The 576,716-nt window shown below is 37.4% G+C and overlaps 1 protein-coding gene across 2 annotated transcripts; it reads right to left on the bottom strand.

Annotated features, from left to right (window-relative positions):
* Positions 1-294,294: 294,294 nt before the first annotated feature.
* Positions 294,295-554,965, bottom strand: LOC145987128 (uncharacterized). Of its 2 annotated transcripts, none has more exons than XM_083121622.1 (4): positions 554,696-554,965; positions 378,301-378,443; positions 299,707-299,954; positions 294,295-294,969 (listed from the first exon to the last, which is right to left on the bottom strand). In XM_083121622.1, exons 3-4 carry the CDS (start codon positions 299,944-299,946, stop codon positions 294,730-294,732), a joined length of 480 nt encoding a protein of 159 aa, XP_082977748.1. In that variant the 5' UTR covers positions 299,947-299,954; positions 378,301-378,443; positions 554,696-554,965; the 3' UTR covers positions 294,295-294,729. The 2 variants fall into 2 exon arrangements, with proteins under 2 accessions (XP_082977748.1, XP_082977747.1); XM_083121621.1 differs by having other exon boundaries at positions 378,301-378,393.
* Positions 554,966-576,716: the final 21,751 nt, after the last annotated feature.

The raw sequence follows: 576,716 nt of genomic DNA, 5'->3' as shown, positions 1-576,716 counted from the left end.
AAAGTAACTACTCTACTTATAGTTAAGCAACTCAACACTGTTGATCAGACATGACTACCCTTAAATTACTTTCCCAGATTTATAGCTATAAGTAAACAATTTTGTGTCACGAATGGGACAAGCACTGTCTCTTCACTTAATAAGAAATTTATTTTAATTTCTGCGAATTGTCAAATGATGAAAAATAAAATATTTAAGACAAAGAGAGAAGGCAATTGATCTTTGAATATTGTAGTGGAGTTGAGGGGGAAATGTAACACTTAAAGAAGAAATTAATTGTATTTTGGTGTCATGGGTGGGACACAATAGAAACCAAAGTTAAATGAGAAAGTTAAAATAAACGAACAATATGTAAAATACCTTCTAACTTAATTGTTTACTACTTGAATTTCTGTGTAAATGTCAATTTTAGATTGTTCATTCACAAGATAGAATAAAGTTACAGCCTTGCATTTAATATTAAAAATTGAGGTTCAGGGACACTTCACGTGCAAAGCCCCTTCTAAATTAAATGTTATGTGGCTTAATTGTAACCCTATTTAGATAGTAATAAATAATAATAATAACAATAATACAATTTCTTTTACATAAGGACATCAAGCCTTTATTTCAATTAATATTGTTGTAAGGTCTAACTAAAATCCTGTTAATATAATAAATTATTATAATAATAATAATGTTCATTTAACGTTGACTATATTGAGAAAGAACTTTGGAAATTCCGGTTACATGCAATTGAAAACTGTAGATGTAAATGCTTATCTACAGCCATGTACAATCGAACACAAATATAATAGCAGATATATTCATTCGATCGACACTTTGTTATCCGCAATGTGAGGACGAGTCTTGTAACACAATCATCACACGGAGGACAACCTCTTTATGAGCATCAGTACGACACTATTCCAATAAGTGCATATAGGATGTAAACGAAAAGTGAATGAAACTACTGTTACTCTTTGCAGCAAACGGTACATCCTGTGGGAATGCACAGTTTTCGTGCGTCTCGAATGGAGCTCTTAACCTCATAGCTTCGTGGGTGGTTGCGCGTCGCCATGCTCTTGTTTTTCCGGGCTATCTATCTCCCGAGAGTGGCGGCTGCTGTTTTATCTTCCATTTTCCGTTACGTCCGCTTGGTCGGAGTTGTCCGGAAGAGCAGACGCCTCCTCTCGGGGTTTCTTCATGAAGGGGGGAGAAAGAGCATTCTTGAGAAATTCTCACGAGAGACTCAGCAGCGACGTAATCCTAAACTGACCAACAAGAACTCGGTGAGCTATTTTGTTCGTCGCTGCCAATGTAACAAATCTTGTCTCAGATACCAAGGTCTATCCAAGGTGGAATGACGAATATGTGTACACACTACAACTCATGAAACATGTTCTAAAATTGAAGAAAAAGGTACAGGATGTTGAGGAATAAATATTATACTAAAATGTCTGAAATTTCCACTAAAATATAAAGAAATCGGGAAAATATGAACTAAAGTTGAGAGAAACAGCATTAAAATGCAGTGGAAATTAAAAGTAGGGAATATATGTATCTGCTAAATGGCACATATTCATTAAAATTCAAGGGAACAGACGGTTCTAAAGGTGGGGAAAATATGAATTAAAGAGAAAGTTATCTGCAAATTAAATAATTTGATACACAAAAATACATTCAGAAACTTACTGAAGGAGGTAAGTAATAGATTATATAGATTAGAAGATCTCGTATATAGTAAATACATAGGCTATGTAGGTTAAATAGATTGCATACACACAGACAGATTGATATTTACTTTGATTGATTGGGTTTATTTTACTTAGCTTTTCTGCTACTTTTGGTTAGTGCCGGATCTACAAACCGCAAAACCCTTCAGTGCGGGGGATGGGGCAGAGACAAGGAAGCCTTTGGTGCACTCGGCCAATGACATAATAGAGGGCTCGCGTATGTAAAAAAAAAAAATTGTTACTCAGGGGTACAGAAACGAATACAATATATACAGGTAAAGGTAAAGGTGCACATAGCACCTTGCCATGAAGGCACATTTAGAGGATGAGGTGGGGGATAGGGCCCCACATATTTTCGATGTCTAACATCTTGGAAGTGATGTGTTCAGCACGATGCTCCGGCCGCCTTTACCCTCCACCTAGTTCAATTTGATTTGAGGTTGGGTGGGCCTTGAGCCGCTTTATGTGGGGACAAAGCCGGAAAAATTCCGACCTCAGATGCTTAACCAACGTGCCAATCAGACTAAAATTAGGCTAGAATTTCACGAAATATGCAGTGGTGTTTCTTCAACCTATCTTTAATCATAATCAGAAAAATGTTATGACTGCATGATTGTAACAAATGTATCATTTTCCAGGTGTGAGGAAACAGTGTCATATATATATTACATCGACACGGGCGCCGAAACCAAGGAGGATCAGGGGGGCCTGGGCCCCTCCAGTTCTCGTTTGCCCCCCCCCCCCCATAGGGAGCCCAATCTATAACTTTCAACATATTACATAACTTTTGCGCACAGAAACGTCGCATACAACAGGTGGGAAATTACGCAGAATTCTGCTCTGAAATGGTCGGAATCAATAATATGGAAATATTACTCAGTTTGAGTGTCTTTCTTGTGCTTGTGCGTTTACTATTTCAGTATTTCCTTTTTCAAACCGACAGTGAATTAAGGAAAACGCATGGTATATTATGAATGAATATGTGCGAGAATAGAGGAAGAAGCATGATGCTCTTGAATGAGCCAGTCCATTGCAAAATATACACTTTTGTTTCCCTTCGGAAAAGTCAAGTATAAATTGAAAACATTCTGTTTTCAATATGCCACTGTTTTATATAATCAGGATTAGTATTTTTTTACATGTACCTGTAAACATGTGTGTGCTACTTCATACTGCATTGATGTGGCTGAAAGTTGCAGTGTTACATAATTATACCAATGCTTATCCAACGTTTGAAACAATGCGTGTATGTGTATATGGAGGAGCGGATTAAGGGCCGAGCGACCCAAGCGAATGTCCGGTGCACCGCCCTCGACGGTGCCAGACCGGTGCGTCCCCATTTAGTAGAGCCAAATCCTTATTTCTGGTTACATAAATGTGGATATTTGTTTTATAAAGATTTGGATTTGTGTAGAAAAAATTGATTGAAGTTACTTCTCAATGACAAATGTATATTGCAAAATCATGTAGCAAATTAAACTAAGAGGCTACTGTCATTTTGTTGTCAACCTAAAATATACGCGTTCTTTGAAGTTAAGGCATTGAAAACACAAGGCTATTATTTATCGACGTTTAAACCGTAAATATATATATACAGCACGGTCATGTCTTGTATTAGCCGAAGGTGGAAAGTAGTGAGACCAGGATTGAAAGTTGTTGCGGGGGGTGACAGGGTGGACAGTTGGGGTGTCAAAAATCGACCTCGCCTGGATGAAAATTTTATCTTGGGCCTTCCTTTTTTATGTAAATATGTGTGAAGATATGAAACTCCTATAAAGGATGGTAGGAATAAATATTATAAACGGAATATGATAATCAAATTCTCAGACAAAAGTTACATGTAAAGAATTATGTTGTATAATTATATATTACAGTTTTTCAAAGTTTAACTCAAGTCCATTAGGTCCTAACTTTAAAAAAATAAACTTTGTTCCCCCCACCCGCAAACACAAAGAAATCAGTACGTATGCTTTACTTAACTTCGTCCCCCTCCACATCACCCCCTTCCCATTTAGAAGTCTTGAATTGAATTCAATATGGCGGCCACCAATATGACGGACGTCCGCTTGGAATATACCAATGTGGTTCCCCCTAAGCCTAACCTGTTTCTATCATGTACCCAGCCTAATAATTCCTTTAATCTTTATAGGGAGTGTTAAGGGACTTTTGAATAACCCTTTATGCCCTTGTATGTGACTTTGTCAAAATGAGATCAAGAATTACACACACACACATACTATATATGTGTAATTATGGGTGTGTATAATGTGTGTGTGTGTGTGGTGTGTGAAAGTAGGTAGGTAAGGGGGGCTTTTGGTAATATTTTGCAGGGGGGGCAAGATTTGTAGATCCAGCACTGCTTTTGGCTAATCGCAAAGCAGAGGATGAGTGATGTTGATGAAGGACATTCACAAACACCCGCTTCCAGGTAGGGATTCGAACCCTGAACCCTCCGCGTCGTAGCACCGTGTTGTCACGCTCCGCGGGTACTTCACATTGATAACAAAACAATTATGATTATTCACATCTTCGCCAAGGTAAGTGCCTAGCGGTCGGAGCCCAAGAGATTGATATAGGAGGGTAGACTAATGCTGGAAATCACCATAACGACAGGATCAATTTTATTAATACTATATAATTGATAGTTAAAGACAACATGAAAAACAATTACATCAATGCCCCTTGCATTCATTCATTCGCACTCTCACTTATGCTTCGGCATTTCAAACATAATAAGAAATACAAATTTGACTTCGTGATTTAAGTAATTAATGCAGTACCGGTTATATCTAATGCATTCGCGTTTGTTTTGTAACTTGTACTCAGGTTGTAGGTTATGTATGGACGAAACTTGACACTACTCCTCTATGAAACCATAAATGCACATTACTTATTATACCATTACATTATACTCTTATATTTCAGAATTTATCACAATTATTCTGTTTACATTAGCGATTGATAGTGCCGGACAAATCTGGAAAGTTCGAATATACAAATATGATTTTTTACTGAAATTGGTGATATGAGTAAAGTAATAATCGTCATTACAAGTAAGATACTAATTATCGCAATAGGCAATGTCAATTAACGGATGATAACGAACGTATCTCAGCGAGTTCAGCAGGCGATATTAATTAACGACGGGTGAACGAAGTTTCTTCATTTCAACCACATCACTCTCGGGACACACACTGTCGCTTACCTTTGCCGGATATAGTCGGCATATCCATCCTGGGCGATTACAAGTTACTTGTGGGCGTCTTTCGGGCTGCTGACGGCGTGATGAATAAGCTTTTTGCTGTTACGGAGATGCCGACATTTGCGGCCTGAAATGCCCGCTTATTTTTATGGACATATGCAGACATTTATATAAATATTGCAACACGAGCACTAACCTGTGTTATAAGAGTATGGTTTTAATTTTAGTAGCTTAGTGACTGTATGTGCCGATGATTTTGACACGCCCACCTCTTGTGAAACACGGCGTAGAGGTTTGTTTGGAGAACGTTCTAACGCTGCACCAATATCATCGAGTTTTGCTTCGGTTAGAATCCGTCGTTTTTGCTTAGGTGTTTTAAAATTTAACGATACAGTTTATCGTAATTTAAGGACAAGATGTCTAACCGTATCTCTGTGTGGAGTTGAAACGCATGGGAATTTCTGTACAAATTACCTACACACGTCTCGACACGAGTTTGTTTTCACGTACGTGTCATACATAAAAAATCTTTGTTCTAACGTGAGTCTTGCGGCTGGCATTCCAATCGTCTCACTGACACGTCACACATACACACTACAATAACACAAACAAGTAACTGCAAGTAACCAAGAATAACACTCTTGCGCACAGTACGAAATTAACACGCTCTTGGTTTACATTGCTCGCCACTATATTTACAATTCTGTCTTCATCTAGTCGCGAAGGAACAAAAAACTCGAGCTCGGATATTTCGGATTGCAAGGAAGCTCACGAAAACCACTCACTTTTATCGGTTTCGTCTGCAGTGTAATCCTGATACAGTGTTGCACATTCGAAACCTCCAAACCATTCCCATGGCCACAAAACTCTTTCAAGGATATAAACTTAAACAGGACGTTACTGGTCAAAACTATGATTAAAATGCTTTATTATCTGTGGCTCTTAACATCGTTTCTATAGCGTATTTATTTGTGTATATAAGAGCAGAACTTGGATGAATTACAGAAGAACTTTTGTGTGTTATAACACAGGTTAGTGCTCGTTTTGCAATATTTATATAAATGTCTGCATATGTGTATAAAAATAAGCGGGCATTACAGGCCGCAAATGTCGGCATCTCCGTCAGCGCCGCCCGCCACGCTTCTCCCGATCTCTCGGCTGCAGATCGAAATGGACGCACGGTACATACGAACTATATGATGAATAAATTGAATAAATTTGAATCACTAGTGCGTACCTCGTCTTACTAGGAATTTTTAAAATGGCAAGAAAAAACATTTTTGAAAAAATGTTTTGAAAATATCTGATATTTGTTATGTTTTCTAAATGTAACAAGGTTATAGGGGAATCCTTGAATGAATTTATAGATGATATGATAAATTCACCCTAAAGCTTTACAACGAGAGTTATCCAGATGTCTCCTTTATTCTTAGCAACAAAAGAGATTACTAATGGTCTATCCACACTTTGATTGAAATTGACGTTGAAAATGGCCTAACATTTACCAGCGTATTATAATTTAAATATACGATTAATCCCTTTGTCTGGACCTTCAAAGAAATATTATTCTTTTTAAATGCCGTACAGATATCAAGGAGACAATAACTGTTAGAGCAATGCTTATAAAATACATCTTCAGGTGTTGATCAGTGTGATTTTACATTCCTCCCTTTAATTACTTGCATCATCATTACTTTTTGCCTGGGTGTTTTAACCTTCCAGGAAAAACAACGTTGTAATTCAATGTAATGCTGCATTGACACACCCTCCAGGTTTTCTCTTATTTTCCCCGGATGGAATGTCGGAAATTCTTGGCATTTAATTAAATACCCAGACATTAATTTCATGTCTTTAATTAGATTTCTAACGTCACGTTGGTAATATGGGTGCTATTTCGTTGTTATATTTAAACTACAAGGTGAGCCTAAAATAAATAGTCAGTTTCAAAGTTTTACAGAAAGAAGAGTTTTAAATGGCTCAAATACTTACATCGTTGGAAGAGTATGTCCTGAAGTTTACATGGCTAAGTTACAAATGTTCCATGTATGACCCTTTTGTAACATGATAATATATCAATACGATAGTCCAGTTCTCCCCAAACACGTTTCAGCTCAACAGTCGCAGCACCTGTTGTGATGCTTTGCTTAAGATCGTTCACACTTGTAGGAAGGGTAGGGGGGAAAAACTGTCCTTGATGTATCCCTAAAATAAGTACAGAGTCACAAAGTGTTAAAACTGTGAGTCACTGTTTCCTCCGATACGGTAGTCTCCCAGGACATTTCCCCTTCAACAGACAACCAGTTTCCTCAAATTTATTTCTCAAATCCTATATGGACTGCCTTATAAGTGGTAGTTTGCCATACCATGTTCTAAAACGACGCTGTACGATTGTAGCAGAATTTGTTTTTTGCAAATTCAAGCAGGCAGAAAGCCTTCCCTACATGGCTAGCGGCCATATTGCTCGACTGACGTCAAGGGCGTTCACGTGATGCTGACGTCACGAAAACAAAAGAAATGTGGAGGTCATAAACTTCCAGACTTCCTCTATAAAACAGCACTACATGCTTCCTGATAAAACAGATTTCGATTCATAAAGCATTTAATCTCTTTTTTTTAGAGTCAACCTGCAATATTACTGAAATATTACAAAGACATATTGAAATAATATAGTTCAAGTATATTGTCGAAGATTCCTCTTTTGTCTATTTTATAAGTTTTTTTAATCCTTCAATACATGTTTGAGCTACTCCAGTACACTTGTGGAGGAGTGTACCGTGCTGCGTGAGCGCCCCGCCTATACACTGTACTTCAAGGCCAGTAAGCATCAGAGCGGTGTGGGAGCCCTCGATATGACAGGAAAAAAGTACGGTGGGGACGGGCGCCCTTCTTTTCTGAGAACCATCTTCTGTTTCTTCTTCCATGATTGCTATGTTGCAGTGCACCGTTATTTTTTTTTTTTAAGTTCATGAACCCAACAGGCTGTCGCCAAGTTAGAGAGTTAATACTATATAGATACAGATTTTCAAACATGCTTCAGTGAGAGTGTTTTCATTACAAAGTTTTTAAATTGCATGTAAGACATACAGTATAAATCAATATTTGTAAGGTATTGTAGAGGACACTCTTTCTACGGATGGGAGATTTTTTACACGGTGTATGTTCGCGCCCTATTGACATAAGACGTTTGAGGATTAGGTCGCGTCTTGTTGTTAGGAACGGATAATTGAAGTTGTGAAATGCATAGAGGAGAACGAAGTTTCAGTTGCGGACTGTCCTTCGATCGTCAAGCCTGCGTACTCGGAACTCGTCAGTTATACGTATTACCGTCCGAATCAAATTTGGAGCACCTTCAAGTTTGTACTTCGCGTAACGTAATATTTTCGACTCTACTCGATATATATTTGCAGTCCGTGTTGTACTGTCAGTGTTGCATATAATAGATCTAAATTCAAGTTTTGCATATACTAAAGAGTAATATAATACCTTAAGCGTTTGGATGTTTCTAAAGCATATGCCCATTCTACAGTATTTTTCATTGTCAAGTCATTCGTGGAGCGGCGGCTAGAACGCCAGGCTGTACGCTGACCTTGGCACTGGATGCGTCAGTGCTTCAGTATTCGGTTAACTGGTGTCCAGTTTTCACGGGTTTGTTTAGATTGTATTGTTTTAGTTTATTTATTACTGGTGCTTTTCTACAGTGTAATTTAAAACAACTAATTTTTATGTAGGACTCTTTACGTCATTAAGAATTCTTGTAGGGAAGTTAGAAGGCGTTTTGCAGCAGTATTCCAAGATGTTCCTGCTCCACACACAGACAGTATTCGAAAATTTGTGAACAAATTTAGGAAAACAGGGTCTGTTCTTGATAAGAAGCGAAGGGTGAAACGGCGTGTGCTTACAGGGAAGAAACTAGACGACGTTGGAGCACGATTGGAATATACTCCTCAAACATCCCTCCGGCGCCTTAAACAAGAAACATTCATTTTCATGGCGTCTGCGTGGCGAGTTACCTCAAGCTATACATTAGAAGAATTGAAAAAAAAACGCCAGGAGAGAAATTGAAGCAATTTCGGAAGAGGAACTGATACGTGTCAGTAAAAATTTCCTTCAAAAAATACCGTAAATGTGTGGAAGCAGGAGCACAACATTTCCAACAGCGCTTGTATCAAGGTGTGTGTTCATTTTAATGTAACTGTCAATGTAATTGTAGCAGCTTATTTCATTACATACGCTACCTTGCGGTTCCAGTTACGCGGATGTTGCATCCAGTTTGCCGGATGAGCTCTCACTGCTCGTCGCGCTAGCCGCCACTCCAATGGCGACTTGACCGTGAAAAGCACTGTAATAATGAACCCGATAAGTTTGTAGGCATCGCTTATTACTTTGTTAATATTGTGAGTTAAAGTTAGCTTCGAGTCAAAATAGATTCGTTAGTTCTTGTCTGCACGAATCATGTGACGAGAAGTTTCCTACTGCAAGAACTCGACCGACTGAAGCCGCGTTTACACCGGGGTTGCTGACACATGTTACCAACAAATGTTGGTAACATTTCGAAAAAGTTTTATGAATTTGTTATCAACATCTCATGTTAGCAACATGTTTCCCGTGTTGGCAACATAAATTTTGTTATCCACAACAAGTCTGTAAAGATCAAACAATGTTAGCAACATTTCATACCAACCCATGTTAACAGAGCCTTTTCGATGTTAGCAACATTTCCCCCGCTTCCCCTCCCGTCACCATCACGCCAGTGGCAGCCAGCCAGCGAGTGTGAAAGCATCGTTTCGTGCGAGGTGTGTTTTGTTTTTAATTTATTTATCATGGAAAATCTTTTGAGTGAGATGGAGCGGTCAAAGGATCAAGTGCTGAATTTAGTTGAATTGCTCAGCGAGAAGCCTGTCCTTTGGGACCAAGTTTACCCACAATTTAAAGACAAAAGAAACAGTCCACTTCCACTATAATTAGCTCTTTCCCGCAGTGAAAGTCTCACCCAGAATCTTCTTGCGCCAAAATGACACATGCTGCTTCAGAAAGAATGCAACTTCCTCCACAGTCGCCATCTTGCAGCAACTAAGGTCATGCAACCAAAATTTTAACAAATGTCATTAACAAAAATAAAGTCTAACTAGTGTTCTGGTTACCAACATTTGTTGACAACATCTGTTGTTAACCGTGTTGGTAACAAAAAAACAGTTCGAAATAAATTTTACATGATTTCACGAACGTAACAAAGTATCATAATACGCTTATTACAGACTTACTATCCGTGACAAAAATATTGAGCCCTCGGTTTACGCGCTTGTAAAATTGTACTCCGTGGGAGGAAAAAATTCAAATATACCTCATTGGAAAGCTTCAAGTATCTAATTTCTAATACGCGTTATCTGAAAATTAATCTTAACTTTGTTATCTTACTATAATAAAACAAATCACTGAAAACTGTAGTTTTACCTTCCAATTTTCACGAACGGGAAACTTAACACCATACAGTTCATAATCGACTTACATATAAATTTAAGATTTTGTGTACTTGAAGTTTGATATTTCTGCACCTCTGTAGAAAAAATCAAATGCATATTTTTACTAGATGCTTCAAAAATTGGCGTTTTAGGGAAACGTGCAAACTTGAAATGCATAATTACAAATTCAATGAAATTGCAAGAAAATGTTGATATAACGCATATGATCAAATTCCAGAAGTTTGGCGATTGTACCTCAAATATGGTAAAAGACATCAATTTTTCTTTTGCACTCCTAATATGGTAAACGGGTGCATGACGTAGACCGGGTGCGGCCAATCTCAGACTCCGCGGGCTGCAGGCAGCTTCCACAACTTCCACTTCGCTGCGTTCCGTGTAGCCGATCCAAAGTATTGTTACAACATAAAATAATGAATTAAATATTTCTCATATGGGGAATGGAGTACTGCTGTACTGCAGTTCTTTTTTTTGGGTGGGGGGGATTTCTTCTAGCTGTTAACTTCATTTGAACGTCGTCTCCTTCGATACCCGGTGGAGGCACATAGTGGTTCCGATCCCACTCTAAACTGTAAGTCCAGTCCAGATTAGCCTACCTGTGCATAAAGTGAACTTAAAGAAAGAGAAAACAACTCCACTCAGCTTTATATGAACGTCACTTTCCTAGTATTATTTTATGTCGCACATTTAAACAGATATATTGAGTGCAACAATGTTCGATGAGGACGATTTGATCATTGATCATTGATTTGGTGTTTTAAGTCTACTTTATGATCAGTAAGGCTAATCGGGACTGGACCTACAGTTTAAAGTGGGATCCGAACCACTATGTGCCTCCACCGGCTATCGAACCCGGGATTCCTTGATTACAAGGCGACTTGAGAACGATTTGAATTAAGTCGATGAGAGATCCAGTCTTCTCTGTATACAATAATAACGCCCCTGCTGTGTACAGCGATTTCATAAGCAAGGGAAACAGCGATAGCAACGCATAAAAGTTATATTAAAAAAAATTGCATTTGAAGCCTTCACGCCAACTAACATGTTAAAATATATTTCGAGCAAAAACGCATGTAAATTGTGTTTATCTCGCAAAATTCACTTAAGCATTGTATCGAGTAGTGGTGGTGGTTTCAGCATTTAACGTGTTGCTATACATTCCACATTAAATATTGATTTTATATTTTGGTCTCTTACATAGCTGCAACTGTTGTAATAAGCAAGGAGTTGTGGGTTCATTTAGAGAGAAGAAGGACAAAAAACTAATAAATTTTCAATAAATATAATGAGTGAAAGGTAAAAGTATAAAATGCTGTCATAATGGATTCTGATGAACCGGATAATTATAATAAAAGTCTTCAATCTTTCTTCTCACCACATCTTGCAAAAACGCGCCCAATAAAATATTGGGTCGATGCAAATGTGTGTTCCCTTTTTCTTTACATACCTTTTTCACTGTGCTGACGTAACCCCTAAACGCTCCGCCGTGCACTTGACACCTTGGTTTATGTCGTGAGATGCGTGAAATTTGTTCCTCCTCGTCGAAATATCTCTTGGCACTGACTATTAATTTCTTTTGCACCACTATGATATTACCGTCTTGCCATTATCATGCAACAAAAAAATCACATCACAGAACCGCTTTCACTCAATACTGTACGTACGAACAAACACGCGACTGACTGCCTGGACACAATGCACGTAAAAATTATTATGGCTATGTGGGTGTTCAGGCAATATTCATGGCAGGAATGTAAACACAGAAGTGACAAAAGAAACTTTCGGCATCTCTACAATGCTTTCCTTTGCGCAACACATTGTTTCGGCTCATTTCCCGCATCAAAGCTGCTTGGACTCAAAGTTTAAAGGACAAGTGGAAACGCTTGGCAAAAATGCTCACTTGATCTTAGCAACGATGTGAATCGCACCGGAACCGGTTGCCAAAAAAAAATTCGCTCTGTTGTTTTCAATTCGCACAGTGTGAAAGAATGAGATATAAAATTTGATTTTTATTCCACGGCCATCATTTTGATATGCATTTCATGACCACTGCACTGACCATTTTCTATTATGCAACATCATAAATAATCATTAATTGTGGCTCTTCCACAGCAGCTGATAGTATATTTGGCTGAGATATTTCCACATAAGCAAGCTTCAATCACAAAAAAAATCATATTTTTACGGCGGTTTTTACACGAAGCTACACACAATTGAATTCGACTAATGTAAAAATTACACGAAAATACTACACTTTTACAAACATTTTTGTCGGAATAGAAAACAGACAGAGCTAAAATCACTTTGTCTTGCTTTTGTCTAAAAGCAGACACTTGTAGCTTTCCAATGAGCTATATTTGACTTTTGTCCTCCCAAGGAGTACAGTTTTACAAGCACGCAAACCGAGGGCTCAAAATTTTTGTCACGGATAGTAGTCTTCTTTCTTTTGGAATGCGCACGACTGTATGAACACACAATGGTAAAAGTAATAGGCACGTATTCTGAAACTTAGACCTGGTTTACAGCAACAATTCTTATTTATTGTACATATTCAGTGGCGACGTTTGGGTTCCAAAACTAGGGAACTATAAATAGTTGGTATAAGCAAATCATATGTAAATTGGAAATAAGAAAAACATTGATACAGTATTTAACAAAGATAGTATATATTCACCTTAGGTTTCGTCACCTTACAATTCTGTATTTAACTAACAATATTTATCACCTTTGATTTCGTCACTTTACATGCATTGCAACTTTAGGTTATGTGATACTCCTCGTAAGAAATCCTCAAATGTTCTTTTGTTAGCACTGTAATCAATGCACAAATTTTGCAGTCTATGTTGCATCTTCTCCAGGTTTTCTTCTTTGGCAGTTGTCCTCTCTCAGCCCGCAGAATAACCGCTTTCACTGCTGCATTTTCTTGCTGGATGCACCTGATTAACTTCCACACTGTAGGATGCTTGTAGCCCACCAAATGAAAAAAACTTGTTGTTCCATCCCTCGCAGATGTTATTTGTACGAGGGTTGTTTGTTAGCGTTGCCTCGTGAGTGTTCCAAGTATCCGGATACATAAGTCGCGTCAAAGTAGTCTACCAGTTTTTCGGCCTCAAGAGGAGCAATTTCTTTAAGGCACTTCAAGCCGGAGATCACATCTGGATATGGCAAAAAAGCCAGAGAATCAATTTGACAGCAAAATAAAGAAAACTGCTCGTTCTCTTTATACATGGTCGAGAGCCCAAGTTCTTGTAAGCACCAAATACTCTGTCGCAAATGAAAGAAACGCCCATTTATGGCAACACTATGTCCAAATTTGTTGTGCACTGCATTGTGAACTGTAATTTCGAAATCACAGATAACGCTCACTGGGAAGAAGTGGCAACCGAAACTGTGACAGTTGCTCAGTAAAGCCTGCAAAGAGAAAGTAGTAGTCTTGTAAATTCCCTTTAAATATTGTATTTGCTATTAAATTAATAAAATCAAGAATAAACATTTACAAAACAATATTAAAAATAAAAGCTAAACTGTGAAAAATATGAATAAATTCAATGGAATTGGGATTTTGAAAAGTTGCAATTTTTCACGTTTACGGAGAAAACTTCAAGCAGAATTCACGCAAATAATGCAACGCCAGATATATAATTTCTCAATTTTCAGATAAAATCAGAAAATTTTGCATTTGCAATTTCTATTCTCGCCATTTCTACCGTTTCCATTTTTACCGTTCCCATGTTTTCCTTTTGCCATTTTTTTCCTTTGCAATTTTTTCCGCTTGCCATTTTCACTTCGCAATTTTTGCCGTTGCCATTTTTACCTAAATTCAGAATACGTATCCGAAATCACTCCCGTTAATGGTCGTGTGGATCACTATTGCGCTACACTGAAATATAAGCTCTAGTAACAAGTCAACAATGGATAAATTTCAAATAATGGCTGATTGAACATAGTTCCTGGGCTGTACCAGGGATCCAAGGTCAAGAGTGTTGCCAAGCGGCAGTAGCTTGTGAAAATATACAAGTGGATTACTGTTGTGATCCACCCTATCACTGCAGTTTATGTAAAATAAATTTTAAAAAAATAAATGAAATTAAAGTCTAGGCAAAAGGTCATGTGATCTGACTTGCACTTGCAGGTATAAAAGTCTTCTCTGACCAACTACCAGAGATTGTCCTCAACCTGCCAATCCAATTGTGAAGCCTTTAGCCAAAACTTTCTTAGTCCAAGGTACACGGAAAGCTTTTCAAGTGTCCGCTTCCACGCCAATCCTCATTAACTTTTCCTTCTCTTCTTTTCTAGTCTCCAGATCCTCAGCATCAATCGAGAAGAGTTCCTCTGCATTTTTTCTGAAAAAAATAAGCCAATATCTCACATAAACAAGAAGTGAAGAATGCACTCCTTAATTCAAAGCGAATGTCAGTATTTTTCTAATTGAGTCTCTAATACGCACAAAATGCTAGCACAATGAAATCGTGACATGAGGATGATGCTTTGCTAACGATACAAATCGCGAATTGCATATGTGAAATGGTTAATGCATTTACAGAACAAGACAAATTAAAAATAACCTAGGTTTCGATTTCACTTAGGAAAACTAGTTTGAATTCTAGTGATTTATCAATTACTCAACTTTGGATTTCAAATTCGTCTTTGCCTCGCCAAATGCGTTCCAGGAAATAGTTGATACTTGACTTTAGAATGATGGGTTTTCTTAACGGTTGCTTTCAATGATAGATGTCACAATAGATTGTTTGTTATAACAAGATTATTTTGGTATCTATTACCTTAATTTCTGAAATTATAATAAATCTGCCTCCATGGTTAATGGTTAGCTTTAAGCGTTGCGAAAGGAGAATCATGAGTTCTATACTACAGGCAGGCCACGCTGCATGTGTATCGATGATCAATATCTTTATTCCTCATCAATGTTGTCAACCTGATTGTAGTAATACACGACGCAAGTTCTAAAAACAAACACTAATACAAAGTTGGGCTTTCGTGAGGTTTTCATGTCCAGAATCGCTATTCATATTTGAACACCTCTTTGTTATATTGATAAAGTCCTCTACCTCAACAAGGAAAGCAAATGCAGGGTGAGTCATAAGTCTCCATGCAAATGGTGAAAACAGTGACTAATGTTTATTTTTCCTTTTCAAGCTGGTGAACCAATGAAAAAGAGATTTCACTACCGAAGGAAGAACGGATTGACATCATTCTGTTGGCTGGGAGTGGTACCACCCGTCATGTAGCACGTACATTTAATGCAACCCACAGAACGCAGATAACCCATGACACCGTGGCCAAACTTATCAAGAAATTCAGAAGGACAGGTTCCGTCGCCAACGAAAACAGGCCTGGAAGACCAAAGACAGCAACAGATGAAAGGAGGGTAACGCAGGTGCCACAGTGTCACGGGATATCTGCGTTCTGTGGGTTGCATTGAATGTACGTGCTACCACTCCCAGCCAAAGGAATTATGTCAATCAGTTATTCCTTCGTTAGTGGCATCTCTTTTTCATTCGTTCACGTGCTTCAAAAGGAAAAATAAACATTAGTCACCGTTTACACCATTTGTATTGAGACTTATGAGTCACCCTGTACGTTTCATCACCATATATGTCTTCAAAGCGTCAAGCTGCTCAATTTAGAATATAACTAGCTCGCTCGTGGCGTTTTCTGTGGAAAACCAATCCCTTTTTCTTTCTAAGAAGCAGAAGAACATCGGAAACTTGAGGTATCCCGTAGAGAGGTAGCGCTCTCTATAAAGGACGACAGAAACTGAAGGCGTCTTCTTTCTCCTCGCTTCAAAGACTTCGCGGAATTCAAAACAAATACCCATATTTGACCTTCCTTTGATGTCTTGCAGGCCCCCCTGATACGTGAGAGAAATTCCCGTGCCTTCGTTTTCCGCGACGTGTTTCCTTCCCCTCCTATGCAAATTGAACGTGGATGAAATATTTAAGGGCCCTCGAGATCAACGGGAACGAAGCTCCAGCCCCCACGTGTTTCGGAAGTTCGACAAAAGCCACGAAACAACGAGAGAAAAAAATCTGGAGGGAACAAATATATTCCTCTCTCGCGCACTGTAATCACGAGTGTTTGTCTGGCCTAAAAAGGGAAAAGAGGAAAGTTTGTGGCTTCGAAAATTTTCCAAACGCCGTTGTCAATTTGAGGACCACTAATGTTTATACGGTTGCGGTTAAATAAACGAATGGAATCAACGAAATGAAACACCATCCGTGCATTCGAAGCAAGACATAATAATTTATATTTTAGAAATACAGTTCACATTTATTTTTGTAACAAAGGTTTACTAGTTTTGTGTGCGTGGCTAACATTTACAACTAGAACTCGGATTTTTAGGTTTTAAAAAGTGTGCATTCAAGTTCCAAAAATAGGTTCTAAAATCCCTAAAAAAATTTAAAATAGGTTATTAGATTTATTATAATTTCAAAAATTAAGGTAATAGATACCAAAATAATTCTTGTTATAACAAACAATCTATTGTGACATGTATCATTATGCTCTAAAAATCCAGAACCATGTTCCAAAAAACTTAAAATGGTTCAAAATTAATGAAAAATAATGATTATTTACAATTGTTAAGAACACAATTTCGAAAGAACGTAAGGAATTTTAATTGGTATAAACTATATAATAACCAAATATTAATTTGCTAACAGATTTTTATTTTTTTTGTGCACATTACCAAAAGTTACTTGTTGATATGAAAAATGAATTACGTATGTATAATTTGCAGTACAACATCAGGGTGGCTACGCATTGGGAATTCCTTGAATGACAGGAATTACGCATGAGTCATTGGCTCCGGGATTTATCTTGAAGTTTCTTGATTTGAGTTTGAAATTCTAGCACAAGTAACAATTTTTCGTACATTAGTATGCCTCGCAACATTTGTGACTTGTATTTGTAGATGCATTTCGAGTCTGAGTATGTAAAATGGCAAATGTAAACTCCGCGCCTTAAACTGAATTGAGTCAGAATTTTTGGATAGATTGGAATCACAACAAAGACCCTTTATTATATTTGTGTTTATATGTCTTGATTTGTGACAAGCTGTAATACGTAAGTTTGAGCTAGAGAAAACATCTATTTGTGCTCTTTAATTTTTGCAAAGTTCGCCTCGAGAACCAAGAATTATAGTTGATTTTTATAACGGTCCTTGAGTGCCCTCTTTCAGAATACATAACAATCTTCTTCATATTATCCACATTCCACAGTAAAATTCCGAGTTTTGTCTGTGAGGATCATCTTATATGCTGAAAGTATTTTTCAAAGATAATGTATTTTATGAATTTAACGAATTCTCTAACCAACTAATAAGAGTAGGAAGAAATAATCTGCAATTATTTAATATCAATTGTCTGAAACATTCTCATTCTTTCGTAGAAATATTAAACAAACTAAAATCGACAATAGATGAACAAGAATTTAATTCCTTTTAAGACCACCTTTCCCTCAGCTGGAGTGAACGCAAGAGTTCTTGCGCGGACGTCATCACGATGACGTAATATAGGATGTGACGTACTGGAGTTTCATCTCCTATACATCATGGATCGTCAGAAAGCTAACTGCGTCATAGTCATGCATACGTCATCTCAAGGTCTCACACATATGTTGTATTGATGGTTGCATAACAAAGAGGGGTCAGAAATAAGAAATGTTATTATCTTCGTCCCTATTAGATATTTTGACAATCTGACTTCAGATTTGGGTAGCCCACTCATGTATTGCGGGTTGCATAACTTCCAGGGGCTAAACCTATTGTTATTTTTTCTCGCTTACTAATTGAGATATTTGAAAAATCTCAAATATGTAACCTTTAAAATCCAAAAAAATATCCTTATTTATTGACTGATTTTAAACATTTCATCTTTAATTTTCTCAACAAGATTTTTAATATATTCAACATTCATATCCGCATTAAGAGTTAATAGAATTTCTAACTCATTTTTAACATTCTTGATCAGCTGAATTAAATTCATGCAATCTGTCTTCTTCTTATTTAAATTAAATTTAGTGCTTAATCCGGTGTTAACTGTTGAAATGGTTGTAGAACTAGTACTGATAATTGTATATGTAGTTAGTGGTATTAAAACATTTACAAATCCTGTTGCAGCTGATAAAGCTATGGATAGAGTGATTAAACAATAATAGAAATATTTTAGAGTCTTATATCTCCTTTTTCTTCTTTAACATTCTAATAATTGAATCAACGTTTCTCTTGGGATGTTATCTGGTATTTACATTTATAATGTATGAATTTCTGTTTCATTTTTTTTTGCTAGGTTTTTGTTCGAAACTGTATAGAATGTCGTAAAAACTTTCACCGCTGGTAACACGTTTAATGAAATTAATACAATACAGTCCACATGACATGCTATTGTTTTGTTGTTACTGAGAGGAATTATAGAGAATTGGTTTGTTATTTGTACTCAAATACTTTTTGATCATTTCAGGAAGTGGTAAACCGAACGAATCATAATAGTAAACATACATATTGCGTTCGAAATTAAAATACGCCACCCAACGGGTTCCAGGTGAATCAGATTTATCAAAATTTAGTTTTCCATATCTTTTTTTCGTAGGCAGTCAATTGGAAACACACCCCTGAATATTTTTTCATGTTTCATTTTTTCCAAAATATCTATATTTGAAAGCCCTATTTTCTTTTCCCGGCTAACAAACCCTGCTCCTTTCTTTCTCTTTTTCCCGAGACCTTTTCCTCCGATCGCTTTCAATGCTTTCTTAGCACCATAAGATCCCACTGCTGTTGCTGTACCAATCCCCAAAGCTTTGGCTCCTGCGATTAGCAATGGAATTAAAGCTGGTAGAAATCATCCAATTTGTTCAGAAGTGAAAACGATTGTGCATGTTTTCTTTTTATCTTTTTTTGCAGCTTCATATTTTTTAATTTGTGCTTGAGTTAATTTTATTCGGTTATATGCTCGCTTGGTTAAATCAAATCTTATTTTATAACTGTTACCTTTTCTTAACTTTGAGAGTTGCGATTCTGATAGATATACTTTATACTCCATTTATTTTATATAAAAATATGATCATTTATATATATGTACTGCTTCAAAAAGTATTTTACAAGCAATCACCAAAGTTCCTAATTCTTCCACCTCTCTTTCAATATTGCATGTAATATATAAATTATCTTCAACATTAGATAAGGCAATGGTATGACTATCTACACCCTTTATTGTTTTAGTCCCTGCATTGTGTGAATCTTTAAGTCGTTCATTTTCAGATCCACTTCTTGGAATTTATCGTTAATGCTTCTCTCAAGTAAAATTTCCAAATCCCGAAGTTTAGTATTTAAAGTTCTCAAATGTACAACTTCAGTTTCTTCTTTCGCATCAGCAACATTTATTAGTTTCTTTTCGGAGATGTCATAATTTCCATCATCAGTAAGTTTAAATCTTGTCATCTTTATTTATGTCTGAAAAAATATATAAACCAACAAATAACTAACGCACTAAATTCAGGGTAAAGTATTAGTATAAATAAAATTTTACTCTACTTGATTGATTGATTTGTTGTTTTAAGTCCACTTTATGCACAGTAAGGCTAATCGGGACTGGACCTTCAGTTTAAAGTGGGATCCGAACCACTTGTGCCTCCACCGGGTATCGAACCCGGGACCCCTTGATTACAAGGCGACGACGAATTTTACCCTACTAAATGGTGCTCCTCTCAAGAAGGTGCTCTGTCTGTAAGACTGTTAAGACTCTTAATGAGTTTGTTAAATATAAGGGTATGAAAAATGGTGTCGGATATACATGTCATGTTTGCCAAATATTCCGTCATAACAAAATGCTTGAAAAAGTATATTGTAATACATGTGATAAATATATATCAAACCTTCATTTTAAGAGACACCAAAAGTCTAGACTGCATGGATTATTAGTACAATTATATAAGCAAGAAACAGAAAATACACGTGAAGTTACTATATTAAAAAATGTATTGCTAAATTTTTTTCGTAATAAATGGAGGTACGAAATAATGGTATAATGCATACAAATGTTTTAGTTATGAATTACACAATGAATAATCAAAACATAGATAATATAAGAACCAATGACATTGGTGAAATCAAGAAGCTATTTTTGGAACTCTAAACATCGTATGACACATTGGTGAATAAAGTAAACAGTTTGGAAAAAGAAGTGAGTGATCTCAAAAGCGAAAACCTGTTATTGAGATATAAAATAGATGACCAAGAAAATAGAAGTATACGTAACACAATGGATTTAGATAATATAACAACCAAACGTAATCTAATAAACTTTTCTAAACAGCATGGCATCAAACGATGTTCCAGACATAAAAATATAAATGATTTACGAGAACATATAAGATCTAATATACTACCCTTTACATTTGTATCTAATAGTGATGATATATTTAGCTAAGTTCTCAAACAACTCATTTTAATCCACCTTTTAGCAGAATAGACAATAGTGATGATACATTTGACCCAGAACCATTAACCACAGAAAATATAGAGAGATACAAAAAGAGAAAAGAAAAAAGACAAATTAAAAACAATGGTTAGCTACTCCTAGAAGAGCATTCAATGGAATGGTAAAAGATATGATGTTTACATCAGAAAATGATGAAGATTTTGTCACACATTTTGATGAGATAAGAAACGATGTCATTAATTACATCAAAAGTGGATTGAGGAGATACACAAATTTATTAGTCTACTTAACAACACATTGGAAGTATGAAGTACTCAACGATATGGGTGAACTAATAGATACAGAAAACTCTGCTCGTAGATCTGAGACATTCAACATTGACAGATCCGCTATATATAATATATATGTTGTATATTACGCAGCATCGAATCAGATAATGAGAAGATTCGAGGAATGGACAGCTCAAAACACAAAATATAGGTTTAAAAAATACACTACACTATTATAAGTAGAGATGCGAATCGCCCGATAAGAGGTGGCACTTGGATCGAACTACCTCAATGGATAATAAATAAGAAATGTCGTATTAATGTAAAAAATGTAAAAAATAATAAGTTTAAGTGTGCAAATCAAGAAAATCAGCGATGCTTCAAATATGCGTTAGAGAGTGTGTTAAATCCACCTACAAACGTAAAAAACCCAGATAGACCATCATACTACGACATTAACAAATACAATAAATTGAATATTATTTATCCGATTAAAATCAATTGCGACAACATTAAGAAATACGAGAAACTTCGCAATATATCCATTAATGTGTATGGCATCGATAATTATAATGGTGAAGAACAAATCTATGTAATGCATAAAAGTGATAATATTGATTTTAAAAAGGAACATGTTAACATATTAGCATTCAGTAATGAAAATGTTGGTGAGGAACTCCCTATATATAGGGATAATAAAACATAGTGCTCTAGTCAATGGAACTTACATCATAGAGATAAGCGCATTCACACATGCCCAAATTGTCATAAAAGATTTGAAAGAGAAGTTGATTATAACAATCATAAACCCAAATGGGAAAGAAGCAACACCTCTGACTTTTTTGATGGAATTGAAATAAACATGCCAAGAGACAACATAAAATTAAATAATATCAATCAATTGGTGCACAGTTATTTCATCCTTTCGTCCATACACTAGATATGGAAACAACTCAAATAAAATCAAATTTAACTCACATTGGTAAGAAATAAATTGTATCGGAGCATATTCCCAACAGTTCCTCATTTATGAGAGGCACACCATTCTTTATCAAAGAACCATTCTTCGCCTATGGTTATAACATATTAAAAAGAAGTGATGATAAAAATTAGCTTATGAAACAATTTAATGAAGATTTTGTAAGTATAGCTGATTTTTATCATAAAAATGTTATGCTATATATAATGAGGAGTCTATAAACAAATTTAAATCACAAACATTGTGCCATATATGCGGTGAAGAATTTACAGATGATAGTCGTAACGTATATGATTATTGTCATCTTACAGGTGAGTTTAGAGGGGTAGCTCATGATAACTGTAATTTATATTTAAAACTTCCTAGATTCATACCAATATTTAGACACCATCTTAGATATGATAGTAAGATATTTATTGAGTGGATTATAAATATGTGTAAAAAATAAAAGGATACAAGTGAAAATCATAAATACATTAGTCTAAATGTTGAAGTTGATGAATACGAACAAAAATATGATAAAACAAGGTGTAAACATTGCAAAATAACATTTAAAGGACTACTTCAAGAGTGTAAAGTGTGTAAAGGTGGTGGTAACGATTTAACTAAAAAGAAAAAGGGAGCAAACAAAAGGTATATATTGAAATTAGATTCGTTGACACACTTAGTTTCTTAAATACAAGCTTAGATAAAGCAATAAAAATAAGAAGGCTATTTTGTTCTACTTGCAAGAAACAAAGAGCTTTAAATGATCCCGAGCTTAGAGTTGTTCGAGAACCTATTATCGCATATGACAACTGTAAATTTTGTGAAAAAGAGATACATACAATATGTGATTATAAAAACTTAACATTATTCAACGAAGTATTTAAAAAATTAAGTTGAGAAGATAAGTGCTACCTATTAACAAAAGGTGAATATCCATATGAGTGGGTAGATGATTATAATAAATTTGAACATACAAAGCTACAACCAAAAGAATGTTTTTTTTTCAAAATTAAGTGGTAAAAAATTAGTGACGTAAATTTAAGAACTTTGGTGAATTTAACAATCTGTACCTCACATTGGACACACTCTGTGTTTACAAACTTTAGAAATATGTTGTATAAAAATTACAAGCTAGATCCAGCTTATTACGTAAGTGCACAACACTTGGCTAATGCTGCTGCCTTAAAAACAAATGGGGAAGAGCTGGAGTTATATACAGATGAATATATGTACTATCTAATGACAAAAGGTATTAGAGGTGGTATTAGTATGGTAAGCAACTCACACGCCATTGCAAACAATTGTTACTTTTATGATCAGAACCTTGATAAAGTTGTTAAGCTGTCAAAAGACAAAGCAGAAGAAATAGGTATATACAATTCCAAAACACATCTTGTAATGTATCTTGATTCATAGCCCATCCATATAGATTATCCGCATCAAGATACATTGCATATACATATATTGAAAAAAAAATACTAAACTTAGACAAGAAGCGCAAAATGACTCAGAAATAGATTTTTTCAAACTAATGAATAATAGTGTTTCTGATGCATTCAACAAACCGGTATTTTTTGTCACTAATTTTTTTACCAATTAATTTTGAAACAAAACATTCTTTTGGTGGTAGCTTTGTATGTTCAAATGTTTTAAATAGCACAAATATTAGAATAACCAAAACCAACAACACATTTAAAAAAATAGTAAATTGAGACAAATATCAACATAGAACACTCATTAATGAAAATCTTATGCTTGTGTATGGCAGAAATAAGGAAGTGTATTCGGATGATTTTGTATATTGGAATTATCAAAACTACTCATGTATAGATTTTACTACGATTACCTAAAAAAGAAGTATGGAAATGAAGTACAACTACTTCAAACAGACACTGACTCATTTATAATATTTGTAGAAACTGAAGATATTTACGAAGACATGAAACAAAACATTGAGTTGTTTGACACTAGTGATTATCCAGATGGCTTTCCTATCAATATCCCAAAAGTTAATAAAATATACCGGGTATATTCAAAGATGAGTATAATGGAAAACCCATTAGATAATCTGTTGGTTTAGGATCTGAAATGTATTAATTTAGAACTGATTTTAAAGATAAGAAAATGTGTAAAGGAATTAAAAAAACTAACGTCGAACACCTTAAATTTAATAACTACAAAGAATGTATATTTAATCAAAAGCAAACTACAGAAGAAATATACTGCATCCATTCAACAAAATTACAAATGTACACAGTTAAAGAAACACAGGTTGGGCTTAGTCCGTTCGATGATAAAAGGTATTTTGTGGACAATGTGACTAGACTTAGTTTTGGTCATTGTAGTATATGTAAATAATTTTAACTCTTATAAATGAATCAACAATCACATAACTACCCCGACGCTCAAGCACTGAAACATGTGCTTAATATGCCACTGGAGTATCCCAAGATGCAAGATTTAGAAATAGGTAAACCTTATGAAATCAACAATGGCGAAATTGTAAATACAAAACATGGTCTAAAAGCACGCGTTACATTAGATAACAAGTACAGATTAGATTTACCAGATCGTTATAGCAAAATCTTAACTAATGAATTGATGCAAACACTTGTTAACGATACATCTAAAATTATGTATAAAGGGAGAAAAGAACTCTCTGGTAAGCAAAGAAAACATGAGATTAAATTTGTCTAAATTTTTGTATAAAGAGTTCCAAGGTAAATTAGGTAAAATACATTCAAGTGATTTATATTTCAGTTTTGGGGTGTCTATAGAGAGGGGATTGATTATGCCGATTTCGCGCTAAAATGTGCCACTTATATAAATCAAGTATTATCCCTGTTTATCTAATTTTGAGTGGATTTTGCGCTAAAATGGGCGACTTATATAAATCTGTTTATCTAATTTTGGGTGGGTTTTGTGTTAGTAGTATAAATCTGGGGTAGTGTAGCATATTGCTGGAAAAAATCTGGGCAGAACCGACGGTATGCTATACTACTTGTTTTACAGAGCTGTTTACTAGAAAAAGCCTTGCTATTATATGTGTGGTGCCAAAAAATCATTCCAGCAATTTTAAACGTGATTTTCTTAAAACATTAAAAAATCAATTTTAATAAAATAACTGATTTAAATAAAAAAAATCATCAAAAATATTTTTTTAAAAATAAAAATCATGTTTTCTATCCACCTTGGAACAGAAGCTATTTAAATTAATATATGGAGACATAGTTGAAAGTAATATGGATTAGTATCAAAATAAAATCACCGTTATCGAGGATGAGTGTTTTGACCTTAAAAAACCACTTTCAACACAAACCTTCATCGAGGTAAATAATGTATGTCATAATTAATATTTTACATGACGCTTCTTAAACTTAAATGCCACATGTGAAGTTTCTCTCCTTATACTAGAAAGTTATTCGAGTAAGGAACATGTAAATAATAGTTATTGTTATTTCATACTCGTATGTAGTTTGTATATGAATCACTGAAATATCCGCTCAATTACTCACATACTTTTTTAATAAATCACATAATTATTGTTTGCGACTTTGGTCCAGTGTGTCCTACCACACCCTCTAAACTATTGTTCTTTTGTAGTAATATTGTAAAATTGTTGTTATATACCTGTAAAATTGACTTCAAATATTTCAAATTATTTTACCACCCAAACTATTGATTCGTGTAACTCCAAAATAAGTAGCTCAGTGAACAATACATGGACACAAAGTTCCGCCCTTGGTTCAACATCATACCTTGGACCTGTTACAGTTTTAAAATTGAAAATGTGAAATCTATAAAATTATAAAATAAATTACTATTACTCTATTAATCACTTTGTAATCTTGTTCCTATTCAGCACAAATTGTCAACAAACATGCATACAGGTATTGGAAATGTAGCGTTTATTTTTAAAAAAGTTGGGCAGAATATGAGCTGAACTTTTCTAAAATTTCTACTCATTAACTTCAGTTGCATAAATTGAAAGAAAAAGACATTTGAAAGTCATCAAAAATACAAGTAGGAGGATAATATTGTTTAAGAATTTCTCCTACGAGAAAGCAACTTACGCCTGTTTCTTTTGCGTTGTAGATTAATTCCAGGTTCGTTTTCTTGAGCAAGCCGGATTCAGTTTAATGAAAAGCAGTTCCCTCCGGCACTAATTTGTTCGGGTCTAAAGGCAACGATTGGTGGTAACATTAACAAGATTTTCAAGCAAACACCCTGAGAAGGAGCAACAGAAGTAAGAGACAGGAACGAGTGAGTTTGTTTCACTTCTCCTTTCCTCCCTGGGAGCTTCGGAAATTTATCATCTGGCGGCGACAGTTTTGGCGAGAAAATGCAAGATTCGGGCAGAGAAATCAATTTGTGAATTCATAACAACGTCTTTTCCATTCAATATACTTATTTAATATTTTATATTGTTCTGTCTCTTACGACTGCTCCATCTGTGTATTCAGTGACCGATGTTTCTCCAGCTGTGACTTTTATAACGACCAACGAAAGCACTAAAACAGCAAGGCTTTGCTTTTGCTTACATGTTGGATATTGGTTTCGCGGTTTTGAGTACAAATTGTGATTATTAATTTCAGTCACAATGATCGTATTGTGGTTCGTGTATCCTTTACATTATGACAATAAATTGCAATCGTCATTAAAACATTAATCTCTCTCTCTCTCTCTCTCATATATACAGGGTGTTTCAGAGTGACCCAGACTCTACCTTTTTCTCGAGAACCGGAGATCGTATCAACTTGAAACAAAAAAATGCACCACACCACTAAGTTGGGCCCGAAGAATCCGTAGAAAGTATTTGCAACAGCCCGAAAGCCACCAATTGTGGTTTCAGTGGAGGGCACATGCCCCGTTCGAGCGATTTTCAAATGGGAAGGGTATGTTTGGAATGCAGATTTGTAAAGGCGGGGAAAAAATACGATTGTCATATGAAACATTTGTCTGTACCACCTACCGTTTTCCGTGTAGAAAATGGTTTTGCAAAAAAAAGGAAGGTGAGCCAAATCGACTATACCGAGCTTAACAATTAAGATAAGTGCAGCACCATAACAGTTTCGGAAAGTGCAGGACACAAGCTTTCCAACGATATGCCACATGATGACTACGGGACTAAAAAAGGATGAAACCGCATGACCCAAAAAGGGGGTCTAAAGTTAGGGAAGGACTCGAAAATTTCAAATGGCAAGGGGGGTCGAGTAATACCTCGTTTTAAAGGTCACAGAAAACGTGAAAAGGATGCGAACATGATTTTGTAATCCACTGACCGGTTTCAAAATGGCAACCAAAACAATTCCGACCCCCTGAAGTTGGTGTTCCAAAGTGAAGAATTACGTACGTAAATAGCAAAACACAAACACTCGACAGAGTACATAAGATCATGTACAAACAATTATGGTAATGGGTCTGCTCTTGAAACACCATACTACTGTAAGCTTTGTTTCAGCTGCAACTTTGACCGCCCTTCACACTTTTTCCAGGCTTAGGACTGGCAACGAATTGTTTACTGTCACGCACAATAAGGAATTCGTTGGCGTATTTAACGGCTGCTTCGGCAACGAGAAAGGTCATTTTCTCTCAATTGATTACCAAACCATTGTTTGACAAGAGAAATAGGCCTAACTGAAATGATGATAAGAAAACGAAAGAGTAATCAGAAACCAATGAAATACGAAAACGAGAAGAATAGGTAAATCACCCAGTGTGATGCACATTTACCAACTTACAGTAGATGTTCGAAATGTCTTTCCTCGGTCTCAATACATTTCTGCACACGGACACTGAAATCATTCTGTGCTAAATAACTTCTGCCTCACTAATCTGTCTGCATGCAGCAACTATGCGCTCGATCATGTCGTCCCTCGTTGTAGGGCGATTTTGGTAAACGATTTCTTTCAGTCGTCCCCAGAGGTAATAATCTAAACATGTTAAGTCTGGTGACCTAGGAGCCCAGGGCACAGGCCCACCTCAACCTACCCAGCGACCACGTAACATTGCATTCACTTGATACCTCGCTGTCAGCTCAAAATGTGCTGGGCAGCGATCTTGTTGTAGCCACACGTGTGTTCTGATGTGTAGGGGACGTCTTCGAGAACACTGGGCAATTGTTCTTGAAGAAGTGTGCGGTACAAAAAACCCGTAAGCCTCGCTTGAAAAAATGAGGTCCAATTATTCGTCCGCCGATGATTCCACACCACACATTCACGTTGATGATCAACCTCTTGCATCTACCGTGGGTTTTCGGCGGCTCAGTAATGCATGTTGTGCCGATTTAATTGACCATCGCTTTTAAATGTAGCCTCGTCAGACCACAACATTTCGTCAAAGAAGCGAACATTTGCATTCACTTGAGCTTGAGACCACATGCAAAAGTCTAGCCTGCTTTGAAAAGGCTGCAAGTACACCAGCAGACCTCTCATCTCGAACAGGCCGAGCAATGCGTTCATGTTTGTGACTGCTAGAAGGCTGAACACGATCGGCAAGGGTGTGAAAAACATGTCTTGAACGATGTTCCCGATCGGGATACCTTGCAGCATACACACCGGCAGCAGCAGAACTATTTCGTTGGCACACATCCAACACCATGAGCATATCAAACGCTTCTTTGTTCGTCAAAGTCATTATTAGTTCACATTCAACAATTTGCCACTGCGAATTAAGTACAGGAATGCACACTACCCGAGAGGAATGCACTGTAGAACGTCCTAAGGTACCACAAAATGCCTCCGACGATGCAACCACTTGTAACAGACATCGGTGAATGAGACCAAGATTGGAAGGGCGTAATCTCGTTATCAGTGGAAGCACACTGGAACTGACTGTTATGCAGGAGAGCTCGTCACACCTCGACCCGTGGTACTTTCCGATTGCCTTTGTTGAACCGGGCAGTGGGAACATCGTACGTACAGTCAAATGGAACTGGATGCACCAGCAATTGGCGTACTTTGTAATTTGTCTACTGGGCCAGCATGCTGTGTTGCATACTGCAGCCTACCCAACACTTGGGCTTATGCTTATTCCTACTCGTACACAATGGACCTGAAGTTCTACTCACTGCATGTTGTACACTCACAGAGGCATGTACTAATACGAAACCGCAAACCTCTCACCCGGACGTTCAGTACACTGACGTTACATGTGACGGGTGGCATGGTTTGACAATGGTAGCGAACCGGCAACCATTTAAAAACCTTGCCACGAATAAGCAGCTGTTCCGCTGGCATTCTTTGTACAGGATCTCATGTACTCTGTCCAGTGTTTGTGTTTTGCTATTTACGTACGTAATTCTTCACTTTGGAACACCAACTTCAGGGGTCGGAATTGTTTTGGTCGCCATTTTGAAACCGGTCAGTGGATTACAAAATTATGTTCGCATCCTTTTCACGTTTTCTGTGACCTTTAAAACGAGGCATTACTCGACCCCCCTTGCCATTTGAAATTTTCGAGTCCTTCCCTAACTTTAGACCCCCTTTTTTGGGTCACGCGGTTTCATCCTTTTTTAGTCCCGTAGTCATCATGTGGCATATCGTTGGAAAGCTTGTGTTGCAACGTTCCCCCGGTTGTACACCAGTCGTCACAAAGTTAGTTCGCTGCTACTTTTGTCGGGAACATGAGACGCTTTTATCACTCATCAGGGCTTACTGGGTAGAAAAGAAAACACAACATTCTTTTCAAAGTTAAACACAGTTTTATAATCGCTTATATTTCCAAATCACTTACCAATAAAACACTAGAATATTCAATACTAACATTGGCCAATTCGCTCGCATATAACGAAAGTCAAATTACATAATTAATTGTTTACTTTCAACTTATCGGCAAGAAGAAAACTCGAAAACCCAAAATCTATACTTCACTTCTCTCCGTTTCCAAGTTCTTATTATTCTTCACCTTCAATTGTTTTTCAAACTCAGTCTGTCGTCAGGTGAGAAACATTCAGGTTAGTTCACTTCCTCGGCTGAGATTAGAAAGTGACGTCAACACGAACAGATTTTGACGTATTTATAAACATATATAAAAGTTCCAACTACAACTCTATCAGTCTAACTATAATTGTCTGTGACAACTTGCACATTATTTGAAGTAACAAACATTTTAAAAATCTTAACTTCTTACAAATATAAAATCTTAAACTCTCAGGTTCGTTACAGTGTCCTGCACTTTCCGAAACTGTTATGGTGCTGCACTTATCTTAATTGTTAAGCTCGGTATAGTCGATTTGGCTCACCTTCCTTTTTTTGCAAAACCATTTTCTACACGGAAAACGGTAGGTGGTACAGACAAATGTTTCGTATGACAATCGTATTTTTTCCTCGCCTTTACGAATCTGCATTTCATTTGAAAATAGCTCGAACGGGGCATGTGCCCCCCACTGAAACCACAATTGGTGGCTTTCGGGCTGTTGCAAATACTTTCTACGGATATTTTGGTCCCAACTTAGTTGTGTGGTGCATTTTTTTGTTTCAAGTTGATACGATCTCCGGTTCTCGAGGAAAAGGTAGAGTCTTGGTCGCTCTGAAACACCCTGTATATATATATATATATATATATATATATATATATATATATATATATATATATATATATATATATGTATGTATGTATGTGTGTGTGTGTGTGTGTGTGTGTGTGTGTGTGTGTGTGTGTGCAACACTTTCCTGAAGAAAACACTTAAATATGAATCTCTCTTTTTATTCTATTTCGATTATTTAATTAGGTTATCTACCTTTTGGATTAATGGCGACGATGAAGATGAACAATGATTAGATGAAGTTTATGGCAGCACACTCACAAGTCTGAACTCTAACCTGAGACCAGCAGGAGGGTGATCATGATTCCACACTCAAAGTTCCCGGTCACCGAGGTGATCACACAAGGGTCAACTGTTGCGCAGACTTTTATTTTCGGAGGGCCTCCCCCATGGCGCAGTGGTAGCGTCATAGCCTTGTTATCAAGGGGTCCCGGGTTCGATACCCGGTGGAGGCACAAGTGGTTCGGATCCCACTTTACACTGTAGGTCCAGTCCCGATTAGCCATATTGTGCATAAAGTGAACTTAAAACACCAAATCAATAATAATAATAATAACAACAACAATCCTATTTTCGGGAGTACGGAGGCTCATAACGCTATTTCTCTAAAGAAATAAGCAATGGATAAGTATAGTATTTGTCAACTAAGTTTTCTAATTTTTTCATTCTTTCGGAGAAAATTCTGATATTGCATTTTTACCATTTAATTCATGGATTCTCTCAAACGGGATCCTTCGTTTTGTTACTGGTTTACATGTTACCTATATTTAGGTTAACGTAGTTATGCAACCTCGAATATTTTAAAAGTATGGTTTGTTACCTGACATCAAAAGAAACTCCCGCACGATAATTTTCACCTTGCGTATATGTATGTAATCTTGCGACCTACAATAGAACCTGAATCACTATATTTGGAGTCAACCTTACTTGACAGTGACGTTGTAACAGCTTTGCAAACTTACAGCGTTCATACTTTCACTGTCTACACTCGGGAGAAAGACAAACAGGGAATGAAATTCAATAGATTAAGATACAAGGGATCAAAACTCAACATGCCGCAATGCTAGGAATCTCGCAGAACATAATAATGTATAATAAATAATTAAAATGAACGCGATATATAAATATAAATAAACTATACGATATTGATTTGCAATCGGATAATGAATACGGGATGGCAACGCACCTTCTAACGGCAAGTTCGCAAGGCTTGAGCCAAAAATATAGTTCCTTACTTAAAGCACGTTACAGAGCATACAGAGCGTAGAAATGTATCATAAATATATGATACTGAAAAAACCTGTTGAAATGAATAGTATTCGGTACGATTGTTTCGCTGCAAGTCAAAGTTAACAAAAATATGCGTGAGTTCGTTGACCCGAATCTCGAAGCTGTTACAGGTCGAAGTGAGGTTAAAGGCGAGTCTATATTTGACTGCTGGTTGTCATGCGTCCTCACCAAGCGAGATGCGAACAGGGGTTTCGCTTGCGTGATATTTTAAATTGCATTGTAAAGGTAAAACTTTGCGAAAAAAAACTTGTTGGTATTTACCACGTACTTGTGATGAAACTACGAGTTCAATTGTCACAAAAACGTTTGGGAAGAACGAAATTCCAACAGTAGACAAAGTGGGGGACGCAATTAATCGTGATCCTGAGTTGCCTACCATAAGCACATCAACAATGAGGCGTGTTTTGCACGATGTGGGTTTTGTATTTAAGATAAGGAAGCATTTGTAGATGACACCGTTTCTTGGCTCCACCAATATCTGCGCGCAATAACGCGGTATCGCTGTAAAAATAAAACTGTTTATTGCATGGACCAGTTAATGCCGGCCATTCTGTACACAAAACTTGGGAGGCACAACAGTTGTTTAACATTGGCATGCTTTCCTTCATAGGCTGAGTTCAGCCTTGGGAGTGAAAGGAAGGCGCGAAGGCTTATTGTTGTGCATATGGGAAGCGAAAATGGTTTTGTGGAAGGTGATTGTTGTTTCGTTTGAGAAAAGGCGTTGGGAAATATACGAACAGGGTTTTGAGACGTGGTTCGCCGATATTCTACACAAACCGCAACCAAATAACTTAATTGTCATGAATAATGGTCCGTATCATTCTGTTTGCATTGAGAATGTACCAAATAATGCTTCGAGGAAACATTACATTAAAGAGGGTCTTTCGTAGAATGCTGGTAAAAGCAAAGTATACTATATATCAGTCCTTTGTTTATTACACGTATTCAAAACATTAAAATTCGTAGTTTCTCAGTCCATATATTTTAATGTTGTAATTTGTTTATACTTTCGTGTTCGTATTTTGTTATCGCAAAACGTTGTCTTTTCTCCGCATGAAGATGACCTGTATACATGTGTGCTGTGTGCTTTCTCTGCGGACTCTGAGACGCAAATATGATGGAGAGAATTTTCATGCCTGATGCGGAGTGATATACTAGTTTTATATCAAACTGTAGTGCGGTCGCAACTGACGTCACTGTCAAGATAGCTTGCACCCGAGTGTAGGAAGGGATATGTTATGAAATTGACAGTTTGCACTTTATAGTTAGCATCACCGATGGATTTTTAAGAATGAAATTGATATTATGTGAATAAGAAGTGTTTTGATAGATTGATTTTACCTCGCTTTTCTGCCACTTTCGGCAAATTGCGAAGTTGAGGATGAATGGTGATAAAATTGATGATAAGACAATCACAAACACATGTGAACAGCACACAAGTCCCACAGACGATTATACCGGATGTGAGATTATACGCCAGAGCCTCAATAGCCTGCAAAATGAAATCAAAGGTGTACTACGTGAAAGTGAAGTTAACACATGAGTGCCTTCCGAAAGGGTCATCCCTTACACCCAAAGGCACGCGTCACCCCTGGGATATCTGGAAAAAGTTGTAATGACCCCGAGTTGGCCATTACTTCATTGTGTTATATTATTCTTATTTAACGAATATTAGTATATAATGGCTAGTATATTATCTCATGTTTATTATAGTTTAGCTTATTTTACAGTTAATAATTTATATATAAGTTCATAAATATTATATTAATGTCTTCAACCAAATTACCAAATATGGCCGCCTTTACAATTGTTAACTTTATACACCGATATATCTAGAAGTATAAATAGCGGCAAGTTTAAGCAATTTTATATACAGAGCCCCAATAGTTTCATTCGCTTTTAAACGTCCTAAAGATTGGCGTAAATTTATTTTCAACCAGTTCAGTGAAGGCTACGTTATAAATTTTTGAGTTAAATTGATAAATATATTTATTCTTAGTTACATGTTTTTGGCAGACGCCATTCTTTCCTCTCGTCATCTCGAAAGCCATTGTTTATTTGTTTAAATTTTTGTGGAGTAGAAGATCACGTGTTGCCGTTTGCATTGTTGCCATCAATTATTAAAAGTCACTGTGCCTGATGAATGTACCTTTCATTATGTTACTGTTCAAACATATACATTATTTTTATCCACTTTCTGGTACTGAATCGCGGGTGAACAACCACGTGGATCTCAACGGACTTCACTTGCCATATACCAGCAATTATGGAGAAATTGGTTTTGTGTGCTATATTTAAATTTCAGTAATTTTATTAATCACGTAACAATATTAGGAAGCTCATCTATGATGAAAGTTTGTTCTTGTCAGACTTTTAACGTATAAATATGACAAAGTGATCAATCTGTGAAGCTAGTTGTTGTTATGATTAGTGGATTGGTATGAAAGTATAAATAATTTATCTACTTCATTGGATTAATCATGAACACGATTTACACCTCTCTGATATTACTTTTTTGTATCGTGTACGAAAATGCATTGTTAATATTTTCTGTCATTTTCTATTCCATTTCGGATAATTTACTTTCATTTCCTACATCTTAAGTTATTCGGAAGTACTAGGCTAAAGTTGTGAACAAACATATTGACAGATCCATACCTTGTCAAGGAATCCTGGTCCCCATAATTCGTATATTGAAACAACCTTACTGATATGCTTATGTTGCGACGCAATTTTATCAAATCTTAGTTAGCTACAATATTAATTTTTCTATTTTCAAAACGATCGTTATATTTTCTGAAGTTTACATTCTGTTACAGGAAACATTTTTAATGTTATTTCATTAACTTGATGTTACATAGCCATATTTTGGTGCTATTATATTTTGCAAAACGGATATGTTATAATTATTTTATTTGTGAGAAGGAAATTATGAAAATTGTGCTGAAAGACTCTCACCGCCATGTAATCGTCTTAGTAAAGAGAGTTTTGATCCATCCGGCCTACATGACTTTAGACCAACTATCTCAGTCTTCCGGTTGTAAGTATGATTTCTTCAAAGACTTGTGTCTTGCTGTAATCCAGTCCACAGTCGAGACAACTCTGGACAACCTACCAAGAAGAGTTTCATGTGTCAAATATTGTAGCTAACTATTCATCTGAAACTATAGCTCTTGTCTAGTTTTACGTCGGGCGGCCTACATGCTGGCAATGGAAGAGGGGGAGCGTGGAATATCCAGCAGACCAACCAGACAACAGCGGTGGCGCCGAGAGTTACGACATCGTGGGAGGATGTGCTGCGCGCATCTCGTTTTACAGGCTGCTGTGTATCTTACACTGTATTGGTCGCTTCCCGGCTCCCCACATTCCTTGCCAGCACTTAGGTCGCTCGCCGTAAGACTGGACAGGAGCATTAGTTGTCTGTGAAACCATCGGAGCAAATTAAGAACCCTCGAATTTTGAATACAAAATTTTAGTTGTAATTTCCTGCATGAACATTAGATGTGCTACTAGCCTAAATATGTGAGAGGTCAGATCAAAATAAGCTAATAGGAAGTATCAGCATTACACAGACCGGCAGGTGCGTGTTAGCGTTAACCAGCTTGTCTTCTTCTTGATGGAATATGAGATTAAGGTAAAGGTAAACATACTCATAAGCATTGCAACGTAACAACATGACAACTATATATGCCATGAAGGCATTGAAAGCTATTGCAGTATGTGGCGTGATCAACAGTACAATCCGGCCGCCTTTATCTCCACCAGGTATACATTTATCAGAGTCTGGCTGAACCCCAGAGCCACGTTTGTCAGGGACAATGCTGAAAAAACTCCCAACCTGATATCACTCGCCCCTGGAGTGCTGTCAGGAGCTCTCATGTAGAGATGTAGCATCAATAAGTAATTAGTAAAGGACAATTACATAAGGGAAGAAAAGGGTCTCCCCCATGGCGCAGTGGTAGCGTTGTTGCCTTGTAATCAAGGGGTCCCGTGTTCGATACCCGGTGGAGGCACACGTGGTTCGGATCCCACTTTAAACTGTAGGTCCAGTCCCGATTAGCCATACTGTGCATAAGGTGGACTTAAAACACCAAATCATCATCATCATCATAAGCGAAGAAAGTTGCACGGAACTATACATGTCATGACAAACATTTTCTGTTTTCCATAACAACGCAACTACGTCACAAACGGTGGTTCGCCTCTTGTAAACATTAGTTTCTGGAGTTACTGGTTGTTCTCGGTCGCATGCAATAATGCAGGGAAAATAAATCGCATTTATTTTTCATGTGGCTGACGTAGTCTTTCCATGTCCTTTTCTTGAACCAAACCCGTGTTCTGTTATCTCGGTCAGTGCTCAGGGGAAAAGAGTTGCAAAGGCGCTGTAGTGATCAATAAACCCTTTTTTATTTGAGAGAGGCAAGAAATAAAGCAATTTTCTTCCGCTTGTGGTTTTGACGTTTACCTTCCGGTTTCAATCTACTTCCGCACCGGGAAAAAGGAGAAAATGTAGTGGCCGGGAAGAACTTTCCATCAATAATCCAGGAATTTTGAATCTCAAAGGAAGGTTTTGGATTCGTTCGAATTAACAATGCCTTGATGACAAGGGGACAGTCAGGTTAAGACCATATTATTTCTATTCTTAGACAAGCCTCTTGACTATTTGACAAGTCCCGTGACGCACTCATTCTGTTATATTTTGAGGATGATTGATCTAGTCCTCTTATGCTTGATTCCACCAAGCTGCCATAAATCGGTGTTCCAGCCCAAATGGTCTGTTATCGTACACGAGAAGGAAACGACGAAACAAGATTTCCAGTTATCAGTGTAGCCATTCATTTGAAAATAAACAAAGAAGTGGGTATGGAAATATGTCTTAATAGGGCAGTCATATTGGCAAATTTTCTAGAAACAAAAAGAGGAACTATGTTCTAATAATCTGAAATTTGGTACATAATTTTGTAACATTACTAACAACGTATCAAAAGTCCCCACTGATCGCCTTGCCACTAAGTCGCCCATAAAAAAAAAATGACATATAAATAAAAGTTGTCACAAAATATATTGACAATAGCTTGGATTTGGATATGTATCTCTCACAAAACACTAGCAACAATAATAATAACATATTAAATGTTTTAATGACTTCAAAATATCAATTTCAATTGGTATTAACAGGTTGACTGTCACAGTGAAATCAGGTGTTGACTCACCCTTGCCACGATGGTTTTTTTTGTATTATTTTGTTGAAAATAATCTTAGAAACAAATTAAATATAATGTTACTTTATTACTAATTATAATTACGTCATAATTGGCAAGCATCAATTTTGATATTCATGGCAATCGGGATAAAATTTTTACTGTATTGTCATGAGTAGTTACAGAGGGGCACGAGCGGCCACCCCCCAAAATCTAACAGTTTCATAGTGAGCTCTCTTAGTGTAATTTAACTGAAAATCATGATTTATAGCTGATTTTCCAAGTGTAAAAAACTGAAAATTTGTTTTACGCAAGAGCTTAAATTTCAATTTTATTGTATAAAAATTCTAAGATTTAGATAATTTTCCTTATGACATGTCAGTTTTGTTCTGTTTTGCTTGGTAGCCGTCAGTTGTTTGAAATGGCTACTCCACAGCACAAATTATTTTGTGTTCTCGAGTTTGCGAAGTGCAATTCCGTGATTACAGTGCAAAGACGTTTCAGGTTGAGGTACCAAATTGATCCTCCGAAAGGGTGGAACATTCGCAGATGGTATCGACAGTTTGTAGATACAGGATGTGTATGTAAAGGAAAGAGTCCTGGCCGCCCTCGTGTTCCTGAAGAACACTGCCAGTCGGGAGTTACAACTTCCTACAACAACAATTTGGCGTGTTTTGAGACGTCGGCTGGTTATGAAGCCGTACAAGGTACAGCTGTTACAAGCTCTGCGTCCTGATGACAAACTCAAACGTGTGGCATCTTGTAACGAGATTCTTGATGCTATTGACAATGACAACACTTTCGCACAACGCATCGTGTTTAGTGATGAAGCTGCGTTTCATGTCAGTGATCAGGTAAACAAACATAATGTTCGCATTTGGGGCCTACAGAACCCACATGCATTCATTGAACATGTGCGAGATTCGCCCAAAGTGAATGTGTTTTGCGCGATATCCCGATCATCTGTTTACGGCCCATTCTTCTTTGATGGAAACACGGTTAACGGTCAGCAGTATCTCTCTATGTTACAAAACTGGTTGTTTCCGAGGCTCCACGAAGACAACTTCATTTTTCAACAAGACGGGGCACCCCCTCACTGGAGTCGCCAAGTGCGTGATTATCTGAATGAAACTCTACCGAACCGTTGGATTGGTCGTCAAGGAGCTGGCGACTTAGCATGTATCAGCTGGGCTCCACGGTCACCGGATTTGACACCCTGTGACTTCTTCCTGTGGGGTTTCATTAAAGACAATGTTTATGTACCACCACTCCCACAGAACCTGGAAGAGTTGAAGAACCGGATCCCTACAGCCGTAACATCAGTGACGAAGGACATGCTTGCCCGAGTATGGGAGGAATTTGAGTATCGATGTGATATTGTTCGTGTCACTGCTGGAGGACATATTGAACATCTGTAATCTGAACTTGAGAGGTTCGTAAGTATGTGTGTCAAGTTTCATCTTCGTATGTCTTAAAGTTTAATAAATATATGCATGCGAAATACGTATATTATTTTTGAAACTCGCTGTATTACTTTTTAACTGTAAAAAATAATTGACTCTCATGAGTCAATTTAAAAAAAAATTGCAAAATACCCCAGTATACATTCGGTCCATTTATATCTGAACCAAAGATACCGTACTTGCATATTCTCATATCACAGATTTTTGATCAAAGTAAACAGAGAAGAGGTTTGTTAATTACCAAACAATATATAGTTTTGTATACTAACATATAAAAAAAACAAATATTTATTACAGTATATACACTGGTCAAAACAATTAGGGGAGGAAGCAAGAAATCCCAAAACCAAAGTTGGAAAGTCAAAAGTAGCAATGTATGTTGATGAAGTGAGTGTGTCCTCAACCAGTACAATTCATCTGTGATGAATCATCAGCATGAAGAGCTCTCTAGTGACACCATAAGGCACGTGGCAGAATTTGTGATATGAGGAGCAATCACGAGGTCACTTGGGAACACCGGTTGTGTGGTGCTGGCAGACCGTAAGTGCAGGTGGGATTCAGTTGAGTAGTGTTGAATAGGAACGATGGCAGAACAACACGATTTAGGGGAATGTAGCGCATGGAGAGACATTGGGAGGATGGAAGCAGGGCAAACACAACGTGATGTGGCTGCAGCCCTTGGTGTGTCACGCAGTGTCATTTCCAGGTTGTGGACACGATTTCAACATACAGGTACAGTATGAAGGAGGCCTGAGCAAGGTCGCCCACGGTCAACAACAGTTAGGGAAGACCGGTACTTAGCATTATCCGCTCGCAGGAATAGGCAGCAAACTGCAACTGACTTGCAACGCGGCCTTGTTTTGGCAACAGGACGAAGAGTCTCGGGCCAAACTGTATGAAATTGCCTGCGGGAAAGGGGTCTTTATGCAAGAAGACCTATGGTGTGTGTCCCTCTGAATGCCCAACACCGTAGGGCCCGCAGACAGTGGGCTGTGGAACATCGTGAGTGGGGACATGGAGAGTGGAGTTCAGTTCTCTTCTCGGATGAGTCGCGTTTCAGTCTCCAGTCAGATAATCGACGCATTCTCATCTGGAGGGAACGTGGGCTTATGGTGGCGGTGGCTTAATGGTATGGGTAGGGATCAGTGTTGGTCGACGTACCCCCGTGCACATTATCCAGAACGGTACTTTAACAGCCTTACGGTACCGGGATGAGATCCTCAGGCCTCATGTTGTCCCAATGGCTGCAGATATCGGTGATCGTTTCATTTTTGTGGACGAAAATGCCCGACCTCACCGAGCACGTCTGGTTGACGCCATGCTACGGGATGAGGGTATCGAACGAATGGTATGGCCAGAGTCCTCCCCAGACTTGAATCCCATTGAACATGTGTGGGACACACTCGGAAGACGCATTGCTGCTCGGCCAGCGCCGCCTACAACTCTGCAACAGTTGGAAATGGCCCTTCTGGAGGAATGGGTGAATATCCCGCAGGCTGTCGTTGATAACCTTATTGGTTCCATGCAAAACAGATGCGCAGCTGTCATAGCAGTTCATGGCGACCACACGCCTTATTAGAGGTATGGATTTGTTGCGTATCTGTCCATTTCTGTTGTCTTATCACCGTGCTGTTCTCCTGATTTTGTGCAGTACCTTGCAGAAATCACCCCTAGAACTCTGTTGTGCTAATGACTCAATAGACTGGTTGAGGACACACTCACCTAATGAAAATACATTGCTACTTTTGACTTACCAACTTTGGTTTTGGCATTTCTTGCTTGCTCCCCTAATTTTTTTGACCAGTGTAGTATATTTTTATATTTTTTTGTTTTTTAAATAACATATATTTTTTAATTATTTTAATTAAAAATATGTCATCTTAAAAAAATGTTTTTTGTATATATAAAACCAATCTCAAATTTTATAATTTTTTAAAATTAATTTAAGAAACAAAAAAAATTGTATATTTAAAACTAATTCCAAAACTTAATTATAAAGAAATGAATAATCAATATTTTTTAGATCATATTATATATCATGCAACTGATATAAATAATGAAGCATTAGATATTCCCCATTTTGTAACTAAACTTAAACCCCAAATTATAAATAAAATAAATAGTCAACTTACAATATGTTCTCTCAAAATAAATTTTATTTTATCATCAAACTATAGAAATTCTTCTAATAATCAAGAAGACATTTTTTATCATTATACTCTTACAAAAATTCTACACTATAGTAACAAACATCAATTAGATGATATTTATGATAGCATTTGTTAAGAACTCAAGTTAAAACATGAAAATTTTGAAAAAAGAAATTCAGGATGGTCACTTTGTGATACAGACCATAAACTTTTATTGTAAATAACAAAATATCACCCTCTTGGAGGGGGGGAGTGGATCTAGTTATTTTAGATTACCAGAACAGATCAGAAACACAAAAGGTGTATTGAATATTCAAAATGACGACAATAAATGTTTTCTTTGATGCATGATAGCACATTTTCATCCAGCTAAAGATCATAAATATCGTGTTTCCCAATATAAAAAATATGAAATAGAATTTGAAAAAGCTATGAAAGGAATAAAATATCCAGTAGACATCTTAGCTATCGACCAATTTGAAAAACAATACAATGAACACAATAATCGACCGATAGCTGTTCATGTTTATGGTTATAATGAAAAAAATGATGATATTTATGTACTCAAACAGAATTATTCATCACCACATGATATACACACTATAAATTTATTATATGTTAGAAAAATAACAAAAACACAACTGTCTCATACAGGATCTCCAAAAATTGACAAAAAGTCAAGTAACACCACATCATGGTAAAATTACTATATGTGATAGATGTCTGAAAACATTTTATGGAAGGGGTAAAATATCAAGCGAACAACAATTAGAGCAACATATTAGAAATTGTAATACTCATCCTCATGTAACTTACAAATTTCCAAAGAAAAGTATAAAATTTTCTATGTTTAGGGCACTGCTAAAACATCCATTTATAATCTCTGCTGATTTGGAAACAATACAAAAGCTAATAAGCAAACAACTTTAACCAAGATTCAAGTACATCATATACAAGACATATAGCTAAGCATGAAGCTTGTAGATTTGGACTAAAATTAATAAATACTTATGGGATCCAGATACCAGATAACTTAAGAGAACCGTTTTTATATTGAGGTGAAGATGCAGCCAAAAAAATTATTGAAACACTTCGAGAGTGGGTAAAAATTCTTGCTCCATTCTTACATACAGAAAAACCAATGAAGAAACTTATACCAGAACAACAACAGGAATATAATAATGCTATACGTTGTAAATACTGTAAAAGTAATTTTGATTTAGATAATCGAAAAATTCTACACCATAACCATTTTAATGGAGAATATATCCATACGATTTGTAATTCATGTAACTTGAAAATACAAAAAAAAACATTTTTTATTCCATTAATTATTCACAATTAAAAAAAATTTGATACACATTTATTTATTAAAGAATTAGATTATGATGCAGAGAATATTAATATTATATCACAGACTAAAGAAAAATATATTATTGTAGAGAAAACTATCAGATTAGAAAATAAAAGAACAGCTGTTCTTAAATTTTTGGATTCATATCAGTTTCTTTCCAGCAGTTTAGCTACTCTGGTTAAACAATTAACCGAAGACAAATTTATTTACACAAAAAAAGAATTTGGGCAATTAGATATAAATTTGCTAATGAGAAAAGGAGTCTACCCTTATCAATACATGGATGATTTTGAAAAATTTGAACAGAGACAGTTACCACCAAGAGAAGCATTTTATAACCATCTTCAAGATAAAGAATGTAGCGAGGAAGATTATCAACTTGCACACACAATTTGGGACATGCTAGGTTGGGAAACAATGGGAGATTTTCAGGATTATTATTTGAAATTGGATGTTCTCTTGTTGGCTGATGTGTTCGACACTTTTCGAAAAATTTTTTTGAAAAATATAATTTGGATCCTGTTTTTATGTGTACAACACCCGGTTTATCTTGGCAAGCTATGCTTTTAAATACTGGAGTTGAAATTGGTCTTCTCGAAGATACTGAACAGTTTACATTTGTTGAATCTGCTATACGTGGTGGTATAGTACAGTGTCCTTTGAGATATATAAAAGCAAACAATAAATATTTATCTGATTAGGATGCTAATAAAAAATCTAAATATATTCACTATATTGATATGAACAATTTATATGTTATGACTCAATCACTCCCAATTGGTAATTACGAATGGATGACCCAGGAAGAACTTGATAAGAAGGATTTCTTAAATTGGCCTGAAGATTATTCTAAAGGTTGTCTATTGGAAGTTGATATGCTATACCCACCATGGTGTCATGAGAAACACCATGGATTAGCTATGACACCACTATCTCAAAAGGTTCCAGGTACAGAAGAAACAAAATTAATGTTAACATTCGAAAACAAAAATAATTATGTACTTCATTATCGAATGTTACAATATTACGAAAAGCAAGGTATGTTAATAACAAAAATCCATAGGGGTTTAAAATTTGATCGAACAAAATGGTTAGCTTAATATAGTAGTGTGGTTTGTGGTACAACCAGTGCGAGAAATGATGAACCCCCCTCAGGCAGATTTGGCTACACTTAAAACTTGCTCAACATGCCCATATGAGCTTTTTGCTCAAGTGTGGTACTCCGTCTAATCCAAGATTTTTGTAAAAATGCCCTCGGGAAGTTCCTGTGAAATGATGAGCCACCTCAGATTGATTTGTCCACACTTACAAAAGGCACTTCTGTCAGATTGTTGTCCATAATCCTGTCAAAAATATGCCCCTCTTGATATTTTTTTTGCCCACACCTAAAACTAAGCCCCCCTCACCCACACCCACCCACATACACACCCACACACACCCCTCACACACACACACACACACACACACACACACCCACACACACACACACACACACATATTTACTTCTTGTTTAAGTTCAATTGGACACCAGCCTCAACTCATATATCTAGTACTATGTAATGTACTGTGCAATGTAATATGCAAAAATCTTCTAGAATTGTTCTGTGACTCTCTCATTTCTTACATAATAAACATATGATTTTTCACCTATGAGAATAACACTACATATAGTGTCATCAGGGAGTGTATCGTGGAATTCACAGATAATTTTAATTTTTGTCCTGTCATTACCCACAACTTGTTTCCTTTTTGAAGTGTTGATGACAAACATGGGTCTCTGTGCTTTGAATTCATCTGGTGTGTAATACATGTCAGTATTGCCAGTAGTGACCCTTTTGTATGCTGTAAATGCTTCATATAATTTAAGGAAATCATCCTTGGACATGTCTAAATTATAATTTTCTCTAGGGAATACCTCATTTCTGCCATTTTTAAGATATATGTTCTTGATGTTGCAGTTATCAAATCTACTTAAATTTTTTTCCTGATTATTGTGTCTTCCAGTCTGAAACAGTACCACCACAAAATCCGGCATGTCATATTGTATACTGGAGAATGAATTTGTAGCATCAAACTCAAAATAAGTACCAGCGGCAGGCTTCTGTACACATTGATATGTATAAAATTGTAAAGGTACTTGTGGATTTTTTATTATATCTGCTTTGTATTTAAGAGCATAACTGGCTTCATATTCAACAACTGGGATTCTTAGCTCCATAGTCTGAATAATGCATTTGCCTTCATCAGGTAGGGTATTAGGCAAAGCTTCCCCTGTAGAGTTTAATGTGCTGTACCTCATCAAAGCATTATTATCATTGGAAGCTCTTCTAAATGTGATTCTTAAACCACCCTTCCACATAATATCTTTGTAATCTGAAAAGAATCCTGGCAACAGGCGCATAGGGAACAGCACTGTGTGGCTCTTAGATATAATTTTATCACCAGCCTCAAATCCACCTATTTTGTAGTAAGAAGCCTCGGTTTTGGATAATGTTAGTGTGGCCAAAGCTGTGGAGGTAATGCCGGGATAATCCACTCTGTTTATAACAACACCATGCTTTCTGATCTCAATTTCAGAGAACAGATGCGGCACAAAATTATCTACCAATCTTATATTTGAATTTGCCGGATAATCTGTTCCATCGAGCTTTACAACATCAAATTTGATGTATAGATCTGCTCTGTGGGGGTGTATAAAGCCATCCCCTACATCAAGATCAACCTCAATCTCTGTGTTGGGTTGATTTAAATTTGCAAATGTCCTCCTGTTTGGGGGGAATGATTGTAGCTCATAACTCTCAATATTTTCCATTTTTTTTGTATGTATTTTTATTTAAATATTAATCTCTATGATTGCAGTTGTTGTGGCTCCAGCAAAATCAACTAATTCTTCTTTTTCATTAGTGACCATCAACTCAATGTTATCTATTCTATTAAGGCACACAGGAAAATATAATGATGGGGATGGAGTGTAGATGATTGGCTCCATAAATTCAGAATTAGGTTTAAATGTTGCAATTATGCCAGTTTGTTTGTGAGTGCCTATGCCATTTGATTTGGTGATCATACCCTCAGCCACATTACAGTGAATATTCAGAGTCTCTATGGCTAAGAATTTAGGTATATTAATAGCAGTGTGTTTGATGGCCGGTTCAAGTTTTGTGTTGTTCTCAAAGCCTAACAGCTCTCCTATAGTACCCAGATCCACTGTTTCTGTAGCAGATACAATCTCTACTCTGTGAGTTACAGAATTTTGAGTTAATACTATAACTCTGGGTAATTGAGCATTTAGAGTGGACAGATTATACTGCCCTGGAGTGATGACAATTTTTTGATCCCCTACTGCAATTTTGTTGTTGTGGTGTGTAATATTAGGGATCAAGTACATGCCATAAAATGCTCTGAGAGCTATTGTTTTGGGATACACTATATCATCATGTAATCTAAGTTTCAATATTGAATTTTGGCTGGTGAGATGGAATACCCCCATGATGTTTTAAATACCAAAAGGCCTTTTGAAAATTTTCAATTGATGGTTTATTTATTTGAGACATATATCTAAGAACAGATAAACACAAATGTCCACAATTAACATCTTTGAAGTTTTGAACACGGGCATTATTGTAATAAAGATTAGTTGATTTTAGATATTTTACTAAATTTTCAGGTGGAACACCTCCAAATTAATCAAACACAAATGCCTCATCTTTTAAATATTTAAGATAACAGATCCAGTGAGTGCCCTGATTTTTGTACTTATCCAAATTAACAATGCCACACTCTTTGTTGAGTGGTTGCTCTGGCAAAGAATCAGACATGTACACACCTCTAAAATTTTTGATGCCCAGTGGCTTGATTAAAGCTTCAATATCTTGGTTTGTAAGTGGCTCTTGTTTTTTTAAACTTATTCATGGCTCTCTTAACACCTTTGCCTTGTTTCTCCATGGCCAGGTTATGGCGCTTCAATTCATCTAATTCTGCCCTATTTTTCTTGGCATCTATTACTGTTTTTGCTATGGCAGCTGATCCCCCAGCCAAGCTCCCAACAGCCCCAAGTGCTGCTAAGATGGCCGGGATAGTAAATATAAAACCCCCCACATGTGATTTTTTTCTAGATTGTTGTAATTTTTTCAATTTGGGGTACTAAGCAACAATTTCATACCATGGCCCTTGGCAATACAAGAGCTTTTTTTCTTGCGCTGCTTTTTGGTTAAAAGACTATCAATAGTTTTAAGAGATTTAAGACCTGCATAAGGTATTTGATACATAACACCCTTGGCCTTCATTCTAGGTTTATTATATATATATATTCACAGCCCCCACCCCAGTTTTTGTTTGGTGTTCATAGCTATGGTGGTTCCCAATGCTGCTATTCTTTCACTTAAAGAAGCATCTTTGCTTACAAATCTACCAAATGCAGCCTCTTCTAATTTCTTGTCTGCAACATGTCTCTTGTCAAGATCAGTATGTGTGTTGTATGCTATGTCATGGTCTCTGCAAGCAGCATCTAGGGGATTAACACCAGGATCACCTCTGTTTAATCTATGGTCCAATTTTGTACCGGGACCACAATACTGATAGCCTGGAATGTGTAGTTCAAACGGCAGCTTGTTTATAATGTCATTAACCAGTCCCCGGCCCTCAGAAATATTCCAAAATTTAGGTGGTAGAGTATTAATAATTTTTATAAGATATCCAATCCCCTTAGTGTCATTCACTATAAAATTAGACAATTTTGTGCTTATCATGTCCATAATTCCAACCTTTTCATTGTAAAAATTGTGGTTGCCAGCATTTTCCTCCCCAGCTATCACCAATAACCTATCTACAAGTTTCCTGACATCATCAACCCCGACAAATTCTTTAGTCAGGGTGTTGTTTTGTTTGATTCCACTGCCTGTCTTAATTTGTGACCATATATTTTTACCTAATTCACTAATAGCATCAATAATAGGCTGTTCTGTTTGTTTGTGTTGTTCATAAATTCCTCGGTTCTGTGATTTCCATCCTTTAAATCTTTTTACAAGATAATCTCTTAATTTAAGATCATCAATGATTGGCCTTTTCATGGTTATTTATATATGTTTCAATGTCTAGAAAATTGTTAATTTTATTTCTATATTTACCACTATTGGGTTTTCTTGTCATATCAATTGTGACAAATCCATAACTGTTTTGATTCCAGCACCTACTGCAAAACTTGGAAAAATCATTGTAGCTCAAGTCCCCACCTACATATTCATCATGTATGTGCTTGAGGTTGGTATGATCTTGATGAAACACACATATAAAATTGCTGTTGTCTCGGATCAGCTGCTTCGGTATTTTAGAAAAAGTCTGTGCCAGGTAGAAGCAATCAATGTTTTTGTGTCGGCCCTGTGTAAAGAAATTTCTAACCTTGTTTTGATTATCCAGTATAATGTCATCAAACACAACAACAGAATTATCGAGACATTCATGAAGTGGCTTAACATCTGATTCAAAAGTGGCAATATACAATCCATCATATAGCTTCATCAGCTGCTGATATTTTAATTGTTCCAAGCTCTTAGAGAAAACATACAAGTGCCTGTTTTTCCAATCTAACCAGTTGGGTGCCAATAAAAAATTATCAATCATTAGTGTAGTTTTACCACAAGCTGATGGCCCAACAATAAGACATCTAATATTATCAGGCAGCAACTTGCCATTTCTCTTAATCTGCTGTTCAGGTTCTGGCAGCCTTTTTATAACATCCCAGGTGCTCATATTATCACTTTGTCTGCATCGATCCAGCTGTGTTCTGGAAGTCCTAGCCATTTGACAAATAACTTGTTGCCTTTTCTGCGGATGATTTTTTCTATGAGATATGTGTCACGCTGCTTAGTTTTGCTGAGTTCTTCTTCATAGAACCGGCCTTTGAGAATTTCTCCTCGGTGGTCTTTTATTATATATGTGTTAAGGGTCCCAGGTTTATCTTGAACCACTGTAAATAATTCAGTGCTCCAGTTACTTGTAAAGCCTCTTTTGAATAAGTGCTTATATTTGCTGATTCTTACTTGATCACCCACCTTGTATTTGGACTTTCTTGTTGTTGGCTGGTATCTAGGATAATAAACAGTCCTGATCAATTTTTGCTCATCAGATGAAGTTACTTCTGAGGGTTTCATGTTGATTGTGGAATGAACCAAGTTGTTATATTTATGTAGAAGTTCTGGAAGAATATTAAGCCATTTATAATTACCTTGAAGTGTAAATTGTTTATACATAAGATTTTTTAGGGTTTTGTTGAATCTCTCTACAATTGAGGCCTTGAGATCACTGTAACTCGAATAATGTTGTATTGACTGGCTTTTAATAAATTGTTGGAACACAGAATTATAAAATTCTTTGCCATTATCTGTTTGCAAATAGCACGGTGATCTTCCACTCTGATTGATGATTGTCCTGAAGGCTTCTGTAACACATTTTCCAGTCTTGGATTTGAGTGCCACAGCCCAGGCAAATTTTGAATATGTGTCTATTACAGTAAGTAGATACTTGTATCCCTTGTTGATTTTGTCTAAGTTTTTCAGCTGTCCACTTGCCATCTCAATCAAGTCGCTTTGCCATAAATCATCTATGCCTTTTGTAACTACTGGCAGTCTCTTATAATTATGTCTGGCTTGTCTGTGTAATTCATCAACAATAATATGTCTAGACGTAATATGTAAACAGGAATATTGCAACTATGGGGTGTTCAGCAGCTGATACTACAGGATTTTCTAAATATAATTTGTCTCCTATTTGTATATAAAATTCCAGAGAGCCTTCATCTTCAGCATAAGATGTTTCTAATGTATTGGGATCTGTAAAATCCTCTAACTCTACACTGGTGATTCTTGGTTTGTTGTCAGCATTTGTTATTGATAAGGTGGGGTAGTGGTGTGCCTGTGGTTGAAGCCAATATTTGATCTTGATTGGTCTCAGTGTGCCCCCAACAAAAAACTGGTAATAAAATTGTGCAGGGGACAGCATATATATTTTGCCACCTGGTGTAAATGGTGAATCATATTCTTTGTTGGGGATGCTGTACAATTCAAGAATTACTGTATGTTTTGGATTCTCGATTATGCCTGTTATTTCTTTTTCTCCTGTAAGCAATCTGCTTGTTACAGATTCAAGTTGCTCATTGATGGTCCTAACAACATCATCATGGCCTGGCTTGATTTTTATGTCCACAACAAGTTTCTTGTATTGTTGCACAATCTCTTGAAGCTGGGTGGCAAAAACAGACAGAGCATTTGCTTGATTGGATTCCATGGTCCCTAGCTGTTGCTTGATATTAGCTACAATTTGTTGCAAATTTTCAATAACTGCCAATTTTGAATTTTGAGCTGTAAGATCATGGACCTGTCTTCTGATATCCTCAAACAGGGCATGCAGTTCATTAATATGTTGATAACTTGGTAGAGTGGCCACTGTCTGAGTAAGTTGTTTGATCTCTGTCTGGATATTCTTGATATCTTCTGATTTCAATATGCGATTCACTGCTCTCTTAATATTTTTAAGTTCCTGTGATGTAAGCAGATTTGTTACAGTATTTTGCAAAGATTCAAGTGCCAATTTCACATTATTTAATTCAGAAGCATCAGCCACATTTTGCATAGCATTTTGGAGCAGGGCTATATCTGCCTGAGTGGGTGTTGATTCTTGTAAAATTTCAAGTTTTGTTTGGATATCATCGATCAAGTGATGAAAATGAGATAGTTCAGATTCAGTGTTGAGGTTTTCAAGCTTTGTGATCTGTTGCTGGACATTGACAAGTGTGTCTACAATACCAGGCAGGCTGGATTCTTGTGCATTTGTCAAATCACTTTGCACTGCTGCTATTGTACCCTCAAGATGGGTTATGGTACTTTGAATTTTTCCAAAATCTTCATATGTTTCAAGTTGCAGCTTAATGTTGGCAACACTCCGAGTTATTGTACTCAAAGCATCAGAAGATGGCAAGTTGTTCATAAAATTTTCAAGTGTCTCAATTTTTCTTTAACCTCGGCTATGGCATTGTTCAAGGGGTCCAGATTAGGTATCTGGAGTGATTGAATCTGTTCATTTAGAGTGGAAATCACTAGATCAAAATCTTCTTGTGATTTTATGCTTTTGACAATTGTTTGGAGCTATGTCTGGACATTATTTATCTGCTTTTCCAATTGCTGTTTCAATTGCTCAGAGTTGGTGGCCTGGGTCTTAAATTTGGCTTGAAGAGCTGCTACAGCCTCTTCTAAACTTTGAAAATTATCTAATGTGGCCAAATCAGTATATTTCTGAAGCAGCACTTTGAGTTCTGAGTCAATTTTAAGAAGAGGGTCCATGCATTGCTATTGTAAATTTGTAATTTCTAGTTGAAGACTGGCATTGAGTGTGGTTTGTAAAGCTTGTAAATCACTTCTTAATTTCTTGACTCTGACATCAAGCATCAGAATCTCATCACTGTGATCTTCATGCCTTGTATGGCCAAATATATCATTAGGCATTTTTGTTTTAGTGGTTATTTATTACTGAATATCTAATTCTTAATTCTATAAAAAAAGGTATAAGCTTGTCATAGGATCCAGGGACCTCAATATATAAGCAGTCACCAGCAGAAACAGTATATACAGTGCCAGAAATCATGTTTGAGTGCTTAATTCTATAAATATTTCTCCCTACTGAAATCTTGACATTACCCTCAGGGGTTGTAATAAATTGCAATTGCCCACCTACAGGTAATTGGTAATGATTTAAATTATTGTTAAATATGTACAATGTTTTACCTGTTTCATCATCAACATCTGTAAGTATGCTGTTCAGATGAATAATTAACAAAGCACTTAGTTTATATATTATATCAGAAGAGGGTTGTGGTGTTGGCAGGTCCATAATAGCCTGTTTTTTGAACCCAAATAAGTTCATAGGCATGTTTATTTATTTCAAATCATGCTCTGTAATTGGGCATTGATTACCACTTTTCAAATCACAATGACCCCATGGTAAAGTATGTATGCCACATGATAAAATGCATCTCTTATCATCATGTGGGTCCAGAGCCACTTTTCTTACAATATTTGTAGTCAACAAGTGATCCACACTCTGAATTCTGGATTCTGATGTTCTGATTGTGCTACATGATTTGAGGCAATTTTTGTAATCTTCAAATTCAAGCTCTTTGTCTACAGTCACTCTGCCAATGCCCTTGGCCTTTTTGGCAACAGCGCCACTACATGTTTCAAAACTGTACATCTTGGCCCTTAACCCAGCAAATGCCACAATAACATCACCAAGTGTCTCATCTTTTAACTTGCCACGCACCTTTTTGTTGTGGGGTTTAATTTTTGAATGTTCAGTGGTATCAAAATATTTAAACAATTCAGGCTGTGCTATATCTTGATAAACATCTTCTGTTTGAATATCAAGAACAAAACTATCTGTGTCCATGTACATCAGTTTTACACGATCCTTATAAAAAGGCTTCAACACATTATAAAACAATTTTAACATGTGTAATTTGGCCAATTCCAATATCACAGTCCCTACATAAATAGGCTTATCAAACTTAATCTTTGTTTTTTTCATGTTGAAAAGTGCCATATTTTCATCATAAATTCTTCTGTAATTGAAGTTGGGCTTTGCAATCAATTTTTTGCTCCGGCTGGGGTCAGTAATTATTTTAACATCAATATGTTTTCTGACATTTTCTATTGTTTTGCCATACACAGAATTGACCATCAATTTAAACAAAGTCTTATCAAATTGGCTCATTGCAGATGTTCGAAGCTCTGTGTTTGTATCAATATATGGCTTCAACCATCTTGAGTGCCTGAACCTCAAAACTTTTCCAACTTTGGTCACTTGAACACCATGATTCATCAGGAACTGGAGGTTTTTGTAATAAATGACATAATCCTGTTTCGGCTCTAGAGTCATCATCAATTTCTTCTGTTTAGAGCCAGGTGAGCACTCAACCTCAGGAATTGAGGGCAGATCACAAAATGTATTGTGTAAATCATCAGGAATTGTCAGATCAACCTCTAAGAACAGGCCATAGTTACTGTCATCAAAATCCTTAAGATCTTCAATATTGAAATCTTCGACCCACTCAAGCCCTGCATATGGCAATTTATCCATCATAGCATAACCATAGAGGCTGTTGGCATCTACATACAGTATGTATTGATGGCAGTGCTGGATCATAATCAGGAATATATTTGTTATTTGCTCTGGCATATCTCTAAGAGCATTGCACCATGCCCCCTCTTATACATTGTTCCATAAACAGATACATATCTTGATCCTGGATCAGATCCAATTGCATTTTAGTGTTCAAAAACATTGCAGACCATGCTAGGCCCGGAGCACTGTAAAAATACATTGGATCCAGCTTATAATTTTGCATGGAAGATTTTCTGAATGCCTGCAGTATATCAGCTAAGAGAGTCACATCAAGTTTTAAATAAGCCTTGTGATAATCACCAAATGTCTGGCATTTTAAATTGTTCCACATCAACTGGGCATGGTGATAATCATCATCAGTGATTCCAGATCCTCTGATTTTGCTGTAAAACTCTTGTTGTGGTGGCAGAGAACACTCATCAAATTTAGAAAAATCTGTAACATAATCATATGGATATACACCCTTCCGCCTAATTAATTTCAGGTCCTGATTTGGAAACAAAGCACATGTGATTTTGAATTGATCATCAGATAATTGAGTGGCCAGTGTAGCCAGGCTAGCAGACAGAATTCTGTATGAATCAAGAAATCTTAAGTGAATAGGAACACCATTAACTTTAATTATTTTGCTAATGGCAATATATTTTTCATTATTTTCAGCTAAAATATTTAAATTCTGCTTGTCAAACCCCTCGTACCTGATCAAATGATGGAAATCATAATTGAATGCTCCATGGCAAAATATAGAGACAAATTTTGGTCTCTGGATCTTAATATTACACAGGGCCATTAAGAATTTACCATCTGTATGGGAATGGTGATGAACCTTGATATTTGCATCTGAAAATTCAGAATCACATACCGGGCATTTTTCTGCATTGTTGAAATCTTCAATCTGTTCCTCTGTTCAAGGCAACATAGGTTTTGATTTTAATAAGACATTAGATGCTATGTCATGGCACTCATTTTCTATTCTTTGTGCAAATTTATTGATGGCATCTGCTCCCATGTATAAATCTTCTTTACTAACAACCCCATCCTGTACAACCACATAATAAAAACTAGAAGGTTCATGTAACTGGTATGATGTAATTGAAGGTTCATCAGGATCTGGGCTACAGAATGCAAGGGGTTTGAGATTTGATTCAAAATCACAGACTATATATGCTGGGTGTTCCAACAAGGCTTCAAATTTTTTGAATTTGGCATTTTCACTTGGATTAGGCATCACCATATGAACAGGTTTATGGTTGCCACAGTATTTCAGATGCTCAATTAACTTGTTTTTAGCAATTTCTGCATTCTCTTCCCGAACCCCATTCACCATTTTTCTACTATCAAATACAGTCAAACATCTTCTGCACAACTTGAATATTTTATGAGTTTTGTCTAGTTGTGTTCTGACTAAAGCTTCAAGATTATGTATCAAAGTGTAATGATAAGTGCCATCCTCTTCAATTAAGAGCAGATCAATCGGAATAGCAGAATCATCATCAAATGTACTGATTCTGAGAGGTGCTATCAAGCAATTGCCACGGCCAGTAGAACAAATAAATACATTAATAGATAATTGTTTACCATTAATATCCCTGGCTTTTTTTTTCAAATTTATCAATATTCTGAACAGACATTGGATATTCTAAACCCTCCATTGCCTCATCAAAATCATTTTCATGTTGTTTATAATAAGTTATTCTCTCAGGATTCCTTGAAACTGGATACAAAGCAGCTAAAATACACCACAAAAAGCATTTCTCATCATTATTTTTTATATTAACCACGGCTGTTTTGTTTTTGATATTGGCAGGTAATGGCAGATATGTAGATCCTTGTAATGGGCTGAATTCAGAAATATTAACATAGAACTTGTGTGAAGTTCCGCATAGGCTCCATCCTGACTCTTTTGCTGCAAATTCAGAGTGTTTAATATTCAATTGATCTATCAAACTGCTTATTATTTTGTCTAAATTTGCATTTGAATATACCGGTACAGTTTCTGTTATGTGGAGCTGTGTAAATTTTGTGCCATTTGGCTTCTTATATTGTGTAAACAATTTGAGGGACAGCTTATAAGAGCCATTTTGTGCATTTAGAATTGCCTGCACATCAGAATTTATACTGTTCAAAAAATTCTTAATGTCACATTTTGGCTCTGATACAAACCGGTAATCCCTAAGTTGGCCGTTAAAACTGCTATGGATGGGTTCATAGCGTGGCTGCTTTCCTGGTCCAGCATTAACAGGTGTTTCATGCTTCCTTTTCAGACCAGATGTAGATGGTTGTGGGGGCAATGTTGATGACTGTGCAGAACAAGTACCTTTATGTTTATATGTGAAATATTCCAGATTATATTTTCTATTGCATTTAGAGCATATTTTTGTGGGAGTTCTGCGTTTGTCTGGATTACAATTCCTTTGATGCCTGGCCCAATTGGGGCTGGTTATATTCTTATTGCATTTATTACAATATTTTTGATTTGGCATTTTTGTTGTTGTTTATTATATAAGATTTCCTGGGGTCCAAATCAAAATTCTATGCTTAATAAAAAATATCACTTGGGTTCAGCAGTGTGTTTTGTATACCTAGTGTGTGTTTATGTGTGTGTATGTGTGTTAATATTTTTGGCTTTGGTATTTATATAAAATTTCTTGGGGTTCAAATCAAAACTCTATACTTAATAAACCTATGACAGGTTGTACAGGATAGCCTACATGCACAAAGATAGAATAAGTATTGATCCACTGAAGCACTGACCTTTCTCAATTGCATGTCTGCACAGGCATGTCGTGATGTGCATGGAAAGGCATTGACCTAATGCCATGTGTCATGTATTGATCTTGTATAACAAACTACGGCAAATATAAACCCTTTGTTCAATATATTAGAAAATTCTATATATTGAATCAAACAAACCTATAATTCAATTTATACAAATCTGCAATATTTTTAAAAAAATAAGAGGAGCAATGCAACAACACATCTGTACTCCTCAGCCACTCTCACAATACTAACTGATGTGTAATGCAAAAGCTCTTGCATCATAATTTGTTGCACAATGCAAAACCTCTTGCATCATAATTTGTTGCATAATACAAAAGCTCTTGCATCATAATTTGTTGCATAAAACAAAAGCTCTTGCATCATAATTTGATGCATAACATGATGCTAGAGCTTAGTTTTATGCGTGGGCAAAAAAAATATCAAGAGGGGCATATTTTTGACAGGATTATGGACAACAATCTGACAGAAGTGCCTTTTGCAAGTGTGGACAAATCAATCTGAGGGGGCTCATCATTTCACAGGAACTTCCCGAGGGCATTTTTACAAAAATCTTGGATTAGACGGAGTACCACACTTGAGCAAAAAGCTCATATGGGCATGTTGAGCTTGTTTTAAGTGTAGCCAAATCTGCCTGAGGGGGGTTCATCATTTCTCGCACTGGTTGTACCACAAAACACACTACTTAATATATTGTGAAAAATACAAACAATCGAATACAAACAAGTTCTAACATTTTGAATGATCTTTATAAATTAAGAATTAATGCTATATATGGAAAATTTTAGAGAACAAAAAAAATCGATTGGGTTTAGTTTGGCGACTAATTGGAAAAAAAAACTTTTGAAACTTATTGCTGATCCTACATACAAAAGTTTTAGAGAAATTACTGAAAATATGACTCTTATTGAAAAAAGTAACACCGATGTAGTGTGTGATGTGCCAATAGCTGTGGGTGTTACAATTCTTGAATTATCTAAATTAGAAATGTATAAATTTCATTATGATGTGATGCAAGCTAGATACGAAAACATAAAAGTAGCATACATGGATACTGATAGTTTTATATATGAAATAGAAACAGAGGATTTGTACAAAGATTTACTAGATATGATTTTAGTAACTATCCAAAAAGATTGTTCATTATATAATTTATTATACAGTGTTGATAACAAGATGATCCCTGGGAAAATGAAAGATGAAGCAGCAGGATCTCTAATATCAGAATTTGCTGGACTCAGAGCAAAAATGTATTGTATCAAAATAGATGAAAAAAAGAAGAAATTAAAAAAGCTAAGGGTATAAAACAACCAAATATAGTAAGACTGACGATGGATGATTTTAAAAATGGTTTATTTGTAAAAAAAAAATAAAAAAAATAATGTCTGCATATTATCTTACCAACAAAAATCATACTATTTATACTACAATAAAAAATAAAATAGCTCTCGAAGGCCATGACAATAAATTATAAATATTAGATTGTAACATCCATACTAGAGAATATGGACACTATGAAAATGTTAAGACAAAACATTGTAATAAATGTAAATTAAAAAGTTGATAAAAAATATTTATATTTAATTTTTTAATGTTATATATAATTATTCATATATTTTTATCGAGCCTAAGGCACTGAAGTAAATAAGAAAATAATAAAATTCTATATTCTATTCTATTCTATTTGAAATTGTTCTACCACTCTCTCATTTTTTACATCATATACATATGACTTCTCTACTATTAATATAGCACTACATGTAGTATTTTCTGGTAGAGTTTCATGAAATTCACATATCAATTTTATATTAGTTCGATCATTTATAACTACCAATTTTCTTTTTGACGCATTTATTAAAAACATTGGTCTGTGAATTATGAACTCATGTGGATTATATATAATACATGTCTATGTTTCCTTCAGTTACTCATTTAAAAGCACTATAAGCTTCATATATCTTCAAATAATCTTGTTCTGCAATGTTTAAATTATAATTTTCACGAGGGAACACCTAATTTCTGTCATTCTTCAGATACACATTTTTAATTTTGCAATTATCAAACAGGCTGCTATCTCTTTCCTGATTGTCATCTTTCCCTGTCTGAAACAACACAGCTACGAATTCTGGCATATCGTATTGTAGAGATTGGAACTGATTAGTAATGTCAAATTCAAAAAATTTACCCTCCACAGGCTTCTGAATGCATTGATAAGTATAAAATTGAATCGGAATTTGAGGATTTTTCAAAATGTTGGCTTTGTATTTGAGAGCATAATTGGACTCAATTCAACTATAGGCATTCGTAACTACATAGACTGGATCACACATTTCGCAGCTTCGGGTAAACTAGCCTCATTAGTTGTTCCATCTGCATTTAAAGTTTTGTATCTCATGATGGCATTATGATCATTGGGTGCTCTGCGAAATATGATACTCAAACCACCTTTCCACATAATTTCTTTATAATCAGAGAAAAATCCTACAGCAATCTCATGGGGAACAGTACTGTGTGACTTTTTGCTTGAATTTTTGTTCCAGCTTCGAACCCACCTATTTTATAATATGCACTGTCTGATTTGGACAGTTTCAATGTCCCCACTGTAGTAGATGTAATTCCAGGGCAATCAATCCTGTCAATCACTGTACCATGCTTTCTGACTGTTTGGAGGGAAGGACTGTAATTCATAACTTTCAATATTTTCCATCTTGGTATTTATTAATATTTTTAAAATATTAATTTCTATTATCGCAGTGCTATTAGCACCGGCAAAATCGATGATTTCATTTTTCTCATTCGTAATTGTTATTTCTATGTAATTAACTTTATCAATAGAAACAGGGAAATAGACTGGTGGGATTGGGGAATAGAAGATAGGTTCCATAAATTCCGAATTCGGTTTAAATGTAGTAATAATACCTGTCTCCAGGTGACTGCCAATCGAATTTTCTTCTGTTTTGATAACACAGGGCAACAAATTTGAACTTTGTGTCTTGCCGAGAGATGCAAGAAGGTGTTCTTTACTAAATCAAATACGCTGATTACGAAAATGAAATCAGAAATGTTCCATCACGTACCACTTTTTCTGGAAAAGATATGCTACATGTACCACTTAGCCTATATTTCATATAGTAAGCAATATACAGGGTGGCTCAAAAAGTCTCTTAACACCCTCGGTACAAGGCCACTGCAGCGCGCAACGTGGAAATGGTGATGACCAATCGTTGCCAGGCTAAGGGGGAACCACATTGACGCCACCCACACGGTTGGTGGCCATTTCGATGTCCGCCATCTTGAATTCAACTTCAGAATTTTAAATGGGAAGGGGGTGATATGATATATCAAATCAGGCTAGACTTTTACGAGAAATGCAATGGTGAAGGTTTTTTTTATGTATCTTTAACCAGTAAAAAGTTATGACTGAATTCTTGTACCAATTTGCTCCTTTTTGAGGTGTTAGAAAAATGCCTTAAAATTTGTTTAGCGCATCGGTAACGCATCGAGATCAAAGTGATGTCTACGGAGAGACGTTTGCATGCCATTGCACACGATTTTAATCGGATACATCCACGAAGAGCTGCGCATTATGAATGGTTGTCGCAAACAATTACAGTGTGACGCTTCCATTAAATGAAAAGTCCTTCACAGTGACAATGTTAATGTTTATGTTCATAAGGAAGTTCATCAACAGAATATTGGATGCTTTTAATCTGGTAACCCATTTTCGACAGATCAAAGCTGAATGGTTAGTGTTGGTAAGTTAATGGTGTGGCGTGCTGTGTGGAACACGATTGGTTAGTCAATTTTCCATCAACGGAACCTTAAATGCTTAGGGTTACTTGGATTTGTTAAATAAACAGGTTCTTTCATCCTTGCTTATGGAAGAAGGTACTCTTTACAGATTTTCTTTTCCAATAGGGAGGAACACCGGAACGCTATGGGAACGTTGTGAAGCAGTTTCTCTTCAAAGTTAGTTATCAGATGACAAGGGTCGCATATTCTGTTTATGAACTTCCTTATGAACATAAATATTAGCCTTGTCACTGTGAAGGACTTTTAATTCAATGGAAGCGTCACACTGTAAATTGTTCGCGACAACCATTCATAATGCGCAGCTCTTCGTGGATGTATCCGATTAAAATCGTGTGCAATGGCATGCGAACTTCTCTCCCTAGACATCACTTTGATCTCGATGCGTTACCGATGCGCTAAACAAATTTTAAGGCATTTTTCTAACACCTCAAAAAGGAGCAAATTGGTACAAGAATTCAGTCATTTATTTATTTATTTATTTGTTATATTGAACTCAACAGATTTACACCAATTTACAGAGTTCACACTGTAATAGAATAGTACAATTTCTTATACAATACATAGAATAACAATATTGTAGAGTTTCATAACATATTTCCATCTATTTTTCTAGCCAATGTATTCATAACTGATTTCTTGAATTTGGAATACGATATTGTGAACAAATCGACGCTTTTATTCTCTTTCTCCATAGCATTGTAGACCGCACTCATTCTCCAAATAGGTGACCTTTTCATGATATTTGTTCGCGCTTTGCTCACATAGAAGGTTCCATGCTTGGGTCGCGTTTTTATGTTCGGAATGCGTATTTTGAATTGCGAAAGCCACAAAGGAGATCGAAGTTTGCCGTTAAAAATTTTCCAAAGTAGCATAAGGTCTCGGGCTGTCCTTCTGTGGTCAAGTCTGTCCATATGGAATTGCTCTATTAAGTTGGTATACGATTCGAACCTGGGGTATTCGCCTTCCAGTTTGAATTTCATGTATCGCAATAATTATGACTGTACACGTTCTAAATTTGCTGTATGTTTTTGAACTTCTGTGTTCCATATGACAGAGCCAAATTCGAGTTTTGTACGCACTAGAAAATAATATAATATTTTTAGTGTTTGTGTACTTCTGAAGCCCCTGCCCGTGCGAATAATAAATCCAACAAGCTTGTACGCTTCGCTTATTACTTTGTCCAGATGATAGGTGAACGTTAATTTAGAATCAAAAAGTATTCCTAGATCTCTTGCCTTTTCCGCTTTCTTAAGGTTAACATTATTTATTTTATACTGATAATCTATAGGCGTCTTTTGCTTGCTGTACGTAACAGAGAAGCATTTTTTAACATTTAGGGAAAGTTTGTTATACGAACACCACGCACTCAACCTATTTATGTCGCGTTGTAAGGAGGCACAATCGTCTGCACTTGTTATTCTTTTGTAGAACTTTAAATCGTCAGCAAACAAGAGTTTGCGAGAATCAATCAGATGTTCGGGTAAATCATTAATTAACAACAAAAATAGAAGAGGCCCTATATTGGATCCCTGAGGGACGCCCGAGCTCACCAAAAATTCATCGGATGAGGAGCCTTTGTAGGTGACATACTGTCGCCTGTTCATTAGGTACGACGCCATGAGTTTTCGTAGGGAGTGTGACAAATTAAAGCTACCTGGTTTACTCAGTAGTACGTCATGGTCTACTGTGTCGAAAGCTTTTGAGAAATCAGTATATATCACATCTACTTGCCCCCCTTCGTCTAATACTGTACTTGTATAATGCAATTTCTCTCCAAGAATTGTTTCAATCGAGCTGTTAGGTAGGAATTCATGTTGAAATTCGAATATGGAATTTTTCACATGGTTAAAAATATGCATGTATAGTATTTGTTCTAGTATTTTCGCAGGAGTGGATAAAATAGAAATAGGACGGTAGTTTTGTATTGTATTGTTTTCACCCGACTTTTGGATTGGACATATAGCAGTCACTTTCCATGTATCAGGAAACTGCATAGATGATAGGACAGAGTTGAAGATGATAGACAGAGGAACCTTTAAAACATCAGCGCAACCTTTGAAAATGTATGGTGGGATTTTATCAGGTCCAGCGGACTTCTTTGGTTTTAACTTTTTGATAGCATTTTCGATTTCATTTATACTGATTTCTTGAATATTCAGTATGTCTAGCACTCTACTTTGTGGATGCTCTGTCATAATTTCAATATTATACGTGGACCCATTGCCTGTGTACACAGACTTAAAGTGTTTCGCAAATTCTTCTGCAACCGCGTTTACGTTTGGTAGGGGCGCACCATCCTCAGAAACAGGGTGTTTTGGTTTGTCGCGTTTTTTTACTATTTATATACGTCCATAAGAGAGAAGGGGCATCCTGCATATTCTTTTCAACATTTAATACATAGTTATCATATGCAGCTGATATTTCTTTTTTTACTAGTGACCTAATTGCTCTAAATTTATTAGCATGGTAAGTTGGGTCCCCTACACTTTGTTTCCACTTTTTGTGGTGGTACGCCTTTGATTTAATTTTCTTAATTATACTAGTCGTAAACCAGCTAGGATATTTCGGTGCTTTAACGTGTCTTAAACTTTTTACTGGTTAAAGATACAAAAAAAAACCTTCCACATCAAGATGGCCGCCGACCGCGCGGGTGGCGACAATGTGGTTCCCCCTTGGCCTGATAACGATTGGTCATCACCATTTCCATGTTGCGCGCTGCAGTGGCCTTGTACTGAGGGTGTTAAGTAACTTTTTGAGCCACCCTGTATTGTAATTTCATGAAAAACAAAGTAGCAACTTTCGCGACACTTGGAAACGACTCCATTACAGTACAGGAGGAACCTGTAGCTGGATAAAATGCAGATCATGGAACAATATTAATTGTTTGTATTACAAAACATAGAAAAGGTACGAGAAAACTGGAAAAAGCTTGAAATGTATTTATAAGTTAGAAACTTTCCGTTTGTGGGTGGATGTTGAAACTTCTTCTAGGAGTGTCCAGCAGTAATCTGCCAAAAGGTTTGGTGAATATCTTCTCTTATATAGTCTTTCCATGGCAGCGATATCTTGGTGAAATCGCTCACAATGTTCGTCACTCACATCTCGGAGATTAGGCGGGATAAAATCCAAACGAGAATGCAGGAAATGTATTTTGAAAGAAATGTTGCACCCCATAGCCTTGTAACAGTCCAGCATGTATTCCGTCAGTTCTCTGTAATTGTCAGACCTGACGTTACCCAAGAAATTGTTGCATACATCTTTAAAGGCAAGCCAAGCTGCCTTCTCATATCAGTCAGCAACTCTTCAAAGGTTATGTCATTCATCAAGTCACGAAACTTTTCCAATGAAAATACCTTCTTTAAATTTTTGGAGTACTAATCGCAGGAAATTTGGACAGTAAAAATTTAATACCCTGCCACCTTTGTCCATTGCTTTCACAAAATTCTTAATGAAGTCCAATTTCAGATGGAGCGGTGGTAATAGCACACTGTCTTTGTCAACAATGGGTTCATGCCAATTCTGCCGGTGACAATGGCTGTGGTTGGGGCTGTGATGTCGATGGCATGTAATCAAGATCTTCATGATCTATTGGCTGGTCACTACCATCGTCTGTTCATCTTCCAGTGTCCATTCCGTTGGTGCTTTTGGAACTGGGAGAGAATCGAAATGCGGAACTGGGCGCACTGCAGATTCCAAATTTGGATATGAAACTCTGTGTTTTGATTTACTTGAGATTCCAGTTAGTTTCATTAAACAAAAGTAATCTGTTATGTGGTCTCTAGGTTCCCTCCACAACTGTTGTATGGCAAAGGAATAGATGGGTGGGTTCCATGCAACCAGCCTCTTAAATAGCGGGAGCAACGTGAACAACAGTTCTGTGGTGCCCAACACTTACCCTCATCTACCTTTGATTCAAAATACAACTCGTGCGCCTTTTTGACAAGCGGGGATATGGGATGTCTTTGGGACATCGTCGTAAGCTCACCACACGCATAACAGAAAAGATTTGGTAAATTAACACACTTCCTAGCCATCGCTGAACACAAGAAACACGCCAACACGCACAAACAGTATTCTTCACGTTAGGGGTTTTGCATGACACACACTGCAGGAACATACACTGTGTGATCCCACTAGCATCTGACTGATGCAAATAACTGCAACTCCATTATACCTTACTATACCTCAACCAAGTGGCTATCTATGCCTTCTCTCTCCACCCCCTCCCCTAGGCACTGTCGAGCCCTAGTAACAGGCTGTGCTGATAAGTGCCGCGACAACAATAACATGCAGTCTTGCGCTGATAAAATTGAGTTTTCAGAGAAAAGTTTAGGTGATAGCGAAAAACGGTTTTCACTACCGTCATCAGGGCACTGAACCCCATAGGAATCACATGTTTTAGTTCTTCGCCAATTTTCATTGTCGCACAGTGTAATCATACCTTTGGCAATGTTACAGTGAATATTCAATGTCTCAATAGCTAAGAATTTTGGTATAAATTTACCTACATGCCTAACACCTGGTTCTAATTTGCTATTGTTCTCGAATCCTAGAAGTTCCCCTATGGTAGATAGGTCCACTGTAGACACAATCTCTACTCTGTGTGTTACAGAATTTTGAGATAGTAATACAGTGTTTGGAAGTTCAGATTGTAAAGTAGATAAGTTATACTGTCCAGGAGGAATAATTATTTTTTCATTACCTACTAATATAGTATTGTTGTAGGTAGTTACATTTGGTATCAGATACATACTGTAGAATGCTCTTAGAGCTATGGATTTTGGATAGATAATATCATCGTGAAGATGTAGTTTCAAAACCGAAGTCTCGCTGGAGAGATGAAAAATTCCCATATTTAATATATAATACAGCTTTTTGAAAATCTTTTAATTTGATGTTTGGTATTTTTTTAAAATTCTGAGCATCGTAATGCAAACATGGCCACATATAGTTTGATCGAAATCTTGAATACGATCGTCGTTGTAATAAATTTTAACATGTTTTAAGTAACGAATTAATTCTGTAGGGGGTTCCCCTCCGAAAGAATCGAAAATAAAAGCATTGTCATTTTGTTTATAATAGCATATCCAGTGGGTACAGACTTATCTAAATTGACTACACCACTTTCTCGAGAGTAGGGACTACCTTTAGGGAGAGAATCAGACATGAAAACCCCCTGAAGTGTTTAATTTTAAATATTTTAACTAAAGATTAAATGTCTTGGTTCGTAAGTGCTTCTTTTTTTTTTTAATTTTCTGAGTGCTCTGGACTTCACACCGCTGCCTAATTTTTTCTCCATGGCAAGATAATGACGCTTCTGCTCTTCTGCCTTATTCTTTTTTGAATCAATTACAGTTTTGGCTATAGCACAACTGCCCCCAGCTAGGCTCCCAACTGTCCCCAAAGCTGCCAAGATGGCTGGAATGCTGAATATGAATCCACCACTATGTGTTTTCTTTCTTGTATTTTGCAATCTTTTCAATTGTGGCGTACTGAGTAATAATTTCATTCCATTTCCTTTAGCTATACATTGTCTCTTCTTTTCTTGTTGTTTTTTAGATAAAATTGAATATATTTTTGAATTTTTAAGATTGTGATATGGTATTTGATACACAACTCCTTTTGGTTTCATGTTGTTGCTATTATTTATTATTATTATTTTTCAGGGTATTTATATTATATGTTTATTTATATTACAACCCCACCCTAATTTTTGTTTTGTATTCATAGCAATAGTTGTAACCAACGCTGTTATTCGTTCACCTAATGATGCATCTTTGCTGGTTAATCTTCCAAATGCAGTGTCTTCTAATGTTTGATCAGCCACATGACGATCATCCAGATCTTTGTGTGTGTTGTATGCAATGTCATGTTCTTTACAAGCTACATCGAGAGGATTAATACCCCTGTCTCCTCTTTCTAACATTTTTTCAAGTTTTGTCCCCGGACCACAGTATTGGTAACCAGGTACGTGTAATTCGAATGGAAGTTTATTGATAATATCATTCACGAAATGTTGACCCTCTGATATATTCCAGAATTTAGGATTTAAAGTATTGATAATTTTAATTAAGTATCCTATACCTTTGGGATCGTTTACAATAAAATAAGCTAGTTTGTCACTAATCATGTTTACAATACCCATTTTCTCATTATGGAAGTTATTGTTCCCAGCATTGTCCTCCCCTGCTATAACCAGCAATCTATCTATGAGTTTTCTAACATCGTTTACCCACACAAATTCTTTAGGTAGAGTATTGTATTGCTTGATACCACTACCGTTTTTGAGTTGGTTCCAGATGAGTTTCATCAGATTTTTGTATTTATCACCACTGCTCGATTTCACTCGCTTTTGACTGGTATCATTCTTTTGGTACAGAGCATCAGAGAGTGTCAAAATTTCAGAGTAACTTTGATAATCATCTTCTGTAAAATTTTTTGGTTGTTTCTTAGTGATTAGCTCCCATAGCACAACAGTACCAGGATATCTGGACCAGCTGTTTCTCCCACCCAAATTAATTTTTATGTTATCCCCTTCGAATGTAACTTTAGATTTGCCAATTTTCCATACTACGCCTTCATTTCCCTCCATAGTTGGATACAATCCAAATACTTCACCTTTTTCGAATTTTCCAGTACTCAAATAATCCCTTGCCAGGGGACCAAACTCGATTTTCTCTGATTCTTCTATAGCTGCTTTAGCAGGTGGTTCCTTAAGTACCAGAGGAGTGTGGATGCTGGATAATGGCGTATAAGGGAAATCTGCATATTTTTTAGCAGTAAGAGGTACCAATTCATTGATGAGGTTTTTATTTTGTTCTGTCACACCCTTAATCTCTTTACCAAGACCAATGATCGCATCGATAATTGGTTGGTCTTGACGTTTGTGTTGTTCGTAAAAACGTCGATTCTCTGATTTCCAACCTTTGAAACGTTTGGACAAGTACTCTCGTAATTTCGAATTATCTTCTATTTTGTGTTTTGTCATATTTATTTTTTTATTAATGGTTATTTTATATCGTTTCAACGTTTAAAAAATCGTTGATTTTATTTCTGAATTTACCATTGTTAGGTTTACGAGTCATGTCGATAGTAAAAAATCCAAAATCGTCGCTGTTCCAATAAGATGAACAAAATTTTGAAAATGGGTTGTAATTTAAGTCTCCTCCAACATAATCATCGTATACATGTTTCAAATTAGTATGATCTTGACGAAACAAACAGATTAAGTTTGTATTATCTCGTAGTAATTGTTTGGGAATTTTGGAATAAGTTTGAGCTAAATAAAAGCAGTCTATTTCTTTGTGACGACCCTGTGTAAAAAAAATTCTAATTTCATTCTGATTTTGCAGAATAACATCATCAAACACCACAACAGAATTTTTCAAACATTGGTCGAGAGGTTTTATTGTTGATGCAAATGTAGCTATGCCCAGTGCCTCGTACAGCTTCATGAGTTGTTGGTATTTCGGTTGTTCTAAACTCTTTGAGAATACATACAAGTGTCTATTTTTCCAATCTAGCCAATTGGGGGCAAGCAAGAAATTATCAACCAGCAAAGTGGTTTTTCCACAACCTGATGGGCCTGATGGGCCTGATCTCAATCAGATCAGCCTGAAACAAATCATTCACACCTTTCGTTACCCCACTCAGTCGTTTGTAGTTACGACGAGCTGGTCTGTGTAATTCATTAACTATATCTTGTCTTGACATCGGATTCTATAAGAAAATATGACATAAAATGGATTATCCTCGGGGTATAATTGTTTCACTTCAAATAATAATTTGTCATTAGCTTGCACAGTGAAAACAGATAATTCTTGATCCTCATGTATTTTATATTTCTTTCCAGATTCGTCCCAATATGCAACAGGTATCTGTAGTGCTCTGTAGATGCCATCTTTTCTCTGTATGGTGAAATTCGGTACTTCCACATGCTTTCCCTTCTTCACATAGCCAAATTTTAAAAATTTAATTTCGCCATCAAGGAAACATTCATGAGACTGACTGTAAGGGTATATTTTGTAAACATTTCCTGCATTAACATAAGTCCAGTGCCCTCGTACATTTGGTACACTCTCAAGCCTAACTATCTCAACAGTAAAAAAATTGACGTAATTCGAGATCGTCTAAGCTGCTTAATACCGTTTCTTGATATTCGTTTATGGTGCGTACCACTTCATCGTAGCTGGGTTTGATTTTCACATCGACATGCAATTGTTTGAATTGTTCTTTGAGATCTTGAAGTTCTGATGTGAAACCTGATAAAGCAGATTCCTGGCTTGTTTCGAGGGTAGCAATTTGTTCTCTAATGTTGGAAGTAATCTCCAGTAAACTTTCTAAAAGTTTCAATTTAGTGCTCTGGTTTGTAAGATCTAATACCTGAATTCTGAATTCTGCAAACAATGCATGTAATTCATTCACAATCTGATTGGTAGGCAAAGTTGCAATAGTATCTTGAATTATGGCAATTTCCGCTTGAATATTCTTAATGTCCTCCGACTTTAATATTCTATTTACTGCTCGTTTTACAGATCTCATCTCCTGGGAAGTGTGTAAATTGGATACTGTGTTTTGAAGTGAGGTTAAAGCTTGCTTAACTACATCTAATTCTTTAGCATCTGCTACACTGGTTAAGGCATTTTTAAGTTGCTGTATGTCATCTTGCGTAGGGGTACACTGTTGCAGTATTTGCAATTTGTTCTGTATGTCGTCTATGAGATGGTGAAAATGAGATAGTTCAGATTCAGTGTTGAGATTCACTAATTTTGTGATCTGTCGTTGAATTTCATTTAAAGATTCGGTTATGCTTGGCAAATTAAATTCCAGAGTTTCCTGTACATTCGTCAATTCATTTCTCATGGTTGCCAAAGTATCTTCAATATGAGCTATGGTACCCTGAATCTTTCCAAAATCTTCGTAAGTTTCTAATTGCAATTTGATATTTGCAACACTGTGAGCAATGGCATTTAATTCGGAAGATAAAGGTAAATTATTGATACAATCTTCTAATATTTGTAGTTTGGATTGAACTTCTGTTATGGCTGCATGTAATTGGTCTGTTTGTAGTTCGGATTTAATATATTCCAGTGAGGGAATTTCGAAAGATAAAAATTGCTCCCTTAATTCAAGAATACTTGCATTAAGCAGTTCATATTGCTCTTGAGTCTTGATAGTTTCAATTATGGAAAGTAGTTCGGTACGAATAGTATTCGCTTGGTTATTTAGTTCTTGCTTTAGATGTTCCGAGTTAGTTGTTTGAATTTGACGAAATTTCTCAAGATCATTTTTTAATTTAGCGAAATTCTCTTTTAAATTTTCAACATTATCGAGAGACGGTAAATTAGTAAATTTTTGAAGGAAAGACTTGAGTTCCCCATCAATTTTTACTATGGGATTAATTAATTCAGACTGTAAATTGGTGGTAAAATGAACTGCAATAATTACCGTGGAATTTCTCTACTCTCAACAACATATAAAATATTATCTAACATTCTTTTAACAAGACTAACTCCATATGCTAATGAAATTATAGGTGATTATCAATGTGGATTTAAACGTAATAGATCAACTACAGATCAAATTTTTCACATCAGACAGACACTTGAAAAAAAGTGGGAATATAATCAAAATATCCATCAGCTATTCATTGATTTGAAAAAAGCATATGATTCGGTCAAAAGAGATAAATTATATAATATATTAGTATAGTTTGGAATACCTAAGAAGCTTGTTAGTATGATAAAAATATGCACCAGTGAAACAGAAAGTAAAATTCGTGTGGGTATTAATATGTCTGACAAATTTACAATTCATGATGGGTTAAAACAAGGAGATGCATTATCTCCATTGCTCTTTAATTTTGCCTTAGAATATACTGTTAGGAAGGTAAAAGAAACTAAAGAAGGACTAAAATTAAATGGTGTGACTCAGTTGTTAGCATATGCAGATGATGTAGACTTACTGGGGGATGATGTGAATACAATTAAGAATAATGTTAAAATATTTTTCAAAACTGCTAAAGAGATAGGTCTGGAAGTTAACAAAGAGAAAACTAAATATATGCTTACAGGCCGAAACCAAGTGTTAGGTAATAATCAAAATCTAATTATTGATAACAACTCGTTTGAACAAGTTTCCAAATTCAAATACTTAGGAGTAATATTAACAAATGAAAATTATATTAAAGAGGAAATAAAAAGTAGGCTTAATTCAGGAAATGCATGTTACTTCTCTCTTCATAAACTTTTGCCTTCTCGTTTAATATCTAAGAAACTAAAAGTTAAAATATACAAGACAGTAATTTTGCCTGTAGTATTATATGGATGTGAAACTTGGTCCCTTACATTGAAAGAGGAACATAAATTGAGAGTATTTGAAAATAAGATCCTTAGGAAAATCTTTGGACCTAAAAGGGATGAGGAGACAGGTGAGTGGAGAAGGTTACATAATTTAGAAGTACATAATTTGTATTCATGTCCAGATATTATTAGAATAATTAAATAAAGAAGACTTAGGTGGGCAGGCCATGTGGCACGAATGGGAGAGGAAAGAGGAGTTTACAGGATTCTTGTTGGGAAACCTGATGGTAAGAGACCTGTAGGAAGGCCAAGACGAAGATGGAGGGACAACGTTGAGATGGACCTAAGGGAAATCGGTAGGAATGGAAAAGAGTATATAGAACTTGCTCAAGATAGGGAAAGATGGAAGGCCTGTGTTGCTGCAGCCATGAACTTTCGGGTTTAAGAAGGCTAGGGAGTTAGTTAGTTAGTTTGTAAATTGGTAATTTCAGCATGTAAGCTTACATTGAAAGAATTTTGTAATATTAATAAATCTGATTTAAGTTTCTTTCGACGTGCATCTAAACTAGCAATCTCGCTGGAATTATCTGGAATCTCCTGTCGTCTTCTGTTTCCAAATATGTCCATTTTGTTTTGTTTTATTTATTTACGTTTTATTTTTTATTTATTATTTTATTTTTGTTTCGGTATATGAATATTATATATTCATAAGAAGATAGATTATTCTTATTTCGATAAAAAGAGGAATTAGTTTATCATAATTGCCAATTATTTCAGCATAGAGGAAATCACCTGCTTCCCTATCATATATTGTATTGGGAATCATATTATTGTGTTTAATCCTGTACAAATTTCGACCTATGTGAACAACTGCTGAATTGGGTGGAGAGATACTTATTTGAATCTTTCCTGTCACAGGGGTTTCATATGATGGATGGTTGTTGTTAAAAACATATAGTTGCTTTCCGGTATTCTCATCAACTTCGTACCATATGCTATTAAGTTGAATAATGACCAACCCTCTCAATTTACGATGAAGATCGGAAATCACTTGCATGCTGCTGTCTGAACTTCTCTTTATTTGGGGAATATGTTGCTTCTTATAGCCAAATACATTCATTGGCATTTTTTTTCTTTTGGGATATTTTTACTATTTTAATATATTATATTTTTACTAATTCTTAAAATATAAAATATTTTTTATGATAAGCTATGTCGACTTTGGTCTCATTTTAAAGAGTACGTTGAGACGAAGCGAATAAAAAAACCGCACCAATCTACGTTGTATAGTTTTCGAGATATGAGTGTTTTAATAATTTGCAAGTGAAGACTGGGTTAAGAAAACTGTAAGACAAAATCTATTACTTATTATCTTTCTTTATTACACGCAAAGAAACAGATAACAATCTTTATTCCAAGTTGAATCTGTTTAGCGTGTCATGTCACGAACTGTCATCGATCCCCTCTTCGCACACCACATATGGCAGTATTACACGCTAATATTCATTTCTCTTCGCGCAATGTGAACTCGCCATTCATGCATTTCATTCGGCTTTTATGTCTCTGATTTTTAGGAGAAAAAAAGAGAGGGAGAAGGAGGGGTTAACACTCCCCCAAAACAATATTTATTAACATAATTTTCCCTAACTAGCCAATATCTTTGCCTTGCAATAAATCGTATAACCTTAAGTAACCTGTCCAAACAAAAAATATGCTTCACTCGGGAACCTTTGGCTTTTCCGAACAACACTGTTTTTTGCAAATCAATAATATTTCTAACAGAGCATTGCTTGTTGATACCTGCATATTACAGGGCCTCCGAAGAGAAAAATGTTATTTTTTACACAGTATTGCCATCTAGTAGCAAATAATTGTACTTGCAGAAACATAAAAACAGAATAGAAGCATGCGTATGCGTATATATGTAAGCGCTGGCCATCTAGTTGCAATAGAGAGTACTAATATAGCTTTCATAACTGGGCATGCGTAACTTTCTCCGAGCTATTAACATTTAGCAATGCCTCAATATTTGTACATACACTTGCATATTACACTTTTCGAGAAGAGGGAGAGAAGAAAGAAAAGGGGGGGGGTTACTAACAAATAGAAGTATGTATGTGTAAGTGGTCGCCATCTAGTTGCAAAAAAAGGTACTTTTCAGACACAAGTTTCATTTCCTAATGTTTTATAACATGATCAAGCAGTAACGGGATTTAGCTGAAGACCATAATAGAGCGCTCTTAAGTTGACGTAGCTAAGTTTGTGGGCCCCCCAATACTAGAATACATTAAACTTGTATATTTCTTGTACCGCCATGATGTTACTGATTAGTTATAAGCACAAACAGTGTGAATAACAATGTCATAACACTTGGAGGATATGAGAATATGCAAGTACGGTTCAGATATAAATAGACCGAATGTATACTGGGGTATTTTGCAAAAAGTTTTGAAATTAACTCATGAGAGTCAATTATTTTTTACAGTTAAAAAGTAATAGATTTCGCTTTAGTTATTTAAAAAAAAGTGAAATTTTAAAAAAATTGGATGTCATAGGGGAAATTATCTAAATCTTTATACAATAAAATTGAAATTTAAGCTCTTGCGTAAAACAGATTTTCATTTTTTTACACTTGGAAAATCAGCTAAAATCATGATTTTCAGTTAAATTACACTAAGAGAGCTTACTATGAAATTGTTAGATTTTGGGGGGTTGGCCGCTCGTGCCCCCTCTATAACTACTGTCATGAGTATCAAAACTGATACTCACAAAAATTGGATCTGATGAAAACTGTTTACACATTTAGATTTAGTACAATTTAGATATTTCAGGAGAATGATTTTTACATAAAAATTACGATTTCACAAATAAACAATTACTTTTCTCTAGAATCTGTAACAAAAAATTTTTTTTGTTATATAATTATAATGATACTCAGTTCCAAGTGCTGGTTGAAATTACAAAGAATTCCCAACAGATAATTGTTATGTAAACAAAAAAAATGTTGTCTTCAGTTAGCATAAAAATATTACTTTGTGTCATTTTATGTAACTCAAAGAAGCACTCTGCAAAAAAAATGTTGCAAATGTTACAATTTTTGCTAACTTGCTTGCACTTTTTCTGATGTTCTTTCCTTCTTGTAGCAATTATTGCATTTACTGCGTTTTGGTGCTAAGGAAATAAGATTGTGCTGCTTCTGTTGCGTCTGGGATGGAGAAGGCAAAATTGTGTGTTTCTTGATAAGTTCCATCACAATACATTGTTTGAAGAAAGTTATTTACATCTTCCTTCCAGTCACCCTCTTGAACAAAGAAAGTGAGTTGGTTACACTTGTTCCCATTATTATATCAAAGGCTACTTTTCTATACCATTTAAGGCTTCTTCGTAATGCACTTGAAAATGAATTCATTTCATCAGCCTGGTCAATCAAAGCTTTGCCTTTATTGTAATCAGCTACAGCAGCTGGCTTCAAAACTGGTCCTCTTCTTTGCTGCCCTTCCTTTTGCCTTTAGTGCTTTCCTTCGCCGAACATTAAAAGTTTGATTTTTTCTGTATAAAAAGCAATGGCTATTGCGAAGAAAGACCGTACACTGCTAGTGAAGTTGTTTTACCAGAATGGGAGCAATAGCAACTCTGCACTGCGGAAATATCGCTGACAGAAAGGGCTGAGAAGAGGGCCCATGTCAATTAATGGACTGAAGAAGATGATGAAGAAATTCGAGGAAACAGGTGAATTGGGTGTTGCACCAGGGAGAGGAAGGCGGCCCATCTCCATGGAAGTTGTGGACGAAGTTGCTGTAGCTGTAGCTGACCGTGCAGCACATGCCTCAACTTCTGCAACCAGTGCTAGAGCTGTGGTGCGGGAATTGTTACTCCCGTGGTCAACAGTTCGCAAGGCTTTGCGGTGCATTTTACACTGGTATCCCTACAAGATTCAAACTGTGCACCAATTGAAACCCCAAGATTTTCCACAACGCCGTGAGTTTGCCCATCGGTTTTTGGCAGGCATGGAAGTGGATATATTGAAATGGACGATCCATTTTCAGTGTGTGTGAAACATTTAACAACTACTTCACCGAATTAGGAGATAACTTAATAACAAATACAAGTAATGTAAAAAACCCATTGCAACTTTTTCATAATTCTAAACCGTGCACTCTAGAAAGCATGTTTCAAACGCCAATCACAACAAACGAATAATCTAAAGAGATAGGGAATTTAAAAGACTCAAAGGCTGTAGGAGACGAATTTCCAGTCAGAGTAATAAAAGAAATCAAGGAGTTGTTAGCACCTATTTTAGAATATCTCTTTAATGACTGTATAGCGAATGGTATCTTTCCTACTAAGTTAAAAATAGCAAAAGTCAACCCAATATTTAAAAATGGAAGTAATAACCTGGTTCAAAATTACAGACCAATTTCATTATTAGCTGTGCTAAGCAAGATTCTAGAGAAGTTAATAAAACGTTGCCTTCTACAGTTCCTTAATAAACACAACATATTATCAAATGAACAACATGGATTTATTGAAAACAAAAGCACAGCAAGTGCAACACATATATTAATCGAATCAATCTTGAAAGGTATAAACGATAAAAAATTAGTACTGGGAATATTTTACGACTTGACTAAAGCCTTTGATTTGGTAAACCACAAACTATTAATTTCTAAAATGGAACACTATGGGATAACGGGTAACGAGCTTGAAATTTTTAAATCATACTTATCAAACAGAATTCAATGTGTTGAAATTAGCCACGAAAGAGAAGGAAACTTAAGAAAATACAAATCCATTCTATAGACATTAAAATATGGAGTTCCCCAACGATCAATATTAGTCCCGCTACTTTTTCTTTTGTACATAAATGTTTTACCATTAAATATACAGAATTCAAAGATTTCGTTGTATGCAGACGATACTAGCGCAATAAGTAGTGTTATTTGTGCTACAACCAGTGCGAGAAATGATGAACCCCCCTCAGGCAGATTTGGCTACACTTAAAACTTGCTCAACATGCCCATATGAGCTTTTTGCTCAAGTGTGGTACTCCGTCCAATGCAAGATTTTTGTACAAATGCCCTCGGGAAGTTCCTGTGAAATGATGAGCCCCCTCAGATTGATTTGTAAACACTTACAAAAGGCACTTCTGTCAGATTGTTGTCCATAAGCTTGTTAAAAATATGCCCCTCTTGATATTATTTTTGCCCACACCTAAAACTAAGCCCCCCTCACACACACCCACCCACATACACACCCACATACACACCCACACACACACACACACACACATTTACTTCTGGTTTAAGTTCAATTGGACACCAGCCTCAACTCATATATCTAGTACTAAGACAATGTAATATGCAAAAATCTTCTAGAATTGTTCTGTGACTCTCTCATTTCTTACATCATAAACATATGATTTTTCACCTATGAGAATAACACTACATATGGTGTCATCAGGGAGTGTATCGTGGAATTCACAGATATTGTAATGTTTGTCCTGTCATTAACCACAACTTGTTTCCTTTTTGAAGTGTTGATGACAAACATGGGTCTCTGTGCTTTGAATTCATCTGGTGTGTAATACATGTCAGTATTGCCAGTAGTGACCCTTTTGTATGCTGTAAATGCTTCATATAATTTAAGGAAATCATCCTTGGACATGTCTAAATTATAATTTTCTCTAGGAAATACCTCATTTCTGCCATTTTTAAGATATATGTTCTTGATGTTGCAGTTATCAAATCTACTTGAATTTTTTTCCTGATTATTGTTTCTTCCAGTCTGAAACAGTACCACCACAAAATCCGGCATGTCATATTGTATACTGGAGAATGAATTTGTAGATCAAACTCATAATAAGTACCAGCGGCAGGCTTCTGTACACATTGATATGTATAAAATTGTAAAGGTACTTGTGGATTTTTTATTATATCTGCTTTGTATTTAAGAGCATAACTGGCTTCATATTCAACAACTGGGATTCTTAGCTCCATAGTCTGAGTAATGCATTTGCCTTCATCAGGTAGGGTATTAGGCAAAGCTTCCCCTGTAGAGTTTAATGTGCTGTACCTCATCAAAGCATTATTATCATTGGCAGCTCTACTAAATGTGATTCTTAAACCACCCTTCCACATAATATCTTTGTAATCTGAAAAGAATCCTGGCAACAGGCGCATAGGGAACAGCACTGTGTGGCTCTTAGATATAATTTTATCACCAGCCTCAAATCCACCTATTTTGTAGCAAGAAGCCTCGGTTTTGGATAATTTTAGTGTGGCCAAAGCTGTGGAGGTAATGCCGGGATAATCCACTCTGTTTATAACAACACCATGCTTTCTGATCTCAATTTCAGAGAACAGATGTGGCACAAAATTATCTACCAATTTTATATTTGAATTTGCCGGATAATCTGTTCCATCGAGCTTTACAACATCAAATTTGATGTATAGATCTGCTCTGTGGGGGTGTATAAAGCCATCCCCTACATCAAGATCAACCTCAATCTCTGTGTTGGGTTGATTTAAATTTGCAAATGTTCTCCTGTTTGGGGGGAATGATTGTAGCTCATAACTCTCAATATTTTCCATTTTTTTTGTATGTATTTTTATTTAAATATTAATCTCTATGATTGCAGTTGTTGTGGCTCCAGCAAAATCAACTATTTCTTATTTTTCATTAGTGACCATCAATTCAATATAATCTATTCTATTATGGCACACAGGAAAATATAATGTTGGGGATGGAGTGTAGATGATTGGCTCCATAAATTCAGAATTAGGTTTAAATGTTGCAATGATGCCAGTTTGTTTGTGAGTGCCTATGCCATTTGATTTGGTGATCATACCCTCAGCCACATTACAGTGAATATTCAGAGTCTCTACGGCTAAGAATTTGGGTATATTAATAGCAGTGTGTTTGATGGCTGGTTCAAGTTTTGTGTTGTTCTCAAAGCCTAACAGCTCTCCTATAGTACCCAGATCCACTGTTTCTGTAGCAGATACAATCTCTACTCTGTGAGTGACAGAATTTTGAGTTAATACTATACCTTTGGGTAATTGAGCATTTAGAGTGGACAGATGATATTGCCCTGGAGTGATGACATTTTTTTGATCCCCTACTGCAATTTTGTTGTTGTGGTGTGTAATATTATGGATCAAGTACATGCCATAAAATGCTCTGAGAGCTATTGTTTTGGGATACACTATATCATCATGTAATTTGAGTTTCAATATTGAATTTTGGCTGGTGAGATGGAATATCCCCATGATGTTTTAAATACCACAAGGCTTTTTGAAAATTTTCAATTGATGGTTTATTTATTTGAGACAGATATCTGAGAACAGATAAACACAAATGTCCACAATTAACATCTTTGAAGTTTTGAACACGGGCATTATTGTAATAAAGATTAGCTGATTTTAGATATTTTACTAAATTTTCAGGTGGAACACCTCCAAATGAATCAAACACAAATGCCTCATCTTTTAAATATTTAAGATAACAGATCCAGTGAGTGCCCTGATTTTTGTACTTATCCAAATTAACAATGCCACACTCTTTGTTGAGTGGTTGCTATGGCAAAGAATCAGACATGTACACACCTCTAAAATTTTTGATGCCCAGTGGCTTGATTAAAGCTTCAATATCTTGGTTTGTAAGCGGCTCTTGTTTTTTTAAAACTTATTCATGGCTCTCTTAACACCTTTGCCTTGTTTCTCCATGGCCAGGTTATGGCGCTTCAATTCATCTAATTCTGCCCTATTTTTCTTGGCATCTATTACTGTTTTTGCTATGGTAGCTGATCCCCCAGCCAAGCTCCCAACAGCCCCAAGTGCTGCTAAGATGGCCGGGATAGTAAATATGAAACCCCCCACATGTGATTTTCTTCTAGATTGTTGTAATTTTTTTAATTGGGGGGTACTAAGTAATAATTTCATACCATGGCCCTTGGCAATACAAGAGCTTTTTTTCTTGCGCTGCTTTTTGGTTAAAAGACTATCAATAGTTTTAAGAGATTTAAGACCTGCATAAGGTATTTGATACATAACACCCTTGGCCTTCATTCTAGGTTTATTATATACATATTCACAGCCCCCACCCCAGTTTTTGTTTGGTGTTCATAGCTATGGTGGTTCCCAATGCTGCTATTCTTTCACTCAAAGAAGCATCTTTGCTTACAAATCTACCAAATGCAGCCTCTTCTAATTTCTTGTCTGCAACATGTCTCTTGTCAAGATCAGTATGTGTGTTGTATGCTATGTCATGGTCTCTACAAGCAGCATCTAGGGGATTAACACCAGGATCACCTCTGTTTAATCTATGGTCCAATTTTGTACCGGGACCACAATACTGATAGCCTGGAATGTGTAATTCAAATGGCAGCTTGTTTATAATGTCATTAACCAACCCCCGGCCATCAGAAATATTCCAAAATTTAGGTGGTAGAGTATTAATAATTTTTATAAGATATCCAATCCCCTTAGTGTCATTCACTATAAAATTAGACAATTTTGTGCTTATCATGTCCATAATTCCAACCTGTTCATTGTAAAAATTGTGGTTGCCAGCATTTTCCTCCCCAGCTATCACCTATCTACAAGTTTCCTGACATCATCAACCCAGACAAATTCTTTAGGCAGGGTGTTGTATTGTTTGATTCCACTGCCAGTCTTGATCTGTGACCATATGGGTTTGATTAAATTGTTGTATTTTGCTCCACTGCTAGACTTGACTCTCTTTTGTGTGGGATCATTGTTCTGGTATAGAGCATCTGATTTTATTAATATTTCTTTGTAGTGCTCATAATCTTGATCTATATAGCTGCCAGGTCTCTTCCTAGTCATCAGTTCCCACAATCCAGGTGTGCCGGGATATTTAAAAAAACCACCTATTTCTCCAAGATGAGATTCTGAATATACAATTAGATCATCTCCCATAAATGTTACTCTGAAATTGCCAATTCTATGTATGATGCTACCATCACGCTCTGTGTCAGCATATAAGCCAAAGACCTCATCTTTGTTGTCTTTAGGTGTGCTTAAATATTTTTGAGCAAGAAGACCCAATTCAATAGGATCCAGAGTAGCTTCAATTCTTCGAGGAGCAACAGGAGTAGGTGTATGAATACTGGAAAGTGGGGTGATTGGATAATCTAATATGTTCCTTGCAGCTACAGGTACAAGCTCTGTGATCAAATTTTGATTTTGCTCTGTAACAGTTTAGATATTTTTACCTAATTCACTAATAGCATCAATAATAGGCTGTTCTGTTTGTTTGTGTTGTTCATAAATTCCTCGGTTCTGTGATTTCCATCCTTTATATCTTTTTACAAGATAATCTCTTAATTTAAGATCATCAATGATTGGCCTTTTCATGGTTATTTATATATGTTTCAATGTCTAGAAAATTGTTAATTTTATTTCTATATTTACCACTATTGGGTTTTCTTGTCATATCAATTGTGACAAACCCATAACTGTCCTGGTTCCAGCACCTACTGCAAAACTTGGAAAAATCATTGTAGCTCAAGTCCCCACCTACATATTCATCATGTATGCGTTTGGGGTTGGTATGATCTTGATGAAACACACATATAAAATTGTGTTGTCTCGGATCAGCTGCTTCGGAATTTTAGAAAAAGTCTGTGCCAGGTAGAAACAATCAATGTTTTTGTGTCGGCCCTGTGTAAAGAAATTTCTAACCTTGTTTTGATTATCCAGTATAATGTCATCAAACACAACAACAGAATTATCGAGACATTCATGAAGTGGCTTAACATCTGATTCAAAAGTGGCAATATCCAATCCATCATATAGCTTCATCAGCTGCTGATATTTTAATTGTTCCAAGCTCTTAGAGAAGACATACAAGTGCCTATTTTTCCAGTCTAACCAGTTGGGTGCCAAAAAAAAATATCAATCATTAGTGTAGTTTTACCACAAGCTGATGGCCCAACAATAAGACATCTAATATTATCAGGCAGCGACTTGCCATTTCTCTTAATCTGCTGTTCAGGTTCTGGCAGCCTTTTTATAACATCCCAGGTGCTCATATTGTCACTTTGTCTGCATCGATCCAGCTGTGTTCTGGAAGTCCTAGCCATTTGACAAATAACTTGTTGCCTTTTCTGCGGATGATTTTTTCTATGAGATATGTGTCACGCTGTTTAGTTTTGCTGAGTTCTTCTTCATAGAATCTGCCTTTGAGAATTTCTCCTCGGTGATCTTTTATTATATATGTGTTAAGGGTCCCAGGTTTAACTTGAACCACTGTAAATAATTCAGTGCTCCAGTTTCTTGTAAAGCCTCTTTTGAATAAGTGCTTATATTTGTTGATTCTTACTTGATCACCCACCTTGTATTTGGACTTTCTTGTTGTTGGCTGGTATCTAGGATAATAAACAGTCCTGATCAATTTTTGCTCATCAGATGAAGTTACTTCAGAGGGTTTCATGTTGATTGTGGAATGAACCGAGTTGTTATATTTATGTAGAAGTTCTGGAAGAATATTAATCCATTTATAATTACCTTGAAGTGTAAATTGTTTATACATAAGATTTTTTAGGGTTTTGTTGAATCTCTCTACAATTGAGGCTTTGAGATCACTGTAACTCGAGTAATGTTTTATTGACTGGCTTTTAATAAATTGTTGGAACACAGAATTATAAAATTCTTTGCCATTATCTGTTTGCAAATATCGCGGTGATCTTCCACTCTGATTGATGATTGTCCTGAAGGCTTCTGTAACACATTTTCCAGTCTTGGATTTGAGTGGCACAGCCCAGGCAAATTTTGAAAATGTGTCTATTACAGTGAGTAGATACTTGTAGCCCTTCTTGATTTTGTCTAAGTTTTTCAGCTGTCCACTTGCCATCTCAATCAAGTCGCTCTGCCATAAATCATCTATGCCTTTTGTGACTACTGGCAGTCTCTTATAATTATGTCTGGCTTGTCTGTGTAATTCATCAACAATAATTTGTCTAGACATAATATGAAAACAAGAATATTGCAACTATGGGGTGTTCTAAATACAGTTTGTCTCCTATTTGTATATGAAATTCCAGAGAGCCATCATCTTCAGCAAAAGATGTTTCTAATGTATTGGGATCTGTAAAATCCTCTAAATCTACACTGATGATTTTTGGTTTGTTGTCAGCATTTGTTATTGATAAGGTGGGGTAGTGGTGTGCCTGTGGTTGAAGCCAATATTTGATCTTGATTGGTCTCAGTGTGCCCCCAACAAAAAACTGGTAATAAAATTGAGCAGGGGACAGCATATATATTTTGCCACCTGGTGTAAATGGTGAATCATATTCTTTGTTGGGGATGCTGTACAATTCAAGAATTACTGTATGTTTTGGATTCTCGATTATGCCTGTTATTTCTTTTTCTGCTGTAAGCAATCTGCTTGTTACAGATTCAAGGTGCTCATTGATAGTCCTAACAACATCATGATGGCCTGGCTTGATTTTTATGTCCACAACAAGTTTTTTGTATTGTTGCACAATTTCTTGTAGCTGGGTGGCAAAAACAGACAGGGCATTTGCTTGATTGGATTCCATGGTCCCTAGCTGTTGCTTGATATTAGCTACAATTTGTTGCAAATTTTCAATAACTGCCAATTTTGAATTTTGAGCAGTAAGATCATGGACCTGTCTTCTGATATCCTCAAACAGGGCATGCAGTTCATTAATATGTTGATTAGTTGGTAGAGTGGCCACTGTCTGAGTAAGTTGTTTGATCTCTGTCTGGATATTCTTGATATCTTCTGATTTCAATATGCGATTCACAGCTCTCTTAATATTTTTAAGTTCCTGTGATGTAGGCAGATTTGTTACAGTATTTTGCAAAGATTCAAGTGCCAATTTCACATTATTTAATTCAGAAGCATCAGCCACATTTTGCATAGCATTTTGGAGCAGGGCTATATCTGCCTGAGTGGGTGTTGATTGTTGTAAAATTTCAAGTTTTGTTTGGATATCATCGATCAAGTGATGAAAATGAGATAGCTCAGATTCAGTGTTGAGGTTTTCAAGCTTTGTGATCTGTTGCTGGACACTGACAAGTGTGTCTACAATACCAGGCAGGCGGGATTCTTGTACATTTGTCAAATCACTTTGCACTGCTGCTATTGTACCCTCAAGATGGGTTATGGTACTTTGAATTTTTCCAAAATCTTCATATGTTTCAAGTTGCAGCTTAATATTGGCAACACTCCGAGTTATTGCACTCAAAGCATCAGAAGATGGCAAGTTGTTCATAAAATTTTCAAGTGTCTCAATTTTTTCTTTAACCTCGGCTATGGCATTGTTCAAGGGGTCCAGATTAGGTATCTGGAGTGATTGAATCTGTTCTTTTAGAGTGGAAATCACTAGATCAAAATCTTCTTGTGATTTTATGCTTTTGACAATTGTTTGGAGCTGTGTCTGGACATTATTTATCTGCTCTTCCAATTGTTGTTTCAATTGCTCAGAGTTGGTGGCCTGGGTCTTAAATTTGGCTTGAAGAGCTGCTACAGCCTCTTCTAAACTTTGAAAATTATCTAATGTGGCCAAGTCAGTATATTTTTGAAGCAGCACTTTGAGTGCTGAGTCAATTTTAAGAAGAGGGTCCATGCATTGCTATTGTAAATTTGTAATTTCTAGTTGAAGACTGGCATTGAGTGTGGTTTGTAAAGCTTGTAAATCACTTCTTAATTTCTTGACTCTGACATCAAGCATCAGAATCTCATCATTGTGATCTTCATGCCTTGTATGGCCAAATATATCATTAGGCATTTTGTTTTAGTGGTTATTTATTATTGAATATCTAATTCTTAATTCTATAAAAAAAGGTATAAGCTTGTCATAGGATCCAGGGACCTCAATATATAAGCAGTCACCAGCAGAAACAGTATATACAGTGCCAGAAATCATGTTTGAGTGCTTAATTCTATAAATATTTCTCCCTACTGAAATCTTGACATTACCCTCAGGGGTTGTAATAAATTGCAATTGACCACCTACAGGTAATTGGTAATGATTTAAATTATTGTTAAATATGTACAATATTTTACCTGTTTCATCATCAACATCTGTAAGTATGCTGTTCAGATGAATAATTAACAAAGCACTTAGTTTAGATATTATATCAGAAGAGGGTTGTGCTGTTGGCAGGTCCATAATAGCCTATTTTTTGAACCCAAATAAGTTCATAGTCATGTTTATTTATTTCAAATCATGCTCTGTAATTGGGCTTTGTTTGCCACTTTTCAAATCACAATGACCCCATGGTAGAGTATGTATGCCACATGATAAAATGCATCTCTTATCATCATGTGGATCCAGAGCCACTTTTCTTACAATATTGCTAGTCAACAAGTGATCCACACTCTGAATTCTGGATTCTGATGTTCTGATTGTGCTACATGATTTGAGGCAATTTTTGTAATCTTCAAATTCAAGCTCTTTGTCCACAGTCACTTTGCCAATGCCCTTGGCCTTCTTGGCAACAGCGCCACTACATGTTTCAAAACTGTACATCTTGGCCCTTAACCCAGCAAATGCCACAATAACATCACCAAGTGTCTCATCTTTTAACTTGCCACGCACCTTTTTGTTGTGGGGTTTAATTTTTGAATGTTCAGTGGTATCAAAATATTTAAACAATTCAGGCTGTGCTATATCTTGATAAACATCTTCTGTTTGAATATCAAGAACAAAACTATCTGTGTCCATGTACATCAGTTTTACAGGATCCTTATAAAAAGGCTTCAACACATTATAAAACAATTTTAACATGTGTAATTTGGCCAATTCCAATATCACAGTCCCTACATAAATAGGCTTATCAAACTTAATCTTTGTTTTTTTCATGTTGAAAAGTGCCATATTCTCATCATAAATTCTTCTGTAATTGAAGTTGGGCTTTGCAATCAATTTTTTGCTCCGGCTGGGGTCAGTAATTATTTTAACATCAATATGTTTTCTGACATTTTCAATTGTTTTGCCATACACTGAATTGACCATCAATTTAAACAAAGTTTTATCAAATTGGCTCAATGCAGATGTTCGAAGCTCTGTGTTTGTATCAATATATGGCTTCAACCATCTTGAGTGCCTGAGCCTCAAAACTTTTCCAATTTTGGTCACTTGAACACCATGTTTCATCAGGAACTGGACGTTTTTGTAATATATGACATAATCCTGTTTCGGCTCTAGAGTCATCATCAATTTCTTCTGTTTAGAGCCAGGTGAACACTTAACCTCAGGAATTGGGGGCAGATCAGAAAATGTGTTGTGTAAATCATCAGGAATTGTCAGATCAACCTCTAAGAACAGGCCATAGTTACTGTCATCAAAATCCTTAAGATCTTCAATATTGAAATCTTCGACCCACTCAAGCCCTGCATATGGCAGTTTTTTCATCATAGCATAACCATAGAGGCTGTTGGCATCTACATACAGTATATAATTTGATGGCAGTGCTGGATCATAATCAGGAATATATTTGTTATTTGCTCTGGCATATCTCTGAGAACATTGCACCATGCCTCCTCTTATACATTGTTCCATAAACAGATACATATCTTGATCCTGGATCAGATCCAATTGCATTTTAGTGTTCAAAAACATTGCAGACCATGCTAGGCCCGGAGCACTGTAAAAATACATTGGATCCAGCTTATAATTTTGCATGGAAGATTTTCTGAATGCCTGCAGTATATCAGCTAAGAGGGTCACATCAAGTTTTAAATAAGCCTTGTGATAATCACCAAGTGTCTGGCATTTTAAATTGTTCCACATCAATTGGGCATGGTGATAATCTTCATCAGTAATTCCAGATCCTCTGATTTTGCTGTAAAACTCTTGTTGTGGTGGCAGAGAACACTCATCAAATTTAGAAAAATCTGTAACATAATCATATGGATATACACCCTTCCGCCTAATTAATTTCAGCTCCTGATTTGGAAACGAAGCACATGTGATTTTGAATTGATCATCAGATAAATGATCGGCTAGCCGATAAAATTCTGTATGAATCAAGCAATCGTAAGTGAATAGGAACACTATTAACTTTAATTATTTTGCTAATGGCAATATATTTTTCATTATTTTCAGCTAAAATATTTAAATTCTGCTTCTCAAGCCCCACGTACCTGATCAAATGATGAAAATCATAATTGGATGCACCATGGCAAAATATAGGGACAAATTTTGGTCTCTGGATCTTAATATTACAGCTATTACACAGGGCCATTAAGAATTTACCATCTGTATGAGAATGGTGTTTCACCTTGATATTTGTATCTGAAAATTCAGAATCACATACAGGGCATTTTTCTGCATTGTTGAAATCTTCAATCTGTTTCGCTGTTAAAGGCAACATGGGTTTTGATTTTAATAAGACATTAGATGCTATGTCATGGCACTCATTTTCTATTCTATCTGCAAATTCTTTGATGGCATCTGCTCCCATGTATAAATCTTCTTTACTAACAACCCCATCCTGTACAACCACATAATAAAAACTAGAAGGTTCATGTAGCTGGTATGATGTAATTGAAGGTTCTTCAGGGTATGGGCTACAGAATGCAAGAGATTTGAGGTTTGATTCAAAATCACAGACTATATATGCTGGGTGTTCCAACAAGGCTTCAAATTTTTTGAATTTGGCATTTTCATTTGAGTTAGGCATAAGCATATGAACAGGTTTATGGTTGCCACAGTATTTCAGATGCTCAATTAACTTGTTTTTAGCAATTTCTGCATTCTTTTCACAAACACCATTCACCATTTTTCTACCATCAAATACAGACAAACATCTTCTGCACAACTTGAATATTCTATGAGTTTTGTCTAGTTGTGTTCTGACTAAAGCTTCAAGATTATGTATCAGAGTATAATGGCGTGTATCATCCCCTTCAATTAAGAGCAGATCAATCGGAACAGCAGAATCATCATCAAATGTACTGATTCTGAGAGGTGCTATCAAGCAATTGCCACGGCCAGTAGAACAAATAAATACATTAATAGATAATTGTTTACCATTAATATCCCGGGCCTTTTTTTCAAATTTATCAATATTCTGAAGAGACATTGGATATTGTAAACCCTCCATTGCCTCATCAAAATCATTTTCATGTTGTTTATAATAAGTTATTCTCTCAGGATTCCTTGAAACTGGATACAAAGCAGCTAAAATACACCACAAAAAGCATTTCCCATCATTATTTTTTATATTAACCACGGCTTGTTTGTTTTTAATATTGGCAGGTAATGGCAAATATGTAGATCCTTGTAATGGGCTGAATTCAGAAATATTAACATATAACTTGTGTGGAGATCCGCATAGGCTCCATCCAGACTCTTTTGCTGCAAATTCAGAGTGTTTAATATTCAATTGATCTATCAAACTGCTTATTATTTTGTCTGAATTTGCATTTGAATATACCGGTACAGTTTCTGTTATGTGGGGCTGTGTAAATTTTGTGCCATTTGGCTTCTTATATTGTGTAAACAATTTGAGGAACAGCTTATAAGAGCCATTTTGTGCATGGTGATAATTCTGCACATCAGAATTTATACTGTTCGAAAAATTCTTAATATCACATTTTGGCTCTGATACAAACCGGTGATCTCTAAGTTGGCCATTAAAACTGCTATGGATGGGTTCATAGCGTGGCTGCTTTGCCGGTCCAGCATTAACAGGTGTTTCATGCTTCCTTTTCAGACCAGATGTAGATGGTTGTGGGGGCAATGTTGATGACTGTGCAGAACAAGTACCTTTATGTTTATATGTGAAATATTCCAGATTATATTTTCTATGGCATTTAGGGCATATTTTTGTGGGAGTTCTGCATTTGTCTGGATTACAATTCCTTTGATGCCTGGCCCAATTGGGGCTGGTTATATTCTTATTGCATTGATTACAATATTTTTGATTTGGCATTTTTGTTGTTGTTTATTATATAAGATTTCCTGGGGTCCAAATCAAAATTCTATGCTTAATAAAAAATATCACTTGGGTTCAGCAGTGTGTTTTGTATACCTAGTGTGTGTATATGTGTGTGTATGTGTGTTAATATTTTTGGCTTTGGTATTTATATAAAATTTCTTGGGGTTCAAATCAAAACTCTATACTTAATAAACCTATGACAGGTTGTACAGGATAGCCTACATGCACAAAGATAGAATAAGTATTGATCCACTGAAGCACTGACCTTTCTCAATTGCATGTCTGCACAGGCATGTCGTGATGTGCATGGAAAGGCATTGACCTAATACCATGTGTCATGTATTGATCTTGTATAACAAACTAGGGCAAATATAAACCCTTTGTTCAATATATTAGAAAATTCTATATATTGAATCAAACAAACCTATAATTCAATTTATACAAATCTGCGATATTTAAAAAAAAATAAGAGAAGCAATGCAACAACACATCTGTACTCCTCAGCCACTCTCACAATACTAACTGATGTGTAATGCAAAAGCTCTTGCATCATAATTTGTTGCACAATGCAAAACCTCTTGCATCATAATTTGTTGCACAATGCAAAAGCTCTTGCATCATAATTTGTTGCATAAAACAAAAGCTCTTGCATCATAATTTGATGCATAACATGATGCTAGGGCTTAGTTTTAGGTGTGGGCAAAAAAAATATCAAGAGGGGCATATTTTTAACAAGCTTATGGACAACAATCTGACAGAAGTGCCTTTTGTAAGTGTGGACAAATCAATCTGAGGGGGCTCATCATTTCACAGGAACTTCCCGAGGGCATTTTTACAAAAATCTTGGATTAGACGGAGTACCACACTTGAGCAAAAAGCTCATATGGGCATGTTGAGCAAGTTTTAAGTGTAGCCAAATCTGCCTGGGGGGGGTTCATCATTTCTCGCACTGGTTGTAGCACAAATAACACTACTGCAATAGTAAAGGGAAATGATGTGAACGAGTTAGAAGCCAACATTGAAAAAACAATGGAAGAAATGAAATCTTGGTTTGACAGTAACAAATTACTATTGAATGAACATAAAACAATTAACATGCTATTTCACACTAAACAAAACAATAAAATTAAAGATGTAGTAGGGAATTTAAAAGACTCAAAGGCTGTAGGAGACGAATTTCCAGTCAGAGTAATAAAAGAAATTAGTTAGCGAAGCGAAATTTTTAGAAGTAACTATAAATGAAAATTTAAATTGGTCACACCATGTAAAAATACTCGTTAAAAAACTAAATTCCAAAATATTTGCACTGAAGATATTAAATTAAACACTTAATACAAATTCAGTAATTCAGGTATATTATGCAATGTTTCATTTACTAATAAATTATGGTATAGAATTCTGGGGGAACTCACCGGCAAGTTTAGAAGCATTTAGAAGAAGAAAAAAAAGCAAGCCAGTAGGATTATATCAGGAATAAAGACTAGGGAATCGTGCAAAACGTTGTTTAAGAAATACAAAATATTAACCCTCCCTTCACTGTATATATATGAAATGGCATTATATGCGAGAAAAAATGTTACGCTACTAAGTTCAATAGAACATACATATAACACCCGAAACAAACAGGTTCTAAAGCCATACTTCACGAGGCTAACATTAGTTCAAGAAGGACCAGATCAAATGGCAATTAAAATATTCAACCATTTACCAAATTACATAAAAACAGAAAGCATGAAAAGTTTCAAAAACAAATTAAAAAACTATTAGTTAATAAGGAATACTATAGCGTTAGTGAATATGTAGATTGTAAATTATAGAAATTTTGTAATTATAATTTTTATATTAACTGTACTGAACTCTCCAAATACCAATGTATATGGTTTAAATGGTGTAATAATAATAATAATAATAATAATAATAATAATAATAATACTGCTCTCCCATATGGTCTATGACATGCCCCTCAAATTTAGATAGACTTAGTTCCGTTCTAAATTTCTTCCTGGCCATTGTTCGTCACCGAATTTCATCCACAAAACACTTGCAAAATCCCGATCTTCTAAAGATGTTAAATATCCAAACTCCTTACGAGAGACATAGACTGGCCGACCAAATATTCTTGGATAAAATAGTGAATGGTAACATCAGAAGTGACCGCCTTCTTCAGGAAACTCCCATTCGAGTGCCGCCCCGCTCAACAAGAAGCATTCAACTTTCCGCTTCTCAGAAGCCCGAGATTGTGTCTCATCCAACGTTTCCTGTTCCATAGACTGCCCGCCAATGTAATAATCTAACAAGCCAAATAGACATATTTGATAATCTGGCACATTTTAGAAGACGGTTGACTAGAAGTATGTGAGTCTTTTCAACAAATGTATATAAGTTTAGTTCATGTTATTTTTTCTTATTTTATACTATTATTTTTGTTGTTATTTTCTGTTGTTAGTACGTTCCAATGTAAAATGGCGAACGCTGTATTTGGAATGTTATATTAAATAAATAAAAGAAATAAAGAATTATCCAGACTCAAGACATAAAGTACCTCCACACAAGGATTCGAGCCACGAAACACACATAAGAAGTCGAAGAACCGAATTACGTAAGCTCAGGTTCCTCTCTCTCAACATAGTTTTGAATAATAAGCAAGTTCCTCCCTTTGTGTGCTCCCTGGCAAAGAACACACTGAAGTGTAACCAAATATTAACCCCGAGCTCCACACAAAGATTCTAAGCTTTAAACGGCAAGCGGTCGGCCTCTGAATTTACTTTCACAGTCTGGCTGTAATTCAGTTGTGAACGACTTCAAAGCATACATAGTTAACTGTAATTGAATGGTACCCTCGAATTCTGCACGGAGAAGTATGCAAAATTACCATGCTATTTTTTAGGTGCAGCTCCTTGGAATTCCTTCTTGCTGTTTCGATGTTCTGCACTCTCGGTCAAAATTCGTATATTTAGACATTTTCAAGGTTAAAATGGAAGTATTTATTTAAAAATTATTATGTCCAAAACAAGAATAATATCTACATAAAGTTCAGAGTAAATTGAACTCTTCCATTAATCATTATTAATTAAAAGTTATTAGTGTGATATTCGTCATCGTCGCAACGCTTTCAAAAGTACGTAAACAACACGAACGGCTAGCCACAACTTTAGCAACTTGGGAGATACATACTAACAGAAAACAGCACCAAACCTAACCTGCCTAACTTATCCATGTAGGCACATAATAGCAGAAATAAGCCTGTAAATAGGTTACACAGTTTAAGTTTTGTTTATTTAAGCTATTTATGCATACGTGGATAGGTTAGGGAGGTTAGGTTTATTGCTGTTAGAATGCATTTCCCAAGTTGCTAAGGCTGTCGCTAGCCGCTCGTGTAACCAACTGGTAAGTGTCTACAATTTTCCACCAGATGGTAGGGATAAACCATACTTCGTCTACTCCCCTCCCCCTTTAAAAAAGAGATTGAAACAATAGTTTATGTATTCAGGGAAAGTAAAATTGTAGGAAATCCATTCTTTAGTTCTTAACACTCCATTCCCCCATGGAACTATACTCAATACCGGGAATCTCGGAGCAAGGCCATAGAAAACCGTAGTGGTCGGAGCAAAGCAGTGCGTACTGCTGCCAAAGGCTGGCAGAAGCAGTTGCTCCCCCTCCATGCAATCCGGTTTCATCGCACGTGTTCATTGGTGGGGCCCTATCTAGTGACTACTTGCGCATAGACTTGTGTTCGTTCGCTCGCTCCAGAGATTCCAGATACAGAGTATACTTCCACGGCTTCGACTTCTCTATCAACTTCACATCCAGTTCCTGATGAGCTACAATCTTGAAAGATGAAAAAGTAAGCATTTGACGTGAAACGTGGGTGTAAGTGGAAATAATATAGCTACTGTCATAGCTATCGTCACTAACTAACTCTCTAGCCTTCTTAAACCCGATTGTTCATGGTTGCAGCAACACAGGCCTTCCATCTGTCCCTAGCTTGAGCAAGTTCTATATACTCTTTTCCATCCCTACCGATTTCCTTTAGGCCTATCTCAACGTTGTCCCTCCATCTTCGTCTTGGCCTTCCTACAGGTCTCTTACCGTCAGGTTTCCCAACAAGAATCCTGTAAACTCCTCTCTCCTCTACCATTCGTGCCACATGGCCTGTCCACCTAAGTCTTCTTGATTTAATCATTCTAATAATATGTGGACATGAATACAAATTATGTAGTTCTAAATTATGTAACCTTCTCCACTCACCTGTCTCCTTATCCCTTTTAGGTCCAAATATTTTCCTAAGGATCTTCTTTTCAAATACTCTCAATTTATGTTCCTCTTTCAATGTAAGGGACCAAGTTTCACATCCATATAAAAATACATGCAAAATTACTGTTTTGTACATTTTTGTATATTTTAACTTTTAGCTTCTTAGATATTAAACGAGAAGACAAAAGTTTATGAATAGAAAAGTAACATGCATTTCCTGATTTAAGCCTGCTTCTTATTTCCTCCTTAATATCATTTTCATTTGTTAATATTATTCCTAAATACTTGAATTTGGAAACTGGTTCAAACGAGTTGTTATCAATAATTAGATTTTGATTATTACCTCACACTTGGTTTCGGGCTGTAAGCACATATTTAGTTTTCTCTTTGTTAACTTCCAAACCTATCCCTTTAGCTGCTTTGAAAAATATTTTATCATTATTCTTAATTGTATTTATATCATCCCCTACATCATCTGCATATGCTAACAACTGAGTCACACTGTTTAATTTTAGTCTTTCGTTAGTTTCTTTTACCTTCCTAACAGCATATTCTAAGACAAAATTAAAGATCAATGGAGATAATGCATCTCCTTGTTTTAACCCATCATGAATTGTAAATTTGTCAGACACATTAATACCCACACGAATTTTACTTTCTGTTTCACTGGTGCATACTTTTATCATATTATTAATTAACATATTAGGTAATCCAAACTCTACTAATATATTATATAATTTATCTTTTTTGACCGAATCATATGCTTTTTGAAATGAATGAATAGCTGATGGACACTTTGATTATATTCCCACTTTTTCTCAAGTGTCTGTCTGATGTGAAAAAATTGATCTGTTGTTGATCTGTTACATTTAAATCCACATTGATAAAGCTGTCGTCACTAAGGAAGACCATGTCGCTTTAATGTTAACACGGACAACTAGGAAGGGATCATAATTGTGGTTTCATGTGCTTTCTTAATAAATGATTGTTTTGTTCCAACACTTATAGAAACACATTGTCAACGTGGAATTCAGTTGCTTCGGAACAATGCACCTGATTGCAAATGTTCATCTTTTTAGGTTTTATCTTACTGGCATACGGAGTTCCATTCAAATTAAAAATGTATGAATAAACTGATTTTAATTAATTATTTTGAACAAAATTTGACAGATATAATGTTATATTTAACTCAAATCGAACTCAGATTGACCACATGTGACTAACATGGCCATCAGAGCGATAATGTTCGGCTTTGTGTGTGTGTTTTCATTAGATTCATGGTGTTTCGTGAGTTGGTTTGAACAGTGAAGGTAAATAAAGCTGAAAAGTGGTAGGGAGTGGAGAATAGTAGCTACGGGACCTCATGAGATTGTGGTGTTTGCTTATAACGGGTATAATTTTAAAAGCTCCACCACATTCTCCTCGTTAAATTAACAAGGAGTTTTGCGTCACTGTGTTCCTGACGCTCGGCTCTAGACGTCGAACAAAGTAAATCCGGCAACGCTGTTTTCCTTAGCGGGAGAACCTTGTAACTCAAGGGAGAAAGCCACTGCTAAAGTCCGCGCGTTTATTATGTCCCCATCGGCAACCCTTTTATAAAACTTAACACTGACAACAATAGCAAACAATAGCCAAGCCGCTCCCGATAAGCGAGTGCACTCAGACGTTGTTGCCACATTTTCTTTACTTACATTTCTTGTAGTTGCAAGGCGCCTCTCATTATTTTTGCTCCATAACCACGTGCGGGGTTGATTCTTTTTAACTAGTTGTGTTGTGTTATGGTGCTGTTTTGTTGCTTTGTTATAGTGTTGTGCTTTTAGTTTTTTCCTTAGACTTTGCATAATGCAAGTTATCACTCACGGCTGCTAGTGAAAATCCTAAGTATGAAGACAAAACTGCAGAATATTATTTCCTTCATGGAGAGCACAGGTGCCCACCCCCCTCAAAGCCAATGGCCCATTCCCCCCAACGATCATGTCATGCGTTCCCCCAGATTATATCATGTGCCCCCCCCAAAAAAACATCATTCGCGCCCTCAAACCATATCGTAATTCCCACAAAGTATTTAATTACGACAGTGTGTCTACCGAAAGTAACTTTTTCTTAGCTTTACAGAACACTATACTTCATCTGCCCTTATTCCCTAAACAGGGGTGCCCATCATTCAAGACCACCCCTAAAATCGTTCATAAACCCCCGAAAATAGTTTGGATGAATGTGTAATAGATGATGTCTATTTGAATGAAATACCATGTTACAGTGTCCATATTTTTTGATTGTTCGATTTTCGAAAAAACTTAAAGCTAGCACATTGATTGGTTAAATGTAGTAAATTAAAATATGTAAATATGCATATAAATAGTATTTTTGAGTGGGTTTATAAAACTCAATTTGAGTATTTAACACGTTTAATTCAGAATCCCCCCAGAACACCCGTGTCAATTAAGGCCTAATATGTAAGAGTTGGATATTTCTCCTCCCCCCCCCCCTTCGATAATACCCTTAAACACTTCCTTTTTAATCTCTATCTGTATTTCTTTTCTCTTTCCATATTCTTTAATCTTGTTCCTTTTTCTTTTTTCCTTACAATTTCCTTCTGCTTTTCCTCTTTATCTCTTCAATTTGGCAACATTGCTTTCCTACTCCAGTTTGTTGCTTCTACTTCAAAAGAAAACCGCCAGCTTGGGTGTTTATTTTAACAAAGAGTACCGCTCCCTTTGTTAACCGCTGGGGATATAATGAACGCGCGGACGCAGCTGAGGCATTCGTACGATAAGAAGCTTCCTTCTCCTTCCTCGAACACTGGCGAGGGTGATCGGATCCACGTCGACACATGAATTTGACTGTGCCGTTTGACTGATGGCTGGACATGGAATGACTAGGTGTACTCATTTAACTCATTTCGGTTTGTGTTAGTAGTTAATGACCGGTCATATTTAGTTCATTATGATTTTCAGGAATAGTTTTGAAATATCCACTTAGTGCATTGAATCTTAGTTCGTTTATTCCATGCCAAGCACAGTACAGTTCAAAATTCGTCAGCTTGATTTTTGAGAATATCGTCGATAATATAATAACGTAAAGTTTCCGATCACCTAAACCGTGTAAATGCCATTGTATTTATTTAATGTGTGTGTTCATCGTCATAACTTTTAATGGTATGTATTTTAAAGGGAATTATTTATTACTTTTGTGGGTTTTATTTTGTCGTACGGAGAACTATATTCATGAAGAGATATTTGTCAGTTGTTGGAAAAAGTTGCTAGTTGTACCGGGAATAGTTTGTTAAAAATAAATGGCCACAAAATTGAATTTCGACGTTTCCATTTGTTCTTATTTTTTGTTGATTAAGCGTTCCATCTTGTTTTGGTACATGTTGAGAGTGATTCCGTTTTCGTGGCTAGACGAACACGAACACGGAAACCAATATCAAATCGCGACTACTAAATAAAATGGGAAGTATACTGTATGGTGGGGATCGGGTGCTCGAGATCCACGTTAATTTGTGAGTCGGCATAAGGGGGCCTAAACTTGTTATATCTGTGGTCATACATCGGTATGATGAATGATGATTTTACTACAGAGGTAATAAATGGTGGAATTGAGTAAAAAGAGAAAAGGGTTGCGGGTTTGAGTATTCTTACAAGTCTAGCTTTTGACAATTAACCTTTTTTTCTTTTGCTCTAATTTTGGCCAATGCTGATGTGAAGTGGTCGTGGACTTAGTGGTATAAGAAAACCTATTAAGTATTTTCTTTTTTTTTTTGCTTCTAAAATTTTACCACTATATTTGAATGCCGCGACCACGTCACAAGATGGATTGATTAATTTTGAGTTTTAAGTCCACTTTATGCACAGTAAGGCTAATCGGGACTGAACCTACAATTTAAAGTGGGATCCGACCTGCTATGTGCCTCCACCGGGTATGGAACCCGGGACCCCTTCATTACAAGGCAACATTACCACTACGCCATCGCGGTGGCCCTGGGACCTCATGAGAATATGTCCTTCTATTTGCTAGAGAATCTGTATGTCCTCTTGTGATAGAGGACCAACTAGAAGAATGTATGGACAGATTAACAGTTTGATGTGTGTCCTTTTTGTGAAGATGCCTGTAAATCAATATCACATATTTCTTCACTGACGGAAAGGAAGATAAATTTTTGATCTTTTTTGGGATCGGACTTACAAACAAATGTTTGTACAATTTTGGATTCAGCCTTTCTATTTTAACTAGAACAATTCCAGATTTTTAGATATCACTGTGACGGTTACCACTGATATTGCCAGTTATCAGCTCTATTACAGATCAGATACATCAATTGCTTTTCTCAATTACCATATACTGACCTTCATAGACCTCACAGTACTTTTTAGTGCGATTTTCTATGAGATTTCTAAGATAATGTGTTTTTACAAATACCAGGTTTGTTTTCTGGTTGCAAGTTGTACCTGTAATTTCTTTTCTTCCTTGCTTGGAAACCCTTTACAAAAGCCATGTATAGCTTACCTTTCAACCGAGAAACTTTATTTGGAGGTAAATTAAGATGATTCACAATACATGAGTTAAGATCTCTATTTTGTTGTAACTCTGAGCGATCAAATCCTAGCTGGGTGTGTATACTATCATTCAATAAGCTTACAACTACATCAATATACTTCGGCCAATCTTTGTGGCGGTCTTTACAAAACGCACGCATGATCCGGTTGAGTTCAGAATGATTTCTCTCAACTAACTTAGAAGAAGGTGATATATTGGGGTACACGCCAATTTTATACCTAAGCTTTTTAAAGTGTCTACATATTTGTTAGAATGTAACACCGTGGCGTTATCACTGACCAACCTGTGTGGAATGCCAAAATGCCTGACATATCTTTCTAGCAAGGCTTTAAAATGCTGTTGGCCGTACTTGACCTCATTGGATAATCGAACAGATATTTTGTGTTCGCATCTTGCAAAGTTAGAAGAAACCTTTCTCCTTGTAAGACTTTAATTAATGGTCCTTGTATATCCAAAAACAAAATAGTTTCACCCTTGTTACAATGTTGTTGGACGGATGTCTACTCAGCTTCGTCCTCATATATAGTTCACAATCTTTGATTTAACTCAGACCATCTTTTCTCATACCAGGCCAAAAGTACAGTTTAATAACCCTTCTGAGTATTTTTGAGAACCAAATTGGCCCATGTTGTCTTGATAATTCCTCAGTATTATAGAAACTAAAGATTGAGATATACATATTTTCCAGAGGTTCTCAAAGTGAAAATCTCTTTATCATCAAAATTCCATTGCAGACCTTATAAAACGTTTTCCAATTTCCACACCTTTGATGTAAACTTACTTTCACAGTGTATGTATGTTGTATTGTTTCTCATAACGTTTCAGTGTACGACTCACATAACTTATTTTTCTTTTCTCACAATCAATTGATACAAAGATCCTCCAATGCCAAGTAAAGAGACATCTCCTTGGACATAGAACCTTTGATTAAGATCAGGATGGAATAGTTTAGAATCATTAGAAATTGTTTGCTTGAGCAAGTCAAAACTCTCTTGCTCCTTCTTAGTCCATATCCATTTCTTACCTTTCCTTCATAATTCATATAAAGGTGCACATATGGTAGCAAAGTTTGGAATAAATCTTCTTATCCAAGTGAAACAACCTATTATTTTTTGAAGTGTCTTCACATCCTTCCGTCCGGCCCCTATGGCGGAGTAGTTAGCACAACGCGCTACGACGCCAGGGGTCCCGGGTTCGAATCCTGGCCTGGGCATGGATATTTGTGGGTGTCCATTTATCAAATTCATCTTGTCATCACCCATTCTCATTTTCGCAAAATAGCCAAACGTGGCACAAAAAAAGAAGTAAAATAAAACAAATCAATCAATCAATCAATTTACATCCTTCGGAGTAGGAAGATCAAAAATAGCCTGTTCTCCCTCTGGATGTACTCTTATACCGGTTTTGTCAATAATGTGACCAAAGTACAATAACTTTTCTTTAGAGAAGAATAACTTCTTGAGACGTACAGTCATGCCAAACTATTTTATTTTAGAAAATATACTTCCTATATGTTCTATGTGACTTTCTAAAGATTCACTTGTAATGCATATATCATCAACATAAATGATAACATTATCTGACACAATGTCGCCTAATACCTTGGTCATTGCCATCGTAAATGCTTGCACTCCATTACATTTACCAAATACTAAACGTTTGTATTGGTATTGTCTACCTTCAAACAAAAATGCAGTATACTTTTTAGATGACTCAGACAATATAATCTGGTGAAATCCAGAGGACATATCGACCAGTGATACATATGGTCTACCAAAAAATCCTTGTAATGACTCTTCAATATTAATTGGTCTAATTTGACTAACTTTTTGGTGTTCATTAATATTCCTGAAGTCAGTACATACCCTTGTACTTCTATCAGACTTAGGGACTATTACTAGTGGGTTTAAATAAGGGGAATCACAAAGTTCTATAATGACCCACTCAAGCAATTTTTGAATGTGATCTCTTACATTTTTACTGTAATGATACGGTATTCCATATGGCTTAGAAACTAAAGGTTCTGTTGTATCTAATTCAATATGATGTGCATATTTAGTACATATTCCAGGTCTTTCGTGAAACAACATCCTAAATTCTAGTAATAAACCAAACAGTTGATTCTTTTCATCTTCATCTAGTATTTCAGCTTGCATAGATTTCAATTTAAGATCATCTACACTTACAACGGTTATCTCCTCTTTTGACTTTTTTGTTACATTAAGACAACTACTCTCTGTCTCTTCACTCGCATCAAAAGTTGGACAAGATATAGGTTATTAAACTAACCCTTCACCTTGTTTGGTGTGTAACAATGAATAATTTACTTTTAAGTTTACAAGAGCCTCTACATTATACAATAAAATCTAAACCTAATAGAATTTTTACGGTCAAATCTTTGACAACAAACTGAACAAAAAACATAGTATCTTCAATTTCCATATCCACACAAAATTTGCCAAGTACTTTCTGTTTTCTTTTTCTAGAATAGTTAACCAAAATAATATCTTCTATTTGGTCTAATTTAGGTCTGGTGACTTCACTAGTAATACTTTTTCATTTGTTCTCGGACATCAAAGAAATTTCGCTCCCAGTACCGATAAGCATTTATTCTCTATTCCATTAATATTTACAAAGATAGAAGTTATATTCTTGACTTTGTTTCTGAGGTTTACAGGTAACATTAAGTTATTGGAACTATATATAGAGCTTAATCTTCTAACAAGTCTTCATAAAAATTAATATCTACCCTACTTACATTTTTAACGCATGATTCACAGTTTGCTTCACTAAGATTTTAATTACAAATTTGTTTTTTTAAAACGTCAGTATTTGGATTGATTACTGACACAATATTCTCATCTTCGTCTATGCTATTCTGTATAGCAATAAACTCATCACTTAATTTGTGACCAAAATCGCGATGTAATCTATATCAAAGTACATCTATCTTTATTTTCGCACAATCCATTTGCTCTGCCACTGTTCTTGGCTTACGCCACTTGATGCTCCCTTTTTTAGTGATAAATGTTGCGGCGACAGTATGTTAGGGGGCAACATGGTTCCGCCCAATTTTTTCGCCTGCAAAGTGCCCAGGGCAGAACGGAACACACAGTTAGTCGCGCCACTACTCCAGTGTGAGGAGAGACTTGAACTTCGGTGGATAGAATGAGAGCACATGGCTCGCCAACGTGTTTAGACGCCTGGGGAGGACAGTCGATGAAGCGCCTGGACTTTCAACTCATCGTACTACCACGATGAGAAACTCAGCAACGTACAAATGCAAGTACGTGTGATTGTGGAACAAGATCGAAGGTTCTCTTTAGGAATGCGGAGATGTACGTGCCTACTGGATATTAGAAAATACCCAGGTACTTTATTTTTACAAAGTGGGAATATTTGGAGAACACTTGCTGTTGTACGAAGTGTCGCGTTTGTAAAGAAAACAATGGAGTGAGCAAATTTAACGGCCTGCACTTGAATATATACATACAAAATATGTATCTGTGAATTACGTGCGTGCACGCAGAGTTTCTAGCTGCAACCGAAGGTGGTAAAATGGAAACATTTCAAATTATACGTACGTGACAAAAAGGGGAAAATAGCACGTTGTCACATTTTGAGAAATACGAGAATCAAGAACGTGGTACGCCTATGGATAAGGTCAAGCACTCCATGAAAGTTTTGACAATGCCCTTTTTCGATGTGGGAAGACGGTTAGAGGATACCCTAAACGTTGTTGCCAGATGTCATTCTGAAGTCTGCCCGTAGTTGAAGGAGATAGAAGTTTCTGAGGGGTTAATTCTTACGCCTTTTACCCTATTCATCATTGCCATGGTTCCAGTAAAAACGGGAAGGATTGCTGAAATCATTGCGTGTTTCTTAAAGGTGGAATATTACGTCAAAGAGTAGATGCGGAAACGTGGTTGCTAGCAACTAAAGATACAGGTACGTGATAAGTGCACGAATTCTTTCAAAAATGTATCAAAAAGTGCGTCGTTTTTCACTAGTTTTCGTACTGAATTGAAAGAGTGGCAATTACATGAAACTTGATCGGCAAATTGTCGTTGAACGAAAATTAAAAATATTGCGTCCGAGAATGACCTAGTTAAATTGTAGACGGGCTTTCGTTGCAAAGCAAAATTTGAGTCCAATTCATGTTTGAAATTAACGACGTTAAAAAAGAGCAACATTTTTGTTAAATCTCCTCCCACTTCCTTAACACCCAACATTCAATTTATAAATGATGTACCCGAACATTTTGAATGAGTAGTATGATTAAATATATGATTGCGTGTAAAATTAATGATCATGGCGATTTATTGCAATTTCATCAATTTTTACATGGTTCGATTTCGATGTATGTTTGTTAACACAGACTGCAGAGTTTTAGCGATTACTTAAGATCTGTTTCAATATATGCTTTCGTAGTTAGGTTAGGCAGGTTAGGTTTGGTTGTCTTAGCATTAAAATAAAGTCCCGAAATGCATTCTACTAAGGTTCTTGTATCGGTTCACCACTTACTCTTAACATGAAAAAAAATCGTTAAACCTCTAACTTGATACCTAATATTTTCCAAATTATTATCTAGAACCTCATATTTGTTAGTAATCTCTGAAAGCTGTTGTAAGCAACCCTTAACAGTAATGCCATTACTAGATATTTTCTGTTGAACAGTTTGAACGCTCAAGTTTAGATCTTGAATAGTTTGACCAGACTGAACACTAATTACGTTAAATTTACTATTCAGCTCATCAATAGCAACTTCATGTCCAATGTTATTAAACAACTCCTTCATACTACTTTCATTTCCATGTACAGTCATGGAAAGTAGTTCTTGGGCCACGAGACCTACGATATCGTAACATCTTAAAGCCTGTTGTCTATGCAACCCAAATAACAAAATTGTCGCTTGGGTTTGCCTGGCGGCCCTGGATTCTCGAGAATGATTGAGTATTGACAGCAGCGTGAGTCATACCCCCAGGCCCAGCCATAACAAACGACAGCTGGGTGCCGTGAGACTACCAGAAAAAGTTTCAGGAATTGGTTTCTTAACAACAGCTATTCGTAAGAAAATGTTCTCTTTACTGATATTAGAGTCAATGTCAAGCAAGTTCACTGAAATGGTGGTTTTCGTCGAATCATCATCGCGCAACACACATGCTGTCAACCCAGAAGTGCTTGAAAAAGATTGGAGTTAAAAGTAACTACTTGATAAATGATAAGACGAATCGATATTCATTAGTCCCAACTTAGAATTTTGTGTAAGACATGGATAATCATGTCCTATCATCCATTTCATAACTTCATTAATCATCCTCTTCGCCTTTGTTGACGCCAAGTGCTAGAAAAGCAATATAAAATAAGCAAAATTAAGAAATTAAAAAATTACATTTTCAGCGATTTCACGCAGCGACTCAGTTGCATTAATTGGGAACCAAGGGCCCCCTCGTTGTGTTTCATTGTCATTTTCCCTCCACTTTGCCTGCCGCGATTAACCTGATGTTGATTAATGCACAATCCACAAAGTGCATCAAAGCGGCGCATATTATGAATATGTAAACTATGTGATATTATGCTAATTTAGAATTTAATAATAAAAAGTGAATTTTGGGGGTCCAGTTAAGTGGCTGCACATCCATTACGTAATCGCGATATCATCAAATTGTACGAAGCGTGTCTACACCTACGTAAAGTGTCAGTCCCCGTCATAGGCGTGCTCAGACCCTCTGATTAGGGGGGGGATAGCCTTGATGATAGTTCAGCCCGGAAAAGAATAACGTAATTTCATCTCACTTGTTTAAATTTTATTGCATTGATGGGTGTGTTTATATATACACCCCTCCCCCGCCCCACACACACATATAAATACATATATATATATATATATACACACAACACACACACACACACACACACACACACACACACACACACACACACACACACACACAACATATACTTATATACCAACAGTAAAAATCATATAAATTGTCTCTCAAATCTGCGCGTTCCTTTTCCTCCAAACAATTGTTCATGCACTTAAGAGAAAACCTTTTAGCAGCAGTACTTCTCTCCTCGGTAATTTAAAATGCATTACAGAAACAAATTGCGAGCGAAGCGACCAATAAATTTTCAGATCCAAATTTTTGCAAAATGAAAACAATGTCGATTTAATACGGGGAAAAAATTCATGGAGTGCCATATTATTGTCTTTTACATTTTTTTTTCATTTAGATCGTTTGGCGTCCAGGGTTAACTCCCGCCGACCCCTAGCTACGGCTCTGAACTTGACTAGACTGCAAGAAAAGCAGACATTGCGAGCGAAGCGAGCAAGAACATTATACAAAAGGTATTTATATTTGTATAAAATTTGAAATCAAGGGGGCAATTGCAGCTCTGTCCCCCCCCCCCCCCCCGCAGGTGCTCTTGGCAGTCTGGAATAAATAATGCAAGAAAGACGTGAAAACAAAATCCATCTTGAGTATCCTTTTGTTCTGCTACTCTTAGATTCTGCTACTCTTGCTTTCCTTTACTTCCATGTTTGCCCCTAAAATTGATTTCCGTTCAAGGTTGTGGGGGGCTGTGGTTTCGCCACTGCACCCCCTTCCCCCGTAGTTGCTTTGAACTTTCATCGGCTTGAAAATACTTAATTTTCTTTAAGAGTATAATATAGTTTAATAACGGCAATAGGATTCATCTATCCTAAATTTCTAGGTGAAAATATAATAATATAGGGGCATAGATGTCTGGAAGGGGGGCAAGTATTGCCACATCTTTCCCTTAGAAAACGAATGTCAACCAAAAAGTACGTTTTCACATGTATAATTTGATTTCAGTCATAATAATAATGAGGATGCAGGAATGCGATAATGCAACACTATTATCGGGGTAATATGCCACATGGAAAAATACCTTGCTTGACTCTTCGTGGAAAAAATCTGCAGACGTCCATGATTAGGGGGCATTTGCCCTCCCCCTGGCCCCCTGGGCGCACGCCTATGATCCCCGTGATGGAAGATGTAGCCATGGACGTCCGCAGGATTTTTTTCCAGGGAGGGCAAAGGACACATATTTTCCTCCAAAATAGTGATGCCCCCTCAAAAAACACTATTTCAGTCTGAAATTATCATGTTTCTTCAACGAATTTATAATAATTAACATAAATTACTGTGATTGAAATGAAATGATGTGTGAATTATATAATTTGTAGGTACACATTCATTTTCCAGGGGGGAGGGGGCGTGCCCCCCCCCTTGCCCCCCCTTCCGGAGGCCCATGGATGTAGCGCAAAGCCAGGGATTTAAGATCAAATTTGTTTTGTTATTGTTCTGCTACTCTTAGATTCTGCTACTCTTGCTTTCCTTTACTTCCATGTTTGCCCCTAAAATTGATTTCCGTTCAAGGTTGTGGGGGGCTGTGGTTTCGCCACTGCACCCCCTTCCCCCGTAGTTGCTTTGAACTTTCATCGGCTTGAAAATACTTAATTTTCTTTAAGAGTATAATATAGTTTAATAACGGCAATAGGATTCATCTATCCTAAATTTCTAGGTGAAAATATAATAATATAGGGGCATAGATGTCTGGAAGGGGGGCAAGTATTGCCACATCTTTCCCTTAGAAAACGAATGTCAACCAAAAAGTACGTTTTCACATGTATAATTTGATTTCAGTCATAATAATAATGAGGATGCAGGAATGCGATAATGCAACACTATTATCGGGGTAATATGCCACATGGAAAATACCTTGCTTGACTCTTCGTGGAAAAAATCTGTAGACGTCCATGATTAGGGGGCATTTGCCCTCCCCCTGGCCCCCTGGGCGCACGCCTATGATCCCCGTGATGGAAGATGTAGCCATGGACGTCCGCAGGATTTTTTTCCAGGGAGGGCAAAGGACACATATTTTCCTCCAAAATAGTGATGCCCCCTCAAAAAACACTATTTCAGTCTGAAATTATCATGTTTCTTCAACGAATTTATAATAATTAACATAAATTACTGTGATTGAAATGAAATGATGTGTGAATTATATAATTTTTAGGTACACATTCATTTTCCAGGGGGGGGCGTGCCCCCCCCCTTGCCCCCCCTTCCGGAGGCCCATGGATGTAGCGCAAAGCCAGGGATTTAAGATCAAATTTGTTTTGTTATTGTTTTTATTAGTAATTACCTCAGTTTTCTTCCTCTGAAGTTAAATTATTCATGACGACGATTTATGATTACATTAAAGACAAGAATGAACATACACAATGGTTTTGGTCGGAACTCGAACTCGGAACCTTGTTCGGCAAGAAATGCATAAGGCATGAGTGTTTCATTGGACATGTTCCTCTACTTCCGTCATTTTATCACTAATATATTTCTTTAATATACAATAATAAATCACAAATTTCTTTAATATACAATAATAAATCACAACTACCTAAAATAAATATTATTTTGCATTTTCACATGCATATGTTTTTTTACGGTTAGAGTGTGAACTGGCACCTGTTTATTTAGATTGTTCTTTATGTTTCGTGAGTAGTTAAAGATAGGAAAAATGCTTGAGGAACGATTAGGGCTATAAGAATTCCGTCCGTGACAGAGTGGTTAGCACAGTGCGCTACGATGTCTGATGTCCTGGGTTCGAATCCCGTCGTGCGTATGGGTGTTCTTTGTGAGTGCCCCTTCATCAATTTCATCATATCACTCATCCTCGTCGTCGCGATTAGGAACAGGTGAAAGAAAAACGACGCTAAATAAGAAAATAAAAAGACTTATAAGAATGATTCTTATATCCGAACGTGTCCTACATTTTATAGTTGTGTCTGGCCTCCGGAAGGAATTTGAAAGAAATCTCAAATGTCTTATACGTATTTTGGGCATCACGTAACTTCAAATTAGATGGAGAAACAGAAAAACTGAGGGGAGTCTAAGATAACGTGGTTCCTTGGAGAAGTATGCTTAATCAAAGAGTGTGTATGGTTGCTACTGGATGTTCGGAAAAGCTCAGAAATTACTTCACGATTTTCTAGATCCGGAAAAGTCCGGATATATGTATAAAAATGCTTACTTTGTGAAGTTCTTTCGATATAAGTGTCGGTAATTTGTTCGAAGTAACAAGTAATTATTCTACTTATTGGAGAAATAAGGCACACAATTCTGTTTTTTCCCCAGTGTATAGTAGTTTTTTACATATTAATAAACAAGAACTTACAGACTTTGTTTACGAAATTGTGAACTTTTTCCTTCCCGAATTCATGGATTGTTTTCTCTTCCTGGCCCCACATCGACGAAACACGTTCTGTCTTACATACACAAGTTGAAATCACATACAGCCGTGCTATTAATTAGCAGTTGAGGAATTTTGAACTCAACCGTTCACTTCAACATTAATTTTTCAGCTGAAGATGTGTCATATTCTCGTTATATGCTAAGATGTCCTAGTAACCTATTATATTTACTGAAAATACGATCGTGTTCAACATTTTGAGACATTTTGTCCTACTTTCCGCTGAAGAGTGATCCGATAGCCCTATGTGTGATGAGAATTGTTTTTACTCTTTCTGATATAATTTATTCCAGCATTTCCTTCAACTTCTATTACCTTGTTATTACCTCCAATGATTACACAACTTTTTCTTCGTGCTCGACCTTTGGGTTCAGAAATGTTTACAACACCCCCATCTCCCGCTTGTAAATAGGAGGCAAAAACACTCTGGAAGACCATAATGTATACAACTTGTTTACTACATATTTTACGAAAATATTAGAATGTTAGCTTGATATACCTGTGGATTAGAACGAACGAAATAAAATACCTATTTTATACGCACACTGGAACGAGCGCAGGCCAGCTGTGAGTCACTCTGGCAGTGAAGGTCAATGATCGAAGCAGTTAGTGCTTGCTTCCTACAAGCAGACGCCTTATCTTTCCTCAAGGAAACACGGAAATCTTCGTTACTTTTTTTTTTCGCCAGACTAATGGTGAACATTTACAGGAACGTAAGGAGTAGTATCGTATTCTATTGGAATTAGATTTCGTGACGTTTAAAAGATATCATAACAATATGTAAATCTCTTTTGTGACCTACACTGAACGTATTTTAAAGTTTCATTGACATGTGAAAGCGGAAATTTAGAGATCCTTCTTCCTTACGATTTCTAAACAACCGAAGAGTGTGGTGAACGTGAAACTACTTATTGTTTGCAACAACGATATGTATTATACAAATGGTCTCTAATCAAAAACCCTATTACATCACAGGAAGTGATATTTAAAACAATTCTACCACGTATCCAACGTAACCAATATTCAGATTGATTCCAAGCTTCTGTTTGGTTATTTTGTGTCGCATTTTTACCTCTTGCGATAATCGCGACGATGAAGATGATGGGTAATGGCTACATCTAAGCCTCAACAGGTTTCAAAAATGGATCCTCTGGCTTTGTAGAGAGTTGCGGTGATTTTTATTGTTATTTACATTTGGTATTTTAAGTCCACTTCATGCACACAAAGGCTAATCGAGACTGCATCTACAGTTTAAAGTGGGATCCTAACCACTGTGTCTCCACCGGGTATCGAACCGGGGACTCCTTGATTACAAGGCGACTCCTCTACTACAGCGCCATCGGGAAGGATGTGTGTGTGAGAGAGAGAGAGAGAGAGAGAGTTACGGTGACTACGATAATGAAGAATTGAAAGTAGCAGAACGACTAAGCTATTCTTTTGTCAATATTGGGATTGTTAATGAATGTTATGAATGTCAGTTCAAATTGAAAAAAAATAAACTAAAAAATTTCCAGAGTGCCGTTACAAATCGTTAATTTTTCTCTTTCCACACATTACTTTGCTACTATGTAGATATTTGCATGCTAAGATGTAGAATGTGCTGCATTTTCAGTGTGTGGAATTGAGATTTATTTCTGAGAATGGAGTGAGTAGTGGGAAAAGGATCACCTCTCACATGTTTGGATTATAACCCCCCCCCCCTTTAAACACACGCACACAAAATATATCGGCTGTTGTTCTTATAAGGAAATATAACATGTATGAATTGTGTCAAGAAATATTGGAGCCTATTCACATCCCTACGGAACTTGGAAGAAAGCCCACGTAGGGATTAGGAAGTTCTGTTCCGACAAAAACGGGATGTATAGTAAATTAAAACGCAAAGTGCTACCTTGTGCTTTGCACCAATCCATGAAGGCGTATAGGGGGTGTGGAGTTAGTGGAGTTGGGGCCCCACGCTTTCTTCATCAGGCCGAAGGTGGGAATGATGTGATCAGCACCACGCCCCTGGCCACCTTACTCCCCCCTTTTCCCCAGAGTTTCCTCCAGGTACCCACTTTATACGACGCTTAGTTGCCACCGAAGCAGCTTGAAAAGGTGGACAAAATCCCGATTACCCCCGTCGGGGATCGAACCCAGATCTCTCGTATGGTAATAAAACGCCCTAACGACTGTGCTATTGCGGCACATGCAGTAATTAAGGCAAAAATTGTTTTAGCGTTTCGTTCAACTTTTTAGGGGAATCATTTTTGAACATATAACGTGTAGCTCTTGACGGTTCTGCGACCTGGGTTGAGAAAAGGCGATTTTCTGACGAACAACATTCCACCTGACAAGTCACGTGACTTTCCTACATTTCCTGTGCCTGTTGGCTTTTGCATGAAAGACGAGTTGCTCTTGAGACAGACAAAATCACCCGATCACCTAATGGTGCAATGTGTGTTGCCTACCCTTCCGGCATTATTTACTGCCATTAAAGTCTTATGGGGAAGAACTTTTTTCCACTACTGTACAGTGTCTCTCAAAAGTTTTAGGACAACGACATTTTAAACTAGGCAACCCAATTTACACAAGCCGTTGGTGGGTTGCGTGCAGAGTTAGGCTCAATTTCAGGGTTGCCACATGCACAATAGATATTTATAAAATACGCGAAAGAAATATAAACAAGTATTATTCTATAAAATTATTAAAAATATCACTATTATATCGCAAATGACAAAATTCTTTCTGAAAGAAAAAAATAGGTTTTCTAGTATTTCATCGCTGATGAGTCTACAGTAAGGAAAAGAGGTGAGAGGAAACGAAAGGTTACAAAGGAGAGGAGAAAGAGAAAGCGAAAGGAGAAGAGGAAAAGTAGAGGAGAGAAGGAAGATAGGATAGACGAGGAGAGGAGATGACGTGAGGAGAATGGAAAAAGATTCGAGGAGAGATGAGGAAAAAAGAACAGAGAAGAGAAAAGAGGAGGAAAACGAGAGGAGAGGAGAGGAGGAGACGAGAAGAGGGAAGTGGAGAGTAGGGTAAAGGAGAGAAAAAGAGAAGAACGAAAAAAGAGAGAATAGTGCAGTGGAGTCGGAAATCTAAGACAGGAAAGGAGATAGGAGGAGTGGAGAAGAGTGGGATGGAGATAAGATGCGAGAAAAGTAGGGAAGGCGATATGAGATAAAAGCAGAACGGAAAGAGGGAAGAGAAGAAGGAGATGGAACTGGAGAGAAGAGGTAGTTGCAGAAAATATCGTCTGAGCGTCAAGAATGGATGCATTGGTCAAATTATCGACATGAAACATTCAATAAGATTTTGAAATGTATTGGAGAATATATTAGATCGGTGCGAAATGCCTTTTGGCTGAGTTCAGAGCAAATTAAAATCTTCCATGTAAGATCTTTGATTTTACCTGCGATTACACCACTAAAAAAATGAACGTAATTTTTAATATTTATAAGAATTATTAAATTTTTCTCCACTTCTCGGTTCGTTGAAATGGAGATTTTGTAATTCAATATTTCCCCTCCCCCCATCGTTAATTCTAAACTGAATCATTCCGTTTCACACGGCGTGGACAATGAACACAATGGGATATGTCTAAAACCTAAGAAAATTTTCTGCCACCGGAAGGGTTTGAACCTACGACCATCAGATTGACAATCCTGAACGGTAGCCACTACCCTACAAGCTTTAGCTCCTTAAACCAGGTAGAAGAACCACTACACCACGCCTTTACCTTCGAATGAAACAACAATTTTTTTTTAAGTATTCTGTCCCTCCAATATTGTAAATGTCGTTTGGTATACGTGTAGTTGAACTTTTACTTTAATTTTGATTTGCTTTCTTGTAGTATAACCGATATCTTCGAGAAATAATTTTCGAAGTGATTAAAAACGAGAATATTGGTAGTTGTGAAAATGCGAGTTATTTCTTCTAACTTATTATTGTGATTAGACATTACTAATCGAAAATATCTAGAGGCTTGAACATTACAGGACGATGTTATTTTCCTGTGATACTGTAACAGACAAAATGCTTGTTTACTGATGCAAGTCTTGTGTCCAGAACAGTCTTATGAAATGTATTTGCTGTTGCGTAAGATAACACGAAATAATTACACCGTGGACAAACTACCAAATCTGTGCAACGTTATACGTAAACAGGCGGAAAATTTTATTCATAAAATCACTTCACATTTATTTATTTATAGGTTCACATTTAAATATTTTAGAGTTCGAGGGGGAAGCATGGCCCACATGGCCCCTCCCCTGGGTACTGACCTTACGTAGAGAGTGGACGAGAAATTTTGGAGAAACTTTCTATTAAATTTAGTATTTACATTCACCTTATGCTCAGATAGGTTAAACCGTTTATTGACAATCGTGAACTTTTCGTTTAATAGATATTTGGTTTTACTCGACGTAAGAACATTGGTCGAATTTCATTTCTGCTCTTTTGAGAGAATATATACTTCTACAATAGCAATCGCGTTCGGAAACCGTGAAAAAAGTGACTTGGTTTTCAAAGGCAGACAAGCTTGGTAGTCTAGCTTGCTCGCGATCAAAGTGACTCACTCACGCTATTCAAGGCCCCTTCTTATCGCAAAACACCGTGCTTCGATGCACAGTGTCTGCACCGAACACGTTACAAGTTACCAGAGTCGAATTTTAAAGATAATCTGAAGAATGGTAGATGTCATCAGAGGCGGCTAGGTAGGCACCAGCTCAACATGAAATAGTTTAAGTGATAATTTCTGACAAACAAAAAACCGTATTGAATAATTATTGGGATAGTATACGTGTATCCGCTCCTTTTTAACAATGTAAGCTCGAAGACAATCTGTATTCCATTTATTTATATTGGCAACTTGGTCAACCGGAGGTTATTTTATTGCCTTCGATAATCGAATTGTCTGATCGATTATTTTTTGTTTACCCAGGAACATGCGCCATAGAAGATTTCCGAGACCGGGTTACGCTACTCACTCGTAGCTCCCCGATTTCTTCACGATGGTGGGTTGCCACCGGTCCCATACACAGGCCGAGAACCTAGAGAGTGAGCATAGGCGGACTCGAATCCATGCCGTCCTGCAGTCGGAGGTCACGGAGGAGAACTTTTCTTATTTTACCTTTGGTTAATCGCGACGATGAGGATGAATAATGAATAGAAAAATAAAGAAGGTCACGCACAAAGTATTGTACGATCTTCAACCTCTTAGGTGACGAGTTCAAGCCCTAAATATGAGGATTTCAACCTTAGACGACCTCAATTTCAAAATTATAAACAAAATGCCTACTTACACTAAACTTCTCATCAAGGCCAAAATAGTTTGTAACTGTGAAACTACCCCTGAATACAAATTGACATTTCTTTCCATGTGAGTAAGAATTAAATGTGTGGCCTACAGAGATAGATGATACCTTTTGAGAAACTATTAGCTGTACCCTGTCCCATCATCTCTGGAGCAAGCCGCGCGTAGTGGAAGACAAGTGAAGAGAGGGGAGAGGGGATCGATTGGACAGAGTGAATCAGTGCACGCTGCTGGGAAGGCTGGTAACTGCAGTGGCTTTTCTCCCTCTACGCAATCCCATTCCTCTCACGTGTTCATCGTTGCTCAAATACTTGTTTTCGTTCACCTGCTCCAGAGATAAGTGGGACAGAGTGTAGTTCGCATACATGTAGCAAGTACAGAACTTATCCCAGAATGAAAATTCCACATACTTTTAAAACGTTTGTTTAAGCAATGAATAACTGGAAACGGATCACATATGCCAAAATCTGGTGGTCGAAAATTAATTTCAAGACATTTCATGTATATTCACCATATTCCAAGTTATAAGGAACTATTTCGTAGATGTTCATGAAACCGTTATAAAATTAAAAATAAAATATATTCACAAGCTTGGATATACCAATAGGAAGAAAGAAATTCAGAATTAAATTTCAAATGCATGTGTATAAAGTAATTCTAGAAGTACAGAGCTATATCTGAGTATTTAACTTCTTTTTTGCAGATAACGTTTACAATATTGAGGCGACAGAATAATTAGGAACAGTAGCTCCAAGAAAACAAAGAGCGTAGTGTATTGGTTAGAGTTCTTGAAAGCATTGCGGTCCCACGTTCGATCCTCCATACTAGATGTTAATTAAAAAAGAATCCATTCCATTAACAAGAGCATGGTAACATTATTTGTAATAGCAGTATATAATGGCTACATTGTTCTGCATATGGAATTTATTAAAAAAAATAAACAAATAAATGAATTGACACACGTTCAACGGGATATTTTTATATATAAGATCATGAATTATGATACTCTAACGATAATTGTGTACTGCTTCAAAGACATTGACAAATATTAGAAATAACTATTTATATATGTGGCAATTCAGGACATGCTAATTTTACCCCCTTTCCCACTTGAGTTCAATGCAAGGATGCAAGGATGTGTAAAAATTTCAATTTTGCTTTTGTATAAATGAATCTGTTTCTTGCGCAAAAGTCTTCAAGTTGCAATATTAGGTGGTTTTAGTTTTATAATCATTGGTGCAAGGCTACCAGACGTCCGATTCACCGATTTAGTCAGGACAGTGCGTTACTTTCAATCCCTGTCCCGACTTTTTCGAACTGCAATCGTGATGCGAAAATGTCTCTTTATTATTGTTTTTTTTTTGTTAACTCACAATTAGACATGTTCTTTATTGTATGAATAATTCTAAGTACGCAACATAGAATTATCGTGACCTTTTAATGGCGCTCGCACTATTTTAACTATTTTGTAATATCTGTCTGTCTGTCTGTCTCTCTCTCTGGTCTACGACAATGACAGAAATGCAAGCAATATTCTTATTTATTTTTAACCCAATTAAAGGAAAGTGTAAGCATTTAAAAGAAATAAGAAAGATCATCACTGTTGCTCTTCCTTAGAAATTGTTGTTCTTCGATGAAGAAAAATTAGAAGGATTTAGTCCAGCACCTTAACACAGTGTCCCACGAGTCTCTCTACACTAACACTGTCAAATGTGAAGTGATTTTATGAATAAAATGTTCCGCCTGTTTACGTATAACGTTGCACAGATTTGGTAGTTCGTCCACGGTGTAATTATTTCGTGTTATCTTACGCAACAGCAAATACATTTCATAAGACTGTTCTGGACACAAGACTTGCATCAGTAAACAAGCATTTTGTCTGTTACAGTATCACAGGAAAATAACATCGTCCTGTAATGTTCAAGCCTCTAGATATTTTCGATTAGTAATGTCTAATCACAATTATAAGTTAGAAGAAATAACTCGCATTTTCACAACTACCAATATTCTCGTTTTTAATCACTTCGAAAATTATTTCTCGAAGATATCGGTTATACTACAAGAAAGCAAATCAAAATTAAAGTAAAAGTTCAACTACACGTATACCAAACGACATTTACAATATTGGAGGGACAGAATACTTAAAAAAAAAATTGTTGTTTCATTCGAAGGTAAAGGCGTGGTGTAGTGGTTCTTCTACCTGGTTTAAGGAGCTAAAGCTTGTAGGGTAGTGGCTACCGTTCAGGATTGTCAATTTGATGGTCGTAGGTTCAAACCCTTCCGGTGGCAGAAAATTTTCTTAGGTTTTAGACATATCCCATTGTGTTCATTGTCCACGCCGTGTGAAACGGAATGATTCAGTTTAGAATTAACGATGGGGGGAGGGGAAATATTGAATTACAAAATCTCCATTTCAACGAACCGAGAAGTGGAGAAAAATTTAATAATTCTTATAAATATTAAAAATTACGTTCATTTTTTTAGTGGTGTAATCGCAGGTAAAATCAAAGATCTTACATGGAAGATTTTAATTTGCTCTGAACTCAGCCAAAAGGCATTTCGCACCGATCTAATATATTCTCCAATACATTTCAAAATCTTATTGAATGTTTCATGTCGATAATTTGACCAATGCATCCATTCTTGACGCTCAGACGATATTTTCTGCAACTACCTCTTCTCTCCAGTTCCATCTCCTTCTTCTCTTCCCTCTTTCCGTTCTGCTTTTATCTCATATCGCCTTCCCTACTTTTCTCGCATCTTATCTCCATCCCACTCTTCTCCACTCCTCCTATCTCCTTTCCTGTCTTAGATTTCCGACTCCACTGCACTATTCTCTCTTTTTTCGTTCTTCTCTTTTTCTCTCCTTTACCCTACTCTCCACTTCCCTCTTCTCGTCTCCTCCTCTCCTCTCCTCTCGTTTTCCTCCTCTTTTCTCTTCTCTGTTCTTTTTTCCTCATCTCTCCTCGAATCTTTTTCCATTCTCCTCACGTCATGCCCGACCCTGTGGCCGAGCGGTTAGCACATCGCGCTGCGACGCTAAGGGTCCCGGGTTCGAATCCTGGTCGGGCTTGGTTGTTTGTGAATGTCCATTCATCAATTTCATCCTTTCATCACTCATCCTCATCTTCGCAAATTAGCCACGAGGCACAAAACGCGAAGTAAAATAAACTAAATCAATCAATCAAATCCTCACGTCATCTCCTCTCCTCGTCTATCCTATCTTCCTTCTCTCCTCTACTTTTCCTCTTCTCCTTTCGATTTCTCTTTCTCCTCTCCTTTGTAACCTTTCGTTTCCTCTCACCTCTTTTCCTTACTGTAGACTCATCAGCGATGAAATACTAGAAAACCTATTTTTTTCTTTCAGAAAGAATTTTGTCATTTGCGATATAATAGTGATATTTTTAATAATTTTATAGAATAATACTTGTTTATATTTCTTTCGCGTATTTTATAAATATCTATTGTGCATGTGGCAACCCTGAAATTGAGCCTAACTCTGCACGCAACCCACCAACGGCTTGTGTAAATTGGGTTGCCTAGTTTAAAATGTCGTTGTCCTAAAACTTTTGAGAGACACTGTACAAGGTTGACTAAACTTTCAATCTTCTTTTGATTAATTTCGAGTGTTTTCTTAATTTCTTAGCATTCATTTTTTACCTGTTTTACATGAGAATCAAAAACCTGTCAGTTTTTTATGTTGATTTACGCACGTTACAGAAACCTCGTTTATCTTCTCTTCTAATTTCGTGCACAAGTTGATATCGTTGTTCCTTCAGTTCATGGGTGCATTCCTTCGTTTCGATACTTTCTTTTCGACTCGTGCTTCCAATAATTCGAAGTCTTGCCTGAAGAGATCTATACTGGTGCCTACATTACTTACACTAGCCTCAACACTATTAATATCGGCTTTGACGCTACTTTCAACACTGTAGGTATCGGCCTTGACATTAGCTTCAACGCTACTGACTTGCTCCGAGAGTCTAGCTTCAAACTGTTTGAAGAGAAACTTCAATTCCATTTCCATTTTCAACTTCCGTTACAGCTAGCTATGAATTTCAGTCGCCGTGTTTAGTACACATATTTCATAACTTTGCTGTTATAGGACGCTACAATCACAGCACGATAAAGTTATTCGTCACTCTTGAGTTTCAACTTAGGAAAAGTTTAGTATTTACCTTCGAACATCACACACGAAAAAGTTGAATTCTTCGATCTAACAGCTTCTACCAGCTTTTAACGACGTAGCCGATCGAGTTCTCCTGTTCGTGCGCCATTCTTATGACGACGGAAGTAATGAAATTCAGTATTCCTGATGTACTATTTATTACACGCAAAACGAATAATTCCAAATGTTATACAGCTCTCTACGCGTATATACGTCCAGGCTCGGCTAAAAACCTCGAGCACTACCAGATACACAGTCTGATGCCCAGCGATCAGCTGTTCCAGCTGTCAGTACTTCCTCTTTCCTATCTCGCTCGAGCCGCGAGGCATGAGGAGCTCTCAGATCAGCTACCTGTTTACTACGTCACAATGACGCTCCTACCTCAAGACCTTTTCTTTACGCACAACTCAGTACACTCAATTACAAAAATATTCAAATGATACAACTCGTCATAAGTTCTGAGACTTGGTTATTTCGTTCGTAAGGTCGTAGAATGAAATTCAGCACACACACACAATCATGCGTTTTAGTTTGGTATTTCATGTTATTTCTTTCTCGTTGTTATTGCGATTGTAAAATACAATAAAATATTCAAAATTAATTAAATTAGCTTTGTCATTAAAGGTAATGTTATTGAAATGCTTTTAAAAATATATTATTCGGACCTACGAAGTAATTTTGATTCCGGTTGATACTTACCATATGGTAAGTACGTATATGGCAGATAGAGCATACAGTCTTTTTCCTGATATTTATCAATTGCGTAACAAATTAAAAATGTTCAAATTGAAAAAAAAAATAGTTTAATCTAGTTATTTACATGCTTCAAAACAATTATAATTCGGATTTCCGAAGCAATTTTGTTTATGGGTAATATTTACTCAGAGAGCGCCATTGTGTTCTAGCGCCAGGACGCCTGCCGGGTTGAATAATGTCCTACTTTTCCACCAAACAAAAACAACACGCAATTGTTAGAATTAAATTGCACACATTTCTCCGGGCAAATTTTCAGCAATCCACTATTCTCGTCCACCAGGTAAGAGCCTCATTGAATGTGCTTGGACAGAAATTTGTCTAGCTTAATTGAAAAGTACTCTTCTGTTGTAACGAAACTGCATTTTAATGTTTCATATTCTTGAATTGTTAAGATGCGTTAATGTTTGTTACTTCGAATATTAATTATGTCACAGTGAACTTCATTTAAAGTCTTTAATTGAACATGTTGAACTTCAATGTCCAAAATGCGTCATAACCTACTACTGATGACGTCACACTTCTAGCTCTCCAGATCAAAGAACCCAGCTGTATGTTACTAACGACGGGCTGGGTCGGGAAAGAAAGAAAAAAAACGGGGTTAAATCAACAAGATGGATAGAAACTGACGCAGAGACCAAGAATACTTCGTTTTGCGTTTATTGTGGTATGCAAGTGTACGGGAGTGATAAAGTGAGGCAACCTTACTGTCTGGTGAGGTTTGCACAACGTTTAATTCTTCATATAGCCTACTAGTGTTTTAGTCAGTAGTGATAATTGAAATGTTTCAAAAGATATTGATCTTTTCATCCTCTCTAAAATTAAATACATTGATGTACGGTATTTGAAGTATTTTAATAGTATGTAGTTGAAAATATTTGACTGCCATTGTTATTTTTTTTAAGTACTTCACAATAAATGTTGTTTAAATATTCATGATAATAATTGAAAACAAATAAAGAACTATTTTTATTTACAGCTCAGAAATCAAAGCTGTTTGCTAGACAGTAAATTTATTCAAGACGTATTGAACGTACTCGTTTATGTACTTATGCTATGTAGTGCTAATTTTGAGAACAGTTGACCCTATTTGGCTTATTGCATGGTAGTTGAAAGTTTTCACATCTTGAATGTGGCTACCATATGCAGGGTGAGACTTCTCGCACGGTGCCGTATCTCATTGTCACCAGTCATCACCATTTTTGAGTGGAAGAAGATTTCATAGAGACGAGGAACGTCAGAAAGCTTTAATATATATGGTTCAATGGACACAAAGAATCAAATTGAAATGAGAGGAAAATCAGATAAGCAGCCGTCATAGCAGTGGTTCAAAGCCCTCTAAATCATTCCAGTGTACAGTTCAAGCAAATATGGTCCTCACTCCTAAAAAATTAGAAATAGTAGCATAAGGGGAGCTAATTAGTACAGAATTTTGGGGATCGTCGTTGAGTAGTTGAATAGCTCTCCGGATTTATAGTAGAACCACAGGTCTGTCACAGACTCGATTCTCATCACCGGAAAAATAAATTTGTGCTCTCTCGAAACGTAATGTAAGAATGAGTATAGTTGAAAACATTAGACAATGCATATTATAAGTGCAATTTACATGCATGCAGAGATCATTAAATGAGAATATGTTCTGCTACTAAGTATGGGAAGCTAATAAAATATTAGGAAATTTTTGGCTTATTTGTCTGTCTTTCGGCAGGCATTTTCTGTGTGTGTTAGATACACTAATCCTCCACTCTCTTGCCAAATATTTATTTATTTCGTCTTGTTTTACATGGTGAACTTGTAACGAGTGCACCCCGGTCCCCAAAATGACGTGTCAATCATACCCCGGCACGGGGCCAAACGTCGTTATGTGTACGGGAGACCGGTCGTGACTCACGGTCCAGTTATCAAGTTCGGTACTGAGACGGTCGTTTATTGTCATACTATTGCGAGGCGGAGATTAATACCTTGAAAAGTTACACTGTTTTGTTTACCTTTGATATGTAGATTCGAACAGTCATAAAAACACTAATAGCATAATATCTGGTACCTGAAAAACGTCAAATAACAACACTGACGAACGGTAAAAAAGTGAATATATATTGTAACAACAAAAAAGTATTGCAATCAACAACTGTTTACAAAGCCTCCTCACTCTCACAACATTCACTCTATCTCTCTTTCACACACATGAGGTATTTTTACATGTGCAGTATGGATACAAATCATGGATCTCATTAACATATCATTCCTTTTAATTTTTAAACCTTTATGTGAATTTAGGGCATTTGTCTGCCAGCTCCTGTGCTCTTTTAAATAAACTTAAGTGCCAGCCCTCGGAAAGAGGTTAACTAAGACAATTGGGTCGGCGTGGTTAAATCTTTCGTTCGAATGAACGTATGCGTTGACTCGTAAGAACGACATTATACAAGTTTCTCGGACGGGGGTATTACCTATAAGCCTCTCTCGTCCAATGAGAACAACTACTCAATTACATAGTGATGCAAAAACTTAATTGGCTCCAGCTGCCGGAAATACACAAATCAATCGTCGGCGCGAGCGAAAATTACATCAAAAACCACTAAGCAACAAATAATACTATTTCACGCACACGACCTTGCAATAAAAACAACTACGCTTTCCACAATTAAAAAGGACTCATCAGTCAACTATTGACAAATTAAATGGCGCGACGGGGCGGTCGGTTACACAAGAAATGGAGCACACTTTGACAATTTACACTAAATATTAAAGAAATGAAATGGAGCTTCTAACGCTGAATGCAGACAATTAAATTAGAACATCTGAACATGAAATTACCCTTTTTTATAACAATACCAAAACAATTTTTAGACGCGGAAGTTAGGTTTGGGTTTTCCTGAGTAACTTTGCAAATAAGTGAGACTTCGGCGTTAACTGTACGGTGTTGATACTGGCGACGCACGTTTACATGTACATGAGACCCTCTGAAGTATACTGTACCAGACTCTGCTACATGGCGTGGTCATTCATCTCTCCTGGACGCGGGACTTGCACACGGTTCCTTTGTGGCGAAATTGTCCTCCGAGGTCGATCGCGACGAAGAATAATTGCGACGATATGGTGTACTTGCACCTCCTCAGAACCTCGGGTGTTCCTCTTGTCACTAGCGTCGGGTGTACGTGGTCACGCGCCGGTTCGGAATATCTCTAGTGTCGGGCATCAATTGGACGTCGATCTGCAATCATCTCTCTCTGGTGCCGGGCTTCGTTTGGGCGTCGTTCTGGTATCATCCTTCCCTCTCTTTCTCTGGTAACTAGCTTCGGTTGGAACGTCGATCTGAAAGCGTCCTTCGGGCTTTGGGCAGTGTTTGGTTTCGGCGTCGTCTGACTGGCTTCGGCGTCGTTGCAGGCGTCAGGGAAGCGACGCCCCCCCTTCTCTATCTTCTTTAGCCCTCCATCCTTATGTAGTCCACGCTTGGCAAAAACAAATCACCGCGTAATCTTCACCAAAATAAGGCGCACACTGGTAACTCTCTATCTGCAAGTTGCTCACAGTACGTAAGGAAACAAAGTTCACGGACACAAAGCAATGATCACGCGAGAGTGTAGCGCGGAGATGCTCTCTCTGTGAAATCCGGGTCAAAAACTGTGTCTGGAATCATAGTACTGCCTATATATAAGAGATTCGAATTCTTCCGTTGAACAGGACGCTCTAGTGGCTTGGCTTCGCTTTCTCAGGGGATGGAAATGACCTCTGTCCATTGTCTTGAAAGGCGCGGTCAGCGACGCGTCCTGGATCCTTGCAGAGTTGGGCTCCAGCTGGTTCTCCTGGTCATCCGTGAACATGGGTTCGAGCGCCTGCTGCGACTCAAGCCCGGTAGCGGCGAAAATAATCTTTCCTTATCTCCGCGTTGGTGCAAATATGTCATGTTCTAGGCGGCGGCTGTCACTCAAGAAAAACTCGTCCCCAACTCCCGAAGTCTGGCTCGGATACCAGTTTATTCACAAAATAAATCAAACCTCACACTTTCATGTTTGTGCATAAAATGAATCAATAAACCAAAAAATAATTTATATCGAACTGCGTTTCACATGTCACTAGATACCGTGACAAACTTAAGGCAGTGAAGCCTTTTCTTCCACGTGACCATGTTTACACAAATATATAATCGTCGTGCCGTTTTTATAGGTTTGCTTTAGTTGGCTCTATTTCTAAAGGAGGATGGAACCCTACATTGTCGTTTGACCATAGGGTTTGTACACCCGAGAGGGCAACTCCCTGGGACCTCAGTTCACCGTGGATATTCCGGGGGATCCTCAGTGATATACGAAGGGATTTTCTGAATTGCTGCGTAAATAGCTCTTGGTCTGTAACAGTGTAAATACATAAATAAGTATTTCAACGTTTGACTTGGGTGGAGAGGGAAAAAAGGGGAGGATTTCAACCTCCGCTGGCGAGAACGAATCTCCACACGGTGGAAGTTCTTTTTCTTCTTCTTTCATCCTTCGCCGCACGCAATTTATCACGAATCTTTTTTCCAAGGTTTTTGTTCTTCCTTCCCCACGATTCTCTTGTAGGGGGTGGGGTGGGGATTGGGGGAGGATGCTGGATCGCTCCCTTTCTGGGTCGTCACTCGAGAGCCCGTGGGGAGCTAAGCCCTTATTGACCCCGCACGTGGTGGGCGTATTGCGTAGTTGACGCACATAACAAATTCTCATTCGAGATAAAGAGGGGCACATTCCCCCCGTTTTCAAAGTTCGTTGCCTCCTCTGCTAAGGCACGTATCTTCCTTTCCGTTTTTCCTTTTTGGTTAGTCAACCCGTGTAGCTCGTATCTCCAATCTCTCATTTTGCATCCTAAAAGGATCAAGCCTTCAGGCTCGTATCATACCTTTCCCTAGAAATCCACTATCGGAATCTGCGTATGAACCCTGAGGGTGAACCACAGGTTCCTACAAATGTTGTTCAAAATTCCAGGCTTTTCGAAAAAAAAAAAAAAAAAACTTTAGTCAAAAAATTCAATTTTACGGTTTTATGTTTCTTCTTTTAATGGTAAACATTACACACATGATATATAAAATTATACTTATAATATTTATTCATTTTATTTATTTATTTAACCGAAGATTCCAAATACTGCGTTAGCCATTTTACAATGGAACGTATTAACAACAGAAAACAACGACAAAAATAACAACATACACGTAAAACATCAAAAATAATAACAAACAAAAAATGTATGGTTAAGAGACTTACATACCTTTAGTCAACAGTCTTCTAAAACCTGCCAGATTTTCAAAAATGACTATTTGGCTTGTAAGATTATCATATTGGCTGGGCAGTCTATGGAACAGAGAACGCTGATTTTCCTGAATCCTTAATTGATTCACTGTGACTTATTTGAAAGCAAGAGACAATCGCAGTATTTTACTTAAATGTTTTTTGACGAACATCCAAGAATTCGCCCACCAGTTTCATTTCCATTTACTATTATACATAAAAAACAAATTCTAACTACATTTATGCATTCGAGTGAAATTTATGGGGCTTAAAGCTTGTATCTGCTAGAACATGAACTTCAGTACGTTGTAACATTTCAGAGTCATTATTTTCTGAGTGGCGAGAGGTCACTTTGTGTCATCGAACTGTTTTTTTTTTTATTCCACTTAGGCACAGGTAGGCCAATCGCTATTGAAACTGCTGCTTTAAATGAGATCCGAACAACTGTTTAAAATGGCTACACCTGGCAAAACATACGCGTTTGCGACACTAGTACGGCGTTTACAGTAAGTCACCAAGGTCGTCGTCTTGAAATCAAAGGGTCCTGGGTTCAATACCCGACGGAAGCACAAGTTACAGTGGTTCGGATCCCACTTTAAACTGTAAGTCCAGTCTCGATCAGCTTATATGTAAATAAGGTTGACTGAAAACAAAAAATCAGAGCTAGTTTTCTTCATTATGGTTAATAATGTACAGTCAGGGACACTTCTGGCATGTAACGACCCTATTGGTAGTCGATGGAATTATTACAAACCAGCAGTGTCCTTGACTGTACACAGGCATCATCGCTTTGCAGTTAGAAGAAAAATATCGCTGTTACGGAACGATTAAAACACACTCTAAAAGTCATATAATTTACCGCTTGTTCATTTTTGGCCGCCAAGCTAAGTAATGGCAAAAATCAATAGGTATGTAATAGAATGAGGATTCAAGTTTTAGGAATTTGAGAGGCTTTCTTTTTCAATAAGATCCTCAAATACAATTTTCTACTGATATATCACCATGAATAGCAGAGCCGTTTACAATTATAAGATATAACGTGATTTTTGCAAAAGAGAGTCTGTCGGGGAGCGAGCCCCGTTCCGATTTGTATCCAAAAACTTTCGGTGGTTGGGTAGGTGAATTTGCAAAGGACACTCACCTTATGTAAACTACATGTTTAATGACACACACACATATTTACATACGTTACACATTCCCTGTCACACAGATGACAAGAGATAAAACTGTAGACACAAAACGACGTCATGCAGCCCTACTTGCTGCGCACTCGAAGACAAGTGTTGCCAACACCTACTTGGCAAATATAAAGAAAAATGTCTTGGCCGCCATGTTGGATCCAAGTACATTGTGGGGGCCAACAGAGTCGCGAGATGTCAAGCCGTAGAAGTCAAAATAATTGTCTTTTGCAACTCCGCGGCTGTGACACACAATTGTGATTGTTATACATGAAATTTATTTTCCTTCTTAGTCTCTCACCACTTCGTCCTTTGTACATACCTGTTTCTCCTTTTCTTTCTCATAAAACCAAGAACAATCTAAGTAATACTGCTTCTCTTTATTCAAAATCTTGAATTTGTGGTTAATGCAAAAACATTCAAGCATCGAAATACATTTCTTCATTTGCCAAGGTTGCACTAAAAGCGCTTACTTCTCTATTATATTTTGTAAATCTAATTTTAATATTTTTGTTATTTCCCGTAGCTTTTCTGCCACTTTTGGCTAATAGTGACGATGCTGAAATTGATGAGCACTCACTGCTAAGGCAGGGATTTAAGACCGGGACCCGTGCCGTCGTAGTGCACTGTGCTAACCACTCCGCGACGATGGTCGGCTGTATGTATGTTATAATTTGCTTATTTTAAGTCTACTTTATGCGCAGATAGGTTAATCGGGTCTCCGTAAGGACAACGACGTTGATTTATAAGTGCAGATTTTCATGGGACATCTTAATATTTAAATTGCATGCAGGATGATAATATGTGAACAATACAGTTACCTTAGCACTTATGGAACTGCACAATTTGTATTCCTGTCCAGATATTATTAGAATAATTATATGATGTCACACGAATGGGACAGAAAAGAAGAGTTTACCAGATGCTTGTTGAGAGATCTGATGGTAAGAGACCTGTAGGAAGGCTAAGACAAAGATGGAGAGATAACGTTGATATGGACCTAAAGGAAATCGGTAAGGATGGAAAAGATTTGATTGATCTTGCCCAGGATAGGGACAGATGGAGAGCTTGTGTTGCTGCAGCCATAAACCTTCTGGTTTAAGAAGGTTAGAAAGTTAGTTAGTTAGTTTATAAATCTTTTTCTGTACTGACGGTCGTATTTTATGAAAGACCACTTAAGGATGAGCAATAGGACTCGCGCAAGATTTTTTAAAAAATCAACAAATGCCTCTCTTTTAAGTTACCAAAATACTTGAAGGCTTTATGATATGAATCTCCGGTATTTTATTTATGGATAATATTTTCATACAACTGTAGCGCTGGTAAAAATATTAAACATGAAGAATTGCTTTAGATATTGGTTTTGTCGCGTCTGACTGTCAACCGGGAGACCCGTGTTCCATACCCTGGGTGTGTGATCTAAGGTCGGAGTCTTTCCGGCCTTCTCCCTACATAAAACGGCTCTGGGGCCCACCCAGCCCCAAACAATGGGTACCTGGGAGATAAAGGTGCCCGGAGCGTGGTGCTGAACACGCCACCTCCAAATTACCTATATCGAGAATGTGCGGGGTCCTACCACGCACATCCCGTAAATGTGACATCATGGCATTGTGATATATGCACGGAGAACTTCAGGCCTGTATTAAAGACACCACTACTATGTAGTTTTAAACTGCTTAATCAACCTGCTTAGTATTCTAAACTAAGACCACGTGTTAGGTTCCTATATTTCTTTTGATAGCACCAGCAGAGCTTCTTTCATTAATATTTCGGAGAACGAAACCGAGCGTTGACATTAGGTTGTGATTTCACAACCCGGCGTTGATCTAATTTTCTTCCGGTTGAGTGCGGCACGATTCCCGCCTCGTCGGAAGATTTCCCCACGCAGCTCGGTTACCCAAGTGGAAGCGACCCAGGGGAAATATAAAAAGGCGAGGCAATTGCACCGGAGTCGCAGTCCGGCTGACCCGCTAACGACGTCGCAAGAGCTTCATTGTCAACTTTGAACGAATTTCCAGAAAAGTCCTTCTCCTCTGAGCAATAAAACCCAGTCGCCGGAAATGAGAAACTTGTTTTTTTTAGATCGCAATCATGAAGATGCAAAGAAACTGATGGCGATGCAAAAGGGAGAGTGTTTTTTTTCTCCAGAATGTTTGTCTATGTTTACAATGTTTTTTGTTTTTTTTCAGGTTTAATCAATGGCACTGCTTATTACATTTCCTCGAACCTTATTCAGGTCACTTTATCGCCATAAGCTCGTGCTGGACGTCCGTGGCAGATCTTATGGAGCCTCGCCCGGAGCAACCAACTAGTGGGATATCAACTACACTGCATTTATCAAGCTGTATTTAAAAGTCATGATTACATAACAGGGTTTCTAAACCATTCACGCAGAAACGACGCTCTCTTTATTAGCTTCATCATCAGATCACTGGTTCAAGAAAACCACTCCGAGTGATGAGCGAGTAGTGCTCTACAAGGTCTCCAGATCTCATCTCGTACGATCTTTATCTCCAACTGTATTCAGATCCAAGAAAAGCATTAATTTCAAGTACTCGGAAGCAGTGGCGGTTTGTGGTCTGGGTCTATGGGTTTGCACCTTGGCCTCGCGTCAAGAAGAAGTGATATTCCCACCCAATTATTCCTGCCCGTTTCTGCTAATCGCATTTGTATTCCAAGTTATGACGCACCTTTCCCTGATGATGAGACGATAACAGAGTTATATTTCATGAAAATTTTAAAAATATAAGGTTTATTACAAAATCGAAATACCCTAGTGATTTTAGTCGGCCACGAGAGAAGATGTGTTGTTTCGTCTCTTTCGTGACATGTAGAAAATTCAGCATTCGACGACCTGACAAAATCACTCGCAACGCTATACCGATAAACTGCTATGGTTTGTAAAGGATAATAATATCGCCAGAATTTTGTGTAATTGCAGTGTTTTAGTAATTTATATTATCTTTCTTCAATGTAAATATGTCCCATCAGAAACCCAAGTTTAATGCCACATAAACATTTCATCGTACACTTGTTAATTACCATTTTTAATGTACTTATTCACTTTAGTCATTGTAATGAGAATCCTCGAGACCCTAATCAAATGCAACTAGTTCTTGCCGGCACCTCTACAAAAGTTATCTCAAATCAGTGACATAATAGTACAATTTACAGATTCTCGTATGTACTGAATAAAGAATTGGATTGACTGTTCTGTGATAAAAATACAAGATTAAACTCAGATTATTTGAAATTTTCTTTGAACTTCCAAATACAAGTCAGAGCGTCTAAATGCACCAATTCCTACGACAATGTGAATGTTTCTAATTCAAACCGCTGACATTTTATAAAACGAACGTATTCCACTGATCGCATCTGGCCTTGCATGGTTGAATAATACGCTCGTCACTACACGCCACGTCCTTTTCCCTTCCTTTCCCGCCCCCTCATTCGGATTTCAATGCGTTGCTCAGAACCGCATGAGGTGAGAGAGATCAAAATTTCCCTTGCTGAGAAAAATTCCATCACTTTTCAATGATGCATGGATTGTTCTCGACTCCGTCATACGGCAAGGAGTGGAAAGATTGCAACATTACATGACGAAGAGGGAACAGCGCATGTCCGATGCTACTATGTCACAATTCTTTGTGCGAAGCGAGTCCGAAAGCCCTTGATCCAAGCCATAAGAGCCATTCTGCTTCCTCTACCCGCCGTCAAACACAACGCCATTTCGATGTGCAGCCAGGTGCAGCTGTGCATTTTCCAATTGTGTTCATGCCCATGTGACACGAGTTACTCAGATAGAAAAGGTGACGTAAGGAAGTAAATGGAAGGTAATGTGGCCCGGGAACATTTGCTGTTTTGAAGAATGGCTTTCAATGAATAAATATAATAAAAATCAATTGCATTGCACATTTATTTCGGTGAGCACTTGCGAGTACGCGAATAGGCAGCAGCCGCTACTACTCAGAAAGATGCTATTTCGTGCATAAAATAGCCGGCCTCCGTGCCGGAGTGGTAAGCACAGCACTCTACCATGCTAAGGGTCCCGGTTTTCAATCTCGTCCTGGGCATGGGTGTTCGTAATGAGTGTACCTTCATAAATTTCATCATATCATCACTAATCCTTATCTTCGCGAATAAGCAAAAGTGGAGGAAAAGCGAAGTAAAATACATCAAACAAACAATCTATATAAAAACTAGGCAGACATACTTAATACGCTCCTTACAGACACAATGACAATAAGGTAGCTTGCAGTAACGTACCGCATTGAGGAGAATAATTTAGTAGAAAAAGTAGTAATATTTTTATTTCTCAAATTAAATATTTCTTATATGTCGCTTCTCGGCTTTTGTGTGCTAATCACTTTGAGGATGATTGTTGATTAGAGCAGCAATATTCAAACTGTTCGTTGGGCCTCCCTGGGGATACACCGAAGTGTCAGGGGAGGGATGTTCCAATTTTTTTTTCTGAAAATTTAAAATGTGTTAATTAAAAAATATCAATATATTAGTCTGTATAACGTTGGTTGTCCTAAGGCAATTTCATCTCTCGTGTTTTTGAACTGATACAGAAACTGCCATCTTACCTTGCAGAAGAATACCATTCTAATGCTGAAAACGTGATTGAAAGTGTCTTTGTACAGAAGTTGGCATAACTTTGAGATATTTTCCACAAACTTAATGTTCTGAATGTATCTCTACAAGGTGCAAGGGAGTGCTGCACCTATCAGACAAGGTGTTAGCCTTCAAAAGGAAGTTGCTGCTTTGTAAGATAAAGATTAAGGATAAACACACTGGTGGTTCCTTTCGTATATTGAGCATGTTGTTAGAAGAAAAAGGACTACAATTAAATGATACTTTGCTTTGTGTCTGTTTTTAAATCTATTTTTCAGCTGTTCTTACTGTCTGCATTCATCCTTCTTATCTCATTAATATCGTATCGCTGCATCAATTGAAACTACCTTATAAACATTAAAATATTGTACATCATCTGTATTAATCAACACATTATAAATATTCATTACGTGTATTCTAACCAACAGTAACTAAAATACATGTAGAGATTTTATGTTGGTCTATCATCAAGCATTATTGAGAACAGGCGCATGCAAATTTTGGAAGCTGAGTGGAGCCTGAACAGGAAAAAAATTGAAAACCTCTGGATTCAAGTTTTGACAAAGGATACTCACAATAACCACACACGTCTAGTCGAGACTCGAATTAGCAGCCAGCTGTAGCGAGATCGTGAGTCGACTGCTTAATGTCCTCGCTCACAGACAATAAGGAAAGAATAAGAACATTGTTACATGTTATACTGTTAATATTACACTGTATTTTCTATTTGCAAAACATAAAACTGAGAACTAAATAGTTGAAATGAAAATAAAGATAAAGGCTGAACAGAAAACGCGATATGGCAAAATGAAAAAAGAAAGTACCAAAATAAATACGAGGCTTGTCCGAAAAGTAAAGATACAAGCAAAAAATAAGATATAAAATAAATGTATTGCTCGCAACTAAAGTTACACTTGACACTGGTACAGAGGCTATTTCTCCACATGTGCCACCAAGTTTTTGTATCCCTGAATCGTAGAAATCCACCGACTGCATCTGGAACCAAGTTGTGACTTCTTCCCGGACTTCATCGTCGTCGGCAAAGTGTTTCCACCAAGATTTCTCTTGAGGTACAGGAACAGGTGGTAGTCGCTGGGTGCAACCCATACAGCACACGAAGTCAGAATCATGTTTCTGAAAGGTTACGAAGTCTCATTTACATAACATACTTCAGTGTTTCCCTGTCGTGGTTGCTTTAACGTTGCGTGTTGCTTTCATATTTTGCGCTCGTTACATCTTACACAGGGATCTTTCAATGTAGTTACGTGCGATAGCAGACTCGTTGCTTCCCATCATCCACTGCGCGAAAAAAGTTGAACGACGCTGCACACCGACGAAACCAAACACAGATGAGTAGCGTGGTTTGAGCTTTGTTTCATGGGACAATCGTCTTTGTAAAGGCAGAGGTAAGTGTATTAATATTTACTTTTTTAACAGTAGTCTTTTTTACGACGAAAATACAGAATTCACAACATGAAATAAATTAAATATAGGCTACTATAATTAATTCTGCTTCCTCCATGATTGGAAACAAAGTGAGTTTCAGATTAGAGCGAAAAGTATGTTACTTTTATTGTGAAATTAAAGTAGTGTGTGTGAACATACATATATTAAATATATATATATATATATATATATATATATATATATATATATACACACACACAACAGAATTACTTACGTACCGTGTAATTTATTCCTATTTCTGCGTGCAACGTAATCAAGGATGTAGAGTTTGTTATCATTCTGCCGAGCGTGGCTGACTATCGCGGGACCGTTTACCCACTGTACCCCTCGAGAATTACGTAGAATTTTTTTTAATCGACAGATTTCAATGTTTTATGTAATGCAAAAGTGGTTCCAGCTTTAGGAAAGCTCAAATAACGAATATATTTCATACCATAGAATGGCACACGTAAGATGAAATCTTCAATTTCTAAGTATTTTCGCCACTTTTTGTTGGTAAAAATTGTTTGTATGTACAGTAAAATAGCGAAAGAACGCGCCGAAAATGACTATCAGTACCAAACCTAACAATCCTAACCTAACTACGTAAAATTATAGCTGCTTTTGTGGAAATTCGTTTTGGGTGCTATATTCACTTGTGTGAAGCCTTCGGGCTGTTCTGCTTCACAGTAAAGTAACATGCTAAGGAAACAAACGTACTTTGCTTCACAATAACACATTTCCGAAAGCTAAAATCAACTGAAAACGTTCATAAACAAGAAAATCTTCATAAACAATGCAAGATATTTCACTTTCTTTTGGGGTACAGAGGGACAAGTGAACATTTCCAGCACGCACAAATAAAATAACGTGGAAGAATACTGGAAAGTGTTCCGTTGTGGACTGCTGCTGCTGCTAATGTCACTTGACGTTGGTATGAATAATTATTACAGACCAAAATGCTTTCATTGTTAGGTTAGACAGCTCAAATTTGAAGCATTAAAATTCTTCCGTAAATACTTTACAATGCCCGCGATGTAGGTGTGAAGGGGTATTACATTCCTAAATGCATTTGTTAGGTTAGGCAGGCCAGGTTTAGGGCTGTTGTGATAGCAATTCCATATGCTATTCTCATCACCTGTTGAAGAAGCTGTGGCCTAAATATACACCTTTTGCATTGACAGTATACCCCCCCCCCCTAATTTTGCACAAAACTTACCCTATTCTTTGGAAAAGAAAATTTTCTATCTTTCGTGTGTATAGTGAAGAGGTATAGAATACCTTGTACCATATAAGTCGTTACGTTCCCAGCCTCTATCTAAAAATATTCACGTTTCAACTAATTCATTCTGCGATATAGTTACAATGTGTAAATTGAGGGCAGCACCATTGTCATGCAGTTTTTTGAATTTTACACACTGGCTAGATGAGTAGATAGCAACAGCTATGCCTGACATGTGCTGACATGTAACAAAAACCTTTTTTGCCTATTTGTAGGCATAAACCTGAGCTGCCTAACCTACTCATATGTGCATCCTATTTATAGCAGAAATAAATATGTGAATAGTATAGGTAAGTCAAGTTTAGGTTATTTCACCTATTGGATGCATACGTCAGTAGGTTAGGCAGGTCAGGTTTATACATACTGTATAAATGGCCCAAAAATATTTTTTGTTACATGTTCGCACATGTCTCCAAGCTGTTTTTCCCAACTCTATTTTTGATTACATTGCTTGCAAAAATATAATTGTCACATTCTTGCAAACTTATGCAATCAGACTTTGTTTTAAAATATGGATGGGATCTACAACATGCACGAAGTAAAATTGTAAATTATTTTTGAATCTCGATTCTTGTTACTTCAGCTCCTTTGGTGGCAATAATAAAATTAGCCGTTGATAACACAAAATGTACATGACACTCTTAATCAAAATTCTTTTCACATTTAAGTATACAATTATAGACAAAACAGACATGGTACTGGCTACCATAGCCCTCTGAAAGATACAGCATGCCATGACTTGCAGTAGTGTCACAGTGCTGTGACTGGTTACATGTATATTATTGCAGGGTATGACTGAAGATGACCGGACCCCTCTCAGATTTTCTTCATATTTGGCATACTTACTAATTGAGGCCTGCTAATGATGAATCTGAAGTTAAAATTTGTCGGAAACATCTAGAAATTGCAAAATATTTGCGAACCATTGACGCTAGCCCAACGAACCATTGACGTGTGGTTAGGTTAGGCAAACATAGTTAAAATTTCATGTCGTAGTAGTATCAGGAATATATATATATATATATATATATTTGCTTGTGCAACAAAACATTTTGCGAAAATAGACTGTTTCCATTCCAAAAACTAACTCCTTATTTTCACTTATTTTGCAATTTCTAGACATTTCCGATAACTTTTAACTTCAGATTCGTGATTACGAGGCCTCAATTAGTGAGTATGCCAAATATGAAGAAAATTGGGTCCGGTCATCTTCAGTCGTTCCTATTACAGTGACCAAGTGTGCCAGGTGATGAAGCTAATGCTTTTATTATTATTATTATTGAATCTGGTCTCATTATTCATTGTAATATGAGGAATGTTTGTTACGAGATACACACTAATTCATAAGAGATTGTGTTGTATTATTAGTTTCCATGCTGCTTATTAGGTTAGGCAGTTATGTGCATGGGTTAAGTAAGCACCACTCTAAAAATTTGGAATGACCATATCACCAGATATTTAGTCAGCTTTTCCAATATTTTCACCATTAATCAAAACTTAATTTCTAATTTTATTTATTCTTTACTTGCACCAGTCGTTAAGTTACTCAGTTAGGCTTATCACTTGTAAGCAGAGAATGCAATGTTTTCCTTTCATTGTATCTGGCAGTACTGTCTTTAAATTTTGTGATATACATTTTGAGAGCCAAGCCATAACTGTTTTAAAAAAGTATGTTCTCTACTCATTTTTTTTCTCCAGTCTTTTGAGGATGGAGGTATGACTTATTTTCTGGTGAGGCTTGAGATGCCCTGCATACATAGGCATGTTGTTAAAATCAAACCAAATTGTTCCAAGGAAGGTCAGCAATCGAGGAGAGGAGAATATCAAAAAATTCAATCAGTTTTATTTGTTTTAAACATATGTGCACCCAGGAATTTTTGTATGAGAGGGGTTGAGGGTTGTCAACCAAATGAAAATGTGAGTCTGCTAGTTAGGTGGACCTTCGTGGTACTGAATGGTTAATATATAGTTATATAAACATCATAGCCAGGAACATGCCTCTTATAAAAAAAATAATTAAAAAAATGCACCTAATATTTCTTATTCTCAAGCAACAATTTTAGTGCTGGATGAATTGAAAGTCCATCAAAAGTGTGCTACGATTGATAAATGCTGCTGTGCCATTCCAGACAATTGAATCCTATTATTTTAAAATGCTACAAGGATGAATAATTTTCCATTATTAAATTGTGGGGGAAAAGTAATTTGCTGTAATGGTAATAATGGTCCCACGGTTGGGGGGGAATGAATGTTCAATTGCAATGTTATGGGGGAAATGAAACATTAACTCCAACCTTGCATGTGGGGTAGGTTCCACCACTACCCTTTTTATACTCTACATTAATTCCACTGTCAGTCACCCATGAAAATAATCCTGTCAGTTCATTACTGACTGTTGACTGTTGCATGTAATGGTTGTGTTCTGGCTGGGGTAGAATATACCCAATGTCCAAGGTTGCATTATTGTTTCTGCAATTTGTCTTCTATGCACTACCGAGCATTTCACATGTTAATTCATAAGTAATTTTTTTGAGTACTCATCCACATTAGGAATCCAATTTAAATAGAAATAAATTACTACTGATTTAATTCAAAAAATTTCTTCTTTTAGGATCTGTTCACCAACACTGGCCAAATGCTAGAGCAAGAAGTGTCTAATATGGCAGAAGTGGCGTGTGCGGGTCAAACTCGGAAACAACAAACAAAACAAGTAAGTTACATGTAATGGAAACTGGAATAATTGGCATTTTTTTACTCTCAAAAGTCATGAAAAGCAATACACTGATTCAGATTAACATATTTACACTGCAGTTACAGAAACCTAACTACGAATTAGATATTTGCCGGGCTTGTGGTTGTGCTAGTTTTAATGTGTAATCTACCATCACATTCTCCTTGATTTACAGTGAGAACATTGGCATCAGCAAGATATAGATATCTGCCATTGCTCCCATCAGCCATTGTTCCTCCCACCAGACAGCTTGCTAAAGGCATATATGGCTAGAAAACTTGGTGAAACTTTTTCCCTCCATATGGCAAGCATAAAAATTCATAAAAAAAAATAATAAAAAAAATTCACAAGCACCCCTCCACCCTAGTTGTCTCACTGTCACCATGTTAAACTACATGAGCATCCCCAAACTAACCCCAAGGCTCTATCAAACATCCCCATCTAACATTTTCCACTTCAAAGTCAGAATCCAGAGACAATGAAATGCAAATTTATTTTCCAAATCAGCCTTGCAAATGTTGGTTAAATTACATAGCAGACATATATTCCTGTTTGTCCTTTTGTGTGACTTTCGCACAGCATAAGAAAGTGTTCATTGCGGTTTGAAGTGTTTTTTTGTTTAGGTTTACTTTATGCACAGATAAGCTAATCGGGTCTAGACCTACAGTTTAAAGTGGAAACCGAACTGCTAGGTGCCTCCACCGGAAATTGAACCTGGGACCCCTTAATTACAAGGCAACGACGTTACCACTATGCCAGTAGGGAGGCAATAAAGTGTTTGTGTTATCATTTTTTATGTGAGATGCAGAATTTTTTCCAAGAATGGTTTTGGTTCTTTGAGAAATTGTACAAACATACAGAGCTCATAATTAATTTATTTTCTCCCTTTCCAAAATTGATCCTATTGTATTCTTAAAGCACAGACATTAGAAAAACAAGTCTCATTTTGGCACATCTATCCCTTCCCTTAGATGTGGCATAGTGAGTTTGAGATGCTTGACTGAAGGAATTGCTGTAAAAGTTTTGATATAAATGCATAGAATAACTGTCATTCCATGTTTGTTTTATAATCTCATAGAGTTGGAAGTGGTCGGAAAAACTGGCTTTTTGGGGGAAAAAATACAAGTTTTTTTCCTCCGTAGTTATTTTTGGTTGAGCTTTTTCACAAAAGTGGCTCAAATCAATGAAAATGCAGGAGTTGGCAGTACGATTCCTGTTGCATGGTTTTCGTATATCTTCCTACTGTAAAATAGGCACTCATTTCTAAATATAAAATACAATTTACACTATGAAATTTGTAGCTAGATATAAACAATGTTTTAAAAAAAGTGGGCTTTTTTTGAATGGGCTGCTCTTTCAGAGTGTAATCTTCATATTTCGGTAGGCTTATTAAATATATCTATGTAGTATAAAAATATTCACATAACTAGAGTAGTTTTGTGTGTGTTTTTAATGTAACCTAATAGTATGATATGATTTTCAATGCTTGAATTTGTTATAGGATAATTTACATGAAGCAAAAAATAATATACTCCTCTATCTTTTGAGAATCTTGTATGAAATCTCTTTACATTAAAGTTTGTGTTCGGTAAAATACATTTGTATTCTGGCTTTCCAGTACATAATGTATAATTTGGTTAAATGGCGGCTAAACCTGGACACGGAGCAACTAGTGATATAATTTTGTTACTTGTTGCAGTGGTTCTCACCTTTGAGATCACAGCCTACTAAATTTATTTCTTAAAAGTCGATGCCCTGATCCCAAGAATTTCATTCATAAATACATTTCTGATCTTTAAAGTTTGTGTAAATTAACATGCACTCTCAATGAATATTCAATATTAATATATAAACTATGGCATAATCATAAAGAGTAATACATAGTTCAATTATGTATAGGCTTGCTGTCAAATATGAAATTAGATTTAAATTAGTTGTCAACCCCTGGGTGCAACGGACCTTTTGTTGAAATGCACTGGCATTAAAACTGAAGCAGAAGCAAATAAGACTGACCGCAAATGGCAAAAAAATATTTAAGAGATCGGGACTGGACCTACAGTTTGAAATTAGATCCAAAGCACTCTGCCTCCATTGAGGATTGAACCTCAGACCCCTTCTTATTACAAGGCAAGAGCATTTAATTTATTCCACTCCAGAGGTCCATTTATTTTTATGAAAGGTACCTTATATAAAAATCTGGCCTTTTTCCAACAACAGTACTTGCAAATTGTTCTCTCTGATTTGCAGGCTAAACTAAATCTTAATCTTGGATGAAGTAGCTAATAATCTTGTTAAGTATAGAGAAAGAACATTCAGACCGAAGCAACGCTTGGTAGTGGGGGTGTCACATTGAAACCATTCTATTATTGAATCACTGCTTCCTTTGCTGATTATATATGGCTAGTTATTTATTAATTATAATAATTACAGAAATTACTATCACAAATAAAAAATAATAACCAATTATTACATGAGTGTGTCACATATATTTTATCATTCCCTAAAACTCGCAAAACCCATGATTTTTATTAATGATTTTTTGTAGAAGTGCAGTTGTTTATTAAATATAATTATTACAATAATTACCATCATTACCAACTAATTGTACACTGTCACTGGCATGAATATCTCGAATGAGACGCATTCAAAGATGACGCATGATATGTCCCCCAAGTGCATTTTGCCTCCTAATTACATTACATTTATATTTTTATGAGCAGAAGTAATACAGAAATATTAGGAACATTCCAGGGAACCATGTAATTTATTTTCAAACAGTTGAAAAATCTAAAAAATAAGAGGTGGTTGGACTGCAAACCCCCCTCCCCTCTTCCTCGGTAAGCTAGGATTAAAATTGTAGCTGAACCACTATGCAATATGTGCCCACTGAGATTGGCCAATATATGTCTCTTGGCTGCTGCATCATGTAAAATTTTTGTAGCTAGTTGTAAAATATGTGATAGTTGTAAAATATGTGAGTACAAACCTGTAAACTCCTAATAATAACTTCAAGTGAAATAGGTTAGCTGCAATTGGTAAAAAGCCAAAATTTCTGTTGTTTTTTTCTTTTAAAAAAGCCTGCTTTTTATCGAAGAAAGAAACAGTTCATTCAAAAAGCTAGATTTTTTGCAACTCTTATCATCTCACAAGAAAACTTGGCATGTTATGCAGTAGGTTGTTGCACAGCCCAGAATGCCAAAATGTCATCTTCAAACATTGGTCAAATCACAATTTTCCGATTACTTATTGATCACTTTTCACATTGTTGCAACGTTTTTATTTTCAAATTAAATGTCTTCCAAATTTGTGCAATATTCCTGATTGTTGATTGATTGAATTGGCTTATTTTACTTTGTATTTCTGCCACTTTTGACTAATCGCAAAGATGGGGATGATGTAATTGATGAATGGACACTCACAAATACCTATGCCAAGCTTCGGTCCGGGACCCTTGGCATCATAGCATGTTGTGATAACTACTCCACTCCATCATGGAGGCAGCTGGAGTATTCTTTCTGTGATGAAGTTGGTCTTTTTTGTTGATGAAAGTCATCTTTGTTTAGAAGCCCTAGTGTGGCATAGGTATTCTTTTGCAGATATTATCACACAATATATTTTAGAAATAAAATTGAAGTTAAGAAGATTTGGTATATGGGAACTAGAAGTTAAAAAAATCTGGATTGTTGTTATTTTACTGATGCAAAATATTTTTCTTTAAATGAAAGTTCTGACTAGAATGTTAATTCCGAATTGATGTTACACATGACCGTATTTCCTTTACAGGAAGCAACTGAATGTTATTCCACTCCAACATGAGGGTATATTGCAGAACCTGCAATGGAATTCTTCTGAACTACAGAAAAAAGTGTATTTAAACAACAAAAATAAAAATAAAGGATATATTTTATGAAAAATGTTATTTTTTTCATAATAACCATAACCACATGATGTATGTGTAATTTTTGAACTTCAATGCTGACATGAATTGCTTGGTTGGTTGGTTGATTTGGTGTTTTAAGTTCACTTTATGCACAGTAAGTCTAATTGGGACTTGACCTACAGTTTAAAGTAGGATGTGAACCACTATGTGCCTCCACCAGATATCAAACTTGGGATCCTTGATTACAAGGTAATGACGTTACCACTGTGCCATCGGGGAAGCCCTTGGACATGAATTGTGCCTGAGCACTCGCTGGCATCATAACTGTATCAAAGTATGTTTATTTATATTTGTTTGGTTGTTATTGTTGCTTTAAACACGCTATACACAGATATGTACCTCCACTGTGTATCGAACTAGACACCCCTTGATTACAAGGCTCTCATTTATATTTCTTACAGTGTAGGCTCAAACCGGCCAAACATCATAACAATTGTCTGGCGTTTTCTCATTTTTGTAATGTTACTGCACAAAAATTCCTGAAGTTTAGCTTTTATCCATTTTGCATTTGTCTCTTGTGAACAGGTAGTTTTTCCCAGTTTTTTAAATTTTTTTACTGGTTCATTAACTGAATCTCTTTTCATGGTCAATGTGTGTCTACATTCTCCAGTTATGTAAGTATAAGAGACATTGTCTTCCAATTCAGGTTACTTTAGGACCCTTTGCATTATCTCCAGAGGTAGAATGCAGACTTGTCAAGAATTTCAAGTAGGTAAATACAAGGTTTTGATAAACTACAAACATGCAAGTGTTCTATTTATTCCTGTGTAATACTGATAGTTTGACCACTGTGTAGGTTGAAAAACCATGAAAGTTGAAAATTATCCCTGTTATCCCTGAGAAATGCAGAGAGAATCGAATTATCAGATGACCATGATTCTGCAAAATGTTTTACATCCTCCCAGCCTCTCATCAATTGGTAAAGGGGATGGATAGCAACTGGAGCATGATGCTGATAACATCACTCAAATCCAATCTTCTTCATGACATGGTGTTACAAACCAGGGAGAGCTTTATTATAGCATGTAAAACACTATTTTATACAAATTTGATGTTATTTTAGAATTTAGTGATTTAGTTGTCAATATTTCATTTTCATTTGAGTTTCTTTTTTTTTAGCTTCATCTGTTAATTGATATTAATGAATTAATATCCAGTACTTTTATGCAGTTTTTCTCCCCTTGTATTAATTGCGACAATTAAGATAAGTGGTCAATTCATGAGAGGTAAAATAAATACATTTAGATATCTTGCCTAAACCTAGTTTTCTAAGTAAAATCCTGTGAATTCTATTTTCAGGAAATGATTTACAAGCTAATATTGTAATAATTTTTGAAGGGGCTTAACCCCAATAACCCCCCCTCAAATATGCCATCCATGAATACATGCAATATAACCACAATGTAAAATACCATTGCAGTAATCTAACTGACATATTATGCAACCTAATGGAAATGTCTCTGTAATGTCGGTAATGTTACATTTACATGTTTCTGTAACATTATCAATGTTGTGTTATGTTCGCGGACATTTCCACATTACTGAAACTTACCCGAAACATTTTTGTAATGTTCTGCAACATTGCCGCAATGTTACAATGTTTCACGACTTATGTGTTGCTAACGTATCTGAAACCATGTTGTGCTGTATGGGAAGGTCGGGGCTGTATGGCGGAAACTGTGCAAGCAGATCCTTGGTGACATTCGCTGCATGGGGGCGGGCGTTGTCATAAATAAAGCGGATTCCACTTGACAACATGCATCTCCGTTTGTTTTGACGGCCTCCCACTTCTCTCTTCATCATGAACATCAGGTCGACCTTCTGCGAAGGCACGGCACCATTTCGCCACATTTTGACGATTCATTACGTTCCCGTACACAGTCAAAATTTCTTGGTGGATCTCCGATGGACGCTTTCCTCTCTCTCTCTCTCTCTCTCCTCTCTCTCTCTCTCTCTCTCTCTCTTCCTAACTTGTAATCTAACTTTTATTCTAAACATATAAAAGCGTTTGAAAATTCACGTGATGAAACTTCACTTCTGTTGAAATATGCCTACAGTAGCTACGTCTCAAAAATCACTTAAATACAAGTCAACAAATTTACCAATTAGGTTATCTTATCCGACACTAGTATATTTTATAGTTTCTTCGAAAAGGAGGTGTGTATTATTTTCATCTCTGGATGAATTCATGAAATTGATGATAGCATGATTTTTAACAAACTATAAAGGGTGACGTTGACCCGAATATTGCGTCAGCGCGATAGCTTGTCGTGGTTGGTGGGAAGAGTAACGGTAAAGGAGAGGACGCCATTTCATGTAGCCAGTTGCAATGGAGCGTTGGAAATTGCAACAACGTGTTACCTGTGTTATTACGAAACGAAGTCTGTTACACTAGTGCAGCGTGTCTTTAGACGACAAATGGTCTCGGAATACCATATGGGCGTGGTGAAGAAATTTGAAGAAACGTATCATGACTATTATAAACCAAACAAGACACTGTTGACGAAGTTACGGCAATTGATGATAATCTACGGAGGTGCGTGTACGGCAACTTTCAGACACGCTTGCAGCAACAATGTAAACGGAAGTCATCTGCTTCTTGTACTTTCTATTAAAAATATGCTTGTAATCTGTAAGTAATAAATGGCATACTTGGACGTATTTATGGACGGTTTTGCTTATGTTTTCCCTGTTTCCATATAGAGTAAGGACGGGGTAAATGGACACTGGGGGGCAAACGGACATTCCCTAAGAAAAGTACGTACGAATGTTTAGGTTTGAGCAATAGTGCAGCAGTTGGAGTTGTGTACGAACCTGAACGTTTGCGGAAGAAATCGTAAAGAAGAAACGTCAATCCAGCCTAAACACCTGACCAGGTAAGCATAAAATGTACGTGCAAAACCTTGAATACTAAGAAAATGTGTTGCGAACACAAGGATTGCATAGATTACTATGGTCCCTCCGAAGTTGTGATTTGAAGTGTGGTGAAGATAGTGAATCCTTTAAAGATACACACGTGTTGCCAACGTTGTGCTGCCATCTGGTGGATTTTTCGGAACGTAAGGTCAAAGGCTACAAGTGGGGCAGATGTGTTACGTTTAGGCCGTTCGCAGGCTTAAACTGCTTGGCTGCAAGAGGATGTGTGTATGAAGAATGGAATAAATTACGCTCATTGCTCTTTACCAATATTTAATAGAATCGCACAAGTGAGGGGAGGGGAGATCACGCACGAGCCAGCAAGACATCTAAACACTGACAATGATAAAAGCCAAAGTGTCACCACTGTACCTGATTTCCTTCGCGGTTCCTCGGCTGAGTCACGACGTGGCGCTCTATCGGTTCATCGAAGGTGTCCTCAGTGGGTTCGCCCAAACATTTTAAATGGACCGACTTAACACTGTCACTCTCAACGTCCTTTTTTAACAGATGCTTGGAAGTTCAAAAATTTCCCACGCCCTGGAAGGAGGCTAACGTTATTATAATACAAAAGGATGCTGATCGTGACGAAACGCAGTCGAGATCGTACCGCCCAATCTGTCTCATAAATGTTCTGGGAAAGGTTTTTGAAAAAATGATAACAAAAAGATTATTAGAATTCCTTGCTTTGAAACCAAATACAGGACTCCAATACGGCTTCACAAAAGGGAGATGCACGGAGGATGCAGTAAATACTTTATTAAACACAGTCGCTTCGAACGAAAACAAATACGTGGTGGCAACACTGGCGGATATAACTGGGGCGTTTGATAATCTGTGGTGGCCTCACTTACTCTGTACTCTCAGAGAAATGAAATGCCCGGGCACCCTGTATAGAATTCTGGAGGACTATTTCAGGGATAGAAAAGTCACCCTACATATTCCGGACCAAGATATCGCTAAAACAATGACAAAGGGTTGCCCACAGGGTTCCGTTTTGGGACCCCATCTATGGAACGTGAACTTCGAACCTTGCATCAAGACCTTGCAAGAAACACTGGAAGTAGTTAAGTGCATAGCCTACGCCGATGATCTGATAATTATCACCACAGGAAACTCAAGAGCAGAAATCGAGAAAAATACTACCACCGCGTTACAAAAATTGACACAATGGTGTGATAAAGCTAAATTAAGATTTTCGGATACAAAGACCAAATACATAGTTTTGAAAGGAAAATTTAGGCAACATCGGAATCCATTAATAAGAATGAAAGGCAAATCAATAAAAAGGGTAACTGAGATTAAATACTTGGGAGTGACGCTGGAAGAGGGCTTGCTTTTCAAAAGCCACATTGAGAACATAACCTCCAAAGGGGAAGCTCTCATGAACAAAATAGCTACCATTGCATCCAACAGCTACAGACTTCCTCCGTCAGTTATTAAAACTTATCTAGTGTCCATCTACTTTTCAATCATCACTTACGGGGCATCGGCGTGGGCCTCATCGTCATTGCATAAAATAACGTTCGTTCGTAAGCTAAGATCTTCTTACAGGAAAGTAATTCTCAGAGTTACCGGGGCTTTTAAAACTACTTCTTCGGAAGCGCTGTTTGTCATGATGGGAACTTTGCCAATTGATTATCAAATTAAGCTGAGGGCAATGACTTATCACTTCAAACGTGGGAACGAGAGGGAGATAACCGAACAAATGGGAGAATTCCTCCCCACCGTCCAGGAGATCAAGGCGAAGATTCATCGAGACTGGCAGCGAGAATGGGACGAGTGCGAGAAGGGTAGAAGACTGTATAACTTCCTCCCCTGCACGCAGGAGAACGTCTTTAACAGGGACGTCACGCCATCCAGAGGGCTGATACATCTTCTAACAGGGCACGGACCATACGGGAGTTACCTCACAAAAATAGGTAAAAGGGAAACCGACGTATGCCGAGACTGCCGGATGGAAAGAGACACGCCAGAACATAGAGTTTTTTCCTGCCCCGCCTCTGATGAACAGATAATATTGGCCAGAAGAGACCTGCCGAATAACAACATCTTCGAACTGATAAGGAGCGAACATTTAAATAAGTTATGCGACCTCGCAGATTTAGTGTCCAATATCGAGTTGCGGAGGTACCTGACGGAACCGGAAACCCGGCGCCCACCAGCCACCCCTCCTCAACAGGAGCCCCGCAGAAGCAGCAGGATACGAAACCAAGTCCCCACACCCCCTCCCCGGAGACCGTCACGATCGCGTCGGGAGCAGATACCAGAGGAAGAAGAGGAGTCAGCACCGGAAGATTCAACCCGAAGGAGAAACTTCAGAGTGTCCACTGGGAGACGAGGAGCCGCCGCCAGGAGAGGGTTACCCCCGTCCAATCAGCCTGGAGAGAGCCATGAAGGTTGCCCGGAGAGAAGTCGTCGAAGATGAAGAATTACCTAAAAACCATCTCTAGGGATAAAATAATACAATAGCATAATAACGAAAAACAACAACTTTAAAAGTAATATCAGAACCCCACATTAAATCGTGACTAAAGTTTCTTTAATAATACATCCAAGATGAGGGGCCATAAACTCTTAAAAATTTAACTTGAAAATTGCTAGACTTGGAATCTGCTGGAATCCAGTAGGCACCAAAGAGACTTAATATAAAAGGAAATTTCGAACAAACAAATTAAATTAAAATTAATTGTTTAACAATGTAAGTGTAGTAAAAACCATGAACATATATTTATATACTTATTATTATTTAATATAATCTAATATAAAAGTTTGTTTATCTTTTTCCTTTTTAAATTTTTTATTATTATTATTATTATTATCAAGTCTACATATAATTATTTGCGTTTTTTATGTCATATTTATTTATCTATTACATATCTAACAATTACAGTTTCCGCATAATTAGCATTCTATCAAAACTTAGTACCCGTTAATTCACGTTAAATTGTGCGGCTGTGATTTCATTCTGAGATCTCATAGCAGCCTCAGTCTGCACGGACATTGAACCTCGCACGGCCACTGTCGCTCCCGTGGAATGCAGAGTCAGCTTCATGTCACATAACCAAGTTGACACGGAGTGCTGACGCCGGTATCTTATCGGGCGTGTGTCCTCAACACATAAATGAAACAACGGCGAGATAAATAAGGAACTACAAAACCTCTTACAGTAAGTGTATATTAGGAATCGACATCCACTAAATTAATGAACTAGCCCAGTATTTCAGTGCATTTAACTTCCAAATAGCAAATTCTCCCCACACACTACAATAAAGCCTGATCTGGAAACCAGACAGGGAACTTGCGTCCGTGCAGACTAATCCAAGCAATCATTCACCCCAATCTAAACTCTCACCCCATCATACTCTCCCCTCAAGCTTAAAACAGTTCTGGATACCAGAATGGTTGTCCCTCCTGTACATAGCATTTCCTATAGTACTATCTATACGATAACTAAAACTAACCAATAAACTAACATAAACTAATCCATAACTACTATTAACAAATTTAATTAACTACCAATCATACAAATGCACAGTAAATTTACAAGAAATCTTTAAGACTTGTTCCGGTCACCAGAACGGTCTATTAAAATAATACAAACTAAAAATTATTAAATGTAGCTATGTATAGAATCTCCATGTATTTTATTTTATTTTTTTGTAATTGTATTTTATGTATGAAAATAAAGATGAGAAGAAGTAGGATAAAAAGGCGGGGGAACCGTTTAAATTCAGGAAACTGACGTCCTGGTTTATTTAAAGGTACCAGGACATTGAGAGCATACCCTCGAAAGTACGCGGGTGGAGGCGGGCTACTTCGGGAGGTTTCCCCCTTTAGATATGTCACTCTCAACACACTTCGCGCTTCGCTCCCTCGATCAAGACTCCCCTTGGCGACCTCTCGTCACCCGGGGACTGCTGGCGTTTTTTATTACACAGCATTTTATTTCCGGCTCGTGACAGATGGACAAGTTGCGTTGGGGAAAACGGACATAGATATTATATTGCTTTTAACTATTGTTAGGTACTTCTTGATTGAGATACTAATATATACTTGACTCAGTAATAGAAATGGCAAGTGTAAATTACATGCAATGCATTTTATACCCTTCAAATGTTTATGTTTCTAATACAGTGTGCCCTTGTTACAGAATGGTGAGACATCGAGAACGAACAACAGACAGACAGTCGGTATATGCAATGGGAACAATTTGCCCACTTCATGGACCATTTCATTGACACGAAACCCTCTGGTCGTATAGTTCTAATTATAGATGGGCATGGATCATGCTGTTCAGACCCTCCAACCTTGGAGAAGACAGTACCCAACTATGTTCATCTTCTGTGCTTACCAACACAGCACACATAACCTTCAGCCTCTGGTTGTGTTTTTCTTTGGCTCACTGAAAGCATTTTACAATGATGCATGTATAGGTTACGTGCGAAGAAATGTGGGAAAAGGCATCAATAAAGTGGTCTTTGGTGGCATTCTCGCTGAAGCCTGGAATCGAGCAGCCACTGGGGAGAATGTTTTAAATGCTTGTGGAATATATCTCTTTAACAACGCGTGCTTGAGCATGTCTTTGTTCCTGCACCTGTCCATTTTCAAGATTAACGATCATCAGAGCCTACAGCAAGAGTTGAGTATGTGACATCTCGTGGAAGTTTTGAAGAGCTAAACCCTTTGCCATGAACTTCTGGGACCTGCAGCAGGAAACGCAAAATTGGCAATCACATGTATTGACTGATCCTTCCTTCATCGCTTGCCACACGGACAATAAAACTGAAAGCTACAGCAAAAAAAACAAGGAAGTTTAAACGCACCACAAGTGACGAGTGTCGTGTATGCAAAGATGTGAACAAGCAGGGTCAAAATTGGGTGCAATGCTTACGGTGTTCTCTCTGGCTGCATGTAAATTGTGTTGCAAACGGAAATGACCCATATTTTGTGTGTTGTTATTGTGAGAGTGATGATAGTTCATAAATCATGACGTGTTTATCCGCCCTGATCAAATGTCCGTTTGTCCCGAATGTGCGGGGTAAACGGACACTGCCGCATCCGGGGATTGGTCAGACTATTTTGAGACAAATGTTCATTTTTTGCGTACTATTTGTTATCATGCGTTAACTGAACGTTCAAACCTTCTATGCCGAAGGTTATTTTCATTTTTAATAAAATGTTTTAGAGTTATTTTGAAAAGTGTGTTTAGGGTGTCCGTTTGCGCCGTCCTTAACCTATTATCTATGACCATTTCAAATGTCTTAGTCGGCTGGGCGCCACCATGTATAGTGTTTTTATTTTTTTTAAAAAAATGGATGTAAGCTTGATATTTTCTGAAGTACTTTGGCTTCAATGTTTTTAAAACAGGTTATAGAATTTATTATCTTTTGAATATTTCATTACCTGTATTTCATACTTAGTACACTATTTAAAAAATATAAATGTTTTACATCGAGTACCTATAGACTACTCTATTCTCATGGTGTAATTAAAAATTATTATCGACCCAAGAGACACTTACTTATTATATTCAAAATCGGCTATTTTATTTAACTCTTGTACTAAAGTATGTGTAACTTTAGTATTCAAAGTGATCCTTATACTTAATTCAAGAGTAGATAAGTCGTCTTAGTCAAACAACAAGACACCAAAAATGGGGTTAAGTTAGAAGAATGATTCTTGTAATTCTTATTCAATGTGCATTATACTTTATTCCTATGAAATTTGCCGGACACTGTGGTCCGGGGGTTCGAATCCCGTTCGGGCTTCGATGTTTGTGTTTTGTCTGAATAATGAGAACCAATGTCAATACAGTGAAACTTGACATGTGTGAAAGATTGTGAAAATGTGTGAATGACGGGGGACACTGCCGAAAAAAAATATTGGTTAGCACATCGCGCTGCGCAAAGGGTCCCAGATTCGAATCCCGCTTGCGCTTGGTTGTTTGTGAATGTCCATTCATCAATATCATCATTTCGTCACTCATCCCCATCTTCCCAAATTAGCCAAGTGGCACAAAACGCGAAGTAAAATAAACTAAATCAATCAATCAATCCTATGAAATTTATGACTAACTAACGAACTAACTAACTCTCTAGCCTTCTTAAACCAGAATTTTCATGGCTGCAGCAACACAGGCCTTCCATCTGTCCCCATCCTGAACAAGATCTATTTACTCTTTTCCATCCCTACCAATTTCCTTTAGGTACGCGTATATCTCAACGTTGTCCCTCCATCTTCGTCTTGGCCTTCCGACAGGTCTCTTACCATCAGGTTTCTCAACAAGAATCCTGTAAACTCCTCTTTCCTCTCCCATTCGTGCCACATGGCCTGCCCACCTAAGTCCTCCTGATTTAATTGAAGACTAAAATTGGTAAACGGTGTAAGTGTAACAAGAATTCAAACACCGTTTTCCACATTAAACTGTGAAATGTGCCATGGTCTATAAAGTTTGTAAACGTGTAAAGTGGCTGGTAGCCCTCAAAGTAGTTCCGAAGGGCGTGTAAAAAGGCACTAGTGTGAACGTTCGTACGGGCTGATGTGCTGAACGATTAGATTTCCCAACACTATCACTTTTGACATTTACAAACGTTTACCAATTTTTAGTCTTTAATTCTTCTACGAATATCTTGACATGAATACAAATTATGTACTTCTAAATTATGTAACCTTCATCACTCACCTGTCTCCTCATCCCTTTTAGGTCCAAATTTATTCCTAAGGATCGTATTTTCAAATACTCTCAATTTATGTCTCTCAATTTATGTTCTTCTTTCATTGTAAGGGACCAAGTTTCACACCCACATAATACTACAGGCAAAAATTACTATTTTGTATATTTTAACTTTTAGTTTCTTAAATCTTAAACGAGAAGACAAAATTTATGAATAGAAAAGTAACATGCATTTCCTGAATTAAGCCTACTTTATATTTCCTCTTTAATATAATTTTCATTTGTTAATATTACTCCTAAGTATTTGAATTTGGAAACTGATTCAAATGAGTTGTTATCAATAATTAGATTTTGATTATTACCTAACACTTGGTTTCGGCCTGTAAGCATATATTTAGTTTTCTCTTTGCTAACTTCCAAATCTATCTCTTTAGTAGTTTTGAAAAATATTTTATCATTATTCTTAATTGTATTTATATCATCCCCTAATAAGTCTATCTTTTATAAAGTTTAATTTCTTTCTTTACTTCTAAACGTGCGGTTAACTTCTCGCTTTATTCTATTATAATTGCTTAGATTTGTATCATCATTGTTATTTAACCACCTAAGTCTAGCCTGATTTCTTATTTCCACAACTGCATATGATATCCTATCATTAATAAATTCTACTGTTTTAAGGGCTAAGATAATTCTATAATTTATGAAGAAGCCTGTTCCAAAATTATGATTTTCAGTACCACCATAGAAAAAAGTATAATTTTTAGTTTTACAATACCCTTCTCCTGGCCACCTAACTTCCTGGACAGCTACTATATATAGATTATACTTAACTATCTCATTGACTGTACACTGAAATGCCCCAGGCCGGTAAAGGCTCAGAACATTCCAGGTGCATAATTTAATATCCTTATTCCTAATGTAGATCTTATCCTTAGTCCACTATTCTTTTAAGTATACAAAATTGCAATTTCATTCATTGTGAACACTGGTAAGTATCTTCTTTTTAGAAGATATTTGTTTAAATACCTCTTTCCAGTGCATATGGTTTAATGTGCTGTTACTTTGGAATTACGTCTCTGGATCCTTTGTTTCTTGAAATTTTGTTCTTACATTGTGCAGTCTCGGACTGTTCGGTGTCCAAATAACTCATATTGGAAGAGCACGGAATAATCCCTCGATATTGAGCACCGACGCCTTATGTATAGACAACCCCATTTCAATTCTGCGGTTTATATAATCTCAAAGACACAACCACGTCTGTGGTTATATTTAAGTAAAACATTTTCGGACAGTCTGGTTCGAGCACTGGTCCGGGACGGTTATGACGAAGACGGGGATTGTCCAGTGCTTGTTACGTGGGCGGATGCAAATTTCGTGATAGTTAGAGTGCACGTTGTACCGAGTGAACTGTCCGATGACGCTATTTGATCGGTGTTGAGTACGTACGGTCAGATAATATCCCTGGACGATGAACGGTATACCAGTGATCATATTTATCCGGTAAGAACTTGGCGAAAAATCGCCAAAATGAACCTGACTCGTTCGATTCCGTCGTACGTCACAATCAGTGGCCGGCGATACTGTGTGACATATAGCGGTCAAGGCCGTACTTGCTCTTACTGTGACCTTAGTGACCATTTTTATGTGACCTGTCCGTCCCTACGTCGTAAAATTGAGAAACCCGACGATATGTCTGTCCTGTGCCGGTGCGGCGCGTTCTGTCCCAAGGAATGTGCCGGCTGCTGAGAAAATGCTGACCCCGACACCCACTGTACTACTTGTGCACCTGAAACGATCCGGAGATCAGGATAAAGAGGGCAACGTACAAGCTTCACTACAGGGTGTACCTAAAACTACCGTACCAGATTCCACTTTACCACCCAGTATGAAAACAGCAGACATTCCTATCGCCGTCAGTGTGGACCAAGTGAATGTCAACCAAGCAGCCCACGTAGCAGAGAAGAATGGGGAAGAAACAATGGATGTCACTCTAGACCTGCACCTTATTCCGATGCAGCAGGCAGATGATGATCATGCAATTGAAGGTGGGAACTTCGAGACTGCGACCCCAGCATCAGCAGCTCTGCCGAAAATAACGAAGGAACCAAAAAAGAAGAAGAAACGCAGTCTCCCTGAGAACGATACGGCGTCGACGCGGCGGCAAGATGACCCTCATCGTTCGGCGTCTCCAGTGTCTCGGCGACTGCGTAGAACGATGAGTGCGACAAGAGAATAAAGTGAGAAATCTGGCAGTGGCTCTGATTGGTCGCTTGAAGTAAATGAGTGATATATGTCTAACATATCATAGTTATGAAGGGTGTTGTCCTCTTCACAATGTTATTATGGTTATGTTTGTCGTATGTCTTAGTGAATTTGAAAAAGGTAACTAGTTTAACGTCAGTAACTGCACATAACATGCCCACCGGGTACAATATAACACAATCCCATATGGCGACACCCATATATCATTTTGCAACAATAAACATTAACAAGATGAAATCCAGTGTCAAGCATCATGCATTCTTAGATTATATTAAGCAAAGTCACCTGGATGTCATTTTCCTGCAAGAAGTCGGGACTGATAATTTCTGTCTGGGAAGTGAATATACCGTGTATAACAATTTAACTCAAAATTTTCTAGGAACCGCCATAGTTGTGAAAGTTTACCATCACCCGTCTGGTCGTATCACATGTATCCAAATAGGAAACATATGGTTTTGTAATGTTTATGCACCATCAGGTACCAACGCTAGAAATACTCGGAACATATTTTACGCTACAGACGTGCCGAAGGCATTAGGTGGCTCCAGTCAAAACATTGTGCTGGTGGGTGATTTGAATTGTACTCTAAGAGGACAGGACCAATATCCAGGATTCCATACATCACCTAGCTTGCAGGCGCTGGTTGAAGGGTTTCAATTGCACGATGTTTGGGTGGCTAAGGGACCGAAGATAGACGGCTACACATACATACGTGCCAACACAGCAAGTCGGCTTGATCGTTTCTACGTAAGTCCACACATGCTTAGTAAAATATCTGCGATTACAATTTTATCAACGTGCTTTAGTGATCATTTAAGTGTCCAACTCGACATGAGTTTGGATGTACCTTCAGTTGGACGAGGGCGGGGATTTTGGAAGTTCAATGTAAGGTTATTGGAAGATGAACAATTTCGTACCGAATTTAAACAAAAATGGAAGAGTGGGAAGAAATGAGCCTGCCTCAAACTGACATTATTATGTGGTAGGACACATTTCTAAAACCTTCCATTAAATATTTCTGTTTAGCATATAGTCGTGAAAATTACTCAGATTTCAATAAGGAATATAACTTTTACTACAGAGTTCTTCACGAACTAACGACACAGCTAATACAAGGGAAGACAGTGCTTGAAGAAGTGAAACGAGTGCAAGCAGTGCTGCTGAGCATGCACAGAAAGCGTATGCAGGGTTACAATGTTAGGAGTCGTCTTCCTATGTTTGACGTACAAGAAGCAACCTGGCTGGTGCAGGTGTTAGCAGAGAGACGCAGTGCACATCGAAAGAGTATAACGTGTCTCGATACAGCCACGGGGAGACTAACCGAACCCAAGTTAATACGAAATTACTTAATGGACTTTTATGCAGATCAGTTTAAAGAGAAGCAAGATCAACACTCCCATCGCCCTCCACTGCAAGGGATGGACCTCCCCATGTTAACGGAAGATGACCGTCGCTATTTAGAACAACCATTCTCAAAGAAAGAAGTGTACGAGTCTGTTCACAGTGGAAAAAGAGGAAAAGCTCCGGGAATCGATGGTGTCCCGATAGAATTGTTCCAAACCTTTTGGACAACGGTGGCTCCACTGTTCACACGCTGGCTGAATGCTGTGTTTACGAAGAAACGCCTTTGAAGAACGAGTCTCACGGGTGTTATGGTTTTGATTCCCAAAATATCTCAGCTCAGAAAGCCAGAAGACTTCAGACCAATGACATTACTATGTGCTGATTATAAAATCCTTGCACGTTTGATCACCAGAAGGTTGCAACATTTTGCGGATACTTTATTAGGGCCTTATCAATATGTGTATGGTACAAGTGGTAAATAATTCACATTTTAACTAGTGTACGTGACATCATCACTTCCATGCAAGTTGTTGAAGGTTATCAAGCGGCTTTAGTGGCGTTAGATTTCAAAAGTGCCTTTGACTCCCTCAGACATGACTATCTATTCCAATACTTTAGAAAAGTGGGATGTGGAGATTTCTTTGTACAATCTATACAGAGCTTATGCAGAGAAGTTACAGTTCAGTTATCTATCGATGGTTTTCTGTTGCAAGCCTTTTCTATTCAGCGTTCTGTCCGTCAAGGATGTCCATTTTCCTTATTTGCATTCTGCGCAGCTCTGGCTCCATTTTTACGAATGATGCATGAAAAACTTCAGGGGCTCAGGCTTCTTGGGAGAGACCACAAAATATGTGGGTGCGCAGAGATGTTCCCATAATAGTGAAAGATCGACTAGACTTGACTTGTATGGAGGCAGTACTTGAAACGTTACGAAAGCAGACGGAACTTAGTTTGAACCAGAAGAAATCTAAAATTTTACCCCTAGGGCGTAACCCCACTCTGTGGACTGAACCTCTGACTATACCCATTGTAGATAAAGTGACAATCTTGGGAATAAACTTCAACCCGACCATCACAGATACTGTCTCCAGAACTTTTACTACTATTCTCCCAAAAATCCAGACAGTGTTGAACATGAACCGTTATAGACAACTATCGTTACGCTCTAGAATACAGTATGTGAACATGTTTGCATTATCGAAGTTGTCGTATGCTGCTCAAGTTTTGCCTGTCCCTAGAAAGTCGCGGCGCAAGTACGAAAGATGATAACGCGCTTCATATGGCACGCACATTTGTTTCACGTCGCACATGAAACGTTGTGCCTCCAAGCAAGTAAAGGAGGACTGAACTTGTGCTAAGTGGAGATACAAGCCTCAGCCTTGTTTCTACAACGGAATATTGAGTTGCTACTTCATTACCCTGATAGTTTAACAGCAAGATTAGTACATACTCTGATAGATGAAGTGGAACTGCGAACACCCATTTATCCAGGGAAGATCCCTCCCAACTACAACTATTTGAGGACAACTATTGTCGAGTTTTGCTATCTCCTAATCGGTTCACCTCACATGGATGTCGATGGCATGACAGTGAAATTTTTCTATAACAAATTGATTTGCAGGTTACATCACCAGCCACGAATTATGCTTCTCCGAACCAATGTAGTGTAGTCAATCATATGGAGAAATATACGTATCTGCATCTCATCTTTCTAACCGCGTTCGATCTCTATGGTACCTAGTAGTTCACGATGCAATTGCGACCGGTGCTAGAAAGCGGCGATACCAAATGACTGACAGTGCTTTGTGTTCCAATTGTCATCAAGCTGAAGACACTTTACCACATCGCCTAGTAACATGCACCTCAACGGTAGATCAATAGGAGTATTTGTGTAAATGCCTTGGCAATATATGTAGCCTTGTGGCCGCGGTGGCTCAGTCGGTAACGCGTCTGACTACCATGCTCAAGGTCCCGGGTTCGATCCCCGGCCGGTTCAAATCCGGGAACTTTTCTAACGGTGGAAGCGGCCCCGGCGCCTACCCAGCGTCGAATAACATGGGTACCTGGGGGAAACCCTGGGGGGGTAAAGGCGGTCAGGGGCGTGATGCTGATCACATCACCCCCACTCACGACCGGATCAAGAAAGTGTGGGGCGTCACCCCCACACCCCCTATACGCCTTCATGGCGTGGTGCTATGCACAGGGGAACACTTTACCTTTTTATATATGTAGATCATCGTCCGATATGTTTGCTGTAGATCATTTACTGTTCCCAGATTTTGTGTTCTTCCCTCTTAGAAAACTAAGAGAGGCACAGTTTTTAGTAGCTCACTATATTCATTATATTTTAGGACATCATTCAGTGTCAATGCAAATTTCGTTGCAATATCACTACAGTGAGAATTATTACCAGATGGAACAAGCTAACCGCAAAACACTCTATGCAAATTTCTAGCAGGCCCTTTTCTAATTCTGTAAGTACACGTAATTATGTAATCTATATCTGATATATGTATAATGTTATCATAGGATCATGTAAGTAGTCACTACTGCATAAAATAAAGAATAAGTTGTTTGCACATCGCGCTGCGACGCCAAGGGTCCCGGGTTCGAATCCCGCTCGGGCTTGGTTGTTTGTGAATACCCATTCATCAATTTCATCATTTGTGCAAAGAGGCACAAAACGCGAAGTAAAATAAACTAAATCAATCATCAATTTATGACTATTCATTTAAGTATACTTTGATTTAGTTATTCCGATCCGCTTCTACTGATCTGTGTCGAGGTTTCTTTTAAGTATACAAATCGCAATTTCATTCATTGTCAACACTAATAAGTAACTTGTTTTTACAAGATATTTGTTTAAATACCTCTTTCCAGTGCACATGGTTTAATGTGCTGTTACTTTGGAATTACGTTTCTGGATCCTTTGTTTCTTGAAATTTTGTGCAGTCTCGGACTGTTCGGCGTCCAAATAACTCATTGATCTACGATCAATAGACAAGAGAATGGCAGTAGCGTTAGTATTACTGGATCTCACTAAAGCCTTTGACAGTCTTCATCATGACCTGCTCTTAAGCAAATTAAAATACTACAAATGTTCACCTCCCGCTCTCCAATGGTTTAGATCTGAACAACAGACAACAGAGAGTATTCATAAACGCTGCCACGCCCCATCTCTCTCGCACCCTGCCATTGGAAACTGGTGTCCCACAGGGATCCATTCTAGCCCCTCTCCTTTATACCATTTTTACAGCCGACATACCTATCGTAATCAATCACAGTAAAGTTCATTTTTACGCAGATGACACTCAACTACAAATTCCTTTTCCACCGAAATCGCCGGATGCAGCCTTAGCTTTGCTCAATGATGATTTATCCAACATAAATACCTGGTGTAAAATTAACGGGCTAAAAATAAACCCAGAAAAATCCAATTTCTCTGTTATTGGTTCCCGAAATAGTCTCTCTCTGATAAATCCTAATTTGATATGCATCAAACTAGACACATCTATAATCCCTTATAGGCGTCATTTCCGATGAACACTTTAAGTGGGATATTCATGTACAAGATCAAATTAAAAAAAGCTTTGGCCGTGCTAAGATCGCTGTACAGCTTTAAAGAATGCATAAAAACCTAGATTAAAATGAGACTAATACAATCACTTATCTGTCCTTTACTGGACTACTGCGACGTAATTATCGGAGCAAATCTATCCGTCCGAAACAAAACCAAAATCCAGAAAGTCCAAAATTCATGTTTCCGTTTCTTGTACCATATAAGAAAATACGACCATATCCTCCCAACCCTAAACGCAAACAAAATGTTGAACATGACCCGACGCCGAAAATTACATCTGTGTTGTCTTATTCATAATCTTTTACAAACCAAAACACCTAGAAACCTATTCCAGAAATTAAAATTCAGAAGGGAAATACATGATTACAAGACAAGGGGAAAATCGAAACTTGAACTTCCAAAGCACACACTAGTGCTTTTCGAATCATCATTTACGTATTCAGATCCAAGAGCGTGGAATGAACTTCCTCCTTCCATGACATCCCTCACTAATCGCAACAACTTCAAAGACAAACTAAAAACTCTATTGTTAAATGAACAATATTTGTGTTCCAGCACTCACGAATAATAGCTCTCATTTCTGAATAGTGTCTCGTCTCGTGGAAATGCTGTGAAATGCTGTCTCGTCTCGAAAATATTCGTTTGTCAAAGGGACACATGATCAATCTCGTCTCGTCTCGAATTTTTAAAAGCCTGTCCCGTCTCGTCCCGTGGGCAACACTATTTCTGAACCAACTTCCTAAAAACAAGTATTTTCATTTTCATTTTGCTTGTTTACTTTCCCCTTACATGTTGCCAGCCCTTAACGATATTTTGTCCTTTCTCACATATTAAGAACATTTATATGTTTTTACACTTAACATTAACATTAATTTGTATTATTCTTAACCATATCACACCAAGCACAATTGTGTCAATTAATTTGTGTATCCTTGTGTATTTGTTTTCAATCTTTATTTTTATTATTATTATTATTATTATTATTATTATTATCTTAGTGTGTAGACGAGCCTTTGTTCTCAATGTTGTATTTGTTCTTTTTGTGTCTTCTTTATGTTTCTCTCTTTCTTTGTTTGTTATTGTATAAACATTTAGTAGGTAGAATGTATTTAACATGTATATGTATCCATCGGGGTTAGGTGGTAGTACAGCCGCAGGCTGAACCTCGCCCTTTAATAAAGGAAAATTGAAATATTGGAAGAGCACGGAATAATCCCTCGATATCAGACCACCGACGCCTTATGTATAGACTACACCATTTCAATTCTCTGGTTTATATAATCTCAAAGACAGAACCACTTCTGTGATTATATTTAAGTAAAACATTTTCGGGTATTTGAAAATTTACGTCAGGTGTCCGGAGAATAGTCTTAAAAGCTTAACGTTTTCACAGTTCGTTGGTGCTTAACCGTGGCAGTAAAGGGCGAATGCATGTTTATCTTGTTTTACGTCACATTCTGCTATCACCTACGTTCGAAAATCGAAGAGAGAACCTTTTGGGGCAAGCCTGTGTGCTTAACGTGCTTGCAGTCGAGGTGGTTATCCTCGAATAGATAATAGCAGGGAAGTAGAATAGCGATCGGACCGTTTTTCTCCCTCCTGTGATCCTTTACCCTCTACTCCACCCTATAATTCGTTGCATTTAAAATTATCCTATATTTATAGTGTTCCGAAATAAGTTCAGCAGCATCTTCTACATTTTAGAATGCAAATATCTAGTAGTTAGTAAGTAAGGTGTGAAATGAGAAAAAAATAACTCTTTGTAACGCATTCTAGTTCTTCTGTAGCTTTTATCAATTGAAACTGATTCAGAATATCATCAATTCCAATGTTGGCAAGTGAATAATGTAATTTTTCTGCTACTGTCAGTTCTTCTATATATTAGCAAGACATGCTACTTAGTTGCACAAACTTCCTTTTAGCAGACTCGGTGTTCGTGCAGATTAAGTGGTGGACTTTCGATCTCTCCACCCACGTTGCCGGTTCCTAATATCAGCCTAAGCATGGGTGTTCTTTGTGTTTTCCTTCATCAATTTTTATTTAATTATCACTCATCCTTATCGCCGCGATTTTAAAAAAGGGCTAAATAGCAATAATACAAAATGTATAATCTTTCTTGGTGTTACCCTTCTGTACAGATCTAACATTAAAATGAAGTGGACGTTTTGAGTCAATATCAGTGTCGTAGCGGCCGTCCCCGCAACCCCACAAATCGGGGGGGGGGGGTGAGGTTTAGGGGCCCCGCTATGTTATCTCTGTGTACTTCTGAAATGTTATATAATCTCAGAAATTCAACAGATAGTGTCGCTTATTAAAAAATAAATGATTTACAAAATAAAAACCTGATTCCCAGTAATATATCATATGACGACGTCTGCGATAATAAGCAGTGGCATATTGTCTCAGCCAGAGGGGTCGAGCAGCTTGACATTACGGGTATCCTCCGAAGAACAGAATTAACTTACTCACAGATGGCAATCGATAAGAAAATTCTCTCATCGCGTACCTTTATAGCTACGCAGTTTTTCGTAAACGTAGCCTCAATATGAAATTGTGGGATATAAATATCCCACATTGTCCACTAGAGTGGAACGATTTTTTTTGTTGTAATTTCTAATAGTGTGGAAAAGTTGCCTTTTGATGTAAAAAAGACAAAAATAAAATTTAATGGTAATCGGAGCATGTCTTGAGGTGCCGCAAATACAATAAAGTTTCATAAATTTGAAATCTTTTGCTCTATTTCAAGCTTTTTCTCTAGTTTCTTATTTGCGCTATAAGAGCCAAAATCAAAAGGTTCGTACTTTTTATGCCTTTTTATTAATAGAACAAACGTGTTTTTTGGTGGGTTTAAATTTATGGTGAGGATAAAAAATAATAATTATAAGTCAAAAATGTGCGAGAAATTAACTTCGAAGAAATATATACTGTTTTCTAATCTGAAATTATTGCTCTGTTATCGTTTCAGGACAGGTGTGAGTCATGAGCGAACACGATAACGTCATGTGGAATGTGGAGCGAAGGGAGACGTAGTGGGAGTTGAGTGGTGGGGGAAGCAGATTTCTTCATATCGTGTCAAGCGTCAGTCCCTGAGTGCAGTTCACTGAGTTCAGAGTCAATTTAAGTGGTAAGTATATTTTGAGAGTATACGTATCGTTGTTATAACTATTGTGTAACAAAATAGCCCTGTCGAAACAAGCTAAGACTAGATAATTGGTGGAATGTCCTATTTTTGGAAGTTTTAATGATGTAAGTGAAGTAGTGTAGCCAACATATGAAGATGTAATGAAGTGCTATCTTCTTATAAGACATAACCTCAAATCAGATACATCAGCGAGCCAACTGTAAGTGAAATATCTGATATTTTAGCTCAGAAAAAATGAAAATATATGGTTAAGAGCTTCTACTCCTGTAGTATCTAATACTCAAATTTTACAAATGATAAAAGCCTATCATGACAAGTATAGCAATTTGTTAAGATCTAGAAGCAGAAAAGGATCAGAAAAACATATCTCACACTTTGTTACATTTAAACAAGATGCTAAACGCTTATTTGATATTGCTGCCTGCAAATGTTTAGACTTTCAACAATGGAGTTTCAAAAAAGAAAGGAAGGTCCCTTTTTAGAGCAGGAGTTTTTAAGAAATCAACTATCGTCCAGAAAAATGCTTATTAGTAATGTTGATAGAGTTGCACAAACACTTTGTTATTGAAAGATGTCAGAAAAAGTAAAGAAATACAGAGGAAATTTAAATGTATTCAGAAAATTCACAAAAACCCACAATGATATCAACGTTTACTGATAGTGATGACAGCACTGAAGAAACATGAAATAGAAAGTGACAGAAAAGCTCACTGTTAGTGATGAAGAAGAAGAGAGCTTTTTACAAGAAGAGACAAACTTAGCAGGCCCTTCAGCATTACAAGAAGATAGTAATAAAATAGTTCAAATGCGCATTAAACTGCCGTCTGTTGCCTCCATATGTGATCGCACAGGAATATCCGATAGAGCTGCTGCAGCAATAGCAGGCGCTGCTTTGCAGGACTTGGGTTTAATAAATAATGATGACAAAGTAAGGTAGTCGACCGGATGAAAATTAGACGAGAAAGATCAAAGAACCGGAAAACTGCATTCAAGACAGTCAAGGTCTGATAACCGAAAATAGAGGATTGTTTTTCGATGGAAGAAAAGACAAAACAATTATTCAAGTTTTACAAAATGGTTACTACAGAAAATCACGTTTAGCTAATAGATGAACCAAACTCAAAGTTTTTATGTCATGTAACACCAACATCTGGTACTGGAAAGTACATTGCAGAGAGCATAATTGAGTTTTTACGAGATAACAAGCATAACAAACATCTTGAACATTTTACCGCAATTGGATGTGGTTTAACCGTTGTAAATACTGGAGTCAATAATGGTGTTATTTCGTTGTTGGAAAACAAAATAGGAAGATCACTGCAATGGTTAATTTGCTTATTCCATGGTAACGAATGAGTTTAAAGGGGAACTAGATAAGAACTGCAAAACTGTTATGAGCTTCCTGTGGTACCCTTTTTACCAATTGAAAATAACCTTCCCTCATTAGAAAATATAAGTGGCTTAAAGTAAAGATCAGAAGTACTTAATGGAAATGTGTATTGCTGTATTTAGTGGAAACTGCTCGTTGGATTTATCTTTGAAAAACCCTGGAAAACTTGCTAACTCCAGATGGCTTACATTAGCAAATTGAAAACTTGAATTGTATGTGGCAACTGAAAATCCTACTAACAACCTTCAAATTCTGGCTGAGTTTATTGTAAACATTTATGCACCTGTGTGGTTTAACATTAAGTTGAAGCCTTCATGCTCGAATGGTTCTAAACATCTCTGGAAGCTTATTTCGTACTCACGCTATCTACTAATTACTGATCTTAAAGAAATAATAGATCCAGTTATTCAAAGAAACGAATACTTTGCTGCTGCGGAAAATATTATTTTGTTCATGCTATGTGATGAGCGCAACATACGTATAAGAGAGCTTGGTTTGCTCAGACTTCTAAAAGGAAGAGCAGTGAGTAGAGGTGGTATTAGAAAGTTTACAATTCCAAAGATCAACTTTGACGCTAAGGATTACATTGATATGATCCAATGGAACGACATTAAAATTACAGAGCCCCCAATGACAAAGCATATTTCCAATGATGCCCTTAAACAATTCATTAGGGAAACATCAGAATCAACTGTTGTGGAAAACCCATTAACTGCCTTTCCCAGGTCTCCATGTCACACACAAGCCGCGGAAAGAGCAGTTAAACTAGTTACTGAGTTATCTTTGTTTTTTCTGTGGATCATCTTCAAGAGAAGGTTTTATTAATGCAAAAATTGTATCTCAAAAGAATACGCCAACATTCGATACAAAAAATAACAGTTGAATGTGCGAACACAGTGAAAAGCAAACATTTTCAAATGGGAAATTTTTAATCTCGTCAAGGATTTAAGTGGTTTAATTATTTTGATCTTATTAGCCTATAAAGACTTTCTGTATACATGTACGAGATAATAAAACATTCACCTTGTTTCATGTTATTTAAATTACTGTAACACGTGTTAACAAAGCATAATAAATTGGTAAAAAATGAGAAAAATACATATATTTGCTCTAAAAACTATTTGTATTGTGTATAATATTTTGTGCAGAACGTTAATTGTTTTAATCTAATAAGACTTTATTGTTACTAATTGCATTATTTCAAAGTAGATGTGTGCAAAACTTCAAAAATATATACACAACCAAATTTTGAATTTCTATTAATTTATTTTAAAAAATCAAATTTTTAGGATCTTTGCAGCACCTCAAAACGTTGTAGTAGAGCAATGACATTTTCTAATCTTTTTTTTCTGAATCTAAAAGGCAACTTTTGCCCGCTATTAGAAATACTAAATCGAAAAAAACAAAATTTTGCCGGTTTTTGTTACACCCTATTGTCCACACCTCTTATGTTTTACATCAAAGGGACCCAAAAACTCAGGAGGTGTCAGGAGTCCAGTCCCTTTTGCCCTTAGGCCCAGTTGCTCTTATTCCGCCATGGGCATATACAGTGCTTGAAGTGAAAATTCCTAGCTGCGAATTTCCTTTTGAGTTATGGATAGAAGGAAGGATCCTAACATGGAGAAGACAATGCAGTAGGTGGAGGAGGATGCTTATGCAAATTATCCTAGCTGGGGAGGATGATTTATGATTTCTTTCTAAGCTTGCGGATAGCGCCCCCCTTCATCCGTTACACTTCACTCTTACACACGCTCTTCGAGCACTGATCATCTATTAAAAAAATGGTTCTTGTTTCATGAAAAAGTCTCAATTAAATATAAATGGTCTACCGAAAAGAAATGACATCGTAAAAACTATGAATAATAATAATGATGTCCATTAACGTCAAAATTAAACACCTAGCCCATGAGGCAAATAAACTTTTTTTGGGAGGGGAGTCCAGTCCAGTTCAGTCCTTCATTCATTGACAAATTTTCAGTGATTGAAGTCCTATCACCGCTTTATTATCTATCTCTCAAACTATTGTCCGCTGCTATTTCTTCGTAGCGGATTGCAATTCACCTTGTGACGCTAGGTTACCATCGACAATCTAGGGGTCCGGTTCAACCCCCAAAACTGAAACGATAAGTTTGCTTGAGTATATAACTCACTATTAGTTTAAGAAGCGTAATGTAAGCGGCTCTTACGTAGAATCTTATCCTAAGAGGAATCCACCTCTATCAATTTCCTCAAACAGTATTTATACATGTGTATTACATGTACTGGTGTAGGGCCAATAACCCACCCAGAGTGAAACAACAAATATTCAGAAAAACCAAAGGAAAGAATATAGACGGATTCATTGGAGGCAACAAGGCAAGGAAAGAACAACAACGTTTGGAACATGGAATATTACTTCTTTAACAGGCAAAGAAACTAAAATAGTTGTAGAAATGGGGAAATGTAAAATTAAGGTACTATGAGTTAGTGAAACTAAGAAAAAAGGTAATGGAGAGAAGAGTTTGGATAATAAATATGCACTTTTCTACTCATGAATAAGTAAGATGAACAGGACTAAGAAAGGAGTAGGAATTATTTTAGAAGCAAATTACAGAGCAAGAGTGATAGACTGGAAACCAGTGAGATCCAGAATATTAAGAGTAAATATAGATCAAGAAGAAAAAGTAGCACACATACAAGTATTTGCCCTAACCCAAGATGTAGAAGAATTTGAAAATTGAAGCCTCTTGCCTCCTCCAAAAAATAATCCTGTGTGTACCACTGCGATGAAGCAAGATAAAATATTTCTATCTTTTTTCAGTTATTGGTCAGAAATTCAGACTATTTTGATTTAGTTTCGAGAAACTACTACACTGATGTAGCCTACGTCGATGACAAAAAAGGGAAGGTAGGTAGGGTATTTGAGGGAAAAGGTAATTTGATTTAATCTCGGGGGGAGGGGGATAACTAATGTGCGTCTCGATATTCATTTTTCACTAAGGGGCCTCTATATTATACTTACAGGGACCCCCCAGAGAACTCCGCTACGCCACTGGTCATTATTCAAACCTATGTAACACCTCGCAGCTCAGCAACTGGTTTACCAAGGTAACTGCTTTCGTAATATATAAACTGCCATAAAATAAAATTTACTATGGTAATCTCTCTGCAATAAAAAGGCTATTATGGTCTCCATATGTCTCCGTAACCTTACATTAATGTAAATAATGTAACCTTGAATTTTGTTACAACATGTTGCATGTAAAATCACCTGAAATTTATCCTCTAATTTCAAACACAATCAAACACAGGACATCCTTTATCACTATTTACAATTTCCATAGCAAGAGTAAAAAAATGGCAATCGAACCAAGAATATTCATTGTGATTAACCTCGTAAGGTAGAAAATCAATTGAAAATAAAAATAGAACTCGAAGGCTACGATTACTATAGACATAAATTATGAGTGTAACACTAAACGCACATTGTCACTGAGATTGAAATCTTAAAAAAGAAGGTGCACGGAAATTCAAATGATGAGATCTAACCTGCAAGTTAGTATCAAAGCCGGAGGCTTCAAGTTCGAAACCTCGTCAGGCATGGATTCTGTTTGACCCATCATCCATTTGATAACTTCATAATTCATCCTCACCGTCGCGATTACATCAAGAGCAAGAAAAAAAAATAAAAAGAAAGATTGAATGTTGGTTACGTTTGACGTGTGATAGAATTATCTTAAAAAGCCTTCTACTGTGATGTAATCGTTTTGAACACAGGCAGAGACCATTTATATCTGAAAGATGCAGCTTCTGCAATTTATGATACAGTATTTCTGATAACTGTTTCTGTATATCGTAGCTGCAAGCAATAAGTACGAGTAGTTACACAACACTATTCGATTGTTCACGAATCGTAAAGAATCCAGCGGAGCATTCAAAACTGGGTTGAAACCTGGCGATAAAGGATAAAGGGAGCGTGGTGCTAATGACATCACCTCCCATACGGCAAAGGTCCCTGACATCCCCATGTGTCCTCATGGCACAGGAGATAGCTTTGCCTCTTTTTTATTTAAAAACAATAGAAATCTTTGACATCATTAAAATACATTAAATATCAAAATTTGACAATAATGAACACAGATTCATTAAAGCCTTGCAACGGGTTAACATAATTTGAAAACCGAATGCATTCAAAATGAACGTAGAGTGCATATAATTATTGCAATAGCACATAGTAGTAGCTCTGAGTTTACATGCGGGGGGTTGGGTTTTCGATAGCCAATTGAGGTACATTGGACATTGGTTCGGATTCCACTTTGAACTGTAAGTCCAGTCCCGATTAGCCTATTTGTACATAAGTGGACTTAAAACAAGAATCCAAACAAACAAACCAACGTTCAGGGGATGTCCAAGTTGTTCGATAAAATGTTTTTTTTTCTTTGATAGGGGAGAAGTTAAGAAATTTTCTTTGTGAAATTCTCCAAACAGGGTCTACCAAGAGGCTCATTCGTTGGTCGACGCGTGGTCAGCGATGTAGTCACATCGTCGCTCTTTCCTGGCATTCCAGACCAGATCCCGTTGATTCTTCTTTTCAAGTACCTCAAGGCGTTGGGTTAACGCCGACATTTCTGAACTTCCACTGGAACCGGAACAGCTCACACCAAAAGCAGATCGCTAACCGTTTGGCTAGGCGGAGCCCGTCTTTGTAAACAAACATTTCAGGACATTATTTAATGCAAAACATTAAAATACTTTATGTATACATACTCCTCCTTTGAAGTATTAGGTAAATAATACTACTATTGACAAAAGTTCTTGAAAAATTTGTTTTCTTGGCAGCTTCATTTTATGTCGGAACACATACACATATTGAGCAACTAGTTACTGGTATTGTAATTCACAAGATAAGTTTTAATGGTCCATTGTTTTTCTATTTTGAAGACTGGGCAAATGCAACATCAATTATTTCCCTTAGTACGTCAAGGCAGTAGAATAATCGAACATCAGCAATCCATTAATTTTAAATGTGAGACCATTCAAGCATCAAATATGACTTTTAAATTTTCCGAGCTGAAAAGAACTGTGAATTATCAACTTGATACGGTATACTGCATTCTGAACTGGTACATTCTTTCTCTGTTAGCTACAGCCAGAGAAAAAGTCAGAAACACAATAAAATCAATCTCCGCCAAATTAAACAATGTAGATAATTGTTTCGAGATATTGGTAACAATCTAACAATCATACACTGTCCTTAGATTATCTATGGTTTCCATATTTTCTAAAGCAGAGTTGAAGAAGAAGGTAATTGGGCTCCACTCCATGAGGATGCTGTGTCTACTGTTTCAATATTTAGTCGTGGTCTCCGGTCTCCTGGTACAAGGTATTTAACAGCAACGAGTTGTAATGGGCTGATCAAATAATTTGTGTAAAGAGAGTGTAGACAACAAACATTAGTCAAAGTAGAATCTAATATAGTTAATGTCAGGGTGCGAATTAAGTGGTGGGATTTTCCCACTTTATAGAAATAAATTATATCCCCACCAGGGATGGGTTTAAGTCTTCATATATGACAGTCATCCCAGTTGTAACAATATTTTCCTAAAATAAAGTTGATAAATATCACCATGTATTCCGATGTGCAACATCAGCCAGCATTATTGCTAATATCTTTCCTGATATCGCATACACGAAAATTTTCTTTGTAGATAAATTATTACCTACAAAATTATATTTCTTATGAGATCATAATGATTATTGTATTACACCATACAGTTCTTTCACGTACGTTGCGAAAAATTGGCACCTGTTTGTCTTCCTGGTCACCAGAATAGCTGCTTGCTAATCTGTACAGATAACGAGAAACAATTATTTCTAACAATGTGAATGAGAATACATAGTAAACATATAACTGTAAACAGTAACCAACGTAAAGACCAGCGGGGGTGTGGTGGGGCTTTAGCCCACATTTATATTGCAAATAGTCCTAATTTGGCAAAAAAAATGAAAACGGACATCGAGAAGAAAACCCAAGGGGAAAATGTTACTGGCATAGTTTGAGATCTCAAGGAGAAGATGCACAGAAAGACTAATCGGTACTAAACCTACAGTTTAAAGTGAGATCGGAACCACAATGTGCCTCCATCGAGTATGAAACTCGGGACCCCGTTCTTCGCTAACAGCCAAAACTGGCAGAGACGCAAAGCAAAATAAAAGAAATCAACCAATCAAACCCGGGACCACTTTATTAATTACAAAAATGTTACAAAAACACCATTGGGAATACCCACTTTGCAAGAAATGATGACAGTACCTTGCTTGCCCTTCCCTGGATAAATCCTGCGGACTTCCATGGTCGCCATGTCATTGTTAACCTACAAGTTTTCTTAACTATACCACTTTCAGTATTGTATATTTTACATCACTTGACATCATCATATTGCACAAAATCCTTTCAATTCCAAGTCTATTATTACAATAAGTCATTTGATGATTAACACTTTGAAGTAATAATTACATTCATACGTATAAATATTCTGTTAAGCTACAATTACAATAAACATCAAAATAACTTAGGACCCCTCGAAGACAATGCGACGAATTTACCACTACGCCATCATAATCTTCTTGTCAATTGAGCGACGCGTTCTGGCCACCGGGTGCTCCAAATAATCATGCTCACAAACGTTGTTTATGAATCTTCTTCCTTTTCTAAAACATTGGGTTGTCTTTCAGTTAAACTACATGAAATTTATGAAATTAGAATAAAAAATGTAAAGTGTTCCCCTGTGCATAGCACCACGCCATGAAGGCGTATAGGGGGTGTGGGGGTAACGCCCCACACTTTCTTGATCCGGTCACGAGTGGGGGTGATGTGATCAGCATCACGCCCCTGACCGCCTTTACCCCCCCCCCAGGGTTTCCCCTAGGTACCCATGTTATTCGACGCTGGGTGGGCGCCGGGGCCGCTTCCACCGTTAGAAAAGTTCCCGGATTTGAACCGGCCGTGGATCGAACCCGGGACCTTGAGCATGGTAGTCAGACGCGTTACCGATTTTTTTTTTTTTTCATAAAGGAAATACCCCCTACACGGAGGTATCCCCCACCATTCACTCTTTTACTCACTTTTACACTTTTCAATTCTTACATTTTTTTCATTTTTTCTTATTAACTCGACGAACACAAATACCCATGCCTTACCCGGGACTCGAACCCAGAACCCCTGGCGTTGTAGCGCGCTCTGCTAACCACTTCGCCACGGAGGTCGACACCGATTGAGCCACCGCGGCCACTTTAGAATGAGGACTCTAAATTTTTAGAACCCTATAAAACTATGATTAAGTAATGTGAGAGAATCTTTTCTTCATTCGTCGCCTTCAAATATATTTTTCATTTCAAAACAGTCATCTACTACTCAATTGATATTTTTGTATGGACTAAACTTAAGCTAACTGCGACGAAAATACACAAATTCAAATGAGTTATAACATTTTGTATTGTGCAAACATATTTTGTACTGTCTCAGTTATGACAGTGAAATTAGAGGCCATATTTTCTTTATTATAGTGTTAAAATATAGAATTCTGCCGTCGAGTATAGTATTTTGGCAATCCATTTCTCTCTTTATTAGTCCAAAGACAAATGTGGTTTTAGAGTCGTCGTATGATGTTTCAAGATCTATTATGAAAGCATGTTTTCCCTGAACTGAAAAATGTGTTAGCTGGGAACTGGCAGTAGCCAATCAGTAGATTACAAATCAATTATCTTTCCGTTGTCTATGAAATTTTGAGTATCTTTCAATTGAACAACATGCAGTAAGATATGGTTGCTGACCATTCGATGGTCATCGTATTGACCATAAACACAGCTGTCTTATCTTGAAATCTTAGCTAAGGTAATTTATCATTCCTGATTAAGTAGGTAATTCATAGTTCTAAGCAAATATGTCCTTCAATTAGATGTACAGTTTTTCCAAAGGAGCAAACATGGCATATTTCCCCCCACAATAATGTTGACCTCTTAAAAAGACACTCCTTCAATTTGAAGTTGTCATGTTTATGCAATGTCCTTAAAATAATGAAAATTAATTACTCTGACTGAAATAAAATTACATGTGTGAAATATATGCTTTTAAATGGACAATCATTTTTCAGGTGGGGATCCGCACCCCTCTCCTTTTGGACACCCATGATGGCAACATAAATATACATTATTTATGACATGTCATCATCACTACACTTGAATTACATTCAGTGATAATTACCTTAATATGAGTACAGTTCGACCAATAAGAGAAAACATTCTAGCGATGCTGTCGAATTTTCAACCGTAAGCGATCGGAGAGAGAGTGGTGATGCAATCAAAATATGCGGCGACTTTGAACACTTATTTGTCACCTTTATTCAGCTACAAGTGTGTGTGTAATCATTTACTGGGAAAAGAAACACAGCTAAAGATCGGACATAATATTTAACGATGTTGAATTTTCAGGCGAAGAAACAAGAAAGAGAGGTTATAAATACAGCTTGTGCCAGCCATTCTGGCACAAGCGAAGGGGAAAAGATAAGATAAAACAAATGACTGTTCGCTTTAGTTTGCGAATTTGCATGGGTTCGTTTCATTTGGTACAGCTGTAAAGTATATTAACAAGCTATAATTTTACTGTGGACACGTTAATGTATTTATGGATAATTAAGTTATCAGCCACAAAATGAAGAATTGTTCTGAAATTCCAATATGCATGCCCACATGTTTTTCCTTCATGACTGATATTCTTGTTCCATGATATTAGGTTGTCCAGTAATAAAGCGTCACTGAACTGTCAACATAATATAAAGTCAACTTCAAAATATTTCCAAATTCCATTGAAGAAAAAAAAAACAAATTTAAAATTAAATAATGTGAATCACTTAAAATCAAAAATGTTCTCATTAGAAAAACGGAATGAAAAAATATTAGAGAAATTATATCTATTTTTATGTTCTCTATTCCACCAGAGAAAAATTTACATACCGGTTGAAGGCAGTCCACGGCAGTTTAGAAAGACAACAATGATTAGTGTTCTTCAAGTAGGAGAGTAGAGAATGCTTGAGGAAAGGAGTATATGCCTAATCTTCGTGTGCGCCACTCGACCGTGAAGATAAACAAACAGTGGCGCAGGAACGTTTTTCATTTGGGGGGGTACAAAATTCAGTCTCCCATATATATATATATATATATATATATATATATATATATATATATATATATATAAACATATATATATATATATATAAATAAACATATATATATATATATATATATATATATATATATATATATATATATATATATATATATATATACACACACGCACGCGCGCATGTATATACTACGCATATACTACTTCAAAGGTAGTACCAATAGGTATAATGTGAAGGCATCGGAAATATTCCATTTTAGAACAGCACACGAATTTCCGGTTTTTTTAATTAAAAATTGGCATAAATAATTTTTATTTCTTTTTTTTTCTTACTATTTTTGGTCATTTTAAAAACAGATTTTAACCAGATATCAATTCCGAAAAATATAAAGCTCTGGGCCTTTTTCATGGGCTCATTTTGAATTTAACGAAACGGAATATCAGGAGTTCGAAATGTGAAAATTGCGAACAAAGATACAGCTATTGATTTTTAATGCAGGGTGAGATTAAAGGGGGTGAGGAGTATTCCCCCTTCTCCTCTATCTTCAGCTATCCCAACCAGGAATAATCGTCTCTCACCAACTGGATATAGAAACCATATTATTGAAGATATCATACTTATAGAGTCCACATCAGTTCAGTTCATTTTAATTTTAAAGTCCCATAGCTAAGCATAAAAATATCCTTAAACAATTTATGGCAGATGTGTACCACATCCAATGCCTTTTAGAAGCCATGTATTCGGTATTTCTTCAGACATCTATAGGGTGTTGTATTTTTTTAAAAAAAAATATTGAGTTAAGATGGTTCCCGATCAACTCGTAAGAGGTCTAAGTTTTTAATGTTTGTAAAACATTTCACAAAGCATTTATTTGTAACATAATTATTTGTACCTAACGACGTTCTCCAAGCACTGAAAGTACTATCATTACATATACAAAACCGAAATCCTTCAGATCTCAGAGCAAGCAAGGAAAGTCAAACGTTCGAAAGTTGTTTTATTTCTCTTTTCAATCTTCGGTGGATAATATGAAGAGCTGGCCAAGGTTTCTTTTCGTACTTAGTAGTAATAAATGCATATACAAGCATGTTTTAAGGTGACTTGTCAATTCCTCTTTTCCGTGAAAAGGTAAACTTTAATGTAAGCAAAAGCATGTCCGCGTCACAGTTAAAGATTTTCGCATCTACAAAGAAAATCCAAAACACATTCCCACCTCGCCGGCCTCTGTGGCGGAGTGATTAGCATATCCTTCTACGACTTCCCGGTTCGAATCCCGGCCTGGGCATGCGTGTTATTTGTGAGTGTCCCTTCATCAATTTCATCATACCATCACTCATCGTCATCTTCACGATTAGCCAGAAGTGGCTGAAATTTGAAGTAAAATAAACCAAATCACTCAATCAAACATTCCCATCTTGCTCAAAGACCTTGTGAATTCAATCAAGAATCTACCAATATCTACCAACCTAATGTGAAATGTCATAAACCTAACCTTAACTGATTAGAAAAATAATTTAGAAGTTTTAAACATACTTAAACAGGGTATCGAACCCGGGACCCCTTGATTACAAGGCGACGACTCTACCACTGCGCCATCGGGGAGGCCCTCTGGTGTGCTGAGGTCCTTCTCGTTCTTGTTTGTGCTTTTTTTGTTTCGGTGCCTAATCAGAAGTTGTTAAAACTTATTCTATGTACTTTATATCCACTTCATGGGCTAATCGGGACTGAATCTGCAGTTTAAAGTGGAATCCAAAGCTCAGTGCATGTTGGACCCTTCAATTAGCCTACAAGGCGAGATATCTCGTCCTGGCCCGCGAAATGTTTCGTATAAGCAACACGTACATTGTGTCACCACTCAAAGTTTCACAACGTATATGTCATTAAAGCAAAACTTTTCTTAATAACGTTTTTTAACTTTATATCTTGTTTTGATGCTGTGAACCGTCGAAATACGGAATTATATTATAAATAGATTAAACCGGGCAGCACAGGCTCGCAATTATTACTAATGCATTAACTTTGCAATTACAGTAAACAAAACACACGACATTTTGAAAAAAAGAAGTTAATAAATTTAAACGCTTGGTATGTCTGATAAGACACACAGTAATTTATATTTATTTTTACCAATTTCTTCAAATAGGATACCAGAGTTTCGAACGAGATCATCTCGGACATCAAGTATCGCCTCGCTTTGATTTTGCAGAGATTTATTTCAGTCTCGTTTCGAAATTTGAGAGGAAACACATACTTTTCTTGTCTCAGTATCATCTCTATGTTCAAAAATCTCTTAATATATAGGTTTAAGTATAGTTTTCCCTCTTACAAAGTTATGAAGTACAGGAGTACATTGTACCCCCCAATGTCTCGTCTCATTTGTGTAAGTATTTCGTTTCGGAAAGTTCCATTTGAAAAAATTAAAAGAAGAGGTCAGTCATATACTCTTCTAATGAAGATTTATATATTATCTTTGAATCGACGCGACCACTTCTTTAGAAAAGTGTACCCCCCCCCCCTACGCAGAGGAGCATTCATCTGGAGCGTGATTTTCTGAGAGCAAACTTTAGCTGATTCCATCGTTTCACAGAAAGTTTACACAATTTTCATCTCCTTAAAGAGGTTTCCAAGAACACAGGTCAATGACCTAACTACATAGTTGACTTTCTGTGGTAGCTAAGTAAGATAAATTAGATAATGCTTGTGAGTTATAAACGTTAAACCTTTTTTATTGAGCGAATTGAAAATATGTTCCTTTAACAGTAGCACCTTGCGTCTGTCAAATTATCTAAGGGGGTACAGGGGGTACAACGGGATTTTCGGATTTAGGGGGGTACAGTACCCCCTTCAAAAATTTGAGGGGGTACAATGTACCCCTGTACCCCCCCCCCCCGTTCCTGCGCCACTGTAAACAAATGTATGCAAAACGTTCGTTTACGCCACCCGAACATGTGGGATCAACAAATGTATGCAAAATCTTCGTGTACGCCACTCGACCATGCAGGATCAATAAATGGATGCGTATTCTTCGTTTACGCTATTCTACCATGCAGGACCACAAATGTTTGTAATATTAGTGTACGCCACTCGACCATGCAGGATGAACTAATGTTAGCGTAATCTTTGTGTACACCACTCGACCTTGCAGGATCAACAAATGTATGGGTAATTTTTGTGTACGCTACTCGACCATGGCCCGTTTACGCCATTCGACCATGTAGGATCAAAACATTTATGCATAATCTTCGTGTACGCCACCGGACAAAGCATGATCAACATATTTATGGGTATTTGTCTTGTGCGCCACACTACCATTCAGGATCAACAAATGAAGCGTAATCTTCGTTTACGTTATTCAACCAGGAGGGAATACAAATATTTACGTAATATTAGTGTACGTACGCCACTCGACCATGCAGAATCGACAAATGTATGCGTAATTTTCGTGTGCGCCACACGACCATGCAAAATGAATAAATGCTACTGTAATCGTCGTGTACACCACTCGACCATGCAGGATCAACAAATGTATGGGTATTTTTTGTGTACGCTACTCGACCATGCTCCGTGTACGCCACTCGACCATGCAGGATCAACAAATTTATGCATAATCTTCCTGTACGCTGCTGGACAAAGCAGAATCAACAAATTTATGCGTAATTGTGGTGTGCGCCACATGACCATTCAGGATCAACAAATGTATGCATATTCTTTGTGTACGCCAATCGACGATGCATGATCAACGAATGAATGGGTAATCTTTGTGTACGCCACTCGACTATGAACCATCAACAATTGTATGCGTAATTTTCATGTACTCCTCTCGACCATGCAGAATCAACAATTGAATGCGTAATTATCGTGTACGCCACTCTACTATGCATGATCAAAAATATGTGTGCGTAATTTTTGTGTACGCCACTCTATCATGCAAGATCAACAAATGTATGCATAATCTTCGTGTTCACCACTCGACCATGCGGGATCAATAAATGTATGCAAAATCTTAATGTACGCCAATCAACCATGCAGGATCAATAAATGGATTCGAAATCATCGTCTACAAACGTATTCGTAATTATTGTGTGTGCCACACGACTATGCAGGAGGAACAATGTTAGCGTAATCTTCGTGGACACCACTCGACCATGCTGGATCAACAAATTTATGCATAAGCTTCGTGCACGCCACTGGACAAAGCAGAGTCATCAAATTTATGCGTAATTGTCGTGTGCGCCACACAACCATTCAGGATCAACAAATGTATGCATATTCCTCGTGTACGCCAATCCACGATGCATGATCAGAGAATGTATGCGTAACCTTCGTGTAAGCCACTCGACCATGCAGAATTAAAAATTGTATGTGTAATTTTCGTGTACTCCACTCGACCATGCAGAATGATAAATTGTATGCGTAATTTTCGTGTACGCCACTCACCATGCAGGATCAACAAATGTATTCTTAATATTTTTGTACGCCACTCGACAATGCAGGATTAACAAATGTATGATTAATAATCGTGTACGCAACTCGAAAATGCAGGGTCAACAATTGTATGCGTAATTTTCGTGTACGTCACTCGGCCATGCAGGATCAGCAAATGTATGCAAAATCTTCGTATAAGCCACTCGACCATGCAGGATAAATAAATGGATGCGTAATCTTCATGTATGCAATTCGATCATGCAGGACCACATACGTTTGCGTAATATTAATGTACGCCACTCGACCATGCAGAATCAACAAATGTATGCGTAATTTTCGTATGCGCCACACGACCATGCAGGATGAACAAATGTTTGCGTAATCTTCGTGTACACCACTCGACCATGCAAGATCAACAAATGTATGCGTAATTTTCATGTACGCTACTGGATCATGAATCGTGTACGCAAATCGACCGTTCAGGTTCAACAAATTTACGCATAATCTTCGTGTAAGCCACTGTAATAGGAACAACAAATGTATGCGTAATTTTTGTATACGCCACTCTAACATGCCGGATCAACAAGTTTGTGCATAATCTTCGTGTACCCCACTCGACCATTCGGGGTCAATAAATGTATACAAAATCTTCGTTTACGCCACTCGACCATGAAGGATCAACGAATGGTTGCGTAATATTCGTTTACGCCATTCGACCATGCAGGACCACAAATATTTGCGTAATTTTAGTGTACTACACTCGTCCATGCCGAATCGACAAATATATGCGTAAGTTTCGTGTGCGCCACACGACCATGCAAGATGAACAAATGTTAGTGTAATCTTTATGTACACCACTCGACCATGCAGGATGAACAAATGTATGAGTAATTTCCGTGTACTCTACTCGACCATGGTCAGTGTACGCCACTCGACCATGGAGGATCAACAAATGTATGCATAATCTTCGTATACACCGCTGGACAAAGCAGGATCAACAAATTTATGCATAATTGTCGTGTGCACCACACGACCATTCAGGTTCAACAATTGTATGCATAATCATCGTGTACGCCATTCAAGGATTCATGATCAACGAATATATGCGTAACCTTCGTGTACGCCACTCGATCATGCAGGATCAACAATTGTATGCGTAATTTTCGTGGACTCCACTTGACCATGCAGAATCAACAATTGTGTGCGTAATTTTCGTGTACGCCACTCACCATGCAGAATCAACAAATGTATGCATAATCTTTGTGTACGGCACCCGACTATGCATGATCAACAATATGTGTGCGAAATTTTTGTATACGCCACTCTAACATGCAGGATCAACAAATGTATGTATAATTTTCGTGTATGCCACTCGAAAATGCAGGATCAACAAATGTATGCAAAATCTTCGTGTACGCCACTTGACCATGCAAGATCAATAAATGGATTCGTAATCTTGGTCTACGCCATTCGACAATGCAGGACAACAAATGTTTGCGTAATATTATTGTAGGCTACTAGACCATGGAAGATTGGCAAATGTATGCGCAATTTTCGTGTACACCCACGACCATGCAGGATAAACAAATATTAGCGTAATCTTCATGTACACCACTCGACCATGCAGGATCAACAAATATATGCTTAATTTTCGTGAACGAAACTCGACCATAATTCGTGTACGCCACTTGACCATAGAGGATGGAAAAAATATATGATTAATAATCGGGTACGCAACTCGAATATGCAGAACCAAGAATTGTAAGCTTGTGTACGTCACTCGACCATGCAATATCAACAAATGTATGCATAATCTTCGTGTATGCCACTCGACCATCCAGGATCAAAATCTTCGTGGACATCAATCGACTTTGCAGGATCAACAAATGTATTCCTAATCTTAGTGTACTTTAATCAATGAAGCAGGATCAAGAAATGTATGTGCAATCTTCATGTGCGCCAATCGACCATGCAGGATTAACAAATGGATGCGTAATCTTAGTGTACGCCACTTGCCATGCAGGATCAACGATTGTATGCGAAATCTTCGCGTACGACACTCGACCATGCAAGATCAAGTATTGTATGCCTAATCTTCGTTTACGCTATTCGAGCATACAGGATAAACAACAGTATGCATAATCTTCGTGTATGCCACTCGTCCATGTGAACAAATGAATTCGTAATCTTCGTGTACGCCACTCGAACATGCAGGATCAATAGAAGTGTGCATAGTCTTCGGGTACGCAACTCGACCATGCAGGAACGACAAATGGTTGCGTAATCTTCGTGTACGCCACTCGACCTTGCAGGATCAACAAATGTATGCGTAATCTTCGTGTACGCCACTCGACCATGCAGAATTAACAAATGTATACCTAATCTTCGTGTACACCTCTCGACCATGCAGGATCAGCAAATATATGTATAATCTTCTTGTACGCCACTCGACCATGCAGGATCAACAAAAATATATGTGTAATATTCGTGTAAGCCTCTCGACCATGCAGGATCAACAAATGTATGCATAATCTTCGTGTACGCCACTCGACCGTACAGGATTAACAAATGTATGCGTAATCTTCGTGTATACCACTCGACCATGCAGGATCAACAAATGGATGCGTAACCTTCGTGTACGCCACTCGACCATGCAGGATTAACAAATGCATTTGTAATCTTCGCGTACGCCACTCGACCATGCAGAATTATGAGATATGCGAAATGTTTGGACGGTCCATTAAGTAAATGGAAATGAAAACGGCATTGTGCTTTGAACTGAGTTTTATTAATCATATTATTGTATGCTCTAAATCATGAATAATTGAAATTCATTTGTTAAGCGAAAGTTCTTTGAATTTGATTTTAAGGTTTTTGCCAAAACATACGCAGGTCGTTTTACTTCAAGTACAAATACTAAATTATTTTTTTTCAGTTTTTGAACTGTTTGGTGGGTAAAATGGTTGAATTTGATGATGTTATGTATTTTATTTGTTCTTGTTATTTTGCATTTTTTGCTGCTTTGTTGTGTCTTTAAGCCATTTTATTCATTTCAATCAATGTGTACCTGTTCATAAGTTGAGGTTGGAGTAAGCTGGCTGGAGTGTGTTTCTAGACTCATCTCCACTATGACATAACCTGCAGAATAAGATGCAAAGTTAAGGTAAAGATAAATTATATATAATATTGATGTTACAACATATTATAAATTAAGTCCAAATAGTTTGCAGTTTATTTCAATGAAAGAGTAAATTGTAAAAAAATTTTGCGCCTGAGACCTGATCTAAGAAGAGAAACTATTCAATAATATATTCATAATAAGTTATATTGTAAATAATTTTCCCCAATTTTCGTATTATCAAATACAATATAAATAATGAAACAATTTAATATTGGATGCATTTCAAAAATCTCCTTCTTTATTAAGAAATCTAATTGAGTTATTTGTAAATTGTATTTCTTTTCATGTAATGTTTATAAAGATAGTTTTGTAAATATAAATAAAATAGTATTTTGTGGATTAAGTTCGTCTAAAGACTTCCAACAAACATTTCAAAACCTTTCAAAATATAAAATACTATTGTTTTTCTCTAGTAGTGGCCGCGGTGGCTCAATCGGACGGGAGTTCCGTGGAAGCCTTCAGAGACAGCGGACGCGGCAACTAGTTGCTCCGTGAAGGTCAGTGAAAAGTTCCCTTCAGGAAACAACGAGCGGGTGTGCCGTGTGTGTGTTGCTTGTGGCGTTTGGTGCAGTTGGCTGGCGTGTAAGTAGAATTGGAAAAGTACTTTAGAATAGTAAAAAGATGAGTATCATTAGACAAAATACCATCCAGATACGTTTTCCGTTTGGGGCACCGAGGCCGTCGGCGCGAGAAATTCATGACTTTATACATGGACAATTTCAACTCCACGTAGATGAGATCTTGGGAATACAAATACCTGCGATGTGTTTTCGTAAAATGTATCAGAGAAACAATAATGACGCGAATATTCGAGAAATGTGGTCCGGAAATTAACTTTTGCTATGATAATGGTAAATCTGTAAAAGTGTTTTGAGTGATGCGGGGAGGGAAAGAAAAGCGGTAAGAGTGTTTAACTTACCACTAGAATTAGATGATGACTGTGTGAAAGAAAAAATGACGGAATTTGGGAAGGTGTAATGTATAGACAAAGAGACGTGGTCTGAAAACTTTAAATATCAAGTTTACAACGGGTGAGAATAGTGAAAATTGAACTAAAGAAACCGATTCCGTCGTTCATTACAATAAAATTTCATCAGTGCCATGTGATATACGACGGACAGCCGAGAACGTGCAGGGCGTGTGGAAAAGAAGGACACGATAGCTGGCAATGTGATAGTCGTCAGATAACAACGCTTCGTGTGAATAAAAACCGAGAGATAAATTATAGTGATATAATAGTGGAAAAGGGGAGTTAAGGAAGTGAAGAAATGCAGGATAACCAGATGCAGGACGAAGAGAACTCAGTTGATCTTCCTCCCATCCCAGCGGCAAAGGACAACGTCCGAAAAGAGGAGGACGAGGAACCTTCGAAAGACTGTGAGCTGGAAAGTGAATTGAATACAGATGAAGAAAGTGACGAAAGTGCCACTTCAGTGTCAAAGTGGAAAAAATCTCAGCTGATGGTTGCAAAAAAAAACGGACGACGAATACTTCGAAAGGTAGCGAGAATACAGTGGCGAAGAGATCAGTGAGAGAGGTAGGAGGTATGAATAGAGTAATGAACAGAAGAAGTAAACCCTAAAAAGGGAAATTAAATTTGATATTTCATATGTTATTTGTATAATTTTTTTCACCGTTATGAGGGGAGATCAGAAAGTACTATTAACTTTGTGCTACATTATTAATTTATTAATGGTGTATAGCACTCGAATATGTACTATTAATATTAATGGAATCTTTTCGCCTGTAAAATGTAAAATGTTAGAAGAATTTGTAAGGGTACACTCCATAGACGTATTGTTTTTGCAGGAAGTTTGTATGTGTGACTTCCCAGCAATATATGGTTACAAAGCCATAGTTAATACTGGTACACATGGCCGTGGGACAGCAACACTTGTTAGAAACGGCCTAACTATTAATAATGTAAAAAAGTTAGTAGATGGGAGAGGCATTAGCTTTCAAAGTATCAACCATACGTTTGTAAATATTTATGCGCCTTCAGGCAATCAAAATAGACAGTCACGTGAACAATTTTATAATCAGGACAGTTCAAATCCGGGAACTTTTCTAACGATGGAAGCGGCCTCGGCGCCCACCCAGCGTCGAATAACATGGGTACCTGGGGGAAACCCTGGGGGGTAAAGGCGGTCAGGGGCGTGATGCTGATCACATCAACCCCACTCACGACCGGATCAAGAAAGTGTGGGGCGTTACCCCCACACCCCCTATACGCCTTCATGGCGTGGTGCTATGCACAGGGGAGCCCTTTACCTTTACCGTTAAATGAATCTAAAATAATACTTGGGGGTGATTTTAATCAGGTATTAAATCCCAGCGATTGTTTAGGAGCTTATCAAAAGAGTCCAGCCCTTGCAACATCAATTAAAGAATTGCATTTGAAAGATATTTGGTTACAGAAGAGACAGGATATAATGTTTACATATTTTAATAATAAATCTGGATCGAGAATCGATAGGTTATACACAAATACAGATCAAATAAAAAATATAACATCCATAGAATCATTCCCAGCGCCCTTTACTGATCATATGGCAGTAAAAATAGCAATTAACCTGGAAGAAACAAAACTAGTCAGGGGTCCTTCATATTGGAAGCTAAATATACAGTTATTAGAGCTTCCACATATCAATGAAGGTGGCCGCGGTGGCTCAGTCGGTAACGCGTCTGAGTACCATGCTAAAGGTCCCGGGTTCGATCCCCGGCCGGTTCAAATCCGGGAACTTTTCTAACGATGGAAGCGGCCCCGGCGCCCACCCAGCGTCGAATAACATGAGTACCTGGGGGAAACCCTGGGGGGTAAAGGCGGTCAGGGGCGTGATGCTGATCACATCACCCCCACTCAAGACCGGATCAAGAAAGTGTGGGGCGTTACCCCCACACCCCCTATACGCCTTCATGGCGTGGTGCTATGCACAGGGGAGCACTTTACCTTTTTTACCTTTACATATCAATGAAATATTTGCACAAAAATGGGCCGAATGGTTAAACAACAAAAGCATTACAGTAATCATAATGACTGGTGGGTTCGATATGTAAAACCAAAATTAAAAACATTTTTCTGCTGGTATGGAAAAGAAAATGCAAAAGACAGAAAAGGATTGATCAACTTTTATTACCAGTGTTTACACGAGGCATGTCAAGGGAGAGATGTGACCAAAAATTACCAAGCCATACAGCAGTATAAAGCCAAAATCTTAACACTCCAGGGGCAACAAATGGAAGGCATAACAATAAGAACCAATTCCAAGAATTTAATTCAAGATGAAAGAACTTCGATGTATCACTATGTACAGATGCAAGAACAACAAAAAACACTCATGATAAACAATATTGTGGATTCAGGTTAAGAATCGCATGTGTGTCAGCCAGGTATCTTGCAAACATTTTATGCCTATTATGGGGAGCTGTATCAGACCGGGGAGGGGGAATCAGAAGCAAGAGAGACACTACTGAAATCTCTAACTAACGGTTTGCAAAAAGAGGATAGACAACGTTTAGATACTGAAGTAACAATAGAAGAAGTATATGAAACGTTACGAACATGCAACTTTAAAGAAGCACCAGGAAAAGTGGTATTGGTTACAAGTTTTATTTGCAGTTTTTTGAGATTATAAAATATGAACTAATCAAAATCATACAAGATGCCTTTAAAAATGGAAAGTTTTACAAAATGAAGGCATCATCATCATATTGATACCAAAAAAAACACTCGCAAAACAAGTAGACGACAAGACCATTAACATTACGAAATTGTGACTATAAATTAATGGCAAAGATCTTAGCAAATAGGTTAAATATAATTTTACCACGGATACTAAGTGAGAAACAAACATGCATTGGCAAAAATTATAACATATTCAGTGCAGTTGGAGGGATTCGCGATCTGATATCCTATTATAGGGTGCAGAAACTTGATGCATGTGTGCTTTTTTTTATTTAAAAAAAGCCTTTGATTTAGTGTCGCATCTGTTTGAGGTGCTAAAGGCATATAGAGTCACTGATAAATTTATTAAGGTTTTGAAAGGTTTCTATCAACAGGCAACATCTCGGATTCCTGTCGTCCCCAATAAAGATAACAAGATCAATTCGGCGAGGATGTCCACTAAGTATGCTTTTGTTTGCGTTAACCCTGGATCCTTTGCTACAATATACCAGGAAAACTACTCCCGACGCGATACACGCCTTTAAGGAAAACCAAGTGTTTGCTTTCGCAGATGATCTATCTGCATGTGTCACCACAAACGAGCAAATGCAAAAATGATGGCAGCGATACATAGCCTACTATATACTGCCGTGCTAGTGGGGCCAAAATAAATATGGAAAAATCAAAGGCGCTACCCTTTGGCACATGGGATCAAAAATATCCAGGTATAGGGATCCCATATACGTGTATACAGGAAATTGAAATATTAGGAATAATTTTTCACAGGGACGAGGAACAAATGTTAGAATCCAATTGGCAAAAGATAGCGAGAGACATTCGCATACAATATTATAAAATGCGAAGCAGACAGCTGAATATGATAGAACGAGTGCGGTTTTTGCAAACGTATATGTTTAGTAACTTAAACTATACGGTCCAAGTGATCCCAATTAATCAAAAATACCTCAGAATAATGAATTCAGCAATGGGTTGGTTTAAGTGGTATGGACATTTTTTTCGAATACCACTATCCAATATATGGCAAATGAAACAAAAAGGAGGATTGGAGCTCACAAATATTGAGATCAAATGCAAATACCTTTTATATGGCATTGAAGATTCCATTACATCATTATGGATACAGTTATGGACGGAGGAATTTCCACCCCAAAATCCACCGGATCTACGCAGATTGAACAAAGGACCGAGCTTGATGCAAGAATTCAGTTATGTGGTGCTTCCGCCAAAAGGTGAAGACGTAAAACTCTCTCATACACTGTTTCACAAACAGTTGCAGATACCGACTCACCGCATTGAAAAACATTTTCCCAATAACAGATGGCAAAATATTTGGAAAAATTTAAATAAGAAATTTCTGGATACATCAGTGTAGTGTTTGGTACAATGTAATACATGATATTATACCAACTAATGAACGCTTACATAATATCAAGAGACTAACAACAAATAAATGCCACATATGTGGAGAGATAGACACCATTGAGCATAGAATAGTAACATGTAGTGGAGTACAGAGAATTTGGAAATGCCTAACGACATATCTAGGACAAATATGTCGAACAGCACCCCAGTACTTTCAACTGTCTATGTGTACAAAACCAAATTTCAAATATTTTCCAGAAAAGAAAAACAATGCAGAAAATTGGTTAATAGCTAATACAATATATTATGTATTTTGTAAAACGTATGAGAGGAATAGCATTTTGTTCACACAGTATTTAAAAATAACCAGATGGAAAATGTTTCAATATCCAAAAATGTATGAGTATTTTGGAAACTACCTCAGTGTTGTTTAGAAAACAATAATTGTATACTTGTGGTGTGAAAGTGAAAGTGTAAACAGGTATTTAATATATGAAGAAATGTTTATTTATATTACAGGTACAAATGTATGTTTACGCCAAAATCTTGTATCAGATAGCGAAAATGGGACTCTTACTATATTACTTAATATGTTAAGAATTCTATACAATACTTTTAACAGAAATTATGTAAGAAAACATACCTATTTTGTATATATGCTGAATTAAAAAAGTCGGTAACCCGTTTGATTACCATACTAAAGGTCCCGGGCTCGATCCCCATCCGGTTCAAATCCTGGAACTTTTCTAACGTTGGAAGCGGCCCGGCGCCCACCCACCCGCGTACAAGTAGATGTGTCAATGTTAGTAAACTTCCCAGTCAGTTTAACGGGTGCGATACTTAAGCAGATTTTGGACACTATACTACTGCCGTCTGCAATTGCTATAGCCATGCTACCGCCGCATTATAAATATTTACAAGAATTAGTGCTAGAAATTTTTTATATACTGCTTTCAGCGAAAACTATTGAAATATCCAATGTATCTCAATTATAGAAGTCACGTTGTTTGGCAACATTGCCTAACTGCAAGATAATGATTAAACAACCTACCGATCCCTGGCACAAGATATGGAACAATGTTTAAGCACCACATTTATCGCCCTTGGTAAAATCTGCGTGGTACTGTGTGGTACAGGATATAGTGGTGGCGGAAGAGAAATTACATAAATTAAAAGTTTTAGAAGACCCACTGTTGTAGGTGTAAACAAAATGGTTCGATTGCACACTGACTAAGTGAATGCATAGGGACACGTAAACCATGGAAATATCTATTTGTGTTATTAGGAAAAATTTGTCGTTCCCATCCCAATGCGTTTAATATGCCTAACAATGTTAGCTACATTTTCGTATTTTCCATGTATGAAATTGCGTAGTGTGCAATGGCTTGTTGGACATTATATATTGTTTGTCTGCATATACAAAGATATAGATTTTCATGATCAATTTTTAATACATGTTGAACAGGAATATCATGAAGTGTCTCAAGATAAAATACAAATATTATTAGCACATTTTTTAAAGGCGTAGATTGAATGTTAAAGTAAAGAGAACTATTGTTATCCAACAAGTGTAAAATTACTGTATTAAAAAATGTAAATAAAAAAGGAAAAAAATAGAAAAACAGTGGTAACGCCGTCACCTTGTAATCAAGAGGTCCAGAGTTCGATACCCGGTGGAAGCATATAGTAGTTTGGATCCCACTTTAAACTGTAGTTCAGTACCGATTTGCCTTACTGTGCATAAAGTGGACCTAAAAAACCTATTCAATAAACTAATCAACATATTGGGTGGTTCTTAAAAACAACTTTTTTTCTTTCTTTATGCTATCATCTTCTTAAATTGTTCCTTTTTAGTAAAAAACAGAGTATGTAAAGTTTCAGGAAAAATATAAATATTTACTGTTAGTTCAATAGGTTTAAAATTTACCTATAATAAAAAAATCAAGAATATAATATTAACGTATATGTCAGTAGTTAGTATGCAGTGTAAATCGTAATTATTTTACGTTATTTATAAAGTTAAAACGTAAACACTGAGTTACAAAGTGTAGCTCGGCCGCGAAATATTAACATTTCTGTGTGTGGTGTTTACTGTCTCCTACATTACACGTCCCTTCCCACGCACATACATAGAAATCAGTGGACTCTTCTTAATTCGATCTCCAAAGTAACCCGATAAAAGTTGGAATTATCTAGAATTGATTGATTGATTGAGTTGGTGTTATAAGTCCACGTTATGCACAGTAAGGCTAATCGGGACTGGGCCTACAGTTTAAAGTGAGATCCGAACCACTATGTGCCTCCACCGGGTATCGAACTCGGGACGCCTTGATTGCTACCCCTCAAAAACACTGCTTCTGTCTGAAATTATCATGTTCCTTCAATGCCCTTATAATAATTAACAAAAATTAGTGTGTCTGAATGAAATTGTGTGAAGTACATATAATTTAAGGTGGACATTCATTTTACAGTGGGGCGTTGGCCTCCCTTGCTCCCCCTTCCGGACGTCCATGGTGCCGGTGATTGGATGCCAAAACTGGGCGGGCAAGAAAAGTTTACTTTCTCTTAGTAAACAAGGCTTAGCTCCAAGAGGCAATGTTCCGAGTGCAAAAGTAGAGGGGCAACTGCCCCCTTGTCCACTAATCGTTGCCACTGATCTGTAGAATTTTAGAAAAAATGTACATGTCGCATTTGACGTAGTATCAGAATCATTCAACCACCAAAGTATAAGGGGGTGCTGAAAACAAGAAATTTTCCGGAATGTTAATGACAATAAATTTGTTAGAGGATAAAGTGGGGAAGTCCAATTACATAGTAAATTATGTATCCCCTACGTAATTGCTTGGAACTCTCATTGACATGAAGATATTTCATTTTTCTTTAGTAGTATAATATTGTCGATAAGATTCCTCTACACTAAATTTCTAATCGACAGTATTAAGGGGCAACTGCCCCCCCCCCCTGCCCACGCCTATGGTGGGCTGTACTCTTGAGATTTGTTTTACAAATTTATACAACACGTAACTAGGGCCCGGGACTTTATTGTTATAACATATTTTTCATTTGGCATCGAATCGAATACGTATCTACACTTATCTGATGAAAATCAGCCGAAATAGACAAACCTGACAAGGCATATTTTAACATATTTTACCAATTTCGCGTCTTTACAACGTATTTCTTCAATTTTCTCAAAATAAGACATATTTCTGTATAATTTCGTAATTGTCTTGCACATAATCGGTTATTTTATAATTTATTCTTCGTACCTTTAACGCAACGGATAGTTTATATTATCGATGGCAATATAATTAAATTAAGGACAAAGAAATTAAAAGAAGATGCGGTCTTTTCTTACCAACTAATACAGAACAATAATACCCCCACCCCCGATTTTTTTATCCCGTGGCAGTTGATAGCCGTGCGAACATTATTGAGGAAAGAATGTACTCTGTCATTGTTGTGCATGCACAAGACTCACAGTAAACAAGTGTCAATTGTTCTCGTTTCTTTACCTCTTTTTCGCTTCTCACAACAATCAGTCAAAAGCAAAAATAGCATTCTGTACATTACAGCCCCTACTATATCGGCAATCGAGTACAGGAGTTTCAAGATATCTTGTCGTTGGAGCCAGTGTGTATGTATGCTCTGTCCCTGTTTAGAATAATTGCAGTGAACCTCACGATATTTCCTATATTTTCCCACTACATTCTTCGGTTAAAGGAATTCTGTCTTTATTTAATACCCCACCTTAATCCATCTTCCCCGAATAATGAGAAATTTGAAAGTACTGTTGTGCATATATTTAGTTTTATAGGGAATATTTCTGCATTTTCTGACATTTTACATATTTTATGCCATATTTCTAATTTCAATTTTTATGACATAATAACACACATATTTTACAGTTTTATAGGACATAAAGTCCTGGGCCATACACATAATACATGCCCTAAGCTCTTGTTCTCCCTTATTTGCATGATGACGATATGACCACGAACAGTGTTAATAATATAGAACACTGACAAGTATCAAATTGAAAATCTAATAGATGATTATGAGCAGTAATTAAGTTGTGAGAATTCTTTAAGTATATGCTGTAATTATGAAAATTTTTGTTTTCTTAAATGCTGGGACTTTATTTCTAAAATATAATAACAATACGAGACAAATTGCTGAGTGGTCTTGAGCTCCACAGTTGGCGCCATTGAGATAAATCGTACCTGGGCAATTCCTTTGATGTTCTTATGTACAGTCTTGGACAGTTCTGCGTTGTAACGACCCTATTGAAGAAACACTCAAGCAAGCCATTCATGTCTGACCACCAAGCGCCTTGTGACTAGACAACCCAAACAACATTGTAATTCTGCGGCTTGTATACCAGTCACGGGTATACATTTCTGTAAATTGAGTAGTGATGCTAAAGAGAAATACGAGATGAAGATTGTCGGAACTCGTGTTCTCGACATGGAATAATACTCGGTCCACGTTATGTTCCATTAATTAATGTTGTTTGGGAACGAACCTGACGGACTGGGTTTATATTTTCACTCCTTGCATTACAGTAAATTCTATATTTTACAATTATATTCATGCTTTGAACGAAAATAATACCTAGAGTAACATCAAACACACGTGCACACCACTCTTCTCACACACATGCACGTGAAAACAAACACACAAAGCTAAGTTTTAACTTCCAAGTGAATGTCCAAATAACAGTAAACGGAGAAGCACGATGTGCGAAACATGGGATATTTCACAGAAAGAATGTGTTTATTTATGTGTTTATTTGAGACATACGTTGTTTCTATTAATAGACAATGAAACAATTATCAGAGAAATTAGATGCATTTGCTTTTTCAGGTGTTGAGGAAGGAAACAGACTGACTGGAAAAAAGAAAACGTAGTGTTATTGATAGTGTGTTGGTTAGCGTGCAGAGCTTTCATCAACGAGGCCTGGGTTCGATTCCCACCATGGGCAAAACATTTTATTATTTTCTATCAGAGAACAAGTATATTATATTGTTTTCTAGGCATTTTGACTAAAGGATACAAATCAAATTTACTATTTTAATCTGTCTTTTACATTCTTCTGATAGGTTCTCTATCTATCACAAGGGATATAGAGATTCTCCTATCTTGGCGAAGGATATCTTCTCAATGGTTCCGTAGCTACGATTCTCCAGTCCCTTGCATCCACTTGTCTTATTTATCTACATTCTTCATATCTACTCACGAAACACCATGAATGTAACGAAAACACACAGATATAGTTAGAACAAGAAACACACCTCGCATCGAAGGTTCCAAGCTCGAGTTCTGGATTTTTTGCGAGGGTGATTACTCCTGTGTGTCTATTTATCATCTTCGTCTAAAAAAAACATTCCTCACTATTCCCGTGATTAACCTAGGGAGAGACCAAAACTACTCAAATAAAAAAAAATACACCGACTGGAAACTAGGCAGTGCAGTGTTATTGTTAGTGTTGGTTAGCATACCGGGCTCTCACCAGAGGGATCTATGTTCGATCCCAACGAAGGACAATTTTTCTCCATCAACGAAGAAATGTGTAATATTGATTTCCAGGCATTTTGACGAAAAGACACACATGAAATTTGATCTATTAATGTATCAATTTGTTCTAATAAATCCTCTGTCACAAGAGGTCATAGAGATTCTCTAGCGAAGACAAATATATGTAATATTTTCTCGAAAAATTCCACAGCTACGATTTTTTACTGCCCTTCACCTGTTGGCTTTATTTACATCGTTTGTTCAAACTAACTCACGATATATCTTACAAAAATACACACAACAATGGGAACATTATCCCTCTGATAGTGAGAACCACAGAACCCCGAAAATTACCAATATAAACAAAATACTCCAGAATAGAAAATATTTCAAAGTAGCACGTTTTACAGTATTATCCGAATTATTATCAAAATAGTTTTATTCAGTCCACTACTTGACCACACACGTCACCGTGTCTCTTTTCGAGTGTTGGTTATCATGTCAGGCTACCATCCGGACAACCTGTGTTCGATTCCAAGAATAAGCATGAATTTGTTTCCTAATTATCTCGCTTGTAATACTTTTAAAAGTGTGTATTTTAGTTGATTTTTTAACTTTTAATTTATGTTGCACTTCGCATGTTGGCTATCTAAAACCTGTAAAGATGAAAATTTGCAAACATGTGCATCGTTCCGATGAAGTGAATGAAAAGTTGCAGTGTATTCATGTAAGTGCTGGAACAAGATAATGATTTATTAGGGCAAAGGATGCAAACACAATTGAGATTCTCTCCTGGATGTGGGTGGTAACATCAAAGCGAAAACGTCATCTCTAGTGACGATACTTCACTTAGCGCTGACAGTAGCTTTCTTCTTTCAACTTATCAATTTCCACTTCACAACGAAACCGTTAGGGTTTGTGAGGAATGGTCGTGCCTGCTACGGCATCGAACTTCCATGCTCACGATCGCAGGTTCGAGTCCAACTCAGCGCGAGTGCTCTTTTTCTTTCTTAGAAAATCACGTGGGAACTATTAACGATTTCTGCTTTTTTAATATTTTTTTTATTTAACCAAATGATGCGCACCTCTACCCGCATACATTCCGTGGTAAGCGCGTATTGCCCTAGCTGGTAATGTGGTACGCTAGGATGTCAGTTTTACATCGTGTTTTGTTATATTTTCCCCTTTTGTGTTTTATTTCTTTTGCATACAAGATTCAAGATATATTTACATACTGGTTTGTATAGTTTGTTTAATGTCGCATTTTTACAACTTTTAGCTAATCACGACGAGGAACCATTAACTTCTTGCAATGTGTTATACATATAAGATACCTAGCACAAATGTTAATTTATTAATGTCCACATTTCTTCTTTACTCTGTCTAATACACACGAATGATAGAGAACGCATCAGGAATTTCGTTTTCCATTACTACGCTGTCTGTAATGCAGTGTTGCTTTCATTCGATTTTGTGGATACTTCTGGGTAGTGGTAAAAGTAGCCGTGAGGGTTAGCGCACCTGCATAGGGTGTCAATGGTCGTACGTTCGAATCTGGTTCACAATGTGCGTACTTTTTTACTTATTGAATTCTAATTTATGAACCACAGAAAATACTTCTTTGGTGAATTCGGAAGCCACGTGATGAGAAGGGCAATGACACGAATGCAGCAAAGGAAAGTGAATCGCAATCAGTTCGTGATACACAGCAATGGCTAACATATCGTTGGTGACTCGGGGAAGAATAATTGGGCAATGGGAAGTAGGCCGAAGCAAAAAGAGTATCTCGGAAGAAATGGGGATATCTTTAAACACTGTGTGTAAGTGGGTACGGAGATATGAAGAAGAAGGAGAAGGTGGATTGAAAACCAAACAGAGGTGTTTCAGACAAAAGTCAACCACTCAACAGGAAATAGATGCAATTGTTGAGGAAAGTAGGCGAGATCCTGTTAAGCCCGCAACAGCTATTTTGCGGTCTTTGCAACTGGATTGCTCGGAACGGACTGTGGGAGAACAGGCTTCGGAAACGCATTGCTGCAAGGAAGGTAAGTAATCTTGCACGTAGCGAAGGGGAGGGCTTGTGGAGCTCAAGCCCCCTCTTAATATCTTATAAAATATCTACTTTAAATAGTGTATAGTGGTAATTAATTTTACTTCATTTGCAGGATTAAACATCTTGTTTGAATAGAAATTATGTTTCAAGTCCATTATATGCACAGATAAGCTAATCGGGACTCGATCTGCAGTTTAAAGTGGGATCCGAACCACTGTGCAATGTTCCTCCACCAGGTAACGAACTCGCAACCCCTTGATTAAACATATTGTAGTATAATAAGTTGTAATGCACGGAGAAAATCAGCTACAGTGGTTCTACCCCACTTTCTCGCCTTCAGTTGGCGGCTGGTGATAAGGGATGATCCCTCTCCCGAAATAAAATTCTGGCATAAGCAATGCATATGTATTATATGCAAGTACGCTTTAACTAAATCGTAAATAAAAATGGACTGAATATTTCGGCATGTTTCACGAATGAGATTTTCAAAGTAATATTATTTCGCAACATCAGGTCAATAATCCAGTATCAGGGAAAAAAATAGAAATCATAACAATATATTTTTTTAAAAAAAAGTTAATAAAAATCAGATGTTAGTAACAGTTTAGATTTTCCGTAGCAATGAACAATTATATTTTTGTTCCAATCTCATGAAGAAAAAAACATAAAACCAAAGCGAAAATACTCCCAAACACTCTGGAAGATCAACCTAGCTGCTATATATTTTTAGGACATACATCAAGGTTTATTGAATTTTAATATTCTAATTTGGTGGGGGGCGTGCAAACAGATTACTTAGTGCAGCATTATGTCTCCTTCTCTACTCACGTCTTGTTTAATCTCTCCCATGTCTACATTTGTTAAGATTTTATTCTAAAAACTTTGAATGTAAGCTAAGCTATGGCCAGGCCGTCTTATAGTATAACGGATTACGTTTTACACTCAAACAAAGTTACTAATTTGTATGTTTTACCTTTAAATGATCAGATCGTAAAGGATAAAATGTTGTGCATAGAATTTGAATTTCCTCTTTGTTACAAATATTTAAGTTTACGAAAGTTTTTTGCAACTGTTTACATTTTGCGGATAAATGTGCACCATTCGTGAGCAAAATTCTTGCAAATTCACGTTTTGTTCCCTTATAATTCTCTGTGCCAATATTTGCCGTATCATTCTGCAAATACAAGGTATTACCATTCAGTAGACCTGCCAATAATAAGCTCTAGAAGTCTTGAAGTGTGACATACTAAAGTGGAAAAATAAATGAAAAGAAAAAACAACATAAAAATCGTCACACTAGTTGTTTACTTTCAAGGTTTAGGTAACTATTGAAGCACTCTGATTGGTCTTTAATCGGTACGATAGATGGAAGATAGAGTTATTTTAGTCTAATAAATTCCGAGGGGAGATACATTTTCATGAAACATGTTTCACCACAGGATATTACAATAAATGTAATTTAGTTTTGATTCGCTTGATATACCAACGTCAGCAAATGAGAAAGAGACGTCATGTGTAGGATATCTGGTGTTTCGTAGAGAAATAAGAATTTCTAACGACCATTGTGGTTCATTTCATCATTAGATGTGAAATTGAATTCTCAAAATATACTGAACTCAAAGTACAGTATAAGAAGTATTTGTGAAATTTAGTTTTAGTGCTGTAGTTAGTCTCCAGTGTTTCATGACATCTCTCTCTAACCTCCTGGTATTTTGCCGTTCCTTCTTTTCAGATAATCATACAGTTATTAGACAAAAGAAAATCGTAGGTAACTATTACATAACCAGGTGTAAACATATTAATTCCCAGTATATTTCACTAATAGAATATATTTTTTTTATTTGTTATCTTTTACTCGTTGCCAATTCAAAAGACCTCCATTTTGAAATGGTCTACTGTATCTGCTAGAAACTCTGTAATCAACATATGAAAATAATATTAATCTTCTCTACGTGTAGTAAATCTCTCACTAACTTCCGCAAATTAGAAATTATTCTTGGAGTATATTATTTTTTGAATGCAATGCTTGATATTACGTATCTCCCTTGAGTTTCGTTCTAAATCTTTGTCTGCTTCTGTAGAGATTGCTATGTTATTTACACAAAAGAGCAATACGTAAATAGTACTGAACAACAATTGAACTATAAACCACCCTCTACATATATTACACTCCAATTAATATTAATGTGCAAGAGCTGGATATTACCCCTTAAATTGAATGCTCTGTCATATCTAATTAGAATACACTCAAGAATATATAATCCTGAATTCCCCAATTAATACTAATAATGCTTATATTCTCATTTTCCAGTCATCAAAATCCGATACAGAATATTTCATTGAATCGAATTTCAGACCCAAAATATCCTAACATCACTTTTCTTAGTAATACATGTTATTATTACTGTTATTTTTGAGTTCATCATTATTGGAGTTGTGTTGAATATTTATTACATGGAGTGGAAAGAGAAGGAAATTTTGTCTTTAAAATGGGGCAAGTTCCATTCGAATTATATCGTTGTCTCGTGACATGTAGCTATTTACAATTTGTCGAGTTAATTTCAATATGCATGTCTTCCTGGCTCACCAGCCAAACACCGGATCCCGTACCTGCATTCCACCTAGTTGCCCGCTTCCGTGGAGACTGCTGGGAGCACAGCAGCTTCACGTGACCACAGCGGCGGCGTCGCCAATTGCTTGCGGTTCCGAGATCTGATGCCGAATGGGACAACGGTTTTATTATTCTCAGAGATTACACAGTTTGCATTTAATATAAATTTCATATATATATTATTTAATACTTTAGACAATGCTTGACAATGCTTGACAATAATACACTTTTCTTTTTACCACATTAGAGAAATACTCCAAGACTTAGTGTTCAGAAGAGACATGGAAGACTATTACATGGGGATTGTTGTAAAGTTATATGTTGTAATAATAATATGGTTCGACAAAGCTTGGTTTGAAGACAAATATTCAAAATTCTGAGAAGACACGGTGCACCCGTATTTTAGTCTCATAACATAACACTGCCGCGTAATGAGATTGGTGGGTATGATATTAAAAGTACTGTTCCTCTTTGCTTACAGGTCAATCTCACACAAAGACACAGAGAGGCTCGTCTTCAGTTTGCTAGAGAATATATTAATAAACCTCTAGGATTCTGGGAAAAGGTAATATGGACAGATGAGAAAGTTTTCCGTTCCGATTCATCTGGACAGCTAACACTCTGGCGGCCAGATAATACAAGATACGAGGCCGAACACGTAGTGCCCACCTACAGACAGGGAAGGATATCACTGTGTTGCTGGGGATGGATTTCTGCCTCTGGTGTTGGAGAACTTGTCGATGTATGTTCTACCATGAACACAGACGAATACACCAGTTTACTAGAGGACTCTATGATTCCTAGTGTTCGAGCACTCTTTCCAGCAGAGGAAATGCCAACTATAACCTTCATGCAAGATAACAGTAGCGTGCATACATCACGAGGCACGATAAATTGGTTCCAGGAACATCCTGAAATTGAACTTTTGAAATGGCCAGCCAAGTCACCGGATCTTAATCCCATCGAGAACATATGGGGAATAATCAGCAGGGATTGGGATCCAAGGCAATACCATTCTTAGGAAAATTTGAAACAACACGTGCACGAAGTTTGGGACAGTATGCGTCGGCGTCCTCTACTATGTTCGAGGATGGTGTCTAACATGCCACAACGTCTGCAGGAAGTAATCGAAAATGAAGGATGGTGGACCCATTATTAAACACTTCCTCAGGTTATTTTCTTTCCATTTAGGTGTTTATATTTTAATTATTTTGCTCTGAATTTCCTTTTTGGGCGCGTGCAATTGGAATTACAATTGTGTGATAAGTTGCCAACTTTAAAAATAGCAACAGTACTGGCTTGTAAATTTTGCTCTCAAGAATTGGATTAGTGTAGTATATTCTGAGTTTTTCACATGGATTCTGTCGCAAGGGGATATGCATTTATGTTGACATACATTTGTTTTGTGTTATAATATCTATGACAATTGAATTATGTCAAAGGGATTGCCAGAAAATAGTTTTACGGACACAATATATATCATGTTTTCATCCAGGATTGGCTGATTTATTTAAGTTATTAATATCGCGGATAATACCGTACATATGAGAGTTGCTTCACAAAAGAAAGTGATGTCATCAAGATATGTATTTTCAGTTAAAACGCCGACCTCTCTTAACAATTAGGATCCTTTATTTCAAGTTACCCAAATATCGGTAAGATTGTTCTTTTTCTCCTTAATTACAAAATAACCAAAATAAACAATGATCCAAGAATTGGATGGCAATAGATAGTTTACAATTCAAGAAGAAGGTTATGTTAAAATTTTAAAAAAATAGAGGAAACGCCCATGGATCACATGTAACAGAATCAAATGAAAATCAAATTCTTTTTAATGGTCACTAATTTAAAACTTTTTTTCTTCTCGAACAAGAAGGAAAAAGCAACAATATTATCGTTTATTTACATAGTGACAGTGTTTTTCATAACTACAACCAGAATAATCGATTGTGCCATATCTTCTTTCTTAGTCCTTAAATATCACATTTTCATTCTAGTTTTATGGATAAGATGGATAAGATAGGGGACATGGTTTTGAGAAATCATAAAGTTGAGTGCAGTGTTTCAATTTCTTAGATGGTGTGTGACATATTTTGGATTTTATTGATTGAGTAGTAGTATTGCTCAACTTAAGTTCCATATTTGGCATTAAAACCACAGTTTAATTTTTATTGCACCTAAGAGCAGATATTTAGTTGAGTGGAGCGAACCCATCTCTGGATCCTATTATAATCTTAAAGTCCAGTCCTGATTAGGCTATCTGTGCTTGAGGTGGCCTTATAAACAAACAAATTCAACAGCTAACCCATCTCCTATGGGTAAGGAAGCTAAGAGAAAGTTATACTTTGTTATTCAATTAATTTTATCCTGTTGTTTTTATATTTTTTGTTTGTCTTTTTTTAAGAAAATATATCAAACTGGAGAACCTGGGCCATGTCAAGCTTTGAGATTTGAATTTTAAATTTTCAAAATGGAACATTTTTTTCCGCGGCGGTAGAACGTATCAATCCATAAGATTATATTTTATTTAAAGCCTCTCTGATGTTTAATGTTGACCAGGGCATTCACTTGTTTATCTCAGTTGTCTCAACCTCTGTGGTATGTAAATAATGCACAGTGTTGTGCTTTGCAAACTTCCTGATGTATTCAGGATATAGGAAGTTCCATCAGCCTATGGAGTCAGCTGTTTGCAATAGAGGCAGTAAAAGTCACGATTCGGCATGGAGGGAGGTCCCCATGGCCTGGGTGATATAGAGGTGAGAGAGGCTGAGAGGGGACTGACTTTTGATTTGGATTGAGGAGAGAGAAGAGTTGAGAAAGAAGTTGAGGGAAAGTGAGGCGAGGCCTGGTCAACCTGCAACGAAGCCTAGAGAGGACTTAGTTTATTTTATTCTTCGAAATTATCTTCATTCTTCAGATAGACAGGTAATTATCCTAACCCAACCATGAATCAGGTTCAAAGGTTCATAAAACCCAATGAGTGACCATTGTCTTTTCTAGTTGTTAGTTTGAGTTGCTAGGGGTTTAGTTTTAGTTGTGCCTTTCGCACTGCCAAGCGTTTAACTCGTCATACTCTCATCATCGAGGATGGAGGATGAATAAGTTACATCATCCATTGATTAATTGGTTAATGTTCTTGGTAAGATCCCACGAACTTCACGGTTCGTTACGATATGTGTGTAGGACATGTCTGCTATGCCTCTACGAATGCCTCACAAATGGCAGAGATGACGATGTAAGTGGACTACTACTGTGTGTTACTGTGGTAGCTACTGTGGTAGCTACGCCTAAATTAGAAATCGCAACTGTTCAGGAAGTTAGATGGACAGGAGGAGGTATTTTTACTTGCACGTGGTCTGAATTTTATGACGATTTTGAACTGCGAACTATATCTTCCAATTATTACTTAATTATTTAGTAATGAAGGCTTTTATTACAGCTGTTAATAAAACCAATGTCATAACTGTATTATGTGAGTGTGTGTGTTTGTGCGCGCGCGCTCGTATGTATTTGAAATGAAGTGGGGGAAGGAAGCAGATTAAAGCGGTAGTATAAATATGATGAATTGCTTTTCCTGTCTCAAAATTATTGTCAGTATACTGAAGAAATTCAATAATAATGCAACAGCTACTATGACGAATAACTCCCGAAAAGGCAATAAAGTTGCCCGTATAGGAAAATGGACAAATAATTGCCTCACATTATATTTGCTATGTCCCGTATCGTCGTTCTGCCTTTATAAAGTACGCTGAAGACAAACCTCGATCGGTTATATCCCGTGCAGTGTTCTGTTTCTCCACACGAATCGAAACAACTTCCTTAGATTTCTCTCTTTTGGTGGGAGTGTGTTTTTGCATGCCCAAGGTCGTGTTCCAATGATAAGAACCGACCACGTGACTCACTGTCTAACGTAGAGAACCTGTCTACTAGCAGGCAGGAAGAAGCTACTAAGTTTGCCGGTTTCCTTCGCAGTACGAATGAAGCGCATGCGTCTAGTGGTACTGACGTTTTGCTTGGGTAAATTAGTAGCTTGCAAGAGTTGAATTCAAACCCTGGTAGGATGAGTTGCTTCTAATAAAATGAAAAGTACTTATGTTAAGCAAAGTTATGTTTTCCGAGTATCAAATATCGACTGTCATATTGTGAGTGCAAAAGTGCAGCAGATACATGATTTTTTTTCTTCTATAACTATTGACATTCAAGTTTGAAAATTATAAGGTCGAACCTGTAAGCATACGATTGTGCAACACAACAACAATTATATTATAATCTTATACTGTTTTTCTACTCATTCTAGATGAGACACGACATTCTCTCATGAGTTCTCACAGAATGAAACTCCAAGAAACCTTATTCGAAGTTCTCCTTTTAATCTTTCAAACTATATCAAAAACACATTGCAAGAAGTTAATGGTTCCTCGTCGTGATTAGCTAAAAGTTGTAAAAATGCGACATTAAACAAACTATACAAACCAGTATGTAAATATGTCTTGAATCTTGTATGCAAAAGAAATAAAACACAAAAGGGGAAAATATAACAAAACACGATGTAAAACTGACATCCTAGCGTACCACATTACCAGCTAGGGCAATACGCGCTCACCACGGAATGTATGCGGGTAGAGGTGCGCATCATTTGGTTAAATAAAAAAAAATATTAAAAAAGCAGAAATCGTTAATAGTTCCCACGTGATTTTCTAAGAAAGAAAAAGAGCACTCGCGCAGAGTTGGACTCGAACCTGCGATCGTGAGCATGGAAGTTCGATGCCGTAGCAGGCACGACCACTCCTCACAAACCCTAACGGTTTCGTTGTGAAGTGGAAATTGATAAGTTGAAAGAAGAAAGCTACTGTCAGCGCTAAGTGAAGTATCGTCACTAGAGATGACGTTTTCGCTTTGATGTTACCACCCACATCCAGGAGAGAATCTCAATTGTGTTTGCATCCTTTGCGCTAATAAATCATTATCTTGTTCCAGCACTTACATGAATACACTGCAACTTTTCATTCACTTCATCGGAACGATGCACATGTTTGCAAATTTTCATCTTTACAGGTTTTAGATAGCCAACATGCGAAGTGCAACACAAATTAAAAGTTAAAAAAACAACTAAAATACACACTTTTAAAAGTATTAACATAACCCTACAGCTCTACAGCACCATGGCGGGCCTTGTCTTACCTACCACACTGTTCCGCCGTCACCTGTTATAGCGTGGAGGTCTCAGACCAGTGTTGGGGTGACGGGTGATCAGCCCGACGAACCCCCAGCCGTTATTGTAGGTGTTCTTGACCAGGTTACGCTCACTCACGCTTCCCAATTTCCTCACGATGGTGGGTTGCCACCGGCCCTATAAGTAGGCCGAATAAATTCCGACCACAGCCGGATTCGAACCTACGCCGTCCCGCAGCGAACGATCTCAAGACGAGTGAACGCCTTAACCCGCTCGACTACGGAGGAGGACTTTTAAAAGTATTACAAGCGAGATAATTAGGAAACAAATTCATGCTTATTCTTGGAATCGAACACAGGTTGTCCGGATGGTAGCCTGACATGATAACCAACACTCGAAAAGAGACACGGTGACGTGTGTAGTCAAGTAGTGGACTGAATAAAACTATTTTGATAATAATTCGGATAATACTGTAAAACGTGCTACTTTGAAATATTTTCTATTCTGGAGTATTTTGTTTATATTGGTAATTTTCGGGGTTCTGTGGTTCTCACTATCAGAGGGATAATGTTCCCATTGTTGTGTGTATTTTTGTAAGATATATCGTGAGTTAGTTTGAACAAACGATGTAAATAAAGCCAACAGGTGAAGGGCAGTAAAAAATCGTAGCTGTGGAATTTTTCGAGAAAATATTACATATATTTGTCTTCGCTAGAGAATCTCTATGACCTCTTGTGACAGAGGATTTATTAGAACAAATTGATACATTAATAGATCAAATTTCATGTGTGTCTTTTCGTCAAAATGCCTGGAAATCAATATTACACATTTCTTCGTTGATGGAGAAAAATTGTCCTTCGTTGGGATCGAACATAGATCCCTCTGGTGAGAGCCCGGTATGCTAACCAACACTAACAATAACACTGCACTGCCTAGTTTCCAGTCGGTGTATTTTTTTTTATTTGAGTAGTTTTGGTCTCTCCCTAGGTTAATCACGGGAATAGTGAGGAATGTTTTTTTTAGACGAAGATGATAAATAGACACACAGGAGTAATCACCCTCGCAAAAAATCCAGAACTCGAGCTTGGAACCTTCGATGCGAGGTGTGTTTCTTGTTCTAACTATATCTGTGTGTTTTCGTTACATTCATGGTGTTTCGTGAGTAGATATGATCTTCAGGCTGATCTCGATAGAATGACATATTGGTGGAAGATTAATGAAATGGAAATTAACTTGAAAAAGTTTTAAGATGTACTAAGAAAGTTCATTATATAGTCTCCAACTATTTTATTTATGAAAATAAAATCCAAGTGTGCGACAGTCATAAAGACTTAGGAATAGTAATAGACTCCTCTCTCATATTTGATGAGCACATTTCAGAAATTTGCAAAAGAGCAAAGAGAATGCTTGGTTATATAGTTTTCTCATGGAAAGTTTTTAAAAAGGAAGATACCTTAATATTCCTGTATAAAACAATAGTTCGTCCTATTCTTGAATATGCAAATGAATTATGGTTTCTGACTGCAACCAGTCACCTTCAAAAAGTTGAATCAGTTCAAAAACTTTTTATCAGGTTATTATGCACAAAGTTTAAAAAAAATTACTATGACCAACATTACTCTGAATGGTTATCACTAGGGAACGGAACTTTATGTGCTAAAAAACACAGAAATATTTATTTTTTATGTGTCATAAATGTTGAAAATATGTGATAAAAACAGGAAAATATGTGACAAAAATAAAAACATTTGGTAACAAAAACAAACTATAACATGCATTTTAAACACCTGAAATTAGTTTCTAAATGATTACCTCTTAGCGAGCAATTTTTTGGAAGAGTTGCAGTGGATCACCATAGTTTTTTCCAAATTCTCCATTGTAAATCTGTGACGATTATCTCTAAAAAGCATCTTATATTGTGAGAAAGATCGCTCCACGTCACAAGAAACAATTCTTGCATATTTGAATCACGAAATGTCACTAACGCTTAAGTTTTCCAAAGCTTCCTCTTCCTCTACTTCACTTTCCAAAACACATGCAATTTGGCACAAAGTTTGAAAACCTTGTTTTTTCCCAAAAAATTCTGTACATTTAGACACTTAGATCCAGTGAGTTCTTGCAGTTTCGATTCTACTATACGGACTTTAACAATGGAAGCTGCCAAAGTGTTCGCGGACGATTCAAGCTTTCATATGGAATTAGAGAGAATGGACAGGTTTGTTGAGATGTATGCCAATTCGACTTTTACGGAGGGCTCCATCAACAGTTCTTGCAGAATTCTTCTTTGTCGAGATCATTTACAACAGATACAATTTTTTCAAACTTCTGGGCATAACATCTGCATCCAACCAAGTGCCCCATCGCGTAACTACAGGTGTAGGGGGAAGGGGAACCTCAGGACATTTTTGTTTAAAATTGTCTATTCTTCTAGCCAACTTGATAAAAACTTTCTTGCCATTTGAAACCAGTTTATCGACATTGGGATAAAGAGCTCTTATGTTTTCACATATTCTATGCAACGCATGGGCCACACATTTAACGTGCACCATTTTGGGGTAGCTAACGGCAAGGCCTACTGCAGCTATTTTCATGTAAGCTGCAGCATCTGTCACGAGGAGAAGAACATTGTCAAATGTTATGCCTTCCGGCCACAATAGCTGCATTGCTTCATTAAAAAGCCTTGCTATCATTACTTGTAGCCAGCCCCAGCTACTACTTACAGCTATTTTCTCCCAATAGGATCGTAGGCGAGGTGCCAGAAGTCTGCCAGCGAGGGTGTTCAAAGACAAAACAAACCTAGCACTCTCGATATGAAAGAGGTACAGAGTAGCCTATAAACATTTTTCCTTCGAGGATTTCGAGGTGGATGAAGTCAATGAGCGATTTTATGTATTTAAAATGAAAATTCGCAAAATATGTATTTACATACGGAAAACTGGAAAATATGTGTTTTTATGTAAAATAAAATTTGCTGTGTTGACATATAAGGCTATAATCAGAATTTTGGCAAAAATGAGGGTCTGTATCTTATCGCAGAAAAAAACATTTAATTACCTAAAGTTCCTTTCCCTAGTTATCACAGTTGAATATGTTTTCCTTAGAAGAAAGAAGAAAAATGAAAAGGTTAAATTTTGTAGAGAAGATATTAAATTTCCAAGTTGACAGTGAATACTTATTGAATAATATAGCTTATAAAATTCCCAGATATTCACATAGGTATATCTCAATTCTCACATGCCTAAACAAGGCAAGAGGTTTAGTAGCAGATCTTGTTGAAACCTACAATTTGAATTTATGTTGATGTATAAAATTGTAGGATCTACTGTTTTATTTTATAATTATGTATTCAAATTTTTTAATTTTGTATAACATAGTGGTTGTTTAATCGTTATCATCACTTCAATAAATATGATCATTATTATTATTAGAACAATACACAGTTAATTGCACAATATTATATGACAATAAACAATTATTAGTATCAGAGATATAATAGATCTCATTGAAAACTGTAACTTGAAGTGTAAATATGCTAACTTGTTATGTTATGTTATTCTGCAGCTTATGTATTTTATTCGTGTAACTTTGTACTTTTGTATTTGACTTAGTGCTGTATTAGGTTTCATACTGTGCTCAACACTTAAAATAAACTATTATTATTATATTAAAAGGATGCCTCAATACCATCTTGGAGGATGACAATTAATAATTTTCCCCTCCTAAAAGTAATAATATACTTTCGCTCTCTGAATCTCCCATATAAATGCTAGGGGCCGTCTGCTTGAGCCGAGCTCACTCCCTCTCTGGTGACGTCACGCGTTCGTGCAAGATCGGCAATCTTCGGATGGCTTTACCTAATCTCTATCTACCTTGCCCTAGCCGTCTGGGAGATTCAGAGAGCGAAAGTATATAATTACTTTTAGGAGGGGGAAAATAATAATTGTCATCCTCCAAGATGGTATTGAGGCATCCTTTTAATGATTAGTAACATAATTGAAAACGCGCTACTTTTAAAAGGGGCAAAGTACATGTGAAAAAATGTATTTTGAAAATCCACATTCCTGAAACTTTCTGACCGATGCGCTACAAAGAAAGTTGCGTGTTCTCCTTTAGAATTTCTACAAATCGAACTATAATTTTAACAAGAACATGGCATGCTAAAGAAGAATTAAGGAGTTTAAAAAAATAATTGATTAATAGACTTAGTTTATTTTACTTCGCTTATCTGTCACATATGGCTAATCGCAAAGATAAGGATGCGTGAAGATATGATGAAATTGAAGAAAGGAAAGTAGACCCATGCCCGGGCGGGGATTCGAACCTGGGGGGACCTTGGCATCGTAAAGCGTTGTGCTAACCACTTCGCCACGGAGGTCAACATTACAAGAAAATGAACAGAAAATGACAATCATATGGCATCTATGTTTTAATGTGCGAGAAACATTTGCGAGGAGGTTATTGAAGTAACAAATAATTATTACAAGACGTTGTGATGAAAATTATTAATATATCTGAAATATCGAGAGTTGACCTTGCAGTCTCTAAATGTACTTTTAGGGTTACGCAAAACCTTTACTCAAAATTGCTAGTGTAAATTTAGAAGCTATTTAAATTTAAAAATTATTCCTGTTCGAAAAAAGAAACTGCCTAATCAAATTAATATTTCGTATAAATACATATATTTTTCTTTCATGAGGCCAGGACAGTATTTGGAGGGGACGGTGGCTTGGGAAGGCTATAGCCCTGGATCTCGATTTGCAAAGGGGCTTCCAGTGGGAAAACATTGCTATGAAATAGTCCAGAAGAAGGGGCGAAATGATTTTTTTTTTAAATGGCTCAAGAATACAAACATATAAGTGGGCATATGACAAGCTTAGTCTAAAACATACAACTGAAATCGTACGTGTGTGGGAGGGGCTACGTGAGGTAACACAGTGGAATATGATTCACAATACTAAAATTAAAATAAATATGTGGGAACAATAGAAATCAAAATATGTTGTAGCTAGTGACGGCGCAATAGAAAAGATGGAGGGGTAAATCATATTTTCCCGGGGCAATCATGTTTATTATTCCGTTACATACGACACAAAAATGCATATTTTGGCTAAAAGAGCATTCATTCATTCATTTATTTTTGTCGTTTTGCTGGGGGCAGATAAGAGAGAGAGAGAGAGAGAGAGAGAGAGAGAGAGAGCGGGAGAGAAATTGTCGAACGAGAATAGGGGGGGGCCGGAAGTACTGCCTATAGCTATGCTGGAGAAGAATGCACCAATTAATACGTTATTAAATAAAACATATACTTATACAACTTTTAATCAAATTATTTGTGAACTATGATTTGAATTTAGAGAGAGCACATACGTGTTTAATTTAATTTGGATGAATTAACTTCTGAAGCCTGCCATTTCCGAGCCTTCTTCCGGTGTAACTGCACTGCCCTTCGAGCCCTAGCTGCTGTGTTCAGGTGGCGAATGCGAATGAATGTCCGAGTTTTTGAATAGGTTTTAATGACTTGAGGATGAAGCTGCGGATATTTTTCTGATAGTATCTTGAACAAACTGTTCATGACAAATGGTTTATTAGAGAAACTATTGCTGTGCAAGGTTAAGAAGACTATTTCAAATTGTTTAACTGTTTCCAGCCAGCTATCCGATGGTACATTTAATGCTCCTCGCGACAGTTTTCAATCCACCCATTGCTATGATCTTGTGAGATGAGTTTCATATTTTCACCACTAGAATTGCTCAGAGATGGATCAACAAGGCGACATCTCATTGCAATGTATCCTGCTAAATAGCGAAGGCCTTGAGCTGAGCATTCGGAAGGTTCATCATCTGAAATTGATGTTGGTAGATCTTCAAGTGTCATTTCCCTAACATCTGCATCTCCCTCTATCATATTAATAACGTCTTCCATGCCAGGAGTCAGTCCACTGAAGAGATACGACGTTAGATAATCATCACGATCTTCTTGAGAAACAGGCGCAGAACTGATTAGGGAAATATCTGCTATGTTGCGGCCAGTGGCGAAGCTCCTATGAGGCTTTTGAGGCTTAGCCTACCCAAAAAAATGTTGAAATTAAAATGTTCTTGTACCCTGTAACAATCAAAGTTCGTTAAAACGAATTAAACTATGTAATCCGAACGTTTGGTTCCGCCGATCCTTCCATATATCTCGTCAGGCAGGCCAGAAAGAGAGAGGGCGTTCGGGCCGAACTGTGAGGCTTTTCGTCAAAAGCCTCACGTTTAAAAGGCAGCTACAGCGTGAGCTCTGTGTAGGTGGGAAGGGAAGGTAAGGGGAGGGGACTGCCGATTCGCTGGGTAAAAGCGGCTAGCCTCAGAACCAACCTGTTGTGCTTCTAGTCTTCTTGTGCAAAGTGCGTCGTTCACGCGCTGCTCTGTTGAATGTTAATTTACTTCAAGTACATGCACGCGTGTGTGTCACATAGTGTATTTATGTTATAAAAATATAATACTGTGAAATTGTGTTGGAAACTCTAAGATGATTGCAGTAAAATAAATGTAAGTGAACAAAACTCGTGGCTCTCAGATGCTTAACCTACGAAATCTTAACACACTGACTGTACAACTGGAAATACGTTTTGGAGATCTTGAAAAGATAAAATTTGTTGAATTGGTAGACCAAAATAGCTTTGGGGAATATAAACTACATTTTCCTGTGATGAAATTAAGTAACCTTCTGTCCACATATTCATTTTTCAACAAAGAACGATTAGAAAATGATTTAAAGAATATCTTTGCTGATGAAGAAAAGCATTTACCTCCTGCAGACCTTCTAAAATTTATAGTTAGCAATGATATTCAAATAATCTACAAAGAAGTAACACAACTTATCAAGTTGGTCTTGACATTCCCAGCTTCCTCCGAAAGAAGTATGAGCACCTTCAAGAGAGTAAAAAAAATTATCTGCCTAATTCAATGCAAAATAAAAGATTAAGTTCTCTCAGTACAATAGCCATTCAAAAAAAAACTGGTTAAAGAACTTTCTATTGATCAAGGCTTCAAGGAAAGAGTAATTGATACTGTTGCGACCAACAAGAATCGACGCATGAACCTGTTGTATATAAAAAAATATAAGCAGATTTTTCAGCCTACCCAGTATTTACACCTTAGCTTCGCCACTGGTTGCGGCTCATTATGACAAGTCGCAATCGACCTTTAAATTCTACTGGCAAGGGGTGATCGTATGTTCGTCCAATACCTCTTATTTGGGAAAACAAGTTTTCAACACAGTCTTGATTTAAACGCGAAGTTAAAATTTATTCAACACCATAGATTTTCTTAACATCAGATAAACATCCAAGCAACGAACGAATCGACATAAGAAAGCCGTTTTGGAAAGGGAGCATAGTTTTGCTTTTACCAGTTTTATTTTTTCCACGACTGTATAGAATGCTTCTTGAACTTGTAAATTTAACCCGAAACCACTGGCTAGCGGCTGGTCGTGATTCCTTGGAATTCTAGAGTTGAGCACATCAAACACGTCATTGACAAGTTTTGATAAAGTCTGCAGCATGTTGCTGATCAGGCAGAAGATAACTTATTGCCTGTGCAACGTGATTGGAAAACAACTGGCAAGCAAGCCGGATCCTTTGGCGTTCTCTGCCGAAAACAGATAAATGTTCAAGTGTTAACTTCGGGCATAGTTTTATTTCAGCGCTGTCTAAAGACAGAAGTTGCTCAACAATGGATTTCCCGATATGCTTGCCATCAGGAAGCGTAATTCCGTCATCAAGGAAATGGTTTCGTAACAATTTTAGAATGTGCGGAACATCTGCGAAAACCCATATTCGTTTAGATGCATCTGCAGGATTTTCAAAACAGCTATTCTTGTAATCTATGTGAAGATCTTTCCAGGTCTTTGCATTTTTGCCGCCCATGTCACAAACAACCGCAACAACTGTGAATCCTATGTTACCGATATTTTGTATGATTTCTTTCAACAAGTCGCCGTTCATTGTTACGTCGAAATCGAAATAAACAGGCTGCTTCCAATTTTTACAAAGCCCACGGACCATAGCAACGAGAACCTGACTATGAGGACCATAAATTCGATCTTCTTCCTGGTCATAGCAAACCCGCGCATCCACATTCATCTCATCAAAACTTAGAACACACAACCTTTCCCCCTAACTAAGTTTTGTTGCTTGCGATTTCATTATTAAGTGCAACACATCACCTAAAATACCTGGCCGGCAACGAAAGGAACTCGACACCCATCTTCTTAGTGTAGAAAGTCCAGGTAAAGGTATACCAACTGTATTTCGCAGATAAATGTAACACTTTTTTTAAATGGAAAGAAGAGTCAAAGCTTTACTTATATCATTTTTAGTCCATTTGGATTTCTTTTGACCATGTACTAAGCATTTTATTTGAGAATCAGTGAACACTTTTTTTAAGATATTGGTGACTTTTCTTGTAGTTTTGGCGTTCAGGTTACTTTCTAGATTTTGAGCATGTTTTGTTTTTTTGTTTAAAGCAAGTTGCAAGTTCTTGTTTCTAGTTTTCAATTTATTTACTTCATTATGTAGACGCGTGTTGGTCTTTCTTAAATCTTCGATTCTTTTTTCCAACATTGAAACATTGATTGCAGTTTCTGTACCTACATCTAATTTTCTCTTTTTTGGCGACACAATCTTTAGCCTGTTTAGGGTACGTTTCCTTATTTCACGTCTTTCGTAGCGTGTATCTGTACATACCTGATCAGCAAGTCCAACACGAGAAACACATTGTGAAGAGGAAGGTCCAGGAGAATCCACCAAACAACTTTCTCGATTAATTTGCACTGAAGAAATTGGATCTAATTTTAGCGATGGCACTGCAGTTGGTTTCAGCACTTTCTTTGGCGATAAACCAAGAAGTTCTGCTTTTAGATCTCGCACATAGTCTTTTTCACAAAAATGTGCACTGCACACACTTGCATATTTTATATTAATGTTGTATTTTTGTCTACACGCATGAAGCCACTGTTTCCTTACGCTATTGTCGGCTGGCAATTTATGATATATTATATCACTTCCTTTAGTTTTCCGATTGTAGTTTTCACACCTTGCTACAGCACAATTAGGCATGATTACACTTCACAAGAACACTAACACTTCATTTCAAAACAAAAAATATGCCAGAAATCAAACGCGCTAATATAAAACACATGCTTCCTCCATGCCGAGCTTCTCTACGATGACATAATGTATCCATGGTCAACCGCGCATACGATCTGCGCAGCGGAACGAGCAGAATACTAATTAAAACAAATATGTGACAAATATATATAAAAAACAACGTGTTGAAGCTATTGACGGCGCCAAAGAAAAGACAGAAGAGAAACGTGGAGAGTGCAGTGATATTTTACGGGAAGTAGTAACGTTTATTACACCCTTACATTTACATACAATATTAAAAAGTTCTGCTTTTAGATCTCGCATAATGCCTTTTTCACAAAAATGGTCAATCCCGCATTTTTTATATCAATCAAGCTGTGATATTTTAGATTTCTTCCGTTAGTTTTCTGATAATAGTTTTCACAGCTTTCCATAGCATTTAGGCATGGTTTCAGTTAACAAGAACAAAATAATCTTATTTCAAAACATAGAGCAAAAAGAAATCCAACGAGCTTAAGTTAAAACTCCCTTACATTCGAAGCCTGGAGAGAACAAAACAGGGGTCCCTTCGTAACACGATTTCTTGAAAACCATTTTACACATTTGAATCAACTTTGTGATAAAATGATTAGAAAGGATGAATCTTAACAGTAAAAGTTGTAACTTTTCCCTTGCTACTATATTTTAGAAGATATTCGTTGTCAAATTTCTCAATATTTGCATAAGGAACCAGCCTTTTCCGTGCCGAGTGTTTCGATTATGACGTCATGCATCCACGGACAACTGCGCATACGATCTGCGCCGCCGAACGAGCACTCCCTGGGCGCAGCCAACCCTGAGGCCGGACCTATCACAAGGAAAGGAACTAGCGTTTGGGATGGCTAGTTCTGGAACTCGGGTAATACTGGATCCTGATATCCGGTTCTGATTTTCGGTTCCGGACACCCGATTTTTATTTTCATACCAGATCCGAATCTACAGTTCTAGATTCAGATGTAGATAATTAACATCTCACAATTTTTGTTGCATTTTCTTTATACTACATTACTACTTACGATACTCGTACGTTATGCTTCTAAATTGAGCATAGAAATGAAAGACTGTATCGTACTTTCTTCGATATCTGGTTACTCCAGCGTCCCGGAGACACAAGCAATCAGAAAAAGAGTTGTCATGGTTTTCTCTTTCGTCCTATTGTTCGCAAAGTTAGCATATAATTACCGGGAAAAGTAACTTTAGAAGTAACTAAAAAACCTGTTACATTTACCTAAAAAGTAACAGAGTTGCAGTTATTCCCTTTGGAAGGTAACTTCGTTACAGTTAGGTACTCGATGAATGTAAGTATTAGTTGCAAACGGCGGCATTATAAGTAACGAATTACTTCGAAGCACTGACCCATCTCCACTATTTTCTTACGTGCATAGTCTAATCTTCACCTTCCCGTTGCAAATTTCAAACACTTCTGCCTTACAGTGTAAAAAATATAACAAAATGAACAGTTAAATTGTAAGCAAGAAATGCAATCTCTCCCCACGTGAGATCACACATTCCAGTTTGGAACCTTTCTTGAGGTTACTTTTTGGAAATTGTAAATAAGCGAACATTACACAAGAATCAACCCACCACGACAACTAGCGCACCCCTTTTCCATCTTATGACCCTTTGCCTCACAGAGGGTGGTATTGATTATTTTGGGCATCACTCCTCGAGCAATATGGTTTACCATTGAATCTGATCCCAACAGATACATGATGCTAGTATTGAAGGGAGTTGAAAAACACAATGGCTATGCAGTTGAACCTGAGTTATACGTATGTCAAGGTGAAGAGAAAATAATACGTATTACTGAGAATTACTTAGAAGTCAGATTTACATTTACATTATTAAAATAAGTGCATCTATTTTGAGTTACAACATACAGTATAATACAGGTCATTTCTGTCATAAAGTGCTAAATTAACGAATTTAAAATTTAAAAGTTTGATTCATATGTATATTACATTTGCCACTTGAATAGTTTTATGTCGATTAGCGTCCACTTCCCGTATACAATTTACTTTCTGGTCAAGCACGTAACTTTTCCTATCTCATGAATTTAAACTCATATTCATTGTTGCAATTAGCCAAAGTGACAATAAGACGGTGTTAAATAACAAAAATCAAATAAAATCAAGAGGAAAATAGATTAAAGAGAATTATGTAATATTTCAGGAAACACATATGGGTCATTCCATGCCAAATCAACACAGATATGTGCAATTTCCAACCTGACCATCTCCGATTTTCATGAAATTTGGGGAGTTGAAACTATGCATGGAACGTCACGTGACTTTGACCTTTGACCTTGAATATCTCAAAACATGTCATCACCAAAAATCGTGAAAAACATATATTTGGTTCCTCATGCCATACTATATAACATATCAAAAAATCATTCTGAGACTGCAATGGGATCAGAAGATACAAAATAATATGTATAACTATGTGACTGATAAAAGCCTCATTACATGAACTATGACAAGTCAAAAGTCCTTTAACACCCCCTACAAAATGTAAAGGAGTTATCCTGGTCATGAAAGAAATAGGTTAGGCACAGGGAGATCCCTAGCTGTGTGTGTCAAGCGCAGGTCCGGGATATTGTTCACCGCCATATTGAATGCAACGCAAAAATTTGAAAGGAAAGGGGATGATGTGATATATCAAATCAGGCTACAATTTCACGAGAAATGAAGCAGCGAAGGTTTTTCCAACTTATTTTTAGGCAGCAAAACGTTATACGCTTATCTTTCACTTACGATATATGCACATTATAGTGTTGTCAATATTCCTGTGAGCACACTCGTTGACGTTTCTCACACTCACATAGAACATTTGGCAATGTAGCAGGTGCAACATCATCGCAAGCAGCAACTATGCCTTCTCTCAGATGGTCAATATCAGGGACTTTTAGTTCATGCACCATTCTCTTCAAATGTTTCTAAAGGTGAAAGTCCTCCTAAGATGTTAGATCTGGGGAATGTGTAGGCCTTTTAATAGATCCCCATCTGCCCATCAATCTACCTAGAAATTTACCATGAAGAATGTTCACATAGTGTGGTCACACACTGTCCTGTTTCAAAACTCTGGAAAAGTGCCATACCTCGTAAGCAAGGATGAAAAACCTGTTCACTTAACATAACACATCCAAGAAGCCTTCATCATTTAAGGTTCCGTTGTTGAATATGGACCAACCATTCCCGTTCTCCATGCACTATACCACATCATTAGCTTACCAGCAACAACCATTCGGCTGGGATCTGTCTACTGTAGATTATCAAATCACAATAATTTTTATTAACTTTACCATGAACATAAAAATTAGCCTCGTCACTGAAGTTTTCTTAATTCCAAAGGAAGTGTCACGTAATTGTTTGAGATACTTTTCCCAAAATTCTGCACTATTCAAGTATTTGGTGAATGTTGCTGATTAAAATCATATGCAATGGTGTGTATACTTCTTTCTCTCCCAAGATGTCAGCGTGATCTCGACGAGTTCCTAACATGTTAGGAGCATTCTTAATACTTTGTTTTTAACACCCCGAAAAGGAGAAAATGGTTACAAGCATGCAGTAATAACTTTTTGCTGGTTAAAGATACTTTGGAAAAACCTTCGTCGTTTCATTTCTCGTGAAGTTCTAACCTGATTTGTACATCACTTCACACTCTTTCCTTTGACATTTTTGCGTTGAATTCAATATGGTGGTCAACAATATGCCGGACTTGCGCTTGACACACACAGCTAGGGATCTCCCTGTGCCTAACCTATTTCTTTCATGACCAGGATAACTCCTTTACATTTTGTACGGGGTGTTAAAGGACTTTTGACTCGTCATAGTTCATGTAATGAGGCTTTTATCAGTCACATAATTACACATATTATTTTGTATCTTCTGATCCCATTGCAGTTCCAGAATGATTTTTTGATATGTTATATAGTATGGCATGAGGAACCAAATATATTTTTTTCACGATTTTTGGTGATGACATGTTTTGAGATATTCAATGTCAAAGGTCAAAGTCACGTGACAAAATTCAATTTTTATCGAAAGGTGAGCTTGTTATATATCACTGGAAAGCTTGTTTAATTCCCTGTACAATAAGCTTTATTTGAGCTTTCTAGGCGAAATAGTGGCGGAGTTACAGCACATTTAATATAGCTAAGCGGGCTCAAAAAGGGTAATTTATGCGAACTTTGACCTTGAATAATTTAACAATTACAAGACGCACGAGACTAAAACTTTTCACAGTTACTAAGTTTCATGCATAGTTTCAACTCCCCAAATTTGATGAAAATCGGAGATGGTCAGGTTGGGGGCTGTGTTGATTTCGCATGGAATGACTCATATGCAGCATGACTTTTTCTTTGCCGAAGAGGGGGGCGGGGTGTACTGGACCCTGTGCTCTTTTAGTCATAGCTACAACCCCCCCCCCCCCGTACGCATCCATGAATGTCCTAATTTTCTGTTAAGAAAACCTGGCCATCCTAGTGTACGTACAAAATAAAATTGGTATCTTGCTCTGAACAACTGCGTCAAATCTCCTCTGATTTCATGCCGCGTGCCGCCTCTGTTGTTTTCTCTTTGACACCGCCGCGCCGCAATCCCCTTTCTCGCAATTCGAGACCGACCGTCGCCATGTCCACCTATCCTGTTTCGTATTTGTGATTTTGTGTGACATTGTTGTAGCTTGGTTACGTACAAATCAACTGTATTTTATGTTATAGGTATAACACAGAATTACCTATAAATGCATTACGTACAAGTAAAGTTTAATTAACACGTCTTATTTTTTATATTTTTCCGAGACCTACAGTAATTTACGTATAAAAGCAAATAACGCAGAACTGAGTTACGTATGATCGTGACAGATACGTTCAGATTGGGTTCGATTGTTGGGCCGGGTAAAACAGGCAAACAGAGAGGATAATCTAGAATAGGCATATTGTATCAACTTGATAATTCACAGTTAATTAAAATCACCAAATTTCGAACTTGTAGCTAATAGTTTCGAAAATATCGCAACATCAAATATACCATGTGATATCGGTTTGGTGTTCTTTGATTTCTTTTTTACTTAAACCTATCCAATCATTAATTTTATCTTTACACCATGCACCATTAAAGTGTTTATCGATCCTATTGGTAAACAGCTAATGAACACAAGAAACCAACCAACACAATAAACAGCTTCTAAAATAGAGGAGTTGCGTAACCAAAATCTCTCTCTTTTCTGTCCGGTTTAACTGATTGATTTGGTGTTTTAAGTCCACTTTATGCACAATAAGGCTAATCGGGACTGGACCTACAGTTTAAAGTGGGATTCGAAACACTATGTGCCGTTTCGATACGGCACAAAATACATTCACTTTAGGGGAGTCTCTTTCAACTTTCAAAATTGCATGTGGATTCTCACTCCCCCAAATCCTTACATTATGTCTGTTCACTTTTCCACCAACGTGGAATGTTGCTTCATCACTGAAAATTATTTTTCCTGACAGATTTACGTTATCCTCCGTTAGTAACATAAAATGTTCAGAGAAATCTAACCGTTTTACAGGGTCATCAGGTTTCAACTTGTGTTGTGCACTAATTGCAGTTTGTAGGGGTGAAACTTCAGTCGCGGACGCAATATCTTAGATACGGTGGATTTAGGGATGTTCAACTGCTGACTAGCTCTACGTACAGACTTCTTAGGACTACGAACAAATGCCTCCCGCACTTGTTCCACAATTCCCGCATTGGCAGATGGTCTCCCTGAATGGCATTTCCTTGGATGACATATGTAACCACGATCCACAAAATCCCGGTACCACTTCAAAATTGACGTGTGTGAAGGAGCCTGATTTTGAAACCTTCACCTATAAGCACGCTGAACCTTCACCAAACTCAGAGTGGAATGATATTCTAAAACACACCAACTACGTTCTTGTGGGGTCGCCATAACCACTTCAATCCGCACGCTGAACCTTCACCAAACTCTGCGTGTAATGATATTCTAAAACACACCAACTACATTCTTAAATCTTCTGTAATAACAACACAATTTTAAAGGAAAACATTCACATGTAACCTGCCTGCCTGCTAAATATCCAACAATGAACCCGCATCGTCCATTGTTGTCAGGAGTGAATTTATTTCAGTTTCTATGTTTGATCTCGTTCATTGTTGTTCATTGCTGATATTGGTGTCCATTGTTGACATGCACAAAAATATTTGAGTTTTTCTTTCAAATGTCCCCAATTTCATTTAAATACGATTATCCAAAGCGACGTAATACCACTTTAAAGTATGACAGTATATTTATGGACACGGTGTATATTTCAATGCATGATAATTGGGATTATTAAATTATAATGAAAGCATTCATTATAATTGAATTGAATTGTTTTTTAAGTCGACTTTATGCACAGAAAGACTAATCGAGACTGGAACTATATTTTAAAGTGGAATCCGAACAACTATGTGTTTCCACAGGGTATCGAACCCTGGACCCATTGATTACAAGGTGACGACGCTGCCACTGCACCATCAGGGAGGCCCACACAGACATATTATAAGTCTTGAAGTAAAAATCATATGTTGCAACAAAAGGAAAGAAGTTAATGGTGAACTACGCATGCAAAAACAATAGTAATTTCTCATACACATATTCTTGGTTTGGTAACTTCGCTCATTGCCATACCATTTCTTCCCTCTAATCTCTTCACCGCTGTCACTTACATTGCACTTAATTCCTAGCTATACAAGCGATTTCAGGATTAGTGTGTTTCTGCACAGCAACAACAAGAGACGATGGCCTTGGGGAATACTGCACACACTCAAAAGGCCAAAACATAGATATCAACTGAGCAGACGGTCCCACTAATCACAACTGTTGCCACTTTCAGGTGAATGTGGAGGAGGGGATACAAATTATATACGTATACGTACGTATATAAACACAACTGTTTATTATTATTATTTTATTTATTTGCTTACTTAAACGTCCTCGTTGTCCAAAACGGAGAGAAATCCACTTGGTGGCAAGCGGCCCGGCAGCAACGCTTGTCTTTCCCGGTGAACGGGGTCCGCGACAGTTGCTAGAGTCGGCTATTAAAATTACAGTTTTCATATTTTGTACATATTATTAGAATAATTAAATCAAGAAGACTTAGGTGGGCAGGCCATGTGGCACGAATGGGAGAGGAAAGAGGAGTTTACAGGATTCTTGTTGGAAACCTGATGGTAAGAGACCTGTAGGAAGGCCAAAACGAAGATGGAGGGACAACGTTGAGATGGACCTAAAGGAAATCGGTAGGGATGGAAAAGAGTATATTGATCTTGCTCAGGCTAGGGACAGGTGGAAGGCCTGTGTTGCTACAGCCATGAACCTTCGGGTTAGAAGGTTAGAGAGTTAGAGTTTGTTAGTACTAACCTTGACTACAGAAGGTGTTGAAAATGATGTCCCTCTGCTGCAACACATTTCTGGCATCTCCGAAGGAAATTGACATTTATACGTGCAAGTTCTTCTACTGTAATTCTCCCGATTTCTCGTACAATACTCTCTTTTAACTCGCTGATGGTGTGCGGATCGTCTTTGTATATTTTATTTCCCCATTTTTCTTTCCACTTTTTTTCAGAACTGACCCTGTTACTCTAAACTGTTTTACGAGGTTTAATATAGTGGTCCTATATGGAACGGGAACACCAGGAAATTTCGTTGCAAAACGTCGTCGCACTTCTCGAAAATTCCTCTTTCCGAAGTAACACTCGACAACATAAATTCTTTGTTGTAATGTAAACTTTTGTGGTGCCATATTAAGCCACAATCTTCAACCCACGGATACGACACAACACAACTTCCAAGAGAGAAATATACTGGCGTCAGTGTGCAACGTCAACAGAAAAGGAAAGAGAGCGAAGGTAGGGAGAGCGAAAAAAAGAGACTGTAGCGTGCAACTGTTCACCGTTCACCGGGAAAGACAAGCGCTGATGCCGGGTCGCTTGCCTCCGAGTCTCGTAGCGAATGTCAGGGAATGAATGCTCTGTAGAAGTGCTGAGAGGGTGTGGAATGAAATTTAAGGGGCGCGGTGTTGAAAATAAAGAAAACATGAAACATGCATGCATGTTTTAGCCACTAAATGAAATTCCAATAATATGCCAATGAAAGTGGATAAAACTAGCGAAGAGTGTCCCGGGTTCGATACCCGATGGAGGCACACAGTGGTTTGGATCCCACTTTGAACTATAGGTTCAGACTTACTGTGCATAAAGTGGACTTAAAACTCCAACTGCTTCACTTTTGCTCGGATTTAGTACAAGACATGTTTAGAAATTTGATTGATTGATTGATTGAGTTGGTGTTTAAGTACACTTTGTGCACAGTAAGGCTAATCGAGACTGGACCTACAGTTTAAAGTGGGATCCGAACCACTATATGCCTCCACCGGGAATCGAACCCGGTACCCCTTGATAACAAGGCGACGATGCTACCACTGCGCCATCGGAGAGGCCAAAAATTTTAAAAGAACAGGTTTGAAGGGAGGCCAATGACGTACATGGAAAATTGGAGGATTTTTTCCAAGGAGAGACAAGCAAGATATTTTCCCACGGGATGGGAGGGAATATGTTTCAGAAAATTGATAAGACACATTTGACTTTTTAGCCAATAAAAAAAATTGAAAATTAAGAATTCTATTTACAACCTTTCTACCTGCATATTTAAATTTCATCACGATCAGACGATTTTTTAAATTTTTTGGTTTTCTTGTTTTTAAAACGCAAAAAACGGCACTTTTTTATTATCAAGACGAATAAAAATCGAAAGCATACTCGGAAAAGAATTGGTTACTATAGCTTAACACAGAATTGAAACAGTCAAATTTTGATGTAACTCGTTTTTATGAAGGTCTGCTGATTAATTTTTAATTGGAGTCCAAAACTCGAGTATACATAGCTTTTGATCCGATAGTAGGCAGACAACAAAAACGGTGTATCAACAACGCAAAGGATAACATAAAACACCTGACACTGAGCTATAGGCATTTATCGACAAACACAGACTACGTGAAACATAAGAAGAAACAATTCTTAACAACAAGGCTGACGAAAGAAAGACAATGGCGGCTTGCCTTTATAAACTGCCGACAGTACAGGAAAGAAATCGGCGATCAGTGTTTGCCTGATGTAAACAATAACAGCGGTCTCACTTTAGAACGTAACATTCGGCGCTGAATATGACATGAGATAAATTTAGCATGGCACTCTAAGAGTTGTTGTTGTCGCGTTGGTGTTTTAAGTCCACTTTATGCACAGTAAGGCTAATCGGGACGGGACCTACAGTATAAAGTGGGATCCGAACCACTATGTGCCTCCACCGGGTATGACACTCCAAAAGTTGATGTTATTGGTTGAAAAATGGGTGCGGAAGAAAATTAAAAGGTGCGCAAACATTTCTTCGCACCCCCGCCCCCCTGGCACTGACAAAGAAAGGGTAGTTCAGAGTTGCCAAGCGTCTGGTCTGAACGTCTGACCACTCTCCCCCCACTTAAACAGGACAGGGAGGGGAGAGGCGGGAGGCGTTTTCCTTTGGTTTTTTTTTTCAAGGGTAGCAAAATACTCATTGCAGTTCATTCCATCAATACTTGCGTCAGTAACATCTCTATAAGCAAAGGACAATTTGATCAAATCTCAATATTTTCGTACTTCATTACGTACTCTATAAACTAAAGTAATTATTGTTAATATTATTATTAATATACATATTCAAACTTGCAAGCAAAAATGTGATTTCAATCAAGTTCAACGTAAGATTCTTTTTAAGTACACTTTATGCCTAGAAAGGGTAATCGGGATTGAACCTACAGTTTAAAGTGGGATCTGAACCACAATATGCCTCAACCGGGTAAGGAACTCTGGACCCCTTGATTACACTACGTCCTGGAGAGAGAGATTCTAAAATGGCAAATTAGGTTTCTCAATGGGTTAACACTCATATTGTAACTGTGAATAGTACAGAGTATACAGAATATAAGAATCGCCTTGTAAACTGGCGATATGCAGTGGAGGTGCACTATACACTGGTTCGAATATTATATTATATAATATGTAATATATTATATATTACATCTTATATATTATATTAATAACTTACTTTCTGTCCTCCAAAATCTGGGGAGAGGTTAGTTCAGTGTAATACGACGCCAGGGTTTCCGGGTTTGAATCCCGGCCTAGGCATGAGTGTCCCTTCCTAATTTTTTTTAATCAGCACACATCCGCACCGTCGCGGTTAAATAAAGTGTCAGAAAAACGCTTCCTAATAAAATTATAAAACACTGTGAAAAAGTAATTCACGGACTGTAACTTCTTTCTTAAAATGTGTCAGCCATACTTCTGTTTAATTACGTTGATTTTAAGAATAATTTTAAAAACATATAATTCTTAAATTTATTTAGTGCTTATTTTTATTACAAAGCGAAATGAAATAGAATGTTTATGGATGAACGAGGAAAGAATCTGATTCCAATATTTCAACTGATTTCACAGTCGAATAACCATTACTGACTGAGGGAGCGTAGGGCGGCAGTTGCCCCCCACTTTTAGCCACTTTTGCTCTGACACTATGCTAAAGCTTATCTATAAAGGAAAAGTAAAGTTCCTTTGCCGAACCCAGTTTTGGAACAGAATCGCCGCCACTGTCGACAGCACGCCTTGCAACACACACCACCATCCTGAGCCCAAAGTAAATTTCCCTACCTGGCCACCTTTAGTAGTCTTTGTTAGGCTGTGAAGTGAAAATGGAGACTTTACTCCTTGCCACAGGCCTGTCTTTCATCCCTCCCTCATGTATATGCCACTGGGAGATGCACTGGCTATACCTAGGTGACGATTCGTTGCTGCCACTCGAGAAGAGGGAAAACATATACTAAGTTAAAAATAATGGAGTCGCCGTAGTTTTCTGGTTTTCGATATCATAGTCTGCTCCAATTGTTCTCACGGTGCCACTGGCGTAAGCAGGATTTTTGTTCTGGAGGGGCTGAAATTATAAAGGTGTATAGTATGGCATTGTTCTAGAATTGTGGGATACCGAATAAAATATATAGGCTATCGTACATTTTGAACTTTTCACTCTATTAAAACTGTACTCGAAGACAGAAATGATTATCGGGTGTCATTTTAATTTTAAGGGAGGTTTGCGTTCACTTTCCTTTCTTTGAGATCTTAACAAATTTTCATTTAAAAATTTGCATTTTCTTAAAATTTCTGGAGGGCAGTAGCCCTATCAGCTCCCCCCTGCGTACGCCAGTGCAAGGTGCTATGCCCCACAGGAAATCGAAACCTTTATTGCTCGCACAAAATCATGTGTGTCGTGTCGTTTCAGTGTGAAATCCCCCTGTAACGTGCTTCTTGAAAGCAGACATTTTGAACTGAAGCGACACAAGCTATACATTTGTAGCTTGGACTGGACTATGTTCTCCATACGGTGCATCGTGTCACCTGTTTCTGTTGTTCCCGCATACGCAATGAATGTTTTGCATTAGATTGAAGGGTCTTGTGTCGCTTGTCGCTTGTGTGTGAAATAACCATGTCGCTCGGGCCGTGCATCAAATTGACTCGGTCTTTTCACGTATGCGTGGTGTATGTGTTGCTTTATTGAATATACACATAAGCCTACATGTCGCTATAACTGGGCTATCTCATTGGGAGATTTCACATCGAAGATACACGTGGTGCTTGAGAATCTTACCAGTCGAACTCAGTCTTCTGGGACTACCGCTAAAGTGTGAAATGTTGATATTGGTTGACAAGTTCCAAAGCGACGTGTGTTGTGTGTCGCTTTGATATGAAAGCTGCTTGACATATCCGTGTTGCTTGTCGCCTGTAACTTTCAGACCGAAACGTCAAGCAATACGTAGATTTCATTCCGAACCAGCAAGTGGAAATGACATATGTCGATTGGAAACGCGTCAATCCGCAGCAACGTTTCATAACGTAGCGGCAGGCATGATAGGGCGCAGAAACTTGCGTTGGATTGGTGAAATCCTCAAGCAACACGTGTCGCCTGTAAGTTCGGTGTGAATTGTACCTTACTTTAGAGACATGCATTACGAAAAATATTGAAATGTTAGTTAATACCCTATTCTTATTAATGTTTAACTAGGTATTTTGCCATTTTTGAACATATGCATCTGCATTCTAGCGACGAAAGAAACATTTTAAGGGTGGAAGGTATTTCGGGAAGGAGATTGAAGTCGTACGACACTGTCACCACAGAGGAGGAGATGCAAATTTTTAACGAGTGGAGTAGATGGAGAAAACGAATAGTTAGACCACAATTAAGAACGTAAATATGTATTTGTTTTTGTAGACTGTCCTGTATCTGGTTTTTCTGCTTTAGATAGATTAAGCGCAATCATTTCCAGTATTCTACCATAGGAACTCTGGTTGCATATTTTGTTAATTAATACATGAAGGAATCCTACTAGTTTGCTTTCTTGATGAGGAAATATACAAACATGTCATACAATATTCTTTGCTCGCTCACGCGTGGCCTTGGGCAGATTGCTACAATTCTTCCTTGATGTATATCTTTTCCGAGAAATACGAGACATAATTCCCCAAGCTCAAACCGATATATTAAATACGGCCACTATCACTCAACGAACCCTCTCAGAACGCAATCGTGAAGCACCGTTAACATTTACCATGTAGGCAATGATGTAGCAACGCTGCATTCTCCAGCGTTGCAACTTATGCAGCACTGCGAACAATGCAACGTTCATAGTCGTCAGTGAAAAATGCTGAGTCATGTAAGTTGAGGGGGAGATCCGACAACGCTGTTCTCTGCAACCGCAGGCCCCACCCCCTACGATCTTCCTCGCTCCGCCTTGACGTCACCGCTGATGTAGTTCCGCAATTTTTCACACACTGCAGATGTCTCTGGCGTCGCACAAACGACACACACGTTGTGTGTAGGTGATAAGCACAGAGCCCCGTTGAGAGGAACCGATAGACACCTGATACACACGTACAGGCACAATGCCCCGAAAAGAGGAACCAGAAAAATGAACTGTTTTGTAGCATAACTCCGAGTACAATTGTCGGACATTGTTCTATCTTCTATCAAAATATAGATCTTGGTCCCCTTCGTCGATTAATACCACGACATTAAATTTTTCTTTGCCCGTTCGGCCAAAATATTAAATAATGTGCTCTATCGTTCCGAGGAACCACCAAAAATACCTCTCAATGAAAAAGACCCTCTTAATGCTGGTAATTTTTCTGATCTTCTTCCTACTAATGACGGGTATACCAACGCACACACACACACACACACACACATTGATAAATATTAATGTCGATGATTTTTTTCATCAATTTCTTCTCTGTCAAAATCTGTTTGAAGAGATACTTTGAAGTGCACCCCTTTCATTACTAACTTTGTTTCCGTGTGCAGAAAACATTAAAGTTAGATTATGCAAAAAAAAATTAAAGTACTAGATAGAAAGAGATAGAGAGAGAGAGAGAGTTAGACGGGTCTGTTTTAAATAATGCATGGAAACTTCTGTTACGGTTTTTGTAATCCGTATTGCGTCATTATCCAGAGTAAAGGAAGGAAGGTACTGGGAGAAGAAGAAGCCTCCCTTGATCTCAAAAGACGTTAATTATGGCTTCTGGGCTGAACTCTTTAAGAGGCTTACAAAGTTTAGCTCTCAGCTCAATCGAGAAGATGTTACGTGTCCTCCCCCCTCTCTCTCTCTCCATCCCTCCCCTCCCTTCCTCCTTACCTCTTTTTCTCCCTTTACATGAACTCGAAGAGATATGCAGTTGCTACCTGCAGTACCTAGATTATGAAGCATCTATGATGTTACAATATCTTTGAATATAGATGTTCAATTTTTTCGTTGATGGTTGATTGTCAAGCATGGAGTTAGTTAGCCATGTTGTATTATTCTTAGTTATGGATTAAATTATTATTTTGTATAAAACGAACACATGATTTATTATATCATATTACCGTGGTTGGTAATGCAGCAATTTGGCGACTATGTATGGGATTTAAGGACAGATTCTAAAACCTTTCGATGTGGATAAAGGTAATATTGATTCGTATTTGGAACGGTTTGAACAAATTTGTGTTGCTAATGATATTCCAAAGGAAAGCAAATTAGTAATTTCATTGCCTTTTGTGGAGGAAATTTATATGACGTTTTAAGAGATTTAGTTACCCCAGATTCTGTTGCTAGTAAAACATATGAAGAAATAAGAAATATATTGTTGAATCATTTTCAACCGAAGCATAATGTGGTCCAAGAAAGATATCGTTTTCATCTTCTGAAGTAAGAGTTAGGTCAACCTGTGTCAGAATATACAGTTCATCTTAAACATGCAGTTACTAATTGTAATTTTGGAGCATTCCTTCATGATATGCTAAGAGACCAGATGTTGTTTGGAATTAACAGTGAATTTACAAGGAAGAAATTGTTATCAGAGGGTCACGTTTCGTTTCCTAAAGCTTGCGATATAGCCGTGAATATGGAAATGGTTGAGAAAGATGTACGGTTATTCAATCAAAAAGAACGTTTTGCTACTAATTACAGATATAATGTATAAGCTTCATGAAAGCAAGTCCAAATATTTCCGAGATTTTTCCAATAGGAAAACTAACTTCAATAATCAGTCTGAAAAGAGCACAGTTAATGAAAAACCGGAAACTTCAAGACAATGGATTTGTTACAAATGTGGAAAGACGCATGAAAAAGGTAAATGTTATTTAAAGGAAGTTAGATGTAATTATTGCGGATTCCTTGGACATATTCCGAAATTTTGTAGGTTTAGTAATAAAACGACAGATAAAAACTTATCAAGTTTACAATTAAAATCCGCTGAATCTAACAGTTGCTTATGTAATGTGTCTCTTGATGTACGTAATTTCGAAAGAATGTAAAGATTGTATTAAGTTTAATGCAGAAAAGGAACATCAAGAATTGTTATTTTCACGCAAGTCCATGCGCACTTTCCAGTTAACGTTGCACAAGTATGGTTATACTAGAGAACAGCAAATTGAATTTAACTCTGTAGTTGGAACTTTGCACAATACTGACAAATGTACGATTGATCTGAATTATGATGGTAAATTAGTTAATTTTGAGATCGATACCGGAGCTTCTGTAAGTGTGTTTGATAAAAGATTTCTCGATCAATCTTTTCCGTATTTAAAGATTCAACCTGGAAATATCAATTTGAAAAATGCTGACGGAAGTCCATTAGCATTAGAAGATCAGATTATGTTGGATGTATTGTGGAAAGATAAGAAATATAATATGAATGTTTTTGTTTGTAAGCGAAATCTGCCACAACCAATTGTAGGAAGAACGTGGCTGGACATTTTATGGCCTAACTGGAGGCAAAAGTTTATATTACAGCAGATAGAAGTTCAGAGTTGTTCGAATAAGGAAGTACTGATGAATAATTTGTTGTCTGAGTACAAGGCAGTATTTTCAGATGGTCTTAGGGAGCCTATTAAATGTTTTAAAGCTGTGATTCCGATTAAACATAACAGTACACCTATTTTTAGGAAAGCTTATGAAGTACCTTATAGTTTAAATGAACAGGTTAAAAAGGATATAAGTAAAAGGGTTTCCGATGGCATACTGTCAGAAGTAACTTATTCTAACTGAGCATCACCACTGGTAGTAGTTGTCAAGAAGTCAAATGATCTTAGCTTATGTGCTGATTTTAAGACAGGACTGAATACTTTACTTGAGAAAGTAACTTATCCATTACCAAAAATAGATGATATTTTGAACACATTAGGTGATTCTGATACGTATGTGGTTCTTGACATGAAGAATGCGTTTCTACAGTTGGAAGTAGATGAAGATTCAAAAAAATATTTGGTAATAAATACTAATTTTCGTTTATTTGGTTACAACAGATTACCTTTTAGTTTGCAGTGTAGTCCTTTGATATTTCAACATGTAATGGATCAGACATAAACAGGAATTCCATTCGCTAAATGTTACTTAGATGACATAGTTATCTGTGGTAAAGGTCTAGAACAGTGTTATAAAAACGTGAGGAATGTGCTAGATTGTCTACAGAAGTATAATGTAAAGGTAAATGCTAAGAAGTGTCAATGTTTTGCTACGGAAGTTGAGTACATGGGATTTGGCATTTCTGGTGAAGGAATTAGACCATCTGTGCAGAACTTAGAAGCAATATCAAAATGTGCTGTACCTTGTAATGTCAGTCAACTAAAGTCATTCTTGGGAGGTATTTCATTTTACCATAGGCATATACCCAACTTGCCAATGTCTATACCTCATTTGCATAAATTGCTAAAGAAAGGACATAAGTGGGAATGGACTGATATTCATCAACAGGAATATGAGTTAGTAAAGGAAATGGTGCAGAAAGCAGATGTCATTTTTCCTTTTGATCAGAACTTGGAAGTTGTACTAATTACAGATGCAAGTCCTGTAGGAATAGTTTGTCAATTGTGTAACGTGTATAAAGGTAATTTACGCACAGTAGCTTGTTCTTTAGCAACGTTAACTGAAGGTCAGAAGAACTATTGTCAGTTTGAACGGGAAGCTTTAGCTCTTATACATGGCGTGAAGAAATTTCATAAATATTTGTATGGAAGAACTTTTACTGTACATAGCGATTCTCTTCCTGTGAAGTATATTTTCGGGGAGAAAGTCAAAATTCCTTCTAAGGGTAACAGTAGACTTCAAAGATGGGCTTTGCTTTTATCAACCTGTGATTTTAAAATTGAATACACTAAGCATGTGGAAGTAGCAGATTTGTTATCAAGATTACCCTTAAAGGAAGCACCTGAAGATGATGTACATAGCGATGAGTACGTATTTCACTTAGAATGTGAACCAGTCTTGTTACTAAGTATTAAGAAAGAAATTGCAAAAGACTTATTATTGCAGCAGATAAAGTTATATGTTACTGAAGGATGGCCAGCAAAGCTAAATAAAGATCAACAAGCTTCACCATTTGCACATTTTTTTCCGGAGAAGACATGAAATAGCTATTGTAAAAGAATATTTGATATGGGGCAACAAGTAAATTATTCCACGATCTTTGCATGATACAGTCTTGAACAAACTGCACGCTAATCATCTAGGCTTGTCGAAGTAACAACAATTAGCAAGATCTATGTATTGGTGGCCGCAAATGAACATTGACTTGGAAAAAGAAGTTATTAACTGTCAAAAGTGTCAAGCACTTCAGAACAATGTTCCGCAAAATAAATATGTACCTTGGAAGCAAACTGATAAGCCATTTCAAAGAGTTAATTTGGATTTCTTTCATTTCGCTGGTCGCACATGTTTATTGTTAGTTGATTCATGTACAAGATGGATAGAAGTTTGGGAAAGTAAAATAAACAATAAAATAGCGAATAAACAATAGAATGTCTTAAGGAATGTTTTGAGAGGTATGGATATCCTAGTGTAATCGCATGTGACAATGGACCTCCATTTTCGGGAAGGAAGCTTAAAGAATTTTGCATTAATTTAGGGATACAAATTATAAATTCACCGCCATATCATCCACCTAGCAATGGTTTAGCCGAGAAGTGGGTACAAAACGTGAAAAGTACTCTGAAGAAGAGATGGTTGGAAGATTGCCATCTGGGCAGAAGTTTCAATTTCACAGAAGCGGTGGAAGGTGCGTTAAAAGTAGCCAGATTTACACCTTGCCATGCTACGGGGAAAACTCCGGCAGAGTTGTTGTCATATCAACCTCGTAATATCTATAATTGGTCTTCGTCGCAAATCAGGGAGAAGGAAGTGGTGAGAAATGAGACAAATAAGAAGGAAGAATTACCATCAATCGGAAGTACAGTGTGGACAAGAAATTATACATCCAGATTTCCGAAATACGAGCCACAGTTACGGGTCATTTAGGAAGACGCTTGTTATTGGTCAATGCCGGTGGAACAACGAGAAGGGTACACCTGCATCAAGTGAAGTTTAAATCTAACAGGTCGGATACAGACAGTGGAGAAGATAACTTTTGGATCTTTGATGGTTCCGTATCAGCACAGGACAGGGCGTGTGAGGAGAGACCGCAGACTTCGCGAGAGGAAGCTGTTACTGCCTCAGCTGTGAACAGTCCACGACGATCTTCTAGAAGGAGAAAACCACCTGACAGGCTGCAGCTGTCATTTGGAAGAAGGGGAAAGATGCAGTAGCTAGATTGTGAAGCATCTATGATTTTATAATATATTTGAATATAGATGTTCAATTGTTTTGTTGATGGTTGATTGTCAAGCATGGAGTTAGCCATGTTGTATTATTCTTAGTTATGGATTAAATTATTATTTTGTATAAAACGAACCCACATGATTCATTATATCATATTACCGTGGTTGGTAATGCAGCACTGCCTACGAAATACATCACCCGTTCTCCTATTACGTGCATTCAGCCAGGGAAAGAAATGCAAATACCTAGAATTAGGTCGCGTGTTATATAATATCACGGAAGGAAGAGACACTCTACCCTCTTGAGATCTGAGACTTTGTTTACAGTAACAAAAACATATCTATGGTTTCCCCTCATTGTTTGTAGCTAATTAAACACAAAAAAATCAATTTTCATTTTTTTATTTTAGATTGACCAAAAATGGTGGTACACATAATGTGCACCGGAGTGCCGCAGGAACGTTTTTCATTTCAGGGGGAACAAAATTCAAAATCCATAAATATCCTATATATGTGTGTGTGGGGGGTGTATGTATACATAGGAGGGTTGCTGGGAAATTCCACTTTAGAAGAGTACACACGAAGTTTCTGTTGTTTTTTTTAAATGGAATGTTTGCATACACTTTTTCTTTCTTTTCATGATTTATGATTATTTTGAAAGGATTATAATCGAATGTTACGAAAATGTGCAAGGACTTAACAACACCTTCTGATCTAGTTTCGAAATTGGAGGAAACGGTGCCATCGTCTCAGTGCCATCTCCATTTTCAAATAAATCGCTCTATACATAGGCGTAAGTATAGTTTTCCGAACACCATTTGACATAATCATGAAAATAATAATCAGTGAGCTCTCTCAGAAAAGTTGCAGTAATAACCTGATGTGATATATATCATTGGGACTATTTCAATCCGTCCTTTGGTTGTCTTGCGTTTTCAGAAAATTTAACTATTTTTTCAATGAATTTTGAGACACATTAGTGATATATTTTCGACACTAAAAACCGTCCCTCACAATTCACAGTTTCATTTTTTCTACATAAAAATTGAGATGACTGTGTTGCACAAAATGGAGAAAATACAAATTCTATTTGTAGTCACGGAATGTCAAAAGTTATAATTTATATAATTTCATAGGTGGTAAAATTTCCACAATATTTTTTGTGACAATTGTTAAATTATTTAGCTTCGAAAAATTTCATTTGAAAAATTCGAAAGAGAAACAAGTTATTCATATATTTCTTCTGAAGCAGATTTATATCCAATGGACTACTCCTTTAGAAAAGTGTACCTCCTACAAAAAGGGGCATTAGCCTGCAGCGTGATTTCGTGAAACTGAACTTTATATTGTTCCTTCATTTCACACTCGTTTAAAACAATATTCATGTCCTTATAATATAGTAAACCAGCCAAATATAAAAATTGTGACTTTTACCCGCTTGAGATGTTAAGAATTGGCATCCGTCATAAATCAATTAGTCATATATCAGACAGAAATATTAGGAAGAATGCCACTAGAAGTTTTGACCTTGAAGGTCATTTTAAGGTTATATTATGACCCAAAGTATAAATCACAAAGTTTTCCAAATATAGTCATATAATATATCAAAAGAAAGATATGGACGAGACAAACAGTTTTGGTACTATTTCTTGATCAGAATATCGATCTCGGAAGTAGGTCATAGTCATAATTTGAGAATGTTATATAGGGTTATTCAAAATCATTGTGAGGATTTTTTTCTGAGCGGGCCATGAAATATTTGGCATTTATAACCGCATCAATTAATGGAGACACTCAAAGTTTTATTTCATAAGAGGCAGTGTCCAGTTATGCATTTGGCAGCTAGGATGTAGATTTTACAAGATAGAGGATCACGGCTATGCACGTTAAACTGGCTGGTTTAATGCATACGAACCTTGAAGTAAGCGCGCAGTGGAAGATTTCCGCTTTAAAGGTCTATTTATTAGCTATGGGGCAGCTATGCTATTCGAATGTACAGATAGAACACAGTTCCAAATTATGCGAGTTTATTGACATAATGTGCAAGCACAATGAGACTACATAAAGAAAGATTGTTCGATGATAAACTCGCTGAAATAAACATTGTCTTATCACTTGGGCCAGTTTGGTGGATATTAGTTTAACTAATTAATAATAATGAACTAAATCAGTCTTTAGACTGTCAAGTCACTTCTTCACGTAGTATAGACGAGAAAGATGATGAACAAAATATAATTGAGTCATAGTGAGTGCAAGATCGAAACTTAAAACATTACGGAAAGTACTTATCCTTCTCCTCCATATCGTGGTCCCTCGGACACCTTCACAAAGTGTCTGCCTTGAGGAAAACAACTTCCTCTCTCTGGGTCAGAATCCAAAATGCGCTTGCCTGAAGGGCTGCGAGGTCGCACTTAGGCTTCCTTATTACGTCATTACGTAACCGATTATATTGACCTCTGGTGGCAAAATTAACAATGATTCCATCAATCTGGCACAAATTAAACAGAAATATAACAAAATGACGGCTCCGCGCGCACTACGGTCCAATGTCGGAAGAGACATTTTTATGTTCTTGAGTTTCATCATAGTCAGTCAGTTGTCGTCCAATGATACATTCCATTCGTCGGTGATGTGCACAGTTTCAGGAGACAGGGTGCCTGCATAGTGGGAAAAAAATCACAAGTAGACCACGTTAGCGAGGCTTTCCAACAAAGCCTAGGAAATCAGAGGGAACCGAGAATAGTAGCCATATTCTGCTTCGAGCTTTAACACCTGAGGATCACTACCCAAAGAATACTTTCAGAGGAGTGTTGTATAAAGTAAAGTGTTCCCCTGTTCTTTGCTCCACGCCATGAAGGCGTATAAGGGATGTAAAGTTATTTCTCCACACTTTCTTGATCACGGTGATTTGATAAGCACCACGCCCCTGGCCGCCTTTACCACCTTCCCTCCTCCAGTTTCCTCGAGGTACTCACTTTATGCGACGCTTGGTGGGCGCCGGAGCTGATTGATTAGGTGGGGAAAAATCCCGTTTTCCCCCTCCAGGAATCGAGCCCGGGTCTCTCGCACGGTAGTCAGACGCCCTAACGACTGTGCTCCCGCGACTAATAAAGGAGTGTGTTGCTAAAGGGTAATTGACGGACTTCGATGAAATTCGAGGGAAAAGAGGAAAGCAAACTTTGAGACCATCAATTGGTGAGGTTATAAATGGCAATGTTTCATTACTTGCTTCAGAAAGTAATATTGAAACTACAACAATCATTTTAAATAACGCTGTATTTCTGATAAGTGGCCTTCATGTATGAACTTCATGGAAGCAAGTGTTAGGTTGAATGAATTATGGACAGAATTTGCCATGTATGCAACCAACACAACTGAACCCACACTGAATGGAAAAAGCATACTACCGGGTAGTGGGAAAAGATCGGTCCATAGATTTCGACATTTTCATTTAATGTGGCCGATGTTTCAAGGAAAAAGGGTGCAACTGAAAGAAATGCACTACACAATGAAGTTTTCCAGCTTTCTGATATTCTCATTCACAAAAATGTGAAAGGATTCGTGATAGAACTGGCGAGAAGCAGCGGTGGCTGCTAACTAGGTGGCAAGTTAGATACCAAACATACCAACACCAAATACCAGATATATCTTAATTTACATCGTAAGTGCAGGCGTGTGGTTAATAGTAGTTGTATAATATATAATCACAAATGAAATTCCTTGGTGGGCAATTTCAGTTCTTTTGTGCTCATACACGAGATGAAAACCTTTCCATGCTGTGCACCGCAGTGATGTACTCAGCTCCTGCCACTTCAAGTGGCATTTTGCAAGCATTTCGGGTGCTATATATGACTTTACCCCTATCACAATGCATGGGCGTGGTTGTTGTAGGCCGATTGCCATCACTTCCAGAATGGCCAACCTCACAGCATGTTAAAACCTTTCACGCATGTTTAACGGAGAGTATTATTTTTCTTGTAAACCGTTCACTTTCATTTAACGATAACATAACTAAATAAAAGGAGGCTCTGTGGCGGAGTGGACAGCTTCACGTTACGGGTTCCAGCTTCGAACCTTCGTCAAAACATGCATGAGTCATTGTGTTTGTCCTGTTCGTCCTCTCACCGTCTCTATTAGACCATGAAGTAGATAAACGATGTAAAATACACAAAATAGAATTGGATGACAACAGCTAGATAAAGAATAGAATATTTTCGATGCACCCTTGAAATCAAGGGAACCCAATTTTGATAACCGGTTGAGGCAGATGGAGGTTCGGACCTCACTTCAAACAAAAGGTACAGTATATTCCTGATATACTCATAAAATTGACTAAAAACAAAGAACTCAAATTTTCGATGTCAAGAAACAAGTTTCAAATTGTGAAGTAAGATTCGGTATTTCTGTACGCTTTGATTTCTTTCTTGAATTTTGTAGTTTGTGGTTGTGTGCACACCAACAGTTGTTGCTTATTCGTAGATATGTTTCTATCATTTTGAAAACTTCTTGCAGTTTATGTGTGTTCAATTTTTCTTCTTAAGTTTCCGAAATGTTGCTGTTCACTTTCAATAACATAAATTTATTTAAAAAATTTAATATATCAGTTGAGTTTTAGTAACACAGTAGTGTAATTTTGCCGATTCAAAGCCATACTTGGTACGAGGCCTATTGTTTTATTAATTTAATCACAATGGTAAACCTATTTTGACGATGTTTTTGTTGATTTTATAGTATTGCAACTCTGTGATTTTTCACCTCGTACTTGGTACGAGTGTCATAATTTCTTACGAGTTAAATTACATAACATTACATAATATTGTGATGCCCCCATATTAAGCTCCTTTTATTGTATTTTTATAAGGGTAAACTATTGCATCATGCTTATGCAACAGTTTATTACATAACATTAAGCAACATTACAATGGCACAGTGTAATGCCATGTTTATGCAACAGGATATTACGTAATATTATGATGACTTGTATCTGACGTGGTGTCTTCTGATTAGCGTTTTGTCTCAGATTTTTTAGGCTACTTAAAGAGTTTTTTTTTTTTGCATTATATTATTTGAATTTATGCAACCTATCTAAATACCACACCAAAATACTCTGCGATACTTGCAGAGTCTGATATTTTCATGACATTTTACAATATATACCAACAGGAAAAACAACACTAAAGATCAAACATACTGAGACATAGTCTTACAAAAACTGAAACTGAATAAAATACTACCCTGTTATAATAAGATGTGGCGTGACAAATATGTCAGTTTTGCGAGATCAGTTGAAGAGTACGGACGTGTTGTTGCAGTGCTCCTCTACATTTTTTCATGTGCTAAGCACAGGGGGATATTTTTTTTACTATATGTATTTATTAATTTTTTTATACTTAGTACAAATATATATTTATATATAATAAAAAATAGCTAATATAAAATAAAACACAATGAATATTTTTGGGTTTAAGGAGCAACAACATAATCAGCCTGTAGAGAGAATTCCAGTAAACATGGATGTATTTAGAGAAATTTATCATCAATTGAAAGGGTTACTTCTTGTTCACTTGAATAGTATTTGGTCTCATGTTGACGAGGATACTGGAAAGCACTTATTTGTATTTAATAATAACTTATCATCATATAAGTTACCTATTAGTATAAACATTTCACCACCGAATGTGGCAGTTTTGCACATAGGTCGAAATTTGTATAGAATTAAACATAGTACATTACTTCCTGATACGTCTTATGATGTGGAAGCTGGTGAATTTTTGTATGCTGAGATAATTGGAGAGTATGATAAATTGATTTCTCTGTTTCTCAAAATAATAATAATCTATTTTCTTATTAATATATAAAATACCTAAAAAAAACGGATATATTTGGTAATAGAAGGCGACAGGAGATTTCAGATAATTCCAGCGAGATTTCTAGTTTAGATGCATGTCTAAAGAAACTGAAATCAGATTTACTTATATTACAGAATTAGCTAAATCTATATATTCAAGCAGAGATTACAAATCTTGAAACTCAACTGATTGATCCTATAGTAAATATTGATGGAGAACTCAAATCTTTGCTTGAGAAATATACTAATTTAGCTTCAATAGATAATCTTCGGAACTTAGAAGAGAATATTGCCAACTTGAAAAAAGAACTTGATAAATTTAGACAAATCCAGAGAACGAATACCGAACAGCTGAAACAGCAATTAAATGACCAGGCAAATAGTATTCGTACCGAACTGCAAACCATCATCCAGAATATCAAAACTCAAGAAGAATATGAGCAGGTAAATGCTAGTATTGCTAAATTGGAAGTACAGTTTCAATCTTTCGAAGTTCCTACATTGCAAAGTATCAAATCTGAATTACAGACAGATGAACTGAATACAGCTATAACAGAAGTTCAATCGAAACTACAAGCATTGGAAGATTTTATCAATAATTTACCTTCATCTTCTGAATTAAATGCTATTGCTCGGAGCGTTGCCGGCATTAAATTACAGTTGGAGACTTATGAAGATTTTGGGAAGATACAAGGTACCATAGCTCACATAGAAGATACTATGGCAACTATGAGAAATGAGCTAACAAGTGTACAGGAAACTCTGGAATCGAAACTGCCTGGCATTACTGATATTCTAGCTATAGTTCAACAGCAAGTTACTAAGCTTGAAAGCTTGAATACTGAATCAGAATTATCGCATTTCCATCATCTTATTGGCTACATTCAGAGTAAATTAGAGACACTACAACAGTCTACACCTACGCAGGATGACATAACGCAACTGCAAGAAATTTTGAAAAATGCAGCTCATGCAACAGAACTCGATGCCATAAAATTAAAATTACTACACTTCAGAATACTGTAGCTGCTTTGCCTACTTCTCAGGAAATCAGAGCTATGAGGAGAGCAGTACATCGAATTTTAAAATCTGAGGATATCAAAAACATTCAAGCAGAAATTGTGCAAATCACAGAACCTGTTGCTAGTCTCCCCAACAATCAAATGAATAACGAACTACATGCAATATTTACAGAAATCAGAAGTCAAGTCCACGATCTTGCAACCTAGAGTTCTAAATTGAAACTTGTAGAAAATGTACAAGAGATTATTTCTAATATTACGTTACAAATTACTACTCTTGAAGCAAGTCAAGAATCTGCTATATCAGGTTTTGCTACTCAACATCACGATCTCAAGGAGGAATATAAACAACTGTATGTTGATGTAAAAATCATACCTAGCTACGATGAGTTGGTTCGTACTATCAACGAACACTTGGGACCGGTATTAAGCAGATTAGATGACGTAGATACTCGTCAATTTTATTCTATGGAAATTGCTAGGTTACAAAGTGTTCCAAATGCTCGAGGACACTGGACGTACGTCAATTCTGGCAATGTTTACAAATTATATCCGTACACTCAGGTACATGAATTTTTTGTTGATATTAGTTTACGATTTCTGAAGTTTAGTTTTCTAAAACATGGAAAACATATTGAAGTTCCTCAGTTTACTATAGTGCGAAAAGATGGTATACACAAGGCAGTTAAAATACCTATTGCATACTGGGATGAGTCTACCAATAAATATGAAATACATGACGACGAACAATTATCAGTTTTTGATATTGAAATTGGTGACAAGCTAGTATTTGACATAAAGCGGTTATACCCTGAGGACAATCCATTTTATGCGATATTCTCACTACGAACACGATGTCAAGACAAGATATAGTTTATGAATTACACAAACCAGCCCGTCGCAATTACAAGTGATTAATGTAGTAACGAAAGGTATAAATTAATTCTTCCAGGCTGATCTGATTGAGATGGACCCCCGCCCATGTTCAGTGAGGGAAGGATACCAAAATATTTACAGAGAGAGAGGGGGAAAGAATTTTACAATTCTACACTTGCTAAGTTAATGCAACAACATAATATTAAACATTATTCTACATACAGTGATCTGAAAGCTAGTATAGTGGAACGATTCAACAGAAAATTAAAAAATCGCATTTGGAGGCAATTCACTCTACAGGGCAACTATAAGTGGGTGCAAAATTTACCCGAGCTAGTTGATCAATACAATAATACAGTACACAGTACTATTCACATGAAACCTGCTGAGGTAACCAAATCTGATGAGCAACGATTGATTTCTACTGTTTATTGTCAAAAATATAAATATACTACCAAGAAGCCAAAGTTTAAAATAGGGGATCAGGTAAGGGTCAGTAAATATAAACAGTTATGCGAAAAAGGTTTTACTAAAAAGTGGAGTACGGAGTTATTCTCAGTGGTTCAAGTTCTACCAGGGAATAGAAATACATATATCATAAAAGATAAGCATAACAAAATATTGAAAGGGAGATTTTATGAAGAGGAACTTAGTAAAACAAAATATCGAGATACATGTCTAATCGAGAAAATATTGAAGAAGAAAAATAATAAATTGTATGTGAAATGGTTAGGTCTGCCAGACAAAAGTTGTATAGAAGCAAACCAGGTGATTCTTTGACACCAAAATGGAATGTTGTACAGCGTTTACCAGATGTAGTGGAAACTAATAAAAAAAATGGAGAGATGTTACCTGATAACATAAGATGCCTTATTGCAGGCCCATCCGGTTGTAGAAAAACCACTTTGCTGGTTGATAATTTCTTGCTTGCCCCCAATTGGCTAGATTGGAAAAATAGACACTTGTATGTATTCTCAAAGAGTTTAGAACAACCGAAATAACAACAACTCGTGAAGCTGTACGAGGGACTGGGCATAGCTACATTTGCATCAACAATAAAACCTCTCGACCAATGTTTGAAAATTTCTGTTGTGGTGTTTGGTGATGTTATTCTGGAAAATCAGAATGAAATTAGAAATTGTTAAACAGGGTCGTCACAAAGAAATAGATTGCTTTTATTTAGCTCAAAATTATTCCAAAATTCCCAAACAATTACTACGAGATAATACAAACTTAATCTGTTTGTTTCGTCAAGATCATACTAATTTGAAACATGTATACGATGATTATGTGGGAGGAGATTTAAATTACAACCAATTTTCAAAATTCTGTTCATCTTGTTGGAGCAGCGACGATTTTGGATTTGTTACTATCGACATGACTCGGAAACCTAACAATGGTAAATTCAGAAATAAAATCAAAGACTTTTTAAACGTTGAAACGATATAAAATAACCATTAATAAAAAAAAATATCACGAACATTACTTACTTGTCAAATTGGTACCTCTTACTGCCAATAATTATGCATATTTTCCTCCTACGCCATTATCTAGTATCCACACTCCTCTGGCACTTAAGGAACCACCTGCTAAAGCAGCCAAAGAAGAATCAGAGAAAATCCAGTTGGGTCCCCTGGCAAGGGATTATCTGAGTACAGGAAAATTCGAAAAAGATGAAGTATTTTGTTTGTGTCCAACTATGAAGGCTAATGAAGGCGTAGTATGGAAAATTGTCAAATCTAAAGTAACATTCGAAGGGGACAACATAAAAATTAATTTGGGTGGGAGAAACAGCTGGTCCAGATATCCTGGTACCATAGGGCTATGGGAGCTCATTACCAAAAAACAACCAAAAAATTTTACAGATGATGATTATCAAAGTTACTCTGAAATTTTGACACTCTCTGATGCTCTGTACATAAATAACAATGCCAGTCAAAAGCGTGTGAAATCGAGCAGCGGGGATATAATTACAAAAATCTGATTAAACCCATCTGGAATCAACTCTACCTAAAGAATTTGTATGGGTAAACGATGTGAGAAAACTTATAGATAGATTGCTAATTATAGCAGGGCAGGAAAATGCTTGGAACAATAATTTCCATAATGAGAAAATGGGTATTGTAAACATGATTAGTGACAAATTAGCTAATTTTATTGTAAACGATCCTAACGGTATAGGATACTTCACTAAATTATCAATAATTTACCTCCTAAATTCTGGAATATATCAGAGGGTCGAGGTTTAGTAAATGATATTATTAATAAACTTCCGTTCGAGTTACACATGGTCCTGGTACAATACTTGAGAAACGAATAGAAAGAGGGGACAGGGGTATTAATCCTCTGGATGCAGCTTGTAAAGAACATGATATTGCATACAACACACACAAAGATCTGAATGATCGTCATGTGGCTGATCAAAAACTGGAAGAGGCAGCTTTTGGATGATTAACTAGTAGAGATGCATCATTGGGTGAAAAAATAACAGCGTTGGGTACAACTTTTGCTATGAATACAAAACATTTATTAGGGTGGGGTTTGTAATATAAATACCCTGAAAAATAATAATAATAATAAAACAACATGAAACCAAAAGGAGTTTAATACCAAATACCATATCATGATCTTAAAAATTTTAAACTTAATTCGATTTTAACTAAAAAACAACAAGAAAAGAAGAGGCAATGTATAGCCAAAGGAAATGGAATGAAATTATTACTCAGTACGCCACAATTAAAACGATTGCAAAATACAAGAAAACACACAGTGGAGGATTTATATTCAGCATTCCAGCTATCCTGGCTCCATTGGGGGCAGTTGGGAGCTTAGCCGGGGGTAGTGCTGCTATTGCCAAAACTGTAATTGATTCGAAAATAATAAAGCAGAACTAGAAGAGCAGAAGCGTCATAATCTTGCATTGGAGAAAAAAATAGGCACTCAGAAAAGTAAAAAAAAAGAAGATGCTCTTACCAACCAAGACATTGAATCTTTAATTAAAATATTTAAAATTAAACACTTCAGGGGGGTTTTCATGTCTGATTCTCTCCCTAAAGCTAGTCCTCACTCTCGAGAATGTGGCATGGTGAATTTGGTACTCACTGGATATGCTATTATAAACAAAATGACAATGCTTTTATTTTCGATTCTTTCGGAGGGGTACCCCCTACAGAATTAATTCGTTACTTGATACATGTTAAAATTTATTACAACGACGATCGTATTCAAGATTTCGATCAAATTATATGTGGCCATATTTGCATTACGATGCTCAGAATTTTAAATAAAATACCAAACATCAAATTAAAAGATTTTCAAAAAGCTGTATTATATATTAAATATTGGAAATTTTCATCTCTCCAGCGAGACTTCGGTTTTGAAACTACATCTTCACGATGATATTATCTATCCAAAATCCATAGCTCTAAGACCATTCTACAGCATGTATCTGATTCCGAATGTAACTACCTACAACAATACTATATTAGTAGGTAATGAAAAAATAATTATTCCTCTCGGACAGTAAAACTTATCTACTTTACAATTCGTACTTCCAACCACTGTCTTGCTTTCTCAAAATTCTGTTACACACAGAGTAGAGATTGTAACTACCAATGAAACAGTGGACTTATCTACCATGGGGGAACTTTTAGGATTGGAGAACAATAGCAAATTAGAACCAGGTGTTAGGCACATAGGTAAATTTATACCAAAATTCTTAGCTATTGAGACATTGAAAATTCACTGTAACATTGCCAAAGGTATGATTATCAAAGCAGAAGAAAATTCGAATTTCAGTCACAAGGAAACAGGTATCATTGCTACATTTAAACCGAATTCGGAATTTATGGAACCTATCTTCTATTCCCCAATCCCACCAGTCTATTTCCCTGTTTCTATTGATAAAGTTAATTAGTGGCCACGGTGTCTCAGTCGGTAACGCGTCTGACTACCATGCTAAAGGTCCCGGGTTCGATCCCCGGCCGGTTCAGATCCGGGAACTTTTCTAACGATGGAAGCGTTTCCGGCGCCCACCTAGCGTCGAATAACATGGGTACCTGGGGGAAACCGTGGGGGTTTAAAGGCGGTCAGGGGCGTGATGCTGATCACATCACCCCCAGTCACGACCGGATCAAGAAAGTGTGGGGCGTTACCCCCACACACCCTATACGACTTCATGGCGTTGTGCTATGCACAGGGGAGCACTTTACCTTTTTTTTCTATTTCCCTGTTTCTATTGATAAAGTTAATTACATAGAGATAACAATTACGAATGAGAAAAATGAGATCATCGATTTTGCCCGTGCTAATAGCACTGCAATAATAGACATTAATATTTAAAAAATATTAATAAATACCAAGATGGAAAATATTGAGAGTTATGAATTACAGTCCTTCCCTCCAAACAGGAGGACATTTGCAAATTTGAATCAGCCCAATAAAGAGATACAGTATGACATCACGGTGGGGGACGGATTCATTCATCCAAATAGATCTGATCTGTATATAAAATTTGATATTGTAAAACAAAGTAATGGTGAAGAATATCCACTCCCTGGGGCTAATATAAAACTTATAGATAATTTTGTTCCATTCTTATTCTCTCAAATTGAAATTAGGAAGCATGATACAGTGATTGACAGGATTGATTGTCCTCGAATTACATCCACTACAGTGGGGACATTGAAACTGTCCAAATCAGAGAGTGCATATTATAAAGTTGGTGTGTTCAAAGCTGGAACAAAAATTCAAGCAAAAAGTCTCACAGTACTGTTCCCCATGAGATTGCTATTTGGATATTTCTCTGATTATAAAGAAATTATGTGGAAAGGTGGTTTGAGTATCATATTTCGCAGAGCACCCAATGATCATAATGCTATCATGAGATACAAAACTTTAAATGCAGATGGAACAGCTAATGAGGCTAGTTTACCCGAAGCTGCTAAATGTGTGATCCAATCTATGGAGTTGCGAATGCCTATAGTTGAATATGAATCGAATTATGCTCTCAAATACAAAGCCAACATTTTGAAAAATCCTCAAATACCGATTCAATTTTATACTTATCAATGCATTCAGAAGCTGTGGAAGGTAAATTGTTTGAATTTGATCTTACTAATCAGTTCCAATCTTTGCAGTATGACATGCCAGAGTTTGTAGCTGTACTGTTTCAAACAGGGAGAGATGACAATCAGGAAAAGGATAGCAGCCAGTTTGATAATTGTAAAGTTAAAAATGTGTATCTGAAGAATGGCAGAAATTAGGTGTTCCCTCCTGAAAATTACAATTTAAACATTCCAGAACAAGATTATTTAAAATTATATGAAGCTTATAGTGCATTTAGACGAGTAACTGAAGGTAATATAGATACGTATTATAATCCAGATGAGTTAATAATTCACAGACCAATGTTTTTAATCAATGCATCAAAAAGAAAATTGGTAGTTATAATTGATCGAACTAATATTAAGTTAATCTGTGAATTTCATGAAACTCTACCAGAAAATACAATATGCAGTGCTATTTTAATAGTAGGAAAGTCTTATGTATATGATGTAAAGAATGAGAGAGTGATAGAACAATTTTAATAAAATTTTATTATTTTATTATTTACTTCAGAGCATTTTTTTAGGGGACTCAATAAAATGTATAACAAAATTAATTATATCTCATAAATAAATTAAATAAAAATATAAACAAAAAATATAATATTTGTATCAATTCTTAATTTTACATTTATGGTATTGAGCTCGACGTTGCATGTTACAAATGTTCCAATAAATATTTAAATGTTTCGATAAATAGTCTACAAGTGGTCTACATGCTTGGTGTATCCGAATATGTCGTTATAGTTATTTAAGTTTTAATTTTTTAAATGCATTACCTACAATGTTCATTAATTTCTGAACGATGGTGTGAGATTTCTTTTCCTAAGTGCATTGTGGGCATATGTTACTCATTTCTAAACAATAGTGTCCCCAAGGTAGTGTGTGAATGCCACAAGAGAAAATACACCTTTTGTCATCACGAGTATCCAGGGTTACTTTTTGAATTTTATTAGTCTTAATACATGGTCCTTACTTTGAAATCTTCTTTCAATTTTTAATATTGATTTATGCGATTCCAGACATTCAACATAGTTTTCAAAAGCATTTTTTTTACTGTATCTTTACTTGTTCCCTTAGCTTTTTTAGTAACATCATTTTCCGTTTTCACAGCATACATTTTTGCTCTCAATCCAACAAATTCTAAAATAATATCACCATTTTTTTCATCTTTTAACATGCCTTGAACTTTTTTATTGTAAGATGGAATTTTAAATTTGTTTGACTGAGGATAGTTAGAAGTATCTAAATATTTGGACAGTTTCGGATTTTTCAAATCTTCGTAAAAATTAGATGTCTGAATATTATAAATAAAACTATCCGTATCTATATAGAGAAGAGAAATACAATTGTTGTAGAATGGTTTCAGTACATTATAGTGTAATTCAAACATATGTAGTTTAGATAAATATAGGATTGCTGAACCAACATAAATAGGTTTATTGAGTTTAATTATTTTCTTTTCCATAATAAAAAATGAATAAAAAAAGTTTTCATCGTAAATTTTTCTTGACTTAAATACGGGTTTAGCCACTAGTTTCCTACACTTATTACTATCTGACACTAATTTTACGTCTATGTGTTTTCTTACATTTTCCGTTGTTTTCCCGTATACAGAGTTATTCATTAATTAAAAAAGTATTTATCAAAATCGCAAGTAGCATTACTTCTATGCTGAGTATTGGTGTCAAAATATAATTTTAACCACTCTGAATGTTTGAATTTGAGAATTTTGTGAACATGTTTTACACAAATCATCTTACCTATTAGGAATCTGAAATTTTTATAATTAAGTACGTATCTATTTTTGGGCTCTAAAGTCAACATACGTTTACCAGGTGCATGCTGAAATTCGGCTGCAGGTGGCAAATCTGAAAAATAATTATGTAAACTATTCGGGAATTCTAAGTCTACTTCTGCACAAAATCCACATTCTTCATCATCAAAATTAACTATGTCTATTTTGGTAGGATCAACCCACTCAAATCTACCATAAGGTAATTTTCCCATCATGGAATAACCATACAGATTACACAGGGCCGCATGCGTTCTGTTGTTTTTTATAATTTTGGGTGTTTTACATGCATTTGAACTTGCTGATGCTGAAAGTGGCATTAGTTTTCTCACATCACGTAAGAAGTTTTTACAATTCACAATTGTTATATGTGGGTTGTGGTATGCACGTTTCAGTGCAATTGAAGTGATTGTTGCTAGATGTCACTGGTACGTTTCAAAATTATTCAACAAGTAATAAAGACGATCAAGCTTTAATAACAGAGACGTTTTGTTTTATTTAAATTAATTAATATGTTTCTTGCCTAAATGCTGAAAAAAATAGTATGTAAAACATTGATATATCATTTGAAATTAATTTTATATGTATCTCTCAAAAGTCCTAATTTGCATGGTGTGGCCATGGCATTCTGTGGTTGTCTGAATAGCCCAGATATGTTTTGCTACATCTGCGGTGAATTTGTTCCCCGGGTACAGAGACAGGAAATGACATATTACGCATACTTTAAAATGAGACTAGGAGATCAAGATAAATCGTGGGCCCCACAAAAGGTATGTAGATCATGTGTGGAATCATTACAAAACTTGAGCACGGAAAAGCGTCCATCTATGCCATTTGCAATACCTATGGTGTGGAGGGAGCCTCAGGATCACAGCAATGAATGTTACTTCTGTTCCTGTTAAATTGTAGGTCGAAATATTAGAAACAAGAAGAGGATGGTGTATCCCAATATTCCCTCTGCAATGAGACCTGTGTTGCACAATTCAGACTTTCCTGTACCGACACCTCCATCATGTCTTGAGTGTGTAAGTGATCCTGGTTCACTAAGTGATTCAGTGGAAGGAAGTGAAATGGAAGATGACATTTATGACTCCCCTTACGGATCTCGTGACCCTATACCGTTCACTCAAAGCGAACTCAATGATTTAGTTAGACCTAAATTTATCTAAAGAATCAGCTGAGCTTCTTGGTTCAACACTTAACGAAAATAACTTTCTGGCTTGTGGAACAACATTTTCCTGGTACAGACACCGAGAAAAAGAGTTTGTGCTTTATTTCTCGAAACAAGATTCTCTCGTGTTTTGTTGTGATGTGTCCGATTTGCTGACTAAGTTAAATTTTCCTTGTCTTTGAACTGATCGGAGGCTATTCATTGACTCGAATAAAACAAGTTTAAAATTTGTTCTGTTACATAATGGAATATGTACTATTGCTCATTCTGTCACTAAAAGAAACCTACAGCAATATGCAACTTGTTCTTAATAAAATTAAATATGAGGACAATGGTTTGTTGGTGTGTGGTGATCTTAAAGTTTTGAGCATTTTACTTGGACTACAATGTGGATATACGAAAATGCGATGTTACGTCTGTGAGTGGGATTGTAGGGCACTATATTACCACTGGGAAGGAAAAGAATGGCTAATACGGAAAACGTTGAATCCGGGTTCAAAGAACATCGTACAACAACATTTATTCAGTCCTGAGAAAGTTGAACTTCCTTCTCTTCATATCAAATTAGGGCTAATTAAACAATTTGTGAAGGTACTTAACAAGGAAGGACAATGTTTCCAGTCCATATGCAACAAATTTCCATCCCTGTCACGGCAAAGTGAAAGATGGTGTTTTTGTTGGACCAGACATTAGGAAATTAATGAATGATGAAGACTTCGACGAAACAATGACTGTAGCTGAAAGAGATGCTTGGATAGCATTTAAAAGTGCAGTGTTGAACTTCTTGGGGAACCACAAAAGTCCTGATTACAGAGAAGTTGTTGCGAATATGTTACTTAAATTTCAAGAGCTGGGTTGCAACATGAATCTCAAATTACATGTTTGCATTCACACCTTGATAACTTTCCACAAAATCTCGGTGAATTAAGTGAGGAACAATGCGAACGGTTCCATCAGGACATGAGAGAAATGGAGAAAAGGTATGAAGGACATTGGAGTGTTAGCATGATGGCTGACTACTGTTGGGCATTGTACAGAGAAACGCCAGAAGAAAATCACAAGAAAGTTAGGAAAGCTTACAGAAGAAAGCCTAAACAGAACTGAAAAATATGTATTGTGTAATGATTTTCTTGTGTGTATATTATATACTGCTATATATCGTTTTCTATATTATATGGGTCCTTTGTGTCTGTCTATATTCATTTTAAAATAAACATGTTGATGCGTTTAGTGTGATAAGCTCCTTATTCTGTTTGAAGAAAAGAAAAATTATATATAATAAAACAGTATGCAATATTGGACAAAGCCCAAATTTTGAAATTTGATTTGTAAGAAAACCTTTCGTGATAGAGAAAAACGAATTTCATATTCGTGATCAGCATGGCACAAATAATAATGTTCACCTATTAAACAAAAAACAACATTAAATTGAATTTAATTTGCGGCCCTGTGTTATTAACGTCAGCATAGAAAATATAATTAGAATTAGAACCATCAGTCGTGTAAATATTATTTGGTTTAGCATGCCTTTGTGTACACTGAACCATCCCTCTTCGTATACTCCTCTCGATAAACAGTAACATATCTACATCTGAAATAAGTTCTAATTTTACATTTGTTTTCAACAGCATAGCTGCCCAGCCTAAACCAGGCAGACCGTAGAAATGAACTGAATCGAGACGATAAATAGACATAGATGTTTTTCTAAAAAATTGAAACACATCCGCAAGAATAGTTACGTCTAGTCTTAAATAATAATCGTGATAGTCACCAAATGTTTTACACTCTAGCTTATCCCACATTAATTTCGCATATTCGTATTTCTTATCTGTAATATGCTCTTCTATAAGTTGAATGTAAAACATCTCTTTAGGAGGAAGGCTTCTATCCGAAAATTTGGAAGAGTCCGTAACATAGTCATATGGATACACTCCTTTCCGTCTAATTAATTTTATATCTATATTCGGAAACATGTTACGAGTGAACCTAAACTCTTCATCTGATAGTTTGCAAGCTAGATTGTCTAAGCTAGCTGAGAGAAATTTATACGAATCTAAAAATCGCACCTCAATTTGTTTACCTGTTTCGGGAATAGTTACGTACTTACTAATAGAAATATATTTCTCCTCGTTCTCTGCTAGAATATTTATATTTTGCTTATCGTAACCCAAACATCTAATCAGATGATGAAAATCATAATTCGAACCATAATCAAAGAAAATAGGAACATAGTTAGGTTTCTGAATCTGGAGGTTGCACGATTGACATATTGTCGAGATGATTTTTCCCGAGAAGTGGCAGTGATGGAAAACTTTTTTATTACTTTCTGTATATTGCAAATTGCAAATTTGACAAGTGACAGCATTATCAAATTCTCGAATTTCTTCAATAGATGGCAAAAACATCAGTTTAGATTTTTGTAACACAGGACCAATTTTCTTAGTTTCTTCCACCATTTTTTCAAGAAAATGTTTAACTACGTTAGGTCCTCTGTATACATACGGTTTGCTATTTTCGTTGTCTTTCCACACCACTATGTATCCGAAACTTGATGCCTCATGAAGTTGGTACGGTGTAGTTGAAGATGCATCTGGTTTCGGATCACAATAGGCAATCGGTTTCAGAAATGACTCGAAATCTGCAAATATGCTAACCGGTTGTTCTAATATTCCTTTGAATGACTTAAATTGTTCTACTTCATTCAGTTTGGGCATAATCGTGCGTGGAGGCTTGTTGTCACCGCAATATTTTTTATGTTCTTCAAGTTTTTGAACAGCATCAAATATGGTTAAGCATCTTCGACAGACTTCGATCTGGTGTTTATTCTTTGTTGTTTGACTGCTTACCAAACGAGAAAGTTTACGAATGAGGCAATAGTGAAAGTTTTTATAATCCTTAATAAGTAACAAATTGATGACGATAGTATTATCATTATCAACAGTACTTATTCTAAGAGGATATACCAAATTATTTGCTGTATAGGCATACACATTGATTGCCAAGGATTCAGTCGCTTGTCTTTCAAATTTTGGTATGTCGGATATAGCAACAGGATACTGGATACCTAACATAGCATATTCAATCTCGTCTACATATATTTCATAATGAATAACCCGATATGGATGATCTATCCAATGAACCGGGTGAAGTGCCGCTAAAATACACCACATAAAACACTTATTGTCAGTGTTATGAATATTCAGCACAGTTCTCTTATGCTGAATTTCTACCGGAAGTGGAACGTAGCTGGAAGCAGAAAAAGGCATGAATTTGCTTACGTGAATAATTAGCATGTGAGGACTTCCGCATAGAGACCATCCCGAACCCTCACCCTCGAACTCGTCGTGTTTCTTAACCAGTTCTTTGGAAATTTTTGAATAAAAGTCATTCAAATTATCAATGTCTGCCAAATAAAAAACTTGGTTTTTCGTTCTATGATAAAAAGTAGCTGTGGCTCTATTGGCTTTCTCATATTCAGAAAATAGAACAACATATACTTTTATAGAGTTGTTTTCCAGTTTATTTTTCAGAATATTTATGATAGATTTTTTTATTTCACTCAAGAAACTAGAAATATCACAGCGTGGGTTCGAAGTAAAACAGAAATCCTGGAGTTGGTTATTGAATGCAGATCTAATCGGCTTTTGATTAGGCAACTTAATTTGTTTGGAAGTAGAAGCTTCAGCTTCAGGATAATCAATTTTTCTTTTCAATGTTCCATGTCCGGTTGATACCTTGGATTTTCAGGCGTTTACTTAAATTAGCAATACTAATTATTTTTTCGCATTGAGGACAAGGCTTAATAGGTAACAAACGATTTATTCTTGAACCTGTTTCGCTACATCTTGCCCTATGTTTGCTAATATTAGTTTTGGAGATTAATTTCCCACAAATAGCACATTTGATGAACTTGGTAGATAGCATTTTTTTTAATATGAGAAAACGCAAATCGAAAATAAGACGCAAAATCGACTTAAAATTCAATGAGATAATTACAATAATTGATAGAATGTAACTTAAAAAAAACAAGAGTTAATTTATAATAGAATTTTTCAGCTCAGGTATTTATATATAAATTTTCTCGGAAAAATACAAAAAAATAACGCACAATTAAGTCAAAATTCAATCTATGTAAAAAAAACACTTAAATCGCCTTCAAAATAAAATAAATAAAATAAAATATAAAATAAATATTTGTATAAAAAATAATTAATAATTACGATAAACAGTTTTAGCTATGTTATTTATATAGAATTTTTCCGGAGACAATAATAAATAGTATATAGCTTTAAATTAAGTTAAAAAACTTAGCTTTTATCAAAAAATGAGGAGAACTGCAACAACACCTCCGTACTCTTCAACTACTCTCACGGTACTGACTAATCTGTAATGCAAAAACTCTTTAAGTAGCCTAAGCGCAAAATCATGTTGGAAAATTACGTAATAACCTGTTGCATAAACATGATGAAACAAGTTACCTTCTGTGCCATTGTAATGTTGCGTAATGTTATGTAATAAACTTTTGCATAAGCATGATGCAATAGTTTACCCTTATAAAAATACAATAAAAGGAGCTTAATATGGGGGCATCACAATATTATGTAATGTTATGTAATTTAACTCGTAAGAAATTATGACACTCGTACCAAGTACGAGGTGAAAAATCACAGAGTTCAATACTATAAAATCAACAAAAACATCGTCAAAATAGGTTTACCATTGTGATTAAATTAATAAAAACAATAGGCCTCGTACCAAGTATGGCTTTGAATCGGCAAAATTACACTACTTAAGACATTACTTAATATTTTTGAATTATCTTAAAGTATCTCTAGGACCGTACCTATGGTATAGAGAGCATGGAACATGAGCTACTTTTCCTTGCGTAGCCTTAAAAGGACTTTTAATACGTGTAATGTTAATAGCAAGCGCCAATGCTAAACCAATTGACCGCAAGTCTGATAGAAATATTGGAATGTACTTTGACCATCATGATCTACTTCTGAGATCGATATTCTGACCTAAAAATCGTACCAAACTGTTTGTCTCGTCCATACCTATCTTTTGATATATTACATGACTATATTTGAATGACTTTGTGATTTGACCCATTTAGGTTACAATATGACCTTAATATGACCTTGAAGGTCAATTTTGTTTAGTGGCATCCACCCTAGTATTTCATTCTGGCGTATAACTGATTGATTTAAAATGGATGCCAATCATTAACATTCCATGCAGTAAACTATATTTTTTTAGCCTTTTTGCTTTTTGGCTGGTGTACTATAAAGGTTTCCAAGAGCACAGATCAAGCGAACTAAATGGAACCACAATGTGGTAGAATATGTTTACAGCGGTTTGAATTATGTTGGAAAGGAAAATAATGTTTGTAAACTACATACACTTTTTGTATTGAGCTATTAGAGCATAGGTTCTTTTTACAGTGGTACCTTGTGGCTGTTAAATTGATGGGGGTGGTACATGAGGTACAACTTGGATCTAAGGATTTATAGGGGTACAGTACCCCCTCAAAAATTAGAGACTGTTACAATGTAGCCCTGTACTCCTCCTCCCGTTCGTGCGCTACTAGTACACCTTAGTCTTCTATTAGTTGAAATAAATATGAGAACCTTTAACATTATGAGATTTGTTTATTAACTTATAATCATTTTCATTCTCACAATATTGAGCTGCTGAATCATTTTTTAAATTATATTTCTTCACTTACATGTACGTGGCGGAATGGTCAGTGATATCATCTCTAACATCAAGTTCCCGAGCACCCAGCTAGACGTTCTAGGTTCGACCTAAGATGCCAGTTCTTTTATTTTGTTGATCCCGATTTCACCCCCATCACCCAACTTTTGGGTGAAAATGGGGGGAGAGGTGGTACTTGAAAAATTATATCGGACACTGTTCCTCGATAGCTAGAAATTCAATGTTGACTTCATGTGCTGACCTGTTGAGAATGTCCAAAATGGCCATACCTAACTGCAGGTATAGGTTGATTGTAAACTTTCCTCTGTTTCCTTTCCCGACTTATCTGAATCATAAAATAAAAAATGAATTAATCCAGGATCCAGGGTGATTGTAAAGTGATTTGGACAAATTATGTGCTTTGTTCGTTTAGATTTAACTGGTGATGTTACAACTTCAGCCAATTAACATTACACGTGCGTGTACCTCAAAATTAAATCAAATGTTTTATATCTATTTATTTTTGTTTTGATATGATGCCAATGGGCAACCATCATTGGAGTATTAACCTTGTATTCTCACAAAAAAAACCAACACACAAATACCTCTGTACAAAACGAAATAATACCACTTACATGCACACAAAGCGTCAGATGACGTCATTTTCCTGTAACAATAAAATTGAAGCAAACAAACGACGATCAAAATGTAGCTTGAAACGGAAATCCCGTTAGCAGCATGGGGAGTGTAGTTGGACGAAAGTAATACTTGGGTCTCAGCTAAAAACAGCCGTTACACACAAAACAAGTGGTTCAGAAGGAAGGTGCACATATGTGACCCCGTGGCTGAAGAGGCTATAGAGTAAGTTGCGTCAAATGTTTCTTCGTTCACTTTATTTCAATGTTGTGTTCGTTAAGATGCTGCTGGACATTTGGGCCTATCTAGCAAATACCTTTTCTCATAAAAATCTATCCTTTCGAAAAATCACCTTGATTACAATTTTAAAAAGTTGCATGTCTTTGAGATGCTTTCCACAACATTTAAGTTTCCACTGTTACCTAGATACCTGTGAGAGAAAATAGGCTTTCAGTACATAAAAACTAATGCAGATATTCAGACAGCATTGCTGACAAACTATAGCAATATTTAAGTAAATGCTCTAGAAGACATTCTCAACAGGAGTATATGTCAAACTTTGAATATCATAGCTGTTTTTGCAAACCTTTTTACCTAATAACATATGATAGAATTATAAATATAATACAAATATGGCGACCACGCTTGGTCGTTATAACCCGCCTCTCCAAAGAGTTCTAAATTATCGTAAGTTCCAATAGAAATGTTTTAAATATAATTAGGTAGTGCTGAATATTAGCGGCATTCCATTTATACCATCGTGAAATCCTATTAATGAGTTAATTACTCCCGACAACTGTCTACGAGCTTCTCATGCTACGTTTTGAGAAAATAGCTCCTTTATGACGTTACATTAAAGTCTGTGATCAATTGCAGAAGTTTAACCCTTAACCTGAACCATCGGTCTGACAGATACCCTGAAAATTTCATCGGGTTCGTGTGGCAACACTGTTGCGCTCTCCACCCTTAAACTCCCATGTGCCTTTCCCCTACAATGTTTACCTCTGAACGAGCCAAACCGTATCAATGGTTTATCGAGTACCGATCGGCAAGGTAGCTTTTTTGTGAGGATACGTGAATAAAAAAAAATCGTAATACGATACCTGAATCTACGTATTCTTGAATCAGTAACTTAATATTTTGTTTGAAAATCGAGATCAGGATTGTAAATTGAAAAGTTAAAAATTTAATTTGTGCTATTTTATGTAATTTCTCTAACGTTCTTGTGTTAACAACGAAATTAAGAACGATGATATTTAGGAGAGACTAATTACGTACTACAAAAGTTGGTTATTTTTGTAAGAGGAATGAAACAATTAAACAAAAAATTAAGTGTCCATTTTAAAAATTTGAATGACGTTCGAACGACCTTAAAAATGCCCGCCTACTAAAACATACATAATGGCATTCTCGTTTCCTCGTGAAGTCAATTAACTTTTATTTGAATAATTTCTTTCGAAAACGCTTCGTTTTTAAGATATTTGGTGTTATCAACTGAAATAGTCCTCCCTGTATATTACCAAAAATTAAAACCCAGAACCATTGAACCATGCTACTCGAACGACCGCTGAACCTGCCTAGTTGATATCACAGTTAACGAAGAGAAAAATGAATGGACAAGCTATATAATTTATAAAATAATAATAATACATGGAAAATAACAAGGTCCAAGATACTGGTGGAAAATCACATTTTTTGGTGAAGCCTTGAGTGCGACGCTAACATGTCAGCTTATTTGAGTGGAGTTTTAAATGTAACCTTGGACTCAATATCAAGAAATACTGTTTTATGATAATATCAAACAGAGAACATACCACATATTATGTGTATTACATTAATCAGGAAAAACTTTAACAAGAAAGAAGTATTAAAGATCTAGGAGTAATAATTGATTGCAAACTAGCGTTTCGTGTAATAATTACTGCGTATAGATCTTTGGGTTTACTAATAAGAAACTGTATCATTTTTTGCAGTACTACTTCTATTAAGCTTCTTTATAGTGCCTTAGTTAGAAGCAAACTAGGATATTCCTCTATTGTTTGGTCGCCAATTTACAAAACCCACATATAACAAATAGAACAAGTGCAAAAAAAAGTTTTTGAGATATCTATATTACAAGAGGTACAACATATCTGCATACGCAAACAGAGTTTCCTATGTCTTTTTACTCAAGGAATTCTCATTTATGACACTCAGCAAAAGAAGAGAATTAGGACAACCGATATTTCTTTATAAAATTATAACTGGGTTGTTGGATAATAGAGAGTTTCTTCACCAAATATGTTTCAATGCTAGCTCATGTAATTTAAGAATAATAACTTTATTGCTATATAATATCCCTAAAACTGAAAAGTACAAATAATCACCATCAATTGTAATGAGTAGTATGTATAATAGAATAACATCCACAAATCCAAATATTGATTTTAATCTTAACATTTTGGAATATAAAAATGCTATAAAAGCCGCACTTAACAGAGATACTTTAACAAATGGTTGATTGTTTATTATATTTATTATTTATGTAGAATATGTTCTGTATATATGCCTTTATCCACATGAATATCTGTGTGTGTGCATATATAATGTAAATATATTTATGTGGATAAGCTTATGGATATGTGTCCATTAATATGTGTATGTATTTATTTGATTATTGTTTCTATCCTATTATGGTCATATTTATTCTGAACAAATCTAATCTACATATGTATTCGTGAGAAATGTGATAATTTTGGCTGTGGATTTATGGATAATTTATAAGTGTTATATATATATATATATATATATTTGTGAGAGCAAGTCATTACTCTACGTTATATACCTGTTCATCAGAGCGGGGAAGGGAGATAATGGAAACTTGTTTCGATCTTCGTTGCATGCGCCTGACAAAATGTAAAACTAACTGTAACATGTTTCAAGAGTCAAATAGAAACCTTAAAAGTCCAATAAGGTTGTAGGGCAGATTGTATAACTAACTAACTAACTCTCTAGCCTTCTTAAACCCGAAGGTTTATGGCTGCAGCAACACAGGCCTTCCATCTGTTTCTATCCTGAGCAAGATCTATATACTCTTTTCCATCCGTACCGATTTCCTTTAGGTCCATCTCAACGTTATCCCTCCATCTCCGTCTTGGCCTTCCTACAGGTCTCTTACCATCAGGTTTCCCAACAAGAATCCTGTAAACTCTCAGACTGTATACAGTTCAAATTTACATGAGGTATCAAGTGTTATTTACAAAACTACTTCAAGGCTGCAACATTAATCAAGTGAGCTTCAAAACGCCATTTTTGTTATTTGAAAGATGGTGCCTCCTATACACATTTCCACCAGTGAAGAGGAGTGGTTCCTTGCCCTCGGTCAGCCTAACAACTTACAGAAATCTCTCCACAAATGAAAAATCACCATATCTATGCACACTTACCATACCAGGAAGTTTACTAATGGAGAAGAAAGTTCGACAATGGCCTCAGTTCGCAGGAAGATGGGTGGAAATGTCGTCACAGTGGCTCATAAGTGACTGAACGTGGATCCCAAAGACTTATTCTTCTTAAGATATACAGGCAGTAACTCAAATTTGAAAATATATGTTGATCAGCAATAGGTCTGTGCTAAAATTCAGCAAATTTATGCAACCCTACATACATAAATCTACTAGGTAGAAGCAAAAACAAATTAAGGTTTTAATTTGACTCTCCCCTGTACATGTATTTTGAGACACAAATGAAAACCTCCCAGGGTGAAGAACTGACAACAACCCTTGATCTATATTTGTCGAATTTTCGCCACTTTGCCTAGAACATTTCTGCTAACCGCCTTCGTATTTGGTGTCGCCTCTATACAGAGAACCCTAGCCACGTACGTTTTCTCTTCTCCCAAAATTCTACAACGGAAAATCCATTCTTTCAACGTCAATCTTTTTTCAGCAGTTGTGCCTGTAGCGTGGTGATTTATCTTCTCAAGAGGATATGGATATTTTAAAGTCATAATAGCTTTCGTCTGCGTCAAACCATAAGGCATGCTTCGTTAAGTTGTTCGTTGTTCAGATAATATGCCTCTTCAGTTGAATGAATATGTGACTAAGGCGTCTGGCCCTGTTTACATCTTGGCCCAATTCCATAAAACTTCAGCCCATTATTGTATCTTTGCTTTCCCGTACCATAACATTTATCACAACTGGTGGTATATAGAGAACGTATTCTGTGTATAGATGAACGTATGTGCATAATTTTTAATTGTAATTCAAAACACATACTTAATTTTTAAGTCAACATTGAAACCATGAAAATGTCAAGGTGTAACAGCGTGAAGGCTTATCTCTCTTTATTATATATGTTAATATTAAGAACAGTCACTGGCGAATGAAGGTTTTCACTTGGGGGGGGGTGTCCATTCAGTGGTATATTTGTGAAATCATTTTGGGATGTAGGTTTTTTGGGTATGCATTTTATTAAAGTCCACTTTATGCTCAGAGAGGCTAATCAGGACTTTTCTGTACATGCAAATTTGTATGTGTTACCAGTCAGTAAACTAAAATATTGCCATGCTTCTAAGTGCCTTAGAATATAAGTTCTAACCTAGGTCATTAAATCTTATGATAACATTTACATGTAATTTATAAACACTTAGTAATATTTACGTTCTAAGGAAACAATATACAAAAATAGCTTTCGTACCAAATTTATATTATCAAGCTCAAACTTAATGTCCATCTAACCTACAACAAGTGTATGCGAACACTTTAATACGTGTAAAATATCAGCAGTATACCATGATAGCATAAGTGGAAAACAGCTCCTTATTTTCTCAGCCTGTTGAGATTGGTCAGTTGCAGAATGGTCTCCTTCTTTCATCCACAAGGCAAGGACATATTTTATGACTGACACGAAATATTTTTCAATTGTGTTTCTTACATAATTCAGAAATGTTATGTAATATTTTATAATTCAATTTTCTTTGAAAGGGATGAAAACATCCCTGCCAGGGATAAAAATAGTTTTCTTTCGCCGGAGATAAGATTTTTGTGTGTACTTGGGGATGGGGGAAATCTCCTGCATCCCCCTGTTATTTCGCACAATGAGCACAGTACTTGTTTCATACATTCCGTGAATAAAATGGTAGCTGTGAAATAGTATGAACGATTGGGTGCTCAGTAAATTTAATGGAAGGTCATCTTCTTTTGTGAAAAATGCTATACAGGCTCATTTAGAACAGGGAGATGTTGGTGATTCTCATCGCAAGGAAGCCCCCTGATGGATGCTCCTGTCCTTCTCTTTTACCTCTCTAGATGTGATTCAACCAAGACTAACCAACACAATGGAGAGAGCTTAGATAAAAGTAATCGACGGAAAATTGAAGGAAGATTGTCTGCCTCGACAGATTTTAGTTGCATCTCCTCGATATCTCACAGGCACAATGAGAAGGATAGATAGTGCTGGGGCAGAGTGACTGGGCAGTGATAGCAACACTGGTGTCCTTCCTCTAGATATGACACTGCATTGGGTCTGATGTCTCCCACTAAACCTGCCGAGAAACTGTTCGGAGATGTCTCACTCTCCTGCTACTTGCAGCACTAATTATAATTAGTTAATTATTTAAAGAAAAACTAAAGAACTTACTATTGTCCCCACAACTACATTAACACACTTGATAATTGAACCTCACTTACACATCATATAACGCATATATCACCCCACCTCACGATGATTTATTATACAGGGTGTTCATAAAGTCCCGGTACAATTACAAAAAAAACGTAGCTCGGAAACTACATGCAATAGATCAAAACTGTTGATTGCAAAATATGTATTATAACACTGATAATGACGTTTTTTTGTTTACTTTTGTTGCAGGTGTGATTGACCAAAATGACAACACTACAAGAGAAAGCACAATGCGTGTTGTGGTATGCTGAGTACAAATCACCAGTAACTGTTCAGCGATAATTTCAATAGACGAAGACAACGACTACCTTCAGAAAGTGATGTTTTCTGACGAAGCCACGTTCCACGTGTCCGGAAATGTTAATCGCCATAATGTTCGGATATGGGGTTCGCAAAATCCCCATGCCACTCGTGAACACATGCGTGATATTCCAAAGTTGAATGTGTGGTGTGGACTGATGCGTGATAGAGTGATAGGTCCATTTATCATTGCTGAGAAGTCCATTACGAGTAACATTTACTACGACATGCTAGAACAGTACCTTCTTCCTCAGTTGGAGGAATTCCAGCCAACCATAATTTTTCAACCCCCTCATTGGTCCAAGGATATTCGAGGTCTTCTGGATAGGCATTTCCCTGGCAGGTGGATAGGCCGTGATGGACCTATTCCCTGGCCACTGCGCTCTCCTGATATCACACCCTTGGATTTCTTCTTCTGGAGGTATGTCAAAGATTGTGTTTACCGCACTCCTGTTCCAGATGTTGCTACTCTTTGAAGAAGAATAACGGAGAGTATCACAACTGATACTGGTGATATGCTGGGGCGTCTATGGGCAGAAGTGGATTACCGCCTTGATGTTCTGAGAGCAACTAGAGGGCCGCACATTGAGGTGTGTGGCATATAAATGTGGAGAGTTGTAGCTCATTTTACAATTAACAACATTGTCCTATTGCATGTAGTTTCCGAGCTATTGTAATGGTACCGGGACTTTATGAACACCCTGTATATCTTTACTTCACACTGTTCATACTAATCAATCCAATATATTATTATATTATTGTATAATCTTTATATTACTTTTACTGTATTATCATCATTATTATGTTTTTCTCTTTCTTTGTTTTTATTAATTCATTGTATCTGTGACAAGGGTTGGTTGTATGAACGGCCCTGAGACGGAAACACGCCTGCTTAAATTAAAAAAATAAAACACATTATTTTCTATTCTATTCTATTCTACTCACATTCCGTCCTGGTGAACCCCTCCTGTGCAGGTTGTTCACCGGTTCAGTAAACTCTCGGGTTTTGTTCCGACTTGCTTTTAAGGAAGGTAACATCATTTCCGTTTCCATTATTAGATGGTTATTTTCTACATATGTAGGCTAGTGATCGCTATGTGTGAGACCTCCGGGATTATAATACGCTCTTCTAACCACTGCGCCACAGAGGCCGGTAACAATAAGTAGTGTTGCCCACGGGACGAGACGGGACAGGCTTTTAAAAATTCGAGACGAGACGAGATTGATCATGTGTCAAGAGGCAAACGTATATTTTCGAGACGAAGCAGCATTTCACAGCATTTTCACGAGACGAGACAGGCCAAAGTCTCGTCTCGTGGGCAACACTAACAATAAGACATAACATGTTTTGTTTTGTATAGAAACAATATAACGATGTACACCACCAAGTTACCGACAAATTAAGTATCTACCACACCTTCAGATGCCTTAAATGTAGTTACAGACAAACTCTCAGACTACAAGGAGGAGAGAAATCTGACCAAATTAACAACACAAGCTGAGGTTTGAAGTTTTCCTTTCAAGTCCACTTTATAGGGTACTCAGGACTAGGTATGTAGTTTAATTAAAGTTGGATCCGAACCAATCATGTGTCTCCATCATATACAGAACTTGGGATCCTTTGATAAGCCCTACAACACAAGCCCGAATGTTAATATATGTACGTAATAGAAGTGCTATGTTAAAAAAGTGAGATCATTTCATTCAAGAATGGAGTCTAAAATAGAATTGTTATTTCCTCTGCTTACGTATTTACCCCATTAGTCTTGCGTAATTAATATTAATGAACGATGCGACAAGAAATATTGCTGCTTTAGGAAATGCCACGAAGAGGAATTGTGGAATGGTTTTAACAAATATGTATAAAATATACTGCGTCTGAAAAAAATAATAAGCTCGTGAATTGAAAGGGTGGGAGAAGCCACAGTAACGTGATATGGACTGAAACATCCCGAGCTCTAGCATCTCTCACCCTAGTTACTTACCTATTTCCTGTTTCAATTTTTGCACGCTATCAGTGAATCACCCTGTCATAACCTGTACCCAAATATTCTCTTGGCACGTCCTTGAGACACATTCCTTATCTTTACATTTTGTTTTTCCTTGCGTAAAATGTATATATTAAATCCTTCCATGTTATTGGGTAGAGATCTGATAGGCACTTCAGCTACTCATTTAACCAAGAGGAAACGTGCAGACGAACAGAAGGCCATTCTGTCCGGCTTCAAGGAGGCTGAAAGACAAAGTGGACATTTATAGCTTCTACGCAGACTCTTCATTTTTTGTTGGAACAGTGTTTCACGAATCTTCATTGCTTTGTTTATCTCCTCTTTCGCCAAAATTACGCTCCTTTGTTCTTGTTTCATACTGCGTTAGTGGACATTTACATTGGTCCATTGTTTGTTCTTTTCTATTTGTTCTTGCCCCGAGCACCACTCGTTCTTTAGCTCCAAGTTGTTCATCCATCTCTTATGTCCTTAGCAAGAATGTCGTTGCAAAAATTGCATCCCTTGTTTTATCACATCATTCAAAATGTCTGTTTACCAAATATTTACAAGTACTTTGCTAATCGAAATAATGATCTGCAGAATGGAATGCTCTTCGGCATAACTCCTTCATACTATCATATTTCTTTCATCCATAAACGAGAGCATGAGTTGCCACTCGAAAATACAGGGTGTGGCAATCAATAGGGCGATCTTGCAACATTGGATATAGCTAGTTGTTGCGTCAGAGGTAACACGTGACTACCGCCAACTTGCAGCCCCCCCTGCTTTATCATTCAGTCATGATGTAGTCGTGGAACAGGGCACGGAGTGCTTTTCTGAAAAAGCGTGTTACAAAAGAACAATAGTTACGTGCACGTGCAATTCGGAAACAGCTATATCTGAAAGCAAAAGTCTTCGAACCGCGCACCGTCATTGAACGAAGAACGGATCCGGAAGTAGGTGGCTCAAATTCCCGTGGCCAAGCTGAGTAATGCGATATGTAACCTACCCAAAGGACTGAGAGAGTGTGTAGAAAGAAATGGAGGTTATCGTAGAAATGCTATTTTCAAATAAATGAATATAAAAATCTAAGGATTGTATTTTCTTTTGGTATTTCTTCTTCAATGAAAAAGTATTCATTTTGTATTAATTATGTATGTCTTCTTATGTATTATTTTGTCTTAAGTGTGGAGTATTTAACATCGTTCGATTCATTGCAGCACACTATATTAAGTTTATTGTCATCACGTGTATCATTTCTTTGTTCACAGATGGGTCATTCCACATCAAATCATCCAGGCCATGTCACCCACCATCTCCGATTTTGATGGAATTCAGTATACTTATAGAACTTTTCATGCTAATTACAAAAATGACAACTTTTTTCAGATTGGTCAAGGGGTTCAGAAATTACGCGTTTTTAAAAATCTCCGTGTACGCCACGTGCGGCTCCACTTTGAATGACACGCATTAGGTTATAAATTATAGTATCTTCTCTCAGGTTTGCCGTAGAAACTTCAAGTTTGAATTCTTTTGCTCAGGATAGTGTAAGCTTTCATTTAAATAAGGTTTCTGATCAGTGTATCAATAATCATGTATTTTATGTATAGTTTCATGTATTTTTTTAGAAAAATAAATGACTAACTTCAAGAGCGAATTTTTTGCAATGCCCCCCCTTCAATTTCACCCAAATTTTATATATAGGTAGCTGAGAGCGGGTACTAATGCTTAATGGAAAGATTGGGATGGGCTGTTCAGAGACAGGGTGATAAAAAAATCATTTGCATTAAAAGTTAATCTTATTTAAAATACTTATGTATTTAGCACAAAGTCTGAAGTCCAATATGTTTTGAGGTATAATATTCAAAATTTCTGTTCATTATGTGTGAAGGTAAGCATATGCGTAACCTGGTGGGGGCAAAGGGAATCATTTTTCCCTATCCAAAATTTATAGATTAATTAAAACCTACAAATAATAATTGCAGTGGAACCCCGATTTCAAGTTCCTCGATTTTACATTTCCCTGCATTTTGCATTCAATATTGGTGGTCCGAACATATCAAATTTTCCTCGGTTTTACATTTTCTCGCATTCTAAGTTTTTTCAGCTTCGTCCCTTGAACAACGTAAAATCGAAGTTCCACTGTATCTAAGTTAGTTTCAACTGTCTTCAATTTTTTAAAAAAAATATAATCATAGTCATTAGCATTCCCAAGCTTAGCAAATTTTCTTCGAGAACATTCTTCTTTTTGTGCATTTTATCTCAATATGGAATTATTTTTTGATACTCTTCACGGAGATACGTAATATGAAGTAAGAATTAATAATACACATTTGTGCTGATTGAAGTTTTTCCAAATGGAGCTTTTCTTGCCACATACCACAGAAAATCTCCTTGTGATGGGGTGATTGGAACACTTAGAAGACTTGTATAGACATCTACAGTATCAAGTAACAAGTGCAGCAATGAAGTACCAATTCCATAGAAATAGTATTAGAGGCAGTGACGAAGCGTCCTATGAGGCCAGGAGGCCGGGTCTACCCACGCCATTACTCTTTGAAAAGTGTATTTACTTATTTTGTCAAAACACATGTAATGCAATGGAAAAGTTTGGAATTTTCATTTATGATAATTACAAAAAAATTCTAACCCTGTCCAGTATACGAACTTTCCATACGGAGTGAGGCACATTTGCTGGGGCCTCTTCTCTTCACATTCCGTCGTATGGTCGTATATGCGGGAAGCCTAATCTTACGAGTACTGTACGTATGCTTATAACGTGTTCCTGAGGTCGGCCTCGCGGTGTTACTCACTAGCACGAACAGAATATCAGCAACACTGCATTTCCGCCAGGGTTGGAAATTTGTGGTGTACCGGCATTTTTTGTAAACATTAGCCTGTGTTCGTGCAGAGATATTTCTATTTCATTGTACATTCTCCATATTTTGTACGAAACTTAGGTTTTCCTTCCTTTCATCGACAAGTGTAAGTGAAATTGAAAATTACGGAGTACTGTAGTTCTGACTTCGTTTTCTGGTCAGAGTGCTGATGGTCTTGTCGATTCACCCAACACCGTAGCGTAAACAGAAAGTCTAAAGAACTTATATGTGTAAAGTAAGTCTTCATACCAAATAATGTAAATTAAAATGCTAGCTACGCCTTATATTTACAAAGTAGTTTTACTTTCACTGGAAATAGAATAATTCATTTTTATCTTGAACGGGGATTCCCTCGTTCGTTCCCTCTCTGTGAAAACTTGACTCCTGCTCAGGGCGCTACAAGGGAGAGTGGCTCGGAGCGCGAGGTTCGTGGCGGTAGAGCTTTGTTTGTGATTCGTGTGTTGTGCAGCGATCAGATTTATGCAAGAAGTGCCGGACTGAAATACAAGAACAATCGAGTTCTTAATTCAGTGAAGATGTAATCATCGGTAAGGTAGGACCCACTTTTGGTCTTTCATGTTTCCTTCTTATAACAATCATTTCTAAAATGTTTTCAACTATATTTTCCTTTGCAAGTAGCAGTGGCAAGTGACAGCAAAATATTTAAAAAAATTCAAAGTTGTTGAAACGTTATTTAATGCGTTAACACTGTCGTTGAATAAATATTACAAGAAGACATTTTTTTTATGCAGCCGACACAAGCGAAGGGGTAGGCGGTTTCGTTTACCCTGAAGGGATAACAAGAGAAGAGGGCGGTCAATGAGAGACTTTTTTTGGGTTTAGGACAAAGAGTTTTGTGTTATGGGGTTATTGCGCGGGCCATGTCTGTTTCAGGTCTGGCAGAACAGGCCAGTGTTGTCACATTGGATTGGCAGAAAAGAGCTGAATTGCGCCTAAAAATTGGAATTAAATTCTCTCAAGCAACTACATTTATTATAACCTGTTTATATGTTACATAGTAACTTGTCGTGTTGCCGGGTCGCAAACAAAGATCCTATGTTCTATTATCACGTAAAGGTGTTTACTAACACAAGGGGTAGAACGAACTACGATGCGAAGTATACACACTGAATGAGAGAGGTCACCTTCACTTATGTTATTTCTTGAAAGCCGCGTGGTGGTCATCCTAACACGTTACGAAGCCAGGCGACCTAATTGTCGTCATGTCAATGTTTCCTGATCATCTTTAATTCATTCTCCATACATTCTCATCGTCACGATTTGCATAGAGCAGAACAAATGAGACAAAAATATTCAAAATTTAAATTATGTTTACTTGCACATGCAGGTGTTAGAAATTCATGGCAGCAATAGAACGTACCAAACTGACAGCGCTGTATAACGGTCAAATATTGAGTAACAGGTAATTAATCTAATTGCCAGTTATTAAGAATTAATTACAATTGGTAATATTAAAATCCGTCGCGAATAAAGTTGTCTAGCGACTGCCTTAGCCAACATTAACTTGCTCAACCACCGTTTTTCGCCCGAATTCGGATTTACATGCATTCTTATGGGTAATAGCAGGAAAAGAGCAATTTCTAAACCAATGGACCGAATTGGATGAGATTTTAACCAGCGGAAGACCACATCTTGAAAGTACAGATTCCAGAATTGGAGCCTAATCAGAACAGAACTACGGGAGTTATGAATAATTAAAGATCCATCGCTTGATTCAATGGGAGACGATACCCTGTGGAGATGACGCCAATCTACCGCGAATCTGCGTAAATCAAATCATTGCATAACTTAAATCAGTGCTAGGGCACAACTAGACATCGGTATTCCGGCGGACTAATCACGTTATAGATCAGAGTTTATGTTAATAACAAACAATAGTTCATTGAAATATATTTATACCTTCAGAAAAGATAAAAGGGGTTCACACAAGGAACAATTATTCACTTTATACTTAAAATCCTAAACGGTAAATTGTAAACGGCAATGTGACCAAGAAATAGCGTGAGTATAGTCAAAGTATTAATAAACCTAACCTTTGTAATTGTCATATTGTCGCAATATGCCATGGAATGAGTGTATGAATGAGAGATCGAGTGAAAGAGGGCAAGATGTACTGTGTATTTATCTGTGCTTTAATATATGTGTACATTCAGAACCACCGTAGTATTATGTAACGTCATTTCAGGTACTTAAAATCAAATCCTCCTAGGTTTATTCTCGGTAACTCCGACTGTAGGCACTTATCCTGACTGTATTATAATTCATGTAATGTTTAATCTGCGTGACAGGTGTCACGTGAAGCGATTCTGCGTTGTTGCGTTGCTTAGTTCAGTTGAGTTAATTTTTTTTAGCGCGTAACAGCTGAAAGTGCGGAATTCTGTCGTCTGCTCACGGCTCAAACGTCAGACTGACCGGAAAATTATGGGGTTCTTCTAGCCCTTTTCACCTCAATTGCAAAATAAATTTAGAATAAAAGTGATGAAGAATTGACAACAGGGCTCGAGAACGTCACGCCACTGGCAAGTAAAGAAGCGGCCTGGAGAGACATTGAACCACTCTCCATGACATAGCCCCCTCCCTTTCTTTTTACATATTTAAGCAACTAATGGAAATTATCGCACTTTTGTGCCTTCCCTGCTAGGAAATCTACGCTTCGCCACTGGTGGAAATGCTGTCTAGTCTCGAAAATATTCGTTTGTCTCATGACACATGATCAATCTCGTCCCGTCTCGAATTTTTAAAAACCTGTCCCGTCTCGTCCCGTGGACAACACTATAGGTGAGGTTATATATTCAGTGAAAACAACACGACTGAGCTGTAAAAGTGACGACAATTGTGTTTCTAGTACATAATCCGTATGTCTTCATATACCTACATTACTACTGCAAATAAATGATGAAACACAGAATCAACTTTGCTTGAACGATTTTAATTAAGAAATCATTTGTATGCTGACCACGGTATTTTGAATATGGTGTCATAGATTCCACTTGCACCTATTTCTTTCTCCTCCATTCCAAGTTCAACAAAATCCAAAGATCCACTCCTTCAACGATGACTGTTTCCTAGCTCGATAGTCCACCTAAAACACTGAAGTTTTCACATACAAGTAGATATGAATTCAAGTAAAACGTGGATGAAGTTAGCATGCAACAAAGCATAGCTTCCTTGACAGGCCGGCAATTCCAAGAAAATCCTTTTACGTAGCATCCAGAGAAGGTACAAATATATTTTTTTTTACAGTTGGGAACAGAAAATGTGAACGGTACAATTTATAGTGCATGAAATTTTGGCAATGCATAGAATACAATCGAGTAAGTATTTTTCGGTACTATCTCCATGGGCGTAACTTGGGAACTCGGGAACTATCTTTGGTTGAGAGAATCAAAGTTTTCAGTCCCATAAAAATAGTGTCAAAGATTATTTGCTAAATACATTTGAAAAATCACAATAATTACTCTTTTTTTGTTTGTTCCTCAAGTGCCAGGAGGTTCACAAAATATATTTAACTTGTAGGTTTTAATTAATCTATAAATTTTGGATAGGGAAAATGATTCCCTTTGCCCCCACCAGGTTACGCATATGCTTACCTTCACACATAGTGAAAAGAAATTTTGAATATTATACCTCAAAACATATTGTACTTCAGACTTTGTGCTAAATACATAAGTATTTTAAATAAGATTAACATTTAATGCAAATTATTTTTTATCAATTTAACCTTATTTAAATGAAAGCTTACACTATCCTGAGCAAAAGAAATCAAACTTGAAGTTTCTACGGCAAACCTGAGAGAAGATACTATAATTTATAACCTAATGCGTGTCATTCAAAGTGGACCTGGCGTACACGGAGATTTTTAAAAACGCGTAATTTCTGAACCCCTTGACCAATCTCAAAAAAAGTTGTCATTTTTGTAATCAGCATGAAAAGTTCTATAAGTATACTGAATTTAAACAAAATCGGAGATGGTGGGTGACATTTTCACAAACTTCTGGATGATTTGACATGGAATGACCCAGATGTGCTTCTTCATGGTCTCAAATAGATAGAATTTAGGATAGAATCTTCAACATAGCAGATGATATAGTGACTGTATGGTGGTACACACAAAATAGCGATTATTACCAACCCCCCCCCCCCCATCGTGGAGGAATGGGTACCATACTGTGTTAGAAAGGTACGGGTCTTAAGCCATCACTCCCTGGCATCATCCAGGGGGTGATATCTAAGCTCGAATCCTGGGAATGGTACCTAGGTTCAGGTATTTTCCTCTGATTTACTGCATAAATTCATTGTTTATCGTGTAGTAGGCATGGAATATGGGCAATGTATAACTGCGATTCTCCTCCTAATAGTTCGGAACTTGGTACCGAATAGAAACTTTTTGTTTAGGAGAATGTTAACGTTTGTTCAACTTTGTTTTAAGCACACTTTATCCTGATATAAGCTAATCGGGATTTCAACAATAGTTTCAAGTGGAGGTCCTAACCCGAGAGCACTTAATTACAAGGAAGGGGATGCGGTACAGTTTCCACGGGACTCCTCCCAAGCTCTTCCGTCCGTGGCAGTGTGCCAACTTAGCTCTCTTGGAGCCAGATCTGACTGTTTCGTACAATCGTTCGGCTGTGAACTGGACGCCCACCCCCGTGCCCCACTATGATGCCATCACTGGTTCCGGCCTACATAGACCAACGTTTGTCATAATTATACATCTTGCACGTGACGTGATATTATTATATTGGCTGCGTCGTCCCACTCCCTCTTATCTCCCCAGCTACTTCTTTATAGCGCCGTGTTTGACGTAAAATTGACATAATATTGTTATCAGGGAATTCTTTATTTTCGATATCATATGACCATCCGTGGATTATTGAGATGGGCGATGCCGCCGGATCTAGATGTTGAAAAATAAGAATAAATTGTCATCAATTTAGAGTTAACGAACGATAATAGCAGTGCCCCCACCCCTTTGGTAACTAACATTACCCTAGGAGGCACTTTATCCAGTCTTCGTAAATCTAGCTCCTTGAAATCAGTCTTAACTCCATTTAAGGTAAAATTTAGTTATTTTATGCGCATCAGGTTTGGCAACACTGAAAGGAGGCAAGGGGAAAAGCATTGATCTTATGAGAGTATCATTTGATTCGTTCTCCTGGGAATATGAAACTTCCGATGGAATAGAAAAATATATCAACGGGAAAGGGCAGTTTGAAGATGGATTTCACCAGCGGACAAGTCTAAACTACCATTTGATTAGCCGTAACTTGATGTTGAAGTTGAATCCCCATAAGAAATAGAATAGAATAGAATGGAGTAGTATTTTTATTTTCTACTGAGCGAGGTTCAGCCTAGGCCTAACTCAGGACTTGATATTACATAGAAGGATTACATGTGAAAAGTATTTAACAAAATGGTTTAGAACAAATTAGAAACATGAAAAAGAAACTAAAAAATAGAAGCACACATACACACACATATACAAAATTCAAAATCGTGTCGAACAATAAAAGGAAAGATAGTGTACACAATATGCATTTATCGTGATGTCAGGCGGGTGTATGTATATTTTGAGGGTTTAGCCATATGAGGAGTGACTTACTCGTTTTTTCAGTAGGTATGGTATTATGATCTTTTCTTTGAAGTGTTTGATTGAGGTAACAGACGAAATATCACCCGGTAAGGCATTCCAAACAGTAGCGGGCCAGAGAGAGAAAGAGCCATCGAAGCTAGCGACAGAGTGGCGGGGGATGTCGAGCTTACGTCGACCTCTGGTGTAATGTCAATGCACTGAATCTCTAAATACTATTTTTTTTAAAAGATAACCTAGTGTTTTTGACTTAAGGATAGTGAACATTAGGCAGTATTGATGCAGTAGGCGTCGTCGAGACATATTGAGGATATCATGAGCATTAAGTAAAGGCAAGATATGGTCACTTCTTCTGATCGAAAAAGCAAATCGAATGCAAGAATTTTGAATTTTTTAAATTCTATTTGATAGTTTCCTTTGCAAATTTGTACCGTACACAACTTCACAATAGTTAATGCGCCGGTAAAGTATAATTTGGTTTATCTGGTAAAGTAATCTCTCTTTCTATACAATGATCTGAGGATTGTAGGTGCTTTTATACACTGTGTTGAAACATGAGCAGACCAGGATAAATTTTGATGAAAATTTAGACTCAAATTTTTTTTGAGCATATACACGTATTACGTTTTGATTTCTAATATTAACATTAATTGCGTATTTTTTTTTCTTGCAGAGAGTTGCGAGATCCCAGCATCGTATAAACAGATTTTTGGGGGTTAATTGTGAGCCCATTTGCAATTAACCATTTGTTAATGGCATGTAAATATTTACTTAGATTTTCAACTTTGTTTAATATATTTGTGTGCGAGGATGATATCATGAGTTGCGTATCGTCTGCGTAGCAATGAACATTACAATGCTTGATTGCCGTCGTTAGGTCGGCAACATATAGAGTATATAACAGAGGGGCAAAGATAAAGGTGATGAAGCTGCATTGCCAGTACAGGTATGATGTAAACCAATTTATTACTTGTTTGGAAATATTGTAATATTTCATTTTAGCAAGGAGGAGGTTATGGTGAACAAGGTCGAATGCTTTTGAGAGGTTCAATAATAGGAGTACGGTTACTTTCTTGTCGTTTATCTTCCTTAATATGTTGTCCGTGACGGACAGTACAGCCGTAGTAGTGCTGTGAGATGCACGGAAACCCGATTGTGTATCAGGTAAAATTTTGTATTTCGCAATATAATCCTTCAATTGTATTGATACTACTTTTTCTGTAACCTTCGAAAGTATTGACAATACACTAATAGGCCTTAAATCATTCAAAGATGTTATCATTGTTTTTTTGGGTAACGGGATGACTCGTGCTTCATTCCAGGCACTAGGGAATTGGCCTGAGTTTAGGGAATAATTTATGATGTGTGTGAGCGCAGGGAGCACGAAAGGGAGGGCTAATTTAAGCATTTTTCCAGAGATGTTATCTATTCCTGCTACATTTGAACGGATGCAGTGTACGGCCTTTTTTACCTCAGGCTCAGACACAGGATGAAACTGAAATTCTTCCGCGTCGTTGTTCAGAATGTTATCAGAGAAATATTTGCACTCCTTTGCAATGAGGGCAGTGTCACGGGAAGCATTATCTTAAACATTTGCAAAATGGTGATTTATTTTAGAAGAGTTACTGAGGTGAGGTGTAAGTTCGACGGTATTTCGTCTGCTACCTATGCCGACTGTTTTTAGGTTGTTCCACACACTTTTTGTGTTTTTCGTCCAGTTTAAATTAATAGTAAGCTTTTTTCTCCTGCCTCATAACGGAGGTGGTAAAATTTCGTAATCGTTTGTATTCATCCCAATGTAGAGGCAGTTTGGTTCGTTTATATTTGCACAGCGGCCGATCCCTCAATTTCATAAGAAGTTTAATGTTGGTTGTTAGCCATGGCGTCGGCTTCTTTGTGATTCTAGCTGTCCTTATCGGGGCGTGATTGCTAAACAATTTTTTGAGATTCTTCAGCAGTGACTCTATTTTAGCGTCAATGTTTTCGCAGAGTATAGATTGCTTCCAGTTTATTTCCGCCGCGTCGCGATTAAAATTTTCTTGGTTAAATTCTTTGAAGTCACGATATGTTACGTACTTAGCTGTGACTCTTGGCTTTGCGTACTGCAGATACGTATACACTCGTCAGGCAATGATCTGAGGCTCCGATAGGATTACATACTTCAAAGGAAGATACGATGTCCGGATCGTCTACAGTAGTGTAAAATACAATACAACCAGTGCCGGAAAGTATGAGCCCCCCTCTGGCAGATTTGTCTACACTTAAAACAGGCTCAACATGCCCATATGAGCTTTTTGCTCAAGTGTGGAACCCCGTCTAATCCAAGATTTTTGTAAAAAAGCCCTCATGGATTCCATGAGAAAGTATGACCCCCCTCAGATTGATTTGCCTATACTTATAAAAGGCACTTCTGTGAGATTGTTGTCCATAAATTTGTTAAAAATATGCCCCTCTTGATATTTTTTTTGGCCACACTTAAAACTAGGCCACCCACACCCATACATACCCACCTACACCCACCCACACCCACCCACGCATATTCACTTCCGGTCCACTTCCGGTCCACTTCCGGTCCACTTCCGGTCTACTTCCGGTCCACTTCCGGTTTGCCTACTTCCGGTCCACTTGTGGCCTATTTCTCAATTTTATCACCAAGTTTGAAAGGCTTGTATACAACAAGTACAAGAGAATTGTTGGATTGTTTGTTAATTTTTATACAGACAGGTGCCATTATAATTTAAGGTTGAAATTGTTTGACAATTATTGGTTCAACAATTGCTATGAGCATTGTTTTGAGTATAGGATGGCCATGATTGCATCTCAGAGTTCAAATTGGAGACATTATAAATATTCAAATACAATTATTAACAAGATATCTAAGATTGAATTTGTTACAACTGATAATGGGAATTTGTACAGTGGTGAAGATTTCAATCCAGAGTTTGTATCTTATTCCGACTATATATATTTGAATGAGCTTCTCATGTATTTCATAAGGCAAAAATTTAGAGATTGCACTTATGATTGTATTGTTGAGGCACTGGGGCAGAATAATTTGCATGGCATATGCAACTGTGGGAGAGTTTTGTCCAGACTCTCAGTGTGATTTCAGGCACAGGAATCTGGCAGTTGGGAATCAATCCGCAGCAGGCAGCCCTGATTATTTCAGCAGAGACAACAATCAAGGTAAATAAATATTTGCTGCAAGTGTAAATCCCTGCCCATCACAGCCAGGCTCGGGTCTGTATGCAGGAAGAGGCAAGATATTTGTTTGAAATCTGCTCTGAATCCTGTACCTAATAATAGCATCACAGCATAACTCTGATAGAGATAGGGACAATGAGTATCAATATTCAGAACAAACCTCTATAAGATATGACAACCTGCAACAATCTGGATGTATGAGATGTTTTATTGATTCTCTATGTTTCAGGCTCTCTTGTTACAATCTTGTTTCTCTCTATTGCCATCACTATAATAATATCTGCCACATGTTCTATGATTATATGCTGTATAGGATCTTCTCATCAGTGTAATAAATTTCCTGTCTTGTTTCACATGCAGTTCCAAATCCCTGCCCATCACAGCCAGGCTCGGGTCTGTATGCAGGAAGAGGCAAGATATTTGTTTGAAATCTGCTTGGGTATAATTTTCTGAAGCCTGTACCTAATAATAGCATCACAGCATAACTCTGATAGAGATAGGGACATTGAGTGTCAATATTCAGAACAAACCTCTATAAGATATCACAACCTGCAACAATCTGGATGTATGAGATGTTTTATTAATTCTGTGTATTTTTCAGGCTCTCTTGTTACAATCTTGTTTCTCTCTGCAATATTGCCATCACTATAACAATATCTGCCACATGTTCTATGATTATATGCTCTAACAACATAAACCTGAAAACATATCTGTAATCAATAACTTATCAGTAATCAATTCTAACAAGTTTAATTTTTAATAGGCTCTTCCTGTCTTGTTTCATATTTCCAAATCACTGCCCATCAGTGCTGTAGAAATATCAGCCAGGCTCGGGTTATGTGTAGAAGAGGCAAGATATTTGTTTGAAATCTGCTTGGGTATAATTTTCTGAAGCCTGTACCTAATCACAGCATAGCTCTGTCAGAGATAGGGACATATTTTTCAGGCTCTCTTGTTACAATCTTGTTTCTCTCTGCATCACTATAATAATATCTGCCACATGTTCTATGATTATATGCTCTAACAACTTCAATGAAAACATATTTGTAATCAATTCTAACAAGTTTAATTCATAATAGGCTCTTCTCCTCATCAGTGTAACAAATTTCATGTCTTGTTTCACATGCAGTTCCATCCCTGCCCATTAGTGCTGTAGAAATATCAGCCAGGCTCGGGTCTGTGTGTAGGAACAGGCAAGATATTTGTAGTTGAAATTTTCATGCAATAATCTGGATGTATGAGATGTTTTATTGATTTTATGTTTCTGTATTTTTCAGGCTCTCTTGTTACAATCTTGTTTCTCTCTGCAACATTGCCACCACTATGATAATATCTGCCACATGTTTGATTGTTTGCATTGCGGGATTGATTCCTACTGTACCAACCTATGTATGTATTATTGGGAGTTTAGATAATTGTTTCCTGCACCTGCATGTTTTATTCCAAGAGGTTTTGTCTAGGCACAGTGCAAGGCACTTACTGCTGCAATTTCCGAATTTTTACCTCAGGAAATACAGAACAAGCTTATTCAGGCATTTGTGCTTTAAATACCCAACAAGATCCGGGTGGAAATCATCTGCTCTGAACAAGTGCCCATCATCTGTGGTCACAAATTCAATATTCATATTAAACAGATTGGGATTGGAAATTATTCTGTTCAAAAATTTAAAATGTACCTAATTTAAGCTCTGATCAGCCATGAGCTCTAAATCATAATCTTCATACCCATCACAACAATTGCTGTACCAACATTCATCAAACAATTTTAACCTGCAGAAATAATAATAGCTCCCAGTGTGGTGATGCACAAACAATCCACAAATTCTCTTAAACTTGTTGTACATAAATTTTTCAAACTTGCTTACATCCTTCAGTGACAAGTATTGAAAATTCTTGTCACTGTTAAGAACCCAGTGCATTTCAGTCTCATTCTGAACTGCAAACAAATTATACTCGGACAGGTTCAGGAACCTAAGCCTAAAATCTTGAACAAGTGATTCGGATTTTATGTATTTTGAAATTCCCCTTCTGTCAAAAAATTCTGCATTATGACAATCTTAGTGGCAATGTGAACAATTCCCTGTCACATTGGCATGTATTTTGTATGTTGTGTGCTTCAAGTGACAGGCATATGTATTCATGCTCACAATTTTTAAATTTTTGCCTAAACATTTACATTAGAATCTCACTGAAATTTGTATATTTTGAAAATTTGTTCATGCCTGGCTTAAAATCTTCAAGTCGATACAAATTGCCTTCATCTGTGGTGACATATTCAATATGATTCAGGGGTAGAGGTACAGAAATTCTGTTGGTGATATTATAGTGGATCCAGTTTAGACTCTGTAGCATAATTATGTCCATTCTGTACACAAAACAATTCTCATTGCAATTGTTGTACCAGTAATCATTATACATTGCAAATCCACAATGCCAATAATAATACTCTACAGAATAATGCACAAAAAATCCAACAATTCTTTTGCATGTATTGAACATGGATATTTCAAATCTTATTGGGGATTTCAGGGACAGGTAGTGAAAGGCAAAATCACTTGAAAGCACCTATTGCATTTTAGTTTCATTCCCAACAGAGAACAGGTCATGCTCGGACAGATTCAAGAACCTAAGCCTGAAATCCCCAATAAGTGATTGTGATTTGATGTATTTTGAAATTGCTCTTCTGTCAAAAAAATTCTGCATATTTAATAATTACACACTGGCATGAATATGCAAGGAACAGAATCATGAAAACCTATTACTCAATGCATTCCGATACAGCCTCATTGTTTATGATTGTTGCAAATTTTGATATGAAACTGTTTTTATGTGATTCAAGGCCCATCAAAGATATTACACAGTGAACAATTACAGTGTCACTTGTTTCATCCAAAACAATATTGTATATGAGATGGGGTAATTTTTTCAATTTAATATATTCCAATCTGTCAAGTTGCATGAAGCACTCAACTGCAAGAACCCTCTCGGTGTTATTTTTTGCTGTTCTGAAAAGGAGGTAGCATGAAACAATGGCATTTACAGATTCTGAATTGTATATAATTTTTGTAGAGAAACAATCAACATAGTTGATAGAGCTCATATAATTAGATTTTTCTGCTGAGGTCTTGGAATTTTTGATGAATGCATATCCTATATTCTCTATGTATTCATATGTGATGATATTATCAGGTGCTTTGTCCTGAAATTCTACAAAATATATTTTTGTTGTTCCTACAAGGGTCATAACATAAAAATCATCATAGTACCCAACCTCAGAGTATACATACCCGAGCAACTGATTGTATTTGTGGGTATTGAGCTTGAACAGATTGATCTTATTTTCAGGGGGGCTCACAATGTTGTCACAGAACCTGAGGATCCCATCACTGCTCAGGGATGTGCTTAGCTCAGGTCTGAAAATCTTGTTGACATAACATTTTGTGCCTTTATTTGAAATTTTAACAACAATTTTGAAATCTACAAGGCTTATCTCTGTGACATAATTCCCCAGGATGCTGACAAGTTGTTGATTTGTATTCAATGCATCTATGATGCTCACTTGCATAATTTGTGTGGGGACATATGGGTTCTCTTCAAAACAAACAGTTCTGTGATTAAAATTATCTGAAAAATCTCTTGCATTTGTTTCATATATACTGTATACAAGATACTGATTGTTTATATATTTTACAATATAATCTTCAGACATCTTGCAAGTGGGGGCAACAGAATATCTATGGGTTATATTTATATCTAGGCTTTCACTATTCTGTACAGTCAATATGTTGGGAACAAAATTCCATACCTTCAATCCTGTTTCTGCTCTATTTCTGCACTCCCTGCTGTCCCTGCTGTGTCTGTTGTTTCTGCTGTGTCTGAAAATATTTTTAATTTAAATAATTGTTTCTCACAATTGTTTCCCACAATTGCATCTTCTGCTAAGATTATTCCCACCTAGAATTTTTGCAATATAATCAGAATCACAATCTTTGAATTTTTGTCTTATAAAATACATTATAATCTCATTCAGGTATATATGTTTAGAGTACCACACACAATCAGGATCAAAATCATCCCCACTATACAAATGGCCAGCATATGTTGTGACAAATTCAATATCATTATAAATTGTAGATATTCTAAATTTGTAATGTATCCAATTCAAGCTTGGATATGAATCAATCCTCATCCTATGCTCTGAAAACAAATTGTAGCAATTTCCCCACCAGTGATTCCTAAACACTTTGAGCATGAAATAATACCCGTAATCATCTGTGTAAAAATTCACAAAATATCCAGCAATTCTGCCTTAATTATTGTACACAATTTTTTCAAACTTGCTTATATATTTAAGGCATAGGTAGTGAAAAGGCAATTCACTGTTAAGCATCCACTGCATCTCTGTTTCATTGCAAACTGCAAACAGGTCATACTCAGAGAATCCAGATAATCTGATTGATATTTTCCACTATTGTTCATATATAAACGTTTCAACGTATGTTCAACATGTATGTTGAACATACGTTGAAACGTTTATATATGAACAATAGTGGAAAATATCAATCAGATTATCTGGATTCTCTGAGTATGACCTGTTTGCAGTTTGCAATGAAACAGAGATGCAGTGGATGCTTAACAGTGAATTGCCTTTTCACTACCTATGCCTTAAATATATAAGCAAGTTTGAAAAAATTGTGTACAATAATTAAGGCAGAATTGCTGGATATTTTGTGAATTTTTACACAGATGATTACGGGTATTATTTCATGCTCAAAGTGTTTAGGAATCACTGGTGGGGAAATTGCTACAATTTGTTTTCAGAGCATAGGATGAGGATTGATTCATATCCAAGCTTGAATTGGATACATTACAAATTTAGAATATCTACAATTTATAATGATATTGAATTTGTCACAACATATGCTGGCCATTTGTATAGTGGGGATGATTTTGATCCTGATTGTGTGTGGTACTCTAAACATATATACCTGAATGAGATTATAATGTATTTTATAAGACAAAAATTCAAAGATTGTGATTCTGATTATATTGCAAAAATTCTAGGTGGGAATAATCTTAGCAGAAGATGCAATTGTGGGAAACAATTGTGAGAAACAATTATTTAAATTAAAAATATTTTCAGACACAGCAGAAACAACAGACACAGCAGGGACAGCAGGGAGTGCAGAAATAGAGCAGAAACAGGATTGAAGGTATGGAATTTTGTTCCCAACATATTGACTGTACAGAATAGTGAAAGCCTAGATATAAATATAACCCATAGATATTCTGTTGCCCCCACTTGCAAGATGTCTGAAGATTATATTGTAAAATATATAAACAATCAGTATCTTGTATACAGTATATATGAAACAAATGCAAGAGATTTTTCAGATAATTTTAATCACAGAACTGTTTGTTTTGAAGAGAACCCATATGTCCCCACACAAATTATGCAAGTGAGCATCATAGATGCATTGAATACAAATCAACAACTTGTCAGCATCCTGGGGAATTATGTCACAGAGATAAGCCTTGTAGATTTCAAAATTGTTGTTAAAATTTCAAATAAAGGCACAAAATGTTATGTCAACAAGATTTTCAGACCTGAGCTAAGCACATCCCTGAGCAGTGATGGGATCCTCAGGTTCTGTGACAACATTGTGAGCCCCCCTGAAAATAAGATCAATCTGTTCAAGCTCAATACCCACAAATACAATCAGTTGCTCGGGTATGTATACTCTGAGGTTGGGTACTATGATGATTTTTATGTTATGACCCTTGTAGGAACAACAAAAATATATTTTGTAGAATTTCAGGACAAAGCACCTGATAATATCATCACATATGAATACATAGAGAATATAGGATATGCATTCATCAAAAATTCCAAGACCTCAGCAGAAAAATCTAATTATATGAGCTCTATCAACTATGTTGATTGTTTCTCTACAAAAATTATATACAATTCAGAATCTGTAAATGCCATTGTTTCATGCTACCTCCTTTTCAGAACAGCAAAAAATAACACCGAGAGGGTTCTTGCAGTTGAGTGCTTCATGCAACTTGACAGATTGGAATATATTAAATTGAAAAAATTACCCCATCTCATATACAATATTGTTTTGGATGAAACAAGTGACACTGTAATTGTTCACTGTGTAATATCTTTGATGGGCCTTGAATCACATAAAAACAGTTTCATATCAAAATTTGCAACAATCATAAACAATGAGGCTGTATCGGAATGCATTGAGTAATAGGTTTTCATGATTCTGTTCCTTGCATATTCATGCCAGTGTGTAATTATTAAATATGCAGAATTTTTTTGACAGAAGAGCAATTTCAAAATACATCAAATCACAATCACTTATTGGGGATTTCAGGCTTAGGTTCTTGAATCTGTCCGAGCATGACCTGTTCTCTGTTGGGAATGAAACTAAAATGCAATAGGTGCTTTCAAGTGATTTTGCCTTTCACTACCTGTCCCTGAAATCCCCAATAAGATTTGAAATATCCATGTTCAATACATGCAAAAGAATTGTTGGATTTTTTGTGCATTATTCTGTAGAGTATTATTATTGGCATTGTGGATTTGCAATGTATAATGATTACTGGTACAACAATTGCAATGAGAATTGTTTTGTGTACAGAATGGACATAATTATGCTACAGAGTCTAAACTGGATCCACTATAATATCACCAACAGAATTTCTGTACCTCTACCCCTGAATCATATTGAATATGTCACCACAGATGAAGGCAATTTGTATCGACTTGAAGATTTTAAGCCAGGCATGAACAAATTTTCAAAATATACAAATTTCAGTGAGATTCTAATGTAAATGTTTAGGCAAAAATTTAAAAATTGTGAGCATGAATACATATGCCTGTCACTTGAAGCACACAACATACAAAATACATGCCAATGTGACAGGGAATTGTTCACATTGCCACTAAGATTGTCATAATGCAGAATTTTTTGACAGAAGGGGAATTTCAAAATACATAAAATCCGAATCACTTGTTCAAGATTTTAGGCTTAGGTTCCTGAACCTGTCCGAGTATAATTTGTTTGCAGTTCAGAATGAGACTGAAATGCACTGGGTTCTTAACAGTGACAAGAATTTTCAATACTTGTCACTGAAGGATGTAAGCAAGTTTGAAAAATTTATGTACAACAAGTTTAAGAGAATTTGTGGATTGTTTGTGCATCACCACACTGGGAGCTATTATTATTTCTGCAGGTTAAAATTGTTTGATGAATGTTGGTACAGCAATTGTTGTGATGGGTATGAAGATTATGATTTAGAGCTCATGGCTGATCAGAGCTTAAATTAGGTACATTTTAAATTTTTGAACAGAATAATTTCCAATCCCAATCTGTTTAATATGAATATTGAATTTGTGACCACAGATGATGGGCACTTGTTCAGAGCAGATGATTTCCACCCGGATCTTGTTGGGTATTTAAAGCACAAATGCCTGAATAAGCTTGTTCTGTATTTCCTGAGGTAAAAATTCGGAAATTGCAGCAGTAAGTGCCTTGCACTGTGCCTAGACAAAACCTCTTGGAATAAAACATGCAGGTGCAGGAAACAATTATCTAAACTCCCAATAATACATACATAGGTTGGTACAGTAGGAATCAATCCCGCAATGCAAACAATCAAACATGTGGCAGATATTATCATAGTGGTGGCAATGTTGCAGAGAGAAACAAGATTGTAACAAGAGAGCCTGAAAAATACAGAAACATAAAATCAATAAAACATCTCATACATCCAGATTATTGCATGAAAATTTCAACTACAAATATCTTGCCTGTTCCTACACACAGACCCGAGCCTGGCTGATATTTCTACAGCACTAATGGGCAGGGATGGAACTGCATGTGAAACAAGACATGAAATTTGTTACACTGATGAGGAGAAGAGCCTATTATGAATTAAACTTGTTAGAATTGATTACAAATATGTTTTCATTGAAGTTGTTAGAGCATATAATCATAGAACATGTGGCAGATATTATTATAGTGATGCAGAGAGAAACAAGATTGTAACAAGAGAGCCTGAAAAATATGTCCCTATCTCTGACAGAGCTATGCTGTGATTAGGTACAGGCTTCAGAAAATTATACCCAAGCAGATTTCAAACAAATATCTTGCCTCTTCCTACACATAAACCCGAGCCTGGCTGATATTTCTACAGCACTGATGGGCAGTGATTTGGAAATATGAAACAAGACAGGAAGAGCCTATTAAAAATTAAACTTGTTAGAATTGATTACTGATAAGTTATTGATTACAGATATGTTTTCAGGTTTATGTTGTTAGAGCATATAATCATAGAACATGTGGCAGATATTGTTATAGTGATGGCAATATTGCAGAGAGAAACAAGATTGTAACAAGAGAGCCTGAAAAATACAGAATTAATAAAACATCTCATACATCCAGATTGTTGCAGGTTGTGATATCTTATAGAGGTTTGTTCTGAATATTGACACTCAATGTCCCTATCTCTATCAGAGTTATGCTGTGATGCTATTATTAGGTACAGGCTTCAGAAAATTATACCCAAGCAGATTTCAAACAAATATCTTGCCTCTTCCTGCATACAGACCCGAGCCTGGCTGTGATGGGCAGGGATTTGGAACTGCATGTGAAACAAGACAGGAAATTTATTACACTGATGAGAAGATCCTATACAGCATATAATCATAGAACATGTGGCAGATATTATTATAGTGATGGCAATAGAGAGAAACAAGATTGTAACAAGAGAGCCTGAAACATAGAGAATCAATAAAACATCTCATACATCCAGATTGTTGCAGGTTGTCATATCTTATAGAGGTTTGTTCTGAATATTGATACTCATTGTCCCTATCTCTATCAGAGTTATGCTGTGATGCTATTATTAGGTACAGGATTCAGAGCAGATTTCAAACAAATATCTTGCCTCTTCCTGCATACAGACCCGAGCCTGGCTGTGATGGGCAGGGATTTACACTTGCAGCAAATATTTATTTACCTTGATTGTTGTCTCTGCTGAAATAATCAGGGCTGCCTGCTGCGGATTGATTCCCAACTGCCAGATTCCTGTGCCTGAAATCACACTGAGAGTCTGGACAAAACTCTCCCACAGTTGCATATGCCATGCAAATTATTCTGCCCCAGTGCCTCAACAATACAATCATAAGTGCAATCTCTAAATTTTTGCCTTATGAAATACATGAGAAGCTCATTCAAATATATATAGTCGGAATAAGATACAAACTCTGGATTGAAATCTTCACCACTGTACAAATTCCCATTATCAGTTGTAACAAATTCAATCTTAGATATCTTGTTAATAATTGTATTTGAATATTTATAATGTCTCCAATTTGAACTCTGAGATGCAATCATGGCCATCCTATACTCAAAACAATGCTCATAGCAATTGTTGAACCAATAATTGTCAAACAATTTCAACCTTAAATTATAATGGCACCTGTCTGTATAAAAATTAACAAACAATCCAACAATTCTCTTGTACTTGTTGTATACAAGCCTTTCAAACTTGGTGATAAAATTGAGAAATAGGCCACAAGTGGACCGGAAGTAGGCAAACCGGAAGTGGACCGGAAGTAGACCGGAAGTGGACCGGAAGTGGACCGGAAGTGGACCGGAAGTGAATATGCGTGGGTGGGTGTGGGTGGGTGTAGGTGGGTATGTATGGGTGTGGGTGGCCTAGTTTTAAGTGTGGCCAAAAAAAATATCAAGAGGGGCATATTTTTAACAAATTTATGGACAACAATCTCACAGAAGTGCCTTTTATAAGTATAGGCAAATCAATCTGAGGGGGGACATACTTTCTCATGGAATCCATGAGGGCTTTTTTACAAAAATCTTGGATTAGACGGGGTTCCACACTTGAGCAAAAAGCTCATATGGGCATGTTGAGCCTGTTTTAAGTGTAGACAAATCTGCCAGAGGGGGGCTCATACTTTCCGGCACTGGTTGTATTGTATTTTACACTACTGTCTACAATTATTAAATCCAATAAAGATTCGGTCGTTTCGGTGATTCTTGTTGGTTTATCAATTATTTGCGTTAGGTTGTAGGATTTTAAAATATCATTCAGATATAAAGTATCTGATTTCTGTGTGCTCAGCATGTCACATTTTAGATCGCCTAGTATGAGACATTTATTTACGCAGGCATAAGTGTCCATCACAATTTCGTCAATGACAGACAAGTTGGTATACGGAACGTTCGGTGGGCGATAAATCGTGCAGATACCAAGTTTTAAAGTGTTAATGTTAAGAATGGTATTCATGTATTCAACAGCTGTTTCTACTGGAGACTGAATATCGAGGACATTTACTCGGAGGGTCGAGCGGAAGAAGATGTTTGTTCTGTCGTTTCGGATAACCGTGTAACCTGGAATGTTAATCTCATTTGTATCGTCTGTATTGCAAAGCCAAGTTTCGGTGATGATTATTACGTCATATGCCTTTTCGCGTACCACGTCACTCGATTCGTCGATTTTGGGGACCAAGGACCAGACATTCGCATGAGCTATGCTAAAATGTGGCAACCCTCCCTTCCCAGCTGACTTGTCCGGTGCGGGTGTCATTGACCCAGTAAGGAGGGGGGTTGTAGCTATTTGTGCCTTAGGCATGTGGGACGAGAAGGGCCAGCTTTTACAGACGCTACTGTTACCCGTCCATGAAAGAGAGAGAGAGGAGACATTTTAACGGTTCTTTTCCACACGCCTTTTTGAGAGGAACTCTTGGCCAGAAATGCCATCGAATGGTTTTAAGAAAAATAATATAATGCTTACCTGACTTCAACGAAAACTCGTGGTGCATATACTCACTTCTCATTTCATTCATAGATATAAACAAGCACACAAAAACTGACACAAAACCACGCACACTAATACACATCCATACTTCAAAAGGAGTAGCAAACACAAAGTATAATGTTTTTTTAAGAATAAAATTCTTCATTGTTGGCAATAGAGATTTTCGCAGTCTCAGTTCATATATTAGTTCATACATAATTTATAATTCGATTTTTTAATTGTCCGATGTTGCACACGAAACCAGTTTTTGCACTATCAGTTTTTCACTGATTTGCGTTAAAGTACTAACGTACGCTGATGGAATGCAGCTGTCTTTCGTTTGTTATGAATGCTTTTTCGCCATTTTTTACAACGACAATTTTCCATCTTGTGTGTAGACGTTTTTGCCTCCAAATTTCTCCATGGGATTTCAAAAATTCTTATTCATCATATTTTTCAAACATCGTGTCTAGCGTAATAATCAACATAAAAAAACCTTCCACTTGCAACAGGGAGAGAAATTCATTCTCTTGGATACACCCAGTTTTTTTTAGTAGCAGTGCCCATTGGGCGATATTGAAATAATGCACAATTGGTACGTAACTGTATATCCTCCCCTTAATTGGGAAGCAGTGACGATGGCAGTGACGGACGCCCACTTCCAGTCAGACACTTCGACCGCCCCCAACTGAAGTTAATTAAATACCGAATAATAGGAGAGTTTATTTTTAAGAGGATGATCATTTTCACCTTTTCTAAGTGGTGTATTGTGCATGATATCACATTTCCTCCCTGTAATACCACCTTGACTAACAAATATTAATTTGTTTTAGTATATAAATGTGTGTGACTTTCGTTCAAGATTCGAGCGCCGACTTGGGAATAGGCGATTTCTAATTCATTTATTTCCTGTAATCGTCGCGATTTAACCTAAATTTTAACCAGTTTTAAGAACTGGAGAAAAAGCGTTTAATGTGGATGGTTTTAAAACATTGCGAACATTCTGAGGACCACAAAAAACATCATCTGTAGTACGGGCAAATTATTCTAATCGTGGGTCGTTAGTGACAACACTAATTAGTAAAAGACATTCAAAGGTGATTCAAGATTTGGTTGGTTGGTTGATTTGGTGTTTGAAATCCACTTTATGTACACTAAGGCTAATCGGGACTAGACCTACAGTTCAAAGTGCCTCCTCCGGGTATCAAACCCGGGACCAAAGGTGATCCAAGAAAACCGACACTACATGTCAGTTGTTGTGGATGTATTCCTATTCAGGGACTTGGCTTTTAGATATGATGAGTCCGAGGCAAACCTTAACAAAGGGCATTTCTTCGATACTCTTGAAGTTACTTCCAATATTATGGGTTGTCATTCGGAAATGTATTGAACTTGAACCTTTAAATGTAAATTATACTCAAAATTCGATTCAAAACAAATTAATCTGCGTAATGTCTACACTTATCCTCTGCAAAATGAGCCAGGAAGTGGAAGAGGAGAAAGTATTCGCACTGATGTCAAATGAAACAAGAGACATTGGGAGAAAAGAACAGGACAGATACTTGTATTGCGGGCAGGTAAATGAACGTATTTTAGGATTTGCCACTCTGCAATCATTAAATACAGGTTCGCTCTTTCTCGTACATATCAAAATCGAATAACTTCTTCCCAAACACTCCATAGGTATCTGTAATGTACGTAGCAATGGTAGAGTAAGAGGTTATTATTATGATTATTATTATGAATTTAAAATTTTGGTTAAGTAAGCACTAAGGATATTTTGCACCCGTCACATTATACGGGGTCCAGCCCCTTATCATTACACATAACAACTCTAACGTTGCATAACTAAAATCATAAAATCTTCTGACTTTCGTTAAAAGCTGATGCTGTAAAGAAGCACTCGGCACAAATAAGGAAAAAACACAGGACAAAACAAACAAAATTATACTAGCCATGAGGCCAGTCGCCAGAGCCTCGTTAGTCTGCAGTCCAGGGTGTACCACGTGGAAGTGAGGTTGACTATTGAGTGCACTACATGGAAGGAGCACCCCTTACACCCCGTAGAGTAAGAGGTGCATCAGGGTCAGAATATTTCTTGAATTATGAGATAACTGTAACATTTTCAGGTTCTTATTCCTATGATATTATTTCCCTGAAAGATGAAACGCAGATTTTGCCCATAACTCTTCAGCGTTACCAAGATGGAACGAAAGTACTCCAATTAACGAAATCCTAGGAAAGTATAAATAGGCATTTCACAAGGTTCATACTCTAGTTGTATTCTCTGTAACGATTCCAGTATCCAATGCAGCGTGTGAAAGAACATTTTCGTCTTTGAAACCTTTGAAAAGCAGTACCCACGAATAAAATAAAAGAATTAATGCCTTTATTAAAGCGAATCATATGTGTATATATACTCGTAATCAAGAAGCAAATGTAGGCAGTAAACTTCCACTCTGAATAAAGGACAAACACAAAACACCATACATGAATATAGTAATAATTATTATTATCATTAGTATTATTTGATTTATTTGGTGTTTAAGTCCACTTTATGCACAGTAAGGCTAATCTGGACTGGACCTATAGTTTAAAGTGAGATCCGAAACACTATGAGCCTCCAAGGAAATCGAACCCGGGACCTATTGATTACAAGGCAACAACACTACCACTGCGCCATCGGGGAGGCTATATTATTATTATTATTATTATTATTATAAGTATTGTTATTATAGATTTATATACATTATATATATGTAGTGTTTTCGGGTGTTTTAATGTGACTGCTTCCAACAATATTTTGTCGCCCTCGCCGGACCCTGTGGCCGAGTGGTTAGCACGCCAAGGGTCCCGGGTTCGAATCCCGCTCGGGCTTGGTTGTTTGTGAATGTCCATTCATCAATTTCATCATTTCATCACTCATCCCCATCTTCGCAAATTAGCCAAGAGGCACAAAACGCGAAGTAAAATAAACTAAATCAATCAATCAATAAATTTTGTCGCCCTCCTTCCGCCCTTCCCCCGGTACATCTCCCTGGCGCCGTAACTACACTCTGTCTCAGGAATCTCTGGAACAAAACGAACAAAAACAAGTCCCTTGCGCAAGGGAGCTCGGCCAATGAACACGTGAGAGGAAAGTGGGGGCATGAAGGGGAAAACGCAGCCACAGCTACCAGCTGTTTATAGCGACGCGCACTGCTTTGCTCCGTCCACTCGCTTTCTTCCCTTCTCTGCTCTTATGGGTACCTTGGGAAACTTTGGGGGTTAAAGGCGGTCGGGGGCGTGATGCTGATCACATTACCCCCACTCGCGACCGGATCAAGAAAGTGTGGGGCGTTACCCCCACACCCCCTATACTCCTTCATGGCGTGGTGCTAAGCACAGGGAAGCACTTTACCTTTTTTTTTCTTCTCGGACCAAAGCATCGGCTCTGTCGATGTGGGCTTGTGTGCATAATGTTGGTGGCTGCTAGATCGATCTTCGTCCTTCACACTTCTTCCATTTTAAACCTTTATACTTACTCACAAACTTTTCATCTATTAATGGTGCTTGCACGTTCGTACAGAACCAACATCGGAAGGTGTCACTTCTCTGCCCAAAGAGACCACACCGCAGAAAGTTGTTGCTGGGCATGAACAGCCCCCGAAGAGTCTATGAGAGCCTGGGTCTACCTACCGACGACCGGCCTCACTCCAACCTGTCAAGGTGGGGAGATGATCTAACCAGTTACGGGATGACGTTTGGTCAGCACGACGAACTCCCAGTCGTTGTTGTAGGTTTCAGCGATTGGGTTACGCAACTCATTCGTAGCTCCCCAATTTCCTCAGATCAGGATGGTGGGTGGCCAGCGGTCTCATACACAGGCCCAAGAGAAAAGTTGTTACGCCTCCCCCAGGAGACTCGAACCTGCGCGCGTCCCGTAGCAGGAGCCCAAAGCATGAAGCCTTAGACCGCACGGCCACGGTGCGGGGCCCACTTTTAAACCACCGCGCATATATTTGTATGACTGAATAGAATATTTTTTTGTTTTCAATTTCTTCATTTAAGATAAACCACCTTAACCTTTCTAAGTGTTCCATGCGTTTTAAAACGAAATAGTTTCCAGTTTTTAAACGAATTCAGAAAATGAAACTGAAGGATAAATTCAGCCAAAATTTAAGTTAATCCCAATATAAGCGATAGCTGCTATTATAACTATTTATTTCAAGAAACTCCACTTTTCAAGAGACAGATTATGAGTTGTTTGTATGTGGCCCTGAAGTACGAAAATGATTTCGGCACTGATAGACCAAATGTATATGTCTGTTGGACTGAGCTGAGTCTGTCTAATTTTGCACGATGCACGCAAATGAAAATGATATTATTACTTACTGCGCGTCGCGTTTAGTATAAACCCTTGCTTCTGGAGTGGAGGACCATATGTTGTGTTCTAATGGGTTGATTCAACTCAGATGTTTGCGGAATGACACTCACTGATAATAACGAAGATATATTGACTAAAACAAAAGATTACATGCTTATACAAATTTGCTACAGGGCCTCCCCTATGGCGCAGTGGTAGCGCCGTCGCCTTGTAATCAAGGGGTCCCGGGTTCGATACCCGGTGCAGGCACAAGTGGTTCGGATCCCACTTTAAACTGTAGGTCCAGTCCCGATTAGCCTTACTGTGCATAAAGTGGACTTAAAACACCAAATCAATCAATCAATCAAATTTGCTACAATGCAAAACGATGGACGGAATGAATCACTGCACTTTCCGCCATATTGAGCGTCACTCTCTTTCTACAAGAGTAAGCATAGGAATGCAAAACTGAATTCCCCTGACATCTATTGTTAGCAATACCGAACATATTAATTATGATCTTAAACATATTAGAAGATAAAAGAGATCTCATAACTAATAGATCGCATAATCTACAGCCTGCATCTTCTGCCTAGAGCCGGCGAATCTGAGAGAACTTGGTAACTCTCTGGAACTAGGAAGTTGCACTGATTTGATTGATTGATTTAGTTTATTTTACTTCTCGTTTTGTGGCTTTTGGCTAATTTGCGAAGATGGGGATGAGTGATGAAATTGATGAATGGACATTCACAAACAACCAAGCCCGAGCGGGATTCTAACACGGAACTCTTGGCGTCGCAGCGCAGTTGCACTGATTTAACATCTCGTATCAAAGTTAGTTCGCAATTTTTGTTCTAATATCCTAGTTTATAAACTTTCAAAAGCTTCCAACTGTGACCAAGATAAGCTACGAAAACGTGAATGAATTCGTATTATTATTTGTAACTCACAACATTTCAATATTACTTATTTGTTTGGTATTGAGGTAGTGTGGTTAGGATTGTCTTGTGTAGTAGTTGTGCTGTCTAGTGTGTTTATATTTATCTTATGTAGTAGTTATGTATTTCTGTTTGTCTTGTGTAGTATCGGTGATCCGTATGTATGTGTCTTGTGTTGTAGTTGTGCTGTCTAGTATGTTTGTGTAGTAGTTGTGCTGTCTAGTATGTTTGTTTTGTCTTGCGTAGTAGTTGTTCTGTCTAATTTGTTTGTGTTTGTCTTGTGTAGTAGTTGTGGTGTGTAGTTTGTTTATGTTTATATTGTGTAGTAGTTGTGGTGTGTTTGTGTTTATATTGTGTTATAGTTGTGATGTGTTTGTGTGTGTCTTATGTAGTAGTTGTGCTGTCTAATGTGTTTGTGTTCGTCTTGTGTAGTAATTGTGCTGTCTAATGTGTTTGTGTTTGTCTTGTGTAGTAGTTCCTCCATTCATATTGGGGGTTAGGCGTAGAGCTGACAACTCTGCACTGTAAAAAAATGTCAAGAAACAGCAATATAAGGCCATGGATGTTCCCAAGGTAAAATATTCCGGAGGTAAAATAGTCCCCCGTTCGGATCTCTGGGTGGGGACTACTTTGGGAGGTCCCTGGACTAAGGATAAGATCTACATTAGGAATAAGGATATTAAATTAGGCACCTGGAATGTTCTGAGCCTTTAACGGCCTGGGGCATTTCAGTGTACAGTTAATGAGATAGTTAAGTATAAATTAGATGTAGTAGCTGTCCAGGAAGTTAGGTGGCCAGGAGAAGGGAATTGTAAAACTAAAAATTATACTTTTTTCTATGGTGGTACTGAAAATCATAATTTTGGAACAGGCTTTTTCATAAATAATAGCATTATCTCGGCTCTTGAAACAGTAGAATTTATTAATGATAGGATATCATATGCAGTTTTACAGAGTAGGTGGTGTAAAATTATTTTAATAAACGTACATGCACCAACGGAAGATAAAGATGATAATACTAAAGATGATTTTTATACAGAGTTAGAACAGGTCTTTGATAAATTTTCTCAGTATGATATGAAAATTCTGTTAGGTGACTGTAATGCACAGATTGGCAAAGAAGATACATTTAAACCCACGATTGGTAAAGAAAGTCTTCATGAATTAAGTAATGATAATGGTATAAGATTGATTACTTTTGCAACCTCAAAGAATTTAATTGTGAAAAGTACCACTTTTAAACATAAAGATATCCATAAATATACCTGGTCTTCTCCAGATGGTAAAACTCATAATCAGATAGATCATAATCTCATTGATAAGAGAAGGCATACTAGTATAATTGACGTTCGTACACATAGAGGTGCTGACTGTGCCAGTGACCATTATTTAGTAATTGCTAAATTAAGAGAAAGACTCTCAGTGATAAATCATAAGCAACAAAATCTAAAAGTTCTAAAATTTGATACAGGAAAGTTTACTGATGAAAGAATTAAGAAAGATTACCAAATTAAACTGTCAAATAGATTTTATGTTTTGCAGGATTTAAATGATGATGAAAATATAAATGAAACAGACATAAATAAAAATTGGGAGCACATACGTAATGCAATAGAATCAGCAGCTAAAGAAAGTATAGGATACCATAAACCGAGAAAAAGTAAGCCATGGTTTGATAATAAATGTCATAATCTAATAGAAATAAGAAATCAGGCTAGACTTAGGTGGTTAAATAACTTCGATGATACAAATCTAAACAATTATAATAGAATAAAGCGAGAAGTTAACCGCACGATCAGAAGTAAAAAAAGAGATTACTTGAAAAGCAAAATTAATGAAATTGAAACAAACAGCAAAAATAAAAATATCAGAGATTTATGTAAAGGTGTAAATGAGTTTAGAAAGGGGTGGCAACCTAAAGTAAACTTGATAAAAGATAAAGACGGTGATTTTCTAGCTGACCCAAGCGATATTCTAAATAGATGGAAGAACTACTTTAATGACCTTTCAAATGTCCATGTAGAAGATAAATCAGAAGTAAATGAAGTGCACACAGCAGAACCTTTAGTTCCAGAACCTAACTTGACTGAAGTTAAAGATGCTATTAAAAGGCTAAAGAATAAAAATGTTATCTAACATTCTTTTAACAAGACTAACCCCATATGCTAATGAAATTATAGGTGATTATCAATGTGGATTTAAACGTAACAGATCAACTACAGATCAAATTTTTCACATCAGACAGACACTTGAAAAAAAGTGGGAATACGTATAGGCCCTAATCAAAATGTCCATCAGCTATTCATTGATTTCAAAAAAGCATATGATTCGGTCAAAAGAGATAAATTATATAATATGTTAGTAGAGTTTGGAATACCTAAGAAGCTTGTTAGTATGATAAAAATATGCACCAGGGAAAGAGAAAGTAAAATTCGTGTGGGTATTAATATGTCTGACAAATTTACAATTCATGATGGGTTAAAACAAAGAGATGCATTATCTCCATTGCTCTTTAATTTTGCCTTAGAATATGCTGTTAGGAAGGTAAAAGAAACTAAAGAAGGACTAAAATTAAATGGTGTGACTCAGTTGTTAGCATATGCAGATGATGTAGACTTACTGGGGGATGATGTGAATACAATTAAGAATAATGCTAAAATATTTTTCAAAACTGCTAAAGAGATAGGTTTGGAAGTTAACAAGGAGAAAACTAAATATATGCTTACAGGCCGAAACCAAGTGTTAGGTAATAATCAAAATCTAATTATTGATAACAACTCGTTTGAACAAGTTTCCAAATTCAAATATTTAGGAGTAATATTAACAAATGAAAATTATATTAAAGAGGAAATAAAAAGTAGGCTTAATTCACGAAATGCATGTTACTTCTCTCTTCATAAACTTTTGTCTTCTCGTTTAATATCTAAGAAACTAAAAGTTAAAATATACAAAACAGTAATTTTGCCTGTAGTATTATATGGATGTGAAACTTGGTCCCTTACATTGAAAGAGGAACATAAATTGAGAGTATTTGAAAATAAGATCCTTAGGAAAATCTTTGGACCTAAAAGGGATGAGGAGACAGGTGAGTGGAGAAGGTTACATAATTTAGAACTACATAATTTGTATTCATGTCCAGATATTATTAGAATAATTAAATCAAGAAGACTTAGGTGGGCAGGCCATGTGGCACGAATGGGAGAGGAAAGAGGAGTTTACAGGATTCTTGTTGGGAAACCTGATGGTAAGAGACCTGTAGGAAGGCCAAGACGAAGATGGAGGGACAATGTTGAGATGGGCCTAAGGGAAATCGGTAGGGATGGAAAAGAGTACTGTATATAGAACTTGCTCAAGATAGGGACAGATGGAAGGCCTGTGTTGCTGCAGCCATGAACCTTCGGGTTTAAGAAGGCTAGGGAGTTAGTTAGTTTAGTTAATTTTTATCTCATTTTCCTATAGACTCAAGCATGTTTCCGACTCCCGCCCCATTATTCAAGAATGTGTCATATTTTTTGTGTGTCATTCAACAAAAATTATGGAAGAAATTTGGATTTTTCGTAAACTAGGTGCTTAACGTGACAATAACTGGGCGGTTTACCCCATCAAGTGCACAATTCTTGCCATGATATAAAAGAAAGCGAAGTATAATTTGCAACTCTAGGATACATAGTTTCCGAGATATCATTTTTTTATAACCTTCAGAGAATTTTAAATTTCCGCCGAAAACAAACATGGTTTTACATTAGAAACTGGCAAGTCTGTACTCGTTAGCGTATACATTCAGTTACAATGTGCATACCTTCCTACTTTCGTTTCATTTATACAAGGTGGCGCAAAAGTCATCACCTGATTTTCTTAGAGTATAGATTGGGTTTTTAATTAGACAAAGTAGTTTTTTTGTGTTAAACTTTCATTGATACTTGTACGTTTTATGTTCTCAATTTTTAAAGATAACACCCAATAATGACCACCATTCCAATTGATGCAAATCTGGACTATTTTTATTGCGTTGGTAGTGTTCGAAAGAATCGTGAAATAGAAAACCATCTGTCAGCCGAAAGTGGAGAGAGTAACCGAAGTAATGGAAGGAATGCAAAATCTTTACCTACAAGTGCAGGCTCATTTGAACTATTAACACCAAGAGATCGAGAAGGCGCGGGGAAATGTTTTGAATTTCATGCTGAACATTGTCCTTTAGTTGCTGTAATGTCTCTGGCTTATTCACATACACCAATGACTTCAAATATCCACAAAGGAAAAAATCTGGAGCTGACAAATCGGGGGACCTGGCCGGCCATGATAAATCACCAAAACGAGATAATGCTCTGCCCGGAAAAGTGTCACGCAAAAGATCTAATGTCTCGCGGGCTGTATGTGGGGTATACTTATTTATTTTCGCACACAATAAATTTCGTTAGTATCTTCTATTCAACTGACAAAAAACTACTGATATAAACAAGAAGATGTCAAACTAAAGGTTAGTTCAAATAGCATGATGACTTTTGCGCCACCTGTTATTTATTTGTGTAATTTGGTGATTACTCCAATGAGCGTATTAAGGTCAAATACTTTCGGTTTCATGTGATCGGAAAAATAACATTCAGACGGCCAAAGAAAAATACTTCATTGGTCAATGCAACTAGTGCTGTCTTTAAAGCAGTTTTATCCAAGTTTTTCTTTTTTAGTGTTATTAATAGTATTGTTGAAGTTATTAACAGTACAAAAACTGAAAATTTACAAGAGCATTATCTAATATATAAAAATGGATGTATGTGTGTATGTGTGTAGAGTAAGGTGGGGTAAGACTGCGCGGCGGGTAAGACTGCACACCGGTTTTTCGAGGTGAAAATCACACACAGTTGGCACCACTGCGCCACCGTTACTTCGTCCAAGATGGTAGCTAGTTGTGGACAGTGGTGAAGATACGTTTGAAATTCGTTGTGCTGAGAGAGGTAAGTGAAAAGATTTTGAGGGTGTTTGCTATTTATTTTGGTACTTCGTGTTTTGAGTACTACGTCACTGTGAATGTATACAATATTACGATTTTCATGGATAGAAGAAGCTGTGTTAATGCCGAGCCCACCTGTGTATTACTTTCCATTGCTTTGTGCAATGGCTGGGCAGCATCGCGTGATTTGTTCAGTAAAGCAGCACGGGGCAAGACTGCGCACGTGCACAATTTTACCCCACAAGTGTGTGGCTTGCAGGTGCAAGTGTGTGGCTTGCAAGACCCAGCCATTAGATCATTTTTTGGTCCACTGAAGTCGTTTCATTCATCTGAGTGTGATAAGTGGATGAGTAACCATCCGGGTCGCCCAATCACAGTTTTCCAAGTGGCATCCATTTTTACAAAGGAACAGTGACGTGCACTGAGGAGTAGCTAGTCTAGCAGAGATAGATCAATCAATCTCACATCTCGAATTATATCACAATATTTATTGTCTTGTTAAAGCCACCACAGCTCATACGCAACACTTTCTTTTCCACGCGCTTCTCGTCCATCGGTGTTCTCCGCGGGCAAAGCTGGCTGGATACCCTAGCTCGCTCTTCTTCCGCCAGACCTGTTTTCAGGTAGAAACGGCCGGCCCAAGGAAAACGAAGATTTCTACCTCTACCTCTCTTGTCCCCTCGCCCCCCGCTGCAATGGTTGAAAGCCCAGGCTTTCAGGTCCCCCAGTATATCTCCTATAGGACAGATAGGGGATTGGTTTCTCATAGATTTTTTGTAAATCCTGTAAAGAACTCAGGGTAAAATTTTCTGCAGTACTTATGTTCTCTGTATTTACACAACTTTTTACATGTTGTACAATATGTGCGTATGTATAATATGGGATGTAGTTTTATTATTTATGAAATGGGAACGTGTTATGTGCAGACAATGATGTTATGCTTTCTTTCTTTTTTCTTTTACAAGTATGGAATATATAATGATTAAATTACAAATATATGCTCAGGCTCTCTCTGACTCTCGTTTCAGTAGTGTTTTATTTAAATATACTACTCTTGGTCTCTAACAGTCATAAATACGGATGTATTTATTTGGGCAAGAGAACGCGTGTTCATATTGTTGTTGGTTTGGTTTATTTTACTTCGCTTTTCTGCCACATTTGGTTATCGCGAAAATGAGGATTGAGTGATAATATGATAATATGATGAAATTGGTTAAGGGACCTAATATGAACAATCCAGGCCAGGATACGAACCCGTGATGAGTGCGCATTCTTGTCCTATGTGTTGCAGTGAATAATGAAATAATTTGGAATAAAAAATGTATCTCAGAACTCAAATGAATATCATTGAAGAAACTACAAAAAAGTGTGTTGTGTTTTGTTACCTGTCACCAAATCAACCAAGCGTGGGGGAGTGGTTATCATAGCGCGCTACGACACCAGGATTTCCGGGTTCGAACCCCGACCCAGGCATGGGCGTTCCCTGTGCTCGTCCCTTCATCAATTTCATCGTATCTTCGCAATTAACCAAATGTGACAAAAAAGCGACGCTAAGTAACAAAAATGAAATCAAATCATTGATTGATTGCTCAATTTGGTTCATTTTACTTCGCTTTCCGCCACCTTTGGTACAACAAAATAGATGAAGGAACACACACAAAGAACACAAATGGCCAATCCGAGATTCGAACCCAGGATCTCTGGCTTAGAGTCAAATCAAATAGTTTTTTACTTCCGAATGTGGGTGGGGGTTACGTGTACTTTTTTCTGGTACTCATTCATAATTTTGCAATCTTTTCCTGTTCTTGACATTCTTCTTTTTTGTAGGAATACCGGCCCTAAAGGGAGGAGGGGTGTGACCCACACCACCCCCCCCCCTTGAGCACGCCACTGACTGCTACCCCAAGTGTCGACGTCACCGCACGTCACTGCAAAGGAATATGGGAAGGCAGCTACAGTTGGGAATGCCATGAAGGGCTTTGAAGTGACTGAATTATGCCCATTCAATCAAGACATCTTCACTGAGGACGAGTTTCTTCCCTCTACTGTGACAAATGTATCAGCTCCAACTCCATTTGAGCAGCCTTCAACAAGTGGGGTTAACAATACTGGATCATACGGGCACATTTCCGTTAACCAGATATCACCACTTCCACGTGCAGAGCATATTCAGCACCGCCGACGAAAGGGAAGGCAGTCTCAGGTGTTAACTGGATCTCCATTCAAAGTCAACTTGGAAGCCTCCTTGGCTGAGAAGAGTAAGAAGAAAGTTCAGGGGAAACAGAAACGGAACATCATTATTGAAGCAATGTAGCAAGCAGAAAACGCCAGAAGATAGAGTACAATTGCCCAGGTTGTAATGAGAAGTACAGCGATCCTCCAGTAGAGGATTGGATCCAGTGTTCCACATGTGACGAGTGGTGGCATGAAAATTGCACCTCGTATGAAACAGGAACCTTTATTTGTGATTTGTGTTAGCGATTCCTAACCCAAGTGACGGACGGAATTCACTGTGCCTACTGTGAGAATGCCACGAGAAATGTATCCCATATGATAGAAGAACTTTTTTAGGTGATTTATGTTTCTTTTTATACAAATGTGACTGTCTAGAAAGTGCGCATTCGTACCCCAACTTGATCGCAGTCTTACCCCGCGGTGCGGGTAAGACTGCGCATTTGCATGGTCACGGTTTTGTAATTGTTTCATGCAGAAATATTGGTCATTCAGCTTTCGGAAATTTACTGTGAGTCAGCAAAGGATAGTGCAATGTGTATTGCATTTTTCATGTGTGTCTGTAGTTTCATAGCTTGAATATAAAATTATGAACTCAAACTGCGCAGTCTTGCCCCACCTTACTCTATGTTTGTTCCGGCATAACTCTCGAACGCCTGGAGCGATTTCAACCAAATTTGGAACACGTATCACTTGCAATCTCGAAAGAAATACTGTCGGAGTAAGACATCCTTGGTACCCCTGGGGGTGGAGGTGGGGAGGGGGTGACATGTAAAAATACGAAAACGACCGATATTAGCGTGGAATCCATAGTTTTCGGAGTCACTAAGATGAATAGTGAAACTCCTAGTACCGATCCACTTCAAGTTCATCACCTATCGGGATGGAGGTGAGAGGTGGTGAAAATTAAAATGTCAAATAATACCAAGGTTAGTGTCGAATCCATATTTTTTGGAGTCGCTAAGCTAATTGGTGACATACATGATGACCAAACGTGGTACACATATAAATTACAATGTGGAAAGAAATACTGTGTGGGTAAAACACCACTGGCACTCCTAGGGGTTGGGGTGGGAAGGGGTGACATGTAAAAATAATCGAAAACCACCAATATTGGTGTGAAATCCATAGTTTTCGGGGTCGAATAGATGAATAGGGACACTCCCAATGCCGTTCAACTCCAAGACAACCCCTAGGGTTGGGGGTGGGAAGGGGGTGACATATAAAACGACTGATATTAGTGTGGAATCCATAGTTTTCGGTGTCGCTATGATGATTAGTGACACTCCCATTGCCGTCCAACCCCAAGACACTTATATCCTTGAATATGGTTCCTGTATTTGGTCAATGGCATGTGAAAGCAATATAAAGAAAACAGAGAAAGTTGCAAGTTTTTTAGCCAGAATAGCCAAACACAGATGTCCAGCCCTTGTAAACTTCTCCAAACAAGAAATTCTATCCACTCTACAAATTCATGACCTTTCTCTTCACCGTCAACTCTCAGATTTAACACTTCTCTTCAGAATCATTAATGGACAACTTTTCACCAGCGAACTCTTGCCACTTCTTAATATCAGAATCCCACGTCCCAACAGCAAATTAAAGAACTTTTTTTACATTAAATCTTCAAGGCTATCTTTAGAACAAAGGTCATTTTTCTACAGGCTACAACATTTACAACTCATTAAAAGACGCTCCGGGCTTCCATTTATCAAAACAGACTTACAGAACGGCGTGCATAAAGCAGCTGAAGAGTAAATAATGTTCTTCTTGCCCTAGTTGTTATTATTCTTGTTATATACAAGTGTGTATACATATATACATGTGTGTGTATGTGTCCATTTTATTATTTTGTTTAGTTATTTTCCAGTTGATATCCTGATGTAAAATGGATTTTTCTGTATTCAGGATTTTTCAAGTAAATAAATAAATAAAAATAAAGTACCGTTAAGCAACAATCTTTTTTCATGTTATCCACAGTCAATCTCCACAATGTTGTCTGTGAGGATCGTCTTATATGCTGAAAATAATATTTCAAGAAAAACATAATCAGTGGTGCAAACATCAATGCTGAAATGTTAGTTTGCAAGGCGTGAATGCCACGTAGCACCTAAGTGACCCGAAAGTGAGCAAGACCACACAGATCAGAGCACTTTGGATTGTACAGGTAACAGGGCACCAGACATTTTGCTTTGTTTAGAGCTTTGAAAAAACACCATGGCTTGGAGGATGGGAAATCCACAGACAGTACGATTGAAACACTTTCGTGATTGAAAGTGACCAAACAAATCAAATGCCTCTGTGTGACATAAAATATCTTTAAAACCTTTAAAAATAAATACGAACCTAATAAATTGCTTGATTTAGGCTAATAAACCTAAAATAGGTTCTAACAAGCAAAATAGGTTTTTTGTGCACTATCGAACTTCATCAGTTGTTAAGCTTTTTAACGAAACGCTGACATAACTTGATATTTCTTACATACCTGTAAAGGAAAAAAGTTGGTAAAAAACCTAAACTCCGAGGTCTATTCATGACACAGAAACTGTAAGAAAAATGTTGCTTAACATCAGTATAATAGTTACTTTAATATTAAAAATCTAGTCCGCGTGTCCCACCCGTGACAATGGAATGCTCCATAGAAATGTGTAACTTAAGACTTGTGTATTCAATTGACGAATTCTACAAAATTTGGAAAACATACGAAAGTATCCGCTTATTCCATTTCCGTTTTACAGACCGAGTACAATTTATCGGCAGAGAGAGAGAGAGAGAGAGTGGGGGGAGCAGAATTATGTTCCTTTGTAACACAACACAGATTGGCTAATTCTTTCCCAGAAAACAAAGTTACCGTGACTCACAAACTTCGTCTTCTAGTTTCCTGGAGGAAGATGGATCTTGGACGATGTTTAGAAACTCAGTAAAGCAACGGAAGAAACAACAGAAAGCGACAAGGGAGTTTTGTGACTTATCATTGATTGAATCGGCTAATCCGGAACTTTGGCTGGCTTTCAATTGTCTGTGTGCCAAGTTGATCCGCTCTCTCTGGCCAAGTCCATTGATTCTACCTTGCCAGTGAATAAAAAATTGCTGTTTTTTATAACACTGGCAAGTCGAACACAGCCGCTTTAAATTGCTGCTGGTAAGGAAGAAGAGATAGTTGAAAAATCTACCGTGATGCTAATATCTCAGCGAAGATATTGATGATCCTGGTTTCATTTCGAGCACTGACATCGTCATGTCTGTAGCAATTACCAAACTTTCAAAGAAGAAATCAATTTACATCAGCAAACTGCAAAGGCAACTAAAGTATTTAAAGTATGCACTTTACCATAGACGATACTAAAAACTACAATATTGTTCCATACAATTTTATTTATTTTGCATTGCCCTTTAACTATACAGTTTAATTGCGACGATGAGAATGAGTGATAAACCGAGACGAGAGGACAAAACAAGAATTTCATCGTACCTCAGATCCCTGATTTCGTAGCACGTTAAGATAACCAACCACTCATGCACAGAGGCCGTATAAGCCAATATGGAAATCAAATGTTTAGTGTTGATAAATGTTATTGATTTTTTTTTGTTTTAAGTCCACTTTATGCACATATAGGCTAATCGGGACTTGGCCTACAGTTTAAACTGGAATCCGATACCTGCACTGGGTAACTAACCCGGGACCCCTTGGTTACAAGGCGACGACTTTACCACTACGCCGTCGGAGAAGTTCTAAATTTTCTCATGTACACACTTATATGTAAGACCTTAAATTTTAGATTCTCAAGATTCGTTTTAATTTTGATTGTGATAATAGACAATAGAGAATTAATAAATTGACAAAGTTCAATCTTCTAATGTATAAAAATGTATGTATGTGTGTGTGTGTGTGAGTGTCTTTGTTCCGGCATAACTCTCGAACGCCTGGAGCGATTTCAACCAAACTTGGTACACGTATCACTTGCAATCTGGAAAGAAATACCGTAGGGGTTTCGGGGTCGCTAAGTTGAGTAGTGACACTCCCAATGACGTTCAACTCCAAGACACCCCTGGCACACTTAGGGGTGAGGGTGGGAAGAGGGGACATGTAAAAATAAACGAAAACGACCAATATCAGTGTGGAATCCATAGTTTTCGGGGTCGCTAAGATGAGTAGTGACACTCCCAATGCTGTTCAACTCCAAGACCCACCTGGCACCACTAGGGGTGGGGGTGGGAAGGGGGTGACATGTAAAAATAAACGAAAACGACCTATATCAGTGTGGAATCTAAAGTTTTCGGGTTCGCTAAAATAAATAGTGACACTCCCAATTCCGTTCAACTCCATGTTCATCATCTATCGGGATGGAGGGTGAGAGGGAAAATAAAATGTTAAAAATGACCTAGATTAGTGTCGAATCCATAGTGTTCGGAGTCTCTAAGCTAATTGGTGACATTCACGATGACCAAACTTGGTACACATATGACTTACAATCTGGAAAGAAATACTGTGAGGGTAAGACACCCTTGGCACCTTAAGGGTTGAGGTGGGAAGGTGTGGCATGTATAAATAATCGAAAACAAATATATTAGTGTGGAATCCATTGTTGTCGGGGTCGTTAAGATCAATAGGGCCACTCCCAATGCCGTTCAACTCCAAGACATCCATGGCACCCCTAGGGGGTAATGGGTGACATGTAAAACGACCAATATTAGTGTGGAATCCATAGTTTTCGGGGTCGCTAAGATGAATAGTGACTCTCCCAATGCCGTTCAACTCCAAGACACACCTGGCACCCCTAGGGGTCGGGGGTGGGAAGGAGTGACATGTAAAAATAATCGAAAACGACCGATATTATTGTGGAATTCATAGTTGTCGGGGTCGCTAAGATGAATAGTGATACTCCCAATGCCGTTCAACTCCAATACAACCCTGGCACCCCTAGGTGTGGGGGTGGGAAAGGGGTGATATGTAAAAATAATCGAAAACGACCGATATTATTGTGGAATCATTAGTTTTTGGGGTCGCTAAGATGAATATTGACACTCGCAATGCCATTCAACTCCAAGTTTATTTTACACTATAGTTAGAATTCGATATATTCCTGTCTAATAGAAGACTGGGATAAATAAATACCCTGGCAACGCCGGGCAATCAGCTAGTAAATAATAAAACCGATTGTTATATGAAGACAAAAATTAAGTACGTTTCTCTCTGTTCTTTAGTGATTAATTTTATCGTTTAAAGAACTGAAGATAGGACAGTTTCAGTAAATATCAAGGATGGTTGTGACGACAAAAGCATGCTGCTATTGTACTTAGGGTGACCAGACGTCCTCTTTTATCCGGACATGTCCTCCTTTTTAGGTGTCTCTCCGGCGTCCGGGCGGATTTTTTAGAGATCGGTAAATGTCCTCCTTTTTTGGAAAGAGTATAGCATTGACCATAGGAAATGTGCTGCATACAGAATGCTTCATTTGGTGCGCGTTAAATATTCGAGCAATGCTCACCTATCATCTGGGAGCTCAATGCGATCACTTTCCCGACTGAGTCATTAGTAGGGCGCGTATTTAAGGCACGAAAAACCTCTGAAATAGGCAGTCAAATAGGCACCAAAATGATGAAAATAGCCACTTAAAAAGCACCATAAACTAAGAAAAGGCACGAAAATAGGCACTTAAAAGGCACCCTAAAATTAAAAAAGGCTTTAAAATAGGCAATGGATGTGAACTTATTTAAATTTTCTTCTTACAATGCACAGTTATACTGTATTAGCACTTCAGTTTATACATAAAAGTGCGCTAGCGATTAACATATTATAATACTCTTTTGATCGAAATTCACATTTGCGGGGAATCGTCTGTTAAAGTAATTCTCACAAAAAGAGCTTGTGCTAACGACTGCGAATTTGAACAAATGATGAATAAACAATTTGCACCATTGTAACAAAAAAATATTTAAAACAATGTTTCAATTCTGATCATCAAATCTGGCGAATTCCAGATTTCAGTCAGTACAACGTCAATATAGGGAAAGCCAAATGCACGTAAGAAAAAGCTGAAGTATGCAAAAATTGCAGAATATCCATTTTTTGTCACGATTAAGCAAAATTGGCACTAACCATCAGAATAGAAATTTATAGGCACTATAAAAATGTGTTTTCGGAATAGAAACTCCAAGAAACGAACTTTAAAGTTTAAACATGAAAGCCTATGGTTTACTACAAAGGAATAAAAAAAGGCAAATAGGCAAATTTCCGCACCCCAGTCATTAGTATTAAGCAGTGAGACTGCTGGAACGCATGTAGCCTGTGCAGTTCCTTTTTGGTTGATTGATTTGGTTTATTTTACTTCTCTTTTCTGCCACTTTTCCATAATCGCGATGATATCATGATTTTAATGAAGGACCCATATGCCCAGGCCGGGATTCGAAACCGAGCCCTCTGGCCTTGTGGCGCGGTGTGCTAACCACTCCAACACAGAGGTCGGCCAGTTCCTTTTCGAGTTATATACATACGCGATACAGAAGTGCGTAGTGAGAATTTTGCTTATGAAGTAATATTTACTTTCATGAAATAACGAAAGAAAATATCCAGTTTTAAAGGATGGAAGAAACGAATATGGGGTAAAGTGTTAGGTTGTTGGCACTTTCCCCTGCTGTTGAAAGAGTGCTACGAATGTTCGTGGCATTGAAATCATATTTCTCTACTCAATCCAAACTACCTAAAATTTTAATTTGGCTTTTCGAAATAAGTTAAGCGAATCTTACTTGTTACATTTGCATTCACTTGTGGAGATATTTCAGTCTAATATCCAAAAATTGGAAAATTCTTTGTAATTTGTTAAAAAAAACAACAGATTAGAAGATTGCTTTCTTTGCTTAAAGGTAAGATGAAGTTCTTGAAAGAGATCTTCCGAAAAGCATCTGTGAGAAAAATGTTGGTAAGATTTTTGTATATTGATTCAATTATGAGTAATGGCAAATGTATAGCCATTTTTTGCGGTGTCCTATTTTTTATGACTTTGTCCTCCTTTTCCACCATGCTCTGTCCTCTTTTTTGATGTATGTGTCTGGTCACCCTAATTGTAGTGGCAATGTTACTTCCGCCCTCCAATATTATAAGAGCGCGGGCAATTTCCACCTACTGTGAGGCGCAGTAAAACAGCCCCGCAAGGGAAAATTACATCCGCACGGCTCCATAAAAAGTGGGCAATAGGCTAGCCAGATGCTACCAAAACTTAAAGGGTCAGAAACTATGCACTTCGAGAGAAGAAGTGCACGCTTGGAGGGGGGCTCGTGATCAGCCAATTGCCCTTATAGAAGAAAAATCTGCAATATCAACAAAAAAGAAGATGGTTCGTTACCAACAGAAATTGCGTTCTTTTGCGTCCTGTATGAATGAGATACTTGAAAGGCTCTCTCTAGAAGACCATGGAATGGCTGTCCATTTCGAAAGATTTGTAAATGATTTGTTTAATATCCAAATATTAAAAATGTATTATACATCTCAGCTTTTTTGAGAAGTTGTTTGTGAATGAAATTCAACTTGACGTCATCACGGGTAATCTGGGAAGAAATAGGGAAAGCGATCTAGAAGCCATCTTACAGCGAGAAAGTTTGCAATTTACACACATTTCACGGTTTCTGTATGGCTTCGGACAAGGTACAAAGTACAAATTTCTCATGTGATCACGATAATCACGTCTGCGAAGACCACACGCACAATGCTTACGCGGCATATATTAAACAGAGGATCTGATCTGTTTGTCAGAAATATGGCGAGGGCAGTTGTTCGTTGAAATATCATTCATTGATTTGCTTACATTGTTTAAATTTTTTTTTAAAAAAAACGCATGAACTGTTGATCTGTCATTCAGGAATCTCTTACATAATCCTTTCATAACTATCGTGAATATGTGTAACTTAAAATTATTTTGAAACCTTTTATTTATTAGAAGCTTTTAGTTTTGTCTGAGACACATTATTTAAGAGTACGTTCACGATGGAAGGAAGGGAGTGCTCTTCTTGTTCAGGACTTCACCGATGCTGTTGTTCTAACGCTATTTCTTGTTAATGAAAGTGTCTCGGCTTCGATCCCCGGTAGAGGCATATTTCACAGTGATAACACCATTAAGCTTTCTTTCCATGATAACCAAAAACAGACTACAGAGTCTAAAGAAGACCTTGCTAGAAGGTTGAAACGTAACGTTTAGTTTATGCTTTAAAATAAAATAAATTCTGCCTTGGTCAGCATATTTAGTTTTTGATTTCACAGTGGTTTTAATCTTACTTTAAATTGTAGGTTACTCCCGATTAGCCTATCTAAGCATAAATTGAAGTTAAATCAATGTTGACTTTGACTTAGCTTTTCTTGTTAGTCTTAATTCAAAACAGTAACAGTTCACACAGGAAAGGTTACGAAATACTGATGTATGTACAGAGTGGTCTTTGCATGATTTCTTTATTACTGCAAATAGAATTTAACTGCAATGACCTTAAACACACATCCAACTGTAACATGATTATTTATCTGCAACAGAGCAATGTCATATTCCCATTTATTTATACTTTACTTGCATAGTATGCAAACATATAATACAATAATTGTGTACAGAATAAATGCCATCGGTACTGTTCAACCATTATTTATATTATAAGATATAAGTATAGGAAACAACCTTACACATTTAATAAACGTCCACCCACGACTCATTAAGTTTATTATTAAGTTAGCTGCCAGACTATAACTTTTATACACTGGGAACGAGACACTTCCTGGAGCAAGGGAAGCTTGGAAATCTGAACAATTTGTACACAGACACAAAAATAATTTTTACTCACTTTTGTCACGACACATAGACACGACACTTGTTTCTTTGTACATGGAATGCGACTACTGTCTTTTATTGAGTATTTCTGGAGTTTCTTGTGGAGATTCATATTTTCTTAGTTCCGTGAGTCTTTCGGGGGGTCAGACGTTCGTGACCCGGAGCGAGTGCATCATCTTCTCCGCGGAGGTGGACTCGTTGAGGACCAGCGTCTGGATGTCCATCGCGGACTTGGTCTTCCTCGGAGGGTTCATGGGGAGAGTGACCAGCGTGGAGCTTCCAACGAACACGGAGTTCTGTCGAGGACGGAGGTGAGACGGGACAGAGGCGTACAGGGCCCCCTGCTCCATGCAGCTCAAGTTGAACTTCGAGTACGTCCGGTGCTGGAAAAGAGAGATTGGTTTACTATAATCACAAGCCACGCATACACTTAATAAACACTCAAATTAACAAAAGTGCATATACGAGGGCATGCCAGTAAATAGAGTAGATCACAAAGTGTTACGGCTGATGGTGGTAGAAGTTTCGAAAAGTGTCAGAAGATGGCAGAAAAATCCAACTTTCTAATAGCTTAAATACCAGACCAGATAGAGGTGTCCTAGAGTGATCGAACCGCTTTCCTATATGCAACAAAAATTAAGGTCATCCTTTGGCCGCGCCTTTAATGCCCCCTCGTGTAATTCCGGTACCTTTGAAAAGACACATGGAATTCCGGGTGACTCGTTTCCGGCGTCTCAGTGGACGATAATCTTAAGGAGCCACAGAGCGCGTGGAGAAAAACCTTGGTAATAACAAACAAAATAGCAATTCATGATATTCAACTTCGCGTCATCACGAAGTGTAATTTGGGAAGAAACGAATATGCAGAAAGTGCAGCAAAGAGATTCGCCGGTGTTAAGTAAAGCTTATAAGAAGCCTTCTTACAGCGAGTAAATTTGCGACATATTTTACACACACATTCCTCATATACTCATACTTTAAATCAAATATCGTACGCACGATGCTTGCCCGTCGTTTTTTTAACGCAGGATCTGATCTCTTTGCCAGAAATATGACGTGCTTTGGTGATGAACGCCCATGCGTCAAAAATATATTTCCAATGTTTTAAAATATCAAATTGACTTTCAAACATTACACTGGCTTAAATTCTTTGTTTTGACACTTATTTGGCAACAACGAGACGCTAGTTGGGGTGTTGGAAATATTTAGGTATAGGGTATCTTGCGGTTGCATGAGTCTGTGGTCTTGCAATTATTCGCAGAAATTGTTTGGAGGGATTTCACATTCAATTTGCCTCGACAAAAGACGATGTAGTATCAGTTTCTATACAAACTCAATAATCGTTGTGGCAGACGTTCTCTGCGCATGTGCAGTTCAGTACAAGAATGGCGACCTTGCTTGAGGAACGTCAAATAGAAGAGCAACGCTTTGATGTACTTCCTTTGTTAAAAAAAAAAAAATACTTTCTGCTCGACTCAGGAACAAACCACATATCTGCAACATCTGCACGCAGATGAAGGAGAAAATAGAAACATCGGAGGAGATTATCTTGATGTGTTATTGAATTACTATCACGTTTATATCCGTTTTAGATTATTTTATACACGTTTTTGATCTATTTACTGACATCCCTTCACATACACATGAACGAGGGCCTCCCCGATGCCGCAGTGGTAGCGTCGTCGCCTTTTAAGCAAGGGGTCCCGATTAGCCTTACTGTGCATAAAGTGGACTTAAAACACTTAATCAACTAACCAACCAACATACACATGAACATAATCTAAGTTGGTCTGATGTCAAGATATACTAAATATATACTTCAAGTGTTCTAAAATATCTAAAAAATGCACAAATTGAAAAATGTGCACAGTCTGCTTTTTACATTAAAGCTTGCTGAAGCGGGAATCAACGTAAGCGAAACTGAAATGCAAATTTCTTATTTTTTGTAAGTTATTGCGTTAGAACGTGCAAGTTAATGTTAGCATAAGCACTCATATGCATTGTTTGCTGGTGTGATAAATTTGTACAGGCAAGCCACAAACGTGGTAGGCAATGTGATTGAATGCAATACATCTTGCTGTTTCGCTAGCACTAAGAGTGTGCCTGGTAAGAATACATTTCCAAGATTCTTTCGAACGATATCGATGGTGCAAATATACTAATGATGTTCTATTAGCAGAAAAAATCCGTGTGATAGAATAATCTACTTGCAGCGATGATCCAGTTCATGGGAAATATTCACATCGTAACGATACAAATCAATTAAAATGTATAGCTTTGTGTACTCCAGTGTATGTTATGTACATAAACTGTCCCCACTCCATTTCCCACTTCTCTATGAATGCTTTACGAAATGGATACAAGTTCTAAAACACAACGTGTTCTTTACGTAAAGGCAATAAAAATTATGAAGATCAAGAGAACTGTCATTTCAGTAATTGTATTTCTGAAAATATGTAACAAATATTTCAAATCTGCAATTTCAAAAACTAATGTATACTTGTAATTGCACAGTGTTAATATTGTTTCATGATATATTTTATTCTAATTATGAGTGTGCAATCGATTACAGAGTTAATAGGAACCTAGTAAATGATATGATTTTGAAATTCAACGAGAATGAAAACTACTACAGACAAGCGTTCCTTAGTTCCAAATTAGACATTTCTGAAAACCTACCAATATACGTACTTAAATAAGTGTTAAAAGTTGTAAGCCAGCCCTTATGTAAAGTAGTGAATAGCAAAACTCCACACGTGATAGTGAAAGTAAACGTGCAGTGCCTGTGTAACCAAATTACATTTTTAAAGAGTGTACTAGAAGTCCAAAAACCACAGATGAGAAATTATCTTTATGAACTTCGGGAATATGTACTGAATACGCAAGAAGAAGTCGAATTTCATCGTCTGTTGATCACCTTATTCCTGCAATTAAATAAAAATTAATTGCATTTTTTTCGGAATTCCATTTTCAATTAATTTCCTACTAGGAAATATAAGGATATTTTACAAAAAGAAAATATAAATATATTCCGTTGGTTTTCTTTGCAAAACGCACCAGAAGTGGATCGATAATTTGCATTATTTTCAGACGTCTTAAATTAAGCAATTGCCTCACTGGGAGTAAAACGAGGGCTAGTAACCACATCATTACAATTCTGAAAGTGTCAAAGTTTATAGAAAGTATATTTGATGTTTTAATAAGCTATTATAGATACCCTGTTTCAAACACAAACTTATAACTAATATTGCAATATTATTTTTATATGTACTGACAACTTGATTAGTAGTAATAGCGCTTTCGAATACAGCTTTAAAGACTATAAGAATCTCACAATACTGAGTCATACTTGTATGCATACCAAGAGTCGTATTCGGAGAGACTAATGGGTAATTCGTCAGATTTTGTTAACATTCGTCTCATACAAAACTAAAATATGAACACTCCCTTCGAATCTTCAAAATAATTTAGAATAGCTTTGATGAAAAGGAGAACCATTTGTCTAGAAATGAAATTATTTTTGTTTATTGGTACGTTCAAATATCGATCAGTTATTAAATATCAGTGTCCTACTTAAAGATAAATTCTTTTAAAATTATGCTGGTACTCGTCAAATATCTTGATTGAATAGGAATTATCTTGTTTGCTTACATGCTATTAGCCAAAGTAATTATAATTTATTTTAATGTCAATAGTTTGCAGATACTTTGTATAACTTTATTGCGAGTAGATTGTACAGAGCGTTCGAAAAGTTCCGGCACACATACTTATGTAAGGCACTCATCTGGATGAGTTGTTAAGTCTGTCAGTAGGGATTAGTATGACCTTGAAGAATGAGTTTATGTTATGTTTAGATCAGTACCACTGTTACAGTCATCGGGGTAAGACGAACAATCACAGTTTTTCACCAATGTCTTTTAAGCGCGCACAGCGAATAGCTTTGTTCGAAGCATATTTTGAGTTTGTCACATAAAAGATGTGTGTAGAAATGAAGAAGTATATTTGCCAACCTTGTACGCCGATTTCGTGATACAGGCTCCCTGCATGATAGACAACAAAGAGGAAGCTCCCAGGTAGTCATCACGTTCAGCAGCGAATGGGTAGATCTCCGCGAAAACACTGAGAAAATGGCGCGGAACATGTGTAAACCTTTGAACTTGTGTTTACAAGCCAATGGCGGCCATTTTCAATACCTACTGTGAACTGGAATTCCTTCCTGGAAAACAAAGCGCGGAAAGTGGTTTGCCGTCTTGTCAGAGATTGGAGTATTACTCACATTTAGTTTACAAATTACTTTTTGTGTATTTCAAGATATAGTTAACAAATGTATGTGTTAATTACGTTGACAAGTTCAATAAATTATAATAAAAAAAAATCTCAAAATTTGAGTACGATGACTTCGAACGCTCTGTATAATCGCTCCCAAAATAACTTCCTTTCTTTCTTTGAACATTTAACTGAGTTTATTAGTTTGATCAGTTTTCTCTGATTGTGTGGTGGCGAGCTCAAACACCGCGAATGGTCATCCTGACTGAATCCTTCTTGCTGTATATTCAATAAATTACACGGTTTCCACCCTCTATTTCGTAACAAACAAGGTAATTATTATATCCTTTGTGGATAATATTTTAGTATTCCAAGCACATAACCTATATAAGTGAATTTATACTAATTACAAGTGTACTGTATTTTTGATACCGAAACTAAATAAAAAAAACACTTTTAAAATTTGTTACAATGATTTATAATTCTTCTTGTGTCAATCAGAATGTAGTATAATTGTTAGGCTACTTCAAGTTATCATAATGTCTTAATTTAGTTTACATGTCTTTATTTTTAACGATTTTTATATCATGTCTGTGTATTTTGTTATCATATACAAACTAATAGAACTAGCCTTCACGTATTCGTAAGTTTTATCTCTTACACAATAAATAAACTTAATAAATAATAAATGAGCCTCTCATCATTTCCATCGTTGTTTATCTAATGATACAAATAAACGATTTTCAATAGTAACAGGAAAATCAACTAAAGTCATTCTCACCCAATTGAAGATGTATGTAAAGAAAACGAATTGGAGAATGTACACGATGTTTCTATCTTGAGAGTATACTTACTACTTGTATCGCGTGGTTTCCAGGTATGTCCGCCATTGGGCAGCTCGGCCGATGCTGAGCTATGAACTTGGGCTGGTAGGGCTCCAGCATTCTGATCTTCCCCCACCGGTTGAAGAAGAGAGCGATCGCAGCCACCCACAGAATGAGCACCAGGAGGACGATGCCCACCTCCTCCGCTCGCACGATGAAGGACCCCGGGGCCGTCGCCAGGACCTCATTGCTGTCTGTCACGTTGACCATCCGAAGACCTGCAGAGGAAAGGGAGGAAGGTTTTCTTCGTTGCGTTTACAAATTGATACGTTGCAGCCTTATTGGCAGGATAAGTGTGTGTGTATGTGTGTGTTTTTCAACTCTTCAATATACCTAATTTCGTGATGCTCTCAAAAGCCACACCTTTTGAAGCCTTCCTAATCAGTACTGAAGCTTTACCAGCATCCGACTACCTCGTGTCGGCTTCCTGCATCATAATCTTACATCTACACTCACTATTGCTCTTGTCCAGTCTTAAGATGGACGCTCTACATGCTTGCAAGGGAGGTGTGGAGCGAGGAAGCGACCAATCTAGAGCGATAAGATAAGCAGCAGCTTGTAGAACGGGGTGTGCGTAGTACTTCCTCCCGCCACGTCGTATCTCTCGGCGCTACCGCTGTTGTCTGGTTGGCCTGCGGCGTATTCCTGGCTCTGCACTTTCCTTGCCAGCATGTAGAGCGCCCGCCGTAAGAGTAGACGGGGGCTATAACATAGAGGCATAATCTCCATTTACTCCAAGTAAGTTGAAGGTATATCTATTTAATTTAATTTATTTTGTTATTTATTAATGTGTTACGAAGTAATATAAAATATCGTTATGGTATTCACGATTACTAACCTATAAACACCTATAACCATGATTATATACTTTTTTGTTCATATTACTTCATATTAAATACTAATAAACATTAACAAAACAAATTCTCAACCGTTTCCACACTCATAATAACTAAATAACATATTTGAAGTAAATTAATTCTACGCTATATTTCATCCTAAATTAAAAATTCCTGATGTCTAATTACATCAATTGTATGTACATACCCAACATCGTTCTTCTGGAATTTCCAATGTTATTTTAAACGTTGAAGGTCAATGGTACCTGCAGGGGGCACAGAGGAGCAATTGCCCCCTTAATTTCAAATGTTATGCAAATAAAAATACATTTCGTAAAATGTTCTTGCTCGCTTCGCTCGCAATCTGTACTGCATTTCTCAAGTCTCGACAAGTTCAGAGCCAGAGCTAGGGGCAACGGGAGTCGGCCATAGGCGCCGAATGATTTAAACATTGACTGTCAAGAGCACCTGCAGGGGGGTAAAAAATTGACTGTCAAGAGCACCTGCAGGGGGGCAAACATTGACTGTCAAGAGCACCTGCAGGGGGGCAAACATTGACTGTCAGGAGCACCTGCACGGGGGCACAGAGGAGCTATTGCTCCCCTCGATTTCAAATTGTATGCAAATAAAAATACATTTCGTAAAATTTTCTTCCTCGCTTTCTATCGCAATAACTGCTTCTCTCAGTCTCGTGAAGTTCAGAGCCATAGCTAGGAAGCGGCGGCAGTCGCTCATGGACTCCGAGCGATCTCAATGGAAAAAAATCTAAAAGAGAGAATGCCATGGCGCCCCGTGAAATCAATACTGTTTTAAGTTGCAAAAATTGGATCCAAAAATTTTCTTGCTCGGTTCGCTCGCATTTTCATTATTTTTTGTAATGTTCTTAAATAATATACGTATGTTGTATATACGTATTGAATAAACTTTGAATACGTTCACAATAATTTAGTGTTAGCATGTTGCATATCTATTTTCTAATTTTATGTCGGTCTATGTTGCATATGTGTAAAATACAGTTTGTGTCTTTGTCTTCCATATTAGCTAATGTGAATTTGAACATGTTGAAAAAATATTTCAAATCATTTGTTCCAAACAAATGCTTTAGCACCGACTTCTACCCCCTTTTTGCGTAATTTATGAGAATAATCACGTCTTTGATAGTACTACTACTACCACTAGTGTTAGTAGTTATAATAATAATAATAATGTGATTATTATTGTTATTATTATTATTATCAATATTATTATAGGTACGTTTATCCTGGTACTGCTTGCCCCCCCCAGACAAAAAATCGTGCTTTCGCCTCTGGCCTTCGGATGTATAGATGCGTGTGTGTGTGTAAGTGCGTGTGTGTTTGTGAGTGAGTGAGTGAGAAAAAGAGATGGAGTGGAGTGCTTGTTATAAGCATATGCGTACACTGGAAATCTATAGAAATGTCCTGCCTTACGGTTACGCAATCCGGAATTTTATATCACCTAGTTTCACCAGAAAGAGCAGCTCGCGAGAAGCGTAGTGTTTCCAACTCTTGAATCTAGACACAGATTCACGCGACCGGGTGGAGATCTTGCTTTCCTCTTGATTTGATTTCAAAGGACAACAAGTTTATTTTGAGAATGTCGCTGGTAATAATAACAAGTGTTATTAACATTTATGCTTGAGTTTTTTATTATTCTTTTACCACTTCCGAACGAATATATGAAGAAAGGAGGTATCACGGAGTTCGTTATCGCTCGGATACTTGACACCTCCCATGAGAGAGTCCTGCAGACGAAAAGATAGTATCATGACTAATTCTGATATCTATTTCAGAAAAAAAGCCCCTTCCGATAACCTAAAGTCGCCTTATAATCAAACGGTCCTAGATACAATTCCCACTGGTGGCCCACCACTCTAGATCATAACTTCCGTTTCCATAAATGTATCTGTGCATAAATTGAAATAAAAAAAATTCTTAAAAATTTACGTGTGCTCGGAACAACCCTTGAAAGGCAAAAGTAAAATGACGTGGAAGTTATGATTGGTTTTAACATCACTCGCGCTAATGCGGACCCCCGAACTCCATTTCTGCAGTTATTCTTTTCGAGATTTTTTTCTCGTTGGTCCTGCCAGCACAGGGAAGTCCAAAGAGAGGATTCTGACCCGCTTGTCTTTTCCCACTGTATCCTATTTGCACCCATTACACATTTTTTTTCCATTTTGCAATAACGCTTTCGGTATTTTTTCTTCAGAGTTATTCTTTTTGTTTTTAAATTTTTGGCGATATCTGTTTTGAAAAGAGTTCCAAGAAGTTTGTTTTAAGTGTAAACGCATCTGGACATACAGTGTAGAATGGTATTCGAACAACAAATATGAGCTTCCGTCGCGAATCGAACCAGCGCTCCTTTGATTATGTTTTCTTTCCACGTTTATTAAAATTTGCTTCCTTCAGCCTACTTCCGATTGTCGTATATTTCAATTCGTATTAGTTCTTTTCCCAATTTTTTTCATTTGCATTGTTCGAGCCGTGATCACTTTCTCTCTTAATCTGGTTATTCGAATACTTTTATACTTTTTTTTCCATTTCTCGATTTTCCCTTCGCACTCATTACAGATTTCGGTATCGCGCTTTTCCATATTTTCAGTAATTTAATTCTCTTGTGTATATTTCCTTTGACTATTTTAAATTTGCCCTTAGTCCGAATCAAGAAAATATGTTAGGAAATGTTCCCGTGTAAATCTTTATGGTATGGTGGTGTAAAATTGATGCCAGCCTTTTCTTGCGATAAGGATCTTCAAAGTGCAAGGTCTCATTTATTAACCAAGGTGGGAAGGGAGGGCAGAGGAGTGCCAGAAACCTTCCAGACGGAATTTGCTTGAAACGAAAAGTAGATGCAGCATTTGACCGTACTCTTCCATCAGTAGGTGGGGTGCTGAGAAGGTTACCTGCGAGCGAAGGGGAGGTGGCGAGCAACACTGCCACAGCGAGTCGCTGTAAATGATTTCATCATCTGTGCTGGGTGAAACTGGTTCTTGGTGCTCCTATACTTTTCCGATACATTTCTGCCAGCCTATTTTAGCGAAGCGAGGTCATATGTTCCAGATTCGAACTCTGGTCAGGCATGAATGTATCACTTGAGTTCGTTCCGTCACAATTTTATAAATTGATAATTCATCTGTATTATCGCGATTAACTCAAGAGGCAGAAGAGTGATGTAAAATAACCGAAATAGAAATTGATGCATTTGTGCCTGGTGCTAGTGTAACGGCGAAGTTAACTCTTTATAAGTGATGAAAAAGGTAGACCTTGCGTTCAAATCCACTTATACCTTCGAAAAAACAATCCAACTTATCGCTGATCTCTTACTACATTTGGAATACAGCCAAGAGAGATGTAAAGCAATGCACTTACGTTGTGAATGTTTCACATCCTATAGTCTTTCCTTTTCTCGTAGCGGGGGCGGGGGTTCATTCATTACAAATATCTAGGAAAGGATTTAGCAGCAATCCGTGATATACTTAAATAGCATAGCATGCTGCGTAGCCAGGGTTCTTGGGTCCTAGCCTCTGATAATTATGCGTTTTTCTATTTCGTTGTTTCTTCAATCTTCATCAATTTCGTTGAGCATCATTCATCCTCTGTCGCCATTGGCTATATGTAAAAGTTGACATAAAATGAGTAAAATTCGAAAATAAAACACAAGGATATACTTTTTCAAATATGCACTTACAGTATTTTATGCTTTCAGCGCTATCATTATTCTTGGTAGGTAATGGAATTGAAGCAACTCTCACAACTAACGTAAACTACATGTCACTCAGGCATGACAATTCTCGCGGGCAAAGTGGATTTTTTTGTATTGGCAAATGGTATCGCAAACTATCTTCTGGCCTCCTAGATTTAAATCTGTACTTTTTATTCCTGTTGAGTGATTGACTCACAATTTTGCCATTGAAGGTTTGGGTTGTAATTGGGTTATACATATTGTGTTTTTGGTGCGCTAGGAAAAAGCAATCCCAAAGATTCGCACTGAAGAGAAAATTGTGTGCTTTCCCTGTCTCTCTTCCAACTCCGTCCCTATCTCTCACCCAACGTCCCCATTATTTAGGTAAACTGTTGTTAGAGACATATTTTCCGAAGAATATCCACATTGAAAATAATATTCACCAATTGTTTTGATAGGGCATTTCTATTGCTCCGAACGAATTATCTCCGTAAGAGGACTAGGGGCTCCCCGATGGCGCAGTGGTAGAGTCGTCACCTTTTAATCAAGGGGTCCCGGTTTCGATACCGGGTGGAGTCACATAGTGGATCGGAACCCACTATAAACTGTAGGTCCAGTCCCAATTAGCCTTTCTGTGCACAAAGTGGACTTAAAATACAACAATTCAATTCAATTTAATTGAATCATCTCATCAATATTTTTAAATTTGCATGCTCCTGCTTAATTTAATAGATTATACATTTATATTCATTGCGGGCAGAAATGTGCGAGAAAACAATGCATTTTTTTCAGGGAATGCATGAGTCAATGATAATGTATATTTTACGGTATATACTATATTATATTGCATTGATTCAATAGTATCCTTATTTCCTAAAGCAAGCGTGAATTTCTTTGCACACACCACGCAAGCCCTGCTTGACGTAAATCTCAGATGAAGTAACTTCACGCTTGCCTTTTGCCACCACGCTTTGGCTTTATTCGAGCCCCGGTGGGTGCTTCGTTTGAGATCCTGCTGCAGTTGTACTCGTATCTATGCCTTGAGCATGTCACTTGTAAAGGAACCAATAAAATGAAACTTTCTGCACCGGAATGGGCGTGAAACTCTACATGCACCAATGATAAGGTGTTTTCAAGAGGCATGTGCCACGAGCAGCATGTCCCTTCGGTCAGAATATTCCTTTACTATATCATTTCATCATGCCTTACACTTCGGAATTTACAAGAGAGAAGATAGTCCGCATGTTCTTGTGCTATGTCTGTAGTGTGATTTGAACTATGACAGTCCGTGATTTTGCTCCAAATCCGGTCCGCAAAGCAACCAGTCTTAGATGCCCATTCGAAATCGACAGCTATACAGCAAAATATGTTTGAAGAGAAGAGTCTTATTGAATGAAACACTCGACTCATCCTCACATTTGAATTTTTTTAAATAACTTGCGTGCACTTCGTATACAAGGCACCACGAGACTGAAAATTCACACTATTTGGCATGGCAAATAGACCTTATTCCAGCTTCGCTGAAAGTTCGATGTATATAATAATTGTCAGTCATTAAGTTCAACGCCCTCTGCGCGTGTGTTGTGATGGGTTACCGTGTTCCAATTTTTTAAATTCCATTTCATGCTCAGAAATGCTACCAGAAGTGGAATCCGAACCACTAGGTAGTTGTGTCTCCACCAGGAATCGAACCCTGGACTCCGTGATTATAGGGGGTTAACGCGTTCATGGCTTTACAGTTTCGTAAATTCAAGGAAGCCAAGGTGAGAAAAATGTGAAGAAATGTCTTGTCCGCGGAACTAATTATGTGTGTGTATGTATGTAAAACTTTCTAGCACATCCATTCCCTATCTTCATTTTATCATCATTACGTTGAATTTTGCACCAGTGATTTTACACTACGTTCTAGGTCACGTTACTTTGAGTCGTAAAGTATTGTCTGTACTTCAGTTTTAGTAGAGTTTGTAGCCTCTCACCCAAGAATTTTTAAGGTGGGAGAAGGGAGGTGGGGCTCAACTTCTGAAAAAAAAATAGTGCGAGTTGAGAATACGAAAATGGAGCGGAATAATTATATTGCTAAAATATCTTCAGGAAAGTAAAGCGTAAAATTGAATTCTGCCTCTGAGTGAGTACATGATATTGTTTATGTTTGAAGGTAATATATTAAACATGACTATCAGCATAACCGAACGCATATAATGAGATGATTTATTAGTGTTACCAGGCTAAAGGTGTGTAGTGCGACCTGTTGCCTCTTTCATTAAGGAATTCCACATGTAAAAAATGATCAGCTCTTATTGCGAGTAACCATTATAGGCTTAGACCAAATTCTGGCGTTTATATTTCAATTCACTTCCTCAACAAATCCTTTCTCGATTGACTAGATTTTAAGCGGAGCGTCATTCAATTGTCTGTGAGTGTTCTTTTTGCAGAAGCAACAGCAGCTCGCTCGCACCCACAGTGCCCCGCCCACTCGACGAGACGCGTTGTCTGTTCAGTGCAGAACAGTGACAGTGTTGCCTCTCTATTCGATCTTTGTATTCTCTTTTGCTTGCCACTACACACACATTTCAGACAATTCTTCCCATACAACAAATGGAAAAGCAATCAGGCAACTGTTAAATGGCTTTTTTCTAGATTTTGTATTAACACTTTCCACGGTCAAGATATGTTAACTTTGTTCTGTTTCGTATCCCCACAATTTGGCTTCGTGCAGTAGGGGTTTATATTGCAAGCTAAAAATAAACGTAGGCAGGTATTTTAACATTTTAATTTTCATCCGTTTCATGATTGTATGGAAGAATATGGTGGAAAAATACACTACTTGAGACAATATCACTAATAATAATTGGCCGCCGCTGTGCCCGAGCGTGGTAAGCCGTCGGCTTTTGATCTTGCTGCCAAACTTCCCTGGTTCGAGTCCCTGCCTGGATATGATTGTTTATGAGTGTTCCTTCATAAATTTTATCATACACTAATCCTCATCATTGCGATTAGCCAAAAGTAAAGTAAAAAAAGAAAAATAATAATAATAGTAACAATAATATGAATCTAGCCCCCCCCTTATGGTTCCTTTATGACTGTCCTTTTTTCAATTTCATCGAGTCATCATTCATCCTCATTGTTGCGATTAGCCAATAAATGGTAGAGAAGCTACGAAAAATAAGATGTAAATTAATAACAGAATTTTCTCCGCAGAAGGAAAAATAAATGCTACAGAAAACAAGCAATACAGGAAAAGAGTGTCCTGTAATGTGAGTCTGAAAACCAAATGAACTCACGAATGAAGAAGGTTTCGTCTTCTACGAGGCAATACAGGCTTGGATGGCGCCTTGTAATCAAGGGGTCCCGGTGGAGGCACAAAGTGGTTCGGATCCCACTTTAAACTGTAGGTCCAGTCCAGATTAGTCATACTGTGCGTTATGGACTTAAAACACCAAATCAACAACCAACCAACCAATACAGGGTTGGAAACACTGCGGTTATAGGTTTGGAAACAGTGCTCCTCTCGGAAACTACTCTACCAGGCGAAACTAGATGATATAACCGTAAAGGAGGGAATCACTTTCGATTTCCTGTGTACTCGAGGTCTCGGATATGTGTAAATCTTGTCCAGGAATGATCTTTTTGTAACCAAAGTATGTGCGAAACATATCATCATTATGTCCAGATTAGGTACAATTTTAGTCCAGAATGTTTCCTTATCCACAATAAATTAAAAACGTCCCTATCACGTGAACCCATGCCCGAAAAAATGTCCAAAAGTCATCCATAGAATGTCCAAAATGATCCATACAATGTCCAAAGCACATCCAAAAATGATCCAGAGGATGTCCAAAACATGTTCAAAAATGATCCACAGAATGTCTATAAGACATCCTTCCTGGATATCCTATGGACGTTCCCTGAATGGACATGCGAATATACAGAGGACGTCCTATGCATGTCTACTGGACATTGCTGAACATCCTATGGATATTTAGTATTTCGGCACGAATATACAGAAGACATCCATTAGACGTCTCCTGGATATGTGTCTGCGGTATGTTCAGGTGTTCCTCCCTCTTTAATTTAACGTGAGCACGGGGTCACGTGTGCCTCTTCCGAAATTATTATTATGAAAAGCAATCAACTCGTTTAGCGCATATGCACATTTGTAGGGTAAGTCAACAAATTATACTATCACAGGTCCATGAAAAATAGGCACTTATCAATATAGTATTGTAAGGCATACTTTGTGAAAACATCAGGCAAAAGCTTAGAGTTACGACGAAATATAGTGGATAGTACTGATTACCTACAAATAAACGAAATGATAAGGAGACGGTGTAATCTCCGAAGTACGCCAATCCACTTGATATCTTCATGATTATATTGAATTGATTAATACATTGCATTTCCTACACTCTATTTTCGCCAATACGAATGGACGACTATAATTGGACTTAAAGGGCGAACTTGAGACTTGTTTCCATTCAACGTACCGTATTTTTCGAAGAACAAGAAGCGCTTTTTTCTTTGACTCTAAAATTTAATTACATTTTCTTCTCCGACGTATAGTCAATGCATATTGAAGTGAGGGTTAGCTAAATCCAATTTCTACTCCAATCTAAGATTAAAGTGTTATAAAAATGACTTTTAAAGAATGTTGTTGGCAGGGAAAGCTCGCACTCAAAATTTTTCTTGGTTCAGTTAACAACAGCGGGTATACTGTAAATGTTTGTTTGTTTGAATTGTTGTTTTAAGTCTACTTTATGCACAGAAAGGCTAATCTGAACTGCACCTGCAGTTTAAAGTGGGATCGGAACCACTGTGCCAGGTGGAGGCACATGATATCGAACCGGGGATCCCTTGACTACAAGGCGACGACGTAACCACTACACCATCGGGGAGGCGTACCGTAAATGTATACGTTAGTCAACAGTAAAAATGAAACTGACGTGTAATGGGTATCCCTTGTACCGGTAAGTTAGTTGTCAATAAAGTGTCATATAATGTATATTCTTAATCTAAATTTTCATCATATAATTAAGAATGCGTCTTATGGTCCGAAAATTAAGATAAATAAGGAGTGGAGTATACATATGTATAATCAGATGATACCACAATCAGCCGGCATTCGTTGAGACTGTTCAACCAATTAAATAGCAACTTCAGAAAAGCTGAATTGAAACTACAGATAAAAGTCTCCCGACAACCGACTCGGTGGCCGAGGACGTTGAGTTGTCAAAGTCCCGCCATTGACGATCCTCACTTTAACGTATGTTCTGGTGTGAGTCTCTCTACATAAATGTCATCTAAACATAGGTCATTGTTATTGACGCGATTAGCCAAAAGAGGCACAAAGGCGAAGTAAAATCAGAGAAATAAAAATTCAAAGATATTTAACATATTGAAACCTAATTTTTTGCGGCAAAATTCATTTTATTGGACAACATTCGAAAAAAAATACCTTCCTCTCAGTTGACGCTGTGTTGGAAGCTGCAGCTATTAATGATTTTGGATTGTTGATATATGTCGGTACTCATTTGTAGAAAAATATAAAGTGTTATAGGATCCATTGAAGGTTACAAGAAAGCTGATGCGATTTAGCTTACAGAGCTTCCGTTTTTATTAGTCTTGGTATCGTTGCTCAATTTTCAATATTAGAGGAGAAGGTCTAAATATGGGCGAAGGTTTAAATATGGATTTTGAAGTTATTAGCGCTGCCGGGTGCTGCAACCTTGCAGGGGCTATGGGAACTCGTTATCTGTCAAGGACAAAGGTTGCGGCACCAATTCGCAAGAGAAAGTGGTGGTTAGTTTCAGCTTGGACTCTGTTATAGCATTGCGAACTCCCAAAACTTTTTGCAGGTATGTTTTAATTCAGAGTTTTCTGAATTCTCATCTGCTTTGTATAGGTTATGATATTAGCGGTACATAAAACAAATGTGGGCTTTTATAATGCCATGATTTGTTTGTGAAATATGTACCACAGAGAGCAAAAATAAATTGAAGAAGAAAAATAGCTTGATGGTCTAAATATGGGCTATGACATGTGGTCTAATGTTGAGATCACATTTTCAACAAATATTTGGATGTTTTTCTTAATTTCGATTTTTCTCATTCCGCGTGATTTTCAAAACAACAGATTATTCATAAATATGAATTTCATAATGTTTTAGCGATAAATGACTGTTTTCTTAAATTTTAATTGCTTTTCCTGATATTGCCACTAGTAGCCCATATTTAGACTACAATTTTTAAATACATAATTTTACAATTTTTCGGAAATTGCATTTTATTTAAAAAATGGAGACCTTCTATACTCTAGCATGCTATTACATTTAAGTATATATTTCATATATATGCATTTTAAAGGTAGGTGCTTGATATATTAATTTTTTTCCCTCCGAAAATGAAAACATAAAAAGGGGGGCCGATATTTAGACCATTTCCTCTACTTATTTTTAGAGCTCTTAATATATTATGTTTGTTATTTAGCCTCGCTTTTCGGTTAAAAGAGATAAATTATATAATATAATATATTAGTCGAGTTTGGAATATCTAAGAAGCTTATTAATATGAGGAAAGTATGCAATAATGAAGAACAGTAAAATTCATGTGGGTCTTAATATGTCTGACAAATTTACAATTCATGATCGGTTAAGACAGGGATATGCATTATCTCCATTGCTCTTTAATTTTGCATTAGAATATGCTGTTAGGAAGGTGACAGAAACTAATGAAGGACTAACACTTAACGATCCGACTCAGTTTTTAGCCCATGCAGATGATGCAGACTTACTAGTGGATAATATAAATACAATTAAGAATAATGCTAAAATATTTTCAAACGCAGCTAAAGAAATAGTTTTGGAAGTTACCAAAAAGAGAAAACTAAAATACATATGCTTACAGGCCGAAACCAAGTGTGAACTAAAAATCAAAATATAATTGTTGATAACAACTCGTTTCAAACAGTTTCCAAATTCAATTGCTTAGAAGTAATACTATCCTCGCTTTTCTGTCACGTTTGGCTAACTGCGACTAAAAGGCCGAGAGATGATATTATGAACATGATGAAAGGACAGTCAGAAAGAACACCCTTTGTCCAGATCAGGATTCAAACCCGCGTGCTAACCACTCCCCTACAGACGCGGGCTTTTAAAACTCTCGTTAGGGAATTCTTAGATGGAAGAGAGAAGCGACACTCGTCACTTGAGGAATCTATTGCAACGTTTCATACTATAAGAGTATGATTAGCTGCAGAAACCTGTATTTGATTGGCATGTCTTCAAATGACAAAGGCACGTGTCTTTTATCGTTTCTGGGGGAAAGAGCACTTGTCCCAGAATCTGTAATGTAATTGTCATACAGTGTAAACATGTTGTTGTTCTGTTGTTTGCTCCTGTACTCTGAGACAGATGAGAATAAAAAATATGGTGGTTTTGGAAAAAAAAAATCAGAACCATATCACTATAATCATGATGTATTTATTAGCTTGGTTAAGAAAAGATATGTTATTCTAATTCCAGACAAGGCAATGCTGCTCCACTGTCATAAATCACGCATCCATGCAGCCAAGATTAACCTCAAACACGACGACAAATATAATAATCTTAAGAGAAACCCAACTCTAATTCCACATGCCTTAATATTATTCTCCGCACAAAGCCCACTTACGTGTGCAATATTGATCGTTCGTCTCTCGGGATATCTAATGTAATGAACAATTGAAGTTCATGCTCTTCCCTTTTGCTTGTCCTGTGCAGTTCTTTACTTTCTCCGGTAGTCATCAAAGTTAATCGATAGTCATTAGGAAATTGAAACCTTCCCTTCTCTCCCCAACCAACGTCCTCAATAACCTACACTCATTACTCGCCAAATGCACTAATTGATTACAGGACACTTTCTGCCGACAGGAGCACTCCGAACAGTCCCGGGCAATAAAAAGCTACGCGGACCAAGACTGTATCGTTTCACGGGAACAAGTACGAATGTTTTGAGTCTTCCCATCACTTTGAAAGGAATTCTGCATTTCGCTTCGAGGGAGAAGGCAGCTCAAGTTATCTGTTGCCTTGTTTTCTTTTCTCAAGATGGACTAATCCTTCTGAAATGAGGACGTAAATCCGAGAACCACTTTAAATTTTCGACCTACAGGCTGTATTAGGATAATGAAACGGAGAATAGAATCCGAAACCGGGAACGGTTTGACATGGTTCAGTGTTAAGTTAGGATTTCTTACAAAGTTTCCGTTTTGGTAGTCTTTCATGAATATGCACATGTAATAAACTTAACGAAAGTCCCTCAGTAGTCCATTAATAGTCTTGTTAATTCATACTTTATGTTTTCAATATCTATCATCATAGACCTACCCAGGAATTTCAAGGGGGAGACAGTGACATATTATACCATCTTTTCCTGTTGCATTTCACGTTGTTTTTTTCTAAATATGGATGAAAGATGGACAGGGGGCTGTCTGTAACACGGGATTCAAACAAAAATGTACTTCAGGCTGAAAAAAAAATGAAAAACCAATACATTTGAAATATTATCGGAACTAATTCAACTTATTATACACTGTTGGTTATTTTATTTAGGTTCTTCCGTAAATAATTTCTAGCTCAAAATGTCAAGAGGAAGTGACAAAAGATGCGCAATGTTCATTTAACTTCCTCGTTATCTCACAATTATACACGATTTATTCTTAACTGACTTTAGGCTTCATGTCGACACCTTAGTCACGTACCCCAAAGGATAATATTTCGAATTTCGAATTTATGTGTGGTTGTGTTTTTGTGATGTTCTGTTTATCTGATACTTGCACTTCTGATGATCAGTCTTTGATACCCTAAGACTAATCAAAACTTCTAAGTATAGCTGAAAATATCGAAAATAGGTATGAAGGAACCTATTTTATAATGGGTCTAATTTAATTACTTGAATTTCGATTCTGTTTGTATTCCTAGCAGTGCATTTAGCATATGAGGTACCTATTAAAATCACATTACTTGTCAAATTTTAAGTTAGTCAGAACCAATTATTGTCGAGAATGCACATCAGTAACAAATTGGGAGTGTCATAATTTATATGAGCATTTTTTCATTTAAGATAAGAAATAATATTAGGCGATTTTTTTCATTTTTTATTTGTAAACACTCATGAATCCAAGTTTCATTCTTGGGAAACTATTCAATTAAACTGTGAAAACAAACAATTAGGAGTCACGTTTATGCACGTTTCCTAATTGATTTATTCCAGAAAGTAATGACATTATAGGCTACACTAGGTAAGAAGAGAAGCTGACAGAAATAGGTAAATCCGTCGTAGCTAATGGGATGTCTCCTTGCCCAATCCAGAAGCTCTTCCGAGGGGATGGATAGGCTGCTCTTCTTCAACTACTCGTCTAATGAAGTTTGACGTTTGGAACTATTTTTCTTTTTCTCCATTACGACGCTTGGACAGATTTCCGCTTTCATCCTCTGATCGTTAAACGCTCATTATTCAGTCTTTTCGCTGTTCGTAGAAAAGGAACTGTCGGGGAAAATTCTTCACAATCTTTGTGGACGAAAATTGATATTGTTCTGCAACGAATTGTAATACTTCTTTGACACACATCTACACTCTTTTGCTGGAATCTCTGCGCCAAACAAACGAAGAGAAGTCTCTGCGCAAGTAGTGGGTGGATGAAGGGGTAAACGTGGCAGAAGCACTGCTTTGCTCCACCCACTAGATTACTTCCCTTCTCAATCGTTATGCGTGGTGTTCCTCCACAGATTGCTGAGACTGGGTGCAGTGACACCATGGGCCGCCGAGTAGAGCGTTTCGTCTATTGACTCGAGTGGATCTTCCTGTCCGCCGAGCGACGCGTTCTGCAGCTTCCCCATCTACGGATAAACGCATTGCGGTCGCCATTATGTATTTCAGATGCAGCTGATCCTTAATCGTGACAAGCTTGTGAAAATTGACATCTGAACGTGTGTAAGTGCATCAAGGAATACAATTTTCTTTTATTTTTTTCAGTTTGTGTTACAATAGTATATTTACGAAATGATTGCTGTGCTAATACCGTTCTTCACCATGACCACATGTTCCCTGGATCTGTCGGACCAAATTTATTTTTTTATAGAAAATAATCCTTGCCTCCATTAGTGCTTGTGGCTGAGCTAGCGGAAGAAGATTTCCGTCGTGTAGAGTGGCCAGCATCCTCCTCCGATCTAGCCTCTGCGTGCTTGGATAGAAGTGCAGCTACTGGGAGCTAGCTGCGTTTCCTGAGCACGGAAAATAACTTCTGGAAGAACTCAAGCTCTGCTGCAGGACCTACTCAACGGTGTTTTTTTTACTATGCTAAACGAGCGAACTGGGAGTGTCGTATGTAGTAGGGCAGCGCGGCAAGAGATAAACAATTTCGCCTTCTCCGATTTTCCCCTCAAGGAGAAAGAAAACAATACCTGAGTGGTTCCACGTCGTCTCAGACAAGTATTGACCTTCACCTTGCAGATTTTGACCACTCTCAATACATGTATTGAGAACGAATCAAGCAAGCATGGTGATAGGGTCTTCTTTTTAATACCCCTCCCTCATTTTGGAAAGAGATCTTTCTAATTCTTCTAACTATACATCCGTATATTGATTAATGTATGTGATATGACGTATTCTTGTCATAGTCCTCTCCCGGTTTTACTTCATTTTATCATTTTTTCTGCTTCTCTCACTTTAACTCGTTTTTTCATGCACACAATGCATAAGGAACGGATCACTTTTCTTTCCACTCTACACCAATCGTTTACAGTGTCTCTTGTCCATCCAGTTCACTCCATCAAATGCTTTCTCCAGGTCCACAAATACTATTTCCTTTCTCTAGATATTCTTCTCGAATTGCACTTCTTGTACCCTACTCAATCCTGAAACCAAACTCTCCGTCATCATTGTCTCATAAGTTTCTCTTTAGTATCCGCAGGAGAATTTTCTCTAAGTGCAATATCAAGTTGACGCCCTGTGTTCAATACATTTCCTGACAGTACTTTATTTTATCGCGGAACTAGAAGAGTGTTCGTAAAGTATTCTGTCCAATCACCTTCTTCATAGATTTCATTACATAAAAGTAAGATCTACAAGGTGTCTGATAAGTCAACATCCATTTTTAAGTTTGGTAATACATAATGTAGAAACCATTGTATAATGGTAACTATTACAGGGAATGAAAACTAATTATATACCATTTATGTTTGCCGGTAACTGAACATGCCACAAACACTTAGCACAGAAGAGGGAGCAAGAATTGCTGCAAAGTACGAGGTACGGAAATCGGTGGTTCAAGTCCAGTCTTGGTGGAGAGCTGAGAATGGTCGAAATGCAACGCTCAATCCCCAAATCATAAAAAATGTCAAATAAATTGATGAGAACAGGTCCTGTGTTCAGGGGCGCCGAAACCGGGACCCTCAGTTCTGCGTTGGGGCCCCTATAATCGGCCCAATGTATAACTTTCAACACGATTTCATGTTGTAACAAAATATTATTTGCATGATGGAAATTTAATAAATTATTTGAGGACTCTGTGGGAAATTACGCAGGATTCTGCTCTGAAATAGGCGTTTTACTCTATCTCAGTATTTATTTTTCCAAATACACAGTTAATTAAGGAAAACGCATGGTTTATTGTAATAATAATAAGTATTCCTCGTGTTCCTGATTGAGTCAGTTCATCGAAAAATAGGTAGGTTTTCCACACGAATGTATGCTACTTTTAACTTCGATTGTCGGCGTTCTTATCAACTTCTAAACAACCAGAATTTGAAATGCTTTGGCTATCACTTGCATTCCAAAAGATACAAAAGATAGAAATGAGAAAACGAATTGATCTTCTTTGATCAGTAGCAGTAAATTCTGGTGGGTTGATGTTGTTGAGTTCATAGTTGAGAAAGGAGAACGGAGAAAAGAAAAACTATTTAAAAAATAGATCCAAAATTGTAAGTAGTAACTTGGTTTACAAACTTTTACATAAAACTTAATTGGCTTATTAGATCTCATCAATCTATTAATTATGAACTTTATTATTGTTATTATTATTACTTGTAAAACACTTGGTTTGGATCCATCCCGAAATATAGTTCTATATACAGTACGTGCCTGTGGTGGGAATATAGAACTACAATAAAAAGAGGCTGTATTTGTCCCTGTGACAAGTAGCATAATTTCGCGTCTGCAAACGGCACTAAAGTGGCCTAATTCTGTCCCTATCTCAGAGAACTAAAATTATTTTGTGGGAATACCAATACGATAACAATTTGGTGGAACAATAATTTTCTAAATTGAACTATTAGCGAACTAGGACGGTAAAATGAATAACGAAAGATTTTTTTTTAAATTTATTAAGATATTATCCTCATTTAGTTCGGAAAAAATCTATAAACGATATGCTATAGATATTCCATGTTTCGATCAGTACCCATGGTGCACAGTTAGGACAACTATTCAGGAGGGAATTTATAAAATTTAGGACCCTAGGTTATTCTTTGTTTTGGGCCCTTCCGATATCATTATCATAATCATTACTTCCATTAATTGTATACTCTGTATTAATAAAGTAGTGTAATTGGACCTACAACCAGGACGAGAAAGTATGAGCCCCTCTCAGGCAGATTTGCCTACACTTAAAACTAGCTCAACATGCCCATATGAGCTTTTTGCTCAAGTGTGGAACCCTGTCTAATCCAAGATTTTTGTAAAAATGCCCTCGGGAATTTCCTGAGAAAGTATGACCCCCCCAGATTGATTTGTCTACACTTACAAAAGGCACTTCTGTGAGATTGTTGTCCATAAACCTGTCAAAAATAAGCCTCTCTTGATATTTTTTTTGCCCACACCTAAAACTAAGCCACACCCACCCACATACACACCTACACCCACCCACATACACACCCACACCCACCCACACACACACACATATTTACTTCCGGTTTAAGTTCAATTGGATACCAGGTTCAATTTGTTTATCTAATATTAAGATAATGTAATTCTTCTAGAATTGTTCTGTGACTCTCTCATTTCTTACATCATAAACATATGATTTTTCACCTATAAGAATAACACTACATGTGGTGTCATCAGGGAGTGTATCGTGGAATTCACAGATAATTTTAATGTTTGTCCTGTCATTAACCACAACTTGTTTTCTTTTTGAAGTGTTGATGACAAACATGGGTCTCTGTGCTTTGAATTCATCTGGTGTGTAATACATGTCAGTATTGCCAGTAGTGACCCTTTTGTATGATGAAAATGCCTCATATAATTTAAGGAAATCATCCTTGGACATGTCTAATTTATAATTTTCTCTAGGAAATACCTCATTTCTGCCATTTTTAAGATATATGTTCTTGATGTTGCAGTTATCAAATTTACTTGAATTTTTTTCCTGATTATTGTGTCTTCCAGTCTGAAACAATAACACCACAAAATCCGGCATGTCATATTGTATACTGGAGAATGAATTTGTAGCATCAAACTCATAATAGGTACCAGATGCGGGCTTCTGTACACATTGATATGTATAAAATTGTAAAAGAATCTGTGGATTTTTTATTATATCTGCTTTGTATTTAAGAGCATAACTGGCTTCATATTCAACAACTGGGATTCTTAGCTCCATAGTCTGAATAATGCATTTGCCTTCATCAGGTAGGGTATTAGGCAAAGCTTCCCCTGTAGAGTTTAATGTACTGTACCTCATCAAAGCATTATTATCATTGGCAGCTCTTCTAAATGTGATTCTTAAACCACCCTTCCACATAATATCTTTGTAATCTGAAAATAATCCTGGCAACAGGCGCATAGGGAACAGCACTGTGTGGCTCTTAGATATAATTTTATCACCAGCCTCAAATCCACCTATTTTGTAGTAAGAAGCCTCGGTTTTGGATAATTTTAGTGTGGCCAAAGCTGTGGAGGTAATGCCGGGATAATCCACTCTGTTTATAACAACACCATGCTTTCTGATCTCAATTTCAGAGAACAGATGCGGCACAAAATTGTCCACCAATCTTATATTTGAATTTCCGGATAATCTGTTCCATCGAGCTTTACAACATCAAATTTGATGTATAGATCTGCTCTGTGGGGGTGTATAAAGCCATCCCCTACATCAAGATCAACCTCAATCTCTGTGTTGGGTTGATTTAAATTTGCAAATGTCCTCCTGTTTGGGGGGAATGATTGTAGCTCATAACTCTCAATATTTTCCATTTTTTTTGTATGTATTTTTATTTAAATATTAATCTCTATGATAGCAGTTGTTGTGGCTCCAGCAAAATCAACTAATTCTTCTTTTTCATTAGTGACCATCAATTCAATATTATCTATTCTATTATGACACACAGGAAAATATAATGTTGGGGATGGAGTGTAGATGATTGGCTCCATAAATTCAGAATTAGGTTTGAATGTTGCAATGATGCCAGTTTGTTTGTGAGTGCCTATGCCATTTGATTTGGTGATCATACCCTCGGCCACATTACAGTGAATATTCAGAGTCTCTATGGCTAAGAATTTAGGTATATTAATAGCAGTGTGTTTGATGGCTGGTTCAAGTTTTGTGTTGTTCTCGAAGCCTAACAGCTCTCCTATAGTACCCAGATCCACTGTTTCTGTAGCAGATACAATCTCTACTCTGTGAGTGACAGAATTTTGACTTAACACTATACCTCTGGGTAATTGAGCATTTAAAGTGGACAGATTATACTGCCCTGGAGTGATGACAATTTTTTGATCCCCTACTGCAATTGTGTTGTTGTGGTGTGTAATATTAGCGATCAAGTACATGCCATAAAATGCTCTGAGAGCTATTGTTTTGGGATACACTATGTCATCATGTAATTTGAGTTTCAATATTGAATTTTGGCTGGTGAGATGGAATACCCCCATGATGTTTTAAATACCACAAGGCTTTTTGAAAATTTTCAATTGATGGTTTATTTATTTGAGACATATATCTAAGAACAGATAAACACAAATGTCCACAATTAACATCTTTGAAGTTTTGAACACGGGCATTATTGTAATAAAGATTAGCTGATTTTAGATATTTTACTAAATTTTCAGGTGGAACACCTCCAAATGAATCAAACACAAATGCCTCATCTTTTAAATATTTAAGATAACAAATCCAGTGAGTGCCCTGATTTTTGTACTTATCCAAATTAACAATGCCACACTCTTTGTTGAGTGGTTGCTCTGGTAAAGAATCAGACATGTACACACCTCTAAAATTTTTGATGCCCAGTGGCTTGATTAAAGCTTCAATATCTTGGTTTGTAAGCGGCTCTTGTTTTTTTTTAACTTATTTATGGCTCTCTTAACACCTTTGCCTTGTTTATCCATGGCCAGGTTATGGCGCTTCAATTCATCTAATTCTGCCCTATTTTTCTTGGCATCTATTACTGTTTTTGCTATGGCAGCTGATCCCCCAGCCAAGCTCCCAACAGCCCCAAGTGCTGCTAAGATGGCCGGGATAGTAAATATGAAACCCCCCACATGTGATTTTTTCCTGGATTGTTGTAATTTTTTTTAATTGGGGGGTACTAAGCAACAATTTCATACCATGACCCTTGGCAATACAAGAGCTTTTTTTCTTGAGCTGCTTTTTGGTTAAAAGACTATCAATAGTTTTAAGAGATTTAAGACCTGCATAAGGTATTTGATACATAACACCCTTGGCCTTCATTCTACGTTTATTATATACATATTCACAGCCCCCACCCCAGTTTTTGTTTGGTGTTCATAGCTATGGTGGTCCCCAATGCTGCTATTTTTTCACTTAAAGAAGCATCTTTGATTACAAATCTACCAAATGCAGCCTCTTCTAATTTCTTGTCTGCAACATGTCTCTTGTCAAGATCAGAATGTGTGTTGTATGCTATGTCATGGTCTCTACAAGCAGCATCTAGGGGATTAACACCAGGATCACCACTGTTTAATCTATGGTCCAATTTTGTGCCTGGACCACAATACTGATAGCCTGGAATGTGTAGTTCAAATGGCAGTTTGTTTATAATGTCATTATCCAACCCCCGACCCTCAGAAATATTCCAAAATTTAGGTGGTAGAGTATTAATAATTTTTATAAGATATCCAATCCCCTTAGTGTCATTCACTATAAAATTAGACAATTTTGTGCTTATCGTGTCCATAATTCCAACCTTTTCAATGTAAAAATTGTGGTTGCCAGCATTTTCCTCCCCAGCTATCACCAATAACCTATCTACAAGTTTCCTGACATCATCAACCCACACAAATTCTTTAGGCAGGGTGTTGTATTGTTTGATTCCACTGCCAGTCTTAATTTGTGACCATATGGGCTTGATTAAATTGTTGTATTTTGCTCCACTGCTAGACTTGACTCTTTTATGTGTGGGATCATTGTTCTGGTATAGAGCATATGACGGTATCAGAATGAGTACCATCATAATGTGAATATTAAAATAATTTTATTACTCGTAATTTTTGATTTGATGTCGTATTTGGTGCTTTATATCAGCAGAAAATTAATTTGCACCACTTTGGCTTAGTTATAACTGAAGTACGTATGTAAACTTCAAACATTTAAAATATTTTTGTAATTTAGCGATGTAATTTGGTTTGTGTTCAATAATATGCTTACCGAAAATTGTCAATTTATGCATAATCGCACATATGTTTGGTTTCAGCAGCTTTTATTTGCTCTTTCATTACTAAATGGGTACGAACATGTATTTAAAATGTATTACTAACATGTACAAACCATTTAATATAAGTTTTGGTTGATTTTCTAAGATAAACTTACGATTTGCTAAAATGAGCGCCTTGAAGAGTAATCCTAAACTTGGAAGTAATCCTAAACTTGTGAGACATAGCCAACTCACATAAAGGGAAAAATCTAAGTTGCGCGTAAATAACCTTTTTCCCACCAAAATTGTAAAACTTAAAATAACTGAAAAAGGTGAAAATAAAATACGTAAACATGTAATTGAATATTGTAATATCTATTTTATTGTATCTAATTTATTTTACAAGCATTTTAATGTATAATAACTGTACAATTCGAAATTTGTCACTTGAAATATATTCGCAAGTTTGTATTCTGTGAAAAAGGTGGTAACAGTGTGAGTTGGGAGACACTAGTTGATCTTTATGATCACGGACGACTGGAATGGAGTCACTAAATATTTCGGATACATAAATTGGAAATATTTTATGTAAAACAAGAAGATTGTTCCAGGAAAGGTGACTAAAATGTCACAAGTAAAGCAGTAACGGTTTTTCGATCTTCAGAAAGGCCGTGAAGAACCTATAAAGTGAATAGGACATTAAAAAGTGACCGGTCCATAGGACGTTAAAATGGCAGCCATCTTCTCGTGAAACTGAAATTTTAAGATAAGTATGAAACATGCATGTAGCTACATTAATGAAAGGCCTAGTTTGAAAATATACGTAGAGTGTCTAAACTGAATGTGGAAAGTGTATTGAACATATAAAAGTACTTAATTTCTCTTGGATTCTACTGTTTATAATCGAGCGATTTGTGCCGATATTCCCGTTAAAAATCTATGTAAAATCGAAAGTGATTATACATGGTATTAAACTGACTTGAAATACAAAATGTGATAACGAAATGTCAAACCTCAGTTGTTGAGGTGATTGTACGCTGAATATGATGTATGAACGTATTCTTCGTATTTCTGAAATCTGATTATAATATACAGTTCTTTATTTCTTCACATGTTGTAATTTCTTTATTTATGCAAAAGGTAACACAGTTATTTGTAAGCTTAAGTTGACACATGAAAATTTGAGTTGAACTTTTGGGCAGCTTATGATTTGAAATTTTAAAACAATTTTCTTTAATTTAATTTGAGAAATATATGACCTGCTGATCAATAAGCCGAGGAAAAAGCGTCATATATAGTAGATTATAGAGACTCATTTTGTCTCTTAATTGATAAGAGGTAAATTGTCAAAAATATATTTAATTTGTGTAATTTTTTGTTTAACTTGCTAGTCTATTGCAATATTTTAACAATGACCGAAACTGTTGAAAGTAATATCACACTGGCGGACATTGTGAGGTTAATAAATGCTCAAAATAGTCTGCAAGCAGAACGAAATGGTGAAATTAAGGCTGCTCTGCTTGCACAAAGTAGTAAACTAGACACTGCTTTGCAGGTGCATAACACCAAAATAGACACTGCTTTGCAGGTGCAAGCAGAACACAATAGTGATATTATGACTGCTTTGCGAGTGCAAGCAGAACACAATAAAAAGGTAGACACAACTTTGAATGCATTAACCGAAGCATATAAGGCTCACATAAAGGAGCTCAAAGATTTCAAAATTGAAATAAATCAGTATAGGTATGAATCTATAGTTAGTAATGACAAGTCGGTAAAAGATTTGCATGCTGTTGAACATGAAGTAAATGTAGGTCTCAGAAACAAGGAAAGTGAAAGTCAATCTAGTATTAATTATATACCACGTAACTACAGTGATAGCACACATGTTTTAGGTGCAAATAATAATTCAGAAACTGATTGCAATATCAATTATGAACATGTAGATGCACGCATTGGTGATGTTAGCGAAGGTTACGAGAGTGAACATTTGAATAATATACCTAACCTACTTACAGATTGTGCATGTATTGGATGTGTAGAAAGTAAGTTAGAATCTAAGATTCCACATGTTAACGTAACAAGTTCACATGTGAACTTGAGAACTGAAAGTGTTCAGCTGAATGCATGTGACTTCAATTATAGTAATAGTGCAAGGTGCTTAGGTTTTACATGCATGTTGGTGTACAATGTTACTCGTAACAGTTCTGTTAGTCATCGCTTAAGTACTTATAGTGCAAAACACGATTATGTTCATGATGATATGGGAAGATTGCTCAGATCACATGATGCACACATGAAAGATGGTAGTGACTTTGTCATACAGCTTATGACTAATACATTATTAGCTTTAAATGTGAGTAGTGTGACTGCAGTAAATAGAACTTGTATACCTGATTTGATCTGCACAAGTCTTAGTTTAGTGAATTCTCCAGTTAACTCACAGAGAAGTGTCATGCACACATTGAGCTTTCACTCTAATGGTGATAATCTTACGAACAACATTCTTGTAGATATTAATGAACATACTGTAGATTATGGTAATCTCAAACAAAATGTGCTCGGTCACAGCACTAATTTGAATACTGACTTTGTACCAAACGACACTAAAACAATGTGCTGTAACAAAAGTACTCATCCTGAAGTGAATGTTACTTATGAGTATCTTAAGAATTGTTTGCATGGTAGATTTTGTAAGAGGATGAACAGGGTATTATCTTTTCGTAAATTACCGAAAGTCCTGTTGAGACATAGATTTAAAAGGTGTATTAAGGTAAAACTGAAATTTACAACTAAGTATGTTTTGTCTAACCGCACAGGTGCAAAACGAAAAATAGTAACTCATCCTAAACATGTAAGAAAAAGAAGGTTCAGACCTAAATGTTTGAAATTAGGGAGGAGACAAATTTCTCTTGATGCATTCTTTGCGATCTCCTCTCATTCTTGTGTGTTGACTGTCAAGTCATGCTTGATCATGCATCGTACACATGTACGCAAAAGACGTCGCGATGGTGTTATGAAGTTAAAGTTAACTTCACACTTGTAATGTCGTAGACTTACATTTAAGCATCGGATAACTTACCCTTAAAGTATCTTAACGAAGGCATTGTTGCAAGGTGCAGTCATGCCTTTTTACATTTTATCTGATTGTGACATATATTTTGGAGGGGTAAACAGAGTAACATGTATAGTGTTTATCTTCTAGGAGTAAGTTCAGAATTAAAGAATAATGAACTGAAAATGGTGTACACTCTTAGGGATTGTACATGTTGGTAAAAGGTATGTCATGTAACATACATAATTTTGTTAGTATGTGAATATGAAACTTGCAGTTTAGCATAATAGCTTTATTGCGTACATGTAATGTCAGATACTGGTGGTTAACCAGAATACTTTCAATATGACAGTATCGGTACATATCTTAATTTGAGAAATTGTGGATTGGTAGCTATAAGTTATGTAGCTTGACATGCTGTGTCAAGAATACAGTACAGTTTCAATGCTGTTATAAATTAACCACAAAAGCAAACTGTAAAACTGAAAAATATTATCAGTTTCTTCGTTCCATGCTAATGAGGTTGGCCTATAATTGGTAGTATACCTCATGCACTTCAAAAAATGAATGCATTTCGATAATTTTGTTTATCATACAATGCATTTGAGGTTAGCCCATTGTTGGTAGTATACCTCATACTTCTAAGATGATAATATGATATATTTGTAATGTTGTTAGTATGACATTGAAGCTTGAAAAATGTGAGTTTTGTAAACCGGAAATTAAATTTTTGGGTCACATAATTACTTCGCAGGGGTATAAGAAAGATCCTAAGTATGTGAATTCCATAATGAATTTGCCTGTGCCCAATTCAGTTAATCAACTGCAAAAAATCTTAGGTTGTTTTAATTGGTTGAGCAAGTACATAAAAAATTATGCCATCATAGCACAACCTATGTATGACTTGTTGAAGGCTGGTAAGAAATGGCAATGGAATGACCAAGCTTCTACAGCTTTTAAAACACTAAAAGAAAAAGTTAGTGAACAAGTACTTTTATCTTTTCCTAACTTTTCACACACTTTTTATGTTCAAACTGACGCATCAATAATAGGTGTGGCAGGATACAGCTATCAGCTTATGGATGGTATAATTAGACCTCTAGGTTTCGTGAGTAGATTGCTCAGGAGTTATGAAAAATCATACACTTCTACAGAATTAGAGGTTTTAGCCATATTGTTTACTATTGATAAGTTCTGTTCACTATTGAAAGGCAGACATTTCGTTATCATAACTGACCATAAGGCACTTACCTGGTTAGAAACGGCGCACACATGGAATGCACGTTTAACTCGTTGGTTTGTACAATTGCAACAGTATTCCTTCCAAGTACAATACTGTAAAGGGTCGGAAAATATAATTGCTGATGTTCTAAGTAGGACATTTCTGATGCAAGAAGGCCTCTTGTATCATGTAAATTCTTTGCAGTTTAAGGAAATATTAGAATCTTTCATTAATGTTGATGATTTGATTGTAGCACAAGAAAAGGATGAAGAATTGAAGGAAATTAAGCAGTATATCTTGCACTCTTCAATTCTCAATGATAATCCAAGAAGTAGGACTTGGAATGAGCGTTATCTTCTAAGAGACAATATTTTGTGTGTTAGAGACTTTCATAATGTGCAAAAAATTAGAATTTGTGTTCCAATTACATTAGTAGGTTTAATATTGAATAAATTTCATGACTTATCGGGACACTTTGGTGCTAATCGTACACTTTCTCAAATATACAGATACTTCCAATGGAAAGGTATGAAGAAAGATGTACAACAATAGGTAGCAGACTGTGATGTATGCATTCGCACTAAACCGAATAAGCATCCGTCTAAACATTTAGCCAAAGTACACATTACCGACAAGCCTGGGAAAATATTGTTCATTGATTTATAAGGTCCATTCACCATGGGTCCTAAACGTGAGCGTTTCTTATTTACTATATTGGATGCAGCATCCAGATATTTAGTGGCATATCCAGTGACAAACAGCAACGCTGTTACGGTACTGAATAAATTGTGCCAAGTATATTTTGTACATCTGGGCATTCCAAAAAAAAAATAATTTCGGATAATGGACCACAGTTCCGTTAATGTCTTTTTAATACTAAAATGAAAGAATATAGTGTCAAACTTATGTTTACTCCACCTTACCACCCTTCATCCAACATGGTTGAACGGTATCATTCGGAACTTAACCGTTTAATGAGAGTATTGTGCATCGATAACCATGCTAAATGGCCCCAGCAAGTATCCATGGCTTTGCATTGGTTAAACAATACTATTTCCTCACAAACTGGTTTCGCTCCGATAGAGTTAAGGTTAAATAAGGAACCTAACCTACAAATAGGAAATGTCATATTTGATGATGGTACACATCAGTCATGGAATGACAATCTGCTTATGGCTCAAATTAAAAGTCATGCAGCTAGATCTAATAAGTTAAACAAGTTGAATTGTAAGCAACTAGATAAAATATCAATTTCTTCTGGAAATCTTGTTTTTATTCGAAATAGACAAAGAGATATGGATGATAACCCAATTAAAAAATATTGTTTTCTGTATGAAGGTCCATACTTATGTATAAAAAACTTTGGTGACTCTCGTATATCTGCCTTACGTTGCAGTGATGGGATTCTTCAGGAAAACATTGCTATTGAACATGTAAAATTGTGGAAATGTTCCAAGGACAAGAACATTTCTTGGTTGAACACTTTGCTAGATGCAGGTAGCACACATAAAGATGTGGTGCAACATATACTTGATCAAACAATGCAAGAAAAAAAGTGATTTTTCTTCATCTGTCATTACAGATGTGTGCACAGTTTGTTCTTGAAACAAACTTACCATTAATGAGGTTGGCCTAAAATTGGTAGTACACCTCGTATAAAATATTAATGTGTTAAGTAACTCTTATAGTTATTCCATATTTTTTTTTAATGGTTGGCCTATAAATGGTCGTGCTTTAAATATATTTTATTATAGTAATAATTACATTTCGTTGTTAGGATTTACCTCATGGACTGTGGGATACTTAATTATAAATGCACAACAATTAAGTGCATCAAAGTCACACTCTAGAAACAGTTGTTAAGTGAACTGTATTAACCCATAACATCTCGCTATGTGTCTAAGGTACAAGTTAATCAAGTTTTAGTCAATAACACCTAGGGATTTGTACCAAAAATCCAAATGCTAATTTTAATGTGAATTATTTTGAGTTATTTGATTTCATAAGCTGAATCAAATACTCACATTATGTTGCTAAAGGTAAGCAAAGAGATCCATGAGTTGATCCGAGCTTGTTGCACATGCTGACATGCCATAGAGCATAAAGACTTGGGGTAGGTTCACGTAAAAGGCAATAAGTAAGTCCTATAGTGCCACTCAAGAAACTGAATATGAAAAATGTTATTAATATTTTTTGTCAATATTATTGAGCAGTAACCATTTTATTTTAAATGGCGAAGATTGACAAAAAACTTAATATGAAAAGTGTATAATTTTATTAGCATAGGATATTGGATGGTACATTTTCTTCACAAGTTGAAATCTTACTCAAGCGGTTTCTTTTTGTATGGATAGATTAGGTGAATAATAAGACATTATTTGTACTAGGCAGATGGGTAGTACTGGAACGTTAAGATTGACTCCATGAAATGTATCGCACACTGAATAGTACCTGGCTTTTTGGTGTGTTGATTGCTCAAATAAGTAACATTCACATCTGGTTAATGGTCATGCTACTTGAGATAGCAGTGCATGCAGTTTTGACATTAAGTATACTCCAAAAAACTGATTTAAGTTGCAATCGAAAGTTTTCTCACGTCCACAGCAGTGTGAAGTTCCTCTCAACAAACTTTTAATTCAGAACAGTATAGAACTGTTAGATATTTCTTGTTTGTCAATATGTAAAGAACAGTAACCATCTATCTTGAATGGTGAAGATTGGTAATAATTTTGTGCATTAGCCATATTATGAGTAGTGAAGTTTGTGGATATTCTGTCATATAAACGATGGATTGTAATAATTTTATGTTTTGTATTCTTTTAACTAAAGTGTTGATGTATAAATTTTTGTAGCTTACTCTACTAGAAAGGATGTAGCTACAAATGTGTCAACGTACTAATCTTTGCTTTTGTTTGTCATTTGACACTTAATACTTAATATGCTATTGAACTTCACCATAACTTCGAAGTTTGAACTTCATTTTTCGTGTATTTTAGTATAACATTATATCACATTAATAATGGTTCAACTCAGAAACATGTTAAAGTTTCTTAATATACAAGTTATTTAATTTTGTTCTTTATATTTATTCAACTTGAATATGGTTATATAATATTTGTAGTTCACTCTCACATGAATGATGAGCTGGAAAATTCTTAATATATAGGTTATAGGCACGTAGCCATTCATTGTTGTTTTGTTTAAACTCTTCTGCTTTTGTTGTCTAATCATTTCGTCTTGTGAGTTTGACTATATTTGGTCAGAGTCTTCTGTTCTTGTGGCTTGATGATTTCGTCCAGCGACATAGGCGATATTGTGTCAGACGCTCATGTTAGTGTATATTCTGTTCCTGAAAACAGTATTTTGTCGTTCTCGTCTTGAGTAACGGGTGTCCTAGAGATATATAGTGCACGTTCACTTATGTACACATTATCACATTCCAATCTGTATACACTCAAACACTTCACTCTAATAATGTTATGATTATCTCTACACTTAATAACACACTAACACAGATTATACGAAGTACACACTTACATATGTACACACTCAAACGTTTTGTTCTAGTGATGTCATGATTCATCACAGTAACTCATGTTACCATGAGAATTTCACTCAAGTACACGTTCGCATACGTACACTCTCAGACAGAATGATCTGATCGTATTGTGATTTTAACAACACAAAATAACACACTAACATCATGATAGCACACGATGCTAACTTATGCATACACTCTGATGTTTCACTTTATAAGATAATATGCTTACAATATCATTACACATCACACTAATAATGTAATACTATATGAACTACAGTTTTCATGCAATTTTGTATATCATTATACCATGGTCTTTGTGAACGGTTTGGTTCTGAAGAGTTTTAATAGTTATGTATTGATATAAGAGTTCATTAGTTGTATTCATATAAGTGTATAACCATTTTGTGTCAGTATGATAACACTTATGTTTTTGCTTTCGGATAATCTCATCCAGTGACATGGATAATATATGATCACACTCTTCTGTTTTTGTTGCCTGATGATGTCATCGGGGTACATAGACATAATTCTCTGACACCCTTGATCATATGTTTGGTGTTAGAAGTTAAGATTCTGTTATCTTAATCTAGTCTGACAAATGTTGAACAAGCATGTACTACACTTACATAGGACACTGTAAACATTCACTATCACATTTCATCAAACACACCAGTCTTGTGGTATTATGATCACAACGGAACGAAATTATACACTAATTACTTTCACTTCGAAGTTATACTTCTTTATGCAAGAAGTGGAATGGTGATGTACCATTTTTCTTTGTATCTGCTTTCTTATTATATCATCGTGAGACATAGACTAGGTATTGTCGGACGATTTGTTAGTCTGTCTTCCTTGCTTAGTTGAACATGTGTCGCAAGGATACACATTACTCTAACTCAAGATATAGAAAGATATTTGTTTAAATACACCTTCAAACACAATATGATCATAATATTATAGTTTTAATTACACCGCACATCACACAAACTAATAAGACGAGAAGTAAGTATGCTTATGACACCCTCTTACATACCGATGCAGAGATATAATATTGTTAGCAACACAACACTTTACACAAAATCATGGTACGGGGAGAAGTACGCATGAACACACTCTATAACTCACTAATATGATGATATTATAGTTTTAACACATCACCACACATTGACTTATGTTATAAGGAGAGGTACGCTCTAGAACATGCTAAGACGTTTTACTCTAATGATATCTTTCACATATCGAAACATAAATGCACGCTAGCTTCACACACTGTTGTATGGTTACTCTTTTCTTCTAATTATCTTGGTTTCTTTGAAAAAAATAGATCATATTTTGATCTCATGTGGTGTTACAAGTTTAGTAAATAGTAATTTATAGTTTGGCGTGGGTAAGCCCATTGGGCGCCAGTATGACGGTATCAGAATGAGTACCATCATAATGTGAATATTAAAATAATTTTATTACTCGTAATTTTTGATTTGAGGTCGTATTTGGTGCTTTATATCAGCAGAAAATTAATTTGCACCACTTTGGCTTAGTTATAACTGAAGTACGTATGTAAACTTCAAACATTTAAAATATTTTTGTAATTTAGCGATGTAATTTGGTTTGTGTTCAATAATATGCTTACCGAAAATTGTCAATTTATGCATAATCGCACATATGTTTGGTTTCAGCAGCTTTTATTTGCTCTTTCATTACTAAATGGGTACGAACATGTATTTAAAATGTATTACTAACATGTACAAACCATTTAATATAAGTTTTGGTTGATTTTCTAAGATAAACTTACGATTTGCTAAAATGAGCGCCTTGAAGAGTAATCCTAAACTTGGAAGTAATCCTAAACTTGTGAGACATAGCCAACTCACATAAAGGGAAAAATCTAGGTTGCGCGTAAATAACCTTTTTCCCACCAAAATTGTAAAACTTAAAATAACTGAAAAAGGTGAAAATAAAATACGTAAACATGTAATTGAATATTGTAATATCTATTTTATTGTATCTAATTTATTTTACAAGCATTTTAATGTATAATAACTGTACAATTCGAAATTTGTCACTTGAAATATATTCGCAAGTTTGTATTCTGTGAAAAAGGTGGTAACAGTGTGAGTTGGGAGACACTAGTTGATCTTTATGATCACGGACGACTGGAATGGAGTCACTAAATATTTCGGATACATAAATTGGAAATATTTTATGTAAAACAAGAAGATTGTTCCAGGAAAGGTGACTAAAATGTCACAAGTAAAGCAGTAACGGTTTTTCGATCTTCAGAAAGGCCGTGAAGAACCTATAAAGTGAATAGGACATTAAAAAGTGACCGGTCCATAGGACGTTAAAATGGCAGCCATCTTCTCGTGAAACTGAAATTTTAAGATAAGTATGAAACATGCATGTAGCTACATTAATGAAAGGCCTAGTTTGAAAATATACGTAGAGTGTCTAAACTGAATGTGGAAAGTGTATTGAACATATAAAAGTACTTAATTTCTCTTGGATTCTACTGTTTATAATCGAGCGATTTGTGCCGATATTCCCGTTAAAAATCTATGTAAAATCGAAAGTGATTATACATGGTATTAAACTGACTTGAAATACAAAATGTGATAACGAAATGTCAAACCTTAGTTGTTGAGGTGATTGTACGCTGAATATGATGTATGAACGTATTCTTCGTATTTCTGAAATCTGATTATAATATACAGTTCTTTATTTCTTCACATGTTGTAATTTCTTTATTTATGCAAAAGGTAACACAGTTATTTGTAAGCTTAAGTTGACACATGAAAATTTGAGTTGAACTTTTGGGCAGCTTATGATTTGAAATTTTAAAACAATTTTCTTTAATTTAATTTGAGAAATATATGACCTGCTGATCAATAAGCCGAGGAAAAAGCGTCATAAGCATCTGATTTTATTAATATTTCTATGTAGTGGTCATAATCTTGATCTGTATAGTTGCCAGGCCTTTTCCTAGTCATCAGTTCCCACAATCCAGGTGTGCCGGGATATTTAACAAAACCACCTATTTCTCCAAGATGAGATTCTGAATATACAATCAGATCATCTCCCATAAATGTTACTCTGAAATTGCCAATTCTATGTATGATGCTACCATCACGCTCTGTGTCAGCATGTAAGCCAAAGACCTCATCTTTGTTGTCTTTAGGTGTGCTTAAATATTTTTGAGCAAGAAGACCCAATTCAATAGGATCCTGAGTAGCTTCAATTCTTCGAGGAGCAACAGGACTAGGTGTATGAATACTGGAAAGTGTTGTGATTGGATAATCTAATATGTTCCTTGCAGCTACAGGTACAAGCTCTGTGATCAAATTTTGATTTTGCTCTGTAACAGTTTTGATATTTTTACCTAATTCACTAATAGCATCAATAATAGGCTGTTCTGTTTGTTTGTGTTGTTCATAAATTCCTCGGTTCTCTGATTTCCATCCCTTAAATCTTTTTACAAGATAATCTCTTAATTTAAGATCATCAATGATTGGCCTTTTCATGGTTATTTATATATGTTTCAATGTCTAGAAAATTGTTAATTTTATTTCTATATTTGCCACTATTGGGTTTTCTTGTCATATCAATTGTGACAAACCCATAACTGTCCTGGTTCCAGCACCTACTGCAAAACTTGGAAAAATCATTGTAGCTCAAGTCCCCACCTACATATTCATCATGTATGTGTTTGAGGTTGGTATGATCTTGATGAAATACACATATAAAATTGCTGTTGTCTCGGATCAGCTGCTTGGGAATTTTAGAAAAAGTCTGTGCCAGGTAGAAGCAATCAATGTTTTTGTGTCGGCCCTGCGTAAAGAAGTTTCTAACCTTGTTTTGATTATCCAGTATAATGTCATCAAACACAACAACAGAATTATCGAGACATTCATGAAGTGGCTTAACATCTGGTTCAAAAGTGGCTATATCCAATCCATCATATAGCTTCATCAGCTGCTGATATTTTAATTGTTCCAAGCTCTTAGAGAAAACATACAAGTGCCTGTTTTTCCAGTCTAACCAGTTGGGTGCCAATAAAAAATTATCAATCATTAGTGTAGTTTTACCACAAGCTGATGGCCCAACAATAAGACATCTAATATTTTCAGGCAGCAACTTGCCATTTCTCTTAATCTGCTGTTCAGGTTCTGGCAGCCTTTTTATAACATCCCAGGTGCTCATATCATCACTTTGTCTGCATCGATCCAGCTGTGTTCTGGAAGTCCTAGCCAGTTGACAAATAACTTGTTGCCTTTTCTGCGGATGATTTTTTCTATGAGATATGTGTCAGGCTGTTTAGTTTTGTTGAGTTCTTCTTCATAGAACCGGCCTTTGAGAATTTCTCCTCGGTGGTCTTTTATTATATATGTGTTAAGGGTCCCAGGTTTAACTTGAACCACTGTAAATAATTCAGTGCTCCAGTTTCTTGTAAAGCCTCTTTTGAATAAGTGCTTATATTTGCTGATTCTTACTTGATCACCCACCTTGTATTTGGCCTTTCTTGTTGTTGGCTGGTATCTAGGATAATAAACAGTGCTGATCAATTTTTGCTCATCAGATGAAGTTACTTCTGAGGGTTTCATGTTGATTGTGGAATGAACCGAGTTGTTATATTTATGTAGAAGTTCTGGAAGAATATTAATCCATTTATAATTACATTGAAGTGTAAATTGTCTATACATAAGATTTTTTAGGGTTTTGTTGAATCTCTCTACAATTGAGGCTTTGAGATCACTGTAACTCGAATAATGTTTTATTGACTGGCTTTTAATAAATTGTTGGAACACAGAATTATAAAATTCTTTGCCATTATCTGTTTGCAAATAGCGCGGTGATCTTCCACTCTGATTGATGATTGTCCTGATGGCTTCTGTAACACATTTTCCAGTCTTGGATTTGAGTGGCACAGCCCAGGCAAATTTTGAAAATGTGTCTATTACAGTAAGTAGATACTTGTAGATCTTGTTGATTTTGTCTAAGTTTTTCAGCTGTCCACTTGCCATCTCAATCAAGTCGCTCTGCCATAAATCATCTATGCCTTTTGTGACTACTGGCAGTCTCTTATAATTATGTCTGGCTTGTCTGTGTAATTCATCAACAATAATTTGTCTAGACATAATATGAAAACAAGAATATTGCAACTATGGGGTGTTCAGCAGCTGATACTACAGGATTTTCTAAATATAATTTGTCTCCTATTTGTATATGAAATTCCAGAGAGCCATCATCTTCAGCATAGGCTGTTTCTAATGTATTGGGGTCTGTAAAATCATCTAACTCTACACTGGTGATTTTTGCTTTGCTATCAGCATTTGTTATTGATAAGGTGGGGTAGTGGTGTGCCTGTGGTTGAAGCCAATATTTGATCTTGATTGGTCTCAGTGTGCCCCCAACAAAAAACTGGTAATAAAATTGTGCAGGGGACAGCATATATATTTTGCCACCTGGTGTAAATGGTGAATCAGATTCTTTGTTGGGGATGCTGTACAATTCAAGAATTACTGTATGTTTTGGATTCTCAATTATGCCTGTTATTTCTTTTTCTGCTTTAAGCAATCTACTTGTTACAGATTCAAGGTGCTCATTGATGGTCCTAACAACATCATCATGGCCTGGCTTGATTTTTATATCCACAACAAGTTTTTTGTATTGTTGCACAATTTCTTGTAGCTGGGTGGCAAAAACAGACAGAGCATTTGCTTGATTGGATTCCATGGTCCCTAGCTGTTGCTTGATATTAGCTACAATTTGTTGCAAATTTTCAATAACTGCCAATTTTGAATTTTGAGCAGTAAGATCATGGACCTGTCTTCTGATATCCTCAAACAGGGCATGCAGTTCATTAATATGTTGATTGGTTGGTAGAGTGGCCACTGTCTGAGTAAGTTGTTTGATCTCTGTCTGGATATTCTTGATATCTTCTGATTTCAATATGCGATTCACTGCCCTCTTAATATTTTTAAGTTCCTGTGATGTAGGCAGATTTGACACAGTATTCTGCAAAAATTCAAGTGCCAATTTCACATTGTTTAATTCAGAAGCATCAGCCACATTTTGCATAGCATTTTGGAGCAGGGCTATATCTGCCTGAGAGGGTGTTGATTGTTGTAAAATTTCAAGCTTTGTTTGGATATCATCAATCAAGTGATGAAAATGAGATAGCTCAGATTCAGTGTTGAGGATTTCAAGCTTTGTGATCTGTTCCTGGACACTAACAAGGGTATCTACAATACCGGGCAGGCGGGATTCTAGAGATTCTTGTATATTTGTCAAATCACTTTGCACTGCTGCTATTGTACCCTCAAGATGGGTTATGGTACTTTGAATTTTTCCAAAATCTTCATATGTTTCAAGTTGCAGCTTGATGTTGGCAACACTCCGAGTTATTGCACTCAAAGCATCAGAAGATGGCAAGTTGTTCATAAAATTTTCAAGTGTCACAATTTTTTCTTTAACCTCGGCTATGGCATTGTTCAAGGGGTCCAGATTAGGTATCTGGAGTGATTGAATCTGTTCCTTTAGAGTGGAAATCACTAGATCAAAATCTTCTTGTGATTTTATGCTTTTGACAATTGTTTGGAGCTGTGTCTGGACATTATTTATCTGCTCTTCCAATTGTTGTTTCAATTGCTCAGAGTTGGTGGCCTGGGTCTTAAATTTGGCTTGAAGAGCTGCTACAGCTTCTTCTAAACTTTGAAAATTATCCAATGTGGCCAAATCAGTATATTTCTGAAGCAATAATTTCAGTTCAGAATCAATTTTAAGAAGAGGGTCCATGCATTGTGATTGCAAATTTGTAATTTCTAGTTGAAGACTGGCATTCAGTGTGGTTTGTAAAGCTTGTAAATCACTTCTTAATTTCTTGACTCTGACATCAAGCATCAGAATCTCATCACTGTGATCTTCATGTCTTGTATGGCCAAATATATCATTAGGCATTTTGTTTTAGTGGTTATTTATTATTGAATATCTAATTCTTAATTCTATAAAAAAGGGTATAAGCTTGTCATAGGATCCAGGGACCTCAATATATAAGCAGTCACCAGCAGAAACAGTATAAACAGTGCCAGAAATCATGTTTGAGTGCTTAATTCTATAAATATTTCTCCCTACTGAAATCTTGACATTACCCTCAGGGGTTGTAATAAATTGCAATTGCCCACCTACAGGTAATTGGTAATGATTTAAATTATTGTTAAATATGTACAATGTTTTACCTGTTTCATCATCAACATCTGTAAGTATGCTGTTCAGATGAATAATTAACAAAGCACTTAGTTTAGATATCATATCAGAAGAGGGTTGTGGTGTTGGCAGGTCCATAATAGCCTGTTTTTTGAACCCAAATAAGTTCATAGGCATGTTTATTTATTTCAAATCATGCTCTGTAATTGAGCATTGTTTGCCACTTTTCAAATCACAATGCCCCCATGGTAGAGTATGTATGCCACATGATAAAATACATCTCTTATCATCATGTGGGTCCAGAGCCACTTTTCTTACAATATTGCTAGTCAATAAGTGATCCACACTCTGAATTCTATTTTCTGATGTTCTGATTGTGCTACATGATTTGAGACAATTTTTGTAATCTTCAAATTCAAGCTCTTTGTCAACAGTTACTCTGCCAATGCCCTTGGCCTTTTTTGCAACAACACCACTACATGTTTCAAAGCTGTACATCTTGGCTCTTAACCCAGCAAATGCCACAATAACATCACCAAGTGTCTCATCTTTTAACTTGCCAGGTAATTTTTTGTTGTGGTGTTGAATTTTTGAATGTTCACTGGTATCAAAGTATTGAAACAATTCAGGCTGTGCAATATCTTTATAAACATCTTCTGTTTGAATATCAAGAACAAAACTATCAGTGTCCATGTACATCAATTTTACACGATCCTTATAAAAAGGCTTCAACACATCATAATACAATTTTAACATGTGTAATTTTGCCAATTCCAATATCACAGCCCCTACATAAATAGGCTTATCAAATTTGATCATTGTTTTTTTCATGTTGAAAAGTGCCATATTTTCATCATAAATTCTTCTGTAATTGTAGTTGGGCTTTGCAATCAATTTTTTGCTCCGGCTGGGGTCAGTAATTATTTTAACATCAATATGTTTTCTGACATTTTCAATTGTTTTGCCATACACTGAATTGACCATCAATTTAAACAAAGTTTTATCAAATTGGCTCATTGCAGATGTTCGAAGCTCTGTGTTTGTATCAATATATGGCTTCAACCATCTTGAGTGCCTGAACCTCAAAACTTTGCCAATTTTGGTTACTTGAACACCATGTTTCATCAGAAACTGGAGGTTTTTGTAATATATGACATAATCCTGTTTCGGCTCTAGAGTCATCATCAATTTCTTGTGTTTAGAGCCAGGTGAGCACTCGACCTCGGGAATTGGGGGCAGATCAGAAAAGTTATTGTGTAAATTATCTGGAATTGTCAGATCAACCTCTAAGAAGAGGCCATAATTACTGTCATCAAAATCCTTAAGATCTTCAATATTGAAATCTTCAACCCACTCAAGCCCTGCATATGGCAGTTTTTTCATCATGGCATAACCATAGAGGCTGTTTGCATCTACATACAGTATATAATTTGATGGCAATACTGGATCATAATCAGGAATATATTTGTTATTTGCTCTGGCATATCTCTGAGAACATTGCACCATGCCTCCACTTATACATTGCTCCATAAACAACTACATATCTTGATCTTGGATCAGATCCAATTGCATTTTAGTGTTCAAAAACATTGCAGACCATGCTAGGCCCGGAACACTGTAAAAATACATTGGATCCAGCTTATAATTTTGCATGGAAGATTTTCTGAATGCCTGCAGTATATCAGCTAAGAGGGTCACATCAAGTTTTAAATAAGCCTTGTGATAATCACCAAATGTCTGGCATTTTAAATTGTTCCACATCAACTGGGCATGGTGATAATCTTCATCAGTGATTCCAGATCCTCTGATTTTGCTGTAAAACTGTTTTTTTGGTGGCAGAGAACACTCATCAAATTTAGAAAAATCTGTAACATAATCATATGGATATACACCCTTCCGCCTAATTAATTTCAGGTCCTGATTTGGAAACAAAGCACATGTGATTTTGAATTGATCATCAGATAATTGAGTGGCCAGTGTAGCCAGGCTAGCCGATAAAATTCTGTATGAATCAAGAAATCTTAAGTGAATAGGAACACCATTAACTTTAATTATTTTGCTAATAGCTATATATTTCTCATCATTTTCAGCTAAAATATTTAAATTCTGCTTGTCAAACCCCTCGTACCTGATCAGATGATGAAAATCATAATTGGATGCACCATGGCAAAATATGGGGACAAATTTTGGTCTCTGGATCTTAATGTTACAGCTATTACACAGGGCCATTAAGAATTTACCATCTGTATGGGAATGGTGTTTCACCTTGATATTTGCATCTGAAAATTCAGAATCACATACCGGGCATTTTTCTGCATTGTTGAAATCTTCAATCTGTTTCTCTGTTAAAGGCAACATAGGTTTTGATTTTAATAAGACATTAGATGCTATGTCATGGCACTCATTTTCTATTCTATGTGCAAATTCTTTGATGGCATCTGCTCCCATGTATAAATATTCTTTACTAACAACCCCATCCTGTACAACCACATAATAAAAACTAGAAGGTTCATGTAATTGGTATGGTGTAATTGAAGGTTCATCAGGATCTGGGCTACAGAATGCAAGAGGTTTGAGATTTGATTCAAAATCACACACTATATATGCTGGGTGTTCCAACAAGGCCTCAAACTTTTTGAATTTTGCATTTTCACTTGGCATTGGCATCACCATATGAACAGGTTTATGGTTGCCACAGTATTTCAGATGATTAAGTAACTTGTTTTTAGCAATTTCTGCATTCCTTTCACAAACACCATTCACCATTTTTCTACCATCAAAAACACTTAAACATCTTCTGCACAACTTGAATATTGTCTTAGATTTGTCTAATTGTTTTCTGACTAAAGCTTCAAGATTATGTATCAGAGTGTAATGATATGTGCCATCCCCTTCAATTAAGAGCAGATCAATCGGAATAGCAGATTCATCATCAAATGTACTGATTCTGAGAGGATCTATCAAGCAATTGACACGGCCAGTGGAACAAGTAAATACATTAATAGATAATTGTTTGCCATTGATATCCCGGGCCTTTTTTCAAATTTATCAATATTCTGAACAGACATTGGATATTCTAAACCCTCCATTGCATCATCAAAATCATTTTCATGTTGTTTATAATAACTTATTCGCTCAGGATGCCTTGAAACTGGATACAAAGCAGCTAAAATAGACCACAAAAAGCATTTCCCATCATTATTTTTTATATTAACCACGGCTGTTTTGTTTTTGATATTGGCAGGTAATGGCAAATATGTAGATCCTTGTAATGGGCTGAATTCAGAAATATTAACATATAACTTGTGTGGAGACCCGCATAGGCTCCATCCAGACTCTTTTGCAGCAAATTCAGAGTGTTTAATATTCAATTGATCTATCAAACTGCTTATTATTTTGTCTGAATTTGCATTTGAGTATACCGGTACAGTTTCTGTTATGTGGGGCTGTGTTAATTTTGTGCCATTTGGCTTCTTATATTGTGTAAACAATTTGAGGGACAGCTTATAAGACCCATTTTGTGCATTTAGAATTGCCTGCACATCAGAATTTATACTCTTCAAAAAATTCTTAATGTCACATCTTGGCTCTGATACAAACCGGTGATCCCTTAATTGGCCATTAAAACTGCTATGGATGGGTTCATAGCGTGGCTGTTTTGCTGGTCCAGCATTAAGAGGTGTTTCATGCTTCCTTTTCAGAGCAGATGTAGATGGTTGTGGGGGCAATGTTGATGACTGTGAAGAACAAGTATCTTTATGTTTATATGTGAAATATTCCAGATTATATTTTCTATGGCATTTAGGGCAAATTTTTGTGGGAGTTTTGTATTTGTCTGGATTACAATTCCTTTGATGCTTAGCCCAATTGGGGCTGGATATATTTTTTTTGCATTGATTACAATATTTTTGATTTGACATTCTTGTTGTTGTTTATTATATACAATTTCTTGGGATTCAAATCAAAATTCTATGCTTAATAAAAAATATCAGTTAGGTTCAGCAGTGTGTTTTGAATATTTTGTGTGTGTGTGTATGTGTGTATGTGTGTTAATATTTTTGGCTTTGGTATTTATATAAAATTTCTTGGGGTTCAAATCAAAACTCTATACTTAATAAAAAATATCAGTTGGGTTCAACAATGTGCTTTGTGTGTGTGTGTGTGTGTGTGTGTGTGTGTGTGTGTGTGTGTGTGTAGATGTGGGTGGGTGTGGGTGGGTGTGGGTGTGTATGTGGGTGGGTGTGGGTGTGTATGTGGGTACAAGGTCAAGGTCAAGATCATCTCAAGGTCAAGGTCAAAATAATCGAAAAAGTAATCGAAAAAATAATCGAAAACATAATCGAAAAAATAATCGAAAAATAATCGGAAAAATAATCGAAAAAATAATCGAAAAAAATAATCGAAAAAATAATCGAAAAAAATAATCGAAAAAATAATCGAAAAAATAGTCAAGATCAAGGTCAAGGTCAGTGTGTGTGTGTGTGTGTGTGTGTGGGTGTGTATGTGGGTGGGTGTGGGTGTGTATGTGGGTGGGTTTGGCTTAGTTTTAGGTGTGGGCAAAAAAAATATCAAGAGAGGCTTATTTTTGACAGGTTTATGGACAACAATCTCACAGAAGTGCCTTTTAGAAGTGTAGGCAAATCAATCTGAGGGGGGTCATACTTTCTCAGGAACTTCCCGAGGGTATTTTTTACAAAAATCTTGGATTAGACGGGGTTCCACACTTGAGCAAAAAGCTCATATGGGCATGTTGAGCTTGTTTTAAGTGTAGGCAAATCAATCTGAGGGGGGTCATACTTTCTCGTCCTGGTTTTAGGTCCAATTACACTACTTAATAACACTTTTAAACTTTAAAATATAGACATATAAGTAGTGTAAGTGTATTGTTTCTACGCCGTCACTTAGTAGGTATCCTCTTTTTTTATCAATTGAATATCAGTTTTTTACATATTTTGACAATTTTTTGTCGATGTTTTAGCGTTTAGCGATGTTTTAGTACAATTTTCAATGCACCACTTTTTTTTCCCATCTCGCACTTTGTAGGTATCCTCTTTTTTTATCAATTGAATATCAGTTTTTGACATATTTTGACAATTTTTTGTCGATGTTTTAGCGTTTAGCGATGTTTTAGTACAATTTTCAATGCACCACTTTTTTTTCCACCTCGCACTTGGTAGGTATATCACGATCTTACGTGATATAACTTAACCTATTTTTTTTTTTTCGTGCTAAACTACACGAGAGTCTCTACGTGCTTTGACCTACTTTAGAGTAGACCCAAATAGACAGTTCACAAACCGAAAGTGAGGCTCGGTGAGGCTCGCCAAAACCTCAAAAACTCACTTTCTCTCCACGTTCCGCGCCTCATTTATTGCGCTGACGATGTTTCGCAGCGAAGAAAACAGCACCAAAACATCAAAAACTCACTTTACTCATTTGGGGTTCCGCCTCGAAGTGAGGCTCGGTGAGGCTCGCCTTAATGGTTTTACGTGATATAACTTAACCTATCTTACGATTTTTTTTACGATCTTCAGTGATATAACTTAACCTATCATTTTTTTTATTTGCACACCGAACTAACTTACATTATATTTTATATAACCTTGTTGATTTTTTTTTTTAGTATGTGGCAATTTTTTTTAGGAATATTTTTTAAAACTGCTCTGTGACCCTCTCGTTCTTCACGTCGTGGATGAAGGACTTCTCTGCGACCAAGATGACGCTGCATAGAGTATCCTCGGGCAAGGCATCGTGGAACTCGCAGACGACCTTGATGTTGGTGCGATCGTTGACCACGACCTGCTTCCTCTTCGTCGTGTTGATGACGAACATAGTCGTCACGTCGAATTCCATGTGACTTCCCGACGCCAACTTCTGCACGCACTGGTAACCGTGAAAGTAAATCTGTACCTGTCGACTTTTCAATATCTCGGCTTTGTACTTGAGGGCGTAGTTCGTTTCGTATTCCACGATCGGCATTCTCAATTCCATGCTCCGGATGACGCACTTGGCTGCTTCGGGTAATGTGTTGGGCAGCGGCGTGATACCGTCCGGACCCAAAGTAGCGTATCGCATCAGTGCGTCGTTGTCGTTGGCCGCTCTTCGAAACGTGATCCTCAGTCCTCCCTTCCACATGATCTCCTTGTAGTCCGAGAAGAATCCCGGCAGCAGACGCATGGGAAAGAGCACCGTGTGACTTCTCGTCGATATTTTCGTCCCCGCTTCGAATCCTCCCGCTTGATAGTATGCTGCGTCCGTTTTGGATAATTTCAATGTTCCCACTGCCGTCGACGTGATGCCTGGATAATCTATTCTGTCGATGACGGTACCGTGTTTCCTCACCTCCACCTGCGAGAACAGGTGAGGCACGAAGTTGTCCACGAGTATCAAATTGGCTGCTGCTGGGGGAAACGCGTCTCCGCTTTCTTTCTTCACCACGTCGAATTGAAGGTAGAGGTCCGCTCTGTGAGGATGAACGAACCCGTCCCCTACGTCCACGTCGTATTCGATCTCCCGGTTCGCTTCGTTCAAATTTGCGAACGTGCGACGGTTGGGAGGGAAAGATTGCAACTCGTAACTTTCGATTTGCTCCATTTTCACTATGTGTGTTATTTATTATACGTTGATCTCCACGATGGCCGTCGTAGTTGCACCTGCGAAATCCACCACGTCTCCTTTCTCGTTCGTCACCACCAACTCTATGTCGTCTATGCGGTTGCGACATACTGGAAAATAGATCGGCGAAGAGGGTGTGTAGATGATCGGTTCCATGAATTCGGAACTGGGTTTGAACGTGGCTATAATTCCCGTCTGCTTGTGACTTCCCAGCAACCCCCCTTCGGATTTCGTGATCATGCCTTCCGCCACGTTGCAGTGAACGTTCAAAGTCTCGATGGCTAGAAATTTAGGAATGTTGGTTGCTACGTGCTTGATGCCAGCTTCGAGTTTTGTGTCGTTCTCGAAACCTAAAAGTTCTCCCATGGTGCTCAGGTCCACGGTCTCCGTCCCGGACACGATTTCCACTCTGTGCGTGACCGAATTTTGAGAAAGGTACGTGCCTTTGTGTAATTGAGCTTGCAAAGTGGAAAGATTGTATTGACCTGGCGTGACGACGATATGTTCGCTTCCGACGCTAATTTTGTTGTTGTGATGCGTGACATTAGGTATGAGGTACATGCTGTAGAATGCACGCAGAGCTACGGATTTAGGATAGACAATGTCGTCGTGCAGCGTGAGTTTCAAGATCGAAGATTCGCTCGTGAGATGGAACACGCCCATCGTGGTGCTGTTTGAGGTTCCACAATGCTTTCTGGAAATCTTCGATCGTAGGCTTATTTATTTTAGAGAGAAACGTGAGCATGGAGAGGCAGAGATGACCGCAGTTCACGTCTCCGAAATTTTGAATGCGTTCGTCGTTGTAGTATATAGAGGTTTTGTTCGTTTTCAGATAATGAACTAAATTTGTAGGTGGAACACCTCCGAAAGAATCGAAAACGAATGCTTTGTTATCATTTTTGTGGTAACATATCCAATGCGTGCCTGGATTTTCTTGACTGTCCAAGTTGACTACTCCGCATTCTCTTCTTTTGACGGTTGATGGTAACGAGTCGGACATGAAAACTCCTCTGAAGTTTTTGATTTGTAATGGTTCGATCAGAGATTCAATGTCTCGGTTGGTGAGTGCTGTTTCTTTTTTTAAACTTTTTCATTACGCCCACCCCCTTCCCCCCTTTCTTCTCCATGGCCAGGTTGTGACGTTTCTGTTCTTCCAATTCCGCCTTGTTCTTTTTCGAGTCGATGACGGTTTTCGCGATGGCGGCGCTTCCGCCGGCCAAACTTCCAACGGCCCCCAATGCTGCCAGGATGGCCGGGATGCTGAATATGAAACCTCCGATCTTTTGCTGTTTCCGCGAACGCTGCAACCTTTTCAATTGAGGTGTGCTGAGAAGTAATTTCATTCCGTGTCCTTTCGTCAAGCAAGAACGTTTCTTCTCGCGTTGTTTCTTGGTGAGTAACCCATCGAGGGCACCTAGATTTTTAAGATTGGAGTATGGTATCTGGTCCACGAAACCCTTGGGCTTCATGTTGATGCTCTATATATATATTTTTTCACGGTATGTTATTTATATATATATAAATGTTCTGAGATTTTTTTGTTTCCCTCTCGTGTAATTTTTTTTACAGTATGTTATTTATATATATATGTTCTGAGATTTTTTTTTGTTTCGTGTAATTTTTTTTCAAGGTATGTTATTTTATATATACTCCGCGCAGCCGTTACACAAATTCTATTACGTGCTTCGTTTTCTTACCAAGAAGTTCCTTTGTCCCCTTGTACACGATTCGAGTTTTGTTCTCGATTAAAATAGATAGCTTCTCGTCGGATAACATGTTAGCGTATCGATCTGGTAAAAATAGACTGTATTGTCCGTTGAGCAACAGACGCACCTTGGGACCATACTGGGTAGAAACAATTGAACCGGAAGTTATCGTGTAAGGTTTGTCCACTTCCAATTCCTGAATTTTTATATACTCGACTGACAAATTTAGCATTTGTTTTAATGCTTGGATTTCACTCATTTTTTTTTCAGTCATATCGAAGAGAAATTCAGAGAGTGTGTGTGTGTTAGAGAATTTTAATTTTTTTTCACAATGTGTGTTATTTATATATACCGAAGAATTTTTTTCACGATGTGTGTTATTTATATATACTTTTTTTTTCACGAGATTTTTGTACCGAAGATTTTTTTGTCTGTGTTAGAAGAAGAAAGTTCGTGCTTCGGAAAACGCGATGATGTGCGTGATGATTTCTTCGGTCTCCTGTTTAGACTTGCGCCAATCATCCGTGTATCGTCTTCTCCCCTGCCTCGCCTCGTGCAGTTCGTCCATTCTCTCGTTTAATTTTTCCCCTGCAGCCGAAAGAAGAGTGTCGAGATCACCGCACCTCATGCCACTGATCTCCCGAAGATAATCCTTGACAGCCATTTCACAAGGGATGCGAAATTCCGGCGTTGATCTCGCTATGATTAAAAGTTTATTAACATCTCCGTTTACTGCGTGTTTGAATATTTTACATAGCAGTTCGTGCGGCAAATCAGTTATACAATACATGTTTTTTTTTTTTACTGTATGTTATTTATTTATACACCCCACCCAAATTTTTGTTTCGTGTTCATGGCGATGGTCGTACCCAATGCGGCAACCCGTTAACCCAAAGAAGCGTCTCTGCTGACGAATCTTTCGAAAGCGGCACGTTCCAATTTCTTGTCTGCTTCGTGACGTGCATCCAGATCGGCGCGAGTGGTGTTGTAAGCGATGTCGTGATCTTTGCATGCGGCGTCCAACGGATTCACACCCTTGTCTCCTCTCTCCAATCTTTTCTCGAGTTTGGTACCCGGTCCGCAGTACTGGTAGCCAGGTAAATGCATCTCGAAAGGTAACTTGTTGATGATGTCGTTCACGAGCCCCTTTCCTTCGGCCACGTTCCAGAATCTCGGAGGCAGCGTGTTGATAATTTTGATGAGGTAACCTATGCCCTTGTCGTCGTTCACGATGAAGTTGGAAAGTTTCGTGCTGATCATGTCCACGATGCCAACCTTCTCGTTGTAGAAATTACGATTGCCTGCATTCTCTTCGCCGGCTATCACCAACAATCGATCCACGAGCTTCCTCACGTCGTCCACCCAAACGAATTCTTTGGGTAACGTGTTGTAGCGTTTGACGCCGCTTCCACTCTTCACCTCGTTCCAAATTGGTTTGATGAGATTCCTGTACTTCTCGCCGCTGCTCGATTTCACCCTATTCTGCGAGGCGTCGTTGTTCTGGTACATGGCATCCGTCATGATTAGAATTTCCCTGTAAATCTGGTAATCTTCGTCGGTGTAATCTTTCGGCTGCTTTTTTGCAACGAGTTCCCACAGTCACACCGTACCCGGATATCTGGTCCAACTATCCTTCTCGCCTAAATTGACTTTAATGTCGTTGCCTTCGAAGGTCACCTTCGATTTCCCAATCTTCCAAACCACACCGCCTTCGTTGGTTTCCATGCTCGGATACAATCCGAACACTTCGTCCTTGTCGAACTTCCCCGTGCTCAGGTAGTCTCGTGCCAAAGGTCCCAACTCGATTTTATCCGAAGACGACGACGTGCTACCTATGGCTCGACGTCGTGCCGGTACGTCCTTCAGTTCGAACGGCGTCGAAGGAATGCTCGAAATGGGCGTGGGTACGGTGTAACTTTTAGCTGCAAGCGGTACGAGTTCGTTGATCAAATTTTTATTTTGTTCCGTGACACTTTTAATTTCTTTACCTAGACCGCTGATGGCGTCGATCACAGGTTGATCTTGACGTTTCTTCTCTTCGTAGGATCCGCGATTCTCGGATTTACAACCTTTGAAGCGTTTCACTAGATACTCCCTCAACTTGAGATTGTCCTCTTCTTGAAATTGACGTTTTGACATTTTGCTATATACGTTGAAACGTTTCTGAAACGTCGAATTCTTAGCCTATACGTTCGGTTCTCGTAGTTTTCTTGCCGTCACCCGCTTGAGACTATCCACTTTTTCTGACACTCACTTTTTGTTGTAATGGTTATTTTATATATGCTTGTCAGACGTTTGAAAAAAAAAAACGTTTTTTTCAAATTTTATTTTTTAGATACTCACGACTTTTGATTTTTTTTGGATTTTTTTCTTCTTGTTGCAAATCTGAAATTGTCCTCTTGTAGCCTTTCAGACGTCTAGATAAACGTTTATTTTATTCCTATATTTTCCATGGTTTGCTTTTCGAGTCATGTCAATGGTCACGAATCCGAAATCACCACTGTTCCAACAGTGGGAGCAGAATTTAGAAAATAGATTGTAATTTATGTCAGCCCCTACGTAATCATCATGTGCGTGTTTTAAATTGGTGTGGTCTTGTCGAAACAAGCAAATGAAATTAGCATTATCGCGTAGCAGTTGTTTCGGAACCTTGGAAAAAGTTTGTGCCAGGTAGAAACAATCTAATCCTTTGTGACGTCCTCGAGTGAAAAAATTACGAATCTCGTTTTGATTTTCCAAGATCATGTCGTCGAACACCACAACGGAATTCTCGAGACAATCCTCCAGTGGAATGATTTCAGATGCAAAAGTTGCAATGCCCAGTCCCTCTGTACAGTTTCATAAGTTGCTGGTATTTCGGATGTTCGAGACTTTTCGAAAATACGTAGAGGTGTCTGTTTTCCCAGTATAACCAATTGGGTGCGAGGATAAAATTATCAATGAGCAGTGTCGTTTTTCCGCACCCCGAAGGTCCTACGATCAGACACCGTATGCTATCGGGGAGCAATTCGCCGTTCCTTTTTTTCGTTTGACTCTCCGAATCTCCCCTATACGCCTTCATGGCGTGGTGCTATGCACAGGGGAACACTTTACCTTTTTTTTTCTCCGAATCAGGTAAACGTTTCACGACATTCAACGTACTCATAGAATCACTTCGTTTGAATCGATCCAACTCGTTCCCGGAAGTCCCAGCCATTTCACAAAAGTTTGTCACCTCTCTTACGCAAAACTTTTTCGATAAGGTACGTGTCGTGGTATTTAGTTTTAGAGAGTTCCTCCTCGTAGAAGCGCCCCAATAAAATTTCACCGCCACTGTCCTTTATTATATACGTGTGACGGTTCCCGGGTAAAACTCGAACCACGGTAAAAAGTTCCGTGCTCCAGTTTCGTGTGAAACCCCTGTCGAACGTTCGCTTCAATTTACTGATCCTCACTTGGTCTCCAATTTTGTATTTAGGTTTTTTTGTCGTGGGCGTGTACTTTGGACAGTAAACGCTAGAAATTAATCGTTGCTCGTCGGACTTGGTAACGTCAGCTGGCTTCATGCCTATCGTTCTGTGCACCGTGTGATTATAGTCGTTAACGAGTTCCGGAAGAATGGTGACCCACTTGTAGCTTCCCTGAAGCGTGAAGCGTGACCACATGCGCGATTTCAGAGTGCGATTGAATCTTTCCACGATGCTGGCCTTGACGTCACTGAAGGTCGAGTAATGTCGAACGTCGTGTTTCCGAATAAACTTTTGGAATACGGCATTGTAAAATTCCTTCCCCTTGTCCGTGTGCAGAAACCGAGGTCGTCTGCCGCCGCTTTCGCGAAAAATTAATTTGAATGCTTCCGTGACGCATGTTCCTGTTTTCGCCTTCAAAGGTAGAGCCCATGCGAATTTCGAAAATGTGTCTATGACGGTGAGGAGGTACTTGTTGCCCTTGTTCAATTTATGTACATTTTTTAGATTGCCGCTACTCATTTCCACGAGGTCGCTTTCCCAGAGGTCGTCGATGCCCTTGGTTACCACCGCCAAACGTTCGTAGTTGCGGCGTGCAGGTTTATGCAATTCTTGGACGATGGCTTGCCTAGACATTTTTTTTTTTTTAGAGATTACGTTTGAAGAGAAGCACGAGCGTGATGGGATTCAAAGAGGGTGGCACCTCGCTCGTGTTTTGAATGATCAGCTTATCGCCGGCACTCACGTCGAAAACGGTAAGATCTTCGTCTTCGTGTATTTCATATATGTTGCGCGTTTCGTTCCAACGTGCCAGAGGAATGTTTCCTGCTTTCTGGACACCACGATTCGATATCAACGTCATGGTGGGAACGCTAGTTTTTCTGCCGTGAGACCAGTACGAAAATTCGTTTATCTGAATCGTGCCATCGAGGAGAAACTTGTAGTACGGATGATAAGGATGTAACATGTACAGTTTGTTACCTTCGACGAACGTGGAGATTCTCTGTTGATTGGGTACGCTGTTGATTTCGATGGCTTGCAAGGTGAACAATTTGGCGAATTTAGTGTCGACGCCGAGCAGATTACTGTGAACTTGTCCGAGTTTATTTTCGATGGGCAGCAAATGCTCGACTATGGTATCCGTTACGGCAGAAAATGACGGTTTGATTTTCACTTCCACGTTCAACTGCTTGTAGTTTTCGTTCAGTTCTTGCAACTTGGCACCGAAAGAGGCCAGCGTCGATTCCTGCGTGGATTCCAGCACTCCAACTTGATCTCTGATGTTGACGACAATGTTCTGAAGGTTCTCGACTTGATTCAATTTCGAACGTTTCTCGGTAAGATCGTTCACGATGCTTCGCATCTCTGTAAACTGCGTGTGAAAGTCGGCGACGCTGTGCGAAGTGGGCAGCGTCGACACCAGCGAAGTAATTTCGTCTCGAATCTGTTCCACGTTCGCCGTTTCCGTTTCCAGTCGTTTCAGCATTCCAGATATGTTCCTTTTCAAAGCGTGTAATTCTTTGGAGGTGGGGAGAATGGCCACCCTACTCTCGAGATCGCTCAATGAACTTTTGATGTCGCTCGAATCGGATAGTGCCGTCACCGCCGTTTTCAATTTTTCCAAATCTTCGCTCGAAGGCACGCTCGTCCGTAACGATTCCAAGTCACCCTCTATGTTGTCCAGTACGTGATGAAAATGAGCAAGGTTCGTTCAAATTTTCTAAATATTCGATCTTCTGCTGAACCGTGCTTAACGTGTCTTGAATGCTCGTCAGCGCGCTCGCTTCAGCGTGAATATTTTTAATTTCTTCGTTGATCAACTCCAGAGATGCCTGAAGCGTAGCGATGGTGGTTTGAATGTGTTCGAAATCTCGATAAGCCTCCAATTGAATTTTTATGTTCGCGACGCTTTTACCGATGACCTGCAGTTCGTCTGACGATGGTAGGTTCGTCATGGTATCTTCCAAAGTCTGCAACTTGGATTTAATTTCTTCCAACGTGCCGGTGAATTCTTCTTGTAATTTGGAAACGACGACATGCAAGCGTTCTGCATCGATATCGTTCACGACGGTTTGAAGTTCAGAGAAATTCTTTTCGATTGCGGAAGTTCGTTCTTCGATTTCGAGTTTCAATTTTTCCAAATCTTCATTTTTCGATTGAAATTGCTGTAATTTGGCCAAATCATTTTGAAGCGAATCCACGCTCAACTGTATATTTTGAACGTTGTCGTAAGAAGGTACGTCAACATAATTTTTTATGAGCGTTTTCAGTTCGGAATCGATTTTCAGAATGGGATCGAGACATTGCGTTTGGAGCGTAGCGATCTCCGACTCTAAACTTTTGTTTAAGGTCTCCTGCAAAGCGATCAAATCGCTCCTCAACTTTTTAACTCGGACATCCAACATGAGAATCTCTTCTGCGTGGTCCACACGCTTGGTGTTGCCGAAAATGTCGTTAGGCATTTTGGTTAACGGTTATTTATAATAGGATAGACGATTCGTAATTCTACGAAGAGAGGAACGAGTTTGTCGTAATCTCCGAGGAGTTGAACGTATAAACAATCTCCTGCTGAAACATCGTACGCCATGTTAGAAAGCATCTTGTCGTGCTTCATTCGAAAAATGTTCTTGCCGCTAGAAATTTTAATATTTCGCCCTTCGTTCTCCGGATTCACGGTGATCCGAAGTTTCCCTTCGATCGGAATTTCGTAGAAATGTAAATTGTTATTAAAGACGTAAAAAATCTTGCCCACATCATCATCCAATTTTGTCCAAATACTGTTGAGATGAGCAATCAGTAGACCATTGAGTTTAGTTAACATGGAAGGTAGAAATTCATGATCTGTCGTCGTGCGGTGTACAGTCTCCATTGTTTGCTTTCGGAAACCAAAGAGATTCATTGTCCTTGCTATTTATTTATTGTGTATGTGAGACAGTTTAAGTTTATTTATTTTTTTCATTTGCATTGCCTACAATTTTTACTAATTTCTAAACGATAGTGCCCCCAAGGCAACGTGTGGATTCCACAAGACAAAATACATCTTTTATCGTCATGCGGATCTAATGCTACTTTCCTAACTTTGTTTGTGGTGATGATATGGTCGACGCTCTGGATTCTTTGTTCTATACTTAGTATCGTCGATTGTGAGTAAAGGCAGTCGATGTAATCGTGGAAGGTGAGTTTGTTCTCCACCGTATTTTTGCCCACACCTTTTGCTTTCTTCGTGACGCTACTCTCTGTTCTCACGGCATACATCTTCGAACGCAAACCCGCGAACTCGACAATAATATCACCGTTACATTCATCTTTCAGTTTACCTAGGACTTTTTTGTTACGAGATGGAATTCCAAATCTGTTGGGTTGAGGATACGCAGAAGTATCGAAATACTCAAGCATAGAAGGATTTTTTATGTCTTCATAGAGGTTAGATGTTTGTATGCTGTAAATGAAGCTGTCGGTGTCCGTGTACAAAAGTGACATCTTATCATTGAAGAAGGGTTTCATCACGTCATAATGAAATTCGAACATGTAAAGTTTCGACAAGTCGAGAACCGTTGCGCCAACGTAAATTGGTTTTCTGAATTTCATCAATTTTATATCTATATTGAAAAGTGCCAAATTCTCATTGTAAATTTTTCTCGACTTGAATCTAGGATCGGCCACCCACTTCATGCATTTATTTTTATCCGAAACCAATTTCACGTCTGCATGATTCCGCACGTTTTCCATCGTCTTGCCATACACCGCGTTATTCATCAATTTAAAAAAATCTTTGTCTAAATCGGAAGTGGCAACCGTCCTATGTTGCGTGTTTGTTTCAATGTACGGTTTGAGCCACTCGGAATGTTTAAACTTGAGGACTCTTCTAACATTCGCTACCTTAGCACCCTTCCCGATCAAGAATCGGAGATTCGAGTAATGAACAACGTATCTCTTTTTGCCCTCTAGAGTCAATAAAAGCTTGCATTGATTAGAATGAGGCGAAGATTTGAACTCGGATGCCGGTGGTAAATCGCTGAACAGATCGTGTAAATGGTCGGGGAATTCGATATCCACCTCTGCGAAGAAGCCATACTCACTATCGTCGAAATTTTCTATGTCTATTGATGCCCATTCGAATCCTCCGTAAGGAAGTTTCTGTACCATGGCATGTCCGTAGAGATTATTAACGTCGGCGTAGAAGATGTAATTCGATGCTCGATTTGAATCATAATCTTCTTTCATGTGCACGTTGTTGGCTTTTGCATATCTCTGCACACATTGTACCATCCCGCCCCGAATTCCCCTCTCGATGAAAAGTAACATGTCCACGTCCGATATCAGTTCCAGCTTGACCTTTGTCTGGAATAACATTGCCGACCACGCTAATCCCGGTAGGCTGTAGAAATACGCTGGATCTAATTTATAAATATACGTTGCCGTTTTCCTGAACGCTTGAAAAACATCCGCGAGTATCGTTACGTCCAGTTTTAAGTTGGCATCGTGGTAGTCTCCGAGTGTCCTACATTCTAATTTCTCCCACATGAGTTGCGCGTGTTGGTATTCTTCGTCCGTGATTCCTTTCTCTCTGAGTCTGCTGTAAAATTCTCTTGGAAGTGGGAGAGCGTCGTCGTTAAATTTAGAATTATCACTAACGTATTCGTAAGGATAAATCCCTTTACGTCTAACGAGTTCTATGTCTACGTTGGGAAAACTAGCTTTCGTAATTTTGAATTGTTCGTCTAAAAGTTTGCTGGCAAGAGCGTCCAGGCTGGCAGACAGAAATCTGTACGAATCCAGAAACCTCATCTCGATGGTATTTTTAGTCTCAGGAATCATAACTTTCTTACTTATGGAGATGTATCGTTCTTCGTTTTGAGCAAGAATATCTATTTTTTGAGTGTCGTATACGAGTTTCCTAATTAAGGGATGAAAGTCGTAATTAGAGCCATTGTGAAAGAATACGGGGACGAATTTCGGTTTTTGGATTTTGAGGTTGCATGCATTACAGATTCCGCTTACGAAGCGACCGTCCGTATGCGAATGGTGAAACACTTTACGATTGTCGTCTGTGAAGTGGTTATCGCACACAGGACACTTGACAGTGTCATAGTAATTTTGAAGTTCGATAGCAGATAACGGAAGCATCGGTTTCGATGTTTGCAGCATGCATCCAATTTTCCCAACCTACTCGACCATCTTTTCGAAGAAGCGTTCGATTGCATCGGGTCCTCGGTATACGTACGGTTCATCTATTTTATCCCGTCGCACGACAACGTAACCGAAACTGTTTGGTTCGTGAAGCTGGTAAGGTGTGGTGGAAGAAACTTCGGGATCCGGATCGCAGTACGAGAGTGGTTTGAGGAACGCCTCGAAATCAGCAACGATGATGGCCGGATGTTCCAGCAATGCCTTGTGCATCTTGAATTCTTCCACTTCGTTCTTTTCGGGCATCAACATTCGAACCGGTCTGTTGTTGCCGCAATATATTTTATGTTGAACAAGTTTATCGCTAGCAATCTGACGTCCGGTGAATTTTCGATAATCGGATTGTTGTCGATTGTTGAACGTGGTTAGACATCTCGGGCAAACTTCGATGTTGTTTGCATACTTGGTTGATTGACTTCTGACCAAGCGTGATAGTGAACGAATTATTGTGTAGTGATGAACACTGTCGTTTGAAATTAGAAGAAGATTAATCACACGAGCATCGTCATCGTCGACATCGCTTATCCTGCCGGGATGCACGACATGTTTATCCAACGTATAGGAATACACGTTGATGATTAAGCGTTTTCCTTCTGCATCTCGTGCTCGTGTTTCGAATTTTCATATATCAGAAATGGTCACCGGGTATTCGATGCCAGCCATTGCATTTTCCAGTTCATGTTCATGCTGCTTGTAATGATAAACCCGTTCTGGATGATTTGACCAATGAATCGGGTGAAGGTCCGCCAACACACACCAAAGGAAACACTTGTTATCGCTGTTCTGTATATTTAACACAGCCCTCTTGTGTTGAATGTTCGGTGGAAGAGGAACGTAGCTGGAAGCGCGAAGAGGCGAGAATCGGTTCACGTAAACGGTTAACGTGTGAGGACTTCCACACAGAGACCATCCCGACCCTTTAGCCTCGAAATCGTCGTGTTTCTTAACCAGTTCATTTGAAAGATCGGAATAAAATTCGTCCAAATTATCGACGTCCGCCAATTGAAGAGCCTGGTTTTTTGTTCGATGATAAAAGACTCTTGTTGTACCGTCGACTTTTTCGTATTCGGAAAATAGATCAACGTATACTTTTATAGAATTATTTTCCAATTTATTTTTTAGAATATTTATCACGGATGTTTTCGTTTCACGCAAGAAACTAAGAATGTCCCGGCCTGGTTCCGAAGTAAAAGAGAAATCCTGAATATGACGGTTGAATGCAGATCTAATCGGTTTGCGTTCATCGGATAATTTTACTTGTTTGGAAGTGGAAGCTTCCGTTTCTGGATCATCGATTTTTCTTTTCGATGTTCCTCGTTCGGTCGATGGTTTGCAAATTTTCAGGTGTTTACTTAAATGTGTAATGCTGATCATCTTTCCGCATCGAGCACAAGGCTTAGAAGGTAACGAACGATTAATTCTCGAACCTGTTTCGCTACATCTTGCCCTGTGTACCGATAAATTGTTGCTTGAGATTAGCTTCCCACAAGTAACACATTCAGTTTTATCATTTTTACGATTGAAACTGGTGGTGGATGCCATTATGCTTTCTCCAAAATCACAGAAATCAAAAAGTGTCTAGTATATAATAGCGATACAATTTTCAGGTATGTTATTTTATATAGAATTTCTTGGGTGTGAATACAAAACTCAAAAATTCAATCTATACTGTAAATAGAATTTCAGGTATGTTATTTTATATAGAATTTCTTGGGTGCGAATACAAAAAAAACTCAAGAATTCAATCTATACTGTGAATACAATTTTCAGGTATGTTATTTTATATAGAATTTCCCGAACTGCGGGTGAAAATCGAATTCGTACTGAAAAACTTTTTCGCGTTGACCAAGAAAAAATACGTCGTGCAGCTGGCCGACAGCGACGAGGTGCAATTTAAAGGGCTGAGGACCGCCATAGACGTGCGAGAGAGCAATTTTCTGATCACGATCTTGAAGAAAGCGTGGGGCGAATACTTCGACACGGGATATCGCACCACGGACTCGGTCGATCAGATCGTCACGAGCATCGTGTGGCCCACGGCGAAGGCTTACTTGGAGTTCGTGGAAAGGCACGCGACTCAATTCGATCTGGGGAGGAAGCTCGATCTGTCAGCCCCCAGCTGGCTAGTTTCAAAAGCGACTGCATCAACGCTCTGGCTTGGCGTCACGTTTTCGTGAAGGTTTTCGGAAAGGATCCGGCCATGTACCTGCGAACGATTTTTCCGAACACCGTCTGCGACAGCCACATTCTGAACGAATTCACGTGGACGACCCAGCATCGTTTCCACACGCATTACTTTCTCGGCTGGGGTCTGATCTATCGATTCTGCTGCATCATCCCAACGTTCTTCATCATACACTGCAACATCAATTACTTGGTGTTGCATTATACTGTTTTGGAAAACAAGTTGAACGTCCTGAAAGATTTGTACCAGGACGTGACCGAAACTGACGCGTTCAAAACTCAATTTCTGCGCCTCTTGAGGACGGAAAAAAAAATATCGAATCAGTACAAAACCTTCGAACGGACGATCCTACCCGATAATTTTCGTTTCCACCAGATTGTAGAGGGTAGCGAGCAGCAGCAGCAGCACCACGTGTGGTCTTGGGTCACGTACATCGATTCTCTCAAACTGGACGCGAGCAAAGAACGCTACTTTCCCAAAAAGGATTCCGCATTCGTTCGGGAGCGTATCGAGCTCGTAACGGAGGGAAGCGTGGACGTGTACTACACGCCCAGCGAATTCAAAGCACGCAGGCCGATGTTCGTCATCAACACGACGAAGAGGAAGCAGGTCGTGGTCAACGATCGCACCAACATCAAGGTCGTCTGCGAGTTCCACGATGCCTTGCCCGAGGATACTCTATGCAGCGTCATCTTGGTCGCAGAGAAGTCCTTCATCCACGACGTGAAGAACGAGAGGGTCACAGAGCAGTTTTAAAAAATATTCCTAAAAAAAATTGCCACATACTAAAAAAAAAAATCAACAAGGTTATATAAAATATAATGTAAGTTAGTTCGGTGTGCAAATAAAAAAAATGATAGGTTAAGTTATATCACTGAAGATAGTAAAAAAAAATCGTAAGATAGGTTAAGTTATATCACTGAAGATCGTAAGAAAAAATCGTAAGATAGGTTAAGTTATATCACGTAAAACCATTAAGGCGAGCCTCACCGAGCCTCACTTCGAGGCGGAACCCCAAATGAGTAAAGTGAGTTTTTGATGTTTTGGTGCTGTTTTCTTCGCTGCGAAACATCGTCAGCGCAATAAATGAGGCGCGGAACGTGGAGAGAAAGTGAGTTTTTGAGGTTTTGGCGAGCCTCAGCGAGCCTTACTTTCGGTTTGTGAACTGTCTATTTGGGTCTACTCTAAAGTAGGTCAAAGCACGTAGAGACTCTCGTGTAGTTTAGCACGAAAAAAAAAAAAATAGGTTAAGTTATATCACTTAAGATCGTGATATACCTACCACGTGCGAGGTGGAAAAAAAAGTGGTGCATTGAAAATTGTACTAAAACATCGCTAAACGCTAAAACATCGACAAAAAATTGTCAAAATAAGTCAAAAACTGATATTCAATTGATAAAAAAAGAGGATACCTACAAAGTGCGAGGTGGGAAAAAAAAGTGGTGCATTGAAAATTGTACTAAAACATCGCTAAACGCTAAAACATCGACAAAAAATTGTCAAAATATGTCAAAAACTGATATTCAATTGATAAAAAAAGAGGATACCTACTAAGTGACGGCGTAGAAACAATACACTTACACTACTCATATATGACTAAAAATTTGACTTGAATTTAGACTTGTATGGGTTAAAATGCAGTACCGAAAAAAGAAGTTATTTAAACGCTAGAAACCCTTCCTTCTACCTTTTTTCATGGAAATGCAAGTAAAGGGACTTGACATATTGATTTATTTTGTTGTTTTAACAAATTTAAGGATTTTCAACAATCGATGGTCTCTGTCACTTCTGCCTCTTCAGCGTCTCATTTTTGTGCGGCCCCGTGGACTTGCGGCCCTAAGCTATATCCTAGTAGCGAATCCCCACTACTACTATTTAAGAAAAGCAGAGATATTAGTGGACTTACTTTTACGATATATTTTTCTTGCGAGGCTGAAAGTAGTTTGTTCTTTGCATCACCTCAAGAACTATTTACGACGCACGATGACCCAAAAGCGCCTTAACTTTGTGGCACTCTGCCAAGTAGATAAGGAAAAACTGAATAATATTACAGTAAACCCTCGTTAACACCAATCCCAAAGGACCGAAAAATCAAGAGTTCGTGTTAAAAAAAAAATTGTGCTAACCGGGGACTCAAATTTTATTCTTGCAATACAGTTCTTTCTACACACTAACCATTTACAATACGCATTATGTACGTCATCATACAAAACACTACTACAGTATTACAGTAATCAACGTTTAAAGAAGGTACTCATAGATCATTTTCTGGTGAAAAATTAATATATTGCGCTGTCGTAGACGGGAACGCAAATGCCTGGTAACTTCACGGTCAACTGTACTCATAGCTTCCGTAAAACTAGCAGTCAATTCGTATCAAACTCGTACTGGCTACGTTTTAACCCGCGATCGCTCGCGCTATTAGATAAAACAATAGATTAACAATTACAAAACTTTTGTTATTTCTAGATTGTTACTGGAGGTAACAATGCGTTAAGGCTAAAATGCCTCCTTCCATGTCTCTACTTGTCAACACTGTAGCAAATGTTATTGAAATTGAAAGCGAAACCTTATACTAGCGGCTTTGATCCTAGCCGAGTGCATTGTTAGATTTTTTCTAACATGCGAGTTATCGCGTCACATTTCCAGCGAATGATTGTACAACAGTTTTCCTTTGGGAAATACCGCTTTCATTTATTATTCCGTCTGTGTACAGTCGGAGAAAGAATTACCTGGGCCACGGTACCTAGAATTTCGTAACGTCTTAAAGCCTGTTGTTTATGCAACCCAAATAACAAATTATTCGCTTAAGTTTGTCTGGTGGATCTGAGTTCTCGGGAAGAATTGAGCATTGATAGCATGAGTCACATGACTCATGCCCCAGCAACAACAAATAACAGCTGGGTGCTACGTGGCCTCAAGAAGAACATGTCAGCAACTGGTTTCTTAACAAGATCTACTCGTAAGAAAATATTTTTCGAGTGATACTAGTCATTGTCAAGAAGGTTCACTGAAATGATGGTTCTCATCACAGGCCACATGCCACACGCTAATGGTTTAAGTCCACTTTATGCACTGGACCTACAGATTAAAGTGGGATCCGAACCAAATGTTCCTCTATCTGGTATTGAATTCGGAAGCCTTTGATTACATGTCGAAGACGTTACCACTACGCCATCGGAGAGGCAATGGAACGCCTTGAGAAAGAGACGAGTGAAACCATATTTGACGTAAATTTTAAAAATAAGACAATATTTTGTTGCTACAGTTTCGAACCGTGGGAGAGGCATATATATTATTTTGTCCCATCGTCCATTTCACGAGTTTATAATTCTTCCTCACCGACACGATTAACGTCAGGGGGAGAAGAAAAGCGAAGTAAAATAACTGAAACAGAAATAAAAGGAAAGAGCGAAACAAATTTTATCCATAATATTCTGCAGTCACTTCAGTCGTGTTCAAGGAATCCTACCTTTAAAGAGAGCCGTGGTCTCTAACTTGTCTTTTCCCCTTCCTTTGTGCTCTCGATTCCCTCTGTCACGATTGGTCTAAAACTAATTAATACGACGTTAATTAAACAATCCAAACAACCAAACAATGCACAATCAACTGCACAAAACAACATTCCATTTGTTTTCGAACCGGAAAACAATTGAGATGCTGTAAAATGAAGCAAGAAGCAGTAATAAACTGTGAATTTGGTACGGTATAGAATTAAATCGGTGAAGATGTTCCATTTGATTAGATTTTGTTATTTAGTGTCGCTATTCTTTCACTTTTGGCAAATAGCGACGATGAAGATGAGTAATGAGTGATGATATGATGACATTGATTAACGGACACTCACCAAGAACACCCATGGCCAAGCCGAGATTCGAACCAGGGGCCCATGCTGTCGTAGCGCGCTGTGCTAACCACTCCGCCACGGAGGTTGGTTAGGAGTGGACATTATACCATATTTTGTGTGCGCAATTGGGATCAATCAATCGAATGACTAGGCATATTATATTATTAATATATTCATATCATAATATCACGTCATATTATTCGGCACGAAGTAACATCATAGACATTCAATCTTGCATTATTGCCTTTCAACTATTTCTTCGACTTCGGGTTAATAACATCAATAAGATAAATTATGAAACAAATGATAATGAATGTGGGATATTGACAGTTATTTCGAATTACCTGACACAAGCAACATTAAGCAGACTCGGTGGGCAAGCTCATTAAGTGGTCAACCTTCGATCTCGTCACCAAAGTTCCCGGATTTGAGTACCGTCCTTGTCACAGGTGTTTGAGTATTTCGTCATTAATTTCATGTAATGGTCAGTCGTCCACGACTGGGAAGAAAAGTGATGTTACGTAACAAAACTAATAAAAATAAACATGATCGAAGAGTACTTATTTCATATCTCACGAAATCTCCTATAAAACCGGGATATATGAAATATATGTATACTTTTTCGATTTCTATATGTAACTAGCCGAGACCGAGAACGGGAGAGCAATTTTCAATTCGAGAAACCGAGAGACGGAGACATTGTAAAGTCTTGTTTCTTTCTTGACATCTCCCTAATTGAGTTGTTGTTCTGTTCGTTATTGGCTTTGTATTGGCAATTATTGTCATTATTCCTCCCCTGGAGGTAAACCATAACGACGATTTATGATTAAATACATTAAAGCAGATAAAAGGGCAAGAACAAGAGAGTCATGCGTGCCCGGGACTTCAACCCAGAACCTTAAGTAACGAGATTTGAAATTCTGGAGAAGGCATCTGTGTTTTGCTTGGCTTTCTCTTTCCTCAACTTCTGTTATTTTATCATGCACGTATAATTAAAATGGATCTGAGAAAATACGTTGCGATCCATAATTGTGTTGGTTAGATGCTATAAATGTGAACTCCAACATGGAATAAATTATTCCTTTTGTATGTGGTTGAACATGAAATTTTCTTACACTGTGACAATTTCTTTTTTTTACTTTTTCTGCACAGATAAGCTAATCTGGACTGGACCTTCAGTTTAAAATGACATACGAACTACTACGTGCATCCACCGTGTATCGAACCTGGGATCCCTTGATTATAAGGTGACGACGTTATCATTACGCCATCGAGGAGGCCCCGTGAGAAAATATTATTTACTCGATCTATACAATAATTTATATAAACATTTACATTTTCGTTTTCTTCTTTCTTTTTTGTTAACTACTCTTCTACGACTCTTTTTTGTCTTGGAATTTTTTCTTGTTTCAGGAAAAAAAATAATACATGCAGGCTGTATACCCCCCCCCCATACAAATAGATAGAAAGCTCACTCTCGAGAACTAATTTATAAATAACGTAACCATTAGGAAACAATTCGAACGTTAACTGATATAACTGCAGATGAAACAATACTTCCAAACGCTAACGAAATATCTATTCTTGCATAAGCTTACAGACAACAGGTATCTGGTGAGTCATTCACTCTTGCTACGAGCGAAGGTCACGGAACCAAACGGTGGCAAACAAGCGTCTGCTCTACGAAACTAGGGGTAGCAGACGAGGCGTGTTCCTGTTATCAATGACGTACGAAATAAGGAGGAACACAGCTTTCATATCAAACTAGACCCTTGTTTTGGTCCCGTCATTGCATATAAACACTTTTTCGTCGTGGCCTTGAATCCCTACCTAAAGGCTTCTCTGCAAGAAAGAAATCTTACCATTGAGGGGAGGAAAAGTGTGTGTGTGTATCGAGGTCCTTCAACTTTCGTATTCTTCTTCATTTCAGAACGCGTGCTGTATCGTCGATTTAATCCAATCTAGCCGTTGTAGGTTCTGTTTCTGTTGGGTAATTTCACATTGTCTTCCTGCTTATGTTATTCGCGACGGAGCTTCTGGTTTCAATAATCTGGACGATAACGGGATTGTGTTGGTTGGTTGATTTGGTGTCTTAAGTCCACTTTATGCACAGTAAGACTAATCGGGAATGCACCTACAGTTTAAAGTGGTATCCGAACCACTATGTGCCTACACATTACTTTGTTGCTAGATATTTGCATGCTAAGATCTAGGAAATGCTACATTTTCAGTGTGTGGAATTGAGAGTTATTTCGGATACGAAGAATTGGAGAATGGAGTAGTGAGAAAAGTATCACCTCACATGTTTGAATTATAGCCCCCCCCCCCACACACACACAGGACATCGGCCGTGGTTTTTATAACGAAATATAACATGAATGAATTGTGTCAAGAAAAACTGGAGCTTATTCACATCCCTACGGAACTTGGAAGAAGTCCACATAGAAATTAGAAAGTTCTGTTCCGACAAAATCGGGACGTTTAGTAAATGAAAGAGCAAAGTGCTACCTTGTGCTTTGCACCAAGCCATGAAGGCGTGTAGGGGGTGCGGAGTTAGGGTCCCACACTTTCTTGTTACGGCCGAAGGTGGGGATAATGTGATCAGCACCACACCCCTGGCCGCCTTTACCCTTTCCCCCCCACAAGTTTCCTAGAGGTACCCACTTTATACGACGCTGGGTGGGCGCCGGAGCCACTTGAACAGGTGGACAAAATTCCAATTCTCCCCAGTCGGAGATCGAACTCAGATCTCTCGCATGGTAATCAAACTCCCAAACGACCGAGCTACCGCGGCACATATAGTATAGTAGCCTTTGTAATTAAGGCAAGAATTATTTTAGCGTTTCGTTCAACGGTTTTAGGGGAATCATTTTCGGACATAGGCTATAACTCTTGTCGGTTCTGCGACCTGGCTTGAGAAAAGGCGATTTTATGACGAACAACATTCCACCTGATGTCACGTGACTTTCCTACATTTCCTGTGTCTGTTGGCTATTGCATAAAAGACGAGTTGGTCCTTGAGACAGACAGAATCACCCGATCACCTAAAGGTGCAATGTGTGTTGCCTACCTTTCCGGCATTATTTACTGCCATTAAAGTCTTATGGGGAAGAACTTTTTTCCACCACTGTACAGTGTAGTGGAAAGGTGCATTGGTTCTTCCAATCTGATGATTGTTGTTTTTGGCATTGTGTTATTGAAGAGAATAGCAGTAAAATGTCTGACAAACAAACTAAACAGTACATGATGTGGCTGGAAGAAGAAGACACAGATGAAGTGGACATTGGACCTCAAGACACAGGTTGCGAAACCGATACAGATGGTCCATCAGAACATGAGGAAGTGCATACCGAGACAGAACAGTCAGTTAGTGATTCTGATGATTCTGTGACAGTTTCAAGACATGTGAATCGTGATACGTATCGAGGCAAAGATGGTTCAACAATATGGTTCAAGCAAAAAGCCCCACCAAGTAAAATCGCCAGACAGAATAGTGTCACACATTTACCAGGTGTGATAGGTGGGGCCAAGAATTTGAAGTCAATTCTAGACTGTTGGAAACTGTTCTTTCCGGATTCTCTAATCACACGTATTGTCCAATACACAAACGTAAAGCTCAAGGAAATGGCACCTTCCTACTCACGTAATACACGGGACTGTCCTCTAACTGATTTTGAAGAAATTTCAGCATTCCTAGGAGTACTATATCTTGCTGGAGTAAAGAAGTCACAGCACCTAAATACAGATGAGTTGTGGGCCACAGATGGAACTGCACCAGACTTTTTCATCGCGTCAATGAGCAAACGAAGATTTCACACTCTTCTCCAAGCTGTTAGGTTTGATGATATCACTACACGAGCACAAAGGAAGCAAGAAGACAACCTATCTCCAATTAGAAAAATATTCGATGCATGAATAGTTACAGGCCAAGTGCTTACACTACCATTGATGAGATGTTAGAAGCATTCAAAGGACGATGCAAGTTCAGACAAGATATTGCAAATAAACCTGCAAAATATGGCATAAAAATATATGCACTCTGTGATGCTAGAACATTCTACACTCTAAATATGGAAATGTATGCAGGAAAACAACCATCTGGGCCTTACCAAGTTCCCAATGATGCACAAAACGTGGTCTTGCGATTAATACGTCCAATTGACAACAGCGGAAGGAATGTGACCATGGACAATTATTTTACCTCCATACCTCTAGCTAATGAACTGTACAGTCATGGAAAGTAGTTCTTGGGCCACGAGACCTACGATATCGTACCATCTTAAAGCCTGTTGTCTATGCAACCCAAATAACAAAATTGTCGCTTGGGTTTGCCTGGCGGACCTGGATTCTCGGGAATGATTGAGTATTGACAGCAGCGTGAGTCATACCCCCAGGCCCAGCCATAACAAACAACAGCCTGGTGCCGTGAGACCACCAGAAAAAGTTTCAGGAATTGGTTTCTTAACAACAGCTACTCGTAAGGAAATGTTCTCTTTAGTGATATTAGAGTCATTGTCAAGAAAGTTCACTGAAATGGTGGTTTTCGACGAATCATCATCGCGCAACACACATTCTGTCAACCCAGAAGTCCTTGAAAAAGATTGGAGTTAAAAGTAACTACTTGACAAATGATAAGACAAATCTATATTCATTAGTCCCAAATTAGAATTTTGTGTAAGACATGGATCATCATGTCCTATCATCCATTTCATAACTTCATTAATCATCCTCATCGCCTTTGTTGACGCCAAGTGCTAGAAAAGCAATATAAAATAAGCAAAATTAAGAAATTAATAAACGACATTTTCAGCGATTTCACGCAGCGACTCAGTTGCATGTAGACAAAGTTTCATTAATTGGGAACCAAGGGCCCCCTCGTTGTGTTTCATTGTCATTTTCCCTCCACTTTGCCTGCCGCGATTAACCTGATGTTGATTAATGCACAATCCACAAAGTGCACCAAAGCGGCGCATATTATGAATAGGTAAACTATGTGATATTATGCTAATTTAGAATTTAGTAATGAAAAGTGAATTGGGGGGGGCGACCCTGTGGCCGAGTGGTTAGCACATCGCGCTGCGACGCCAAGGGTCCCGGGTTCGAATCCCGGTCGGGCTTGGTTGTTTGTGAATGTCCATTCATCAATTTCATCATTTCATCACTCATCCCCATCTTCGCAAATTAGCCAAGAGGCACAAAACGCGAAGTAAAATAAACTAAATCGAAAAAAAATCGAAATCGAATTTTGGGGGGTTCAGTTAAGTGGCTGCACATTCATTACGTAATCGCGATATCATCAAATTGTACGAAGCGTGTCTACACCTACGTAAAGTGTCAGTCCCCGTCATAGGCGTGCTCAGACCCTCTGATTAAGGGGGGGGATAGCCTTGATGATAGTTCAGGCCGGAAAAGAATAACGTAATTTCATCTCACTTGCTTAAATTTTATTGCATTGATGGGTGTATTTATATATACACCCCACCCCCGCCCCACACACACATATAAATACACATATATATATATATATATATATATATATATATATATATATATATATATATATATATATATATATATATATATATATATATACAACACACACACACACACACACAACATATACTTATATACCAACAGTAAAAATCATATAAATTGTCTCTCAAATCTGCGCGTTCCTTTTCCTCCAAACAATTGTTCATGCACTTAAGAGAAAACCTTTTAGTAGCAGTACTTCTCTCCTCGGTAATTTAAAATGCATTACAGAAAACAAATTGCGAGCGAAGCGACCAATAAATTTTCAGATCCAAATTTTTGCAAAATGAAAACAATGTCGATTTAATCTGGGAAAAAAAATTCATGGAGCGCCATATTATTCTCTTTTACAATTTTTTTCATTTAGATCGTTTGGCGTCCAGGGTTAACTCCCGTCGACCCCTAGCTACGGCTCTGAACTTGACTAGACTGCAAGAAAAGCAGACATTGCGAGCGAAGCGAGCAAGAACATTTTACAAAAGGTATTTATATTTGTATAAAATTTGAAATCAAGGGGGCAATTGCAGCTCTGTCCCCCCCCCCCCCGCAGGTGCTCTTGGCAGTCTGGAAGAAATAATGCAAGAAAGACGTGAAAACAAAATCCATCGTGGGTATCCTGTTGTCCTGCTACTCTTAGATTCTGCTACTCTTGCTTTCCTTTATTTCCATGTTTGCCCCTAAAATTGATTTCCGTTCAAGGTTGTGGGGGGCTGTGGTTTCGCCACTGCACCCCCTTCCCCAGTAGTTGCTTTGAACTTTCATCAGCTTGAAAATACTTAATTTTCTTTTAGAGTATAATATAGTTTAATAACGGCAATAGGATTCATCTATCCTAAATTTCTAGGTGAAAATATAATAATATAGGGGCATAGATGTCTGGAAGGGGGGCAAGTATTGCCACATCTTTCCCTTAGAAAACGAATGTCAACCAAAAAGTACGTTTTCACATGTATAATTTGATTTCAGTCATAATAATTTACATTAATTATTATAATGAGGATGCAGGAATGCGATAATGCAACACTATTATCGGGGTAATATGCCACATGGAAAAATACCTTGCTTGTCTCTTCGTGGAAAAAATCTGCAGACGTCCATGATTAGGGGGGCATTTGCCCTCCCCCTGGCCCCCTGGGCTCACGCCTATGATCCACGTGATGGAAGATGTAGCTCAAAGCCAGGGCTTTAAGATCAAATTTGTTTTGTTATTGTTTTTATTAGTAATTACCTCAGTTTTCTTCCTCTGAAGTTAAATTATTCATGACGACGATTTATGATTACATTAAAGACAAGAATGAACATACACAATGAACCCATTTTGGTCGGAACTCGAACTCGGAACCTTGTTCGGCAAGAAATACAAATATCCATAAGGCATGAGTGTTTCATTGGAGATGTTCCTCTACTTCCGTCATTTTATCACTAATATATTTCTTTAATATACAATAATAAATCACAACTACCTAAAAATAAATATTATTTTGCATTTTCACATGCATATGTTTTTTTACGGTTAGAGTGTGAACTGGCACCTGTTTATTTAGATTGTTCTTTATGTTTCGTGTGTAGTTAAAGATAGGAAATATGCTTGAGGAACGATTAGGGCTATAAGAATTCCGTCCGTGACAGAGTGGTTAGTACAGTGTGCTACGATGTCTGATGTCCTGGGTTCGAATCCCGTCGTGCGTATGGGTGTTCTTTGTGAGTGCCCCTTCATCAATTTCATCATATCACTCATCCTCGTCGTCGCGATTAGCAAGAGGTGAAAGAAAAACGACGCTAAATAAGAAAATAAAAAGACTTATAAGAAACATTCTTATTTCCGGACGTGTCCTACATTTTATAGTTGTGTCTGGCCTCCGGAAGGAATTTGAAAAAAATCTAAAATGTCTTATACGTATTTTGGGCATCACGTAACTTCAAATTAGATGGAGAAACAGAAAAACTGAGGGGAGTCTAAGATAACGTGGTTCCTTGGAGAAGTATGTTTAAATCAAAGAGTGTGCATGGTTGCTACTGGATGTTCGGAAAAGCTCAGAAATTACTTCACGATTTTCTAGATCCGGAAAAGTCCGGATATATGTATAAAAATGCTTACTTTGTGAAGTTCTATCGATATAAGTGTCGGTAATTTCTTCTAAGTAACAAGTAATTATTCTACTTATTGGAGAAATAAGGCACAGAATTCTGTTTTTTTCCAGTGTATAGTAGTTTTTTACATATTAATAAACAAGAACTTCCAGACTTTGTTTACGAAATTGTGAATTTTTTCCTTCCCGAATTCATGGATTGTTTTCTCTTCCTGGCCCCACTCGACGAAAAACGTTCTGTCTTACATACACAAGTTGAAATCACATACAGCCGTGCTATTAATTAGCAGTTGAGGAATTTTGAACTCGACCTTTCACTTCAACATTAATTTTTCAGCTGAAGATGTGTCATATTCTCGTTATATGCTAAGATGTCGTAGTAACCTATTATATTTACTGCAAATACGATCGTGTTCAACATTTTGAGACATTTTGTCCTACTTTCCGCTGACGAGTGATCTGATAGCCCTATGTGTGATGAGAACTGTTTTTACTCTTTCTGATATAATTTATTCCAGCATTTCCTTCAACTTCTATTACCTTGTTATTACCTCCAATGCTTACACAACTTTTCCTTCGTGCTCGACCTTTGGGTTCAGAAATGTTTACAACACCCCCATCTCCTGCGTGTAAATAGCAGGCAACAACACTCTGGAAGACCATAATGTATACAACTTGTTTACTACATATTTTACGAAAATATTAGAATGTTAGCTTGATATAACTGTGGATTAGAACGAACGAAATAAAATACCTATTTTATACGCACACTGGAACGAGCGCAGGCCAGCTGTGAGTCACTCTGGCAGTGAAGGTCAATGATCGAAGCAGTTGGTGCTTGCTTCTTACAAGCAGACGCCTTATCTTTCCTCAAGGAAACACGGAATTCCTCGTTACTTTTTTTCGCCAGACTAATGGTGAACATTTACAGGAACGTAAGGAGTAGTATCGTATTCTATTGGAATTAGATTTCGTGGTGTTTAAAAGATATCATAACAATATGTAAATCTCTTTTGTGACCTACGCTGAACGTATTTTAAAGTTTCATTGACATGTGAAAGCGGAAATTTAGAGATCCTTCTTCCTTACGATTTCTAAACAACCGAAGAGTGTGGTGAATGTGAAACTACTTATTGTTCGCAACAATGATATGTATTATACAAATGGTCTCTAATCAAAAACCCTATTACATCACAGGAAGTGATATTTAAAACAATTCTACCATGTATCCAAGGTAACCAATATTCAGATTGATTCCAAGCTTCTGTTTGGTTATTTTGTGTCGCATTTTTACCTCTTGCGATAATCGCGACGATGAAGATGATGGGTAATGATACGAATGCAATGCTACATCTAAGCCTCAACAGGTTTCAAAAATGGATCCTCTGGCTTTGTAGAGAGTTACGGTGATTTTGATTTTTATTTACATTTGGTATTTTAAGTCCACTTTATGCACACAAAGGCTAATCGAGACTGCATCTACAGTTTAAAGTGGGATCCTAACCACTGTGTCTCCACCGGGTATCGAACCGGGGACTCCTTGATTACAAGGCAACTCCTATACTACAGTGCCATCGGGAAGGATGAGAGAGAGAGAGAGAGAGAGAGAGAGAGAGAGAGAGAGAGAGAGAGAGAGTTACGGTGACTACGATAATGAAGAATTGAAAGTAGCAGAACGACTAAGCTATTCTTTTGTCAATATTGGGATTGTTAATGAATGTTATGAATGTCAGTTCAAATTGAAAAAAAATAAACTAAAAAATTTCCAGAGTGCCGTTACAAATCGTTAATTTTTCTCTTTCCACACATTACTTTGCTACTATGTAGATATTTGCATGCTAAGATGTAGAAAGTGCTCCATTTTCAGTGTTTGGAATTGAGATTTATTTCTGAGAATGGAGTGAGTAGTGGGAAAAGGATCACCTCACATGTTTGGATTATACCCCCCCTTACACACACGCACACAAAATATATCGGCTGTTGTTCTTATAAGGAAATATAACATGTATGAATTGTGTCAAGAAATATTGGAGCCTATTCACATCCCTACGGAACTTGGAAGAAAGCCCACGTAGGGATTGGGAAGTTCTGTTCCGACAAAAACGGGATGTATAGTAAATTAAAAAGCAAAGTGCTACCTTGTGCTTTGCACCAAGCCATGAAGGCGTATAGGGGGTGTGGAGTTAGTAAAGTTGGGGCCCCACGCTTTCTTCATCAGGCCGAAGGTGGGAATGATGTGATCAGCACCACGCCCCTGGCCACCTTACCCCCTCCTTTTCCCAGAGTTTCCTCCAGATACCCACTTTATACGACGCTGGGTTGCCACCGAAGCAGCTTGAACAGGTGGACAAAATCCCGATTATCCCCCGTCGGGGATCGAACCCAGATCTCTCGCATGGTAATAAAACGCCCTAACGACTTGCTGCTGCAGCACATACAGTAATTAAGGCAAGAATTATTTTAGCATTTCGTTCAACGTTTTTAGGGGAATCATTTTCGGAGATATAACGTGTAGCTGTTGTCGATTCTGCGACCTGGCTTGAGAAAAGGCGATTTTCTGACGAACAACATTCCACCTGACAAGTCACGTGACTTTCCTACATTTCCTGTGCCTGTTGGCTTTTGCATGAAAGACGAGTTGCTCTTGAGACAGACAGAATCACCCGATCACCTAATGGTGCAATGTGTGTTGCCTACCCTTCCGGCATTATTTACTGCCATTAAAGTCTTATGGGGAAGAACTTTTTTCCACCACTGTACACCAACCACAGGTTGACACTAGTAGGAACTCTTCGATTGAATAAAAGAGAAATTCCACCGGAATTTTTATCTGTCAAGGAAAGGCTTGGAAACAGCAGCATGTTTGCGTTTGGAGAGAAACCATCTAATAATTGTCTCCTCTGCTCTTATGTGCCAAAGAAGAAACAGAAAAAAATGTTATGATGATTTCCACCATGCATAATGACGACGGCATTGGTCCTGACTCTGGAGAGGCAAAAAAGCCAGAAGTGATTACTTTCTACAATCTCACAAAAGGAGGAGTGGATGTTGTAGATCGTCTGAAATCTGAATATTCTGTTTCAAGAATAAGCAATCGCTGGCCTCTCACAATATTTTTCAGCCTTCTCAACATTGGAGTAATAAATGCTCAGATAATCTGATTAGAAACATCCTCAATTATAAAACATTTTGAATTTGAATTTATATCAATAATAAATTGTATTTTAATGTGCTTATTTGTATTAATGTTTTAAATATTCATAAAGAAGAATGCTGTAACAATGTAAAATGATTTCAATGTTTAATAAAACATGTTTGATAAAATATATTTTGCAAATGTTAAGTGATAACTGAAAAAAAAAACAAGTTGTTAGAAAAATCTAACACGCCGGGACCAACATTTTGTTCATGTTAACCGAGTGTTCGGCTTAAAAGAGTTTGTGTTAACGAGGGTTTACTGTATTACTAAAGGGCCCCTGAAAAATTTCATTCAATGTTGTTTCCTTTCGTAAAAGTCGAGTTGAAGTTGAAAATATTCTGTTTTGCAAAATGTGACTGTTTTTTGTTTTTTTTTAAAATCAGGATTAGTAATTTTTTACTAATACGTTATGTCTGTAAACATACGTGTGCTACTTCGTACTGCATTACTAAGGCTAATGTCACTTATACACAGTGGCGTAAATAACACCCCCGGAACCCCCGCAATAAGAATGATAAATTAAGAAAGACCGATAGTTCACAAAAGTTTTTCTTTCGGCGTTAAAATATATTTTTATACCCCTACAACTGCAAAACAAAAAATGTTATTCGCCAGAAAAGTAAAATGTGAATTATCATATTAGTAAAAAGCCTTCATTAGCTGAATAGTTCGTCATTGATTACGCCGCCCCTACTTACCGCCCGCTTTTCAGCAAGTTTTGGTGAAACTGTGTTGGTCCTGTATGTTGTCAAGTTTCTATTGTAGTTGTTATTGTTAATGAAGTGAAAAATGTTTAAAAACAGACCTTTTAAGTGGTGCTGAATTTCGAAAAAGGAAGAAAGAAGACGAATAAAAGGGAAAGAAATATCCTAAGATCCATTCTCTTTTAAAACCTGTTAGCAGTAGTGATATAACTGAAAATATCAACAGTAGTTGGACTGGTGATCGTGATATATGTATATGGGAGGCAAAAGTTCAAAAATCATCTCACAAGCTGTTGTTGACTGTATTTTTTGGTCTTCAAAAGCCCACTGCTTTCCAAGTTCCATTTCAAAAATACAAAGATGAATGGTGCATCGTACGTAGAAGCTTTGACCGAACTGCGTCAAGCAATTCACGATAGTACAGGCTGAATGTGTTGCACGATAATACACCACCACATACGTCTCACACTGCCAGGACTGCTGCAGATGAACGGAAGTGCACAATAATCAGCGACCTCCTTTATTCACCAGATCTGGCCTCGACGGAATTTTTATCTGTCTGGACTTTTGAAGTACGAATTAAAGGGACAGCGATTTGACGGCGACAAGAAGACCGTGTGTGCTACGAACTCTTTTTTTGAGTTCTGCATGAATCCGCCTACAACACTGAAATCATTAGCTTGCCATCCAAACGGGAAGAGTGAGTTGATAAAAGAGGAGACTACATTGAAAAATAAACCAAATATTTTTAGACCACGTGCTACTTTTTGTGTTTTTCTAAATTCGGCTTCGACACCCCTCGTATTTTCATATTATATATACCCAATATAGACGCAGACGTGAATTAATATTTTAGGATAGAAATATTCTCTTTTATCGAATAGGGGCGCACAACTAAACGTTGCGGGGGGGCGCAGAGTGTGTTAGTTACGTTACTGCTTATACAATGTGTAACCAACACTAAAAAAATGTTTGTGTACATGTGTAAGCATCTGTGAATATACTTGATAGGTATATTATTGTTGTCAGAGCTAATAATTGTAAGTACATAGTTTCTAAGGTTATCTGAAGTGTGCATATTCTTAGGTCTGTAATTAGGATAAAAAACGGTCGTCGTGTCCACCCCGCAAACGGAAAGAAATCGGTCTTTACGCTTTGTTTAGCTTCCCCCCCCCCCCCCGGCCCACCCGCCGAACTGTATGAAGGAATTGGCGCTCATGTCTGTGTTGGATGCGCGACGTGCTGGTCGACGGTCAACTTCACGATCGGTAGAGAATGTTGCGCACGTGCGGGGAATGTTTGAGAGAAGCCCTAGAAAGTCCATCCGTCAGACCAGCGGAGAAAGCGGACTAGCTATACCATTGACACTGCTTGAAAAAATAATTAACTTACCTTTCCTGGAAGCCTCATTACGTCCAGGAGGACTTTGACCACCACATGAAATTTGCAGAAATCGTGGTCGGATGGAAAGATAATCCTTTACAGCTTTCCAAATCTCGTACCTTGCATCAATTCTTGCTCACTCTTCTGTGCAAACCCTTTGTGGCATGTTCAGTTACCTGAAACATAAATGGTATAGCCTTCTATGCTTCAATTCTCTCAGTGATCTTTCAAATTCTTCCGTCAGGTTGAGAAGCCGTTTCTCATCGTAAGATCCTCTCCTTCATTTTCTGCAGACCTATATACGATTCTTTTCTGCATACTTTGCCCAAAGATTGAGTACTCCTGCCTTGTCTGTAATTTGACAATCTTTTTCTATCTTCTATCATCTACATTGTTTCCCTTTTCTTCTTTTAGTGAATCCATACCAAACGGTCCAGCACTGATTTCAAATTTTTGATCAGATCCTAACCAGAGATATTGGATCCAGAGATATTTAAAAGAAATAAATGAAATACGAGCATTTTCATTACGAGGAAACCAGTAACAGAGCTCAAATATTTTCTCCTAAAACTGGATGTATTATATGCTTCCTCTAAAAATATTATCCCTCTGATATTACATTACTTCCCTGGTAAAAGAATTCTGAAGTTATATAATAATATTTTACTACAAATAGAGTTCCAGTTTTTGGCCTGAAATTTCATCCAATTCTAATAGAAATGGTAATAAAAAGTACAGAACATAAAGTGTAGCTTGAAATGTACTGAAAACATTGTTTCTTACCCCAGGTTTCTATCCATTATCTTAACTGAGTTATCATAAATATCGTAACTGTCTGCAAGGGCCAAAATTTCCGAAAGTCATAAAAAAAAATTGCTACCAATTTTAAACGAAGTCAAATTGTAGAAAAGTAAAGTACCTTCGTATAGGGATTACAAAGAAATGTAATTTTTTAAAATGGTCAAGTAACCATTCTTTTCCATTTGGAATGAATTGGCTCCTTTTCAAAGTCCATACAGTTGGATCATGATACATCAAATCATATTTCTCTTACTTCCTATTTCCTCATTTTTTTCACATTTATTCTGCATTCATTTTCTCTTCTTAGCTGGTTATTCTTCTTCCTGTAGTTTTGTTGTCCTTTTTCAGTATTTACATTTTTCCTTTTTATTCTTTCCTCCATCTTCGTCAGCATATTTGCTCCTTTCTTATATGCTCTTCCTTTCCCGTTTGCTATTCCATATTGTTTCTTCTGCTGCCGTTGTTCTACTTTGTCTTTAAATTTAGTGACTTTCTCTATGAAGATTTCTTCAAGTTTCTGTCTTCCACCTTCTATCTTAAGATTCTCAGTGCCATACTTCTTCATCGCCTAGCTTCTTCGTATCATCTTCAAACGAACGTATATTTCGCTCACAAGTAGTGCATGATCTGATTCTTTATCAGTCGCTGGGAAGGACTCTGCATTTTTCAGTTTCATAATATCAATTTTGTACAAAGATACAAAGAGGCATATCTATTTAAAAAAAAAAAGTAAATTGAGATAAGTCCACCGGAACTTTCCTCTTGGTGACGTCTACAACCTGCCATAGTGGCGTATCGCAAAACTCGAAGATACGGTCTCCATGAGATGATCAGAGAGATTCTGTTGACTGGACTGAAATGCGAGAGTTGATGGTGCAGAAGACTGATAAGGACAAAGTCTTCTTCAAAACCAGTCATCTGGTGGAGTCATTCTGATCCTTGAGTCGGAAACAACGACGGCAAGCTAAACCCAATTGGCAACTAAAATGTAAATTGTACTCAGAACCTCCTAAGATTTCAAAGGACAAATATGACGATTTTATGTCCCTTTGTCACAATATCTTACCTGTAGTCAAAGTAGCGGATTATGTCAGTTTTTTTTTTTAATCCTTGCCACATTGAAAACAAGACAATCTTCCTTGCAATAGTTTCTTAGATGTGACTATTTGTATCTAAGGGTCATATGATGTTCTGACAGTTTGTGATAGTATTTGCAACAGGAGTCCTTATGTGTGGATGTATGTTTACCTTGATATCAATATCGTTATGGCAATACCAAACATGTTCCAGTATTAAATTATGTACTTGAGGCTTATTGTTACTGTAAGTGTCCAGTATTATTCTGTTAATGGGTATGCGATCTATAGTACAATACTTTCCTCAATGGGACATTACACACTAGCTAACTGCACATTGTAAGTAAGTCTCATGTATACATTCATGTCTTTGCAATGCTTTTTTGTCTTTAATGTTCTTTGGTGTGTTTCCAGATTTCTTTACTTATTTTTCTGATACTACCAAATGTTTATTTTTATAAACCACTAAACAGTTTACCATGTTGCTACTTCCATCATATCTTCTTTTTAAAACTGTTTTGTAAGCATTAAGTCTAAATAGAAAGCTCTATAATCTGAGCGGCCTGTTTTACTTCATTACCAAACTTCCACGAAACATTATCATGCAAAGGAAGACTTCCTGCACTATTCATCATGAAGATGCTGTGACTACGTTAGGCATAACTCACTTATTCCCCACTTCATAGCATACTTTGTGTGATCTACAGCTACGAGGCAAAAAAGCGTATCTGTGGCGTAACTCAAAATATCTCCACTGGAACATGTTTTTCTCACAAGACAAAAGGGCGTCTCTGTTTCCAACTGCCAAGAAAGCCACAATTAATGATTACAAAAAGCACGGCTGTATGCTTCGACACATTTCAATACCCCTGAAAGCAAAAGTACAATCAATGATAATGTATGATCACAAACTTTACAATGCTCTACTGAAAAATCAAGAAAACTGAGATACGCCTCTTTGTCTCGGTAGGGATGATATATATGGTGTAATTTATTTATCTTTGGGAATCTTCACGTGCATCTTCGTCTTTTATATTGTTCGTAAGCCCCCATTTCTCTTTCCCAATCCATAATTTCCTATTTTCATCTTGGCCTTCTCCTATTACAGCAGTCACCTATGACAAGGATGTATTTCTCCATTATTTCTTCAACATTTTAGAATTAGAATTAGAATTAGAATTTCTTTATTCATGGGCGAAGTTCAGCCTGTGGCTGCTCTACCACTTAACATTTTCATAGTTCTACCCTTTTTCGTCTAGTCTTAGTCCACTTTGTGCCACGGAAACTTGTGAAAACACTAACTCCTTTTTCTTTCGACACAGTATCTTCATTGTCCCGTCAATCACATAACATACTGAGATCAGTTAACTTTCAACACACGGTCCACCATAAACATTTCGATTCTCCACTTACCAATTAAGCAATTTGTTCCCATCTCATTTCTGATATTCCATATTATCTACTTTAATTCTCTTAATTTCCATCTTCATGTTTTCAAACTTTCCTGTCTGCAAGAGTTTCCGTCCTGCCATTCCATGCTGCAATCCTGGACCTTGTCTTCATTTTTGGCTTCTTCTCTTATTACTGTTTACTTGTGTCACATCGCGTCTGTAGAGACTTCTTCCTTCCGGACATCCCAATCGGAGGATAGTCAACGACTGGAATATTTTGGCCTGAAAAGGGTCATCATGGCAGCTGCAGTTTTTCCAGGGAAGAAAAGTTACTCCCCTTATTATCAGCACTCTCTCTTTCGCATCTTGAAAGATCCCAGGGGGTTACAACTAGGAGGCGAGGAGAGTGGATTTGATCGAGCTGAAACTTGTAAACTTCACCAAAATTCACCGCACATTTGGGGGTTTGGGCATAGGTTGAATATCAGTTTTGTCAGAGTATTTAGCCAACAATTTCTGGAAATCCCAATTAGCCTTCACCCAACTATTCACATTTATTAAAAAAACATAAGTGATTTCGTAACAGATTTATGTTAGCTACTGACTATAAAATAGCACGAAAAAATGCACGTGACTGCTTTGAAATTGATTTCTTGTGAATGGTCGTTAAATAACAATAGCCATCTTACTCAGATGATAATCGGAACTGGACTTTCACTTTGGACATGTCCATCGCCACCAAAATTAGAGAAAAGATCTGGAAGGTATACTAAAATAAACTTGCTTTCATGTATATTGATGTATTATTTTTGCTATTATTACTATTCTGGTGTGAATGGTGTGTTGAGCCACCTCCTCGTGCCACATATAACTATATGAATCATCCGTTTAGCCCATACAAATTTGGTTAGTGCTTTATATTTTAAGATGTTCTTATGTGAAGACCACAGGTCAAGGTCAGGTCTAACCCCCCTTTAATGAAACCAGATGCAAGCGTCGACCCCTCGGTCAGCGTGGCTTGTTACTCTGTCTGTGCCCGCCATCTTATCAACCCGAAGTGGCTTTTATATCCAATTCTTCTGTTGCTTCGCATACAAATCTTAAGCATCTAAGCGTAACCAATGGCAACGGAAGGCATTGTATAAGAATGAGAAGAATTCAAAATCGGATCTACAGAGAAAATGCAGTATGGATCTTGTACTGTCTGAAAAAGCGTAGGAGACGCTCGAAATAACTTTCCTTCATCGCGTGCTGAATTTAGTATGTGGTGGAGAAAGATAATTGTGTTGTGCGTCTGCTTTGTGGTCACGAAAGTTTCCAGAAATCCCGTGAATAGACACAGAAATGTCATAGAGATTGATTACAAGACGGCTTGCTAACACATATTTCTTGACCTCTAAAACCGGTTGTCTTTGGAAGCGTAATAATTATAATAATAATAATAATCGTATTTATTAAAGCAGGCACGTTTCGGTCTCTAGAGCCTCTCTTGCAATATGAGAATGAGAGAGAAGAGAAAACGAATGCATGAGGAATGATTATTGATAAAAAATTATGGCATGAGTAAAAGTTGACGACGATACAAGCACGGAGAAGTTTATATATCGTATTGTCAAGAGAAAGTACAATATGAATTAATAAGTAGCATATGTATAATAAGTTCCGCATACAGACGTTAAATATAGGAACATGTTGTCATTCTTTATGGAAGATATCCTACCCGCATGGTAGGTTTGAGAGGGAGGGAGAGAGAGAAAGAGAAAGAGAGGGAGAGAGAGGGAGTATTTAGCGAGTCAACACTTATTCCTATTTTTCCTGTAACATCAATTTTATGTTTAATGATATTATTTATTTGGTTCCGCAACGTGGCCATACTTTCAGCTCTGGTTACGGGACGCGCGCGGGTTCGAGTCTCCTGGGGGAGACTTCTATTAGTTGCCTGTAGGCTCACAATCCGTGTTTGTTAAAATGTGTAAAACACTTTGGATTAATGTGTGTTTTACGTCAAATCTTTGCTCAGCCAGGCTTATTATACAGGCTTATCGGGACTGGACCTACAGTGCAATGTGTCTCCACTGGCGATAGAATCCTTTGCTTAAAAGGCGACAGTGTAAGCCATTACACTATTTACACCATTGGAGAGATTCGATGCTTATGAAATAGTATGAATTTCTATTACCACATGTTACTTGCCAAATATCTGTAAAACTACGCGATTAATGGAACAATGAGTTGTACAAAAGTTGTTTATTTTTGTGATGAATACAAACATTAAAAAAAAAGGTTTTCATTTAAAATATTTGAGTGACGTTCAAATGACCTTCAAAATGGTCGGCTACTAAGACAAACATAATGACCTTCTCTTCCCCCCTTAAAGTTAAATAACTTTTGTTTGAAACATGTCTAGCGAAAACGCCTGCTTGTAAGTTGGAGTTATCAACTTAAACATACACATTATTCATATTTATATTGGAATGAACGTTAATGATTGATTTGATGTAATACGTGGGGAGGGGCCGCATGCTAGGCGCAAGTTTCCCGTCACCTTCAGCATTTCTACGCGAATATCTTTCTTGCTTTCGCTACTTCATCATTTGTGGAAATCCGCTTCCAAAAATGGAAGACCTAATGTATAATTTAATTTCATGGATATTTTCATTAAATGACTTCTTTCAAGTAACAAGGGCTTTAAATTGCAATTTTCTATCATGAAGACCAGAGTTATGTCATTATCTAAATAATAATGACTATGACGTTCTATTATCATGTAAAATTACACACACTCATACTGACCACTAGACTAGACTGCTGATCTTCGTGACCACTATGTCACATAAGTCAGCAGTCTGTTTTTTGGATTGCATCAAGGCTCGCTGACAGCATAGCGTCTAACTCTATTCCCTTGTAAGCAATAAGATCGAAGTTCTATTCTTCGTGATATCATATTTTAGTCCTTTGAATCCTACTTTAAAATGAAATGCAGATAAACTTCGACTTTCAAACAGGATCAAAAATTACTGTATTAGAATGAAGAAAATTAGGCATGGGTAGTAACTAATAGTATTATTAGTTTTCCCCCTGGCAAACTATCAAAATTAAAATGCTATTGTATAGAAAAAGAACATTGCCATTATTTTACATATCAGATTTAGATGACCTTGAAATTTATGATGTAAGTTATTTACGTCTACTTACTTTTTGAACATTCCCATGACTACTTACCGAGGATACTTTGATTGGCGGGTGCCTGTAAGCCGTCATCGTCATCTGGAGCTGCTGCAGGGTCGATGGCCTCGGACAGGAGCGGAGAAGCGTCTGTGGGTGCAAGGATATCCAGCGTCACAACTTGGTTCACAAGAAATCGTCTATGAAGGAAAAGAAATAGGGTATACAGTTGGCAACTCTGAAATTGAACCCAGCGATGCTGCGAGTTAACGACACACTGATTACAGGAGGGACAGTGCCCTCTGTGAATGCTGAACCTTATCATTTTAGGTTTTCATCTTATTGGTTTAAATCAGTGTTACCAACCTTTGTGGAAACTAGTACTACAATTACCTTCAATACAAACTGTGTGCATACATATATTAGGAGTGAGATTATAAATTGATAGTACTTTAGAAATGCTAAGGGAATTGAATCATGGTTATTAATTTTCCGACTTAAATATTGGACTATTTGAAATCAGATTGTACACCAAGAGTTTTCAATCTAACCACCCTATTTTTGCTATAATTCAGTACTGTATGAAATTTTGTCTACAATAATTGTATGCCTATTAACCACCATGAAGTTATATTTTAATACTAGAGTTATAATTTTAATGGAAACTATCTGTATTAGAAAAGTGTAACTTGCAAATTATTTCCAGTCACTATTTAACTAATCTAACCGTAAATGAGATTATATCAGCAGGTTTTGTGTAATATTTTAAAACTCATTATAAATTTAAAACAGTTTTTATTGCGTAATATATTTCAGCTGACTTGTAAATGTCCAATACAAAATGTTCTAGAACGGCTTCGTAAAACATGTTTTCAGGTTCTCGGAGTCGGAGGCTAAAATAAAAAATAGTTTGTTTAATGTGTAATTACGTAGTTGTAATTAAAGAGAAACTAAACCCCAATACAGTAGAATATATAATAATGTTCTTATTTCACACAAAAAGTAATAACCCAAAATTTATTCACACATATGTAATATACTTTCTTACTCCCAAGCTTTATTTTGATACTTGTATCACTATCTCTGTAAGAAGGTTTTCCTGCTATAACTGAAACTCCAAGTAAAGTGATAAAGATAATTCAAGTTTTAAAGAATATGCGGTCGTCAGAAATTTCTTTAAAAAAAAAATTGCCATGAAATTCAACATTTTTGTTTGATATTTGTCCTATTTATTTACTTACAACTTTGATAACATGATTAAATTAAAGCTGTAATGCTTTTCTTCCATTTGACTATTCATTTTATTCTTACATTACTTCTGTTTGAACAGTCGACTCAAAATCCCGCTACGGAGGGTTCCATATAATCGCCATTTCATCATCGTAGTCGTAAATAGCCAAAAGTAACAGAAACTTGACGTTAAGTAACAAAAATACATATATATATATAACAATTCTACATATACAGTTTAATTGCGAAGAAGAGAACAGTGCCGAATCTACAAGCCGCAAAACCCCGCAGTGGGGGGGGGGGGCTCTGAGACAATTAAGCATTTAGGGGGGCCCTCAGCCTTGCGTATGTAAAAAATAGTTACTCATGGGTACAGAAACGAAAACAATATACTGTATACAGGTAAAGGTGAAGTTAAAGTTCTCTGTGCATATAGCACCTTGCCATGAAGGCACATTTAGGGGATGTGGGCCCCACATATTCTCGATGTCGGCCAAATTGGAGGTGATGTGATCAGCACCACTCTGCGGCAACCCCTCCCCCTGCCCTCCGGGTACCATTTTATTTGAGACTGGGTGGGTCCTAGAGTCGCTTTATGTGGAGACAAGTCGGAAGAATTCCGACCTTAGATCACCCACCCCGAATTACCGGCGTGGCAGTCAGACTAGAATCAAACCAAGCTAGAATTTCACGAGAAATGCAGTGCTGAAGGTTTCTTCAACCTGTCTCTTTGGTAATATTTTGCGGCACTGGATGAGGATGAGCTGGCATGCACATTGAAAGACCCGTACCATAATCTTGATTCAAACCTAGTGTCGCTGGCTTCGTAACGCGCTGTACAGTAACCACTTATCCACGGAGGTAAGCGTGTGACTTTTATAATCCTTATTTAATTTATAGTGTCGCTTGCTTCATAACATTTCGATACGCATGTGCATTTCCGCTCCTCGCCTCGTATTCTTGCATGAAGCACTCCTCGCACGTGGACGTCTTACGTCTAAATATAACGCCTTTGATTAATCGTGGAGGATACGCAAATCGATACCCAGGAAGGGAAAGGTTGAATTCAACTCAAGGCGAGATGGTGAAACGCTCCCACCTGTTGCTTTGAAGCATCTGCAGGGAAGAAGAAATCTCCCAATGCAGACTTTAATTATGGCATAAAAGAGTGGATCAAAGCCCATGGATCAAAGCCTCCTACGACCTTGCAAGATTATAATCTAAAAAAGGAAGAAGAATTATGTTTTCAAATAATCTGTGAAGTAGGCAGGCCAAGAACATTGTGGATATCTATGACTTAATTAAGTTAACTGATGAGGATAATTTCAATTGATGACTTGAACGAACATGTAGATAGATCTGTTTTCTTCAGATCCACAAGATGTTCTTTCGAAGACTTGTTAATTTAATTAAACTTATCATCCTTTCTTGTATATCTCCTAATATCTTTCGATATCAAATGTTGCCTTTTATGATCGGGTTTGATTATTGATTTGATTCTTATTTTTCGATTGTATTTGATTTTCGCCTTTCTGCCACTTTTGGGTAATCGCGACGATCAGGGTGAGTGATTATATGATGACATTCATGAAGGGACACTCACATAGACACCCATGCCCAGGCCGGGGTTCGAACCCTGAATTCTTGACGTTCCAGCGCGCTGTGCTAAACACTCCGCCACGGAGGGCAGCTCAATCTTACAATCGGGTAAACATGCATGTTGTAAGTTGGATTTAATTTATCTAGTTCTTAAACTTCTTTGTACAAAATCGAATATGACTCGAGTTCACTAATTTAGATAGTCCACGTAAATTCTGATACAACTTTAAAGATTTTTTATATGCATCACTCAGCTTGGTGGCCGTTATATCGTTCAAGAGTGACACCGGAAGAAGTGACAACCTATATCATTTTAATCAAAATATCCATAACAGATCACATATATGAATCGCAAAAGAAGTGAATTTTCATCTACATCGTGACATCTTACCTCCCATTAAAGGTTGAAAATATCAAAATACAGACGTAGGTGTCGATGAAAATTAATTTTTATTTGTGTTCTTTAGTTTTACAATCCCCCTTTGCTTTTACCAGTATGGACTTTTTAACAGAGAAATAAATTATGTTACGTCTCTCGTAAGACGTTTACATGCCCAATATAATATATTTTCCTTTATGTTTATATCACAGACAGAAATAAAACGGAATGATTGAATGCAGGCTTAATTCCACATTGAATCCCATAAAGAAGTTTGAAATCGGCATCGACTGTCAGTTCCAGGTGTTTGAGTCCGAATGTAATTTTATTTTCCAACGTCAACAGTGGATTTGAAATTTATTGACAGCGGAGGCGGAAATTAGGAAATGTATTGCTCCTCGTCACTTTCCAACTCCCCACGCGGCTCTCGAGGTTTTGCTCTGCATTTGATTTGTATTCTGCTTTCAACTACATCGACATGCCGCTTTAATATCGATCGCACGTGCTGCTAGATCTACTAGTTGCCTCCATGCTTTCGGAAGCGAGGAAAAGCCACCTTAATCACGGAAAGGGCCTTTTCCTGCTTTTTGCTCCGGTTCGTTTGCCGCCTGAAAGGTTCTGAAGTGTTTAGTAAGTTTTAGAAGAGAGTGTCAGTAACGTCTTGCCTTCTACGATGTTGCAGAAATCTCTTTTATTTAGGCACATTCTTTTCTCCGTCAACTTTCTCTTAAAATACAGATTGATTTCCTGGAAATTTCGAGGCCACCTAGACAACCCTGTAGTGCACATCTCATAGCCTTGTAAATAAGGGTCTTGAGTAATTCTGTGGTTCAGATCCCACTCTTAGCTATAGATCCAGTCCCGATTAGCCTATCTTGGTAAAAAGTAGATTTAAAACGAACAAACCATCCTTGAAGTTCCTGCCTACGTGTAGTTGTTATCGTAAACAAGAGTCACAAAAAACATCAGTGTTTCTCGGATAATGTGTATGAATTATGAAATAGGCCTGTAAAGAAACAAAATCGAAAAACAAATATCCGTACCCATCGTCGGATTCGAATCTAGGATCCCTGGAATTTTAAGAATGTATGATAAGATGTTAAAATTTAAAAAGTTCAGGGAGAAAGCCTGATAAGTCACAATTTCCAGTTTGTACAAGAGACCAAGTTGAAACATTCAAAATTCACTACTTTCCCATTATACCATTTTGAAATTTTTACATTTCTCAGGAATTGCTGGAACTATTTAATGCAATCGATAACAAGAAATGGATAAAATTGTACTGATCAGGTTTTCTCCTGGACGTTTTAAATTAATGTATCACATCCACATGATAATTCACATATTTTGCTTATAATGATAGTAAAATTAATCCACATTTCGTTTTTCGAAGGTTCCTGGAGTCAAAAACAAGGCGTGAAAATACTTTATTGAGGAAAGTTGATTCTCCGGATGGTCTCTATTCAGTGTGAAAATTTGCGTGGTGCCGAGTACAGGTGTTTAAGAATTGGGATGAGACGATAAGCATTTGCAGCTCAGGAGGATACAAAGAACGAGAGAGAGAGATTCTCGTAAAGGAACAGCATTGGGATAGACGATAGAAGAAGCACACTGTTCCTTTGGGACAACTCTGATTTTTTCCTTGATTTTAATTTTTGTTATTAAGCGTCGATTTTCTGCCGTTTTGGCTAATGATGAGGATGAGTGGCGACACGATGAAATTGATGAGAGCACTCTCGAAGAATTCCATGACCAGGCTGGATTTGAACCCCTGTTATTCAAACATAGAACGAAATGACAAGAAAATAATTAGAATAGTCTAAACGGTATTCTACCTACAGTTTAAACCAGGGCCCTAGGCACTGTTTTATATCCTCTTTGAAAACCGAACCCGGAACAGTGTGTTGAGAGCGATGTGTGTGAATGTTGACGACACACAAATCATACGACTATCCCTTTAAAACTAATCCGTTTCTATTCACAAGAACTTCCGTTGGACCAATGCATATATATATGCATGTATCTTGTACCATGCCATTAAGGTACACATGTGGTTGCGGTTGTGGTATGATCAGAAAGCCGCCTATACGGGGCGAACAAATTCCTTCCTGAAATTAAACAATACCAGAGAGCATTCAAATCGGACCTGGATCGAGAAACTGGGTCTTCTTCATCTCTATTACCCAGAACCAACCTCCGTGGCAGTGTGGTTAGTACAGTGCGGTACGACGACAGTATTTCCAGTTTAAAATCCCGGTCTGGACAAGTATGTTCGTTGTCAGGCTCCTTTCATCGATTTCATGACATCATACTTATCCTCACCGTCGCGATTAGCCAAAATTAGCAGAAACGCCACGCTAAAGAACAAAAATCAAAACAATAAATTGTTCACAGTTTTGGATTATCGTTCTACATGATTTCGTAAAAGAAAAACCGTATACACAATGATACAAACAGGCGTTTACAATTAAAACGGATAGTATTCAGTCCTCGTTTAATACAACCTGCAAGCTCCAGGAAATTTGTACACCTTAATAGATTTTTCGTTTTAATGGTTATGTGGTCCGTTTCTCATTTGTCCATATTCGAGAGGAGAAAACCCTGCGCTCTAATTCTAGACGCAAAAGGGAATGGACATTAGAACGCCGAGAGGGATAACGTGGACCGAGGCCTTTAATCAATATGGATCCGAGAAGCCCCCACACACACGAAGGAAAACGTGACCGGTTGGAGCTTACCTTGTTAGTGAATTGAAACGGAGAACTCTCTTTACTCGCGGGACATAATTAACGGATTTGAGTACCTACTTTCTTAACGGAAAATGTCCACAAGAGAGGAAAACCTTCTAATACGAAAGTAGTGATTTAGGTGTAACCTGGACAGGCGCCGAGGTGTAATGTAGATAGGGTGTGGATATTTGTCCACTTGCATGTTTTTCATTATTTTGTATTAATTCGAAATTTTGTAATTCGTTGCTTAGAATATAACAACAAATTTTTACAATAGTTAACAAAGCTTATTTTTAAATGTTTGCACTATTCTGCCTAATAATTTTGTCTTTATACTTGTCCCACTTTCTTTCATTACCACTTTATCTCTTGCATAGTTATTGTAGAAGGTACTCTCCTATTATGTAAGTGCAGCTTCATTAATTTCATGTAATCACCATTAATGATCATCGCCGCGATTAGCCAAAACTAAAACAATAAATGCGAAAAATAAGGAAAGTAAAGCATAATAGAAGAGTTCAAGTCAATAGGTGTACAATCGATTAAGAAATTTAGTACTAAGTTATTCGAAGAATAACTTTCAATAGCAAGTTTATTTATCTTTCTGTGTAGTAGACAGACAGACTACTACCCGCTCAACATTGTATTAACACTTGTGTTTACGAATCTCTTCAAAGATAAAGCTGGGCAAAGATTACACCATTTTAAATTTCCTTAGGAAATTCCGACGAACATATTAAGTGGTGAGAGTACAACGGATCTTACGACTCACGTTGACATAGGCAGTTCATTATAATCAACGAAATCGGTTCCCTTCTGCTTCATGTCACTCTTCGTAACGTCACCGCTTTGGTTTACTTATCGATTTGCCCTCGTAATTATTGCATGCTTTGCCACTCGTCCACGTCCTTTTCTTCGGCGAGTAAACCAACCCATTGACAGCCGAGACGTTCTGGAAGAGCTGTTTGGATTCGCGACCTCTGCTTTGTGCTTCCTCTGTTATCGAAATCCAATAATCGAATAATGCTTTCAACAAAAAAAAATGTCGAAAGTCTTAAACAAACTTGTCGTCCATCACGCAAAGTGGTCACGAATTTAATATTATATGTCTGACTTACAGTATTCCGAACTCTTATCTGCATGACAACGAAAAGGCTTTTGGATTTAATGGCAGTTTCTAACTTCCAAGAATAAGGAATTGTCAATTTTCGGATGTATATCAGAAAATACAAGGTGATTAGGTTAAAAATAGAGAAATATTATAAAATTCTAGCCCACAAGGTTAAACCCAGAAGTATCATAAAAAGCAGTAAAATATATGTTAATATAGGAATTCATTGAATAATGGAAACGGAGGAAGAACGTAGCCCATTAAATTGGTGTAACTAGTGTAAGAATCTCCATAGTCCGCGGAATGGAGGCATTAGGCTTGAACCCCTGGAAATATACTGGAATCAAATATTCTTATGTTTATCATTATTTGTCGAGTAAAAAACCTCGAGGTACAATTGGCACCCTTAAGAAAGCGTAGCCTCAGTCTCTCCTGGAATGAAATTGTAAATACTTAAATGGTTCATGGAACTCACATTTCGAATGGAATGATCAATCTTTTAATCTGTAGCTGATTCTGCTCAATATGAAAGCCAGTCAGTGAATAAAATTCTAGATATGATGATTTTTATCGCAATAAAGTCAATTCAGTTACCACGTACATAATCTAATCTTATATTGAAAACATTTTACTCATTACGCCTGTGTCTACAATAGAGAACTTTCTGCAGGTCTTTCCTCAATCTCTTCTCCAAAATTTAAGGCGAGAAACTATCATATGTCTGAACATGCATCCATTAGCCTATTATAAATATTTGTGTGATACATTTTAAAGACAATCTTAGAAATGAATGTACTTTTCCTACATATCTAGCTTTCAAATGTCATACATAACATGATGTTCACGGGTGTACAAGGGTTGTTCAAGTAAAACCGGGACTTTTGATTTTTCGGAATAACGGAACACATTTGGAGGTTAGAAAAGACCTCTTTCTTTTATGTACGTCTGGCTCTGCTCCGTTATTCTGAAAAATAGAAAGTCCCGATTTGACATTAGAATTTAAATAGCTACATGCAAAGTTACATATGTGATGTTAATAAATCACCCAACATGCGATTCTTTGGAGCCGTTGCTCCACTTTTCCAATTACTATATATCTATGGAAATGTCGTAATTATTTTTATGCGTAGATTCGGACAAACTAGAGTAAATTTCAACCTTATGCTCCTCACATACTTGACGAGGCGTGTGACCACCAAAATTCCACGTGGATGTCGAAGGTAACAGTTGGGCTGAAAAGTTCGTAGGCTAACATAGTAAAAAATATTTTTTTGACAAAATTCGATTTTATTATTCAATATAGTTGCCTTCGAGGGCGATACAACGATTATAGCGGTCATGCAATTTTTCGATGCCATTTTTATAGTACGATTTCTCTTTAGCCTCAAAATAGGCCTCAGTTTCGGCGATTACCTCTTCATCAGTGCTAAATTTCTTTCCAGAGAGCATTCTTTTAAGGTCTGCAAACAGGAAAAAGTCACTGGGGGCCAGATCTGGAGAATATGGTGGATGGGGAAGCAATTCGTAGTCTAATTCATATAATTTTGCCATCGTTTTCATTGATTTGTGACACGGTGCATTGTCTTGATGAAACAGCACTTTTTTCTTCTTCAAATGGGGCCGTTTTTTCGTGATTTCATCCTTTAAATGCTCCAACAACGCTATGTAATAATCGCTGTTGATGGTCTGGCCCTTTTTGAGGTAATCGATGAATATAATACCATGCGCATCCCAGAATACTGATGCCATAACCTTGCCAGCCGACTGTTGCGTCTTTCCACGCTTTGGATTCGGTTCATCACGTGCAGTCCACTCGGTTGACTGTCGATTGGACTCTGGAGTGTAGTTATGGAGCCATGTTTCATCCATTGTAATATATCGACGGAAAAATTCGTGTTTATTACGGTTGAATATCGCTAAACATTGCTCCGAATCATCAAAACGTTGTTGCTTTTGATCGATTGTGAGCACGCGCGGCACCCATTTTGCACACAGCTTTCGCATGTTCAAATATTCATGCACAATATGTCCAACACGTTCCTTTGATATTTTAAAGTCTCAGCTATCTCGATCAACTTCACTTTACGATCATTTAAAATTATTTTGTGGACTTTTTTGATGTTTTCGTCGGTAACAGCCTCTTCGGGGCGTCCACTGCGTGCATCGTCTTCGATGCTCATTTCGCCTCGTTTAAATTTAGCAAACCACTTCTCAGCGGTTGATTTTCCTGGTGCAGAGTCCGAATAATGTTTATCAAGCCAAGCCTTGGCTTCAACAGTATTTTTTTCGCCAAAAAGCAATGCTTTATTAACACACGAAATTCTTTTTTATCCATTTTTTCACAATGACAAAAGCTGCTTCACTCACAATGCTATATCTCACGAACTAATTATCCGGCAGCTGTGAAATTTATACACGTATCTTTTGAAGGTTAGTACTAAGTAAAAATCACATGGATTTAATTCTAGTAACGCCATCTATGAGTCAGCCTACGAACTTTTCAGCCCAACTGTTACATGTGATGGCACACGTTTCTTAAGGATTGTACGAAAGATAAGGTCTGAGTTGCTTTAGTTCTGTCCGGCTTTATGTAGCTATCTATCTATTAATATACACTGCTAGAAATGAAAAAAGCTTCTAAATAAAATGTTATTCAGTTTGTTGTGTGACATGAGCCTTATAAGAGCCGTGGTAGTCCAGGTCAACCTTCGTGGCTGAGAGGTTATCACAGCATGCAAGGACGCCAGGAATACGAAGTTCATGTGCTGGGTAAGACATGATGTTTGTGTTTGTTTGCTGTTGAATATTGAAGAGTAAGAACGGCCACAGAAAGTAAGAAAAATGAAAATAAGATACGGCATCTGACCACCACAGGAAGACCAAGATTCGATTCATGAAATTAGTGATTTCAGGTGGAAATTTCCCCACCAATATCCCTGCAAGGAGCAGCTCTGAGTTTCAGATAGGCTGTAATGAAAATGTATGGCAACCTTAAGGGGTAAAGGCAGCCAGAGCGTTGTGCTCACTACATCATCTCCACAAATGGAGGAGAGTGTGAAAGTATGGGCCATACATATTTTCACGGTATCTTCTCGGTAACGTTCAGAGGGCACTTAATTTTTTTATTTTTTTTTATTTTTGTTTTAAGTCCACTTTATGCACAGTAAGGCTAATCGGGACTGGACCTACAGTTTAAAGTGGGATCCGAACCACTATGTGTCTCCACCGGGTTGGAACTCGGGACCCCTTGATTACACGGCGACTTATTTTTTAAGTTATAGCCTACTGTAAGAGTATAAGTATACTTAACAAAAAAACAATTGCAAGAATGTGTTGTCGTTTATTTTTATACAGCTCGCCACAAGTCGGACATATATTAGTGAATTGTACGTATATAATGCATTAGAATATATTGGTGATATGACAGCTTTATTTTAGCCTTCATGGTTTCTCCGAACCGCAAAATTTCAATCTAATGAGTAAAATATTTAAACAGAATTTCAATTCCGGTTTTGGTAAAAAATTAAATTTCCAAATAAACCACTCCTAAATTAGCCATAATAGACTAGTAGTTAGCTATGGATCCAATGCTTAAATACTATTTAAGGTATGATTATTAATATGTGTGTATATATCATCAGTTCATTATCAAAACTCAGAGTTCCGCTAGTTCTAGACAGCGTAGATGAAATGAATGTTTCATACACTCTACAGTATTATTCATGGTATATTTCTCCTGGAACAGTTTGGTCTAAAATGAGAAAAATCATGGAGCTTATGGCAAGGATCCGAGGAACTTATTACTACAACGTTGCGCATCACAGATAATTTCAAACGCCTGCTCCCACATGTATTTTCATGAAAACTAATTATCACAGAGAATACTACAGTAATCACAGGCTGATAACAGGAACGCAAATAATTCGAATAAACGGGAAGGTTTCCTGCACACAACTCACTACCGCCGCTAAAATATAATAATCCCTATTGATGCATGCAGACATCATTCGGTTAATGGAGTAAATACTATGGATGGATATGAATAGGCTTCGGTGTGGAATTCTGGTCATGTTGACACTTTCACTCTAAAGAACAGTGATTTCAAAGTACATTCATTTCAGCATCATATAATTCCTACGTCAACTTTCGACATTTCTATACAAACTCTTTTTTTCCCCATAGAATGGCTGTTTAAGAGCCGATTACAAAACTTTTTTTCACAGATACGTTCGTGTTTGAGTCTGGTACATGAGTTTGTATTTAGTATGTTAAGTAGAGTTTAGTTATGTGCGCAATTTCTGAACTTCCTTTCAACTTAGAATGATATCCCACCCTTTTTTTTTGTTATAACACTGATATCTCCAAGAAGGATACATTTGTTGGGCAAGATACGTATATTTATTTTTGGAGAATAAATCTGAGTGATTACATGTGAACAAACATATTTAACAGTAATAAATATTAACGTAAACTATGACATCGTTACGTTTGTGTGTACTAGAGTAGTGCATGGGACCACTTTTGCTCGGTCGTACTCGTTCGATTTTCCCACCTTCGAGCGTTTTTAATAGAATATAATTTTAATGTGACAATAATTGAAGACACATACATGTGATATATCCATCCTGGCAGTTTCAGCCCACAATCTTCTATTTTATTTTATATATCACTAGCTGATTGGCCGGCGTTGCCCGGGTATTTATTTATCCCAATCTTCTATTAGACAGGAAAATAATGAATGCTAACTATAGTGTAAAATGAACTTGGAGTTAAACAGCATTGGGAGTGTCACTATTCCTCTCACCAGCCCGAAAACTATTCATTCCACACTAATATTGGTCGTTTTCGATTATTTTTACATGTCACCCCTCCCCCTCCACCACTAGGGGTGCTAGGGGTGTCTTGGAGTTGAACGGCATTGGAGGTGTGACTATTCATCTTAGGGACCCCGACAACTATGGATTCCACACTAATACCGTTCGTTTTCGATTGTTTTTACATGTCACCCCCTTTCCCACCCCTACTCCTAGGGGTGCCAGGGTTGTCTTACCTCCACAGACATTCCAGATTCTAAGTCATATGTGTACCAAGTTTGGTTATCGTGAATGTCACCAATTAGCTTTGAGACTCCGAAAACTATGGATTCGACACTAATCAAGGTCATTTTTGACATTTTATTTTTCACCCCTCTCACCCCCTTCCAGATATGTGATGAACTTGGAGTTGAACGGCTTTGGGAGCGCCACTATATTGATCTTAGCGACCCCGAAAACTATGGATTCCACAGTATTATCGGTCGTTTTCGATTATTTTTTATGTCACCCCTTCCCATCCCCACCCCTAGAGAAGACAGGGGTGCCTTACCTCCAAGGTATTTCTTTCCAGATTGTACGTTATATGTGTACGAAGTTTGGTCATCGTGACTGTGACCAATTAGCTTAGCAACTGCGAAAACTATGGATTCGACAGTAATCTAGGCCATTTTTGACATTTTGTTTTTCACCCACTCTCACTCCCCAAAAACTATGGATTTCACACTAATATCGGTCGTTTTCGATTATTTTTACATGTCACTAACTTCCCACCCCCACCTCTATGTGTGCCAGGGGTGTCTTACCTCCACAGTATTTATTTCCAGGTTACAAGTGATACGTGTACCAAGTTTTGTTGAAATCGCTCCAGGCGTTGAGAGTTATGGCGGAACAAACATACACACAAACCCACACACTCACATACATCCATTTTTTTATTATATTGGTACAATATTGAGGACTAAACTACATTTTAACATTAAGGTAATGACTAAGTATAATGAAGTATCAATGACTTCATCTTTTACTTTGAGAACCCACCACCACAGACAAATTACACTACTGGGCTTCAAACGTATGCCGCTTGTTTTCCTTGTTCGCGAGTTATTCGCTCGAGCGAAGAAGCTCTCATTTCGTACGCTATCTAGCGGCGTCCGCGCGAACTATGTAGAGCTAGAGCGAAATCCTCTCACTGCAGCACTCTGTTCTATGTGGAATGAAATAACTTGTATGCCCTGTCGCGTCGTATCAAGATGTAATTTCAGAAAGAATGTTAGGATTAGCACACAACGGAGGAAAGTGTGGAGACATTTTACTTTCCAGAAGATTCATGTGTACCGAAGTGTCTTCCGCCTGTTTCCTGAATGCCAGCAAGTTTGAGACACGTATTCTCTTGAAAGATATACAACGTACGCAGGTGTGTCAAATTGGACGGATGTGTTGTCACTTGACACATCTGCTTCATCTTTTCGCCATTTTTGTAGAAATTTTCTTGCGAAGTTTTGTTTTGAACTTTCGTAGTCTCAGCAACACGCCTACGTTGTCGCTTCAGTATGACGCAAGAGAACTTACCGCAAAGCATCTGTTCAGAAATGATGTTTTCTCAATGCGTTAGATTCGGTGTACAGTTCTCAAAAGTGGCCTTCGGATGTGACGATTCCGCCAGATACAGGCAAGTTGTCCGCAATAGGAGATGGTTTTATTACAAGCGTCCGTACTTGCGTAGAGAATGGAATATAAACACTCTGCCATTCCACGCAAATAATTCAAGTTCGAAAGCGTAAGGCGCTCTCATGCAAACATTCGTATGCTTCATGATCAAACAGTGCTAGTATTCCACAAGCAATTACATTAGATACGATTTTCATTATTTTTCATCTGTTTTCTACCTTTCTATGTAAAACGCGTTGGTGGAAATGTAAACATCAGAGTGCATGTTGTTGTATCCGAGGATCCTTGTCTGCAATTGATATGATAACAGCAGTGGCAGCAAAGATAATCCTACGGTTCCCTCACTAAAAGATTTCAGTTCTTGGACCTTTTTCATTTTCACTCACATAGAGAATCAACGCCCAGGCCGGTATTCGAACCAGAAACCCCTGGAGTCGTAGCGTGCTGTGATAACCTCCAAGGAAAGGACCAACCCTTCCGTCCTTATATCCTTTCCCTACCGTTCAACCCGGCATCATCCGCGGTTTACTCAACATTACAACGATCCTCAGAATTAACTCTCTCAGGTTGCACCTACAAGATTAATATCAAGACAAACATTAAAGCGCCAGGAAGATTGGACTCTTCTAAATAGGATTCAGTTTGTGCCCACAATGCTAAGTTTGCAATGTTTTGTTGCTTGTTTTAATCTGAGGAAATATCATCACCGACCTATCTACTCTCCCACCGCGGCACTTATTTTAACCTAGGTAAGGATATTGACGGAGGTCATTCACGGTTTCCGTTTCATGAGACTTGTGCTTATTTTTTGTTTGTGGCATATGGTGCTATCTATCGTCTTCTGTTTTAATATCTTTTGGGTGCAGTTTAGTATTTGTACTTTTTTACATTTTTGCTATTGCATGTCGCATTTCTTCAAACTCGAACCCAAATCTTCTGTGTCGAGTTGGAACGTTGACCACTCAGTTGACTTTCGGATGAACCAGATGTCCCCCGTTGATTCCACGCTTGACTTATGAGACCAAAAAATCGCTGGTATAGTCGTTGCCTTACACTGTCACGTGTACGCATACATCATTCCACCAGCTTAGGTAGACGTATCTGCTGCGCAGGAGTAGGCGCCATTTCAGTATCACCTTAATGCGCCACCCCCTAACATCGTTCTTTTTGCCATTAGTGAACGAGGGAAGGGCTTGTGTTCTGCACTGCCCTACCATTGCAGAGTTCACGTCTGGCACCGACATCGGATGCCTTGCTCTAACAAACGATGTTTGGCTACATTTATGAACACGACCTTCAATCACCCTAGCTCGGAACATTATCGATCATGTCAATCATTTTCAATTAGCAAATTAGCACGGTGTTTGGTGTTTATCTCAAACAATCAATTGACTTTTAACTGTGGATGTGTTGGCCTAAAATCCTGAAATAATAACCTCGAACAATCGTGGTTGTATTGTGAATACTTTTATCTTTATGCAATTCTTGAGGAGAACATTAAAAATACAAACACTAAAACTATAACAGCTCTGACCCTAAATTACCAAATTAGCTTTCTCGTATAAGAGAGAAAATTTCGTCAATAATAAACGTGGCCACATAATTAAATATTCGGTTTTTCTAGTGCCGGATAAATTAATACCTTTTCTCATGAAGAACAGATAGCCTAATAATCTTGGCTGCAGTCCACTATTGTCCATCATAGCAAGAACAAAGTTAATGCCAACAACAACACGTGAATTCTAGGTAACAGTTAATTTATATGTGTTATTTCTGATGTTGCTTTGCCCATGAATATATTAGTCGTAGCTGTACGTAAAAACACAATGTAAGGCACGACAACTTCGATGTAGCAGCTACGTTTAACGGTGTTGCATTATCACGTGCAGAATATTTCATACGCGCAAAATGCTCCACAGTTACCATTCGAGAAACCAATTGGATATCTCAGAGGTAACGGAATTTGCTTAACCTGCAAAGGTTAGGTCGATCACACTCGCTGCTATTTAACTGTGCAATATAACAGCCAGGCTGTAATAACAGGCTGTACGAAAACATATGCAACATGAGGCGCGAGCAACAACCATTCACGGGCACACTGTTGTCCGTATTGATGTTGCCAGTGGCGCAACGACAGGGGTCAGGGTAGCATTGTTTCCTCCAATCTTGGACGTAAATCAATTCCAGGGGGGCAAACATTGATGGCCAAAACCACCAGCGGGGGCAAAGAGGGGCAATTGCACCCTTCATTTAAAATTTTCTGCAAATGAAATTACATTTCGTAAAATTTTCTTGCTGGCTTCCCTTGCAGTACCTGCTATTCTTATTTGTCTTAACAAGTTCAGAGCCGTAGCTAGCGGGCGGGAGGAATCGGTCCTGGGCTCCGAACTATCTAAATTTATAAAGTAGTAAAAGAGATTGCCATGGTGTCCCGTGAAATTATTTGCGCCCTATTAAATCAATATTGTTTTCAGTTTGCAAAGAATGGACCTAAAACTTTTCTTGCTCATGCACATTTGAGAGACAATTTTATACCGTTTTTGCTGTTGGTTTATTATGAAGTGTATGAATGAACAACTATACAATGAAATGCATAGAGAAGAACAAACAGAAGATAACGACGAACAATATACAGAAGGAACACCAACAAGAAAAGTTGAGAAGATAATAAAAAATCTAAAAAAACAATAAATCACCAGGAGAAGATGAAATAACAGCAGAAATACTAAAACATTCTGGACTAAATGTTATAGAAGAAATATACAAACTGATAAAACAAATCTGGCAAGAATAACACATACCAGAAGCATGGAATAATGGAATATTGTGCCCAATACACAAGAAAGGTGACAAAACAGAATGTAGTAATTATAGAGGTATCAACTTACAAAATATTGACTAGCATTATACATAGAAGATTAACAGCAATAACAGAAAACATGATAGGAGAATACCTAGCAGGCTTTAAACAAGGAAGAAGCGCCATAGATCAATTATTCACAATAAGACAAATAATGGAAAAAAACATTATGAACATAATACAAATTTCTACATGTTATTCATAGACTTTCGTAGTGCTTTTGATAGTATTAAAAGGTATAAATTAATGCAAACTATGACAGAATTACAAATACCTAAGAAATTGATTAGATTAACAAACATGACACTGCAATGCACATATTTCAAGGTCAAAATATGGAGCGATATTGGTGAACTAACAGAATATAACACAGGAGTAAAACAAGGAGATGGACTATCTACATGCTTATTTAACATAGCACTACATGGAATAATAAGCAAAATAGACAAAAGAGGAACAATATTTACGAAACTTAAGCCAAATTAACGCATAACGTAGTTATAATATCCAGAACAGAAGAAGAATTAAAGAGAACATACAGAATATTACAAGAAGAAGCAAATAAAATTGGGTTACAGACAAACATGAACATAACCAAATTCATACTACTGACACCAAAACAAGGTAAAAAACGTTACCACCAATTTACAATAGATGACAAGAAATTCGAAGCAGTAACAATCTTCAAGTATCTTGGAATGACGATAAATGACCAAAATAATATGCATGATACAATTAGAGAAAGAAAATGCAGGGAACAACACATATTATGCCAATATACAATTACTAAAAAGCAAGTTAATTAGCAGATATACAAAACTATTGATTTACAAAACACTTATAAGACTGGTAATAACTTACAGTGCTGAGGTATGGACAATGAGTTTAGAAGATGAACAACAATTAAGGAAAACATAAAGAAGAAGAATCACAAAAATATATGGATCAATCAATGATGGAGATTTTTGAAGAAGTCGAAACAATGAAGAGATAAATTCAATCTTAAACCAAAAGGATATAGTAAGATTTATTAAAGTCAGAAGAACTAGTTGAATGGGCCACATAGAACGTATGAATAAGGGTAGAATGCCGCGAATAATCATGTATGAGAGAATGTATTCCACAAGAAGAAGAGGCAGACCCAAACTAAGATGGTGGGAGAGTGTCGTACAAGATCTACAAAGAATGGGAGTCCATGGATGGAGGGAGAAGATATTGGACCGAGGTGCTGGAGGCTGATAGTACAGGAGGCCAAAGTTCACCTAGAGCTGTAGAGCCAGTTGGTAAGGTAAGGATGAATTGATTATTTAATGTATTTAAATAATGTATGTGTATTAAAAAAAAAACTTTGAATACGCACATAATTTATTGTTATCATGTTGCATGTGTATTTTCTTATTTTACGACGCTTCATGTTGCATATGTAAAAAGGAGAATTATATTCGGAATGCATTTTCTGTCTTTCAAAAATAAAGTTTGTGTGCTTGTTTTCCATTATTAACGTGAAATTAAACGTTTTGAAAAAAAATCAAATCGTTTGTTCCAACACAAATGCTTTAGCAGCGACATCTACCCATTTTTTGAATAATTTACGAGGATAATAATTCCATTGATATTACTACTAATACTGCTACTACTACTACTACTACTATTATTATTATTAATAATAATAATAATATCATAGTGGGTACGTTTATCGTGGTATTTGCCCCCCCCCGGAAAAAAATCTTGGTTGCGCCTCTGGCAACGGTTGTTGTAACCACCCACAACTATTGGTTCTCTCTTGCAGTATGGATTATTTTTGTATTCGCACACGTATTAGTTAATAAAATAAATAAGATTAAGCTTAAAACTGTCAACTCTTCATTTATTCATCGTCATTCTTTCACATTGAGGGGACACGGCTAGACGGGATACAAATCATCCCGATCCCTGGGATTCGCCTATCATGGTCAAACTCTCTAACGCATATGTGTCAATTTTAGTTGAGATCGCTAATGTCGGGATGTGGCATATATGTTACATTTGGTTTTGTCGACTTTTGAAACATCCTGTGACTCAGATAATGTTCAAATATACATGTTTTGAGTGCTACACGAGGCTTGAGACAATTTATTAGTAATTTGTAAAATATAATTTGATTCTGGCTATGTACTATTTGGGGGAAGTGGCGATTTTCGATCTCTAATAAGAAACACGGCTTTCGTATTAGATTGTTTTTCTTCGAAAGTATCAGCGGCAAGTTCCCAATTCTTGCCACGAGAATCGAACACATTTCACACAATATGCAGGGAATGATTTGAACGCTCATATATCGGCGTTGACTACGTGGGCCCTAACGAAGTTCTAATTTCGTAAAAAATCAATTTTTTTTACTTTCGTCTTTTTGTTCTTCTACTTAATAATCGAGATTTTTTCGACCATAGGCTTGTAGCCAAATTTATACGGAAATAAACGAGTTACGATTTCAAACTCAACCTTTCGTAACGTATGGTGAAAAAAAATTGCACAAAAAGAAAACGCTGTGGTCAAGGGCAAAAACGCACAAATGTGCTGCTTGGTGTACAAGGGTGGTATCTGAACATCAATGAACAAACACATTCACACCGAGTCTGCTGACCTTGCGACAATTTTGGGGCACTTTCTGCATAGATGGAGCAATGGATGAGTGTTGCAACGGTTCGTGGTTGATAATTATTGGCATACACCATCCGCTTTAAATTTGCCCAGAAATCTTCAATGGGCCGCAGTTGGGGAACATTAGGGGGATTCTGTTCTTTGGATATGTAACGGATACCTAAGTGTTCCATGGCCGCAAGACTTTGTGCAGCGTAATGGCAGCTGGCTAAATCTGGCCAAAAAACAACATTGTCCCCACGATGGTATTCATTGATAAACTGCTTCACTTTAGGCAAACAGAACTTTACATACCGGTCGGCGTTGAGTGCAAGGCCAGCCTTGAAGAACTGAGGTTTCGACAGTCCTTTCTCACTCATGGGAAGCCATAGCAACACCTTCTGTGGGAATTTGGTTTTGGCAGCAAAACGCACTGGATCGGGCACGGCAGCAGTTCCAGGATCATTGTAGGTTTTCGGCTGCCACTCATTGCCATCTAGGGTGAAATAAGTCGCATCGTCCATGATACAAATCACGTCAAGTGTTGCAGTGAACGTTTTTGTCACAAGGCTTCGTAAACGCTGTTTCTGGACAACAACTTGTTGCTCCGTCACTTTTGGCATAGTTTTTCGTTTATATCTCCGTATCCCCATCTTCTGTAATGCTTTCTTCACTGTGTTTTTATCACACTGAAACCTCCTACAAAGCTCACGGTAGGATTTTGCCACCTTACCTGCAGTAACACGTCGCAGTTGTTGCAACACTCTGGGTTAATTTAACTTCGACTTCCGTCCACTGCCCGGCTTTCTTTCCACATTGATTCCCTTCTCCAAATGTGACACAATATTATAAACCGTACAACGGGAAAATCCTACACGTTAAAAATGTTTCACAAGCTCGGGCTTTCGAACATCATGATTCTCTGTACAATATTGCACGATCATTTTCCAGCGGTCGTCTTCTTTCAGCTCCATACTGACTTGTTTTTACACCAACCTTCTCTTGCTCTTCACACTACATAACTGGTAGACATAAAATCCAACACAGCTCAAATGGTGTGTCAGTGTTCAATATTGCCAGTTCCGCAGGGTTGCAAACTTTGTGCAATTTTTTTTCACCATACGTTAGATACACGTATATATATATATATATATATATATATATATATATATATATATATATATATATATATATATATATATATATATATATATAAACCTTCCGTAATTTAAAACTTCTGCTGAAAATACACTTGGCACTGTGCCCTACATTAAGTAAAATAAGTATCCGCTTTTAAGGGCTAACAGACAGGGCCTGGTGCTGCTTTGGCATTAAGTAAGCGATACTCTGTCCGGACTCTGTGGAGCAAGCGAACGAAAGCGAGTCCTGTGCGCAAGTAGTGACTCGAGAGGCTCGACCAGAGTCCCTTCGAGCAGCTCGCACTGCTTTGCACCACGAAGTATCTCTCCTCCTCCACCGTTACGTGTGGCGTTGCTCCACAGATTCCTGGGACAGAGTATACATGTGTGGGACCTCGAAAGAAGAGCAGTTCAGTGGCGTGCGGAGCGATATTCCTACAGAACGGTGCGTTGCAAGTTTTGAAATCGTAATCATTGAGTGATACGGTGACATCTTTGTCTAAGATTCACTCACTCCATATCCTAATGTTTGGTTGTTGTTCGTGACTAGTTTGACTTATCACTCTCGGTTGCATAAGCGTATGTCACCTATGCCTACCCCACACCAAAATAGATTTGGAGAAATCGCTCAAATGTCAAAACGAAAACCACATTAGACAATGTATTGTAATATATAATGCCATTGATCATGATATTCTTGCACGACTTAACATTTAAATTTCTGCACTTTCATTGCACGTTCCGGAAGGCATAAACACTGAGAATATTACCACACATAATTTAAACACAACGGAATATCAGACATATACTTATTAAAAAGAACACCAGAACTATATTTGCCCACCCCAAGGCGGATTAGTTAGCCCAGTGTGCTACGACGCAGAGGTTCCGGGTTCGAATCCCAGCCTTGACGTTCTTCATCAATTTCATCATATCATCACTCATTCTCATCTTCGCGATCAACCATAAGTGGTAGAAAAGTGATGTAAAATAAACCAAACCAATAAATCAACCAGAATCATTGATGAAACTCATTCTACAAAAGTGCAAGAAAACTATAACTTTGTGGTAAGTCTGCGTTTAGTTTGTTTTTTAATCACAAAATCTTAAAATCTCGTATAGAAAATTGAAGATGAATACAGGTTCATCGTTCCTGATTTTACTTGTTCCCTTTGAGGATAATGGAAAATGAAATGCGCATTATTAAAGTTTGTCCATCTCATAGAATGCACATTCACCGGAGTTATATTTAGTTTTTAATTCACCGGAGGATAGATTCAGAAAATAAATTATGAACGCACAGCAATGATTGGCAGTGCTCCAATATTTGCACTAACTTCAAATAATGAGTTTCACGATGTGTCACAGCTACCATTAGTCCAATCAAAAGAGGATTTGATCCGAGCATTAAAAGGAAAGAGGAACGAAACTAAATATTTCAAGGAAAGTCCTAAAAATTCGGTCACATGTTTCCACAATTCTCTCGATTGTAGCTCTTGAAATAGGTTTTCGCACAAGAGCTTAAAAGTTACATTACATACATAAACATATTTTATGTATGTCCTTGAAATTAAATGTTCTGAATTTAAGAAGGAAAATTGTAGACATTGCTTTAAAAATATGTGGATTTTACCTCTTGTTGGCTTAATTAGACTGGACTATTTGCATATCTTTAATTTTTCCTCATGAAACTCGAAACAGTGAATGGAATTATATTTATCTGCAAGACAGGATAATATGTGTTTGGTTGCAGGGAAAAATTATCCTTGGACAACCTTGTCCCTACACCAAAAATAGCATCTCCCAGATTTTCGTGTTGGTTCGACTCCGAAATGTGAGATGTACTGGCCAACAATAAACTTGCCTGGCATCTTTGGATGGACTTACCGAGTGAGCACACGTACACCTTCTCGGATCTCCAATGGAACTCAAAGTATCTACTTCGTAACAAATACATATACATAAAAAATCATTTTCAATCTAATAAACTCAAGGAGAAACAATATCTGTTTCTTCTCTCTGACAATTCTTGACCCTACCTTCCAGTTAACCATGCCCTTGGATCGGATGTAATAAAGATCATGTTATTCCGGAAAACAGTCTTATCGCCTCTGTATTCTCCTAAACAGATATTTCTCGGAATATGTCTTTCCGAACTTGGAAACAAGCTGAGAACACATCCGTTGGCAAGAATGAAAACGAAATCCTATGTCCCTTTACAGAGCAATCACCTCATTCTCTCCACAGTCCATCACTTGTTAAAACAAATAATCAAAGGTAGGCTCTGTAATTCTGTTTCGTATATATGGCTTTCTTTCTGTCAGCTACTGTCTTACGAGTCTGTCTTTCTCTCGCATAATATCAAATGTATTTCAAACAGTTCACAGTTGCATGTAATATATACACTTTGATCTGACCAAAGGCTTCCAAACTGTTAGTCATTGTCTTCTGATTCACAAATTATGCAATAGATTAGATATTCATGGCAAATTTCTAGCCCTGCTCTCAGGTCATCTTAGCGATAATCAACAACATGTTGTTCTTCCGAGAACTCTATCGAACGTTCTTTCTCTCCTCTCTGAAGTTCCACAGGAAAATGTTCCGGTACCTTTCTTGTTCATATTATTTGTCGAAGATCTTGCCGAACATCTGAGAGCTCGCTCGAGTAATTACGTTATTTTCGCAGTTGACTAAAACTTTCAAAGAAATCTACACTTTCAGTTAAATTCATCACCAGAATACCATGTAAACATTTACTTTCTGGTGTTTGATATGAAATCTTACATTAAATCCCGAAAATGCACTTCTCTCGCTGTATCTGTAAAGAGAACCTGTCAGAGTCATCTTTGGTATTAACATCAAAGAGGTGTATAGGAATGTGTTCTTGTTTTCATTATTTGGTTTTGATGATGTGGGTTAAATTACTTTTGTTCTCAAGAGATGGCGTATGGAGTCCATGTATCAGCTGTTTGCGTGGGCGCCAAGCAAAGAAAACGGTTAGTGAGAGAGAAGCATCATGGCGCGAATCGCGATAACCACAGCTGGACATTACTAAGAACATACGTCGTCTAAAGTGATTAGAATTGCCTTTCAGTGATACTTCATGGTAGTTAGTGCATTACAGGTAGAAAATAGATGTCTCAAAAGAATCAGCGTGTGCATTTGTGATTGTGTTTTCTTACAAGAATCAACGCAACTCCAACATTTTTATGGTCCTCCGGGCCGGATGTCTTACCTCTACCTGACTGTGAACTGTAAACTTTGTGGTGAACGGTGTGTTCTAGTTTTGCATTGACATAGCGTGGTCCAGTTCTGTGGATTCGTGTCTCAAGAACTGAACGTTTCGTGCGGGTGGCAGAAGGGACATTCCGGAATCTCGATACTAAATTTATTGCGTAGCAAGCATATTCAGAAGGCGGGGAAGGAAATCAGCTGATTCTTCGTGCGAGCAGTGCAGCAGTGTTTCCAACCGGCGATACGATTGTGTGTCCAACATCGGCAGCGCTGAAGTTTGCAGTTAATCAGGCTCATTTTAGTACCATTTCCTTTTCCTTTCTTTACATTACATTACGTTCATTAATTGCATTATTGTGAAACCTTATCAGTTATCCTTTCACCATGACAGAGGCAGAGATTAAACGTTTAAAAGTTGTGCGAGGAAGCTACAAAGGGCAATTGACCCGTATGAAAGCATTCGTCGATGCATTTGACATTAATATACAGAGTGTTCAGGAAATTAAATTGAGATTAAGTCACTTGACAGAGATGTGGGACAAATTCAATGACGTTCAAACCACTTTGGAACTTCAATCGGAAGCAACCGAAGAGGAAGTTCACAGAATAGAATTTGAAGAAAAGTACTACAGCATTAGGTCTCAAATGGAGACAATAGTGATGCGGCATGATCAAATGAATCAGCCCAGTGTTAGTACTAGTTCTGTTACGTCAGTTCAGTCTCAACTTAGACTTCCAAAGATTTCCATACCCTCTTTTGATGGAAATTATGAAAACTGGCTTCCATTCAAGGACAATTTTAAAGTGTTGGTCCATGATAACAATACATTACCAGCAATACAAAAATTTCATTATTTGCGGTCCTCTTTAAAGGGACAAGCCAGTAAGCTCATTTCAAACTTGCAAGTCAGTGAGACAAACTATACAGTAGCATGGAACTTGCTCACTGAAAGATATGATAATAGCAGGCTTATTGCATCACATTACGTTAGTGAACTATTACACATATAGTCGGTGCGTAAAGAAGATGCAAATGAATTGAGACAGTTTGTAAATACAGCAACCTCAAATCTGAATGCTTTAAACGCTCTTAAACTTGAGGTGCCTTTGGATGAAGTCATTTTATCACAACATTTTGTATCTCATTTGGATCACAATACTCGTAAGGAATTTGAATTATCACAAGAGCATGATTACTTTCCTACCTTGTCAGAATTATTTGCATTTGTAGAGCGCAGGTGTCAAGCTTTAGAAAACATGAAACCGACACATAGTGACACCAATGCTAAGCAGTTTCAATCACATGATAAACAAGGTAAATTCATGAAACAAAGCAACACGTATTTAGCAACATCCACTAACATTCAGTGCATGTACTGTTCCGCAAATCATACTTTGTACCAATGTGAGACTTTCTTACAGGCAAGTTATAAACAGAAACAAGAATTTGTGAAGAAGAAAGGTCTTTGTTTTAATTGTTTATCTTCAAAACATTCAGTGAAATTTTGTAAATCTGGAAATTGTAAAATTTGTAATTTGAAACATAATACTCTCTTGCACAGGGATACACCTGAAAGACCAAGATCGGCGAGTGTCAGTAACAATACAAGCAATAGACAACTATTGAATTCCAGGGTGTCTCCTCAAGAAAGCAACAATGTGGCAAGAGATGAAGCACTTCAATGTTCATATTGTACAGTCAAAGAAAGACACACTTCACAAGTTTTATTGTCAACTGCCTTAGTGAAGGTAAAGGGCAACAATGGACAATTTCATTATTGCAGAGTGGGAGTCAGTCTAATTTTGTAACCACATCATTAGTGCAAAAACTACGACTGACGAAAGAAAACTATGTTGTTCCAGTTCAGGGAATAAACAATTCGTGTCTTGAAACTAAACATTGTGTAGTTCTTGTAATTCAGTCTAGAACGTCTAATTATACATCAACAGTGAAGTGTCTTGTGTTACCAAAAATCACAGGCGACTTGCCTACACAGGTAATCGATTGCAGTACTTGGAATCTTCCAAAGGATATTCAGTTTGCTGATCCTTCATTTCATCAGCCAGGCAACATAGATTTGTTGATTGGATCTGAACTATTTTTCTTGCTACTACGTTCAGATAGAAGAACAAGAATAGGAAATTATCCTGTACTTCAAGATACAGAGTTAGGATACATTTTAGCAGGAGCTATGCCTCAACAATGTGAAGCACCTACAACAGTTACTTCATGTTTTGTACGTACTGAAGATAGCCTTCAATTACAATTACAGAGGTTTTTTGAGTTAGAGGAAGTATTCACAAAGACCAAGAGCAAAGAAGAAATGGATTGTGAAAGGCATTTTCAAGAAACAACCATCAGGCAGAAGGATGGTAGATTTATGGTTAGGCTACCATTCAAACCAAATCATACTGAATTAGGGAATTCGTTTCAACAAGCAGACAAAAGATTTCATCAGTTGGAAAGAAGATTAACAACACAGCCAACACTCAGGCAGAACTATTGTGAATTCATGGACAATTATGAATCATTAGGCCACATGAAGCAAATTAAAACTACTGATGAAGAGAACAAGGAGTCATATTACCTACTGCATCATGCTATTATTAGAGAAAGTACTACAACACCTGTGAGAGTTGTATTTGATGGATCATCGAAAACAGACAGTGGACTATCCCTTAACGATGTTCTAATGACAGGGCCTACAGTCCAAGAAGATCTATACTCTATTGTACTGAGGTTCAGAACGCACAAGATAGTTTTTACAGCAGATATAGCACAGATGTTTCGCAACATTAGAGTCCATCCTTATGACACTAAATATCAAAGAATATTGTGGAGAAAATCACCAAACGAAGAAATACAAACTTATGAATTATTAACTGTAACTTATGGCTTAACCTCATCGCCGTACCAAGCTGTTGCAGCATTACAAATGCTTGCAAGACAGGAAAACGAAAACTTTCCCAATGCATCCAGCATATTATTAAGGGATTTTTATTGTGACAATGTAGCATCAGGAGGTGATAACTAGGGAAAGGAACTTTAGGTAATTAAATGTTTTTTCTGCGATAAGATACAGACCCTCATTTTTGCCAAAATTCTGATTATAGCCTTATATGTCAACACAGCAAATTTTATTTTACATAAAAACACATATTTTCCAGTTTTCCGTATGTAAATACATATTTTGCGAATTTTCATTTTAAATACATAAAATCGCTCATTGACTTCATCCACCTCGAAATCTTCGAAGGAAAAATGTTTATAGGCTACTCTGCACCTCTTTCATATCGAGAGTGCTAGGTTTGTTTTGTCTTTGAACACCCTCGCTGGCAGACTTCTGGCACCTCGCCTACGATCCTATTGGGAGAAAATAGCTGTAAGTAGTAGCTGGGGCTGGCTACACGTAATGATAGCAAGGCTTTTTAATGAAGCAATGCAGCTATTGTGGCCGGAAGGCATAACATTTGACAATGTTCTTCTCCTCGTGACAGATGCTGCAGCTTACATGAAAAAAGCTGCAGTAGGCCTTGCCGTTAGCTACCCCAAAATGGTGCACGTTAAATGTGTGGCCCATGCGTTGCATAGAATATGTGAAAAGATAAGAGCTCTTTATCCCAATGTCGATAAACTGGTTTCAAATGGCAAGAAAGTTTTTATCAAGTTGGCTAGAAGAATAGACAATTTTAAACAAAAATGTCCTGAGGTTCCCCTTCCCCCTACACCTGTAGTTACGCGATGGGGCACTTGGTTGGATGCAGATGTTATGCCCAGAAGTTTGAAAAAATTGTATCTGTTGTAAATGATCTCGACAAAGAAGAATTCTGCAAGAACTGTTGATGGAGCCCTCCGTAAAAGTCGAATTGGCATACATCTCAACAAACCTGTCCATTCTCTCTAATTCCATATGAAAGCTTGAATCGTCCGCGAACACTTTGGCAGCTTCCATTGTTAAAGTCCGTATAGTAGAATCGAAACTGCAAGAACTCACTGGATCTAAGTGTCTAAATGTACAGAATTTTTTGGGAAAAAACAAGGTTTTCAAACTTTGTGCCAAATTGCATGTGTTTTGGAAAGTGAAGTAGAGGAAGAGGAAGCTTTGGAAAACTTAAGCGTTAGTGACATTTCGTGATTCAAATATGCAAGAATTGTTTCTTGTGACGTGGAGCGATCTTTCTCACAATATAAGATGCTTTTTAGAGATAATCGTCACAGATTTACAATGGAGAATTTGGAAAAAACTATGGTGATCCACTGCAACTCTTCCAAAAAATTGCTCGCTAAGAGGTAATCATTTAGAAACTAATTTCAGGTGTTTAAAATGCATGTTATAGTTTGTTTTTGTTACCAAATGTTTTTATTTTTGTCACATATTTTCCTGTTTTTATCACATATTTTCAACATTTATGACACATAAAAAATAAATATTTCTGTGTTTTTTAGCACATAAAGTTCCGTTCCCTAGTGATAACATTGAAACTATGCTCAACTTACAGTCAGAACTGAATGAACTCTTGAAACGAGGTGGATTTATTTTACGCAAATGGTGCTCCAATTGTGAGGAATTGGTGCAAGCAGTACCAGAAGAACACAGAGAAGTTCATTTACCATTTCAGTTCACTAATGAAGCAGAAATAAACACATTAGGCGTCATCTGGCAACCATCAACAGACAAATTTTTAATTTCGTGCAAAGTAGCGAAAGATGGAGACTTTTGTTCACCATTAAAGAACATAACCAAACGACAAGTTGTGTCAATTGTTAGCTCCATATTTGATCCACTGGGACTTATCAGTCCAACTGTCATTTTATACAAGATGTTTTTGCAGAAACTTTGGAGTTGTAAATTGGAGTGGGATGAACAATTAGATTCAGATTTAAGAAACCAATGGACGAATTTGTATCAACAACTACCAGATATAGTTCACATCCAAATAGAGAGATTTGTACTGACAACAGAAAAGACAAATGACATTCAGATACATGGATTTTGCGACGCAGCAGAAGGAGCTTATGGTTGTTGCATTTATATTAGATCAAGAGATGAGTTAGGAAGAATCAATGTTAAATTACTGTGCGCAAAGTCAAGAGTAGCGCCAATAAAAAAAGTTACTTTGCCACGACTAGAATTGTGCGGTGCTCTTCTATTAGCTAAACTAGTTAAGAAAACAACACCAATTTTGAGAATTCCAATTGACAGTACATATTTTTGGACAGATTCAAAAATCGTACTTGGGTGGCTAGCAGCGTCCCCCACTCGATGGAAAACCTTCGTAGGTAACCGTGTTGCACAGATCCAGGAACTTTCTGTTATTAACCAATGGCATCATGTCACATCTAAGTGTAATCCAGCAGATTTGATAACAAGGGGAGTAGAACCAAGAGCCCTCAAGGATTCGGAAATTTGGTGGAATGGACCTACGTGGTTAAAAGAAGATACTTGGCCATTACATGTTATGGAAAATAGCGAACTTGAAGAATGCATAACAGAACAAAGGAAGATAATTACATCAATGTTTAGCAAGATACATGGAACAGAAGCAGATTTCATGCTGAGATTTTCCACATTACAGAGATTGCTTCGTGTAGTAGCAACATGCTACAGATTCATTTACAATGTTAAGAATCCTGTTTCGAAGAGAACAGGAAACTTTTCTTATGTTGAATTACGTGCAGTACTGATGAAATGTATCTTAATTGTGCAACGCATTTCATTTCCACAAGAAATTCATGACTTAGAAGAAGGACAACAAGTATCAAAAAATAGTCCTATCAAGGATCTTCATCCATTTATTGATGACAGACAGCTGTTACGAGTTGGTGGAAGACTCGAAAATTCAGAATTGCCATATGAGAGCAAATATCAATTAATTTTGCCTACCAAACATCATCTGACGCAACTCATAATTGAATCAGAACATCGTCGTTTATTACATGCAGGGCCTCAATTGTTGATAAGCTCTTTAAGACAGGAATACTGGATTCCACATATCAGACAAACAGTAAGATCTGTCTTGCATCAATGCTTAATATGTTTTAAGTTGCAAGCCAAGGCGTCACATCAACTCATGGGACAATTACCAAGCCCAAGAGTCACACCATCACGTCCATTTTTAAATACAACAGTAGATTATGCTGGTCCTTGCATCATAAGAACAAACAGAAGAAGCAGAATCACTACCAAGGGATATGTAGCTATATTTGTGTGCATGGCTACTAAAGCAGTGCATATTGAAGCAGTTATTTCCTTAACGTCAGACGCATTTATCGCTGCTCTACGCAGATTTGTTTCTAGAAGAGGAAAATGTCAAAACATATACAGTGACAACGGGACTAATTTTGTTGGAGCTAATAGAGAACTGAGAGAACTCAGTCAACTCTTCAAAGCAGAACAGCTAAAAGTTGGACTTGAAGATTTTGCAATAAAAGATGGAATCAACTGGCACTTCATTCCAGCTAACGCGCCTCACTTTGCAGGATTGTGCGAAGCCGCTGTAAAGTCTATGAAATATCACTTTAAGAGGATAGTGGGAAATGCTACTTTGACATACGAAGAGCTTGCAACATTGTTAACGCAAATTGAAGCATGCCTCAATTCCCGACCCCTGACCTCAATATCTGATAATCCCAGTGACACCTTTTACTTAACACCTGGTCACTTTCTTATAGGGTCACCTCTCATGTCCATACCTGAGCCTGATTTAACTAACTTGCCCCAAAACAGTCTTTCTAGATGGCAACACATTCAGCAATTACAACAACATTTTTGGAAAAGATGGTCGAAGGATTATCTCCACGAACTACAACAGCGTCGTAAATGGACGGCTTCAACAGAAAATCTTCAACCAGGCATGGTGGTTCTGGTCAAAGAAGACAACGCACCTCCACTTACGTGGAAAATAGCAGTAGTGGAAGAGACGTTTCCTGGTAAAGACGGTGTAGTGCGTGTGGCAAAAATTAGATCAACAACTGGTTTTACTAAAAGACCAGTGAACAAATTGATTCCCTTACCTAATGACAATTTAATTAGCAAATCTGTTGATTTCTTGTTTTCATTATTTGGTTTTGATGATGTGGGTTAAATTACTTTTGTTCTCAAGAGATGGCGTATGGAGTCCATGTATCAGCTGTTTGCGTGGGCGCCAAGCAAAGAAAACGGTTAGTGAGAGAGAAGCATCATGGCGCGAATCGCGATAACCACAGCTGGACATTACTAAGAACATACGTCGTCTAAAGTGATTAGAATTGCCTTTCAGTGATACTTCATGGTAGTTAGTGCATTACAGGTAGAAAATAGATGTCTCAAAAGAATCAGCGTGTGCATTTGTGATTGTGTTTTCTTACAAGAATCAACGCAACTCCAACAGAAGTATTGTCTTAAAAAGACCCAAACATTATTTTCTATCAAAAGCTCACATTTGAGAAACATATTGCGGAGACCACAAAGAAGGAAGGCTATGCATCCCTGAGGTCCACTCTGTTGGTTTACTGAAATTAGTGTTTTGTCATTGCTCTCCCTGTACTTCAAATTATTCATTTTCCAATAATATCATATTGTTCTCCAGTGGAGTGGCATGTTCCTCTTGGGTCTCCAGAATTCATTTCGCTTTCCACTTTTCCTCTCTATAGTTTATTACAGGATTCCCTTCGTACTCAATTTTTCAAACACCGTATCTCTTGTCGTTTCTAAAATTACAGACTCCCTATCAGCATCGTTTGCTGATGATTTCAATTATCAAAACAAAATTGTCAAAGTCAAAATCCACTGCAAAATTTTCGGGTGCCTATGCGCACAATATGTAACACATACATATTTTACACAGAAACATCTAGACTAGAAATGCAAAAAATAGTCTCTTCTACAGACTTACACTCAATATAATGACCCCCATTAAGTGTTCATATATTTTCTTAAGAGTATGCCTTTCGGTCTTCCATCAGAACAAATGGTATCAAATAACGATATCTTTGTTAATCCTTTTATGTATTTTTTTATTTTTGTTCTTTTCTTTATTGATTATTTCAGGATAAAATAGCCGTTTATAATGTCTCTGAAATGTTTTCAATAAATAAATAATAAATGTTATGATTAAGATAGAAATATGGATATGTAGACTGAAGAATTGGATATTAGCAAAATAATTTTGTAAGAAGTTATGAAACGGTGCTTCGTTCTATTATCTTTGTAATTAAGTGAATGAAGTATCAGGTTGTAAATATTTTCAGTTGATTAATAAGTTCACAAAATAACACTATTTCGAATATCCTTGTTCTCACTCGCCACGCCCCTTATGTTTCCTCTCTTTTTTACACTACATTGATAAGGAATAAACTGTGTATATAATAGTAATAGTTGGATCAGGTCACGAGGGATGAATAGCTGAGACTTAATGGATTCATTGCGATGAACTTCTGGTATTTGCGTGTGTGCTTTCAAGCTTTCCCCATCTACAAATATGCACTAACGGGTTGCTACTGTACGAAAACGTTAATCGACGAAATAGAATTTCTGTTAGACGTGAGTCAACATAAAAACACGAAATATTATATTTCAAATAATTTTGTTTTCCCTATTTTCAAATTTTCATGCACCAATCTATGAGAAATTTCGTTATATACTTTCGTTGAGTTATTGTCAGTGAATTGAAACTAATCTAGGTTGATATAGATATAATACAATTAGATATGACTATACATTTTACAATTTCTAAAACAATATATACTTTTAAGAGCACAGAATGCAAAATCATTTAAAATTTGATATTTTGGTGTGCTATTCATTTGGCATGAATTTGGCATATTAATTAATGCGCATGTTATGGGAGTGATTGCTTGAAATACGCGGTCTTCCATTTGATTCGTTCCCATAAAATATGCGAATCCTCAAAGAAACTATTTTTTTCAGTAACGGGCAACACTTGAAATTTTCTTTGGAACTTCACGTTACCCGACAAGCCTTTTCATTTATCTCAAAAGGACTTATCGGACGCCTTTGCTTTGCAGGCTGAGGTGCGAAGAAACAACGCAGATTTACACATTGATTCTAACGGCGCCAATCAATCATCGCTTTATCGTCACGTTCCACTGGAAGATCTTATTGAACTTCCCACGTAGAAGTTTGCACTGGAGAGGAGGGGATTGGGAACCCAGCCTTATCGCGACGAAAAAATATTTCTGCTTGCAGGTCCCTTTGCAACTTTTCATTTTTAAACATTCTCAAGGGTCTCTTAATAGGTCTTTTTTTTAACTTTAAGGCATGAATTTCAGGTAAGACATTTTCCTCGAATACTTTGAAGAGTGCAAAATGACTATGTGTGCATTCTCATAGTTCTTAAGTAAATGTTCTATCTTAGAATATAACCTATATCAGAAGTTAAGATGGCAGGATACATTATAAACAATTTGAAATCTGTGAGCTTTGTTAAAATACTTCTCTTTATCCATATCTTGTATATGATGTATAATTTAGTTTCTAACTTTCACAGAAATAGCATTTATTTGAAACGCCATATTTCCCGGTTTCCTAAAAGTTACTCGTCAAGGTTGTCACCTTGCAACCATATATTTGGGATCTCAAGTAAAACTGTTAATCTAATTCATTTACTCTTCTTTCATAAAGTTTTCTTCAATTTATTTCGGAATTTCCACCTCTTGATTAACAATAATAAGGAAATGATTGGATATTCATTCATTCATTGTTTTCTGCCTAATTGGCAGGTTTTTCACTGCAATCTCCAGCTTTCCCTGTTCTCTGCCTTACGCTTCGTAATAGCATACGACCCAGTTAATTTAATATCATCCATAAGCTGATATCTCTTTCTTCCACGGACTTTTCTTCCTTCAACCATTCCCTCCAAGGCATCTCTTAGCAGGCAGTTTCTTCTTAGACAGTGTCCTAACCAGTTTCTTTTCCTCTTCTTGATGGTCTCCAGTATAGATCTTTTTTCACCAACTCTTTTCAGTACGGCTTCGTTTCTTACCTTGTCTGTCCATTTTACACGCTCCATTTTTCGCCATGTCCACATTTCAAAAGCTTCGAGTCGTTTCTCTTCATTTCTTCTCAACGTGTTCGATGGAATTAACAGTCAGTCATGATTTATCTATTTATTTAAGAGAACTGCCAGATAGTGTAGATGCAACCGCTGCTGCCATAAAATGATTGTTCGATTCCCAGTGGAGACACAGTGCAGTGATTTGGATTCGACTTGAAACTGAAAGGCCTGACTCAATTAGCCTATCGGGCGTCCCGGATGGTGTAATGGTAAAGTCATCGCTTTGTCATCAAGGGGTCCCGGGTTCGATAACCGGTGGGGCCCTATAGTGGTTCGAATCCAACTTTAAACTGCAGGTCCAGTCCCGATTAGCCTATCTGTACATAAAGTGGACTTAAAACACCAAAACTCAATTAACTTATCTTATATAGAGATAAATGTACGCGCCCAGCTGTTGTTCATTCTTCTCCACAGATCTAACGTTTCCCAAATTATATTACCGTTACCTCTGCAGGCCTCTAGAACAGACTTACCCCTGAAGTCCAAGCCTCTTTCTCTATCGTAACGTTCAAAAGACAATTAAAATTACACATGCTAGAAGATTGGATCTAGAAATTGAATTCCCACACTCTGATGTATACACAACAAGACACAAGGAAATAATGCATAACGTTTTTAGCTCATGAAATTGCTTTCTCTTAATTTTATTTTTCATTTTTCTTATTTCATTTTTGGTTCTTCTCGATGACGTAGTGATAACGTAATCAAGTGGCCCCGGGTTAAATACCTGATGGAGGCATATGGCACAGTGGTTCGGATCCAATTTTAAACTCTAGGTCCAGTCCGGATTAGCTTTTCTGTGCATAAAGTGAACTTAAAACAACAATTAAATCAATTCAATTCAATCTTGTCTTCATTTTTTGATTGTTATTAGTAATGAAAAATAAGATATGTTTGTATGTATATAGGTTGTTTGATTGCCACGCCAGAGATAGGAAGAAGTTTGACTCTCGGGGTGGATCGCTTAACATAATAATTTTTCAAGCAATGACCCTGCACGGAGCAGCTCTATAGCGAACGGCAGCTGGAATGTGGTGCTCACCACATGATTTCCACATATGACCGAGACTCCACAACATTCCAACGCATATGTAGAGGATAGCTTTATCTTTACCAACTATCACAGCTAGAAAGTTTCATGCTCCCAGTTGGAAATTATTTTCAGTTAGGTGTTAGACTGAATACATCTCTCTACATAAGACCAACAATCGCTAGCTCAGTAGTCGTAAAAGTAGAGTTAGGTCTGGAGTAGGCACATTGCAATGTGTCATCTACAAATTACAGTTAAGTTCATATATGTTGCTTAACATGCTGATATAAAATCAATATCATATTTTAGTTTTCTGCTGTTTCATGGAATTACTGTGAATTGTATTGTATTTTTCACCATCTACTCTCTCAGACATTAAACATTGGAAACGTAATTTAGTAATATATTTTCAGAAAACCGGTGTCCCGTAAGTCTGTACCCACAAGAGAAAAACACGTACAAGTACAGAGTTTGTTCAAAGTATCCGTCATTGTATCGCAGTTGAAGACGAAATATCCACTTCCGTAACACTTTATGGGTCACAGTCGCAGAAATGTGCTGACGCGCCTTCACAGTGCGTTCTTTTAGAACGAGAATGACCTTGTGCAGCACGGCTTTTAGGTGACCCCACCAAAACAAAATTGAGCGGATGGAGATCTGGGTTCCTTGTCGGCGTGGGGTGTACGGAGTGATCTTCCACGTAGTACACCCAATTGTCAACCTCACTTCCACGTAGTACACCCTGGCCTGATTTTTCAGACTAACGAGGCTCTGACGACTGGCCCTATGGACAGTATAATTCTCTGTGTTGTCCTGTGTTTTGTCCTCATGTGTGCTGAGTGCCCCTTTACAGCCTCAGCTTTTAACCTAAGTCAGAATATTGTAAGATTATAGCTATGCAAGATTACAGTTATGTTATTTGTTATGGTAAGGGGCTGGACTTATGGGTGCAAAATAGCCTAAGTGCTGACGCACCCAAAATTTTTAATTCAAATTCAAAAATTCTCGGCGCACAGTCCAATATGTAGAAAAATGTGTGTTAAAATAATTCACAATCTAAGTATGTAATCTGGACGGGCGCCACCTGTTGAAAACTCCTATGGGTCCAGACTACGGAACACCCTGTAGATACCGACAGTGAGAATAGTAGTATGAATATTTCAACTCGAGGTGTTATTTGTGTGAAGAATATTATTCTTTGTTTGTTTTTATGATCGTAAAAGAAGATACATAAAATCCAGATCAAAAATAGTACTTTTACTCTACTTTTTTCGTAATTTCTTCCCACTTGGCAAGTTCGTATTTCACGATAAAAATGGCTTCGCATTTACCCCGTTTCTATCATCAAAACATGTTGACAGTATCCCATTATCGATTTCCATAATCTTACGTTTAGCGAAACGCTTTTGTCTTGATAAAAGAGCTGGATGTCTTTCTTTCTCGTCTATTGAGTTTTGGAGTCGTATGCTTTGAATACTTAATACAGTCTTCCCTTCTCTTTCGTTCCGTATGTGATGGGGCACATACCGGATTGTCTTTTGTTTTCCTTCATGTTGGTTTACTTTGTTTACCCATTGGATTCAGTTTCCGTTGGTGGCCTCTGTGCTGGTAGAGTTTGATTTGGAGAAGGTATTGAAATAACAATAATAACCCGTGACACAACAGCCCTTGAGGGCCAAGGCCTCAGGAGACTCGATCCAGCGCGCCAATCTTGCGTCTTAGACCGCACAGCCAAGATGCCGGACAGAAGGTATCTAAATGGCCAACGATATGTTTCGACAGAGTAAAACGCGTGGGTCAATTGTATTTTAGGTTTTTATTATTTGTGTTCACAGTTTCCTGAACCCCGATTATATTTCTCGACTGATGTGTCTCTAATGGTATACGTTCATAAACCACGTTAATACTCTTTTATTGTCCATTATTATCACCAAGAAATGCAATAAGTCAAGTATAAATAGCGCATGGTACTACACTTCCAGTGAATACGGCCAAAAAAAATGCAAAGTGATTTCGTTCGATTCGATGGTCGGTGGAGGACGCCGGAGTAGCTCGTCACCAGTTTGACCGCCCACATTCATTTACATGGTATTTTTCCTTCTAAAGTTCCCTGCCGTGTACGTCAGTGTAAAAATTATGCCGGAACCGAACACAGTATGTTCATTCCCTTAGCCTACCACATGCCACAGATCACACATAAATGTTTAAAATTATTAACCTACAATATGTTTATCTGTGGTTCGACTCAGTATATGCACTTCGAAGGTTCTTTGTTCGACAGCTGGGTAGCAATGGCTGTCTTTCTATTTTAAAAAAAACTTTTACATTACTGAGGATCTGAATTGCTAACCGCGACGGGTGCTTGAGTAACAAATTTTGGCTCTCGTCTTTGTGTTTACGATTTTTTGTTTGTGGTTTACATTATACTACTGCCAAGTTATTATGGTAGAATTGTTGAATTATTTTGAGCCTCCTTAGAATCTATGTATGACACAACCCAAACCAGGAACATGCTTGATTTGCAAATGAAATAGAAAGTTTTTACATATTTGTTTGCTCAATGTCTTTGCTAGATATTTTCTTACGCCTTTCGTCAGTTGTAAATTTTCCATCCTCATTGTAAAGACCAGCTGAGAAAGGATATAGATATAGACAGTAAAATAACTATATAAACATTGAAAAATATAATACATTGTTCAATTTATTTAAGATAATTCTTGTTGAAAGACGATATCCCGTAGATCTAAATATTCCTACCGTATCGATTTTTAAAGTTGTTTGTTTCCTGGCGATAGCGGTTACTTATTTTTACTAGGGTAAAAATAAAAGGTCAAAGGAACTATGGGGAGACCTCATCATAAATCAAATTCAGAAAAGCCGGAACCAAAGGTGTCAAAATTGTCTTGATTTCTATCCAAAAGGTCACATGTAATTTGCACAGTGAATCCATCCACACTACTGCTACTATCACATCGGCAATCCCAGGGTTTAGGCAGATCCCTTGGTACAAGGAGTGTGCCAAAAAGGACAATGCGAGAGAGATTTCATTATTGAAACATCATAATGCTTTTATTATCCAGGGGGTTTCTCATTCTCCTTTCTCCCTTCTTTGTTGCCGAATGTCGTTTCCATATACTTTAGGGAGTAATTTTTTCCTCCTCGGAACCAAATGGGAGAAAAAAGAAAGTTCATGCACACGTCGTAGGTTGTTGGTGGATGTAATCTTTCACCTCACGTCCAAACTCTCCAAGTGGAAATTACATCGCAGGGGATAAAGTCAGCAGAAAGATTCATGCGAGTTCTTTGTCTGAGCCTCGGGAGATAAAAAGGAATGAAGAAAGAATCTGCGGATCTTTTTAAAACCGCTTACCTTATCCGACTTCACACATACTGAAAGGTATTTTTCTATCTCCAAATTCTGCTAGGATACTTAACTTCATGACCGATCCACCCAGATTTTCCTTCTCATATCTCATGATTTTAAAAGTGACAGTTTCATGCTTGTAAAAATACTTCTATTCTGATGATTATGTATCCACAAGTGTTGTATTTAAAAAAAAAAACTGACATTATGTGATACGTGCTATGTGGAATGTGAAATTCTGGTAGGAGAAAAACAGTAGAGACTACAATAAGAATAATATATGTTTTTGAAAATAGATACTTACAAAAAAGGTGAAAACTTCACTAAAATTGCATTATATATATATTTAACATAACATAACATAACGAAAGATAACCTTTGGAGCAACAGAGCTTGTGGGATCCGAACCACCGTACAATGTCTCCCCCTCCCCTCCCCCCCCCCCGGGTATCGAACCTGGAACCACTTGGACATTCGTATTAATAGAGCTACAGCTTTGAGAAATTTCTATCGGCAAGAAATAAAACATAAAAAGCGAATACAAAGTCAATTGGTCAATATCAATTACGTAATACGTGAAAGTTACTACCCACTCCGGCAACTAAGGCACGATGGCAGTTCATATACAGCAGCTTTATTGTTTATTCCAAATGACCATACATGTGATAATTTCGTTCAAAGCACCGTTGTGATATATATATATATATACATACACATATATATATAGATAGATAGATAGATAAATAGATAGATAAATAGATAGATAGATAGCGGAATTAATTGGTTGCATTGTCAATTTACATCATATTATTAGGGATAATGGGTTGAGCCGGCTGATTGGAATTTGTTGGTGTAACATCCGACCCAAGGGTAACTCAATATTTCTCCTTCGTTAATGAGGTGTGACATAAAAGTTTATTTGTGCTCTACTCTTGTTCGCGGGTTCCTAGAATTTAGTGGTACCAGTGTTGCCAGAACTAAATTAAGTGATTGAAAGGAACTAAAAGGTTTAAAGATAATTTGAAGCTATGATTGCTAACTTTACTCTTAAATATTTTTCATAATAAAGATACGAACGGTATCCCTCATCGTTTCTCAACCTATGGGGCGCGACTAGGGTGGATAAAAATTATGATTTTTATTTTTAAAAAATCATTTTTGTGATTTTTTAAATTAAACCGATTTTTTTAAAAACAAACAACTTAAAATTGCTTGCTTGATTTTTAGCATCATTCACATAGATGTATGTTTTTTATAGAAAGGCTTTTTTTCTTGTAAATAACCATCTAAAATATTTTAACAGTTTGATTAAAGCAAATAAAAAATATACGTAAACATACATTTTTCTGTTTCATATACTGTAACTACTATGGAAATGTTTGTTAAGTTTGTTAATGAAACTAATTATAATTTGAATAACTTTTCTTCCAGTGAAACTAAAACATTCTGGATGTACTCTATAATTGTAACTTAAAATATTAACTTTTTTTATAGCCTTTCTACCTGAATTTAGAGGTTTTTTTAATGGTAGTTCGAAAAATATGAGTTGCAATGTTTATTTAAAATTTCATGATATTGGCACTATTTATGGTTTAAGGTGATTAGTATTTTGTATATTTTTCTACACCAAATGTTTCCCATTTTTGCCCATAAAATTATTGATTTTTAAATCAAGAGAAATCCTGTGTTTACATTTCCTTTCGAATAAGCTTCCCACCATCAGTACATACGTATATTGTATTTCCTTTATTTTCCTATCTTAGAAAATGTAATCACCATTAAATGATTACGAGAGTAATGCACTTTCACCAAAAGTGTTTCTGATATCTACAAAATCCTTATGTACATTATTTTATAAATTATTTATTTAGAGTGATTTCAATCAATCCACCCTGAGCGCGACCAACTGCTGGGTGCCGAGCGGTGCGTTTGGTGGGTCACGAAGATGGGGTCGAAAATTTATTTACTGTGCCTTAAAAACCTATTACTAACAAGGGAGGTTATCTAAGTGTCCCCCTCCGATTTCCATGAAACTTGGCAGGTGTATAGAGGGGCCCAAAGGAAGAAATACGTGTTTTTTTTTTGTTTCGGGTAAAAAACGGTTTTAGGGGGCAAAACCTCCCTCAAATGTCAAGATGAGGACAAAGTGAAGTGCAGATCTGACCCCTGTGTCCCCCTCCGATTTCAACTAAACTTGGAAGGTGTATAGAGGGGCCCAAAGGAAGAAATACGTGTTTTTTTCTCTGCTAAAAAACTGTTTTAAGGGGCAAAACCCCCCTCAAATGTCAAGATGAGGACAAATTTCAGTGGGGATCTGACCCCTGTGTCCCCCTCAGATTTCAATGACACTTGGAAGGTGTATAGAGGGGCCCAAAGAAAGAAATACCGTTTTTTTTGTTTCGGCTAAAAAATTGTTTTAGGGGTTAAAAACAGCCCTCAAATGTCAAGATGAGGACAGATTGAAGTGGGGGATCTGACTCCGAAACCACGTAAATCTGGCATAGGAACAACACGCTCATATAATTATAATTGGAACACACACAGCACAGAACTGTAGGATTGTCAGTACCAAACGCAGTACAATTGTAGAGATATGCCGAATTCATAAGACACCGTTGTTACCGGATAGCCATGGCCATAACAATAGACGGATTAAAGCAGGGTAACGGAGCATCAAAATAGCTGCACACGGGAACCATAACCCTATCAAGCATGACCTAGATATCATATAGGTGATATCCATAGCCAAGGACACAAGAGTATAGTTCCATAGATGAATGCACAGCATGTATAAAACATTTATTACCACCAGGAAGTAACACGAAACAACGTTATGGTAACCGATCTGCCAACACAAAGTAAAGACAAGCACCCATGCATCACATTGAAAACCGCCCCTATTTTGTTGCTTCCACGGTGTCAATGTACATACTCGTCACAGTAATGGTAGTCCTCAAAAAATTATTTAAACATAATGTTCGGTTACATCATGCACATCTGATTACTGCCACTGCATCACAAACATCACATATCGGATTACTGTCACCACCAAAACAGAATGTCACCGGATTCTCAAATGGAGGTGGCATTTCGGGGAACCACCTTATACCATGCGTATTGGAAGACGTGTCGAAACCTGGGTGAGGACAACTGGTTATGTGTGAGTGATTGTAGTTTGATAATGTTATTGCGAAGGTGGAGATTAATGTCACTGTGTAGTAACAGGACAAGATCGGAAAACCGTCGCACGAAATTTTTCCAAATCATAAATCCATACACATCTAATGGTTGAAGAGTGCCAGTCAATCCTTTAGGTACTGTCAACAGAGTAATGTTTTTGTCCCGTGATGTCACCTCTCGCATAACAATATCACTATGTCCACTCCACGAATCCAATAGCAGAACATGGAAACCTGAGGGCGACAACAGGGGTCAGATCCCCACTTCAATCTGTCCTCATCTTGACATTTGAGGGGGGTTTTGCCCCCTAACACAGTTTTTTTAGCCGAAACAAAAAACACGTATTTCTTCCTTCGGGCCCCTCTATACACCTTCCAAGTTTCATGGAAATCGGAGGGGACACAGGGGTCAGATCATTACTTCAATTTGTCCTCATTTGACATTAGAGGGGAGGTTTTGCCCCCTAAAACAGTTTTTTAGCCGAAATAAAAAACACCTATTTATTCCTTTTGGCCCCTCTGTACACCTGCCAAGTTTCATGGAAATCGGAGGGGACACAGGGGTCAGATCTCTACTTCATTTTGACATTTGAGGGAGGGTTTCGCCCCCTAAAACAGTTTTTTTAGCCGAAACAAAAAATACGTATTTCTTCCTTTGGGCCCCTCTATACACCTTCCAAGTTTCATGGAAATCGGAGGGGGACACAGGGGTCAGATCCCCACTTCAATTTGTCCTCATCTTGACATTAGAGGGTAGGTTTTGCCCCCTAAAACAGTTTTTTAGCCGAAACAAAAAAACACGTATTTCTTCCTTTGGGCCTCTCTATACACCTGCCAAGTTTCATGGAAATCGGAGGGGAACACTTAGATAACCTCCCTTGTAAGATATATTGTTTTAACAATTTAAATTCAATCCGTGTTGTACGTAGTCTAAACGCAACATTTCTGTTATTTCCGCTCTACCATTGCTTTTTACCAGCATCTCTCAATTTCAGCATGTTAGATGTTAGACTAGAGTAAATTAGACTTTCAAATTACATATTTACTTTTCTAGAATGAAGTATGTGTAATTCGTTTAAGTAAGAGTAAAAAAGGGCTTCTTAAAGTACTCGATGTTATCAAAAATATTATTATAAACTGGGTCCACACCCTACAAGTAATTCTGCCACCTGCGTCCAAGCTTATGGGTCCCATGAAGTGTAATATCCTTCAAGTTTGGTCCCGGACTAAAAATGGTTGAGAACCACTGGTATACGTATTTGTGTAAGTTCATCATAGCCTGTTATTCCTATCTTCAGACAGTGTTGTTTGTATTTTTGTTATCCAACATAGCCTTTTCTTTACTTTTGGTAATCGCCATGATGAAGATAAGTAATGTTGGGATGAACTGCTAAAGGGATATTCAGAAAGAACCCAGATGTCCAAGTCGGGACTCAAACCCAGAACTTCGGAGGCAAGATCAAACGTTGACTAGTTAATGCGCTCGGTCACCAAGCAAACAGCATTTCAATGAAAACTTCATCGACGTACGTGGTAACGACACTTACAAGTGGACTAGCATTTTAAATTAAAAAGTTTGAAGAAAATTTTAAGTTAAACAAATATATTCTCAGGGACAAACTTAAAGACTTTAGTTCTATTCCAAATTTTTTTAAAAAAATATATATTTCTCGTTTGGAAGGTCCTTTCCCATATTATAATTTTTTACATGAAGATAACTCTGCGTAGATATTCTTCCAGACAATGTGGAATAAAAAACATTCAAGATATTTGTATAAGTGTAGCGACACTCGTACGATACGAATGCGGTACATACGTCACAATTACGTACAGTATGTCCGAGAAGTTCCTGTACCCTACTTGCACGTATTCTGTTGTGAATGTGTTGAAATTCCGGTTGATTCGGATTTTATTTTTTATTTTATATTTTTTTTATTTTACCTAAAGTTTCAGATACAATACTGAATGACCATTTTACACTGAAACAGTAACAGCAGAAAATAACAATAAGAACAACAAAATAGAGCAAAAGATGGCACAGAAAACAAATCAAAATTATACATACATCGTTAACAATTTTCTAAAACTTCGTTCTGGCAAGAATATGTCTACATTTGGAGGCAGGTTATTATATGAGCGAGGAAACCTGTTGAGCAGAGATTCGGATTTAATTTTACCATTCATGATTTTGTGCAAGAATTTCATGTCTGCTAATTCGTGACGAGTGTGTGGTGGTCGGATATTCAAGACAGACGTAATATGTGTTTTGTGAAGGTGCCTCAGAGAAGGTATTCTGTGGCGAGAAATAACGAGGAAAAAATTGAGGACAGAATCAATCCGGGAGAGATTAGTTCTTGAAGCCATGATCCAGACATGGGAGCAGTGTTCAAGAATAGGGGAGACAAGTGATTTGTAAAACATGCTGATGGATGATTGGTTTTGAATTTCAGTGAATCTTTGCAGAATACCGAGAAGACGGATTGCTCTTTTAATAGTGTTCGTAATGTGTTCCTGAAAGTTTAGTTTTTCGTCAATGATAACTCCGAGATATTTTTTGAGAGGAAACTTTTTTGATTGGATTGTTATCAAGATAGTAAGCAGAATCGAGTTTGTTCCTTTTTAGGGAAATGGTGAGCAGGAGCATTGCTTAGGATTCGATTCAAGTTTCCACTGGCGACACCCCACAAGTAGTTCTGTAAGAGCTTGCTGTAAGATTAAAGCATCGTGCTTAATTAGGAATTATTTCGTTTTAGTGGTTGGCTTCCATGCTCGCTCGAATGTCAGTTGTTACGCCAATGGTTGATGTGAACGGACGTGGTTACATTGCTAAGGGACAGCTAGTGACGTGTGTGTGGGTGCACGAACGACAACGCACGGGGCAAAAGATGTACTGTAACGTAATGTAAAATTTCCAAGTATGTTATAATAGTTTGATTGACCTATTGAATTAAAATGATGGGTGCGTCTGCATATATGGTCATCTTGCATCCTTCAGTGTATACAGGGAAATATCCCCTTATCTAAAATTCTTACTTAAAAATTTAAAAAGCCCTTTGAGAAAAGTTAGATTGCAAGGTTGGAAAGGAACCTGCAGAGGACAAACACAACACTTTAAAAAGTCAGAATTAAATAAAGGCTTCCTCACAGACAGTGTAAGAGAGCAGCTCTGCTCAAAAAGCTAAAAACATTTGATAAAACACTGTCGTCATCTCCCAATAGGGATGACAAACTGTTGGGAAGATTAAAAGTCTGCTAAAGGGAAGCAAAGTCGACACATAATAAAGCATAGGTTAAAACAGGTGTGTGTGTATGTGTGTTTGTGTGTGTGTGTGTGTGTACACATATATGATGTGAAGGGTAATGTGCAATATGTAATAATATCTAGGCATACGTAGAATTTTCGGACACTCTTTATATCAGATATAATTCTATGTAAGTAAGACCTGGCAATATTACATAAATACGTATGTAATGAATGACATGTGTGCTGTGTGGGCGATGCCAAGTGGAAGCCTATTTTTTATTACAAACAAATCAATCTACATGGTATATGGCACGGATACGAGTGCTTATAAAATGGAATATCGGTGACATTCGAAACATTATTTTTTAAAAAGTATTTTATGGAAGAGACTCAGGGTCAACTCGAGACTTGCAACATTTGAAGAAACAAACTGAAGAGAAGAAAAAATGCTCCTCACTTTTTGTACTTTTCTTAACAAAATTTCATTTAAGATGCTGAGTCACTGAATAAAATGGAGTGCACGGGAGACATGTAATTCTATTTCGGACTTGTAAGAAGGACAGAGAGGATCTTTAGTTGAAAGATTCATTACTCTTCTTTTAAAATAGGTTCGTAGAAATATCAGCGCCGTGTATCTCTCCAATTAAGTCGTTTATGTAAGAGAAAATAGCGGGAAGTAGACTGTAATAAGAACATTTATGAAAACCTTGAGCGGAACTTTCGAGTTTTCTTTGAGAAGCAAATAAAAGCCGACAAAGGGTTTCACATCTCAAGTTCTCTTGTTACCTGTAGGGAAATTAAATTTGTTCCTTCGTTTAATTCAATAGCCTTGAAGGTTGAAAGAAGAGACAGGGCTGTGCACACCGGTGTTTTCCTTTCCAGCAATATTAACGTTTTCCTTCGCGTTTGCGCCTTTGATTTCATTATTTTTTGTGTGTGCTCGACGTTCAAATTTTTTCTTTTAACAAAGAAGAAAGATCAAAAGGCTCTAACAGGGCTTGCGGAGTTTACGAAAGTCGTCAACAGAATGGTTTCTCAAAGGTTGCTTCCGCTGTGTGGAGAGAAACTACGGAGTAACATGTAGCGTACCATGAAATAAAAGCGACAGAAGTTTCCTTCCCACCAAAGAGTGCAAAACTCCCACAACAGAATGCTTTCTGGTCTTCCAACAGAGTTCAAAATTTTGAGGATTCATTTCCTCAGATCTGATTGCAGGACTGTAATCGTAGCCTTCTTGTACTCGTATACAGACACGAATTTTGGGTTGAGTGTGATAGATCTCTTGTTGTTTGTTGAGAAACAAATTCCGAAAATCTTTGCCTCATATCAAGTTGGGTCTTGGGTCGTGTTTAGAATTTTCAAGCAATGTTTTGTGTAAGAGTGTTGTAACTCACTGGGGAGTCGTTACAAGAACCAAATGTTGCTTCAGTGTGTAAGATCCATTGTTTGTGACGAGAATAGGCTTTTTATTCTTTTTTATTATTCTTAACTCTGGGATCTCGCTGCTGCGTCTGCTTGCACGGCCATTGTCGAGTAGAACGCTGTATCGGCTGGCTCGTGCTTCCTATAGGACGAATGCCTTACCGTTGAGAAATGTTGACTATGATGCTGACGCCGTTATCTTTCGGGCACGCGACCTCATGAAACTTGATCTGGAAACCAGACTGGGTACTAACGTCCGCGTAGACTATTCGAAGCCAACCCCCCCCCCCCCCAACGAAGTTCTGATTACATCACCTCCCCCATATAAACACTCACCCCTCACAGCCCTACCTTTTAACCACTAAACCATTAACTGTTCTGGATTTCAGAAAGATTGTCCTACTTAATTATAACTAGAGTGCGGATTTTGCATATTTGCATATCCGGTCATCTAATTAATATGCAACCGGGTTCTAAAGTTGTTTCGGAGCATTCCGAAAAGAAGTAGGGGGTTTTAAAGTGCATATAAATGCATATTTAAGGTGTTCGTGCATATTTACTGCGTATGCGCATATAAATGCATATTACGTGAAAAAATCATTAAATTGATAGTTTTTTTTAAAAAATATATATATATTCGTTTACTTGGTTAATGTTTCGTCTGTGGAGTGTTTCTGAGAGTAAAATTTTCAAGCACAGGTGTTCGAAAACCTCTGTATATGGGCAGACGGTCCGTCCTCCCTCGCTCATACCTGGAAAAGCATACCTGTGCAAAGCGCTGATAGCAGCTAACATTCCTTTAAGAAAGTTGATAAATCCTGAATTTCGTAGCTTCCTCACAAAGTATTGCGAAAAAGTTCCAGACGAGTCAACACTACGAAAGAATTATATTGGACCACTGTATTCCGAGGTAAGTTGTTTTCGCAGTGCTTTCGAGAACTTAGTGGTAAAATTGCAAGCGACGTTTTATTTAACAACCGAAAGAAACAAACTAATCTACTTTTTTTATTTTTTTATTCACTCTGAAGCTGTATAGAATAATAAAAATGCTCAAGGAATATTATGTTTTAAATTATTAATTTAAAATTAAATATTTATTTCGCAGGTTTTACAAAGTGTCATGGATGATATCGCAGATTTTCCAGTGTGGCTGTCTATAGACGAAACCACAGATTCGTGTGGTCGATATATCGCTAATGTGGTCGTTGGAAAGCTCAATCAAAGTGAACCAGGAACACCACACTTGATTTTGACGAAAGCTTTGGAACAAACAAAGCATTCAACTATAGCAAGAGCAGTTCGCGATTCACTACGTAAGTACGATTTCCGATTGTATTTTCATTTTTAGCCTCTCTCCTTCACATAAAATTACCACATAAACATGTTTCCTTCAATAAAAAAAATAGATTTCCCATTTGCGGGTCTTTTTGTTGTTTTTTTTTATTTGCAAAGTAACACATTTTCTGAAGTTAACATATTTTGCACAGTTTTGTGGAACTTCAACTGCTTCTTTTTCCAATATAATTTCTTCATTCGGGTATCTTGAGTTAAAATTGCGTATGTCTTATTTTCAGAAATTTTATGGCCAAGCGGAGATAGAGAAGACAAGTTCCTAATCTTCGTCACAGATTACATGATTAAAGCAGGAAAAGCATTACAAGTGTTTTATCCAAAGTTGACCCATTTAACGTGTGTTGTACATAGAGTCTTGTGTCTTCATAGAGTTGCGGAAGAAATTCGTGCACAGTTTTCAGATATAAATGATGTGATTTCTGCTGTGAAAAAGTATTTCTGAAACACCTTCTAGAGTGAGGATCTTCAAAGAAATGTTACCCGACACACCCCTGCCCCTGAACCGATATTAACAAGGTGGGGCACATGGATTCAGGCGTCACTGTGTTATAGTAGACATCTCCAGGAAGTCCAACAGGCAAGTAATTTTTTTCAATAATTTCTTTTAAGGACGATGCTAACTGTGTATACGTTTGTAACAAATGTAGAACACTGTCGGTGTTAATACATACGTATTTTATATTTCAGGTACTGCTCGCACTCGATCCAGAGGAAGCAAAGTGCATCCCACAAGCGCTGGATGCATGCCAGAAAGAAACTGTGCAAATCCAATTGGCTTTCGTAAATGCACACTTTGCATCCCTTCCTTCGATTGTGACGCAACTGGAGACAGAAAGAATGTCTTTGTGTTCTGATCTCACACATGTCAAGAAAGAATTTGTCTCCGTTCCAACATCAGTGAGGATACTTATTGCGAAAAGGCAGATAAAGTTACTTCCAAGAACCCAGGTTTGAATTTTTTGTGCAAAGTGAAAGCTGTGCTACAAGGTGAATCAACAGAACTATTACAAGATCTCACGCCAGAGGACATAGCTGCCTTGAAATATTGTCCAGTGACAAGTTGTAGTGTGGAGCGCACCTTTTCTTCATACAAGGATATACTAACTGATAAACGGAAAAATGTCACTCTAACCAATTTAGAGAGATATGTTGTAGTGCACTGCAACTTACATAAATTGAAAACTTAACGATTTTCGTTATATTGTGTTTAACAACTGGAAATAGTAAATTCAATTTAATACAAGATTTTGCAACCTTACTTGACATGGAAGCTGTTGTTACTTCGTCTTTACCTTCAATGGTCACTATGTGTGTGTAATACTTTAAAAAATAAATGTATTTCGAGGAATTTTTTTGTGCTTATATTTTTCCATTAGTGCATATTTTACTTGTTTTTATTGCATAGATGCATGCATATTTTTCACTTTTTAGTGCATATTGATCCGCACTTTATTTATAACATCCACAAAAAAACAACTGAAATTAACCATAAACTTACTCAACATTGAACTACACTAAAAATAGTTTAACTAATTGAAGGGCTCGGGTGTAAAACATGGTAAGTGACAAAATACACTTTTGCATACGCTCAAACAAATTTTTAATACATTTTTTTTACTCTGAAGCTGATACCTCAGAAACCGTTGTTCGGAAGGCGTCAACAGCTGCTTCAGGCGACGCAAATCGCTAACCACGCATCTTATTTTTCATGTGTGGGAACAAAAAGAAGTCATTAGGTGATAAATCAGGTCAGTACAAACAATGAGTCATTAATTCGACATTTTAACTGGACAAAAAATCAACAGTTTGGTGTGCTGAGTGGGAACTGACGTTGTCGTGGTGAAGAATAACGCGACGATTTGGGCTTGTTTTACGCAATTCATTGATGACCTCTGGCAAACAAATTGTTTTATATCACTCAGCATTTACAGTCCTTCGATCTTCTAAAGCTATTGTTGCCACATGTCCGGTAGAACCGAAGAAACAAGCAATCATTTGCTTGGCAATATTCCTCGAACGAACAACTTTTATTGGTTTCGGCTCACTTTGAAACACCCAAACAGTGGATTGCTGTTTAGTTTTGGGGTCGTATGAATAGATCCAAGTTTCGTCCCCTGTAACGATGTAGTACACCAAATTTGACTTGCCTCGTTGAATTTTTGGAGCATTTCTTTACATCACTTTACACGAGCCTGTTTTTGAGCTTCGTGCACGTTGTGTGGGATCCAACGGCTTGAAAGTTTCCGTACGTTCAGATGACCATGCAAAATCGTATGTATTGCTTTCTTGTCAATGTTCAAGGATTCCTGAATCTCACGGTATGTCACATGCCAATCTCTCTCAATCATTTCACGCACAGCATCAACATTACTGGCAACAACAGACGTGGCATGACGACCTTCACGAAATTCATCACTGAGAAATGTGCGAATACCCTGGAATTTGGAAAACCAATTGTACACAGTCCTATTGGATGGTGCTTCAACTCCAAAAGCCAAATGAAGTCGCACGATGCATTGTTTCGGTCTTAAGTTACGTACATTTGAAATCATAAAAAATAATTGCCCGAAAGTGTTCACAAGGAAAGGAAATTTCTCACAAGAAACTACTTCTTCAAACTGCTGTGAAAAATAAACGAATTGGCTTACACAAACAATCAAAGATAATTGAAGGGCTCGGGTGTAAAGCATGGTAAGTGACATTTTGGTCATTTCTGAGTTACAATATGCATCGTGTAGTCCATCGTAAATGGAGTCGAATCGTACTCGAAGTGTTTCGTTTCGTCAACAGACGACAGAGCTAGACGTGTTGAAAGTTATGGTATCTACCAGTTGTTTTATGTAAAGTATGGTAAGTAGCAAGGATCGCGGCGAAACGGCTGTTACTGAATTGCAACGGGTCTCAGAAAGTTCGCGAGTATTGAGGCAACAGCAAAGATGAGAACGAGTTAGAAAGTGTATATGATTCCCATAATGACCCGGGATAAGTACCACCGACTAAGAATGAGGAGAATGAAGAGGTTGCCAATCAAAAATTCGACTAAAACTGTGCATGGCAACGTACATTCTATTTCATGGAAAACGTGGTATCTACTGTAGATACCATTGTTTACATGCAGCAGTGCTCATAATTGCAGTTTCGAATTAAATTTTACTCTCGTACCTGGATGTGAACTGTGATCTAGTAGAGAAGCACATACTTTTCTTCTACTAGATATAAATAACTCTAGTCACATAGAAAGTCGTTTGATTTTTAGTTGGGTACGCGCATTTAAGGCTGCTTTAAGATACCATGCCTTACAAGCAACTTCAAAAATGTATTACACTTAGAGAATATGTAATTTGATCTGAATCATAACAATTATTTGGAACAGTTTAGTTTTTTTGATAAAATTTTTCTTTAATAAATCTGTAATGGGAGTAGAGTATTTTTGTGACTCCCAGGCCAACTTTGATTTCTTGACCAAACGACCACAAAAAGTTGAAAAACTCACTTTCTCTCCCTGTTCCGCGCCTCATTTATTGCGCTGACGATGTTTCACGGGGGCAAAAAGGCAGTGATGAGTGAAAGATGAGCTCTCATTCTCTCATCCTTCTCATCTTTCTCATCTTTCTCATTGTTCTTTCATTCTCTTTTTATTCTCCTCTCATCCTCTCATCTTTTTTTTTATTCTCTCATTTTTTTATTCTTTTATTTTCTTATTTTTTGAAAGATGAGTGCATCTTATCGTAATTTTCCAAGTCTGGGACCAAATGTTTATATATCGTGACCTACGTAAACCTCTCCTCTCATTCTCTCATTCTTTTATTTTTTGAAAGATGAGTGCACTTTATCGTAATTTTCCAAGTTTGGGACCAAATGTTTATATATTGTGACCTACGTAAACCTCTTCTCTTATCCTCTTATTCTCTCAATCTCTCAATCTCTCAATCTCTCATTCTCTCATTCTCTCTACCTTTAGAATATTGTCGTCAACATTAGAGATGAAGTTGGAGTGCTAGAATCAACGGGGCCAAATGTTTATATATCGTGATCTTCGTAAACCTCTCTCTTGGGGGAACGATGTGGCATATACACACGCGCGCGCTCTCATCCTCTCATCTTCTCATCTTCTCATCTTCTTATTTTTTGAAAGATGAGTGCACCTTATCGTAATTTTCCAAGTCCGGGACCCAAATGTTTATATATATCGTGACCTTCGTAAACCTCTCTCTCGGGGGAAGAATGTGGCATATTCACACGCACGCACGCACGTGCGCGCATATGTATTGTAACACAAACAAACAAACAAAATAATAATTGTTGTTTTTAGGATGCCTGGCCCCTATAACCTCGCCAGGGTGCGTGGTGCCCAACCAAAAAAGTAAAAGGTTTTCTAACGGCTGCGGTTATAGATTACCGCACCTCTATAGAGTTTCACGTGTTTTTTTTTTCCCCCAAACTTCCATGAAACCCTACAGAGGACCTCCGTAATGCATGCAACGTGTACTAACGACTCTAGTGTTATTGGTGTTGTGATATTTTTGGATATAGAGTTTTATTGTGAGATATAGATAAAAATAATTATGTTTATTATAATATTTTCTTGATGAAGATGGAGAATGTATGTGTGTGTTACAAATAAAGTTGCATGCTTTTTTTTCTAGTGTGTGTATGTGTATATGTGTTTTGATGTTTCGACAGCATCTGAAACGATAAGAAAGAAATTTTATTGTTAATTTTCACGTGTAAAAACAACAACAAATTTTTTTGTGCAAATTTTCTGATTGTCTCTCGTGCTATAGTGCAAAAAAGATATTGTAACTTATAACTAATGAAATTGACATTTGTAACTGATCTGAACTAGTGAAATTCGTATTGTGCCATTGTAACTGATTGTGCTAGCACTAAAAATTTCTTATTGTGCAAGAAAATAGATGATAAAAACTTGTTAAAACTGCTCTGTGACCCTCTCATTCTTCACGTCGTAGGCGAAGGACTTCTCTGCAATCAGGATGACACTGCATAGGGTATCCTCGGGCAAGGCATCGTGGAACTCGCAGACGACCTTGATGTTGGTTCGATCGTTGACCACAACCTTCTTTCTCTTAGATGTGTTGATGACGGTCATGGGTCTCCGTGTTTTGAACTCGCTGGGCGTGTAGTACATGTCCACACTTCCCTCGGTCACGCGTTTGTAAGCCGAAAACGCTTCGTAAAGTTTGAGATAATCGTTTTTGGTCATGTCGAGGTTGTAATTCTCGCGCGGGAACACTTCGTTCCTTCCGTTCTTGAGATATACGTTCTTGATCTTGCAGTCGTCGAATTTGCTGGAATCTTTTTCCTGATTCTTGTCCCTCCCGGTCTGAAAAAGCACTACGACGAAATCTGGCATGTCGAACTGTATGTTGTTGAACTGCGTCGTCACGTCGAATTCCATGTGACTTCCCGTCGCCATCTTCTGCACGCACTGGTAACCGTGAAAGTGAATCGGTACCTGCGGACTTTTCAAGATCTCCGCTTTGTACTTGAGGGCATAGTTTGTCTCGTATTCCACCACCGGCATTCTCAATTCCATGCTCCGGATGATGCACTTGGCTGCTTCGGGTAAAGTGTTGGCTATCGGCGTGCCGTCGGCATTCAAGTTGGTGTATCGCATTATTGCGTTGTTATCGTTGGCCGCTCTTCGAAACGTGACTCTCAGTCCTCCCTTCCACATGATCTCCTTGTAATCGGAGAAGAATCCCGGAAGCAGACGCATGGGAAAGAGCACCGTGTGACTTTTCGTCGATATTTTGGTCCCCGCTTCGAATCCTCCCGCCTGATAGTATGCTGCGTCTGTTTTGGATAATTTCAACGTTCCCACTGCCGTCGACGTGATGCCTGGATAATCTATTCTGTCGATGACGGTGTTATGTTTCCTCACCTCCACCTGCGAGAACAGGTGAGGCACGAAGTTGTCCACGAGTATCAAATTTGCTGCTGCGGGAAACGCGTCTCCGCTTTCTTTCTTCACCACGTCGAATTGAAGGTAGAGGTCCGCTCTGTGAGGATGAATGAACCCATCGCCTACGTCAACGTCGTATTCGATCTCCCTGTTTGCCTCGTTAAGATTGGCGAACGTGCGACGGTTGGGAGGGAAAGATTGCAATTCGTAACTTTCGATTTGCTCCATTTTACATGTATGGTTATTTATTATACGTTGATCTCCACGATGGCAGTAGTTGTTGCACCTGCGAAATCCACCACGTCTCCTTTCTCGTTCGTCACCACCAACTCTATGTCGTCTATGCGGTTGCGACATACTGGAAAATAGATCGGCGAATAGGGCGTGTAGATGATCGGTTCCATGAACTCGGAACTGGGTTTGAACGTGGCGATGATTCCCGTCTGCTTGTGACTTCCCAGTAATCCGTCCGAGGATTTCGTGATCATGCCTTCCGCCACGTTACAGTGTACGTTCAGAGTCTCTATGGCCAAGAATTTAGGAATGTTGGTTGCTACGTGCTTAATGCCAGCCTCGAGTTTGGTGTCGTTCTCGAAACCTAAAAGCTCTCCCATGGTGCCCAGGTCCACGGTCTCCGTCGCGGATAGGATTTCCACTCTGTGCGTGACCGAATTTTGAGAAAGATACGTGCCTTTGGGTAATTGAGCTTGCAAAGTAGAAAGATTGTATTGGCCTGGCGTGACGACGATGTGTTCGCTTCCTACGCTAATTTTGTTGTTGTGCTGCGTGACGTTAGGTATGAGGTACATGCTGTAGAATGCACGCAGAGCCACGGATTTAGGATAGACGATGTCGTCGTGCAGCATGAGTTTCAAGATTGAAGATTCGCTCGTGAGATGGAACACGCCCATCCTAGTGATGCTGTTTGAGGTTCCACAATGCTTTCTGGAAATCCTCGATCGTAGGGTTATTTATTTTAGAGAGAAACGCGAGCACGGAGAGGCAGAGATGACCGCAGTTCACGTCTCCGAAATCTTGAATGCGTTCGTCGTTGTAGTATATAGAGGTTTTGTTCGTCTTCAGATAATGAATTAAATTTGTAGGTGGAACACCTCCGAAAGAATCGAAAACGAATGCTTTATCATTGTCGTTTTTGTGGTAACATATCCAATGCGTGCCTGGATTTTCTTGACCGTCCAAGTTGACTACTCCGCATTCTCTTCTTTTAACGCTTGAAGGTAGCGAGTCGGACATGAAAACTCCTCTGAAGTATTTGATTCGTAACGGTTCGATCAGAGATTCAATGTCTCGGTTGGTGAGTGCTTCTGTTTCTTTTTTTTAAATTTTCTCATCATGCCCTTCCCTTTCTTCTCCATGGCCAGGTTGTGACGTTTCTGTTCTTCCAATTCCGCTTTGTTCTTCTTCGAGTCGATGACGGTTTTCGCGATGGCGGCACTTCCGCCAGCCAAACTTCCAACGGCCCCCAATGCTGCTAGGATGGCCGGGATGCTGAATATGAAACCTCCGATCTTTTGCTGTTTCCGCGAACGCTGCAATCTTTTCAATTGAGGTGTGCTGAGCAGCAATTTCATTCCATGTCCTTTCGACAAGCAAGAACGTTTCTTCTCGCGTTGTTTCTTGGTGAGTAACCCATCGAGGGCACCTAGATTTTTCAGATTGGAGTATGGTATCTGGTACACGACACCCTTGGGCTTCATGTTGATGCTCTATGCGTTATTTTCGCAGTATGTTATTTATATATATTCTGAGATTTTTTCTTGTGTAGTTTTTTACGGTATGTTATTTATATATTTTCAAGGCCTCGCAGTCGCTACACAAATTCTATTACGTGCTTCGTTTTCTTGCCAAAAAGTTCCTTTGTCCCCTTGTACACGATCCGAGTTTTGTTCTCGATTAAAATAGATAGCTTCTCGTCCGATAACATGTTAGCGTATCGATCTGGTAAAAATAAACTGTAATGTGCGTTGAGCAACAGGCGTACCTTGGGACCATACTGGGTAGAAACGATTGAACCGGAAGTTATCGTGTAAGATTTGTCGACTTCCAATTCCCGAATTTTTACATACTCGACTGACAAATTTAGCATTTGTTTTAATGCTTGGAGATCACTTATTTTTTCAGTTGTCATATCGAAGAAGAGAAATTTTCAGTGTGTGTGTTAGGGAAATTTAATTGTTTTTTTCACCATGTGTGTTATTTATATATACCGAAGATTATATTTTTCACGATGTGCGTTATTTATATATCAAGTTTTTTTGATGCGTATATATATTATTATTTTTTAACAGAGGAAGAAAGTTCGTGCTTCGGAGAACGCGAGGATGTGCGTAGTGATATCTTCCGTCTCCTGCATAGACTTGTACCAATCTACTGTGTACCATCTTCTTCCCTGCCTTGCCTCGTGCAATTCGTCCAACCTCTCGTTTAATTTTTCCCCTGCAGCCGAAAGCAGAATGTTGAGATCACCACACCTCAGGCCGCTGATCTGCCGAAGAAGGTCCTTGAGAACCATTTCACAAGGGATGCGAAATTCCGGCGTCGTTCTTGCCATGATTACAAGTTTATTAACATCTCCGTTAACTACCTTTTTGAATATTTTAGATAGTAGTTCGTGCGGCAAATCAGTTATGCAAGCCATGTTGTTTTTTTTTTCTAGATGTTATTTATATACCCCACCCCAATTTTTGTTTTGTGTTCATGGCGATGGTGGTGCCTAGTGCGGCGACCCGTTCACCCAACGATGCGTCTCTGCTCACGAACCTTTCGAAAGCTGCGTGCTCTAACTTTCTGTCTGCTTCGTGACGTGCGTCCAGATCCGTCTGCGTGGTGTTGTAGGCGATGTCGTGATCTTTGCATGCCGCGTCCAACGGATTCACACCCTTGTCTCCTCTCTCCAATCTTTTCTCGAGTTTGGTGCCCGGTCCGCAGTACTGGTAGCCAGGTAGATGCATCTCGAAAGGTAACTTGTTGATGATGTCGTTCACGAGTCCCTTTCCTTCGGCCACGTTCCAGAATTTCGGAGGCAGCGTGTTGATGATTTTGATCAGGTAACCTATGCCCTTGTCGTCGTTCACGATGAAGTTGGAAAGTTTCGTGCTGATCATGTCCACGATGCCAACCTTCTCGTTGTAGAAATTACGGTTGCCTGCATTCTCTTCGCCGGCTATCACCAACAATCGGTCCACGAGTTTCCTAACGTCGTCCACCCAAACGAATTCTTTGGGTAACGTGTTGTAGCGTTTGACGCCGCTGCCTGTTTTGACCTGGTTCCAAATCGGTTTGATGAGATTCCTGTACTTCTCGCCGCTGCTCGATTTCACCCTATTCTGCGAGGCGTCGTTGTTCTGGTACAAGGCATCCGTCATGATCAGAATTTCCTTGTAACTTTGGTAATCTTCGTCGGTGTAATCTTTCGGCTGCTTTTTGGCGACGAGTTCCCACAGTCCCACCGTACCCGGATACCTGTTCCAACTATCCTTGTCGCCTAAATTGACTTTAATGTCGTTGCCTTCGAAGGTCACCTTCGATTTCCCAATCTTCCACACCACACCGCCGCCTTCGCTGGTTTCCATGCTGGGATACAATCCGAACACTTCATCCTTGTCGAATTTCCCCGTGCTCAGGTAGTCTCGTGCCAAAGGTCCCAACTCGATTTTATCCGAAGACGACGTGCTACCAATGGCTCGACGTCGTGCCGGTGCATCCTTCAGTTCGAACGGCGTCGAAGGAATGCTTGAAATAGGCGTGGGTACGGCGTAACTTTTAGCTGCGAGCGGTACGAGTTCATTAATCAAATTTTTATTTTGTTCCGTGACACTTTTAATTTCTTTACCTAGACCGCTGATGGCATCGATCACAGGTTGATCCTGACGTTTCTTCTCTTCGTAGAATCCGCGATTTTCGGATTTCCAACCTTTGAAGCGTTTCGCAAGGTAATCGCGAAGCTTGAGATTTTCGTCTTCGATTTTTCGTTTCGTCATGACGTTATTTATATACGTCGTTTCTCACAACGTTGCAACGTTTAGAAAGTCGTTGATTTTGTTTCTGTATTTTCCGTCGTTGGGTTTCCTCGTCATGTCGATCGTAGCGAATCCGAAATCGTCACCGTTCCAGCAAGTAGAGCAGCAGCCTTCCGAAAATTGATTGTAGTTCATGTCTCCGCCTACGTAGTCATCGTACGCATGCTTGAGGTTGGTGTGATCTTGACGAAACAAACATATGAAATTAGCGTTGTCGCGTACTAACTGTTTTGGAATTTTGGAAAACGTTTGAGCTAGGTAGAAGCAATCCATTCCTTTGTGACGACCTTGCGTGAAAAAGTTGCGAATTTCATTTTGATTTTCCAGGATGGCGTCGTCGAACACAACGACTGAATTTTCACGACAATCGTCGAGTGGTTTTATTTCCGAAGCAAACGTTGCAATGTCCAGACCATCGTACAGTTTCATCAGTTGCTGGTATTTGGATTGCTCCAAACTTTTCGAGAACACGTACAGGTGCCTGTTCTTCCAATCTAACCAATTCGGTGCGAGGAGAAAATTGTCCACGAGCAGTGTCGTTTTTCCACACCCCGAAGGTCCTACGATCAGACAGCGGATGCTGTCGGGAAGCAATTCACCGTTTTTTTTCTTCGTTTGACTTTCCGAATTAGGTAAACGTTTCACAACATTCCACGTACTCATAGAATCACTTCGTTTGAATCGATCCAACTTGTTTCCGGAAGTCCCAGCCATTTCACCAAAAGTTTGTTGCCTCTCTTGCGCAAAACTTTTTCGATAAGGTATGTGTCGGGGTATTTAGTTTTAGAGAGTTCCTCCTCGTAGAAGCGCCCCAATAAAATTTCACCGCCACTGTCTTTTATTATATACGTGTGACGGTTCCCGGGTAGAACTCGAACCACGGTAAAAAGTTCAGTGCTCCAGTTTCGTGTGAAACCCCTGTCGAACGTTCGCTTCAATTTACTGACCCTCACCTGTTCTCCAATTTTGTATTTAGCTTTTTTTGTCGTGGGCGTGTACTTTGGACAGTAAACGCTAGAAATTAAACGTTGCTCGTCAGACTTGGTAACGTCAGCTCGCTTCATGCCTATCGTTGCGTGCCGTGTGTGATTATAGTCGTTAACAAGTTCCGGAAGAATAGTGACCCACTTGTAGCTTCCCTGAAGCGTGAAGCGTGACCACATGCGCGATTTCAGAGTGCGATTGAATCTTTCCACGATGCTGGCCTTGACGTCACTGAAGGTCGAGTAATGTTGAACGTTGTGTTTCCGAATAAACTTTTGGAATACTGCATTGTAAAATTCCTTCCCTTTGTCCGTGTGCAGAAACCGAGGTCGTCTGCCGCCGCTTTCGCGAAAAATTGTCTTGAATGCTTCCGTGACGCACGTTCCTGTTTTCGCCTTCAAAGGTAGAGCCCATGCGAATTTCGAAAATGTGTCTATGACGGTGAGGAGGTACTTGTTGCCCTTGTTCAATTTATGCACATTTTTTAACTTGCCGCTACTCATTTCGACGAGGTCGCTTTCCCAGAGGTCGTCGATTCCCTTGGTTACCACAGCCAAACGTTCGTAGTTGCGGCGTGCAGGTTTATGTAATTCTTGGACGATGGCTTGCCTAGACATTTTTTATTATTTTTAGAGATTACGTTTCAAAAGAAGCACCAGCGTGATGGGATTCAAAGAGGGTGGCACTTCGCTCGTGTTTTGAATGATCAGCTTATCGCCGGCACTCACGTCGAAAACAGTAAGATCTTCGTCTTCGTGTATTTCATATATGTTGCGCGTTTCGTTCCAACGCGCCAGAGGAATGTTTCCTGCTTTCTGGACACCACGATTCGATATCAAAGTCATGGTGGGAACGCTAGCTTTTCTGCCGTGAGACCAGTACGAAAATTCGTTTATCTGAATCGTGCCATCGAGGAGAAACTTGTAGTACGGATGATAAGGATGTAGCATGTACAGTTTGTTACCTTCGACGAAGGTGGAGATTCTCTGTTGATTGGGTACGCTGTTGATTTCGATGGCTTGCAGAGAATGCAGTTTAGCGAATTTAGTATCGATGCTAACGAGGTTGCTGTGAAGCTGACCCAGTGTGTTTTGTACGGGCACCAAATGCTCGACTATGGTATCTGTTACGGTAGAAAATGACGGTTTGATTTTCACTTCCACGTTCAACTGCTTGTAGCTTTCGTTGAGTTCTTGCAACTTGGCACCGAAAGAGGCCAGCGTTGATTCCTGCGTTGATTCCAGCACTCCAACTTGATCTCTGATGTTGACGACAATGTTCTGAAGGTTCTCGATTTGATTCAATTTCGAGCTCTTCTCGGTAAGATCGTTCACGATGATTCGCATCTCTGTAAACTGCGTGTGAAGGTCGGCGACGCTCTGCGAAGTGGGCAGCGTCGACACCAGCGAAGCAAGTTCGTCTCGAATCTGTTCCACGTTCGCCGTTTCCGTTTCCAGTCGTTTCAGCATTCGAGATATGTTTCTTTTCAAAGCGTGCAATTCTTTGGAGGTGGGGAGATTGGCCACCCTACTCTCGAGTTCGCTCAACGAACTTTTGATGTCACTCGAATCGGATAGTGCCGTCACCGCCGTTTTCAATTTTTCCAAATCTTCGCTCGAAGGCACGCTCGTTCGTAACGATTCCAACTCACCCTGTATGTTGTCCAGTACGTGATGAAAATGAGTAAGATTGGATTCGACGTTCAAATTTTCCAAATATTGGATCTTCTGCTGAACCGTGCTTAACGTGTCCTGAATACTCGTCAACACACTTGCTTCAGCGTGAATATTTTTAATTTCTTCGTTGATCAATTCCAAGGACGCCTGAAGCGTAGCGATGGTGGTTTGAATGTGTTCGAAATCTTGATAGGCCTCCAATTGAATTTTTATGTTCGCGACGCTTTTACCGATGACCTGCAGTTCGTCCGACGATGGCAGGTTCTTCATTGTATCTTCCAAAGTCTGCAACTTGGATTTAATTTCTTCCAACGTGCTGGTGAATTCTTCTTGTAATTTGGAAACAACAACCTGCAAGCGTTCTACATCAATATCATTCACCACGGTTTGAAGTTCAGAGAAATTCTTTTCTATTGCGGAAGTTCGCTCTTCGATTTCGAGTTTCAATTTTTCCAAATCTTCATTTTTCGATTGAAATTGCTGTAATTTGGCCAAATCATTTTGAAGCGAATCCATGCTCAACTGTATATTTTGAATGTTGTCGTAAGAAGGTACGTCAACATAATTTTTTATCAGTGTTTTCAGTTCGGAATCGATTTTCAGAATGGGATCGAGACATTGTGTTTGGAGCGTAGCGATCTCAGACTCTAAACTTTTGTTTAAGGTCTCCTGCAAAGCGATCAAATCGGTCCTCAACTTCTTAACACGAACGTCCAACATGAGAATCTCTTCTGCATGGTCTACACGCTTGGTGTTGCCGAAAATATCGTTAGGAATTTTTGGTTAACGGTTATTTATAATAGGACAGACGATTCGTAATTCTACGAAGAGAGGAATAAGTTTGTCATAGTCTCCGAGGAGTTCCACGTAAAGATAATCTCCTGCAGACACATCGTACGACATGTTAGAAAGTATCTTGTCGTGCTTCATTCGAAAAATGTTCTTGCCGGTAGAAATTTTGATTTCGCCTGTGTTCTCCGGATTCACGGTGATGTGAAGTTTCCCGTCGATCGGAATTTCATAGAAATATAAATTGTTATTAAAAACATAAAACATCTTGCCCACATCGTTATTTATTTCCGTCCATATACTATTAAGATGTACAATTAGTAGACCATTGAGTTTAGATAACACGGAAGGTAAGAGGTTATTGGAATTTGGTGATGCAGTGTCCATGTTGCTTTGTTTGCGAAAACCAAAGAGATTCATTGTCCTTGTTAGTTATTTAACACATTGTGCTTTTTTGCTATTCTTCAAAACATACGGAGGAAGAGAATGAAAGGGGGAGCCCTCGGGCGATGAAAAGTTGCAACCTGTTATTATGTTGTTAAGCCCGCTCAAACCGAGGCTCATTAAATTCAACTCTTATTTTTCATCGCCCGAGGGCTCCCTCTTTCATTCTTTTCCTCCGTCTGTTTTTGAAGAAGAATGGCAAAAATACAGCGAACTTCATGGCTATGAGGTTACGGTTAACACACGCCACATTTATCGCTTTTATTGTAGTGCCCCCACTCTCGCGTGTGGATTTGACAATCGAGAACACGTAACTTGTTGTCCGTTGCATCCAATGCGACCTTGGTTACGCGCGTCGTGTGCAAATCATGCAATTTACTTGCAATGCGATGATCGGTGCTGAGTTGCCTTTTACCATGAAAAAGGCATTCTTTGTAGTCTTGCATGCTAAATTTGCTGGTACTTATTTTTCCTACCCCCTTCGCCTTCTTGATCTCTTTTTCTTCTGTAATCTTTACACAGTACATTTTGGCACGAAGCCCCGCAAATTCCCTGCTGTAATTACCAGCCGCTTCATCTTTGAACTTTCCAATCGTCATTTTGTTTTCTGTCGAATGCAAGTGATGGCCTGATGGTAAGTTGCTAAAATCAAACAGATGCTTCATCTTAGTCAGATCATGTTCGAGGCTTGGTGTTTGGATTAGAAAAATGAAGCTATCCGTATCAATGTAACATATTTGGATGTTATCTCCATAAAAGGGTTGAAACTGATCGTAGTACGATTGGTACATGTGCAATTTTGATAGTTCAAGGACAGTGGCACCTATGGCAATCGGCTTGTTGAGCATCACTTGCTTCTTGTTCCTCTCAACAAATACTAGATTCTCGTCGAAAATAGTGAAGTTTTTGAAGTAGGGTGACGCGACGATCTTCTCAAATTTCTTTTCGTCCGTGACCAACGTTGCGTCGATGTAATTACGCACGTTCTCCATCGTCTTGCCGTAGATGGCGTTATTGAACAGTTTGTACAGATCCTTGTCTGCAGGCGATGTCGATTGCGCTCTGCGGCGCGTGTTCTCGGCTATGTACGGTTCGAGCCACTTGCTCTGTCGGAACTTCAATCCTCTATGAACTTTCTTCAACTGCAAGCCGTGACTTATGTAAAATTGGAGGAGTCGGTAGTGCAGAACGTAATTCCGCTTGTTCTCCATGCTTAGTATGAGTTTTGGCTCCGATCCTCCAGGTGGCTTCTCCTTGGTGGGGGCCAGGGCCAATCCGTGATGTTTCTCGTGAAGCGTTTCGGGATAATCGAGATCCACTTCCAAGAAATAGCCCCATTCATTATCTTCGCTCCAGTTGAGAAAATCTTCGCAGGAGAGTTCCTCTTCGGTCATCCACCCGTAGTCGCTGATGGGAAGACACTGGGACATGGAGTGGCCGTACAGGTTGTTGACATCCCAGTAGACAATATAGGTGTTGGGCTTCGATGCATCGTAACCAGACGTATGAGGATTGTTTGCTTGAGCATGGCGTCGGGGACATTGGACGATGCCACCCCGTATTGCACTCTCCATGAAAGCATACTGTTCCTTCTCTGCAATAAGTCCCAGTTCCACGTTGGTGTATTTCATCATCGATTCCCAAGTCAATCCCGGCGTGGTGAAGAAATACGCAGGATCCAACTTGTATATCGCGATGCATCTCTTACGAAACGATTCGAAAATGTCCATGAGGAGAGTCACGTCCAATTTGAGATAAAGATCGTGATAATCGCGAAAAGTTTGGCAATTGAATGCCGTCCATACACTACGAGCGTGTTCGTAGTCCTCTTCGGAACAGACGTCCTCCGTGAGACAAGAATAAAATACCTCCTGGGGTGGAAGTTCCGTCTCGTCAAATTTCTCGAAATCGTTGACGTACTCGTAGGGGTAGACGCCCTTGCGGCGCAACAGATTCAAATTCTCATCTCTCCCCGAAAAACATTTTTGTTTGGTGGCCACAAGATCTTCGTCGCCAAGTTGAGCTGCAAGGCTTGCGAGGCTGGAGGACAGGAAATTGTACGAGTCCAGGATTCGCACTTCCACACTTCCTCCTTCTTCGAGAGGGATCCACACTCTCACTGTAATATACTTCTCGCTCGTTCTCGGAATGATGCTGATTCGAGAAGTTATGTTGTGGAGCTCTTTGACGAAGAGATGTGTGTCGTACTTCTCCGTGTAGTGCAGAAACACGGCAACAAAATGCGACTCCTTAATTTTAAGATTGCACGAATTACAGATGGTGCTTAGAAATAATCCATTCTGGTGGTTATGGTGGACGACCTTGTAATTTTCGGGGGTGAAAGCCTGGTTACACTCCTCGCATCTTGTCGCCGCGTCATGTCTCTGTTGTTGTTCTGTTGTGAGAGCAGGTGGAGAAACGTAAGAGCCTTTCAGGCCGGGTGCAAGTTCTCTCGCGCATTCCGCTATCTTCTCAACAAAATGTTTTGCCGCATCGGGTCCGCAATACAAGATGACATCATTCAATTTTTCTCCGTAGATGGAGAAACTGCAAGGCTCGTGGTGAAAAATTTGGGTCGTGCTTGAGGTAGAGGGATCAGGGTTGCAAGACGTCATGGGAACTTGGAAGCTTTCAAAGTCAGCATAAAGGACGACGGGATGGTGGAGAAGAGCCTGGTGTTTCTGAAATTTCATCTTGGTTCCGGGTTCCGGCATGGCATCTTCGGGTTCTGCATTCACAGAGCCAAAACACTTGTGCTGTTCTCTCATCTTTTTACCTCCGCGAAAAATTCTCAAACACCGATCGCAAATTTCGATCTTATCGTGATGCTTGCTGATCTGTCTTCCTACTAATCCTGAGAAATTCCGTATCAAACTGTAACGGCCATCTACAAGCAAGAGACGAATTACATTATTCTGGCTTCTCGCAGGTCTTAACACACGAATGTTGTCGCAATCGTCAACCCCAAACACAGAAATATTGATATCTTTTCCTTTTTCCTCTCTATAGTTTTTTTCAAATTGATTGATCTTATTCAGGGGCACAGGATAGGAAATTCCTCTCATCATATTCTCGTATATCCCCTCATATCCTCTGTAATTGGACAGGCGTTGGGGGTGATTATTAGCTGGGTGTAATGCGGCGATGACAGACCATAGGAAACTCTTCTGATCATTACTTTGTATGTTCAACACTGCATTTTGCTTTTTTTGTTTTTTTGTTTTTTTTTGAGTGCTGCGTAATGGTTTGAAATTGCAGACTCGAAGTTCTAACATGTGGTTGTGACCGCAAAGACTCCATCCACTTCCTCTACCTTCAAACTCTTCTTGTTTTTGTGTCAAGTGCTCAAATAGCCGTGTCACTATCTCGTCAAGATCCTCGTTATTGTCATCGTGTAAGCCTTCACACCCTACGTAAAAGCTAAAAGTGCTTGACTCGGACGAGACAACTTTCTCATACAGCAGGGTCAAGACGAGATGAATTTTAATTGCAACATTGAGGAGGCAATCACGTAATTTATCAACTACCTGAGATTTCACATTGTTGAGGAAGGTGCTTGAGTCACATTTTTCATCCCTTCCAGATTTATACGTTATGATGCGTGCACTTTTATTCAAAGCACCAACTTCATGCCCATCAGTGCGAGATTTCTTTGCCGGCGAGACTACGACATCATGATCCGGTAAACGACATTTTTTCAAATGCCTAGCAATATTAGGTTTAGAAATCAACTTTCTACAGTTGCGACATGCCACTTTCTCGCCAAGACCGGAGGGACCTGGTTGCGGTTCCATTTTTTCTCTCTGTTATTTATATATATATACAGAGAAATTTTTTTGGGGGGGTTGTGGTAGTGGTAGTGGAAAGCGCACTGAAACAGAAGAAAAAAAAATTGAAAAAATGCTCGACATTTTTTTCCTTCCACATATATATTAGAGGCGAACAGTATGTATGTATGTGTGTGTGCACTGTTGTAGGAGGTTAAAAATATGGGACATGTAAGTGTGTGTCAATTTTTTATGACTCCTCTGAATATGTGTGTGTCAGACGCAAAAACATAAAATATTAATATATCATGAAAATAAAAACTTACCTTTCAACAGAGATGGAGAGAAACTTCAAAATAAAAACTTGTAGCTCACTAAAACTTCCACGATGATATATATGTATACTGCCAGACAAACAATTAAGAATACTGAACTGCCACGATTGACGTTCACCTTTCAAGAGAGATAGAGAAACTTCAAAATAAAACTTGTAGCTCACTAAAACTTCCACGATGATATATATGTATACTGCCAGACAAACAAATTAAAAAATACTGAACTGCCACGATTGACGTTCACTATGATAATGACGTACAAAAAAACTGGTAGGTTATATAGGAACTCCTCTCCTTTTTTCTCCTTCTCTCCTTCCTACTCTACGCGACTCTCTTTGGTGAAAACACAATAAGCAAATAAAACCCTTGTTGACTGATTTATTCATGATATATTTTTTCAACAAAAACTTTTGTGATATGTACAATATCTTGTGGGGGACAAATAACAATAAACGGGACGTTGATAGTTCCACCCATGTATGTATTGTCGATCATTTCCCCTCGGCCTCTATTCCACGCCCCGTCAGGGTGTGGTGTGTGAAACAAACAATTCCCAGTATAAAACTCAAAAAGCGAAAGATGCTGTTGTGTTTGCTTCCGCCACATCCCCCTCTGATTCTATTGTTATCGGGGATGTGATGGATTCTTCATTCAGAACCGTGGGAAAGCTGAAAAAAAATAGAATCTCTTCGGGCAAAAGAGGATGCAAGATGAATGGGTTCGGGGAGGGGTTGCTGTGGATAGTTTGGTCCGTGATGAAAATGTTACATTGGGCGACGAAACACAATTGCTCCACAGGGGACAGGAAAAATTCTACCGAGCGTCGCTATCCACGCGAACATTAGAAATTGCCTGAATGCCTTGGGGGCTTGGCATAGGATTATCGATTTTCGTTTTAGAGAATAATCAATGTAAGATTCTAGCATCGAGAATAAACAACATTGATTAAATTTTTGACAACATTCGCAGTACAAATCTAAACTCGTGATGATTTCGCCGTTACCACGCACCCTGGCGAGGTTAGGGGCCAGGTATCCTAAAAAACAACAATTATTATTTTGTTTGTTTGTTTGCTTGTGTTACAATACGGAAATAATAAGAGGCATACGCGCGCGTGTGAGTATGTGTATGTATATATGTATGTATATGTATATATATGTATATATGTATGTATGTATGTATGTGTGTGGTACATCGTTCCCTCCCCGAGAGAGAGGTTTACGTAGGTCGCAATACATAAACATTTGGTCCCCCGGACTTGGAAAATTACGATAAAATACACTCATCTTTCAAAAATAAAAAAATGAGAGGAGAGGTTTACGAAGGTCACGATATATATAAACATTTGGCTCCGGACTTGGAAAATTACGATAAGGTGCACTCATTTTTTCAAAATGAGAAGATGAGAAGATGAGAGGAGAGGTTTACGTAGGTCGCAATACATAAACATTTGGTCCCAGACTTGGAAAATTACGATAAAATACACTCATCTTTCAAAAATAAGAGAATAAGAGAATAAGAAAATGAGAAGATGAGAGCGCGCGCGCGTGTGTATATGCCACATCTTTCCCCCCCCGAGAGAAAAGTTTACGAAGATCACCATATATAAACATTTGGCCCCCTTGATTCCAGCACTCCAACTTCATCTCTAATGTTGACGACAATGTTCTAAAAGTAGAGAGAATAAGAAAATGAGAGAATAAGAGGATGAGAAAATAAGAGGATAAGAAGAGAGGTTTACGAAGATCACGATCTACAAACATTTGGTCCTTAAAAGATGAGAAGATGAGAAGATGAGAAAATGAGAAAATAAGAAGATGAGAAGATGAGAAAATAAGATGAGAAGATGAGAAAATGAGAAGATGAGAAAATGAGAAGATGAGAAAATGAGAAAATGAGAAAATGAGAAGATGAGAAGAGGAGAGGAGGAGAAGAGGAGGAGAAGAGGAGGGCTCCTCTTTCACTCATCACTGCCTTTTTGCACCCGTGAAGCGTCGTCAGCGTAATAAATGAGGCGCGAAACGGGGAGAGAAAGTGAGTTTTTCAACTTTTTGTGGTCGTTTAGTCAAGAAATCAGAGTTGGCCTCAGAAGTACATATTTACTCTACTAATGGGCATATTAAAAGTTATAATATTTTTATGGTGGACCTAATAACGTATTTGTAATTTAATTAACTTTCGTATTTATGATATGTGTGACTTTGATGTAACCAAATTATTTTATTGTTGATATTGCAAATATGTATTCTTCTTGGTTCGAAAGTATAACCTTTTTAATCCATCAGAGCTAAATATCAGTGAAAAGTATTTAAAACTTAATCACTGTGTACATTTAAAATCATTCTTTACAAACATATCAAGTTAAAGAAAAATACAACAGAAAGTTACAAGGTCATAATTGTGTCTTCATTGATTTGCTTTATTTTACTTCGCTTCTTGCGTCACTTTTGGCTTATTTGCCAAACGATTTTAGTTGCCCTCTGTACAAGGGGAAAGGAGATATAAATGACACAAATAATTACAGAGGAATATCTCTCCTGCCAGTGTTAGGGAAGGTATATTGTAGCATCCTATACAACAGATTTAGAAAATGGGCTGATATTTTTGATGATCCCCCTGCAGGCTGGTTTCAGGTCCAATTATAGCATTGTAGATAATGTTTTTGTCCTGAACACACTGATTCAAAGCAAATTAAACGAGAAAGGGGGGAATTATATTGTTGTTTCGTTGACTTTGAAAAGGCGTTTGAGTTTATCAATAGGCAAATGCTATGGGGGAAGTTATGGGACATGGGGGTTTCGGCTAGAGTGATAAATACGCTAATGAACAAGTACAGAGGGGTTAAATTTTGTGCCAAATGTGGACAGAGGGTGGTGTCTGGGCAACACGAGAGCAAGGTAGGCGTCAAACAGGGTTGTATTCATTCGCCTTTACTATTCATTCTTCTTATTAATGACGTTGCTAGCTACGTGGGAGAAGAAGGTACCGAAACACTGGAGATATTTGGCACACCAATACCAATGCTGCTCTAAGCGAATGATCTCGTTTTAATAGCAAATGAAGTACAGGGGTTACAACGGGGATTGGACACACTGAAGCAATACTGCACAACATGGAAGTTGAAGGTAAACACAAGAAAAACTAAAATAATGGTATTTAAGAAAGGTTATGTCCCCGCACCAAAAGAGCAGTGGGCGTATGGGAACTCGGAGCTTGAAAGGGTTAAACGTTTCACCTATCTAGGCATCACGTTGAGTATGGCAGGGGAGTGGACAAAGCACATTGAAAGTAGAAAGGGAAAAACTTGTTATGCGTTGAGCAAGGTAGAGCGACTGCAACGGAAAGTCCCTGGAGTCAGTGTGAGATTGCTGGAGCAAATTTATGAAGCAACTGTGAAAGCAACCCTATTTTACGGCGCGGAATTATGGGGGCGGGAAGGGGGGGCGAGAAGCAAATCAGATACAAGCGCGGTTTTTAAAACAATTATTGGGATCCAGCACGAGTCCAAGCACGTGTGGCGTTCTGAGGGATATGGGCAAACACGGGGAGGATATCGAAGCAAAGATGAGATGCTTCAAGTACTGGGTGAATCTGGATCAAGGGACTGGAGACTCATTGAAAGAACGGTGTCTGCGAGTTCAGATTGAGGAAGGGTTCGCACGCCACTGGGGTAGAGGGATTAGAGACGACCTCTACAGAATGCGTCTGTGGGAACTGTTGGAGGATGTGAGGGGCGGGAAGTGCGAAACGGGGATGTTGCAATTACAAGGAAGAGGCTGGTGGAAAGTAGCAGGCAAGACATCATGGCAGAATGTGGGGAGAAGTTAACGCTCGACGCCTCACAACCGCCTGGGGTGTGAGTGGAATGGAGGAGGAAACGCTATATTGATACTTGTACATACCAGCAAAGAAGTGGATTCGCCTGGTTCCTGCTAGGGGGTGGAGGCAATACAAACTTAAGGGGCCGGACGGTCGTGCCATCTCCATGTTATGCGGTGAAGAGGAGACGAGGACTCACATCCTTCATGAGTATGTTTGGTCGGCGCTCCTCAGACAACGCAAATGGGGGGTCAGTGAAAGGGACAGCATTGAGCAGACAATCCAGGCTGTATCTAGGGAGGGGAGGGGTAATATAACGGATGCAAACATCAAAGCCCTGGGCTCATATTTATATGCAGTTTAGAGGGAGCGCATGAAAATACTGCAAGGGGTCAGTGAAAGTAAAGGATACGGAACAATGGATCAGGCATAGGTCGGGCGTGTAGTGCAGTGTTGTGAAGGTAGGTGTATGTTTAAGGTGGATATTGTAGGATACGCACTAAATATCATATCATATCATATCATATCATATCAAAAAGGTCTATTCTTCCGATTTTTATAATAGCGGAACACTAGCGCCACTCTTGGTGGTAGTTTGCATAAACCTTTCCAGCAGCCCTCGTATCTATATGGAGATCAATATTCGTAAAGAAATGTTTATATATGAGCGGTTTTCAGCTTAACATATCTACTTCACACATTAAGAGGTTCTATTTATTACCTCAGCATGCCAACCAGAATGAGATTCACAAGCCTCTCTTGATACAAAGCTGTGTTACGTAGACTAACCAAATTCCATACAATGGCAATTTTACATTTTTGTGATTCAATAAGCAATTGATACATAAAATAGGGATGGCCTCTTTCTTTCGGAAAATTGAAAATCTAAAAATATTTTTTTCGAAAATGAAAAGTGGAAGTTCGAAATTTTTTTCGAAAAACAAAAAAGCGAAAAACGATTTTTTTTCGAAAAACGAAATTTTTTCCAGAAATGAAAAACGATTTCTTTTCGAAAAACGATTTTTTTCCGAATAAGGAAAAACTAATTTTTTTTCGAAAAGCATTTTTTTTTCGAAAAATGAAAAACTATTTTCTTTCGAAATACGATTTTTTTCGAAAATGAAAACGATTCTTTTTTCGAAAGACGATTTGTTTCTTCTAAAAACGGAGAACGATTTTATTTTCGGAAAAATATTTTTTCGAAAAACGAAAAAAAATATTTTCAAACAAAAACCTTTCTTTTCTCGAAAAACGATTTTTTTTTCGAAATACGATATTTTTTCGAACGAAAACCGATTTCTTTCTAAAAAAACTTTTCCAAAAGACGATTTTTTTTCGAATAACGAAATTTTTTTCGAAAAACAAGCGAAAGGCGAAACACTTTTCTATAAACGAAAAACGAAAACGATTTTTTTTTTCGAAAAACGATTTCTTTTCGTAAAACCGAAAAACGAAAAATCGAAAAATGTCATTTTCGAAAATCTAAATTTTTTTAAAAGGACATCTCTAGTTTAAATCTCTATCTTCAAGATAACAATTACCGGCCTCCGTGGCGGAGTGGTTGAGAAATCGTGCTACGACATCAGGGATTCTGGGTTCGATCCCGGCCTGGACATGGATGGTTTTTAGTTCTTATTCATCAGTTTCATCATTTCGTCATTTGTCTCTTTGCGGGACCCTGTGGCCGAGTGGTTCAGTTTCGCGCCCAGCGAGGAACAGGTAGGTCGTGCAGTGCGAGCCCTGTGCTTTGAGTGAAAGTGAAAGTCCAACGCGATATCGGTACTGAAGAATTGGACAAAAGTAAAGTATAGAATGGATCGCGAAAATACGATACAAATCAGTTTTGAAACGGGAACTTTGAAACCTAGTCCTTTGGAAATACATGAATTTATTCATAATAAATTCAAACTGAGTGTGCATGAAATTGCAGCCATACAAATTCCCACGACGATTAAATGTGTATTTTTTTAAATTAGTGCGTCCTGGAAAAATGAGAAAAATATTTGAAGAAAATTCTGTTGAAGTGAATTTTTATTATAGTAGTGGAGCAGTGACACAAGTGAAACTGAGTGACTCGAATCGAATTCTAGTGTTTAATCTTTCTATGGAAGTGCCAGAACGGCAAAGTCGTGAAAAACTGAGTGAATATGGGACAATCGATGAACTGATAGCAGAAACATGGAGTGACAAATTTAGGTATATAGTGTATAATGGGGTGTGTCAGGTTTTGATTGCAATTAAAAAGCCAATTCCCTCCTTTGTGATAATAGGCCAATATACGGCACATGTAGTATATAATGGTCAAATCCCGACGTGTGAATGGTGTGGTAACAGTGACCACATGCGGTTTAATTGTAACTTACGGAAGCCAACAGTGTTCAAAGTCATGGGTCGTGCAGTTCGGTCCTATAGTGAAGCAATTGCACCGTCTACACACGAAGGTACAAATGTGAGTCAACATAGTGCGACACAGAGTCAAGAATCAGCACAATTGAAGGTGATAGAAGGGCTTCAACAGGGAATACATATACAAGAAGAGAAAAATATTCACAAGAATTATCAACAGACTTTGACCAAGGAAGGAACTGAAGAAAATATGCAAGAGCAACCAAAAGAACCTGTGTTAAATGTTCAACGACAAAGTGAAGAAATGTCCCTGCATACTATTTAGCAGAAGAAGGGTGGACCACTAAGACGACAAGAAGACATAACTAAAGTGCAAGAGGAATCGAGTGATAAAGTGCTACAGAGCAAGAAGGAGAGGAAGCAGAATAATACCAAGCAAGAGGACTTCCGACAAGAAGCTGAACAGAAAAAAGATTCGGAAACTGATAGTGAAAGTGGAAATGTCCAAAGTAGTACGGGTCGTTCGGTTTCCGGCTCACAAAAACGACCGAAGAGTATAAGGAAAGAGTCAGGCAGCAATCGGACGAAAATACGATCATTGAGACATGTAAAAACAAATACACATGAAATGGTTATTGATACGAGTCCGATAGGCCATGAAAGTTTGTAAATACTGGGTTAGGTAATCACTTTAAGATTAGAAAATAATATTATTTGGAATGAACACTTTTATATGGACTGCCAGTAAGTTAATGATAGTGAATTGTGTGGTGGTAGTTATTTATGGATGAAGGTGGTTCAGACATTGATTCACCATCCACTCAGCTTCACAAGTAAAGTTTTGAGAAGCGCTTTGGACTATATTTCACTAGAGGCTCCTATTGATATTACTGGACTGTTAGACACTTTATGGTATTTTAAGGCAACAATAGTGGACATTAGTTATTCCCTATTACAATTTCCGATATTAACAATACCAGTGACATCGAAAATATACCGCAGACTATGTAAATTAGAACAACCAAAGTGTAAAATTATTGAGCAAAATCCTAGAATCAATTGGAGAGAAATATGGAAAAATATTCAGGCTTACCATCTTACATCACGAATCCGATCAGCATGGTATATAATTGTCCACCAAAAATTAATCACTGAAGAGAGACTCTATGATCTTAAATGAGTAAATACGCCAATGTGTGTTAGATGTACTGCATCTGATAGTTTTGTCCATAGACTGAGAGAATGCCAAATATATAAAGAAACTTGTGAGTACTATTTGTCGAACATCAGTGTATAACACTTCTGTAGATATTCTTTTATATCCAGCTTTTGCCTATTACCACAAAAAAACAACGTAAAAGTGTACAATGGCTCCTAGGACATTATGCCTATTTCCTATTGACATATCGGCAACTAGATTTTAATATACAATTTGTAAATTACCTCCATCAAGAATACCACAGGATACCTCACTGTAAAAGAAATAGATTGTATGCTAATTTTCTTAATGTAATGTTGACTGCCCAATGAGTTGCAATTCATAATTGATAATATAGCCTAATGTAATAAAAAAATTAAAAAAGTGGTTAGCAAATCGTGCTGAGACGCCAAGGGTTCCGAGTTCGAATCCCGCTCGGGCTTGGTTGTTTGTGAATGTCCATTCATTAAGTATCATTTCATCACTCATCTCCATATTCACAAATTAGCCAAGAGGCACAAAACGCGAAGTAAAATATACTAAATCAAATCAAATCGAAATCGTCACTCATCTCCATCTTCGCAAGTAAGCCAAAAGTGACACAAGACGCGAAGTAAAATTAAGCAAATCAATGAAGGCACAATTACGACCTTGTAACTTTCTGTTGAATTTTTCTATAACTTGACATGTTTGTAAAGAATAATTTTAAATCTACACAGGGCTTAAGCATTAAATAGTTTTCACTGATATTTAGCTCTGATGGATTAAAAAGGTTATACTTTCGAACCAAGAAGAATACATATTTGCAATATCAACAATAAAATAATTTGGTTACATCAAAGTCACACATACCATAAATACGAAAGTTAATTAAATTACAAATACATTATTAGGTCCACCATAAAATTATTATAACTTTTAATATGCCCATTACAGATTTATTAAAGAAATATTTTATCAAAAACTAAACTGTTCCAAATAATTGTTATGATTCAGATCAAATTACATATTCCCTAAGTGTAATACATTTTTGAAGTTGCTTGTAAGGCATGGTATCTTAAAGCAGCCTTAAATGCGCGTACCCAACTAAAAGTGAAACGAATTTCTATGTGACTACAGTTATTTATATCTAGTAGAAGAAAAGTATGTGCTTCTCTACAAGATCACAGTTCACATCCAGGTACGAGAGTAAAATTTAATTCGAAACTGCAATTATGAGCACTGCTGCATGTAAACAATGGTATCTACAGTAGATACCACGTTTTCCATGAAATAGAATGTACGTTGCCATGCACAGTTTTAGTCGCATTTTTGATTGGCAACCTCTTCATTCTCCTCATTCTTAATCGGTGGTACTTATTCCGGGTCATTATGGGAATCATATACACTTTCTAACTCGTTCTCATCTTTGCTGTTGCCTCAATACTCGCGAACTTTCTGAGACACGTTGCAATTCAGTAACAGCTGTTTCGCCGCCATCTTTGCTACTTACTATACTTTACATGAAACAACTGGTAGATACCATAACTTTCAACACGTCTACCTGTGTCGTCTGTTGACGAAACGAAACCCTTCGAGTACGATTCGACTCCCTTTACGATGGACTACACGATGCACATTGTAACTCCAAAAGGACCAAAATGTCACTTACCATGTTTTACACCCTAGCCCTTCAATTTCTAAATAAATTAAATCCTTAAATAAATTAACAATACTTTGCAAAAGACCTGTTCCGGTCACCAGAACCCACTTTATTATTATTATTATTATTATTATTGTTATTATTATTATTATTATTAACAATTTCTTTTACGAAATTTGAAATTCTTAATATCTAAGAAACTAAAAGTTAAAATATACAAACATTAATTTTGCCTGTAGCATTATATGGGTGTGAAACTTGGTCCCTTACATTGAAAGAGGAACATAAATTGAGAGCATTTGAAAATAAGATCTTTAGGAAAATATTTGGACCTAAAAGGGGTGAGGAGACAGGTGTGTGGAGAAGGTTACATAATTTAGAACTACATAGTTTGTATTCATGTCCAGATATTATTAGAATAATTAAATCAAGAAGACTTAGGTGGGCAGGCCATGTGGCACGAATGGGAGAGGAAAGAGGAGTTCACAGGATTCTTGTTGGGAAACCTGATGGTAAGAGACCTGTAGGAAGGCCAAGACAAAGATGGAGGGACAACGTTGAGATGGACCTAAAGGAAATCGGTAGGGATGGAAAAGAGTATATAGATCATGCTCACGATAGGGACAGATGGAAGGCTTGTGTTGCTGCAGTCATGAACCTTCGGATTTAAGAAGGCTAGAGAGTTAGTTAGTTAGTTAGTTAATTATTAACAATTTAACAAGTAGTATTTGTGCTTTGGTTTAAGTTCTGCGTCCTTGCAAACGTTAATGTTTCAACTGAATGTGTTCAAGAAATATGCTAATTGCTATTATCATGAAGCCCTGAGAGGATTATTATTTTCATTAATTTTATTGTAAACATGTATTTTATTGAACATTGATTTCATTTAGCACATGATTGAATCTAATATTATGCTGATACACGAAATATGCAAAGTATAATATCAAGTGCAGGTGGAACTATGGGTCCATATACATACATACATATGTATGTGTGTGTGTGTGTGTGTGTGTGTGTGTGTGTGATGGTGTGTGTGTGTGTGTGTAGCACCAGGGTGTCATTTTAATGGCTCCCAGATAGGAACGCGTCCAGTAGACCGAACATCAAGGATAACACGACCTACCAGGCAGAAGCCCAGCAGTCATCAGAAGGGGAAGAGGGAAGTGAACCAACGATATGAAAAATGATAGAAAAGCAACGTATTCAAAATGAAGTGGCAATATCGAATTTTGTTCCTTAGCCTACATGTCAAAGATAATCATCATCAACAACAAATATTATTGGACTTACAGTTTACATCTGGCTATTTAAGCCCAGCTACAATCAAATTTTTATAAATCTCGTTGCAAGGTTGATATATACAGGTTTGTATATCCGTTTGTCCTGATGCATGCGTTCTGGTATTGTGGTACTGTTAACGGAAGTATCCAAGGTCCACATTCTTACATTATGACTAAAACACGTAGAACCACAGTAACAACTTAATCATGAATCAGCACCAAATATACTGCCATATTCACAGTTGCAAACTTTTACTCGTATATATCCGGTGCGACGTATATATCGTCGGAGAGCTGTGTGTTACTTACCTTTGGAATTTTGAGTTCTTTCATTTCTGTTTTGTCAATTATTCAGTGTGTCGGAGACAACCAGTATCAGAAGGATGAAGTGGATATACTAAACTGTAGGTGCCAACTTGGCAACGAGATTTGCCAATATTTGAGACAAAAGTCGATATTACCATTCCTTTTGAATACTTTTTTCTCCACCATTTTTTGCATCGTTGGTTCACTTCCTGTTGGGTTACAGAACGCATTTTCTCACTTTGTTTTACTGTACATAATATGATTGGTTGGACCTAGAGCGTTTTTCACAGAATATGTGTATTCCTGGCAACCCTGGCACACATCTCTTCACAAGAAATGTCTCAAATGCAATCAAATGTTGTGTTGGGTTGCCAGCATTCAGGCGGCAAAACGGGCTTTTTTGAACGGCTGTAGCGCCGAAACGACACACCAATGAGACAAATTTTACTTAGAAAAGTTGTTGGTTTTCTGTGGTCCGTGGGGCGCTATAAAAATGACACCCTGTATACATATACGGTATACCTAACGTATGAAAATCCCAAGTTCGATATCTGGTGGAGGCACACAGTGGTTCGGATCCCAATTTAAACTGTTGGTCCAGTCCCGATTAGCCTTACTGTGCATAAAGTGGACTTAAGACACAAGATCAACAAATCAAAAACTAACGTATGAAAAAGTACCCAAAAATGAACCCAAAATTGAATTAAAGTCATACTGAAGAAGAAATGAAGTAAGTTCATGTTGACTACTTATTTTGGTGACTTTCATATTTTAAAATACATTTTAAGTTCCTAATATTATCAGTTTTGCTACCTATTTGCATGTTTATTTAGATGTTTTTAGTGTCTACAAATAAGATCTCTGATAATGTCTGAAAATCTGGAAGATAGAAAAAGGATTGAACTAATCTGCCTTTCGTATGGAAACGTGTTCTTCAAGATGGAGTTATTTCTTGAAGTTCGAGAAAAGACTAGATTGAACAATTTCATATTTTTTTCCTCCGTCCTTGGGTAATTTACACTGACAACTTAAGTATATTCCAAGATAACTTTAAGTAGTCTAATTCAGTGCATTTTGTATGATAAAATCAACATTTTGTGGAAAAATCACAATTAAAGGGACCAATGACGTAACTTTGAAAGCAAGTGGTTTTCAATCCTTGGCTAATTGTGAGGCCCTTGTTTAATGCGTATTATAACGCTTGATGAAATTTGGGTGTTACAGACTTTTGATTCACTCTGATCATGTGAATATGTGATGTAATGTTTTTCCAAATAATTTCCATTTCAGAGTTATTTATATTTATCCAATGTGTTTTCAATTAAGCCATCCAAACTTTCTAAGCTAATATTGACTCGATGCATTATCTGATATTAATACGAGTACACGTTCCAAACAGGAAATCACAATTTACCCTTGACAGATGAATGTTTCCTCTCTGCAACCCGCATGAAAATTGATGAATGTTGTTGCTATTTACTCTTGAACGCATCTCACGATATATCACTGCTATCGTGGACTGACATGTAATGAAAACTAGTTTCGAATCGGCAATTCTCAGTTGTCTAGTTCTATGACATTCACATAACTTAGTAATAGATAATGGACATCTACACAGAGAAAAAGACTGATTGTTTATGCGACCATATGCTACAATTTCTGTTTTTTACTACCCTTCATTTCGATGTCATTTCACTTTCTTATTCCCTTTCTTTTCTATTCTTGATTAGATTTTATCCCAGTATATCGTCGAGCATGGCTAGTAAACCTTCCGACATTGATTTCCTGAAACTTTGCATCAATGATGCAAGAGGACGAACTTTGTTTCATTCCCTCGATGTACGTGTTGGGAGTTTGCAAATATTGACATTGCAAGTTCGCGTGTTGCAAACATGCAAATGCAATCGTGACGCAAGAGAGGTTTTTATCCTGAGACAAAAACGATGCGATGAGGGAACAGGAGGTTTACGAAGCATGTCAGACTTTCAAAACTTGTACCTCACTTGTAAATTTTCTAAATTTTGAATTTTGTTTCCTCGTTTTCAGAAGATGCCGCACCGGGGTAGGTTCATACAAAATAGGAAAGCTAACCCGTATCATGAACACTTACTTTCTAGACATAAGTGCTTTCGTGGTCTAACTCTTAGAATATTGGGCCCCCCCATGGCGCAGTGGTAGCGTCCTTGCCTTGTAATCAAGGGGTCCCGGGTTCGATACCCGGTGGAGGCACAAGTGGTTCGGATCCCACTTTAAACTGTAGGTCAGGTCATTAGCCTTACTGTGCATAAAGTGGACTTAAAACAGGAACTCTTAGAATATTGTTCTGCAACTTCAAATATCTGGATTGACATGGACACGCTCGCACAAAGGCAGGAAGTCAGAGAGAGAAATGATAGATATATTTTTAAATATCTTTTCATCAACTTATCCTTATTGTAGTGACTAATGTGCAGTTATTAGCAAGCGGGATGAAAAGTAAATTAATGCGACTGTGTGGTATATTATCCCATTGAGATAATATAGTTAGCCCCAGCAGCCCAAAATAATTTTATAGTCCTTATTCTTGTTCCCTCATCATACATACATACACACACAATTGCGACACAAGGAAGGTTGGAGAGTTGGACGGGAATTATTCGAAAGGAAACGCTTGTCATGCTATGACAAATGTTTAAAGAGACTTGCTGATTATTGTTGCCAAGAATGACGTGTCACGGAGTTATTTACACTTCTACCCTTCGCCGTATATACATATTTTCATAACAAGTCCAATATCAACTGCTTCTGGCTGGCTTTTGCCCCCATAACACAGAGAATTGCACTTATAAAGACTTCTCTCTACGAGCACACTATTTACCATAGCGCTAACCCGCCCCCGCAGTTTATCACGCAGAGGTCCCTACGCATAGCTACTGCGCTTACGCTCTGTGTGTTTCGCTGCATCCAAAAAACTGCCTTAATCCATTGACGGACGGCCACTTTCTGCGATCTGAAAGCCTGAAAATCTGAGAGCATAAGAGATCAGTGTTGCCACAATATGAGAGCACAATTTCCCTTTCCAAGGGGCAAAATTTCCCTTTTTGGACAAATTTTTCCCTTTTTGGACAAATTTTTCCCTTCACCTAAGCAAATTATATAATAATAATAATAATAATAATTAGAAGTAGTAGTAGCAGCATTATTAGTGGTGGTGGTGGAAGCAGTAGTAGTACGTACTTAAGTATTCCGTTGGTCCATGTTCGATGAATAAAAATATATATTTTGAAAAAATTCACATTTTTAGTTTCACTTCCTGGCCAGATATCCCAGGTTTGAATCCTGGTCAGAAATCCATTTAAAAATCGTTAATCCTCATCGTTACTATTTATCCAAAGATGCATAAAAGCAACGTACAATAAACTTAAAGCAGCAGAAACAAGTAGGAATAGCAAAAGAAATAGATAAAACAACATAAAAATGTGGATATGAAATAAGCATAAACTGTAATAATGTAAAGTCAGATGACCTTAAAATTTCCCTGAAATTGTGGTATTTTTCATCGAAATTCCCTTTTCCATTTTGGCTAAAATTTCGGTCCGAATTTCCCTATAAAATGGAAATTTCCCTTCATGTGACAACACTGTAAGAGATAGCGTAACAAGTCGGAACCGGTATTTATCCCTCCGACAAACGACAAGCCCCCCAACCGCCGGTGCAAGGCCCTGTTCTTACCTTTCAAACGGGGAAGCCGTTGAGGGAACCAAACAGTTGGCTTCCCCGACTATCGGTCAAAAAGCAACCTACGCCAGAGCATGTACAAAGAAATGCACTTTTCCATACATACTTTCCAATTTCCAGCTGTGTGCTTAAACCCCACACAGCATTATGTAGAAAAGTAGTTTTTGTAGTGTACTTTCATGTAAATACAAGAACTTTGTCCATATTCCATGCGCTATTTCTTTCATGCTAGTGCATTCTAACTTCTTCACTGATCCTAGTACAAACGTTTTTATTTGTGATTAGAAACTCTGCCAAGAGCGATGAAAGAAAAACTAACTAAAATCATCTCTCTCTCTATTTCTCTATCTGTGTGTGTGCGTGTGTGTGTGTGTGTGTATGTGTGTGTGTGTGTATATATATATATATATATATATATATATATATATATATATATATATATATAACTGTTATATATATTGTATATCAGTGGCGTATACTGGGTTAGAAACCTTGCGATCGCACCATAGTTAATGTTCGAATGGACAAAAATTTGCTGGTGGGGATGTTTTTTTTAGTTTATTTGGGGGGGCTTGAAGTGATATGACATTCTGATTAAAATATATACCTCACAATTAAAATATGGAAATGTACACTATGTCAGTAAGGAAATAATTTAATTCTTACTTGCATAAATAAGAGGCCCATATTGTGAAATATTTATGTAGTCCTATGTACGAGAATAAATATAAAACTTCTACCCTCCTGTTTCACGATTTGAAGTTCAGGGCCTCAGCGTTGGAGCAGTAAGGGTCCCGGGTTCGATACATGGTGGTTCTGATACCACTTTAACTCTAGGTCCGAGCCCCATTAGCTTATCTGTGCATAAAGTGGACATAAAAGAAAAATCCACAACGATTTGGAGCATATCGTCAAAATTAAGCCGAATAGACAGCTTGTTAATTATGTCCCTTCACAACACAGAATATATCATTCACAAAAAATAGAATCCACTCACAATTGTATTCACAACGCTGCCTCTAAATAAATTCCACGCACCAAGGAACCCTTAAAGACTACTGGACACCATCTAGATTCTAGATTAGAACTGGTCCTTGTCATTTCAGTAATTTTTAGATGCGCTCGTAAACCATTCTCGGTCAACCAAGAATTTTCTCTTCTCTACTCTAAAACTCTAGTTGTTTGAAGGTCAAAGACCTCTTTTTCATCTCGTGTGCAAGCGTTTCAATGATGTTCTTCAACTGCCATACGCCACACTTTCCCCTTGACTGCGATGTTGTGGCTTCAAAATTCCTCGTTCCTGGGAAAATTAGATGCTGGGAAAAATTGGGTTGCAACATTGGCCCAGACTGTTGAGATAGTTCAGATGAAATTTTCCCGCCATAAGCAACCCTGTTCCCTTACCTGTAACAGTTTGTCTCCACAATTTCCTGTTCCTGGGGAAATGACGTGCTGGGAAAATTTGGTTTGCAACGGGTGATCCTTGAGATAGCTTGGTTACGTTCGCTTGCCACCCCGTGGAGTTGCCGGCCAGCCGCCTCGCGAATTTAAAGAAAGCGGGCAATGTTTCCAACTCCCAAGAAATCAATGTGTCAACTCCTAAGAAATCAGGTTCCTATTCTTATTGAAATGATCAATTTTAAGCACATTTCTGATATATATTTTTTTTCTGTATTTTGGTCACTGAGTCTGTGCTTTGCAGATAGCCTAGATAGCCCTGAATATACGCCTCTGATATATATATATTAATCACATACGCATGGAGCTATATGCTCTTGCTGCATACACAAACGCGCCCTGTGGTGCGTTAAATCACTGGCTACAACGGAAAACCACATTTTTTTTTTGTCCTGAAAAAAATTGTATTGGCTTTTCGCACCAGCTGTGAAGGAACAAGCAGGCGTTAAATATCCGAACATGTTTTTATCCTTTATGGGAGTTGGAAATGCGTATTCTCATGGATCGTTAATCCTAGCCATATGGCAGGTTTGAGAGAGAGTATGGGTGTGTGAGAGAGAGTATTTAGTCATTCCTATTTTTCCTATGCCATCAATTTGATAATGGTTATGGAGAGGTAAAATGTTTGGGTGTGTCGGCATGTATGGCCAATTTGCACCCTTTTTTGTATTTGTATGAATGATAGAGCAATGAAATCTCAGAGAATTGAAGGAAAACTCATAAAAATTATTTTCCACACACTATTAAACCTCAACATTTGCCCCATTTGTAGCAGGAACAATATCCAGTTTGTATTCAACTTCTTGCCACGTTCTCTCCAACATGCCCCTGTTACTGTTGCAATTGTATCACGTATGCTGGTTCAAAACTCTGGGATGTTATTCACTGAAATCGCAAACACACTATCCTTGACGTAACTCCAGAGAAAGAAGTCCATAGGAGTGAGGTCAGGTGAACGTGGTTGCCACCGTATCGGTCCATCGCGTCCAATCCAGCGATTAGGAAATATAGAATTGATGGACCTCCGAACATTCAGACTCCAGTGTGGGGGAGTCCAATTTTTTGGAAGATGATGTCCGGTTGTAGAGCAACTACCTGGGGATACACGAACTGCTCCAACCTGTCCAAGTACACAGAGTCTGTTACTGTATCTTCATTGAAAACAAAAGGACCGATGATCCTGTCCTTCATTAGACTACACCAAACATTCAATTTTGGGCTATCGTGTACATGTTCTCTGTATACATGTGGTTTTTAAGATCCTCAGATCCGTACGTTATACCGGTTGACTACCCGACACGTGAAACGTTGCTTCGTCTAAAAAAAAGACGTTGTCAAGGAAGTGAAGATTCATGTCGATACGCTGCAGCATTACCATACCAAATTCTTTGAGACGCAGTTTATCATTTTTCTGCAATTGTTGCAAAAGCTGCACTTTAAACGGATACAACCGAAGCCGCTTGTGCAAAACTCGATGCACTGTTCCTGGAGGGACATTGAATTGCCTAGATGCCTGGCGGATGGATTTACTCGGGCTTGCCTGAAACCCCGCTCGAATTTCATCCACCTTCTCCTCCGACACACGACTGCGAGCTCCACCAGATTGTTTTAGGACACTTAGAAAATTACTAAACCACAGCCTAATTGATTTAGCATCAGGTGCAACTCTTCCGTACACTCGTCTGAAATTTCGTTGCGTTGGATTCACGGATTTTGTCTCAGCATACCACACCAGCATACAGCCTGTGCGAGTTTTTGAACAGTCGCCATATTTATTTATGCAACCGTGGCGCTGCGTAGTGACCAAACAGACAACTTCAAGTCATGAAAACAAAACTTGAATATCTGGCCTTTCATTTGGTGTTACAAATTCACAATTCATCGTACTTCGTTCACAGTAATTAATTAAAATTAGGGAGATTTGAACGGAACACTGTATATTTAGACCTAAAAGATTTGAAAGAACAGGGAAGTAGAGAAGGTTACATAATACTGACCTACATCTTCTACACTCTTCCTCTGATATTATTAGAATAAGAAGACTTGGGTGGGCGGGCAATGTAGTTTTCGTAAAGGTAAAAAAAAAAGTAAAGTGCTCCCCTGTGCTTAGCACTACGCCATGAAGGCGTATAGGGGGTGTGTGGGAGAGAAAATCGAAGTTTTCAGAGAACAAGGTGTTCAGAGGCCTGTAAGAAGGTGAAGGTGAAGATGAAATGAAACCATCAAGATGGACCTGACGGGAATGTGCAAGAATGGTTAAAAGGGGATTGATCTTGCACATTGTATTGGCAATGCCGCATTACACCTTATGACTGCCCAATAGCTAATTACCGTATTTGCCGGCGTATAGAACGCACTATTTTTCTTTAAAAATAGGTCTGAAATACAGGGTGCGTTTTACGCGCCGAAACTCAGTTTTTGATTACATTCATTACAGGAAATTTTCTCTGTTGTGAGTGAGACAGTTTTTCTTGCTTCCTTGCGGTGTGTGACGAAAAATATTAAAATGTATTCTTGTTCGATTAGCTAAGTTATTATGTTGAAATACACTACATATTACTTTTTATTTGAAATGCTGTAAATTATTAAGAAATTCAATGATAGATCTTTTTCCTAAAAAATGTGTACACCGGCAAATACGATATTTCTTTTCTGAGCCCAATATTTGCGCGACATTGTATGATTGACTTACATCATATCTTTTTGCACAATACAAGCTGTACCATCGCAGCCTTGTAATTTTCATATTGGACAGCGTAAAGCAGAAAATGATCCAGTACTGAATTCGTTAAAAATGAATACATAATAAAGAATAATAATATATCATTTGTGATGTTCACATTGGGCATGCTAATGAAAGTTACCCATTAATTTAAACAATTCTTCAAATCGAACCATAATTTAATAGAAATTACAAGAAGCATGCAAAAGACAGACACACACACACACACAGACAGAGAGAGAGAGAGAGAGAGAGAGAAAGAGAGAGAGAGAGAGAGATACAGTAATAGAGACAGAAAGAGAAAGAAGATTAGTTCAACAAATCCAATCAGACAAAGCTATTTCTCCATCTACCATAAAAAGTTATGATATCAAAAACCAATATCTCTATTTTAAAACTAGAAAAGTCAGGACAATTTTTCCCTGAGCAGGAAACTCAAATTGGTCGTTGCCTCTTCGAATTATCTTCAGAGAAAGAACCAATTACATCTAGTTAAGGAAGGGCAGGGCTTCGATTGACTCATCGATTTCGGGGGAGGGTCGGCTCTTTTTCTTTCATCTCACATCTGACGACCGCGCCATATATTCTGCTGAGCTGAAAGGACCGAAAAAGCCAGTCACAAAAGGACCATAAAAAAAGTCTCTCTGTGAAAGAGAAAAAGTGGCAGAGAATGGGAAGGTCTCCCGGGGGAAGGAAATGGACGATATTTTTCGATTGTGAATTGGTAAGATGCAAAGTGAAAGCCTGGTCGGGTTGTCTTTTGACAGTCCCCACAGATTGCGGATGCTGTATTTTTCCGTCTCTGCTGCTGTGTCGAAAAGAGTTCAGGTCAGGAGAAGCGGCCATGTTCGTCTATTTCTTGATTGTACTTCGCTTTTCTGTCACTTTTTGCTAATCGTGAATATAAGGATCAGTGATGATATGATGAAATTTATGAAGGGACACTTACAAACAACACACATGGCCAGACCGGGACGATTCGAACCCGGGTCACCTGCCGTCGTAGTGTTCTGAGCTGAATATCCCGCTACGCAGACAGACTAAAGAATTTTTCCCTGTTTCATATTTTGTAGCAGAAATTGTATTAAAGTTTACCTTGTGAGAATGATTGAAACTAGGCTAAAATTGGAATCGAAAAATGTTCCTCCTTCGGGAATCGAACCCGGGACTCCTTGATTAGAAGTCAATAGTGTTAGCTAGGCAGGCCAAGTTTTTCATTTTTTGTGTGATGTGTCAGGAAGTCTTGCAAAGGTCACAGTGAAGGTGAAATTTGCTTGTTTTTAAAATAATGTGTTATTCATTCTTCTGGCTAGTTTAAGAGAAACAATAGATTGATTTGGTGTTTTAAGTCCACTTTATGCACAGTAAGGCTAATCGAGACTGGACCTACAGTTTAAAGTGGGATCCGAACCACTTGGCCTCCCCCGGGTATCGAACCCGGGACTCCCTGATTACAAGGCGATGACGCTACCACTGCGTAATCGGGGAGGCTTAAAAGAAACAATAGAGACAGCATATTCATCCGTATTTGCTTTTTAAGGTCATTTTTCCTTTATTTACCTTTCTAGATCAATCTCTCAGATAAATGTGAAAGTCAAATTAATAAAATGCATAACATAATGAAACATAAATCCGTGTACATGATTGCGTAACAGGACGTGCTACCACTAAAGCTTGGGGGCTGGAACCTTTATGTTCGGAGTTTATATTTTACTTCTGCCGTTTAGCTCACATTTCCTGCGTAATCTCTTGCCTAAGCCGGTTGCATTTTCTGGATCTGTGTTTATTATGGAGTGCAGCAATCGAGACTTTAGAGGATTCGTTCCTTATCTTCGCGCAATATCCGCGACCTGCGCTAATGGTCTCTCCGACGTCGCCGTTACCACGAATAAGGAAGGTGAGCCCACTCACTTGCCGCCGCATCTCATCTCTCTCTCCCCGGTCATTAAGGGTCCTCCGACTGCCAGGCCCTTATGACAAGAGCATAGTTCTAAAGGTCTGCAACCTTACTGCAGCAACAGAGTTCTGTCAGCCAACTCAAGTGTAAACGTGGGTGACGTTTGTAAATAAATGCTGCGTTTTCTAAGCATGTGTATTCGTCCTGTGCAGGTCCCTTTACAATCTTGCACTTTTCAATTACCTCAAATGGTTCTCTACACCCCTTTTTAACTTCAATTATTTCATGAAATTGAAATTTTGGTTGCATCAGCACTTCGCCTATTTGCACCCGTCACATTATACTGGGTCCAGTCACTTTCCATACCTAAAATATAACTAATATAACATAACCATAATGTCGGAGGACTAAAATATTAATACCTGAGTTAAAGGGATACTCACTTAAATACAAAACGCAGGATAACACGCACACACAGACCTATTAGAGGATCATGCTGGCTGTAGGTCAAGACACCAGAGCCTCGTTAGTCTGTAAAATGCAGTCCAGGGTGTGAAGTGGAATTGAGGAGGTTGACATTTTGATGTACTACGTGGAAGGGTCACCCCTTACACCCCTTTTTAAATTTAAAATAAAGAGTTAAGATAAAATCATTTTACTCGTATGCTTAGAAGGGTGCAAAATGCCCATACGTGTCGACGCACCAAAAAATACAACTTAATATAATCATCATCAAGGAAACAATATCATTTCGCCACGCACACCACACACCACACCATCCTACACACACAAAGACACCCCCCGTTTTGTACCCGGCGGAGGTAGTGCTTTGGATCCCACTTTAAATTGATTAGCCTATCTGTGCATAAAGTAAACTTGTAACAAGACCTTAAAAAGACTCAACACACCAATGTATATATCTTTTTCTGGAACTCACCATCAACAAACAGAAGCCACTGCTGGCTGTTGCGTACCGTCCATCTGGAACGTACTTTGTAAATTGTGAGGACGAACTGGCTAAACTCATTCCCATGTACTCGCATGTATTATTACTGGACCATCTGACCTTTCAGTTAGAAACGGACAAGAAGTAAATAAATTCCACGCCGCTATCTCTTCTAACAACCTAAATATTTTGAAGCTCGATCCTACCTTTCACACGGCTACCTCGCATTCTTGGCTAGATTTCATCTTACCTCGAGACTGCTATAGAATCTCTAAACATGGACAAACGAGCGCCTGCTGTCTCTCGTTCCACGGCCTTATTTACGTCGCCTACTCGCTGAATGCTCCATCCAAGCAAGACATAATTGAATACCGCGATATAAAGAAAATTAACTTCGCTTCTCTAAACGAAGATGCTACAAGAACCCCATGGAATTCAATACACAGCTTCACTAATATTAACGTAAGCTTTTAACAAACTAAATGTTACACCTGTTCGACAAACATGCTCCATTAAAGAAAAAACGCGTCACGCGGCCTGCCTCCCCCTGGATGACCGACAGCACTTATGGCGGAGCGCGATTCGGCTCACCGCAGATTTAAATCTGACAAACCTCCAAATATTATAATAACTACCGCGTGTTGAGAAATTGGTGCAATTAGGCTATGCGCAATCCATAGAGGAAGCGCGCTTACGAATTATTGAATTTGCAGGGAAACCAACAAATGCTGTGGAATAAATTAAGAAATTTAGGGCTTGGAGTAAAACGTAACGTAGATCCCACTAGTGTATCTTCTCTTGATAAATTAAATAATCATTTCTCTCTCTCTCTAATTCAATGAACAACGATGCTAAAAATGCTACTATTAGAACTATAGCAAATCATAAAACATAAATGGCAGAGTTTAATTTTAACCAGATTGACGAGTTCCAAGTTGCAACCACAATCGTTCGGATCAAATCTGGTTCTGAAAGAGCCGACAACCTCCCACTCCGATTTATAAAACTGATTTTACCTCATATACAGCCATACATCACTGATGTTTTTAATATTTCTCTGCGCCCTGGTATTTTTCCAGATAAGTGGAAAATTGCACACGTTCTTCCTCTAGCCAAGACTGACCCCCCCCCCACTTCCGTTGACAATTTCGAACCTATCAGTATTCTCCCGGCGCTTTCGAAAGTATTAGAGTCTATTGCTCACGACCAAATAAGTCGATATACAAATTAAGTTCTCTCTCCATTTTAGTCGGGATTTAGACCTAATCACGGCACTAGCACGGCCATGACTTAACATAACCGACGACGTTAGACAAGCGATGGACTGCATACAGGCGACAGTTTTACACAATAGCGTTCCAGTCACTCGACCACGATATTCTCATTTCCAAGCTAAAATCGATTTTTTTCCCATCTCCTCTGCAAGCGACTGGGTCAAATCCTACTTAACTGGACGTAAACAAAAGGTGGTTTATGATGGGAAGTACTCGGCGCTATCTGAGATCACTTGTGGCGTTCCGCAAGGAAGCGTACTCAGCCCTTTATTATTTGCTTTATACATCAATGACCTGCCAAATACCTTAAAACACTGCCGTTATCACCTGTATGCCGATGACCTCCAGTTGTACTATTATTAGTAATGTTAAACGATGGTATTTTCATGGTTCTTGAATATATAGAGAGGATTGTTAACTGGTCGCTAGACAATGGCATGTATATTAACCCTAATAAAACACAAGCTATTTTGACTGCTTCTGATAAACTAAAATGTTACGTAGATCTTATCGCTCTACCTTCATTTCTAGAAGATTTGACTCATATTCCATTCCAACAAATTTTATTAGACGGAAATTTATCATTTTCACATCACACAAGTTCCGCGTGTAGGAAAACCTTTGCATGTCTGTATTCTGTACGACGCATGGGTACGTTCCTCCAGACCTCTATCAAAGCCAAACTATGTCAGTCCCTAGTTTTATGTTTGTTTGCTTGAGTTGGTGTTTTAAGTCCACTTTATGCACAGTAAGGCGAATCGGGACTGGACCTACAGTTTAAAGTGAGATCCGAACCACTATGTACGTACCTTCCCCTAGTTTTATGTCATTTAGACTATTGTGACGTAGCGTATTCCGACTTAACAGGTGAGTCAACTAGACGTCTGCAAAGCGTTCAAAATGCCTGCGTACGATAAATTTTTAATTTAAAATATTGGGATCACATATCACCTTATTTTCTCAAATTGGGGTGGCTACGCATGCAAGAAAGACGGACGCTGCACACTCTGACTTCACAAATTTCTCAACCTCAGGTCACCTTCCTATCTCCTTTCGCGCTTCCAATTTCTTCACGAATTTTACGATCGCGACACCAGATCACGCAGCTCCTAATCTCTCTCTATCCCTGTACACAAATCAAACTTCTTTTCCAACTCTTTCTCCGTATCGGCTGTAAGACTGTGAAATAAGTTGCCAGAAAGCACCAGAACAGTAATCTCCGTCGCTTCCTTCAACAGACGTATTCGCCACTCTCTTGAGAGTATCCGCTAGATCTTCCCCTGTCAAGCAGACTGAAAGGCATACGCAAGTGAATGAATTCTTAAATACCTTGTTAGTTGAATACAATTTTAAATTTTGCATTATATATACGTATATCGAATTTTGTATATTATATATTTTGTATTTTGTGTACTATATTTAACGCGTTAAGACTTGTATGTTTGAGTATAATGTGTGTGTGTGTGTGTGTGTGGACGTATGTGAAATGAATATATGTAGTGTGTGTTTAATATAATAATGTATTATTTTTTGTATATATGGTTGAGTGGAAGACAAGGCTCTGTATTGCCTTAAATCCGCCATTTAAAATAAATAAATAAATAATATATACACAAGGGAGAATTTATAGCAAGAAAGAGTGAGGCGACCGCTTGTGTCCTACGTTAAGAGAAAAGGACGGAGAAATCTTCTCGAAAATGATTTCTGGTGGTATCTTTGATCTAAAATATTTTATTTCCTAAAAATCAAAATAAATATGTACCTACCTCATACCTTCTGAAAGCGAGTATTATGTTTTAAAAAAATTGATATTGTTTTCCCTCTCATAAAAATGCTGCAAGCGTGCATGTGTGCTGGTGTGTGGGTACGTCATGGTGTGTGTACATGTGTGTGTAGATCAATGTAAAAGAGACAAAGTTCTTCCCAATGGATTGCACCCTACCATGAAGGTATATGTATAAGAGGCGTGGAGATAGAGTTCCATTACAGTGGATTACTTTACCTTTATTACCATTTAACTAAGATTTTTGAAAGAGAGGGAAAAAAAAGACGAAGTCCGTATTCTTCCACAGAGTTGGTCAGATTGCAAAGCTTCCTGCAATGTCATGTTAAATTAATTACATACGTACAATGCCTCTGAGCTGGATATTGAGTGGGGCACATTCCTTATCTTTCTTAAAAAATATGGTTCCAATCCCGATTAAACTGTTCATGCCTAAATTTATATTTTGCCAGACTTGCGTACAGTCACCTGCGTTTATGCAACCAGACATGTTCCATTGTTGTGTGGGTTGCTTGAAGAGTAGGATACATTTGGCTCTAGATGTATTCTTGCATGACATCGCTAGTATTAACACAGATAAACCACAGATATCTGTTGATAAACGTAATACCTTTATCTGTGGAATTACACTTAATGTACCTTAGCGGGCAATTGACGTTAGGATGTGCGGTGTCGTGTGTATTGACTCGGCCAATAGGTGAGTTTCACTGACGTCATTGAAATACATATTATGGAGTGAGCCGCCATGATTCCGAGCCTACTAGGTAAACAAACTCGACGTAACGTTGGAGATTTATACACTGTAGTTCGTTGTGCAATGATCGGTTGCTCGAACAGAATCTCCCGCTTGTCATCAATTCTCTGACAGTGGATGCACGCTTTTTCAGCATCCAACGATTATCAAACCTTGATGTACGAGGACTCAAAAATTGTTGACAAGAAGGCGCTCTCTAGAGGTCCATGACTTGCTAGAATACTCGATGCAGACATCGATAAAACAAACAAAAATTACCGAGTGCAGTGAACATGATATCAGGAACACCAGTTCTTATGACGTATTTGTTACATAAGGTAAAGTGTAAGTGGATTTGTAATTTTATATAAAAATTTTAACGGCCTCCCCGGTAGCGCAGGTAGGGTATGTCGCCTTGTAATCAAAGGGTCCCTGGTTCGATATCCTGTGGATCCCACTTTACACTGTAGATCCAGTCCCAATTAGTCTTTCTGTGCATAAAGTGAATTTAAAACAATAACTCAAAAATTTTAACGGGATTTCGTTCCGTATATGGAAGAGGTAACAACGGTTATTTCATAAGACAAGGGATGAAAAAATTGCTCTTTTTAACGTAATGTGAACTACTGTGTATCAAGCACAGTAAAATAATTGTAATAATGTAATAATTATAAAATTAATAATAACAACAAAACCTTAGCAATGGGATGGAACGAGATAATTGCATAACTGGCATTCAACCTTTGTTCAGATATTTATATATTTATTCATTTATGTAGCGTCAGTTCATGCGTATCAACACAACACAACTTCACGTTTTCATCAGACTTCTTCCTACCGCTTGCGCTGAGAGTCTCCATTTAAAGAAGTGATAATGCTATTGCTAACTATTATTACCGTAGGTGACGCAAACGCGTTCAGGGGCGGAATGACCAGCATTGTGGCGTATTTATAACGGCGAATATTGTTAGTATTTTCTGATGACGTGAAAATCGCCACACAGACGGCAAAACTTTATTTTTTGTATTCTGTCAATGTGTCTCAACGTGGCACATACAGCTAAAACGACCATGGAATTTGTACTAAAGCAAAGCTCTGGCAAACGTACTGCTCGTGTACATTTTCTTAAGTTTTGTTTAAGTTGGCTCGCTATGATATCAGGTGAAACTCACCTTCAGAATTATTCCATTCTGCTCTGTTGTGACTACGATGAACGTAGTTTACTTTCATCTATTGAAAATGCATTCTCGCAAGTTTTTGAGCGCTATGGGAAGAATTGGTATGTTGAAATGGAACACAAATCGACAACATGCATAGTATTACATAAAATAGCGAAAGTCTTGGAAGTTTGCCGAGGCATCCATGCATTTATTCTCTGCTGTACTTTTCCATTGTTGTCTTAAATGTAATAACTGCTTACAAATACAAATGTTAGTTTATGCATGAGGGTTGATTCTACTTTCAAGAGTCTTTCTCCGGAGCTCTACAAGGAAAATGAAAAAAAGTTATACTTATACCATTCCCTCAAAGTTAATACGCCATAATAATTATACTATTATTTACAATCGTTCAAGCCGGACAAGCGGCTCTGGAGTTCACCCAGCCTCAATAAATGGGTACTGGGGACAACCCCAAGGATAAAGGTGGCCGATGCGTGGTGTTGATCACATCACCTTTAAAATGGCGAGATCTATAATGTGTGGAGCTTTACACCCACATCCGCTTATGTGCCTTCATGGGATGGTGCTGCTATATGCACGGGGAACTTTACCTTTACCTTATCTATAATCATTACTAAAATAGTAATAATAAAATAATAATAATAATAATAATAATAATAATAATAATAATAAGTGTTTGTCTTATAACGAACTCTTCCTTGTATGTGAAATACACGAAAGTAGATCCAATATTTTCAGTTTCCAAAATATAGCTACGCAACTTCAATTCTTCTTGATAAAGTGTTGGTTAACTTTTAAATACGGAGACTATGAATTCGTAATTTTTGTTCTAAGTATCGTCATCTGCAACTTTTGGCTAATCGAGACAATGAAGATGAGTGTTGCTTACATAAAATTGATGAAAGGACACTCACAAGAACAACCAATCTTATGCCGGAACTCGAACCTGGGAACTTCGATAGCAAAATCGAAAGCCAGTCATTTAAAGCTCTCGATTACCGAGTTGACAGGATCCTGGATTGGATTTCCAGCAAGAACATAGTGGATAAGATTGTAGTCTAACCTGCAGTTCACCCATGATTAGTTGGTTCTTGCAAGAATTAGACGTAAGACAACCATTCTTCACAATGGCCCTGCTCTTAATCGAATGCGCTGGAGTCAGGATGAAGTGGAATTGGCACGTTGCTTGTCTCCGTGTAGCACGTGGCAATGGCGGAAAAGCTGTTGCATTCATCGCAGATGATCGGGTCGCTCGAGGCGTCCGTGGGTGTTCCACTTCAAAACGCTCCCCCACCCCCAGAATGAATTATTGAACAGTTCGCTTCCGACGGCGGAGAAAGGAGACGGGGGAACAAGGGAAATATCCTATCAAACAGCGTCTAACGTTTAACCTGATTGTCTGCAGCTGTCTCGGCCTTCATATGTAAAGGAATCCGCCCCGCAATAATGGTAGAGCTTCGGCGGACAATGAGGTTTCCGCGAGCCGGTGAGTTTTTCCGAAGCAGCCTTTTGTGCGTGCGGCCAGTTGGTTGTCTGCCAGCTGATTGATCGCTATGCACTCGCGACCGCAGGTTACCTAGTCTGGACTCTCAGTTGGTGAACCATACAAAAAACATTGATGGGCGTGGCGGGCTCGGTAGAGTTTAACTACCCTGTTTCATGCACCACTTGGCAACATCAAATTATTAATATTCGTAGCACATGGTACAATGCTTAGTAAAGTTATCCTTGCAAAGTGATTTTTATGATGCGCCAGTTTAACTCAACTTCCTTCGATTTGATAATCAAGTTAAAGTCAAATAAACTTGTACCATTTCCGTTTTATACACACCTAGGTAAATCGCGACAGTGTAAAGAGGAATCAACTAAACCACTGACAGGGAATCGAACCAGCGACCCGTTGGTTAAATGACGACAACGTTATAATAAAACAATCCGAATTTTCAGACGAGAAAAATACTTCGAATTTCAGAGAATACCATATGTTTTCCGAATTCAACTAATTGTAAGACTCACTCTCTTACATCAAGCGCACACAATACATTCAATTCCAGTTGTATACAATCATTGTTGGTAAAATTACTGTTTATTGATTGATTGATTTGCTTTATTTTACTTGGCTTTTGTGCCACTTTTGGCTAATTTGCGAAAATGGGGATGAGTCATGATATGATGAAATTGATAAATGGACACTCACAAACATCCATGGCCATGGCGGGATTCGGACCCGGACCCCTAACTAACTAACTAGTGCTAACCACTCCGCTGTAAACAAAATTATATTCTTCTTAATGCTCAAGAAGCCTCATTCGTGAAGCTCTTTCCATGGCTACATTACTAGAGCTTAAAAATGTTTTCAGGCTAATGCGTAGAACAATATGTTGATCCAAGCGGCAGAAGGAAATCATTAAGATTAATTTATTCATTGAAGTCTTACCTTTAGCAACACCTCCCTTGTTCTAATGCACTTCAATCATTCCAAGTGAGAGTAATAATCCAAGCACTATGAAAACAGTGACGTAATTTTAAGTAAATAGTAGCGTTACGTTAAGTTATTGTGATGAGCTCTTTCTGGAACAAGCAAACAGGGCTTTCAAGGCCATTCATTAATGAAAATATGTGCAGCGCTAGTTAAATTGCCATACTGGGGACACTGAAATATATTCCCCTTTGTATACAATATTAAGAACCATCTTATAACCTTTACAGGAGAAAAATGTAAAGCAAAAGCAATTGTTGTTGAAAGTTGGCTTAGAAAGCACGGTAATGTATTGTAATGCATTATTGGTTGGTAATGACAGATAGTACATGTTTACTCCTTCTCAAACAGAAAACATATCTAAGAAGATTCGATATTTTTATTTTTGTGCTTAGAAATTATATAAATTCAATATTTCCCTCATATTTGTATGTATTTGTCGAAAATATAAGACAATAAATTTTTAGTTCATTAAAGTACAGAGTTTATAATATCAGTATTAATTAAGAGCCATTTTCAAAGATTTAAATGTTACGTTGAAACCTTTACTCTGAATACAATTTCGTTTTGTTCTTGCAAAATTTGTAATTCTGTATTCTGCTCTGGCTCTTTTATCATGGGAAATAATGAATAATACATGTAACAGTATGGCCAAACTACATAAACTAGTGACTTTCTTTACTCGGCATTTACAGAACCATTATCAGAGATCACACTTATTCTAAATTAATGAATATTCTAACAATGTTGAAGATGGGAAGAATTCTCATGGTGAAATGCATAAGGTAACTCTTAAAATGAAAAGCTTATTTTATAGTTTAAAAATATTGCATTTCTGATTTGATTAATTCCCATTTAAGAAGCCACACAACATAAATTAAATTGACTGCGTTTCAAAATGCCTCGTCCTGTATGATGTCATGAAGATTCTATGAAATCAGAATTAGGAGACGAAAAGTAGGAGACGAAAAGTAGAAGGAAGATAATGCACGTAACTCAACAAAATCGTAAATTAAGCAGTCTACACTATGCAAATGTTTAATAAAATGCATGTACACTTTAAAGAACTAACATTAACTTGAGAAAGAACTACCAAATTTAGACTGAGAAACATTGTTAAAGTACTGTTTAATTAATACATAATGAAGGAGGGGAAAAATCAAGAAAGCTTAAAAAAGACGGAACATTCTCCTTTGTAGCAACTAATATTGGGCGCGACAGAAATATTGAGACGATTTAAATTGCAAAATCTATATTACGCTTCAGAATAACAATGAAAACACTTTCATGACTGGAAAGTACATACAAAAGCATTTTATGTGATGCCTATGTCTTGAAAATATGTCAGTCAGATGGATACCATTCTCCCTGAAACAAACCTTTGCGCTGCTGGACAAAGCTTCCCTGAACATACCCCAGCTTCCGGAGTTGGCATGGTTGGTGGACGCCCTGGGCTCTTTCTTCTTGCTTATGGCTAATGTAGTCGTTCTGAATATTCTTACCCAATTCAGAATAGTGTATCGTGTCGTGTTACCAATTTCTCCCAATGCTGAAATGGCGACTGAATCTGCGTTATAGTGGCAGAATCCGTTATTCTTAAAGTAACATTCCACTGCGAATGCACGTTGCTCACTCAACCAATGCTCCATTGCTACTGAAGGCAATGAACTCGTGAACACGAATTTCCGCGCCACCTGTAGGAAGATTCTGGTGGCGCGGATTTTTAAAAAGTCTCAATATTTCTGCAGCACCCTGTATATAGATCTTCAACTGAAAGTGGACACATTTTATAATTTAACCAGGTTTTTTGAACTGTTTGTGATAACTGAAAACTACCTCTCAGCTCAGTCTGCCATGTAGAGCCGTTCAAAGAAATGTAATGGATCTACTAATAATGCTGCTTCTAACTTTCAAATCTAGTTTGGAATAGTTAGATTTTTTTTGTTTAATTGAATATAGCTTCCTCGAAAGTTACAGATAAGATTTAAACATTTCGTTTCTCTTGTGGTCATCCATTTTCCAGTTGCACTCAGGTAGCGATAGGTTCAGAACTGAAAATCTTAAATCTCTCCTTTTTTATTCCTCTCCTCTATTAACACAAATTTATATTCCTGTGTTCTACGCCTGTGGTATTTTCTATTTGCCCAAACTGATTACTAATTCCTGCTCCTTTTTAATTCACTGAAACAAAACTGCGATTCGACTTCAGTTTCCAGACCAAATTTCCCTTTGTCTTGCAGTGCTGGGCACGTTCATTTTCTCTAATTATATTCATCAACCGTCCGCCAGGCTTTGCAAAATTTCATTTCTCCTCTCTTTCCCTGTCCTTTTGTCTTCTAATTTCTTGGACTTTGAAAAGTCTCGTGTCGTTTAACGTAATGGTTGTGAAGTTCTGATTTCCGGAAACTGAACGATTTCATCGCATTACGTTCTTAGCTCTCTTCTCTTTCCTGTCTGAAAATTTCCCGGCGCAGCGTGGTCCTGACATGTAGAACGTGATTCTGCCTCCCAACCCTTGCGACGGAGGGAAACGACGGTTTAATAGAGCGGGACCTAAGACGCTGGTAAATGTCATTCCGGGGATTTCCGGACAAAGTCTGAGTAGAAAGGTTATTAAACCAGTTAGTATTAATCCCTGCTTGAATTTCTCATGTTGAAATCCTGGGATCTTAGGCGCTTCATTTAATTGAGTTTAATCTTTAACGCAAAGTCGAAAACTATAAATTAGATAACAACACAAAGAACAACATTAAGAAACCAATAAAATGTACTAATGTGAAATTAACAAGAAAAGAAACGTAATACTTAGTGGGAAAATAAACAAAGCAACTTTACGCAACGAATTTCTTCTGTAAGGTTCGCAAGCACTGCTCCCCAGGTTTCCATTCACCCATCGTTGTCTAGCAGAAGAATCGTTACTCTAATTTTTCCGATTGGCTCAGAAACTGTAGAAACTGGAAGGACTAGTCCAAAATACGATTTGCTTGTAACTCAATCTTTCAGTTCCTGTTTTATGCATGTTTTTCTCATTCAACTTCTATGTTCCTGATACTCAGTTCACTGTTCATCAAATTTAATATTATTTTGTTAATACTTTCTTCGCCACTGTTTTCCCTGTTTTCCCTGTTCGTGTATTCATCAGTAAGTAGAATTTGATTCACACACGTGCGGTACTTAATCCATAGCAGATTGCAGTCAACAACAAAAGGCAGTGGAAAGAGCTATGTAACGCACTAAAATGATGGAAAAAGGTATGACAGTTTTCCATCTAACCGTTAAGTTTATCACAACGGTTTAAGACTACGTTGAATATTTAACGACAAATCAATAAACCCGTTCAACAAAAAGAATTCTCTTACAATAATAACTTTATTTTAATAAGAGAAACAATAAAGAACATAGATGTAGGATCACACCTCAAAACATATAGGCCAAATAAAATATTGCGAAAAGAAGATATTATTTGAACGATTGCTACTGTTTGGTATTCCTGTTTCTTGCAAACTTAAATATCCATTCTAAATTCATGTTCAATATTTAGCATATCTTTGGAACAATATGGCATGCATAAAGTGCGTGCTTTAAGTATCTAAATACAGCGTGTTTCAAAATGATTTGAGCGGTAAAAACACTTTCTATCCGATCATATATAAAGTGAAATACATTCGAACACATTATTAAGTTTTTTTATTATTTATTTATTATTATTACGGTTCCAGTAGTTATTATTAATTTCTGCCGCCAGGCGGCAGCCTGACCAGTTTGTAAAGTGACTACCACTGATAAAGAGAAAGCATTTTGCGAGAGTATGTCGGTCGCGAGTGTGCAATGTCAGTTTCGTACGTACGTGATTTCATAAAGATCCACTAGCAAAGATCTCTGTTGCATTGGCGCTGCGGTGCAAATCATTGATGAGAATATGCTCAAACATGCTGAAACGTGTTTGAATAGAGTTAGCTTACCACATTGACGTGTGCAGAGTGCAGAATAACGAAGGGTGCTCACATTGAGCATTTGCGAGTTATCTTTGCGATAACCATTGATACTTAAACTTGGACAGTTACATTACATGTGTGTTATATTGTATCTTATTTTCACGATTTATGAATGAAATATAACGATTTGAAATCTTTCAAATATTTGATTGATGCATAAGTTCGTAACTTTTTTTCACCGTGGCAAAATAATTTTTATTTGATACTAATTTGAGATGAAAAAAAAGACATAAATAAATCAGTAAAATATTTGCCTTCATTGTCTATGACTGTCAACGGTGGGGAAGTATTTTAATTCAACGTCTGAAAAAATCATCTGATTCGGGGTTAAAAGCGTCGTCAAGCCAAGTTTGAAGATCATTTTCGTCACCGAAGGAGCTTCCTTGAAGATTGATGGATTGAGAACCGAAAAGGTAGCAATTCCAGGGCGCAAGATCGGGGGGAGTAAGGAGGATGTGGACTAACTACACAACCAAGATCCTGGATAGTAGCTTTTGTCATGTTAGCGGAGTGTGGGTGTGCATTATCGTGTCGCAGCACTTGATGCTGTCTTCCTGGCCTACTCGCTGACTTGGTTGTTTTCATTTAAAGCGTTGGGTATCCTGAACCTTACCTATGGAATGAATATGTCGCACGATGGTTGAATAGTTACAGTTCATCACATTTGTTAATTCTCGAATCGACTGATATGGATCCTCGTGGATTAAAGCGTTTAAACTGTCTTCATTAAAGCCCGACGGTCTTGCTGAACGTGCAGAAACGCTTCAGTAAAAATGCCTTCTTTGTAATGACAAAACCATTTTCTTGCCCTGCTTTCCCCGTTGGCATTATCTCCGTACACGGGACAAATGTTTCGAGCCGCCTTTGCCCCTATGTTAAACTCAAAGAGATTGATTGATTGATTTAGTTTATTTTACTTCGCGTTTTGTGCCTCTTGGCTAATTTGCGAAGATGGGGATGAGTGATGAAATGATGAAATTGATGAATGGACATTCACAAACAACCAAGCCCGACCGGGATTCGAACCCGGGACCCTTGGCGTCGCAGCGCGATGTGCTAACCACTCGGCCACAGGGTCGGGCTAAACTCAGAGAGAAGAATATGTCGGAAATGATTTTTTTTCTACTGAACGCTTATTGTTCCTTAGTCCACAAATAACACCGTTTATTTTTCAAATCTGTATAATTCAATGCTTAATCTCAAGTACAACAATGCCACTCCAATTAATGAACATTAAACGATAAACAAACTCCTAACACTGCAGTGTTGCCATACACAAAAGCTACGAACTTATGCATAAACCCAATAATTTAGAAACACGGTTCATTAGTAAGAAGAGTTCAGAACTGTTAAGGTTTAGAGAGAAAGGAATCTGAAAACAACTACATCTTTTAGCTTTATCAATCTACTAAAAATTGTAATTAAATAGCCGGATGCATTTATTCGATTAATCGACCTATTAATCTCGTGTTCTGCTAAACAATTAATGTGCAATCAGGCTCATGTAGGCTAAACATAACGTCTTCAATTCCAGAAAATACTTAATCATCAGTGAAAAAATACGAGTGAGCGAAAGACAACACTTCTTCAGAGGTTTGAAGTGACACAATGAAAACATATTGAATACCGAGTTCCCTCCGGAAGGCGGAGTTACGCAAGAAGGCAAGAAACACTATTTAAATGTTTATAACCTGTCAGTCATAGCAGAAGAGGATACTTCATAAAATGGTAAAATGATTTTGCCCAACACAGAATTCGCAGAGCAATCATGTTCACGTTTCATTTTAATAGGCTCGATTAATCGATTAAACACATTTGATAGGTTATTCGAATTTTAAGACTTATCGGTTAATCGGTTTGATTAGCAGCTTAAATCGACAGCCCTTTTTGTTATGCAAAATCTCCGTTACCTTCCATTAACCTAACTTAGAGAAAGCAAGATATTACTTATATTTTCCCGTCAGCTGTGAAGTTAATTACCGTACAGATTTTTGCACGGTAATTTTGAGAAATGAATGCTTCAAATTCTTTCTTTAATTTGGATACCGTGGAAATATCCGCGTGGTTCGAACGTTCGTTTGACTTTCTGAACCATACCTATATGTTTCTCGGATTCCAAAAACTCTCTCGTGGCGGCAGAATTACACCACCTATTTGGCAATTCCTTCCTACTACCTGCCAACTGTTTCTTTATTCTGCTTCATGACAGGAAGCATATGGTTACAATTGTCGTTGTAAAAAATTGTTCAATCATTTCAAATGAATTGTAGTTGAAAATGCAACTTATTATACTATTAACCAACTTTCATTTTCTCTACTAATCGCTGGCGACAGACTTTGGCTAGATATATCCCACGCATTATTTAGTACCTTCATAGACGAAACTTTAACCTTCAAACTCAAATTCAAGAATCTCGTTGGACTTTTGATTATAAATTGATCTACAATTAGTCCATATTATTCCGCTAATCACACGGTTGACCTGAACTGCCTCTTGTCATTTCGTCTTTTGTCTTCTATCTGGAGAATAATTTCCTGGAAATGGCTGCAACGGGAAGCAGTCTAATTACATGTCAGTAAAATGTTTTTTCCCCACTTCCAGTTCTTTGATATTTGCCAAGTGCCTACCATCTGATAGAATTGCATATAATCTCTGATTCAAGGAAACAGAAGGCGAATAAATCAATATGCACTGTTGTTGTTAAGTCTCCTTAACAACAGAAATGGAAATAACGTTTATGAAACGATGGTACAAAAATTATAAATCTCAGTGATAATTATAAAAAATAGTGGAATATAAATTTTACTTTTATATCGTATTAGTATCTTTATAATTTAGACCGAAAATTAATAGAAAAGTGACAAGACTAGAATGATTTGAGAAACAAGTAAACTCGTGTAAGAATTATTTGGTCTTTATAGGATAGGCACGACCGGTCAACAAAGTTTCTTGAAACCTTTTGAAAAGACTAATATACATTTTAAATTGTGTGCCATTTGGAATCGAACCCACACCCCATTTATTAAAGCAACATTCCGATTCTTTCTCTGAGAAGTCAATATGCACGTTTCTGCGTAAACGAAACTGACATGGGTTAGGGCACTTTATTATATTTAGAGTGAACCAAGAGGGCAAATCGCCAGATAACCTTCTGTTCATTGCTAGTGCAGTTGCAACAGCCAGGAAGGGAAATAAATTAACATGATCTTTGCACTCTTTCCTTCCCCGTATGCTCTGATTTGTTTAAACAAATGTTTGTTCTAATTGATTCATCTTATGTGAACTCACCTTACACCGAAATGTGAATGCTACACGCCGGGGATCAATGTGTGCTGTCCAGTGTTGAGAGATCACCTAGCAGAGTTCTAAGAAAGTGAAAGAACAGAATTGAATATGCGAAAACGAAATAAAACCGCCATTAAAGATGACAGAAGATGCTCTCGTAGGAAACACAAGTAGTTTAGTAAGAGCAAATTAGGCTTACAGATTAGGGAAATGCCAGAAATTACTATCCCTGTCACATACATGCGGAAATGACTTATTGAAGATCACGCTGAAATTTCTACAACTTAGGCTACATACATCTTATCGTGAGACAGCCTTGCATCGAGTATTGCCTGTAGATTTTCCCTTTACCTGGTTGTACTGAAAGAGAAGTATCAATTTTATAATGTGTGCATAACGACGCAATTCTTGTCCTGACTGTCCAGCTCAACGGACCAGAAATGTTAATCGTAAGAAAGAAGAATGAGAGAAAGATATGTAATTATGGATATATATGGAAAAATAACGTAAGAAATAAAACTGCAGATCAAACGAATTTAATTGAAGCAAGAACATCTAGGAAGAATAGGTGAATAGATAAGTGCTTTAGAGATGATAATGAAGTGTCACAATTCATAAGCTATTCCAAGTATGAGTTAACCCAAAATAGTACAAGGACAAGATTGATTTCATAATTCTGTTTGCGGGTTCTCCGAGACAAATGTACATTGGAAAGGGGGGGGGGGTATGTTTATCTGCATTATCACATAATGTAACAGATTATACTGCACAAAAATATATTATTCATTTTTGACTACTATTAACATTGTTCTTATATTTACATACTTGCAGTAATGACTTGAAAGCTACAGTGGTTAAGTCGGTAGTTCGATTCCCGGGATGGGCAATTTCAGGTGGGGATTTTCTCAGCAATATCACTGAGTGGAGTGGCTCTGGAGTTTACTCAACCTCTAATAATTGTGTACCAAGGGGCAAGTCTGTACGATAAAGGGGGTCGGAGAGTGATGCTGATCGCATCACCTCCATGTCCGAAACTGTCAATGTGTGGGGCCCTACCTTCACATTTGCAATTTGACTTCGCGGCCATTCTTTACATGAACGTTTCAAGACCGAAATACAGCCACAGTTCTTATAGCTTGAGGTTGGCAACTTTCGTTGTCGAACAACGTCATTAGAACATTAACGACAGAGGACTAATGATTCAATCAATTACGGCGCAGGTCGTTTGGGGTTCTATTGGAGGGAAGAGTTGATCTTTGGACGTGTAAGATCACCTCTGTGGGAAAGAGAGTCGTTAATCTGTTCACCTACCTACCCAGGGTGTGATGTGTATTTCCACGTGCAAAGTCTTTGGATATAACACAATTTAATACGTGGGATTTCAGTCCCTTGGTAGCTTCCTTGCTCCGCGCAAATTCCTTACAATTACAAAAATATGATCATAGATTGATTCCATCTTGTTGTTTACAAACTAACTAACTAACTATCTAGTCTCCTTAAACCCGAATGTTTATGGCTGCAGCAACACAAGCCTTCCATCTGTTCCTATCCTGAGCAAGATGAATCTAATCTTTTCCATTCTTAGGTCCATCTCAATGTTATCCCTCCATCCTCGTCTTGGCCTTCCTACAAATCTCTTTCCACCAGGTATCCTAAAAAGAATCCTATCAACTTTTCTTTACTCTCCAATTCGTGCGACATGGCCTGCCTACCTAATTATTCTAATAATATCTGGACAGGAATACAAATTGTGTAATTCTACATTATGTAACCTTCTCCACTCACCTGTCTAATCATCTCTTTTAGTTCCAAATATTTTCATAAGGATTTTAGTTTAAAATAAAGTGGGTACCAAGGTGCAACTCTATGCAATAAAGGGGGTCGGAGAGTGATGCTGATCACATCATCTCCACAAATGACCGAGACTGTGAATGTGCGGGGCTGTACCTTCACATTTGGAAAGGGTCGACATCAGTGACTTTTAAATACAACATTTACAAAGCCATGTATAATTTCATTGGTATAAAACTACTTTTTATGGAAAATTTTTAAAAACATCCTGTCTATTGTACAGAGGAACATCTCATCGTCTTTGGTTTTTGAAATTCCCTCCCTGTGAAGTTTAATCGTAAAGCTGAAATAACAATGGAATAGATTAGTAAAAATAGCCAGAATCGACCAGAATTCCAATCCAATACCATTGATCTGAGATTGTTTCCATATGAAACTCCAGATTTGCTGCAACCTGTAACTGGTTATTTATGTTGAACAAATATACCTTCTGTGCTCACTCCTATTGCCCTTGCAGCGATAGAAGCAATGCATACAGTCTGCGACGCTCTAGAAGCAACATTTCATTCTGGCGTTTTCGCTTACCAGCCCACATAAGAATACGAAACAATTACTCAATTACTTTGGAAATGGGAAAGGAGGTTAGTTGTGATGACAAAGAGCACAGCTTCAAATTCCCTGTCCATCGTAGTCTGTCCGTTTTGATCTTGTCGGCCCTTTCCAAATTTACTGGCTGATATAAATGTGTTTTTTTTCTGGATAGAGTAATATTAATATTTAAGAATGCCACTCTTCGACTAGATAGCTATGAGATGTAATGCAATCTGACCAATATAGGATCGTCTCCCCGATGGCGTAGTGGTAACGTTCTCGCCTTCAATACCCGGTGGAGACATGGCACAGTGCTTTGGATCCAACTTTAAACTGTAAGTCCAGACCCGATTAACCTTTCTGTGCATAAAGTGGACTTAAAACAACAATTCAATCAGAAATCTGCCCAATGCAGGTTTATACGTTTGGATAATTCCTTCCCCTCAACTTTTCATTCCTTCCTCACACTTTTAACCATTCTCAAGGGACTTTTTACACCTTTTTCGTAACTCTCATATCAGGACTTTTGATAAAGGGACTTTCCCCGTATACATTGAAGAGTGCAAAATGGCCATACGTGCAGCCGCATCAAAGGGTTTTAACACATTCACTCATTTCAGTGCTAAATCCAAATTCAGGACTGAATGAAAGTGATACTACTGATCCAGTTTCTTTCGTTCTAAACTTTAGTATTCTGAGATTTCACTGCTTGGCTGCATTCATACAGGATAGGAAATGCCGTTCTTGAAAGCTCGTAACTTCAAATCGAGAGGTGTAACGAGCAAAACCTTACCAAGAAGAATAGTTCTTCGAACACGCTGCCAGCTGAAGGCGACATCTTTTGTGTGTGACGTACGAGCAAACACATATCACACAATGTTTTGAACATCAGTTATTCATTCTCATGACTACTTGCAGTTTATAACATTCCACTTGTTCTCGCCACATATATATGGGGCATTCCATTGTCACGGGTGGGACGCCCAGACTACATTTTTGGCATTAAGTAACTATCCTACCAATAGTTAAGTGTAATTTTCCTTACAGTTTCTGTGCAATGAATTATGAAACTAAACACTGTTAATCAAACATAACTACCCTTAATATACTTTCCAAGATTTATAGCTACAAGTGAATAAGCTTATGTCACGGGTGGGACAGATAAACACCGCCTCTCTATTTAACAATTTATTTCAATTTATGTGAATTTTGAAATTATGACAAATACATTTTTTTAAAAAAATTAGAGAAGGTAATTGTCCTTTGAATATTCTAGTGGAGTTGAAGAGAAAATGCAGCAAGTAAAGGAGAAATTAATTTTTGTTTGGTGTCACGGGTGGGACACAATACAAACAAGTAAATCGAAACGTTAAAATAAGCGAGCAATATGCAAAATACCTTCCAACTTGATTATATATAATACTTAATTTTTTTTTATCCAAATGGCAAGTCTAGATTGTTGACTCACAAGATAGAACAAAGTTACAGCATTTCATTTCATTTCAAAAATTGAGATTCAGGGGCACACTTTGACATCTACCTTGTATGTACAGTATTGACAACAATTCTAAGGTGTTCGGGGAAAGGCACATAATTCACAAACTGCTATTTTCTGCTGACTTCATCTAAGTCGCAATGAATCAAATGAAACAAGATATCATAAGTACGGTTTTATATTGAGCACGTATAAAAATTCTAAACAGTGAAGATTCAACATTCACAGTGCATTGGATTGTAATCAGAGATGGAACTTGAGAATATATACTTAATATATATTATTAAACAATGCGAAATACATATTACTTTGCATGAAACTAGTGGCGGCGATTGGGTTCCAAAACTGGGACTGGGGGGGGGGGCAAGGTGCCAAAACTGGGGAGGCAAGGACAGTATACTTTCCCTTGGTACATAAGGTTTAGCATAGTGCGGGCAAAAGTGGCAAGGTTGGAGGCAATCCCCCCCTCCCACGTTCTCCTAATTGCCGCCACTGGGCGAAACTCTACGGATAACTTTTCCTAAAAGAATTGATGTAGAAGAGCAAACTTTGGTTAATATATGAAAAAATACCTTATCTACGACCTTGTCCTTTTGTTGTACCCAAGTGACCTGAAGTTCGTTGACTTGCACGGGACAGAAAGAAAATGGAAAAGGGAGGAGGAGGGAAGAGAGAGGATTTGTAGACGGGAGGAAGCCGGTATTAAATTTTGCCTTCTCAAAAATTCAGTTGCGCTCAAAGTCGCCTTTGCGGGAAAGAATCAATGTCGGAATAAACGGTTTGTCCCGAGCCATTCCAGCGTGGAGTCAAGGATGAAATATGGCATAGGAGGGAAAAACATCAAAAGCTTTTTTCCTCTGGTTCTCCCACTTTGACTAGATATTTTCATGATTTCTTTTTGTTCCAGCTTACCAAACCATGAATACAAAATATGCAATGCACAAAGCGGATAGTTGTTTAAGACCGTTAATGTTTCATAGCCTAGCGAAAGGAACATCCACGTGCCGACTGCACTATCGGAACAGAGTGGGAGAGGTACGGCATGTCGTTATGTAGGCAGCAAATGATGGAGAAAACGGGCCGTGTTGGCGTGTGAAGCCTCTGGAGGCCTGTCAGAAATTCGAAACCAATAAAACACAATTTCCAAGCGATGTTTCGTTGTGATCTATTACTGTGGGGTACGCACAGTCGATCTCATATTTCACATGCAGGTCGCTTCTCCCTCTACTTTATTGATCCGATTCGACCTCACGTGTAACTGTTAGTTTTTCGTTGTCCGTGTGCACTGACGTAAACAGGACTTATTTTTTTCGGTAGGGGCAGTAATTGTAAAGGTGGATAGTAGGGTCTACATAGTTTAGTTCTAGGGTGGCGGGATGGACAATAAAATATTTAGTATATTTACATCTTGTCACTCCATTAATATTGTAGTTCGAAGACAAAAATGGTAATCTGGTAATCGAGTTCTTAACGGTTTCCATTTCATTTTTTAATTTTCTCAAAATTTCGGGACGGGCTGTAGCCCCATCAGCTTCTCCTCTGCGTACGCCAGTGCCTGTCTTTATGTTTGTGTGTTACTGCTCGCGTGGGTACATATTTGTATATTTGTATGGCTACGTACTTTAAGAAGAGATTGATATTATTGAATCTGCGTACGAAGAGGCAACGAAAATGTATTTTTTTTTATTTCGTCGAGTATTGTGACACCTAAATGAACGGAATTGTAAGCCAGTGTATGAATTGGTTTTCTCCCTTGACGGTGTTTGAAGAAATAAAAGCTCTTAAACATACTACAATGGCTTATTTGCCGTAAATCAGTGTCACATTTGGGTCAATGTCAAGATGGGCAGATTGTTCTAACAAGCCTTCGAAGCCTACTTTATTATCTTAGTTTCTATTTGTTTATTATTATTTAAAGTGGCAAATGTATAAATAATTTACCTCTGTTAACAATGACCAAAGACTTAACATTAAAAAATGTCGTTTTATGGAATTATGAATTTTTTTAAGTAAAAGGTTTCTAATATGGTGCGTAGTTTAGAAGAAGGGTGTGACCACGATAAATGAAATGAGCGTTATGAGGGCATAGATATGTCCGATCGAATTTGAATTAAATCTGTCAAATCGTTTTCAGATGGTAGACTTTAAACCTATAGGTAGAAAACTAATTCTGTAGCATCCTATAGTTCTGTAGTGTTAGTATTCAATATAATCAATTAATATTGCAGCAATCTAAAAAGGGGGGTGTAAGGGGGGCTCCTTCCACGTAGTGCACCCACTAGTTAACCTCACTTCCACGTAGCACACCCTGGACTGCAGACTAACGAGGCTCTGGCGACTGGCCCCATGGCCAGTATAATTTTGTTTGTGTTGTCCTGTGGTTTGTCCTTGTGTGTGCTGAGTGCCCGTTTGGAGCCTCAGCTTTTAACAGAAGATTTTAAGATTTTTAGTTGCCATTTGTAATGATAAGGGGCTGGCCCCTGTTATGACCAGCTTCTTATTGCACTTCCTTTACAATTATTCACTACGAAATGTTGCCCTTCATTAGGACACGAGGCTTGCAACTGAAGTCGGTATATTAACCAAGCAGAAATATAAAGATATGGCAGTGGAAGGCTTAAGCCGTAAAATTGTAGGTTTAGAAAGTATACATAAAAGGCTTGATAGTATAGAGGTTTATTTGACAACAAAATGCCTGAAGGGCTTGATACTACATAAATAATGATTATAAGAGTATAAACTCCCAATATAAATACAATAAATAATAAAGAAACAATTAAGTTATCCAATTAAATCTTTACATAGTTAAGACTTTCTTACACGTTATTTAACCAAAAGGAGATTATAGTAATTTCATTTTAATATTAATTTCCCCCCAAAAGACCTATCTCTGAATATAACAAAGTGTGCAGTGCTTTAACTAAAAATCCCAACTAAATACTCTACATAAAAACTTAAAATACTAAACCACTACAAAACAACTACTCCCTGTACTTTGTTCCATTCCGAGATGACCCCTTTCAACACTCAAAGAGAACTCAACTCAACGTGCTTAAACCTCTGCTAATCAGTGGGAAGTAAAGTTCCCACAAAAGGCTTTCTTTCCTCTGACCTCCGGAATTTCAGCCACGCCACTTTTTTTTCAAATTAAAGCCATCTGGTGGCAAACTAACCAAACATTTCTTTGTTTTCACTCTCACCTTGCATATGGTTGGTTATACTGTATAATGTGCCGGGTGGAAAATAGCCTAAGTGCTGACACACCCAAAATTTTAAATTCAAATAAGGAATCATTTCCACCCACATTCCGACAACTTTATGCCATGAATTTCAAAGTTTGGCTACGACTTTCTTGTCTCCTTTTCTTCGTTTAAACGCTCAACTGAGGTGGGTATTGATGGAGAAAAACTACGATGACGTGCACACCAGCGAGTTTCCTCAGAATTTTGTTCTCGGGATATAGCGCTCATGTTTACTTAAAAAATTAGATTCGACTTTGTGCCACCAACCATACTTGTCTCCCAGGCAGAACTATCAACGGAAGCACCGCCTAAAAATATGTCGCCTAAAGGCTTGCAACACTCATGAGATCCTACTAGTTCGGTGGCAGCGTTCGTGTTGCAGACCAGGACCGTACTTAATCTCCCGGGATGACTTCCAGTGTATGAGATCGGTGGCCATTCACCATTGTGAGGTATTTGGGGAGCTAAGAATGGGTAGCGTAACCCGATCATGGAAACCTAAAACAACGACTGGGGGATTGTCGTGAAACCGTAACTGGAAGAATGATCGCTCCCCTGTGTTGACATAAGATATCTGAACCCAATATGGCCTAGTACCCAATATGGCCTATTTGCTGTTTTCAAGTAGTTACACTGTTAATTCAATATATGATGTTAGTGTGTCATTTAGACTGTCCGAATGACTTGATTGAACCTGTTGGTTGTACCTGTGGTACACTAACTTGATGACAAAGAATCGAAATAGCTGGACCTCGTGATTCAGTTCTACATGATCTAATATTGCATATGGAAGTTATTACTTACTACATCTTCCAAGTGATAGATGTTTATATCTAGTACATATTATGATAGCTCATAATTTGTACTTTACAACAATGTACTTACTTTAGACTTTAATCTAAATTACTGTATATAACGAAGGAAAAATTACACCTATGTAAGGTAGACTCAATATGGCCTACATAGGAATATATCGTGAAGAACATGTGCAAATTCGACATTTGTTCACGTAGAGTGTGCTGAACTCACTAAGGATGATAAAGCACCTTTCATTTTCCCAGACTGTGACGTGTAATCCATATTCTTCTGCTAACGAATATTGTGACATGTCACTCCCTTGTTTATTAGTTTGTGAACAATGTTATTTCTTTGTGCAATTCTCATGTCATTATGCAAATAAAATTTACGTATGTACTTATAAAAACAATATTCTCGCACTTTCTTTACAATTTGAGTTGCATTTTTTGATGTGAAAGAATAAAATATATACCTAGAACATATTTGGTACATATTAACCCAATATGGCCTAAACGTAACTTTTTAATAAAACCTTCCTTGCACTTATGTTATTATTTGGAACCGGTTCCAATTTTCAGTAAACCTTCAGATATTCCCTCTTTTAAATTTTGCAATTGATTTTACCTTCCTGTCTTTGTACACCATTAGAAACAATCGCAAACTTTAGGTAGGCCATATTGGGTTCAGGTACAAAAGGTCGGAGTGAGGCCGGCAGTAGGTAGGTAGGCACTGGCTCTCAAGAGTTGTTGCGCCACGGGTTATTATTAAAACGAGAGATACCTCATGTGCTGTAATTAAAATATTTTCGTTCGTTATTCTCAGAAACTTATCGTGTGTGAAATCTGTGTTAGCGTGTTATTCAATTTTTGAAATAATCTAGACAGGAAGCAAGTTTCATCACATTTCGAACTCAACAGTAAAATATTTTCTTTTAATTACATTTGTACTTCTATAATAATGGTCAATTGAGTTTATTTTTATGCTAAATGGGGCAAGACACTTAGAAAGGAATGGTTTTCTACGATTTCACTGCCATTTTGTATATTCAATGAGAACCACTGAGCGAAGCATCTCTCAGACAAAAATACAAATGCCTAGTTTTGTAGAGATGTCCCATTAATTTCATCTGACGAGATATGCCACCTTCCTTGAATCCTAATTTGCTTTAAGAGAATTATTGTAATAATTAACAGAAATGAATAAATAAAGATTTTTTGTTTTAGGTAAAAAGTCCTATAAATATTTTACGTTGCAAGTTAGTCAACTTATATATATATATATATATATATATATATATATATATATATATATATATATATATGTTTGGGGGGAGTGGGTGGTGTTATGGTGTGTGTGTGTGTGTGTGTGTGTGTGTGTGTGTGTGTGTGTGTGTGTGTGTGAATGACTAATTGACACACGAAATCAATGTAAATATTTCATTTTTGAGACAATAACACTGTTGTCATGCTTTGGCTTCTAAACCACAAGACGCTATTGAAATTTACAACAAAGCACGAGAAATAATCTATTAAGAAGAAATAATGAAGAATGAAGAAAAATACAAGTAGAAGCAATAAATGGTACGAACCTATTCTCTGGAATCCTCGTCGAATGAAGAAATCATATGGAAATGAAATTCAAGTTTATGGAATAATACTGGGTAAAGGCATTATCAAGAGTAGATTGGCTAGAATGCTTAGACTGTAAGACGTGCACGAGTGAAAAATGGACGTTGCATAGTGCCAGGTGTAATAATTGTAGGGAAAGAGTAAAATAACAAAAAAGCAATGAATGGGCCTGAGAGGAATACACAGTATATAAGTCTACTTATTAAAGTTCCTTAATTTTATATTTTCAAAATCTAAGATTTCTCTTATGTTTATATGTCATGTAATGATTTTAAAATTGTTTACTTTTCATTCAACAAAAATATTGTATTTGAAAGTGTACATGTTTTTCACAATTAAATGCTATTTTAAACTATTTGGCTTACTATAAACAATATCGATCATGTGGAGCATCTCACCTTCAATTCTCAGGAGATATGGCGAAACGCATTGTATTAAAAATAGTTGTAATACACTTAGAGAAATTGTAATATGATCTACTGAAACAAGACTACATTATGGTTAGGTTAAAAATATTATTGTACCAGTAGAATAGGAAATATAGGTTTTTGAGCCAATTGTTTCCTAAGTGGGGAAAATCTCCTCGATTTTACCGTGTGCTTTCAAAATTTCAAGGGCTCCTTCTGTTTGACGAGAAAACAGGTTGGCTACTAGTATATCTGAACATTTCCTGAAATTACCACTGGTTGGTATTTTACAGCTCATAACCTAATAGTGTAACTGATCTCTCAGCTTATCGTTGTTCAGATAGCCATGAATTTCAGAATTTTTACCGGGAGGTAAGTTTACACCTCATTATTATGCCCTATGAAAACAACAGGTTAACAGATTCGCATAACAATAGGAAGGCATCAGCAGATTTTGTGAGAGAAGAAATATTTAAAAAAGAGTAAACGAGAGAGAGGTGTATATATATATAGAGAGAGAGAGAACAGAAAGGGGTGGGGGGAATCCTATCGATTGCATTAAAAAATACGTAGCTCTGAATCGTAAATCAGTATTCGGGCTGCCAGAGTTAATATATTATCTGCTCCTTTTGGATTGAGCTTTCCGCGCCGTCTGCGTGAGACCCAAATGAAATTGTAGATGAAGAGTGGAAAGGTGAAACCCAATAAGCTTTTTTTTACGCAAACTGATTTCATGTTCCGTGTGATTGCTTCGTTTTGGGATCGGACTCAGTGAGGAAATTGATGATAGCTATACAGGTTGTACCAGAAGTGATAGCGCAAACTGATAGTACACGATAGTAGAAGCAAAAAAGTCTGAGTAAACATGGAGTGCAAACGAACCGTTGCGAGATAATTGGGAATGTATGGTTACGATCCGCCACTAACTTGTTTGTACACATCGTATGCTTTTCACGCGTGAGGTGCCACAGTCCTACTTAGTAGCAAATAACAGAATTAAAAGCTTCACCTCGCTAGACATTACTGTTGCTTTTAATATCAAAGAATATTGTACTGTACATGTTACATGTGCGGCAGTGTTCAATTTTAGACAAATAAACCTCGGAGTACGCAAGGAGACAAGCGTGGTGTAGTGGTATTCCTGTTTCATCGTAATGAAGGATCTTGTGGTCGATTCCCGGTTAAAGTACAGTATGCAGTGGTTACGAGTCAATTGTATCTGAGCATAATGCGGATTTGAAACAAAACTTTAAGAACAGGAGGACCCGGAGGATATCTTTACAATTTGAAAGTACTCGCAAGAGATAGTGGCAGACTACGGTCTGGCCTCTCACGACAGAAAAACAGCGGCGATGGGACTCAGATCACTGAACACGCATCACTCAATGAAATTCAAACCTTGGCTCTCAGCGTATTGCTTGCGCCACGGGGTGCGGGTTTGGTAGTTTCTGATTATCAAATTTGTTTTCCAATCGTACAGCTATTTTACGAATATTGCACTTTAGGAATGATTTTAAGACAGAAATGGGTTTCATAAAATATGTTTTCTGTGCAGATTCTCTATTTTTAGTGCCCTTAGGTTGGATTTTATCCACATTCGTTCTGCGAACCCCATTGTACAATAACAGTGTATTGGCTCATTGTCTGTACTTGATGTTTCCGCTCAACTTCTGATAATACCTTGCAATTACCGGGTTCCAAACCAGATGGACCCTCCAGAGAATCTCACAAATCCTCAACCATTGCATTAACACAGGCTCAGTGACCTCGGCACATGTGGCTGGTCAGAAACCCTCGGTAATGAGTTCCACGTTTTCGTCCAAACAAACGATGAATTAAAATCAACAAAGACATTTCACATAGCATGGATGTCGACGCCTTTTGCTGCTTCAAATGAAGTTGACCGGATGCATAGCCGGAAGATACCGCGCGTTAGTTTTTGGCAAAGAATGAATGGTAGCCACGTGAAAATTTAGCCTTTACCTCAATTTTTTTATCGCACATTTGTACAGCTCCACATTGGTGCAAGCGAATGCAAAACAAATCCCAAAATTGAAATTGCGAAAGTACGTTTTTATAATTCTAGAGTAAAGGTCCATTTTACTGAAAACTACCTGATATTAGACAATAGCTAATTGTCTCCCTCAGTTGGCTAGCAACCATTGATTTGAAGTGTGGCTATGATGTGATCTTTGTTAGTTTGTTGCAGAAGGACTTTTCCACGTAGTTAGTTTTGTGTCTTTATAAACATTTATCGGATGCCAATTGCGGTTGAAACTTTTTTTTTGTTAATTTTAAGCTTGAAGTAGAAGGAGATACTTTTGTCACCTGGTTTAATCAAGTATTTAAATTGTTAATGTGCCGGAACTCAAGTTAGTACTAAAAACCACAGATTTCTTCCTGTTCGATACTTCTCGTTGAGTTACAAAACGACTCAAACAAGCTCAAGTTAAGATTAAACCATCTTATGTTAGAATAATGCTTTTAGTTTCAGGACCCAAAAGTAGTTTTTGTCCGTTCTTGCACCTTTTTTAAAAAAAGTTGTAAAATTTAATTGGATACGCGAGATCTTCATTCTTATTAAGTTTGGTTGGGATGGACATCTGGGCAATATCAATGTAAGCAGAGGGCCAAGGAAGAGGGATTTCAAGACACAAACATTTTCTTCACTTCCCTTGTGCAGCTTAAGATACACTATGAATGTAAGAAACTAGGAAAAGTTGATTTTTGACAAAATCTTTGACCTTCAACTACAAGATTTTGCTGGCCGATCAGGCTTCAATTAAAAAAGGAAACCACGGCTCTCACAGGAAAGTGTAATATGCGCTTAGGCACTATCCTATAGGCCTATATCCTATAGGCACTATCTTATGGACTGGGCCTGAACCTGGTGAAATTTGAGATGGGGACCAATAAAATTGAGCTGCACTTCTCGCTCTATCAACATGTATTAGACTTTCTTAAACGTCCCCTATAGTCACTGGCTGATGTTGAAACCGATCGAGATGTATATTGTAAATACGTTAAACAACGCACAAATCGTGGTTTACTGTATTGTGAGTGCAATTGGCATTAAAATATCATAATACTGTCCAATATTGTGTTCCTTCCCTAACATGATAGAATATGTGGAAAAAATCTGCATTCTGAGGTCATAGAGCAAAACACGAATTTTGACCAGGTTTTCTATGCATCTGGACCAATCTTGAGGATGGAAGGTGAAGTTTAGGAAGGAACTCCAAATGCACAAGATGTCTTTGCGACACAACTATGGCTTCATGATATACATTGGCGTCAAATCAAAATAGAAAAACGACGTTTGGCTTCACTCAAGTTACAATGTGAAGATAGGTATCCCGTAAAGTTGGGTATTTACGCGATAAAACCAGTTTTCTATTTGTGTATAATAAGCGTTAAAACGCGTAGAATGCGTAGAAAATGAGTTAAAGACGTAAACAACTTACCAATTCACAAATTCGAAGGTGCTGAGACAATACTAATCCAGAAAGACATTATTGTACTATTTTTAGATATTGTTTTTTTACATTCTTCTATTATTTAATTTTTACTATGTATTTATTATTGTATTTGTTAAGTAACTACCTGTCTCTTGAAAATAGAATTAGGTAGTAGATTTTAGTACATTGGTTTACACCCAAAAGGGTTTGGATAAAGAAAATTACTTGAATTTGACTAGTTTTAAAAAAAAATATTTCGTTGGTAATGATTTTAAAACCGGTAAGTCATATGTAGTCATGCAAATGCAATATGCCCTCAGAAATCTGGGAAGTATTTGTTATATGTGTGAGAAACTAGAAACTATATCTACATGGTCTCCGAGAATGAATACATACACACGCGCGCGCACCTCCCGCACACAAACACACATATAGGGTGTGTGTGTGTGTATTATAGATTTTGAAATATAAAGTATTTCAGAAATACATGTATTCGCCAATAAACATTCTCCTCAATATGTATCCTTGGTGTTGAAAGTTGTAGGCTCTCTATTAGTTCACGCACGGGTCTATCACTGGTCACAGACGCGATAGATATTCTGTTTACGGTGAATATTGTATTGTTCAACTTTATGTTTCGATTGAAATTACTAGAGAGTATACTTACAGACACTGTGTTGGAAGTTACCTTAACCTAAGTAACTTATATCCATAGAGTGTACCTAATTAAAAGTAGATTTTTCCTGGTTATCTGAGTATATCCAATATTTACGTTACCATTTTCGAACTAAGCAAATCTCATTGATTAGGAAATTACTATTTTCCTTCCTAAAGTAAACAAAAAGTTAAATTTTTAAAACCAGTGCTATGCATAAAATTCTCCTGAACAATTTTCCAGGATTATTCTCCTGTTGAAAACTGCGTGATGCATGAAACAACCCTTGGTTAAATTCAGCGTAAATTACCATATGTAATATGAAAACACAGAAAAGTTAAAATGAAACTTCATTTATCCAAATTGGAAACAATGGATATATTTGGTTATGAAAACAGGAAATATAATGAGTGATTGCACTTAACACACAAACAAAATCTATGTGAACGTGTATATAACGTCAGTGATACATTGAATTATGCATTTGAGGTCTAATTGTTTTGAGCGAAACATTGTGTGAGAAAATTGAAAACATAGTTTTTTAGGCAGACGTAAACAACAGTTTTCTATACCGAGTAATTTACTACGCGTATTTGACGTAAAATATGTATCGAGTTAATTACCTGCCCAACCTAGGTCTCTCGTTGCCACGTACAGTAATTGTGTGCTCTTATTTTACATGGATTTTATGCCTCGCTACGATAGTGGAAACATTGAGGAACAATGTTGATTACTCGTAGATAGAATCGATGAAGGAACACTCACAAATAAACACCAATGTCTGTCTAATCCAGGGCTCGAACCTGGGACCGTCAGTGGCGAAAACATGAGCTCAACACTCCAACCTTCGCCTACCAAGGCGATTTTCGACATTGTCGTACTGATAACGCAGTCTCCTTGTAATCAAACATTCCCGATTCAATCTCCAGTGAAAATCGTACAGTAGTTCGGCTCTAACTTTAAACTGTTAACTTCCGTCCCGAAAAGCGTATTTGGGCATAAAGTGTATTTAAAACAACAACAACGTGAAGAGCACATTACTTTAATACCTCGAGTTGCTACTATGTGACTCTCCACTTAAATTAGAGGGCCTCTCCGATGGAGTAATGGTATCCTCATCGTCTAATAATCAAGGGGTCCAGGGTTCGATACCCAGTAGAGACACATAGTGGTTCAGATAGCACCTTAAATTGTATGTCCAGTCTCGATTAACCTATCTATGCACAAAGGGACTTGAAACTAAATTCAAACTCCACTTAAGCTATAGATGGTTATCCTTTTGACTCTGTAAACTTGTACAGCACTTTCCCTTTATATTTTCTGAGTTTTAATATCAAATATATCTGCTTGTAAAATATATAAATTTAACATGTGACCATTGTAACCAATGAGGCAACAGAAGGAGAGGATGCATAAAAATTCTAGTTCGAAATTTCTTTATGCCCACTTTTCCTTTCGTTGGTTTTGTTATGGTTTTCTCATTTATGTTGCATATTGTTCTATTTGGTAGCTTCATTATCAATCTGAAACAAGTATATCGCGAACTTATTAAAATGTTCAGTATAAGGAAAGATTTCCGTGCCTGTCGTGACTATCGTCTGATCTTTGGTTTACAAAGAAAGGAAACTGAACATTATACTTCCCAATAAAGCACTGAACGCCAGTTCAAACTGCTAGTGTTGGAACTTTATATAGGTATGGTAGCAACTGAAAATGTTAATTCTCTAAATGAAATTTACCTCGTGTTCTTGCACAGACTCCCCATTATTTCACAACAAAGCATTCCAAGAGTTACGTCACAAGCGCTGTCTGGAGAGGAAAGGGAATAGGCCTTCTTTGATGTTCCATGGTCTGCCTCCATGGAATCGAATTCGGAATGCAAAATACTCTTTTCGTTCCTGCTGGCCAGCACTTCACACAATTACATGGCGTCTGTTGGCTATATTGCACAAGTAAAGTAAGCCGCAAAGGGAAATATTAATTTGGAACTGGAAGCCTATGTGTTCAGAGAGCTCATTTTTCCGAGTTAAACTCGCGCTATTTTTTCCGAAAGGTACTGCGATCAACTAACTGCGTGCCAAAGCGCTAGGCAGCATGTATGGGTCAGAACAGGCAACTTCGTTAAGCGAATTGATCGGCAATTGAGGCTCAGTGTTGGTTTCAAAATGTTCGAACTCGTTTGAAACCTGCTTTCGCGCTAATTGTTAATGCGAGGATACTGTTCAACCGCGCAACACGCACCTAGCTCTAGTGGACGGATCCAAACTCTAAGGGGGATGTAAGCACTACCTTCCTGATTTCGCATAGTATTTTGCTTTTGTGCGTTCACTTGCTTATTGTCACTCATTAGTTTATCATTTTCGTGGCTATTACAACTCGTAACTATTCGAAGTGAAACAAGGTCTCCCCATGGCGCAGTGGTAACGTCGTTGCTTTATAATCAAGGAATGCCGTGTTCGATACCAAATGGAAGCACATAGTGGTTCGGATGCCACATTAAACTGTAGATCCAATAAGGGCGTGGAATCATTGAAGACTGGTGGGGAGGGGGAGATCTTAATCCACATACACACACACACACACACACGCACACACACACGCACACACACATACATATATATTATATATATATATATATATATATATATATAATATGACCTACATATTTATAATGTCATTAAATATAAAATATATTACTACATTTTTAAAAATACATTGTTATTAAATACAAAGAAAGGAATTTATTTGTTACTTTTATATATTCTATCAAATATTTATAAAGTATCAAACTAATTCCTTTACTAACTGATTAAATTGGTTGAAATTGTTTCATTATGTAATAGTTAAAATGAAATAGGTTTTGATTAGTTTTTAAGTGATATTAACGTAAATAAATTAGATTTCATACTTATATTTGTTTTACATTCTTATTTTGCTTTTATTGTGCACATATTGCTATTGGTGTATACCTGATAATGATCTCTGGAAAGATATAGCGTGTCTTTCAATAGTAAATTATATTTGAAGTCAAAATTAATTGCTTATCATTTGTTGTTACAACAATATCCCCCCGTTTTTGTTTTTTTTTGTTGGGGAATTTTTGAGGCCAAGATTGTTGGTGGAGGGGATATCCCCCCAGGATTCAGCACTCTGGATCCAGTCCCCCATTAGCCCATCTGTGCACTGTGAACTGAAAAAAATAATAAAAGAAAAAAACACTCCACGATTTTCACAGAACCTTGCTACGTCCCCGGCTAGGAGTATGAGCACTCTTCTACAGCCAGGGTTTGCTGGGTTTAAGTAATAGTCTTAATATCGCATAATTAACGATTTATTAACAGCAATAGCTTTACTAGCAACTAGTTAACAACATACGTGACTCCACACGTTTAAAGGACACTTCTACAAAGACACTTTTACACAAACCTTACAGAGGCCAGTCTTTTAATTAAATTCCAGCTCTGCTATTTCCAACAGATTATAAACCATAAAATAGTCACAATATTATCCCAAAAGGACTTGCAAAAACTTAAACTTACATTCATGTCATCTTTCCTTTGTTTGATAATTGATTGATTTGTTTTATTTTACTTCGCTTCTTGTGCCATTTTTCGCTAATTTGCGAAGCTGAGGATGAGTGATGATATAATGAAATTGATGAATGGAAACTCACAAACATCCATGCTCAGGCCAGGATTCGAACCCGGAACCCCTGGGGCCGTAGCGCGATGTGCTAACCACTCTGCCACGGGGCAGCGTTTGTTTGATAACTTCACCCCAAGGAAGAAAGAAAATCTCTAACTTTTCCCATCGTTGCAAACTCGTTTAATTTTGCGGAGTTGCCAACCTCGCACAGAAAATTATCATATGACCATACAGGCCCTCCTATACGAGTGATAACACTAGAAATCTACTTTGACCTTACAGGCCGTGTTATACAATGAACGAATACCATTTGGTTAAATAAACATAAACAGAACTAATAAGTAGTTTGCTACGACAAAACTTGGGTCGTTGCAACCTGCTTCCCAGTCTTCGTTCCACTCTGGCAATGAACTCGTCCAATTAGCATATGCGCACTTGGCTCAATGCTCGCGGCTTATAAAGATGGAAACTAATAAATAATATACATTCGGAAATTGTACACTTCTAAGGCCGCAGCGGACCGGTAGAATGTTTGGAATTTGTTGTCTACAGTTCTCGTACTTTCATACTTTAACTTGTGACACTCAATCATTAATGGGCATTTCATCTATGACGCCGTCTACAACGTCACAATTATTAAAATTCTCTAATATTATGGCCAACTGAGTCATCGATATTTCTGTAAACTGATATGTTAGAACATTAATTCTGTATAAAAATGTAAAAAAGCTGTACGTGCTTAAACTAGTTGTTTTGAAAGAGGTTGAGGTAGTGAAGCAGTTGTGAATTTTTCTACGTTGTGTATACAATGATATTATGAAATAAAATATACCCCAAGTTTTCCCCGTATCCATGCATTTTCCCAGAAGAAGTTTCTTCATCCCAAATGGCATTACTGAAATAAAGTTTCCCCTACCCTACGTAATGTGTGAAACTTTCCAAAAGGCAAACAACTTAGATTGTGTTCCTCAGATAGAAATGAATAAAATACGTGCATTGAGGATAATGCCAGTATATGCATACAGAAAGGCTGGGGTGATTCTCTTAGACGCAAGTTGTAAACAAATCAAAAGTTTTAGTTTAGTTCTTCGTCTGAGGAAGACCCTGATACAGGGTTGAAACGTTACATGTTAAGTGTTTTTATATCTTAATAAACTGCCTTGGTCAGCAACTTAGTGATTTTTAATATGGAAACAAGGCTTAATTATATTACAAATAAATAGCATGCGATTTTTCCACTCCTGCCTAGTTAATGCCCAATTTCCATGAGAAGATTACGATTTATCATGCTTTATTATTATTCAAGTGAACTCACACTTACTTAAAAGCAACTTGCCAAACGGCCAAAAACTTATTTCCTTTCTTACCCATTAACGTTTATAATGTGTTATTAATTGTCATAACCCCCTATGGGGAGGGAGACGATAAACTCTAAAATTATATACACCTCTTGCACTTTTTTGGTGTGCTTTCTTCTATACAATACATACAAAGTGTACAACGAATGTGTACTAAAGTGTATATAAAGTGTAGTAGAAATGTGCAATCCGATTAGATTAGTAGCCTACACGGTCTTAAAATGTTGATATTATAATTTTAGTATTAAAATTGACAGAAATATGAAAAGGAATAGGGTCCTAATACTATGAGTAGTGGTGTATATAACATCAATAAAAGTAATAATACTTTAACTTCATTATTTTTGTCATAACATCTCACAATGTAATAATAATTATAATGCTAGTAAATGTAAATATATTATTAACATTATTGTCCCATAACTAGTTTTAATATTGGGAAGTTATAGCGTAATTTCACTTTCACGTTCGCAATCAATAGTTAATAAACAAAACATAGGGGTCTATAAAGCTTACATGTGTTAGAGATAATACTATGAACTATAGCTACTGCTTTTGTGGCAAGGGTGTGTAGCATATGTGTCTTTTCGGCACCCCATCGGAGGAGAGGCCCGATGGACATTCCAGCCCTGACAGCGCCAAACTGAAGACGTGCATGGGTTATGTGTTTCAATTTTGTGTCATCCAGTACCTGATATTAAACTCCCTCTGAAATAAATTCTACCTTATTCAAACCTTGTACCTATTCTATTACATCTACCAAAATCGGTGTTATTTCAAAGGCAGTGTCAGATAAAATGCAGTTTAAGTAATTAAAATCTGTTCTCATGTTTTAGAGATATTCTCGTACTGGTGTGTACTGGTATGTTCGATTGTACGTAAGAAATGACATCATAATAGAAATTGTTCAAGGTTGACCGGGTGTTACACGTCAGAAAGTTGGACTGCTCACACCACTTTTTAATAAAATGCAAACAGAGAAACTTGTAGACTACATTTCATGGCACCCTATATTCTGCCTGAGTTTCTAGTCTGGCGTGGTGCTGATCACATCACCTTCAAAAATGGCCGATATTGTGAGTACTTGTGAAACACTACCTAAAATATTCCTTTACATGTTGCAATTTTCAGAAGTAGCTTCACCGTGTTGCCTGATTGGTAATTCTAGTATCTTGCATGAGTGACTGAAAAAAATATTTATATTCCATACTTCTAGCAAATGCTATTGCAAGCATTGGAGGATTTTTTCAGTACAAAAAAAGGAATCATGAAACAAAGCCGATGTCTATTGTTTCTTTAAAACTAAAATATTTTCATGTGGCTTTTGCTGAAGATAGCGTAAATATTAGAATCAGGCAATGCGCATTTCTTTTCTTATATTTCTTATTATGAGAAAGAATGAAATTTCGAGTTAATGCAGTATTTGTGTAGTTAGAAAGTCTTATTTTAATATGGTTGAATTTTGCCTCCCCAAGCGCTCCTTTCTCAGCTAATGCTCTTGGAAAGTTTCTAACTTGTGTCCTGCGTGCAGCGGCAGGGAAAGAAGAAACCCAAAACTTTCCAAGGCTTGTTTCTAAAGTTTCAAAGCGGAAATAGCGGTCTGCCGGACTCGTCTTTTTCTATATTGATCCTACATGCTTGCATGAATCCTGTCTGTTCCTCAAAGGATTGACATGGATTTCCCCTCCTCTAGCAAATTGCACGAAAGAAATTCATTAATTTTATGTAACAAGTGTTTAATTGAGTTTCATAAGAGATGCACTCCGAGTGCCTTGCGCTGGATTGCCTAATCTGCGAGAAATTGTTAAAAGTTCAGTGTGTTCCAAAATTATTATCGGGCTTTGAAGTAGTTGGTATATTGCAACGGACGAAAGTGAATGTTTATACCGTGCATGTACGATGAGAACGGCTGCGGAAGTTTGCTGCCCTGAGCGCTTATCATTTGCTTCCCATCAGTCACAGCCTTGTAGGTGTATTACAAGATGGCGATTCCCGTGCAGAAGTCATTTTGTGTCATTGACTTTGCAAGGTGGTGGTTCTGCTGTTTCAGTTCGAGCTTTTCGACGACTATTTGGAAGTGATCCTCCGTCCGATATCAACAATCGTCGAAGTTTCAATATGTTACAAACAACTGGCTGTGTATTGAGTGTGTTGAACGAAAGTGTCCTGAAGCATTGGACTACCAGATGGATGTGTGCCTTGTCACGAAAGGTGTTCATGTTGAGCATTTGTAGGGTACATCACATACTCCCACATAAACTTTTTCATTGTACCACACATGGATGTTTCTTACTATTTTTGCTATTTACTTGTGCTGTAATCTTCCAGGGCCAGTTGGTTAAGTGTGCCAGAAATCCTTGCCCAGGAGAATCCCACTAAAGTCGATAACAGTGTTTCCACTGACTTGGAAATCTTGGAGAAGTCAGGGAAATGAACCTACCGAACGCAGGGAATTTCATTTGAAAAAATGCAAAAACCGGGGAAACTAAATAAATATGTTTATTGTACTTGCTGCAAATATGAGTTTCTCAAATATCTGTAATTCGTAATTTGATACAAGAAGTGTTCATAATACGTTAAAATACGAGGGGCGTACAATAAGTTCGTTTCCTAACCCGCTTCTGGTTGTATCTGATGAACCCAATTCTGTAGTATTACTCATGTATCGTTTCGCTGTATGCGCTGCTAGTTTGAAGCATGTATCTGATAAGCGTTTTGTGTTAGAGGTGTAAACATAGCAGAAGGTTTGATCGATTGATTTGGTGTTTTAAGTCCACATTATGCACAGTAAGGCTAATCGGGACTGGACCTACAGTTTAAAGTGGGATCCGAACCACTATGTGCCTCCACCGGGTATCGAAACAGGGACACCTTGATTACAAGGCGGCGACGCTACCACTGCGCCATCGGGGAGGCCCTCATAACATATTTTGGAAAATGGAGCCTTCAGAGTTGCGAGTTGTGATCAAGTAAGTACGGTTAAAAGGTATATCACCTCAAGACGTGCACAATGATATGGTGCAGACATTGGGGGATAAAGCACCATATTCCACGGTAAAGAAGTGGCATGGGGAGTTCAGTTCGGTCGTGAGTCATGGGAAAATGAACAACGTACCGGAAGACCCTCAACAGCCATTATCCACGAAACTATCGTTCGTGTGCAACAACTAATCAATACTGATAGCAGATTCAACATTAGGCCACTTGCTGATATTGCTTACATATCAAACGGTAGCATTCATAGCATTTTAACTGACCATTTGGTATTAAAAAGAGTAAGTTGTCTTTTGGGGCCTCGAATGTTCACAGATGCTCAAAAATACGACAGGTGTAACCGCAGTGGCTATCCAATCATGTGGCTTCAAAAGCTTGAAACAACCACCTTATAACACAGATCTGGCCCCGAGTGACTACTTCCTGTTTCCTAAACTAATGGAAGAGCTGCATGGTAAAAATTGTTACAATGATTCTGATATGATGGATTCTGTGGAGGGGTGGTTGCAAGCCAGACAGAACATTTTATTCTACTGGAATGCCAGCGTTAAAAAGACGATGCTCGGAGGGGACTGTATCGAAAATTGATGGAAGAAATTTCTCATACAACTACCGGAAGTGGGTCAGGGCATGAACTTATTGCACGCCCCTCGTATATGTCTAATAAGAGGGTTTTCTCTTTCTTTCATATTTCCACTGAATGAATATCCTGTTAAGAGAGATAAAGTAAGTTCAAACATAACGAACGGTGTGGGAATATACTGGAGATGACCTGAAAAAGTTGCAAAATTCAATAAATTTGTTTTTGTCAAATGAGTGAGGACATGAATAAATATACCTTGAATATTTTTATGATATTGAATACGACGAGAGAGAGGAGAGTGGGAGATAGGCAACGGCCAATTCAAAACACCAGTTTCCCCTCTTGGTCTTCTTGTAAGATTTGTAAGTAATGGAATGTATTTTGCATGGAAAAAATTAACATTAATACAAAATGGCTGGTTTCGTTCGTTGATAGTCGAGCACACTTATGTTTGTTTTGCACCAAACGAAACAGCAACAACAGTGCCCAGAGCCGCGCTTGAAGCACCAACAGGACAGTGGAATTTCTTTAGTTCAAAAGTTAATTAGAAATGGAAATGCTAGTATGGCATTATAGACTGCAGTGGAATAAACTAAGCCCAATTAGACACGGAAGATACAGATATCGATTGGTAATGTGCCTTTCTTTATTTACTTGCCATTATCTCTGGGAAAGCCCAAGTACCTAGCAATACTTTGCAATTAGAATGAGGCAATAGCAATTAACCTCTCTTACTCCTCAATAAATTTGTACTATCTGAATACTCGACTTCCTACAGAATTACCTGCATCAGATCTTTCGTGGTTTTTAAAAAATTTAGCTTTTAAAAACTGAATTAAATGCCTCTTGTACAGTGTCTCTCAAAAGTTTTAGGACAACGACATTTTAAACTAGGCAACCCAATTTACACAAGGCGTTGGTGGGTTGCGTGTAGAGTTGGGCTCAATTTCAGGGTTGCCACATGCACAATAGATATTTATAAAATGAGCGAAAGGAATAAAAACAAGTTATATTGTATAAAATTATGAAAAATATCACTATTATATCGCAAGTGACAAAATTCTTTCTGAAAGAAAATAAAAAGGTTTCTTAGTATTTCATCGCTGATGAGTCTACAGAAAGGAAAAGAGGTGAGAGAAAACGAAAGGTGACAAAGGAGAGGAGAAAGAGAAAGCGAAAGGAGAAGAGGAAAAGTAGAAGAAAGAGAGGATAAACGAGGAGAGGAGATGTAGTGAGGAGAATGGAAAAAGATTCTAGGAGAGATGAGGAAAATGGAGCAAAGAAGATAGAAGAGGAGACGAGAGGAGGGGAGTGGAGAGTAAAGTAAAGGAGAGAAAAAGAGAAGAACGAAAAATAAGAGGAGAAGAGTGCAGTGGAGTCGGAAATCTAAGACAGGAGAGGAGATACGAGGAGTGAAGATGAGTGGGATGGAGATAAGATGCGAGAAAAGTAGGGAAGGCGATATGAGATAAAAGCAGATCGAGCAGAAGGAGGGGAGAGGAGAAGGAGAAGAGAAGAACAGAAGGGACTGAAGAGAAGAGGTAGTTGCAGAAAATATCGTCTGAGCGTCAAGAATTGATGCATTGGTCAAATTATCGACATGAAACATTCAATAACATTTTGAAATGTATTGGAGAATGTATTAGATCGGTTCGAAATGCATTTTGGCTTAGTTCAGAGCAAGGTAAAATCTTCCATGTAAGATCTTTGATTTTGCCTGCGATTATACCACTAAAAACATGAATGTAATTTGAATATTTATAAGAATTATCCAATTTTTGTCCACTTCTCGGTTCGTTGAAATAGAGATTTTGTAATTTAATATTTCCCCTCCCCCCATCGTTAATTCCAAACTGAATCATTCCGTTTCACACGGCGTGGACAATGAACGCAATGGGATAGGTCTAAAACTTACTGCCACCGGAAGGTTTAAACCTACGACCATCAGATTGACAGTCCTGAACGCTAAACACTACCCTACAAGTTTCGCTCCTGAAAGTAAGTAGAAGGAGCTGACAAATGTGAAGTGTAGATGCAACTCTCCTCCTACATGTAATGTGCAAGCAATACTTGTTTGTAACAAAGAAAACGAAGGTAGTACGACTCGGCGAAAACATTTAATTTAGAATTGCACATGATGAAAACTTTTCATTCGATATTTGCGGAGGTATCCTTGCATTGAACTCGAGTGGGAAAAGGGGTAAAATTAGTATGTCCTGAATTGCCACAAATATAAATAGTTATTTCATTAATATTTGTCAATGTCTTTGAAGCAGTACACAATTATCGTTAGAGTATCATAATTCACGATCTTATACATGAAAATATCCCTTTGAATGTGTGTCAATTCTTTTATTTGTTTATTTTTTTATAAATTCCATATGCAGAACAATGTAGCCACTATACACTGCTATTACAAATAATGTTACCATGCTCTTGTTTATAATAAAAAGAGAATTAAAAAAAGAACACCTAGTATGGAGGATCGAATGCTTTCAAGAACTCTAACCAATACACTACGCCCTTTGTTTCCCTTGGAGCAACAGTTCTTAATTATTCTGTCGCGTCAATATTGTAAACGTTTCATCAGCGATGAAATACTAAGAAACCTTTTTATTTTCTTTCAGAAAGAATTTTGTCACTTGCGATATAATAGTGATATTTTTCATAATTTTATACAATATTACTTGTTTTTATTCCTTTCGCGAATTTTATAAATATCTATTGTGCATGTGGCAACCCTGAAATTGAGCCTAACTCTACACGCAACCCACCAACGCCTTGTGTAAATTGGGTTGCCTAGTTTATAATGTCGTTGTTCTAAAACTTTTGAGAGACACTGTACGTACGTTTCTCTTGCTTTTCATGAAGAAATTTATCGTGTATAAAATGTAAAATAATAGTCAATGTTTTCGTTATGTGAAATTTGTAAACAATAAAATAATAATGCTCTTGACGGGTCACATATGAACGAAAAGTACAAGCTTGATATTTTATAGCGTAATTTCAATGTCAAAATCAAGACTCGATAAAAAGAAGGGGAGTTTAAAACTTACATATGTTAGAGATGAACTAAACGCATGGTAATGAAAAGAGGTGGCTGAAAAAAATTGCGCGGATGCCACATGTGGGAAAAGCAAAGCAAGAGCGGGACAATAGTCTCTGCTTCCCGCGCACTGTGTGGCAACGTCAACCGGGCTGCGTTGCCTAGTTCGAGCTTCACTCCGACCTCTCTCCGAGGCACTTTTATGTCATTCCTGACCTTTCAAGCAAATACTGTCAGTTTGTATAACATGGTTTACAAAGACCAACTCTACAACGAGATGTTTCATTCTCTTAAACAAACCTCCGAACACACGGAGTTGTGCTCCGACGTGGCAACAGCGCGAACTTCTACCACTCGCCTAATTTCATGGTCGTGCGTTTAGAGTGTTTTTATGGCAAGGATGTAGGGGAGAGTCGTACAGTACCGGTCGTCCTACAGTATCGGCCAATTGCTAGTTCGGACATTTGACGCTACATAGCAATAGTTCAAGGGAGTAGGAGGGAAGGGTGTGTATTCGTGTGCGCCATAGTTCGCGGTCACCCGCTTTCACGCTGTATTGTGAGAGCTGTGCCTTTGTTACTGTGAAGAGTCAAGTGGCTGCGTAAGAGAAGATATTTCTGGGGTCCTGGTATTCATGTTCGAGGTATGCGTTTGATTTTATTGTCAGATTCAGTTTTTCGGTATTCTATAAGAATATGAAAACCTGTAAATAGTTTAGAAAATTGATTATAAACAACGCGTAATCGGAACTTTTGTTACCACTTAATGATCGTACGGTATCGGCCAGCGAAGTGTCGTCCAGTATCGGCCACACAGAATTTCGTACGCACCTACTGCAGTTCTGCTTTCTTTTGTTTTCAGAGTAAGACTGCAGACGAGGAGGACAACAAAAGAGGTAAATGGACTGAAGATGACATGAAAGAGGCAATAAATGAGGTAATTACAAACAAAATGACAGCAAGACAAGCAGCTAGTATATATTGTTTACAAAGAAGCACGCTAGGAGATAGATTGAGAGCAATTCAACGTGGTATGGACGTGGACCTGACACCTCAGATGGGCAGATTTAAGAAGACGTTTGATGACGAAATGGAGAAACAATTACTTTCGTATATGAAAGACTTGGACAATAAGTTAATGTCCCTCAGTAAATAAGAAAACAACTGTAGAAACTGCACAATGCATAATTTGTCTAGACTCCTTTGAGGAAGATTGGATTCAATGTACGGAATATGGAGTCTGGCACATGTTGAATGTGTAAACCAAGAAAATATTTTGTATTTTTGTGACTACTGTAAAAATGAGATTTGAACTCTGCTTTAACGGACTTTGTTTCCACATTTGTTAACTACCATACCTTTGTACATATAGTTCACAGTTTCTTCGTAAAACAAGCATTTAACAAAAGTTGCCACTACCTAAAATTTAAACATTGACTGGCCGATACTGTACGACAATTTTTCCACTCATTAAAAATTCAGGTTTTCGTTTTTTGTATATAATCTTGTAGTTCTGAAAATATTTCAGATAAATATTCCTTAAAGTATGCATTGAGATATCAAATTACTATGTTCAATCCGACTAACTCCTAATCCTTTATCAGTTATAATCAATAAGCTTACGGTGGCCGGTACTGTACGACTCTCCCCTATAGCATGTATGTCTTTTATGCGCCCTGTCGGGGGAGAGAATCAGGAGAATTTGTCCGGTGGGTCAGTCCAGCCCTGACAGCGCCAAACTGAAGACATCGAAACTGATGATAACATGAAGCAAGCCTGAAAGATTTTGTTGCTTCATTTTTTTTTTATTGCCTGATCCATTAAAACGTGACTGCGAGAAAGAGAGAGCTGGGTGTATTCTTGTTCGAATATTCCTCAAATGTCAACGTCTCTCCCTGGAGTGGAAACTACCACCGTTGAAGGATAACAGAATGTGTCGTTGCCAGGGAACTATTTGAATCCTTTTGCGTCTTCAGAGAGGGAGAAGTGCTTATCCGTCATCTTCTGAAATAGGTCACCGGCTTGCAGTAAATCCAGTTCTTATATAAGGCCCATAGTGCATGTGATGGCGTGTCATACGAAATCAAACATCCTCATCCGTTTATTCGGTTCGCTTCCATATGCCATGTTCAAGAAAGGTTCACCTTCAGACACAGAAGTTTACATTGATTATCTGTACAGATTATAAGTACGGGAAAATATAAGAAAAATGTTAGAATATACAAAATTAAATCAGTTAAATTACAAACGTGCACACCATGACGGAAATCATTGTTCAACGTGGGAGGCAAGCGGGGCTGCTTTCCCCTACCTCCCGTAAAGAATTTGTTCATAAAATATCCCTCCTCACTTACGCATTGTTACCCCCTTCTACCTCAAAATCGGACCAAACATCTCCCAGGTTACGAATTTACACTTCCAGCAATGGCCGATATATCCACGAAAACTGTGGCATACATAACCAGACTAAGCCTAAAATTTTAGTCCCCGTGAAAATCAGAACAGAAAACGATCAAAAACAAGGTCGCAGGTGAGATTTAGAAAAGAGGGAATGCTGTAAAGCCTGTCAAATAGGATTGCGGAAAGCTGAGAGTATTAATCACCTCAATCCTAATATGTATTACCTTCTGGTTGCTATATTCCCCAAGCAGGTTCCGTTATTAAATACGGCATGAGCCGCCAAGAGCGTTGATTTATTGATTACTTTCATGATTATTACCGTGGAGATGCAGGGGATATTTTTGGATTAGAGCGCGTAGAGTTGCATGGTATTTTTGTTAATGAAGTATCGGATAAGAGAAACGAGGATCATATCGCTGTATTTTGCTTACTTAGGGAATTACTGCTGCGGAAATATTAATTAAATTATTACCTATGAGAAAGCTATATATCCAATTACAATTGGAAGAATAATGGAAATACATATTAACAAACATTGCATGTTAATTAACGAATAGAAATGAGGAATTATGAATAATATGCATCAAGAAGTTGAAAAAACAGTAATCAAAGCGACAGACAGTGACGATTCACAATTTATAAAGTTAAGATAATTCATCATTTTGCATTAAAACAACAAAAAACATTTAGGTTTGTGCCCGGACGGGCAAGGGGCACGAGTTGCCCCTAATAGCCTATTTCCACTTAGAAATTTGGTGTTGAGGGATCTTTCCGTTATTCAACAGTATTATATTATTTAAATAATGACGAAGGATTTTCAAGCCTGTGAAAGTTCCAAGCAACAAAGAGGGGAGGGGCATTATTTCTTATGTAATGGGATGTGTCAGTGGCACAGTGGAGGTGTTTAAAACTATTGTACCAACTAATATTGTAGGAGACCAAGGAGTCCCGGGTTCGATACTTGGTAGAGGCACATGGCATAGTGGTTCGGATTCCACTTTAAACTGTAGGTCCAGTCCCGATTAGTCTTACTATGCATAAAGTTGACTTAAAACAACAATTCAAGAACATAATTCAACATAATATTGTAGGTTATAATAATTTTGTACCCCTGTAAAAGCATTTCTAATGTTAGGCGAACATTGTGTCATATGGTATCCAAAGGTTGTAAATATACGTACGTGCATTCTATTCGGAAGTGTGTTTGTAGTTAAAATATTTCTTCAAAAAGAGCCGTGATTTTTTTTACATTCAGCTTTCCTTTACTTGGAGTAAATATGAATTTCATTTCCGCTTCAGAGGTAAGACATGCAGTGTTGCCCCCTATTTTTTGCTACTTTTGCCTCCGGGCTGTACTAAACCTTATTAAAAAGTGAAAGTAAACTGTCCTTGTCCCCCAATTTTTTACCTTGCCCCTCAGTTTTGGAACCAAATCGCCGTCACTGATGACATGTATGAAATAACGCCTAAAATTACACTAAATATAAGCAGGAATGGAATTTTGGAGTCTGGCCCCTGTTTGGTTAATACATTAATACAGAACTTGTAAAACAGTGAATTGGAATGTAGTGTTTAATTCCTGGAATGAACTTTCAAGACTTTATTCGCTCCTCATGCCAGGAGAGAATGAATATATTTTTAAATTATTTAATAATTACAAATATATACTTTCACAATCATTATGATCTGCACCACGCTTCGGCCTATGCTTCCTCTATAACCTTTCAACGAATCACTGGAAATCATGTTATTGTGAATCTCTTTTCTAGAGAAAAGTATATATTTTTTGTGAAAGCCTGGGAAAGGGATTTTTAAAATTAACTGTCAAAAATGTGACGTTCCTCCAATGCAGCTTAAGTGTGCTTCATCTCAGAAACCAACTCTCGGAAAGAAGGGAAGAGATTACTACCATGTCCATCATGTCTAAATCATGGGACAATAAACCATCCAAAACGCACATATCATCGAACAATCCATTTCTTCAAGCGTTCTGCCTTTACAGTTATGAGTGAAGATTTTCTAACTTTACCGTTATAAGTTTGCTTAAATGTTGAACGTGACAATACAGTATTATGGCCTGCAACTGACAACTGACCAATACTAAAACGAAACAGTGTTGCCTCAACCATAACCTGAAAAGACCCGGTAGCTCCTATTGGAATACTCTATATTTGTTAATGGCTGCGTTATATCTCTGCTGTAATGTGCCACTTTGGACCAAAACGCCTTGCATCCATTATCCGTGAGGTCAATTTTGAACTGTTAATCCAGTCCCTATTTCCGTATCTGAGCATAAAGGCTGACTTACACTTTTATACTGTAACTTTATTCTAAAATTCTGTAACACTAGAGTTCCTGGGTTCGAATCCTCTAAAAGACATGAATGTGTTTGTTTCATCATGTATTCACAGGTAATTCTCCACTGGTGACGTTTCTTTAAGATGTGATGGAATTGAAACCTTGCTTTCCCATCAACTCCCGAAGCGCCTGGTAATGTGGTAAAATACGTTACAGGGTATCCTCTACGTTCTAACCAAATCGACCCACTATATGCTGTACCACAACTGATATATATATATATATATATATATGATGTTTTGTTTGTCGCTTTTCTTTCAGAACTTACACAGAACAGGGTCTCCGAGAATGAACGGTGGGTTTCGTGAGGTCTCTGTGTAATCCATGTAATGTAACGCATTGAAAGAGCTTTTATTTTATATTTTATTGAGTCACTAAAAAATATTACGAACAGCATTAGTAAGTTTCAATATATACTCACCATTAACAGCACGAATCACGTCATAGCGATATTCAATTTCGTTGCACACTCTGGAAACAACGTCTGGAGTAACGCCTCCAATTGCTTGTATGATTATTTCCTTGAGGTGGTCACCATTATCAATTCTTTCACTGTAAACATCATTTTTGACATAGCCTGAGAGGAAGAAGTCTAATGGAGTAAGATCAGGACTACTTGCGGGCCATGCGATGGGTCCACTTCTGCCAATCCACCGTTCTGGAAATCGACAATTCAACTCTTCTCACATATGACTAACAAAGCGTGTGGGGTGGGGTGCTCCATTTTGTTGAGCGAGAATTCAACTCGGCGTCTAACATTTCAATGTTCTCGATTTGAGCACACACAAAGTTCTGTAACATGTCCAGACAGGTCAGTTACCAGGCCGATTCCAAACCGACAAGTAGCAGTCTTCTTCAAGGAAAATCGTGCCGACGCTCAAAGTGGGGGACGCATCGAGTGGTGTCGAGCGTGTCTGGCAGGTTAGGGAAGGATTAGGTTGTTTCTTCAACTTTTGATCATGGAGTAGAGGGGACGGACTCGGAAGTTAGAACATTACAGAAATGCAATACACATATATGTAACATATAACTTACTTTAACCCTTTAAAGCACACGGCATTGTCTTTTACAATGTGTAAAAAGTTTAAAACACAGTGGTGTAACGTTTTTTAGACTTCTTTAAAACACATTTTCATACTTTATATTTGATACTTTGGTTATTTGCGTGCTTCGTAACTTTGTATTTTCATTCAATCCGTGGCAGTTTGTTTATTGTTGTTGACTTGTTGTTTTAAGTCCACTTTATGTACAGTAAGGCTAATCGGGACTGAACCTACAGTTTAAAGAGGGATACGAACGACTTGTACCTCCACCGGTTATCGAACCCGGGACCACTTGATTACAAAGGGACGACGCATTTTCTTTATTGTGAACGGAAGTCGGTTCAGTCGCTGAAAATATATATTCAGTTAAGAAAGATACATATCGTAATCAGTACCAATGGGGCACTATTAAAACACCTGGCTCTTTTTTCTTTCTGTCTTTTTTAAGTGCTAAAACATTCAAAATATTGAATAGTATATCCATGAAACAGATTTGTTCCGAACTTGACACACTGCAGATAGTTGTTAATCAAGGACGTATTTAAGGAGGGGGAGTCCCAGTGGCGTGGCGTGGATTTTTAAAAGTGTTACCGGTTATCAGTAGGACATTTAAGGGAGACTTGGGCGCCTCCCCACCTGATGCCCCCCCCCCCCCAATGTCTTCCAAGTAGTTCATATAATATTAATCTGGTACGTATGCAATTCAATACTAGATTTTGGTAGTTATTAATCAGAGGAAAAAAAATGTTGACATAAGGACTAAAGTGAAATCGCAAACATTGGTTGTTGACACAATAATACGTAATTTGATACTTACAGAAACATCGAAGGCTACTTATAGAGCAGATCAATCCGACTTTGAAAATAGTTATATGATGCTGGGATCCCGGGTCCGAAACCTAGCTTGGGCATGGGCGTTTGTGATGTCTATTCATCAATTTAATCATATCATCACTCATCCCCATCTTCGCAAATTAGCCAAAAGTGGCACAAGCGAAGCAAAATCAATCAAATCAAATCAAAAAACTTCTATGATGCTGTCATAAAGAGAAGTTTTTCATTTGAATTTGAATTTTTGGGTGCGTCATGGTCATGGTCCATGTTATCCACATCTGAATTTGACACGTTTTTTTTTCACCCGAAAATAGAGTACATGGCCAACAAAAGAGTTTAGAAAACTGCACACATCCACATAACCACGGATATTCGTTATACCACGAAACATTGAAATGTCGGTCATATCCAGCAGACGACTTGGTTTTTAAATCGTTCAAAATAGGCTTTGGCCTCCCTTTCGCCACAATTTCGATTTTTTCTGCAAAACAACGAACCGAAAGATTGCTTCAAAATATCTTCTATCGCACGATTACACACACTGTCCAGATAGGATGAACCCGCCACCTCGGAACTCGGAGCAAGCTTCATTAATTAATTGACAATGCCCGAAAACAACATAAAGACGAAAGACACCAGTCACAAAACTCCCACTGCACAGTCCCTCCCACAAACCGTTGTTTACTTTTGTAACACGTGAAGCACCCTCCTTGCCCCCTCCCCTCTCAGCATCGGCCCTTCCCCAATATTTCCTTCGGAACCTGCAAGAAGTCCAGTTCTACTAATGTTGCCATCTTAGTTCTTTTGAAACCAGATTTGCCCAAATCGCGAAACTTTTCGTTTCAAATAAGACGTATGTAGAGTAGATGTAGTCTTCATCTGTTTCCTAACTACTCCCACTCCCATGTTTCGCTAAATCCACCGAAATCTCATTTCTGACACCACTACTATTTCGTATATTTTACGTCCTTTGCTACCTTTAAGGCTTTCGCTTTATAGGATAATCGTGACGATGACGATGCGTGGTGAATTATTGAAATAAAATTATTATTTCTTTGTGTATGTAATTATTAATTTTTATAATTATGTAAGTAAAATAATAACAACGAACATTGAAATAACCATTTCTTGCTGAGGATTCGAACCTGCGACACCTGACACTTCAGAGCGTGCTAAGATAACAATCGGGAAATTATGCTTGTAAGTATTGTTTTCACCCAAAAACAGTTCTACCACCTCAAAAACATTGCTTCAATCCGAAATTATTGCATTCCTGCGACAACGTATGTCAATGTCAATCTGTATTATCAACAATTATCACAAATTCCTGTAAGCGAAATAATATTATATGTGTGAAATATAGAATTTTAGGTTGATATTTTTAGAAGGACGGCGGACCCATTGACCATACCCATCCCTCTCCTCTCCTTCCCGCCCATGATGTCGAAGAAGGACAAAGAGGACTTTCATAATCGCTGATATTTAGTGTAAATACAAAATATCACTTGGTAGTTTGCTTTTGCCCCAGTGTGATTTGATTTTTTTAAATTTTGATTTGGCGATTTAAGTCCACTTCATGAACAGTAATGCTAATCGGGACAGTTTAAAGTTGGATCCGAACCCCTTGTGCCTCCACCGGGTATCGAACCCGGAATCCCTTGATTATAAGGCGGCGACGCTACTAACACTGCGCCATCGTTCCCCAGTGTGACTGGACACCTTCAGAGTAAGATAGACCCGATTAGGCGACTTAGCTCTTTTCTGTCAATTGAATATGGCAACACTGGCATGTTTCCTGTAAGGATCACCGGCAACTGCGCCGGCTAAACAGCCCGCCTCCTCCTCCCGCCATAACAGTCTTTACCGCTACGCCAAGTCTTCCTTTGGTGGGCTCAGGGCCCTTCCCTCATGTTGCCTGTGGAGCGTACCGGATCAGTCCTCCTCTTCGCTTTTGCCGGTGTCAGAAAAAATGTCAGTCTGCAATGTTTACTTTACGACAATATTACCAGTTTATGTACGTAATAATATTTTAAGACAGGTTCTTCAATTCTTTATATTTTAGTGTTACCTGCGGTAACAGCGGCTACATGCACGCCACGCCTCTGGGGAGTCCCATCCCCCGAAAGACTTAGTAAGTACAAAAATTAAATATTGAAAATAACTCAAATTAAATAATCAAAATATACTTGTTTAATCCAGTTTTTTTATTTCTGCCAAACTTATTATGATTATATTGGGATCATACGACTTTGAATGACAGTATCAAATAAAAATTATGTAGGGTGTATTACTATTTATAATAACATGCATAAAATATTACCAGGAATTTTACTTTTATTCTTCTGGATCTGACATCCTTTTCTTATGTTCAATAAATTTTCAACTGTTTATCTACTTGACATTAATTTCCTTGTTCCTTGCCAGGGCTTCTTTTATATAAATTTTGCCGACATAAACAAGATAATGAATACGTGCTGTTTTATCACTATTCTTTTGTCGTCCTGTTACCTATTCATGTAATAAAAATATAATATTAATTAATTTGAATATTTGAATTAATACTATTTTAATTAGTATTAATATAATTATTTTAGTTTAAACTAGGGCTGAGCCGATACCGATACCGCTGTATCGGTATCGGCATCGGCATCGGTGAGTACCGGTTGATTTTATTTTACCGATACCATCCGATACCAAAGATTTTCAGTGGCTAGATGAGCGAGCAAAGGGAACAGCTCGTCTCAACATTTGTCCTTTTTAAAAGTTCGTTCACCATTCCTTGTGACAGATTGGGAGACCAGCACAGGAAGTTCCATAGATTGTCCTAGAAACACTGGAGAAAACCCTACCCTCCTGGGAAGCAGATGACAAGAGCAAAGGCACGGGTAAGTGAAAGCTGAACACAAACATGACCATGAAGGCATGTAACTGCTTAGTTAACGTTGTGGGAAATATATCATTCATTGCCAATTCTTGCTTGAAGATCGTTAACGTAAGATAGGTGGATGTTTTTAACCCTCCGCCTCACTAATGCCGGGTCAGGTAGTTGCGAAGTTGTTGTAAAAGAGGGATGTAGGTCACTGTGAAATTAGCTTTGTTTTATCTACGTTCAAGCGCGAAGGGGAATCAGCAATTTATACGAGTAATTGTCCTCTCCAATTCTGTCTTTTGTGTGACTGCCGGTATCGGCCAATGGTGGCTATTTATTTCCACCGAAAGTCGGCCCCCTTGGCAGAGTGGTTAGCACATCTCGCTACGACGCCAGGGTTCGAATCCTGTCCATTCATCCATTTATCAATTTCATCACATCATCATTCATCCTCATATTCGCAAGTTAGCCAAAAAGTGGCACAAAAAAACGAAGTAAAATAAAATAAATCAGTCAATCAATCAATAATTTCCGCCGAGATTAGATTGAGAACATACGGCTTTGAATGACAATACTAAGAATGATAAGCTAATCGGGACTGGACCTACAATTTAAAGTGGGACCCGAACCACTATGTGCCTCCACTGAACCTTCGATCTATTGATTACAAGGCGACGGTGACACCATCGGAGAGGCCCCTCTAAAAATGTGTACATAAAAATATTTATCAGGAACTTTACTTTTCATCTAATGGACGTACCATCATTCTTTTTGTTATTCAATAAATATTCAATTTTTTTACTTCTTTGACATAAATTTCCTTGCCATGACTGTTGTTTTTACACAAATTTTATCGGTCTTAGCTACACGTATATTTGCTGTTTTATCTCTGATTTTATAGCGTCTTTTTACTATTTATGTAATAACAATATTTTTTAGTCCCGGGTTCGATCACCGGCCGGTTCAAATCCGGAAACTTTTCTAACGATGGAAGCGGCCCCGGCGCCCACCCAGAGTCGAATAACATGGCTAGAAACCCTGGGGGGTAAAGGCGGTCAGGGGCGTGATGCTGATCACATCACTTCCACTCATGACCGGATCAAGAAAGTGTGAGGCGTTACCCCCACAACCCCTATACGCCTTCATGATGTGGTGCTATGCACAGGGGAGTACTTTACTTTTTTTTACAATATATTTTAGTCAAGATACGAGTAGAAAGAACAAAATAAGTATTAACGTTCTCTTTCCTGAGTTTCTTAGTCTGTGGTTCCGTACAACAATACTCCATACGCATCGGTGAAATTAAGTGCTAATTAATTAATTTTCATATTATTACAAATAATTATATTAACGTATTAAATGGAAACAATTTTATTATTATATTTCTGAGACACTTAGCTCGGACTGGTTCTCCAAATCATATATTTCTAAATACGTGCCTAGTGATGTGACGAGTTAGTATGACTCAGTAACTAGCCTGTGTTATTTTGTACTGGAATTATACAAGTATCGGTATCAGTATCGGTGGGTATCGGTATCGGCTCAGTTCTAGTTTAAACCTTATTATTATTATTATTATTAATATTTTGAGATACTTGGTTCGACACGTCCCGAAACATATTTCTAGATACGTGCCTGTAATGTTAATGTCATAATTTTGTTGCTTTCACGATGAATGTTTTTTCGGAAAACAGAGTAGCTAGCACGTGGACAGTGTGGATTAATTTATCCTTCTCGAACAGCTTACATGCGAGATTTAAGAGTAGTGCAAATAGGTATTTTTAGAAGTTAATCAAGTGTTTATAACTAGAGACACGGCTTTACTTGGATGATTAAAAAAATTCTTGTTGATCATCATTTTTAGATAATAAGTCTTTGTTTTAAACGCTTAATTTGTATAAAACATTCTTTTTGTTTTTGATTGAAACATGTTTAAAACAAAAATAAACTGGTTTATTTGTTTCTTTATAAAAAAATCAAATTTAGCCAACCGTGCTCGTCATCCATTTTCACTGAGTATTTCACTTGTGCTGCCAAGAAGCCGTCGAACCAGACTGATGCACGTATCCACACTGCAGTCCAGCGGGGACGTCTATCGAGTTCGGCAAAGCAAAACAACTTTTGTGCGCGGACTTGCCAGTTGGCATAGTAGGGATGCTCCTTTAGAAGAATCTCGAATGTGTCGTGTGTCACATCCGGATTTTCAGAGCCCCAAATTCTTCTTTGTGCCGATTTTCACAACCGCTCACATGGAATGTGGCCTCATCCGAGCATAGGTAATTTTCAAGAAATTCTAGTTCATCGTCAACTCTCTGTAGCACGATATCAGCGAATTTAATTATAAATTTAACAACAATGGCTTTATTATTACGACACAACAATGACAGAAAATAAAAACACATGAACGCAGTCTTTTTGAGTGACTGAATAAATTTAAAAGCACTTTCAATACATACTTCACAGAGACCTCATGAAACCCCGCCATTCATTCTCGGTGACCCTCTACTATGAATATTTATGTTGCTATGGTAACTTTGCCTTCTCACCAACGTTTACAATCATAAAAGTGTGTGGCAAGGTCTTACGGAAAACGCTGTGTACTCTAACAACGGAAGAGCATTATGTGCTCCTCCCGTCGCAAGACTATGTCTCTCTAATCTTTGTCTTCCCTATGAATGTTCTAGGGAACAAGAAAACAGTCGTTAGTTGTCCCCATGAAACGTTGCTTTCAAAGAAAAACGAGGAAGGGAGAAATAAACGTTATTGTTCGCAACTTTCTTCAATTAGCAAACAACATAAAGGGCGCTATTATCGGGACATCCCATTCCTTCTTCAAGCTTTTGCGACAAATGACAAGCAATTCGAGCGTATCCATGGTAACCTCTTCACTCAGATAAATGCAACGTAACAGTGCCTTTTGAGTCGGAATTGTAAAACTGAGTGCAAAGTTTTGCGGAAGGAATGGGCTCTAAAGCAGTGAATTATGGGGCTCTTTTAATGGTGCAATGTTCCGACTTCTAGGAAGCCAGATTTCGTTTCGAACACCACATATTCGAATAATGGTGATAAATCTACAAGTGCAACAACTTATCAACATGTTTTGTTCATGGAAGTAAGGGATGCTGCGTTGATCGTGTTGCAAAGCGATAAACCTCGTTAAACCGTAAACTACCAACGGTAGACTTCACTTAAATCGTTTGCAGAAATATGGCATAAAGAGAACTCGTTTTTTTTTTTTTTGTAATCGTGTTACCCTTCTGGAAAAATTGCTCCAAGAAGCATGTAATAACATTTTATCTTAATTTGAAGACGCATAAATTGCACCGCAAGATTACAGTGGACTATACTTCTGCAATCTATTATACTTATCTTTGTTTATGGTCGTACTTATATTAATTCAGCAGAAGGGAAAATGGGTTGAAATAAAGAAACGGTGTAGGAACATATTTCACTAATTACGACTGGGTAAACAGAATGCGTTACATAAGAATTAAAATGAGCATCAATAAAAAGTATAATCATCTACAAAAGGAAGGCAAGAGAAATTCAAGTTGTATGGGATGGTATTTGTGGTTTCCTCTGTCTATTACTGAAATGCATATATTTTTGTACCTAGTGTACATCGAAGTACAATTGGCATAAGTAGATTTAACACAAACATCAGTATTTAGAAAAGCTAAATAAGATATTACGAGTATTTATTTACTTAAAATTTCTGACACATATAAACGATCATTTTATATTAAACTACAACTAGTGTAACATCAGCAGCAGCAGCAACAAGAACGACAACAAAAAGCTATATAAGATGGCATTGGAATAAATAGACTACAACTACTTTTTTTTTTTAAAAAAAAAAAATGATGTTCCAGCAAGTAAACGTCAACGTCAGTATTGAAATGCAAGTACGGAAGCCTTTAGAAAAGAGATTGAAGGGTTTTAAAGTGGGGTTGTGGTAAAGCTTTACAAGACAGGTTGGTCGCGTGGGTAGGTAAACGAAAATTAAATTGAATAATAGGAAATTCAGTTTTAATTTTGCGATTGACATTTTTATGAAAAAAATATTCATATCTGCTCGTTCACAATGAAAGTCTTTAGGTTGGATATTAAGAACAGACATAATATCTGTTTCATGGAGGTATCGATGACAAGGTATTGTATTGCGAGCAATGGCGTTAATAAAGCAGAAGACAAATTGATTCCTGAAAATAGTTGTTTTATGGTCAAGATGAGGGAGCAGTATTCAGGAACAGAGGAAATAAAATATTTGAAAGATATGTTAATGGATTAGATTTCATTAACCCTATGCAGTATCTAGCGCTACAACAAATAGGGTAACAGCAGTAGAAATGTGATAGCTCAGCAAAGTTAGTAGGTTAAACAAGACCAGAGGCAATACTAGAAACCAACAAGAAGTCAAGATCAAAAGTCATGAGTCAAAGTTTGTTTTAATTCCACGTTATGCTCTGATAGGTTGACAGGAATTAGTTGAGTTGAGTTGTTTTTTTAAGTCTACTTTATGCACTGGACTGGACCTACAGTTCAAAGTGAGAACCAAACCACTGTGCAATGTGCTTCCACACGGAATCAAACCAGTAATTCAGGTACGGTAATGGTGAAAGTAAGCTCAGATCGAAAAAGTGGGAAAATGAACAGTACACTCATGAATATAAAGTTATGGAATCATTGATTGATTGATTTAGTGTTTTAAGTCCACTTTATGCAGAGAAAGGCTAATCGGAACTGGACCTACAGTTCAAAGTGGGATCCAAACCACTATGTGCCTCCACTGTGCCTCCACTGCAAGGCAACGACGCTTCCACTGCGCCATCGGGGAGGCCCTGTAGTTATGGAATCAGTTGTGCAGGAAAATACTGGATCATCTCACCCTAAAATATGACAGGGTACCTTCTAAAACTTTATTTTCACTTTGTTGCCAAGAATATTCTTTATAGCGCAACAAAGTTGTAAGGCACTCATTTATTTTTTAGAGACATTTAGTTTCATGCTTGATAGGAGAAAGAGAAGAATGGCATAACATGGAATGAAGATTCAGTGTAAATGGATTTCTGTAGGCAATCTAACTAAGCTCACAACCCACAACCCAGCATTGGATACCGAGCTCATAGCACAACTACATCAAAGTTTTTCTTTTTTAATACAAGGGCAATTTAGCAACTACATACGTTGGAAGAAGTTTGTAAAAAGCTAATATCTTAACTCAGTTTGAGAGAAACTACACACGGTATATATTTTCCAGATTGCAGAACCCTCTCTCTCTCTTTGGTTTGTAGATCTGCAGTAAGGACAAGTCCATATCTGCGAACCAAACAGTGTGAAATTTGCATATTCTGCTTGTGATTACAGCCTGAATTGTTCCCAGAGTTCCCCACTAATTCTCAACGAGCAACCTGCGCTTGACACCAACACACAGGCAGTTTCATTGCAAAGTTGTCACTGGGGCAGATATAAACGTCACCGCTCTGTTAGGACTAGAGAGGGACAATGTTGGTAAGAGAGGGAACACGCGTTTGGCAGTGCATGCCTGGCAAATGACAGAAAGCTTTATATCAAATGCAGAAACTGCTTTAGCAAGAATCAGCAAAGCAATTGTTCCAAAACAAAGAGATGCAGATAGAACTGAACGATAGAGTTCATGATGTTTTAATATTTGTTTACGGACTATTAGCTCACAATATCTGCATTCCATACATGCACACACACTTCTGTGCTATTTTCAACAAAATGGTGTATGAATCTCAAGGTAGAAGATCTCATTTAACTGTTTTCAATTGTGTTTTTCTTATTCGAAGTTTTACATCATTCACAATGTAGTGGAGTAGCGCTAAAAATTTATTCATCCATTATTTCTAAATTTTTATCAACCGTGGTATATTTTCATTATACTAGTAATTTATGACTTTTGGCATGTTTAAACAACTGTTATATGCGTTAATAATAATAATTGATATAATCGCAGCTTACTCAATATTCGCAGAAATAAGCGTATGTCATAATTAGCTGCGAGACAAGATAATTTATATTGCTGTATTATATATCTTAATACACAGGGGCATAAACATGAGAGATACTTACACTAAGACAAGGTGTAGATTCTGTGTTACACCTGTTTTGCCTTCGAGCCTGTTTGCCATATATGGATGGACAGACCAGTCAAAATAATTTCTGTTTCTGTTAAAGTAGCACTTGATAGATACTGAATTGTTGAACATTTTAGATTTTCTCATTTGTTAGTTTAGGAGATAGTATCGAGAGGTCACTCTTGATCGATTGGTGTGTACCACGGCCTGACAGACTGGTCGATCGAGTTCGTTACGTCCAGTCTTCAAAGTGGAAATTCCTAGATAGAGAGATGCTGGGTCGAGTTTGGGTACAGGAGAGGGGATGCCTAAGTGGATCAACGTGGAAACAATGCAAGTGGGGGGCGATGCCTAGGCAAATTATCCTAGCTGGAAAATGCATTATGAATATTATCCTTAACTGAGGGATGGCATCCCCCGCGTTCCCTCCACGTGCACTGGTTATGTCGCGTTGAGACATTACTTGATAGATCTATCAGTTCACCAAATTATGTGTACTTGTTGATTCTTGTATCCAATAGTTGACACGGACGGACAAACAGACGCACAAACAGAAGGGCAAGATCTTCACATAGGATACTTTCTTACGCCCAACTTTTGCTGGGGTGTAGGGACGACCCTTCTACGTAGTACACCCAATTGTCAACCTCACTTCCACATAGTACACCTGCACTTCGCAGACCAACGAGGCTCTGACGTCTGGACCTAAGGCCAGTATAATCCTCTGTCGGGATGTGTGTGTGCTGTCCTGGGTTTTGTCCTTATGTGTGCTGCGTGCCCTTTAACAGCCTCAGCTTTTAACCGAAGTAAAAATATGTTTGTCCTCCGACATTACACTTGTTATTAGTTATATTTTAGTTAAGGTAAGGGGCTGCACCCCGTATAATGTGACGGTTGCAAAATAGCCTAAAGTGCTGATGCATCCAAAATTTTAAATTCAATGAAAACAACTTCATATAAAACGGAATTGAAGAATTTAGTCATTTTGTCGCGAGAATTGTTCGTCCTATGAAATGCTAAGATGATGATTGAATATTAAAATTCATTTGCAAACCATCTAATGGAACAATATCTCCTTATTTGCATCCAACTAAAAAACATGAATTCCGCATTAGTCGTCTTCTCTGCCAGTCAAATGTAGACGGTCAGATGCACCGTTGCACTCTCGGGCAACGTGTAATATGAAACAATCATTCAGGACCTGTGGATGCAATGGAAAATTCGATATCGAGTTCAACGCTGAAAAAGGCCATGCGATGTATGAAATGCTCTTGGGACTTCCAAAAATGTTCACCTACCATGAAAAATTTTAATGTGGTGTTTGTGTGTGTCTTGTGAATTTACCAGATACCGGATTAAATTAACGAATGAAGTTATCGCATAAATTTTCCATATATTGTGGTTCGGTATTGAAATTGGTAACCCAGCGACGGTTCTGGTGACCGAAATAACGTCAAATATGAATAACGAGATTTCGTTGCCAATAATAGCATTGTGTGTACCCATTCCATTAATTTCACAACCTCAATATCAACACAAAAGATAGCGCTCCAGGTACGTAAAGACTGCAGAAAACCAGATTTCAAAAGGAGTAACGTCAGCAAATACGTGTGCTCCGACGGCAGGGATCCTGGGTTCGAATCCAGACCTGGACATGGGCGTTCTTTGTATATGTCCCTCATCAATTTCAACATGTCATCACTCATCCTCATCTTCAGAAGTGATAGAAAAACGAAGTAAAAGAAACCAAATTAATTAATCAATCAATGCCAGTATTTTGCGTTTATGATCATTGAAAACATTACCAAGCTTGCAATAGTATTAAATTCCTTCTTGTGAGGTTTGTTAATTGTATCGTCACTAAAATACAGATATCCAAGTTTCAATATTTGATTTGGAGGGTTATTTCCAGTTCAAAAATACGCGGTTGGAGGAGTTATTTCGAACTTGTTTCAAATTTTAGGTTCAAACACGATTAGTCATTGATCATAGAAGTTTGACTTCAAAACGAACTTTGTAAAAACGTATTTTGTGATATCCAACTGTATAGAGTATATACTGTATAAATAAGACCAGGCCTTATAAATTTAAAAATATACTTGATGCTTAATTGAAAATTATACACCTTCACTCGTCATTGTAAGACTATTTAAGAAAAACATTTATATGAGAATGAAAAGGCATTCATTTAAAAATATACAGTGTGATTTCCAAAGTCCATTAACACCCTCTTCAAAATGTAAAGGAGTTAGGCTGGGTACAATTGGTCATGATAGAAACACGTTTGGCTTAAGGGGAACCACATTGTGTTCCATGCGGACGTCCGCCAAATTGGTAGCAGCCATATTGAATTCAACTCAAATTTTTAAAATAGGATGCTGATGTATGAAATCACGATAGAATTTCAAGAGAAATGCAATGGTGAAGATTTTCTCGACGTATCTTTAACCAGCAAATAGTTATGAATGTATGATTGTAACAAATGTCTCATTTCGCAGGTGTGAGAAAACATTAGCAGAATGCTTCTAACGCGTGAGGAATGCATCGAGATTGTATTGTTGTCTGAGGAGAAAAGTTCATGTGTCATTGTAAACGATTAAAAAAAAGGAGCATGATTTGCAAATGAGTTTCATTCAATATGGTGGCCACCAATATGGCGGATGTCCGCTTGGAGCACGCCAATGTGGCTCCCCCTAGGCCTAACCGGTCCCTATCATGACCATTTGTACATAGCCTTACTTCTTCTCCGTATTATATTTTTTATTTTATGTTAACTTCTTCCTTGTGCTCTAGGCCAACTTACCCTTGTTTTTCGTTAAACTCGGCAGGATACAAGTTGCATCTGGGTCGAGGAGCCGTAAACCTTGTTCGAAAACAATTTCATGGTTAAGGAGCTAGAAGATGAATAAGTGATAGACAGAAACAAATTAAAAAGTGTATCTTTCATGCATGTAAAATGCAGAGTGTGTTCTTTTGTGAACAAAACACGAATTAGAATACCATAAAGTGCTACGCTCTATTTAAAGTTTGAGAAGTAGAAGCATGAAATAAAATAAGAACTCATGGTTGCGTTTGGCTAAAAGTGACATAAATGTGACAAGACATAACAATAGAAATACAAATAACATTCCTGATAGGATACATCATCGGGTTAATGAGCTGAGACTACATGCAGAAAGTTGTAGCAGAAGAGCAGTATTTTCTACAAAGTCCGAGTCAAAACCATCTCTTTATCCTGCTTCACAGATGTGGAAATCAAAAGGATTGACTAAGAATGCCATTGCCGAAAATCAAATCACCAAGTAATCGATGCATGCGACAAAGCAACTGGATTCTCCATCAGTATACCTATGGCGGGTCTCAGAGGAATAGAGCAGAGAACTACGATATAGTACAGTCGTACCATCCTGAAATTTGCGAAATCTTTCCCCTCGGATGAAAGGAAACACCTGAAAACTGTAGTAATGGAAGAAATAAAGGAAACCATTACGCGAGGCGAGTTCTAATTTCTCTGGTTATCCTGCGCGTGTAATTACACCTTGATGGAATTTTCTACGTGATTGGCCTTTTTATGAAACGTGCCACCTTAAGAGTCGATTTCGTTTCTTGTTTGACTAATTCGTTACGATCCGCTAGAATCAAACCATGAAAGATCCCTCTAAAATTTGCGCAACTGAAGAATATTGAACACAGTCAGAGCAATGTTCGTTCATGCGAAAACCATTATGCGTTCTTGGTCGACGCACTATAATGCAAATGATAATGATATATCGTAATTTGTCGTTTACATAATAGCAACATGGCTTCCCCTTCTGTCAATATTCACTTGCGACTTCCCGGTAAAGGATGATGGCGAAAATTGACTGTTACATAAAAACCCATTTTCTATTCAAGAACAGAAAAATAAGTTGGAATATAATTAAATAAATAACTTAGTTTACTTTGAGAAATTATTTTATATTTTGAAGAAATTAGCACGATAGCTCGGGAAAACTCCCTAATTTTAATAAATTTACATGACTGAATATCCATTGTATGTCACACTTATAATCGTCGGGAAAGGAAGGGAGAGAGGAGGGGGTGATATGTGTATATTTAAGAGAGAAGTAATCCAGAAGACTGTTAGAGCGTCTCTTCCTTGCCACAAATTCATGCGACGCATCGGAAGCGCATTTCTATTCAGACTCGGCGGAATAATTCATGGGAGGTGAACCGCACTTATTTCTATTTAAATTTCCGTCCATGTCATGCGATGAGTTGTTGACGCTATCCGACGCACGTCTCCTAGGTGACCTGCTCGGTCGCCAAGGAGAAAATAACTTTCTGAAAAAAGTCTATTTCCGTGAATTTAGATTCGAAAACTTGATAAACGGGTGTGAACTTTAATGGTTTCTGTACACATTTCATCCAATAAAACTGGAGGATGAAATTATTCTGACACTTTCTCCGACGTTCACAGCGTACAAAAAAATGTATCTTCGGAAAGTTTCAAAACTTAAATAGAGCCGTAGGATCAAAATTTATTAAAAGAAGTAAAGTTATGAAATATATCACTGGTCATCACAGCAATAGCAGATTGTACATGCGTAAACGTAATTAGAATAAAAATAGAAATAGCAAGGAAAGGTTTTAATTGGAATGGGCGTTCGAATTCGGATTATGCGAATCGAGCATAATTCAAATCTTGGATCCGATATCTGAAGCTCGAATTGTATATTATTACAGTGCATAGGCTAAATGTATTAGCGCAATAAATATACATAGGTTCTTGCCCTGGAAAATTTCTGGTTCCATTGTGTTCAGTGTTCCTTCTTTTAGCAATTGCATCATAATTCATCATCATCGCGAGTTTTAAGGTATGGGAGTAAGTAACAAGAAATAATCAAAACCGAAAATTCACTGGAAATAGACCACTTCAAAGAGAAAGTGAAATATTTAGATTAGTTCATCATTCAGAGGACATATCTCAAGATAATTTGCTCTTGTATTTTTGTTATTTTACATCGCTCGCTTGTCTGCCATCTTTGGCTAATACAAACGGTAAATGAATGATGAAGCGACGTTCACAAATTACACTCATCTCCAGACCTTACTATAACCTCTATAACGATATCGAAAGCGAACTCGGCCTCCGAGCCGAGGTGAAGTTAATTAAATGAGGAAAAAGAAATTCTTGTAGAATAGCAACTTTAAGAGTAGATTCACTCACCAAAGAATCTTCTTCAAGATATATATACATTTTGACTGTGGGCAAATCTGAAGTAGCATTGTTTCTACGGTTCTTTGTTGTTTAGAATTTTCAAACGCTTGCGCCAAGAAAAAGAAAAATCTGTACTTCATAGGACTTGTGAAATGCATTGAATAAATTAACTAACTAACTAACTAACTCTCTAGCCTTCTTAAACCCGAAGGTTCATGGCTGCAGCAACACAGGCCTTCCATCTGTCCCTATCTTGAGCAAGATCTATATACTCTTTTCCATCCCTACCGATTTCCCTTAGGTCCATCTCGACATTGTCCCTCTATCTTCGTCTTGGCCTTCCTACTGGTCTCTTACCATCAGGTTTCCCAACAAGAATCCTGTAAACTCCTCTTTCCTCTCCCATTCGTGCCACATGGCCTGCCCACCTAAGTCTTCTTGATTTAATTATTCTAATAATATCTGGACATGAATACAAATTATGTAGTTCTAAATTATGTAACCTTCTCCACTCACCTGTCTCCTCATCCCTTTTAGGTACAAATATTTTCCTAAGGATCCTATTTTCAAATACTCTCAATTTATGTTCCTCTTTCAATGTAAGGGACCAAGTTTCACACCCATATAATACTACAGGCAAAATTACGGTTTTGTATATTTTAACTTTTAGTTTCTTAGATATTAAACGAGAAGACAAAAGTTTATGAAGAGAGAAGTAACATGCATTTCCTGAATTAAGCCTACTTTTTATTTCCTCTTTAATATAATTTTCATTTGTTAATATTACTCCTAAGTATTTGAATTTGGAAACTGGTTCAAACGAGTTGTTATCAATAATTATATTTTGATTATTACCTAACACTTGGTTTCGGCCTGTAAGCATATATTTAGTTTTCTCTTTGTTAACTTCCAAACCTATCTCTTTAGCAGTTTTGAAAAATATTTTAGCATTATTCTTAATTGTATTCACATCATCCCCCAGTAAGTCTACATCATCTGCATATGCTAACAACTGAGTCAACTGGACATTTTGATTATATTCCCACTTTCTTTCAAGTGTCTGTCTGATGTGAAAAATTTGATCTCTAGTTGATCTGTTACGTTTAAATCCACATTGATAATCACCTATAATTTCATTAGCATATAGGGTTAGTCTTGTTAAAATAATGTTAGATAATATTTTATATGTTGTTGAGAGTAGAGAAATTCCACGGTAATTATTGCACTTCATTTTATCACCTTTTTTAAACACAGGAACAATTATGGATTCTTTGCCCTGTTGAGGGATTTCTTCTTTATTCCATATTAAACAAATTAATTTATGAATTTGACATATTAATGAATTTCCACCACATCTAATTAACTCAGCTGGTATTAAATCAATGCCAGGTGCTTTGTTATTCTTTAGCCTTTTAATAGCGTCTTTAACTTCAGTCAAGTTAGGTTCAGGAACTAAAGGTTCTGCTGTGTGTACTTCATTCACTTCTGATTTATCTCCTACATGGACATTTAAAAGGTCATTAAAGTAGTTCTTCCATCTATTTAGAATATCGCTTGGGTCAGCAAGAAAATCACCGTCTTTATCTTTTATCAAGTTTACTTTAGGTTGCCACCCCTTTCTAAACTCATTTACACCTTTATATAAATCTCTGATATTTTTATTTTTCCTGTTTGTTTCAATTTCGTTAATTTTGCTTTTAAAGTAATCTCTTTTTTTACTTCGAAACGTGCGGTTAACTTCTCGCTTTATTCTATTATAATTGTTTAGATTTGTATCATCAGAGTTATTTAACCACCTAAGTCTAGCCTGATTTCTTATTTCTATTAGATTATGACATTCATTATCAAACCATGGCTTACTTTCTCTCGGTTTATGGTATCCTATACTTTCTTTAGCTGCTGATTCTATTGCATTACGTATGTGCTCCCAATTCTTATTTTCGTCTGTTTCATTTATATTTTCATCATCATTTAAATCCTGCAAAACATCAAATCTATTTGACAGTTTAATTTGGTAATCTTTCTTAATTCTTTCATCAGTAAACTTTCCTGTATCAAATTTTATAACTTTTAGATTTTGTTGTTTATGATTTATGACTGAGAGTCTTTCTCTTAATTTAGCAATTACTAAATAATGGTCACTGGCACAGTCAGCACCTCTATGTGTACGAACGTCAATTATACTAGTATTCCTTCTCTTATCAATGAGAATATGATCTATCTGTTTATGAGTTTTACCATCTGGAGAAGACCAGGTATATTTATGGATATCTTTATGTTTAAAAGTGGTACTTTTCACAATTAAATTCTTTGAGGTTGCAAAAGTAATCAATCTTATACCATTATCATTACTTAATTCATGAAGACTTTCTTTACCAATCGTGGGTTTAAATGTCTCTTCTTTGCCAATCTGTGCATTACAGTCACCTAACAGAATTTTCATATCATACTGAGAAAATTTATCAAAGACCTGTTCTAACTCTGTATAAAAATCATCTTTAGTATTATCATCTTTATCTTCCGTTGGTGCATGTATGTTTATTAAAATAATTTTACACCACCTACCCTGTAAAACTGCATATGATATCCTATCATTAATAAATTCTACTGTTTCAAGAGCCGAGATAATTCTATTATTTATGAAAAGCCTGTTCCAAAATTATGATTTTCAGTACCACCATAGAAAAAAGTATAATTTTTAGTTTTACAATTCCCTTCTCCTGGCCACCTAACTTCCTGGACAGCTACTACGTCTAATTTATACTTAACTATCTCATTAACTGTACACTGAAATGCCCCAGGCCGGTAAAGGCTCAGAACATTCCAGGTGCCTAATTTAATATCCTTATTCCTAACGTAGATCTTATCCTTAGTCCAGGGACCTCCCAAAGTAGTCCCCACCCGAAGATCCGAACGGGGGACTATTTTACCTCCGGAATATTTTACCTTGGGAACATCCATGGCCTTATATTGCTGATTCTTGACATGGTTTTTTACAGTGCAGAGTTGTCAGCTCTACGCCTAACCCCCAATATGAATGGAGGAACTACTACAGAAGACAAACACAAACACATTAGACAGCACAACTACTACACAAGACACACACAAACACATCACAACTATAACACAATATAAACACAAACACACCACAACTACTGAGTTTTGTGTTGAAGCTTTTTATGGGTTCAAGTGATGTATTGAATACTGTTTGAAGAAAGTTTTTTTTTTTTTTTTTTAGGGTTGGAGCGATGTATTGGAACTGTTGTCGATGTATTTTGGTTTTATTTTTGATTTTGGCTACGCTGCTACCCGGGGTGGAATGTTTTTTTTTTTTTGTTATTGGTTTGTCTACTATAGCTCCACCCCATGTGATTTAATGTTTGCATTGAAGGGTGATAATTGTGTAGCATAGAAACACAATAATATTTTGCTTGAGAGTTGATTTGGAGGACGTTTTCCACTGTTAAGGAAAAAATGTTTTATTATTATGCACTTGAAGAATTCTCAATATTTAATTACTGACTGAGTTTTATCAAAATATTTCAATAAATTTGTCACATCTTCAGTATGATATTTTTAGTGTCCTATATTATTTACACTGTCCGTGCTCAAATCATTATTAGGAACGTAAGGGAGGATAAGAGCTTATATCCAGGATGAGGATCGATAGGCACTAAAAACTTTCAAAAGAGGCAGGCAAAAATACTGAAAAATACAAAATAGACACTAAAAATATTTAATAATAGGCAGGCAAAAAATACTGAAAAATACAAAATAGGCACTAAATTGCCTAATTGAATCAATTAAACAGAAATTATTTTTGTTTTATTCCAGAATGATTTTCGTCTTGCTCTTTATGTTTGAACATGTGTCTTTGTTTGTTTGTAATAACTAGACCTTGGATTTTTAGGCTTCAAAAAGTGTGTTTTAGGTTCCTAAAAGAGGTTCTAAAAATCCTAAAGTAGGTCCTAAATACCTTAACTTATGCTCGAAAAATCCTAACGTAGATTTTAAAAAAACTTAAAATTGTTTAAAATTCCTGAAAATTACTGATTAAGTATAGTCATCGGAAATAAAAATGAGATACCTATAACCTGAAATATGCACTATCTTGCATAACGTTGTGTGTGTTGCCTAACACTACGGCGATGGCAGAACTTACCATTGAAATTTGCTATTAATATTCACTCTTCGCCGTATAGTTGGGCAACAATCGTTTCTCATGTTATCCACAGTCAAACTCCGCAATTTTGTCTGTGGGGATCATCTTATATGTGAAAATAATCTTTCAACAAAAACATAGTCAGTTGTGCAAACATCAATGCTGAAATGTTCGTACCATCACCATGGACTTGGAGGTAGGGAAATCGACAGAGAGTATGTTTCAAACACGTTCTTTATTGAATTGTTCGTGACAAAATAAAGCAAATGCCTCTGAGTGATAACAAAATCCTGTAAAACCTCTAAAAATATATAAAAACTTAAAAAAGGCTTGATTTAGGCGCATAAACCTAAAATAGGTTCTAACAAGCAAAATAGTTTTTTTAGGCACTATCAAACTTCAACAGTTGTTGCGTTTTTTTAACGAAACGCTGACATAACTTATTATTTCTTACATACCTGTAAAGGGACAAATAGGTTTTAAACCTAAAATCGGAGGTCTAATAACCCTACAACAGAAAAGAGATAACATTGGTTTCATAATTAGTTTTACCTGCACTACAAAGTCGTTAATCCAAATTTGAATCAGACTGAACCCGTTTCGAATCAAAACATTCCCGGTAATATGGAATATACTGTAGTAGTTATTGAACATGTGTTTACACACATCACTACTCATTAGTACAGTCACTTCAGTTCGCTCGGCAAACACACCGTGGGAGCAAAAATTAACATTAACGTAGCTAGAGTGTTGTAAAGACATAACACTTTTTGAAACATTTTCAATGTTGATAAACTGTACTAAAAACGTTTTAATAGAGTTACAGAATTCTGATCAACGCTATTCAATAAACAGGTTTTTAACGTATATTTATTTCATTCCTTTGTTACGGGACCTAACAGAAGTTACACTTCTACAAGGTCTTGTTGTCAATGCAGCGCTTAGAGCCAAAACATTCCCGTTCAATGAAGGTAAATCTATTCATGGAAACTCCAACAATTTTCATCTCTTGAAGCAGCGGCAAGTGGGGCCACAAAGAGGATAATCAGCCATAGTGTTCCATCCTTTGTCTCCTGGCCTTTCACTGCCTTTGTCGACGATCACTTGATCGTCCTACTGCGGTTAGAGTCGTATAAAGCTTCAGCTTTTGTAATGAACGTCCAGAACACAGATCGCCTCAGGCTCTTCACGCTGACTGCACGAAGCATAAATGTTAAGTTACTCGTCACAATATTTATTTTACACATACCATGAGACACTTTGCCTTGGCTGTATCTGAAAGTTTCATCGGTTTGTTAATGTATGTATTAGTTCGCACTGTAGCTGAAAGCGTTGAATTTTCGACTACTCACATCTAGTCCCTGGCAGGTGTTTCATTTTTCATCTATTTTAAAATATTGTCATTCTTGTTCTCCGTAGCGACTTACGTACGGACGTAGAAAGGCGATTTCAAATAACCAAAATATAAATACAAACTAAGTTTCAGAACAAAAACTGTAATAAAAATACAAATTGTATAGTCGTGTTCAGCACTGTCGTGGTTTCCATTTACCGTTTAATGTTTTGTGAATAACTGCGCGGACCTAAATCATTATACACCAACATTATTTATTACACGTTCATTGTTATAATTAAGTATCCTTGGTGAATTTCGTGTTCATGGTAACCAATCACACATCACAAGTAAATGTGGTGTGCTAATGGTTAAAATGACTTCCATCTCATGAGTCACCACGAACAATGATATCTTAACACTTCCATATTAGTTCAAGTGTACTAAATTTCTGCTTTTATCGTTTACGACACATCTATCTCCCCAGGTTAACGGCAACGTTGTAGACAAATGACGATGGATTAGAAGGTGGATTAGATTGTCAAGTGCTTATCCAGAAGTCCAACCGATAAATTTCGGCGTCGTAGCATGTTATGCTAACCACTCCACCACAAATGCTTGAACTTTCTGTTTAAATCTGCATGCATGGTGAACGATGTCCAAGAACAAAATCTTCCATAATTCGTCTGTTTCGATATTTCCAGACAAATAAAATGTTGGTCTCTTGAACGAGTATCCTCAGGGAACGAGATCCTGTAACAGAATTAGATGAGTGCGTCTGGCCTGCGTAGATCTCATCTCTCCCGAATCTTGTTATAACTTGGAGGGTAGAAAAAAAATCTAAAAAGAAAACAAAAAAACTACCAATTACTGAGAGCTCCGGAGGTGGATTTGCCACCGCTCCAAGCAGTCTCTTCGAAACGTTGGTTGTTAGGAGAATCACGCAATTGTAATTCCGCTTGTGGAGATTACGTAAGACCTGAAAATCTGATCTCCACGTTTCATTTTTTACATTAAACAAGAAATTTCTTCAAATCGTCATCCTTTAACTTTACTTGATGTTCTTCTACATTGACGACCACATAATATAATGAAAAAGTATAGCCTAGGCGTAAGTCGACAGAGATGGCACAAAGAATGCAACTAGTACCTTTCAATTGGGGATGGTGGCATAGAGTTCTGTCTGTTGGTATATGTTAATAAGAAACTAGTCATTCGAACCCGAATGTTCATCCACCTCAATGTTAACTTTACCCATCATCGTGATAAACGTAGTAATAAGAATTGTGATATTTAGCTTGCAATAAAGTGGAAAATAGTGCTTGATTCGCCATTTCGCTGCGGAAATCAACGTATCTTGGGGTCGAATCCTGATAGGGGCACAGTTCACAAAATCTAAACACTTTTTTGGACTTTAATTGTTGTCTTAACTTTCCTGATTTGGTTCTTGCAGTGATCATATTGATTGTTTTCCTTTGGTTTGATTTATTGAAGAAAGTTCGCAGCCAGTGGTACATATTATTTATTTATTTCCAATTAGGGTTATTCTTTATTGATTTTCCACTTTTGACTAATCGCGAATATGGGGATAAGTGATCATATGATGACATTGACGAAGGGACACTTACAAAGAATACCCATGCCCAGGCCGGGATTCGAATCCGTGCTAACCATTCCGCAGCGGGGTAGGCCATTTCCTGTTAATGTACGTTGGTTTCCAACCTTTTTGGTTAATTGCGGAGATGAGAATGAATGATAAAACGGATAATAGAACAAACAAAATGTATCAAAGGTTGAACTTGGAACCTCTATCTTCATAGCACGTTATGCTGATCACTCAGCCTAATTCCTGTTGTGTAATGACTTACAGCCTTTTTCGATTTTCTTCATAAGTTCTGAAAAAACAATGGCCAGTTTCGGTTTACAGTAGGTAACGGAACTCGATATAAGTTATTGTTTAACGTGTGTGCAATTGATAAAGCTGCAACAATAATTTAACATAAGTATATCATATAAATCTCGTAAGAAATAATAAAACAGGTAAGTGGAGAAGGTTACCTAATTTAAAACTGTATAATTTGTATTTATGTGTAGATATTATTAGAATAATTAAATGAAAAAGACTTAAGTGGGAGACCGTATGACACGAATGGGAGAGGAAAGAAGAGTTTACAGGGTTTCTTGTGAAACCTGATGGTAAGAGATCTGTAAGAAGGACAAGACAAAGATCGAGGAATAACATTGAAATAGACCTGAAGAATATCGGTATGGAAAGAAAATATTAGATTGATCTTGCCCAGAGTGGGTACAGCTGGAAAGCTTGTGTTGGTGCAATCATAAAGGTTCGAATTTAAGAAGGCTAGAGCGTTAGTTTGTTTCTTAGTTATGTAGATCCTGCTAGGTAACACAGTTAGTTTAGACAAAAGTATTTATCTTAGAGATAAACCTAAAAATATTAACTCAAATAGTTTACTAATTCTTGGTAGTTTCTTTCTGAGTAGAATTGCTTTCAAGTATTTCTCAAATTGTCCTCACGATGTTGGGAAAGGGCAGAAATATTGGAGCTAACACAAGCGAGCACGTAGCCAGGGTCTTCTTTAAACTTCATATTTTGACCTTTGCACAATTAAAATTGAGATCACAAGAAACTCAAATCTTGAAACTATAAAGAAACACATATTTACCAGCTAAAATTGTAAACTAGTCCTAAAACTCAGCAAAAACTCCACGCAGTAACCTAATACAGCTTCAACATATAAAAAAAATAAACATCTTGCCACAATCCTAACAATCACACTATTTACACATATTATTGCCCCTCAGTGAACATAATAAAATACTCTCCCTTCTCTCCGCACACTTTTTGTTACAAAGACAAAAAAACACTTCGCTCTCATTGGTCAGCCTAAAATCCGCGCATTGTTCTGCTGGGTTATTAAATTTTCATCTCCGCCCACTCGAAACTTGTTCGGACTTGTTTCTCCTAACCAGATTAAAATTGTTTCACCCATTTCTTGCTACAACCGGAAATCATCTTTCGGAAACAGTCATGTAAGTTCAAAGAAGAAAATATGCACCGTTCTTCCTCTTTTGTCCTTACTCCCTACTCTTCCCGTACCCAATATATCGCCTCTTTCCTGTTTTCTTCTTTTGTACATTTGAAAAAAAAAAAAAAAAGATATCTTCCCTTTCTGTCGGCTCCACTTTACGTGTTACAAAAAACCTTTAATTAAAGTTTCTTTTGTACATCCGAAAAACAGCCGCGCTCTTCGTTTGTACCAGCTTCCCGAAAATTCGAGCCTATTCATATTCTAAATTCCATTTCACTACAATTTATTTTGTATATTTGAAAAACAGCTGCGCTCTCACGGTTGCACTATTGTGAAAACTCTCGCATCATTCATCTTTGACACACATACAATATAAACTTTCTTTCCTTTTATATAAATATACAAAGGGATTCTTTAAATTTACTTTCAACCTTCGTTCTTTTTGTTTACAACAAAAGAACATAATTTATTCACCCTCCACTTCTATTCACTACATGTCAAACTTGTTTACAACAATTGTGAACACCTGCAAACCGGAGAACAAAAGAAAGTGTCCTCAAGTATTTTCAATACTGCTTTTGTATATGTATTAGGTTTTAGCTCATATTTTACTTATTTTACATGTCAATTTCATATTTCAGAACATTTCTCAATATATACTACATATTTGCACAATAACTACATGTCGCCGTGTAACCGAAAGAGTTTGGGTGAATTTCTTGCGAATAACTTACAAAGTCCGAAGTTTGCGACCTTTCTTATACCCTTTAATGGCATTTATTAAAAGTTTCCTGCCATCCGAACAATTATGTTTTTGTTATTTATTTATAAAACTTCACACTAAAGGCAAATGCCTATTTATAGTGTTGTACATACAGTAATAATTGACACAACCATGTAATTGATACATGAGTCTCTCATTACATGATTTTATATAACATTTTATAAAATTGATACTTAACTCTTTGATTACATAATTATACATAGCCTACACACACACACAGGGGTGCCCACAGGGAGATTCATGACGCACTTGCGTCATGGGAATTTTTTGGTGGGACAAAATTTCATGCTTTACCTACAAATTCTACATAATCTTCACACAAAAAATTGCGAGATCGTTTCGTTTGATTGACTTGTTATTTATTTTTAGTTATGGTTATTAGTTCAGCATCTACTTCATGATTTAACAACTCCTACAAGAATACTATTTCCTGTAGCAAACATTAAAGTGAGGCGTGCTATATCCTTCTTTTGTCTTTTAATTTCAACTGCAAAGAAAGGTTTCGAATTTCATGCGCCTTTCGATTGTTGGCAACTCGGCCAGTGGTAAACAATGTCTGGTGTTTTATTTCAGTTTTGATTGATTTGCTTTATTTTAATTTGCTCTCTGTGCCACTTTTGGCTAATTTGCGAGGATGGGGATGAGTGATGATATGATGAAATTAATGAATGGACACTCACAAACATCCATGCCCAGGCCGGGATTTCAACCCAGGACCCCTGGCATTTAGCGGGATGTCCTAACCACTCCGCCACGGGGGCCCATTCTTTCAGTTTTAGTGTTGAATGATTTCAGGCACGATTTGCTTCACTTGTATGTGTTCCTGTGCTACGACTGACTGGATAATTATAAAATATTGTCAGTTTCCCTTGTCTAAAGCTTACAAATTTGGAAAATTTAATTTTTAAAAAGTGAAATCAAATTATCCACATTCAATCAAAAATTCATTACTGCGTGTTCATCCAAAGTAAGTATACTTGTGTGTGGGGGGTGGGGGTGGGCAGTTGTGATGAACAATTCTTGGGGTGGATTTTGATGAACGACTTTGGAGGGATGCGTTCACGGCCTTGGAGGGATGGACACTCCTGCACACACACATACATAAATGTGTGTGTGTGTGTGTACTGTGGTTATTATGGCATATACGTATGTAAACTCAATTTGACACCTTTCAACTGCTTGCTTTTGCCATTGTAAAACATTTGAAATTTCTGTTTATTTACAATTGTTGTCAACAATAGAGAATAACGGCTCATCGTCTTAAGCATCGGCTCCTGGTTGTTACAAACGTTATTTTGGAACGTTTGAAACGTTGAAAGAGTCACAAGTCGAGCAGTCCCCTGCTAACCCCACTCTCGCTACTAGTTGCGCGCTCGACAGCAGCGCCAGAAGCAAGGATTTTGCGCCAAACGTTCGGGATTCGTTTCTGGTTTCTTTACAAGACAGTCACGATAATAGTTACTGTATAGGCTGTATTTTATGTAGCTCGTGTAGTGTCTTGCATAAAAAAGGGCTTTTTTAAAAAATTGTAAATCCATATTTAACTCCATTTTTTTGTGAAAATAACTAAATATGTATTTTCATAATTAGGTGGTTTTTACTACATATAAGTCCGTTCCCTGATAATAACAACGCCTGACTGTCTGTAAACTAAGAAGGGAAGCAATGCAGACATTCAATACAACGAAACATTCAGCAGATGAACTCCTAATGCATTTCAACCCAACCATGCTCTGACGTATCGGAGAGCTGCCTGAGTAATTCCCTAATAGACGTCCATCTGTGCATTTAGTGGAACGGAATGAGCAGTGCTGATCTTGCGGTGTGCAACATTAATGATTGAAGAGTAACGTTTTGCGGTTCAATTACATTAGCACTACATTAGAGGACAACTTTGTTGAACGTTCTACTTTGCACACCCGGTTGCGTCTAAATTGATTGCTGAATTTGTGGTTTGTTATTGTTCTACATATTCAGTGTGGTCACGTAATAGAGCAGCACTGTCGTATCGAGGCATGGGCTCACCGGGTTTGAACTCCTTGATTTTTTTTAAATGACACTGTTTAAAAATGCAGTTTTACTAGACAAACAACAGCAGTTGTACTTTGGAGATTTTTGTGTGATGAATTCAAAAATAACATTAAATTTCGTTGATTGACTCCTGTTTTTATGTTGAGCAAGTATATTAAACTTAAATCCCCCGTAAATGTTGGATCGTGAGCAGCTCTATTTGGATGCCATAATTTCCACACTCGCAAAATAATGGTAAAGTCAAGTTCCCCGTACATATAGCTCCATGCCTTGAAGGCGCATTTTAGGGGATCTGGAGGTAGGGCCCTACATATTCTCGATCTCTGCCATTTTGGAGGTAACGTGATCAGTACCATGCTCCGGCTCCTTTACAAAGATACACACACTGCACAAGCTTGTTCTCGTATGCAGATATATATTCTTGCTGACACTTTACGTTTCTACTGTGCACTTATCTTTTGTCGCACAATTGTTACCTCCCTGGGCAAAGTGAAATGGTGGAAACTGGAACGTAATAAGAGCTGGAGGTGACAGATGACGAGAACCAGGGGGGCAACTACAGTGGGGGGCAGGGGCGTATTGCCCCTCCCCAACCTTCGACGGAAGTCAATTCTAGGAGGCAAGGGGGGCAAACATTGACTGCCAAGGGTACCTGCGGGGGGGGGGGGGATACAGAGGAGCAATTATCCCCTTCGATTTCATATTTTATGCAAATAAAGGTGCATTTTATAAAATTTTCTTGCTCGCTTTGCTCGCAATTCCTGCTTCTCTGTCTCCTCAAGTTGAGAGCCGTAGCTAGGGGGCGGCGGGAGTCAGCCATGGAGGCCGAGCGATCTAAATGAAAACACGTTGTAAAAGAAAGAATACCATGGCGTTCAGTGAAATTATTTGCACTCTATTAAATCAATATTGTTTTTAATTGCAAGAAATTGAATCTAAACATTTCTTCCTCGGTTCGCTCGCAATGTAATTGTTTTCTGTAATGTGACGTATTTAACAAATATGTGTTGTATATATTTATTGAATAAACTTTGAATACGTACACAATTTAGTGTTAGCATGTTGCATATGTATTATCTTATTTCATGTCGCTCCATGTTGCATATGTGTAAAAAGTATATCTTTTACATGAAAGTTATAAATACATGTTATATTAACAAAAATAATTATCTTCGGAATGCATTTATTATTCATTTTCTGGCATTCAAGAATGTAGTTTGTGTGCTTGTTTTCCATTAATTAATACTAATGTGAAAATGAGCGTGCTCAAAAAAATATTTGAAATCATTTGTTTGCTTTAGCGCTGCCTTCTACTCCCTTTTTGCGTGATTTATGAGGATAATAATGTCTTTCATACTATTACTACTACTATTACCACTAGTAATAATAATATTAGTAATAATAAAAATGCTGTTATTAATGTTGTTATTATTATTATTATTATTATTATTATTATTATTATTATTATTATTATTATTATTATTATTATTGGTACGTTTACTCTGCTGGTACTTGCCCCAGACAAAAATTTGTGGTTGCGCCTCTGACGAGAACGCAGCCTCAACTGGAGTTCTGATCACCGGAGAGTACATCCTGTTTTGCTGTAACAATAACACGGTGCAGTGTTACCGCCCTTGATCCACCCCACATGTTTTATTTACTCGACTCCTATGTGCGAAACTAATGATGTTAAATCCACCATAACCGAGAACGAGGTTAAGTAAGGATATATACGGTATTATGAAAGAAAACAACAACAAGAAACATAAGTAACAAAAATGAGCAGGCGATATAGGGTGAGCATAAAGTCTTTCCCTGATTTCAAACAGTTATTACTTCGTTGACTGTCTGTCGGTGCAGGTATGAGTCTCGGAGCTCAAAGGTGATGAGACAGAAGTTTCTCAGATAAATGTCCGGTCACTGCCGGGTTGAAGGTAATGCAATTGCGAAATACGACAGGACAAAAAGGGCCGGCAGTGATCGGAAAGGGGGTCAGATCGCTTTGAGAGGGAGGAGAGCTGGAGGTTTTGAGAGGGAGAGAGGGCTTCGAGACTCTGCGGGTCCGAACAGGGTAAGTTCCATCTTCCCTTGTGTGTCTGCCATTCTCAAACACGACGTATATGGGTTCATAAACATATTTAATTTCGTTTATTTAAATGGTCAAGTGTGTACCTCAACGCAGTCCTCTCGGAGGACATGATCAAACGAGTGCCAAGCCATTAGGGCTAAAATACGTCACATACATGACGATAGGTAGAGGCATATATATATATATATATATATATATATATATATATATATATTTAATGGCACAAAAAAAGTTTTGTTATGTTACGAACAAAAATGTGTTGTTTTCGAAATTTACCCCAAAATTCCAAGTCTGTTGCTTTCTTCATAAACTTCGCCATATGCGCTATTTGTTGCACGGAGAAGTCTACATCTAAATTATATTCAATTTCTTTCCGTGTTGGACATTTCTTCAGTCAGCGTCGCTAACACGAAGCCGTCTGTGTAAAATTTTAACCGCTGTGCTCTGAAAGATTCCAAGTTCTCTTGAGGCACGACGAGTTGATTTCCGAGAACTGCGTTGAAAGCCATGTCACCAACACTGCCAGTCTCCTTAAACTTTGCGTAGAATGCTTTGAAGCTTTTAACATCTCCATATTCCATTCTGAACTGTCGTCGCATGTCGCCGGCAATTTACTTTCGTGTTAGGATAGAACGTGCTACGCTTTCTCCTTCGCTGATGCCATGTTGAAACAGATAATCGCAGCACCACTTTTAAAAACGCAAAAACCACACAACATTTCTCTTTCTGTCATGGTTTTTAATATACGATTTTCCTTTATCCACGACACTTTGTGCTCACTTATAATGTACGTTTCCTAACATACCAGAATCCTTGTAAATGTAGCAGAAAAAGTAAAAAATCCTGTTTTCAAACAAGTGTAGAATTGCTTTGCACGCTGCCTCTCCAACTTGCTAGCAATTAGCCTCTCGTGGGATTATTTTATGTCGTGGTTTACAATTTAGCTATACTGATAGCGGCCCCAACTGGCTTTTTGCTACATAGGTCTATCTGTCCACCAATCATCTTCAAGAGTGTTTGGCTCGATGAGTGTCAACAATCTCAGTTGCGAAGTAAAAGCTGTAGGGTTAACATCGTTCTCCCTTTGTAACGTTGGCAAGCGTGCGTCTGTTTTTGTCAGTTGTTTTCCGTGCTATATGTACTATTGTACAACGTTTATCCAGTAACGGCGCTGGTCAACTCTCTCTCCCGTTTTAAAGTACGTTTGACAACATGCTGTGTATCCGACGGTCATTTGTTTCCTCCCGCCTGGAACTCGCGGTGTCTTGTGACTCGAAAATGCCCGATGTCAGTCGAAGATAATTCAACTGATCGCTGATTCCTTGTCTCCCAGCCTCCAGTTGGAAATCAGTATAGAGTAGACAAATTTGTCCACCTGTCTCATGCCCCACTCTCCAACAACATTCTAGCAATAGTACCATTTTATGAATGCAGTAGTCACATTTGATGCAAGTAGCGGCAGGTATATTTTTATATCTTATTTGAGTATTCCCCCTCACAAATTTCCCAGCGTACCGGTATGTATCTTAAAGTATAAACATGTCATTTCCCATTTCTGAAGAAGTTCATTTGTCACACTATAATTGTGAACCCTTCCAGTGCTACGAGATCTCTTTATTGACATACCTATGACAGTTCGGAAAAACTTTCAATAAGTGTCAACAAACTTTAATAATTACACTTCTGCTATTACGGAAAATGAATGATATCTTCCTTCATACAAAATAGAGACCCGCTACAAGTTAGTGTGCGTAATTTATATATTTATACATATTACTCTGTATTTACAAACTATATATTTAAAATTGGCTACAAATATGGAAAAATATACAAGTATGCCAATCTCACCAATGTTCAAAGATCATTATGGTTTAGTGTGGTTGTAACGAATTGTTAGGTTGTAAAGACAAAAGGTGTCGGTTAGGATTTAGTGACGAAAATTTGTGTACAACATGTAAGAGAGAGATACAATTCAGCACAAATTAACTCTGTGGCAAAATGAAAGAAGCATTGTTAAGTTTACGAAATGCATTATTGTCGTTTGACAGCAAGAAAGCCTCCCAGGTGCCGTAGTGGTAACGTCGTCGCCGTGTAATCAAGGTATCCAGGATTTGATACCCAGTGGAGGTTCATTGCACAGTGGTCCGGAACCCACTTTAAACCGTAGTTCCAATCCCAATTAGCTTTTCTGTGCATAAAGTGGACTTAAAACAAAAATTCAAACCACTCAAATAAAAAAAGTAAGAGTTGACAGCGTTCACGTACTTTCCGAGCACCAAACCAAGTTCGCTGAAGTGGCTATAATGTATTTTTATATGGTGAAATAAAAATAATATTGCGTAATGAAGTATTATTGTATTATTTTAATGTATGAGCACATTGCATTATACCGATTAGCTTGTATGAGCATACCTAAAGAGAACTTAAAAAAACTTTGACAAACTTGTTTACTAAAACGCACGAAAAAATGTAAAATTATTGCTATCATAATATTGCAACCTACATGTTGGATAATGTTACACAATGTACCGGATTTGTTCGTCTGATTCGAAACTCGCCAGAAAGCTACTATACATTAAGTTGTATTTTCCAATAGTTAGTACTATTATTTTCATTCCATTTTCCTTGCACTGTACTTCGAGAGTACAGTGCTCTCTCTATTTGGACATTTTGCGTCGTTTTCTATTAGCTTGGTTAATTGGATCTCTTCTCTCGACTTTGGGTGAACAATTCCTTCTCCAATTTGCACCAGTGTGCATTTCAAACTAAAATCTTAGAGCTACGGCGAAAAATAAAGTAGTAGTTTTCACACTGTAAAGGTCTGAATCACCATCAGGGTGTATAGAGGAATGTAAATGAACGTGAAAGAATTTTCTTCCTAAGTGTGGCAATGGTGATATGGAATTACACTATACGCCTTTTGCAAAGTTTTCGTACTTCTTTAGCCCCTGATGGATATTACAATAAACAATTCCTTGCTGTCCATACACTAAATCTGAGCAGTGACAATAAAATTTATCTCATTAATATTGCTCACTGTCAAATTGTGTCCTCACAGATCTCACTAATAATGATAACTATAACCCAAACTTTACAAATGTAACTTTTATTTTCCTTATAAATTCCTACAGACCTGGAGTAAGGCAGTGAGAAAGTCAAATTTATATGATTCATCGTTTTAGAGTTCTCTTCACAGTATGACGAGAATAGACAGCTCAGTATTTGTCAATCACAAATCTTGAAAAAAATACGAAATATAAAGTAAGATTATGGTCTCGAAATTTTTCACCTCCATGATATGTCACGAACATCTGATTGTAATATTGAATAAATCTTCGCTTTCATAAATAATACATCTTTCATAAATTCCAAGGTAATAAAATGTCAAAACGAAGGAAGATATACTGGAGATATATTTGAACTGCCGAAAGCAAGCGAATAGCTGTTCCCATGGCCGTATTTAAGGAGGGGGTCCAACCCCCCCACCCTTTAGGTCCAGTAAAATTACCATATTACCTGTTCTATCAGCTTGTTCATAAAAAATTCTTCCCCCCTCGAGTCTTCTTAAAGGAATTTGATTTTTTAAATAGTCAGTGAAAGAAAATCAGGGAAACACCGTAACATTCTCAAGTTATTTGACAGAGTTGGATCCATGAGTATTGCCGTGTAAATTGTCCATGACTATTCATTAATATTTCTCTTACATCCTATGTGTTTTTAAGCGATGGACTTTCATGTCTGCTGGTGCAGAAGTTGTCAACAGCTTGATTTGAGTTTTCTTTTAATTTCTGAAGCTCATATTGGGTCAAATAAGGTGGACGAACATAGTGATGGACAATTTGCACGGTAATACTCATGGATTCCACTACATACATACAAATATGTCGGGTCCAGCACCTCCCCCCCCCCACACACACACACTCCCCAACAAGCTTCTGGTCAGCAGTATCCCGGATTTTCTTTCACTTATGAAATATAGCAACGCTAATCATACCAAAAGTTGAACCCCCTCTTCTTTTACGTGAACTATATATACGCCCATGGGCTGTTCCTATTAACAGCACGAAATCGCCCGATTAGCGGTGGCGCTGTATGCGAGGAAGATTGAAACTCTTGCATGTACGAATAACAATGTTGCATGAAACAGCGTGTTTTTCTCTTTACACAAATTATATACCCTGTTTATACACTTTGAACATACATTTTTATTGACATTTGTTGGTGAAACCTTCATTAACATTAACTTCCAGGTACATATGGAAATGATTATATTTACTAGTAGATATGACATTTTTCCTCGGAAATTCTATGTGTACGAATAACAATGTTACATACTGTATCAACCTTTCTGAAGTCTTCCCATGCTTCCTTACTCACACCTAATTTCACTAAGTAGGAAATTTAAAAGCTAAGGCTTTTTTACTAATTAAAAATATTTTAGAATGTTGGAATAACTATCGAGAAAATATAAAAAATGTAGATGAAATAAGTGTTGTGTTGTTTTTCTTGTGTTTTCTGGAACAGGTTTGTTTTATACACAGTATTTGTTAATCCGGACTGCAATAAGCCAGACTTGGCTTAATCCGGACAGGCATAATGCCCCCCCCCCCAAAAAGTGCAGAATGTAAGTTTTAACACGATTAAGCCTTGTTTCCATGATATGAAAAACTAAATGTGCTGACCAAGGCAGTAGTTTGTTTTGTTGGAAGCGTAAGCTGGGCGTGACGTTTCAACCTTCTAGCAAGGTCTTCTTCAGACTCTGTATCAAGTACAAATGTAACAAGGTACAAAAACAGGGCATTAAGGCATATAGACCTTGCTAGAAGGTTGAAGCGTTGCGTTTGGTTTGTGTTTTTGATAGAGTGAATTGCTGCCTTGGTCAGCATATTTAGTTTTTCAGAATGTAAGGATGAGGATGAGCCGTGATGAGAATGAAATTGAGGAAGACGCGCACAAAGAGCACCCAAGCCAAAGCCGGGATTTAAACCCGGTGGCTAGATCGGCAATGCACTTGTTTTTACTGTGTGTCTGAATGATTTTGAGTAAACAACTTTAAATTGTTACAATATTCATATTTGTGAGTGTGTAAATTTTGACATTAATGTGTTTTTATTTGTCTTGTGTAGTATCGGTGGTGTGTATGTATGTGTCTTGTGTTGTAGTTGTGCTGTCTAGTATGTTTGTGTAGTAGTTGTGCTGTCTAGTATGTTTGTTTTGCGTAGTAGTTGTGCTGTCTAATTTGTTTGTGTTTGTCTTGTGTAGTAGTTGTGGTGTGTTTGTGTTTATATTGTGTTATAGTTGTGATGTGTTTGTGTGTGTCTTGTGTAGTAGTTGTGCTGTCTAATGTGTTTGTGTTTGTCTTCTGTAGTAGTTCCTCCATTCATATTGGGGGTTAGGCGTAGAGCTGACAACTCTGCACTGTAAAAAGCCATGTCAAGAATCAGCAATATAAGGCCATGGATGTTCCCAAGGTAAAATATTCCGGAGGTAAAATAGTCCCCCGTTCGGATCTCCGGGTGGGGACTACTTTGGGAGGTCCCTGGACTAAGGATAAGATCTACGTTAGGAATAAGGATATTAAATTAGGCACCTGGAATGTTCTGAGCCTTTACCGGCCTGGGGCATTTCAGTGTACAGTTAATGAGATAGTCAAGTATAAATTAGATGTAGTAGCTGTCCAGGAAGTTAGGTGGCCAGGAGAAGGGAATTGTAAAACTAAAAATTATACTTTTTTCTATGGTGGTACTGAAAATCATAATTTTGGAACAGGCTTTTTCATAAATAATAGAATTATCTCAGCTCTTAAAACAGTAGAATTTATTAATGATAGGATATCATATGCAGTTTTACAGGGTAGGTGGTGTAAAATTATTTTAATAAACATACATGCACCAACGGAAGATAAAGATGATAATACTAAAGATGATTTTTATACAGAGTTAGAACAGGTTTTTGATAAATTTTCTCAGTATGATATGAAAATTCTGTTAGGTGACTGTAATGCACAGATTGGCAAAGAAGAGACATTTAAACCCACAATTGGTAAAGAAAGTCTTCATGAATTAAGTAATGATAATGGTATAAGATTGATTACTTTTGCAACCTCAAAGAATTTAATTGTGAAAAGTACCACTTTTAAACATAAAGATATCCATAAATATACCTGGTCTTCTCCAGATGGTAAAACTCATAATCAGATAGATCATATTCTCATTGATAAGAGAAGGCATACTAGTATAATTGACGTTCGTACACATAGAGGTGCTGACTGTGCCAGTGACCATTATTTAGTAATTGCTAAATTAAGAGAAAGACTCTCAGTGATAAATCATAAGCAACAAAATCTAAAAGTTCTAAAATTTGATACAGGAAAGTTTACTGATGAAAGAATTAAGAAAGATTACCAAATTAAACTGTCAAATAGATTTGATGTTTTGCAGGATTTAAATGATGATGAAAATATAAATGAAACAGACGTAAATAAGAATTGGGAGCACATACGTAATGCAATAGAATCAGCAGCTAAAGAAAGTATAGGATACCATAAACCGAGAAAAAGTAAGCCATGGTTTGATAATGAATGTCATAATTTAATAGAAATAAGAAATCAGGCTAGACTTAGGTGGTTAAATAACTCTGATGATACAAATCTAAACAATTATAATAGAATAAAGCGAGAAGTTAACCGCACGTTTAGAAGTAAAAAAAGAGATTACTTGAAAAACAAAATTAACGAAATTGAAACAAACAGCAAAAATAAAAATATCAGAGATTTATATAAAGGTGTAAATGAGTTTAGAAAGGGGTGGCAACCTAAAGTAAACTTGATAAAAGATAAAGACGGTGACTTTCTAGCTGACCCAAGCGATATTCTAAATAGATGGAAGAACTACTTTAATGACCTTTTAAATGTCCATGTAGGAGATAAATCAGAAGTGAATGAAGTACACACAGCAGAACCTTTAGTTCCAGAACCTAACTTGGCTGAAGTTAAAGATGCTATTAAAAGGCTAAAGAATAACAAAGCACCTGGCATTGATTTAATACCAGCTGAGTTAATTAAATATGGTGGAAATTCATTAATATGTCAAATTCATAAATTAATTTGTTTAATATGGAATAAAGAAGAAATCCCTCAACAGTGGAAAGAATCCATAATTGTTCCTGTGTTTAAAAAAGGTGATAAAATGAACTGCAATAATTACCGTGGAATTTCTCTACTCTCAACAACATATAAAATATTATCTAACATTCTTTTAACAAGACTAACCCCATATGCTAATGAAATTATAGGTGATTATCAATGTGGATTTAAACGTAACAGATCAACTACAGATCAAATTTTTCACATCAGACAGACACTTGAAAAAAAGTGGGAATATAATCAAAATGTCCATCAGCTATTCATTGATTTCAAAAAAGCATATGATTCGGTCAAAAGAGATAAATTATATAATATATTAGTAGAGTTTGGAATACCTAAGAAGCTTGTTAGTATGATAAAAATATGCACCAGTGAAACAGAAAGTAAAATTCGTGTGGGTATTAATATGTCTGACAAATTTACAATTCATGATGGGTTAAAACAAGGAGATGCATTATCTCCATTGCTCTTTAATTTTGCCTTAGAATATGCTGTTAGGAAGGTAAACGAAACTAAAGAAGGACTAAAATTAAATGGTGTGACTCAGTTGTTAGCATATGCAGATGATGTAGACTTACTGGGGGATGATGTGAATACAATTAAGAATAATGCTAAAATATTTTTCAAAACTGCTAAAGAGATAGGTTTGGAAGTTAACAAAGAGAAAACTAAATATATGCTTACAGGCCGAAACCAAGTGTTAGGTAATAATCAAAATATAATTATTGATAACAACTCGTTTGAACCAGTTTCCAAATTCAAATACTTAGGAGTAATATTAACAAATGAAAATTATATTAAAGAGGAAATAAAAAGTAGGCTTAATTCAGGAAATGCATGTTACTTCTCTCTTCATAAACTTTTGTCTTCTCGTTTAATATCTAAGAAACTAAAAGTTAAAATATACAAAACCGTAATTTTGCCTGTAGTATTATATGGGTGTGAAACTTGGTCCCTTACATTGAAGGAGGAACATAAATTGAGAGTATTTGAAAATAGGATCCTTAGGAAAATCTTTGGACCTAAAAGGGATGAGGAGACAGGTGAGTGGAGAAGGTTACATAATTTAGAACTACATAATTTGTATTCATGTCCAGACATTATTAGAATAATTAAATCAAGAAGACTTAGGTGGGCAGGCCATGTGGCACGAATGGGAGAGGAAAGAGGAGTTTACAGGATTCTTGTTGGGAAACCTGATGGTAAGAGACCAGTAGGGAGGCCAAGACGAAGATGGAGGGACAACGTCGAGATGGACCTAAGGGAAATCGGTAGGGATGGAAAAGAGTATATAGATGTTGCTCAAGATAGGGACAGATGGAAGGCCTGTGTTGCTGCAGCCATGAACCTTCGGGTTTAAGAAGGCTAGAGAGTTAGTTAGTTAGTTAGCTGTTCCTATTAAGTTTTAAGAAGTTTATTACCGCAAAATTAATTTGCAAATAGTTTGGTTGCAGGTGCGGCAAAGTAGACTAGCACATGTCATATGTTTTATTCTGTATTGTGTATAGGTACGTTAAACTACACTATACTTCAAGGCAAACATTCGTCACGGTTCGATTTATCCGAATCGTTCAATAGATATACAATATTTTGTACATTTCATAAAGATTTAAATGAAGTGATGAAGCAATACTCTCACCATATGTAGATAATAATTTCCATTCGCTCGTTTTACATGACAAAGTCAATCCTATGGAAGCCTTTATGTTGACATAATAGATTGCAGGAATGTGTATAGGAACACGGAGAGATTGTCCAAATTAAAAATAATAAATCGCATAGCCCAAAATTATTGAGAAGCTTTCAGTGATGGATAGTAGAAAAATCCGAGATCTTATTCAGCCGTATTTTATATCAAGTCATAGAGGAAGTTGAACATTTTTCTTTATATAGGTACAAACGTTTAAAACAATTTAATATGTACTCTATTTGTGATACGACGTGTAATAAGTAATCGGTGCGAATAGGTCTTGGATGAAGTCATCAAACTATCCGTTTCTCACCGGGAATACAATGAGTAGTACTAGTTACCTGGGCAAGCATGAAGTTTTATCTTATACCACACCTAGAACCAAATGTTTACCTCAACAATTTTATATTACACCGGTAGAGTAACTCTCGAACCATTGACGAAAGAATGACAAGAAACTGAAATCTGAATAATTTGCAATTGTTTTTAAATGTTTGTTCATACGTGGAAAACTTTTAAACTACTCTGTCATTTGATATACACCAATAGAGTACTATTTATTGTCTTCATCGGTGAAATGTGTTAATTACTTTGTGCCCACACTTTATTGTATAGGGTTGAGTTGTTCACACATTACTCAGATTTCTATTTACAATATAAAATATCACGGTTAATGTTTTAAATGTTAATTTAAATAGCCATTTAATAGGTGTATATATATTAGCTATTATTTATTAGCAGTAAAATATAAAATTGTTTTCTCTAATGTCGAAATATTGAAGATAAATTTGGAGAAGCAATTAAGTTTGAATTCCGTGTATAGTTTCACATCAACGCTGATATTCGACCTTGATTCGTTGTCTCGCTACAGTTGTTGGAGCAATCACCCGCCTTGCCCAATCACGTAGTCCTGGTAGCGATAGCAAGGAGTTGAACGGCAAAGTTGGAACGGGACCAATATTCCTGGGCAAATTTAGATGTGGTTGTTTCCTTCTGATATGTAACCCAGAAATAAATATTTAGAACCGATCTCGATTTCGAGCGTTCTGTTCTCTGTGTCGCCTCCTTTTGGAAGGTGATGAAACTCGCATCGTCTCGGATACTGCATGGCAAGCAGACCTATGGATTCCATGTGCCTCCGCGCGGGAATTGTCTCTGGATGGGAAGTGTGAGTGCATATTTTCATACACAGGCTGTCGAAACTGAATGTGATATGTGGATGTAAAGGGTGGGTAGTTTACTGAAAAATTTGTGTTCTATATGGATCCGCGCAGAAAGGACTACGAATTAGATCTCGTATCGCTCCGTACCATACGTACTAATCATTACCCTGAAGATAGGCAACCCAACAGCACTGCTAAAATTGAAGGTGGAAGTGGCTTCGGTGGCTTTGAGAAGCAATAATAATAATAATAATTCAAAAGCTTTAACCATTGTTGGGCTGACGGACTAGTAAACCTTGAAGTTGACGGTCGACAACAATTGAAATAACGTAGATTTTCTTTTAAATTTATTAACGTAGCTTCAAAGTGAAGACCACGTGGCGATTCAAACCGCTGACACACAATGAACACTTTTTTTCGTGTGTTTTGAAATTTCCCTCTAATGTAAGTTGAAGGTCCTCCTCATAAATGATCAAAACGGCAGTTCTTGAGTAGTAATTTTGTAATTAGTGTTGTATCCCATGTGAGCATTGATGATAGGCTACGTGTTGCTTCAATATGGTGTATTGATCGAGACCGTGTACACAGAAACATTGAATTGATACGAGTATGTGTATCAAATTTACACACAGCGTGCCTCCTGACGGAGGCCTTGTGTATCAGATTGATACACAACTTGGGGCACCATGTATACTTCTTATACACAGCTCTCTGATAACAACTGTGTGTATAAGTTTCCCAGGCCTCCTGCAAGGCCGTAGAGTCTTGGTTTCTGAATTTTGTCAGATGGTGTGGAAGTCAAGATTTGAAACCAACTAAAAAGTGTATCATGAAAGCCGTGTGCATAATAATTATACACACCATCAAAATTGCACCGGTTTCCCACAAGAAAATACAAAATTCGTCCTGGCAGTTAAAGTGTTAAGATCCGAATGGTACAAAGGAATAACTGCCACAAAGCTAGAAAGATCTAATTGAGGCAACATTATAAATGTTACCATTAATAGAAAATTTACCCACATGAGGAACGATTGATTGGTTAGTTTTGTATGATTTATTTTGAGTCATTTCTCTGCCGCTCTCGTCTAATCGCTGTGATGAGGATAAATACCGACGAAGAAAAATTGCAGACGCACATGTGCAGAACACAAAATAAAAACCTCTCAGAGGACTGTTCAGGCTGTGGATAAAACCGCCAGAGCTTCGTTTGCCTGCAAGGGTTTAGTTTTCCGGAGTGTGCTACTTTGATGTTTCAATGGCTTCCAAAAATATCGCCCCTGCACCTCGAACGAAAAGATATTTTGTGTTCGATACAAATTAATAATTTGTGTTCTTAATTGTCACTCTACATGAATTCGAGTCTTCGTGATCCAAGTGACGCATTGATGTGTTCCCTTTAAGGTGACGTATTTTCTTCAATTATTGAAGCCAAAGGAATGCGACGTCTGCTGAATACACCAAGGGACAAGTTCACCGACAAGGACTTTTGCACGTTTGACAATCGATCGTCGAAGACGTGAATAAATGACAGACACGGGAAGTTCGAAACAGATTCACACGTTGTTACATAAAGTGTTATTTTTCAGATCCAACCCTTAGCATGAGTGCTCATGTAATATATTCTGCGGGGTTTCTGTAATTCATTATATTTTTGCTATACATATTTTTCACTTACATTAAACAAGTGTCATGTGCCTGTTAGGTAACATTTATATATATGTAATGAGTCCAAGAATCTTATTTCCCTTTTTTCTTCACAGCTATTCGTCATTCAGACGTACTTCGACTTCGTTTACAATGTTAAAAATAAGTCGCAATGCATGAGTGGGACATCAATAATAGTATACTTTTTAATTGCCATGTTCCGATGTCCGAAAATTGTTTTGAAATATGCGTTTTTGAAACCAACTATGATCGTATCAGCTAAAAGAGATGAGTGTGTAGTAGTATTTGAAAGAAATATAATATATAGATTATCAGGAGAACGTGTTGTTATTATAAGTTGTTATAAAAATTGAATCAAAAACTAATTTATTTATTATTAAACAAACTCGATTTAGGGGGAAACATAAGGATATTAAATAAGAATTTCTTTCAAAGATTATTTAATAAGAAATTATTTCAAAATAAGGACCAAATATTAAATATACGTGTAAAATTAGATAAATCTGAAGGGAAAATATTTCTTCTGTTCTTAAATAATTGAAGACTAAAATTGGTAAACGCTGTAAGTGACACAATAATTCAAAGAACATTTTCCACGTTCAACTGTGAAATGTGCCATGCTTTATAATGTGGTAAACGTGAAATGTGGCTGGTAGCCCTCTAAGTAGTTCAAAGGGCGTGTAAAGAGGTCACTAGTGTGCGCGTTTTTACGGGCTGATGTGCGGAAAGATGCGATTTCACAACCCTTTCGCTTTTGGCACTTACAACGTTTACCACTTTTAGTCTTCAATTCACTTTCATCGCATTATAAATAGGTAGCATACATGTAATGAAATACGTCAAATTGTAACTGAACACTCTTTTTACTATTTTCCCCAAATTAAAAATGTATATATTACCCATAAGTTTGGCATATCTGAGATTTTACATGACATGAACTTCTTCCTTTGTCGCAAAGAAAAAGGTTCTAGTTGTATTCATTTGATTGTTACATGTGTCCTAATGACAAGGGATTATTCACTAATTCAGTGAGGATTGTGGGCGTGTTTTCTTTATCTTTATTATAATATCATTGGCAGTTAATTGTTCTATTGGTACGCATTATATATTTATGCACTACATAAATTTTCTCACGTTAATATTTTACTCGCAACAGAAGTTTGCGGGTTCGAATCCTTAGCATAGGTGTTATTTGTGAGTGTCTCTTCGTCAATTTCATCTAATCATCGCTCATCCTCATCATCGCGATTAGCCAGAAGTGGCAGAGAAATGACGCTAAATAACAAAAATACATTAATTTTTTTAAGAAAATGTAAGAAAATGTTTCGATAGATGACTTCGAATTCTTCTGGTTTTGCATAAAGTCTGCTTATTTTGTATAATTGTACCGGTATGCGAATAAACGTCTATCTTCTCAAACAGGCTCCCAGTGAAAGAGCATTACCACATTAAATTGAACCACCGTTCTCCTACGTAGGTCGTTCAGTTCAGCTGAAAAAGCTGTCTCGTAGCATTAATGTGGAGTCTAAAGCAAGTTATCGCAGCGAGACATTCAAACACTCTGGTGTTGTATTGAGAACGACGGGCAAGTCAATGGCGCTTCGTGAATATTTAGGATCATTATTGGGAGTCAATAAATCCAGATATCTGCTCTCAACCCAAGCACGTTCAAGTGTAATATTTAATGTGAATTCAGGGTCCCTCGGAAGTTCCACACAGGAACTTTGTAATATTCAATGCACAGAAAGTGCTGGTTTAAAAATTGTATTTGTTATGCAAAGTTTCCAAAGTTGAACATGTGTTATGTAGATTTGATTAATACGAAATGGAGATGCTTTTTTAAAATATCGAGTATAGTGATTTAGAGCTAACATTTATCAGAGACGTTATTTTATGCAATTACTGAAGCAAATTTTTGTTCATGATATGACATATGTTTACGTTGTAACGTTCCATTCCAAATACCAAACGTTAAACCATTTCATTTTCCCTTTCACAAATATTATTTTGATAACTATGAAGCAGCATTTGAGTTTTTTTATGGTTAAATACATCAGAATTACTCTTTCGCTTTTTTCAGCATGTATATATACGCAACATTCATTGTGCTAAACAATTTGCGAAAAGTGAAGTATTTTTGATGCCATTTTCTGCTCTGATTATAAATTCTAAATTACTAATTTGTATAGGAATTTGAGAATTACAAAACGCTGAAAAATATCAAGGAAAACATGTTTTCAAAGCAGATGTGACTGTTTATACGGAACACACCAACCTGCGTGGTCTAACAGTTAACAGAACTCTCCACGAATTCATGAGTAAAGTAGCCTATAATTGTTTTTTTAAACGAATTCTCTCATTTACTTCATTAGTTAGTTATTTTCATAATCGTGAATTAGAAAATAAGGTTTCTCACATTCTTGACTTCAGTAGTAAATTTTGATCGTGTAGGATTGCCACACAAACATTTTATTTTATATTACGATTTGAATTGATTATGCAGAAATAAAACTGATCGAGAAAACTAGCACAGTGTTCATTTTAAAACTCGAGTACAAATTAAAACGAAGTCAGTTTTATTGAGCCGAATCGTTACAGTAATCCAAATGTGTTGTCCTCCTTTCATGCTCACTACTGAACTTTAAAGTTCCGAATCACAGCTTGGGAATGGATTTTTCTCTCATATTAATCATCGTCGTCGTCTATGGGTCAGAAAAGCGACATGACACAAACATACATATAGAAGTCGATTTGCTGAATACGTGCTTCGAAGACAACGATAACAATGTCCAAAACAATTTTTGAATAACGACATTATATTTTCAGTTTTCAACTCTAAACACGCGAGAAAAAGTTCCGTTTGAATTTAAACTCCAAGCATACCTACAGAATGTGAGTATTTACAGTGTCAGTTAATGTTTGAAAATTGTCACCGAAGTCTTTCAGGTTTAAATCTGATTATGGGCATTAGTGTTCTTTCTGTTAGTATACCTTCGGCACTTCAATTTAATGATGATTAAGTCTCATCGCTGACATTAATCAAAAGTGGTACAACAGTAACTCCAAAATAAGAAAATAACACAAAGACAAATTTCAGATCAACATTCTGCATATTACTCCAGCACAAATTTTAATTGCGTTTCATTTGAAAATTTTTGGATAGCATTGCCAATCGTCGAAATGTAAAATTGAGGAAGGAGTTCCGGTTAAATTTAAAAATTGTTTTATGCGATTGTACGAGTGTGATATATTATATTTAGACCTGTACCTCAATTTCTCTTAGTCAGAGTGCCTGCAGCAACAAACGTACGTTTCTGCTTTGTAAAATTAGGAAGAAAATAAAGTATATTTGCGTTGCTAGTCTGATGTTCATTCATCAAGATTGAAATCTCTTTAGTGAAGGGCTCGGGTGTACAACATGGTAAGTGACATTTTGGTCATTTTTGAGTTACAAAGTAAAATGTGCCATCAATTAATTTTCGAGTGATATTACAATGTCATACAATTTATTTGTATTGGACTCAGTAAAGCCTTCTGATATTGGTAAACACAACACGAAAACAATTTATCCACAATTTATCTAATAACCTTTTTTCTTAGTGAACTCAGAAATGACCAAAATGTCACTTACCATGTTTCTACATCAACTCATATCGCCAGTTTTTATCAATCAGATCCCATATAACGTTGCAGCATACCCTGTGGCATGTTGATATATGCCGTAACAAATTAGAGAAGCGTTAACAGTTGATAAAACGAACTCATTTTAAGTAAGTAGAGCGTGTCGTTGACTTACCACACATCAAAGAGGAGGAATCATTTGTGGATCAGCTGGAGTCAAAGTTGTCCCTCGAAGAGTTCCCGCGATGAACAGGTTGGAGAAAGTGGAAGATGAGGAAATGAGGGAAATAAACAGTTTCGTTTTGCTATATATCGTCGCGAAGACTGACACAGAGAGGACCGAAACACACGCGAAACAACTGAAAGAGGAAGAAATTTTTACATGTTCCTTTTCGCAATCAGCCGCTTCTTTCTGTCGAGAGATACACATCCACGCGATGTTCCCTTCCGCGGTCCCGATTGTTACTGCGTGGACCAGAAACAGAAAGCTTTTACTCCTCGTTCACCGCGCGGGCCGAGCATACCACGTGCCGGTGACGTCACGTTACGTCACGCTGACTCGCTTTTCTCATCTGGAAGTTTTCACCGTTTGTTTTCGTCGAGCGGGGGGGAAGGGAGGGAATCGAACGTCAACAGAACCTCGTGGTCCAAAGATTATTCCCCTCTGTCGAAAAAGGGATGTTAACCTCTGAGAACAAAGAATTTTTTTAGGAACGTTTCCTCGATGCGCTCTCAACAGAAAAATAAAATTGTGTCATTCACATTTCATGTTAAGTAAATTCAGTGTAGCGTAATGAACAACAATCAGTTGATTCGCGATGTTCCATTGTTTTTTTGTTTTTTTTTGTTTTGTTTTTGGCGATTCGCGTGTGAGCCAAAGCAAGTCAGGGCAGGGCCTTTGACTAGCGCACGGGGTACACCGATTCGATTCCACGAACGTTTTCAGGGAGAATTTTCTTTCGTCGGTGTCTGCACAAACGCCTTACTATGCACATTTCTGAGATTTATCCTTTAAACAGCATCCTTCTTGGGAAACCTGACTGTAAAAGACCTGCGGGAAAGCCAAGGTGAAGATGGAATGACAGTATTAATATGAATCTCAATAAAATTGGTAAAAATTTGTCAACAGTGGATCGATATTGCACAAGACAGGGACAGACAGGCAGAATATATGATAGCTGTGATAATTAAGTTTCGGGTATAGGATTACCAAAGAATTAGTCTTTTTATCCTTTATTTCCCTTTCTCTTCCACTAGCCATTGACAGAGTGGTTAACGCAACGCAGTACGAAGCCGAGAGTCTTAGGTTTGAATCCGCACTAAAGTATCGATGCGGTATTGTGTTTATTCCATCCTCCGTTTTGCAGGCAGGTGTAACGGGGAATTTGGACTCCGTAGAAAAGTGACTGTACAGTCAATTTTCTACGGAGAAAAATGACTGCCCTTTTCAGTTCCCGTCAATTAAGCAGGGGATAAAATATCCCCGTAGAAAAATGACTGCCTCCCAATTCTCACTTCAAAAAGGGGTATAAATTCACCGTAGAAAAGTGACTGCCCCCTTAAATCCTGCTTATATTAGGAGGGGGTATAATTTCCCCGTAGAAAAGTGACTGCCCCTTAAATCCTGCTTATATTAGGAGTGGGGTATAATTTCCCCGTAGAAAAGTGACTGCCCCCTTAAATCCTGCTTATATTAGGAGGGGGTATAATTTCACCGTTGAAAAGTGATTGCCCCCTTAAATCCTGCTTATATTAGGAGGGGGTATAATTTAACCGTAGAAAAGTGATTGCCCCTTAAATCCTGCTTATATTAGGAGGGGTTATAATTTCCCCGTAGAAAAGTGACTGCCCCCTTAAATCCTGCTTATATTAGGAGGGGGTATAATTACACCGTTGAAAAGTGATTGCCCCCTTAAATCCTGCTTATATTAGGAGGGGGTATAATTTAACCGTAGAAAAGTGACTGCCCCTTAAATCCTGCTTATATTAGGAGAGGGTATAATTTCCCCGTAGAAAAGTGACTGCCCTTAAATACTGCTTATAGTAGGAGGGTGTATAATTTCCCCGTAGAAAAGTGACTGCCCCTTAAATCCTCCTTATATTAGGAGGGGGTATAATTTCCCCGTAGAAAAGTGACTGCCCCCTTAAATCCTGCTTATATTAGGAGGGGGTATAATTTCCCCGTAGAAAAGTGACTGCCCCTGAAATCCTATTATTTCCCAGTAGAAAAGTGACTGCCCCCTTAAATCCTGGTTTTATTATTAAAGGGTATAATTTCCCCGTAGAAAAGTGAATGCCCCCTTAAATCCTTCTTATATTAGGAGGGGGTATAATTTCCCCGTAGAAAAAAGACTGCCCTCTTAATTTTCTCTTAAACGTAGAGGGAGTATAAAATCCCCGTAGTAAAAGGACTGTCCTTGAATGTGCTCTCAAATGAGAAGGGATAGATTTTGCACGTAGAAAGAGTACTCACCTGTTAATTTTCTTGTAAACTTGCAGGGAGTCCAAAAATCACCATAGAAAAAATACTACCAATACAGCAATTACGAACTTCTTATTGCGTATATAATATAGTTACACGTTCTACGAAGACATATTTTTACGTTGCTTAGCAAGTAGTTTTAGGATTATGAAATCTTAACGGATACAAAACTAAAAAGAGGCTGCACACATAAGAGATATCCTACAGAAGGTAAGCAAATTCACTTCCATATTTGGAGGGAAGTACCCAGATTCTATATATTACTAGTGTCAGTTGTCGTATGTATTAACAGCTAGATGAATGAAGGAAGAAATCACTCGGCATCGAGTGAAAGAGTCATATTAGGTTGATGCAAATTGTGCATCAGTATCTGGCATCTCTGTTACATTTCCCGAATTATTCCATAGCGCAATGGGTTAGTAGCTAATTTTGACCTTTTAGCATTTAACAGAAAATTAATAGAACAGTTCCATTAGGAAAGTTTTAACCCATCATTAATTGTAAATTTGTCAGATACATTAATACTTACCTTACCTTACCCTGTGGCTTTACAGCCCCTGTAGGACCTTGACCTCGTCACACAAGAACTACCAGACGGGTCTCTTCCTTGCATTCTTCCTCCATCCTCTCACTCCGAGCTTCCTTAGATCTTCCTCATCCTCATGCAGCCTCCTCTTCCTATGCTTTCCTGCTCTTCTTCTTCCCTCTGGCTTTTCATATATTAATCTTCCCACACACCTCCTTCTCTCCTAGTCACATCCTCTTGATTTCATTCATAATATATGGTTGCTGATATAAGTCCTCGAGTTCTTTTTTTGTTCTTATACGCAAGAGTCCCCTATCATTTACTAGTCCATATATATCTTCCTCAGGATGATCCGTTCCATACGAGTAGGTTTCTCTTATGTTTTGCTGTTAGACACCATGCTTCTGATTCATATGTACCTGTAGGTGTTATTACAGTCTTGTAGAGCCTTATTTTAAGATGTTTAGATAGGATCTTTGATCTGAATAATTTCAAGTGGGAAAAGTAGCATTCTGTTGTTTATCTCTGCACTTATATTATTCGTATGTGTTAAGATTGTCCTTAGATATTTTAAGTTCTCAAATCTTTCAAATTCCCTGTTGTTTATTTGTATACCCTTGACTTCTTGATATTTACTTTTTTCCGGCGTGTTTATCTTGAACTTTGTTTTTTCCCTTGTTGATTGCGAGACCCACTCTTTCTACTTCATTCTCTAGTTGTACAAAGCTTTCCTTAATTCCTATTTCAGTTTTGCTTGTTAGACATTCGTCATCTGCAAAGCAAGATATTGTTTCATTCTGTTGAATGTTTATTTCTATCCGTCGTATGGCTTCTTCCAAGACCATGTTGAATTGCTAGGTTGAGAGTACATCTCCATGCTTCACTCCTCGTGATATTTTAAATTCTTCAGTATATTCACCTCCTGCCATCACCTTTGCTTTTCTGTTTACTAATGTCATTTTAATTAGCCTGACTAGCTTTTGTGGTATACCAAATTATTTCATTATGTCATATGCTTTCTAGTAGCCTATAAACGTTTGGTGTAAGGTGGTGTTATGGTCATAGCACTTTTCGAGTATACACCTCTTGGAGAATACATGGTCTGTGGTTGATTTATCTTTTCTGAAAGCACACTGATAATCTCCTAAAATATCTTCACTGCAAGGTCTTATTATCCTCGCCAATATTCTTGACAGAGCTTCGTATGGGACACTTAGCAGCGAAATTCCTCTATAATTTCTACAATCAGTTTTATCATGTAATTTATGAATGGGACAAATAATACCCATTGCCCAGTCTTCTGGCATCTCTTCTCTTTCCCAGATTCTCTGTATTAATTCATGTAGCTTTCTTACTATCCTCTCTCCTTCGTATTTTAAAAGTTCTGCTTTAATTTTGTTTTCTCCTGGGGTTCTATTATTCTTCATTTCTTTTATAGCTTCCAGGACTTCCTCGTAGCTAGGTATGTGGCTCAGGTCCATAATATACTATTTTCTCCATAACTTCTCTCTCTTGTACTATTTGTGTATCCAACAGTTCTTTAAAATACTCTCCCTTTCGCTTTAGAATTAATTTTACTTCTCCCACTAAATCCCCTTTCTCAGTTTTACACACTGGAAATTGTGGTTGATACCCTTTCTTCATTTCTCCAGTTTTTTGGTACATTTTTCTTGTCTATTTCTTGAAAGCTCCTCTGCTTCTTGGACTTCTTTATTTTGATGGATTCTTCTTTTGGCAGAACACTTTCTTAACCACTCTTCTTTTCTCCCTGAATGTTTCGACTGAACTTCGAGTACTTCTAATTAACATTTTTGTCTTGGCTTGTTTCTTTCTTTAGTCACTGCCTAACATTCTTCATCATACCATAGATTCCTAATTTCTCTCGTTTAATATCCAACAACTTCTTCTGCTCTATTTGTTACAATTTTTTAAGTATGTTTAATTCTTCTTCGACTGATGTTTCTCCTCTGTTAGAGCATTCTGTTATTTTTCTTCCTATCTCCTGTTTATATTGTCTTGCAATATTTCTGTTATTTTCAACTTGGTTGTTTACATAAAATTTCTCTTGAATCCTTCTATTTCTCTCCTTCTTTAATGAAATCCTTCGTTTGTAGTTCATTCTGACCAAGGCGTAATCATGCCACAATCGGCCCTCCTACAACTTCCTACATCCAGCACATCTGACTTATGTCTTCTATCAATAAGCACATGCTCTATTTGATTATATGTACTTCCGCCTGGTGACATACATGTCATCATGTGTATGTTTTTGTGTGGAAACTTTATGCTGCACACGATCACATTTCTACTGATTGCAAAATCGATTAACTTCATTCCATCATTATTAGTTATGGGATGAAAGCTGTGCATTCGTATATTTGGTCTAAATATCAATTTGCCCCACCTTGGCATTAATGTCTCCCAACACAATCCTCACATCATTTCTAAGTGCACTGCCGAACACTTCTAATTTGCTTGAAAATTCCTCTTTCAGTTCTTGCTCTTCATCTTCTATTGGTGCATGTGCATTGATTTAAAAGACATTAAAAATTTTCCACTAATTCTTAGTGAACGAAGTCTTTTGCTGATAGGTTCAAAGTTTATTATGGCATGCTTCAGATCCTTTCTCACTACAAATCCTGTCCCAAACATATTTCGTTCATAACTACTACTGTGCAATAACATAAAATCCCCAGATTCCATTATATTAGCTTTTTTCCATTTAATTTCTTGCATTGCTTCTATACTAATCCTATATTTTTAAGAGCTGCTTTCAAATAGGTGAAGGCACCTGTCCTGTATAAACTGAGTGCATTCCATGTAGCTAACCATTATCATCTTATCCTCTTTCCTTGCTTTGGTCTATCCAAAATATCCGTCCGGCTTTCTCTTTGTCTTGGTTTCTTAACGAGCAAATTTTTACAAAGAGGGGTTGTTAGCCCCCTTGTTCAACCCCCAACCTTGAGGACCAGGTTATATGATTTCGGGGTTTCCGTCCCTTAGGTTGGCTGATTCACTACAGCTACAGGGCCCATCCTGCTCCTGCTTTTACTTCAGAGTTTTCCTTCTCCTAGCCTTTGGGGATCCCTCCCCTCACAACAAGGCAGTGCTTTCCTCTTGTCCCAAGAGGATGGGTTGCCTCTTCCGCCATCTACGCTATCTCCGACCACCTGAGAGTTTCCTCTTAGCCGTAGATACAGTTGAGGTATACACTGTAAGCCTGGCAAGGGGCCCATACAAGGTGCTACCATCCGGAAACAGGTGGACCAAGTTTTTAATATGTCTTACTCCTCTTGGTTCTTCCGCCTCCTCAGCCGTTGAGATGACCATCTATCTTCTTCCGCCTTCGGAGCCGTTGACCGTTAGGTTGCTTCTTAGTCTGGCTCTTCACCCAAAAGGACTGTCTATCAATTTCCTGTTAAATACGAAGGGGTCAACATTTACTACTACTAACCCTTTCCTGTACGGTATAATTCTGGAAATTTTCACAGTTACGGGATACTGATGCACAATTTGCATCACTCTAATATGAGTGTGATACTCTACCACAATCTCATTTGGGTAGAGCACGTTAACTCAGTATCTCGAAGAACTTTCGGTGCATTGAATTCACTCTATCGGCATAAAAATTAAACTAATCCAGTCTCTTGTCTTTCCCATTATTGACTATTGAGACATTTTCTGTATTAATGCCAATCAGGTGCAAGATAAACAACTACAGCGAATTCAAAATGCCTGCATTCGTTTCGTTTTCGATCTAAAATATTCAGAGAATTTGACACCGTACTTTGTGAAGGTCGAGTGGCTTAAAGTAAACGACAAACGTAGTTCTCATAAGTTCATTTTACTGTACAAAATCCATTTAATATAAGACCCGCAATATCTTTATGAAAAACTTAATATGCTGACCAAGGCAGTAATTTATTTTATTAAAAACATAAACTAAACGTAACGTTTCAACCTTCTAGCAAGGTCTTCTTCAGACTCTGTATCAAGTACAAATCTAACAAGATACAAAAACAGGGCATTATATATACACAAACATTACTCCCTCCAGACTATTAGAAAGTTGTCCTGGAACTTTATATCAGGTGGCTTTCCCCTGTCAACTGTACTTTCACCTAAAAGGCTAAACATATTTACTTCCATATAGAATGTGGTTGGACTTTTTATCTCACGCTCCTTTCCCTTAATTTTTCTTCTTTCTCCTCTCCTCTTTCTCTCTTGTCCATTTCACACTTTATAACACCTTCTTCCCTTCTTTCTTTAACTTCAGTCCCCCATTCCAGTTCATTGTGTCTTCTTCACCTTTCTTCACCTTTCTTCACCTTTCGTCACCTTTCTTCTCTATTTCTTTGGCCTCCAATTTTCTCACTAGCTTTCTCTTCTCCCTTCCTATCTGCTTAGCCTCATCCCAATCTATGTCATGTCATGTCACATGAGAGAAATTTTCAATTTACTTACTTGATACTAAAACTGAAAACATATAAGTATTTTCATTATATATGAAGTCTAAAAATTTCAGATTAATATTCTTATAGGTATGGTTTGCTCTTGGAAGACAATAAATTTTACTTTTTCTACGGGGAAGTTGTACAACTTTTTCATTTGAGAGCACATTCAAGGGCAGTCCTTTTTAAAAGGGGATTTTGGACTACTTTTGTATAAGAGAAAATTAAATGGGCCGTACTTTTCCTACGGCGAAATTGTACCCCTTCTCATTTAAGAGCACTTTCAAGGGCAGTCCTTTTATCTTCTATGGGGAATCTAGACTAACTGCTCGTTTAATAGAAAATTAAGAGGGCAGTCGTTTCTAAGGAAAAAATTGTGCCCCGTCCTGATATAAGAATAAAATGGGCAGTCACTTTTCTACGGGGATTTTGTACTCCCTCCCAATATAAGAAGGATTTAAAACGGCAGTCATTTTTCTACGGGAAATTTGTACCCCCTTCTAATATAAGCAGGATTTAAGGGGGCAGTCACTTTTCTACGGAGAAATTATACCCCGTCGTAATATAAGAAGGAAATAAAGGCAATCACTTTTCTACGGGGAATTTGTATCCCCTCCCAATATAAAAAAGATTTAAGGGGGCAGTGTTTTCTACGGGGAATTTCTACCCCCTGCTAATATAAGCAGGAATTAAATGGGAACTCACTTTTCTACGGGGATTTTGTACCCCTCAAAACATAAGAAGGATTTAAGGGGTCAGTAATTTTTCTACGGGGATGTTGTACCCCTCCCAATATAAGAAGTGTTTAAGGGGGCAGTCACCTCTCTACAGGGAATTTGTACTCCTCACAATATAATAATGATAATTGGGGGCAGTCACTTTTCTACGGGGAATTTGTATCCCCTTCAAATATAAGCAGGATTTTGGAGGGCAGTCACATTTCTACGGGGAAATTATACCCCCTCCTAATATAAGCAGGATTTAAGGGGCAGTCACTTTTCTACGGGGAATTTGTACCCCCTCCTAATATAAGCAGGATTTAAAGGAGCAGTCAATTTTCTACGGGGAAATTATACCCCTCCTAAAATAAGCAGGTATTAAGGGGGCAGTCACTTTTCTACGGGGAAATTATACCCCCTTAATATAAGCAGGTATTAAGGGGGCAGTCAGTTTTCAACGGGGACTATGTGCCTCCTCCTAATATAAGCACGATTTAAGAGGGCAGTCACTTTTCTACGGGGAATATTTACCCCCTCCTAATATAATCAGGATTTAAGTGGGCAGTCACTTTTCTACGGGGAAATTATACCCCCTTCTAATATAAGCAGGATTTAAGGGGCAGTCATTTTTCTACGGGGAATTTGTACCCCCTCCTAATATAAGCAGGATTTAAGGGGGCAGTCACTTTTCTACGGGGAAATTATACCCCCTTTTGAAGTGAGAATTGAGAGGCAGTCATTTTTCTACGGGGATATTTTACGCCCTGCTTAATTGATGGGAACTGAAAAGGGCAGTCATTTTTCTCCGTAGAAAATTTTTTTCTACGGAGTCCAAATTCCCCGTTACACCTGCCTTCATGGAGGAGTCGTTAGCGCAGCGCGCTACGATGCTCGGTGTGGGCATAGGTGTTCTTCGTGATTGTCCCTTCATCATTTTCATCATATCAACACTCATTCTCATCTTCGCGATTAGCCAAAAGTGACAGAAAAGATACCAAATCAATCAATTTATTTCTCCAATTTGCCATTCATCAGTACAGTTGCGATGAATGTAGAAAAGTGCTAACTGAAATAAAATAAACAAAATAAAATTACAAATTCGTATTCTTTCTTTCCGTTCATATACGTAGTTGACTTAGATTTACACCGAGACAAGTATCGTATTCTTCTTATTTTCGAAACGAGAACGGCGTAACTGTTTGAAACTTGGGATCAAAACGAGACCAAGGATTTCCCTTCGAAACATGGACGAGAAGGACACTGGAGTTTTGTACGAACCAGACCGAGAACAAGACCTGACTGCTGTCGGTATCGTACGAGCAGTCTAGAATGTATCATGAGTATCTGGAACCCGGTTCGTCGTATAGTGGACATGGTTACTTGACGGTTACACTCCGTCCCGGGTATCTCTGGAGCGAGCGAACGGAAACAAGTCTCTGCGTAAGTAATGACGCTAGACTGCTCCACCGATGAACACGTGAGAGGGAACGTAATTGCGTCGAGGGGGGAAAGCGACTGCAGTAACTATTTTTGTAACCGTGGGTACTGCTTCGCTTTGCCCACTTGACCCCCACCCCCTCCCTTCTCTGCGGATATATCCGGCCATGCCCCACACATTCCGGGGATAGAGTATAGGTATATATCGTATTCCGTTCCTGCCAACAAGTATTGAGTCGTACGAAGAGCAGCACAGCTGAAAATATACAGTCTCATGTTGTCGCAAATTGAGTGTGAAACGGAGCCAAACGATTTCTACTACCAGGTGCCTGCTGATGTGATTTCAAGGGGCTCCGCCCCTTTTACTCGAATATCTGGGACGATTTTTTCACCAAAAGTATTGACATATATAAACACTGAGGCATAGTCCCACAAAGACTGAAACTCCAAAAATGACAAAACCGACATGATAACGACCGACCGACGGACCATCCCAAAGTAATAAGTGTTGTTGTTGTTGTTGTTTTTTATTTGTTTTTTAATCCTACATGTTTAAACATATTACCTGTGCATTCTATGCAGATATTATAAACTATTGGAAATTAACTATCTATGCTGCACAGAGGCTTCCTTCGTGTGAAAAATGCAGCTGTCTCTTCTTTATGCGGCATTTTTGTCCAAGGTGCAGTTCGGTCTACATTATTAGAATGTTCTTAGGTAGAATTTTCTATTACTTAGTGTAAGTAGGTAAAGGTAAAGTGTTCTCCTGTGCTTAGCACCACGCCATGAAGGCGTATAGGGGGTGTGAGGGCAACGCCCCACACTTTCTTGATCCGGTCGTGAGTGGGGGTGATGTGATCAGCATCACGCCCCTGACCGCCTTTACCCCCCAGGGTTTCCCCCGGGTACCCATGTTATTCGAGGCTGGGTAGACGCCGGGGCCGCTTCCAACGTGTAAGTAGTATTTCTTTTTTTTAGTGAAAGTGAAAATTTGTCTAATTAATTTTACAAAACTTTATTATGAGTAGATCAAAATTGCACTGTATAAATTAAGACTGATTCACACGGAGCTCGATTTCCTACTCGAGTGCCCAAGTTGGCGCTGGACTAGCTACCTTGCTTGGAATGATGGCTGCCTGACTGGCTGCTAGACTAGTTTTGGTGATTAGACCGTGTTCTAATTGCAACTTGCTTCTCTGCTAGATGCTGATATAACAACCAATCAGAGCGAACATGAGCTCGTGTCAAGATAAACTGTGAGTTTGACAAGGAAAATCTAAGCGGGTTTTGTCTGTGGATTCCGAATGTTGGTTGTGCACTTTTTGTTGTTGTTCACTGCTCGATAAAATAAAGTATGAGGTGCATTCGTGTTTTTTTTAATATTTATTAATTTACCCATAGCAATGATATTTGTACACGACGGATGAGGCTAGCCGATAGTGTATTAAATGTTGAAAAAAAACTTTATTTCTATGAATTAATTCTGCGAATATCATGTATGAATACATATTCAAGTTCATTAAAAACAAAGCATGTTGAGTACACCTTGTTTAGCATATTTTCTTTCCAGCTAATTTCTAGTCAATGCTTTTCTTTTATCTTCTCAAAGTTTTAATTCTGGCTATTGTAAGGAAAAATTTCAGCATTAGGTATTCTCCTATTCTCTTTCTCAAGTTTCTCGTTCATCTCTTTGTCTTATTCTCTGCGCAATCCCTTATTTGAACAAACGTCTACTAACAAGTACGGTAAAGATTATCATGTGAGGCAAAAGTAGCAGGAGAGAAAGTGACACAACACTAATCCCAGTCCAACTAGAAAATCCAGCAGGAAATCTAGCCTCGTGTCATTTAGCCTTTACACAGTATTGTAAATTCGAACTTTTTAAATACTATTATGAGTATGATAACCTGCTGAAACACCTAGAAATAGACTTGAAGTTAGAGTTGATACGCGAATCATATCTTATTTGGAAGGAATTTTAGAGAAAAAACATCAGGTTTTGATTGCTTTGCTTAAAGGTGAATTCCCACAATCTGAGGGAAAAACCGGATAATTACTACCAGATGAAAAGCATATAAACTACAAGTATCTTCAGTTTCTATTAATTCAAATAGAGAAAGTTAAATATTCAATAATTGTTTTAATACCATTTTTAACTTTACATAAGAAGGTAATCAAACGAAGCCTTTCCATATCTAGTTCGAAATGTATCAATGTTAATTTTTAATTGTATTTTGTAAATTCCTGTAGTTTTAGGGTATGTTTGTAAAATATTTTACAAATGCCTGTACAAATATCTCATGTTTTATATTTCCATTTTTATATAACATATTCATGTAAAATTGCTGTATTTGAGGTAACCATGCTGTTCACAACAGTATAAACGTCTACATAAATAAATAAATTTGTTGCCTGTACTTAGAGTACTAATTAAAAAGTAACATCATTTTCCAATCTTTTGTAAACAATTTTAGAAATTGTTTCAAAGAGATAGTTTTTGGTGTTATTGATCAGATCTTATTTTGATAACCTATTGTAGAAGCTTCGCCATAACTATTTGTTTTGTATATCATTATGAATTGTACTGTATTTGAGTACAAGAATCAAATAAAATATGACAATTACAAAACACAGACATCAGCCATTATAAACAGCTTCAAAAAGTTGTTCTAAAATTAACTTTGAATGTGTGTGGGAAATCCTTGTTCGCCAAAGTTATGACCTTATGATAATTGGATAAATTGCTCAGACCAAAATGAAATTGCGTGTTGAATATACTTTTAGGTTGACAGTTATTTTCCAGGTGGAAGCCGTGATCCTACCCCTCCTTCTCCATGTATTTATGTATGTGATGCCAGGATATGCTTGACTATTTAATGATAATGCGGCGTGTGGCTTGTTCATTGCAGTTAGTCAACCAAAAGATGGAAATGGTCAAACTTTTGCTCTGTTGGGATTTATAGAGCTGTCCTGTCATGGCTCTATGAGCGTTCCACAATTGGCAAGGTGGGATAGGGTTGGTGGGCTACTATGTGGTCCTCCAAGCTAGATCCGAGGGATCCACTGACCAACGACAGGTGCGGTCCTCCATTCATATGGTGGATTATGTGTAGAGCTCACAACTCTTCACTCTAAAAAGATATGTCAAGAATCAGCAACATGAGGAGGCTATGGGTGTTCACAAGGTAAAATATTTCGAAGGTAAAATAGTGTCCCAATCGGATCTCCGGACGGGGACTACTTTGGGAGGTCCCTGGACTAGGGATAGTATGTGCACTAGGAAAAAGGATACCTTTACTTTCCCAATGGTCTATGAGAGTTCCATCCACAATATAGACCGAGTAGCCCGATGGCACACTCATGGACCATCGTGCAAATTAAACAATTCATGTGCTTTTAGGGCCTTCATACATGTATGTGAGGTTGTAAAAGCTGACAGATGTTGAGATAAAACTTTGAAATGTCATGTGGAAGAGAAACCCACCCACCCACCAAACCCCCCCCCCACTCCAAAGTTACGTATGGAAGCTGACGCGAATTTTAAATTTGTACACTTATTTGACATAAAATGTTATAACTGGTAGACTATTTGACCAATCTACTTCGGGTAACTTTTGTTTTTTTGCTAAAACATCAGGACATGCAACTGTGCAGGAATTAGAACGCCAAAGCCAATAAGAGAGGTTGGGTGGGCAGCGGGCTTCAACTTTCAATTGAAAAATCATAAAAATGGGGAGTTTGCCCCACTTTCCCCGCTACTTTGGGAAGGGGAGGCAAACTTTAGCCTTATTTTCAAAGCATGGTCCTTCTCAACCGAATGAAACTCATTTGATGTTCCTGGGTGCATTACACTATCGAATATATGAAAAAACTCCCCATTTTTATGATTTTTTTCATTGAAATTTGGGGGCCGCGGCCAACCCAACCACTCTTAATAGCTTTGGCGTTTTCATTCCTGCACGGTTGCATGCCCTGATGGTCTAGCTGCAAAACAAAAGTGACCCGAAGTAGATTGCTCATATAGTTTCGGAGATATAACGTTTTTCTGAAATAAGTGTAAAATTTAAAAATCACGCGCAAAGGCGGCAGCCAGAGAGAGGTTACTTTCGAAAACCCGCTCGGCAGTCTAAAGGTTAAAATAGGTACCTGGAATGTCCTGAGCATTTACTGGCCGAAGGCATGTCAATTGACAGTTAATGAGATAGTTAAGTATAAATTAGACATAGTAGCTGCCAAGAGAGTTAGGCGGCCAGGAGAAGGTAATTGTAATATTAAAAATTATACTTTTTCTATGGTGGTACTGAAAATCATAGTTATGGAACAGGCTTCTTCATAAATAATTGAATATATCTCGGCCCTTAAAACAGTAAAATTTATTAATTATAGGATATAATGTGCAATTTTGCAAGGTAAGTGGCGCAAAATTAGTTTAATAAACATCCATGCACCAAAGGAAGGTAAAGGTGATAATACTAAAGATGATTTATTTTTATGCAGAGTTAGAACAGGTCTTTGATAAATTTTTCCAGTATGATATGACTCTTAGGTGACTGTAATGCACAGATTAGTAAAGAAGAGACATTCAAACCCACTATTTGTAAAGAAAGTCTTCATGAATTAAGTAATGATAATGTTATCAGATTAATTACTTTTGCAACCTCAAAGAATTTAGTTGTAAAAAGTACCACTTTTAAACATAAAGACATCCATAAATATTCCTGGTCTTCTCCAAATGATAGAACTCATAATCACATAGATCATATACTCATTGAAAAAAAGGTATACCTAGTAGTATAATTGACGTTCGTTCACATAGAGGTGCTGCCTGTGCAAGTGACCATTATTTAGTACTTGTTAAATTAAGAGAAAGACTCTCAGTGATAAATCATAAGCAACAAAATCTAAAAGTTCTAAAATTTAATACTGTAAAATTTGCTGATGAAAGAATTTAGAAATATCACCAAATTTAACTGTCAAATACATTCGATAGTTAAATGATGATGAAAATATAAATGAAACAGATGTAAATAAGAATTGAGATCATGTATGTAATGTAATAGAATCAGCAGCTGAAGAAAGTATAGGATACCAAAAACCAAGAAAAAGTAAGTCATGGTTTGAGAATGACTGCCATAATCTAATAGAAATAAGAAATCGGGCTAGACTTAGGTGGTTAAATAACTCTGATAAATAACTTAAGCAATCATAATAGAATAAAGGGAGAAGTTAACCGCACGTTTAGAATTAAAAAAGGGATTACCTGAAAAGCAAAATTAACGAAATTGAAACAAGTTCCAAATATATATATACAAGGTGCGGCAGAATTCATTAGACAGTTTGAAATTCCAAAAGTATGTATATAAACTGATGTATAAACACTTATACTGCTGCAAGGTACATACAAAAGCATTTCATTTGGTATTTACGAATTAAACATAATATGGATTTGAACATAATATCAGTGAGATGAGATCCATTGTTCTGCAAACATATCTCTGCACGCTGCAGAACAGATTCCATCGTCTTGCGCAGCATCTCCCGTGGAATGCTCTGAATTTCCGCTCTTATGGATTCCTTCAGCTCTTCGGTAGTGTGCGTCGATTCACGTACACCTATTGTTTTAAATATCTCCACAAGAAAACATCGCATGGAGATAAGTCTGGCGAGCGTAAAGGCCATGTGCAGTCACCGTTACGTGACATGACTCTCTCCGGAAACATTTCACGAAGAATCTCCATTGGGACGTGCGCTGTTGCGCCATCATCTTGTTGGGACCATACCTGGCGGTTACGAATACGGCGTCGTAAGAGTTCTGGGAGCAAGAAAATATTCAGCATGGACATATACCGAGCAGACGTTACCGTAACTGCCCGCCCATTATTGTCCTCAAAAAAGAAAGACCCAAAAATGCCAAACTGACTCACTCCACACCATACGGTCACTTTCGGGCTGTGTAATGCTGACTGATGCAGCAAGCGTGGGTTTTCATCTGCCTAGTACCGGAAGTTCTGTTTGTTAACATACCCGCTGAGATGGAAATGAGCCTCATCGGATGTAATTAAGTTCCGCAGAAATCATGGTTGCTCGTTAATTATTTCCAGTACCCTTACACAAAAGTCTCTCTGACCATTCAAATCTTGAGGACGTAGCTCATGCACCATTTGAAATTTAAATGGATGGAAATCAAGTCCATGTGTAACATTGGCCGTACACTTCTATCCGAGATGCCCAGAGCCACTGAATGTCGACAAGCTGAACGTCACGGACTATACGGAACACAGCCACTCCCACCCTCTCCACATTTTCAGGTGTCCGTACAGCACGTACGGCTTCTTATGTTAGCAGATGCAGTGGTTCTGAAGGTCTTCACCCAAGTTAAAATTGTCTGGCGTGTTGAAACCTTCCAATTTCTTCCGATATTAAACTTACGTCTGCAGTCACGTTGCGTTTCAGTAGCTGAGTCATTGTTCTTGAAAAACCTCTCCACAGCATACGCGCGGTGCTCACATGACAAGACCTCCATGTCTACTGAAGGCTTTGACCTGCTTCACTAAATAACGAGTGAAACAGCGCGCTATCTGTCGGCAGACGTGAATGGCGCAAATTTCAAACTGTCTAATCAATTCTGTCGCACCTTGTATACATAAGAGATTTACAATATAGAAATAAATCAATTTAGAAAGGGGTGGCAACCTAAAGTAAACTTGATAAAAGATAAAAACAGTGAAATTTTCGATGATCAAAGCGATATTTTAAATAGATAATGGAACAACTATTTTAATGAACTTTTAAATCTTCATGTAGGAGATTAATCAGAAGTAAATGAAGTACACACAGCAGGACCTTTAGTTCCAGAACCTAAATTGACTGAAGTTAAAGATGCTATTAAAAGGCTAAACAATAACAAAGCACGTTGCATTGATTTAATACCAGCTGAGTTAATTAAATATGGTGGGCATTCGTTAATATCGTATCGTACCCTACGGTATGTGCGTTCTAACTGGGTGATGTAGCTCACTAGTCATTCATCCTCTATAATGGAGCAACTTGCTACCCATGGTGAGCCTGATTGTAAGGTGCGAGAGGTAACAACTACACACTTAATCGCAAAACACAACACTTGAGTATTAAACCCCTACAGACTGGATCAGCATGGCGTATGGAAATTCCTGTCTCTCACTGTGTGTAGATGCTCCCTCGAGGTGCTCAAAGCGAGGCGTTCGTTTATGTTGCCAGTCTGGAAGCCCAGTCTCCTAGACTTTTAGCTCGTACTTCTGCATCCCCTGACTGATAGTTTAGAACTGCCCATGCTCGTGCTACAAAACTAACTATATCTGACTGACCAGTGATCCCTGTTCTCCTAGACATTTATTCCAATCAAATTTTCTCAATAATGCCGACTCGGTTACCTGTAGTCTCTTCCTTGATTGCGATTTTTACATCTATTTGCAATGATTGCGATCAAGGATGCTCGGCAATGTCTGACAAGACATTCGATAGATGTGTGTAGCTATTTCCTGACTGGAAAGGTGATGGCTAAATGTCTGGGATTTGGAGTTCTTTGTACTTTACATTTTCAAAGATTCTACAGATCGTTACGATATGTTAAATTCAAAAATTAATTTGTTTAATATGCAATAAAAAAGAAATGCATCAATAGTGAAAAGAATCCATCGTTATCCCTGTCTATAAAATAGGTGATAAAATGAACTGCAATAACTACTAGATTTCTCTCCTCTCAACATCATATAACATATTATATAATATTCTTCTAACAAGACTAACTCCATATGCTAATTAAATTATAGATGATTATCAATGTAGATTGTACCGTAACAGATGAACTACAGATCAAATTTTGTACATCAGGCAGACACTTGAGAGAAAGTGGGAATATAATCAAAATGTCCATCTCCTATTAATTGATTTTAAAAAAGCATATGATTCAGTTAAAAGAGATAAGTTATATATTAGTCGAGTGTGGAATACCCTAGAAGCTTGTTAATACAAACAGTGAAACAGAAAGTAAAATTCGTGTGGATATTAATATGTCTGACAAATTTACAAATCATGATGGGTTAAAACAGGGAGGTGCATTATCTCCATTGCTCCTTTATTTTGCCTTATAATATTCTGTTAGGAAGTTAAGAGAAACTAACGAAGGACCAAAATTAAAAGGTCCAACTCAGTTGTTAGCATATAAAGATGATGTAGACTTACTAGGTGATGATATAAGTACAATTAATAATAATGGTAAAATATTTTTTTAAACATCTAAAGAGAGAAGTTAGGAAATTAGCAAAGAGAGAACTAAATATATGCTTACATGCCGAAATTAACTGTTAGGCAATATTCAAAATTCAATTATTGATAACATCTTGTTTAAATCAGTTTCCAAATTCAGGTACTTAGTAGTAATACTAACAAATGAAAATGATATTAAGGAGGAAATAAAAAACAGGCTTAATTCAGGAACTGCGTGTTACTTTTCTCTTCAAAAACGTTTATCTACTCTTATAATATCAAAGAAACTAAAAGTTAAAATATACAAAACAGTAATTTTACCTGTAGTATTATATGGATGCGAAGCTCGGTCCCTTACATTAAAAGAGGAACATAAATTAAGAGTATTCGAAAATAAAATCCTTATAAATATTAAAAGCAATAAGTTGCTGACCAAGGCAGTTTATTAAGATAAAAACACTTAACAAGTAACGTTTCAACCCTGTATCAGGGTCTTCCTCAGTCGAAGAACTAAACTAAAATGATGAAATAAACTACACACATCATTTTAGTTTAGTTCTTCGTCTGAGGAAGACCCTGATACAGGGTTGAAACGTTACGTGTTAAGTGTTTTTATCTTAATAAACTGCCTTGGTCAGCAACTTATTGTTTTTAATATGGAAACAAGGCTTAATTATATTACTTATAAATATATTTGGACCTGAAAGGTATGAGGAGACAGGTGAGTGAAGAAGGTTACAAATTTAGAATTACATAATTTGTATTCATGTCCAGATATTATTAGAATGATTAAATCAAGAAGACTTAGGTGGGCAGGTCATGTGGCACGAATGGGAGAGGAAAGAATGATACTTGTTCTCTGAAGATTAAAGTAATTTTACCTCTCTACATTATACTTGTACTCTGAAGATAAAATTGGTTTTAGCTATCAAAGTGATACTTCTTCTCTGAATTTAATAGTGATGTTAGTTCTCAAAGTAATACTGCAACTCTAAAGACGAAAGTAGTTTTAGCTCTCAAAATGATACTTGCACTCTGAAGATTAAAGTGTTTTTAACTCTCAAAGTCATACTTCTACTCTGAATATGAAAGAGATGTTAATTCTTGAAGTGATACAACTCCTCTTAAGATGAAAGTGGTTTTAGCTCTCACGGCGATACTGCTGAACCTCAGCGCAGAAGATTTAGAAGTGTTTTTTCCTAAGAGCAACAACGCGTGCTAACAGTTAGTTAACACTTTATTAGTGTCCAACGCGACCGACGGGGACGCCATGTACGTAAACGACAATCTTTTTCGAGAGCTTTCTATACAGACTATTCACTACAGAGCATAATACAGAAAGATAAGTCAATTTGACCATGTTTGGAAAGTGTGATTTTATACAGCGTTCAACACTTCCTCTCAAAACAACTTTCACAAGATGACTTTCTCACAAAAATATTATGTTACACTTTAACATAACAATAAGTAGTCTTTACTTTTCACTTCCCACTCCCATTAAGCCACTTAATTATTAAATCTAACTTTTGCTAACGGTTTCGTGAGAATGACTGCTACTTGACTTTCAGCATCAATGTGGTTCAGATTAAAAACTTTTTCCTGACTTTTCCTCTTACAAAATAGTAACGCACTAGAATATATTTTGAGCGTTTATGAAATTCATGATTTTTTATCAACTTAATAGCACTAGCATTGTCCAATAGCAGTGTGAGCATTCCTGTCAGATGAGTAATCTCATTCAAAAGTCTTGTTAGCCATATCACTTCATTCGCTGGCTACCACAAATTCAGCCTCTGTTGTTGAGAGAGCAACCGACTTTTCTTTCCGGCTCATCCAGGATATAGCTCCGCCTGCATACTTCCATAGAACTCCAGTTGTTGAGTTGGATCTCCACCATTATCTGCATCACTAAAGGCTTCCAGGATCCCAGAATTATGATTTGGACTGTAGCATATCCCATAAGCAGTGGTTCCTCGTAGATATTTGAAAATTCGTTTCACTGCTTGCCAATCAGATACTTTGGGACTATCCAATGCTTGCGACACTAATACAACAGCATAGTCAGGGACGTAGCTAGGTTGATCGGTTTGGGGGGCCCAAATGTCAGAAAAATCTTGATCAAATCATTAAGAAAATTAATAACAACCAACATTATGTATGTATGTGTGTATGTATGTGTATATATATATGAGAGTGAGAGAGAATGAGAGACAGACAGACGGTGTTAAATTAAAATCAACTCTCATATACACACGCACGCCACTCACCATCCTATGGCAGGATGTTTTTCTGGGGGGGGGGGGGGGTAGAATTGTAAAAGTGAATAATACACTCTAATGATCGTAGCTTGCTTGATTTACTTGGCGTTTTAAGCCCACTTTATGCACAGGAATTTTAATCGGGGCTGGACCTACAGTTTAAAGTGGGATCCGAACTACTGTGTGCCTCCGCTGAGATCCGAAACCGGGAACCCTTGATTACAAGCGGCGACGTTACCACTGCGCCATCGGCGAGGCCAGGAATTGAGGTTTGCTCGACTGATTGATTTTACTTCGCTTTTCTGCCACTTTTGGCTAATTGCGAAGATCAGGATGAGTGGCGATATGATGAAATTGATGAATGGACACTCAACAACACCCATGCTCAGACTGGAATTCGAACTCGGCGCCCCTGGCGTCGTAGCGCGATGTGCTAACCACTCCGTCACGGGGGCGGCTATTGGGGGTTTGCATTTGCCACTTTTTTTCTTTCTTAGGTTACCAGTCCAAATTCTCCGACAGACCGACACCGAACAGCGGAATATTTATTTTATTTGTGAAACAAAGTTTCTACTGATTTCCCGTCATAAACTATTTCTGGAAACAGTACATTCGTGATTCTAGTGACAGAGACAAATTTGAGGGTGTACCGCCCAGCACACTTGCATTTAGGGTGTGGCCAAATAGAGGAATGATGAAACGAAACGGACAGACCGTCGGCCAAAGAGAATGGGATACAACCGGTTCTCTCTGCCGTCGGCATTCAGGGCCAGAAGCCAGAAGGTCCACTGGGGTATTTTCCACCCTTTTGTGTTTACAACCGCGGGAGGGTTTCTCTGACATCAAGATAAAACTGCCTTCCGAGTATCTCGTACTTCAGTATTACAAAGCACGTAGTGCTGCTGTTTCTTAGAGTAATAAGCAGGGGTGTAGATTTATAGATGCTAAAAATTTTTAAAACGGCAGGCAAATGGCACCCAACTTGATGAAAATACATGTATGAACCTGATGGCACAAGTGTTGACTTGATTGTTTTGGTATTTTAATGTATTTTTCTTATATTTGCGTCACTTTATTTACATTCGGTTAATCGCAACGAATATGATGAACAGTAGCTAGATGAAATTGCTGATATGGAAAATGCTTTATTCAAAGAAAATAATAATAATAATATGAAGAAGAAATGTGAATTTGAGCATATTGCAGGGAAGAACTTGGAAATTGTGGATACATTTTCTGCTTTTGCTTCATTGTTATCCTCTCCTTTTATTCCTACGATAATATCTAGTTCTCGAAAACTGGCTTTAGTCGCGGCGTTGAGGACGAATGATGATAAGGACAATCACGAAGGAACATTGACAAGACAAGACAGAACCCGCCATAGGATTACACTGGCTGTGGGTTCACATGCTAGGCTTTGAAATGCGGTCATGGATCTGTAATATGGGAATTTAACTCCAATAAATCCTCAGCTGGGCATCTCATGTATATAATTTATACCAGAATCGAACCTAGCACCTTTTATTTCGAAGCGATCGTGTTATCCACAATCCTTCGGGGTGGTCCCTGTCTGCTTTCCAACTGGTTGTGAACTTCAAGAATGATGACGCTGGAAAGCAAATTTTACATACGTTTATGGTATAACTTCTTAATAAAATAATCTTGTTTGTGAGTGCAGATCTAAATATTTGATGGCACTGGATATAACAGATTTCGCACAGTTATTGCCTAATTTTATTTTTATGCTTGAGTCGAATGTAGCTTTTTATGCACCCAGCGATGCTACTTTCCTTCAGCCCACTTTTACAGTTTTTACAAAATTCCGCTTCCGACGTGTTACCACGACCTCTCACGTGAGCATCTACCAGCTTAGCACAGGGGAGAGACAATGAGATACCTCTGGGCACAGATCAGGGTTACTAACGCTACAAATATATGGAAAGAAACAACAGATTTAACCCACTACTGAGGGTACAATTCGTACTATATTCTTGATTAATTATGTACAAATATTAAATAACTTTTGAAGTCTTTTCATACAGTAATTTTCTTCTATTTTTATTTTTTTATGAATTCTAA

This window comes from Lepisma saccharinum, chromosome 4 (genome assembly GCF_977018435.1).
Source record: "Lepisma saccharinum chromosome 4, izLepSacc3.1, whole genome shotgun sequence".
In the NCBI taxonomy this organism is placed as follows: Eukaryota; Metazoa; Arthropoda; class Insecta; order Zygentoma; family Lepismatidae; genus Lepisma; species Lepisma saccharinum.
This window is presented reverse-complemented; position numbering and strand designations above follow the sequence as displayed.

Coding starts and splice junctions, on each gene's coding strand:
- LOC145987128 (XM_083121621.1), bottom strand. Junction 299,955..378,300: donor CGCCAATCAAAGTATCCTCG/GTAAGTAGTCAT, acceptor TTTCCTCTGCAG/GTCTTCGGATGGTCAACGTG. Junction 294,970..299,706: donor GAAACCACGCGATACAAGTA/GTAAGTATACTC, acceptor TCTCTTTTCCAG/CACCGGACGTACTCGAAGTT.